Here is a 510,286-nt window from a genome sequence, read left to right as displayed (position 1 = left end):
GTATTGGAGTTTCAGCTTTAGCATCAGTCCTTCCAATGAACACCCATGACTGATCTCCTTTAGAATGGACTGGGTGAATCTTCTTGCAGTCCAAGGGACTCTCAAGAGTCTTCTCCAACACCACAGTTCGAAAGCATCAATTCTTCGGCGCTCAGCTTTCTTCACAGTCCAACTCTCACATCCGTATATGACCACTGGAAAAACCATAGCCTTGACCTGACAGACCTTTGTTGGCAAAGTAATGTCTCTACTTTTTAATATGCTATCTAGATTGGTCATAACTTTCCTTCCAAGGAGTAAGTGTCTTTTAATTTCATGGCTGCAGTCACCATCTTCAGTGATTTTGGAGCCCAGAAAAATAAAGTCTGATACTGTTTCCCCATCTATTTCCCATGAAGTGATGGGACCAGATGCCATGATCTTGCTTTTCTGAATGTTGAGCTTTAAACCAACTTTCTCACTCTCCTCTTTCACTTTCATCAAGAGGCTTTTGAGTTCCTCTTCACTTTCTGCCATAAGGGTGGTGTCATCTGCATATCTGAGGTTATTCATATTTCTCCCGGCAATCTTGATTCCAGCTTGTTCTTCTTCCAACCCTGCGTTTCTCATGATACACTCTGCATATAAGTTAAATAAGCAGAGTAACAACATACAGCCTTGAGGTACTCCTTTTCCTGTCTGGAACCAGTCTGTTGTTCCATGTCAGGTTCTAACTATTGCTTCCTGACCTGCATACAGGTTTCTCAAGAGGCAGGTCAGGTGGTCTGGTATTCCCATCTGTTTCAGAATTTTCCACAGTTTATTGTGATCCACACAGTCAAAGGCTTTGGCATAGCCAATAAAGCAGAAATAGATGTTTTTCTGGAACTCTCTTGCTTTTTCAATGATCCAACAGATGTTGGCAATTTGATCTCTGGTTCCTCTGCCTTTTCTAATACCAGCTTGAACATCTGGAAGTTCATGGTTTACGTATTGCTGAAGCCTACCTTGGAGAATTTTGAGCATTATTTACTAGCATGTGAGATGAGTGCAACTGTGTGGTAGTTTGAGCATTCTTTGGCACTGTCTTTCTTTGGGATTGGAATGAAAACTGCCCTTTTCCAGTCCTGTGGCCACTGCTGAGTTTTCCAAATTTGCTGGCATATTGAGTGCAGCACTTTCACGGCATCATCTTTCAGGATTTGAAATAGCTCAACTGGAATTCCATCACCTCCACTAGCTTGTTCATAGTGATGCTTTCTAAGGCCCACTTGACTTCACATTCCAGGATGTCTGGCTCTAGGTGAGTGATCACACCATCGTGATTATCTGGGTCATGAAGATCTTTTTTGTACACTTCTTCTGTGTATTCTTGCTACCTCTTCTGAATATCTTCTGCTTCTGTTAGGTCCATACCATTTCTGTCCTTTATCAAGCCCATCTTTGCATGAAATATTCCCTTGGTATCTCTAATTTTCTTGAAGAGATCTCTAGTCTTTCCCATTATGTTGTTTTCCTCTATTTCTTTGCACTGATCGCTGAGGAAGGCTTTCTTTGGAACTCTGCATTCAGATGCTTGTATCTTTCCTTTTCTCCTTTGCTTTTTGCTTCTCTTCTTTTCACAGCTATTTGTAAGGCCTCCCCAGACAGCCATTTTGCTTTTTTGCATTTCTTTTCCATGGGGATGGTCTTGATCCCTGTCTCCTATACAATGTCACAAACCTCCATCCATAGTTCATCAGGCACTCTGTCTATCAGATCTAGTCCCTAAAAAATATTTCTCACTTCCACTGTATAATCATAAGGGGTTTGATTTAGGTCATATCTGAATGGTCTAGTGGTTTTCCCTACTTTCTTCAATTTAAGTCTGAATTTGGCAATAAGGAGTTCATGATCTGAACCACAGTCAGCTCCTAATCTTGTTTTTGCTGACTGTATAGAGCTTCTCCATCTTTGGCTGCAAAGAATATATCAATCTGATTTTGGTGTTGACCATCTGGTGATGTCCATGTATAGAGTTTTCTCTTGTGTTATTGGAAGAGAGTGTTTGCTATGACCAGTGCATTTTCTTGGCAAAACTCTATTAGCCTTTGCCCTGCTTCATTCTGTATTCCTAGGCCAAATTTGCCTGTTACTCCAGATGTTTCTTGACTTCCTCCTTTAGCATTCCAATCCCCTATAATGAAAAGGACATCTTTTTTGGGTGTTAGTTCTAAAAGGTCTTGTAGGTCTTCACAGAACCATTCAGCTTCTTCAGCATTACTGGTTGGGGCATAGACTTGGATTAGTGTGATATTGAATGGTTTGCCTTGGAAACGAACAGAGATCATTCTGTCGTTTTTGAGATTGCATCCAAGTACTGCATTTTGGACTCTTTTGTTGACCTTATGGCTACTCCCTTTCTTTTAAGGGATTCCTGCCCATAGTAGTAGATATAATGGTTCTCTGAGTTAAATTCACCCATTCCAGTCCATTTTAGTTTGCTGATTCCTAGAATGTTGACATTCACTCTTGCCATCTCCTGTTTGACCACTTTCAATTTGCCTTGATTCATGGACCTAACATTCCAGGTTCCTATGCAATATTGCTCTTTACAGCATCGGACCTTGCTTCTATCACCAGTCACATCCACAACTGCGTGCTGTTTTTGCTTTGGCTCCATCCCTTCATTCTTTCTGGAGTTAACAGTAGGTATTACAATGTTTCTACCAAGTGTGCTGTCATTCTAGTCAGAATCACATAACTCACAAAGTCAGCAGGGTGTTCTCCAAAGGAAAAACTAAGTTCTGACAGGAAAGAAAAATGAACCTGGATACTGGGGAGCAATAAATGCCCATTACAAGAATTAGGAATAAAGGATAAAGCCCAAGAAAGTGCATTCCTAAGTGCACAAATGCCAAGAAAAATAGATCTTTATTCCTGAAGGGAATTAACCTTTCTGTGACTACATTTGTCTTAGAAAATCACATTAGCATCTAGCTATCATCTGCTTAATTTTCTGCTTCTCTGACATCTCTTATTCTTTCTTTGTGAATCATTACTTGCTTATTAATTTTCCCATTCTAATTGTTTTGATTCTTCATATTAGTTTTATATTTATTAAATGCTTAAAATAAATATTCATTTATTTGAAAGGGAGTTAGTTATGTTTGGAACAGTATCTTTTCCAAAATTTTGTGATTATTTCTCTTTGGCAGTTGTGGAACATTTTCTTTCTTGCTCCCAAGGAAAAAAGTTATCACATTAAAGAGAATAAGAAGAATAAACTCTTTTAAAGTTACACTAGGAAGATGAAAAAATGTGCAACTGTTCAAAAAAAAGTTTAAGACTCTACTGAAAAGAATCTCTGTAGATTGCAGTAGATTTAAACTTACAATCAAATGTGTGAGCAGAAATTATTGTTGTTGCTGACAAGTGTAATCATAATAATCATAACTAATAATATTTATTGAGTGTTTGCAACTTGCCCCTGCCTGTGTTAACTGTTCCTATTCAAAATTCTGTTTAATCCTCACATTTTATACACATTTATATATACATGTACATATATGTTATATTTACCTTGATTTAGGTATATTATGAAGTTTAAGTATATTATGGAACACAGAGAAAAATAAAATTAAGTTGATGAGATCAAGATAAACTACATACTACCTAAGAGATAGGTAAAAATTTTATTTTTGTTTTATGCATGAAGGAGCTGAGGATCCTTGCAGTTAGATAACTTGTGGCAGAATATATGTAATTCCTAGGAAATTTTTCTATAAAAATTAATTATATCAGTAGGGTAAATTTATATTGTATAAAAATTTATTACATTTTGAAATTATTATTATAATAATGTACTAATTAACTACCACTCATATTAATTTTCACAATTTCAGGTGTATGTTATGTTTTTGCTAACATTTACTTGCTATCAAACTGAAAACTTGTAAGTGTTCAGTAATAATTCTGCTAGATTCCGATTTTTCTTCTAAAACAAAAGTGGAAGCTAATAAGAAATAGCCAGATTAAAAGTCAAGGATAATTATGTTCACATTAATGAATGAAAACGCTGTAATTTTCTTTTCGTGTCATGGGACATGTTGAACTCCTTAAAACTCATTCAGTGAAGCAGAATTTTATGCCCACTTTCATGTGACTGTGGCTCATAAAATAGAAGCAGCCTGGTCTTTAAAGGGCAGATGATCTTGAACAAATCTTATATGGTATTAGCAAAAGGAGCATGTACAGAACACTGAGCAAAATGTATTTTTAAAAAATTAATGGAACACAACATGTATTTTTTCTGCCTTAATAAGAGTAGTAATTTATAGTATAAATACATTAAACTGAAATATAGACTGCCAAAATAATTACCTGATAAACACTGATAAAAAAACAACCCATTTCTCTGTCAGCAGAGGTAGAAAATTATGACATATCCTTTGGCTCATTAGAAGCTCTGTTTAGCTGAAAAATATTTGCTGGAGGTTGTAAATAAATATTGTTTAATATTTCCAAACAGATACACCCTAATATCGGCACTTTAGATAATCATAAGTAGTCTTTTAAGAGATGAAAAGTAATGAAAGGAAATGGGGTTGAGACAACTGATTTTCCACATTTGATCTGTTACATATTAAATGTGTGACTGTGCAGAAGTCACTTAACCTCTTGGAGCCTCTATTTTTATATTGAAAAATTGCAGTAATGAAGGACATAATCATATGTTATGCTTAGATTTACACAATTGAAACACTGGTTTCTGAGTAAGCTAAATTAATAGTAGTGATCATTCATCCATCTATGTAAACTTTCATCCTTTAACATAAATATGTATGCATAATTGTCAGATAGAGGGCAACTTCTTTCAGATATAGCTGTTGACCAACTCACAGTCTTTTGACATTTGACAGATCACCAGAGAGATTAAGAAATTACAGACGGAAATTCTTCTCCTTATTCCCACTGTGAGTTGCAGTCAGCAACCACAGAAGAAACTTTGTCCCTATTTGGCAAGTTACTGTGCCATTAATAGTATGACTTTTACAGTCTTGATTATGTAAACTTGTATGACCACCTACTGGATCTGCTACTTTAAAAGGAGTATTTCACTTTATTGAATAGAAATCTAAGTGGGAGAACAGAGGAGTATACATCGCGGTGATGACAGTTGAGATGGAGAGAATTAGTTAGTTGGAGATATGTTTTAGAGATAGAATCTATACAATTCACCAAAGGATTAGATAATTTCTGATTCGAATGAGTGGCTTGTGATACCATCTCCCGAAATGGAGAAAAGAGTGTTGGGTTGGAGAAGGTAGAAGGTAAAAGAAAAGTTTGGATTATGTTAAATTTTGAATTGTCTATATGATATGAAATAGTTTGAAGCTGAGAAGATAGGCAAGGGCTGCATATGTGACATGAGGAACTCTCTCTATACAGATGGTTTATCAAGCCAGGAGAGTGGATGAGATCACCTTAGAAGAAAGTTTAGAGAGAGGACAGAGAAAAGGGAGGAAAGATAAAGGGAAGGAGAAGAGGAAAGGAACAGAAACTGGCTGTGAATAGAATGTGGTGCTCTTTACATCAGGTGAGAATCCTTATTCATATTATCCAGTTTTTTGATCATTCAGAACCCAGAAATAAGTATATGAACTAATTATAATATCAATTTCAACTCTGTCCTTCAACATAAGTAAGTAAGTGTTAGTTGCTCAGTCGTGCCCGACTCTTTGCAACCCCATGGACTGCAGCCCACCAGGCTCCTCTGTCCATGAGATTTTCCAGGCAAGGATACTGGAGTGGGTTGCCATTTCCTTCTCCAAGGGATCTTCCCAACCCAGGGATTGAACCCGGGTCTCCTGCGCTGCAGGCAGATTCTTTATCGACTGAGCTACAAGGGAACATTATAACAATTGGATGATTCATTAATGGAAAAGATTTAAATGCATGTTTTATATACATATGGTGTTACATGTATAAGAGTAGTTTCAAAGTATTTTGATATGTGTATTAAAGGGGGTGACAGAGGATGAGTTGGTTGGATGGCATCACCAACTCAATGAGCATCAGTTTGAGCAAACTCCAGGAGACAGCGAAGGACAGGAAGCCTGGTGTGCTCCTGTCCATGGGGTCACAGAGTCAAAAGTGACTGAGCAACTGAACGACAGCAAAAGTCACTTGTCAGGAGTGTGAAGTCATTGGTCTTCAATGTTTCATACCTTATAGCTCTCTTGAGGTTTAGATTAATTTCATTTTTATATGCCATTTCAGTTCACATTTTTTCTGCAATTCATCTAATCAAGCTGGTTTCCATAAATTAAAAAAACTAAGTTGAAAAATACAAAACCACAAAGTAAGTTTAAAATCCAACTAAGTGAACTAAGATTGAAAATATTATTATCTTTGGCAAACATTTCAGTGACTTTATATATCAAAAGAAAGAGTGTACTCTGAGTCCTTGCTGTTATAGGAAGGGATCTAGCTTCTCACATAAAAGCCTTTGAAAGAAGAAATAGAAAGTATGATAATCTAAATTTGGCTACCATATAACGATCTGGCCTTTTTCCATAAACTTGATCCTTAGAACTGGGAAGTCATTAGGATTCTATAAATTATCTTCAATAATTATCCCTCTCTTCTCCCTCTTGAAAGTAAAAGTTAAAGTCATTTAGTCATGTCAGACTCTTTGCAACCCCATGGACTATACAGTCCATGGATTCTCCAGGCCAGAATACTTGAGTGGATAGCCTTTCCCATCTCCAGGGGATTTTCCAAACCCAGGGATTGAACCCAGGTCTCCCATATTGCAGGTGGATTCTTTACCAGCTGAGCCACAAGGGAAGCCCAAGAATACTGGAGTGGGTAGCCTATCCCTTCTCTAGTGGATCTTCCTGACCCAGGAATTGAACTGGGGTCTCCTGCATTGCAGGCAGATTCTTTACCAACTGAGCTATCAGGGAAGCCCAAGATGGAAAGGGGCAGTTTGTCTTATTTTTTTAAAGGTCCATCTAGTCAAAGCTATGGTTTTTCCAGTAGTCATGTATGGATGTGAGAGTTGGACTATAAAGAAAGCTGAGTGCCAAAGAATTGATGCTGTTGAACTGTGGTGTTAGAGAAGACTTTTGAGAGTTCCTTGGACTGCAAGGAGATACCAGTCCATCCTAAAGGAAATCAGTCCTGAATATTCATTGGAAGGACTGATGCTGAAGCTGAAACTCCAATACTTTGGCCCCCTGATGCGAAGAATGGACTCATTGGAAAAGACCCTGATGCCAGGAAAGATTGAAGGTGGGATGAGAAGGGGACAGAGAATGAGATGGTTGGATGACATCACTGACTCAGTGGACATAAGTTTGAGTAAGCTCCAGGAGTTGGTGATAGACAGGGAAGCCTGGCGTGCTGCAGTCCACGGGGTCACAAAGAGTCGGACGTGACTGAGTGACTGAACTGAACTGAACTGAGTCACTCGGTCATGCCTGACTCTGTGACCTCATGGACTGTAGCACACTAGGTTCCTCCCTCTATGGATTTCCCAGGCAAGAATACTAGAGTGGTTTGCCATTCCCTTCTCCAGGGGATCTTCCCCACCCAGGAATCAAACCCAAGTCTCCTGAATTTTAGGCAGATTCTTTACCAGCTGAGCCACCAGGGAAGCCTCTTAGCCAACAGAAACTAAACCCTTTAAAAGTCTTCTTCCCATATATCTTTTGTACCTGGTTGGTCCTCCTCACCTGCATTAGACCTTTCCCAGTTCAGACAGCTTCACATCATTTCACTGGAATGAACTGTCTTCTTACTTCAGCACTGGTCTGGTCCTGATCCCTTCAATTCATTCTTCCCTCAGCTGCCGAGACTTTTCTACCAGTTGTCCCACTTCCACTGCTACCCTAGTCCAAGCTACCTTTATATCATGCATTTGTTACTGGCACAACATCCTCCTAATGAGTTTCCCTTTTCAATTTCTGCGTAAGATTGATCATACCCCATGCTTAAAACCCTGCAGTGGCATCTTATTTCAATTATTATAAAATCTACACTCCTTGCCAAGGCTTTTATGATCTGGCCTCTACCTCTACCTTTAAACTCATCATCTTATGATTCAAAACCATAACCACATGGCTTTTTTTTCTAAGCTATAAACTGCCAATTCCTTGCCACCACAGAGTGTTTGCTTTATACCCTCTTCACATAGTCTTTCAAATGGCTCCTTTTCATCAACCAGGTCTCAATTCAAATGACTTTCTTAAGAGGACTTCACTGAATACCCTAATTTTCTCCCCTTTGAGTTCTCCATCTTAAGAGTTTATGCTCACTTCTTGATAGATTTTGGCTAACTCCTGACCTTGTTTTGGATAAATTGTGAGTTCTGGAGTTAGTCTACCAGGTTGTGAATAGTGGCTTTTTGCTACCTACTAGCTTCCATCTGGGCAAGTTATTTAACCTGCACTTATTTTTCTGTAAAATGGAATAATCATATTTTATAAGGTTGATGCAAAAGTTCAATGACTTAAACTTTAAATTCATAGAACTGTACCAGGCTAGTCATTGTTTTCTGTTGTAGATACAGTAGGATTGATATTAAAATATGTCTCTTGAAGTACAAGTCTACTTCTTGAAGTACAAGTCTATTTCTACTTCTTAATTTGTCTACTTCTATAACTTCAAATCTAGAACACAGTCTGGTATTCAATAGATCCTCAAAAAAAAAAAAAAAAAAAAGCATGATTTATTGTTACCTGACTAGTGACCTGGCAAAAGACAGCTCTGATTAAAGATTTTCAAAATCCAAATATTTTTAAACAGTGTGGAGAAATTTACTTTACTATCTGCCATTAGTTTCATGCTAAAGCTGAAACTCCAGTACTTTGGCCACTTCATGCGAAGAGTTGACTCATTGGAAAAGACTCTGATGCTGGGAGGGATTGGGGGCAGGAGAAGGGGACGACAGAGGATGAGATGGCTGGATGGCATCACTGACTCGATGAATGTGAGTCTGAGTGAACTCCGGGAGTTGGTGATGGACAGGGAGGCCTGGCGTGCTGCAATTCATGCGGCCGCAAAGAGTTGGACATGAGTGAGTGACTGATCTGATCTGATCTGATCTGCCATTGACTCTAGCAGAAATTTCCAAAGTGCAATGTAACCTTGAACAGCAGATTTCAGTTACTGAGAGCTAGATACTTGAGAAATCTCAAGTACTATAAAGGAGAATCAGTAAGAAGCAGATCACAGGGGAACTTGACCTCCAGCCTTGATGCTGATATTAGTGATGAAACCACCAGATCCAGATAGAAATTGCCTCCTTGAAGTAATCCTTGAATGTAAAGGGAACCAACTCAGGCAGTTTCCTGGAAGAAATGGATCTGGTGGTAAATTATTTGGCCCCAATTCCAACAAGTTATAGAGGGTAAGTTTCTACACAGCACCATATAATTCTTGGAACATCATCTGGGTGTCCTACAATTCAACTCAATTCTTAAGAATCCTAATAGACTATTGGCTTCCTTCTCTCCTCCCATCAGATACCAGTATCAAGTCCAGGTTGTTACCTGTACTTCTGACCTATAAATTGGTACTTCTGACCTATAAATTGGCAGTTCCCAGGATTGCCTCCTTCAGTTCAGTTCAGTTCAGTCGCTCAGTCGTGTCCAACTCTTTGCGACCCCATGAATTGCAGCATGCCAGGCTTCCCTGTCCATCATCAACTCCTGGAGTTCACTCAGACTCACGTCCATCAAGTTGGTGATGCCATCCAGCCATCTCATCCTCTGTCGTCCCCCTCTCCTCCTGCCCCCAATCTCTCCCAGCATCAGAGTCTTCCAATGAGTCAACTCTTCGCATGAGGTGGTCAAAGTAGTGGAGTTTCAGCTTCAGCATCAGTCCTTCCAATGAACACCCAGGACTGATCTCCTTTAGAATCGGTTTATTTGCTAGAGAGGTTCGCAGAGAAACAATATACTTACTGGATCACTGGTTTATTATAGAAGGATATAACTCAGAAAGAGCCAGATGGAAGAAATGCATAGGGCAAGAGAGTGGGAAAGGGAGAGAAGCTTCCCTGCCCTGTCTATGAGGGTGCCATTCTCCCAGCACATCCACCTTCTGGGTTTGCCAATCCAGAAGCTCTCCAAACCCTATCCTTTTGAGGCTTTATAAAGGTTTCAGTAATCAGCATAATTGGTTGTCATTGACCTGCTGCTGCTGCTGCTAAGTCGCTTCAGTTGTGTCCGACTCTGTGCGACCCCACAGACGGCAGCCCACCAGGTTCCTCTGTCCCTGGAATTCTCCAGGCAAGAATACGGGAGTGGGTTGCCACTGCCTTCTCCTGTCATTGACCACAGGCAATTAATTCAACATCCCAGCCCTCTTCCCTCCTCAGAGATTGAGAATGGGGTTGAATGTTCCAACCCTCTATTCACGTTATTGGCTCCATTGTCAACCAGCCCCCATCATTAGATGAAGTCCCCAAATCACCTGATTAACATACCAAGAGACACCTTTGTCACTCTCAACACTTAGGAAATTCCAAGGGTTTTAGGAGCCATGAGTCAGGAACCATGGACAAAGACCAAATATAATGGGAAACATGTTTTGGTCAACTAAACTACCAGATATATATTTTCCTTATAAAACACAATATCATAGATGTCTTTCAGTGATCAAGATTGGCTTAGAAATGGGGCAGAATATGCCCTATGAATGAGGAGTGCTCTAGATCATATTAGTATATCCATCTTGGGCTGTGATGGAGAAGTAAGAAGCAGGGTAAAAATCAGACATAGACCATGGGGAGTCTTTCTCAGTGTTGTTGGTTGAATGGTTCAGTGTTGGTTAAATTGAATGGTTCAGATTTGGATAAAATTGATCACACATTTTCAGATTTTTGCTAAGATTGTTATGTTAAGTTCATGTACCATATGTTGATTTTTACCACTTTATTAGAAAATCTTGTGAAGGCTGAATATATTCTTCTAGGCTAAGAAGCAGAGGAAGTGTTAGGCCTCTTTATTGTTAGCCTCAAATAAATGATTTTAAATTAGAGTTCAATGGTACATTAGTCACACAAGGAAGCTGAATCTACCATTTACTTTATCAAATTGTCTCTACACCATTCACTGTGTTTGTACACTGTAACAAGTGTTATAAAATACTGTGTTTGGCTTTTGGCAGGTTTTTTTTTTTTTTTTTGGCTGTAGCATCTGTTCAGAGTGTCAGAGTACAAATTTAGAAGCTTATATATAGACTCAGCAGGTCATCTTTTCATGAGCTGATTTGTTAAAAATTTCTCAAGTAAAGCTACTATTTGTTGGAGGATCTTTCAACATAAAATAATATAAAGGTATGTGTCTGATCCTTCTAAAGAATTTGGCACTTAAACAAAATACAAATCTAGGTTATATGAGGACTGCAAAACCAATAATCATATTAACATAAAGCTTTGCATGTTCTGAAAACATAGTGTGCTTTCAGTAAAATTATTGCCTATGCTTTATAATAACATATTTTCATTGACTGAAAAAGTTATGCTCTTAAATTCTAAATTTTTTAAATTGCAAGTTATTAAAAGATTTTACACTCTCCTAGTCCTGATTTTAGTTTACATAATTTATAGCTACTTTTATACATATTACTAATGAAAAATCTTGATTTATTATATCAAATGTATGAGTCTAATTTTAGAGTAGCTTTTTGCATTTTTACTGAGCTGAAAAGTGATATATTTGACAATTGTTACTTGAATATTTCTGATTAATGAGGCCCTTAGAGCTCAAGCTGTTTATGCAATTTCATTTGAAATGTATTATAAGTAGTATACCATAGATTATTATACGAACTACTCCTAGTGATTTTCAAATTCTTCTTTTGAAATAGAAAGCTTTTCAAAGGAAAATAAGGGTTAAAATGTTGAGTTGAAAAGATTTTTTACTCCATTTCTCTAATTTTCATCCAAAGAGACACTATTACCCACTTTGCTATTACTTTCTTCCCCAACTTTTTCTCCTGTCGAGTCTTTGTTTTTCCCTCTGGTATTCTAGCCCTTAGGTCTCAATCAAGACTATATGCACTGCTCTTCATTCCCAGTAGTGAGTAGAAACTATGCAGAGAGTGTATGGAAACAGGCTCTTTTCCTATAGCCAAATCAAGCCTTTCTTCCTCTGACTCAGCAGAAGCCCTGGTGCAGCAGACAGGGCAAGAGAAAAGGAAAATGTTCCAAACATCATTTAAGAATTAGAAAGTAGAACTGGAAGATTAGTTTTGAGGGTTTTATCTTTGTTTTGGGGAGTAGAGAGGCTATTAGCACAATTTAAAGCTCTATGAATAAATCAAGCTTATATATTATTATCAGCCATTTACTTCCTGGCTTTGCAAAGAGTACAGATAGATGATGCACATACACACACACACACACACACACACACACACACACACACACACACACATGCTATTCAGTTCAGTTCAGTTCAGTTGCTCAGTTGTGTCTGACTCTTTGCGACCCCATGAATCACAGCACGCCAGGCCTCCCTGTCTATTAGCAACTCCGGGAGTTCACTCAGACTCACGTCCATCGAGTCAGCAATTCCATCCAGCCATCTCATCCTCTGTTGTCCCCTTCTCCTCTTGCCCCCAGTCCCTCCCAGCATCAGAGTCATTTCCAATGAGTCAACTCTTTGCATGAGGTGGCCAAAGTATTAGAGTTTCAGCTTCAGCATCAGCCCTTCCAATGAACACCCAGGACTGATCTCCTTTAGGATGGACTGGTTGGATGTCCTTGCAGTCCAAGGGACTCTCAAGAGTCTTCTCCAACACCACAGTTCAAAAGCATCAATTCTTTGGTGCTCAGCTTTCTTCACAGTCCAACTCTCAGTGCAAAAGTAATTGCAGTTTTGCACTGTTGAACTTTGCTGTTTGATATTGGAATACATTCTTAAGTGTGATTATGTTATACATTACTTTAACGTGCATTTATTGCTTTATGTTTTTTTGCTAATGACATTACTTTCTGTGTATTTTATATATATACAAATTGGGCTACAAAGTTTTGCCTCATCCTTTATATTCACTTGATCTCTTGCCAACCGACTACCACTTCTTCAAGTATTTCAGCAACTTTGCATGGAAAACTGGACAAGGAAATGGCAACCCACTCCAGTATTCTTGCCTGGAGAATCCCAGGGACAGAGGAGCCTGGTGGGCCGACGTCTATGGGGTTGCACAGAGTCGGACATGACTGAAGAGGCTTAACAGCAGCAGAAGCAGCGTGGAAAATACTTCCACAACTAACAAGGGGCAGAAAATGCTTTCCAAGAGTTCATTGAAACCAGAAGCTACAAGAATAAACCAACTTATTTCTTGTTGGCAAAAATGTGTTGATTATAATGGTTCCTATTTTAATTAATAAAGATATGTTTGAGCCTAGTTATAATGATTTCAAATTCAAAGTCTGAAATTGCAATTACATTTCTCCCAACCTGAAGTGAAGTATAAGTAGCTCAGTTGTGTCGCACTCTGCTACCCCATGGATAGTCCATGGAATTCTCTAGGCCAGAATACTGGAGTGGATAGCCATTCCCTTCTCCAGGGGATCTTCCCAACCAGGGATTGAACTGAGGTCTCCCACATTGCAGGCAAATTCTTGACCAGCTTAGCCACCAGGGAAGCCCTTGCCCCAACCTAAGTATGTATAATGTGTGTATATATATATATATGTATGTGTATATATCTATGTGTATATATACATATATACACACACACATATATATATGATACATATTTTCTTGTGCTCAAAAATCACTGCAGATAGTGACTGCTGCCATGAAATTAAAAGGTGCTTGCTACTTAGAAAGAAAGTTATGACAAGCCTAGACAGCATATGAAAAAGCAGAGACATTACTTTGCCGATAAAGGTCTGTATAGTCAAAGCTATGGCTTTTCCCATAGTCATGTATGGATGTGAGAGTTGGACTATAAAGAAGGCTGAGTGCCCAAGAACTGATGCCTGTTGGAGGAGACTCTTGAGAGTCCCTTGGACTGCAAGAGAATCAAACCAGTCAATCCTAAAGTAAATCAGTCCTGAATATTCATTGAAAGAGCTGATGCTGAAGCTCCAATACTCTGGCCACCTGATGTGAAGAGCCTATTCATTAGAAAAGACCCTAATTCTGGGAAATATTGAAGGCAGGAGAAGGAGATGACAGAGTACAATATAGTTTGATGGCATCACCAACTCAGTGGACATGAGTTTGAGCAAGCTCTGGGAGATGATGAAGGACAGGGAGGCCTGGAGTGCTGCAGTCCATTAGGTCACAAAGAGTCGGACATGGCTGAGGGACTGAAAAACAACAAATATATATATGTGTGTATATATATATATATATATATATGGATATGTATGTGTATAGCTATCTATATATGTGTTTTTAAAGTGAGGAAATAACATTATTTAAGGGAAAATCTTCAAGATATATACCAACTTTTAAACTTTTTCTCTTAAACTGCTGAGAACAAGGTATTAGGTGAAGATTTTTTTTTTTTTTCAGATAATTAAAATCAATTTTGGAGAAGGAAATGGCAACCCTCTCCAGTACTCTTGCCTGCAGAATCCCATGGACAGAGATGACTGGTGGGCTATGGTCCATAGGTTCACAAAGAGTCAAAAACAACTGAAGTGACTTTGCACACACACAGGCAAAGTCAATTTAGTTACAGTCCTGCTTAGTGAAAACTTCAGAAAAGTTAATTGAAGGTATATAGGTTTTGTAAATGGCTTTCTAACATACATTTCCATACCCTTCCCCCATTCAGAGAATATCTTGTTTTCTAATAGGAATCCAGCCATAATCATATTGTCTATTAATCCTGTAAATACCTCAAAAGAAATTTTATTGATTCCTAATCTCCATTTTTCACTCATATTTTTCAGGATGTCAAACTTGGGACAATTTGACTCTGACTTTTACCAATCTAATTACACCATTGATAATCAGGAGCAGACTTGTAATGATTCTAATGCCTGTGGAAATCTTTATGGATCTAGAAAGTAAGTACTTGACATGGAGAAAATATGTTCTCATTTTTAAAAGTCATAATATTTTGACATGGGGTTTCAGGTAGGGTGGTTTCCTTGGGGGAAGATAAACCTCTCCCCATTATTTCTCAGTAAAATGTCCAAGAAGAAATGTCAGGAAAGGGCAGGGAAATGCATTCAGTTCTCCATGAATGCCTTTATTGCTGCAGGCCCATTTATAGGTGAAGGGCTTGTCTCCTCTTTTCAAAATATCACTTAACAGGGAGTGTGAATACAGGCCCTGGGCAAACAAAACATTTTCTTTTTACCTGATATTTTCCAGGACACCCTTCAAGAAACAGCTTTTATTCAATTTAATAAATATTTATTTAGTGCCTGCTTGTGTGTCAGGAATTAAGGAAGGTGCTACAAACCCAAAGATAAAGAAAAAATCCATAATCTTTTCCCTCACAATATTTAAAAATTTATGTTGAAGGGTACGATTAAATATGCTATTATAATGCAATGTGGCAATTCCTAAATGAAATCTAGATATACATAATTCAGGATGTGTTAGCTATTTAAGTTGATAGTTCAATGTGAGTTGAAAATTAAAGATGATTAAGAATTTAGTATTTATCCTTTACTAATGCCCCAAATAGGGCAGGTAGGATTAGAAGAATTTGGTTTAAGTTCTGTCTCTAGCATTCATTTTTTGTTGCATTAAGAAAGACAACTTCCCTGACTGTCTTAAACTGAGAAATAAGGATATTAATAATGAGTTAATAATAAGTTAATTCTCTACCTCATGAGAATTATCTGAAAAGCAATTTTGATAATGTGTAGGAAAGTGTTGCTGCTAAGTCGCTTCAGTCGTGTCCGACTCTGTGCGACCCCATAGACGGCAGCCCACCAGGCTCCCCCATCCCTGGGATTCTCCAGGCAAGAACACTGGAGTGGGTTGCCATTTCCTTCTCCAATGCATGAAAGTGAAAAGTGGAAGTGAAGTCGCTCAGTCATGCTCGAGTCTTAGTGACCGCATGCACTGGAAAGTGTATGTGAAGGTAAAACCATTATAGAAATGTTATTTTTTCATATAACTATAGTTTGTAGAGGCAATGGACACTTTGTTGCCAAGTCACTTAGACATTGTATTTGGTTATACAGTTGCTCCTTTAAATATTCTTCTTTAAATAAACTTCTAACCCAGAGTTATATGGGTCTAGATTAGTGAAAGGTAAGAAGGAATACAGAGAAATTAGAGAACTTTTCCAAGGTCATATAGCCAGTAAAAAATGAGGTTAGCCTACTAGCCCTAGGGTACAGGATTAGACCCAGAACTAAGGTAGTCATATAATTTATTGTAAAATCAAGACATTTTGAGAGTAAAATCTGTGTTATTGGTAACAATGTTGATACAATAAGAATAAACTGGATCATCTTAGGAAAACTGGGATGTGTGTTTCTTATGCCATTCCAACAAGTTTAGGGCAAAAAACTTAATAGCAAACATTTCAAATGTATTAATTCTTGAAGTGTATTTTTCACACAGAGATAAGTACCTTGAAAACTTAAGAATAAAGAGAAAAAATAAAACAATAAATATAACTGGCAGTGGTGACTCTTCTGTTCCAACTACACCCTGGACAATCTTGACATTGTTTTCATGGGCTGATGACTCCTACAGACACAGGCAGATACGTGCTGTTTTCACAAGCTGTGTCCTAAGGGCTGATGCTGAACCGCTGCTGTAAAGCGATAGGGAAAACCATTGGTCCATAAGGTTTTTTTAAAATGGTTATTAAAGTTAAATATTTGGAATTTTAACTCTTTTATGCCCCTAGTCTGTGTTGTCTAGCGTTAGTCAAGCTGCCATAAGAATTTCTTAGAATGAAAAAAATCCATATATCTATCTATGAAAGTGAAAGTGTTAGTCGCTCTGTCACGTCCCACTCTTTGCGACCCTATGGATGTTAGCCCGCCAGGCTCCTCTGTCCATGGGATTTTTCAGGCAAGAATACTGGAGTGGGTTGCCATGCCCTCCTCCAGGGGATCTTCCTGACCTAGGGATCAAACCCAGGTCTCCTGCATTGAGGCAGATCCTTTACAGTTCGAGCCATCATATCTGAATATTACCAGGCAAATTAAATATATTTAAAATATTTATAAGAAAAATAAGGGAGAAGGAATAGGCTGTCTAGAATTGGCTCATTGCAGAATTCAACAACAGGAAAAGAACTTTATTTCTTTTATGATTTACAATTTGCAGTCAGGAAAAAACAGAAAAGTATGTGATGGCATGGGAAGTAGTTTGAGCATGAAGGTATTACAAGAGGGTAGCTCAAAATATATAATCCACACGAGAGCTATCTAACAGAATTTTTCAGCTCTGTGCTCCTGTTTTATTGAAAGAATCCAGTCACCTGCTGTTTCTTTTCTCTTGTCTCCAGATGGAATAAGCACCTGGGTAGGGTCTGCAATCTACGTTTTCAGACTAAACAAAGCTAAAATGTCTGATAAAATAGAGACAAAGCTCTCTCCTTAACCAGGGACTCAAACTAGAGCCTTCTCTTCTACTCTACCCCACCCTGTTTTTTTTTTTTTTCCATTTGATTGCCCATATCAACAGAAGTTGAGGTAACAAGAAGATGAAAATTAATATAACCAAGTGAGGACAAGTTATGATTACATTATCAAGTTGATGTCTGCTTATGCTTATGCCTACTTATGCTTTAAATGCTTAGCCTACTTCAGTTGCTTAGCATTTAAATCCAAGTTCTGATTTGAATTGTGGCAACCCTAAATTCCAACCCATGCTTCAAGTCTCAGGAATTAGAAAAGGGTGTATTAACTGTGGTACTTTTATGAGGTACATAAAACATGGAGTCAGGCCAGTGACTTACTGGTTTGCATCAAATGACTTGATATTTGATCTTTTATTCATACAGTGAATAGTTCAATTAAAATATATCCCAAATCAGAACAAGATGCTGACCATACTGGCTAAAGACATAGGAATCCAGTAGCAGGTTATAATCAATATGTCTATTTTTCTCATTCTGCCCCCTGCCCCATCCTCTCCTCCCCAGTATGAAATCACATCCAAAAAACAACTTATTCTGCTCAATAAATGGCATTGTGATCTGAAGCTGGTTGAATGTGTTTATTATGAATAAATATATTTGAATAAAGTTTTCTTAGTTTAATGTGGAGGTTTCTCATTAAAGAGCTTAACTGTCCAGTCATTCAGATAGGCATTATTTTCAATGCTTGTAGCCAATTATCTAGGCTGTATTTTCTCACTGTAGTTTTCCAGTTTTTGAAATGAGAAATATCTTCCAATTATTTAGAGTAATAAACTGTGGTTTCTGCAGAAAGGTGACACCTGGAAAACTCCCTTTAAAAGTTTCAGGAGGCCTTCAGCAAATACATACTGAATCAGCTTTTCTGAATCCCTAGAGATCTCTGTCAATGCCACATAGCTATGTGTACCTGCTGACTGAGCCAGGATCTGGGCATGTTAAACAAGCCAAACCCCCTGGCTACCATATCCTAAAACACACTGCCATCAAACTCACCCTGTATAATCAAGGATACTTAGAATGTCTGTTTACTGGCTTACCTGGAGACTTATATAGATAAAATGGGACACTGGGAGTCAGTGCACCACCCCCATTCCCCTGGGATCAGACTGACAAAGAAAAGTAGCATCAATCGACCATCATGATAGAAGTCCATATAGTTTTGGACTTCCATCTAACAAAATATGTAGCTAGTGATCATCTGATGGGACACAGAAGCCTGACTGCAAGAAACATAATTCTGCAACCACAGAAATTATAATTGAGTCACCTAACAGTGATCTTCTATCTTCCATGTTTACACTGGGAGGTGAATGTTAAGTCCTATTGCTACAGAAACAGGTAAAAACATTTTCCCCATGGAGGCCATGCCATATCTCAACACAATATCATCTAAGTAAAGACAAGTCTCTTCAGGCTGGTTGGAATTGTATAACCCCAGCTATAGGTGGTGAAAAGGGGAATACTGAAGAATTCGTGAGTACTCAGAGAGTTTGTATATGGACCAGGTATGGCCATTGCTTCATGGGTTGTGGATAGAAATCCTGGCATGTGTATAGTGGAGATTTCTCCTGGTAGGAAAACACAGGTTGGGTGGTATATTGTGAAAGTCAGTGTGGGTGTTCCAGGGGAACTGAAGTGGGAAAAAGCTAGAGATGATCAGCACAGAAGGAATACAAGCTCTTGGACTCTGATTAATGTTGTTTTCTATGAGGAAGTGGCAGACTGGAAAACAACTACTTAAAAATATAGAAGATGCTGTTCCAGGGAGTGAGGGAGGTGTCTAGAATGCTTCAGAGTCAGTCTCAGGAAGAGGACATACGAACACTTAGCTAATGTTTATTGATTGCTTCTTATGTGCCCAGCACTAATCTAAGTGCTTTGTTTATTTCAGATAATTTAATTCATAATAACCTTATTAGTTTGGAGAAGGAAATGGCAACCTACTCCAGTGCTCTTGCCTGGAGAATCCCAAGGACAGGGGATCCTGGTGGGCTGCCGTCTATGGGGTCACAAAGAGTCGGACACGACTGAAGCGACTTAGCAGCAGCAGCAGCAGCAACCTTATTAGTTCTATTATTGTCCTCATGTTACAGATGAATAAACAGAGGCATAGGAAGTGAAACTGTTTGCCTAAGAGTATAAAATTGGGATTTGAATGCAGACATTTGGACTCTAGAAGTCCTGTTTGCTAACCACTCTACTTGGTTCAGAGTACATCCCACTATGGGAATATCATTCAGATCAGATCAGATCAGATCAGATCAGTCGCTCAGTCGTGTCCGACTCTTTGCGACCCCATGAATCACAGGACGCCAGGCCTCCCTGTCCATCACCAACTCCCGGAGTTCACCCAGACTCACGTCCATTGTGTCAGTGATGCCATCCAGCCATCTCATCCTCTGTCGTCCCCTTCTCCTCTTGCCCCCCAATCCTTCCCAGCATCAGAGTCTTTTCCAATGAGTCAACTCTTCGCATGAGGTGGCCAAAGTACTGGAGTTTCAGCTTTAGCATCATTCCTTCCAAAGAAATCCTAGGGCTGATCTCCTTCAGAATGGACTGGTTGGATCGATCTCCTTGCAGTCCAAGGGATTCTCAAGAGTCTTCTCCAACACCACAGTTCAAAAACATCAATTCTTCAGCACTCAGCTTTCTTCACAGTCCAACTCTCACATCCATACATGACCACAGGAAAAACCATAGCCTTGACTAGACAGACCTTTGTTGGCAAAGTAATGTCTCTGCTTTTGAATATGCTATCTAAGTAGGTCATAACTTTCCTTCCAAGGAGTAAGCATCTTTTAATTTCATGGCTGCAGTCACCATCTGCAGTGATTTTGGAGCCTGTTTCCACTGTTTCCCCATCTATTTCCCATGAAGTGATGGGACCAGATGCCATGATCTTCATTTTCTGAATGTTGAGCTTTAAGCCAACTTTTTCACTCTCCACTTTCACTTTCATCAAGAGGCTTTTGAGTGCCTCTTCACTATCTGCCAGAAGGGTGGTGTCATCTGCATATCTGAGGTTATTGATATTTCTCCTGGCAATCTTGATTCCAGCTTGTGTTTCTTCCAGTCCAGTGTTTCTCATGATGTACTCTGCATATAAGTTAAATAAACAAGGTGACAATATATAGCCTTGACATACTCCTTTTCCTATTTGGAACCAGTCTGTTGTTCCATGTCCAGTTCTAACTGTTGCTTCCTGACCTGCATACAAATTTCTCAAGAGACAGATCAGGTGGTCTGGTATTCCTATCTTTCAGAATTTTCCACAGTTTATTGTGATCCACACAGTCAAAGCCTTTGGCATAGTCAATAAGGCAGAAATAGATGTTTTTCTGGAACTCTCTTGCTTTTTCCATTATCCAGCAGATGTTGGCAATTTGATCTCTGGTTCCTCTGCCTTTTCTAAAACCAGCTTGAACATCAGGAAGTTCACAGTTCACATATTGCTGAAAGCCTGGCTTGGAAAATTTTGAGCATTATTTTGCTAGCGTGTGAGATGAATATCATTACAGGCAGAAATATAATACATAGAGTCAGAAAGTAAAAGAAGGGAAATGTGATCAAAATTTTGCCAGTTGTTCTAAGGGAACTTTTTGCAGTCACTTCACAGTTGTTCGAAATGATTTTTAGAAGAGATGCCTGCTAACAAAGCTAATGTTTAAATCCCACTTGCCAGAGTCCAGTGTTTATTTTGGTCTAATTCAGTAATTTGGAATAATGTGTTGGGTTTTAAATCATTAAAATTTTAGTATTTACCTTCCCAAAGGGCTAACTAAGATGCTCTGTAATCAAGGACCATTCTTTATGTTTCTTTCCTTTCCTTTAGTTAAAAACAGTTTGAAATGACCAGATAACATTGTAGACTAGCCCCCATATCTTCCTCCCATTCTCTAACTTTAAGAATTTATTTACTAAGATTGTTTTTCTCGCATAAATGGTAAAAATTTTTTTAAAAAAGCACAATCAAGTAAATGTTGAAACATTATGTCTTGACAAAACTAAATCACATATTTCAAAAGAGGAACAGTGAAGCCAGCTATGAAAGACTTTTAGTCAGGGACTCAAAGATAATTTGATTGGAAATAACTGTCTGGGAAGGGCCAGAGCTTTTCTATGTCTGGGGGTCTATTTCTGTTTTGTAAATAAGTTCATTTGTTAGATTCCACATATAAGCAATATTATGTGATATTTGTCTTTGTCTGGTTTGCTTCACTTAGTATGACTGTGATTTTTTAATTGCTCTTTGCCCAGATTTATAGGGAATGTCCTATTTGGTGATATCCCTGAAAATCAGTGGAAAAGCAGCATCATGTAGGGAGAAGGGCACTGCTCGGACAGACAGCTTCAGTTCACTGTCCAGCACTTGAATGTTATTGTGTGTTGCCAGACAAGTCATTCAGTCTCCATGAATCTGTATTTCTTTTTCTGTAAGATGAGATTAAAACTACAGTTTTTACTTTGCAGAGTATTAATTAGGTGAGAAAATGTGAAGTGTCCAACACATTGCAAATAATCAGTGCATGTTAGTCAGTATGGATTGTTTTTCTAGAGAGTTTTCTCACAACTAGTTACTTTTCATTTTTTGGTTTGTTTGTTTAGGTTAAACTTCAAGCAAGTTAATTTTTTCATGGACGAATAGTCATAAAAACCAGGAGAAATTATAAAAGGAAAATTATAGTTTCCTTCCCCGCTTTATCATGATATCCCTTTCTTAGATGTATCAGTATCAATATTTTCCTTTTTCTAGACAACAAGCCAGTGAACAGCCTCAGCCTGCCTTTGTCCCAGCAGAGATGCTCGCATCATCAGGTTACTCAGGACAGTTTTTTCAGCCAGCATCCAACCAGGATTATTATTCACCATCTTCTTACATTGACAGCTTTGAAGAAGAGCCTCCTTTACTAGAAGATAAGTTAAGGAAGTGCTATTAATGTGTGTACAGCTTGAATAGTAATAGCAATCATCAGCACTTAATGCATACTATCAGCATGCTGCATATAGCGTTTTATATGATTGTTCCACATATAAACGAGAGTCTGCCAGACAGATACATTTAAACCAATGGGAGTTCGTCTCCTGTTTGTGTGGGGAAAATCTGAAGTAGATAGGTGCTAACACTATGTTGGTCTTGCAGTTTTTAAATGTTTCTTCACTGTTTCTTACATGTGGACTCCCTGGCCATCTCTAGACAACAGTGAGCATCTTCAGGCAAAGTAATTATATCAAAGTAACCACTCTTCCCACCTAGTTAATGAAGCTACTTTATAGCAGCATGTTTTACTATTTTCTGCTATGCTTGCCTGGGGGCAACAGGGGTAGTTTCTCAATATACTTTTTTTTGTTATCATGGAGAAGCGAGTTTTTTTTTTGTTTTTTCCTCCTTCCTGGCTCATGTGAGCCCCCTCATCTCATCTAGGTATGACTAAGTAAGGAGGAATATGACTCCAGTAAGTAGCACTGCTGGTGGCAAGGAAACCTGGGGACCCTTGCAGATGGACGTTTCCTCCAAAGATTTCAGGGATCTCCCATCCATTGGTTCTTTTTTTTTTATTTAAAAAATTTTTGAGATTCAGCCAATTTATGTCTGCTACTTTTGTTCCTATGGCATGTCAACATGATGCTGCTGCTGCTACTGCTGCTAAGTCACTTCAGTCGTGTCCAACTCTGTGCGACCCCATAGACAGCAGCCCACTAGGCTCCTCTGTCCCTGGGATTCTCCAGGCAAGAATACTGGAGTGGGTTGCCATTTCCTTCTCCACAGTATGATGCTACAAAACTAAAATTCAAGGAGGTTTTAAATTTGGGAGCCAAGGAGAAATATTCACAGGCTAACTGCTCTCTTTTCTATGTTGTCCAATGAAAACAGATAGGTTAACGTTCCCAGTATTTTACATTAAAAGATCATTGTTTGGACACAGCCAGCTACCTGATATTAAAACATTCTTCTCTGTTTGCCTTCAAAATTAAGAAGAGGATAAAGATGTAAACTATTCAGAAAAGTACGGATAGAATTATATAATCAATTTGTTGGAACTTCAGAGGCCAGTTAAATTTTTGCATCTTTTATGCTTAACCATGCATTCTAAGTTGCCTCTACCTCTGATACCTAACCCCTGAAAGTTATAAGCTATTTTCATTAGGCATTTGCCATGACCCTGCCAACATCTCTACTTAAAAAATAAAAAAACTTATCAATTGTCTAATTATAAAAGTAATCTATATTCAAAAATAGAAATTTGGAAAATATAGAAACATATGAATAAAAATATAAAGTCCCTGAAAATTTTGTTTCTGAGACATGACTATCATTAATGATTTGATAATATTTATTCCAGCCTTTATTCTATTTTCTATGAATATATATATATATACATACACACTTAAAAATGAAATACTGCCTCTCTTTGAATATATATATTTGTAAATACTTAAAAATTGGATCATACTATGGATATGAAGTTTTGGGTTTTTTTAAAGTTACCTTATATCATAAGCATTTTTATTTTTGCATTCTTTAAAGTCATTAAATATTGTTTGAAAACATGATCTATTATATACAAGTGTATGCATGGTCAGTCACTAAGTCATGTCCAACTCATTGTGACCCCATAGACTATAGCCTGCCACACTCCTATGTCCATGGGATTATCCAGGCAAGAATAGTAGAATGGGTTGTCATTTCCTTCTCCAGGGGATCTTCCTGACTGAGGAATCAAACCCATATCTCCTGCACTGGCAGGCAGATTCCTTACCACTGAGCCACCTGGGAAGCCCATTATATACAAATATCATAATTTAAATCTAGCTCAGCAGTAAAAATATCCATCTGCAATGCAGGAGACATAGGTACGATCTGCACTGGCAGGCAGATTCCTTACCACTGAGCCACCTGGGAAGCCCATTATATACAAATATCATAATTTAAATCTAGCTCAGCAGTAAAAAAATCCATCTGCAATGCAGGAGACATAGGTACGATCCCTGAGTCAGGAAGATTCCCTGGAGAAGGAAATGGTAGCCTGCTCCAGTTTTCTTGCCTGGAAAATCCCATGGACAGAGGAGACTAGTCTGTGGGGTCGCAAGAGTTGTACACAGTTTAGTGACTAAACCACCACCATAATTTAAATCTTAAACGTTATTCCTTTATAATAGATAATGCTTTGGTGAACATCACATTAGATAACTTTGACCTGTACAGAATCTGTCCTCAGGATCGATCTATAACGTTGGGATTGCTGGTTAAAGGCATTTACACTGTCAGACTCATCTGGAAAAATGATGAGCCAATATACCTACACAGTAGACTAGTAAATGTCTTTGTTAATTTGATAGGCAAAAAAGGCAAAAAAATAATACTTTTTATTTCTTGGTTACTAGAGAAGTTAGACTTTATTTTCATGTTGTTGACTTTTACGTCTTTCTGCTTTTAAAATCTTAAGACTTTTCCTTTCTTTTTTATTTCTAGACATATTAAATAGTAAAGATATTTATTATTGTCTGGAATATATATTTCATGCTTTTTTCATAGATTGTGTTTGCCATCTAATTTATTTATGGGATATTAGAGCATATAGACATTTTAATATTTATGTTTTCAACCCCACAATATTTTTCTTGATAACTTTTTTCCAATTGTTCTTTGTTTAGACTATATTTCTCCAGCTCTAACTAAAGCCAGAAAGATATATCCTCTTATAGATTCTCAAATTTTTAAATTATCTTTTTGTTCTGGACTTAAATTTTTGATTCATTCAAAATTGTTTTAAGTTAGTATGTGAAGTAGAATTTAACTTTTTTATGGTTAATCAATTTTTCTTATAATATTTATTGAATATAATATTTTCTACTTGTCTCAAATACTTCCATTCTGATATTCTAAACTATAACATATTCTTCTGTGATGTCTTCTCAAATTTCAAATAGGAAATATATTAGATTTTCCCTCCTCCTTTTTCCAGCTCAGAGAAATTCCTATAATTTTTTTCTCTTTGTGATTATACTTACCAAATATATATATTAGAAATAACAGTACCTAATATAATTTTGCATTTTGAGTCTATGAAATTTCTGGACTCTGATCCAATATGCTCTTCAGCCATGGTGACTTTGTGAAGCCTCAAGCCTTATCTGTCTAAAAGGTATAAAAAGACCATATGCAGGATTTCTAGTATAAGATGATAAATGACATTTGCTAGTTTTTATTGAGTGTACACCAAAACAACCTATAAAATTATTAAGCTATAATAATTACCCCTTGCACAAAAACATGCTATTTGAAAATATGTTTGTTTATTCCTCAGTTTGCTCGCTAAAAAGCTCGCTTTCGCTTGGTTTTCTGTAAGAATGATAACTTGTGCTATGTGATAATGTGCAATCAATGTGTTAACAAATGCATCTTGATAAATAATAGTCAATTCAAATCTGTCAGACTAAAAAAATTACTGTGACATTTGGTATTTTTATTTGTAGCATAGCCTGATGTTCATATTTGAAAGGCCAATGCCATAATTTGCATAGAAAACAAAGGTATTAATTCATTTTTACAGCATATATATTGTATACTTTACTACCACTAGATGACAGCAAAACAATAAATTCTGCATTCAAATTTCATAACAGTTTCATCTTTTTTATCTTGTAAAATAAGGTGTTATATTAGAGTATTACAATTGATAAATACATATAGTCTCATTTGCATACCATGTAATAAATTTTAAAACAAAATATTATGGAAATGTATTTTGGTTAAAAATACATAAGATATTTTTTCTTATGAAAAAATTTATTAGATCTTATGTTCATTTACTGTTTCATGACTCAATGTTGAAACATGCAAAAGTTAATTATGCCATTAAATAAGTGCCTGAAATCAGTAACAATGTCTTGTAAAACATTTTCATCTGGGTTTCTTCAAGCATAATAATTACACTTTTTGAGGAAAAAGTTATTTTGAATTAAAAGTCACTTTATTGTAGTAAAAACTGAAAGCACATTGTTAATGTAAATGTCTAAATTGAAAATAAAATTTGAAAACAACATAAGTCTCAGGTGACATCAACTTCAACTTAAGCATTTATCAATTTTTTAAATCTGCTATTTTAAATATCACATTAGACAGCCTAAGCTATTTTAAATTGATGAACTGCTCATATTTTCCAAAGTATATGTTCACTAAGAAATATACAAATACACTGTAAAAGTAAAAAGGAAAGTTGAACTGTAAAATTGTTTGCTCACTATTAAATTAATTCAAATTAAATTCGTATTCTTTCTTTTCAAGTTTGGGTGGCTAGCAGTTGTCACCCTGGATGTGGAAAGAGTGAAAGATACACCTTCTATCCTAATTCAGGCCATGTCTGGCTGATATTCTGAAATTGACTAGGTCCCTATTGGAGCAAGACCCCTCTATGTCATGGCAATCATTGAAATTTCATCTGATACCCTGTGTGTAGAATGTTAGCTCTGCAAGGTGTTTAGGTGGTACATGCCACTATAGAAGAAACTGAACTATACCCTCTCTTTGACCAAAGAGGGTTACTAAATCCTGTGAAGGGAAGTTAAGTGCCAGGTACCAATGATTTGGGAATACAATCCTTCACATGGGAGAACTGAACACACTTAAAAAAAATACAAACATTATAAGATTAGATGCACATTGACTCAATCAAAGCTATGGTTAAAAGGGTGGGTTCTTTTTCTGCTTTTCTAACCTTTTTCCGATCTCTTCCTACTTCCCCTACCCCATGGCAACCACTTTTCTACTCTGACTCTGTAAGTTTGACTTAAAAAAAAATTTTTTTTAGACTCCACATTCAAGTGATACCATGCAGTATTTGGCTTTTTATTTCTGGCTTATTTCACTTAGAAAAATGCCCCCAGGGTCCATTCATGTTGTCACAAATAATAGAATTTCTTTATTTTTATGACTGAACAGTATTCCTGTGTGTGTGTGTGCACACACATGTGCACGCTTGGTTGCTCAGTTGTGTCCAACCTTTTGTGACCCAATGGACTGTAGCCCACCAGGAAGCTCTGTCCATAGGGATTCTCCAGGCAGGAATACTGGAGTGGGTTGCCATCACCTCCTCCAGGGGATCTTCCCAACCCAGGGATTGAACCCAAGTCTTACACATTGAAAGTAGATTATCATCTGAGACACCAGAGAAGCCCATGAATACTGGAGTGGGTAGCCTATCTCTTCTCCAGGGGATCTTCCCAACCCAGGAATTGAACTGGGGTCTCCTGCATTGCAGGCAGATTCTTTAACAGCTGAGCTACCAGGGAAGCCCTCCATGGTGTGTGTGTGTGTATATATATATATATATATATATATATATATATACACCATAACTTTTAAATCTATTCATCCATCAATGAACACTTAGGTGGTTTTGACTGTTGTACCCAATGCTGCTATCTTCCCAGGTGGCACTAATAGTAAATAACCCATCCTTGTCTGAAGAATCTCATGGACAGAGGAGCCTGGCAGGCTATGGTACATAGGGTCATAAAGAGTTGGATACGAGTGAAGTGACTTGGCATGGACATACACAGTGCTGCTATCAAAGTGGAGGTGCAGGTATCTCTCTGATATCCTGGTTTTGTTTCCTTCATATATATTCCCAGCAATGACATAGCTGGATCATATGGTAGTTCTATTTTTTTATAATATTTGAGGAACCCCCACAGCGCTTTCCATAGTGGCTATACCAATTAACAGTCCCACCAACAGTATTGACGGGTTGCCTTTTCTCCATATCCTCACCAATACTTACTTCTTTTTGATGTTAGCCATTCTAACAGGTGTTAAATGATTTTGTGATTTTGATTTGCTTTTTCTTGATGATTAATGGTGCTAAGCACATTTTCATGTACCTCTTGGCCATTTGGATGTCTTCTTTGGAAAAATGTCTATTCAATTCCTCTATCTATCCTTTAAATTGAACTGTTATCTATTAATTTATTTGAAAAGTATGAGTTCTTGTGTCAGATTCTCCAGCGCTGGAACCTAAATTTTCTATTACTGGCTTTGTGACTTTGGAAAACTTACCTCATCTCCCCAAACTTCAACCATCTAACACACAAAGTAGAAATAAACTAACAGTGCTTGCCTCCATGCGTGTCAGAAAGACCAACACATGTAAATCTTCCAGGGCTTACAGCAAAATTCAGTAAAAACATTCAGCTAAAAGATTTCCACTCTTTCCAACTGAAACGTATGTACTTTATAGTAGTTTAGCTTCAGTTTTTCCTAACCCCCACCTCAGTCTTATTCAAATTTAAGATGATAGCAGGAGGGAAATCAGCTTAATTACTGGTTCCTAACTAGTGAAATTACATTCTTCTTCCTTATAAATGTTTTTTTTTTTTTTTTCTACATCTTAAAGTTTATCGGAGTGGTAAGAAAAGTAACTGATGTAATCCTGGAATTTATTTCTTTATTCACTGTATGTCAAGTGTCTGGGTGTTTTTCTTTTCTTTTTAATGAAAAATATATAAGAGGAACAGAATCTAGCAGAGGAGTATGTAATATGTAATGTGGCAGTCACAATTCTTTGAAAAATAAGGCACTGGAAAAAAATTACAAACGTATAAATGAGTTTAGACTCACAGACACGGCCTCAGTGATTTTGGTTATTTTATTTTACCATCACTACTCAAAAAAGAGAAAGGTTAATTGTCTCAAGAATTCAGTCTCTGAATACACACTCAACAACACAGAGCTTTGGCCTGATTGAAATATGTGTGCACCCATGATTGCTGTTACTTGCTGAAAGAACCTTTTCTCTTCCGTGGAGTTTTACATAGTTAGCATAGCATAGCTCATTAGGAGGAGCGGAAGTAAAGTACCAGACCCTGGCTAAGTGTCTTCAGATTAAATAACACTGCTAATTGAAAATTAGATGTCCTTTTCATCATACGGGACTAGAATGCAAAAGTAGGAAGTCAAGAGATACCTGGAGTAACAAGCAAATTTGGCCTTGGAGTAAAAAATGAAGCAGGGCAAAGGCTAACAGAGTTTGCCCCGAGAACACACTGGCCATAGCAAATACCTTCTTCCAACAACACAAAAGACGGCTCTACACGTGGACATCACCAGATAGTCAATACCGAGATCAGATTGACTATATACTATGCAGCCGAAGATGGAGAAGCTCTATACAGTCAGCAAAAACAAGACCAGGAGCTGACTGTGGCTCAGATCATGAATTCCTTATTGCCAAATTCAGATGTAAATTGAAGAAAGTAGGGAAAACCACTAGACCATTCAGGTGACCTAAATCAAATCCCTTATGATTATACAGTGGAAGTGACAAATATTTTCAAGGGATTAGATCTGATAGATAAAGCACCTGAAGAGCTATGGATGGAGGAGGCAGTGATCAAAACCATCCCCAAGAAGAAAAATGCAAAAAGGTAAAATGGTTGTCTGAGGAGACCTTACAGTTAGCTGAGAAAAGAGAAGCAAAAGGCAAAGGAGAAAAGGAAAGATATATCCATATGAATGCAGAGTTCCAAAGAATAGCAAGAAGAGATAAGAAAGCCTTCTCAGTGATCAATGCAAAGAAATAGAGGAAAATAATACAATGGGAAAAACTAGAGACTCTTGAAGAAAATTAGACATACCAAGGGAACATTTCATGCAAAGGTGGGCACAATAAAGGACAGAAACAGTATGGACCTAAGAGAAGCAGAAGATATTAAAAAGAGGTGCAAGAATACACAGAAGAACTATGCAAAAAAGATGTTAAAGACCCAGATAACCACAATGGTGTGATCACTCACCTAGAGCCAGACATCCTGGAATGTGAAGTTAAGTGGGCCTTAGAAAGCATCACTACGAACAAAGCTAGTGGGACTGATGGAATTCCAGTTGAGCTGCTACAAATCCTAAAAGATGATGCTTTGAAAGTGCTGCACTCAATATGCCAGCAAATTTGGAGAACTCAGCAGTGGCCACAGGACTGGAAAAGGTCAGTTTTCATTCCAATCCCAAAGAAGGGCTATGCCAAAGAATGTTCATACTACCATACAATTGCACTCATCTCACACTCTAGCAAAGAAATGCTCAAAATTCTCCAACCCAGGCTTCAACAGTACATAGGCCGAGAACTTCCAGATGTTCAAGCTGGATTTAGAAAAGGCAAAGGAACCAGAGATCAAATTTCCAATACCCAGTGGATCATGGAAATAGCAAGAGAATTTTGGAAAAATATCTACTTTTGCTTCATTGACTATGCTAAAGCCTTTGACTGTGGGAAATCCAGCAAACTGTGGAAATTTCTTCAAGAGATGGGAGTACCAGGCTACCTGACCTGCTTCTTGAGAAATCTGCATGCAGGTCAAGAAGCAACAGTTTGAACCAGACATAGAAAAATGGACTGGAGTATACCTCATGGCTGTATATTGTCACCCTGCTTATTTAACTTAATGCAGAGTACATCATGCTAAATGCTTGACTGAGTGAAGCACAAGCTGGAATCAAGATTGCCAGAAGAAATAACAATAACCTCAGATATGCAGATGACACCACCCTTAGGGCAGAAAGCAAAGAGGATCTAAAGAGCCTCTTGATATAAGTAAAGGAGGAGAGTGAAAAAGCTGGCTTAAAACTCAACATTCAATAAACAAAGATTATGGCAATCACTTCATGGAAAATAGATGGGGAAACAATGGAAACACTGACAGACTATTTTCTTCTGCTCCAAAATCACTGCAGATGGTGACTGCAGCCATGAAATTAAAAGACTCTTGCTCCTTGGAAAAAAAGCTATGATCAACGTAGATAACATATTAAAAAGCAGAGATATTACTATGCTGACAAAGATCCATCTAGTCAAAGTATGGTTTTTCCAAAAGTCATATGTGGATGTGAGAGTTGGACTATAAAGTATGCTAAGCACTCAAGAGTTGATAATTTTGAATTGTGGTGTTGAAGAAGACTCTTGAGAGTCCCTTGGACTGCAAGGAGATCCAATCAGTCCATCCTAAAGGAAATCAGTCCTGAATATTCATTGGAAAGACTGATGCTGAAGCTCCAATACTTTGGCCACCTGATACGAAGAACTGACTCATTTGAAAAGTCCCTGATGCCGGGAATGATTGAGGGTGGGAAGAGAAGGGGATGATAGAAGATGAGATGGTTGGATGGCATCACAGAGTCGATGGACATAAGTTTGAGCAAGCTCTGGAAGTTGGTGTTGGACAGGGAAGCCTGGCATGCTGTAGTACATGGGTCGCAAATAGTTGGACACTACTGAGCAACTGAACTGAACTGATTTGAAAATGATGCATGTTTCATAGAACAAGTTTCAAAAGTGTTAGCAGTTGAAAACGCAGGAAAAAGAAATAACTAAATGTGCAATAGGATGGGACTTTTGGTTTGTTGCTGCTGCTGCTAAGTCACTTTAGTCGTGTCCGACTCTGTGCGATCCCAGAGACGGCAGCCCACCAGGCTCCACCCGTCCCTGGGATTCTGCAGGCAAGAACACTGGAGTGGGTTGTTAGCTACCATTATATTTTATACCTTTACTGAAAATGTCCATTTCTTTCTTCACTTTTGGCTAGATTTTAACCATATATTTGCTGCAGAGCAGGAATTTTTTCCTTGACTATATCTCTAAAATATATCCTCTAGGACACTGTGTGGGAATATACATTCTTTTTGTTTAAGGTTGCTCTGTATCATACGTATTACATAGAACTTTAGACTATGATGGTATAACAAACAGATTAAAGTGCTTTGTAAATTAATAAGTTAACTTTAATTAAAGAATATTACTCATGCTTATTTTCTATATTTATGTTATGTCTTTTTCTTTTTTTTTTTTTTGCAGAACTTGGAATTAATTTTGATCACATATGGCAAAAAACCTTGACAGTGTTAAACCCAATGAAGCCAGCAGATGGCAGCATTATGAATGAAACAGATCTCACTGGGCCCATCCTGTTCTGCATGGCTCTAGGAGCCACCCTACTTTTGGTAATGAACAGCAGCCAGTTCTAGATTTTTTTTCTTTTTAAATTGAGGTAACGTTGGTTTACACCATAATCTGAGTTTCATGTTTACAATATCATATTTCTACTTCTGTATACATGACAGCCAAGTATCAGATTTTAACGTATGCCCTTCCAAATGTCATTTTTTGAAGTTGTCTTTGTAAACACAGAAAGTAGTATATCACTTTATAAACTGAAACTTGTTTAATTCATGACTACATTTTTTTTAGTAAGAGAGACATATCTACTTGAACCATAATGGCAAAAAGAAACTGTCATCACTTCTTATGACAAATTTTAAAAAATGTAAATTTAAATAGAATTTTGAAAATCAAATCACCAAGTCAGATTTTCAACAAAGCAGGAAATCATATAAATGATTTTCTTATTGTTAAGCCTTTTTCTGTTGTTTAAAAAAGACTATCAATCTGAAAAAGTTGAAGGAACATGTGAAATTTGAAAATAATAGGGCCAAAATTTTATTTCTTGCTTTCTGTGTGATTTCTGTTGTAACATTAAACAAACATCCCCTATTTACTCAATATTTTCTTTTCTGGGTTGTGTCTCCAGACTATTGCAGATATCCTGTGAGGTCTGAGATGAGTCTCCTTGTTCCTGGTTAGGCTACTATGAATAAACAGACTTGCAATGATAAGCAGTGATTTGTTTTTTCGACCTGTATATTTCCCCTGTCATTTTAGTTTTCTGTTTTTTATGAAGACATTTACCCCCCTGACGTCACCAGTTGTCTTGTGTTGGGTCTCTTTCATTCTTTAAATTTGGGAGCAATGATATTCAGTTCAGTTCAGTTCAGTCGCTCAGTCGTGTCCGACTCTTTGCGACCCCATGAATCGCAGCAAGCCAGGCCTCCCTGTCCATCACCAACTCCCAGAGTTCACCCAGACTCACGTCCATCGAGTCAGTGATACCATCCAGCCATCTCATCCTCTGTCGTCCCCTTCTCCTCCTGCCCACAATCCCTCCCAGCATCAGGGTCTTTTCCAATGAGTCAATTCTTCGCATGAGGTGGCCAACATACTGGAGTTTCAGCTTTAGCATCATTCCTTCCAAAGAAATCCCAGGGCTGATCTCCTTCAGAATGGACTGGTTGGATCTCCTTGCAGTCCAGGGGACTCTCAAGAGTCTTCTCCAACACCACAGTTCAAAAGCATCAATTCTTCAGCACTCAGCTTTCTTCACAGTCCACTCTCACATCCATACATGACCACTGGAAAAACCATAGCCTTGACTAGATGGACCTTGTTGGCAAAGTAATGTCTCTGCTTTTTAATATGCTATCTAGGTTGGTCATAACTTTCCTTCCAAGGAGTGAGCGTCTTTTAATTTCATGGCTGCAGTCACCATCTGCAGTGATTTTGGAGCCCAAAAAAATAGTCTGACATTGTTTCCACTGTTTCCCCATCTATTTGTCATGAAGTGATGGAACCAGATGCCATGATCTTAGTTTTCTGAATATTGAGCTTTAAGCCAACTTTTCACTCTCCTCTTTCACTTTCATCAAGAGACTTTTTAGTTCCTCTTCACTTTCTGCCATAAGGGTGGTGTCATCTGCATATCTGAGGTTATTGTTATTTCTCCCGGCAATCTTGATTGCAGCATGTTCTTCTTCCAGCCCAGCGTTTCTCATGATGTACTCTGCATATAAGTTATATAAGCAGGGTGACAATATACAGCCTTGACGAACTCCTTTTCCTATTTGGAACCAGTCTGTTGTTCCATGTCCAGTTCTAACTGATGCTTCCTGACCTGCATATTGGTTTCTCAAGAGGCAGGTCAGGTGGTCTGGTATTCCCATCTCTTTCAGAATATTCCACAGTGTATTGTGATCCACGTAGTCAAAGGCTTTGGCATAGTCAATAAAGCAGAAATAGATGTTTTTCTGGAACTCTCTTGTTTTTCATACATCCAGTGGATGTTGGCAATTTGATCTCTGGTTCCTCTGCCTTTTCTAAAACCAGCTTGAACATCTGGAAGTTCACGGTTCACGTATTGCTGAAGCCTAGCTTGGAGAATTTTGAGCATTACTTTACTAGCGTGTGAGATGAGTGCAATTGTGTGGTAGTTTGAGCATTCTTTGGCATTGCCTTTCTTTGGGATTGGAATGAAAACTGACCTTTTCCAGTCCTGTGGCCACTGCTGAATTTGCCAAATTTGATGGCGTATTGAGTGCAGCACTTTCACGGCATCATCTTTTAGGATTTGAAATAGCTCAACTGGAATTCCATCACCTCCACAAGCTTTGTTCGTAGTAATGCTTTCTAAGGCCCCCTTGATTTCACATTCCAGGATGTCTGGCTCTAGGTGAGTGATCACACCATCGTGATTATCTTGGTTGTGAAGATCTTTTTGTATAGTTCTTCTGTGTATTCTTGCCACCTTTTCCTAATATCTTCTGCTTCTGTTAGATCCATACCATTTCTCTCCTTTCTCAAGCTCACCTTTGCATGAAATGTTCCCTTGGTATCTCTAATTTTCTTGAAGAGATCTCTAGTCTTTTCCATTCTGTTGTTTTCCTCTATTTCTTTGCATTGATCACTGCGGAAGGCTTTCTTATCTCTTCTTGCTATTCTTTGGAACTCTGCATTCAGATGCTTCTATCTTTCCTTTCCTCCTTTGCTTTTTGCTTCTCTTCTTTTCACAGCTATTTGTAAGGCCTCCTCAGACAGCCATTTTGCTTTTTTGCATTTCTTTTCCATGGGGCATTAGGAGTCACCAAAAAAGAATATTTTTCCTCCTAAGTTTAGAAGATATTCTATTTCATACTTTAGAAAAATGTTTTCTCCCCCTCAAAAAAGGAGAGAAAAATAAGAAATAGGAAAGGCTTATGGTTTTACATTAAGGAGGTAATGACAGCACATTAAAAGCAGAGGATGAAAAAGATGGTCAAGCCAGTCTGACAAGTACAGTTTCATTAAGGCACAAAATGGTAAACTTGGCAAGAGAGATGATACAGAAAATTTAAGATGCTAGGAAAAGTCCTTAAATTAATTATTCAGTTCACTTCTGTTTCTTACAGCTATCCACTCCCCTAATGCAGCTATACTTCTCAAAAGTAGCTATGAAATGTATTTGCAACTAAATTAATTTTCACTTTGCATTACTAAGTACATAACACTAATCAAAATTCTGATAGAAATCTAGTTTGTGCATTGTAACTTGGTCGACAAGTACGTCATGTTTATCCAATACAATAGTATTTAGTTATGGCATCTTATTTCTTCCTTTGAACTACAGCAAATGCAAATACTCTGCAAGTATAACACTATATCAACTAGAGTTTTAATTCAGTTTCAAACATTCCTTCTGCCTTTGCCACAGTAATTTGATAATATTAGATTAAGTTAGATTAATATTAGATTAAGTTGCAAGTAAGACCATGTCAATTAATCAAATAGTCAGAAACAATTAATTTAACATATTAACTCTTGTTTCTTTTTCAGGTAATTTGTAATATAACAGCTGTTTGTTTTTTCGTAGAAAATATTACTATTACCATCTCCTAAAGGAAAAAATTAATCCCATTAAGATCTTTTTTGGGTACATTATGTTAGTTGGAATTATTTAAATAGCCTCAATTTTAAGTGTAAAACAATACAAACAAAGAACTCAACTGAGAGTGAAAAATTTGGATCTGCCCCTAACTTTGCCTCCAGATAAGATCCTGAACCTTTTATTTCTTATTTCTAGGCCTCCATTTTTTTTCACTTTGAAGACAAAAAAAAAAAAAGGCTTATACAAGTGATTCTTAAGGTTCATTTCAAATCTGAAATTTTAGGAAATGTGTAAAAATTCATATTTTCTCAAAGATTTTAAGTAGCTATTCTCACTTCAACTTTACTATCACATGCAGTTACTCCGGAATTGATTCTGATACTTTTAGAACAATAAGGACTGAAAAACTCAGCTGGATATTAATAAAGCCATATTTTAACTCAGAGTCCATTTGAGGCTTTAACCCTGTCCTGGATATCTGAAATTAAAATGTAAAAGATGATTTTATGAGCTGGTAGTGCACTATAATAAAGAAAGCAAGACTCAATCCAGAAACAATATTCAAATCTGCTCATTATCTCCAGAGGTGTAATATTCATAGTCACATACTCATCATTTTTATGATTTATGTTGATACAAAGCACAATATCTTTTAGGGGACTTTCTTCATGTTGCAGGAAGCAAACCAGAAAGAACAGCTTCAAACACTCAACACAGATTTAATTTTACTTATTTTTCCTCTTAAAATTATTTTCAGCCCCCAAACCATAAACACAAATGTTTTAAAACTATGGCTCCATTTAATTTTTCTAGTAGAGCTGTAAGTGTGATCTGGAAAAGGGATATGCATGGCCAATATAAAAGCATAATCAAGAATAAGAAGTATTTCAAATAAGATGTAGTAATGGTACAAGGATGATCTCAAACATTTGAAATGTAAAAAGAAATTGAACATTTATTTTCCAGTTCAATTACAAGCCCTTATTAGAATGTGAAACAAATTAAAAAATGAGAAAGGCCCCTGCCAAATGGAATTAAGCCTCACACTGGATAATCTAACAAGAGAAAGAGATAAAGAGAGAAGTCAGTAACTGATATGAAAAAGGACAATTTTACTACCAAATTAATTTAATCCACCCTCTGTTTACCCCATTCACAAAACTGGTTAGAGTCATGGGCCAGCTACGTGTCCTTTGAGTGTAGGGAAGTTGTGTGTCACCATTACAACTATTTGTACCTCTGAATTATGCCATCCAATTAAATGTCAAGTAAAATGTCTCTCTAATACATGAAAGTTATTTGAAATTGTCACGATTTTCCAAGTGGAACAAACTCATCCAATAGTGCAGTTCATAACTGATGTGCTTCTTTTAGCATACCCATTAGCATTATCAGCATTACTTCACAAAATAGCCAGAAGGACTTATTATGGCTAATGCAGGAGAGAATTCTGCAGCATAGCTCAGGGACATTTTGTGAAAGAACTTAGTAGTGATCAACTTCCCTAACTGCAGAGGAAGAAAAATTCAAAATAGCTTGACAGTTTTGAACAATAAAATGGTCATGATATTCTCCGTTAATTGACTACAAAATAAATATCTCTTTATTCTGTAAGATATAAGGACTTCATGAATAACAGCTATGGAAAAGAAAAAATGACAGCGAAAAAGCTCTCTCTCTGTGAATCAGTTTTGTTGGTTTTGTATAATTTCCATGAAAATCAGAGTCAGCCTCTTCAATCTTTATCTAGAATTTCTAACCAGCTTAATGTATATATAAAAATGACATGCATTTTTTACTGGAGATTTGGCATCCTCGGATAGCAAACATTAAAATATCTTCTGTTGAATCAACAATAGTTTGTGACTTTCCCTGGATGAGTTTAATGGAGCTGCTTCAGCAACAAGTCTCCAGTATTGTGCGGGTGATGGCTATCTGATGAATCCTCAGATCAGCAGTCTATCCTGAATACTTTAGTCTGACTTCCTTTAACAATACCTTTATGATTCACTATTGCTTGCTTTATGTAAATCAGTTTTTCATAAAGTCTGTTTAGTTAAGCTGGTAGTAGGCATTATGAAAACAGGATTCTCCAGTCACATAAGTTTGGGATATGCTAGTTTGCATGTGTGTGCATTCTCAGTTGTGTCCACCTCTTTGGGACGCCACGGGCTGTAGCAGCCAGGCTTCTCTGTCCATGGGATTTTTCCCAGCAAGAATACTGGAGTGGGTTGCCATTTCCTCTTTCAGGGAATCTCTGACCCAGAGATCGAACTCATGTGTCCTACATCTCCTGTGTTGGAAGATGGATTTGTGGCTCGTCTGATAAAGAATCCGCCTACAATGCAGGAGACCTGGGTTCTATTCTTGGGTTGGGAAGATCCCCTGGAGAAAGGAATGGCTACCCACTCCAGTATTCTGGCCTGGAGAATTCCATGGACAGTATATCCATGGGGTCACAAAAAGTCAGAGACGACTGAACGACTTTCACTTTCATTTTCTTTGCTACTGCGCCACCTGGGTCCCCTTGTTCTGTCACTTATTGGAGCTTCTGCAGGTATTAAGGGCCTAAATTGTAGAGCCAGACTGCCTGGGTTCAAGCTAAGCCTCAGTGCTTAGCATTATTTTACTTTAGGCAAGTCCCATAATCTCTCTGCACCTCAGTTTCTTCCTGTGTATAATGGGTACAACAATGATACCTACTCATTATATAGTGTGGATTAAATAAATTAATTTATGTAGAATCTCTAGAACAGGACCTAAGATAGTAAATGCAACAGATGTTTGATAATATTACTATTATGTCTTATAAATCTCCAAGACTAAATCGGAATTTTTTATTCATTTATTCATTCATTTAATTGTGCAACAAATAAGGAAAGAAAATATATCCTCACCTATGCCTAGTACCCCAACAGGCAATCTATAATAAAAATATCAGTCTGGGGATATAAGCATGCTTGTGCCATCCCATGTATAGAGGGGATTTTTTTCATGACCTGAATCTATATTACAATCAGTTTTTCTTTAGAGCTCCCAATCTCCTGATGCTTATACTCCAAAGACATGAATAACATTGAGCTGAATGATTCGAAAGTATTCTCTGCTTTGTTGACAATCTGGTTTCTTCTTGATGTTCATTGTGTATCCAAACTGTTTTCTTCCCATTGTTTCAGGCAGGAAAAGTCCAATTTGGTTATGTGTATGGCATGAGTGCCATTGGCTGCCTAGGTATTCATGCCTTACTGAACTTGATGAGCTCTTCAGGAGTGTCCTATGGCTGCGTGGCGAGTGTGCTGGGATACTGCCTGCTCCCCATGGTCATCCTCTCCAGCTGCGCCATCTTCTTCTCACTGCAGTAAGTGTCTGAGTTAGTAATTGACCCCACATGTACAAACATCGCTGAAGCTTGCCGCATCAGTGCAACAGTTAACCTCTTTCTGATCATTTTAGTAGGAAGATTGGGGAAACTGGCTATTAAAAGCTACATACAGTTTCAGGAAAGTAGGTCGGTTTTGGCTCAGGTGCTATTCCTATTTCAATGATTTAAAAAATAAATTAAACCAAGTTATCTTTAAAATTGGTACTTCGTTCGTGGTCACATTCTTCAATATGAACTATTGCCATGGGTAATATAACCAACTACAGAAAATTCACTTGTTTGAATTAGGAAGAGTAAGTGCCTGGTGAATCCTGACAAATTGCTTCAGCTCCCAGGCACTCTGCCTTCTAGGAGGGAAGCAACTGTTCTTTCTCAGCTGGGCTCCTTGTAGTGCAGAACTCCCAGGAACCCTGGTGAGAATATTGATGCTAGAAAACTTCATAGCATATACACTCAATCAATATTTTTTTTCTTTTTTACTTCCTGGGCAGTTAGTATTTGTAATTCAAAAATATACATAAGGATTCAGTGAATACACTTCTGTTGGGCACTTTCCTAGGGCAAATACAGAGCACTACCACTTTGGGCTGGGGAGAGCAAGTAATTCCATAGTTCTTTATCACCTCCCAAGCTCCAAACCCAATTAGAAATATATCATTTGCTACCAGTGCTCATTTTTCCATATAGACACAATTCACATTTTTTTCTCGGATGATCCAAGTTTTAGGTTATTAACACTATATTGGATAGGTTATTATACAGACTTTGTCAATGCCAGATAAACATTTTAGAAAGACTAATATTTTTGTTTAGATATAATCTCAAATATTTTCTTCATAACATTATTGAGAAATGCATAGATAGAAGTGCTTTTCTGTTTTAATATGGTTTCATTTTGAAAATAACACTTTAAAAAAAAAATTATTCTAGGATAGTTGACTTACAATGTTGTGTTAGTTTCAGTTGTACAGCAAAGTGAATCTGTTGCACATATATCCACTATTTTTTGCATTCTTTTCCCATATGGGGTAGTACAGGGTATTAGATATATCTCAATAAATATACCTCTAGCTCACATTGTTGGCTTCCCTTCCCAGGGAAGGGGGAAAGATTTCCCTCTACAGAGCAGAGTTCCCTGTGCTGTACAGTAGGTTCTTATTAGTTATCTACTTTACATGTAATAGAGTGTATATGTCATTCACAATCTTCCAATTTATCCCTCCCACTCTTTACCTCCTGGTAACCTTAAGTTTGTTGGAAGTAATGGTCTTCAGAATAACATAGAGCAAACCCTTACTTTACCAGTGAGTACTCAACACTTAAAAAGAGGAATACAATGGCAAATGGAAACCTTGAATGTGTAAGTACAATGTGAAAAGTGAATGAATGTCACTCAATAGTGTCCAACTCTTTGTGATCCCATGGACTGTAGCCTGCCAGGCTCCTCTGTCCATGGAATTCTCCAGACCAGAATACTGGAATGGTTAACCATTCCCTTCTCCAGGGTATCTACCCAACCCAGGGATAGAACCCAGGTCTCCCGCATTGCGGGCAGATTCTTTACTGTCTGAGCCACCAGTGAAGCCCACAATGTGAGTTAGGTGTATATTTCCTGAGTCTTGTCCCTGACTTTTGTATATCATGTTCTTTAACTAGCTCTTCTGTTTACTATGTTGTTTGATATGGATGTTTGACATGTTACTAGAGAGTTCAGTTTTACAATTTCTATTTTGTCAGATGCTTTTGCCAAAGAATACTATAATGATCTGCCATTTAAAATTTTTTATGTTTTAGACATTATTTCTCACAAAGTTGAGCTTTGGGGCATCTTAAATCACTCTGGATTATTAAAAGAACAAAATAAAAACTACAACTCAAATTTTGAGAATCATCAGTAGTCTGATATTTTTCATTAGACTTTCATTCTGAAATGTTAAGGATGATTTAAGAATCCATTAAGTTATATTAATAAGGAACAACTAACTGATCCCTAAAGACCATGAAACTGAGGTTACCTTTTTGGGCGTATCACTATAACATTCAAATGAATCATATATAATCTCACATTTTTCTTCACAAAAAACTGGTAAATTGAATCCTCTAAATTTTATTTCTAATAGCATTAATTAAGCCAACAGACATAATATTTATTAGAGTGCTTTAAAATGTGTTTGGTTTATTTACAATCCTAAGCCACTGCAAACTACACAGTGTACCTTTCCACTTGTTTTGCTTTGGTTCCACTGTTAAGAGTGGGTATTTCTGTCATTGTCACAAATAATAAGCACAATCCTCAATTTCAGATTGAACCAGATCAAGTGAGGCAGTGTAGTTTGATGGCAAACATAACAATATGCTGCTGGGAGTTAGCAGCTCTTGACTTAATGTCCATCTTACTTGCAATTTTTGTCAAGTCACTTCATTCTCCTTTCTTCCTAAAGAACCAATTGCCTCCATAGTTACTTTTTGAAGACATGAATTTGAACAAATCCATTTCAATATTATAAAAATCTACACCCACACCAACCAAAGGGATCTTCAGCAATGAGTTGGGAGGCCACACACATCTGTGCCTTCCTGCTCCATCTGTTCCCTCCCTGAGCTGTGTCAGGCTTTGCTGTCTCAGACAAAAACCCAGGACATGGCCCTGGAGCACTGGGGGGTGGGAACCCCACTGGAATTCAAGTCCAGTCATTTTTATGCTCATACAGTGGGCAAATTTAGGAAGAAAGCAGGGAATAGAAATTTGTAGTTATAAAAGAAGTCTCTAAACATAGTTCATATAAAAGAATTTTAGTAATTGTGATTTTGACTTATGAAAGTGACTGTGCTGCTGCTGCTAAGTCGCTTCAGTCGTGTCCGACTCTGTGCGACCCCATAGACGGCAGCTCATCAGGCTCCGCCGTCCCTGGGATTCTCCAGGCAAGAACACTGGAGTGGGTTGCCCTTTCCTTCTCCAATGCATGAAAGTGAAAAGTGAAAGTGAAGTCGTTCAGTCGTGTCCGACTCTTAGCGACCTCATGGACTGCAGCCTACCAGGCTCCTCCGTCCACGGGATTTTCCAGGCAAGAGTACTGGAGTGGGGTGCCATTGCCTTCTCCGGAAAGTGACTGTAGGTCAATCCTATTTCCAGTAATCTGAGCTTTTACCTACCTATGAAATATTTAGCTTCTAATGGTGAACTTGACTCAAAATTCTAACTGGCCGAGGCCTTTAGTTCCTATTACCCTTCACCCTCATTTTACAAATGGAGGAAATATACCAAGGACATTTTAGAGGCAGCTGTGTGATTCAATAACTTCTTTCTCTCCTGGTATAAGATAACCGTCTCTTTGGTCTCTGCTGTAGGGGCACCTTTGGAACTGTGTCGGCACTGGTCATCATTGGCTGGTGTAGTCTCTCAGCCTCCAAAATCTTCACGTCAGCTTTGGCCATGGAAGGACAGCAACTTCTCATTGCCTATCCTTGCGCCTTACTTTATGGACTCTTTGCCCTCGTAACAGTTTTCTGAAGAATGCTCAAGATGGCATTACAGGATTCTATTTGTTTGCTGTTCAGGTTATCTTGGAAATGGTTTAGCGTTCACATTTGGTCATATGATTTCTGTTTTTATCGCTAAGAGAATAATAAGCAGAGAGACAAAACAGCACTTAAGGATGGGACTCTAATAGGCTGTTTGGTTTGAATGATGATTTGCTTTTTGGTTGGTGCATTAAAACAATTTAAAATACTTTAAGATAAAAGGATATATAGTTGTTGTACTGATGGACTCTATTTTTCTTAATGGATGCATTTCTGAGAAATTGTAAGGAAGTAAAATCATACTTGACTGGGTAGAGGAAATCCACACTGAGCCTTCTGAGAAAACGTCATGACATTTCAAGTTGTGTACAAGTGGTTAAAGTCACACTGTGCAGGACCTTTGGAGAATTGCAGGGGAGGATTATTTACAGTTTTATTCACCTGAGAACTGAATCTCCTATTCCTCTGTTCATTTACTTCCCCAACTGTTGTTTGGTTCCATTTGAACAATGCATTCATTCACCAGTTTGAAGCCCTCATTTCCTTCTTACTTAGTTTAGACACCATGGTTCATTGCTATAATTTCTCCCTTGAACATGTATGTCCTCAGTAAGCTTGCCATTTGCTCCCTGAATAGATGAATGTGAATGGAGGAAATGCTACTTGTTTCTCCTTTATTATAGTACTACATCTTAAACGGCTGCTCTGTACTACCTTTCAAATCCTACTGTATTACCCTACCAAATTCACTTTTTCACTTTCTGAGATAATTGTTTCAAACAATTTCTTCACTAGGGCTTTCCTGGTGCCTCAGTGGTAAAGAATCTGCCTGCAATGCAGGAGATGCAGGTTCGATCCTTGGGTTGGGAAGATCCCCTGGAGAAGCAAGATCCCCTGAAGTAGCAACCCACTTCAATAGTCTTGCTTTGGAAATCCCATGAGAGGAGCCTGTCAGGCTATAGCCCATGGGATTGAAGGAGTCAGACACAACTTAGCGACTAAACAATAACTACAACAATTTTTTCACTACTCAGATCTCTAATACTCTTTTCTGTTAGTTGATGACTTTTCTTATTTTATTGGAAAAAAGAAACATCTAGAAGAAAATTACATCTTCCCATCATAGATCTATCAACCTACATGCATCTTTATAGATATATATATATATATCTATACATTTGTGTGTATACATATGTGTATATTTACATAAGCACAACATTCCCCCTTTAAAAGCCAGAGAACTGGGCCATCATTGGAGAGTGATGTTGAATTAAAGAATTTTTATTTTAAGATGAGAGACATTGAAAGATGGTTTTGTGCTAATACAAATGATAGGTAAAGAGGAAAACATTGATTGTGCAGGTGGAGGGGCTGGGTGTGGAGGGGAAAGGAGACAATGACAAGGGGGAACATGTGATGTGTGAATGTGTGAAAGACCTGTGCATATGGCAGGGCACATACATAATTACCAAACATCTGCTCCTGTGATTGTCCTGTGAATTACCCCTCTCCCCTTTGAAGCTCCAGACCCCTATCCCATTCCTTAGCTCAGGATGGCATATAAGCCTCAGTTGCTCAACTTGCTTTTGAGTCTTGTATCTTTGGGGCTTCTATATGAATGAAATTAAATTTGTTTTCTCCTGTTAATCTATCTTATGTTAACTTAATTATTTGGCCAGCCAAAGAACCTAGAAGAGAAGAAAGAAAAAAATTTTCCTCCTCTACAGTGGGTGTTGATTACTGTAGTAAAGAAGACAAAAATGGCTGCAGCCTGAATAGAAATTGCACTGGGAGTGGGGAAAAAATAGACAATAAAACAGTAAGCAATGAATAAACAAGATAATTACAGAATTACGAGAAGGATACTAAGGAGGAACATGTAGAGGAGAAGGCAGTGCTGTGGTGTTAAACTTCTGTACTTTATAATTAATAAATGAACCTGTTAACGAATTATAGTGTTTCCTTAAGTTCTTGCTTTTTCTACTTGGACTAAATTGGTCTTACTGTTTGTTTAAGGGAGATGAAGCAAAAATGCTGTTTATGATAATAATTTTTCTGTGGTATTATCCTAACAATTTCTTAGAGCTATATTTATATTACAGATTTTAATTTTTACCTTTTAGAAAGTATTTTAATTTTTAAAATATTATAGGTAAAAGTTGCTCTAAATTTAGGATTTAGGTTCACATTGTTTTTCTGTGTATAAAAACAGTTATACCCCAAAAAGTTTTGATTCTTTTACTATGAAAAATGATAACATCTTATAAAAAAACACCATAAACAAAATACTAAATGTTTTGTAACAGCAAGGAATAAGAATAAATTCATTTAATAGTTCCTAACAGCAGAATTTTAAAATACTTAAGAATTAATGTAAAAATAAATATAAATGGTGTCTATGAAAATAATTATAAAATATTAGAGGCACTTTTTAAAAAGATCAGATATGTTGACAGATATCCTATATCCCAGGATAAGAAAATTGGACTATGTAAAATAATGTTCTCCAAATAAATGTATAGGCTTAATATAATTCCAATTAAAAAAAATCAAGGAATATTTTTCTTGGAAACTAGCAATGACTTTAATGTTAATCTGAAAAACAAATGTGTAACTGTGAAAAATTGAAACAATCAAAAAATATGTTACAATAGGCAATAAGTTAAATCAGGTTTTGTTCATCTCGATGGTTGAATGCTAGGCAACTCCATGAAAATATTTTGGAAAATGATACATGAGAAAATGCATGTGCAAAATTTTCATAATTTTGTTATTTACTGAAGACTTACTATGCATTGACCTAGAAGCTTTACATTATTAACTCCCTTAATGCTGACCATAACTCCATGAAGTTTTCTTATCACCTCTGTTTTACAGATGAGGCTACTAGTTACAGATTGGCCAAATAACTTGCCCAAGATTACTCAGTCGATAACCAGGATTTGAATCAGAACTGAATTCCAGTGTCCATAACCACAACTTCACCCTCCTGTTACTGAGCAAAAACTGCTTTGCATTTTCCCATGAGCGTCAATATGTCTACCACTTCTACTCAGATCATCCTTTTCCCTTGACCTTAGCCACTACTAGAAAGAGCCAGAGACCTTACCTGCTGGGGAATAATAATAAAATGATAAGATAGAAGAAGAATCCAGAGTGTCTAACAGGAATAAAGCAACACCTTCATGATTCTTGGGTTCATTTCTGAACTCTAGTTGAAATAAGCTATGCAGAGTCAGACCTAGTTGGCATTTGAATAAAAAAATCTCATGAAGTATAGGGCTTTCCTCTCATTCCAAGTAGGGTTTGCATTATACGGATTTGTATGGATTGGAGATATTTTCCTTTGTTAATAGTGCTGTTTATGGTCAGTAGGATGTGTTACAGAACAAATGATAAAGTGAAAGGCACTTAGGGTACACAACTAGAGATACATCTTTTTGGTTGAATAAGTAAGTCATGTCCAACTCTGTGATCCCAAGGACTGTAGCCCCTCCACGCTCCTCTGTTTATGGAATTCTCCAGGTAAAAATACTGGAGTGGGTTGCCATTCCCTTCTCCAGGGGATCTTCCCCACCCAGAGATCAAACCTGGGTCTCCTACATTGCAGGCAGATTCTTCCCCATCTGAGCTACAGGGCGGAACCCACTTTATTTTGGTGGAATAAGCCCTTAAAAACTTTTTCCCTTTTGCTCAAATGCTTTCAATTTATTTTATCTGAGAATGTAACATTTTCCACTTTTCTGTTTTTACTCTTGAATGAAAGTTACAGGTTATGTGTAAAAGTTAAATGGCACATTTGGAGTCAAGAGATGGCCTTCATTTCTACAGGAATGAATGGGGACATGTGCTGAAAATAAAAGTCCCGAATTACTGAGACTCAAGTGCCCCAGTTCACAGTGGTTTAACTAGGGCAGTGGCCTTTGCAACATTTGATGACAGATGACTTTCTACTTTGCTCTGGTTCCCAGTGAAGAATGTTAAATGTAAAATCACATTGACAATCTCCTGCTCCGCTTTTTCTTAGAGCACCGTAGGTTCTGTTCTATTTTTCAGTGACATAATGAAGGATCTATTTTTTCAAATCAATTTTCACGTATGAGTGTAAGTCTGGGGCAATTTTAAATGAGTGTTCTGGTAAGGAGAACAAGCAATTCTTGGACAATGGCAGGAAGTATAAAAGTTCAACTCTGACACCATATACCCAGTGGCAGCATCAGATGCCACAGGTCTTAGCCTAACCCTTCTCCTACTTCAACCCCAAGCCCGTATTTTTGGGCTGTACTTCTGACCAACTGGCTATGAAGCAGGGGTTCCTCCTCTTAGGGTTAATTTACTAAAGCATTTCACAGAACTCACTTACTAGATTACTGGTTTATTATGAAAGGATATAATATAGGATACAGATAAAAATCCACATGAATGAGATGTGTAGAGCAATGCATGGTGAAGGGAGCCTCCATACTCTCTTAAAGGATGCCACTCTCTCCAAATCTCCATGTGTTTACCAAACCAGAAACTCTCTAAACGCAATCCTTTTGAGTATTTTGCTGTTGTAGTTGTTCAGTCACTCAGTCACGTCTGACTCTTTGCAACCCATGTACTCTGGCCCTCCAGGCTCCTCTGTCCATGAGATTTCCCATTCAAGAATACTAGAATACTAGAGTGGGTTGCCATTTCCTTCTCCAGAAGATCTTCCTGACTCAGGGATTGAACCCACACCTGCATTAGCAGGCAGATTCTTTACCACTGAGTCACTAGGGAAGTCCCATTTAGGGTGTTTATAAAGGCTTTATTTATATGCAAAGAAATAGAGGAAAACAATAGATGGGAAAGACTGGAAATTTTCTTCAAGAAAATTAGAGATACATTTCATGCAAAGATGGGCTCGATAAAGGATAGAAATGGTATGGACCTAACAAAAGATACTAAGAAGAGGTGGCAAGAATATGCAGAAGGACTATACAAAAAAGATCTTCATGACCCAGATAATCACAATGGTATGATCACTAACCTAGAACCAGACATCCTGGAATTCAAACTCAAGTGGGTCTTAGGAAGCATCACTATGAACAAAGCTAGTGGAAGTGGTGGAATTCCAGTTGAGCTACTACAAATCCTAAAAGATGATGCTATGAAAGTGCTGCACTCAATATGCCAGCAATTTTGGAAAACTCAACAGTGGCCAGAGGACCAGAAAAGGTCAATTTTCATTCCAATTCCAAAGAAAGGCAATGCCAAAGAAAGCTCAAACTACCACACAATTGCACTCATCTCACGTGCTAGCAAAGTAATGCTTAAAATTCTCCAAGCCAGGCTTCAACAGTACGTGAATAGAACTTCCAGACATTCAAGCTGAACTTAGAAAAGGCCAAGGAACCAGAGATCAAATTGCCAACATCCGTTGGACCATCAAAAAAGCACAAGATTCCAGAAAACATCTACTTCAGCTTTATTGACTATGCCAAAGTCTTTGACTGTGTGGATCACGACAAACTGTGGAGAATTCTGAAAGAGATGGAAATACCAGACCACCTGACCTGCCTCCTGAGAAATCTGTATGCAGGTCAAGAAGCAACATTTAGAATTGGACACGGAACAACAGACTGGTTCCAAATCGGGAAAGAAGTATGTCAAGGCTGTATATTATCACCCTGCTTATTTAACTTATATGCAGAGTACATCATGAGAAATGCTGGACTGGATGAAGCACAAGCTGAAATCAAGATTTCCGGGAGAAATATCAATAACCTCAGATATACAGACGACACCACTCTTATGGCGGAAAGTGAAGAAGAGTTAAAGAGCCTCTTGATGAAAGTAAAAGAGGAGAGTTAAAAAGTTGGCTTAAAACTCAACATTCAGAAACCTAACATCATGACATCCAGTCCCATCACTTCATGGCAAATAATGGGGAAACAATGGAAACAATGACAGACTTTATTTTGGGGGACTCCAAAGTCACTGCAGATGGTGAATGCAGCCATGCAATTAAAAAACGCTTATTCCTTGGAAGGAAAGTTATGACCAACCTAGACAGCATATTAAAAAGCAGAGACATAACTTTACCAACAAAGGTCCATCTAGTCAAAGCTTTGGTTTTTCTAGTGGTCATGTATGGATGTGAGAGTTGGACCATAAAGAAAGCTGAGCGCCGAAGAATTGATGCTTTTGAACTCTGGTGTTGGAAAAGACTCTTGAGAGTCCCTCAGAGTGCAAGGAGATCCAACCAGTTCCTCCTAAAGGAAATCAGTCCTGAATATTCATTGGAAGGACTGATGCTGAAGCTGAAACTCCAATACTTTGGCCACCTGATGTGAAGAACTGACTCATCTGAAAAAACTCTGATGCTGGGAATGATTGAAGGCAGGAGGAGAAGGGGACAACAGAGGATGAGATGGTTGGATGGCATCAGGGACTCAATGAACATGAGTTTGAGTAAACTCTGGGAGTTGGTGAGGGACAGGGAAGCCAAGTGTGCTGCAGTCCATGGGTCACAAAGAGTCAGACATGACTGAACTGAACTGAACTGAAAGGTTTTATTGCATAGTCATAGTTGATTAAATCATTGGCCATTGTAGATTGATTTAACTTTCAGCCCCTCTCCCCTCCCCAGAAGTGGGAGGGTAGGACTGAAAGCTTCAATTTTCTAATTGTATGGTTGGTTCTCCTGACAACCAGCTTGAGTGAGATCCTAAAGTCACCTCATTAGCAAAGAAAGAGCCACCCTTGCACTTATCATTTCCAAGGTTTTTTTTAAAAAATTATTTTATTGCATACATATATTCCAAAGATATATATATATATATATATATAATTATTATAGATTTTTTAAGTTTAAAAAACCAGCCAAGGTGTGTGTATAGTCAGTCCACTCAAGATGGCTGTTCTCTTGCTCTCTGTACATCTCCTGCTCAACCAATGTCTGTTTCACCTACACCCTACTCAGATGACTGACCTTCCTACATACTGTCCCTCATCCCAGCTAGTGATTGTTCTTAATAAAGGTGATGAGGGGTGTGCCCCTCTGCTAGTTTCTCTGGTAACCAATGAGCTAATTTGATGTCAATTCCCCCTATAACTAGCAATTTTCTCTTCCCCCAGAGCAGACTTGCTGCCATGTCCTGCCTGCCATCACCTTACATTGTGGAGTATCACTCCAGGGCCTTGTTTCAGATGTGTAAGCTCCCCTGATTCAATAAACCATTAATGTCTCTGTTGCTTACTTTGAGCTCTTTCCTCAGTCCTGAAGCTAGGCAGGCACAAGGCTTGTAGGTCTGTGGGGTGCAGCCCATAGAGAATCCATGATTATGGTAACCAAATACATATTTTCAGAAAGGAAATCTTAGATTCTAGTCCTGCCTCCACATATAAACAGCTTGGTGACTTTGAGACCATGATGTACCTTCTGAATCTCATTTTCTTCACAAATGATACAGAGTTTGCAAAGTCCTTCCAAACTTGCTAGGTGCTTTGGGAGTTCACTTTGCTAGAGTCTCAGACAGTAAGGAATCTGTCTGCAATGCAGGAGACTCAGATTCCATCCCTAGGTTGGAAGGATCCCCTGGAGAAGGGGATGGCAACCTACTCCAGTATTCTCACATGGAGAATTCCATGGACAGAGGAGTCTATTGGGCTACAGTCAATGGGGTCACAAAGAGTCAGACACGACTGAGCTACTAACACTTTCATTTTCTATGGGGACGAACTAGGATGCTGCACATAATTTACCTAGAGCAGTGCCTGGAATATAGTAGTTACTCGATAAGTGAATATTTACCCATAGAATCTCTGGGGTAAAATTATAATAAATACTGTTTGATACTCCATATATCTTGAATGAAATTGTAAGTAAAGGATGATGACTTTAATTGGTATACATAAATATAGTGGAAAACATTTTTTTGGCATAGTAGTGCCATTCATGAGAAGACCATGTCAAAGACAGCTAAACATTTTTGTGTTATTAGAAATATTAACACAATTTTATGAACTTGAAAAAGGGTCTTTGCTGAAGATTTATTATTACTATTTGGCTACCGAGCATCTGAACTCCTTGTTATGTTGAGGGTATTCTCCATCTCCCAAAATAGAAAATAAAGTAGATGGTTATATCCTCTCTTTGATTCATGGAAGCTAGTAGCATGTGAACAAAGCCTATTATTTAATAGATCCTCTTGTTTAGTACTTGGAATCCTGATCAAGTGATGCAGGAACAGAGGGGCACTTAGAAGTACTCATGGAAACAGAAGCAGGACATATGTAGCTAGGGTTATAATTGCTAGACTAGACTTTCTTTCTGACAAGACCTGGGCCATGTTCTCTGCCTGGTCTCTTTTGAATTATGTCCTTTTCACAAGCTTGGTCCTCTTGCCCTAAAATTGATTCTATGATCTATCCTAAGCATGCTCAGTTGCTCAGTTGTGTCCAACTCTTTATGACCCTATGGACTGTAGCCCTTCAGGTTCCTTTGTCTATGGGATTCTCCAGGCAAGAATACTGGAGTGGGTTGCCATTTCCTCCTCCAGGGAATCTTCCCAACCCAGGGATTGAATTTGCGTCTCCTAAGGCCCCTACATTGGAGGCCAATTCTTTACTGCTAAGCCACTCACCAGGGTAGCCCTGATCTATCCTCTATCTTTCTTTAAAATCCTACTTTCTTTTTTTCTTCTTTTAAAATTTATTTTGGCTGAGCCAGTTCTTAGTTGTGGCACATGGGATCTTTAAAGTTGCAATATGTGAGATCTAGTTCCCTGATCAAGGATTGGACTTGGGTTCCCTGCATTCAGAACGAAGGAGTCTTAGCCACTGGACCCCCAGGGAAGTGCCCCCATTTCCTTTTATGCTAACCAAAATCATTTTCTGTTGTTTGCAATCAAGAACTCCAAGGAATTAGTTAACTAGTGAATATTTCTTTTCAGTATCACCAAACCTTTGGAATATAAATTTCATTATCATAACATGGAGGGCTCAAATAAATGTACTCTCTGCTTGTTCAAGATGACAACTATACCTAACTGTCACGTGCAGAGCAATTAGCACCTAAACTGTCACTGTGCAGGACACATCATACAAAGTGACACCCAGAAAACGGCACTTGAAACTTACTGTCATCTGAGGAGAGGATTTTGCTGACTAAAGTATAATTCCCAGACTCTAGTATACATTAAGAACATGGGTTTTATCTGTCCCACCACTAAACTTTCTGAGACCATAGTTGATGGTGTAGAATGTGGTACAGAGGGAGGAGCCATGCTAGAATGGCTAAAGGCAGCAAGTGAGAAGGAACACATTAAATGTGGAATGCAGGCAGGGGCAGAAGGAGTGAGAAAATACATCAGCCAAATGTCTTCCCACTGACCCAGTCAAAAGTGCATGCCTCCTCAGCTGCCTTCTGAAAAAGCTGCCGTGAGACCACCACCTGAGTAGGCACTGCAATCTGTCTTGCCTTTTAAAATGTAGTACTAGGGAATTCATCTTTACTTAATAAAAAGTGTGGGCCTTGTAGATAAACAACCATTCTGAACTTCCCTCTGAGGGGTCGTTTATTGACCAGGTAGGGGTGAGAGAAGCCAGAACAAGTACAACAAGCAAGGTTTTTCTTGTGTCAAAAGTGTATTAGAGGAACTTTTATAGAATTCTTTCAAATTCCTCGAATTTTCTCAGAATAGGATTGTTTGAAGGGGCCCTAAAATGGTGTTTAGTGTTTCTGTGTTTATGTTCTTCATTTGCTTACAGTGATTGCTGGAGCAAGCCCAAAAAATATAGAGAATATGCAAGGACATTTTTACTCCTAGCATAATTTTTGTAAACACTGACTACCAAAGCATTTATTTTATATCTTTTTGGACATGACCCTGAGTTTGTGTTTTTTCAAGGAGTCATTGAGCCTAGTTTCAAATTTTATGTGCTTATAACCTGTACCCTACTTATCTGCCCTGAGTAGTAAGTACTATTAAGAAACAATACTTAATTCAAACAATAAATTAGAAGTATAAATAACTTCTCTCTGATGAATGATATGAATTGATAATTGATCTTATTAGATAGACCATTTCCAGAAATATTTCCCAAAAGATAAATTCCCTTCAGAATGAACTCCATTCAATAAACCTTTCCTCCTTTATAAACTTTGATGAAACAGATTCTTTAAGTAGGCATTAGAATTATTTAAATATTATATTTTCATATTATTTAAAAATAATGAGAAAAAGGCTATTTACTAATCTTTGCTCTCATAGTTTAATCTTGAGAAGATGCTTTTTATCTTGAGCAGAATGAGCTAATCCAGAATATTTTTAAGGATATCATCAGCTTCATGGAACTTCAGAACCAGCAGCCATTTAGTTGTGACAGATTCCTCTCCTCCATGAGCCACAGCTCCGAGGCCAGGTAGGGTCAATGGAACATTTTTTAAGACTCTTCCACTTTTGCTTTCTACATTTTTTTTTTCCTTCCATGGGTAGACAGACTCCCTGGTGGCTCAGATGGTAAAGAATCTGCCTACAATACAGGAGACCTGGGTTCAATCCCCAGCTTGGGAAGATCCCCTGGAGGAGAGCATGGCAACCCACTCCAGTATTCTTGTCTGGAGAATCCGCATGGACAGAGGAGTCTGTTGGGCTATAGAACACGGGGTCAAAAAAAGTCAGACACGACTGATCGACTAAGCACAGCACAGTGTGTGTATACAATAGGCATAAAGGAAGTCTCTAAAGAGCTGATATGTGTTGGGTATCTATTATGTTTCATTGTTTTATGTAGACACTCTTATTTTAGTGTCATAAAAAACAATGAGACATTCATTGTTGTTCAGAGATATTATGGTATTGTACAAAATGTAAACTAAGATAATACAATGCCTATTTCATATGCTCCCATAGCATCATGTGTCTACCCCTGTTGTAGGTATTAGAAATGTCTATATATTTGTCTATACCTTCAGTGGAGTTAAGTGTCTTGAGGATACTGATTATATTACTGATACTGAATGTTAGGACTGCCATCACAAAGTACCACAGACTGGGTGTCTTCAACAACAGAAATTTATTTTCTCACAGTTCTGAAGGCTACAAGTCCAAAGTCAAGGTGTCTGTTAGTGTGGGTTCCTCTGAGACCTCTCTTGTTAGATTGTCTGTAGCTTCCTTTTATCTGTGTCCTCGCATGTTCTTTCCTTGGCCTGTGACTTCTATGTCTTAATTTCCTCTTCTTAAAAGAACACCAGTAATATTGGATTAGGCTCGCCTGTAAGTCCTCATTTTACTTTCAGTTCAGTTCAGTTCAGTCCAGTCGCTCAGTCGTGTCCGACTCTTTTCGACCCCATGAATCACAGCACGCCAGGCCTCCCTGTCCATCACCATCTCCCGGAGTTCACTCAAACTCACGTCCATTGAGTCGGTGATGCCATCCTTAATAACTTCTTTAAAGATCCTATCCACAAATACATTCATATTCTGAAGCACTAGGGCTTAGGACTTCAATGTATAAATTGGAAGGGAGTTTTGGAGAGCACAGTTCAGTTCATAGCACTCTCATGTCTAATCATTTTTATGTCCTCACCACAGAGTTAATGTTTGTTTCTATCATATTATCCATCTTTTCAAGTAATTTTCTAACTTCTTCCTCAATTTTCTAAGAATAGCTCTTCTCTATACCTTTATGACACAGCCCCCACCTGCCCACCAACTCTTTGTGTAAATGTGCCTGGAAGTATGGCTGCTGTCAACAGTTCCTTCCCTCTCTGTACCATGTTTATTCCCCTTCTTGAATCTGGGATGCTTATGACTCATCATATACGCCAGTATAACATGGTGTATATGATGTTCCAGTTCTGAGCCCAGCCTTTAGGAGGACTGGCTACTTCTGCTCCCTGGCTCTTGAGGTCTTAAGCCATTGTGTATGAAGTCCAGGCTCCTTTGTTGCAACAAGACAGTCCCTGTAGGAACACTGAGGAGCTAGGAATGTTGGTGAGGAAGACATCTCGAGCAGAGAGCTCCTACCTTGAGAATATATTGATAAGAACTCTAACTAGAAGTACTATCGGTTATAATCACTCTATGCTCCTTTGACTTCAGTGGCCCCATTTATGACCTTCAGGTGCATAGATTGCCATAACCTTAGAGAATTCCTTTGAACTAGCCCAGGGCATAGGGTAGGCATGAGAGCAGTCTTCTCTTTCATCCTTACCCTTACCTAGCTCTGTCCAAAGGGAACTCTAGACCACTGAACTATCTAATAAAATTAATATATTTTTAGGCCAAACTCTTGCACTTTTAACATGAAACCAATTTCACATAATTTGAAATCTATTCACTGGAGCAATCATCCACAGATTGGTTCTCAAATATTCTTAAACCTAAAATGCCTGTTAAGGTACAATTGGTGCTGTCAACATTCCTTACACAATTTTAATGAGAAAAAAAATTAAAAGCACACTTCTTTGGACGGTCAGTCATTAATCACTGCAATGATAGTTGGGAAGTAAATTAACTGATACAATAACCTCTTCCCCTTCAGAAGCTAAGTAATCATAAAGGTACCATGGGAAAATTGGTTACATCCGAACACATTTTTTAAGGAGTGATGATGATTAAAAATGGTAAAAATCAAAGATTTTTTTTTTAAGTTAAAAAAAGAAACATTCTGAAAATCTCAAACTTGGAAGCAATGCTGTAATTCTGATTTTTTCCTTCACTGTTGCTGCCTGTATGCTTCCCAAGCCACAGCTGCACTCTCTTTCCCTCTCCTCTGGGGAGCCCTTTTGGGTCCACTGAGGACTTGGTGTCCTTACTGTGTCCTTTGCATCCTGTAGATAATGTGTCCTGCACTCCATCCTGAGATCTTTGATAATCACAGCAATATTTATTTCTCTCCTATTTCCATCCTGCCACCACAGCCACACTCTGAATGTTGCTGTCTTCTAGAATCCATCTCAAGAAAAAATATTTCATCAGAATTCTCAGTTCCTCAATTCTTTCTTTCTCCCCAACCCATCCCCAGTATTCTTTTACCATTCCCAAGACATTTAATCAATAACAACAACCTCAGATATGCAGATGACAACACCCTTATGGCAGAAAGCAAAGAAGAACTAAGGTGCCTCTGAGGAAAGTGAAAGAGGAGAGTGGGGAAGTTGGCTTAAAGCTCAACATTCAGAAAACTTAAAATCATGGCATCCGGTCCCATCATCTCATGGCAAATAGAAGGGAAAACAATGGAAACAGTGACAGACTTTATTTTTGGGGGCTCCAAAATCACTGCAGATGGTGACTGCAGCCATGAAATCAAAAGACACTTGCTCCTTGGAAGGAAAGTATGACCAACCTAGACAGCATGTTAAAAACAGAGACATTACTTTGCCAACAAAGGTCTGTCTAGTCAAAGCTTTGGTTTTTCCAGTAGTCATGTGTGGATGTGAGAGTAAGACTATAAAGAAAGCCGAGTGCCAAAGGATTGATGTTTTTGAACTGTGGTGTTGGAGAAGGCTCTTGAGAGTCCCTTGGATTGTAAGGAAATCCAACCAGTCAAACCTAAAGGAAATCTGTCCTGAATATTCACTGGAAGGACTGATGCTGAAGCTGAAACTCCAAAACTTTGGCCACCTGATGTGAAGAACTGACTTCTTGGAAAAAACCCTGAGGCTGGGAAAAATCAAAGGCTGGAGGAGAAGGGGACGACAGAGGATGAGATGGTTGGATAGCATCACCGACTCAATGGACATGGGTTTGAGCAAGCTCTGGAAGTTGGTGATGGACAGGGAAGCCTGGTGTGCTGCAGTCCATGGGGTTGCAAAGAGTTGGACATGACTGAGCAATGTTTAACTTTTGTTTCTATCCAGGCCAGATATCATGGAATCTCACTTTCCCAACTCCCTAAGGATTTTGCCTTTCTCCCAACTTGTTTTGCCAAACTGCATATAATCTTACTTTAATACAAACTCCTGGTGACCTAATTTCCTACTTGGTCTAATGGGAATTGCTGGAAAACTGAAGAATCATACAACGATATTGATTATGACTTCAGTTTATAAACTAAAATATCAAATAGGTTCACAAAACAACTCAATTTTTATAAAAGTAAAACATGTTTGTATAGAACTCATGAAAACAAACAAAAAATAACAAAATGTGGGGAGAAAAGACACTGATAATATTGCACAGAAAAATTGTCCAGTTGAAATTGCACACCAAATTGCAAATGACAATTTGGTGCTTTTCCTTCTGATCACATTTCTATATAAATAACAGACAAAATGTACCTCTTAACTTACAGAATGCCCCTTACACTATTATGAAATTAATCTATGCCATGTCTAATTTTTATTGGCTTCATAACAGTTCCCCTTTTAGGCAATTATACCTATTTTAACTTTACGTTAATGCTGGATTTTAGGTTGCTATTGACCAGCAACTCAAACTTTTTTTCCTCTAGAATGCATTTCTAAACTTAGGACCCGGAAGCTAAAGAAAATCAGTTTTGAAGTTCTGCGAGTGCTTTTGAATTGCCTTTGAGAAAATTGAGAAAGAAATCTATTAACAGTGGAAGTTAAGACCAACTACTTGGCACCTTGAATAGCTTATCTAAAGGTAGTACTGATTGCATTAACAAGTCTTTGCAAATATAAGTGGCCAAAACTTTTGTGTGTCTATTTCATATCTTGGATTATTAATAAGATTAAATGTTTCACTTTATAAATTTCTTCACATCTATTATTTTATGAATTTCTTATTCACATTTTATTAATTTATTGCTTTTTTTTTCCCCCTGGCTGTTCATCATGTGGTGATCTTAAGTCTCCTTTCCTGACCAGGTATTGAACTCATGCCTCCTACACTGGAATCAGGGACTCAACCACCAAACCACCAGGGAAGTCCTATATTCACATTTTAAAAGTGGCCACTTGGACTATTCCTGGCCATCTCAGTCTCCCCATTCCTCTTGTACTGTGCTGTGCTTAGTCGCTCAGTTGTGTCTGACTCTTTCCAACCCCATGGACTATAGCCCACCAGGCTCTTCTGTCCACGGGGATTCTTCAGGCAAGAATACTGGAGTGGGTTGCCATGCCATTCCTCTTAGTCACTCTCAATTCTCAGTGTCCTCCAGTGGTCATCCATTCTAATCTTGCTTCCTATACTTTAAAGGATCTATCTGACATCAACTGAGTCTATCTAGCAATAATATTCCTTCATTGAAACATTTTGTATTATGTATTGTGTTTGTTTGTTTGTTGACAATTAAGAATTATTTTTTTTCTTTGTGTGCTATTTTGTATCATGTGGGCTTAAAATGTGAGAATTATATTTACCAAAATTCCAAGTAAGATTCCAATAAGTATTTCAGGCAAGGGGTAGCTGGCCAAAAAGAAGCAGAAACCATTATTCCTCCTTAAGCAGAGGTGGGCAAACAAGGGCTTTGGCAGAAGGCAAATATGAGGTTTTTCACCTTCCTGATTTGATGCTATAGGCAATTGATTAGCATTGACATTTCCCACAATTCCCAAGTAAACTAAACTGTTGAATGCTAATGGCTTCCCTCAGAGGAGTCTAGCTCCATGTCAGAACCCCACCTGACTTTTCAGGCTAGACCACAGGTAACTACAAGGCTTTGCCCTGGGGGCCTCCTAAGAGGAAGCACTCCTTACCAGACTTGGTGCACAGCCAGGGCCTTCAAGCTCTCTGGAGGAAGTAACAGTCCTAGGAGCCAGGCTCCTTTGGTTCAGCCAGGCTCTTCTACCTATGAGATCACCTCATTAGGGGCACTTCCAGCACCTCCTGCTCTTTATTAAAGAGTCTTGCCTAAGACACTTCTCTACTTGACTTTCGAGTCCCTCCTGCCACTTCAGGGCTTCCCAGGTGGCTCTAGTGGTAAAGAACCTACCTGCCAACGTAAGAGACATAAGAGACTGGGGTTCAGTCTCTCCGTTGGGAAGATCCCATGGAGGAGGGCACTGCAGCACACTCCAGTATTCTTGCCTGGAGAACTCTGTGGACAGAGGAGCCTGGTGGGCTACAGTCCACAGGGTCGCAAAGAGTGGAACACGACTGAAGCAACTTAGCAGGCACGCACTGCCAGCTCATGGATACATGAGGAAGGAGGAGACTCCAACATCTCTGATAAGGTTATCTCTGATATGTAGATGAGCCTGGCTGGATCAGAGGAGCCTGGCTCCTAGGACTGTTACTCTTTCCAGAGAGCTTGAAGGCCCTGGCTGTGCACCAAGTCTGGTAAGGTGTACTTCCTCTTAGGAGGCCCACTGGGTAAAGCCTTGTAGTTGCCTGTGGTCTATCTCTGAGAGAGAGTTGCTGGAGTCATCCCTTTGCACGAGTAAATTCTTTATAATGGGGCAGTCTTCTGGCTCTTTGTCTTCTTGGCCAGTCTCATTGCTTTGACTCCCCTGGCTAATTTGTCACAGGATGCTCCCCTAGGTGCACGTGCATTCCTCAGTCAAAACGGATTTCATCGTGGGGGGCCGGAGGGGAGGTTAGCAAGAGTTATGGCCTGGCTTTCCCTGCCTTTTTTACTCTCAAAGACTTGTACATGTGTATCGTCTCCCTTCCCTGGTGACTTAGACGGTAAAGCGTCTGCCTGCAGTGCAGGAGACCCAGGTTCGATCCCTGGGTTGGGAAGATCCCCTGGAGAAGGAAATGGCAACCCACTCCAGTACTCTTGCCTGGAAAATTCCATGGACTGAGGAGCCTGGTAGGCTACAGTCCATGGGGTCACAAAGAGTCGGACATGACTGAGCGACTTCAGTTTCAGTTATCGTCTCCCTTGCCCCGAGGATGGGAAATATATGAACTCTTTACCTCCTAACAGGGTTTAAACCCTGTTTGTTCCTGACATAAAGTACCCAATGTCCAGTTACTCATCCCATTCCTGTTATTGAACAGGAATATATATTGTTCCTTATATGGAAGTGCAGATCTTGAAGTGTAGACCCAAATCTGATCATAAGCATGTAGCCCAGGGCCCATTTGTCCCTTGCCTCAAGAAATGTAAACTTGGGCTTGATAGTGAGCGTCCATTCTGGGACCCATCTTTTTTTCAACCCAGAAAGTGTGAACAGGGGGGCAGTTATAAATATCTAACCTCAAACCCATCTATCTCCTGCCTCATTCAGACTCATTAGTAACCAAATAAATTAAATTCATCAAATTAATACAGCAATACTGTCCTATGTCTACCCCTAAAATTAGCAAAAATACAAATGAATGCTAATAATTGTGAGGGTATAGGGAGGGGGTAGTGTAAATTATTGAAAACTTCTTTAAAAATTAATTTAATACTATGTGTCAAGAGATTTAAAATGCTCATATGTTTTGACCCATTCATTCCACTCTTGTGTATCATAAATTCAGCCAATGTTTAGCATTACCAACCAGGAGATAAAATGGCAACAACTTACATTGCTGTGAAGTGTAACACTTCACATGTTATAAGAGATAACACTTGCTAAACATGAGATAAACATGAGATAACACTTGAAAACTGCCTGTAACACTGCCAGGACATGGAGGAGTTCAGTAAATGTTAGGAATCGTACTCCTTTTGCATCTTGACTTAAAATGTGCGCAGGCAATAAATAAGTGAGTGAGAAAACCACAGTATGTATTGCTTGCCCACTATGTGCCAGACCCTATGCTAACTGCTGAATACATAATTGTGAATATTACAGGATTTTCTCTTACTCCTAGGATACAGTGTAAGAGACTATGATGTAGTCTATACTGTTGCGGGAAGGTTTGTCATTTCCTCCTCCAGTGGACACATTTTGTCAGAACTCTTCACCGTGACCTGTCTGTCTTGGGTGGCCATGCAGGGCATGGCTCATAGCTTCACCGAGCTACACAAACCCCTCGCCACGACAAGACTGTGATCCGTGAAGAGGAGTGATGAAGAGACTCTAAATAAATAAACACTATAAAATCTACATATATATGTTTACATGTGTATATAAACATGTACATTGAAACACACTGAAGTAAATGAACATGTAAGTGTGAGAGAAAAAGAGAAGAGATTAAATTTAGAGAGGCAGGAGCAGGGTAGTACTCTCTGGCTGAGAAAGTTTTAACTGAGGACCTTGTAAGGGACCTTGGGTCCACCTTCCATTCATATATTAAAGCCCTAACCTCTCATGTGGCTGTCTTTTGAGACAGGGTCTTTAAAGAAGTGATTGAAGTTAAACAAGGTCTTAAAGGCAGGGCCCAGAAAGCAAACCTATGGTAACTGATCTCAGACTTCTAGCCTCCAGAACTGTGAGGAGATAAATGTCTGTCATTCAAGCCTCCTGCTGCTGCTGCTGCTGCTGTTGCCGCGTCACTTTCAGTTGTGTCTGACTCTGTGTGACCCTATAGACAGCAGCCCACCAGGCTCCCCCGTCCCTGGGATTTTCCAGGCAAAAATACTGGAGTGGGTTGCCATTTCCTTCTCCAATGCATGAAAGTGAAAAGTAAAAGTGAAGTCGCTCAGTCATGTCTGACTCCCAGCAATCCCATGGACTGCAGCCTACCAGGCTCCTCTGTCCATGGGATTTTCCAGGCAAGAGCACTGGAATGGGGTGCCATTGCCTTCTAGTCTGTGGTATTTGTTACAGCACTCTCTGCAGACTAATACAAACCTGAAGGACAGGAGAAGGTGGCTGTGTGCAGAGTAGGGCATTTCCAGGCAGAGTGAACATTAGACCCTAAGCCCAGGAGTCTGAAAATGATTGAAAAGCGTGGACAACTGAAGGAGGAACATCGTACCTGGGATCCTATGGATCCGTTGTGAATATTTCTGAGATATCTTTGGAAAATGAGGCCAAAGTGACATAACAACTAGTTATGGACATAAAAAATAGAATCATTCTTCAGATGGATTTTGAGTTCCACTTCTAAGGGGTACAATGTGACTGAGATAAGGAGGAAGAGATTACAGTTTTACATTCTGGCAGTGCCCGAGGTACTGATAACCACAGGAAGCTCAACTTTTGCATGTTACAGATGTCAATATTAAAACACAGGAATATGAAGAATATTAACAGAGATTAAACAGACAAATAACGTATCAGCTAACATCAGGCATGTTTAAGAACTTGGAGGTCTCTTATATCCCTTTCAAGTGCTTTAAAGCAATCACATTAAACTAAACCAAATGTCCCACCCCAAACTGATAATTGATTGGGCTATGGCACCAAACATGGATTTCTGAAAAATACTCTCTGTGGTGTCTGAAATCTAAGGAAAGCAGAACCTGCAAGATAAAAGCATTAATAATGTTCTTGTTGAGTGTTCAGTTCAGTTCAGTTGCTCAGTCTTGTCCAACTCTTTGTGACCCCATGGACTACAGCACACCAGGCTTCCCTGTCCATCACCAAGTCCCAGAGTTTACTCAAACTCATGTCCATTGAGTCAGTGATGCCATCCAATCATCTCATCCTCTGTCATACCCTTCTCCTCCCCACTTCAATCTTTCCCAGCATCAGGGTCTTTTCCAAGGAGTCAGTTCTTCGCATCACATGGCCAAAGTATTGGAGCTTCAGCTTCAGCATCAATCCTTCCAATGAATATTCAGGACTGATTTCCTTTAGGATGGACTGGTTGGAGTTGGACTGGTTGGATCCCTTGCAATCCAAGGGACTCGCAAGAGTCTTCTCCAACACCACAGTTCAAAAGCATCAATTCTTCGGGGCTCAGCTTTCTTTATAGTCCAACTCTCACATCCATACATGACCACTGGAAAAACCATAGCTTTGACTATACAGACCTTTGTTGGCAAAGTAATGTCTCTGCTTTTTAATATGCTGTCTAGGTTGGTCATAACTTTTCTTCCAAGGAGCAAGCATCTTCTAATTTCAGGGCTGTAGTCACCATCTGCAGTGATTTTGGAGCCCCCCAAAATAAAGTCTGTCACTGTTTCCTCATCGATTTGCCATGAAGTGATGGGACCAGATGCTATGGTCTTAGTTTTCTGAATGTTGAGTGTATTTGCCTCTATCTTCTCTTAGTAGGATTGACTGAGCACTGTTGGAAGTTCCAGGGTTTGAAGGTCCTGGGTCTGTTGTGTATGTTATTTACTTACATTGTACTATATTCTCCACAAAAAAATTTCCCTTTCATAACTGTAGTAATAACAAAAGTAAGGGTGTATTTATTATTTATGTTATCTCTAACAGATGGCTAGATATATTATAAAACATATTTTATCTATGACATAGGTACTTTTAGTACCAACAGATGAAGAAAGTAAGGAAATATGTGGGTAAGTTTCAAAGGTTATCCAGCTAAGGGAAGAAGGAGTTGAACATGAACTGTTCTTATACTAAAGGAATGATTTCAATGAGCCCAGACTGCCTATACATAGAAAAACACTAAATTCTTTAACTTGAGATATCAGGTTTCCGTTAATTAACAATAATCTCTTGATGTTCAGACTTCCTGCCCTTTGTTGTAAAACTTCTATATACCCTGGCTTCTCCCCTCTCTGCCTCAGAGTAGTTCTCTCAGAATCGTTTGAGATGCTGTCTCCGGGGCTTGAAGTCCTAAAAATTCCCACTAAATAAAACATAACTCTCAACTTTTAGACTGTGAATATTTTTTCAAGTCGACACCATGCTATCCTAAGCCATCTTCCCTTCTCTGAAACAATCATTTCCTAAGCTTCCCTGCCATATAAACAATATTCTCTGACTTTTGCAATATACAGATAGCTTCTGACTACCACACTCTGTCTAGGTGTTTCTCTTTCATGCAGAACGTCTACCTATATTCCTGAGCTTGCAAACAATGTTGATGGAACCTTCTGAAGCCAAAATGAGAGCTGAAGTGTCTGCATCGATTAGCATGCCTTTTAGAGAGTGCATTTCCTGTGTTCTGATGACCTTGTTGGCAAGGTACCTCTGCCTTTGAATTATGAATAGTACTTATACACGAAACTGCTTCTTTCATTTTTGAGCTGCATTTCAGTAGGGCTACTATAAATGTAGGATTAGGCTTGGTTATGTGTGGTGTTTCATCGAGAAGGATACAGAGTGACATCTCCCCAGAGTTTGCAGTGCCTATGATCCAATGTGGTGCCTATGTTCCTCTGCCAAAGGATTCTTATAATCTTCTCCAGACTGTTGATACCAAGTGTGCTGGTAAGAAGTATGCTTTCAATTCTTTCTGTATTAATTAAAGTTTTAGTTCTAGATGAAGCAGATATGGTAGTGAGGCCTAATCTCAACATATATTTGGACCTTATACCCACAAACATTAGAACAGTTTGTTTCTGTTCAGTGCTTTAAGACAGTATTCTATCTGTGCTAAGATGGACTGTCAGACTCCTGGTATACAAATTTTAGGAAAGAGATCAACTGATATTAAACTCTTCAACATGCTCCCAAAATATTATTTTAAACCCAGATTCCAGAGTGGAGAGAATATTTGGTCTGATGTTGTTCTAGCTTTATTTTTATGAAATTTTATTCTCTTTGCTATAAGGTTGTGCTTATGTGAATTAATAGTAGAATTGAGCAAATCATGTTCATTTTCAGAAAAAGATAATCTGGATCAATCTTACCTTATAAATCTCATCAGTAAATCTCAGCAACCAAGTAATTTTAATGCAGCTAAAACTACACTAAGCATTTAATTTAGAATACTTGGGAAACACACTTTATAAACTTCCTTAAAAAGGAGCATTCATTAGTCAGTAGATGCTGATCTGCTTTTGTGTGGGGAGAGGGTCTCAGCTTCATTTTTGTCAGATGAACACGTCCTTCAAATAAACACTTTCAAGGGCCTTCTAATTTAATTTATGGTATTAGTTCAATTGTCTAGGATACCAAGTAAAAAAGTCTGTGAATCTATCTATCATCTATCTATAGATCTATCATTTATCTATTAATATCTGCCATCTTGGTGTACTAGTTTCACACTTTTACCAGGTGATATGCTGAAGAATTGACTGAAGTCACTGAAGGATTATAAAGCATCATGATGTGAAAGCTACACAATGTGATATGAATGACCAATGGTAATCTGTACATATAAAACATAAATGTATATTAAGTATATGTGTATATATATTAAACTTATTCAAGAATATTTGTGTACCCTGGACATTTTCTGGAACATTATTTATCAAATAGCATGCCACTGATGTAATAGAAAGAACCAAGTTGCTTTTAATTATGCTTCCCAGGTGTCTCTGCAGTAAAGAATCTGCCTGCCAATGAAGGAGATGCAAATTCAATCCCTTAGTCAGGAAGATTCCCTGGAGGAGGAAATGGCAACCCACTCCAGTATTCTTGCGTGAAAAATGCCATGGACAGTGGAGCCTGGTGGGCTACAGTCCATAGTGTCACAAAGAGTCAGATACTACTGAAGCCACTGAGCATGCACTTTTAATTACGTCATTAAAAACATGTTTTTAAAATGAGAGTATTGATTTGAAATAATGGTAGTTTTAGTTAAGAGAAAAGCTGGTTACACAAATCTCATATCTCAATTTTAGAATTTGTGTGTTTCTAATTCTATTGAAAATAGGACCAGAGAGAATATGGAGAGATCACAATAAATTCAGGCACACAGCCTGTCAACTATGCAGTACTATGTATGTGGCTTCCCTGGTGGCTCAGATGGTGAAGAGTCTGCCTGAAATGCGGGAGTTCCAGGTTTGACCCCTGGGTTGGGAAGATCCCCTGGAGAAGGAAATGGCAATCCACTCCAGTATTCTTGCCTATAAAATCCCATGGATGCAGTAGCCTGGCAGGCTACAGTCCATGGGGTCACAAAGAGTCAGACAGAACTGAGCAACTTCAGTGACTATGTAATGTACTGGTGGCTTAAAAGTAAAAAGACATTGCTCCTCCCTGTAAAAGGCTTACAATCTATGTAATGGATTCTTGCCTATAAATATAAAATGTAATCATTTAGCTGGTCATATATCATGACCTTGCCACTGCCTATTACTAGGGAAAAATGAGGGACACTCCTCTGACTTTCAAGAACAAATGTGTATTAGTTTATTCACTGAGATTGATTCATTTGATAGAATTCTTATGATCTTTCAGTTAAAGGAAACAGAGACTCACTCAAATTGACTTAATAATGAGGGATTTATGATAAGGAAACATTTAGGGCAATTAGAGAGACAGAGATGGAATAGGGTTCCAAGAATGGAAACCATAGCACAGCTGAACATTATACAAATGGAACTTGATCCAAGGAAGCACTAATCATTTCAGCAGCAGAAGTTCATGAATTGTCAGTAGCTTGATATCAGTGCTGTGTTCTTTGTATTGACTTGTTTAGTCTTTCCGCTACTCTACCTTCTAACTTTGCTCCTCAAAACTTCAGCTTGCTTTATGATCCTTTATGCCTGCAAACCTAAATACTTCTTAGCCCTATCTAATCCTCCTGGCTTCTTCTTATTTTTCTTAACATGCTTATTGTTTTAATTGATTTTTGAATATTTGAATGTATCATAGTTAACTGTGACTTTTATTTTTAAATAGTTTTAATAATTTTTTTTTTTGACCAGTGTTTCTTACATACTTTAACTTTAAATTTTTATTTGTCAGATCTATCTATCTTTTCTCCCTAGATTTCACTTTTGCTAATGGATCACTTCAAGAAAATTAGAGATACCAAGGGAACATTTCATGCAAAGATGGGTACAGTAAAGGACAGAAATGGTATGGACCTAACAGAAGCAGAAGATATTAAGAAGGGGTGGCAAGAATACACAGAAGAACCATGCAAAAAGATCTTCACTATCCAGATAACTGTGATGGGTGTGATCACTCACCTAGAGCCAGACATCCTGGAATGCAAACTCAAGTGGGCCTTGGGAAGCATCACTACAAACAAAGCTAGTGGAAGTGATAGAATTCCAGTTGAGCTATTTCAAATCCTGAAAGATGATGCTGTGAAAGTGCTGCACTCAATATGCCAGCAGATCTGGAAAACTCAGCTGTGGCCACAGGACTGGAAAAGGTCAGTTTTCATTCCAGTCCCAAAGAAAGGCAATGCAAAGAATATTCAAACTACCACACAACTGCATTCATCTCACACGCTAACAGAGTAATGCTCAAAATTCTCCAAGCCAGGCTTCAACAGAACCTGAACCATGAACTTCCAGATGTTCAAGCTGGATTTAGAAAAGGTAGAGGAACCAGAGATCAAATTGCCAACATCCGTTGGACCATCGAAAAAGCACAAGAGTTCCAGAAAAACACCTACTTCAGCTTTATTGACTATGCCAAAGCCTTTGACTATGTGGATCACAGCAAACTGTGGAAAATTCTGAAAGAGATGGGAATACCAAACCACCTGACCTGCCTCCTGAGAAATCTGTATGTAGGTAAAGAAGCAACAGTTAGAACTGGACATGGAACAACAGACTAGTTCCAAATCAGGAAAAGAGTATGTCAAGGCTGTATCAAGGCTATATTGTACCCTACTTATTTAATTTATATGCAGATTACATCATGAGAAATGCTGGAATCAAGATTGCCGGGAGAAATATCAATAACCTCAGATATGCAGATGACACCACCCTTAGAGCAGAAACCGAAGAGGAACTAAAGATTCTCTTGATGAAAATGTAAGAGGAGAATTAAAAAGCTGGCTTAAAACTCAACATTCAGAAAACTAAGATCATGGCATCTGGTCCCATCACTTCATGGCAAATCAATGGGGAAACAGTGGAAACAGTGGCAGACTATTTTTTTGGGCTTCAAAACCACTGCATATGGTGACTGCAGCCATGAAATTAACACACTTGCTCCTTGGAAAAAAGTTATGACCAACCTGCTGCTAAGTCACTTCAGTCGTGTCTGACTCTGTATGACCCCATAGACAGCAGCCCATCAGGCTTCCCCGTTCCTGGGATTCTCCAGGTAAGAACACTGGAGTGGGTTGCCATTTCCTTCTCCAATGCATGAAAGTGAAAAGTGAAAGTGAAGTCGCTCAGTTGCATCTGATTCTTAGCGACCCCATGGACTACAGCCTACCAGGCTCCTCCGTCCATGGGATTTCCAGGCAGGAATACTGGAGTGGGGCGCCACTGCCTCTCCGATGACCAACCTAGACAGCATATTAAAAAGCAGAGACATTACTTTGCCAACAAAGGTCCATCTAGTCAAAGCTGTGGTTTTTCCAGTAGTCATGTATGGATGTGAGAGTTGGACTATAAGGAAAGCTGAGCGCCAAAGAATTGATGCTTTTGAACTGTGGTGTTGGAGAAGACTCTTGAGAGTCCCTTAGACTCCAAGGAGATCCAACTAGTCCATCCTAAAGGAAATTGGTCCTGAATATTGATTGGAAGGACAGATGTTGAAGCTGAAACTCCAATCCTTTGGCCACCTGATATGAAGAACTGACTCATTGGAAAAGACCCTGGTGCTGGGAAACATTGAAGGCAGGGAGGAGAAGGGGACAACAGAGGATGAGATTGTTGGATGGCATCACCAACTTGATGGACATGAGTTTGAGTAGGCTCCAGGAGTTGGTGATGAACAGGGAAGCCTGGCGTACTGCGATCCATAGGGTCACAAAGAGTCGGACATGACTGACGATGGAACAGACCTGAACAGCCTCTGCAAGTTCTCCTCCTCTCTAGCATTGTGAAATAGTTTCTCATCATCACTGGTGTTTTTTTTTATTTTTGTTTTTTAATTTTAGTCTAAAGACTGCAGAAACACGGGTTTCCATACTTAGAATCTTGATGCCTTAGACTTATTTTAGTTTTTTTTTTTTTTTTTTCAGATTGAGGCCCAAATAATCTATATTTTTTAAAATAAAGAAAAAAGAGTTGATCTTTTTGCATATTACAATTTGACATCGTTGATATATTTTTCTAGTACTTAAGACCAGAAATTACTTTTACATAATTACTATCTGAATAAGTCCTATAAAACAGAAGTATCTGGAAAAGTCCTGTAAATCAGAAATATGTAGAATAAATGTAAACATTATCTTCTATTAATGATTAGTTCTTTGCAGATAAAGAATATTATTGGTGTTTGTTTGTCTTCCCTGATGGCTCAGTGGCAAACAATTTGCCTGCAACGCAGGAGACTCAGGAGATACGAATTCACTCCATGGGTCGAGAAAACCCTTTGGAGAAGAAAATGGCAACCCACTTCAGTATACTTGCCTGGAGAATTCTGTGGACAGAGGAGTCTGGCAGGCTACAGTCCATGGGGTCACAAAGAATCTGATACAACTGAACTAATGAACACGTTTGCTTTGAGTTATTCAGAATATGTTTCTACCACTGTGAAATTTTGATTGTCTTCCAAATTGGGACTGCATGACTTTTTAGACCAAGAATTAATTTTCAAAGTTATGTAATAATTTCTTATTTTAATAGAGAAATCTAACAAAACATTGAAATATGAGTTCTTCTGTACAATTCAGAATTCCCCTAGCAATAATATAGATAATGCATCATCATAGTATGTTCAAAAGCTAGTTTGGATATTTACATACACTTATATAAACATTCCCCCTTAACTTATATAAACTTTTTAATGCTGGTTACTTTATACTATTTACAAATTCCAAAAGAAATATTACAAATTATTCATTATAACATGAGCTTAACATAGTAGAAAGCTATTCATATTTTATTTTCTGTCATGCCAAGAAAGAGTATAAACTGTTATAGAGTATAAATTGCTTTAAAAAATTCTGGTCTTGTGCAGTTTGATCTTGCTGATAAAAATTTCAGAAGACATTGAGTGTTCTCAGAAGTGGCAGTTTTACATCAAGTGCAAAAATACATGTTAATCTTGGATGACAGTTTGTCTTTTATCATGTTTTCCCATGTATCATTAAACTTGATTTTGAGGATGAGCAGAATATCTTACTCAACTGTTTAACCATGGAGGAATTTACAGTTGTTAGATACTGAGCCATGAATTTTTTCTTTAAAGCTGAAGGTAGGCTTTTGTAGAACCCATTTAGTAAATATTAATTTTACTATTTTAATTGGATTTTGTGATATTGATTTTCTGGTGATGTCCGTTGAAATAGTTTCTTCTGAAAACTGATCACCTTGAGCCTAACCTTGGCATGTTAGACTACATGGGTTTTTTAGTCCATGGACTTTCTGACTATTCACCAAGACTATGGAGTTTATACAAAAGAAAATCCACAACTAACTGTTCTACACCAAATATTTATCTACTTACAAGTCTAGTTGTGTGATCTAGGTTTTATTTTTCAGACTTTTCTGTATCCGTACTTGTTCCCTACACAGTCATTTCATCCAGCCTCAGAACTTTATTCAGCTTCATGCCAATGACTCCCAAATTTTCCAGGCAATTAAGGACTGAGTAATCAATGCTATATCCCCCTAGATAGAGTGAAGGATGCCACTGAGAATACTCTCTGGGAGTACTGCTGAAGAGGCAGAAGCTTTCCATGGGAATTTCTAAATGAAAAGTAAATGTAAAGCTTCTAGGGTTCTTTTGCCATCTTGTAGGAAGAAGTGACTGAGAATGAAATCAACACAGGAAAAAATCATCGCTAAGAGGTAGCTAAAGATGAATTTTTGATTAATTCCTATGAGCACAGAAGCCCAAGCAGCTTACTCCTGGCCTTTTCAGCAACTTTTTTATTTGTACAAGTTAAAATTTACCTTTATTTGTTTAAGCCATTTTTAATTGGATCTCAATTCTCTGCAAATAAATCAATGACACAGAAAATACTTAAACTCTAATATCAAATGGTAAAAACCCACATACTTTTTAATTCTAAATATTACTTCAGATAGTAAAAGAAGGAAATGGCAACCCACTGCAGTATTCTTGACTGGGAAATCCCATGAACAGAGGAGCCTGGTGAGCTACAGTCCATGGAGTCACAAGAGTCGGACAGGACTTAGTGACTAAACCAACAACCAACCAAAGCATATGCGAAGAAAAACTTGAAGGTATCATTCTGTATTATACCTGTATCGAGATAGAATTATGCATGTTTTTATTTAGTGACTTCATTCACATGTCTTACCTCTTGTCCTAGTCCTGGAGCCCTTTCTACAATAAGGGTCTATTATTTTATAGTTGGAAAGGTTTTAAATCAAATTTTATAAAATCCAGCTTTTCCATTATTACCATTATTTCCCCAATACTATTTCTGAAAAATGTTCTCTGTGATTGAATAGAGTTTCACTTGCAAATTCAATCCAGCAGATTTAGTTTTATTGGATGCAGGCTTTTGAATTCATTTTAAGAGAAGAACAAATACCTGGCTAAGAACTTCGTAAAGATTTTTATTTCCTATTTTAATCATTTTTTTTAAAACATGTAATTCTCACCTCTAAAATTTAAAATTTTTTCTTTCTTGGGTTGCCTATAGGTTATCTTTCTACTGCTTGTTTTGAGATGTTTTAGTGCACATACTTTTCTATTTCTCTTGGCCTTTTAGAAGTGACATGAATGTACTTTTTAAAAACTGTTGCTTAAAGTGCATGGAAAGCAGTATCTTGTGAGTATCCACATGAATAGTTGTGATGAAAGTAGATAGTAACTGTTACTTTAAGTACTGCTACTACTACTGTCTCTGTTTAAAAAAAGAAAGATTTTTAAGGCTTTTTGTTTTGAAAAGTTTGCAGAAGACCCAACCATGATGTGAGCTGACTTTTGTTTTAGCTAATTTCTGAAATTTGTCCCAACTTATCATATTAAAATATAATCCAATATTGAATAAATTTTATATCTAAATAGAGACTTACGATTCATTGTAAATAAGTTTTATACACTATGTAAGTACTGGAAATAGCAATATGTAAGTAGCTAATACATAAATGTACTTGGAAAAATGCCATGTAACAATAGAATTTTTCTTCTCTCTAATTCTGGGAGAAGAGTTTTATTTAGCTTAGAAGTTATTTTCTTCTCTCAGATATCAAAGTGGCCTTCAGAAGTACAAAGAGAAACTGTCTCTGGGAATTTTTAGGCAGCTGCTTAAAAATATTTGCAGAAATGGAATTAGAAAAGAACAACATTTATGGAAAATTTGCCAACATACAAATGTATTAGGATTATAGGACTATAGTTGAGAAAGTTACTACATTAAAATCAGCTTGGATCAGTTAGAGAAGAGACAGAATTCTCTGAGATTTGTATAGAAGTTCTTATTTAAAAAGGAAATAATTAGCCTGACATGAACCAATTTGGGAACAGAACAAGGTTAGTGGGTGGTTTTAAAAAAAAGAAGGTAAAAATAGCAGAAGCAGATCTGGGTCAGATCTGGGACAGAGAGATTTCCTTGAGGACACTTACTAAGAGTTTTAGTGTCTTAGAGTGGAGGGTTGATCATGCATATAAGAATTGGACACTAGTCTTAACTGCTTTTAAATGATTTGCTGGTATTGTTTGGGCTTCCCTTGTGGCTCAGATGGTAAAGAAACTGCCTGTAATGCAGGAGACCCAGGTTTGATCCCTGGGTCAGGGAAGATCCCCTAGAGAAGGGAATGGCAACTGACTCCAGTATTCTTGCCTGGAGAATTCCATGGACAGAGGAGCATGTTTTAAGACTACAGAGTTCATTCCATGACATTTATTCAGTTCTTCCCAACTTTTTCTTTTTGGCCAAATTAAGATAGCTTCAGAGATTCTTAAGCTGAATAGGAAGAAATTAAATTCCATTTAGTTTAGTAGAACAAATATTTCTTGAAGGTTTAGTAAAGGTCAGGTATACGACTCCATGAGAAAGATGAACAAGACACTGCTTCACACCTGGAGGCACCCAGGCAGCGTAATGCAGTTCACTAAGTAGCATAAAAATGTCAATAATATAATGGTACTTTATCTAGCTTTATCTACTTTATTCAGCTCAGTACTGAAGGGACCAAGGGCTGGGGTACATGTGAGATTTGCTCAGGGGAATGAGTGTATTCTGCAAATGAGACAAGTAGACATGATTGGGACTGGAGCAGGGTGAAGGGTGGAGGAATATTCTGTAAACAGAGAATGGGATTAATGAAGACATGGCAAGATTGTGTGGCTGTCAATGAATAGGCCAGATAAACAGCATGGTTTCTGTGACTGTTACTTAACTTTTAAAGATGAGGAGTAGTTATTTATCTTGACTCAACTCCCTAATGATTGCTAATATAAGAAGTTTACTTTTTTAAAGCATGATATTTCTTATCCATTAGAAGCATGGATTCAGTGTAATACTAATGGTTTGTACAACTCGGTCAGATAATCACTTGAAGTTTGAGATTCCAGTTTAATGAGTTTTTCTTATTTTCATAAAGCGTGTGACATTGTTATTTTGTAGTTTTGTACTTCTTTTTAGAAGGTTTTCTTTCTCTAGCCTAGTCCACTTTAATGTCTAGAGATCTTTGTCAATCAAAGTATATATGTTATGTATTATTGCTTCTTTTCTTTTTTTAAAAGTAAAGTTGTTGGTTTAGGCTTTTGAAATAGACACATTTGTAAAATAAATATACTATAAGCTTAAAAAAGAAGCCAACTGCTTAATAATTATGTGTTTATCTCAATATAATTATGTGCCTTCAAAACTGCATAAATATCATATAATGATATCACATAATATATTTGCAACAGCAAGTTGAACTAATTCTTTCCAATAGACAGAGAGGAAAAAGTAGAAATTTGAATCAAGTTCTATAACTGGGGTATTTTTGTAATGTTAGTGAGCCACAGATAATATTGCATACTTCTGAGTTTGCCCAAAGCAACAAATCTCCCAGTCCCAATTTTTTTGCTGGACTGCTTTTTTTCTCCTTTCCTTTGCTCTCTTTTTGTAGCCAAAACACAGAGGATAGAATCTTAGCTGTTTTAGAATTTCACAGCTTTCTGTGGATTTCTGTACAGATAAAATAATTTTCCCTGAGTATCACTGTGAAAGAAGTAATCCTCTAGCATACTTGAAAATTAAAATCTAACAGAATTTTGGCTACTGCTCTTATTTCCAATCGTTTTTAAGGCCCCAAGTTCTATTTCTTGAAGTACTGTAATTTAATTATTTTATCTTTAGTATAAAGATCGCCTTTGATTAGCACTGGTCCATGATTCTTGCAATTCTTTGGAAGGATATTAAGCTTAAATACAAATACATAAATAAAAATTTTGGTAGTATATTGTCATTGGGACTTTCTTCAGTGATGATTTATGCAAATAATATTTCCATAGAAAAGTGCCTGGATCTATTTCTTCTCTTTGTTCTTCCTATCTGCAAGTATCAGACAAAAATTAGTTCATATATTTTTATAGTTTCCCATCTATGGTTAGATTTGCTCTAAGCCACTTAATGTAACTCCATTATTTCATTTATCTTTGCAGCTATAGCCAAAAGCTCTGAGTGTTTATTTCCTTACTTTAAATGGATTGGGAGGTTTTTAGTGACAGTAAGGTTAGCTTTATTGACTATATTGTCTAAATTATGATAATTCTTTCATCGCCTCTTCTGTGGACTTGTCATGGTTGTGCACAAAGGGAGAAAGTAATTGTATTTATTTCAGAAAGAATGACTGTTTTGAATATTTTAGTACAACAGTGTTCCTTCCGAGTTTTACACAGTTACTTTCCTTTTCTAGAATTATTTAACTTTGTGTTTTGCAAAAAACTAAAGACCCTGACACATAATTTTTTAACCAGAGTATTCCAACTAAGTCACTCAGCTTGTACTACATATTTTTTTTCTGTTCTTTGAGATAAAATTCAGACTAGAACTTGAGGAAAAGGACAGTTTTATGCTGCTAGAGTCTGGAGATTATTTCTGATAGCAACTTTTTAATGGTCTTTATTTTAAAATAAAAGGAGCTGAAAGAAGTTTTGATCTATGAGTTTAAAGAGAAGAGATCAGAGGCAAAGGATCAGGGAGGAAAAATGAGAAATGGGAACCGTGTGAGAGGATGCCAGATTGGGAGACTGACGTAGTTCATGAGTCAGAACAAGGATCGTGGTCCTGGAGTCATGAGTCATGGTCATAAAAATGCTGGAGCCTGTAATGTCAGGAAGAACTGATGAAGGACAGTGTTTTTCTGTAAGTTGCTTCAGTCAAATACCCAGAAACGGTATTGCCCAGAGAGCCACTTCTAGCACAAAGGTTTGGAGCAAGCTGCCTGGACAGACTGTTGATCATGGTTTTTTTTTTGGTTTTCTTGCAGTATTATTGACATAGAGCACTATTATAAGTTTGAGGCTTCCCAGGTGGCTCTAGTGGTAAAGAACTTGCCTGCCCATGCAGGCAGAAGACAGAAGAAACTGGGTTTGATCCCTGCATCAGGGAGATTCCCCGGGGGGACGGCATGGCAACCCACTCTAGTATCTTGCCTGGAGAATTCCATGGACAGAGGAGTCTGGTGGGCTATAGTCCACAGGGTCGCAAAGAGACAGACATGAGTGAAGCAATTTAGCACACACACACACACTGTATAAGTTTAAATTAAGCACTATATTGACATAGGACACTGGATTATGTTCAGTGTAATCTGACTTATGTATATCATGAAATGATTACCACAGTAAGTTAGTTAGCGTCCATCATCTCAGGTACAAAAGGGAAAAAAAAGAAAAAAAAATTTTTCCTCATGATAAAACTGTTTGGATTTATTATCAATAACTTTCATATATATTATACTGAAGTGTTCATTATAGTTATCATGTTGTACATTTCATCCCCACTACTTATTTATCTTATAATTGGTGACCACAAATACCTCTTTTTCTATAAGTTTCTCTTGTTTTAATTTTTAGAGTCCATGATTCCACATATAAGTGAGATCATACAGTATTTGTCTTTCTCTCTGAGTTATTTCACTTAGCATAATGCCCTCAAGGTTTATCCATGATTGCCACAAATGGCAAGATTTCCTTGTTTTTATGGCTTTGTAATATTCATGAAAGTGAAAGTCCCCCAGTCGTGTTCAACTCTGTGATCCCGTAGCCTTTCCCTTCTCCAGGGGATCTTCCCATCCCAGGGATCAAACCCAGGTCTCCCACATTTCAGGTAGATAATATTCATACATATTTCTATTTTTTGAGGAATATTGATTATATTATTGAAGAATCTTGTCCTGGCTAGGTCTTAGTACCTCATCCAATTTTCTTCAATCATTGCATAAATAACATTAGTATCCTATTCTTGGGCTTCCCTGGTGGCTCAGATGGTAAAGAATCTGCCTGCAATGCAAGAGACCTGGGTCAATCCCTAGGTTGGGAAGATCCCCTAGAGAAGGGAATGGTAACCCACTCCAATATTCTTGCCTGGAGAATTCCATGGACTGAGGAGCCTGGCAGGCTACAGTCCATGGGGTGGCAAAGAGCTGGACACGACTGAGCAACTTTCACTTCACTTCATCCGGTTCTTAACTTCTCTAAAACTGAACTTTTGGATCTCTCCTCTGCACATCTCAGGCATTTTAAATGTCTGTTTTATTCATCACTGTATCCTCACTGTCAGGCTTAAGGCATTGATCAGAGCATATGTTTAATAAATATTTATTGAATGAACGGATGAATGAGGGCCCCTTTGACTGGTAGGAGAAGGCAGAAAAATCTTATGTATAAGTTGAGACATAGAAAACATTAGAAATTTCCAAATTGTCTGTGGAGGTGAAGGGTCATCCCGTTTATAATGTGGGTACTTCTTTGTCCCAACACACATACACGTCACATCCTATCAGATCCCTTTCTTCTCAGTACAGATTAGCACAGTGTCCTTCTGCATCTTCACATCTGAACCTTTCTAGAATTACCTTAGAACCTGTATTCCTCTTTACTACTGTCTCTTTAACTAAATCTTGTAAAATATTATTACAGAAAATCCTATAAACTAACTTATACTAATGTAAAATAAGTTTACTGTGCTGTTTTGTCCAGGTATTAGAGGAATCAAGTTCTAATCAAAAAGGGCTGAATTTCATCAGATTAATTTGAGGGCTCTAAGAAAAATACTTGAGCAAAAAGTATACTCCAGAGTCCTTAGAAGATACTAATTTTATTTACAAAAGCATGGAATATTTTCCAGTTATCTATTCCTGATTAAAAACTCATCCCAAAACATAATGCCTTAAAATGTTATCTGTCACTGTTCTGTTGTTGTTCTGCCTTGTGGGGCAGTTCTAACTTAGGATCTCTGACAGCTAAGACTGGAGTCATTAAAGGCTTGAGTAAGCTAGAGATATTCCAAATGGCTCATTCAAAGTTGGCAGGTGTTGTCTGTCAACTGGAAGCTCAAAACCTGAACTCCTACACATGGACTCCTCTGGTAGTTTGGCCTTCTCACAGCATGATAGCTGAGTTCCAAGAAGGAAAGTACCAAGAATGAGCATTCCAAGGTGCAGGAAGAAACTTAACCTGAATATCACTCCCACAGAATTTTATTAGTCAGACAACAGGATCTGGCCTGATTCAAGAAGGGAATTCGATTCAACTATTTGATGAAGGTGTGACATGCAAATATGAGGAGGAACAGAACTGATATTGGCAGTATTCAGAGACAACCTACAGGGGCCACCAAGTGTGAATAATAACTGAATTTCCTACCAATTCATTGTTGGCAGTTAATATCACTGAGGTTTGGCAGTGGTTAGAATTACTACCTTTTTGCTGATAAACAAAATTTTTAAAAATTCAAAGGTGCCATTTATTTATTAATTTATCATGGCTCAAGCAGTAAAGAATTCACCTGTAGTGCAGGAGACACGGGTTCAATCCCTGGGTCAGGAAGATCCCCTGGAGAAGGAAATGGCAACCCTCTCCAGTATTCTTGCCTGGAGAACCCCATGGACAGAGGAGTCTGGTGGGCCACAGTCCACAGGGATATGACTGAGCACTCATGCACATATATCCTTTTAACAAGTATTATAGACATAAAATGATAGAATACAGCCTCTAGAAGTTTATAATGCAGGAAAAACAAGAATAAAAAGCCAAATCCCATCACTCAAAAATATTCTCTTGTATCATTTGGTGAATATTTTTCTAGAACTCTCTTTTTCTTATTGTATGTATATATATGTTCACCTTATTTATCTATACATTTATATAATTTCACATCAGTATGCTTAAATAAGGGCTTCCCAGATGGTGCTAGTGGTAAAGAACACACCTCCCAATGCAGGAGACATAAGAGACACAGTTGATCCTTGGTTCGGGAAGATTCCCTGGAAGAGGGCATGGCAACCCACTCCAGTATTCTTGCCTGGAGAATCCCACAGACAGAGGAGCCTGCTGGGCTACAGTCCAAAGGGTCATAAAGGGTAGGACACGACTGAAGCAATTTAGCATGTGTGTACGGCTGCATACTTAAATAAACATCCTATTTTATAACCTTTTTTTTAAAAAGGAAATCATGTATTATGAAGCATATTTCCATGACATTGGACCTATAGAAATGTTACACAATGACTTTTCTTTGAGCCTCTGGGGGTTCTATGGTCAAGTTGCACTTGCAGAAGAAAAATAAATGCAATTAATTTGTTTTCATACATCTTATAAATTTGAACTCTAAGATGGATAATAATTTTCATAGTAACCTTAGTATGTTCTTAATAAAGTTTAATGTTCTCAAGCTTTGTGCATAGCCCTAAGGACCATTGTCTCAGCTTACGTTAAATTAAGAGAGTGTAATTCCTAGAGAAATTATTTTCATCATGCTGCTGCTGAGTTTATGTCACTTCAGTCATGTCCGACTCTGTGCAACCCCATAGACGGCAGCCCACCAGGCTCCTCCGTCCACAGGACTTCTCTAGGCAAGAATACTGGAGTGGGTTGCCATTTCCTTCTTCTATTTTCATCATATTTACACATTAATGTTTACACTTATTAAGTTTGCAGGCTTCATTGGTTTCTGTTGTATTATAACAGATCAATAGATCAAAAGTGGTTAAACAAGTGTTGAAAATAACCACAAAGCTACAATTGAAAATAATGAAATAATTTTAAGTCCAGTAACCAAAAATATTATTGTTTTAAAATTTGTTCAATCTCTTTTTAGTCAGAGAATATACTTAAGCAAGAGAGTGTGAAACTCAAAGAAATTGTTCAGAGGGAACAGTGTAAGAAATTGAGATTTTGAAGATGTTTGGTTTCTGGTTATACAAAGGTCTTCTAAAGTAAAGAGAAAGGTCACTGTATCTGAGCAGAATCGTTGAAAATGGTGCCAGAAATTTGGATTGAAGAGGAATATTCTCAATCAGGAGTTAAAATTTAATTTTTGAGTAATTCCTTCAGAACAATGTTAAATGTTAAATAATACTAATGATAAAAGAAAGGACTATTTTAATCTTAAAATATTACCTTAAACAGACCTTGCTGCTGCTGCTAAGTTGCTTCAGTCGTGTCCCACTCTGTGCAACCCCATAGACAGCAGCCCATGAGGCTCCCGTCCTGGGATTCTCCAGGCAAGAACACTGGAGTGGGTTGCCATTTCCTTCTCCAATGCATGAAAGTGAAAAGTGAAAGTGACGTCGTTCAGTTGTGTCCGACTCTTAGTGCCCCCATGGACTGTAGCCTACCAGGCTCTGTCCATGGGATTTTCTAGGCAAGAGTACTGGAGTGGGTTTCCATTGCCTTCTCCAGATTCTCCTTGGTTTGGTATAAAAATAGATATATTTCTACCACAAGACCACGAACACTCCCTGTAAGAAGTAACCTGTCTTTTCACTTCCAGTGACATGGTTCCTGAAAAACAATAGAGAGGAGAAGTTTCATTAGTGGGTAAATGATAATATTCTGAGGTCTAACTTATAGTGGATGAAAAACTGTGCCCTTTGGAATTTATACTTTGAGGAGGACATAAGACATAAAGCATGTTTGCTAAGTGATTAATTTTCTTCTTACATGTAGTATCAGCCGTCAAGTCATAAACAGCACACATTTATACCAACTCTCTGGAACTCTCCTTATAAAAGATACTCACAGAAGTTACTATTACATGAAAATAAGAATGTAGACTTTCAGTAAAGTTTGCTATGAGCACATCTTTAGTAAAACTTTACAATTCTTAAATAGGAAGAAACTTTGGCCTCTGAGATGGTGAGATGCTCTTTTCAGGAGTTGTAACATCAGGATCTGTAAATCAGTCTATTTTTATCTATAGCATAAACTTTTCTTCGAACATTGTTTAAAATAATTGATATATATCACCATCATTGTAATATTTACTGACCATGCACTAGAATCTGTTAAAATTCTATATGCTGAGCATATTAAAGACAGAAAACACTAAATATTAACCGCTATTCCCCTTTCCTTGGAATCTTACCAAGACCTTGGGAAAAGTCTTAATCTGTCTTTAGCAATATACCTGTGCTGTAGCTAAAACCTCCTTAAATCACTTGTCTATGAGGTAGAAACAATAAGTTAGATTCTCCTCGGCAATCAACAATGAAACTTTTGAACTGGATGAAAATATATTGTTCAGTAACTATTCTGGACATGAAAACTAGTAAAATCTTTCTCACACAGCTCTTCTGAGGTAGAGGCAGGACTGACATGTCAGTTAAGAATGCTTTCTTCTGCTTGGCATAGGAACCGGGAGATATAGTGACTAATAAAAAAGTTTATTCTTCACACACAAAGAGCATCCTGGAGGTGGGAAGTTTGTCTTTGGCAAGTGTCTTCACGATCCTGTTACAGTCCTGGATCATTTTATCTTCCTGGTGGTTTGCCCACCTTAGTGGAAGGATAGTTTTCTTCATGTTGTCATCTGATCATAAAATGGCTGATTTCCATTTGCTTTGCAAGCAAAAAGAAAAAGGAAGGAAACAGGAAGGGATGGTACTTATATCAGAAAGACATCTTACCTAGAAAGACTCAACTTCTATCTTTTGGCCAGAATCACGTAGCTTGAACCCTTCTTAGCTATAAAGAATTCTAAGGGTTGAATGCTTTCAACTGGACACATTGCCATTATGACGAAAAATGCAGGGATTTTCAGGAAGAAAGAGAAAGGGATGTTTGGTACTCATTAGCAGTTTTCCACTGGAATCTTTCTTCTCATACAGGAGATATCATTGCCTAACCTTATCCTCTGGATCAAGGAAAAAGCAAGAGAGTTCCAGAAAAACATCTATTTCTGCTTTATTGACTATGCCAAAGCCTTTGACTGTGTGGATCACAATAAACTGCAAAATTCTAAAAGAGATGGGAATACCAGACCACCTGATCCGCCTCTTGAGAAATTTGTATGCAGGTCAGGAAGCAACAGTTAGAACTGGACATGGAACAACAGACTGGTTCCAAATAGGAAAAGGAGTACGTCAAGGCTGTATATTGTCACCCTGTTTATTTAACTTATATGCAGAGTCCATCATGAGAAACGCTGGACTGGAAGAAACACAAGCTGGAATCAAGATTGCTGGGAGAATTATCAATAACCTCAGATATGCAGATAACACCACCCTTATGGCAGAAAGTGAAGAGGAACTCAAAAGCCTGTTGATGAAGGTGAAAGTGGAGAGTGTAAAAGTTGGCTTAAAGCTCAACATTCAGGAAACAAAGATCATGGCATCCGGTCCCATCACTTCATGGGAAATAGATGGGGAAACAGTGGAAACAGTGTCAGACTTTATTTTTCTGGGCTCCAAAATCACTGCAGATGGTGACTGCAGCCATGAAATTAAAAGATGCTTACTCCTCAGAAGGAAAGTTATGACCAACCTAGATAGCATATTCAAAAGCAGAGACATTACTTTGCCAACAAAGGTCGGTCTAGTCAAGGCTATGGTTTTTCCTGTGGTCATGTATGGGTGTGAGAGTTGGACTGTGAAGAAGGCTGAGTGCCGAAGAATTGATGCTTTTGAACTGTGGTGTTGGAAAAGACTCTTGAGAGTCCCTTGGACTGCAAGGAGATCCAACCAGTCCACTCTCAAGGACATCAGCCCTGGGATTTCTTTGGAAGGAATGATGCTAAAGCTGAAACTCCAGTACTTTGGCCACCTCATGCGAAGAGTTGACTCATTGGAAAAGACTCTGATGCTGGGAGGGATTGGGGGCAAGAGGAGAAGGAGACGACAGAGGATGAGATGGCTGGATGGCATCACTGACTCGATGGACATGAGTCTGAGTGAACTCCGGGAGTTGGTGATGGACAGGGAGGCCTGGCGTGCTGCGATTCATGGGGTCGAAAAGAGTCAGACACGACTGAGCGACTGATCTGATCTGATCTGATCTGAACCTTAGGTTAGTGTTTCTATCCATGCCCTGAGAGTTACAGATGGGCAAAGCTGTTGTGAGCTCACAGAGTGGCTGAGAATTTGGAAATGGTGCTAAGGAAACGTAGCCCTGGGTTGCAGCACATACCTTGGTGATTTACATTTCAGCCTCCATTTACCCGTGTTGTCAAGACAGCTGTGTTCAGTGAACAACCTGCACAGCTGTACAAAGGGACACTAGGGACAAGACAGAGCTAAAGTGGGAGGGGATCAGTGACCCATCTTGGCTCCTTTGACAGAGATGTATTTTCAGTCGCTCAGTCATGTCCAACTCTTCGCGACCCCATGGACTGTAGCCCACCAGGCTCCTCTGTCCATGGAATTTTCTAGGCAAGAATACTGGAGAGGCTTGCCATTTTCTACTCCAGGGGATCTTCCCAACCCAGGAATCGAACCCACGTCTCTCGCGTCTCCTGCGTTGGCAAACATATTCTTTACCACTGTGCCACTGGGAAGCTCAAATTATATCTGCTCTACTCATCTTTCTTTTGGAAGCAAAGGGAACCATGCCCAACAATTACTATGTGTTTGCAGAAACTGTGAAGCAGATGTATGAAATATTTTGCGGTCTTAATGAAATTTTCCTGGTGGCTTTTATTTTTTTTATTTTTTTAATTCTTCCAATTTTATTTTATTTTTAAACTTTACATAATTGTATTAGTTTTGCCAAATCCTGGTGGCTTTTAAACTTTTGATAGCTGATGACAAAAAGTGATGGAAATTCTAATTCCTGGGAATATTGAAGCAAAATCTCCAGTCTTCACAAATTTGTAGGTGAAGAGGTTATTAAACACATAAGAAGAGTTATAATAATTATTATAGAAGCCCATGGAAAGTATATCTTCAGGAAATAATATTCTCTTGTGCAACTAGAAGGATGAAGCCAACACTGCTGAAAGGGAGAATACTGAGGCTATTATCATCCATCCTTCACTGTACTTTTGCTGGATTTAAGATCCTTTTTCCTCTCAGTGTAGAATAATTCAAAAATCCCTAATGGAAGCACACTGATATCTCGCAGCTGTCACTGTATTTACTCCATCTCTCCTGCTTCATGATAAAGACACTGTTGCCATCATTCTGAATGTGATGGTGTTTGCAGAACATAAGATATGATCCTTCTTTAAATAGAATGCTTGCCAATCATCCTTAACTGTTTTCTCTTAAGGTACTTTGTCTTTTAGGCAGGGTTATCAAGAGAAGGCTCAGCTCTTTGTTTGAAGTTGTCAGATCTTATATTACCTATTATTCCTTGTTCTGTCCTCAATCCAGTTCTGGATATTTTACCTTCTATTTTTAAAAAAGTTTAATTTATTTTGTGTAAAGAAATAGTCTTCTAGCTGCATTCTTTAGGTAAATAACCTATTAAAACATCAGAATAGAGAGTTTAAGAAATTACCTGGCTCAGCTCTTATCACACTTCTGTCATTTGCCAAACAATTGAAATCTGAAAGACATTTTCCTAACCTTTTTTGCTATCATTTTGTGTTAATTATCCCTGTGTACAAAATTTTTCATATGTCCATTCACTCATTCATTCATTATTAATTTCTAGTTTTCTTAATTGTGTTGTATGTAAGCACACAGAAATAACTGGTTTTTCAGCAACCCTACTTTATGGACGGAGAAGGCGATGGCACCCCACTCCAGTATTCTTGCCTGGCAAATCCCATGGATGGAGGAGCCTGGTAGGCTGCAGTCCATGGGGTCGCTAGGAGTCGAACACGACTGAAGCAACTTAGCAGCAGCAGCAGCAGCAGCAATTTTATGGGACTTATGCATGCTTTCTTTATGGTCTAATATGAAATTGCTCTTTTATGAATGTTTCTTATGCACATGTGATGAAGATATAGTCTTTATTATTGGAATGTAAATTTCAATATATAATCATAAAATCTACTGTATTGAATATGTTATTATCTTTCATTATTTTGTGCTCACTTCATCTGCCTTAACTGAATGTAGTGTGTAAATTCTCTTGGTGTAAGTTTTTCTCTTACTGTCTCCTTGAATCTTACTGCCAGATATATTTAATTCCCATTTTTTTATTCATTTTAGTAGCTTTGTATAATAAATACTACTTGCATCTCTGTATTTCTAGGAGTGGTGTGGTGGTTTGGGATGTTTATATGATTATAGTTCAAGGATTTCATGTCAGAGTAAATGATTGCAGTCTCTTTAGTGATGACATTTCCTTTTGTTTGGTCAATGAGGAGAGGGTCGTTTACCTTGAAATTTATTTTTTACTTCTGTTTTGAGGGATTGTAAAATTTCTTCTCTTCTTTTACCCTTTAGCACACAAAAGGGTCTCTCCCTTCCCTTGATTTCCCAGAAGTATTATCTTCAGAGACAGCCTCCTCTGTGTGCCTTTGTTTATTTATTTATAATTTTTATTGGAGTATATTTGTTTTACAATGTTGTACAAGTTTCAGGTGTACTGCAAAGTGAATCAGTTATACATACAGATATCCACTCTTTTTTTAGATTCTTTTCCTATATAAGTTATTACAGAGTACTGAGTAGAGTTCACTGCACTATGGAGTAGGTTCTTATTAGTTATCTATTTTATATAATGTGTGTCAGTCCCAATCTTCCAGTTTATCCCTCCCCTCTTATGGTAACCATAGGTTTGTTTTTTATATCTGTAATTCTATTTCTGTTTTGTAAGTTAGGTCCTTTGTACTTTTTTTTTTTAAGATTCCACATATAAGCAGTATTATATGATATTTGTGTCTGTCTGACTTCACTCAGGATGACAATCTCTAGGTTCATCCATGTTGCTATAAATGGTATTATTGTTTCATCCTTTTAATGGCCGAGTGATATTCCACTGTATACGTGTACCATATCTCCATTATCCACTCCTCTGTCAGTGACATTTAGGTTGTTTCCATGCCCTGGCTACTGTAAATAGTGCTGGAGTGAACACTGGGGTGCATGTATCTTTTCAAATTATGATTTTCTCTGGATATATGCCCAGGAATGGGATTGCTGGAACATATGGTAGCTCCAAAATCACTGCAGATGGTGACTGCAGCCATGAAATTAAAAGACACTTACTCCTTGGAAGGAAAGCTATGACCAACCTAGATAGCATATTCAAAAGCAGAGACATTACTTTGCCAACAAAGGGCCGTCTATTCAAGGCTATGATTTTTCCAGTGGTCATGTATGGATGTGAGAGTTGGACTGTGAAGAAAGCTGAGTGCTGAAGAATTGATGCTTTTGAACTGTGGTGTTAGAGAAGACTCTTGAGAGTCCCTTGGACTGCAATGAGATCCAACCAGTCCATCCTAAAGGAGATCAGTCCTGGGTGTTCTTTGGAAGGACTGATACTAAAGCTGAAACCAGTACTCTGGCCACCTCATGGGAAGAGTTGACTCATTGGAAAAGACTCTGATGCTGGGAGGGATTGGGGGCAAGAGGAGAAGGGGACGACAGAGGATGAGATGGCTAGATGACATCACTGACTCGATGGGCATGAGTTTGGGTGAACTCTGGGAGTTGGTGATGGACAGGGAGGCCTGGTGTGCTGTGATTCATGGGGTCGCAAAGAGTCAGACACGACTGAGCGATTGAACTGAACTGATGGTAGCTTTATTTTTAGTTTTTTAATGAACATCCATACTGTTCTCCATAGTGGCTTACCAGTTTACAGTCCCACCAGCAGTGTAGGAGGGTTCCCTTTTCTCCATACCCTTTCCAGCATTTATTATTTATAGATTTTTTGATGATGGCCATTCTGACCAATTTGAAGTGATACCTTGGTGAAGATTTGATTTGCATTTTCTCTAATAACTAGTGATGTTGAGCATCTTTTCATGTGCTTTTTAGCCCTCTGTATGTCTTCTTTGGTGAAATGTCTATTTAGATCTTCACCCTATTTTTTAATTGTGTTTTTTGTTTTGTTGATATTGAGTGGCATGAGCTGTTTGTATATTTTGGAAATTAATCCTTTGTCAATTGCTTTACTTGCAAATGTATTCTCCCATTCTAAGGGTTGCCGTTTTGTTTTGTTTATGGTTTCCTTTACTTAAAAGCAAAAGCTTTTAAGTTTAATTAGATTCCATTTGTTTATTTTTGCTTTTATTCTCATTACTGTAGGCAGTGGATCGAAAAAGATCTTCCTGCAATTTTTGTCAAAAAATGCTTTGCCTATGTTTTTCTCTAAGAGTTTTATAGTAGTCAGCCTCACACGTAGGTCTTTAATCCATTTTGAGTTTATTTTTGTGTGTGCTTTTAACTCTCCTTTCTGGAGTCAGTGTTCTCATCAGAACTCTTTATCAGTAGTTCTGCATGTAAGGAAGACTTTCTCTTTCTGGGAGATTTTATCTCAGTTTTTCTGGACTTCTATACCTTTCTGTAAAGATTTGCATCAAGGGCTTGATAAATAGATATGTTGGGAATTGGTATTTATTTTATTCAACTTACTCAATTTTGAGTTTGTTATATGGAAAAGGACTTCCCAGGTGGCACTAATGGTCAAGAACCCACCTCCCGATGCAGGAGACATAAGAGACATGGGTACTATCCCTGGGTTAGGAAGATCCCCTGGAGGAGGGCATGGCAACCCACTCCAGTGTTCTTGCCTGGAGAGTTTCATGGACAGAGAAGTCCGGCAGGCTACAGTCGATAGGGTCTCACTGAGTCGAACATGACTGATGTGACAGCATGCATGCACTCATATAGAAAGAAAGGGAGTTTGTGTGGGTTATCTGTATAGTTTTGGAGGATGGCTAGAGACATTTGCATTCAGACAGTTGTGAATCTTCCTGGAAGTCCTCTATTATCCCTGTCCTACAGGTGAGGCAACTAAGACTTGGTGAGCTCAGATGATTACCACAACCCACTTTAAAGGTCACGTGTAAACCACTATCCATACTGCTTCTGAAATTGCAAATGTAGTTTAATTTGCAGTGCATCCAACCCGTACATGTCATTCACAGAAATTACTTCAAGAAGCAAAACTGACATGGTAGCAGAATAGCAGATCAAAGTGGTCAAGCTACTTAGGAAACAACTTTAAAATGAGACAGCCCTAAGCCTTAAAGGAGAATAAGTGAGTAAGGTCAGAATCGACAGTGAAACTGTGAAAACAGACAATGTGAAATGGACCAAAGTATACAATGAGGGAAACCCAACTTCAGGAACAATAAAGAAGTAGAAAAGCTGGTGGGTTTAAGAATGTGTCTTTTGTTTTCAGGAGGAGAAATCAGCATAAGCATTAGTTTAAGTTCAGGATAAATACAATTAGGAAAATAAAGTACTTTCTTGAAAGCTTTAAAGGCAAATAAAATTAATGTGATGTAACCCATATTTTGAATAATCCTTACCACTATTCTCCTTTAAAAATTAATATTTGCTATTTGTTTGAGTACATGTGCTCTTAATCTAAAGATGGTAAGATGTATTTTCAAAGAGTGCTCGTGCTCAGTTGCTCAGTCATGTCCGACTCTTTTGCGACCCTATGGACTGTAGCCCGCCAGGCTCCTCTGCCCATAGTATTTTCCAGGCACAAATACTGGAGTGGGTTGCCATTTCCTCCTCCAGGGAATCTTCCCAACCCAAGGATCGAACCCACGTTTCCTGTATCTCCTGCATTGTCAGGCAGATTCTTTACCACTGAGCCATCTGGAGTCACTTTCGAATATGGAAAGTGAGGGACAGAAAAATGAAGCTGTATAGAACACAGATAATTATCACTTGAAGGCTCAAAAGAAAGTGGATCTGTGAACATGCAGAAAGATAAATGCCTTTGGAAGAACTAAATATTAATGATACATTGTGTTTCTATGCTTCATATTGATTCTGAGAAATAGCAGGTCCAATTTGTAGATTCAGGAGACACTTAGTTTTTTTTTTTTGACAGCTCAACAGAATGACTGTATTTACTTCTACAAACTTACAAAGCTGTAGAAGCCTAAGCCAAGAGTTCTGTAAACGCCGTACAGTACCACTCCTATCCATGAGGTAAGCCGTCTCCCCAGAGTGCCATCACCTGCACAACACCCCAGCACTCTTTTATTATTAAGGCAGTTTGGTTCTAGACACCTTGATGCTTTTATTGGTGACTTTCTAGCCCATGGCTTCTTAGCCCCAAGCAATTGACCATTTCTACCCTGCCTTGCTCTATGAGTTTCTGCAACTTTTTCTACAAAGGTAATGCCTCCCTCTCAGGGTCAACCAGCCCTGAAACATTCCAGGGAGAGGTGTAGCCAAATACACCAGTGTGGCTGTATAACAACAGCCACTGGAGGGTCTTGGTATTGGGGGCCCACTGCCATCCTCACCCCCAGCAGCTATCAAATACTCTGTCCCAATGAAATGAAGCAAGAGGCCGGGCAAGTTCCCAAGTCAGGACCACACCTCAATCCTCACTACCCTACCCCTGTCCACTTCCATTCAGCTCCATCTAGTTCTAGGTAAGGCAAAAAAAAAAAAAAAAAAAAGGAACCACTGAAAAATTTCACAGAAGCCTGGTACAGCAAGAGATGCAATCTAGTAGGGGTCACGGGAGATTATGCCTGTCCTTGGTATGTTCAAACTGGGGGCTGACTGTAAAGCCCAATCTTGAGTATCCACTGTGGTCAGAGGAATCTGGATGCAACAGAATGGCTCTCACTAGGGTGGAGGGAGGCCCTCTGCAATGGCAAGATTATCTCCTTAGGTTGGGGTGGGAGGGGTAGCTGGGGAGCTTCCACAGGTCCCTCCTCCTCATCCTGTCAGCCTATGTCAGGGCCCACACAGCTGTGCAGTATACATCTCACCATTGCTGCTTCTCAAGTGTAAAATGTTAAACAAATGAGGGAATTCCCTGGTAGTCCAGTGGTTAGGATTCTGAACTTCCACTTCAGGGGCCTGAGTTCCACCCCTCCGTGGTTGGGGCACTGCTGCTGCTGCTGCTGCTGCTAAGTCGCTTCAGTCATGTCTGACTCTGTGCGACCCCATAGATGGCAGCTCACCAGGCTCCCCCGTCCCTGGGATTCTCCAGGCAAGAACACTGGAGTGGGTTGCCATTTCCTTCTCCAAGGAGACACTTAATATGAAATAAGTGAGAGCTCAGAAAGTTTCTCAAGAAATCTTGTTCTTCTCAAAACCACATCTGCCTAATGCCATCTTCGTGTGTTTCTGGCAAGTAGGTCTAAGATTTTGCTGTTAGGATTATTGTTTGTTACTTTCATATTCTTCTTGGGAGAAATGTGAACTGGTGGAGTAGGCAAACGGCCAGGATTCTACGAGTTTTCTGCTGTCTTGTGTTTGAGTGCTTTATTTTGTGTTAAAAATGTTTCTATTGTGCATATTTCTAAAATCAATGAATGCCTCATTCATAATGAAGAGCGATTGCATTTCTTGGTGGGTAACTCTAGTTCAAGAGAACATCAGGAGCATTTAATGTTATATTTTTACTCCAAGGAGGGCCCCAGATTTTACTGAGAGATATACAGAAAATGTATTGAAATTTAGGGACAACATTTCCTTGCCATTTATGGTAAGATAAGCTGTTACAGCATATGGTCATCTGCTTCATTTGATATTGTTTACTGCTCTCTCTATCTTGAAATTCTCCTTACTTTCATATTCTGACCAGTTTTCTCTCTCCTTTCCCCCCTCCGGGATAAAATGGTGAATTTATTTTTATTTTATATTTTATACTGTGTTTTGATAAAATACACTTAATGTATTGTAGCTGTCTTAACCATTTTAAGTGTATGCACAGTTCAGTGGTACTACTGCTGCTGATGCTGCTAAGTCGCGTCAGTCGTGTCCGACTCTGTGCGACCCCATGGACTGCAGCCTACCAGGCTTCTCCGTCCATGAGATTCTCCAGGCAAGAACACTGGAGTGGGTTGCCATTGCCTTCTCCAATGCATGAAAGTGGAAAGTGAAAATTAAGTCGCTCCCATGGATGGAGGAGCCTGGTAGGCTGCAGTCCATGGGGGTCGCTAAGAGTCGGACACAACTATGGCAAGTTCTTCTGTAAACACACCCGGAAGTGGACTTGCTAAATCATGTTGTAATTTCACTTTTAAGATTTTGAAGAACTGCCATATTGTTTTCCATGTGACTATACCGCTTTCCTTTCCCACCAACAGACTGTAAGCATTCTAATTTCTCCACATCCTCAACAAAACTTGCTATTTTCTATTTTTTGATAGTAGCCAACCTAATGTGTGTGAAATGGTGTCTCCTTGTGTTTTTATTTGCATTACCCTAATGATTAGTGATACTGAGCAACTTTTTATGTGCTCTTTAGCCATTCATGTACCTTGGAGAAATGTTTATTCATGTCCCTTGCCCATTTTTGAGTTGAGTTGTTTGTTGTTGAGTTTTATGAATTCGCTATATATTCTGGATATTCCTTTTTTTTTTCTTTTATGAACATTTCTTTCTACCTCCATTCTTTAAATGAGTATTTCTCTAAGTGTGGTCTGCAAACCATGTAATCAGAATCACTTGGGATATGTGTTTGGGCTACATCATCCCTGAATCTACCACTCAAACTTTTGAATCAGTCACTAAACTAGGGACCCCGGATGATGCATTTTAACAAACCATCTGAGTAGAACTTCACAAATATTAATATTTGAGAACATTTCCTTACATGTCAGCTCTTTCTAGGGTTTATTTTCCAGTTCACTGTTCTCAATCTCATGGTTTAAGCACCACTTACTGATATGCTGACAACTTTCAAAGATATTATTTTCAGTCTTAATCCTTTATTTCCATATAACCAATAGACCCAGACACCTCAAAGCCAACACATGTGAAAGTGAACTTATGTTTCCCCATAAACCTGCTCCTTCATCTATAGTCTCCACTGGTAGCACCATCATCTATCATCTAGTCACTGAAGTTGAAAACTTGAAAAGTAGAAAATTGGAAACCATCTTTATTTTCTCTTCTTCTTTCTTCCCTTCTCCAACCAATCAACCAATGCATTCAGCAGATTTTACCTTCAAATATTTCTCAAACTTTTTCCTGCCTATCTGACACAAATGTCATTGATGCAAGTAAGCTGTTCAGCAAGTCTCATCCGCTCTTCTTTTTAAGCCATCTCCCTTACGAACTTCAGTTTGGCTTATCTAAATGCAACATGTATCAATTCTCAATAGGAAACAATGGGCACTTTCAAAATAAAATTACTTCAAGAAAACTTTATTCATCAAGGGACGATGTCCATAGGTTTGGGTGTAGGACAACAACAACAGATGGTGTTAATAGTCTGGCCAAACTGTTACCACTTCTACATCTCATGGGATGCAGTGAAGGAGTCACTACTAGAACACAGAAAAATGAAGTGAGTAGAGCTGGCTGATTTGAAAGAAAGCAGAGGTCTTTGTTTAATCAAGGGACATCCCAGACCAAAGTTTGTTCAGATCATACCAGATAATACTGTGTCCTCATTCCCCCCTTCCCTCTAATCTTTGACTGGGGACTCTGTTGGCCAAACCCAACTAGAAATCATAGGGTATGAGGACCCTTCAATGTAATCTGTATCAGTTAGTTTCCAGGGAAGAGCACAGAACTGAGACAGGTGGGAGGGCAGTGGAAGAATCCAGCACATCGATCTTACTATGTAGCTCCATTGCTTATAAACATTCAGACTCCATCTCCTTTGAGCCAAATTTCTGTTCTTGAAAATGAAACACGAAATACCTTTATTGCACATTGCCTTCTTGTATGGCAGTCTATGCCTTGTTTATCATGTTAGACATGCAAACTGCTTATGGTTCCATAGTGAAGTCGCTTAGTCGTGTCTGACTGTTTGCAATCCTACGGACTGTAGCTTACCAGGCTCCTCTGTCCATGGGATTTTCCAGGCAATAGTATTGGAGTGGATTGCCATTTCCATAAACTCGTAGTATTATTCACCTCCACGTTTTTGCTGGGGCTCTTCCTAAGTGTTCTGTTCCTCTTTCCAACTTCTCCCAAAACATAGTTCAATTACACCCTTGATTAACATCCCTCTTCTTTTTTTTTTTTTTTTCTTCTTTTAACAAACATCCTGACTTGGCTATTTACTGGTTCTCTGGACTGTCTGAATCTCTCTATCATTGCTCTTACTTCATTGTTTCACTATTATCTGTTTATGTTTGACTCCCCAAACAAACTCTGAATTCCTGGGGTAAAGAAACAACATTTTATGTATGTTTATAGTCCCAGGGCTAAGCCCAGGGCCTATTTGTTGAAAGAAAAAAAAAATTAGTAATTTCTCCCTGTCTCTTCTCTCTTGCTATGCATGTGCTAACAGTCAAAGGAATCACTTTCATATTTCGAACAAATGGTGTGCATCTAAGTACCTCGTCAAGGCTGTATATTGTCACCCTGCTTATTTAACTTCTATGCAGAGTACATCAAGAGAAACGCTGGACTGGAAGAAACACAAGCTGGAATCAAGATTGCCAGGAGAAATATCAATAACCTCAGATATGCAGATGACACCACCTTTATGGCAGAAAGTGAAGAGGAACTAAAAAGCCTCTTCATGAAAGTGAAAGTGGAGAGTGAAAAAGTTGGCTTAAAACTCAACAGTCAGAAAACGAAGATCATGGCATCCGGTCCCATCACTTCATGGGAAATAGATGGGGAAACAGTGAAAACAGTGTCAGACTTTATTTTTCTGGGCTCCAAAATCACTACAGATGGTGATTGCAGCCATGAAATTAAAAGACGGTTACTCCTTGGAAGGAAAGTTATGACCAACCTAGATAGCATATTCAAAAGCAGAGACATTACTTTGCCAACAAAGGTCCGTCTAGTCAAGAGTATGGTTTTTCCTGTGGTCATGTATGGATGTGACAGTTGGACTGTGAAGAAGGCTGAGTGCTGAAGAATTGATGCTTTTGAACTGTGGTGTTGGAAAAGACTCTTGAGAGTCCCTTAGACTGCAAGGATATCCAACCAGTCCATTCTGAAGGACATCAGCCCTGGGATTTCTTTGGAAGGAATGATGCTAAAGCTGAAACTCCAGTACTTTGGCCACCTCATGCAAAGAGTTGACTCATTGGAAAAGACTCTGATGCTGGGAGGGATTGGGGGCAAGAGGAGAAGGGGACGACAGAGGATGAGATGGCTGGATGGCATCACTGACTCGATGGACGTGAATCTGAGTGAACTCCGGGAGTTGGTGATGGACAGGGAGGCCTGGCGTGCTGTGATTCATGGGGTCGCAAAGAGTCAGACACGACTGAGTGACTGATGTGATCTGATCTGAAGTACCTCTCAATGGGGCTTCAGCTAGCATTAATATTAAAATGGTAAGTAATGGTTAATTTTGTTTCCCCTGTAATGGAAATTGATGGAAGGAAGGTTCACTGTGGATAATTAGATTGATTTTAGTTTTTACTATTTTAATATCCAGACAGTTCTTTAAAGTGATTGCTGTAATTACAGAAAGACAAACTGATACAGAAAGACAAACTGATACAGAAAGCTATTCCTTATTTTTCTCTATCCAATCCAGCCTCACTGTGCTGCTTAAAAGACTATGCTAATTATTCTCTTCTTCAGTCTCTGCATACTTCCTTAAAAGAGTTGTATTTTCACTTTATATTAACATCTTATCAGTGTAGATTGAAACATGGAAAACTGAGGCCATAATAAGCGTATACAGAATCCATCAATGTATAAAGTCATTTTCTTTTAACATCATACAGTATATACCTTGACTGTGATATGACATATCAGGAAATGTAGGGCAAACTTCTAGCCTGTATTCCCAAAAGTTACGATAAGTTACCTCTGTAAAAAGTAGGTTGTTATTAGAAGGAAGACAGCTTTTCATAAATCCTGCTTTTTGCTAGGGAGAATTTTTTCCTAAGCAGGCTCTCATTCCTCCTGATTGCCTTCCTTCCTTCTAAACTCTCTGCCCCTGGGGAGCAGGTGTTGTGCCAATTGTTTTTTAGTTGCGGTTAATTCGAAGCATATAACTGTACATGTCTCAGAACGGTTTCAGAATATAGGGAGATATTTGTCAGCCATTTGTGATGCTTAGCATGGGGGGAGCTGTAATGTTTTCAGTCAGATAAAGTGCCAAGGAAATAAATGCTGGCATCAACACCACAACCAATTATTTTTTATGATGACAGTGTTCTAGGTGCTATTTAAAATTTTTAGTTTGAAACAGAAGACACTTATTCACCTTTTTCCTTTGCTGTAATGCAAAGCAATAAAAATATGGTTTATGAAGGAACCCATCTCTCATTTATATTAGGCAACAAAGCAAATAGGAGAAGAAAAACAGGAAGTTCACTTAGAAAATAATAAAATTACTTCTGAGAATAGAAATGAGAATAAGAAATCACAGTGTCAGGCATTGTGATATCCTTGAAGATAGAATTTGTATTCTTCGTTGTTCCTGGCACAATGCTTTGCATATTGTTAATGCTTAGTAAATTTGTGTTGAATTGAACTTAATTAATTCAAAGTATGTATTTCTGTAGTTCAAAAATTATTCATGAGAAAGTCTCAGGAAGGAACATATTGATTTAAGTATCACAGTGTACATTGATATATATGTAAATATATTTCCAAAATCATATGATACCTCATTAAAGCTAATTATTCTTGGGTTTTCATGAATCAAAAAGGAAAAGAAAATTACCATGTTTGCCACACCAAAACCACACATTTTATTGTTCATCAAAGGTTTAGTAGTTTGATTCACCAGTGGAAGAGACTGGATGCAGTGCACTGCCTTTTTCTTTGCTCATATCTTATATAACTTTGTTCACATAGTTTTGTCATAATTAGGGGATAAAACATGTAAGGCAAAATTTAGAAATAACATTAGCTTTTGAGAAGGCAAAGTATGATTGTTAGGAGATGGGGTTTAAGATATCCAAGAAATAACTCTCTTAACCTCTTAAGTTCTAAATCAAATGAGAATTAGATTAAAAATTATGGGAGATAGACATTGGAGGTAAAATCATGTAGTTAGTTTCTACCATGACTCTGCCACTTACTAGCTATGTGATCTGGGGACAAGTTATTTCACCTCTTCTGCCTTAATTTTCTTATCTGAATATGGGCATCATAACACCATCTCTTGGAGAAGGCAATGGCACCCCACTCCAGTACTCTTGCCTGGAAAATCCCATGGACGGAGGAGCCTGGTAGGCTGCAGACCATGGGGTCGAAAAGAGTCGGACACGACTGAGCGACTTCACTTTCACTTTTCCCTTTCCTGCATTGGAGAAGGAAATGGCAACCCACTGCAGTGATCTTGCCTGGAGAATCCCAGGGAAGGGGGAGCCTGGTGGGCTGTGGTCTATGGGGTCACACAGAGTCGGACACGACTGAAGCGACTTAGCAGCAGCAACACCATCTCTATTAAGATTTTATAAAGATTGAATGAGATCATGTATATAAAGTTCTTTGTGTGCACCATGACAAACAAGTACTCAATAATTGTAGCTATTGTTATTAATAAATGATGGAGAATTAACTTCTAAAAGAGCAAAAATTTAAATGGATTATTGAAAAAATTCCAATAACAAAAAGTGAAAATATAACCTAGGTTGAAAGTTGACATTTTGACATTTCTAAAGAGCTTGAACAGTAAAAATGGACTTCCCTGGAAGTGCAGTGGCTAAGACTCAATGTTCCCAAGCAAGGGGCCCGGGTTCAATCCCTGGTCAGGGAATTAGATACCACATGCTGCAACTAAAAGTTTGCAGGCAGCAATTAAAATCCCCACATTTCACAAAGTAGATCGAAGATCCTGTGTGCCCGCAAAAGACTTGCTGCAGCCAAATAAATAAATATATTTTTAAGCAGACTATGTTGCAAAAGAGAACATCTGCTCTTTTCAGGTAGGTGAACAAGTGAGGAAGAGTAAAGGGATGGGAAGCTAGGCATCCATCTCTTGATTCATGGGAATCAATTCACCTTTTAGGGAATTTACTCCTCCTTCCTGGAAGACAAATAAGTGAGGACACAGAGAAAATTCAGTAAGTTATGCTCATGGAGTTCCCTCTATGTAGAAGAAAGTATTGGAAATAGGAATTTAAGTCTCCACTCTTCAACAATTAGAACCATCACATTTTATTGTTATTATTTGATGAGTTTCCTATTAGAATATAAGTTTTGTTAAGGGAAGACGTGAGTTTGATTGGTTGACTATCATAAACACCAAGTACAGTGAATGACATGTAAGGTGCTCAGTTGATCTCAAGGAATGACTGAATGACTAAATAAATCCATTCACTTGGCTGTTATAACTCTGCTGTGTATTGTATACACGAGGCTGTTCCAAACCACATCATTAAAAATTTCAATAATATTATTTTATTATTTTGCTTCCATTTGTGCAAGAAACTATTGTAAACATTTTACATGTATTAACTCACTCAGATGGTACAACAATCTTAGATGTAAGTATTATCATGATCGCCATTTTTCAGATGTGTAACTTAAGTTAAAAAGCAGTTACTTTTCCAAGGTCACATGCTAGTAATTACAGAACTAATTATTCTAATCCAAATGAAATGAAATCGCTCAGTCGTGTCCAACTCTTTGCAACTGCATGATCTGAAGCATGCCAGGCTCCCCTTTTCATGTAATTCTGCAGGCAAGAATACTGGAGTGGGTTGCCATGCCCTTCTCCAGGGGATCTTCCTGACCCAGGCATTGAATGTGAGTCTCCTGCATTGCAGGCAGATTCTTCACCATCCAAACCAGGAGGGAAGCCCTTTTGAGTCAGTGTTCACCACAAACCTGGTTACAGTTTGATTTACTTATCTTATAGAGAAAGAATGAGTGGGTCATAGGACAGGCTATCTATTCACTTTGTTTTGTTTGGTTTTGGTTCTTTAGTATTTTTAAAATTTTTACTAACAATGTGTTAGTTTTGAGTATATAACAAAGTGATTCAGGTATACATATAAATGTATCTATTCTTTTTTCAACTCTTTTCCCATTTAGGTTATTACAGAATATTAAGCAGAGTTCCCCATGCTATCTGGTATATCCTTGTTGGTTATCTACTTGTTTTTAATAATAAATGAACATACTAATATCACTCTGCAGAGGACTTCCTTGGAGGAAATATGTCCCCAAGACTCAATAACCTTTTTTATGATTTGTTAAGACCAAATTTCTGGGCCAGTTAAATAAGAAATTTATTGTGTCTATTTTACCAGTTGAGGCTAATCAGGTAAAAACTGGCTGATTTTCTCTGATGACATAGCTATTTCTTTCTAAGTCCTTGCTGCTGCTACTGCTGCTAAGTCACTTCAGTTGTGTCTGACTCTGTGCGACCCCATAGACGGCAACCCACCAGGCTCCCCCGTCCCTGGGATTCTCCAGGCAAGAACACTGGAGTGGGTTGCCATTTCCTTCTCCAATGCAAGTCCTTAGGAAACATCAAATTCACTAAATATTTTAACTTATATGTCTATATAATCCTTTCCTCTGTACTAGATTGCTACATTTGTTATAAGCAGGGACAGGATTTCTTTCATTTATCTCTGTATCATCAGTCCCTTATGTTTAACTCAGGACAGATAAGTTGATAAACTTCTGTTTGAGTATATTAGGCATCCATATTCACTACTCTGAAATGAGTGTTTGGAGTCTTCAGAGTTGGAACAGAGTTTATTTGGGGGAAAATAAAATTTTGGTTTGACAGGATATATATATGTGTTGTGGTCCTTTAATGGACCCGAACCTGGTGGTCCGGAGTTGATGATAAGAAAGTGAAAGAGAAAGAGAGAGAGAGAGAGAGAAAGAAAGAAAGACACGGGGACCTAAGCTCTGATGGAGCAAGGATATTTTATTAGAAGAAATGCAGGGTTATATATCTTTAGTAAGATGATTACTCAGCTATTAAACAGGATGAAATTTTCTCAATAGTCACAATATGGATAGTCTAATACATACAAGGTTGCTGACGCTGAAAAGAGTCACTGAAGGGAGTCACTGAAAGGAATCCAAGCAGATACCTTTCTCACGATCTCAGTCCTGAGAACTGCATGCAGCTCTACTCATTCCCAAAATAGGAACTGATAAGGAATAGAATCCTTGAGAAATGGCACACAAAGGAAGAAAAATGTAGCATATTGGATTCCTTAAAGTTAAACGTCCCCTGACATATATGTACCTTTGACTCCTTAATCTAATAAATGGATCAATTACTACATACATAATTTAAAAGATATTTGATCTGACAGTTCATTAATCAAATAACTGATTTAAGCATTTGTATGTGCTGAGAGTTTGCTGTAGAAGGACTGAGAATGTTTGTAGTTTGGATATATAAGTGGAGAAAAATAACTTATAGTTCATAGCCACGGGCTAAGAGTTGCGAAAGGCCATAAATGCAGTGTGATTATTTGGTTAAAATATGTGACAAAAGTTCTCCAGAAGGAGTTAAACTTTAGTTGTCTCTTAAAGAATTCATGGACTTGGGTAGGTTAAAGGGTTCCAAGATGGTTAGAAAACATGAAGAAGAGCGAAAAAGCAGGAATGAGGGTGGTGCACATGGAAGGCTTATTTCAAAATAAAGGGTCATGTACATAGACAAATCTTGCCAATTGCACTCACAGCTTATGATATTTATTATCATTATTATCATATCCATTTACATGATTTCCTTCTATTCACACCATCTGGAGGGAAAATACCCTTTGACTTATTATTTTTATACTATTTAGTAATACAAAGCATTCTATGAACTGAAGTTACACTTTTTTGGACATATGGGTAGAAATTGTAGCATAAATAGAACATATAAGGATACAGAAGGCAGTTCTAGGTATGAATTTTCACCTGGATGCTTACTATATAACCTTGGCTAAGCTAAGTAACCCCTTTGAGCTTCAGCTTCCTCATCTTTTAAATAAGGAAAAATTATGATAGCTATGCCTAGAGTCTTGAACTCTGGGAGTTGGTGATGGACAGGGAGGCCTGGCGTGCTGCAGTTCATGGGGTCGCAAAGAGTCGGACACGGCTGAGCAACTGAACTGAACTGATGCCTAGAGTTATAAGGATTAAATGAAATAAAGGTTATTGAAAGTCTACTTTTCACTGGCTGTCACATAATTGCTACTTGATGACTAGTGGTTACTATTTACAATTCTATTATTTAATAAATAGTAGCACTTTGCATTCTGCTGTTTGGCATGTAAACTAGAGACAGGAGTGATAATTCACACTGCTTAACCTCTCTCCCTGGTTGTTTGTTATTCTTTTTCCCATTCTTGGGCTATTGAAGATGTTTGGTCTTTCTTCAAGTGAACCAAAGGTACTTTTTCCAATTCAAAAATATGAAATCAGGTAAACATTAATCTATCATGAGTTACTCAAACTTTCTTTCTTTCAACTTTTAAGCCATAAGAAAACAATAACAGCAGTAATTAACAAACATTATTTGGAATCATAAATCATACAACATTCCATCCTATGTGGCAAGAAATTAGGGAAAAATAAGTTATTCTAAGAGATCTGGATTTCAGTGTTGCTACTTACTGCTCTTGAACTTTGGGGGAAGGATTTTCTAAATTTAAAAATAATAAGAATATCAAAGATTAAAAAAGGTTCTTGGGTGTTTCAATAAATCAGAATCAAGATGTTTAATAGCATTTATTATACCATATTTTAAAACAAGAATATCACAGTAATAAATAGTGCACACAAAATACAACATATATCCAAATAGGCAGATTAACTTGCTTTCCATTTTAAAACATTGGTGGAGTTGTCTCACAATTAAAAGATATCATTTTAGGTTACCATTATCTTTGCAAGGCCCCAAAAGGACCACCTGTGGTAAGAATCAACTTTAATCCTTTAGCTCTTTGCTGGCTTATTAACAGGGTATTAATAAAAGATCTAAGCTCAATATGTAACGTATTTTTCTGTAATAATTTTAAAATGAGTGAAAAAGGGAATGTACTTCCTGTGTATATATAGTTATGAACTGACTTGTGTGTAAAGTACACACATTGAAGTCCTAAGCATCAGTGTGACCGCATTTGGAAACAGGGTCATTAAGGAGGTGATTCAAGTTCAATGAGATCATAAAAGTGGAGCCTTATCTGACAGGACTGGCGCACTTATAGGAAGAGGAAGAGACACCAGAGACCCCCTCTCTGTGTGTCCCTCTCTACGTACACCCAAAGGAAAGGCCTTGTGGACACAGTGAGCAAAAGAGGCCTCACCAGAAACCAAAGCTGGTGGCGCCTAGATCTTGACTATTGGCTTCCACCTATGAGAAGATAAATCTCTGTTGTTTAAGCCACCCGTTCTCTGGTATTTTTTATGGCAGCTTGAGCAGACTACACACACACACACACACACACACACATGCGTGCAACTGTATGTGTCTCAGTATAATTTAGTAGTTATATATAATGAACATAAAATTCTGTTTTTGTAATACCTACTCTGTGTATTCTAAAATAATGAACACTTTTTTAATCCCACAATGTCTAAATATCTCTATCCTGCAAAAAGTTAAAATTTTATGTTTTAAAAATATGAAAAGTATTCTTTTCTGGAGGAGAGTATACAGAATTTGATAATGCCACAGGGGTTAATGTGCTTTATGAGTCATTCATGGAATTATTTCATTACAATTGTGACTCCACCTAATAATGAATTAGATGACTATTAGCATAATTGCCATATAGCACAATGCTATGTTGCCATTAAATTTTGTCTAGAGCCAAAAAACATAGTGGCTGTCTTCCTAATGGCACATGATAATAATTATAATAACTTCAATTTGACACAACATTATCTTTTCACAAATTCTTGCACAGCATGTATATTATCTTCTTTACTGGAGCTTAGGTAATAAATCCAATGCATTACAAGGACCAATTTGCTTTCAAGAGTTTTATCTTTGTCTTTTTGAAGGTAAATAGACTGGCAGCCTTCCTAGTAATGTCCAAAAGACAAATGTCAACCATTCTAAGTAGATTTTCTTCATGTTTCTCCAGTATGTGCTTTGTCTGAATATAAATAAGATTACTTCTCTTTTAAAGAACAGCATTGTATCAGTGATTGATATTGGGCACAAATTTAGATAATAAAATATTAATTTTCCTTTAGCTTTAGAATTATACCATAAGCATAACCAGATCCCCAATTAGACTTGCACACTTAAATCTTCTGTTTCCAACCCCAAAGCCCTCTGAGGTGGCCTCATTTCTAAATAGTCTAGGAGCCATGGGGTTGGGGAATTCTGTAATAAGAGATCCACAGACATGTCCTTTGTTTGTTCTTCATTCTGTTTCTTTGGGTTTCACTTTCAATGTTTTAAGTACCTCTGGCTCCTTCATGCACTTATGTCAAAACACTGAAAGAACATTTAAATTCCCAAATGGAAATTCACATTATTTCAGGTATTTCTAGGGCATAAAATGAAAGCATTATAGCACTGCAAAAATTCTGCCTACCTCTCAGAACGTCAGTGATTTGTGGTACTTCTTTAAGGGCAGCTCAATAGCATGTCAGGAGCTGAAAATGAAGGCGTACCTGTTGTCCTTTAGCTAACCTCATGTCAGCTCTGAGGATTTCTCTAATAGTTCTCTTCTCCATTCAGGTTCAGCTCCTGTCTTCTCTTCAGAACCTGACAGCTGATTTCTTGCACCTATAAAAGAACATCTAGGCACATGTATCAAGGAGAAGAGCTATTAAAAGGCCATTCTATAGGAACACGGCGTTAGGCAGTGGTTGAAAATTTGGTTTAAATTTGTTTCCAGAGAAAAGAGATGCATAAAATATTATTGCATAGGTTCAAAATAGCAAAAGAAGATTTTTATAAAAAGACAACAGCCAGTTCTTAAACATTGGTCCTCTGGGGCTGTTTACAGAGAACCTCTTGAAATTTTAGGTCCCAAAGATGAGGGTGAAAGATTTGGCTTGACTTCCCCTCTCTTTCACACATAGCCCAAATTCAGCCTGACCTTTTCAAAATCTGCCCTTTGCATCTGTTCCCACCACCAAGAGGGTGGACATGGATCTTGCTTATGTGGTTCCATTTTCAGCTTTCTAACAATAGTGAAAGCACTATTGTTATCTTATATTTCACAGATAATGTGAAATATAAGATGCTATGCATAGACCAGCCCAAAAGAAAGCAAGTTAAAAAAAGAGGTGAAAGAAAGTGTAGAGTCTATAACAATATGTCAACCCTCCAACCCATTCTCTCCAATGAGCAAGAAAAAGAACAATTTTTCAATAACTATGCTTTAGGATAGAGATTGAAAACACTTTTCTCTGTAAAGCACCAGAGAGTAAAATCTTGGGATTTATAAACCCTATGTTTTCTATCACAACTACTGAACTCTACCACTGTTTTGCCAAAGCTGTCATCAATAATAGATAAATGAGCATGACTATGTTCCAAAAAAAAAAAACATTTATGGACACTGAAATTTGAATTTCATGCCATATACATAGGCAAATAATATTAATCTTCTTTTAACTTTATTCAAGCATTAAAAAGTATTAAATTTTTTGCTCACAGGCTATACAAAAATAAGTAGCTTTTGTCCAAGAACACAGAGTGCTGACCCTTCTTAATTGGCACATTCAATGTAGAGGTAGAATGGCTTCTGCTCATCTACCTCTCTTGGATATGAAGGTCTTGGTAAATGGGTAATGCTTTTAGCTAAATAAAGGCATGCCTTGCTTTTGTGTGAGCAGAGAAGGAGGTATTAGTGGTCCCTTAGATGCCAGCATGTGGAGGTCTCTACTTGCTAATCCCATCATTGTTGAACTTGTTAACCTGCACTGCATCATTGTTGAAACTAGAAAAGTCATGCTCTCTGAAAAGACGGGATAAAAAAAGGTACCATCTCTGGACAAGTAAAACAGAAAAAGAAGACTTCTCTAGACTAATAAAAATAGAAAAGGACTTTGGGTAGATTCACTGAACCTTCCTCCTGGGTGCCCTTTATGTGTGGATGACAATGTATGACAAGCAAAGAAAAGACAAAATCTTAGCTCTTTTTTGCTGTGTTCCACCATACTCAGGGGCCCCCCACCAATGCTCATACAAACTGACTCTATTATGTCAAAGCGATTTGTTCAATTTCTTTAGAGAAGAATGTAATTTTATTGCTTGGGGTGAAAGCACCCGCTTGCCAAGTTTTGGGGACTTTGGGATAGAAGAGAGGGGTGGAGACAGTCTACTGTTGCAAAAAGACTTTCAAATAAAGTGTGCTTCTAATAAACTACAACTCACTCCAAGCCTGTATTGAAACTGGAACATCTGAAATTTTCCATGGAAGACAGACTATCTTCCCTGGTGGAAGGTAGTATTCCTTGCATTACCCTCTCAAGCTTTATGAGTATCAGTCAGTGGTAGCTGTGTTCCACCTGCTTTTCTGTTTAGATCTCTTATTGATTGGCAGCTTCCCTCATTTCTATCTTCATTATGTGCAAGAAGAAAATATTTTTTCCTTTCTTTTCATTTTAGAGAGAAAGACAGGAGAAGATAAATCCACAGGTTGAGTTTGTCGTCTTAAAAAGTGAAATGAAATTTTTAAAAAAGTTGTTGAATTGATTACAATGGAGGTAGGATTGAACCACTTTGAGTATTATTGCTAAGTGGATCTAGATCTTCTCTATCTTTCTGGTTAGATTTCTGTCAAGGAGTCAGGGTGTGCTCTCTACCATGTGTTAGCTATAAGGGATTGAACTTTGTTCAAATAATTTACAACTATTATCTTACTTAAAATTCCCAAGTGAAATAGGTAATATCGATAGTTTTCCTCATTCATAGATGAGAAAATTAAATTTTGTTAAGAGATATTGACAAGTTTAAATAAGATTCTCATGGTCATTGTACCATGTTATCAATAGCTTACCCTTATACCACATGATGGGCTTCCCAGGTGGCACTAGTAGTAAAGAACCCACCTGCCAATGCAAGAGATATGAGATGCAGCTTCTATCCCTGGGCCGGTAAGATCCCCTTGAGGAGGGCATGGCAACCCACTCCAGTATTCTTGCCTGGAGAATCCCGTGGACAGAGGAGCCTGGTGGGCTACAGTTCATAGGGTCCCAAAGAGTCAGACATGACTGAAGTGACTTAGCACGAATGCACATACTATTTGATGAGGTTATCTCATTGCTTTGTTATGAGTATCAAATAGGAAATAAGTGGTACTCAATAAATAATTGTTAGCTTTTTCTTGGTCTAACCTTAAGCCTAAAAGATATGAAAATTTGTAGTCAACTTTAGCTCTTCTTCACTCTTACCTCTTTCATCTTCTTCCCCTCTTTTTTACTCTCAAGGACAGCTTTGACAATTGGCTCTGGCTTTCCATTCTCAACAAAGAAAAAAATTAACAAAGAAGAGATACTGTGCAGTTCAAATCTTTGTTGAGAGCAATGTAAAAGAAAGTTTAATAAACAGCAATAATACTAAACTCTCAAAAACTAAATATGACCAGAGGGAACATTAATGCTGATTAATGGAATTTTTAGAATGCCTAATTTTTACATAAAGATCAAAGTAGTTTTGCTTATTCAGCAAAATTCATCTAAATTCTTCCCTTAATTAGTGGGGTTCCTTAAAACCAAAAAGAACAAATGGTAATTAAATGCTAATCTTGCACAGTAAAAATGACTTGAAATTACATGCAAATTGGAAAACATAATCAGTAAAATATTTTCTATGTGAAATTCCTGGTGCCTTTGTTTGAGTTTATTTTATGTTGTATTTAGGAAGTATAGTCAGGACTCTGGGCAGATAGCAGCCTGTCATTTCAGGGAGTTGGAGTTCACTGCTGTCAAGGCAATAGTAGCTTGGCTGATAAAAACCTGAATTGTACCTGTATGAAAAGAAAATAGATATAAGGATGTTTAGGTGTAGAATTAATAATTTTTGCTGGTCAAATGAACAAAGTCTTCTCTTTGGTAGGTTTTTGTAGATGGACTAAGTCTCAAAATTTTTTTAAAAAAGATTAGTAGTATGAGAGGGACTTGAGCCTAGTAAAAGTGACACAAATTTTGAATTTAAAAATCTTCACATGAGATCTCTGCAAAGTCCATGTTGATATAGCTGATTTTAGAATTTGTATAACTTTTCCAGAAAAGTCCTCATTCAGCCAAAAACACTGTCTATTGCTATCCATTTCCTGCTTTTCTCTGAGGTGAGGAAGTACCAGGTACTGTCTTTTGAGCTTATAATTGAGTGTCAGTTATTCTCCATTTATTAGTCCTTCCAGGTCAGCAACTGATACTTCTCATCCTGCTCTGGGTGGCACGAGTCTGACTGCTGTGGACTGTATCACATAAACTCTCTCACTCTCTGTTCAACCAGTGGAGATCCTAGCAGGAGACTGGTGGATGGGAGATAATGAGGTCACAGTATGTATTTTCCCAACCATTCCTTGGGCCGTGGCTTGGCAGTGTCTGTGTTCTACCCAGAGATATAGTTCCTACCAGACCCTCTCCCACCATTACAGCTCTTGTCAGTCTCGGTGACAGCAACATCACTTTGCTCCTTCCGATTAGAGATGGCAATGTGAAAGGGTGTTAGTTGCTCAGTCGTGTCCGACTCTTTGTGACCCCATGGACTGTAGTTTGCCAGGATCCTCTGTCCATGGAATTCTCCAGGCAAGAATACTGGAGTGGGTTGCCATGCTCTCCTTCAGTGGATTTTCCTGACCCAAGGATCCAAGTCAAGTCTCCTGTATTGCAGGCAGATATTTACAGTCTGAGCCACTAGGGAAGACCTAGAGATGGCAAAGGCTTCTGGCTATCGGAGTTCCTCAGGCTTCTCCTTCTCTTGCTGGTGCCTTTAACCCTCCCCACAATTTTGTAAATAATTCGTTCATTAAGTTGTCACAGTTATCACTTTTATGTGTCTTGTAAGGATCCTGACAATAAAATGATTCATATTCTTGTAGCATTATTGTTTTCCTTGAGGTAAAAATAAAGGGAATAGGTTCTGCTTTTTATTTTTTAATTCATTGTTATTATTACTTTTTTGGCAGAGACATTTATTTCCTTCTCTACAAATATCTCTCTTCCTTTCTCTCCTTCCTCCAGTGAGGGCATCTAGACGAAGTATAGTCATTTTATGCTCTGGCAGTCCTTTCTATATACTCTATGCTGGCATTTTAGCTTCCTTTTATAAGTAATCATTTATATGCCTTCCTCTTCTCCTTAAAACTTTCTCTGCCTTATTTATCATTGTATTCTCATACATGGATGGTTAGGAAAACTAGTACTCAATAAATGCTTAGTAAATGAGGAATTTAGGTGCTGAAGAAGACTCTTGAGACACGCCTGGGCAACTTGCTCAAGGAAATCAAATCAATCAATCCTAAAGGAAATCAACCCTGAATATTCATTGGAAAGACTGATGCGGAAGCTGAAGCTCCAGTACTTGCTCACCTAATGCGAAGAGATGACTCATTGGAAAAGTCCCTGATGCTGAGAAAAGAAGTCCCTGATGCTTTTCTTCCTGCCCTGAATTGAGGGAAAGAAGAAAAGGGATTGACAAGAGGATGAGATGGTTGGATGGCATCACTAACTCAATGTACCTGAGTTTGAGCAAACTCTGGGAGATAGTGAAGGACAGGGAAGCCTGGTGTGCTGCAGTCCACGGGCTCACAAAGAGTTGGACACAACTTAGTGACTGAACAACAACAACCTAGAAATGAGTTGCCCAAAAGATAAGTGTGCGGCTCTAATGGTGTTCTAGAATAGTTGGATTATAGATGTTATGAATGTGGTCTCTTCAGCTAGACTGTCTAGTTTGGATCCAGTCTCTGTCACCACTAAGTGATCTTGAAAGTGCTTAACCTCTCAGTGCCACAGTAATAGTAACATTGTTTATTTAATAAAGGTGTTGTGAGTTAAAATGAGTTAAAATATGCGATGTGCTTAGGACTGTGTCTGTCACATAATAAGTCTATGTAAATATTTTGGACTATATTTGCTATTTTCATGGATCTACTATCATATGTGCCAGTGGCAAGAGAGTTAAAAGATGAATTTATGGTAAGCAAAAGGATATTTCAGAACTAATTTGCATGCTAGATAAATAGATACATTATCAGACTTAGTACCTCCATTAAGAGTTTTTAAAACACATAAAATTAGTAATGTGGAACTGTTTTTCAAAAACTTAACCTATTGTTAGGCTCTAAGAATCCGGGAGAAGACCTCATCTTTTGCCTAGGCAGTGATCATAAGCCACAGGCAAGTCTTTTAAAATGACTTTTATTGGCATTCAGTCTCAGGTAGCAATGTGTTATATTTATTAGTGGAATTTTTACATGATAGTATTATTTCTTTTCTCAGAGAATTTGGGAACCATCGCACTTTGGTTTCCTAACTGCAAATGATATTTATTAATTTTCTAGGGACTTTTGAAGGATTAAAATAATAATATGGACAAGGCTAAAGCCTTTAAATTATAATTGTATTATTCTGCCCACCATTTCTGTCATGTGGTTAGAAGCAAAAGTTCTGAAGTCAGACTTTTGGAGTTTAAATCTGCTTCATCTACTAGCTATATCACCTTGGGCCAATTATGTAAATTCTCTGAGTTTTAATTCCTTTAAGTGTAAAATGGGAATCATAATGGTATCTACTTCACAGGGTTATTATGGAGATTAAGTGAGGTAATCATGCGAAGCTCTTAGGAAAGGGCCTGGCACAAATTAAATGCTCAAATTGTTAACTATTATTTTTCTTTTAAAAAATATTCTGACATACTTTCACATCAATTGTTCATTTGAAACAGTAAAATAAATTTAGTCATTTTGTTTTTGTCATTAAGCATAGTATTTTTTTCTTTTGGAAAAGAATAGAGAGAGATACTCATCTTCCCTTTCAGAGTGACTGTAAATGTGATTTTGATCAATCTCATAGATCAAAATTTTCTCTAACAGTAACTGAAGTAGTTATTTTAACTCTAACCACTAAGATTACAAAAAGATTAATAGCAAAGAAATTCATTCTCTCAAGGAAATGCTCCATGTTTAGTATGTGATGGCAAAGAAATTTCCATTTTTATTTTTAGTTAACTTACTATATAAATAACATTTTGTACATCTATCTATCTACGTGTGTGTGTGTGTATGTGTGTGTGTGTGTATAGCCTAGCCAGGAGTATTTAAGGTAATGCTATGAATCTAGTTTTTCCATTTTCATTTAATTATTTCTACATTGCCTTCCAATCTACCATGCAAACTTTTTTAAAGCTTTTATTTTATACTGGAGTAGCTGATTAACAATGTTGTGATAGTTTCAGGCGCATGGCAAAGCAACTCAGCCATGTATGTTCACGCATCCATTCTCCTACAAACTCCCCTTCCATCCAGGCTGCCACATAACATTGAGCAGAGTTGCCTGTGCTACACAGCAGGACCTTGTTAGTTATCCATTTCAAATATAGCAGAGTGCCGAGGTCCAGCCCCGGCTGATCCAGGGTATTTGAAGCGGGGACGGCGTCGGCGAGGATCAGGATACAATAGCTTCAGTTAGATATTAATTAGAGATGTAAAGAGTAATAGAATGAGGATAGCTCAGTAGGAAAATTCAGTGGAGAAAAGAGGCTGAGTAGCTTGGTTTACGCGGGAAACCAATAAAACTTCAAGACGAGAAGCTTGTACCACTTACGTAGGCCACAGGTGTCCTTCCGTTTTCCTGAAGGAGAGGAGACACTGAGGCCTCCCTGGTCAGATCTTAGAAGCCCAGGCATAATTAGTAAGCATGGCGGGCTCCGCACTCCAGATGGAGACTCAGCCAGAGTTTGAGAGAGAGAGAGAGAGACATGGGGAGACCAGTCTTTCGAGGAACTGATCCCAATTCTTTATTTTCCATGGTCTACTTTTATACACTGAGATGTTATGCAAAAGTCACGCGGGGTCAGCAGTCCTGACTTTTATCAAAGTCAGGTGCTTCATACAAATGTATACAGAGGTCTTAGGGGTGTTACATCATCTTCTGGCCAGGGGGCCTGCTGACAATTTATGACCCTCTCCTTGTGACAGCGGTCAGTCAACCAGGACACTTATTTCTCCAAGGGGTGATTATTCTTAAAACAGACGCCACCCAAATAAAGTTACATTCCTATAGGGTGAGGGTGTAGTGGGTTTTAGTTAAGGAAAGAATTTACTTAGCCTAAGGTCTAACGTGATTTATATCAAAGGTTAATACTTACTTCTTCTATATATTCATTACTGTGTGTAAGGGCAGGGGATGTGGAGACTTAGCAACAAACATTAGCTCAACAAATGAAAAACCCTTCACCAATACAATTTCTAATCAGCCCACTATACCTATACTAATGGTTTTCTAACTTTCTAACAGGAACCTGTTTTTGGAAAGTTTAAAGCATCTCGTGCCTCTCACGGTTGGGAGGCTGTGAGCAATCACATGTGGCCAGACAAGCCTGTCAGGCAGGCTAGAGAACCTTCAGAGGAGTTTGTAGGTTAAAACACTCTTGTCATGCCCAGGAGTTTTTATTAACTGGAGCTCTAAGTTAACTCCTTCTCTGAAAGAGGTGGTGGGGGACAGCCCCCCGTAAAGTCAGAGGTGTAGGTGAGAGCACAAAGTAGTAAAGTAGGCAGGCTCTGGTTATGGGGGTAGATGCTCGAGGATTTCCAGGGGACTCCTGAGGCTCGATCCCGCCTTTGCATATGTCAAGCCTCCTTCCTCATGACCTTTGCCACGGGCGGAGTGCCTCACGCTGGCCCCCAACAGCAGAGTGTACCCATGGATCTCAAACTCCCTAAACTATCCATTCCCCGACCCACTGCCCCCGTCCTTCTCCCCTGGTAACCATAACTTTGTTCTCCAAGTCTGTGAGTCTGTTTCTGTTTTATAAATAAGCTCATTTGTATCATTTCTTTTAGATTCTGCACATAAGGGATTTCATATGATAGTTCTCTTTCTCTGTCTGACTTACTTCACTCAGTATGACAGTCTAGGTCCATCCATGTTGCTGCAAGGGGCATTATTTCATTCTTTTTAATGTACCATGCTAACTTTTAGACCTTGTATTAGAGTCATTTTCTGATGTTGATGATAGAGCTGATAGACTGATTGTATATAGTTCTTCATCTAAGGCTGTTCAAATTTTAATCTAAACTAGAATTTCACCAGTTGGACTTATGGTGCTGTTGTGGCTCTGTTGTTTATAATCATTACTATGTAAAACCCTGCACATACTAGCATGGTGCCCTTAGGCAAGTGCCTCTCCATATCCTACCTCCAAAATGAGGGTAATTAGTGTACTTAACTTGTAAGGGCTGAAAAAATAATATTTGTAAAATATTTAGAACATGACTGCACACAGTAAGCATTATAATAATATTTGTAAAATAAATCCAAGATAAATAAGATACAGTATAGACCATAAAACAGTTGTTGGTAGGGAAATGAAGTGAATTTTCCAATTTGGGGGCTGACTTTTAGGTTCAAAAGAACCTAAAGTTTGTAAGGTACCAGCTGATTGATGGTGCATATGAGTGATCTTATACCATATTTATAGGAAAGTGAATTCTGAGCAACTGGTATAGACCAAGGAAGCATTTAAGAAGTAAAGTACCTAAAGACAGTGGTCTTATGTGCTCTCAGGGCTAAAAAGTCAATACACTGTCTGGGATTATAAAAAAAAATAAATAAATAAAAGAAAGAAAAACAAAGAAAAAAACCTGGGAAGTTGTTCTGGAAATGCAGTCTGAAGATATGATGTTGGTATCAGTTATAAACCTGATCCTTGGCAACTTATTTAACTTCATGGAGGCTTGATTGCTTCATTTGCAAAATATTTGCTTTTTCGCACATATTTATAAGACTGTTGTAAAGATTACAAGAGTGTCAGTGTTCATGTGCTGTGATTTCTGTAAAATAAACTAACATACCTTTAGTATTCTTATTTTTAATAAAGCCCTGATGTTACATAACCGTGATGCTTCATTTCCTCTAACTTCACATTTTACGGAAAATTAAATCAACTAAGAAAAGGTACTGAAGATTCGCTATGAGTGAGGAGAAGGAAAGAGCCTTCCTCCTTCTATTATCCCCATTACTCATCTCTGAAAATAGAAAAATTTTAATTCAAATCTGTAAATTTAGTTCAAGGAGATTAAAATATAAGGGAAAATTTAAAAAATATTTCCAAGCTTTTGATCTGACATATAGCTATAGTAATGTCATGATAAATTTATTCAAAATTCTAAAAATTAAAAACATTTCTACTCTGTGTTATTGCTTAGGTGATTGAAGCCTATAGTTTGCTCAGCATGAATTGAGTATTTCTTTTTATATACTACCCTAAAAGCAATCTTTTAATATTTCATCAGTTATTTTTAAAAGTTTAGATTTGAAAAAAGAAATTCTACTTCCTCCTTCAGTTTTGTAAATTTTAACCAATTTCTGTTGTTATTAAAGTAGACACCTGATGTGAAGAACAGATCCATTGGGAAAGACCCTGATGCTGGGAAAGGTTAAAGGCAAAATGAGGAGAGGTTGACAGAGGATGAAATGGTTAGATTGCATCACTGACTCAATGGACATGAATTTGAGCAAGCTCTGGGAGATGATAGTGAAGGACAGGAGAGCTTAGCATGCTGCAGTGCATGGGGTCACAAAAAGTTGGACACAACTCAGTGACTGAAGAACAAAAAGCAGAAAAATTTTTGGAATTTGATGAAGGGAAAGATGACTGCATGTTAAATTTTAAAGAGGAAAGATAAGACATGGCCTGTCAAAGAGCAGGAGGAAACATTCCATTTTTACAGAGCAATCCCTGTAAAATATTCTACCCTCTTAGAAGATAATACTTAATGAGTATTACAGGGTCAGGTACTATTCCAATAGTTCAAATATTTAATTCATTGAGTCCTCCTAAGAGTCCGTGAGGTAGTCTGTTATTATACCCATTGCATACATGATGAATCCAAGGAAGTCTGTGCTCATTGACTTACCCAGGATCACACTGCTGGTTAACTATGTAAGTGGCAATATGGAAAGTACAAATTCAAAGTGTTGTAAAATATGACATCAGTTTAAGATGGAAATTCTTTTCAGTTATACTGCAACTTTAAACATGTATATAAAGAGGGACTTCCCTGACATTCTAGTGGTTAAGACACTGCATTTCCACTGCAGGGGGCACATACAAATGTGGGATGGTTGATACTCAGAACCAGAACAACTGATGTGCATAGTAAACCATGCACAGTGGGAAAGTAGACTTTCCCCAGTCAAGAACTCACCCTTAATTTTTCCAACTCCTGATTTCCTATCTTTGGTAGATTGCCATGGCAATGAAAAATGGGACACAGGTAGGGAAAATATTTAACTGTCAGGACTTAGGTAATTTTTTGTGGAGGTTTCTTTCATTGATTGGGGTTTACAGAAGATCATCCATTTGCATTAGATTGGAATATTCATGGAGGCAGTCACTATGTGTGTTTTTTCCACCTCTGATTCTGGCACTTAGAACAGGATCCAGAACAAATGCTCAAGAAAAATATGCTGAATAGCCTAGAAACAATAATATTAATACAATCTTCTCAGATTAAAGAAATCAAAGCATCTGTGTCTACTCCAATTACTTTTTACTTCTCTACAATGCCAAGACTAGAGTAGGGTGTGCAAGAGCAAGACCTGCAAAGCACAGCAGTGGTGACAGGTGTCCATTACAGAACTGTGATGGAACTATAAGTTCCATGAGGGTACAAAGCAACTGTATTTTATTTCTTCCTACATTCTCAGGGCTCAGCACATGTACAACAGACATATAATAGACACAACAGAAATGAAAGAGAAACTTTTAAGATATGAGATGACATCCTGTGGTTCTGAAGGGAATCTGAGGGAGTTGTTCCTTACTACTTGGTATCAGAAGAAAATAGTGGGATTCAGATATCAGATCAGATCAGATCAGTCACTCAGTCATGTCCGACTCTTTGCGACCCCATGAATCACAGCACGCCAGGCCTCCCTGTCCATCACCAAGTCCCGGAGTTCACTCAGACTCATGTCCGTCGAGTCAGTGATGCCATCCAGCCATCTCATCCTTTGTCGTTCCCTTCTCCTCTTGCCCCCAATCCCTCCCAGCATCAGAGTCTTTTCCAATGAGTCAACTCTTCCCATGAGGTGGCCAAAGTACTGGAGTTTCAGCTTTAGCATCATTCCTTCCAAAGAAATCCCAGGGCTGATCTCCTTTAGAATGGACTGGTTGGATCTCCTTGCAGTCCAAGGGACTCTCAAGAGTCTTCTCCAACACCACAGTTCAAAAGCATCAATTCTTCAGCACTCAGCCTTCTTCACAGTCCAACTCTCACACCCATACATGACCACAGGAAAAACCATAGCCTTGACTAGACGGACCTTTGTTGGCAAAATAATGTCTCTGCTTTTGAATATGCTATCTAGGTTGGTCATAACTTTCCTTCCAAGGAGTAAGCGTCTTTTAATTTCATGGCTGCAGTCACCATCTGCAGTGATTTGGAAGCCCAGAAAAATTATATAGAACTAGTAAATCCAAATACAGTTGTGCTATAAAAGGGGAAAGGAATCTATGTATGTGTCTATCTATCATCTCTGTCCTACACAACACTTGTTCCTATTTAATTCCATTCAATGTGCTCTTCTTTATCTTATCCATTCTTGGACAATATCAAATTGGAATCCTGCCCTTTAAGGTACTGGTTATTCTCCATATTGACTGAAACAGCAACCTTGAATAAGCCATTTAAAAGCTTTGATGCCTATGTAGGTCACTCATGTTTTCTTCAGTAGAATGGCATGTGCTTAGTCACTCAGTCATGTCCGACTCTTTGTGACTCCATGGACTGTGGCCTGCAGGCTCCTCTGTCCATGGGGATTCTCCAGGCAAGAATACTGGAGTGGGTTGCCTTGCCCTCCTCCAGGGGATCTTCCTGACCCAGGGATCAAACCCAGGTCTCCCGCTTTGCAGGTGGATTCTTTACTGTCTGAGTCACCAGGGAAGGCCAAGAATACTGGAGTGGGTGGCCTATCCCTTTTTCAAGGGATCTTCTGGAACCAGGAATCCAACCAGGGTCTCCTGTATTGCAGGAGGATTCTTTGCCAGCTAAGCTACCAGGGAAGCCCAGAATGGCATGTGTATTAATATTTGAAATGCTCTAGCTGGTGTTTGGTCTGGCTAAGAAGCCAAGATGACATTGACAGTTGATTACATTTCAACAACAATCACAGTGGAAAGGAAAAAACGAGAATGTAAACAACCTAGTAGTAGAATCTCAGCAGAGAAAAGAGCACGTCAAAAGTTGCTCTAAATTATAAAGGAGAATTGTATGTGGTGGGAAAAACAGGGAAGGCTTCCCCATCTCTATCACCATTCATTCATTCAATGAATACTTGAATGCCTATTATGTGCCAGACACTTCTCGAGGGGATTTTTTACATCAGTAAACAAATGATTTCTGCTTTCATTTTCCCTCTTTGTATTCTTTCAAGAATAGGGGCAGGTAGAAGTTAAGACAGAAAATGAACACTAGACATGAAAAATAAATAACTTATACAGTACATTACAGAGAGACAGACTTTGAGTAAAGAATAAAAGGAGGTCAGGGTTAGAGAGTTTAAAGGATGATAAAGGAACAGACTGCTAATTACAGTTTCAAATAGGTGAGACTTGATCAAAGTGAAGGAGCTGAGGAAATTAGCCATACAGATGTCTGTGGAAAGGCCTTCTAGGCTGAAACAATAGCTGAAATAAAATTCCAAGGCTGGAATGACCCTGGAGTGTTTATGTGCCCTTGTGTGGCTTGAACAGAAAGAAGAGGTGAAGAGGAAGTTAGAGAGAAAACCGGAAACCAGGTTACATGCAGGCTTCTAGACTGTGGCTTTTACATTGAGTAAAAGGCGACAACAGTAAGGGTTGTAGCAGAGGAGTGAGCTGATTTTGGCTTTTGGAAATTTACTCTGACTGCTGTGTTAAGTACAGTCTTTGTGGCAGGTGGGGCAAATATAAAAGCAGAGGCACCTTTTAGAAAACTTTTGAAATAATTCATGAGAGAGATGATGGTTGTGACCCTGAGACTGGCAACAGAGGTGGTAAAAAATGGCCATATTCTAGATATATTTTAAAGATAGATAAAACAGGATTTGCAAACAGATTGGATGGAGGATATAAAAGAAGTCAAGGATGCAACCAAGGTTGTTAGTCTGAACATTTGAAAGGATGGAGCTTTCATTAACCAAGATGAAAAATTCTTCAGATAGAGGAGAACTGAATCACTGTTACTACCTACCTAGTCTGTATATCTCTAATTCCTAGGCTGTATATCTCTAGTTACCTCCTTTTCTTTTTTTTTTTTTTTGTAATTTTACTGAATTACAAACCTGACCGCATCTTTAGCTAGTTAAAATATTACTTTGCATCACTATTTTAAGACAAAGTCCAAACTCCTTAACTTGATCTCTTTCAGCTTTTATTTCTTTTTTCCCTATTTTTTTCTCCTCTGGTCCCTACTCCCACCACCACACAGGCTATTATAAAGAAATACATTCTTTCCACCTCCAAAACAGCAGCTTCCATGTTCCATTCATTCTTCAGGTGTCACCTTAGGTATTACTCCTTCAGGGAAATTATTATTGTGGAAAACTACAATACCTGTATATGAATGTTTTGCCATTATTAAATCAATTTCCATTATATCATAATTGCTTGCTTAATTTTATTAATCATTCAATATAAGCTTCAGTTGAGTTTAGTTCAGTAGCTCAGTCGTGTCTGACTCTTTGCAACCCCATGAACTGCAGCATGCTAGGCCTCCCTGTCCGTCACCAACTCCCGGAGTTCACCCAAACTCATGTACATCGAGTTGGTGATGCCATCCAGCCATCTCATCCTCTGTCGTCCCCTTCTCCTCCTGCCCCCAATCCCTCACAGCATCAGAGTCTTTTCCAATGAGTCAACTCTTCGCATGAGGTGGCCAAAGTACTGGAGTTTCAGCTTCAGCATCATTCCTCCCAAAGAAATCCCAGGGCTGATCTCCTTCAGAATGGACTGGTTGGATCTCCTTGCAGTCCAAGGGACTCTCAAGAGTCTTCTCCAACACCACAGTTCAAAAGCATCAATTCTTCAGCACTCAGCCTTCTTCACAGTCCAACTCTCACATCCATACATGACTACTGGAAAAACCATAGCCTTGACTAGAGGGATCTTTCTTGGCAAAGTAATGTCTCTGCATTTGAATATGCTATCTAGGTTGGTCATACTTTCCTTCCAAGGAGTAAGCATCTTTTAATTTCATGGCTGCAATCACCGTCAGCAGTGATTTTGGAGCCCCCCAAAATAAAGTCTGCCACTGTTTCCACTGTTTCCCCATCTATTTCCCATGAAGTGATGGGACCAGATGCCATGATCTTAGTTTTTGAATGTTGAGCTTTAAGCCAATTTTTTCACTCTCCTCTTTCACTTTCATCAAGAGGCTTTTTAGTTCCTCTGCACTTTCTGCCATAAGGATGGTGTCATCTGCATATCTGAGGTTATTGATATTTCTCCTGGCAATCTTGATTCCAGCTTGTGCTTCTTCCAGCCCTGCGTTTCTCATAATGTACTCTGCATAGAAGTTAAATAAGCAGGGTGACAATATACAGCCTTGACATACTCCTTTTCCTATTTGGAACCAGTCTGTTGTTCCATGTCCAGTTCTAACTGTTGCTTCTTCAGGAGGATGCAAATGCGACTTTTCACTGTTAAATTTAGCTATTGCCAATGTAACAAAGCTCTCAAAACATGGAATCTTAACAAGACACTGATCACTTAAATTGTTCACAAATCTGCAATATAGGCAGTCTTGGTGGGGAAAGTTTGTTACTATTTCATGTGCTGTCAGCTGGGATGGCTTGATTCAAGTTAGAGTCAAGAATCCACTTTAAGATGACTCATGAATGTTTCAGGCAAGTTGGTACTGGATGTTCATCTCTCTCCACTTGGGTCTCTTTAGGTTATTGATTCCAAGAGCAAACTGCCCAAAAGTTTCAGGCAGAAACTGTACTACCTTTCATAACCTGACCTCAGAAGTTAAATATATAGCTTCACTTTCACCATAGTATATGCTTGCCCAGATCCAAAGAAGGAAACATAGATGCCCAACTCTTTATGGGAAGAGTGGCAATGTCACATTTAAGAAGAGTATGTGAAATGGGAGCTATTACTGCAGCCATTTTTTAAAATGTACGATCTAATCTGCTAGCCTCACTGTTGTGTCTTTGCAACGCAGCAAATCATCTGGCATATATCAGAGGCTCAGTAAATATCTTCGGAATAATTAAAATGTCTTTCTTAATAGTTTCCTTTTCCAGCCACTATAGGAAACTTCCCTTTTTTATGGATGCTAAGTTTTGTTTATTGTATTTTGGCTTTGTTTTACTTATGAGGAACGTTCTATGCATAGGGAGTAAGGTCCACATAACTAATTCTGTGCTTTTCACCTGGATAGAATCTGTATTTCTTCCGCTGGAGCCATTTAATCTGTAAAATGCTTACAAGGACAAGAGTTTCTAGTATTTCTTACTTCTCATTAAGATATTACCACATTTCTTTGGAAACTGTTGCATAGAACAGAAACCATTATTGTGCTAAGCTGTATAATTTTATGGAAACCAATTGAGTAGTTTTTTGCACTTGGCTTTCCTATAAAACTTTGGACTAGACATTAATGTTTAGCTATTACAGTAGCAAAACTAATACACATATTGATTTGTAAAGTGCCTTTCTTCTGCAAAGCCTAAAGTTTTACTTAAGTATTTTTGTGTTTTTAAAGTAATAAATTAAGTGACTTTGGCATTCTTGGAATTGTAGTTATTATAATTAAACAAAAATTATATTACCAAGCTCTCCAGAAAATATTGTTTCAAGTTTTTGATCATTTTTTCTCTTTGACTACATCTATCACATACATACGTAGATTCTCAATATACCATAACAGGATGAAAATCCAATACTTCCATTTCCTAAAGACCTGGAATGTTGGCAGTGACATTTACTGAATGCAGTGGAACTTTATACTGTGAAATTCATAAGCACTCAAACCTCTGAGTCTCAGAGAGTTTGTAACTTGCTCAATGTTTATCTGACACTACAGTGTGTTTTTTCTGCTATAAAGAATTTATTTTTTCTCCTAACCATAAGTCCTTAACAGTTCTATTCATAATTGCTTATTTTGACAAAGGGATTGGTCATATGAAACATGTTTTCCTGATACCATCTGACTTAAGATAGAAGACTTCAATATTTGCCAGGAAGATTTTTTCCAGTTTTCCTAAACAAAGATAATCCTTTCCTTATCAATATTCTCATAATGTCCTTGGGCCTATATTTACCATAATATTTTCACTTCATGTAACAAATATTTTTAAAAATCTATATTCCAAATCAAGCAAAGAACTCAATAAAGGAATCTGGATCCTCTTCATAGTCCTTTCCGTAACACTTGGCAGAAAGCCGGGTGTATTGGCTTTATTCCTTTAAGACCCATTCTATTCCCACTATTTCTTTATATCTGTTCCCACTATCTTTGATGAAGATCACTCTGTCTCTCTTCTAGCTGCTTTTTAGAGACTCATTAGATTATAAAATGGTCTTTTATGGCAGACAAACAAAACTCATGTGACTTTAAATCCTAACATATAGAAACACTACTTTCACATAAGTGCCCAGTAAGTGCATTGAATAAATGCTTTTCCAAGTTTAAAAAAGCTCTCATAGCAGTCATTTTGAGAATTAAAAAAAAAACAGCTTTAAAAAACTGAAAATGCAAAGTGAAAATAATTTACAGTTACCTTCACATTGAGAAAGTACTTGTGAGATGATTACTATTTGCCACTCTGTCTCAGAGGGAGAGGTTGGCACCAAATCTCTGTTATGAAAAAGCCACTCATTTTTACTGCTTCTTCCCAAACTCACTGTGATACTGACACACAGGCCCATTATTTCTAGAGCAAATATGAGCAACCATCTCTGGCAAGACCAAAACACTGCTTGCAAAATAAGCCGACATGGCAGAATTAGGTAGTTGTAACAATGCTAAAAGATGCTGTATGGTTTTGCTCTTGGGCAAAGTGTCCCAAAGCACTTATGGTTTTCTTAAGACCAATGCTGATTTGCTCAGATCAGTCGAGGCTAAGATGGGTGGACCAAAGAAGCCAAGCTGGCCTTCTACACTGGAAGCACCAAGCCCCATCATGGAGAAACTCTGGGGAGACAAGAGGGACACAAAGAATGCTGAAGAGAGAAAACAGACTGTAAGTCAGGAGACATTCTAGTTATCACTGCTTTGACTGTCAGAAGAGGTCAGATTTCTACTAAACTCTTCTCAGAAGGCTCTGCCTGCAGACAATATTTTATAGTTTATCCAGTCCCAGGCTCTAACCTAGTATGAGTTCATGCCTTTGTCTGCCATCTTTCTCCTTCTTGGACACTCTCATCTAGCCTCGCTGGCCTCCTTTTGTTTCTTGGACAAGCCAAACTTGTTCGTGCCTCAGAAGCTTTGAACTGGCCCTGCTGCTCTCTCTTTCTTAAGGACTCAGCTCAAATATGACCAGAGAGGTCTACTTTGACTCCTGATTTCAATGACTTTCTATGCCTTCTCACTCTCATCCTCCTCACTATTTTTCTTTAATTTTCTCTATACAGTTCAGTATATATTCATATGCACATACTTATTTATATTCTATCTCTCCCCACAAGGAGTTCCACAAGAGCAGACTTTTATTTCATTGAATGCTACAATCCCAGCCCATGAAACAGTGGTTGATACAGAGTAGGTAGCCATTACTTGTTGTATGGATAAATTTTAAATGTGTTACCTCACTGTGTAACACTTTTCACTTTGTTTTTCCAGACTTCCACTGAAGTCTGCTACCTGCTTTAAGTACACGTATGTGTGTTTTGGAGGACAAATCAAGGAAAAGAGGTGATTTTCTCTTATAGACTGGCACAGAGCAGAGCGAATAAGTAGCTGCAAGGGGAAGAGACATGAACAGGTTCAAGATTTCCATCGATATTGAATTTTTAGCTAGAGATGACTATAAATATGTAAGCATCTCACCAAACTCATAGAAATCTTTGAAAGGCTAGGATACAGGATAAGGAATTCAATTTCATTTTATTTAAACTCTAAAAGGTAAGGTGACCTCAACTGGCATCTACATCATAATTAATGATGCCGACTGCTCCATGTGTTTTGCGGTTTGGATGGGAATGGGTGCAGGGTCTGGGGAAGAGGGATTCAGCTAGTGAACAGGAAGGCCTGCTACCATCTGTTCTGTTTCTTCATTGCTGGGCTTGTATAGTGGTTTCTTTTATTCTACTTAAAGTATCAAATATCAAAGATGACTGTCTGCTAATTTCAGTAATGCAGTACTCCTTCTTAAACGACATTAGTCATTCTTATGAAAAAAATGTTTATTCTGCTTCTCCAGCTATAATGTGACCTTCTTACAGATGCAAAGGACTGAGCCCTGCTAGTGACACACGAGTATTTTCCCTTGATTTGCTGACACATGTAATATCCTGGATCTATGCTTTTCAGGGATGAAATCTTTTAACCAAATAACTCCAGAAGAGAAGTTAAGCTTTTACCCCAAAAGTTTTCTGGTGATCATTTGCAAGCAATCAATACTTTGTCATCTGAGGTGTTATGAAACCTAACTGTTTGGGCTTCATGGGTTTCTCTCTGCAAGAAGAAATTATTTTTACAGTTTTTTCTAAGCTAATGTTTTCTAGTCTCTTCAATATTTTGCACATTAATGAAAATAAGATCCCCAAATGATGACTAAGATGAGATATCAAATCTTATATTTCTCTCTAGATCTCCATCAAACCTTCAAGGTCTTTAGTCTCAGTATTCAAAAAACTGTGATAAACAATTTAAAATAGATAAATTAAACATCTTACAAATCCAGGGAGTTATTCTAAGTGGTTGGAACTTTAATAATAAGTGGTAAAAAGTGGGAAATTGAGCCATCGCAGGAAATAGCACCTATGAAAAAGAGAAGGAGTACAGGGCTATAAATCTACTGACATATTCATAAGAAAGTTTACTGTAAGCCTTTACTCAATAGTTCTCTGAAAAAAAAAAAAAAAAAGTTCTCTGAGCATAAACACAAGACAGCGGGCCTGTAAGACCTGGGAATCTCCACATTCACCAAAGCAAAAGTGAGTCAAATCTCCTCCACTTGATATTAAATCACCATCAATCAACCAGCTGAAGCTCAAATCAGAGATGTCCATGGAACACTTTTTTCAGTTTAGAATTAAAAATCTGCTAAAGCAAGTGTTTTTTTTTTCCTGCTTCCATGGAACCATAATTCTATTTAGAGGTAAGCACTTCGTGTATTTTTTAGAGCTGATCTGTAAGTTTAACACTTAGAGGTAAGCTGGAAATGGAATACTCTCACTGGCCATTTTCATGACTAAGTTAACTAGTGTAATCTTTAAAAAAAGAACTCAGAGTCAGTTCACTTGCATACTCTTCCTGTGGCAAACATGATATCTTGATTCCCCCTCAAGCTTCTGGCAAACACCTTGACAAGTTACAGATTGGTGCTTTCTTTCTCTAAGCAGAGGTGAAGGTTGATCACATCTTCATCAGAAACAGCATGTCTGTGTGGATTGGAAAAGCTGACCCTGACAGGGTCACCAGTCAGGGATGGTGAGAAGCCATGAGGACTCCTACATTATGAGGTATCAGAGCATCAGGGTCAGAAAAATTTGAGCAGAGATCAGGATTTCCTTTATGTCCCTCTGACCCTAGATGTAATGAAGTCAGTCAGCAATGACCAGTCCAGTTGCTCACACTTCTTTCTCACCTTCTCTACCTTTCTCTTTACCTCGTCCCCACACCCCAATCTGGAATCTTTAATGCTGTAAGTGCAGGCTCAGTCAAGTCCGACTCTTTGCAACCCCATGGACTGTAATCTTCCAAACTTCTCCGTTAGTGGAATTTTCCAGGCAAGAACAGTGGATAGGATTGCGATTTCCAACTCCAGGGGATGTACCAGACCCAGGGATCCAACCAGCATCTCCTGAGTCTCCTGCATTGGCAGGTGGAATCTTTTACCGCTGAGCCACCAAGGAGGTCCAGTTCAGTTCAGTTCAGTCACTCAGTCGTGTCCGACTCTTTGCGACCCCATGAACTGCAGCACTCCAGGCCTCCCTGTCCATCACCAACTTCCTGAGTTCACTCAAACCCCCAGTGTTTGAGTGAGTTTGAGTTTGAGTTGGTGATGCCATCAAGCCATCTCATCCTCTGTCGTCCCCTTCTCTTCCTGCCCTCAATCCCTCCCAGCATCAGAGTCTTTTCCAATGAGTCAACTCTTCCCATGAGGTGGCCAAAGTACTGGAGTTTCAGCTTTAGCATCATTCCTTCCAAAGAAATCCCAGGACTGATCTCCTTTAGAATGGACTGGTTGGATCTCCTTGCAGTCCAAGGGACTCTCAAGAGTCTTCTCCAACACCACAGTTCAAAAGCATCAATTCTTTGGCGCTCAGCCTTCTTCACAGTCCAACTCTCACATCCATACATGACCACAGGAAAAACCATAGCCTTGACTAGACAGACCTTTGTTGGCAAAGTAATGTCTCTGCTTTTGAATATGCTATCTAGGTTGGTCATAACTTTCCTTCCAAGGAGTAAGCATCTTTCAATTTCATGGCTGCAGTCACCATCTTCAGTGATTTTGGAGCCCAGAAAAATAAAGTCTGACACTGTTTCCACTGTTTCCCCATCTATTTCCCATGAAGTGATGGGACCGGATGCCATGATCGTCGTTTTCTGAATGTTGAGCTTTAAGCCAACTTTTTCACTCTCCTCTTTCACTTTCATCAAGAGACTTTTGAGTTCCTCTTCACTTTCTGCCATTAGGGTGGTGTCATCTGCATATCTGAGGTTATTGATATTTCTCCCAGCAATCTTGATTCAAGCTTGTGTTTCTTCCAGTCCAGCGTTTCTCATGATGGACTCTGCATATAAGTTAAATAAGCAGGGTGACAATATACAACCTTGAAGTACTCCTTTTCCTATTTGGAACCAGTCTGTTGTTCCATGTCCAGTTCTAACTGTTGCTTCCTGACCCGCATACAAATTTCTCAAGAGGCAGATCAGGTGGTCTGGTATTCCCATTTCTTTCAAAATTTTCCACAGATTATTGTAATCCACACAGTCAAAGGCTTTGGCATAGTCAATAAAGCAGAAATAGATGTTTTTCTGGAACTCTCTTGCTTTTTCCATGATCCAGCAGATATTGGCAATTTGATCTCTGGTTCCTCTGCCTTTTCTAAAACCAGCTTGAACATCAGGAAGTTCATGGTTCACATATTGCTGAAGCTTGGCTTGGAGAATTTTGAGCATTACTTTACTAGCATGTGAGATGAGTGCAATTGTGTGATAGTTTGAGCATTCTTTGGCATTGCCTTTCTTTGGGATTGGAATGAAAACTGACCTTTTCCAGTCCTGTGGCCACTGCTGAGTTTTCCAAATTTGCTGGCATATTGAGTGTAGCATTTTTACAGCATCATCTTTCAGGATTTGGAATAGCTCAACTGGAATTCCATCACCTTCACTAGCTTTGTTCGTAGTGACGCTTTCTAAGGCCCACTTGACTTCACATTCCAGGATGTCTGGCTCTAGGTCAGTGATCACACCATCATGATTATCTGGGTTGTGAAGATCTTTTTTTGTACAGTTCTTCTGTGTATTCTTGCCATCTCTTCTTAATATCTTCTGCTTCTGTTAGGTCCATACCATTTCTGTCCTTTATCGGGCCCATCTTTGCATGAAATGTTCCTTTGGTATCTCTGATTTTCTTGAAGAGATCTCTAGTCTTTCCCATTCTGTTGTTTTCCTCTATTTCTTTGCATTGATCACTGAAGAAGGCTTTCTTATCTCTTCTTGCTATTCTTTGGAACTCTGCATTCAGATGTTTATATCTTTCCTTTTCTCCTTTGCTTTTCGCTTCTCTTCTTTTCACAGTTATTTGTAAGGCCTTCCCAGACAGCCATTTTGCTTTTTTGCATTTCTTTTCCATGGGGATTGTCTTGATCCCTGTCTTCTGTACAATGTCACGAACCTCATTCCATAGTTCATCAGGCACTCTGTCTATCAGATCTAGGCCCTTAAATCTATTTCTCACTTCCACTGTATAATCATAAGGGATTTGATTTAGGTCATACTGGAATGGTCTAGTGGTTTTCCCTACTTTCTTCAATTTAAGTCTGAATTAAGTACTGAATCTGAATCTGCATTTTTAAGATATCCAGGTGATTCATAAGAACATTTAATTTGAGAAACAGACATAAAATTGACTTTTGAATAAACTGAATGGAGGTTTTTGGCTGGCTTGAGAAAGGCTGTTTCAGTGTAGTGGGGTAGAAACCAGATGGGAATGGGCTGAATACTGGCAAGGATTAAGGAATGAACACAGCATGTAGATACCTCATTATGGACGTCTTATTTGGAAAGAGATGAGAACAGAAGATAGAGGCAGCAGCTGAAAGAGAAAACAGGGTCAAAAGAGAAGTTGCTTAAGATGAAGAATTTGTGTTTTTGTACATAAAGGTTACACCTAGATGAGAAAGAGAGTGATGATGAGAACATAGAGAGATGATCTAAGAATAAGGTCCTCAACAATGCAGGACAAAGCAGAAAGGCAGCATGGCAAATTAATCTGTGATGGGAGAAGTGACACTTCTTGTACTGGAGCAAATGGGAGAGTGGAAAGAATGTGTGCCCTGTGAATTTATTGATGGGAATATGAGCAGCTTCTGGCACACTAATTGTCTTCTGTCAATGAAGCATAAGGCATGAACATCAGCTGCAAACAAGGGTAGTAGGGATTTAAAAAGTGAGAAGATAATGAACTAATCTCTGTAGAAGTACAAGCTGGAAGAGAAAACAATAGTTGGATTACTGGTAGTGGTAAGCAGACAGTGATCAGTACCTATTTAATATATACCTATTTAATATATAGTCTGCCCCATCACATGATTTTTTTTCCCCAAGATGTGCTCACTTTATGGGCACAGTGTAGAGAAAGCAGATGGTTAGGTTCATGCAATGTTGGGGTTAATAATCAAAAATCATCCTTTAGCACTGCAATTTGTCTAAATCCAGTTCTTGGCAACTGTTTCGGTCTACAGAAGTTAGAGATTAGATGCAGATATTTAACATCAAATTATAATAACTTGGTGCTGATTATTCACTTTCAGTGTGCTCAGTTTTGCATACATTTTCCGAGAACTTCATAGCAATGCTATGGCTTAGCTACTATCAGCCCCACTTTACTGCTGCAACTGAATATAAAGAAGATTAAGTAAACCTTAAATAAATTATAATGCCAAGAGTCAAACTGAGATCTATTTAACTCCCACCACCAGTCATGTCATAATAATGAAAGGAATTTTTTTAAAGGGAAAAATAAGAAGATTGGGATTTTTATGTGTCTTTTTGTTTTTTCTTTATTTTTTTTAATTCAAAGCAAAAAAATAAAACATTGGTTTTCATTGGAGGATCTTTCACCCCTCAGTGGTGTTATGAAATTGAATGAAATGTGACATGTGCTCTCTCTTTTCAGCTGAATACAAGCAGCAGATACATATGTAGTCTTGAAGATCTGGCCTCTCACATTTCCTTGCCACCATGTGAGAAGTTTGAGAGGAAGATCAGCTAAGCACCATGTAGGGACAAAGATGTGGATAGTCCTTACAAGTTTTTGAGAAGTCTACAAAGGATTTATCTTGACTTGATACTTCCTTCCTTGCAAAATATGAAGGATACGACATTTATTTTGACTGATATAAATTGCAGAAAATGTTAAACAATAAGATTCCAAAATGAGTATCAGATGAAGAAATCAGATAACAAACTCAAATGCCTACAGAAGCCTGGAACAAAACATAAAGGAGTAAGGAGTGTCAGTTAGAAGATAGAGAAGGAAAATGGGGGGCTTGGTATAAACTGAGAGTCACTTATTGGTTTAATCCAACTGATGGCACACAGGAATTCCAGTTCAGTGTTGCAAAATCCTCCTGTGATCCAATAGAAAACAGTCTAAAATTCTGTGAAATAAACATCTTAAAACATTTATTGGCAAAACCAAACATATAAGCCAGCATGGAACTAAAAGATAAACTGAGATATGTTAAATTTTTTTAGTTCATTTTAGCAAAGATCAATTCAAATTGGGTACCACCAAACCCAAGTGGTCAGGAGTGCTCTTTCAACAGGAGGCAGGGGAAAAACTTGCACAGAGAAAGTAGAGAAGCAGAGGTAGGAAATTATTCAGTTGGCTATTGCTTATTGCCTGTGTTGTTGTTCAGTCGCTAAGTCATGTCTGACTCTTTGCAATCCCAGGAAGTACTCCAGGCTTCCCTGTCCATCACAATCTCCTGGAGTTTGCTCAGACTCATGTCTACTGAGTTGGTGATGCTATCTAACCATTTCATCCTCTGTTACCCCCTTCTCCTCCTGCCTTCAATCTTTCCCAGCATCAGGGTCTTTACCAATGAATCAGCTCTTTGCTTCAGTTGACCAAAGTATTGGATCTCTGGCTTCAGCATCAGTCCTTCCAATAAATATTCAGGGTTGGTTTCCTCTAGGATTGACTGGTTTGCTCTCCTTGGTGTCCAAGAGACTCTCAAGAGTCTTCTCTAGCACCATCAATTCTTCAGCACTCAGTCTTCTTTATGGTCCAGCTCTCACTGGACCTTAGTATTTTGATTTTTCTAACACTGAGGCATTTGCAGGCTTAGATTTTGGTTAACTTATGTAGCCTGCCAGGGCATGAGTCACTTCAGTCTCATGGCCTGCTTATTTAATTAAGTTACCAATGTCTAAGTCCATGAGTCTCCAGTTTGCCACTTCTGTAGAGGTACTTTTAAATCTGTCAGAGATCACAGATTGCCAAATGCCAACTTTAATCACCAATCTTAGGAAGCCAGTTTCAGTTCAGTAACTCAGTCCTGTCTGACTCTTTGCGACCCCATGCTCTGCAGCACACCAGGCTTCCCTGTCCATGACCAACTCCTGGAGCTTGCTCAAACTCATGTCCATTGAGTTGGTGATGCCATCCAACCATCTCATTCTCTGTTGTCCCCTTCTCCTCCTGCCTTCAATCTTTCCCAGCATCAGGGTCTTTTCCAATGAGTCAGTTCTTCCCATAAGGTGGCCAAAGTATTGGGGTTTCAGCTTCAACATCAGTCCTTCCAATGAATATTCAGGACTGATTTCCTTTAGAGTTGACTGGTTTGATCTCCTTGCAGTCCAAGAGTCTCCAAAGACTCTCAAGAGTCTTCTCCAACACCACAGTTCAAAAGCATCAATTCTTTGGTGCTCAGCTTTCTTTATAGTCCAACTCTCACATCCATACATGACTACTGGAAAAATCATAGCTTTGACTAGATGGACCTTTGTTGGCAAAGTAATGTCTCTGCTTTTTAATATGCTTTCTAGGTTGGTCATAGCTTTTCTTCCATGGAGCAAGCATCTTTTAATTTCATGGCTGTCACCATCTGCAGTGATTTTGGAGCCCAAGAAAATAAAATCTGTCACTGTTTCCATTGTTTCCCCATCTATTTTCCATGAAATGATGGGACTGGATGCCATGATCTTTGTTTTTTGAAGCCAGGAAGCCAGATACCCCTTTAAAATCTCTTGTAAATGGCTCATATGAGAAATATGATCTACTAGATATAGTTAGACATCTTTTAATTTGTTCTGTAATTTAGAGAAGTTACCCAAGAGAAAGAACTATCTTCAAACCTGAAGCAAGGGAAAGAGAGAAAATTAATCTTTTCTTGTACAAATCATGAGTGTCTTTTTAATGAGTGAGTTACCCGCACATAGGAAAAAAATAGCTTCATTATGAAAAAAATACGGAATATCTTTATTCAGCAGTGGTTCTCATTTATGAACCAAAGAATTCACAAACTTAATCAATTTATCATAATGAACTTCCCAGAGGTAGTCAACAAGAACATTATAAGCACAGCAGGTAAGTTTTCCAACAATAATGATATTATGCTTCTTTCTGTACAAAGCATGATTTTAGTAGCTTTGTATTTCAATTAAACCTATAAATACACAAAAGTCACAGTGGCAAAAATCACAGCCCATTACCTAAGACCTACATGTGAGATGGTCTCATTTCATCTCAGGAGCACTGAAAATGTGAATAAGATTCTAAGCTAAGTGAATTTCTTGCTGCTGCTAAGTCGCTTCAGTCGTGTCCGACTCTGTGCGACCCCAGAGACAGCAGCCCACCAGGCTCCCCCGTCCCTGGGATTCTCCAGGCAAGAACACTGGAGTGGGTTGCCATTTCCTTCTCCATGCGTGAAAGTGAAAAGTGAAAGTGAAGTCGCTCAGTCGTGTCTGACTCTTCGAGACCCCATGGACTGCAGCCTAAGCTCCTCCCTCCATGGGAGTTTCCGGGCAAGAGTACTGGAGTGGGTTGCCATTGCCTTTTATGTCTCTTACTTTTGTGACTCCACATTTGTTATTGGATTTCTTTCCTTTTAACTTGGCCCAAAATGCCTGTCAAAGTTCTGTCTACCAAGTCCAGTCTCAAAACAGCTTCCTCCTCATTGATCTGGTGAATGAAGGTCCTAGCTATGTATGTATCCGTTGCAAATTCAGGTAGTAGGTGAATTCAGGTAAGGAACATGGATTGTAAATATTCTTTTTGGTAGATTGGAAGAGCCTCATGAAAGAGAGAAACTGACCAACACATTTGTTGTAGACTAACCAACAGAGCTAAGACTTACAAGCAATTTGGAACAATGACAGTCCTTTAATCTCTCATGTTGTATCCTTGACAGTGGCAGGGCATCAGAGATTAGAAACTCAAAGTATTAATGGCAAGGGGAAGTGGGCAGAGTCAGTACAGAAGTGTGTACAGCTTTGAGACTATCAACTGTGTCTTGACTAGTCCCATCTGGAAATCAAAGCCAAATTCTTGAAAGCGGGGGATGGGGGGTGGGGGGAGTACAATAAACAAAAATGAGGAATTAGGTGGAAGAGCTTTTGCTGATCTGATATTAGAGCTACATTCTAAGGAAGAGAATGTGATTTTATGAGAGTCATATTGTCAATTGACATGAGTTTGACCAAGCTCCGGGAGATGGTGAAGGACAAGGGAAGCCTGGCATGCTGCAGTCCATGTGGTTACAAAGAGTCAGACATGACTGAGCACCTGAACAACAACAGGTGTTCTTAAAACAAATTTATTTCTGTGAATATAATCTTTTAATAGCTGCCCTTATTATTTACTTTGGTTAAATGTGTAGTTAACCAGGAATTCTGGTGAACTAATTTCCAGAAACTAACTATGTTAGTATACATGCCCAATGGACTTGGCAGATGTAGTTATCCACAGAATGACTGGTCTCCCTCCTTCATGCCTGCCCTTTAGATTCTATTTTCCATACAGCAGCTTTCATATTCTTTGACAATGTACATCTGATCTTGTTACTGCTCTTCTTGGATCTCCCCAAGGGCATTCCTTTACACATAGAATAAATTCTGAAATCCAGACTTTGACTTCCAAGACTCTATGTGATCTGGCCTCGAAATTCCCTTCTTCAGCCTTTCTCCTCCTATTCTGCTTTTTTCCTATGCTCCAATCACCTGGCTTTCCTTAATGTTCTATGAACGTGCTGCACATACACCTTCTTCAGGACTTCTGTAATTACTGTTCAATCCGCAGGGGATACTTTTGCCTCTGACAGCCATAGGGCTTGTTGAAATACTTCCTGCAGGTTTCTTCCTAACCAACAGCACACCCTACCTGAACTAGTGTACCACCATTCATTTTATCCTTGCCCTACCCCTACGTTATTTCACTTCATTGCACTCACTGCTATCAGTAACCACATTAAATATTAATTTTCTTATTTGATTACCTTCTGTCTTGTCCACTGGGAATGACAGAACCTCTGTTTGTTTTTATTCATTGCTGTACCTCTTGCATCTCAAACATTGCCTGCTCCCATAATATGTTAGGAACTCAGTTAAAATCTGTAGTAAATAAATTGTGAACAGGCTAATCTTTTAATTAAAGTAGCTACATATGACTAGTGGCTACCAAATTATACAGTGCTTTATTAGATTGTCTGCCTACTTGTCATGTTTTTTATTATCTGTTGTCCCATTATACAGGAATATAAGAGCCCTGAATACAAAGACTTTTGTCTATTTCTTCAGTAACATATACCCAAGTACCTAGGACAGTATCTAGCACATAGAAGGTGCTCTGTGAATATTTGGAAAGTGATTAAATGAATGTTTAATTTCTGTCTCATGTAAAATTAACATTTTGGCTTTCCTGGATTTAAATTTGAAGAGAGGGAATTAAACTTGACTCTTTTGAAAATCTTTTCTGCACTTAAGATGATATGATTCTATCTCCTCTGAAATGACAATTTTAGCAATAGCAATATTTTATCAGCTGTTTTGGCCTTAGATGAATGAAACATATAGCAGATGTCCAGATAATTGAAGTCCCCAAACACTAATAACCTCTGCTCCAGTTTTGCCCTCTATATTAAGTAACAAACATACCCTGTCTGCCTAGACAGTCCTGAGAGTGTTACCATGGTATTATGTCTCTTACCTTTCATTCTCATCTACTTGCTCTCAACCTCTCCTTACCTTCACCCTCACAAATTTTATAGAAATATCTCCTTGACACATAGTTTTATCTCCCACTGTGCTTTGTTGTCTTCTTTTTTTTTTTTTTTCAGGCTGCATTGTGTGGGATGCAGGATCTTAGGTTCCTGACCAGGGATCAAACCTGAGCCCCCTGCATTGGGAGCGCCGAGTCTTAACTACTGGACAACCAGGGAACTCCACGCACTTCTTTTAAATAGGACTATCTTTCTGTTTCCCTGGCATCTATTTCATGCATCTCAACACCAGGACTTGGTGATTTTTGTGGGGCCAAAACTACTTATTTTTATTAAAATTCATTATAAATGAAGACATCTGAACCTCTATATTTCCCTCTTTCCTGTGTTCTTTCAAGGATTTTTAGTCACTTTTTCCCCTGTATTCACATCTAGTTTTCATTACAGATGGTTTTTGCTTGCTTGTTTGTAAGTTTATTTGGAACTTTTCCTCCCTCTTCTCTGTTTGTTTCGAGTTAAACTGGACCAAATTATGATGTCCTAAGTGAAAATGTTACATTCAGTTTTCATGATATCATCACTGACCTAATTTTCTTATATCAATCAAGAAAGACACAGAAACTAAATACTGTCCTTTAACAAGTCTTTCTTAATTTTACATTCATACCTTCTGCCAGATTTGCTTCCAAACTTACAGCATTCAATTAAGAAGAGAAAAAACTTTCTTAGTTTTTCCCATGAAGGCTTCAACATCAGTAGAGATATAGTTCATGTTTATTTTGCCCGAGTGAGGAGCCGAGTGAGGTCAGGAGATCTGAGTTTTGGTAGTCCTTTCCATATGTCTCTGGTCACACTCAGCATCTTTTGCTGGAGGACCCATGTCCTCCTCTCAGGATTATTAAAGGAAGATTCATTATAGTTGATTGTGTGTATGAATCTTTTTTACTGTTACTTTAGATGTGGATTCAGAAGGATTGTGTTTATACTATCTAAGACTAGGTTATAACTTATATTTAGCTAAAATGGTCCTGAATGCATTTTCTTCCTTTTCTCTTTTTATCACTTTGTTCTACTTTCAACCTCTTGATTCCAACTTTAATTCCTTCACCACCTTAAGTTTCTTTGACTTTCTGGCTTCCTCATCAGATCTCCTTTCTGTCTAGGACCTTTTCTATTGCTTCTAGAAAGGCAGAGCCTATATAAGAATTCTTCCATCATTTACAGTTTTTATAATTCAGACATCAACTTATATCAGTAACAAACAGAACTAGTGACTTCTTTAAGCAAGAATTCAAACACATTACTCTCAGGAGGGTCACACATGAAACTTTGGCATCTTAGTTTGAACTATAGTTTTTTTCTAACATTTCTACGAAATTCCACTGCAAATGCTTACTTTCTGTCACACTTTTGCTTCTGTGGTTCTGGGGTAAACCCAACCTGGAGGTCTTCTTTGTCAATGTCCACAATCCCTCCATAAACCACATTGTTAGATCTGTGGCTCCCAAACTTGAGGGTCCATCAGAATCACCTAGAGGGTTTGTTAAGACAGAGTTTCTAAATCAGTAGGTACAGGTTGAGAATTTACATTTCTATAAAGGTCCTTGGTGATATTATGTTATTGGGCAAAGACTTCACTTAAAGATTCACAGAATTACTGAATCTGGGGTTTAGTAGCATGGAGAAGGCAATGGCACCCTACTCCAGTACTCTTGCCTGGCAAATCCCATGGACCGAGGAGCCTGGTAGGCTGCAGTCCATGGGGTCGCTAAGAGTCAGACACGACTGAGTGACTTCACTTTGACTTTTCACTTTCATGCATTGGAGAAGGAAATGGCAACCCACTCCAGTGTTCTTGCCTGGAGAATCCCATGGACAGACGAGCCTGGTGGGCTGCCGTCTATGGGGTCGCACAGAGTCGGACACGACTGAAGTGACTTAGCAGCAGCACAGCAGGGTTTAGTAGCATACCAGGCAATCAATGGTGCTGACTGTATTACAAAGTGCAGGAAAATCAGCAGCACTTCTTCCTGACTGCTGGCTGACTCAGTGGATGTTCTGCTGCCCCAGAAGCCGGTTTTCCAGATTTCTTTGAACACTAGAGGTAGTTTCTCCTTCTTCCTACAATCTGATACATTTCGTAGGTCATTATAAAATTTTCTTCCTTAGCTCAGGTACTGATTTTTCTTCAAGGAGTATAGAATAGGTTAGTAATCCTATTGGGGAACATTCTCAGTCCTCTCAGCTCCTTCGTGTACTTGGAGACCTCCTCCCAACAACCGCCCCCTCCCCACTGCCCAATCTTAGTTAACTTTGTTTACAGCTAGGAGTCAGCTTTGTTCTCTGCAGCAAACATAAAAGCACACTCACAAGCTGACCTCTTACATTCATTTCAAAATATCCTACTCACTTTTCTCCAGACTCCAGTATTAACTACTGACAGCTTAACGTATAAGTATGTATTTGGTGACATCAGCTATGTACTAATGCTGGCAAAACTCAAGCAGTTTGTGTGTAATATGCATTCTAGATAACTACACAGAGAATTCCATCATGGGCTTGACAACTGAGAAGCCCCCAGGATGATAAGACTAAGACATGGCTAGCAGTCCACCTGAGAGCTCCCTCCAGAAACTAGCACCCCGAGAATGGAAGAATATTCTATTCAGAGATCAAGATAAGCCTTAAAAACTTGAAAAACAATTTGCAAGTCTTTTAAACAGCTGCATCAACTTACACAGTGGAAGTAGTAAATCCATATTTTCATAATTCTGTTTATTTTTACTTTGAATAAAATGAATGCAGTTTTTAAAAATTGGTGAATCAGCCATAATTAGTAAAAGGGCTACAGTCATCTATTTTGCTTTTACTGCCCTTTTCCATTAGAATAATAGTGAAAGTTGGTAACAATCCTTGAGCCTTTACTATTAGCAAAGAGTTTTGCTAAGCAATTTGTGCATTTTACTGTACAATTCTTACAAAAAAATCTCACAAGATAGATCCTATTCATGTTTTGCAGGTGAAAATTTTGAGACTTAAATTAAGTAACTTGTCCAAGTTCTCAAGTTATTCAGTTCAGTTCAGTTCAGTCACCATGTCTCACTCTTTGTGACTCCATACGTAGCAGCACACCAGGCTTCCCTGTCCATCACCAACTCCTGGAGCTTGCTCAGACTTATGTCCATCGAGTCGGTGATGCCATCCAACCATCTCATTCTCTGTTGTCCCCTTCTTCTCCTGCCTTCAATCTTTCCCCGCATCAGGGTCTTTTTCAGTGAAAGACCTTAGCATCAGGTGGCCAAAGTATTGGAGCTTCAGTTTCAGCATACATTCTTCAAATGAATATTCAGGACTGATTTCCTTTAGGATTGACTTGTTGGATCTCCTTGCTGTCCAAAGGACTCTCAAGAGTCTTCAACATCACCGTTCAAAAGCATCAATTCTTTGGCGCTCAGCTTTCTTTATGGTCCAACTCTCACATCCATACATACTACTGGAAAAGCCATAGTTTTGACTAGATGGACCTTTGTCGGACCTTTGTCTCAAGCTATTAAACAGCAGCAAAATAGGGATTTGTACCGAGTCACACTCGCAACTCCAACCTTTAATCATTTTTTCTGCGAGTATCACTGCAGTGTCCCTGATCACTCCATCAATTTCTGGCTCGACTTCTAGCCTCTCCTAGCATTTTCACATGGCAAGAATCAACATATTTGGAGCAGTCCTGAGTCCTCCCTGTAGGAGAAGTTGTGGTAGGAACCACACAATCAACATTGGTTCTTAAACTTTTGGTTGTTGGTAGTGGTTGTGTTATTCTGGGATTTGGGGGCGGGATCTCATAATTGGATACACTTGTGAAAAAAATCACTCTACTTTGAATAGCATACTACAGGGTTCATTAATGCATGGAGTCCTTCCTACTATGGATCCTTCACCAGGAAAACTACAGGATAACAACATCTGTTATTGAGTCTCTGAACTAACATCATGCCCTACTACAGAGAACTCTAGTTCAAATAATTCCAGAAATATAGTCTATATATGAAATTTAGTAAGTAAATTTAATGGCTAAACTCAATTTCGGTGCCTGTCAATTTCCTTATCTGAAAAATATTCATACTTTTTAAGATTGTTATGAGGGTTGCATGAGAATATGAATGTATTATTGCTTAGAATAGTGTCTGATGCTTAATAGGCACTTCATAAATTCTACCCATTACTAACATTATTCCTTATTCTTCTTTTCCTTATTATTCCTTCATTACTTCTCTGAGGAAGTTCCCTTGAAGGGTACCACCTTTGTGATCATACTTTTATTTAGAGTCTTTTGGAAATATTTCTTTTACTAACATATTGGTATTATTTTGAGGGAGGAGGTATTTGAACATTAATCACCACTATAAAGCAGGAAGGGTTATTTAACCATAGGATATGGCCTCAACTGGAAAGGTGCCAAGTCTAAACATAAATGCAGAAATATGAAAAGTAAAAAATTAAGGATGATGTGACAAAATGTTGTACAACTGAAGGAAAGGTTGTACAAACTTGATTTCTTTTTTTTTTAACACCAAATTTCTTCATCTTTATTTATTTATTTTTTAATTTTATTTTATTTTTAAACTTTACAATATTGTATTAGTTTTGCCAAATATCGAAATGAATCCGCCACAGGTATACCCGCGTTCCCCATCCTGAACCCTCCTCCCTCCTCCCTCCCCTACCCTCCCTCTTGGTCGTCCCAGTGCACCAGCCCCAAGCATCCAGTACCGTGCATCGAACCTGGACTGGTGACTCGTTTCATACATGATATTATACATGTTTCAATGCTATTCTCCCAAATCTCCCCACCCTCTCCCTCTCCCACAGAGTCCATAAGACTGATCTACACATTGGTGTCTCTAAAACTTGATTTCTATAATTTTTAAAATTTGCCTCATTTTCTCAGATATTTGTTAGATAAAATCCAGACCCAATATTGTTACATAAAGTACATTTCTATTAAAGAAAATCTTGAAAGTTTAGTGATAATATGAAAACTTCTTTCCATGCAGAGAAGGAAAGTGTTAGACAAGCAAAGAAGAAGTGATACAAATTCAAATTCAATTTATGCACTTAAAAACCATGGCTTGTGTCTGTTTGTTTACTCTGATGTACTGATACTGCACACAGAAACCAACATGTAGAACCCTTTAGAATTTTATCATCTATTAAATAGTAACTACTGAACATACACTTAACATGTATTATGATGCTTCTATGTCAAGGAATATTGAATGTGTTTCATAAAGTTAGTAAGACTAAAGAAGGTAAGGCATGAAGAGAATAACATTCTATGGAGTTCTTTGTCCCTAAGGACTTCTCTGCAGTCTAGGGATCCCGGATTGTTGTATTGGGAGTACTCTGATCCACAATGAATAGATGCTGAGCAGTTAAGATGTTGGATCAAATTATGTTTAAAAATTCACTTTGTTTTCCGAGGTCATTTTTTTAAAAAAAAGACAGCCATGAACAACATACCTCAGTGACAATGAAACTTTTGGATATAATGTGCTAAAATACTAGGGAATGACACAGATCAGATCAGATCAATCACTCAGTTGTGTCCGACTCTTTGTGACCTCATGAATCGCAGCACGCCAGGCCTCCCTGTCCATCACCAACTCCCGGAGTTCACTCAGACTCACGTCCATCGAATCAGTGATGCCATCCAGCCATCTCATCCTCTGCGTCCCCTTCTCCTCTTGCCCCCAATCCCTCACAGCATCAGAGTCTTTTCCAATGAGTCAACTCTTCGCATGAGATGGCCAAAATACTGGAGTTTCAGCTTTAGCATCATTCCTTCCAAAGAAATCCCAGGGCTGATCTTTAGAATGGACTGGTTGGATCTCCTTGCAGTCCAAGGGACTCTCAAGAGTCTTCTCCAACACCACAGTTCAAAAGCATCAATTCTTCAGCACTCAACCTTCTTCACAGTCCAATTCTCACATCCATACATGACCACAGGAAAAACCATAGCCTTGACTAGATGAACCTTTGTTGGCAAAGTAATGTCTCTGCTTTTGAATATGCTATCTAGGTTGGTCATAACTTTCTTTCCAAGGAGTAAGCGCCTTCTAATTTCATGGCTGAGTCACCATCTGTAGTGATTTTGGAGCCCCAAAAAATACAGTCTGACACTGTTTCCACTGTTTCCCCATCTATTTCCCATGAAGTGATGGGACCAGATGCCATGATCTTCATTTTCTGAATGTTGAGCTTTAAGCCAACTTTTTCACTCTCCACTTTCACCTTCATCAACAGGCTTTTTAGTTCCTCTTCACTATCTGACAGAAGGGTGGTGTCATCTGCATATCTGAGGTTATTGATATTTCTCCCAGCAATCTTGATTCCAGCTTGTGTTTCTTCCAGTCCAGCGTTTCTCATGATGTACTCTGCATATAAGTTAAATAAACAGGGTGACAATATACAGCCTTGACGTACTCCTTTTCCTATTTGGAACCAGTCTGTTGTTCTATGTCCAGTTCTAACTGTTGCTTCCTGACCCGCATACAAATTTCTCAAGAGGCAGATCAGGTGGTCTGGTATTCCCATCTCTTTCAGAATTTTCCACAGTTTATTGTAATCCACACAGTCAAAGGCTTTGGCATAGTCAATAAAGCAGAAATAGATGTTTTTCTGGAACTCTCTTGCTTTTTCCATGATCCAGCAGATGTTGGCAATTTGATCTCTGGTTCCTCTGCCTTTCCTAAAACCAGCTTGAACATCTGGAAGTTCATGGTTCACATATTGCTGAAGCCTGGCTTGGAGAATTTTGAGCATTACTTTACTAGCGTGTGAGATGAGTGCAATTGTGAGGTAGTTTGAGCATTCTTTGGCATCGCCTTTCTTTGGGATTGGAATGAAAACTGACCTTTTCCAGTCTTGTGGCCACTGCTGAGTTTTCCAAATTTGCTGGCATATTGAGTGCAGCACTTTCACAGCATCATCTTTCAGGATTTGAAATAGCTCAACTGGAATTCCATCACCTCCACTAGCTTTGTTCATAGTGATGCTTTCTAAGGCCCACTTGACTTCACATTCCAGGATGTCTGGCTCTAGGTCAGTGAACACACCATCGTGATTATGTGGGTCGTGAAGATCTTTTTTGTACAGTTCTTCTGTGTATTCTTGCCATCTATTCTTAATATCTTCTGCTTCTGTTAGGTCCATACCATTTCTGTCCTTTATCGAGCCCATCTTTGCATGAAATGTTCCCTTGGTATCTCTGATTTTCTTGAAGAGATCCCTAGTCTTTCCCATTCTGTTGTTTTCCTCTATTTCTTTGCATTGATCGCTGAAGAAGGCTTTCTTATCTCTTCTTGCTATTCTTTGGAACTCTGCATTCAGATGTTTATATCTTTCCTTTTCTCCTTTGCTTTTTGCTTCTCTTCCTTTCACAGCTATTTGTAAGGCCTCCCCAGACAGCCATTTTGCTTTTTTGCATTTCTTTTCTATGGGGATTGTCTTGTTCCCTGTCTCCTGTACAACATCACGAATCTCATTCCATAGTTCATCAGGCACTCTATCTATCAGATCTATGCCCTTAAATCTATTTCTCACTTCCACTGTATAATCATAAGGGATTTGATTTAGGTCATACTGGAATGGTCTAGTGGTTTTCCCTACTTTCTTCAATTTAAGTCTGAATTTGGCAATAAGGAGTCCGTGGTCTGAGCCACAGTCAGCTCCTGGTCTTGTTTTTGCTGACTGTACAGAGCTTTTCATCTTTGGCTGCAGAGAATATAATCAATCTGATTTCGGTGTTGACCATCTGGTGATGTCCATGTGTAGAGTCTTCTCTTGCGTTGTTGGAAGAGGGTGTTTGTTATGACCAGTGCATTTTCTTGGCAAAACTCTATTAGTCTTTGCCCTGCTTCATTCCGTATTCCAAGGCCAAATTTGCCTGTTACTCCAGGTATTTCTTGACTTCCTACTTTTGCATTCCAATCCCCTATAATGAAAAGGACATTTTTTGGGGGTGTTAGTTCTAAAAGGTCTTGTAGGTATTCATAGAACCGTTCAACTTCAGTTCTTCAGCATTACTGGTTGGGGCATAGACTTGGATTACTGTGATATTGAATGGTTTGCCTTGGAAACGAACAGAGATCATTCTGTTGTTTTTGAGATTGCATCCAAGTACTGCATTTTGGACTCTTTTGTTGACCATGATGGCTACTCCATTTCTTCTGAGGGATTCCTGCCCGCAGTAGTAGATATAATAGTCATCTGAGTTAAATTCACCCATTCCAGTCCATTTCAGTTCATTGATTCCTAGAATGTCGACATTCACTCTTGCCATCTCTTGTTTGACCACTTCCAATTTGCCTGATTCATGGACCTGACAGAATGTGGTCCACTGGAGAAGGGAATGGCAAACCACTTCAGTATTCTTGCCTTGAGAACCCCATGAACAGTATGAAAAGGCAAAATGATAGGATACTGAAAGAGAAACTCCCCAGGTCAGTAGGTGCCCAATATGCTACTGGAGATCAGTGGAGAAATAACTCCAGAAAGAATGAAGGGATGGAGCCAAAGCAAAAAGAATACCCAACTGTGGATGTGACTGGTGATAGAAGCAAGGTCCAATGCTGTAAAGAGCAGTATTGCATAGGAACCTGGAACGTCAGGTCCATGAATCAAGGCAAATTGGAAGTGGTCAAACAAGAGATGGCAAGAGTGAATGACACAGATACTTTATATGTAAATGCTTTTAACCCCCTTGACCATTGAAAAACTTAGCTATTATAGTCAAATTTCTAGATTTTGTTTTCATATACTGTTTGTTTTCATATACTTTCATATAAAGTTGCTGATCTTTTGCTGTTTATTTAGTGAAGGACATGGTAGGGATAGTAATACAGAAAAGCTGTACTTCACATTTCTTTCTGTCTGGGTTATCTCAAAGTTTAGATTTAAGTCTGAATATAGAGAAGTTTGGAAACTATGTTAAGAATCAAAGGCAGGTTCAGTTTGGACATTTATAGATTTTAAGACTCTATAAAATACTCCTGATTACTTCTGCTATATGTGATTCAGATAATTTCACTTTTTTTCTCTTTTTAAGTTAAACTCACATTGAGGGTGGGCTCGTTCATTTATGACTTTTGAAAAGTTGTCTAGGTGCTTTTATAATTAGACTGTTTCAGGTAGCAGGAAATTTTTGCTTTGCCATCCCACTCAACAGCTGTGTTCCCAGCTGGGTTTGTTTGTTATAAATGAAAATGGCTCTTTAAATCTACATTCCCTGCATGACCAAGCTTGGCATCGAATGCAGCCTCTGGATGATGCCAAAGATAAGCACCAAAGGGTGTCAGATTGAAACTCTGGATCATAGTGTGTTAAACAGCATTATCAGCCACAGTTGTATATTTCTATTAAAGCCAGGTGATGTGACCCAATGGATCTTTGAAAAATGAATTGCTTCCCGTCTTTGAATGTTTTTGTAATGTGATTGAGATGAATCCCCATGATATGTCTATGGAGCACACTGAAATATGCAAAAATAGAGGTCATGGTAAAATGGAACACCTGTGGACCTAAATGATGCTATTACTTTGCTTTAGGCTTACAGAGGAAATGAATGGGCTTATGAATGAACTGAATAATTTCTTCAAATAGTGCCCATCAAACATCCCAGAATGGAACAATGTATTCCTAATTCTTGCTTTTAGAGTTCTTTTGCCTCACAATTCACCACTCTTGCCTTCCTTATTGAAATCAAAGGTATGCACAGACTTTCCACTGGACAAGTCCCTGAAGAGTCTATACCAATTTAATGAAAATCTACAAAATTATATCAGTACAAAAAGGCTAAAAAGAGGTAAATTTTCTTTGCTTTTTCTAAGCAGCGTTGTCAGTTAATATCTTTGAGAGAGTATTGGGAGAATGAAACTACAAAAATCTATAGAAATAGAAACATAAACTTTAACTTCCCTAATAATGCTTTAAATTATTATCTTGTATTATTTTCAAAAGCTACATCTGTGAATATCATGAATATTGAATGTGTTTTGTAAAGTTTATAAGATTAAAGAAGGTAATGTATAAGAATATCAATTTCAGTTCAGTTCATTTCAGTTGCTCAACTGTGTCCAACTCTTTGAGAGCCCATGAACCGCAGCATGCCAGGCCTCCCTGTCCATCACCAACTGCCGGAGTCTACCCAAACCCATGTCCATTGAGTCGGTGATGTCATCCAATCATCTCATCCTCTGTCGTCCCCTTCTCCTCCTGCCCTCAATTTTTCCCAGCATCAGGGTCTTTTCAAATGAGTCAGCTCTTCGCATGAGGTGGCCAAAAGATTGGAGTTTCAGCTTCAACATCAGTCCTTCCAATGAACACCCAGGACTGATCTTCTTTAGGATGGACTGGTTGGATCTCCTTGCAGTCCAAGGGACTCCCAAGAGTCTTCTCCAACACCACAGTTCAAAAGCATCAATTCTTTGGCACTCAGCTTTCTTTATAGTCCAACTCTCACATCCATACATGACTATTGGAAAAACCATAGCCTTGTCTAGACGGACCTTTGTTGACAAAGTAATGTCTCTTGCTTTGTAATATGCTGTCTAGGTTGGTCATAACTTTCCTTCCAAAATATCAATTTACATACAATCAATAGTGGCTTCTTCCTACTTCTTTGGAGAAGATTATTAACTTAGGATACATGGACCTCTCAGATCAGATCAGATTAGTCGCTCAGTCGTGTCTGACTCTTTGCGACCCCATGAATCGCAGCACGCCAGGCCCCACTGTCCATCACCAACTCCCGGAGTTCACTCAGACTCACGTCCATTGAGTCAGTGAAGCCATCTCATCCTCTGTCGTCCGCTTCTCCTCCTGCCCCCAAACCCTCCCAGCATCAGAGTCTTTTCCAATGAGTCAACTCTTCACATGAGGTGACCAAAGTACTGGAGTTTCAGCTTTAGCATCATTCCTTCCAAGGAAATCCCAGGGCTGATCTCCTTCAGAATAGACTGGTTGGATCTCCTTGCAGTCCAAGGGAGTCTCAAGAGTCTTCTCCAACACTACATCCTTAAACACATTAACATTATAAAAATGCATATGTGTATTTTTAAAATGTGAGTATGTATTGTGAACTTTTCTGGGGAGAAAGTCCTTTAGTTTATTATTATTATTATTATTATTTAAGCAATCCAGAAATGATTAAGAAATATCCTTACTTATTTTTTTCTATCTCATTTTGGTAGCATTTGAAATTGAATGAACTATGTTCAACATGAAAAGTTTGTCATTTCACCTCTACCTGGCAGTCTATAATCAAAATGCACCACACACACACACACAACACTTCTCACATTCATTTGCTCTCTTTTTGGTTTCATCGATTTTCTTCATTCATTATTCTGTTTGCACTATCTGGTGAAATTTTGAGTGTTGCATACATCTAGTTGAAATAAAGTGAGAGATACTTCATATCCTTTCAGTGAATTAAGTGGCCACTGCTCTTGAGCGGGAATTCTTGGCTTAATAATTAATAATGTAGTTTTTTCATTTTTAAATTTTTGTTGTCACAGACATTGTACAGATGGATGATAAAGATTGGAAATATATCATTAGGATTTCCAGCCAAAGCTAGTGTTTATTCAAAATAGAAACTATTTAAAATGTATCAAAAGAGATGAAATTTCAGGTCATGTGATTATGTTTCTATGCATTTATCTTTCAGTGTTGAGATCAGATCCTTAGAGACATGAGCTCATTTTTTCACTGGCTTAAGCTAGGCAAATAAAATTAGTACTTACAGTTCAACTTTCTTTCCATTTACAGTAATTGAAATTCTAGCACAAGGCCCCATTTAAAATATAGCATCTGAATACTTTAGTTAAGATCCCTAGAATGACACTATTGATTTATAATACTTCACCAAAGTGATTTTTTTATTAGAATATAACACCCTTTATATCTGTCACTATAATTGGTTCTGCTCATACACAGGAAATTAGAGGAAAAAGTAAATTATTCAGTCAAATCACTTTCCTCCAACATTTCGAGAAGTGTTAGTAAGTAAATTCCACTTATGTTAAAGTTAATTCTTGTTGCCTTAGTGTTCCTTGCATTAGTAATGCATATTTTGGATCATTTGTCATGTGCCAAGTAAACACTTACATGCAGTCAGTTTCTCATTTATTTTTCATCATGTATCCAGAAGGTTGGAGCTGCAGTTATTTTTTATTTCACAGGTGAGGAAACTGACACTTGCCCAAGACTACACAGACGATGAGTAGTTAGGGCTGACCGATGGTATCAGACTGTTAGACACTGACTACAGCATTATACAGTCGATCTTCAATATTCCTGCACTTTATGTTCTTGAATTTACCTACTTGTTAAAATTTAGTTCTAATTCCCCAATCAATACTTGCTGCACTTTTGTGGTCATTTGCAGACCTGATCAGAGTAGCCAAAAATTTGAGCAACTTAATGTGTACTTGCTCAGCTGAAGTACAACACTTGGTCATTTTGTTTGAGTTTTCATATTGTAAGTGAATGTTCTTCTTAAGGTCTATTCAGAGCGACTTTGTTTTTGCATTTTTGTAATTTTTGTTGGTGATTTCTCTGTTTGAAATGCTCTCGAGCAGAGTGGATGAAGTACTGTCTTGTATTCCAAAAAGCAAGAAGGTGGTCATAAGCATTATGGAGAAAATATGTGTTTTAGATAAGTATGGTTTAGGCATGGGGTTCAGTGCTGTTGTCTCTGAATTCAATATCAATGAATGAACAATATGTATGAAATAAAATATCTTTAAACAGAGCATACATAAAACATGATTAAGTTTCGATCAGTTGACAAAACCTAACCTTATATTTCATTTAGGAATAATGGTTCAGCATTAGTTAATTTACTGTTCACGACAACTGTATAAAGCAAAACTATCATAACTAGTGAGAGTCAACTGTAATGCCCTTCAACAATAATTATTCTTTATTAAAGACTTAGTAGTTTACACCTATTTGGCTTCATTCCTCCTCAAGTCAAGCTACAGATGAGGCACTGAATTATGGCTGTCACACTGCCGCCGGCTGATTGTGTGATACCTGAATTAGGCTGTCCACAGAGCTGGCTCTCCTTACTACTGTGGCACAAAGATTGATCATTAATCCCCTTTGCTACAACTGCCAAATAAGGGTACTAATCTGTATATCTTAATTCATTTATAGAAGTTCTATGCAGTACGTGATTCTATAAAATAACCCAACCCCACCAGAATCAAATAGTAAGACTGAAATAATAGCTCTTCAGTGATGCTGGAGTTGCCCTGTGGATTTTCAGAATATGTGGCTATTTTTGTGCAATGATTTTGGAATGATTTAAAAGTTCCTTTGCCCTCCTCATTGCTTTCATTCCATAATCATCTTTTTTATTTTGAAATTCCATGATATGAAATTCATTGCATGGGGTAAGAACCTTTCTTTTTCTTTTCTAATACAAACCACCAGGCTAATGAAATACTAGGTGGTTTAGATGGTAACACTTCTATTCTGGGGAAATACAAGTTCAGGCAGCATAGAACACTTTAGGGCCAAGCTGTGCTGGGTGCTACAGAGCAAAAGCAGTTGCCCTCTGAAGGTCCCTGGGACTGAAATGCAGTAGAAGGGGCGAGAAGTGGAAGAGCTAGTGGAAGGTCTAAAGTTCTGTTGTCTCTAAGACCTTCCTCTACCTTGGGTTGACTCTGATTAATTGGAATATTAATGCTTCCATCCTGCTATCCCTTGTATAATCACCCAAAATAGCTCCTATCCTGTGTTTCTTAAGTTATGATGCTTGACCTGTCTGCATCTGAAGTACCTGAGATATGAAGAGTGCATACCTGTGAGCCCACACATACAGAATTATCATCCTGTTGATGAGCCCTGTACCCTAAGGTGATAAATTTGTAGGGGAGCAGGGCACAGAGTAGCATAGTGAGAAAAAGTTGTATAGTGACAAAAACCAGTAAACTGAAAGATGGAATGCTGAACTGAATCCAATACTCATCACTTATTAGCTGTAAAACCTGGGGCAAGCCACTTGATTCCACTCTGAGCCTCAGCTGCTCTGTATCCAAAATTGAAGGTGGTAGTGAAAGCAATACCAATGGCGCTCTTGAGGTTTAAATAAAATAAGGCATATAAAATGCTTTGTAAGAGCAAGATTCTTAATTAATAAAATAAAGTGATAATAATCCTTTATAAGATGGTAAAGTGATAAATGAACTAAAACTTTTAATATAAATTAGAGAGAATTTATATTCAAAGTTTTCATTACACAGGGGGAAACACAGCACAGTGTGGAATACATGTTGAAGACTCTCACTGCCCTCAAGTATTTTTCTCTCTCACCAGCTACAGATACTAAAATCTACAAATCTGTAAAATACTAAAATCATATCATTATAGAGAATTTTTGTGCCAACCTCCTTTAGAATGCAAATACTACTTGGGAGGGAGAATGCTTTGTATCTAAATTATTATTAAGATTTTATATCTAGAGATGCCAGAGTCAAGAAAGAGTACCTTAATGGGTAAAGGGGGCCTTCAAGGTGACACACTAAAAGACAAATTTTGCCTACTTCAAACTTAGTCTCTTTGCTAATTCAGGGATCAGAAAATGACCAGCCAATCAGTATACACATACACACACACACACACACCCTCCCTGTGGTGGAAGCTGGAAAGAGGTAATTAGTGAAGCATTAGAGAAAATGGACAAATCAACTCTGTAATTAAGCCACAGCAAGGGAGGAAAAGAAAGTACTACAGCCTATACCAAGCTATGCAAAACTCCTTTGTATAATTTTGGATTTCATGATATAGGATATGATAAGGATAAAATCACAGAGAAGCAAAGCTATATTGTTCATACGCAACTTCTCTTTGCCAACTGTATTAACCATGACTACCTGTGGTGAGAATATGCCTTTAAAACACTCAGCATTTGTTTCAGTTCCTTTCTCTCCTGTGCTTGCAATGTCCGTACCTACAGTCATCTCTTGTCACCTGTGACAGCACTTCTCCTGTCAGTATAGCTCATGACTATCCTGCTAACCTTGGAGCAGCAAATGGTAACACACTCCAGTATTCTTACCTGGAAAACCCCATGGACAGAGGAGCCTGGCAGGCTACATACAGCCTATGGGGTTGCAAAATGTCAGACACAATTGAGCAAGCAGGCATCTTGCTTACCCACTGCCTTTCAGAGAGGTGTTCATCAATTCTATCAGAGAAGCAACAGTTCTCCACCTTCACACTGTTAAAACAAGTTGTCCTTGCCTGTAGAAAAGCACGTATCAAATTGCATTACATTATATTTTCCTCATACATCTTCTCTATCTCTATATTGTCTGCAAAATCTTCTCCTCAGTTGTACATTCCCAGAATTTAACAGAAAATTAGCATAGGACAGGTTTTCAAAATAGGATTGCTGAAGGAATTAAGATTATAATGAGAACAATTTTTAGTGTCTCAGTTTCTTTTTAACTACTAACTTTTCATATTCACATGTCACCAGACTTATTTTTCTTTCCAGCTTATCTACAATGTATACCTTTTATTATATATGCTAGTTATTCTACTTTTCATTCTAGGTTATTGACAGCAGCATACTTTTTTTTCCTCCCTTTGAAGAATGCTCTAATTCTGGCTAGATATTTTTCACATCCTCCATTACTGAGCTTACATTCCTTTATTCAATGTCAATAACTTCTAATTTAATTTGTTTTGTAGAAACTCTATTAGCGATTTCTTTTAGGCTACTCTATTTATCACTTTTTTTCTGAATCTTGAATCCTCTAATACAATTATTTTCTAGAATATCAAATAAATCTTCCTTTTGTCAAAAATTCTTAGTTGCATGAACAAATTCCATTTTATCCTCACCTATCATTGGGTTCATCATGACAGAATGATATTTTATATTTTTCAAAAATGACAAGGTGGTATAAGAAATAGACTTCTGACATTTTGAAAATTTAACAAATAAAATCTCATTATAGAAAATTAGCAGAAAATGAATGTTTCCCAGTTCTGAAGAAATTTTTTGTAAAGTTAATTATCTCCAGTAACTCAGTTTAGTGGTGCCATTGATGTTTGTAATATGGTGTCATGTTGAATACTGCTTAATTGAGAGAACTTCCCCTGAGCAAGGGGATAGAGTTTCATTCTAAAATCATTATTTTTTAGAATCAGTTTTTTCCCCCATTTTATCTTCATATAACTTCCATTTACCCTAGGAAAAGCCATATCCCCTCTTCTTATATAAAATCTTTAAAGTGATACTTCTCCAGATTCAAAGCCAAAGATTAATAGATACTAGAATCCTTGTTTGTTTTTATTTTTTGTCATTTTTGTTTCAAATGTACTATCATAGAAGGATGTTTGTCTTAGCATTGATTTCAGGAGAAATCTCAATTAGATTGTCCATGCATATACAAGATAGAAGGTGTCTTCTGAACATCTGCTCTTCCCTTTGTATTCTGAGATATTCAAAGAGAATAGGAGGGTGGAGAGGTTCTCCATGGAGGACAGGCTTGGAGCAAAATGCTGGGGCACAATCTGGCATCATTCCTGCCATGACCAACAGACCGTATGAAGGCTGCTCATCAATGAAAGTCCTCTCATTCCCAACAGGAAGGACAGGTAGACATTTTTAACACTCCTATGTTTAACACTCACAATTTTAACACTCACACATTTAAAGGCTTTAGGTCTGAATCTTAGGTCAGCAGTTTCTAATAACAATAAAAATTAGAGTAGTTATTCTACTAAAATCTGTCTGAAATTGCTCAGGGGCATTAACCACTTTTACGTAGGGAATTTGGACAATGATGTGCACAGACATTGGTGCTCTTGACTAAGGCATTGATTAACTCAAGACATTTTTTTTGGAAGGAGGTGGATTATAAATGAATTAATCAGATCAGATCAGATCAGTCGCTCAGTCGTGTCCGACTCTTTGTGACCCCATGAATCGCAGCACGCCAGGCCTCCCTGTCCATCACCAACTCCTGGAGTTCACTCAGACTCACGTCCATCGAGTCAGTGATGCCATCCAGCCATCTCATCCTCTGCGTCCCCTTCTCTTCCTGCCCCCAATCCCTCCCAGCATCAGAGTCTTTTCCAATGAGTCAACTCTTCGCATGAGGTGGCCAAAGTACTGGAGTTTCAGCTTTAGCATCATTCCTTCCAAAGAAATCCCAGGGCTGATAAACAACAACAAAAAAGGCAGCCAAAAAAGGCATTCTTTGAGCCTAGGAATGGACATCAGTGGTATTAGCATTTGAGTCAAGTTTGACTCAAGTATCTTCAGCACGTATTTATGATTAAGTTGCTGTTCATGCCATTAGTTGCTGTAGGAGACATCATCACAGCTAGTCAGGGCTGTAGGAGAAGAAAATGGTAACACTCAGAAACTGTTAAGGAGGATTAATCCATAGGGTTCACTTATAAGTCTACTATCCTTCTTCTATTTCTCTACCCCAGGGACCCACCTAAACGTGGTAAGCATTTCAGAAAGACTCAGGAGTTTCTAACGGAGAAGGCAATGGCAACCCACTCCAGTACTCTTGCCTGGAGAATCCCAGGGATGGGGGAGCCTGGTGGGCTGCTGTCTATGGAGTTGCACAGAGTCGGACATAATTAAAGTGACATAGCAGCAGCAGCAGGAGTTTCTAAAGGGTAGGTGGTATGTAGACATCACACAAATACAAATTATTTTAATTTATTGTGGTCAAATACATCTAAGACAACAATCACTATAAATAACATTTTGTATGTTCACAATGTTATGCAGCTATTACCACTAATTTCAGAACATTTTCATCACCTCAAAAGGAGCCTCTTTCCTTTAGTTACTTTTCATCCCTTTCTCCTCCTAGATTGTGGCAATCACTAATCTCTTCTCTCTCCCTATGGAGTTGCCTATTCTTGATATTTCATATAATGGAAGCATATGTGGTCTCTTGTGACTGGTGTCTTTCACTTAGCATAATGCTTCAAGGTTCACCCATATCGTAGCATGTAGCAGTACTTCATTTCTTTGTGAGGGAAAATAATTCTATTGTGTAGACATATTCAATTTTGTTTATCCATTCATCAGTTGACAAATATTGGAGTTGTTTCCACATTTTAGCTATTGTGAATAGTGCTATTATGAATATTCTTATATACAGTTTTGCTTGAACACTTGTTTTCAGTTCTACCCAGGAGTGGAATTACTGGGTTATACGGTAATTATATGTTTAACTTATTGAGGAATCACCAAACCATTTTCTGTGCATGAATTTATATTTCTGAAAGCAACATACAAATATTTCAATTTAATTTGTGATTAAGCAAAAGGAAAATAGCTGCGGTGTGAAAGATATTTAAGAGTGATTCAAGAATATTGTGAACCACTAAATGCTAATAATTTGAAATCTTAAGTTAATAGATATTTTTGACAATGTCATACTTCAGAATTGACACTGAAATAGAAAATTTGTATAAATTAGTAACTACAGTAAATCCTTGCCCCTAAAATGATGGTTTTATAGGTGATTTCTACCACACTTCCAAGGAATATATGTCTATTTTACACAATTTATTTCTTATAGCAGAAAAGAAATTTGCAACTCGTAATTTGATGTGAGTGTAACTTTGGTATTTGTGTCAGTCAGAGTCCCAGCAAGAAACACATTTATACTGGGGAATAGAAGAGATTTTAATGAAGATGCTTTTTATAATGGCTTGGACTGTCTTTAGGAAAACCAAGAGAGAATAGTTTTGCAGTCAGACTTATAAAAGAGGCCAATATCATTCTTTGACCGAAAGGGGTAATTTGAGAGAGTTATTTACAAAATCCAGAGTGGAACTGGGACTTTTGGTAGAAGGATGCATCAGACTTCAATCTAATAGAAAGGAATTGAGGGGTCAATACCCAGACTTTATTCATATCCCTGCCCTTGCATCTCCTGCCAGAAGAATGGCATGGGCAGCGATACTAGAAGCCAGAGGGCAAAGGAGCCCATTGATGGAAATGGCTCAGTCATGTTCCAATGTACAGAGCAGGGAGAAAAACAGAGAATAAGCTCAGAAGGACAAATGAAAAAATACCTAGCAGAATATCAAAACTAGATGAAGAAACTATGAGAAAATGACTGTATAAGTCAATTTCTTTTTGAGGCATAAATTAAAATTTTCTAAATATTAATTAGCCAACAAAATAAGCAACACATTTTAAAAAGCACACCATGAATCAAAGAGAATTTATCTCAGGAATGCAAGGACAGTCAATATCAGAACATGTAAAAACATAATTTATCATGCTAATGGATGCAGGGGAAACATGATCATTTTCAAAATACACAGGAAAAACTTTTGATAATGTTCAAAATTCACTTGAGCTTTTTTTAAGGTTATTTAAAAAATAGGAATAAAAGGAAATTTCCTTATTCTGATAAAGTCTATCTTTTTTATCCTCTCCTGATACCCATCCCCAATTGCAATATAAAGCAAAACAAGCAGATTAACAAACACAAATCAATACTAAATGATATATTTAATGAAGAAATTTCAGAAGCTTCCTTGTGATATTAGGAATGAGGCAAAGCTCTCATATACTACTATTTAATATAGTACTGGAAGTTCTGTTTGATTAAATACAAAGAAAACAAAACATGTTTGTGAATAAAAAGGAAGAAAAATATTCAGTATTTATAATTAATTGATCATTTACAAAGAAAACCTCCTATAATTAGCAGACAAACTATTAAACCTATTAAGATAGCAAGATCAATATGCAAAAATCAATGGCATTTCTTTACCACAGCAATAAACATTTAGAAATTAAATAGAAAATAGGATACTATTTACAATCACAATAAACACTACAAAGCTTTTAGAAATTAAGCAGTCTTGTTTCCTTTTGCTTCCCACATCTAGTTCACTATTGTCTGAAATATTTCAAAGTCTGTCCACTTCTCTTCACCTCTATACTATCACTTATGTTGAAGCAGCCATTGTGTCTACATTTCTGTTCAATGAAGTCACCAGAGACAAAATTAAGAGCTGACAGACTGGGAGAAAACACTTGCAACATTAAAAGGAATCAACTTTTAATTTTAGAATTGTTTAGTTGCTAAGTCCTGTCTGACTCTTTGCGACCATATGGACTGTAGCTGGCTGGGCTCCTCTGTCCCTGGTATTTCCCAGGCAAGAATACTGGAGTGGGTAGCAATTTCTTTCTTCAGAGGATCTTCCAGATCCAGGGATAGAACCCAGATCTCCTGCATTGCAGGCAGGAGTCTGAGCCACCAGGGAAGCCCAATTTCTAATGCTTGATTATCTTTTAAAATATAATTTGGCATTATTTATAGTATCCTTATCTGTCAAGAAGAGCTGAAAACAATTTTTGTAGACACTGCTGAAATTTGAACTTGTGCTCACTTTTCATTTCCCTTCTGTGTGAAACTTGTCAGATTTAAAATTTTTCTTGGATTCAAAGGGCTTCCCTGGTGGCTCAGAAGGTAAAGCATCTGCCTGCAATGCAGGAGACCCGGGTTTGATTCCTGGGTTGGGAAGATCCCCTGGAGAAGGAAATGGCAACCCACTCTGGTACTCTCACCTGGAAAATCCCATGCATGGAGAAGCCTGGTAGGCTACAGTCCATGGAGTCACAAAGAGTCAGACACAACTGAGTGACTTCACTTTCACTTTAGATTCAAAGTTACTGTTTAATTTACCAATACCATGCAGCTTCTTTTTTATATGCAGAAGCTTACAGTACTGAAGAGTTCTCCTTGAATGTGCTGGCCTTCCTATGCTATTGCTACCATGAGATAAAGTTAAGTAATAAACAAAAATGATCCTTCAACATTTATTTTTATTCTATAACATGTAAATTTCTTCTAGTATAAAGTCTGAATTTTATTCAAACACAAAAATATACTTCTTAATCCAGTTTATTATTTACTAAACATTTTCAGGTAATAATATATCCTGAAGATACATCCATGGTTGTATATAGAGATATTCTTCTTTCCTCTGTACGATCACATTGTAATTAATTATGTGAATGTACTATTATTTATTCAACCAGTCCTCAAACAATGGACATCTAGAAGGTAAAAGTGGTCAGTATAGCTTTTCTAACTTCCGGGCATTAGAGCTCCTCTTCACTGTCCTTGTGAATTGTTCAAACATAAGGCCTACAGATATTCTAGTTTGTGGCCCTTCCTAACTCTCCGGACCTTCCTTTTTCATGTGTATCAATTGTCCTTGTTTTGCTAATTTTGGAATCTATTCCAAGTGAGTTCTCCATTCATCTTGAAGGGAGCCCACCCTAGTACACTAGCCTGCTCTAGTTCCTCTAAACCTCACTGCAGGCCCCTTGCATTCATCTGAAACTTGGAGAGTGAGGGAAAACTGTCTAGTTTCAGTTGTCCTCCTGAGGCCTGCTGCTCTTTGCAGAGAGCATGGCTGGAATTCAGGGCTTTTCCTATTCTTACACTGGTGAGTTGCCCATTACTGCCCTCTGTGACAAATGGTGATACTACATACATTATACAGCTGTAGAGTTTGTCACCAGATTTATCAAAAAAAGTTGTCAGGTTTAGCCAATAAATTCAGAACACCAAGTTAAATCTGAATTTTAGATTAGCAATGTATAATTTTCAGTATGGGTTTCCCTGGTGGCTCAGCAGCAAAGAATCTGCCTGCAATGCAGGAGACCCAAGTTTGATCTTGGGTCGGGAATATCCCCTGGAGAAGAGCATGGCAACCCACTCTAGTACTCTTGCCTAGAGAATCCCACAGACAGAGGAGCCCGGAAGGCTGCAGTCCATAGGGTTGAACAGAGTTGGACACAACTGAAGCGACTAAGCAGCAGCAGCAGTAGTTTTTAGTATAATTATGTTCCATGTAATATTTGGGACATGCTTGTACTAAAAAGTTATTCAATTTTAACTGTGTTACAGTTTATCTGGCAACCTAGCTGAGGTTTTGTTTTTTATTCCTGTGGATAGATTCAGAAAAGTAATGTCACCATAATAGTCATCAACACAGAATTCCTTTTTTTTTTTTTTCTTTTTGGCCACATCTTCTAGTTAGTAAATGATCCCTTTTGCTTATTCACTTTTCATTTATTTGAATGAATATATTATTAGTACATTGTGCAATAATATCAGGTGTGTTTTCCAGGGATATTTGTACCTAAAGAGATGTTTGTGGCCCCCAAAATTCATATGCTGAGATCCTAATCCCCAATGTGATGATATTAGGAGGTGGGGCCTTTAAGAAGTGAAGAAGGCAATGGCACCCCACTCCAGTACTCTTGCCTGGAAAATCTCATGGACAGAGGAGCCTCTATCGCTGCAGTCCATGGGGTTGCGAAGAGTCGGACACGACTGAGCGACTTCACTTTCACTTTTCACTTTTATGCACTGGAGAAGGAAATGGCAACCCACTCCAGTGTTCTTGCCTGGAGAATCCCAGGGATGGCAGAGCCTGGTGGGCTGCCGTCTCTGGGGTCACACAGAGTCGGACGCGACTGAAGCAACTTAGCAGCAGCAGCCTTTAAGAAGAGATTAAATCATGGATTGGAGTCCTTATGCATGGGATTAGTGCTCTTTATAAGAGACCCCAGAGAGCTCTATTGCCTCTTCTACCACAGAGGACACTGAGAGAAGATGTCTTTGAACCAAGAAGTGGGTTCTCACTAGACACAGAACCCACCAGCACCTCAATCTTAGATTTCCCAGCTTTCAGAACTGCAAGAAATGAAAGTTGTTTAAGCCACCAACAACTTCTGATTGTGGTTTTCTGCTATAACAGCCCAAATTGACTAAAACAAGATGCATTAGTTAAAAATCCAGCTCTGCTTCATATATGTGTGGTCAGGGTATTGATTTGGTTGGTGGTAAGGTCTTTTTGATAGGTCACTAATTTACAGTAAAATGCAGTTTATTTTGAAGTAATATTTCCAATTCAATACATCATGTAATATTTTAAAGGAAGAATCACTTATGGCCTTGAAAGGAGAGGAGATATTAAGATAACATTTAAAAAATGAAAAAACAAAACTGTCTTAGTAGGAAAGAACAAGAGTCCCAGCTATATCAGGAGCACTAATTATCTGTTCATAAATGTTACCAGGGCAAGGGACCAAAAAGAAGAGGACACAGCATTTTCAGCTCAGAAGAAGAGAAAGGGATTAAGAGTTTTAACTAAACAGTCAGCAGATGTGTCTGTCAACAGTTAAAATGGGAAAGGGCTTTTAAAGGTCACAAAAAAGTCTTGGGATGTCAACTGATAAACACACACATTTGTGAGCATGCTGCAAGAGGTGAAATGTGGCTTCTCCAGAGTGCTAATTTTCTAGGCACAAAGTGCTAATAACCAGATTAAATTGAAAGAAAGTGAAGTAGCTCAGTCATGTCCAACTTTTTGGGACCCATGGACTGTAGCCCACCAGGCTCCTCAATCCGTGGGATTTTCCAGGCAAGAGTACTGGAGTGGGTTACCATTTCCTTCTCCAGGGGATCTTCCCGACCTAGGGATCGAAGCCCCGTCTCCCAGATCGTTGCAATGCGGGAGACTGCCGGAGTCCAACTCCAGCAACCAGGGATTCAACCTGAAGAGATGGACGGTGTCGGCAAATGAGACAGCCTCTCAGTTTTCTATGGACTGCCTGTTTATTCCAAGTTTAAGATTCTCTTTTATACTTTTGCAAAAACATTAGGCCAGAGGTTTGACATTTTCAGTTCCCCCTCTCTCAGATTTATTATCTCCATAAATCATTGTTGCTCTTCAAACAGAGTTCCTGCTTCAGTGATTCTCTCAGAATCAGCCTTATCATCTATTATCTACCTCTTCTAATGTGTCCCATAGTTAACTTGTGATTACATTGTAACTCATGCTACATTCCTCAGTTTACTACTTATCTTCCTAAATCCTGTTTGCCCCTAACATCCCAAGCTCACTATCTCTTAAAAAGGCTTCTAGCTACAGTGTCTCTAAAAATTCCTAACTTCTATAAGCTATAGTAAAATATGCTAACTTTACAACATTCCTTAAATCTTTAACTTCTAACTATTTTAATTATTTCTAAGCCCTAAATTCAGTAAACTCCTTTGCCAAAAACATTCTCCTCACAAATAGGGTTCAGGTATCAATCCCTCCCATGACCTCAAGCTATGGCCTATGTGCTCATCCTGCAACACTCTTTTGTAAAAGTCCTTGAACAAATGTCAATGATCAACTTTATGAATTATTTTCTGAGCACAACTGCAGAAGGCTTTGTGCCTTCTCATGCTCCTCCTAAGAACAATAAGCACCTTAATATTCCTTTTCAGTCAACTCGGCCGAGGAGAGGAAAAGACAAGTCAGAATTACAAGGCCTAACTCCTTCATCCTGGGTCCGTGCCTGTGGAATGAGGAGAGGGGGCTGGCCTAACGTGGCTCCCGACAGGAGACCCTAGTTTGATCCCTGGGTCAGGAAGATTCCCTGGAGAAGGAACTAGCAAACCACTCTAGTACTCTTGCCTGGAAAATCCCACGGATCAAGGAGCCTGGTAGGCTACAGTCCATGGTGTATATCCAGATGATCCCCCCCACCGACCCCCAAATGAAAATTACCTCCCATATTTAGGTAGGAAGAGTGCTGCGTTCTAGAGCACTTCAGTACATCAGAACTGTCTATCTCATAGCTAGTCAATACAAACAAGAGATAAGATTACAGACAAAAGGTTCGAAAATCAGCAAACAACAGAACCTATACAGAGCCAGCTGCACATGAAATGGTGTCTGTAATGGAAGGGAACTCAGTACAGAAGCATGATTCTAAGGTTTTGGAATGGAGAAAACAAGGGAACTATATGAGATCGATAATACTGTACAATTTACTGCAGAACGAATGAACTCAAAATCCTCAAGGCACACTTGGACTAACTACCACCCCACAATGTGCCCTACCACTGCAGGAGGTCATGCAACACAGGAGAAAGGAAGGAGTCCAAGAAGGAGTGGGAAAGCGCTTGCAGACTGACTTTGACCTTTACAGTTCAGCATTTCAATAGCCACCATTAGAACTGTTAACATCCTCTTTTTAATGTTTATACATAAACAAAAGAAGCCATACTTAACATATACTTAACAGTGTAAGCCAACATATACTATAGTGTTTTTTCCCTTGTTGCTTAAATATAAGTTTTAAAGTGTTAGACTGCAACTAGAATAGAGAATTTTGAAAAATAATAATTTCTCTAATAGTTAACAGTGCTTCCTACTAGTTTTGATGGTAACTTGGGTAGACTCTAGATATTTTTAAGGCTTTGGCAGACTTCTTGAAATATTTTCAGTTGAAGATAAATCAAACATCCCTTTCAGGAAGAGGAGGGTTTGCACACAAAAAGTAATATTTTGGAATTCTCTAGTCTCACCCTTACTGCTCTGATTGTCAAAGATACTGTTGAAAGGGAAGGGACATTAAATGCTTTGCAAAAATCAGGGACACTGCAAGTAGAAATCTGAATTATAAGGGACAAGAGGTAGATCATTAACCATCTACAGTGTCACTTTATGACCAAGTTGAAAATCAATCTAAAAGTAATCAAAATACACCAGAGGAGTGACTACCTCCATAAGGAATAACAACTGAGATTTCAAATGGGAAGGTAAGGAGATTATTTGTTGATACTGCCTTTGCTTTTGTACTTAAAACAATATATGTTAAACATAGGCTTTATGTGATAGCTAATGAATACATTTGTAACAATAGGTTAAAAATATTAGAACACGCTGATAGCCATGCCCACAAAGAATATAATACTTTTGTTAGATTTGGCTGCATTAGCTCTATGTGGCTCTAAGGCACTTGAAATAAAGCTAGTTCAAATGCGATCTGCTGTGAATATAAAATACACACAAGATTTCAAAGACTTAATATGGGAAAGACATGAAATAAATCAATAATATCTTATGCTGATTATGTGATAATATTTTATATAAACTGAGCTAAATAAAATACACCATTAAAATTAATTTCACCTGTGTTTAGTATAGAATTTAGCCCTACTTAAAAAAAGCCTGGTCTTTGTAATTAACTCCTGGGAAGGTAATTTTTAAGCTCTTGGAATGTTCTATTGATAAGGGTGTCCATTTACCTAGAAGTCTTGGGCACCAGCAGACCGTGTAACAGTGTGATTTATGAGGGCTTTGAGTCAAATGGCATCAGCTCAAACTTGAGAAGGTCTGGATATTGAGGTCAACCACATTGGCAGTCAGTTATGTATGTGATGGAGCTCCAATAAAAACTCTGAACACCATGATTAAGGAAAGTGTCCCTGGTTGGCAATACTCCATGCATCTTACCCACAATGATGCTGGGAAAGTTGGCACTGTCCATGACTCTCCTGGAAGAATATAACCAGGAACTCCATGGGTGGAACCTTCCCAGACTCTGCTCTTGTAGCTCTTCCCATGGCTGCTTTTTAACTCTCACCCTTCCCCTGTAATAAACTGTAATCAAGAGTATAAAGGCTTTCAGTGAGCGCCCTGAACCCTTCTAGCAAATTACTTATACTGAGTGGTCCCATAGACCCTGAAGATGCAACCGGTAACAAAGGTGAGGGGGTCTTGAAGACCTGCCTTGTAGTTGGTGTTGGAAATGAGGATGGACTTCTGGACTGCTCCTGAACTTTGTACCTTGTATTGCTTTGTTTTGTTTAATGTGGCTTCTAGAACTTTTAAAAGTATACCTGTGTCTCATTTATGGCTTGCACTGTTTTTCTTTTGCACAGGGCTGGGATAAAATTGGTGTCTAGCAGGAAAGGCAGAATAAGAGCATGATATCAGTTCAGTTCAGCTGCTCAGTTGTGTCTGACTCTTTGCGACCCCATGGACTGCAGCATGCCGAGATTCCCTGTTCATCACCAACTCTCAGAGATTACTCAAACTCATGTCCATCGAGTCAGTGATGCCATCCAGCCAGCTCATCCTCTGTTGTCCCCTTCTCCTCCCCGCTTCAATCTTTCCCAGCATCAGGGTCTTTTCAAATGAGTCAGTTCTTCATATCAGATGGCCAAAGTATTGGAGTTTCATCTTCAGCATCAGTCCTTCCAATAAACATTCAGGACTGATCTCCTTGGTGACTGACTGGTTGGATCTCCTTGCAGTCCAAGGGACTCTCAAGAATCTTCTCCAAAACCACAGTGCAAAAGCATCAATTCTTCAGTGCTCAGCTTTTTTTATAGTCCAACTCTCACATCCATACATGACTACTGGAAAAACCATAGCTTTGACTAGATGGATCTTTGTTTGCACAGTAATATCTCTGCTTTTTAATATGCTGTCTAGGTTGGTCATCACTTTTCTTCCGAGGAGCAACAGCACGAGATATCACAGCTCAATGTAGGGAACAATTGTTTAAATGGCAGTTAGTTATTCAAGTATACGCATTTGTTTGAATTCTAATCTTGTGGGTGGCAATAGTGTTGGTAGATGTTATGAGTTTGTTCCATGAAATGTTCAAAAGGAAACTTCAATGAGTTGCAAGGAAAGTAGTGAAAAAGGTTGCTCTAACTTTATATGAATCATTCTCTCTGTTTATAAACAAAATACCCAATTAAACAAATAAGCATGGCAACTTTTCAAATGAGCCAGAAATTAGTATAAGGAAGTAATCATTGTCTTCACTCTGCAGCTAAACTGTCCAATTATCAAACTTATGTCTACCATTTGTCAGCTGTGTGAAAGTAGGTAAGTTACCTAATCTTCCTGTGCCTCAGTTTAATTCTAAGTAATGGTGGGGTGATTGCTGTGAGGATTAAATGGCTTAATATAAAACAGGGCTTACAACATTGTTGGCACAGAGTATGCAGGAATGAGTGTTGACAGGCATTGTTAACTGTTGGGTTTATGTTAGGTTTATGAAGACTAGTATGCATGGTGTCACAGTCTACCTGATCACCACTTCTCTTCTTTAACTCATGCCTTATATCCAGTGAATCTTTAAAGACTGTTGATTTGTTGATTAAGGTCTTCCAAATCTATCGCCTCTACTCAAGTCTCTCTGCACAGAACCAGTTCATGTCTTTCTCTTTGCTTGGCTGGATTATTTCAAATTTCTGAGATGGTCTTGAAGAGTCCTCCTGTTTCTTCTCATCTTCTTTGTACCAGTAGGATGATTATATAGCTCTTTTCTGTAAAATACTCATATATCCCCATAATTTGCACAATAAATACAATACTATTGAATTTGGCATTCTAGCCTATCTTTGGCCCCATCATTTCCATTCACTTCTTTGTAATTCTATAGGTTTACTCAAATTCTAAAAACACCAAGTATTTATTTTCTTAATAATCCCTCAGCGGGGAATATGATTTTTGCCTCACATCTTCCATTTGTCTTCCACGTTGTCCTTCCCTGCCATAGAAATCTGACCAGAGTTCTCTTTTTTTGGGTTGTTGTCCCCTTAGCATTTGGTTTACACTGCTGTTCTAGTTCTTTCACATTGGATTATTTGTTTTCTCTGGATAGCTCCCTTTTGTCTCTCCAGGTCTACTTTTCATCCTTTTATAGCCTAGAACATTGATCCATGTGGAATAAACAATGGGTTCCCTTGCTTTCTTCCTTTGGTTGGGTTTAACCAAGTGATTATCACTGGCAATAAACAAATAAATAAACCTGAAATAATAAAAAAGAATAAGATTGTAGTATTTGTTTTTCCTGTGCTTCCTTCCTGCTGAGTTGCTCTGGGGTCACACCTCTCTGCCAAAGGTAACAGCCCCTGTCAAAGAGCCCTCTCCACATAGCTGTCTCTGAGGTTCCAGTAACTGCTCCCTCTCCTTGCCTCTCAGATTAGATGCTGCAGTGACCTTCTGCTCTTAATGGTCCAAGTGCTTCTTTTGTTTCACTGAACCAACTCCTATAAGCTACATAACAGGAGAGTGTACCATCAGTTTCCCGCTTAGATCCCATGTGACACAAATGCTGACGATGCTCTTTGAGAAAGGAGATTAAATAAGACAAATTCTAGGTTGGAAGGATTAAATAGGAAATAATTCAGATTATAAATGATTAATTTTATTTTTTTCCTTTACCAATAAAACTATTTACATTTTATTCTCACTCATTTTCTTTTGTCTAAGGCATTTAAGGCATATTTGATATGTTACCATATTAATTTATGAGACTAATAACTTAAGATTAACCAAGATTTATGAGGCATAGGAACAGAGTATTAGCTTGAGACAGGATACAGAACCTATATAAAAGATGTGAGATGGGAAGCAAAAACCAGCATTTTAGTTTAAGGGGATCAAGATCTATATTAAGATAGGACTTTAAGTACCAATGTAATAAAAATGACAAACTAGCTTAAAAATAGTTAGAGCCAGAGGACAGACTCAAGAAGAATGCTGACCAAACCAGAGATTATATATGGTTTTCAAGGAGATCTGGGTGCTTGTCACACAGAAGGCATTGCATAAATATTGAAAGAATTGGAAATAAAATAATAAAGGAATACCAGAAAAGGAAGCATTTACTGCTCTTCTATTTAGGATCTTTATCCAGCTGTCAGATTTTAATATATGCCATTTAAGGTACAGGAAGGGACAAACCCACATTTATTGATTGTTTAGTGTATCCTAGGCACATTTAATCCTTAATAAAATTCAAAAAGCAAATATTAAGCTTTCTATTTTTATATGGTGATATTGAGGCTCCAAAAGTAGTAGTCCAAAGTGAACAATTTGGAAGCTAAACTGATCTTCTCAAATGCCATGCAAATCTTAGGTTGGTGGCAAGTCCATGACTAATAAAGAAATCTTTTTATTCTTATCCCCAGATTAGTATACATTTCCAGACATGATTGATTTCATAAAGGTTGGAAATGGAATGAAATAAGAGAAATGGCCACATGATATCCTATTATTTTCCTCTTGAATGCTGGTTCTTTTATGGGCCAAAGGGCAACATAAGACATTTCACTTGAACTTTAATCTAGAAATCTCAACAAACTCTAGTTTATTTGATTCTAAACCTGTTGGGGGGCTTCCCACGTGGTACTAGTGGTAAGAACCTACCTGCCAGTAGAGGAGACATAAGAGCTGCAGGTTTGATCCCTGGGTTGGGAAGATACCCTGGAGCAGGACATGGGAATCCACTCCAGTATTCTTGCCTCAAGAATCCCCATGGACAGAGGAGCCTGGTGGGCAGTCCACAGGGTCGCAGAGAGTTGGCCACGACTGAAGCGACTTAGTGGTACAGTACAGTCAACCTGCTGGGAGGCTGGTTGTACTATTTCTTGGATTCTTTGGGTGATATTATTCCTTTTCTTCACAATCTGTTCCAGGAAGACAAATTCTGCCTCTTTGCCTAGGCTAAACCCTTCATCACTTCTGTTCTCATCTTTGTTTAGGTTCTATTCCAGCAGCCTCTCTTTAGCATTCTCACTTTCCCCCTAAAGCTGCTTCTTCCAGCCAAGAACTATTCTTTCCCTTGTCTTGAAAGGGCTTCATTTTAATCCTGATAATATAATCTCAATCATTCTCATCATAATCAAACTTTGTGGATGATTTCTGCCTATAGTTTTTTTCTGGACCTATTTTCTATCCTTTACTAACCAGTTTTACTCTCACATTAAAGTAACACAAATCTGGATTCACATCCAGATCCAAACTCTAATAGTTATTAGCTGTGTGCTCTTTGGTGACCAATTTACTGTGCATGAATCTGTATTTCCTATTTTGAAAAACAGAAATAATATTGCCAACATCCCATATAGATTATCTTTACTAAGTTACACATTAATGTTTGATCTTTAGCTTTTAGTGAATACAAGTAAATTTGCTACTAACCTTAATCTGCTATTCCATTTGTTATCAGGTGTGCCATTTGTGATATTGACCATTATATACTCAAGCTGCCTAATAAACAGAACTGTTTAACAAATCAATATGCTTTCTCAAAGTTTTTTTTTTTCTTGTTGATAAATTCAGTCACAAAACTGATCACTTTTGCTTCCTCTAGTAAGCTGGTATTCCATATGAGTAAAATTTGTGTCAACTTTACTAACCCAGGGCTCTATGAAATATGTAATTAATTCCTAATTTTCTTATTGATGTCAATATTGTATGCTATATTTTCTCTACCTTGACTTTTTCCATTTACATTTTTATATAAGTCATCTTTTGGAATAAGACAGGATGAAGACTTACAGATGAAAAATTAAATAGGTAGATGAGTAGATAGGTAGATTAGTGAGACAAGTATCGTTACTAACTAGTCCAGTTTTGCTCATACTATCATTTAGATTTTGAAATACTATTCTGTCATCCAAGCCTATGAACATTATGTCTAACCAATAGAATCTATCTAGTCTACCCTCTACCTACTCCTTTTAAACTTTTCTAACCTGTGGATCTGGTCATGTATGGATGTGAGAGTTGGACTGTGAAGAAAGCTGAGCGCCAAAGAATTGATGCTTTTGAACTGTGGTGTTGGAGAAGACTCTTGAGAATCCCTTGGACTGCAAGGAGATCCAACAAGTCCATTCTGAAGGAGATCAGCCCTGGGATTTCTTTGGAAGGAATGATGCTAAAGCTGAAACTCCAGTTCTTTGGCCACCTCATGTGAAGAGTTGACTCATTGGAAAAGACTCTGATGCTGGGAGGGATTCGGGGGAGGAGGTGAAGGGGATGACAAAGGATGAGATGGCTGGATGGCATCACTGACTTGATGGATGTGAGTCTGAGTGATCTCCGGGAGTTGGTGATGGACAGGGAGGCCTGGTGTGCTGCGATGCATGGGGTCGCAAAGAGTCGGACATGACTGAGCGACTGAACTGAACTGAACTGAACCTGTGGACCAGAAGTATTCTTTCCTGACTCGCATATCACTTTGTGTGTTATGTTGTAACATTTACCTTAGTCCTCCCTGTGATTCAATCTCTGGTTACTCTGAGGCTTTTCTAATTCTCCTGTCCCTGTTGTAAGATTTTAGTGACAGGGTAGATGTTTTTGTCATTTCTATAACCCACAGTGCACTTAGCAGAACATGGAATTGATATTCAACAAACACTCATTGAATTTTATTAAATTTAATTTGACAGGAACTTAGCTTTTAAAGCTACCTCAAAATTTATTCAAACTATGTGTATAACCTAAACACAAATACCATTTTGGGGGATACTTATACCAAAAAATAATGGTTTCCTTTTATTAATTTCCCCAAGATTGGGCAGAAAAATTTAAAGTTCTAGTTTCATAGATGGCCATTTGACAAGACATATTATACTTACCATCTTCCTAATCTTTGAATAAATAAATAACATGATTTGTACAGAGTAAAATGAGAGTAACATGGGTTACAGTGAGAAAAATGAGCATAGTGAGTATCTCCAGACAAAGAGCCAGTACTTTTGTAGGAAGAAGAGTAACTTTGGAACACAGAGATTGAAATTTATACAGTAGAGCTGTATCCATAAATAATGATCAGAACAGAGAAAACTGTTGAAAAACTGGGTAACAAGTACAGTTTTCAAGTGTGCACAGAAGTATTTGTGTTTACTAGGTCAGCATCTAAAAGATGAAAAGAGATGATTCACTGAGGGAGAATGAAGACTTGCAGATGTTGTAAAGGATGTTAAAAGAAAGGAGAGGGGGTTCTTGATTAACTATAGGAAAGGTAAATTGGCTGAAGCAATTTATTAGAGCAGAATAAATGATCAAAATGAAAATAACTGAGATTCTTATTAAAGGTGAAGGAAACACCTTGCTGTGCTTTCATGTTTCTAAATATTGGCTTCAGATTTCAGACAACCACACTATTGAGTTGGCTGTTTGGGCATGTGTATGCCTCTTTGTGCTTGGGGCTCCCCATACATCACAACTAGGCATGCAAAGTCTGCAAAATGCGTGCTACAGTGGAAAGCCAGGTCTCCATTTATGGAGCTCAGAGGAGCCTCGTGGGCTACAGTCCAAAGGGTCACAAAGAGTCGGACACACTGAAGCCACTTAGCACACATGCCCTCTATATAAATATCATAAAGGGTAGAATGATACTTGATTTTTAGAGCTTGTGGTAGATTTTAGAGAAATAGCCGTGATATGTTTGGTCACACGTGCTCTTCCAGAATGTTTCCATGCTCTTTCAAGCAGTAGAGTCCATATTTTCTCCCATTAAAATTGGGAGGGCTTTTGTTACTGCCTTGTTTAATAAACTATGATAGCAGTGATACTTTGTGATTCCTTATGTTAGGTTATAAAACACGATACAGCTTCTACTTGGTGCCCTCTTCTGGGGTTGTGCAACTTTGGAGCCCTGTGGCACCATGATGGAAAGACTACTTGCACCGACTACATAGAAAGAGAAAGAAAGAGAGACAGAGAGAGAGAGAGCAGAAAGCCCCAACTATCCAGCCCTCAGAAGGCTGAGCCTTCAGAGCGCACGGTGATTCTAGTCCCAGTCTGACTACAACCTGTAGAGGTATGAGCAAGAACCACCCAGCTGAGCCCAGAATGATCAAGTGATTATTGTTTATGCTACTAAGTTTTGGGGTGGTTTGTTGTGCAACAGTAGATAATTAGAAAAGAATTTCCCCAAATATATGAGGATGTGTATGTCTAACCATCTAGAAAGTGAACAGGAAAGCTACGTGCACTGGGTCACTTTGTAAATCTGTGTCATTGGTAGGACTGGGATTCAAATTTAGTTTCCAGTTTTGTTCAAACCTCTGGTCCACTTCAGTTATGAAAGATGGGAAACACAATACATCCTAACATTCACTGGCAAGAAAAGTTATAATACATAATGTCCTTTGAAGCTATATTTTTAAGAAGCTGTCTACTGAATAACATAGTGTACTATAATGGGTGTTCATTAGCTCAATTTATACCTTATATCAGAATGCTCTCCAAGATTGAAGCATTGTGCTTTAAATGTATTTTTGAAGTCTGATTTGACTGATGTTCTTTTTAAAGTGATGTCTGGAGGTATACAAATATCAATAGTTTCCTGTTTAACAGTACAGAGAAAAATTAAACAGCACCACAAATGCCTGTAAGTAGTCTCACTGCTAATTAGTCATGCTGAAGATAAACAACCCACCCATCACCATTACAGCTTCTTTTAAGTGTATGCAGAACACTGAATTGGAAATAAAACAACTGGAGAATAGTCCATTTGCAAAGAATTTGTTATCTAGGTAGATATACTAAATAGACACATATGAAGGGTAATTCAGAACACATTCAAGCCAAATATAAACAAAATGTCTTTCAGGCAAGCTACATTTAAGCGCTGGGGGAACCAAAAGTAAAGTGGTAGACAGAACTTTTTCCTGAAAAATTATAAAGATTTAGTATATTAAATATGCATATTTAAAATTCAAGTTACAAATTAAGCATTTCTAAACATTTAAGCATTTAGTGATATGGTGCTAGATTCGCTGTCCTTATTCCTGAAAACTATTAAGTTTGACCATACTAAATTGCCAATTTTTGACCATTTTTACAAAATTGGGTATTTCATGTGGTTCAGCTTCATCTATCAATTTGGTGAAGAGTCTGTCCCAGACTCAGACACTTAACCCCTACCAAGGACTTTAGTCATTTGACACATCTTCAGTCATCCTTTTAAAAAATACCAATGAGAAGGGAAACAATTTTCTAGAAAATAGATACTATATTGTGTTAGATCAAATTATTAGCATTCTCATCCATACACTACATTTACAATTTTTAATAGTAGATTACCTGAGGGCATTATTTTAAAATTTTAATTGCTTCTTTTTAGATTTAAGACAATTATCATGCATTTTACTATCTGAGAACCTTAGATTGAAGGATTACGTTCACAAATCCAACTCAGGCTGTGTCCCCACTGGGGACCAGCATCACAGGAGATGTAAGGAACTGACAGGAGCACTATTTCGGTTCCATACCCTTTGAGGAGCATCAAGTACCTTACAGTCATTAGCTAAATAATCCTATTAGCAAACCTAAGAGGTAGGACAAAAACTTTAATACTGAATTCAAATGACTGAATTCCTGCTATGATTAATTTTTTAATAATGGTGTCAAACTCATCAGTTAATAGCCAGTCATTGGTTAAAAAAATAATTTAAAAACAGTTTGTAATTTGGGGGCAATTCTAAAGGAAAATCTGACATTAGAAATTAACATTACTGTGTCATATGTTTTGGAATTTGCTTCTTATCAGTGAAACTTTTAAAATTTCAGCACAGAATTGATAAAATTTATATTGTGCATATAATATACACAGGCAAAACCATTTTTAGGCTCCTGGTTTATGTTATCTGAAGAGGCTTAGATTCCATTCTGGATCAGAATATTATGCCCACTGCCTAGCTGAAAATTTTTATCCAGAATGTCTTAATGCTTTCCTCCCCAAGCTTTGAGAGGTTAAGCAGTGTTTCAAGGAGGCAGCCAGTTGCACAAGATGAAATACAAGGATATCTGTTGCTAAATTACCTCCAACACATACATTCCCACATACATACCATATATTAAATTACATGTGTGCATATTATCTCAATTACTTCAGTTGTGTCTGATTTTTTATGACTCCATGAACTGTAGCCTGCCAGGCTCTGCTGTCCATGTGATTCTCCAGGTAAGAATACTGGAACGGGTTGCCATGCCCTCCGCCAGGGGATCTTCCTGACCAGGGACTGAACCCACATCTCCTGTGTCTCCTGCATTGCAGGCAGATTCTTTACCACTGAGCCCCTGGCGAAGCCCATAAAATTTCATAGCTATATCCAAAAACAGGACCTTTACATGATACAAGGTAATATGAAAATGGCTTACACAAATTTTATTCATAAATATTGAGTACTTTTTATTTTCCAGGCATTAAGTGCTTAGATATATTGAATCATAATCTATATATTCCATTACTTTGAGTATTAATAAGTAGAATTTTATCAACTCTAGCCTTGAATAATGCTTCTATAATTTATAATATAGACCAAGAATTCATATGACATTATAGTAAGATATCTAAATTGCTAGAAAACGCTATACAACAAATGCATCAAACACTGATACTGTGAGTTTCCTAAATACTTCATGTGCAACGTTTTTCATTCACAGCATTATTAAATTCTTAAAACTGATAGGTGAGATTTGCGGGTTACCTAGTTTCTATACTCTGCTTTCCAACTTTCTCCAGATTCTACAGCAATTGTTGAATCTGAAAATGGTCCTTCCCATCTTGTACTATCTGTTCTTTGACCCTGTTATGGCAGCAAACCTTTTACTTCTTATCTTCCAGGAGGCCATATGTTTTTGGGTTGGTCTGCTTTTCACAAGAACAATATGTACAGCAAAACTTGCCCATGATGGCTGTGAAAGGGAAACAAACATTCTTCCACTGATACAGTCTACATTATTTTCTTTCTTCTTTTTAGAGCTTTTCTTCCTTTTTGGCTAGAGAGATGCTTCATGGCTATACGTGTGAAACACATGCCATATTTTGAAGACCTAGGATGGAAAAATATAAATTATGTCATTAATAAATTCATATACTGACTACATACATAAATGATAATATTTCAGATACACTGCGCTATATAAATGATATTATTAAAAGAATTTCACCTATTTCACTTTTTACTTTTTTAAAGTGGTTACTGGAACACTTTAAGATATTTTTAAAGGACACCACTGCTCAAAAAATTGCAAAGCTCTTGGTACAGGAAATAATTTCAGGCTTTTTGCTTAGAATTGTAAATACTGGGGATATTCACTATGGAGGGGCTGCATGTTACCTTAGCGGTGAGACAAATGGAAGAAAGGTAGATAGAGCGACTATAATCAATTATCTACACTGGAATTTCAGATTTTTCTAGTTAGGGTGTGGCTCTGCTGTCAGCCTTCAAAACAACAGTGTGAAACAGACCAGGTAAATACAGTGAACTCCATCAAAACCTTTTACTTCTTATCTTGAACGGCCACATTATGGGATGCATGATCTCAGTGAAGTCTCTGGTCTTTATTATTTCCACTATATCCACGAAGAAACTAAGGTTTATAGTAGTTAAGTCAATTGCTCAAATCACAAAGCCAGAAAGAGACAAAGGTAGATTTTTAAGCCAGTTCTGCCTGACTTTAAATCTCACCGTTACCTTGTGTCTTCTTCCTCCCCTATCTAAGAGGATACAGTTCCTGCCTTTAGTAACTCTCACCCTGGTGAAGAAATATTTGTTATTTTTAAATTAACAATTATTTATTACAACCTGGACTCCCATTTTCTTTCTGGTTAGTCTGCTGTACTTTTAGAGACAGAGTTTTGACTGTATTGCTTAAAACTTTCTGGAAAGTGAAGGGATATAGGGTAATCTGTAGACTGAGAACTTTGATGTCTTGTCTTTGCACAACAATAGAAGATTTTAAGGACCCATCCTTGTGAGACATCCTCGAATGTGAAGTCAAATGGGCCTTAGGAAGTATCACTATGAACAAAGCTACTGGAGGTGATGGAATTCCATTTGAGCTATTTAAAATCCTGAAAGATGATGCTGTGAAAGTGCTGCACTCAATATGTCAGCAAATTTGGAAAATTCAGCAGTGGCCACGGGACTGGAAAAGGTCAGTGTTCATTCCAATCCCAAAGAAAGCCAATGCCAAAGAATGCTCAAACTACCGCACAATTCCACTCATCTCACACGCTAGTAAATTAACGCTCAAAATTTTCCAAGCCAGGCTCCAGCAATATGTGAACTATGAACTTCCTGATGTTCAAGCTGGTTTTAGAAAAGACAGAGGAACCAGAGATCAAATTGCCAACATCTGTTGGATCATCGAAAAAGCAAGAGAGTTCCAGAAAAACATCTATTTCTGCTTTATTGACTATTACAAAGCCTTTGACTGTGTGGATTACAATAAACTGTGGAAAATTCTGAAAGAGATGGGAATACCAGACCACCTGATCTGCCTCTTGAGAAACCTGTATGCAGGTCAGGAAGCAACAGTTAGAGCTGGACATGGAACAACAGACTGGTTCCAAGTAGGAAAAGGAGTATGTCAAGGCTGTATATTGTCACACTGCTTATTTAACTTATATGCAGAGTACATCATGAGAAACCCTGGGCTGGATGAAGCACAAGCTGGAATCAAGACTGCCGGGAGAAATATCAGTAACCTCAGATATGCAGATGACACCACCCTTATGGCAGAAAGTGAAGAGGAACTAAAGAGCCTCTTGATGAAAGTGAAAGTGGAGAGTGAAAAAGTTGGCTTAAAGCTCAACATTCAGAAAATGAAGATCATGGCATCTGGTCCCATCACTGCATGGGAAATAGATGGGGGAAACAGTGGAAACAGTGTCAGACTTTATTTTTTTGGGGCTCCAGAATCACTGCAGATGGTGATTGCAGCCATGAAATTAAAAGACGCTTACTCCTTGGAAGGAAAGTTATGACCAATCTAGATAGCATACTAAAAAGCAAAGACATTACTTTGTCAACAAAGGTCCGTCTAGTTAAGGCTATGGTTTTACCAGTAGTCATGTATGGATATGAGAGTTGGACTATAAAGAAAGTTGAGCACCAAAGAATTGATGTTTTTGAACTGTGTTGTTGAAGAAGACTCTTGAGAGTCCCTTGGACTGCAAGGAGATCCAACCAGTCCATTCTAAAGGAAATCAGTCTGGACTATTCACTGGAAGGCCTGATGTTGAAGCTGAAACTCCAATCCTTTGGCCTCCTGATATGAAGAGCTGACTCATTTGAAAAGACCCTGATGTTGGGAAAGACTGAAGGCAGGAGGAGAAGGGGACAACAGAGGATGAGATGGTTGGATGGCATCACTGACTAAATGGACATGAGTTTGGGTAAATTCTGGGAGCTGGTGATGGACTGGGAGGCCTGGTGTGCTGCGGTTCATGGGATCACAAAGAGTTGAACAGGACTGAGCAACTGAACTGAACTGAACTGAACTGAATCCTTGTGATTAAGTTGATCTAGGGAACATTAATGGTGTCTGTGGCTTAGAACAAGACAGTTCTAATTATAGTCTTTGATGTTTTCTCAGTTCATCAAAATAACTGCTCCAATAGTGCTTGTCTCTTTCTTGCTTTCTCTTCGTCCTTAAGATCTGATTTTATTTCAATCAGATTCTGTTCTCACTTTTCCTGATTTTAATTGTGAAGGAATTAGTCTTATTTATCTCTGCAGTCTCATTGCTTAGCCCAGTGTCTAGCACTCAGTTGATGCTTTGTCATCCATTTGTGATATGAACACACTTCTAGGCAGTTAGCATTCAACAGAGATTGACTGTCTTCTAAGGGCTAGGCATGATGTTGGGGACAGGTAGTGCATACGGTCGTATGCCAAACTTTTGATCTGATGGGAAACAAGGACACATCAGTGTGATAAAAAAAAAAACAAAAACAAACAAACCTGTCCTTGTGTAAGCATAGGAACACCTGTGTGGGAACACCTGGTTTGTTTTAAGTCTGGAAGACTTCCAGAGGAAGCACTTTTTAAGGTAAAACCTCAGGGAAGCAATAAACAGGGAGAAAAGATTAGGGAACTCATGGAAAAGGAAAGGCATTTCTAGCCAAAAGAACCACTGGTAAAGACATTCCGGACCTGAGATTTGTAAAATTTGGAGTTTGGCTCCAGAGTTTAGTTGGGGGAGGGGTGAGATTAAGAGGAGTGTGGGGATGGAAGGGGTTAAGGAAAAATGTTCAATCATGGTTGAAAGATTTCAAAAAAGTAATACATCATATGATGCAATTCACTAAGAATGTCTAAGAAATATTCATTTAGAGTACACATTTTAGGCTATCTCATCTTATAAACATACTTTATGCAATTAAAAAGATTAAAATGGATTACAGCCTGATAATACTGGAGACCTCATATACACATATGCATATGTATTATACATCCACTCCATTACATTTCTATGGTCTATGACATACTTATCATTAGGGACACTTACCTCATGATAAATGAGCTTCATTAGTAGTGGTTTGAGACTTTATTATTCTTTCATCTATAAATATTATAAAGCTTCTATTATTTCCCAAGAATGATTATTTTAAATTTTCCCGTGTTTTCTGATGTTAGCTTTTAAGTGAAGAAGGCCAAAATCAATTATTCTTCTTAATTTGACTGGTTTATAAATTTAGGGGAGGCTTGGATAAGAGGATTGCATGAAGATGGACAATTTACACTCAATTTTAAGTCTTAGACCTTCCGCAAATACACTGTGTTCTTTCATTGGTTCATTCTCAGTCTCAGGTAATCTAACTTCAAAACTGATATAACATTTTCTGGGGATGTGGCTTATAGGCATCAATGAATTAAATATAGTTTTTAATACTTTAAATAATGATTTATTACTTCTTAAAAATTAAAGTTTATTGTTTGCGTGTGTGTTAAATTCAAAGAGAAGGAATCCTAAGTAGGCATATGGAATTTTTAAGACATGAAAATCTGTACATTATTTTGTTAATGGATAAAGTTCCTCTATAATACTATAATTTGTGACACAATCTACTTGTGCCACTGTATACTTTTTCTCCTTTGAACTTTATATAAATTAATGATTTTCTATGTTTCCGAACACAAAAGGATGTCCCAGGAGGAACAGGCAGAAGTGAGGTTCATTTGCATCTCTATCCTCACTCTTTATCACAAATAACGCTGATCTTAAAAGACTGTACCTGTGTTGTGTACAAATGGAAATTAAAGTGAGCTTAAATTCTTACAATTTTCATTTGTGACCTGACTCTTGGGGTTATATAACTAATAAAATGTAAACCATTTCTCTTGCCCTATGGAGCTGAAAGGGAAAAGGAGAGATTAATCAAAGCACAGATCAAGATAGGAAACTAGGAACAAACAGACCAAGTTTCCTCCCTGGCTCCGTCCATTCCTTCAAAAACATTTATTAAGCATCTACTATGAATTAAACACTGACGAAATGAAAGGAGAGAACCGTCGCGTTACCACAATCTGTGATTAGTTTTGTGAACTGAAATCAGATTTCAGTCTTAAAAATTCTTCAACTGCACACGATGCGTGCACTTAAATATGCAATCATGACATCGGAATGTAATAGAGGTTCGTGCATTTCGCCTTTCACTTCAAAAAACCATGCTAAAACCACTACAAGAGATTCAACCCCCTCCCTCGCTCCCAGTCTTTTGACAATCAAAACCCTCCTGCCAACACTTGTCGTAATTTCAGATAAGGAGCATAGCTTTTTTTTTTTTTTTTTAATAATCCAAACCCCTACCCCACTTCCCACCTTAATGCCAGCATTAAAAAAAAACAGTTTTACTGGGCGAACAAGGGCAAGGGAGGAAGAGAAGGACGGACGACGGAAAAAGGGAATGAAATGAATGAAGGAGAGAATGAAGGAGAGAAAGCTGGCCTTTCCCCGTTCGTTATCGTTTCCCTGCCCGCTTCTCCTCGTCTCCCCACTCGCTGCCAAGTAGCATCACCTCCAGGCTCTGCCCTCGGCTCCGCCCCCTAGAGTCAGAGCCCTGCAGCCAGAGGCTGGCACCTATCTCTTTAAATGACAGCTGTGGCTCGGGTCCCAGTCCTGGGCTTGACGTCAGTTTCGCTTCCCGGGCTGTGAGGGGTAGTTAGCGCCACCGTCCGCGCTCCGGGCTCGCGGCGCGCTCGCAAGCTGCTAGGGCGGCGAGTTTTCTTCGCTCCGGCCCCTCCTCCCGCCCTCCCCGCGGAGAGCCGAGCGGCAGCCTAAGAGAGCCTCTCGCAAGTCTCTCTCACACTTCCCCGCCTTCGCCCCAAAGGAGCAGCCGCTCCTCCTGGCGCCTCTGCCGCCGCCGCGGCGCCCGCAGAGCTCCTCTCCCGCGCACCGCTCCCCGATGGAGCCCGGGCGCCGCGGCCGCCGCCGCCCCGAGCCCTGAACCGGGCCGCCCCGGCCGGAGGAACGTGCCGCCCGGCCCGAGGGCGCATCAGGCGCACACCACCCGGGGCGCAGGGCACGGGTTTCGGGAAGGAGAAAGTGCTGCTCTCCAGGGTCACTTGGCCGGCGGAGGGGGGACCATGGCTTTGAAGGACACGGGCAGCGGCGGCGGCACCATCCTGCCCATTAGCGAGATGGTCTCCTCGTCCAGCTCCCCCGGCGCTTCGTCAGCCGCTACCCCGGGGCCCTGCGTGCCCTCGCCCTTCCCCGAGGTGGTGGAGCTGAACGTAGGGGGCCAGGTCTATGTGACCAAGCACTCGACGCTGCTCAGCGTCCCGGATAGCACTCTGGCCAGTATGTTCTCGCCTTCCAGCCCCCGGGGCGGCGCCCGACGCCGGGGCGAGCTGCCCAGAGACAGCCGGGCGCGCTTCTTCATCGACCGGGACGGCTTCCTTTTCAGGTACGTGCTGGATTATTTGCGGGACAAGCAGCTCGCGCTGCCGGAGCACTTCCCCGAGAAGGAGCGGCTCCTACGGGAGGCCGAGTACTTCCAGCTCACCGACCTGGTCAAGCTGCTGTCGCCCAAGGTCACCAAGCAGAACTCGCTCAACGACGAGGGCTGCCAGAGCGATCTGGAGGACAACGTCTCGCAGGGCAGCAGCGACGCGCTGTTGCTGCGCGGGGCGGCGGCCGCCGCACCCTCGGGCCCTGGAGCGCACAGCAGCGGCAGCGCGCAGGACAAGCGCTCGGGCTTCCTCACACTCGGCTACCGCGGTTCCTACACCACGGTGCGAGACAACCAGGCGGACGCCAAGTTCCGGCGCGTGGCGCGCATCATGGTGTGCGGACGCATCGCGCTGGCCAAGGAGGTGTTCGGTGACACGCTCAACGAGAGCCGTGACCCTGACCGGCCGCCTGAGAAGTACACGTCCCGCTTCTACCTCAAGTTCACCTACTTGGAGCAGGCGTTCGATCGCCTATCCGAGGCCGGCTTCCACATGGTGGCGTGTAACTCCTCGGGCACCGCCGCCTTCGTCAACCAGTACCGCGACGACAAGATCTGGAGCAGCTATACCGAGTACATCTTCTTCCGTAAGTTTCCGCGTTTCCCAGTTCTTCCGGCCCCCTAGCCGACCCCCGCGGCTTCCGGCGGCTCCCGTGTCCTTGCGCGCCCCCAGCCCAACGTGGCCGATGGGTCTTTGGTTTTGCGTCTATGTCCCTTTCGGCGCCTCTCTTCAACAGCTTCGGAGCACGCAGTGCCCAAGCAGTCCTCTTCCTTAACTTTATTGATCTTGCCCTCCTGCCCTGCCCAGCTCTTGGAGGCGCTGGGTGTCCTTCTATTACCCAGGGTTGGGAAGAGACTCGAGCGCAAGGCTGAGCGCTTAAGTCCTCCCGTTTCTCTGCCTCCGCTGTACTCCTGGGGGTCAATTTATGTGGGTCCCGGTGGTGTCCCTCAAGAGGGAGGGTTGGCATCAAGGTATCGCCGCGTCCCGATGGCCTCCTGGTGGTAAGGTTCCGCGCAGGAGCGTCCCATTATGGGTGATTTCTGTAGTGGGCAACAAGAAAAGTGGCGATTAAGTCTGCAAAGCGCCTCAAAAGTCCGGGGAAAAGAGGTTTCCATTGACCCAAATAAATCTCACATTTCCCCAGCGCCAGTAGTCTTCTGTAATTGTTATGTGTTTTGGACGGAGTGGGGTGGAGGGAACGGACTTTGGTTGTCTGAGTGCTGCTGTCAGGGTTGGAGATTAGGAAGGGACATGGTGTGTATGCGTGCACGTGTGTGTGTGTGTGTGTGTGTGTGTGTGTGTGCGCGCGCGCGCGCGCGCACGTGGTTGTATTTCCTTTCTGGGCACCTGCAGTGCGAATGAGGGATTGAATTCACTTTCCCAGGGGGAATAAATGCAGAGATTTTTCTAAACTTAGTGAACAAGAGAAGATTTGGAAAGCATCTGGCATGATGCTTTTTGTAGTGCACTTGGCGTGGCGAGGGCGATCTGTGGATGAAGTTCAAGAACTCCACCAAGTATCACTGGGGCTTGGGGGATGGGGAGCCCGGGCGGAGACAATTTTCAGTGACGTGTATAAGGTGAGGATGGCCACAACCCGAGAGCTGTTTGGACAAATGAAAAGCCACTTGCCATGGCAGCGGGGGCATCGTTTGGGAAACCCTTTTTTTTTTTTTTCTTTGTCAAAATACAAGAAGACTGAAAACTTTCCTGTAGTGTTAGGGAGAGTAGCACTGATAGCCAACGATGGAAATAAGCCCAGCGTTCACTGTATTTATTTATTTGAGTCACTCACTGTTTGGGATTCAGGCAATTTTTGCACTTTGTTTTGACTGGGAAAGTGGAAAGGACCTTTCCTTTCAACTCTATTGGAAGTTGCTCATTGTTTGTATATTCTAGTAACCTTGGAGTTAAGGGTGACAAAATCCCCACACTAAGATTTTTTTTTTAAATAGTTTTGATTTTCCTAAGAAAACCATCTCAACAGAAAAGCAAAGAAAGTGTCCATTGAAGTGCTAGATAAAAAGCTAATTGTCTTAGAGAAAGATAAATATTATATCACTTATATGTGGAATTTTAATACAAATAAGACTGTATACAAAACAGAAACAGACTCTCCAACGTATAAAAAAATAATTACGGTTACCAAAGGGGGGAGGGGAGGAGGCATAAAATTGGAGTCATGGGATTAGCAAACTACTCTGCATTCAATAGATAAGCAACAAGGATTTACTCTATAGCACAGGCAACTGTATTCCATATCTCATAATAACCAAAATGGTAAATAATTTGAGAAAATTTTATATATATAAGTGAATCACTTTGCTCTATACCTGAAATTAACACACTATTGTAAATCAATTACATTTCAATAAAAATCTAATTGTCTTTATTATATGAAAGTATTATTTGTCACACAATAAAAGGATCTGTAGTCAGAAAAGCCACTCAAAGGAAGGGGCCTTTATTGACACTTAACATCTAAGCATTTATGGCATTTCAATAAGGGTTTATTTCCAGGCACTTCAGAAGATGAGAGGAAATAACTTCTGACTTTTTTTTAGTGACTTTTAGTTAGAGAAGATATAAGCATAAGTGCTCTGAAGTTAAGGGTCTTGCATTTCAGAATCTTTCATAGTTTTGGTCTTTTTCCCCTAGAAACTTGGGGACTTGAAAAATGTCCATTACTTTGATTATGAAGAAGTAATACAGGTTCTCTTTAAATTATGAAAAAATGCTCATGAGATAGTACATTGAAATTGGAAACTCAGCCAATTTAATTCAAAAGATGATTTGAGAGATTGTTTGGAATTTAGGATATTTCAGTTCTGGAGCTAGAAGTGAAACAAAATATTTATATTATGAATAACTACTTGCAGAGTAATCATGTAACAAATGAGTTCTGAGATTCATTCATAAAAGTCTCAGAAATCTAAGGAAGCAACTTATAGCATTTTCCATTGATTATCCTTTTGGGGAAAATACATAATTCCAGATTAAATATGCCTCTTTTGAAGCAGTATTCCTGTAGACCAACCGAATATAGTTGCCATTTTTTTATTTGTGATATAAAATTTATCTCAAACTCTGTTATACACACATTTATTTTATGCATTGTATAGCTTGAAGCACATTTCACAAATTATATTGGAAGGGATTCCATTTAATACTGGTTAACGAAAATGCACTGTATTTCCATCATATTTAGTATAAGTAATAATGTTACATATACCCTGGTGGCTCAGCTGGTAAAGAATCCTCCTGCAATGAAGGAGACCTGGGTTTGATCCCTAGGTTGGGAAGATTCCCTGGAGGAGGGCATGGCAACCCACTCCAGTATTCTTGCCTGGAGAATCCCCATAGACAGAGGAGCCTGGAGGGCTACAGTCCATGGGGTTGTAAAGAGTCGGACATGACTAAGTGACTAAGCACACACATATACAGAGTGTAGTTATCTTGTTTAGTGGCCTCTATTTTTAAAAGTCAGTGTTATTCATAAAAACGACAGCATTGGATGAACTTCTTTGACCACTGTTTTAGAGGCAGACAGGGTCTTATTATCTTTTATTTCCCCTTTGATATAATTCTTTCAAAAATATTTATTTAATGTATAACACATATCAATCAATTTAACAGCTTTTAAAATTCAAGCTACATGTAAATTTAGGAGTTTGAAACTGCTCTGAAAATTATAGAATTGCAGTTTATACACTTGAATATCAATTTCAACTCTTCACTACCTTTTCCCACCCCACTTTTCCCCTTAGTTTCTGTAGAGATGGAAGGAGAGTGACAAATGTTTCAGTAATCCCAAATGCTGCTATTTGCCAAATGTGTAATCCTGACTAAATTATTTCAGTTTTCTCACCTATTTAAATGAGATTATTATAGTATGAATTTTATAGGATTTGAGAATTAATGTGTAATGCTTGACCTATACTAAGAGCTTTAAAAAGTTAGGTGTTACAATTATAGTGAAGACTTTTTCTTGTCAGTATTAAATTTAAAATTTGTTTTTTGGTAAGTGTGCTGTGCTGTGCTGTACTATGCTAAATTGCTTCAATTGTCTCCAACTCTATGCAACTCTATGGACTGTAGCCCACCAGCTTTCTCTGTCTGTGGGATTCTCCAGGCAGGAATACTGGAGTGGATTGCCATGCCCGCCTTCAGGGGATCTTCCTGACCCAGGGATTGAACTAGGGTCTCCTGCATTGCAGGCAGATTCTTTACCGTCTGAGCCACCAGAAGTATAGCTGATTTAATTATAAAGTTAATTACAAAATTGCTTTGCAATTAAGTGATAGCATAATACACTTTCAGAAGTTTGAAACTACCAACTTAATAACCAGATTCTTTCCTGGAACTTGGATTTTTCAGGGCAAGTTCAAATCACCCAGATTTGCCAATCATACTCCAGTTAGTTCTTTTGGATCAACTCCAACAGAACCCTTTTCTGATTCAGGGCCAAGAAATGTTTTAATACTCTCCATTAGGAGTTGAAACTTTGGCAATATTTTCTGACAGAAACTGAGCTAGATTCATATCTCCTTAAGTGCTTGTATCCAAGTCATTAGTTTCTAATGCTCAAGGTTATATACAGGTTATTAAAGATTTAATACCAGCTTAATTTGGCTACATGGACACTTATATCTATTATCAGTCGTAACTCATTATTTTATCAAGACTTTTAGACTCTGCAACATATACAGTACTATGAAATTTTGTATTATTCTTCTAATACTGAAGATGGATTGTCTTTTCTTAAAGGAAAACAGTGATTTATTGTACTTTCTGTTTTTTTTTTTTTTTTTTTCTGTTGTTGTTTTGGAGGGGATGTCTGTTAAGTGTAATTAGGGCTGTTTTTAGCAATATTTGGAATAGAAAAAAGATATTTCATGTTAGCATTGTAGTCATGCGTGTGTGCTAAGTAACCTCAATCGTGTCCAACTCTTTATGACCCCATGGACCATAACCCGCCAGGCTTCTCTGCTGGTAGGATTCTCCAGGCAAGAATACTGGAGTGAGTAGACATACCCTCCTCCAGGGGATCTTTCTGACCCAAGGATCAAATCCATGTCTCCTACATCTTCTGCATTGGCAGGTGAGATCTTTACCATTAGCGTCACCTGGGAAGCTTGTTACATTACATAGACAATAGGTAATTTGCTTAGAATGTGATATGTAGACTACCCACAATTAGAATGAATGTTAATGTATCCTTTGTTTCTCATAATCAGTGTGTTTACAAGAAGGTAGTATTGATTCATTGCTCTTCTCTTATAATATTTGTGTTTTGCATTCTTTGTTGGTTGATTGATATGTGGTATAAAAGTATACATTTCTCTAGGTTCAATTGATATTCCTTAAATTTGGGATTTCCTTTTTTTTTTTTAATTGTTGTGATGTGTAAGAGTGCTAGATCTCAGATCCAGTGCTATTTCTTATCTGGGCTGTGGATTCTATTGTCTTTAATGAATTTTTATATCCAGTCTTTTAAATCTATTCTGATTTATTTCACTGTGTTGGGTTGAAGAAAGCTAGGTTGAGTTGAAAATATTCAAATAGCTATTTAGTCCTATGTTAGCAGACCTGTTGCATTAAAAGCTTTCTAAGAAACATCTTTAAAAACCACTCTATTTAGATGCATATCCTTAAAATTGTACATTATTTTTTTGTCTAAAAATGCATCTACTTTTATCACCAAACACTGTTTTATGAAAAAATAACTTTATTCCTCTTATTTTTTTAAGTTGGTTCTTTTTTTTCTGGAGACTTAACTAGTATTTTTATAATTTCATGAGAAAGTTTCTTCTGAAACCACACGGCTGAATGACTTTGGAATCAATGGGGAACAGATAACTTTGTAAAATACCAAGATTCTTATTTCATGCAGATAATTGGAATAATGAGACTGAAAATGATAGAAAACCTTGGGTACAAAACTTTTGGTGATCATGTGATGGCATTGGCTACTGTTTAAGAGAATTAAACTTTTATATTTGGCATAATACTATCTGTAACCTTGATCTCTTGAAATAGTGTTATGGTTTAGCTTAACACTAGTGGTGTTTGGCTTTAATGTGTGGGTCAGTCTTTAAGCACATAATGAAGCAAAAAGAATGGCCCTATAAGCCTTATTTGGCAGTTCTTTCTCGTTTGTAACTTAGAGTGCTGGAACTCAAGATATGGATATATGTGTGTGTGAGAGAGTGGACACATGCCTTATTTAAAAAGAAAAAAATATCTTTGGAAAAAAGAAATAATATGTATGAAGTTAGCACCAATTATTACCTATTCTTGCTATAAGTTATTGGGTCAATTAGTCTAAAATATAAAAGTGATTGTCAATTTGTTGTTCAAAGGAAACTTTTTTGATAACGAAAGTAATACGTGAAGTTTTAGGAATTTTGTAAAAGAAAAGTAAAATTAAAAATATCACCAGTAATTTCTAATACAATGACTTCTTTCCTTCTAGCCTCTGTTCTAAATTATGAAGATGACAGACATATTGTTGAAAGTTATGATGATACTGTATAGATGATTTATGTGCCATCTTTGCTTTGTTTTGTTTTATACATTTAATGCAGTTATACATTTAGTGCCATTTCCTATAAGACATTGAAGTTTTTAGAGTTGGACACAACTGAAGTGACTGAGCACAGCACAGCTGGATAAAAGTATAATACATGTCCTCTGCCACAGATAGTATTATAAATAAATACTGCTATTGAACATTTTCCCTATAAGCTTAAAAAAGAGTTGATTTTTTTCAAAGTATAGTATGTGTAATAAAAAGAACATTTACTATGTACCTAGTTTTATGATAAATGTTTGTAGGCATTACTTTGTTTACTTTTTTTTAAAATATTCCTTTAGCTTGGCATTAGTTTCCTAATACTTCAGTTAGGAAACCATGATTTAAAGAGGTTAAATAAAATCTTTAGGTCATGAAACTGGTATAGGACTGAGCTGGAATTTGAATAGTTATGTCTTATTGCAAAGCCCTTTCTCTTAAGTATTTAAAAGTAATACCTGTTTTATGCAATAAATTTGGCAAATATATTTCAATGTCTAGTGAGTATTTAAAACATAGCTCTGTAAGCAAAAATGAGTAGAGTGAGCTGTATATGAATGAAGCTAGTATTTCTTAATTTATGTTAATTTTTTTAAGAATGTGGAAAATTCAATTGACCCTTAAGCAAACTGAGTTTGAACTGTGAGGGTCCATCTATAAGCAGATTTTTTTTTTCAAATGATACATATTGCGATTGTTTGAATCCAAGGATGCAGAACCTCCAATTTGAAAGGTTGTTGTTGAATCACACGAATACACCGGGATTCTTGGCCCCCGGAGGAGAAGAATTCAATCCGGGGCCAGAGACGAGGCTTGATTGCTCAGAGCTTTTGTGTAATAAAGTTTTATTAAAGTATAAAGGAGATAGAGAAAGCTTCTGACATAGGCATCAGAAGGGGGCAGAAAGAGTACCGGCTTGCTAGTGTTAACAATGAGGTTATATAATCCCAAGAATGTCTGGAGGTTGTAAAGACCTCATCAGACCTACTCCCATAATTTACATTTTAAGATAACACTGTCCTCAGGCAAGATACATCCTTGTAAAGACCAGGTCTACTCCCATAATTAACATTTTAAGATAACAGAAGGTTGAATCCAAAGACTGTCCTTAGGCAGGATACATTATTGTTATATAATCCTAAGGAATGTGGAGAAAGAAAAAAGTTTGTCCTTTCTTCCTCCTTGAGCATTCCAGACCCATCTCTCCTTGGGGACCCCTAGACTCCCTATCAACCTGCCTAGGAAATAACTCTCTCAAATTCAAGGACCAACTATAAAGTTGTAAGCAGATTTTCCACTGAGCAGAACTTGGTAGCCCCTATCTTGCATTGAAGAGCCAACTGTATATGTTTTATGTCTTTACCTGATGAAAAGGTTAACTTTTAGTGATTAAGGCTACCACATTCATGGATAATTTTTAAATTAAATAAAATAAACCATATGACTCAAGTTACCACTCTTTTGGGGGAACAAATAATATCTATCAGTTTGCTAGACTGACAGATTTAAACAGTGTTAAGGTAATCTTCTACAGAAAATTCATTTTACCTTATAAAATAGAATATGCTTTATACGTTCTTCAGTTCACTTCAGTTCAGTTCAGTCACTCAGTCATGTCTGACTCTTTGCGACCCCATGAATTGCAGCATGCCAGGCCTCCCTGTCCATCACCAACTCCCGGAGTTCACCCAAACTCTTGTCCATTGAGTTGGTGATGCCATCCAGCCTCTCATCCTCTGTCATCTGCTTCTCCTCCTGTCCCCAATCCCTCCCAGTATCAGAGTCTTTTCCAATGAGTCGACTCTTCGTATGCGGTGGCCAAAGTATTGGAGTTTCAGCTTCAACATCAATCCTTCCAATGAACACCCAGGACTGATCTCCTTTATAATGGACTGGTTGGATCTCCTTGCAGTCCAAGGGACTCTCAAGAGTCTTCTCCAACACCACAATTCAAAGGCATTAATTCTTCGCTGCTAGCTTTCTTCTCAGTCCAACTTTCACATCCATACATGACCACTGGAAAAACCATAGCCTTGGCTAGACTATGTGTTCTTAGAAAGTAACAGAGTGAAGAGGGCATTTTAGTTGAAATCACTTTTGTTAATTACTTGTAATTTATTGGTCCTAAGTATTGATTATTGCCTTTGAATTCTATACTTGCTATAATTATGTTCAAAAAAATATCAAATACCTGATGGGTATTGAGATTAGTGGCTTCTGGTGTTTTTGAATCTTAAAGTATTCTAGAAGTATATCTATAAATTTGAAGTAATTGGAAAGTAGTGTTTTAGGTAACCCTTCAACCTGTGTTTTGTTACAGTTATAATTTTTAAAACCTCTTTTAAATTAACTTCAGAGTATCGTCAGCATTTAACAGCTATAATCCTGCAGGTGAAGCTGGTGGCTTCTCTAATGGAGATCATTCTTTTAGTAGTAGGAGACTATACCAATGGAGATTTTGCAAGGACTTACTTAAAGATGAGAATAACTTTATTCACAGGATTTCAAAATTTCTCCCATAGGTAAGTTAAATGATAAGTTCTGAGGGTGATGGTGAACCTCTAGCTGCTGACTTGAATCTAGGTGCTCTGTGCCTACTGTCTGCATGCTTCTCATCATTCATTTCTGCAAGGGAGCATGTCATAAAACCTAATTATCCTGTGAGGTTAGTTGTATTTTGGACTTTCTTTTTTTTTGTTAGATATTTTAAAATTTTATTTTATTTTTAATTGGAGGATAATTATGCCACAATATTGTGATGGTTTCTACCATACTTCAACGTGAATTGGCCATAGGTGTACATATATTCCCTCCTTCTTAAACCTCCCTCCCAGCTCCATCCCTATGCCACCCCTCTAGCTTGTCACAGAGCACCAGCTTTGGGTTGCCTGGGTCATACAGTAAATTCCCACTGGCTATCTACTTTACATATGGTAATATATATGCTACTCTCTCAGATCATCCCACTTTCAAAAGAGAAAGTATATGAAATATTTTATACTGGATTTATACTGTTTAAAAATTTATTTTTTGGCTCATGAGTTTTTTAGTGTACCCCTGGTATCATGATCATGTTTTACTGAGTGACCTCTTGCTATAATCCTCCTGCATTTAGCCTACACGTTTGTTTCTTCCTAGTACACTCAGTGTATTTCCTATAACTTGTCACTTTTTTTCTTTCTTATTATGTCCTACTTTTCCTAGCTTTGTTGAGATATAATTGACATATAACATTTTGTAAGTTTACAATGTATTGATATACTTGTATATTGCAATTTGATTACCACTGTAGTGTTATCCTCAAATATGCAGATGACACCACCCTTATGGCAGAAAGTGAAGAACTAAAGAGCCTCTTGATGAAAGTGAAAGAGGAGAGTGAAAAAGTTGGCTTTATTAACATTCAGAAAACTAAGATCATGGCATCCAGTCCTATCACTTCATGGGAAGTAGATGGGGAAACAGTGGAAACAGCAAGAGACTTTATTTTTGGGGGCTACAAAATCACTGCAGATGGTGAGTGCAGCCATGAAATTAAAAGACGCTTATTCCTTGGAAGGAAATTATGACCAACCTAGACAGCATATTCAAAAGCAGAGACATTACTTTGCCAACAAAGGTCCGTCTAGTTAAGGCTATGGTTTTTCCAGTAGTCATGTACACATGTGAGAGTTGGACAATAAAGAAAGCTGAGCGCCAAAGAATTGATGCTTTTGAACTGTGGTTTTGGAGAAGACTCTTGAGAGTCCCTTGGACTGCAAGGAGATCCAACCAGTCCATCCTAAAGGAGATCAGTCCTGGGTGTTCACTGGAAGGACTGATGCTGAAGCTGAAACTCCAATACTTTGGCCACCTGATGTGAAGAGTTGACTCTTTTGAGAAGACCCTGATGCTGGGAAAGATTGAAGGCAGGAGGAGAAGGGGACAACAGAGGATGAGATGGTTTGATGGCATCACCAACTCAATGGACATGAGTTTGGGTAAACTCCAGGAGCTGGTGATGGACAGGAAGGCCTGGCCTACTGAGGTCTAGGGGGTCGCAAAGAGTTGGACACGACTGAGTGACTGAACTGAACTGAACTGTAGTGTTAGCTAACACTTTCATGTCCTCACATATTACTATTTCTTTTTATGTGGCAAGAACACGTAAGATCTACTCTCTTAGCAACTTTTCAAGTATATAGTACAGTACTTTTATCTATAATCCCAATGCTATGGGTTATATTCCCAGAACTGATTCAACTGGCAACTGGATGTTTGGTCCCTTTAACTAACATCTCCTTATTTCCTCCACCCCCTCATTCTTCTGGTAACAACCATTCTACTCTGTTCCTATGGGTGTGGCTTTTTTAGATTCCACAAATAAATGATTTAATACTGTATTTTTCTTTCTATATCTGACCTTTCTTTAACCTAGCCTAGCATAATGCCTCAAGTTCCATCCATCTTGTAAATGGCAGGTTTTCCTTCTTAATTATGGATGAATAATAGTCCATTGTTTTATACACCACATCTTCTTTAGTCATTCATTCGCTGACAAACACTTAGGTTGTTTCCATATTTGGCTATTGTGTATAATGCTGCAATAAATATGGGAGCACAGATGTCTTTTAGACATCTCCTTTGGAAACAGATCCAGAAGTAGGATTGCTGGATCATAGGATTACCTCTTATCATGTTGACTTTCCACACTGGCCTACTTTTTCCATGAGAATTTGCACCAAGTCTCACTTTTGTCTTATCAACCCTCAGTGCAGTGGCTAGTACCATATTGGGAACTCAGTAAATATTTATTTTTTTGAATGGAAATGCAAGTTAACAAATAAACCAATGATGCTGGAAATTCTATCAAGGTAGTTATTTTGTTGAGCAATTATGAGGCTCCAGCTTGAAACAAGGGATGAAAATGTGAATGTCAGAAACTTTGCATTTAAAGTTATCATAGTAAGCTTTATGTAGTAGTGAATTATGTTGTAGAGGGTTATTTGGTGTGTTAGTAAGAGGCAGAGTAATGACATTAGAAGCTGTCGTATGGGCACCTATAAAGAATGAGAGTAGGTGAAATGTTAACTAAAACTTGGGACTGATTAAGATAATATTGTAAATGAAGTTGTTAGAACTGTAAACATATACACAGAGATGCACACATGGAGACACACACATTGATTGGTTGATTGATTGATATTTAAATGATTGGTAGGATAGAAGGTATAAGGGATCAAAAATTAGCTGACTTATTTTTTTATGTATGAAAGATATTAGGCAAATGCTCTGAGTTGCAGCCTACCTGCAACCACATTGTTGAATACTTGCTTTTCAAAACATGTTAGAATGTGGAGTGACTGCTACCTCCAGACACGGTCAGGCCCTATTGTGGTGTAACATAAGCTCAGGAAGTGTCTGGCAATGTTAGTAGGCATTTGCAAATGTGAGGATCTAGTGAACTTCATTTTGTTATCACTACTCTAGTTTTTAAAAGATATCTTGAAATACATTGAAGAGGTATTACAGTTTCATGATTGATATATCAGTATCAATTTTACTTATTAACCGTGGGTCAAAGTTGTTAATAAAAGCAAGTCAACTTCACTGGCAATAATAGCGCATAGCTTCATTCACCAGTTAAACTTATTTTAATGCTTGTTCGGCAGTTGGAATGTAAACTTGGACTACAATTTCTACCATGTTGTACCTACTAGATCATATTTACATGAGGGAAAATGAGTTAAATACAACAAAAGAATAAAAAATACATATAGTATTGATTTCAGGTCACCAAAATAGTGAGTGATTTCACCATTCAGTTGTGCTAGTTTCATTTCTTGCACCCGTTATAATAACAAAACCCTTGAGCATAGATGGAATCCACAGTATATGCTATTTCCTTTCATCTTGTATAGACATGTCTAATTTCTGATACAAGGAGACTAGGGAGAGGAATACCGTGTTTAGAAAGAGACAATACTAGAATCTCTTGGTCCCCGCTCCCCAAAAGCCAAAAGCTTGAACTCTCGGAATGATTTTCTACTTTTTAGTCACATTCCTTGAAAAATTTGGCTCTAGTTTTCGGAGCTTGGAAAATAATCTCCCTTCTGCAGGGAAAGTGAGAGAAAACAGTATTACTCATCTTACAGGTTTATAATGAGCATTAAATGTAGTAATCCATATAAACCACTTAAAAGACTATCAGGTAAAATTAAATGCTCAATATATGCTAGTTAGTGACACTTATTAAGATCCTCAAAATATCTATTTAATTCCATTTCTCTACATTGTCAATTCATAATACCAAATTTCTTTTTATTTCTTTAAGGAAATGGATAGCAGTGCCTGTTCAGAATTGCTCTGGAAAGGTCCTATTATCATTCAGTTCAGTTCAGTTCAGTTGCTCAGTCGACTCTTTGTGACCCCATGGACCACAGCACGCCAGGCCTCCCTGTCCATCACCAACTCCCAGAGTCCACCCAAACCCATGTCCATCAAGTCAATGATGCCATCCAACCATCTCATCCTCTGTCATTCCCTTCTCCTCCTGCCCTCAATCTTTCCCAGCATCATTAGTGACATTAAAAAAAGATATTGACATCCTAAGTAGGAATTTTTTTGCCTTTTCATACTGTTCACAGGGGAGAAATATCAACAACCTCAGATATGCAGATGATACCACTCTAATGGCAGAAAGTGAAGAGGAACTAAAGATGAGGGTGAAACTTGAGGAACTTGATGAAGGTGAAAGAGGAGACTAAAAAACCTGGCTTAAAAGTCAACATTCAAAAATTAAGATCATCGCATCTGGTTCCATGACTTCATGACAAATAGGTGGGGAAAAAGTGGAAACAGTGGCAGATTTTATTTTCTTGGGCTCCAAAGTCACTGTGAATGGTAACTGCAGCCACGAAATTAAAAGACGCTTGCTTCTTGGAAGAAAATCTCTGAAAAACTTAGACAGCATGTTAAATAGCAGAGACATCACTTTGCCAACAAATGTCCATATGGTCAAAGCTATGTTTTTTCCAGTAGTCATGTATGAATATGAGACTTGGACCATAATGAAGGCTGAGCATCAATTGACGAATTGATGCTTTCAAACTGTGGTGCTGGAGAAGACTCTTGAGAGTCTCTTGGAAACAAGGAGTCAAACCAGTCAATCCTAAAGGAAATCAACCCTGAATATTCATTGGAAGGACTGATGCTGAAGCTGAATCTCCAATACTTTGGCCACCTGATGTGAAGAGCTGACTCATTGGAAGAGACCCTGGTGCAGGGAAAGATTGAGGGCAGGAGGAGCAGGCGGCAACAGAGGATGAGATGGTTGGATGACATCACCGATTCTATGGATATGAACTTGGGCAAACTCTGGGGGATAGTGAAGGACAGGGAAGCCTGGCTTGCCTTAGTTCATGAGGCTGCAAAGAGACACAATACAGTGACTGAACAATGAACAAAGTAGAAAATTAATTGTAGCAGATTATTAAAATAAGTTTATTCTAATTTGTTATTCAGGTTTTAGGGGAAAAATGCATTCTTTCTGGTCTAGTGCTGGTCACCAGTCTGTTTTGCCACAAATAATAGAAATATTGGTATTCAGTGGTTATTGTCTCAAACTATGGTATTTATTGGGGCAGAGCACCTCTAAACCACATTCTGTACTTATATTTCTGATAAAGCCTTTGGCTTTGATTTTCAGCAGTTTTATGCAAGAGAACAAATTATCACAGGCCCAAGGAGCTCAAACATTGCTTAGAGTTTGTGTATTGGACCAGAGGATTTCAGATTAGATTTTGGATTCATATACTTATTTCCACAATTTTTAGAAAACTGTGTTCATCTTCACCTCAATCAGCTCCTATTGAAACTACTCTACACATTTTGAATATAAGTGTTTTTGTTACTAAAGAGTCCAGCTATTTGAAGAAAGCATAGCAATGTAAGGGAGATGCTGGCAGCCATTCAGAGATAATTCTCCAATATTTTGGCCTCTTTTGGTTGGTAAAGGCTGCATCTCTTTGCAGGTGGAGGGTAAGGATTCATTCATAGAATTCTAAAGTGACTTCCAGTTTTGATGGGAAAGTTGCTACAGTGGCAATTTTATAGTGAATTGTGGGAAGAAACGGTGATTATGGTGATTTTACGTTATTGGTGACATTGTATAGGAGACAGGGATCAAGACCATCCCCATGGAAAAGAAATGCAAAAAAGCAAAATGGCTGTCTGGGGAGGCCTTACAAATAGCTGTGAAAAGAAGAGAAGCGAAAAGCAAAGGAGGAAAGGAAAGATATAAACATCTGAATGCAGAGTTCCAAAGAATAGCAAGAAGAGATAAGAAAGCCTTCTTCAGCAATCAATGCAAAGAAACAGAGGAAAACAACAGAATGGGAAAGACTAAAGATCTGTTCAAGAAAATCAGAGATACCAAAGGAACATATCATGCAAAGATGGGCTCGATAAAGGACAGAAATGGTATGGACCTAACAGAAGCAGAAGATATTAAGAAGAGATGGCAAGAATACACAGAAGAACTGTACAAAAAAGGTCTTCACGACCCAGATAATCACAATGGTGTGATCACTGACCTAGAGCCAGACATCCTGGAATGTGAAGTCAAGTGGGCCTTAGAAAGCATCACTACGAACAAAGCTAGTGGAGGTTTGTTCTACTGGAGGAATTCCAGTTGAGCTATTCCAAATCCTGAAAGATGATGCTGTGAAAGTGCTGCACTCAATATGCCAGCAAATTTGGGAAACTCAGCAGTGGCCACAGGACTAGAAAAGGTCAGTGTTCATTCCAATCCTAAAGAAAGGCAATGCCAAAGAATGCTCAAACTACCGCACAATTGCACTCATCTCACACGCTAGTAAAGTAATGCTCAAAATTCTCCAAGCCAGGCTCCAGCAATATGGGAACCATGAACTTCCTGATGTTCAAGCTGGTTTTAGGAAAGGCAGAGGAACCAGAGATCAAATTGCCAACAGCTGCTGGATCATGGAAAAAGCAAGAGAGTTCCAGAAAAGCGTCTATTTCTGCTTTATCGACTATGCCAAAGCCTTTGACTGTGTGGATCACAATAAACTGTGGAAAATTCTGAAAGAGATGGGAATACCAGACCATCTGATCTGCCTCTTGAGAAATTTGTATGCAGGTCAGGAAGCAACAGTTAGAACTGGACATGGAATGACAGACTGGTTCCAAATAGGAAAAGGAGTTCATCAAGGCTGTATATTGTCACCCTGTTTATTTAACTTCTCTGCAGAGTACATCATGAGAAACCCCTGACTGGAAGAAAGACAAGCTGGAATCAAGATTGCCGGGAGAAATATCAATAACCTCAGATATGCAGATGACACCACCCTTATGGCAGAAAGTGAAGAGGAACTCAAAAGCCTCTTGATGAAAGTGAAAGTGGAGAGTGGAAAAAGTTGGCTTAAAGCTCAACATTCAGAAAACGAAGATCATGGCATCCGGTCCCACCACTTCATGGGAAATAGATGGGGAAACAGTGGAAACAGTGTCAGACTTTATTTTTGGGGGGCTCCAAAATCACTACAGATGGTGACTACAGCTATGAAATTAAAAGAGGCTTACTCCTTGGAAGGAAAGTTTTGACCAACCTAGATAGCATATTCAAAAGCAGAGACATTACTTTGCCAACAAAGGTTTGTCTAGTCAAGGCTATGGTTTTTCCTGTGGTCATGTATGGATGTGAGAGTTGGACTGTGAAGAAGGCTGAGCACCGAAGAATTGATGCTTTTGAACTGTGGTGTTGGAGAAGACTCTTGAGAGTCCCTTGGACTGCAAGGAGATCCAACCAGTCTATTCTGAAGGAGATCAGCCCTGGGATTTCTTTGGAAGGAATGATGCTAAAGCTGAAACTCCAGTCCTTTGGCCACCTCATGTGAAGAGTTGACTCATTGGAAAAGACTCTGATGCTGTGAGGGATTGGGGGCAGGAGGAGAAGGGGACAACAGAGGATGAGATGGCTGGATGGCATCACTGACTCAATGGACGTGAGTCTGAGTGAACTCCGGGAGTTGTTGATGGACAGGGAGGCCTGGCGTGCTGCGATTCATGGGGTCGCAAAGAGTTGGACACGACTGAGCGACTGATCTGATCTGATCTGATATGGTGATCTTTTGGGTGAATCCCTTTAATGTTGATCTGGACTTAGAATGAAAAACAAAGAGTTGGGAATAGGTGTCTCTGGGCTATTGTCTTAATCTTCCTTGATATGGAGATTTGTTTTATTTTGGGCTAACTCTGCTGTACTTCATTATGTAGAAAATGGTAGAAATTGATATTTTTTTCATATTACCTCCATGGAATTTCATCAATAATATGTTCCAAGTAATTTGTGCTTAATAAAAATAGGCTCTTTGTTCTAATTTTATTGTGTGGGATTGTCATTTCTTAAAGAGAATATGTTGAGTATACCGATGTTAACAAAACATTTATTGAGGGGGAAACCTTTTCATGCACTGTATTTTTTTAACGATTTCTAAAGAAACATTCAGAAATACAAAGAATACCAAACTAAGAGAAATCTAGTTTAATTTTATTAATGATCCATTTGTCTTATTTATTCTATATTTATTCATGCATTTATAGTCAGTATTATATACAGAGGAATCTGTTAGATACTGAAGATGTGTTAGGAAGCAATGGTGAACACATTTCCTGATTTTCATAATCAGGGCAATGACATACATATGTGCAGGTTGCACACTGCTTACCTCCAGTGCTGCTGCTTTGTCACTTCAGTCGTGTCCAACTCTGTGGACTGTAGCCTGCCAGGCTCCTCTGTCCATGGAATTCTCCAGGTGGGAATACTCGAGTGGGTTGCCATGCCCTCCTCCAGAGGATCTTCCCCACCCAGGCATCGAACCTTGGTCTCCTGCATTGCAGGCAGATTGTTTACCATTGAGCCACCAGGGAAGCCTATCTGCTTAACTCTAGACTGTACTTAGTAGGTCTAAGTGTATAACAATACAGTGGATTGTGTATTGTACACGAGCAATACACACTTGTGGGCCTTTGAGTGATGATCCTACTCATGGCCAAAGACCAATTATGTCTCTAATACTTCTGACCACAAGAATATAGACCCATCTGTGTGTGTGTGTGTGTGTGTGTGTGTGTGTGTGTGTGTACTCACATGAACCTGCATAGAGATATGATCAGTATGACTCCGTGAACCATTGCTGTCAATTAAAAACATTTGCCCTCTAACCTACGATTGAGTAATGACCAGTATGTTTTTGAAAAATGTGGCACTAGTATTAATTTGACCTTTGGTTGAAATTGCCTATTTAGAAATAAACTCAGTATTGCAAATGATAATCTTTCTGGTTTCTACATTATACATCACTCCTTTTTTGAGAAATTTTACTTCTTGAAGAAATGCAAAGTCTATTTAGGAGTCCAGATTTTGCCATACTACTTATAGATGTCTGTTGTATGTGAAGAAATCCTAAAGTCAAATTAAAATGAAGATTTTTTCTGGTTACCTTTGACAGATAATCTGTAATTAAGATTAAATTTGAAATGAAAATGGTTATTAGATATTCCTTTTCATTTCAGTTAAGCAGACATGTGATGGACTGATTTAGCATGTTTCACAGACAGTGGTAAAAAGCTATATACTGGGTTGGCCAAAAATTCGTTCAGATTTTTCCATGGGATTTTATGGAAGAACTCAAATGAACTTTTTGGTCAATTCAATATTTGCTTTGTAGCAAGAAATATGGAACTTGTTAACAATTGCTAATATTAATGGGAAATGGAAACATGAGTAAATATGCTAGGAAGTCCCACATTGAAATTTCTGTAGCTTTGAATAATCATTTACATTTCTTCTGCTGGCCTGATGTGTTTCTAAGGCATGCAAGAACCATTAAAATATTCCAGTTTTTACTTTCTATGTTAGCATGTTTGGATAGTAAACTTATTTATTTCAAGCTGTCTTGTTTTATGGTTGACACTATCAAACTATATTTATCATTATTATAACTTGGTACTTGGCACTCATACTGTGAAGCTTGGTAATAGTGAGTATTTGGTTACCTCACAGTTTTAGTGCAAACACCAGACTCTAGAGACTAATGGCTATAATGTTTGTTAAACTGTATTTTATGGACTGAAATTGTGGCCCCCCGGATACCCCCCCGGCCCCCGCCAAAGATATATTGATTCCTTAACCATCAGCACTTCAGAATGTGACCTTATATAGAAACAAGGTCTTTATGAAGGTAATCAGTTTAGAATGAGGTCATTAGAGTGGGCCTAATCCAAAAGACTCTGATGCTGGGAAAGATTGAGGGCAGGAAGAGAAGGGGATGACAGAGGATGAGATGGTTGGATGGCATCACCGACTCAATGGACATGGGTTTGGGTGAACTCTGGGAGTTGGTGATGGACAGGGAGGCCTGGCATGCTGCAGTTCATGGGGTCGCAAAGAGTTGGACACGACTGAGCGACTGAACTGAACTGAATCCAATATGACTGGTGTCCTTATGAAAAGGAGAAATTTTGGACATAGAGATATAAGTGTCCATGCACACAGAGAGAATACCTCATGAGTGTAAAGGTAGAGATCACACTGATGTATCTACAAGAAAAGGGATGCTAAGATTGTCAATAAACCAGCAGAAGTGGGGAGAGAAGCACAGCGGATTCTTGCTCATATCTCTCAGGGAGAGCCAAACCTTCCAATACGTTGACCTCGGACATCTAGCTGTGAGAGCTATGAGATAATACATTTTTGTTGTTTAAGTCACCCAGTTTCTGGTATTTTGTTACGGCAGCTCTAGCAAAGTACCAAAGTAATTTTAAACTCTTTATCTTGTAAAACATCTGGGAAAAGTTTGAAAGGCAATGGTAAATTCCCTGTATTTTTCAGAGATCTTAGTTGTAGACAGCACACTCCATTCTAGATAATTTATACCGGAAAATGTATTAAGTATAATATCAATAGCGCATAGATTGCTTGGGATGACTAAGCTTCCAGGAATTCCCAACCACACCACCGAATAGGGCTGCTAAGGTGTTTCTGCTTTGCAATGACATGGGAATTCAGAATTTGGCAACTGCCACGTAGTTGCAGCATCCAGCCACACAATCTGCCATGTGCTGTGCTTAGTCACTCAGTTATGTCTGACTCTTTGCGACCCCATGGACTGTAGCCCACCAGGCTCCTTGGTCCATGGGGATTCTGCAGGCAAGGCTGTTGGAGTGGGTTGCCATGCCCTCCTCCAGGGGATCTTCCCAACCCAGGGATGGAACCTCGGTCTCCCATACTGCCAGCAGATTCTTTACCATCAGAGCCACCAGGGATGCACAGCAAAGTAAGATTATCAGGAAATTTCCTGTCTCCCCTTATACTTCAGTGGACAAGTGTCTGGTTGTGCAAACTGAATCACATATGGAGCTCTGGCTATAAGAGAGTCTAGGAAATGTAGCTTTAAAAACAGATACATAATAAATCTTTATGGTACATTATCAACACTGGTCTGTTTTAAGCTTAATTATTTATTTATTTTTTACAGTGATTTTTAGCAGAGTGTAGTTGCTTTACAATGTTGTGTTAGTTTCTGCTGTACAACAAACTGAATCAGTTATGTGTGTGAAAGTTTCTCAGTCGTGTCCGACTCTTTGAAATGCTATGGACTGTAGCTTGCCAGGCTCCTCTGTCCATGGAATTCTTCAGGCAAGATTACTGGAATGGGTTGCCATACCCTCCTACAGGGGATCTTCCCAACCCAGGGATCAAACCTATGTCTCCTGTGTTTCCTGCATTCCAGTAGATTCCAATCTACCTGCATTCCAGGTAGATTCTTTACTGCTGCACCACCTGTTAAAATAATAAAAAAGAAGGGATATATGTATATGTAAATGGATTCCTGGTGGCTCAGCTGGTAAAGAATCCACCTGCAATGTGGGAGACCTGGGTTTGATCCCTGGGTTGGGAAGATTTCCCTGGAGAAGAGAACTGAATACTCTTCAGTATTCAGTTCTCTTCTCCAGGGAACTGAATACTGCTACCCACTTCAGTATTCTTGCCTGGAGAATCCCAGGGACAGAAGAGCCTGGCAAGCTATAGTCCATTGAGTCACAAACAGTTGGACACAACTGAAGTGACTGAGCACACACAGCACATGAAATTTGAACCTTTCAGTTTTTTACAATTCATCCTCATAACAACCATTCTGATGAATTTATTTTCATTTCTTTCTTTTTTTTTCGGCCATGCCACTCGGCTTGTAGGATCTTAGTCACCCAACCAGGAATCAAACCCACGGCCTCAGCAGTGAAAGCATGCAGTCCTAACCACTTGACTGCCAAATGATACTTCATTTTTGTTTTAAATGTCATTGCTCTAATTACTGATGTTGGAAATGCAATTATTAGCTCTTCAGTCATTGTAGATTAGAAGTACATTGAAAAGACCCTGAGTGAGCTGGTCAAGAGGATCCATTTCAGTCTATCTCTTTGGCCACCTTCTTTCTCTATTAAAATTCCAGCCATGGCAACAGCATGATCAACACATGTTCCTCCTTAACATGATGAAATTGCCTTTCATGCAAGTGAATATTTTCCCAACCTTTCTCCCTAAAGGGCGACCCAAACTCTCATCAGCCGTGCCTCCATCTTTGGGTTATGTACAGTACATTGTATGAGGTCCGAATGTGATTTCCTTGTGGAATGGTCACCTATAAGTTAATATATTAATGTATGTTATTTGTCCTCAGTGCATTCAATAAACAATCTCAAATAGGAGTAGGATGACTTCAGTGAAAGTTTTTGCTCTAAAAATGGGAGAATAGGAGACACAGCACACAGCAGAGAGCAGAGACTCCCTTTACTAGCAACAGAATAAATTCCTTGTTAAACCCAGCTGGCAGCACCTGGTTCTGCTGTTGAGTGACATTCCCTTCCTCACCTGCTGTCCTTTATGGTTCCTTCCTTTACCTTCTGGGGATTCTTCCCTTTTAGTTGTGCTCTGTGGCCAACTGAGGCAGATGTTGGCACTGCATCCTCTTTGTAGCTGCTGAGATTTTACAGCTCATTTTCTGGCTCTGGATTCGGGGGCTTGCGGGTTGCTTTAGGGTTAAATAGCCCAGGCTATTGCTGGCCAGTCTTGCAGTTTCTTGGGCAAAAGATTGCTTCAAAATTGAACTGCAGTTTTGGTCAGGTTCATGAGTGAATTAAGAGCAACAGAAATCTTGTGCCATATCATTTTTAGGCCTGAAGACTAATTTTTGACCTGTGCGAATCACTCACTTCCCCCTCTCTTAAATTGATGGTCTAGCGAATGGTGCCAGCTTTGTCAGCAGGGCAGTCACCCTTATATGAAAGAGTAGTACTCCTGCTAAGGTCTATCTAGTCAAGGTATGGTTTTTCCAGTAGTCATGTATGGATGTGAAAGTTGGACTATAAAGAAAGCTGTGCGCCAAAGAATTGATGCTTTTGAACTGTGGTGTTGGAGAAGACTCTTGAGAGAATTGATGCTTTTGAACTGTGGTGTTGGAGAAGACTCTTGAGAGAATTGATGCTTTTGAACTGTGGTGTTGGAGAAGACTCCTTGGACTGCAAGGAGATCCAACCAGTCCATCCTAAAGGAGATCAGTTCTGGGTGTTCCTTGGAAGGACTGATTTTGAAGCTGAAACTCCAATACTTTGGCCACCTAATGAGAAGAGCTGACTCATTGGAAAAGACCCTGATGCTGGGAAAGATTGAGGGCAGGAGGAGAGGGGGATGACAGAGGATGAGATGGTTGGATGGCATGGGTTTGAGTGGACTCCGGGAGTTGGTGATGGACAGGGAGGCCTGGCATGCTGCGGTTCATGGGGCCGCAAAGAATTGAACACGACTGAGCGACTGAACTGAACTGAACTATTACAGCAAGAACCACATTCTTTATTCTAAATCATACTCATCAGCTCCCTAAAAACAAATGCACTCATTAATTTGAGGTGAAAGGGATCTATTAAGGATATACATATCTCATAGAAACATAGGAAGGGTGGAAGAAATAAATCTCAGGAAGGAAGACTTTAAATCACTCTGGAGAACTGGCCACCTATGTGGCTGCTGCCTTTGCCACAATCAGGGAACTGAGAGTAAGAATCTGCCTGCATAGCTGCAGACAACTTCCCCTGCAAAACGGTGATGCCCTGCTCCCTGCCTCCTCTGCATTCTGAATGAAAGTCTATAGGAGGACGACTGATTCAGGCAACAGGGATTAGATCTGGAATCCCATCCGAGTGAAATCAGGAAATTCCATGGTTTTCATCTATCTAGCCTTTTCCTGCTAGTGTACAGCAGATCCATCCATATTTTGTACAACCTGTGCCTCACCTAACTTTAAGAAGCACATATGAAAGACAATACTTTTTCTCTTTGTCAAAATGCCTGCAAATATATACATGTTCATCTTATCTCTGCAAAGACATCATTGCATAACTCCCCTTATGGGAGTTCTTTTATATACTAAGTATGTATGATAGAAATGAGACTAGTAATCATAAGTTATCAATGAGGAACAGGTATAGGAATATTGGATAATAAAAAAAATACACAAGGAAAAGATATATGTGTGTGTGTGTGTGTGTGTGTACATACATATAGTGTATATGTGTATATATGTGCATATGTGTATATATATATATAGTAGAAGTATGTAGTTTCAAAATATGCATGTTAGAGTCTAGGATAAATGAAAATATGCTAAATTTTTAGACATCTACCATTTAGTAATGTTGACATGTGTATGGATTCTGGCAAAGATTAGAGAAAATCAGAGGATCTTGGCTGACCTTTTGCTTCTGTCACTTGTTAGTTATTGATTGCATAAAAATCACTTAAATACTTTGAGATTATTTTCCCATCTCTCATTGAAGAATGGTTTGAGCATAGATGAGATGATACATATCAAGTGTTTTTAGCACCTCAGTTAAATTACCCTATATAAACTGAGCCAGTAGTAACAACATATAGATTGCTTTGAGGTAAACTATGAGAAAGAAGCTGGTAAAGGCACTCTGTCATTTTCTACATCAGGTACAATGCAAGCTGAGGGTTCTACCCTAGCTACTTGCCAGATGAATAACTTTTGCCTGGCGTCGGAATGTAAATTTAAGTCACTGAAGTGCAAGATCTAGGGCGGATGTAAACAAAGTTCTAGCAACAGTAATGCCTGTACAATGTAATAGATAATCTTTCAAAAGCCCATGAGTGATGGGAATTACTAGGTAACTTTAAATTGCCAGAGAAATTAACTGTTAAACCTGATGCAGATTTTTTTTGGCCCATCAAGTTAAGGGGATAATTTCACATTAAATCTATTTTCCTTTCCTTATGAAATGAAGCCTCACACTGTTTGACACTGTTGTTAAGAGTAGTATATAGTAGTTTGGTTTCTTAAATGAAATTAAAACTGGTGATTTCTTTAGTTAGAGAGGGTGATTTTTTAAATTAGACTTATTTTCCACACTTTACTTAGTGAAGTCTCACACTGTGTGTGGCACCAAATTATCACTTAGCAAATGTTTGTTGATATAGTTAGGGAAGCTGTGTAATGGGTGAGTTATTGTTTTAGTCGCTCAGTTGCATCTGACTCTGCGAACCCATGGACTGTGTAGCCCATTAGGCCGCTCTGTCCATGGGATTTTCCAGGCAAGAGTACTGAAGTGGGTTGGGTGAGTAGACACATACTAAAACTGGTCTTAAGGAGGAGGGCTCTGGAGTAAACTAGAGCTGCGTTCATATTCTAACTCTTTTCATTAATGACTGTGTGACTCTGGGTAAGTCTTTTTTGTATCCAAACCATGGTTTCCTCTTTTGTAAATTGTTAGAATAATAGTACATATTTCAGAGGGTGCTTTGGGAATTAAATTGTGTGATGCAAATAAAACACGTGGCATAGCATCTTATTTGAAGTCAAGGTTATTGGTTATTTAAAGTGTACTGTATTGCTTATTATTTATAAAGAACAGTGACAATACAGAGGGAGTGGCTATTACCTGAACTCAGTGGGGGGCAGGGGGTTGGTTCAGGAAAGGCATTTGAGAAAAGATAGCATTGAAAAGTATTTGCTGAACAGTGTGCATCCATGTGAGAGCTTGGGGGCTTTGTTAGGTAGGCATGAAGTATTAGAGAATAGGTTTATCTGGCTGGATATCAAGAAACATATTGGAAAAATTTGGAAATCTATGCAGTGGAAGGATGTTGCTGTACATTTTATGTTAGCCAAAGGATATTAAACCAGTAAAGGACATGGCTAAATATGCATTTTCAAGAAGCAGCTACGGCAGCAGAGTGAGACATAGAATCGGGGAAATTGAAGTTACTTGGTTAGTTAGTGGTTATGGTTAAGGTTCAGGCTAGAGGTAAACTGATGTGCTCCAGTACAGTTGGGGAGTAAAAGATGCATTCTATTGTATGGAGGTAGCATAGTCAATTGAACTTTGGGCTAAAGCAAAGAGCTAAAGCATCTGGCAGTTTCCCAATGATTCATTTATCCCCTTTACCAGGAGGATGCCTTGGGAGAAAGAAAAGAAGGCAGATGACTTGGTTTGACCTCCTTGTCAACTGGCTCTCGAAGTAAATACATGAGTGATCTTTCTAGAAAGAAAAGATATCTAGTAAATGCCTTTACCAAATGACCCTAAGAATGACTTACAGTGAATAAGTACAAAGTCTATATAGGGCATGGATCCCTGGAGAATACCAAATGGGCTATTCATTTTTCTGAGTATATAAAATATGGAAGATTTATATGTCCTTGTTTGTGGGGAACCCCATAAAACTTCCCTTAAATTCCTCATTGATCATTCTGGGCCTGAGAGTGACTGTTCTGTGTGGGAAGGAAGGAATGAAGGAGTCATTTAGGATGTCCCAGACCACTCTTGGTTTCTTCTCTGCCTCTCTGGTTCTTTAAATTGTTAGTAAAATTTAATACTCTGATCTGTTTTATGGGCATCCACTGTGATCATTTGATTGTGTGTCTTTGTTCAAATGTTTTGACCTGTTGGATGTAGGGAAGAGGGACAAAGACATGTAGGGAATGACTCCAGTTGGTGATGGCCATGACTGAGATAGCGCATACTGGAGGAGTGAGGCCCATCCTGAAGAAGAAGATGATCAGACCAGCTTTAGACCTGTTACATTTAAGGTATCTGTAATTTGCAAGTGGGAGTATCTCAGAAAGCAGGTACTAGAGATTAGATAAATGATCAGTTAATTTGGAGAGGAAGAGAACTGTGCTGAGGCTGTTGAAGGAGTAGGTTGATAAAGAGGGGCCTGTGAACAACATTGTGAAAGGCCAGGGGAACAGTGGAAGTTTCAAGAGAGAGAGGTGGTCGTGGAGTCTGTGGGAAAAACAAGTTTTAAGCACAAAAAAATTGAGTTAAAAATTTTTTTTGTTTATTTTATGGTCACACTGGGTCTTCATTGCTGTGCATGGGCTTTCTCTAGTTGTGGGGAGTGTTGTCTACTCTTTGTTGTGGTGCACGGGGCTTCTCACTGCCGTGGCTTCTCTTGTTGCAGAACACTTATCCTAGGGTGTATGGCCTTCAGTAAGAGTGCTGTGTGGGCTCAGTAGTTGTGCTCATGGGCTTAGTTGCTCCATGACATGTGGAATCTTCCCTGACCAGGGATCGAACTCACGTGCCCTGCATTGGCGGGCAGATTCTTATTTGCTGTATCACTAGGGAATGAGTTTTTAAACAGAACGGTATAAATGCTTCAGAGGGTTGACCATTTATTAAGACTGAAAACATCAATTAGATTTACCGAATTAGGAGCTCATTAGTGATTTTAAAGATAATTAAAGAAAATTATAAATCACAGTGGTAGCAAATTGCATGTTGGGGATGGGCTCTGATGTGCATGCAGAAGTAGAAAGGGTAGATAATGGGATTCATCCAGGCTTGTGGATTCTTAGTGTGGGTGCTCTGAAGAACAGAGCAGAGCTAGTGAACGATGCTGATAAATGAGTAGTTGATGCAACTAGTTGCTTCCTTCAGGATGCATAAAGAAATCAGTAAAGCTGTGATAATCTCAGGAACTTGTAATGCACCTGGGATGTTGCTTAAACTAGAGTATTTGTTTCCTACTGAGTTAGAATCTCTGGGGAGTGGTGCCTGAGAATATTCCTACCAGATTCATGTTTAAGAACTTTCCTAACTATAAAAATGTGGGTACTGAGAAAAATGATGGTCTTGCTAAAATAATAAATTAAAAAATAGGACATAGATCTGTGTCATAGAATGCTGATAATTATATTAAAAAAAGATACAAGTCAGTGTTAAGGCATTTAAAAGCCTAGAAGGAAATGCCCTTAGTTATTACTAGGTTGTAGGATTTTTAAATAACTTTTAATTTTGTAAACTATTTACTTTCAGCTTATATTTTTATAATTTAAAATAAATTGAAGTTATTAAAATTGGTAGCTAATAAATATTTCTAAGTACTAGATTATAGATACAGATATGATACTGTCTTAAAATGTTTTTAATAAAGATAGAAGGAAGAAGGAACATTAAAAGCATTTTATATCTGAATAAGGGAAATAGAGGGATAGATAGCTGAGAGGAACATGGAGTAAAAGCAGAACTTTGTGTATGAAAAACAAATTCCATGTAAGACATGATTTTGCTGAGAGTGGCTCACCCTCTAACATGTAAAGGCCATAAATGTTCAGACTCTCAGGTTTTAATCTACCCATTGTTTTAATCAAGACCTAAACTGTTCAGTTCAGTTCAGTCGCTCAGTTGTGTCCAACTCTTTGTGACCCCACAGACTGCAGCATGCCAGGCTCACCTGTCCTTCACTATCTCTCAGAGCTTGCTCAAACTCGTGTCCATTGAGTCAGTGATACCATCGAACCATCCCACCCTCTGTTGCCCCCTTCTCCTCCTGAATCAGAACAGTGATGTAGAAGGAACATCACCCTGAAAGAAGCCTGAGGTCATGAATCCAGCTGAGTTTGGAAAATCTCGAAGGTGATATGAGAGAAATTGCTGAAATCTGCCATAGGTTCCTAGTCACCTGGGTGTATATCTGTCAAAGGGTATTCTGAAAAATATTGAGTATTGAAGGGCAGAATATTCCCTGGGAGACTTAAACTAAGGATTTTTTTTTGTTGTATTAGACTTTTGACAAAGCTGGTAGTGTACAGTGTATTGTCAGAGCCAAGTGACTGTGTCAAATTCATAAATGTTTATTGAGTAATTTTTATAAGCTAGACTCTCTAATGGAGAAGGTAATGGCAATCCATTCCGGTATTCTTGCCTGGAGAATTTCATGGACAGAGGAGTAACAGTCCATGAGATCGCAAAGAGTCAGACATGACTGAGCTACTAATACAAGACTCTCTAAAGAAGGATATCAAAATGGATATATCATATATATCATCCTTAACCTCAGGAAGTGGATAATAATAGGTGGTAGTTTTATACAAGACCAATTAGATCTTTATCCTGAAGAAAATGGCAAATATTAAAGGTATGGTAGCAAAAGAATTGGAGAAGGCAATGGCACCCCATTCCAGTACTCTTGCCTGGAGAATCCCAGGGACAGGGCAGCCTAGCAGGCTGCGGCCGTCTATGGGGTCGCACAGAGTTGGACACGACTGAAGCGACTTAGCAGCAGTAGCAAAAGAATGCATGAAGGGAGTAAATTACAGCAAAAAGGGCCTTTGGGCGGCAATTTCGAGAGTCCGGGCATGACATGGGTTGAGCTTGAACTGAGCTGATGGTAATGAAATGGAAAAGAGGGGGTGGATATGGAAAACATTGTTCAGAAATCTTTTCTAGGGCTGTGGATTGAGTCCAAGGTAGGTAGGTAGGTAGAATCAAAGGTGGCTTTAATGCTTCCATGTTTGGTACCTAGAAGAACTCACAGGAATATGGAGGCCTAGAGGAAGGACTGATTTAGGGGCAAGAGGAAAGTAATGAGTCTAGTTTAGTTTAATCAAGTTGGTCATTATAGTCATAATAGTATCTGTAAGAGTTTGAACTTAATCATATTGAATTTTAATATACCCTTTCATTTGGTTAATATTTATTTTGGTATTTGCACTATTTACAATTGAATAGGCCTATACTTTTTTTGCATAATCTTTAATTTTGTAATAAAGATTACATTAGCTGCATAACATGGACACCTTTCTCTCTACTTTTTCTTAAAAGGTAAGAATTATCTGTTCCTTGATAATTTGGTGAAGTGCACCTAAGAATCAGCAAGACCAGGGGATTTTTTTTCAGAGGAGGAGACTTTGCTTTTTAAATTTATTTAATATGAATCAATCTATTGGAAGTTTTTTGTTTCCTTTTATACTAATTTTACATTTTGTATTTTCCCAGAAATAAACATTTTATTTAGGTTTGCAGATTTAGTATCATATGGGTGCTCAGAATATTCTTTTACCACTTTAATATCTTTTTGTGTTTATACTTATTCCTTCCTCACTTATGTTTTTTATTTATATCTTCTTTCTCTCCCTCTCTCACCCCTCCTCTCTCCCAGAACTAATTGCCAGAGTCTGTTTATCTATTAATCTCCTAAAAGCTTTTACTTTTTTATTTTTCCTCATTTTTTTGGTGGATTTTTTTCCTCCATGTCTTGATTTTTGTTAGTATCTTTATTATTGTCTTCCTCCTTCATTCTCTAGGTTTGCTATGCTGTTCTTTTTCCCACTTTCCAAGTTAAAAGATTGGGTGTCATTTTTTTCCCAACGCTTTTTGTTTGTTGATGAATGTACTTAAAATAACTTTCCCTTTACAAGTGTCATATTAGTGTTGATATGCCTCATTCAGTTTATATTATTTCATTTCTCCTTTCTGTTTTAGTATATGTTATCAAGTAGTATTTTACTTGGTACTTGACATATATTTTCAGTTCCTCTTTTTTATTGGTTGCTTATATTGCTTTGGGTCAGATAACTTTGATATAGATATATTTTTACCCTGTCTGGCAAATAGTGTGCGAGAGGCAGTGGTTCTTTTAAAACAATATTTAGAAGAGGAAAGAGTGGGGTCCTTCCTAAAATTATCCTCTGACTCTGTGCTTAGCTACATGGTGTTATAATCGCACAGTAGTTTTCTCAGTGTTTTTATGTTGGTTCCTCAGGTCTGTGGTTCCTTCTGTGTTTTGTCCTAAAAGGATGCATTTTTGGGGAAAGAAACAGCAACCTGTGCTAGGCTGCCGTCTTTTCAGGAACCAGGAGAAGATAGTCATATTTTCTATTCATTGACAGTTTCAGCATTCAGTGACTATGATTTGTTGTTGTTGTTCAGTCGCTCAGTTGTGTCCAACTCTTTGCAAACCCCATGGACTGCAACATGCCAGGCTTCCCTTTCCATCACCATCTCCCAGGGCTTGCTGTCCATTGAGTCGGTGATGCCATCTAATCATCTCGTCCTCTGTTGTCCCCTTCTCCTCCTACCTTCAATGTTTCCCAGCATCAGGTTCTTTTCCAATGAGTTGGCTGTTCGCATCAGGTGGCCAAAGTATTGGAGCTTCAGCTTCAGCATTAGTCCTTCCAATGAATATTCAGGGTTGATTTCCTTTTGCATTGACTGGATTGATCTCCTTGCTGTCCAAGGGACTCTCAAGAGTCTTCTCCAACACCACAGTTTGAAAGCATCAATTCTTTGGGGCTTGGCTTTCTTTATGGACCAATTATCGCATTCATACATGACCACTGGAAAAACCATAGCCTTGACTAGAAAGATCTTTGTTGGCAAAGTAATGTCTCTGCTTTTTAATATGCTGTCTAGGTTGGTCGTAGCTTTTCTTCCAGGGAGAAAGCATCTTTTAATTTCATGGCTGCAGTCACCATCTGCAGTGATTTTGGAGCTCAGTAAAAGAAAGTGTCACTGTTTCCATTGTTTCCCCGTCTATTTGCCATGAGATGCCATGATCTTTGTTTTTTGAATGCTCGGTTTTAAGCCAGCTTTTTCACTCTGATCTTTCACCTTCATCAAACAGCTCTTTAGTTCTTCTTCACTTTCTGCCATAGGGTGGTGTCATCTGCATAGATGAGGTTATTGATATTTCTCCTGGCAATCTTGATTCCAGCTTGTGTTTCATCCAGCCTGGCATTTCATATGTACTCTGCATAAAAGTTCAATAAGCAATGCTTATAAATTATTTAACTATTGATTAAGCAATGATAATGTCCAGAATAGTTCTAGGTGCTGAGGATTAAATGGTGAAAATCCATGCTAAACCTCTTAGTGTGTTTTACTTTCCTTTCACTGATAAAACCTTTTCATTTCCAAGCCAAAATGAAATATCACTGTATATTTATGAATGCAAAACTAAGGGTTGGCCAGACCTAATGTAAACATGAATATGTGATTGTCACCATCCAGAGGAGCAGAAGATTGGCTGGGTGCAGTATTTGCTCCATTTCCTTTTGTTCTTTCAGAGGCAGATAGACCCAAACTAGTAAATCACCTTTAATTGTGGAACTACTCTATAATAAATAGGATTTTTTATTCTATTTTAAACACTTCTTAAAAATTGGAATGTTTAGGCTATTGGGTGTATTCATTTCTAGAGCTGCCATAACAGAGTACCACAGATTGGGTGGCTTAAAAAACAGAAATTTATTTTCATTTCTGGAGATGAGAAGTCTGAGATCAAGGTATTGGCTGGGATCATTGAGATCACTGATTTCTTCCAAGGCTTTTCTCCTTGGCTTTAGATGGCTGTCTTCTGTTTATCCATATGGTCTTCCCTCTAGTATGTCTGCATCCTAATCCCCTCTTCTAATAAGGACACTGGTCATATCAGATTAGGGGCCACCCTATTTATTTATTCAACTTTATCTCTTTAAAAACCTTATATCTCCAATATAGTCACATTGTAAGGTATTAGGAGTTAGGATTTTGTCATATGAATTTTGGAGAGATACAATTCAGTCTATAACAATGGACTAAAAAGAGAGTAACAATGAAATGTTTCTTAATATTATTATAACAGATGTTATGGTAGATGCTCTCTATGATTAAATTAGCAAAAGTAGATATCATTTCCATAGCTTAATTTGGGGGGTGACTTTTTGGAGTATTTTAAATAATATGACTATGTGTTTAGTTAGCTTTTCAAGGCTAAAGTTAGAAGCAATTACTAAATTTATTTTTGGTGGACAAACCTGAATTATAGAGGAACAGCCTCACACAATTATATCAAAAATTGTTTTCAATTGACATTTCCCAAACAGTGTTTAAGATGTCTTTTACTTTTTGTAAAAAGTATTATTCTGCTCCAGATTTCTCATTCTTTTATACTAACTTTTGCTTGTAAGTAGAGGCAAAATATATTGACATGAAAGGGAGAATAGCTATATATGTGTGTAGGTGGGAGTCTATCTAATTATGTAGAAAAGCAGAGTCATATAGTGGAAAGAACCCTGAGAATGATGGGCTGGGAGTGGGGACATTTAGGTAAGACTCTAATAGCTGCTACTACCTGTTGAGACAAATATAGGTAAGTAGTTAGGCTGGTGAATGACCAGGGTACGTGTTGGGGAAGATGGTGGGGAACCCAGAAGAGTCTCTTTAAGGCCATAGGTATGTCTTTAGAAAAGATTGGCTAGCCCATATTGTTTAATACTATTTATCTGGCTATGAAGGGAAGACAGTGGTTATTGTGTAAAATCAAACTGGAACCCATTTGGCTGGTTCAAAAATGGATTGTGATAGAGAAAACCTATAGAAACTGTCTACTTAGTGCTACTTTTTTGGATATAGTTCAGTATGACATTATGATATCACTTATATATTGTTTTAACCATCAGCATCAGAAATCGTGCAAGCTCTCTCTGAGTGAATTTTACTATTAAGTCAAGTCACAATGATTATTCAGAAGTCTCACTAATACGTATGGAAGAAATTAAAACTTTCTTTAGGGTAAAAACTTAAGAATGTATAGAAGGTGTATGGATATGCTGATTACAGGATTCTTTATGTTGTAAGCAGCTCACCTGTTCATATCTAGTGGGATTAAAAGGCTTATAATTTCTCCATTATTGTTGATTTATATAAATAATAACTCATGGTACATTTATTACTTACTTGTTTTCCCTGCTAACTTTCTACCCTCCATTTGTCTAAAGAATTCTTGCTTTTGCCTTTAAAGGGAGATGAAGTTCATCGTCTCTTGTGGATCATTCTCAAGAACCTTTTCCAGCTTAAATTAACAGAGGAATTGGGTCACTTTTTATTGAGCAGACAGACTGTAGACGTTCTCTGGAATCACAGCTGTGTCAATTAATGAACTGCAGAGAAGCTCTTGTTTCACTGATGTCTTGACAATTCACAAAATAATTAACAGAATAGCTGTTTTACTAATGGAATATTCTGTGTCCAGAGTGTTGAAATTACTTATTTCAAAAATTGCTGAAGAGTGGAAAGACATGTACCCTGCACTGTGTAATGGTAGTCACTGAAGAAACAGTGTAAGTGTGCCAGCTTTACTAATTCAGGTTAGGGTTTTGCAACTTCAGTACTTTTGACATTTGGGTCCAATAATTCTTGTGTAGGCTGTTTAGTAGTGTTGCCTGTCTCTATCTAATAGATGTTACCAGCATACCCTATTGTTCCACTCTCCCAGTTGTGACTGTTAAAAATGTCCTCAGATACTGCCAAATGTCCTTGGGGGCAAACTGCTCTAATTGAGAACCACTGACTTAGATCAGTGTTAAAATTTACCCTGGAAACTGAAGCAGGCAAATTTCTGGTTGGTGAAATAGTGAGTAGTGGAAGGGTCGGTCTCTTTCCTGGTCAGAAACACCACCACCAGCACCAACATCACTATGCCTTTGGGCTCAAGTAATAGACTTTATTTTTTTGGGCTCCAAAATCACTGCAGATGGTGACTGCAGCCATGAAAATAAAAGACGCTTACTCCTTGGAAGGAAAGTTATGACCAACCTAGATAGCATATTCAGAAGCAGAGACATTACTTTGTCAACAAAGGTCCGTCTAGTCAAGGCTATGGTTTTTCCAGATGACAGAGGATGAGATGGCTGGGTGGCATCACTGACTCGACAGACTTGAGTTTGAGTGAACTCTGGGAGTCAGTGATGGACAGGGAGGCCTGGCATGCTGCAATTCATGGGCTTGCAAAGAGTCAGACACGCCTGAGTGACTGAACTGAACTGAACTGAATAGAAAGGAATATTTGCTGGATATAAACCAAGTACCAGGGACCATGTACTTGGTTTATAAACTCCACTTGGTTTATAAAGGCTCTTTACGGAGAAGGCAATGGCACCCCACTCCAGTACTCTTGCCTGGAAAATCCCATGGATGGAGGAGCCTGGTGGGCTGCAGTCCATGGGGTTGCTAAGAGTCGGACACGAGTGAGCAACTTCACTTTCACTTTTCACTTTGATGCACTGGAGAAGGAAATGGCAGCCCATTCCAGTGTTCTTGCCTGGAGAATCCCAGGGACGGAGGAGCCTGGTGGGCTGCCGTCTATGGGGTTGCACAGAGTTGGACACGACTGAAGCAACTTAGCAGCAGCAGCAGCAGCAGCAGGCTTTTTATGTTATTTCATTTAATCCTCCTCATAGCCTTGTGAAGAGAATGTTGTTGTTTTCATTTTAATCCCCTGCAAATTGAGGCTCAGCATGATTTAGCCTCCTACCCAGGGACAAACACCTGATAGGTGATACAGTTAGGATGAATCCTAGCCAGATCCAACTCCAAATAAAATTTAGGAGGGAGCTCCTTTAAACAATATCTATTCTCCAAAGTATTTGAATACAGGTTCTTGGTTATGAGGTTGGTCCTGTCTCTTCACCTCCTTCCTACATATCCAGATTGAAAATCACACTGATTAATACATCTCAAAGGTGCTCCCTCTAACAATTGATAATGGAGAAAAGAATCTTGTATTACAAGCACATTAAATCCTAAAATATAAGACCTTCTTTCCAATAACAAAGTTTGATAGATTTAAATTTAATATTTTTTTTATTGTTTTCTTGGAGAGAGGAGTTTGACCAGCAACCAAATGGCTAATAAGTAGACAGAAAAACCAAGGAGGGGTAAAATTCTAAGTTAAAGATGTGAATGCCAAGTTTGAGGTTTTTATTTTATCACTAAGGAACACAGTGTATTGCATTAGGCATAGACATTTAGAAAGATATTGCTAAGTAACAAAAATAAGAATGAATGGCACATATTTTAGGAACAGTTAATTAATGCCCATGCTCAGATTATGTAATTGCTGTTAAGCACAGAATAATTTATATAAAGAAAAAAAGAGGATCCATAGTTAAAATTGGAAACCATAAACATTATTATGAATAAGTCTTTGTAACTTTTTTCCATATTATAAGAATTCTGGGCTTTCTCCCAATAGTAGCTACATCAAATATTGAAACATCTGAAACAGATGTTGCATGTTTTTTCCCCATAATTTCCTAGGATTTTATCTATTCCAAATGCTAGGTAGGGATAAGGGAGTCATATGACATCTCTATCATGAATATGTTGTGATTAAACTTTTGTGAATCTCCTTGGAGAGGTGCTCTCCAAAGTCTTATCTTGAGAAATTTGTTCTGTTCTTTGGAAGGCAATATATATTATGTGTTATACTTAGGAAATACTATAAAACCACAAGATATGAAAAAACACTTGCTTTCAGGAAAATTCACTTATGTTTTATCCGTAGTCTGAGTTAACAAAACAATAAAATGAAACAAACAAAAAAAGAAACCAATTTTAAAAACACCTTCAGGAAGCAATTCTCTAAGTTCTTTGCCTTTCTCTTGGAAATTCACTGCCTATCATTTTCCCCCCACCTTCTCCTAAAAAACAGCTTCTATTTGTCTCTGATTCATCCTAGGGACTGAAGACCATTAACCCTGCTCTATTTTAAACTATTTTAACTTACAATTCCTTTATAGCCTTCATTTTCTCACTTTTAATTAGTGCCCTAAGGGCTTCCGTCATAGCTCAGTTGGTAAAGAATCTGCCTGTAATGCAGGAGACCATGGTTCAATTCCTGGGTCAGGAAGATCCACTGGAGAAAGGATAGGCTACCCACTCCAGTATTCTTGGGCTTCCCTTGTGGCTCAGCTGATAAAGAATCCGCCTGCAATGCAGGAGACCTGGGTTTGATCCCTGGGTTGGGAAGATCCCCTGGAGAAGGGAAAGGCTACCCACTCCAGTATTCTGGCCCGGAGAATTCCAGGGACTATACAGTTCATGGGGTCGCAAAGAATCGGACACAACTGAGCAACTTTCACTTCACTTCAAAGTGAAAGTGAAAGCATTAGTTGCTCAGTCATGTCCAACTCTTTGTGACCCCACAGACTGTAGCCCACCAGGCACCTCTGTCCATGGAATTCTCCATGGACAAGGACACTGGAGTATCCAAGCAAGGATACTGGAGTGACTAGCCATTTCCTTCTCCAGGGCATCTTCCTGACCCAGGGATCGAATCTGGGTCTCCTGCATTGCAGGCAAACTCTTTACCATCTGAGCCACCAATTATAATTCCTTTAGAGCCTTCATTTTCTGACTTCTTTTAATTAGTTTCCCGACAGTTTTATCATTTTTCCTTACAGTTTTAAAATATTATCTGAATTGTTAGTTTTATGTCATGAGAGAGACTTTCTCAGGATTTTCCTGATATTTTCTCTGAACACCTGGGAGAGAAGCCTGGGAAGAGGATGTGAATGCTCTGTATTTGTGGCTCCCAGGGACTTTACTTTCTTGCCAAGGCACACTCAGTCTCAAGCAATAGACCACACATCCAGCCCAGGAGAAACAAACCATAGCCCTGGTGATATTTTTTTTTTTTTTGGAAATAAGCATCCCTGTGATTGGGACACCTTCATGCTCATTCATTTACCAATTAGCTATGTCTGTTTTTAACATAGCTGAGAAGTTGTGACCCAGTTTTGTGATTTCCAGAGCTGAAAATATTTGCTATCTGGCCCCGTGAAGAAAGTTTGCCAACCTTGATCTCTTCTTATCAGTGTCCAGTTATACCTCAGTCAATTAAATTGCTGCTTATCTCTCGTCTTTTCTTGCAAGCACCTGACTCTCCTCATATTTTGACCCCCTTGGTTGCCCTGTGACCTTAGCAATTCAGTTAAGTTCAAGTTGTCAACTTGCTTATATATTGAATCCTAATGCCCAATGTGATGATATTGGGAGGTGGGGCACTTGGGAGGTGATAAGGTCATGAAGGTGGAGTTCTTATGAATTAGATTATTGTTCTTATAAAAGAGACCTCAGGGGGCTTCAGCACCCCCTCTAGCATGCGAGAACACAGTGATATCTATGAAGCAGAAGCAGATCTTTATCAGACACTGAATCTGTCAGCACCTTAATCTTGGACTTCGCAGCCTCCAGACCTGCATGAAATAAATTTCTGTTGGTTACAAGCTACCCAGGCTATGGTATTCCATTGGTGGTGATGATTTAGTTGCTAAGTTGTGTCCAACTCTTGGTGATTCATGGACTATAGCCCACCAGGCTCCTCTATCCATGGGATTTTCCAGGCAAGAATATGGAGTGGATTGCTGTTTCCTTCTCCAGGAAATCTTCCCAACCCAGAAATTGAACCACATCTCCTGCATTGCAGGCAGATTCTTTGCCAACATTATTGCAGCCCAACTGAACTAAGACATCCATCAGTCAGTTCAGTCGCTTAGTCATGTCCAACTCTTTGCGGCCCCATGGACTGCAGCACGCCAGGTTTCCCTGACTATCACCAACTCCTGGAGCTTACTGAAACTGAGTAAGTGTTGGTGATCAGTGGTGATCAATGGTGATGCCATCCAACCATCTCATTCTCCGTCGTCCCCTTCTTCTCCTGCCTTCAATCTTTCTCAGCATCAAGGTCTTTTCCAAGGAGTCAGTTCTTTGCATCAGGTGGCCAAAGTATTGGAGTTCCAGCTTGAACATCAGTCCTTCTAATGAATATTCAGGACTGATCTCCTTTAGGATGGACTGGTTGGATCTTCTTGCTGTTCAAGGGACTCTCAAGATTCTTCTCCAACACCACAGTTCAAAAACATCAATTCTTTGGCAGTCAGCTTTCTTTATAGTCCAACTCTCACATCCATACATGACTACTGGAAAAATCATAGCCTTGACTAGATGGACCTTTGTTGGCAAAGTAATGTCTCTGCTTTTTAATATGCTGTCTAGCTTGGTCATAGCTTTTCTTCCAAGGAACTCTTTTAATTTTGTGGTTTCAGTCACCATCTGCAGTGATTTTGGAGCCCCCCAAAATAAAGTCACTGTTTCTATTGTTTCCCCATCTATTTGCCATGAAGTGATAGGACCAGATGCCATGATCATAGTATCATCTTTTAGTTAACACTGGGGGGTGAGAGTTTTTTAATTCCCTAATCTTCAAGTGATGCCTGAAACTCACCATTCTTCCTCCCTTCCCTTTTTCCCCCACTTACAATTTATCTACTAAAAAACCTGGGTAATTTGGTAGATTTTCCCACAGTCTATCATTTTTGTGTAGCTTTAAATGATCTGGTGCCTTGCCTTCTGATATTTCCTGGTTTGGTGCCCAAACTGTCTTTTCTGAGTTTTCTCATTTTATCCCTGCTCTTGTCTCTCTTCTGCTGTATTGTGATGCCATTCCCCGTAGTTTCTCCTCGGTTTGTAGTCCTGTTCAAGAAGGCAGCTTGATTGTTTAGAAGTCATATGCACTAAGCTATTCCAGCTCCTTTCTCCCTCACCATGGGACACTATTGGAGTGGGGAAGCCCCCTTCCTTCAGTTGCAGGTCTTAAAACATGCCAGTAGCACTTTTAGGTGACTACCTGGTGGTTACTTTGGGGTTGTTTTGTTCTCACGTCTTCAGTGGCTCTGTTGATTCTCTCTGTTTCCTTTCACAAAATGATGATACCAAAAAGGTCTTGTGGCTGTTAGTGGTTTGAAACTATCCACTTATATTCTGAGGCTTTGCAGAGCATCTTGTCACCTATCTTTGTTAAATGTTGTCCAAGGTTCTTAGATTTGCAATGTAATGACTTTCTATGTTTTTATATGGATATTCAGAAGATGCAAAATTATGTTTCCACAGCTGCCATCATTTCCCCAGAATTCCTAATTCATTTTTTTTGATTAGTTAAGTTTATTTGAATGTAGTATGTTAGAATATTTGAGAATAATGTTAATAAAATAATTTGAGTTTTTATTAAACACAGCCACATTTGGGTATATGCAAGGTGGTTGTCAGGTGAACAAACTGGTAAAGTGTGCATTTAAAAATTATAGTAATAATTACTCTCTTTTGATCATTTTCTGTGTGCATTGTCTTACTTAACCTTAGGTGATACATAGTATTTGCTTTTTACCATTTTACAGATGAGGAAACTGAGCTTGAAGAGGTTAAGTATGACTGGCACAAGGTAACACATCTGTAATTGGGGAACTGTAATTCTAACAAAGGCCTGTCTGAGCCCACAGACTGTGCCTTGACCGCAGTAATGCACTTGCAGTTGTTGAGCAATGTCTGTTTTATTCTTTCCTCTTCTCTCCATTTCCTGACCCACTGCCTTAATCTTCTCTAAAAGCTTCTAAAAATAATCCCCTGATCCTCAACCAGCTTCCTTCTTGCCTGCTGACATCAGTCTGATGCTTTGCTTAACCGTAAGAATCCAAAACAAATAATGTTGAACCATTTATTATAAGTTCTAATTGGTCAGAAAGATATATGAATGGATAATGTTACAGTTCATATTTTATTGCCACTAAAATTTCAACTATTCCACCATTGGTTCTTCTTATTTTTTGCTCTGTTTCCAATGACTGCCTATTACAGATCTGTGTACTAGCCACATCAATCTGTTCACTCTCTGTAGTGCTACCAATTAGTTTCACCCTTGTGCTTGCTCACACTGCTGCCATCTCTTCATGAATGTCCTCTGTCCATTGCCTTCCTTTACAGGCAGATGCTTTAGTGGCCTGCTCTATGAAGCTTTCTGCAGTTTCTACCAATATGAGGGCAGAATTTATAATGGTTCCTTAATGGTCTTCATAGGCTTCCCTGGTGGCTCAGTGATAAAGAATCTGTCTGCCAAGTAGGAAACATGGGTTTGACCCCTGATTCGGGAAGATCCCCTGGAGAAGAAAATGGCAACCCACTCCAGTATTCTTGCCTGGGAAATCCCATGGATAGTGGAGCCTGGCGGGCTACAGTCCATTCAGTCAGAAAAGAGTTCAACATGACTTAATGACTAAACAATAGCAATGGTCCTCACACAGTCATTGGGAAGGATCTTTATCATACCATTGATTCATCAGAGTGTGTTTAGGTGAGCTATAGTGAACCTGTCTGATCTCCCAGATTCTGAGTTTACTGAGGGAGAGGAGCATACTTTATCCATCTTTGTAACCCTAGGGCCTCTACAGCGCCTGGAACATGGTAATTACTTAAATCAGTTTTGTTAGATGAGCACAATTAGTACCTGTGAGATTATATAGCTAGTTATAATAGATTCTTGGTTAGAAATCAAATGCTTAACAATTGCATACTTACCTTGCCTTGCTATTATTACTTATCTAATAGCATATTCAAAACTATACTTATGGCTAGACAGGCAAACAGCAGTTGTTTGCCTATATTTGCCACAAAATTAAAATTTTTTTCTTGCTTGGCAGCTCTCTGAGAATTATCTTAGTGTAAATAGTATTTCTTCATCTAGCTCATCATGCCCAGAAAATTAAATATTTTTAATTAACATTTATAATCAGCTTTTCCTATTCTTGGGTCTAGTGGTTTATATTCATTTAAACAAATTGAATTCAAATATAAATTAAACACTGCCTTTATAAAGCCAAATTCAGATTGATTTTCTTTTTTCAACCACACATGCTTTATCAACTTACATTTCCATTATTCATTTATTCATTCACTAATTTAATAAATCACAGATATAGTTAAAGCTAATACTTGTCATCTCTAGATAGGTCTCGCATTTGCCCAAGTCAGAGATAATAGACTTTTCTGGAAAACACTCTGCTTTGATTTTTTAAATTACAATGAAATAGAAATTTCAGGATATCAGGAGACACAGACTAGACAAAATGGTTTTACTGTTCATTTATTTTCTGTTCAAATTCAATCTTAAACAATATTCAGAAGTTAACTACTTCTGGTCTCTGCCTAAAGGTGAGATTGTTCAGCTATTTCAGTGGGTCTAGGCTTCAAGTTATCCTTATTCTCTTAAATAACTTGCAAAGGGGCGATTTCTGGCTCCTTCTTAGGTGAACAGATATGGATCTTTGGATAACATTCAAGCATAATTTTTTATCAATACTTCAGTTGTGATGCTTCTGAGAAAATTTATCTCTATTTTTCTATTTTAAAACAGAAATATGAAGCCAAAAAATTTCTAGGAAACTAGAGGATATTTGGTGTTCTCCTTCCTTATTGCAATGTGCAGACTCTAGTTTTGGGTAATGGCACACAGACCTAGGCAGCTTGTTTAGGACAGTAGGTACAATATACACAGTCTACCGGGCTCCCTAGGTGGCTCTAGTGGTAAAGAACCCACCTGCCAATGCAGGAGATGAAAGAGACACGGGTTTAATTCCCTGCATCGGGAAGATCCACTGGAAGCGGGCATGGCAACCCAATCCAATATTCTTGCCTGGAGAATCCTATGGTCAGAGGAGCCTGGAGGGCTATGTTCCGTAGGGTCACAAAGAGTTGGACATGACTAAAGCAACTTAGCATACACTCTAACATTCTACTAATGCCTCCAGCTTCCCACAGGAAGAAAAACTTGTTTCCAGTGGGCATTGTTGGTGTGTTTTATAGGCTTCATGGGGGAGATTTTTCTCAAGGATCTACTATAAATGGGAATACAAACCCAAATCATCCCTCATTCTTTACCCCAGGTAGGATATAATCTAACCAGGAAAACATTTTCTCAACGATTATAAAACAGTGTGGCAAGTTCTTTCAAGGAAGTACTTTGCTAGAATAGATAGTATTATCTTAAATGATACTATAAGCTATAACACTAATAAGACATATTATCTTAAGATAATTTTCAAGACTAAAGTTTCACTGAAGAAGACTTGAAATAAAGTGCTATCCTAGAGTAATAATTTATGAGCTATAATTTGCTCATACTTTTTAATAAGCTTTGTTTTCTAATTTCTGTGAGAAATATAAATTAGATTTTGATAATATGATAGGAAAATCAGTAGAGATATCATTCGAGAATTTAAAAAATTAGCTCTTGGGGGCACTTTGTGGTGGGAGTAAAAAGCCATAAATAGCCCCCTATAGCATAGTTATATTATAGTGATTACATTTTAGAGCTTGGGACTTTGCCGTCAGACACAAAGGGATTCAACTTCTGACTCCTTATTGTGTGACCTTGGACAAGTTGCTCAGCTGATCTAAGTATCATTTTTTCACTGTGCGTTGACTCAGATACTGTTTTGAGGATTAAAAGAGATTACGACTTTAACAGTTCATGGTATAGTGCCTGGTACATAGTAAGCTCTCAAAATATGTTTGCAACAATATTTATAGTTATTGCGATAGTTCCCCTGAGTTCTTTAAATATTTATTTACCTATATAATTATTAAATATAGAATCTTTAAATATTTCAAATAATTTAGAGTATATTTAAGTAAGTGTCAAGGTTAAAAAGTGAGATGAAGGTGTTACAAAGGAGTCATGGCAGGGCTACCTGCCGTCGGTGGCCATCAATCTAATCCTCAGCCATTGGGGTGGGAGGAGGCAGACAGTTTGTCAAGAGGCATCTTTCTAAGTGGACTCAAAAGGATAGGGAGACACCTTCTGCTTTTGGCTCATTTATAGTGGAGAGAATGCCATTTTTATATTACAGTTTATTATTCTGAGCACTTTCTTTTTATTTTATATCCTAGATGACAGTTTGGTCACTAAAAGTTTTCTTGGGAAGCAGTGAAGTAGATCAAAGGGAATTATAATGTTTTATGAAATTTTTTATTCAAGTTGCTTAAAACCTTGTTAAAGTCTGGCTGAAAAGAGTGTACCTTTCCGATAACTAGTGCATTTCAGAGTCTTTTTCCTTTGGTCATGCTGAACAAAAAATTCTTTCTGCTGTTTTGTTCTTCCTCAGTGTTTTTTCTGCACTCTATGAAGACCATCATATTAGTTACCTATTGCTGCTTTGTCACATTACCACAAACTTAGTGGCTTAAAACAACTTGTGTTTTACAATTCTGGCAGTCAGAAGTCTGAAATGGGTCTCATTGGGCTAAAGTTCAGATATCAGCAGGGCTGTGTTTCTTCAGGAGACTCTCTCTAGTGGACAATCTGTTTGCTTGCTTCTTCCAGCTTCTAGAATCCTGTGTTGACTGTTTCTTGGACTCTTCCATCTTGCCAAGTAAGGTGACAAACTCATAGGTTCTGAGGATTAGGGGCTGCACATTTTACAGAAGGCATTATTCTAACCCCAGCCACTACCCTAGATAGTCTTTCTGTGGATATGTTACCCCTGTTGATTACATAATGACATTTTTGACGTTTAACAGTGCTGCAATTAGATTTCCAGGCTGCTCTTTAAGCACTGATTTAGGAGAAATCTGGTCCTTCAGGCACTTTCTAGAATAGCTCATGGTATTCTTTATGTGTTAAATTTACTAGTTCAACTTTTCAGACTAAAACTATATTGAAGACAAGTACTTCTTTTAATTGAGGCTTCCCTGGTTGCTCAGTCCATGGGGTCACTAAGAGTCTGACTAAAACAACTTCTTTTAATTACCAAGAAGTCATAAAGATGTGGGTCATATATTTATAAATTTGTTTGTAGGGGTGAGTATTATTTTCCCTAAAGTTTATCTTTTAAAGTTGCAAGTTTCATCCCTCCTAAAACTAAAAAAGGAGCTACCATATCATCCAGCAGTTCCACTGCTGAGTATATATCCGGAAAAAAACCCCATTAATTCAAAAATATGCAAGCACCAGGTGTTCATAGCAGCACTATTTATAATATCCAAGATACAGAAGCAACCCAAACATCCATCAACAGATGAATAGATAATGAAGAAGTATGTATATACATATATATATAATATATAATGTATCGCTATATATTATATATATATGTATATGTATACACACAATGGAGTATTACTCAGCTATAAAAAAGAATGAATTTCTGCTATTTGCAGTAATGTGGATGGACCTTGAGAATATTATGCTTAGTGAAATAAATCATACAGAGAAAGACAAATACTGTATGATATCACTTACATGTGGAATCTAGAAAATAAAACAAATTAATGTATATAGCAAAACAGAAACAAACTGACAGATACAAAAAAAACAAATTAGTGGTTACACTGAGGAGGAGGAAGAGGGTAGGGGCAATATAGGGGTATGGGATTAAGAGGTACAAACAACTATGTATAAAATAGGTAAGCAACAAGGATATATTTTATAGCACAGGATCTACCCATTAATAACTTTTAATTGTATGTATATGATCTGTAAAAATACTGAATTGCTATGCTGTATACCTGAAATTAATGTAATGTTGTAAATCAAGTATACTTCAATAAAGAGAAATAAAGTTACAAGTTTCATTTACCAGGGAAATTTATTGCCATGAAATTGTCCATTTTCTAAGCATGTTAATTCAGATAAGTATTAATGTATCACAATGGGAGTTTGTTAATTTTAGCAATTACTTTAATCTGACTCTTAAATGTGCTCATGCTTTTCATTGTCAGTTTAGGTAGATTATACAATAAATTTTCCATTTTGAGGGCCTTCTATATATTGATGTTATAGGTCTGCAATGACTTGATGAGATGCTGCTGTTATAAGATGGTGCTGTTATCATAAGATTTACTGTACTAAATAGAAAAACATAAGGACAGAATAAGCATCTTTTATCTAGGAGTGACTTTGAGATGGAATACAGGCAATGTTTTATTGCATTGTCTATTCATTATAGGTTCAAAACTAATGAATAAATTGCAGTAGCAGGACACATGATCATGACAGGGTGAACATAACTGAAAAAATGGACTTAGAAGAAAGAAGGATATATATATATATATTTTTTTTTTGCTTTGGACAAGTCCTGTAAATAAATAAAAATTACCCACATGAATTCTCAGGCAGATAACTTTATATCATATTAGATAATTTAGCTAATTGACAATATAGCTAGAAAAATGATAGCATTAATTTTAAATTGATCAAATTTTGTTGGAGAGAATTTACTAGTATAAAGTAGCTAATGTAATCATATGTCTTCATTGTTTCCTATATATTAATACTACGTTTCCCACCTAATCATCATGATAATCTTGTAAGATGAGAGCTGGAAACCCTGCTTTCCACTTAAGAAATTGAATTTTAGACAAATGTTCAATTACTTACTTTATTTTTTTTAAAAATATTATTGAAAAGTAGATCTCAGTTAACCACATGAATATCTACTCTCAATCAAGCCTCTTACTAAATTATTTACTCTCTCTAGTTATTACACTGTTCTTTACTCTGAGTATCCTAGGTTTTATCCCATGGTCAAGGTATCAATATTTTGGGTGGCTTAACAAAACAGAAACTCTTAACAATTCTGGAGAAGTTAAAAATCAAAGAAGCTGCAGGGCCATGATCCACTGAGTAGAATCATTCCTTGCCTGTTTGTCGTACCTGCTGGTGACTGTTGGTCTTTAGCACTGCTTGGTCTGCAGCTGCAGCCTCTGTCATCACATGGCATTTCCCTGGTGTGTCAGTGTTTTCACGTGGCATTCTCCTTCCTGTGTCTCTCCTTCTCTTCTAAAGACACCAGTCAAATCAGAATAAGGGCCTACCCTGCTCCAGGGTGACCTCATCTCAACTAATTACATGGGTTACAACTATTTTTGAATAAGGTAATGTTCTGATGGCCTGGGGGTTAGAATCACAACATGCCTTCTTTGGAGGACACAACTCAACCCATAACACCATGTGTTTGGAACTGTACTATACTGTATTTGGAAAAATAGAATTATTTTCATAATTTGTTGTTTCTGACATTATGTTCACAGCTTTGTATCAAAGGACTAATGATTGTATGAAAACAGGTATTGTACTTTTTAAGGAAATGTTTCTCCAAGTTTGTTCCAAGAAAAACTAGTTTTTAAAGATGCTCTAAGAAAAATGGAGTGCATGATCAAATAATGGTGGGATATATGGAATGGTAATCTACATTTTATGCACCCTCCTTGGAGACCTAGTGCCCCTTAAGATAGTAAATTCATTAAAAATTCCCTCGTGAAATCTGTTGAACTTAACCTTAAGTTCTCTAAACATGTTCAATGTTGGAAACTCTTAATTATTTTAACACATTACTTTGCACAACTGTCTTGGAAAATGACGAATTAGGAAATCACAAACTGTATACTCTTGCCCCTTTTCACTAGGGACATGGAGACATCAGTTTATGTTTGTACGCTTCAGTTTTCTCAACTGTAAAATGAGAAGAATAATTTCAGCTATAGCATAAAGACTATGAAATAAGATAAAACAAGCAAAGAGCATGACCCAGTATTGGACCATAAAAAGTATTCTGTATGTGCTTATCATTATTGTGATTCAGTCCAATTCAGTTCAGTTCAGTCGCTCAGTCGTGTCCGACTCTGCAACCCCATGAATCGCAGCATGCCAGGCCTCCCTGTCCACCACAAACTCCTGGAGTTCACTGAGACTCAAGTCCATCGAGTCAGTGATGCCATCCAGCCATCTCATCCTCTGTCGTCCCCTTCTCCTCCTGCCCCCAATCCCTCCCAGCATCAGGGTCTTTTCCAGTAAATCAACTCTTTGCATGAGGTGGCCAAAGTACTGGAGTTTCAGCTTTAGCATCATTCCTTCCAAAGAAATCCTTTAGAATGGACTGGCTGGATCTCCTTGCAGTCCAAGGGACGCTCAAGAGTCTTCTCCAACACCACAGTTCAAAAGCATCAATTCTTTGGTGCTCAGCCTTCTTCACAGTCCAACTCTCACATCCATCATACATGACCACAGGAAAAACTTTAGTCTTACATTTAATATTTGTCACTGGGTATTAATCCAGAGTGATGTTGAGATCTATCAATCAAGAGGGTCATACTTATTAACTTGAACAAAATTTATATATAATTTAGAGAATAAAGAGATCATATGTTTTATTCTTGGAGCATTTAAGTATTTTAGCTTTTTTAGCACTATCTCAAGATAAAAGATTATATTAGAATCTGTGTAAATATGTATGTAAGGGAGGAAATTATGCAGTATATTTTAGGAAGAGTTTTTCAGAGGATAAGTAAAATTAAGAAGGTTCTTCATTACTAGTCATTTTATTGTACTGTTATGCTAATAGTAAAGAACCCCCTGACAGTGCAGGAGACATAAGAGACTTTGGTTGACCCATGGGTTGGGAAGATCTCTTGGAGGAGGAAATGGCAACCCACTCCAGTAATCTTGCCTGGAGAATCCCATGGACAGAGGAGCCTGGAAGGCTACAGTTCAGGGGGTTGCACATTGTCCGACGCAACTGAAGTGACTTAGCGCACACACATGTTAATAAATTAAGTGAAGCTCCTGGAGCAATTGAAATATGACTGAGAAAACTTGAAATAAGGGCCCTGGAATGCTGTGCTTTGGATTCTTGTGTGTTTTCTCCTTTTCTCCTTTATGTCAAGTATTTAGTTGTCAGTTTCTTATTTCTGTTTCCTAGGTGTTCTATTCTACTACTCTTCCAACACTTGCTGTTTTAAAATACACTATAAACTAGAAAACTGATAATGAGAATCATTCAGTTCTTTCCAAAATAATAAAGATGGCTGAAAGCCTTTTTTTTCCCTATAAATTTTTGATTATATTTTTCTAGATGTTTGACATTGTTGGTAAAATGTTACTGTATTATGTCCCTTAAAATGATTATTTTTGTGTATGCTGAAGAAGCATCCAGCTACTACTTCACTGTTTTTTTCTCAATTTCTGAATGCCCCTCTGGCCCCATCAGTTCCTTATAATCTCTCCAAGTGAGTGCCAACCTGGCTACCTCCATGCCTCTTACGGCTAGACCACTTGAGTCAGCAGCTTGTCTTCCTGCTCATTAGAGGATGTGGACTGTTCTGCCAGCACATCTTTGTACTAAATGACAGTTCTGTCTTGGAAGAGCTGCAGACTGTGCTTGGGGTCTCTCTGGATATATAAAAATATCAGTCTCTTCTTTGTCAGTCATTTTACTCAGAAGGCTCATAATGCTAAAATGATGATTAGAAATCTTCCAATTAACTTTCTGAATTCAAAAGTCTTCACACTCATTCCTTCACTGTTAAATATATTAAATTTTGTCTGGCTCTTTGTGGATATGTAATTTGAGGTCATTATTATTTTTTTTTGTTGATGAATAATTCTGGTTAAATGCAGGAGATAGAGCAGATATATATTACCAAAGAGCTCATAGAGCAAGCTTGTACAACAGTAATAAAAGTTTGCTATGGAGATTTCTTTTTTGTTGGATAAATATTCAAGGACCATTTAGTGAGTCAAGATCATAATTTTAACAATGCTTTATTATTAAACTTGAAATATGGATTAGTGTTTTATAGTCTGCCAAGTAAAATCACTTGTCCTTACTAGTAATTTACGTGCACTTTTTCTTGTAATCTTTCATTGGTCATATGAGTTTGGCTTTATTATCCCCTGTATTGCATATAATGAAGTCAGAATTCAAGGACTTAACTTATTCACAGTGGATAGATCATGGGGCTGAGAAATAATCTCAAAGTTCCCTGAAACCTCAGAGCACATTTACCACACTATTATTCTGCTTCCAATGACACGAGGGTAAATAAAAAATCAAAGAGGTGAGACCAGATTAACTCTTGAAGTGTGAGAATCTGGTAGGCGGTGAGAAAGTCGGTAACAGCCTAGAAAACCAAAATTGTTTCAGTAGGTGGTAAATAATTATTGGAGAATTTGATCCAGGGAGAGGGAATGTCAAAGTGAAAATAGTGAATTAAAAAAATTAATGTGATAATATCAGGGTAACTAGAAAGAGGTAGTGTTTGAGCATTAAAATGACTTAGGAGCTTACTGTAGTAATTGAGATGAAAATGATGAGAACCTTGACTAAGTCAGTAAAAGAGCAGATTTTGAAAGGCAGTATCTTTAGGACTGACTTAGGGATAAAAGAGATGAATGATAGAATGAAGATGCTGAAATTTGTGTTTTAAATTATTGAAAGAAATTTTATAATATTGATTGACATAAAGAAACAATGTAAAGCAGTATATTTTAGATGAAGAAAATACATTTAGAGATTTGTGGGGTGATGAGTGGATAATACAATGGATATATCTAGTGGTCTATTAGACAGATGGAACTGAACTCAAGTGTTGGCTGAGGATTAAGAAGATAAATTCGATTGTTATCAATATACATTTAACATCCAAGATTTGTGTTCTCATATTTATTTAGTTGTTACACTTAATTCAAACATTTAAATACCCAATTAGTGCTCTTAAAATTAACCTGAGAACAGAAACATTTGTAAATACAATATGTAAATTTGAGGATAAAAATAATGTGACAAGAAGCACAGATGGGATGTACTTGAATCACTTGAATTATTTTCATAAATTTTATTTCAGCTTTTTTTTGGGTCATATCTGTCATGTTCATAGATATTTATTCTCCTTAATTCTTTTCTTGGATTTGATAGATCATGCTTGAGTTAATAAAGAGAAGAGTAATATCTTTCAATGCATAAACTTATGCTTTGAAATTAACTGTCCAGACTATATTTCACTCTTGAAAGATATCCATTATATCCTCTGCATGCTCTGCTGATTACCAAAGATTTGTCCATTTTCTATCTTAACCTCAGAACTCATACCTACTGTATTTTTACCTCTTCATACTTGGATATTATCCTAGTATGGGGAGAAGCTATCCAGAATATAATGAAGAAAGCAGATGTCTCAATCTGGAAGAGACATATTACATTTTTCTGTTGACTATAGCTTTACAAAGAAATGCAAAATGTAAACTGATCTCAAAGAAAGCAGTGCTGCCAAAATATCATGCCAAACTTCTAGCAGAGCTTCCCATTTTTTCTATTCTTGTTAAGTTCCCTTCAACCAAAACTTGTTAGAATGGCTCAGTATATAAAGACATACTTTGGAATGAGAAAAACTGTACTATTAGCCTTTATTTGGAGGATACAGGGCAAGCTCTTCAGAATACTCATAGCTAGAGAGATGATTGATTAGTTGATCCAAATAACATTGACCACCAATAAGAAAGAATCACCATTAAGAACCACCATTTCTGATTTTTATTTTGGGTTAAGATAAAAATGGATATATAATACCTTTGGTGTATGGGGCTATTTGAGTAGAGTTCCAGAGGAGAACAATGAAGAAAATTAGAAGAATGACACTATGAAAATGCCGTGTTCTATTTTTCTTGATTTTAAAGGCCTAACTCCTCAGATCTTTAACCTTGAATGTGCTGTACTTAGTCGCTCAGATATGTCTGACTCTTTGCGACCCTGTGGACTGTAGCCTGCCAGGCTCCTCTGTCCATGGGGATTCTCCAGGCAAGAATCCTGGAGTGGGTTGCCATGCCCTCCTCCAGGGGATCTTCCCAGCCCAGGGGTCGAACCCAGGTCTCCTCTCCCACCTTGCAGGCAGATTCTTTTGCATTTTTTTTTTTTTTAGTTTAAGACCACAGCCAAAATCCGATGGATCATCAAAAAAGCAAGAGAGTTCAAGAAAAAACATCTATTTCTGCTTTATTGACTATTACAAAGCCTTTGACTCTGCGGATCACAATAAACTGTGGAAAATTCTGAAAGAGATGGGAATACCAGACCACCTGACTGACCTGCCTCTTGAGAAATCTGTATGCAGGTCAGGAAGCAACAGTTAGAACTGGACATGGAACAACAGACTGGTTCCAAATAGGAAAAGGAGTACTTCAAGGCTGTATATTGTTACCCTACTTATTTAACTTATATGCAGAGTACATCATGAGAAATGCTGGGCTGGAAGAAGCACAAGCTGGAATCAAGACTGCCGGGAGAAATATCAATAACCTCAGATATGCAGATGACACCACCCTTATGCCAGAAAGTGAAGAAGAACTAAAGAGCCTCTTGACAAAAGTGAAAGAGGAGAGTGAAAAAGTTGGCTTAAAGCTCAATGTTCAGAAAACGAAGATCATGGCATCCGGTCCTATCACTTCATGGCAAATAGATGGGGAAACAGTGGAAACAGTGAGAGACTATTTTTGGGGGCTCCAAAATCACTTCAGATGGTGATTGCAGCCATGAAATTAAAAGATGCTTACTCCTTGGAAGGAAAGTTATGACCAACCTAGCCAGCGTATTCAAAAGCAGAGACATTATTTTGCCAACAAAGGTCCGTCTAGTCAAGGCTATGGTTTTTCCAGTGGTCATGTATGGATGTGAGAGTTGGACTATAAAGAAAGCTGAGCACTGAAGAATTGATGCTTTTGAGCTGTGGTGTTGAAGAAGACTCTTGAGAGTCCCTTGGAGTGCAAGGAGATCCAACCAGTCCATCCTAAAGGAGATCAGTCTTGGGTGTTCATTGGAAGGACTGATGTTGAATCTGAAACTCCAATCCTTTGTCCACATGATGCGAAGAACTGACCCATTGGAAAAGACCCTGATGCTGGGAAAGATGAGGGCAGGAGAAGATGAGGATGACAGAGGATGAGATGGTTGGATGGCATCACTGACTCAATGGACATGGGTTTGGGTGGACTCCAGGAGTTGGTGATGGACAAGGAGGCCTGGCGTGCTGTGGTTTATGGGGTCGCAAAGAGTCGAACATGACTGAACGACTGAACTGAACTGAACTGTGATTGTTTTAAATCCTTAAAAAAAATTTTTTTTGCTATTGCTTTGATTGAAACAAAAGCTGTTATATCTGGTTATTAATATTAGATGGTATAAGGTAAAAACCCATACCTAAGTCAAGAAGCTCATGAAATTTATTTTGAAAAATAAAATTGCAGCTTTCTACATTGAACTATATTTTCTTTAGGCTTTTCAAAGCAGTCTTGTCTTAAGCAACTCAAAATATTTTACTTCAAACCGTGCCTTGTGAAGGTGAACTGTGATTATTATTAAACAAGAGAGGCATTTAGCACCTGAAATCTGACCTAAATTCTTCTCAACATTTTGAGTGTTTAAAGTGAGATCATTTGACAAGCTTCATTACTTTTATGTGACTTCAAACATGAAATTAAACATAAAATGCTAGACTCTTGAATTTGTTATGAGATTTCTTGAAATGTAAAATATGAGGATTTTATAAATCAGCTTTCCTGTTTTTCTCTGTCCTTATTCTCCTGCTGTCTGTTAAACAGGCCAGCTCTTGAGGTCATTCATCTTATTCCTCTTGTGGACTCTTATCTCCTTAGACCTAAGGCAAAACTTAGGGCCTACTCAAGGGCATGCTGATGATCCAGGAGAAAGTCTACACAGGTTTACACAGTTTAGTATCCTATTAAGAATGATATATAGACTATAATATAAATGTAAAATGTCAGGCTTATTTATCCTTTTGGCAGGGTCATATTCACGTAGACATTGATGTCACTAGGCAATGTTTTCTTCACTGGTATTTAAAACTTTTTCTACTTACAGTCTTTATATAGAGAGGTGGGGAATAAGACATGAAATACAGTAAGAACACAACAAGGAATTGAATGTCTGGATTTTAAGGACAGTTGAATATTAGGAAAAACTTTATGGCCTTCTATGAAAAAATTTCAATATATGACATTTCAGCAATGACTTTCTTTGCAAAATGCATATATATAGAATTGTAATGGAAGCTGCTTGTTTTTCAATGTCAATGAAATTATTTCCTTTTTTGAGATTAATTAATTGAATCCGTAAAGACTGGAAGTGGATCTTGGTTTTGTAAGGACCAAATCCAGTGCAATATAGGGGGCAAACAGCTCTCTTGAAGAAATAAAAAATAAATTATGAATAAAAAGTTTGGTACAAAAATGAATAATTTTCCACATGAGAAAATAAATGGCAACAAATTGCATATTTAAAAAGACCTCAAATGCTAGAAACATCTCAAAATCCATGGAAACAGTATACTTAAAAATTAGTTGCCTACAAAAGTTACTTTTTCCATGACATTTTATGGTTGCATACTCTTAGTGTCTATAATAGGCTGAATTGTGTCGCCCCAAAATTCCTATGTTGAGACTCTCACCCCTGGTAGTTCAAAATAAAGATGGGCCTTTAAGTTAAAACTAGGCCTTTAGTGTGGGCCCTAATCCAATCTGACTGGTGTCCATTAAGAAGAGGGGATTAGGACACACAAAGAGACATCAAGGATGTAGGCTCACAGAGGAAAGATCATCTGAAGACTTGGTGATAAGACTGACATATGCTAGTCAGGGAGAGAGGCCTAAGGTGAAACCAAACCTGCCAACACCTTGGCTTTGGACATCTAGCCTTCAGAACTGTGAGAAAATAAATTTCTGTTGGTAAAGTACTGAGTCTCTGGTATTTTATGATGGCAGCCCTATCAAACTAATAGTGTGCTTCTATCTTCTACCTATTGAAATTGTTTTATAATATGTTCTACAGAAAAAAGCTTTTCCTCTTGTAGGACTGATTTAAATATATATATTTTAAATTATTGAAATGCATGAACCATGTGACTTTACATATAGATGTACTCACATTATGATTAGTAAACAGAGTACTTTTTTTATTAATCTTCTTGGCCAAGCCACCTGCCATGTGGGATCTTAGTTCCCCAACAAGGATCGAACCTGTGCCCCCTGCATTGGCAGTGCAGTCTTAACCACTGGACTGCCAGGGAAGTCTCATAGAGTAATTCTGATAAATTCTATTTTGCTCAACTGGCGTGCTGCGATTCATGGGGTCTCAAAGAGTCGGACACGACTGAGCGAATGAACTGAACTGAACTGTAGCCCTCCCAAAATATGCCTTCATGCTTAGATATGCTTCATTGTAGAGTATCTTGACAAAATTGACAAAAGATATCTTCAGTTTTAACCATGTGTTGATAAATTTACCATTTTCATTTTTACATTAAAATGTTTGATAAATGAAAGTATTTCCCACAGATTTGCTTCTGGCTCTGTTCATTGCCAATCTTGTTTCTCGAAGGAGAAACACTGACAACTTCACTGACCACGTACTTTCAGTAATGGCTGCCAAAGGACACCATATCATGATAAAGTCTTAAGCCTATGCCTTTGTGTTTCAAAGTTAAGTAAGTTGTGCAGGGTTCTTGGAAGCCATTTTTACACTAGCATGGGTAATATAATGGAAACTGCTTACAATCATTTCAGTGTATCAGACAGCTTGCTTTCTTAATTCAGCTTCCCCTTAGCCAGATTTCTGAAGTGCTCACAAACACTTCAGTATGACAGAAGTCAACACGAGAAAAGACAGCAGTTAGAATCAATTGTGGTTAATATATCTTTTGAAAATTTTATGAAAATCTAAGTGTGAATCCATGGCTAGGGTTCCTCCTAGGACTTTGGACGGAGCCTTAAGCTTTATTAGCATCTGGGTAAGTTGGCTTCTGGAGAAGGAAATGGCAACCCACTCCAGTATTCTTGCCTCGAGAATCCCATGGACAGAGGAGCCTGGTGGCTACAGTCCATGGGGTCACAAAGAATCAGACACGACTAAGTGACTGAGAAGCAGCAAGTCACTGCTTTTGGCTTCTGGGACTCAAGAGTTTTGCTTAAATTCACATAGTGCTTAATGGTGACACTATGGCAGGTTTCTTCATGTTGTTTTCTTTCTCTTTTCTGAAGCATAGGTTTATGCATTTTTATTCTTTTTAATATATATAAATGTCATATGACAATTTCAATTAAACAGTAATTAAATACTGATATTCTGTTAAGGATTTGAATGCCAAGAGGTAGTAGAGTCTTGGAATATTTACATTAGTAGATGATTGTTTATATTAATTACTCTGTTGAGCTAAGATCTCAGCAAATCTTAAGGTTAAAAGAGAAAATAAATATTTGAGCTTGACAGGCTTAAATTCAAAGATACTAAAATGAAAAATCAAATAGCAGCATGAGTTAAAAGTGTAACTCCTTGAATTATCCTTTATTTTGTTGTTACTCTCCAGTTAAATCTTTTTTTTTTTTTCCATATTTAAATGCCAGGTGTACTTTTCCTTTGTGAATTCAAGTTTTGACTTACAAAATAGAATTTAATTCTAAAATTTAGGGTTTTTTAAAACAATTTGAGAGTCTGAAATAAGTAAGGGAATCTGTTGCATTACCTTATGATTTAGCATATATTTCAGTTTGTGGAAATTCATGGTCCTTTGTATAAAATTATTTTGAGAGAGCTATGCTGCTTTTGGCAGTGTGAAAAACAGATTCATTTATTCAGTACCATAATAATGTTGCAGTTTCTTGAGGGAGCAGTGTAGGCATTTTGAGGCTTGGGGAGAATATTAAGGAAATGGGAATAAAAGGAGATGCTTAAATAGAGTAGCAATTGCTGCCATTGGTTAAGATTTAGTATGTACTGTCTTGTGTTAAACATTTTACTTGTATTAAGTCATTTCCTCCTTAAAATAACTGCAACATAATCAGTATTTTCTTCTCATTTGATGAGGAGACTGACGGTCAGAGAGGTAAAGTAACTTGTATAAACGTGGCTTACACCCGCAGGTTTCTTTCTTGAAAGTTTCTGTCTTGAAAGCCAGTACTACCTCTTTCTTTGGCAGTGAGTCAGTGACAGCTCTAGGATGCGCACCAGAGAAACGCACTTAAAAATGCAAGGATGAAAACTTCAGTCACTCCAGAGAGTTCTAAAGGATTCATGCTTCTGATATGATGATTAGAGGAAAAGTACTGGAAGTGTGAATTGTAAAGTCTTGTTTAAAAGCACTCAGTGTGCAACGTTTATTTATCATACCAAACTGAATCTTAAAAAACTCATGATCAAAACACAATCATGAAATTTATTCACTTGAACTGAAATAGGATAGCCATATAGTGAATTCCCATGAGACTGATTTGGCTTTTAGAATTGAAGGTGCTAGAAAAGAACTGCCTTTTTCTTTCTTGTATTTTGAATTATAGTTGATGTACAATGTTATTTTAGTTTCAGGTGTACAGCATACTGATTCAGTATTTTTATAGGTTATACTCCATTTAATGTTATTACAAAACAATGGGTATAATTCCCTGTGCTGTACAATATATACTTGTTTCTTATCTATTTTATATGTGGGAGTTTCTATCTCCTGATCCCCTACCCTTGTATCCACTAATTTGTTTGCCATCCACTAGTTTGTTTTCTTTATCTGTGAGTCTGTTTCTATTTTGCTATGTACATTTATTTGTTTTGTTTTTCAGATTGTATATAAGTGATATCATACAGTATTTCCATTCTCTGACTTATTTCACTAAACATAGTATTTTCAGGATCCATTCACATTGTTACAAATGGCAGAATTACATTCTTTTTTAATATTCCATTAGCCATATAGAATGTTTTTAAATCCATTTGTCTGATGGGTTCCTTCTGTATGTAAATAGTGCTGCTGTGAATTTTGGGGTGCATGTATCTTTTAGAATTAGTATTTTTGTTCTTTCTGTAAGTATACCCAGCAGTAGAATTTCTGGGTCATATGCTAGTTCTATTTTTAATTTTTAAAGGACCCTCCATAGTGTTTTCTGTAGTGACTGCCCTAATTTACAATCCTATCAACAGGGTATTAGGGTTCCCTTTTCTGCATATCCTCACCAATGTTTGTTATTTGTGGACTTTTTGATGATAACCATTTTAACAAGTGTGAGATGATATCTCATTGTGATACTGATTTGTCTTTCTCTAATAATTACCAATGTTGAGTATCTCTTCATGTGCCTATTAGCCATCTGCATGTCTTCTTTGGAAAAATGTCTGTTCAAGGCCCTGTCCAATTTTTAATCAGTTTATTTGTTTTTTTAAATGTTGAGTTGTATGAGCTGTTTATAAAGTTTAGATATTAAATGTATTTGCAAATATTTCTCCCATTCCATAGGTTGTCCTTTCATTTTTGATGGTTTCCTTTGCTGTGTAAAAGCTTTTAAGGGCAAAGGCTTTTAATTAGGTCCCATTTATTTATCTTTGCTTTTATTTCTTTTGTCCTAGGAGACAGAGCCAAAAATATTTCTATGATTTATATCAAAGAATATTCTGCCTCTTTTCTCATCTAGAAGTTGTATGGTTTTAGGTCTTACTTTAGATCTTTAACAATTTTGAGTTTATTTTTGTACCTGATGTGAAGGAAATGTTCTAATCCCATTCTTTAACATGTAGTTGTCCAGTTTTCTCAGCACCACTTATTAAAGATTGTCTTTCCTCCATTGTATATTCTTGTCTCCTTTGTCATAGATTAACTGACCATAAGTACATGGGTTTGTTTCTGTGCTCTCTATTTTATTCCCTTCACCTATGTGTATCATTTTGTGCCAGTACTATTCTGTTTTATTACCATAGCTTTGTAGTATAGTCTACAGTCAGGCAATATGATACCCACGACTGAGTGACTTCACTTTCACTTTTCACTTTCATGCACTGGAGAAGGAAATGGCAACCCACTCCAGTGTTCTTGCCTGGAGAATCCCAGGGACGGGGGAGCCTGGTGGGCTGCCGTCTATGGGGTCGCACAGAGTCCGACGCGACTGAAGCGACTTAGCAGTAGCAGCAGTAGCAGCAAGTTTGTTTTTCCTTAAGATTGTTTTAGCAATTTGGATGTTTTTAATGATTTCATATACATTTTAGGATTATTCTTGTTCTGTGAAAAATATTGGATAGTATGAACATTTTAACAGTCTTAATTACTCCAATCCAAGAACATGGGACATCTTTCCATTTCTTTTTATCATCTTCAATTTTATAGTTTTCAGAGACTAGGTCTTTCACTCCTTGTTTAAGTTTATTCCTAAGTATTTTTTAATACGATTTTAAACAGGATTGTTTTGGAGAAGGCAATGGCACCCCACTCCAGTACTCTTGCCTGGAAAATCCCATGGATGGAGGAGCCTGGTAGGCTGCAGTCCATGGGGTCGCTACGAGTCGGACACGACTGAGCGACTTCACTTTCACTTTTCACTTTCATGCATTGGAGAAGGAAATGGCAACCCACTCCAGTATTCTTGCCTGGAGAATCCCAGGGACAGAGGAGCCTAGTGGGCTGCCGTCTACGGGGTTGCACAGAGTTGGACACGACTGAAGCGACTTAGCAGCAGCAGCAGCAGCAAACAGGATTGTTTTGCTTTCATTTTCTTTTATTTCACTATTAGTCTACAGAAATGCTGGGGATTTCTATATGTTAATACTGTATCCTGCCACCATGTTGAAATTGTTTAACAGTTCTTGGTCTGCTGTTCATTCCTTCTGGTGTGCTTTCTGTGTCTGTTATTGAATCATTTCTGATTGGGTCTTTTTCATATATTCCCTTGTTAAAATTCTCACTCACTGTGTTCATCTATTCTTTTCTCTGATTCAATTGGCATTCTTATTCACTAATGTTTTTAATTATTTTTCTGATAAATTATTTATTTCTATTTCATTATTTTTGGGGGGTTTTCCTTGCACTTTCATTTGAGGCTTTTTCAAGTTCTTCCGCCTTCTCATTTTAGTTAACTTTCTTTGTCTTTATGAATTTAGGTGAAATGGTTACCTACTACAGTCTTGAAGGGGTATCCTTATGTGTGAGTATCCATATATGGAACATGTGTGCTCATAGCTTTTGATTGGAGAGCCAGATTTGATGTGGATGCAAGTCACTTCTCTCCTTATGGTGTGCTAGCAGTTATTACTTTGGTAGAAGGCAGGGCTGAAAATGGAGGGGCTAGAGTTGGAGACAGGTTGGAGGCAGGGCTTCCCCTCTGCTCATGGGGTGTCACTGTTCCGGGTGTGGGGTCAGATACTAAATTGCTGGGGCAGAGAAAGTGAGGGTTGGGTCTGAGCTGGTTCTGTTCCCTTTAAGTGCTAGTGACCCTAGCCCCAGAGGGGAGCATCGCTGAAGCAAGAAGGGTACATGTAGGCTAAAAGGGCTGCTTTTTGATGTCTGTTTTTTTCTCTTCTCTCCTGTCTGAGCTTAGTAACAGTATTCTAGAGAAGGTGGGAAGTAGGGGACAGAAATATCATGATTCTGACTTGACATCACTATCTCGTTGAAGCAGTGGAAAAGTAGATGAAATTTTATGTTTCAGATGCTCAACATTTGCTATGGAGTAGGGAATACAGGCCATTATTTTAGTATTTGAAGGAATTTTACAGAGACTTATTTTCAGAAACTAAACATGACCAAGGAATTTGAGCCTGTTTGCTTTTTGTAATAAAATAATACAGGTTTACTTGAACAGAGAAGGCAATTGAAATGTCAGGTATGCAGTTAAAAAATGTACTGTGAGCATTAAAATTGGCATTAATAAATTAGTCTGTATTGTGAGATCTGTTTTATCACAGAAAAAATGCTAAATTAAAGAATGATAGTGGGAAATTCAAAGTAGTTTCAGAGGCCACCTGAAAATGTGATGAGTTGGCTCATCTAAAAATAATATAATTACTTTCAATGCCATCTAGAGTAGATGGTCAGTAACAAATTTATTTCCATTTCAGTTGGAGGGAGATACTTCTACTTATATTTGGACTTTTTTCTTCTGTTGTGTGATTAATGCTATCCAACTTTAATGAGACCCTTGCTGTGACTTGATTGCCTTTTTTCCCCATCTTTTGTTATATAACAGAATATGTTACTTTTTCCTCAAGTCCTCAAGCCATACACTCACTGTTACTTTATTAGACACCCTTTATCCTGCTGGAGGATCATCATTTGTGGATTACACTAGCTTTTTCTAATCCAATAAGAATAGCCATTGGTCTCTTCTTTCCTTCTCCCTGGTGTATCAGATGGTAAAGCATCTGCCTGCAATGTGGGAGACCTGGGTTCGTTCCCTGGGTTGGGAAGATTCCCCTGGAGAAGGATATGGCAACCCACTGCATTACCCTTGCCTGGAAAATCCCATGGACGGAGGAGCCTGGTAGGCTGCAGTCCATGGGGTCGAAAAGAGTTGGATGCGACTGAGTGACTTCACTTTCCTTTCCTTGACCCTTTGCCCAGATTAACTCTCTCATCTCTGATTCAGATCCTACCCCCTTCTGCCTACTCTATGATCTTGCTCATATCCTCAGTCTTTCCGTGTTTCATTGGCTCTTTCACCTCTACTAGTATTGAAACTATTAATAAAATCTCCACATTCCAACAAATTTTCCATGTAGGGGTCTGTCTTCACTGACATTTCTCTTTTACCCTTCACTTGCAAAATTCAGTTGTCTGAATTCCCTTACTAATCATTTGTTATTTTTCACTCCCCCACAGTCTGACTTCTGACTTTTTAGTATTTTATTGAAGCTGTTCTCATCTAATGGACAAATAGAATAACCTCCATGTTGTACCTGTACTGTTTGGCAGAACTCTCTTGGCTCCTGTGACAAAGTCCTATCTTGGTTATCTTCATTGTACCCAAACTTGCTGGTTCTTTTTCTTTCTCCAGTGTGCCAAATGTATGAAGTCATTCTTGAAGGTTTTATTATCAAATATCTTCTCTCATTTGTTTGTTGATTTAAAATTAAATCTAATCTCCCAACCATAGACCCCAGGAATCTGCCTGTTCTGGTCCTGGTTTCCTTTCTGGCCTCAAATAATATTGCTCTTATTCCAGTGACTCTGGCCTTCTTTGATTCCAGGAACCACACATACTCCTTCCTCAACGTGTGTCTAGTAAATGCTATACCTTGCTCATCACATGCTTGGCTCTTTTTCCATGTGTAATTTTAAATGACTACCTTGTACAGAATAGGTCTTCTTTCTTGCTGCCCAGTGAAATCAGCTGTAAAATAAGTTTGTACTTGATGTCCTCTAGAGGTTGTTCTGGATCTTTAATTCTGTGATACACATAAATGATCTAAGATGATAGAGTTGAAAGACTGCTATGATGGCCATCAAGCAAAATATCTTCAAATATTCCCTTCATCAGCTTTGTGTCCTCAAGAGCTAGAAAATAGTCAATGCACAGTGGATGCTTGATGAATGAATCAGTTATCATTGTGTGACCTAGAATAAGTCACCTCTCTTTGTACTTCATCTTTTATGTTTGTACTTCGGGATTGCGTTTATTTCTGGTGAGAAGTGACATAGAGAATCTTGTCCTTTCAGCACTGAAAGTAGCAAGTGTTAAAGAGGACACATTAACTCCAATGACTGGGCACCGTTTTTTGTACGTCTGATTTAAGGGACTGTAATAGTTGATTTTTTAAACTTACTTCCAACGAATATCTTTTAGACAATAAGTAAAACAGGTAAAAGACTTTGACCTCTAAAGGCATAGAAACTATATATATTCTAGCTTTTTACCTGACATATATTATTTTAAAGATTTTCTTATGACTGTCTTGTAAAATGAAATAAAATACATTTCCAAATTTTATTGTTTGACCACAAAAATAAATATTTCAATTTTCTATCAATGATATTCCTATAGGAACAGGCTGTAAAATGAATCCTTCATAATAAAAAAAAATACACCTAAGCAAAAGAAAATTTAGTTTCTTGTTTTAAATATAGTTTTAACTATAATTCATTATGCTACAACTGATTTGTAATCACAAATAAATTAATCCTATGTGTTCAGTTCAGTCGCTCAGTTGTGATCGACTCTTTGTGACCCCATGAATCGCAGCACGCCAGGCCTGCCTGTCCCTCACCAACTCCCGGAGTTCACCCAAACCCACATCCATCGAGTCGGTGATGCCATCCAGCCATCTCATCCTCTGTCGTCCCCTTCTCCTCCAACCCCAATTCCTCCCAGCATCAGAGTCTTTTCCAGTGAGTCAACTCTTCGCATCAGGTGGCCAAAGTACTGGAGTTTCCATTTTAGCATCATTTCTTCCAAAGAACATCCAGGGCTGATTTCCTTTAGGACGGACTGGTTGGATCTCCTTGCAGTCCAAGGGACTCTCAAGAGTCTTCTCCAACACCACAGTTCAAAAGCATCAATTCTTGGGCACTCAGCTTTCTTCATAGTCCAACTCTCACATCCATACATGACCACTGGAAAAACCATAGCCTTGACTAGATGGACCTTTGTTGGCAAAGTAATGTCTCTGTTTTTGAATATGCTGTCTAGGTTGGTCATAACTTTCCTTCCAAGGAGTAAGCGTCTTTTAATTTCGTGGCTGCAGTCAGCATCTGCAGTGATTTTGAAGCCAAAAAAATGAAGTCTGCCACTGTTTCCACTGTTCCCCCATCTATTTCCCATGAAGTGATGGGACTGGATGCCATGATCTTCGTTTTCTGAATGTTGAGCTTTAAGCCAACTTGTTCACTCTCCTCTTTCACTTTCATCAAGAGGTTTTTTAGTTCCTGTGTGTTAGATACCATAATTTCAAAGAATTATGCTAGAAACAACAGTCCAAAATTCTTATAGTGTTTTCTCACATAGTAAAAATATTTACCAGTGTGTTTTTAGTTTTACCACATTATCAACAATACATCCTAAATGACTTCTAAAGAATGATTTCATTATTTTTCAGAAAAAGACATAAGCTCATTATTTAAAGATAGATAAGCAATAAAGAAACATTCAAGAATAATAATAGAAAAGTTATGCAAATGTAACCTCCCAGAAAATATATTACCAATATTATGCAGATGAAATTCTGGTCATCTCTTTATCTAAGAATTGAATGAACATACTTCTATTTACCAACTAATTGTTATATTCTGTGTATATATATTATGCTTAATTATATATGTGTGAGTGAGTGTATGCACTACACACACAAACACACACTTTATGTGTACATATATATCAATGTGAATAAATATATGTATATATATTAAATGTATATATAAATATCAGAGAAATGTGCTTAGACTTGCTACTTATGGTGAAGACATTCATAAGTTAATAAAAATGGTTTCACTAACTGGCATGTGATCTATGAAAGGGACTATTGATTCTTAATATTTTTGTGATCCTCATTTTTATGTAAACTGATTGATTTAGATGTGTTATACTGTATCTTATTTCCAATTGATACCGGTTCACAATCTGGCTAACAGACCCTGAAAACTATGGCTTGAACAAATGAAACGGTTATTTTTTATTCATGTGAAAGGATCTAGATGGAAGCAGTATAGGAATGTAACGAAAGCCCTATTGTGTCCCTGTAATTCAGACCCCTCCAAGCTTTCTCAAACTCTCTTCTTAGGATATGTTACTTCTTAAGTTAGCTAGAATTCAGCCACCAGATTTGCATTTCAGTCTGTAAGTAAAAAGAGGACAAAGGGTAAAATGGGCTACATCAGCTGAATTGGTTCCTTTCTTTTCTTTTTAAAATTTTTATTGGAGTATCCCAGGTGATGCAGTGGTAAAGAATCTGCTTGTCAATGCAGGAGACACAGGAGACAAGGGTTCTTTCCTTGGGCTGGGAAGATCTCTTAGAGGAGGAAATGGCAAACCACTCCAGTATTCTTGTCCGTAAAATTCCATGGACAGAGGAGCCTGGTGGGCTACAGTCAAAGGAGTCGCAAAGAGTTGGACATGACTGAGCAACTGAGCACACAGGCACATAGGTGGTTTACAGTGTTGTGTTAGTCTCAGATATACAACAAAGTGAATCAGTTGTACATATATATATATCCACTCTTTTTGGATTCTTGTCCTGTACAGGCCATTACAGAGTATTGAGTAGAGTTCTCTGTGTTATATGTATGTGCATGCTAAGCAGCTTCTGTTGTCTCTGACTCTTTGCAACCCTAAGGGCTGTAGCCCACCAGTCTCATCTGTCCATGGGGATTCTCCAGGCAATACTGGAGAGGCTTGCCATGCCCTCCTCCAGGGGATCTTCCTGACCCAAGGATCAAATCCAGATCTCTTTTGTCTCCTGCATTGGCAGGTGGGTGGGTTCTTTACCACTAGAGCCACCTGGGAAACTCCTGTGTTGACAGTAGATCCTTATTGCTGCTGCTGCTGCTAAGTCACTTTAGTTGTGTCTGACTCTGTGCGACCCCATAGATGGCAGCCCACCAGGCTCCACTATCCCTGGAATTCTCCAAGCAAGAATACTGGAGTGGGTTGCCATTTCCTTCTCCAATGCATGAAAGTGAAAGTGAAGTCGCTCAGTCGTGTCCGATTAGTGACCCCATGGACTGCAGCCTACCAGGCCCCTCCATCCATGGGATTTTCCAGGCAAGAGTACTGGAGTGGGGTGCCATTGCCTTCTCTGAGATCCTCACTAGTTATCTCTTTTATATAATAGTATGTCAATCCCTGTCTTCCAATTTATTCCTCTCCTCCTTACCCTCTGGCTCAGCGGTAAAGAATCTGTCTGCTGTACAGGAGACACAGGAGATGTGGGTTTGATCCTTGGGTCAGGAAGATCCCCTGGAGGAGGAAACGGCAACCCATTCCAGTATTCTTGCCTGAAAAAATCCCATGGACAGAGGAGCCTGGTGGGCTGCAGTCCAAAGGGTTGCAAAGAGTTTGACATGACTGGTGACTGAGCGGGCATGTAGTTCTTGAGGCAAACACTGTAGTTGGAAGACTCAATGCCCCTCTCCCTCTGCCTACTCTTCTTCCTGTCTTTTCTATAGAGTCTGGAATGTGGAGCACTCTCAATCCCCATATTTATTGCTGGTAGAGTTGGAAAGCTTGCACATTTCTTTCTAGTTACTAGATGTTGGAGGACCTCTGCTAGGAATGTGCCCAAGAAAGTTTTGTTTTCTCATTACAAAAGGGAAAACCAGAAGACATTACTCCTTTCTCCTCATTCTTGCTGTAAGCATAGCTCTGATGACTGAAAGCTGTGCAGCCATCTTGAGAACATTAAGGACTATGAAAGAGGGAAAAGTCTAGGTAACCACACAGTTGAGTCCTAACATGGCTGAGTCATTGAATCAAGGCCTGTGTTGGAATCTAAATACCTTGTTAATATGAGAAAATGTTTGTCACTGCAAGATTTTCCACTATTTTCAGGTAAACACTTAATTGCTGCAAGTATCTATTCCTTCACTGACTCCAATTAAGGTTTTTTTGTTTTTGAGACTTTGGCTTAGTTTGGAGTTGTAATCAAAAGCTCCTAGAGGGAATGCTTCATCTGTCTATACCATGCATGCAACACATAAAAGTGTGTACTCTAAGTTATCTGATTGAACTCCGGGTGATTTTACATTGCCAGAGAGAGTTGAGTTTGAAACCAGGATTTAATCTTGAGGATTTAAATTTAAAATAGGAATAATAATGACTACATTATGTGTTTTTGTGACATTAAAACCATAATATGGGAATGCATAATGCACAAATATTGGCTTTCTCTTGGAGTACTTAAAAAAAGACAAGATTTATCTTTTCCTTTCTGAGTTTACATTTTCTTTGGGACACATTATGATTTTTACATTGGGATTACAGAATTTGAAAGCTCAAAGAAGATGAGTATTCAAATTCTACTTCTATGAATTGGAAGTTTGGTCTCATTATGTGATCTTCCTGACCCTCTGTTTCTTTGCCTGCATTGAAGAGCATAGTAACACATATCTTCAACTGAGACAATGCCTGTGAAAATTCTTAGTCCTTGCCATGCTATTGGACAATCAGTAGATGCTATTTTTTCTTCTGATTAATTTGCTTTTTCTACTTGTAATTATATTTTAGAGTGAATGCTCCATATTTTGAAATAAATATTAATTTTGATACTTTTTAATGACAAGAGGAAGTAAAGTAGTGACAATAAACTAAACATACTCAATGGTCAGGAAATGTATTCTCTTGAACTCTAAATTCTCATTGACCACACCCATGTTACATTGATTATCAAATTCAAAATAAGTGGAGAACTATAAATATAATTAACACTGGCATACTAAATACCACTTACTTTTATATTAATAATTCATAAGACACTTTAATATTCTGCCAGTTACCATCCAGACACTCCATTGTTCATACATAGTACTTTTCTAAGAATGTTTATTTGAATTTTGTCACTGAATTTTTTTTGAGGGGGGGCACCATGTGGCAAGTGGGATCTTATTTCCCAGACCAGGGATTGAATTGTGCCCCCTGAAGTGGAAGCATGGGAACTTAACACCTGGACCACCAGGGAAATCCCATATGACTGATTTTTAAATTGGCCTTTTATACATTTATTTTTTCAGAGTGACCATCAGTAGCTTCTCTGTTTTAAAAAGAGAGTATATTTACTAAAATATTGGAATATTAATTTCCTAAATTTTGTTTAATTACATACTTTTAGCCCACTGGTATGTGAATAACTTGTGATTTTAGAATTTTTTGACACTAATTTATAAGGAATATGTTATTTGCAAGACCAAATCTGTATTCTTCTTTGAACTTTCTTTATAACTTTAGGAAAATAGTACAACCTTTATTTTCGTCCCTACCTTACCTCCTTTTCTAAAACCTGATCCTCCTTTTGACAAACCAGCAAAGCTATAGTTTGCTATTATATGCTCCTAAAAATACCATTCTCATTAAAGGTCACAGAACTGTGCTCACTACAATCAATGCTTAAATATGGAAGGAGTACAACTTTGTATTGTCACAATATTGCATCTTTCCCACATTGTGTGACATAAATATTTCCAGCAGGAATTGAAATTCAGTGTTAGCACTTTTCCCAACTATGACTTAGCAGTGATCAGTATTCTTGCTTTGTAGGCTGGGAGGAAAAGTGCTTCTTTGTCCTTATCTGTTCTGACAATTTGATATATTTAGGTTTATCTCATGAATATCATTTGGTGATATTTTTGGTGTTTAGTAAAAATAGATGTTTTTCAGCTGTATGGAGCTATAATTTATAATAAACTTTATATTGCAGTGTTCAAAGAAGAAATTATGATGAATTGAGACCATTCTCTGCCTGAAAGCCAAATCTCACCATTTTATACTTTTCCTCATTTAGCCCAGAGAGGAAGTTGTATTTACCATTTGGGATTATCTCACCTGACTATTCTTAGCACCAGAAGTTTCTCATCAGCAGCTTGATGAAAAGTATTTAGTAAGCATCTTTTTTTTTTTTTTTTTAATGTTACTTTGTATGAGTGAATCAGCCTCTAACCTTTGGATAATAAATGAATACTGGCAGGGAAAATCAAGGTGGATTGGAGCAATTCAGAGTCCTTTCCAAGTACACCCAAAATATTTAACTAAGATTTGACCTGACTCGGCTCAACTTGTGATTTTTTTTTTAGAATTCAAAAGATATGGTCAATAAATATCTTATATATATATGTAAAATAAGGCAATATATATATGTATATATATAAAGCCTTATTTTGCAGAAGAATGTACATCAGTGTAGAAGGCTTCTGTAATACTGCTGCAATAGAATAGGGCCACACCATATACCCACTCAGAGGAGGAACTCTCCTCTGTAAACCTTAATGTCCTTTCTCAGCACCAACTTCAAATAAAGAAGAGGCTTATTTTAGTTTTAGGGACAGTATAAACCTATAGGTCTGATTCTGTGATTATTGGAATGAGTACTAGTCTAAATAGTAAGATCTATGTGTGTTGAAGAAAGGCAATTAGGGTTGCTTGACCAAAAGCTTGTTCTCAGACTGTCTGCCAAAGTTTCTGAGGTTTTCATAGTTGGCAAGACTCTGTAAGAGTCTTCATTTCAGCTTGTACTGAGATTTGGCATAGGCCTTGAAATTCAGTCTACACCTGCTGCCTGGCTTTAGCATCAGGCTCAGGAAGATTTATTTGCTGAATGCCACCACTGTGTTATTTTTGGCAACCTTGAACTTGTGTGGAATCATGTGGACTGCTGTCATGATGGTACATTGAATCAGTTTAACAGTAATACAAACTATGCCATTTGTTTTGATTCTGAAGATCTGAACATATGTTTATTGTTTTTAAGTTTTTAATTGTAGTAAAATACACATAACATAAAATTCACTGCCTTAACCATTAAATGTACAATTTAATAATGTTAGGTGCACTTGCATTGATGTACAAGTGTCTTAGTCAATTTGCGCTGCTATAACAAAGTATGGTAGGCTGAGTGGCCTACGATATAAACAGAAATATACAGAAATATAAATGGAATAAACAAATTTATTTCTCACAGTTCTGGTGCCTGGGAGGTGCAAGATCAAGCCACAGACAGATTGAAAGTCTGGTGAGAACCTACTTCCTGGTTCAGACTGTGTGTGTGTGAGCCCTGTCCTCGCATGGTGAAAGGAACAAGATTGCCCTTTTGGTCCTCTTTTTTTTTTTTTTTTTCTTTTGGTCCTCTTTTAGAAGTGCACAAGTTCTTTCATGAGGGCTCCCCTGATCAAGTTAAGGATTTTGAAACGGGGTGGCTATCCCGGATTGTCCGAGTGGGCCCAGTGTAATCACAAAGGTCCTTAAAAGAGGCAAGAGCTGCCTCTCTGAGAGCTTCTAGAATGAAGCCCTGCTGACACCTTGATTTTAGCCCACTGGGAGTAAGTTTGAACTTCTGACCTCTAGAATCATTAAGATAATAGATTTGTATTGTTTTAAGCCACCAAGTTTGCGGTGATTCACAGCTGGAGTAAATGTGTGTTTACCGTAGCTAAATCCAACCCCAGAATATTTATGTGAATTTCTTTGTGATTGCTTTATTAGTTAAAAATATCATTACATTGTTCTTTGCAGTCACTAATAGTTAATTTAAAATAATGTTTAATCAAGGCTATATGAACATTATTATCCTAATATCTTGTTCATTGATTAATATGCACACACATGCTGTGTATGTGGGTTCTTGTTACATATATATTTATAAAGAAGGACATTTGATTATAATTGTTACATGCATGTGGTCTGTAGTAGGAAACCTCTGACATCATCAGCATTGCCGTTGTATAAATACCTTTCCTTGAGTTAGGCCTGGACTTAGTGACTCTCTTCTGATGAACAGAGTACAGCAAAAGTGATGGGGTATTACTTCTTTTGGATTAGGTTATAAAAGGGCAGTGACTTTCATTTTGGGTGTTCGCTCTTGGGGTTTCACTCATTTTCTCAGAGAGAAGCCAGTTGCTATGATATGAGTTGCCCTATAGAGAGACTGACGTGGCAAGGGACTGATGGAAACCTATAGCTACTGATAAATTGAGGTTATTGGCCCAACAGACATCAAGAAGCCTGCCATGTGAGATAATAAATGTTTGCTGTTTAAAGTCACTGTGTTGTAGGATAATTTTTATACAGCAATGATAATGGGTGTCCTTCCATGACCTGGGACTTCTCATACTGTAATATAACTCAGATGTGAATTACAGACTGTTACCATGTATATTTCATTGTATATTTTTAATTGCAAGGAGAAATAGATATGACCAGGTCTGTTTGTCAGTTATTGCTCTTGAGCAGTAGTATATACTTTATTTAACTAATATTATCATTTCTTAATAATATGGAAGGCTCAGTTCACAAAGAGAATCCCATCTTACAATAGTTGGCTTTCCACAGAGTTGATCTCTATTACAAATCATTTCACAGACTAGGGAGGAAATTAGGAAATGCAGCTAACTTGCTTATATATGTCAAATAGAATTATGAGGAGTTCTCTGGGAAGGTAGAGTAAAAAGTGATTTAGTTTTTGTGATATGAGGCTCAAGAAAAGTTTTACAGGAGAAAAGGAGAAGGGAGAAAGAAGACATAACATAGTATGGGCAAGGCTATGGATTCCTTGCTATCCCATGGCAAGTCCACAATGCTTCCACTATGGCCATGCTACTTCCTTCCATGTCACCATATTACCTGGAGGAAAATGAGGTGAGGACATAAAAAGTAAGGCCCTGTATGACCTTTCTCTTTCCTTCCTTTTACAGTAAGACTGCCATTAGACTTGACCAAGAACAGTTCTTGTCAGCACTGTGTATGCTGGACCCCTTCTGGTCTTTCCCCAAACATTTTCATGCCATAACACATGTTGTCTATGGGACCAAGGATTGGAGCCCGCTCTGAAGTTGGGCCTCTTCATTTTAGACTGTGAGTGAGGTACTCAGGACCCCATAATTTCCCTTGAAAAAGACCTTGAGCCTTCTTCCAGGGTATCTTCTGGCTTCCTACATATGTCTGCCCTTCCAGTTTTTCTGATGTGCTTCCCTGTTGGCGTGATGGATGATCAACTGTTTCCAGTGAGCATGGATCGAATTTGATGATGCATAAATTTGTCCATTCATGTGTGTGAGAATACTCTCACACTAAGGGAAGGGACTAGGGGTGGGGAGAGAGGTGAGATTGGTTAGAGTGTGGCAGCTGTCTCTCTGCATACTACCATGCTCTTGTGAGAAACCTCAAGAAATAAAAAAAAACTCTGAAAAATACTGTTGGTAGCTTGATAGGGACTGCATTGAATCTCTAGATTGCTTTGGGTAATATACTCATTTTCACTATATTGATTCTTCCAATCCATGAATATGGTATATTCACAGAACTTGAACAAATAATTACACAGTTTGTATGGAAATGCAAAAAACCTCGAATAGCCAAAGCAATCTTGAGTAAGAAGAATGGAACTGGAGGAATCAACCTGCCTGACTTCAGACTATGCTACAAAGCTACCGTCATCAAGACAGTATGGTACTGGCACAAAGATAAAAATATAGATCAATGGAACAAAATTGAAAGCCCAGAGATAAATCCATGCAACTATGGACACCTTATCTTTGACAAAGGTGGCAAAAATATACAATGGAGAAAAGACAAGCTCTTTAACAAGTGGTGCTGGGAAAACTGGTCAACCACTTGTAAAAGACTGAAACTAGAATACTTTCTAGCACCATACACAACAATAAACTCAAAATGAATTAAAGATCTAAACATAAGACCAGAAACTATAAAACTACTAGAAGAAAACATAGGCAGAACACCCTTTGACATAAATCACAGCAGGATCCTCTATGGCCCACCTCGTACAGTAATGGAAATAAAAACAAAAATAAACAAATGGAACCTAATTAAACTTAAAAGCTTTTGCACAATGAAGGAAACTATAAGCAGGGTGCAAAGACAGCCTTCAGAATGGGAGAAAATAATAGCAAGTGAAACAACTGACAAAGAATTAATCTCAAAAATATACAAGCAGCTCATACAGCTCAATACCAGAAAACTAAATGACCCAGTCAAAAAATGGGCCAAAGAACTAAACAGACACTTCGCCAAAGAAGACATACAGATGGCTAACCATCATATGAAGAGATGCTCAACATCACTCATTATCAGAGAAATGCAGATCAAACCCACAATGAGATATAATCTCATGCTGGTCAGAATGGCTACTATCAAAAAGTCTACAAACAATAGATGCTTGAGAAGATGTGAGGGAAAGGGAACCCTCTTACACTGTTGGTGGGAATGCAAACTAGTATAGCCACTATGGAGAACAGCGTGAATATTCCTTAAAAAACTGGAAATAGAACTGCCATACGACCCAGCAATCCCACTTCTGGGCATACACATGAGGAAACCAGAATTGAAAGAGACACGTGTACCCCAATGTTTATCACAGCACTGTTTACAATAGCCAGGACATGGAAGCAACCTAGATGCCCATCAGCAGACAAATGGATAAGAAAGCTGTGGTACATATAGACAATGGAATATTACTCAGCTATTAAAAATAATGGTTTTGAGTCAGTTCTAATGAGGTGGATGAAACTGGAGCCTGTTATACAGAGTGAAGTAAGTCAGAAAGAAAAACACTAATACGGTGTATCAATGCATAATATGGAATTTAGAAAGATGGTAATGATGACCCTATATATGAGATGGTAAAAGAGACACAGATATGAAGAACAGAGTTTTGGACTCTGTGGGAGAAGGCGAGGGTGGGATGATTTGAGAGAATAGCATTGAAACATGTATATTACCATATGTGAAATAGATGACCAGTCCAAGTTTGATGCATGAAACAGGGCACTCAAAGCCAGTGCACTGGGACAACCCAGAGGGATGGGATGGGGAGGGAGGTGGGAGGTGGGTTCAGGAGGATGGGGGACACATGTACACCCATGGCTGATTCATGTGAATGTATGGCAAAAACCACCACAATATTGTAAACTAATTAGACTCAAATTAAATTAAAAAAAATACAAAAACTCTAAAATTCCATTCTGACCTTCATGTTGCTAAGATTTTCTATTTGTAAATGTAGGAGGCTAGAGCATATTTTATTTGTGCATGCATGCTCAGTCATGTCTGACTCTTGGCAAACATATGGACTTTAGCCCACCAGGCTCCTCTGTCCATGGTATTCTCCTGGCAAGAATACTGGAATGCCATTTCCTCTTCCAGGGGATCTTCCTAACCCAGGGATCTAACTGGTGTCTCCAGTTGGATTGCATTGCAGGTGGATTCTTTTACCACTGAGCTACCTGGGAAGCCCATAGGGTCATTTGTTGTTGTTATTTAGTAGCTAAGTTTTATCTGACTCTTTTGTGACTCTGTGAACTGTAACCCACTAGACTCCTCTGTCAGTGGGATTTTCCAGGCAAGAATACTGGAGTGGGTTGCCATTTCCTTCTCCAGGGGATCTTCCTGACCCGGAGATCAAACCTGCATATCCTGCATTGTCAGGCAGATTCTTTTCCACTGAGCTACCTGGGAAGCCTGCATTTTATATAGGAGTAGGTTATCCTGATTTGTACGTTTTAAGTATTTAGGCATATGATATGCAGGCTTCATTTATATTTATACTGTGGGTCTTGCAAGTCTTAGTGTCACGTCTTTTCTCCAAGATTATTTATCCATGTTTCTCTCTCATTCCATGTGCTGCAGACATATCTAGTCCATGACAGATTTCTCAGCTTTCTGTTGCTATTTGATGCTTTTGCATTTATTACATCCTCTGCCAGGAATGCTCTTTTCTGCTTTTTCATCTAAGAGCCTGACACACATTCCTGAAGACCCAGAATGAAAGTTATTTCCAGCCTCCCTTGACCACAGTTAACCATTTACTGATTTGTGCTCCCTTTGTTCCTTTTAGTCTTTCTTATTTTTTTAATTAATTTATTTTAATTGGCGGCTAAGTACTTTACAATATTGTAGTGGTTTTTGCCATATATTGACATGAATCAGCCAAGGGTGTACATGTGTTTCCCATCCTAAAGCCCCCTCCCACCTCCCTCCCCATCCCATCCTTCAGGGTCATCCCAGTATACCAGCGCTGAACACTCTGTCTCATGCATTGAACCTGGGCTGGTGATCTATTTCACATTGCTATTCTCTCAAATCATCCCACCCTCACTCCCACAGAGTCCAAAAGTCTGTTCTTTACATCTGTATCTCTTTTGCTGTCTCGCATATAGGGTCATTGTTACCATCTTTCTAAATTCCATATATATGCATTAATATACTGTATTGGTGTTTATGGCTCACATCCTTGACTTTGAATGTGAGCTTCTCAGTGGAAACAGCTACATTTTATTCACATCTGTATTCCCATTGCCTTGCTCATAGCCATTATTAGCAAGGGAAAACATATTTTGTGTTTCTAACATATATTGTGGGATGAGATTAAAATTGCTTAATTTTCTTTCTCATAGTGGTCCTAGATGATAGAAACTGTTAACATTAAATGCATTCATAATTATGCTGAAAAGTCAGCATTATAAATGAAGCCACATCAGTCCAAAGTGCATGCTTTTCTAGTGAAACTAGGTTGAGAGCATGACTGTGTCTTGAGGCTCAAGAGGGGCTGGGGGTCCTATTACTTTCTCTTTAATCTTTGCCTTGAGATTTTTTGTAGGGAGAGCCTCTAATTACATTTACCATCTCGCCATATGGGACGTTGGACATCCTCATGTACCCATGGTAGATGAGCTAGAGAATGCTATGGGATATGAGAAGAGAGCTTCAGTCTTACCTCAGGAGTGAAAGCATTGCTCCTGTTTCTACAGCCTCTGCTGCTGCTGCTAAGTCATGTCAGTCGTGTCTGACTCTCGTGCGACCCCATAGACGGCAGCGCACCAGGCTCCTCCGTCCCTGGGATTCTCCAGGCAAGAACACTGGAGTGGGTTGCCATTTCCTTCTCCAGTGCATGAAAGTGAAAAGTGAAAGTGAAGTCGCTCAGTTGTGTCCAACTCTTTGCGACCCCATGGACTGTAGCATACCAGGCACCTCTGTCCATGGGATATTCCAGGCAAGAGTACTAGAGTGGGTTGCCATTGCCTTCTCCCTACAGCTTCTAGGTCTGCTAAAATACAGGCAAAAATTCTTTTTATACTCCTCTTCAGTGTACTCCTGTGTACTCCTCTTCATTGATTGTTCTTTCTTCTCCAGGAGCACCTTTGTATACTTTTTTGCATTAGTCTATACTTTGAATTTAGGCCTCCCCATCAGTTTATAGTAAAAACCTATCTGATCATCTAGAAAATTATAGATAATCTTGGCTAGCACATATTGAGCATTTTATACTTGAAATACTGATTTCAAGGATTGCTCCAGTTCTTCTGAGTAGACTGTAATCTTTACTTACCTTTCTTTATAGTTGTCTATTTTGTGTTATTTCTAAAGAATGTTACTTAAGGAGAAATAAACTTATCTTTAGCTAAGCCTTACCTTTCAGTCCAGCAAATGAGGTGTGTGGAATTGCATAGGTTCTAAGCCAAGGACTTTATAATATCTTAGAGTATTGATTGGATGTCTGAAATGTGAGTGAGAGAGGAAGAAAGAATAAAAAAGAAGTGAAGGAGCTTCAGTCTGGGAAATAAGGAAGGAAAATAGGTAAAACAGTGGAAAGAATGGGATGGGAGCAAAAAATTCTGATCTGTGATTTTCTTCCATTCCTTTAGTCAACACAACACAACTTATATTAAAGTTTGGGGCCAGGAATGATGTTAGTCTTGGGCAAACACTGTTAAAATATCTAAACTTGTATAATACTTACCATAAGTCAAGTCCCAGAATAAATGCATTAAAATATTAAATCACTTTATCTTCATTACAACACAATGGAATAAATACTGTTATGGTTTCCATTTTACAAATGAGGAAGCCAGGGAATAAACAGGTTAAGTTGTTGTTGTTCAGTTGGTCAGTTGTGTCTGACTCTTTGCAACCCAATGGACTGCAGCACACCAGGCTTTCCTGTCCTGCACCATCTCCTGGAGCTTGCTCAAACTCATGTCCATTGAGTCAGTGATGCCATCCAATCATCTCATTCTCTGTCGTCCCCTTCTCCTCTTGCCTTCAATTTTTTCCAGCATAATGGTCTTTTCCAATGAGTCAGCTCTTCGCATCAGGTGGCCAAAATATTGGAGCTTCAGCATCAGTCCTTCCAATGAATAGGCAGGACTGATTTCCTTTAGGATTGACTGGTTTGATCTCCTGGCAGTCCCCACACCACAGTTCAAAAGCATCAATTTCTTTGGCACTCAGCCTTCTTTATGGTCCAACTCTCACATCCATACATGACTACTGGAAAGACCATAATTTTGAGTTTGTTGGCTAAGTAACATCTCTGCTTTTTAATACGCTGTCTAGGTTTTCTTCCAAGGAGAAAACTAGAATAAAATCTAACTTTTCTTCCAAGGAGCAAGCATCTTTTAATTTCATGGCTGCAGTCACTATCTGCAGTGATTTTGGAGCCATACCATCTGAAACCACTGAGTGGCAGAGCTGGGGTTTGACCGGTCCCAGGTAGCCCTGCTCTGGAGCCCTTTCTCTTAACTGTAACCTTATACTTAGCCTTCTTGAGGGTCTATAGTCCATGAGCACTGGAAGTGTAGTGAAGAACAAGGACAACTAATAGATATGGTTTAAGATGAGGAGCATGGGAAGATAAGGAAGCCAACAGGGAAGATTTCTCTCCCAGGTTCCAGAGTTAGCAAAGGATTCCAGAGAAAGTGAGGTTTATATCTTGCTAATAGTAGAGATCAGCCACATGAGGGGAGGAAGAAGCAAGGCTTAAGGATGGGTGGGCTCTATTAGTAATGGCAAAGATTTTGCATTTATTTTATATAAAATATTAGCATTTGCAATAGATGCATCATTCTATATTATTGAATAGAGAAGTGTCCCTCCATATTTATGAGCCCCTGAAACCTATCATATGGATGGACTTCCAAAACCATTTATAAGGCTGGGATTTCAATTATAGTTGGGCTGTAATGAAAGATAATGTGGAGCTGTTTCTCTGCACTAAGCATGCACCTTATAATAGTGTATCAGGTTTTTAAAATGATTGAAGCAATGTCTCTGAAATGTGGCCTGATTTTGAGAAGCATGATACAAATTTGTGCCTGGGAAGTCATCTTATTATTGATTTTTAAGACCTTTCCTTTATGACACAGTGAAGGATGTTTGTTAATCAGAAACTTACTGGATTTGGAAGCAGGTTTGTGAGTAAAGTGATTGAAGGAAAAAATGCCCCAGGCTTCTTTCCATAGAAATGTGTAATCATTCAAAATATATTCTCTTTTTATTGTTCCTGAATGCTTTACCTCCATTCCCTTCCTTTCAGAGTCCACCTGTGTGTGTATCATCTTATCCATAAAGCTGCGTTCATCCCTCCTGGCCTAATTGATACTATGACCTTCCTCCACGCTTGTGCTCACACTCTCATTGTAGCTTTAGTACCACTGATGCATCTGTGTCATGTACTTATAGTCTTAGTACCTCTGTTTGTCTTTTTCTGGACTGTGAAACCCTTGGGAGCAGGGACTTTAGTACATTATTCTAATGGACTGCTTGACATACTGTGCTTATTAAAACTCACGTAACACCACTAAAATATTATCAAGTGGGGAATCATGCTATTTCAATAGGAAAAGAAAATGCATGGCTCTGTAGATTACAAAAATTGTCACCAATGTTCACCAATTGTTCCCTTTTTTATAAACCATTTAACAGTCAGGATTGACCTCAAATAGAGGTTCAGCAGAATATAAGCACCACAAAAGTTATCTGGAGCATAATTTCAAGAGAATCAGGCAGGAAGACAAAGTTAAAACAAAATTTTAATACTGGCCAGGACATTAAAAGAAAGAAAGCAGTTTGATGTTACCAAATTTACAGTGAAGATACTAAGATACAACAGGATTACTCACAGTAATACTACTGAGGGAGAACCACTTTAACAATATGGAATTTGTATTCAATCTTGTTTATATATGTATGTTTCAGAATTAGGGTCACAGAATATATTGGTTTGTACTCTGCTTTCTTCATATATTTTTTGGGAACAATCCCCAGTGCTCTTAATATCCTTTGAAAAATATATGTTTATGACTGCCTGTGTCCCTTTTATTTATCAGTGCATTCATTCATTATCACCCATTGAACATTTTTGTGTGCCAAGCATTAAAAGGCAAGAGATAAAGTTCCTGTTCTCATGTAACTTATCTCAAAGATGTAGTTTGTGTGGCCACTACTGTTGGTTGGTAACTCAGCTTACATTTCCATCTCTTTCTACTTCTAGGAATTGAGGCTGGAAAAGAAATACTAGTCTTTAGCACTTGATTTCTAGCTGCTGCTACTGCTAAGTCACTTTAGTTGTGTCCGACTCTGCGACCCAATAGACGGCAGCCCACCAGGCTCCCCTGTCCCTGGGATTCTCCAGGCAAGAGCACTGGAGTGGGTTGCCATTTCCTTCTCCAATGCATGAAAGTGAAAAGTGAAAGTGAAGTCGCTCAGTCGTGCCCAACTCTTAGCGACCTCATGGACTGCAGCCTACCAGGCTCCTCCGTCCATGGGATTTTCCAGGCAAGAGTACTGGAGTGGGTTGCCATTGCCTTGATTTCTAGCGAGGGTCGGCAATATAACCTATTTAAGGCCTATAGGATTTCAGTAGAAGTTTCTTTCTGGATTTCTGGGAAGGTTTAGCTAAAAAGGACTGATATGTTGAAATTTTTTACCATTATCCCCTTCTTTCTACCTTGAAAGAGGTCTGAGCTCAGTCTGCCATCTTTTAAGTATGAGAATGAGATGTTCTAAGGATGTTAGATCAGAAATATAGAAAAATCCTGGTGGTGTTGTTGAGTACCTAAAGCATTATGAGCCACTGCTTCCAAGTAGACTAATTACTTGAGGAAAATTAACTCATATTATCAAGTCTGAATTAGTCAGATTTCCTGTGATTTGCAGCTACATAATTGCAGATGTTACTTTTATTGAGCCAGCCTCCTATTTTGGTATCTTTAGGTTGTTTCACTCATTTTCTAGTTTTCAAGTAATGCTATAATAAATAATAGGATATGCAAGATGTTGAGTCCATTTCTAATTATTCTGATAAGGTTAATTCTAGAGGTATAGTTTCTAAGTATAATGGTATGACTTTGTATACATTTTGACCATGTTTACATCTTGAAGGTCTGAAATATTCTATAATCTCAAATACATGATAACATCCAATTAAAATGGCTGGTACTTCTTAACTGTACATTTCAACTCACTTTTTTTAATGATAGTAAAGTCACTTCATGGGAAATAGATGGGGAAACAGTGGGAACAGTATCAGATTTTATTTTTTTGGGCTTCAAAATCACTGCAGATGGTGATTGCAGCCATGAAATTAAAAGACGCTTACTCCTTAGAAGAAAAGTTATGACCAACCTAGATAGCATATTAAAAAGCAGAGACATTACTTTGCCGACAAAGGTCCATCTAGTCAAGGCTATGGTTTTTCCAGTGGTCATATATGGATGTGAGAGTTGGACTGTGAAGAAAGCTGAGCACCGAAGACTTGATGCTTTTTAACTGTGGTGTTGGTTGAGAAGACTCTTGAGAGTCCCTTGGACTGCAGGGAGATCCAACCAGTCCATTCTGAAAGAGATCAGTCCTGGGTGTTCTTTGGAAGGAGTGATGCTAAAGCTGAAACTCCAGTACTTTGGCTACCTGATGCGAAGAGTTGACTCATTGGAAAAGACTCTGATGCTGGGAAGGATTGGGGGCAGGAGGAGAAGAGGACAACAGAGGATGAGATGGCTGGGTGGCATCACTGACTCGATGGATATGAGTTTGGGTGAACAGGGAGGCCTGGCGTGCTGCAATTCATGGGGTCGCAAAGAGTTGGACACAACTGAGTGACTGAACTGAACCGAACTGAAAGGTAGATTTGAGTTCAGAAAATAGTGCTAACTGCTATCTATGAGAAAGGACGAATAAGAGAGAAAGAGTCGAACCCAATGTTTATTTCTAAGATGCAGAAACAGAACTGCAGTGTTTGGAGATACTTGTTCTCATCTAACTTGTATTTTCTTCATTATTCTGAAATAGCTGACTAATTTTTAATCCAGAAAGTGAGTTGACAATTTGTGTAAATTCCAGGGAAATTTCAGTCTGTAGATATGATATTATTTATTAAAACAAACAAACAAGTAGACAAAAAAAACAGATACTCAGGAAATAAGTGCCCATAAAAGCAACTGTGCTTATCTATTGTCATCTTGCTCCTTTTATTTAAAAAAGTGATTATCTACTCAGTTCAGCAAAACTCAAAAAGCTTCACATGTTGAATGCTGTGCAATTTGCAAACTCCTTCATATTGAATGTATAAACCCTGCCAGTGGGTTGGTAAGGTTATCTACTCTTAAACATTATGTTATCTTGTTTTGAACCATGAACATCTATTGAACTAATCATTATGCTCTGTTCCCCTACATAGAAGGCAAAAAAACTTTCCTTCGGGAATCATTTTCTGGAACGCTAAACTGGACCTAATTAGAAGTACAGGTAACACTAAAGGAGCTTAAATAATCTCCAATCAATTACAGAAGACTGTGCTAAGGGAATACTTCTCCTTCCTCAATGCATTGCTAAGTCCTTTAATGCCCGTAAATGCTCCAATTTCCCCCTCTTAACCCTAAAGGAAATTTTCATGTTATATCTTTCTTGCACTGGTGTACATTCAGCTACTACTTGAGTAGTATCCCTGGTGTAGAAAACCTGGATGACCAGCTTGCATGTAACTGCAAAAAAAGGACAGAAGGAGCCGAGCAGAGGCTATGCTGGTGACTCACTAAAGTCCAGTCATGTGTAAAATCAACTTAGAAACAGCCCAGCCCAGATACTGAATTGTGCCAGGAGGTAAGATTTCTAGAAAGTGTGTTTTCTCAATGATTATGAAACTTTAATGTTTTCTCCAAATATCATCATTTGCTCTCCATAGTTAACTACGACTCTGGATTTATGTTGCTTTCTGAAAATACTGTGAGGTAAAGATGCATCTAACCAGGTTTACTGTTTGTTATCTCTGAGTTTACCTCTTTACTTTTTAGTTTACATAACAGCTTTTCCCCTAAAAAAACCTGTTCCCGTTCTGGGTGCCAAAATCCATATTTATCTTTCTGCTGCTAATTCTAGCAGTCAAGGGATCTAAAGCCTAGCTTGTTCTATCCATATTTATAGGATTTTTTCATACACTGAAGGTGGTGCTTCACTTAATCTCACAAAAAAATAATTTTATGATTGAACATTCTGCTCTTAGTGTAGTGTCACTGAATTTCAGTAGTCATTGGCTGAATTCCAGATTAAGGCTCATGCAGAATCTGATTTGCTTTTAAGAAAGATACAAACCACAAAACACTGATAAACTGTTCAAGAAACTCTAGATGATGTCTGTGAAATCCTGGTTTTATCTTTAATCTCAAAGTTTGGACATGACTGCCCATATCAGAGGATTTCTGCTCAAGGCCATCTTGATAAAACAGCTGAAAGATTTTTTGAAGAAAAAAAAATTTTTTTCCTACTTTGTCAGTTTATTTTTCCCCCTTGGGTATCTATACATAATTTAAGATAGCAACCTATGGTGTTAGCTTTAAGGAGTATGAAATCTTAAATATCTTTAGATGGTTTCTGTTGTGCCATTTCCTGTATTTTATGCATCAAATAGCTGGAAAGGAGTTTGAAAGATAACCTGCCTTAGATCATCAAACTTATAGCCAGTAAAAAAGAGACACCACCATTATTTTATTTTCCTGTAGCCATGTCAGAGATTTTCAGTAATGCCGATTTAGTTAGTTGAATAGATTGTGGCATTATTTCTAATTTCAAATATGCTGAGCCCCTTTCTCCTTTGCATAAAAAGTTAAATATTGAGAGAAAATATGTTTTACTCTCATTTTACTGGTATTTAAAACATTTCTTAATTTTCTTCTTCTTAATATTCTAAAAATATGACTTTATAAGTTTAGTGATAGTCTGTTCATATGATTTTTGTTGTAAACTTAATGTACAGTGTAAACATTGCAGCCTAATATGCTAAACTGGATCCTGTAAGGGGGATGAACCTCTAAGAATTCTGTTAGCTTTGATAGTGATTGATTGATTAACTTATCTATTCAGTGAATGATTTATTGAGTTCCTTCTAGGTATCAAGCTGTGTGCTGGAAATGCAATGGTAAACAAAAATAGACATGTTCCCTGTACTTCTTAGAGCATGCTGTGAAGTAGGGGAGAGAGGCATTAATCTGATTTATCATACATTGTGGCCATGGTAAGAACAATAGAAGTAACAATGTTATGTGACAGCCTAATGGAAGATTTCACCTAGTCAGGAGGTCAAGGAGGACTTTGGTAAGAACCGTGCTTGAACTGACATGTGGAGGAGAAGCAAGAGTTAAGTAGAGGAAGAGGACAGGGAAGGGAGCCCAGCTAGTCTGAGGGGCTGAAGGAAGAGAGGCATGACTGGAGTGTAGAATAGAATGTAGCCTATTTTAGAGGTGGAGCAGGTAGGGAAAAGCCATCAGGTAGTGTCCTAAAGTGTTTTATCTTTATCTTAAGAGCCATGGGAATTCATTAAAGAATTTTTAAGTTGGTGATTCAGAGAGCAGGATAGAACACATTATAATGACATGATAAAAATCCCTTATGTAAGAGGAACACTCAGGCTGTAAGGGTGGAAAGAAGTAAGAGGGTGAGAGGTATATACCCACCACCTGGTTAGGGTTTCTAGGACTTTCAGTTCAGTTCAGTTCAGCTAAATTGTTCAGTCATGTCCTACTCTTTGTGACCCCATGGACTGCAGCCCACCAGGCTTCCCTGTGCATCACCAACTCCCAGAGCCTACTCAGACTCATGTCCAACATGTCGGTGATGCCATCCAACCATAACATCCTCTGTTGTCTCCTTTTCCTTGTCTTCAATCTTTCCTGGCATCAGGGTCTTTTCCCATGAGTCGGTTCTTCACATCAGGTGGCCAAAGTAATGGAGTTTCAGCTTCAGCATCAGTCAGTTCAGTTCAGTTCAGTCACTCAGTCGTGTCCGATTCTTTGCGACCCCATGAATTGCAGCACGCCAGGGCTCCCTGTCCATCACCAACTCCCGGAGTTCACTCAAACTCACGTCCATTGAGTTGGTGATGCCATCCAGCCATCTCATCCTCTGTCGTCCCGTTCTCCTCCTGCCCCCAATCCCTCCCAGCATCAGTCTTTTCCAATGAGTCAACTCTTCGCATGAAGTGGCCAAATTACTGGAATTTCAGCTTTAGCATCACTCCTTCCAGAGAACACCCAGGACTGATCTCCTTTAGAATGGACTGATTGGATATCCTTGCAGACTCTCTCAAGAGTCTTGCCCAACACCACAGTTCAAAAGCATCAATTCTTCAGTGCTCAGCTTTCTTTATAGTCCAACTCTCAAATCCATACATGACTACTGGTAAAACCATAGTTTTGACGAGATGGATTGTTTTTGGTAAAGTAATGTCTCTTCTTTTTAATACGTTGTCTAGGTTGGTCATAACTTTTCTTCCAAGGAGCAAGTGTCTTTTATTATCTTGACTGCAGTCACCATCTGCAATTACTTTGGAGCCCCCAAAAATTCTCTCACAGTTTCCCTTGTTTTCCCATTTATTTACCATAAAGTGATGGGACCATATGCCATGATCTTAGTTTTCTGAATGTTGAGTTTTAAGCAAAGTTTTTCACTCTCCTCTTTCACTTTCATCAACAGGCTCTTTAGTTCTTCTTTGCTTTCTGCCATAAGGTTGGTGACATCTGCATATCTGAGGTTATTGATATTTCTCCTGTCAATCTTGATTCCAGCTTGTGCCTCACCCAGCCTGGCATTTCACATGATGTACTCTGCATATAAGTTGAATAAGCAGGGTGACAAGATACAGTCTTGACATATTCCTTTTCCTATTTGGAACCATTCTGTGTTCCATGTCCAGTTCTAACTGTTGCTTCTTGACCTGCATACAGATTTCTCAGGAGGCAGGTCAGGTGGTCTGGTATTCTCTTCTCTTTCAGAATTTTCCACAGTTTGTTGTGATCCACACAGTCAAAGGCTTTGGTGTAGTCAATAAAGCAATAGTAGATGTTTTTCTGGAACTCTCTTGCTTTTTCGATGACCCAGCAGATGTTGGCAATTTGATCGCTGGTTCCTCTGCCTTTTCTAAATCCAGCTTGAACATCTGGAAGTTCATGGTTCATGTATTGTTGAAGAAGCCTGGCTTAGAGAATTTTGAGCATTACTTTTCTAGCGTGTGAGATGAGTGGAATTGTGTGGTAGTTTGAAGATTCTTTGGCATTGCCTTTCTTTGGGATTGGAATGAAAACTGACATTTTCCGTTCCTGGGGCCACTGCTAAGTTCTCCAAATTTGCTGGCATATTGAGTGCGGCCCTTTTACAGCATCATCTTTTAGGATTTGGAATAGCTCAACTGGAATTCCATCACTTCCACTAGCTTTGTTTGTATTGATCCTTCGTAAGGCCCAATACGAATTGAGTTCATATTCCATGTCTGGCTCTAGGTGAGTGATCACACCATCATGGTTATCTGGACTTTACAGACGATAAAAGGGAAGTTAGAGGAAGACTTGGTTACTTATTCTGGGTTCCAGAATCATGAGTGTAATTCCAAATCCTGTTACAATAACTTATAGATACAATGTTTGTTATTATGATAACTATTAGTGAGGTTGGCTACTCCATATGGCCAAGTCTCCTCTCAGAGAAGTATTCCTAAATAAGCTCTCTGATTTTGTTTTTGTTGTTTGCATGCTTGCCTGCTTGTTTTGATTATTTTTTCCTAGATCTACTATATTCTTAAGAAGTTGAGATGTAAAAAATAAAAGCAAAGATTCCTTCTGAGCCCTCCCTCTTTGCACACACATCCACACATACACAAAGTGAAACACAAATAATATATGCAGACTATAATTTCATATAAATTGTGTTAGAAGTATAATTTTACAAACTGCTTTTCAAACTCAATTTTTAAGCAAGATATTTCCTTGTCAATGAGACATACAGCAGCTCCACTTTGATAATTGCATGGTAATCTATTGCAGGGAGTGACCAGAATTTATTTAATAAATTTCCCTCTATTATGATTTCCCTTTAAGTGCTACCTGCAATTTTTCCTATTATATGAGAGAATAAATATTTGGAAATAAATGTTTTTCATATTTAATTACTTTAGAATAAATTTCTAGATGATATTACTGGATCAATTGGTATAAACATTTAAAATTTCAATATATTTATTAATTCTCTACACTCCTAAAAGCTTGAGACAATTTAATCTTTATCAGTTTTGGAGATGACATCATTTGACCATGTTTTTGTCAAGTTTTCCCCAAAGTTGTTTTCTAAAAATCATAGTTTTGTGTTTTACTTTTAGGTTTGTGATCCATTTTAATCAGATTTTTGGGAAAGGTATAAGGGCTAGATATATATTCACTATTTTTTTTTTTTTTTGGTGAATATCCAGTTGTTCAAGAACCCCAATTTTTTTTTTTTTTTTGGTCCATGCTTGGAACCCTGAAACATCCCTGTGTTATTGATACTAAGACATAAATGTGGCTAAAGATTTAAATGTAGATCTGAATATTTTGCTACTTCTGAATAGTCTACTTGAAAGCCATTAAAGTAATTTCTATTTATTCTGACTCTAATTTAAGATGAATTCCATGGCAGAAACACTTCCATAATGTCCAATTGTAATATAACTGGTATGTTGTTTAATAACACACGAAGTACTGTTCAGAAGCTAGTGTAAAACTATAGGTGTTGCCTAGAAGAGGCAAAATTATGTTTTCTAGCATCTCTCCTCTCTGCCCTGGTCCTTATTACAGCTTTTCATTTTACTTAAGTCTGTGATCTTTGAATTTGTTGGCTTGTAGTGAACTTCATTCACTGAAGCCAGAGGCAGAGTTTTCAGTTAGATGCCCTAGCTGCTGATCCATACTCCTGGAGACTAACTCTAGTCTCAGTATTAAAATGTACAGAAATACATCAAAGACACCTTTTTCCCCAACATCCCCCTTTAACCTAAGAATAAATAGCGTGGAAGCATTTCTCTTAGTTCCTAAGCTTTGATATGACTTACAATGGGATAAAAAGACGTCAAAGTTTCAATTCCTTTTAATGTTTCTCTTCTAATAGTTCTATGATTTGATACCATGGTGACAGGCATCAAGGAAATACTTAGAATTAATGATGCTTTTAGTTGATTTCAAAAAGAAATGTATTTTTAATTCCTCTAGCTTCTTGGTTAAGTTACCATCTTGCATACAAGCTCGTTTCTGGCATAAATGAATTGAAAATATCGATTTCAAGAATTATTTTAATCCATACAACACCATGCTTATTTTTGTCTAATTTTACCAGGTTATTTTAACGCAAATTATAGGAACAGAGAAGTAAGGCAGATGGCTTAAGTATTATATCTTATAACATTTTTGATATTTAGAGAATTATGTTTGGAATTGGTGAGCTATTTCTTAGTATTTAAATATGTGTTGTTTCTTAATTTTAGGGGGTCGGTCTTAACTGGGTTAAAATTTCAAATAATGTTTTTAAAAATTCACCTTTAGTATAGAAATTGTCACTTGAAGTTATTGTGATATTCTTTTATAATTCAATTAAGAAGCTGTGTGGATTCTTTGCAGTATTGTTTGAAATATTTCTTTTCCATTATTTTCCTACAATTACTGCAGGTTTATATTTCGTCTCATCTGGACCATTTTTATAACAACTTCATGGTGTATCTGACTTCAGTCTTTTCCTTCACTATTTTGCCACCTATTATACATATTATTTGATTGTCGAAAACACTACATTGCTCATATTATTGTAGTCACTTCTGCATTGTCATGTAGAAAAGAATATGGATTATGGAATAAAGACCACTTTCTATTCTTCAGTTTTGGACACACTCATTAATCTAAGTTTCAGTGTCCTTAACTGTAAAATGGGGCTTTATCAACAAGCTCATAAAAGTTGACATTATGATTAAATGAAACTAATGTTTGTTTTATTAACACTTCTCAAATGTCTGATGAATAAAGTCCAAACTTCTTAACTTGGCATACAAAATCAATCGAAGTTTGAGCTCTAACAACCTCTCAACATATTAAATCATCCACATGTGGTCAACATTTTAGCCAAAGTCCATTCAGAAATCCCCTCTTCATCCTCGGCTTCTCTCTTCCTGTACCTGCATCTCTATGTTTCTGTTACCTGAACTTTCTTCCCTCTGTCATCACATATTGAAATGCTACCAGTTCATTAATGTAAGCTGATACGGCATCTTCAAATTCCTGATCAAATGTAGCCAGCCTAAAAAATGACCTTTTTCTTCCTGTTATTTGTAGGGTCCTTAGTTTTGCTTTCTTATGACACCTAACATGTACTGCTCTGAATAGTAGTTACCTGTGTAAAGGTCTTTTCTAAGAGACCATAAGATACTCAGTAGCAAAGCCGTGTTATAGTCATGCAAGTTCATACACTTAGAACTGCATCAAATACAAAGTTTTCAATAACCATTTGGTGAATTAAGGTATCATTTATCTAATATTCATAATTATATTATTTTAGGATTATCTCTTATAGGGATATTTTTTACTCATTAAACCATTAAAAAATGCACAGGATCTGGGATAATTGTGTTTTTCCTGTATTGGCTCAGGAGAATTCTTAGATGATTTCAGCAATGCAGTGTGCATATCACTTTGAGTACATTATGACTATTGTATTATTTTTAAAAAAAGCTCATGTTAGCTATAACAGCAGAAATGTCCTGTCATGTATCAACCTTTGACAAATCTATTCCCATTATGGAAAGAACAAAGGCATTTTTAGTTGATACTTTGTATTTTTAGAATATCTAGTTTATTTCTGACCCCAAACCATCAGAATACATAAGATTCTGTTGTATTACTAGTGTCCTGTTGTTCAGGCAAGCATGTTTAAAAATGCCCCAGATAATCACATAATATCTCATTATACACCATAAGACCAAAAAAGGCTTCTTACACTGTCTAATACATTTTTCATTGTTTCAGGCAAGTTTTACCTAAAGCATTTCTGGCAGGAAGACAACTCTTCTAGTGTTAATTATCCCAAGGGAATATGATTTCATAGCCTCCCTTATAGAATAAGGATCTTAGCAAATGAATGTGGTAAATGAACCTTAGAGCTATTGCAGTGACAGATGAATTATGTCAGTAAAAAACTTGGAATGAGTAGAAACAAGGAAGAAAAATCTCACCTTATGTGAGATCAGATAAGCATAAGGCATCTACAAAGGCTTTTAATGATGTCTCTTAGGAAAATTCTGCTTTGTTATAGAGAGTGACAAGATGATAATGGACTTTGATGGAAGGGGAGAGGGAATGAAAAGAGCCTTTGAGAAAACTGAAGAAGAAATATTGGAAATTAAATGAAAAAAAAAAAAAAAAACACATGGAAAGAGATGTATTTTGTGTGCATGCTCAGTTGTGTCTGACTCTTTGCAACCCCATGGCCTGTAGCCTGCCGGACTCCTCTGTCCGTGGAATTCTTCAGGCAAGAGTACTGGAGTAGAGGAGTATATAAACCAAATACAGATTTTATTGCTTCTTAGAGAATTTGGAAGGATGTGTATGAAGCAATCTGGATAATCTACTTTTCCATTATATTTATGATATATATGTTCCAAACATTTCTATGAATAAAATATTTTATTAAATTATAAATAAGACATATTTAGGTATTGGATTGCTAAGGGTAAATAGTTTTGTTCCTGTATATGCACTCTCAATGTAATAATTAACTGTGCTTTTAATCCTGCTGGAGTAATACATTATTGGTTATTTTTTTAAATGCCATATGTACATCTATTCATTATGCAACACAAAGTTAGAATAAAAATGTATGATTTTGTTAAATTGTCCTGTCTCAAAAATATTTTGGGGAGAACAGCATGCAAATTTTTAGTAATAAATTTCTTCTCTATTATTGTTCTGGTCTTATCTGATCTCAGACTTGAATTTATTCAGAATGGTCTTTATTGCTAGAAATTTTGTTTAAAACTAGAGAAAAGATAAATATTCTACATGAGTTTAAACTTTTAATTAAGCCTCAAAGCACAAGAGCCAAATAACAGTTAAATAACTAAAGAAGCCATGATATTTGCATAAAATGAGTTAAATGTGTTGAGGGTTTTGAATATTATTTTACCTCAGTGTATCAGAAAATACATAAGAAACAGGTCCACTAGTATTTCCTACATATTTTGTTTCCTTCTCAGTCTCTGAGGTGTATTAACTGCCCAGTCTGCAGATAATTGATTACTTGGATGATCAATAAATTTTGTAAATGATATATTTAATATTTTAATTAATTTTATTCCTATTACAGAATTTATCTTGCCCTTAATTTCAAAAAAAAATCAATAGAGTAAGAAAATAATATAATTTGATATGTTAGGGAAAGCCATTTTTAGGAGAAGGAACAATGTATTAAAATCATGCTAAATACATGAATCCAAGCAGGAAATAAAACAAAATTCCCAGTGCTCTTTTATTAATATATGTGTGGCCTTTTGCTTTTTAAAAATTGCCATTTGGAGAGTAACCTTTGTTTTTATTTGAATTTTTATTGCCATGACATATATTCTGAAAAATCTTTAAAGCAAAATTATGCACTATATTTCTATTGCAGAAATATAAACATTTCTGTTAATTTCTGTGCAACCACACGCAGGACAGGAAATAGATCTTTGCCTTCCTGATCACCATCTGTGCCTTAGCCTCCTAAGTTAATTTTTATGCTGACCATACTAATTTAATGTCATTAATTTTCTTGCTTTACTTTATAGTTTTAACTCTTAGGTACGCATCCCTAACCATGTTAACGTCACCATTTGTTAAAGAAATGGAATCATGTACTGTGTGTCCTTTCATGCCTAGCTTCTTTCTCCCAGCGTGATATCTGTGACATGTAGGCACGAATCACGTGTTGTGTGTAGCTGTACTTTGTGTGATATCTGTGACATGTAGGCACATAGCCGTGTTGTGTGTAGCTGTACTTTGTTCGTTTTTACTGCTGTGCGGTCTGTGTGTGTGTGGTGGTTTTTCACTTTTAAAATCCATTCTCTCTTCACATGCATTTGAATTGATTCTTGTTTTTTCTTCATGTCTCTTGGGTAATATTTAAGTGAGGCTGCTAACAACATGTATCTTTAGCTCTAGTATTGCTGGGTATTGCTGAATTGTTTCTCATGTGATATAACTGTGCACTCCCATTTTATATTTCCCCATTACTTCACATCCTTACCAACTTTGGTATATGTCAGGTTTTAAAACTCTAGTTACTCTGATGGATGTGTTTACAGTTTCATCAATAAGTCGTGTCCGACTCTTTTGTGACCCCGTAGACTGTAGCCTAGCAGGCTGCTCTGTTCATGAAATTTCACAGGCAGGAATATTGGAGTGGGTTGCCATTTCCTTCTCCAGGGGATCTTCCCATGCTAGGGATTGAACCTGCATCTCTGCACTGCAGGTGGATTCTTTACCACTGAGCCACTGGAAAGCCCAGTAGTCCCACTGTAGTTGTTGTTTACTTGCTAAGTCATGTCTGACTCTTTGTGACCACATGGATTATAGCACGCCAGTCTCCTCTGTCCTCTACTATTTCATGGAGTTTCCTCAGATTCATGTCCATGGAGTCAATGATGCTATCTAACCATTTTATCCTCTGCTGCCCCTTTCTCCTTTTGCCTTCTATCTTTCCCAGGATCAGGGTCTTTTCCAGTGAGTCAGCTCTTGGCAGCAGGTGGCCAAAGTATTGGAGCTTCAGCTTCAGTATCAGTCCTTCCAATGAATATTCAGGGTTGATTTCCTTTAGGATTGACTGGTTGATCTTTTAGTCCACCGGACTCTCAAGAGTCCTCCAGCACCACAATTCAGAAACATCACTTCTTCAATACTCATTCTTCTTTATGGTCCAACTCTCACATCCAGGCATGACTACTGGTAAAACCATAGCTTTGACTATGCAGACCTTTATCAGCAAAGCGATGTCTCTGCTTTTTAATATGCTGTATAGGTTAGTCATAGCTTTCTTTTACCAAGAAGCAAGTCTCGCAATGTCTCTGCTTTTTAATATGCTGTATAGGTTAGTCATAGCTTTCTTTTACCAAGAAGCAAGTCTCTTTTAATTTCATGACTTCAGTCTCCATCCTCAGTGATTTTGGAGCCCAAGAAAACAGGATATTTTTAATTTTCATAGCTAACTGATTAGGTTGGGTTCCATTTGGGCACTTACGAAGTTTTGTTCAAATCTCTTGCCATATTTTTCTATGATATTATCTTTTTTTCTCTTCTCTATGGATTTGTGTGATTCACACACACACACACACACACACCCCATACACACTGTATTAAAAAAAAAAAAAACAACTATGTTTCTATTTTTATTATAAATATCTTCTCCCAGTATATAATTTACCTTTTTATTTTCTTAATGATGGAAACAAAAATAATCAATTTTTATGTAGTCCAGTTAGTCAGTCTTTTTCTCTGTTGTTTTGTTTTTAAGTGTTTTGTTTAAGAAATCTTTCACTTCCATATACAAAGACACTTCCCTGTGTCAGTCCTGGGTGTTCATTGGAAGGACTGATGCTGAAGCTGAAACTCCAGTCCTTTGGCCACCTCATGCAAAGAGTTGACTCACTGGAAAAGACTCTGATGCTGGGAGGGATTGGAGGCAGGAGGAGAAGGGGATGACAGAGGATGAGATGGCTGGATGGCATCACCAACTTGATGGACATGAGTCTGAGTGAACTCCGGGAGTTGTTGATGGACAGGGAGGCCTGGCGTGCTGCGAATCATGGGGTCGCAAAGAGTCGGACACGACTGAGCGACTGAACTGAACTGAACTGATGTGGATATTAAACTGTCTTACAATCATTTGTTGAAAAAGACTGTCCTTTCCCCACTGTATAAAGTAATAACTTTGTTAAAAATCAATTGTCCATATATGCATACAAGTGGTAATGAGCTCTCCATTTCATTCCATTTGTTCGCTTGTCTGTCCTTGTACCAGTACAACATTATTTTAATAATTGTGTTTTTAAAATAGCTCCCTATATCCCACTGAGCAAGTCTTTTTGCCTTGTTCTTCCTCAGTAGTGTCTTGGCTATTCTTGGCTCTTTGCATTTCCACATTTAGTAGCAAGTTGGTTAAAACGTACATACATACACATATCGTACAGGTTGTGATCTTTATTTGGATTTCATTCAGTCCTTAGAGAAAGTTGGGGAGGATTAACACCTTAAATTTTTGAGACTTCAAATCTGCAAACATGATATATCTCTCAAGTTTTTAAGGTCTTTTTTTACTTTCTCTCAATAAAATGTATTTTTCTGTGAGAGATCATCTTGTCTTTTATGTGATTTAATTCTAGTGTTTGATTGGTTTTCCCACTGTTGTGAATAGCATGTTTTTCAAACTACTATGTATCTAGCACCATTGTAAAACTAGGTCTCTGGCATATGTATAAATCTTCCTAAAATTATTTTATATCAAGGTTAGTAATTCACTGTGTATCTCAATTCAGTACTATAACTTTGTCATTGGCCTCTGATAATCTGTGGATGTTGGCTGCCAGCAACAGAAACTGATTTTGGCTAATTTATGGAAAGGAGAACATAAAAGAGAATAGAGGTGAAAGAAGAGATTTATGGGTTCCTGGGGATCTGTTTTGAAAACAAGTGGCAATCAAGGCAACCCCAAAGTTCTATGAGCATGAACATGAAGTCTGAAAGCATGCTTCCTCTGTGGCAATTTTTCTGTACCTGTTCTTACTTTTTCTGGCATCTTTCCCTTAAGTGTAATACTCAGAGCAGAGAGCATTTAATTCAATAAACTTAGATCACTGCCTTACTCTCCCCATGTAGAGAGATGGAAAATTTGGTCTTTGGGGGTTTTTTTTAGGAGAGATTGGTTCCTGAAAATTATCTTTGAACCAATGCTATGCCCAATGGGAAAAAGGGAGTAGAGTATAATCTCTCAAAGAAAAAAGTGCTTTTAGGAGAGGTTATGAATGCTAGAGAGAAAAGCCAGCAAATAAAGGCATTCTCCTTAGAGGAAGATCATATAAAACAGTCTGGTGCCTATCAAGCAGTTCTTTGTAAAGTTTTATAGCAAATGCTTTGCTAACTATGGATTTATACTAATAGGATATCTGGAGCCACCGTATTCTCTCTCTCTCTCTCTCTCTCTCTCTCTATATATATATATATATGGGCTTCTCTGGTGGCTCAGATGGTAAGGAATCCACCTGCAATGAAGGAGCCCCAGGTTCAGTTCCTGGGTGGGGAAGATCCCCTGGAGAAGGAAATGGCAACCACTCCAGTGTTCTTGCCTGGAAAATCCCATGAACAGAGGAGCCTGATGGGCTACAGTCCATGGTGTCACAAAGAGTCAGACACGATTTAACTAAACCAATATATCCCAATGTGTGTGTGCACTATATATATATATGTGTGTGTGTATGTCTTACATATATGTGTGTGTTCCACTGTTATCCTTTATTGATTTTAATCTATCAAAGCATTATAATTTGTTTAAAATAAATTTACAGAGACAGAAGATTAGAAAATTAGGAAGTCAAGTATTGGTATAACTATTTTTAGTATTTTTCCATAGAAATTTGTATTATTATGTGAATGAAGAGAAATCTACCCTATAACTTGATTTTTCCAGAAGTTAAAATAAGATGCATAATATTGGGTTTTTTTTTGGCAGAGAACTGAAGTTCAGTTAGGGTTGATGTTTAACCTTTTTCCATTCACAGAGAGGCGTCCAACTTCAACCAAGTATGTTATTCACAAAATGAGTCACTTCCTATGCAGGTGTTTCCAGATGTGTTAGGCTCCTGGGGATTAATTAGGTGTAGAGTACTATTTATGTAAATGTAGGACTAAATGTTATAATGCCTTGTTAGTCTGTTGTACCTCAAAGAGACTTCAGAGATATTTTTATTCAAACTAAAGAGGGAACTTAGCCTATATGTCTCTGGAATTTAATTGTCCATTGGAAAGGATCCTGGGATGAAGTCTTTCTCCTGTATCAATTCTTTAAGAATCCATGACTCGTATTCTTCTCTACTTTTTTCTAAATGTTATTTTTATTCTAAAAATAATACTTTTTTTTTAAAATCATGTAGGTAGTAGAGAATTATATGAAATAAAAAACGAAAGCTTTAGAAGTTTTTATACCGCTAAAGTCATTCTTGCTGTGTGCTATTTGCTCACATCTGACTTAGTTTAGCCTCTGGAGCAAGACAATGTGTGTCTGTCTACTCTTCACCAGACAACGCTGCAGGTGCCTGAACACAGTGAGTTAACTTGACCCCATTAAGTGGTGTTTTTTTTTTTTTTTTCCCTCTCTTTCTTATAGTACCATATATTTTCAGTTGTTAAATGTTTTAGGTATGTTAGGGAAATTAAATGGAGATAGTCTTGTTCAAGCTTCAGAGACAAGAAAGCAGATCAGGGCTCTGACCTTGTTTCTGACACGCCTGGATACTGCCCTGACTACCTGCCTGCTCCAGAGTGTACCTATTGTTACCAGTAAGCCAGGGGCAATATGGATAAAATAGGGGGTGGATCTTGAAAGGGTTGAGCCCTTAGAGGGGGTCTGGCCAATGAATCAACTGACAACATTCTGAATTATGTTTCAGCTATTACTGAAGTTTTACATAAAACCTCAATACAAATGCCTGTCAGAAGACTATACACAAATGGCATTTTTTGTTTTGAGAATAGCGATTTGATAGAAAGAAACATCACTTTGTCATTAAAATGTTCACACGCTGGTAAAGTAATGTTCAAAATTCTCCAAGCCAGGCTTCAGCAATACGTGAACCGTGAACTTCCAGATGTTCAGGGTGGTTTTAGAAAAGGCAGAGGAACCAGAGACCAAATTGCCAACATCCGCTAGATCATGGAAAAAGCAAGAGAGTTCCAGAAAAACATCTATTTGTGCTTTATTGACTATGCCAAAGCCTTTGACTGTGTGGATCACAATAAACTGTGGAAAATTCTGAAAGAGATGGGAATACCAGACCACTTGACCTGCCTCTTGAGAAATTTGTGTGCAAGTCAGGAGAAGGCAATGGCATCCCACTCCAGTACTCTTGCCTGGAAAATCCCATGGAGAGGAGCCTGGTAGGCTGCAGTCCATGGGGTCGCTAGGAGTCGGACACAACTGAGCGACTTCACTTTCACTTTTCACGCATTGGAGAAGGAAATGGCAACCCTCTCCAGTGTTCTTGCCTGGAGAGTCCCAGGGACAGGGGAGCCTGGTGGGCTGCCGTCTCTGGGGTCGCACAGAGTCGGACATGATGGAAGCAACTTAGCAGCAGGAAGCAACAGTTAGAACTGGACATGGTTCCAACAACAGACTGGTTCCAAATAGGAAAAGGAGTACTTCAAGGCTGTATATTGTCACCCTGATTATTCAACTTATATGCAGAGTACATCATGAGAACGCTGGGCTGGAAGAAGCACAAGCTGGAATCAAGATTGCTGGGAGAAATATCAATAACCTCAGATATGCAGATGACACCACTCTTATGGCAGAAAGTGAAGAGGAACTAAAAAGCCTCTTGATGAAGGTGAAAGAGGAGAGTGAAAAAGTTGGCTTAAAACTCAGCATTCAAAAAATGAAAATCATGGCATCCTGTCCCACCACTTCATGGGAAATAGATGGGGAAACAGTGGGAACAGTGCAGACTTTATTTTTTGGGGCTCCAAAATCACTGCAGATGGTGACTGTAGCCATGAAATTAAAAGACGCTTACTCCTTGGAAGGAAAGTTATGACCAACTTAGATAGCATATTGAAAAGCAGAGACATTACTTTGCCAATAAAGGTCCATCTAGTCAAGGCTATGGTTTTTCCAGTGGTCATGTATGGATGTGAGAGTTGGACTGTGAAGAAAGCTGAGCGCCAAAGAATTGATGTTTTTGAACTGTGGTGTTGGAGAAGACTCTTGAGAGTCCGTTGGACTGCAAGGAGATCCAACCAGTCCATTCTGAAGGAGATCAGCCCTGGGATTTCTTTGGAAGGAATAATGCTAAAGCTGAAACTCCAGTACTTTGGCCACCTCATGCAAAGAGTTGACTCATTGGAAAAGACTCTGATGCTGGGAGGGATTGGTGGCGGGAGGAGAAGGGGACGACAGAGGATGAGATGGCTGGATGACATCACCGACTCAATGGACGTGAGTTTGAGTGAACTCCGGGAGTTGGTGATGGACAGGGAGGCCTGGCGTGCTACGATTCATGGGGTCGCAAAGAGTCGGACACGACTGAGTGACTGAACTGAACTGAATGGAATATTTAATATTCCATTATTGAATATTAAATATCATTTAATAATGGAATATTATTTAGTATTCTAAATAATAATCATAACCTTCCTTTGGATAAAATAAGTCAAAGAAACATTAATTTGTAAAATCACTGCATTGAAAGATTTTTGAAGTGCCCATATCAGTGCATGCATCCTCTTATTAATGAATAAAAGTATAATTTCAGTGTCACATACGTGTACTCTAATTCCCATCCAAAGAGTTAATAATAAATATTATCACCTTATCTAAGAAAGAGGTTCTTATTGAGAAGATGTAATATAATTCTATTATGGAGTAACGGAATGGAGAAAAAAATCAACTTAAGCCCATAGTTGTATCATTGAGATATATTTAGTAATATTTTCCTCCTAACTTGTATAATTTAAAAGAAGATGATCATAATATATAATTACTCAACCATGTTTTTTAAAATAGTAATATGTAATTTTATTTTTCTATTTTTTTAAAAAAGCTATTTCATAGCTTAGGTGTTCTAAAAATTAGTTTATCCTTGCCCCTTTTAATAAGTATATATGTTTAAAATTTATTTACAAAAAATCATGTTGTAAAAACTTCTTTGAAAAATGTATTTGAATATTTCTGTAACAGAACCCTTACCTGGAATTATTGGGTTCAGAGTATGTGCTTTCAGTTTTTGACATAAAATGTCAAATTATTCTCTGATAACCTTATGATTTCCAGTCACATCAAGCATGTTGTTTTGGAGCACTAACGTCACATTCTCTCCAATACTGAATAACAATCACAGTGTTTTTTGGGCAAACTGATATTCAAAAGTGACATCTCATTTTAATTTCCATTTTTTATGGAGATTGTGATTTGGGACATTTAGTGCCTTTTCCTGGGAATATTCTCTCTTTTTATTCAAAGAATGAATGAATTTAATTTTTACTGGAGTATAGTTGATTCACAATGTTGTGTTAATTTCAGATGTACAGCAAAGTGATCCAGTTATATGTATACATATATCCACTCTTTTTAAGATTCTTTTCTATATAGGTCATTACAGAATATTGAATAGAGTTCTCTGTGCTATACAATAGGTTTGTTAGTTAGCTATTCTGTGCCATAAAATATGTGTATATTGCCATTCCAAGTTTCTCAGTTTATCCCTCTCTCCCTTCCCTCCTGGTAACCATGTTTGTTTTCTACATCTATGACTCCATTTTTGTTTTGTAAATAAGTTCATTTGTATAATTTTTCTAGATTTCACATGTAAGTGGCATCATACGATATTTGTCTTTCTCTGTCTGACTGACTTGACTCAGCCTGACAATCTCAGGGTTCATCCATGTTGCTGCATATGTCATTATTTTATTCTTTTTTATGGCTGAGTAATATTCCATTAAAATTTAAATATAGTTGATGTACAATATTATGTTAGTTTCTGGTGTACTACATAGTGATTGGACATTTACATACATTATGAAGTAATTACCACAAGTCTAATAACCATCTATCCCTATACAAAGTTAGGATAAACTTTAATCAGACTCAGCAAGAAAAAGAAAAGATTCAAATTAACAAAATCAGAAATGAAAGAAAAGAAATTACAACCCATACCACAGAAATACAAAAAATGGTAAGAGAGATTAATATTAGCAATTATTTGCCAATAAAAATGGATGACCTAGAATCAAGGGATAAATTCCTAGAAGCATAAGCAATCTCACAACACTGAATCAGGAAGAAATAGAAAATATGACCAGAACAATTACTATTAAAGAAATTGAATCAGTAATTAAAAAACAAAAACAAATAAAAAGTCCAGGACCAGATGGCTTTATAGATGAATTCTACCAAACATTTAATATAGAGTTAATGTCTATATTTCTCAAAACTATTTTGAAGAAATGAACAGGAAAGGATGCCTCTCAAGTGATTCTATGAGAGCATCATGCCCTTGATACCAAAACCAGAAAAAAACAAAATTATAGGCCCATATCACTCTTAGAACCACTTTTGCTTTGTCCAGAGTTTGGATGGTTGTCTTCACTTTCACTTGTCTAAGGTGCTGTTTGCTTTCTTCAGTGGCCCATTGGTTGTTCAATAGCATATTGTTTAGCCTCCACATTTGGGAGTTTTGCAGTTTTTTTCCTTCTTTTCCTTTGCAGTTATTTCTAGTTATTTACCATTATGAAAAGATATTTGATATTATTTCAGTCTTTTAAAATTTATTGAATCTTTTTTTGTGGTCAAGCATGTGATCTATCCTAGAGAATGTTCCATATTCATTTGAAAAGTGTTTTCTGTTGCTTTTACTGGAATATGCTATAAATGTCTATTAAGTTCATCTGGTTATAACGTCGTTTAAGGCCTATCATGCCTTATTGATTTTCTCTTTGGTTGATTTGTCCAAAGATGTAACTGGGTGTTAAAGTCCGGTAATGTTATTGCTTTATGGTCATTTCTCCCATTATATTGTAAAGATTTGCTTTATTTATTTAAATGCTCCCATGTTGGGTACATATACATTGACAATTGCTATATCTTCTTGTTTGAAAAACCTTTCTATCATTATATAATGTCTGTCTCTTGTAAAATTTTCCATTTTAAAATCAATTTTGTCTGACATAAGTATCGCTACTTTACGTTTATTTTTTGTTTCCATTCCATGGAATATCTTTCTTCATCACTCATCATTTTTCAGTCTGTGTGTATCTCTATATCTGAAATGTGTCTCTTATAGGCAATATATATATGGATTTTGTTTTTTACCTATTTAGCTACTCTGGTCTTTTAATTGCAGAATTTAGTCCAATTATGTTTAAAGTAGTTACTGACAATCATTTGCTTATGCCATTTTATTGTTTTCTGATTGTTCTGCAGTTCATTTTTGTTCCTTTCACTTTTGCTTGAGATTTGATTACCATCTTTAGCATTGTGTGATTAAGTTAATCTGCTAATTTCAAATGCATTCTTATAATGCTACATTTTTATTCCTCATCCCTATGTTTAATGTTTTTTGAAATTATATTTACATGTTTTTGTTTTGTGTATTCCTTAACTATTTATCGTACATAGAGATGATTTTACTACTTTTGTCTTTTAACCTCTCTACTAGCTTTATAACTGACTGATCTACTACTTCTACTGTATGTTTGCCTTTACAGGTGAAATTTTCCCTTTCATAGTTTTTATATTTCTAGTTATGCCCTTTTTCTTTTCTGCTTAAAGAAATCCTTTTAGCATTTCTCATAATATCATTTCAGTAATGCTGAACTCTGATCATTTTTCTTTTTTTCTCTATAAAACTCTTTATCTCTTTTTTAAGTCTGAATAATGTCCTTGCCAGGTAGGGTAATTCCTATTTGTAGGTTTTCTTTCTCTAGAGAATATAGCAAATGTCTCCCTTCTGGCTTGCAATGTTTCCCTAAAACGTTAGCTGATTTTCCTATGTCAGTTTTCTTTTATGCAACTAGTTGTTTTTCTCTTGCTGCCTTTGTGATACATCCTTTGTCTTTAACTTCTTTCATTTTAATTATAGTGAAATTATAATTAATTTCTTGGTGTGGACCTCTTTGGGTTGTAATGTCTCTATTTTTTAACATACTGTAGCTTTTCATCCAAGGAGCAAGCATCTTTTAATTTCATGCCTGAAGTCACCATCTCCAGTGATTTTGGAGCCCCCAAAAATCAAGTCTCTCACTGTTTCCATTGTTTCCCCATCTATTTGCCATGAAGTGATGGGACTGGATGCCATGAAGTGATGGGACTGGATGCTTAGTTTTCTGAATGTTGAGTTTTAAGCCAACTTTTTCACTCTCCTCTTTCACTCTCATCAACAGGCTCTTTAGTTCTTCACTTTCTGCCATAAGGGTGGTGTCATCTGCATATCTAAGGTTATTGACATTTCTCCCAGCAATCTTGATTCCAGCTTGTGCTTCATCCAGCCTGGCATTTCACATGATGTACTCTGCATATAAGTTAAAAAAAAACAGACAATATACAGCCTTGACATACTCCTTTCCCAATTTGGAACCAGTCTGTTGTGCTCTGTCCGGTTCTAACTGTTGCTTCTTGACGTGCATACAGATTTCTCAGGAGGCAGGTCAGGTGGTCTGGTATTTCCATCTCTTGAAAAATTTTCCACAGTTTTTTGTGATCCAAACAGTCAAAGGCTTTGTCAGAATGAAGCAGAAATAGATGTTTTTCTGGTACTCTCTTGCTTTTTCTATGATCCAACGGATGTTGGCAATTTGATCTCTGGTTCCTATGCCTTTTCTAAATCCAGCTTGAACATCTGAAAGTTCACGGTTCACGTACTGTTGAAGCCTGGCTTGGAGAATTTTAAGGGTTACTTTGCTAGCATATGCTGCCGCTGCTCCTAAGTTGCTTCAGTTGTGTCCGACTCTGTGCGACCCCATAGATGGCAGCCCACAAGGCTCTGACGTCCCTGGGATTCTCCAGGTAAGAGGACTGGAGTGGGTTGCCATTTCCTTCTCCAATGCATGAAAGTGAAAAGTGAAAGTGAAGTCACTCAGTTGTGTCCGACTCTTTGTGACCCCATGGACTGCAGCCTACCAGGCTCCTCCATCCATGGGATTTTCCAGGCAAGAGTACTGGAGTGGGTTGCCATTGCCTTCTCCAGCTAGCATATGAGAGGAGTGCAATTGTGCAGTAGTTTGAACACTCTTTGGCGTTGGCTTTCTTTGGGATTGGAATGAAAACTGACCTTTTCCAGTCCTGTGGCCACTGCTGAGCTTTCCAAATTTGTAGGCATATTGAGTGCAGCACTTTAAAAGCATCATCTTTTGGTATTTGAAATAGTTCAACTGGAATTCTATCACCTCAACTAGCTTTGTCTGTAGTGATGCTTCCTAAGGCCCACTTGACTTTGCATTCCAGGATGTCTGGCTCTAGTTATGTGGTTACACCTTCTTGGTTATCTGGGTCATTAAGATCTTTTCTGTATAGTCCTTCTGTGCATTGTTGCCACCTGTTCTTAATACCTTTTGCTTCTGTTAGGTCCATGCCATTTCTGTCCTTTATTGTGCTCATCTTTGCGTGAGATGTTCCCTTAGTAGCCCTGATTTTCTTGAAGAGGTCTCTAGCCTTTCCCATTGTATTGTTTTCCTCTATTTCTTTGCATCGATCACTGAGGAAGGCTTTCTTATCTCTCCTTGCTCTTCTTTGGAACTCTGGATTCAAATGGGTATATCTTTCCTTTTCTCCTTCGCCTTTCGCTTCTCTTCCTTTCTCAGCTTTTTGTAAGGCCTCCTCAGACAACCATTTTGCCCTTTTGCATTTCTTTTTCTTGGGGATGGTATTGATCACTGCCTCCTGTACAATGTCAGGAACCTCCGTCCATAGTTGTTTAGGCACTCCTTCTATCAGATCTAATCCCTTGAATCTATTTCTCACTTACACTGCATAATCGTAAAGGGTTCAATTTGGGTCATACCTGAATGGTCTAGTGTTTTTTTTTTCAACTTTCTTCAATTTAATTCTAAATTTGGCAGTAAGGAGTTCATGATCTGAGCCACAGTCAGCTCCTGGTCTTATTTTTGCTGACCCTTTAGAGCTTCTCCATCTTCAGCTACAAAGAATGTAATCAAGATTTCAAGATTGACTATCTGGTGATGTCCATGTGTAGAGTCTTCTCTTGTGTTGTTGGAAGAGTGTGTTTGATATGACTAGTGTGTTCGCTTGGGAAAACTCTATTAGCCTTTGCCCTGCTTCATTTTGTACTCCAAGGCCAATTTGCCTGTTCCTCCAGGTATCTCTTGACTTCCTATTTTGCATTCAAGTCCCCTATGATGAAAAGGATATCTTTTGGGGTGTTAGTTCTAGAAGGTCTTATAGGTCTTCATAGAACCATTCAACTTTAGTGAATGGGGCATTCGTGGTGGGGGCATAGATTTAGCCTTTAACTTTGTGGAGATATTTTTTATAGAATTTTTTTTTTTCTATTTTTAATCTTTCATATATTATAGCTCATGGTTTTCAGTCATGTTTATGCCAGGCTTTTCTGCCATAATGTGATTATAAAGCATCATTCACTATTTCTCTTAATGATAATGTTTCTTTTTTAAAATGCTAAAATAGAAAAAAGTACAGCATAATAGTTCCTAATATATATTATTTGGTGCTTGCTGTGGTGAGCAGTTTTCTAAGATTTTCACATTTCTAATTTATTTAATCTTCAAAGGTATCTTATAAAATAGGTTTTCCTTACTTGGTAGATAAAGTCACTGAAGCACAGAAAGTTTTAGAAACCTATCAGAGGTCACTCAGCAGGTAGGTGGTGAGATAGGAATTAACCCTCTACAGTCTGCCTCTTGAACTTGTTCAGTAAACTATAACTAGTTATTCACAAATACCAATAGGTTTACTTAAGAGTGATATTTTAATATTTGTTTATTCTAGTACTGCATTGCAGTCTGTAGGAAATAAGGTAGAAATTTGCTTCTTCCTTTAATATGAATTGTAGGATGAAGTAAGTTTTATCTTAACTTGAGAAAGCAAAAGGAAACAAACCACTCACGGTATCAAGCAAGTAGAAAACAAATTGTATACCTCAGAAATTAGAAGCTCTTGGTGATGAAATTCACAGGTTCTAAAGCTGGAAGATTTTGGTTTTGAAAGTCCTCCTTACCTTTCTCTGAAACATCAAAAATATGTGGAATCAAATGGTTCAGTTCAGTTCAGTTCAGTTGCTCAGTCGTGTCCAACTCTTTGCGACCCCATGAATTGCAGCACACCAGGCCTCCCTGTCCATCACCAACTTCTGGAGTTCACCCAAACTCATGTCCGTTGAGTAGGTGATGCCATCCAGCCATCTCATCCTCTGTCATCCCCTTCTCCTCCTGCCACCAATCCCTCCCAGCATCAGGGTCTTTTCCAATGAGTCAACTCTTTGCATCAGGTGGCCAAAGTATTGGAGTTTCAGCTTTAGCATCAGTCCTTCCAAAGAACTCCCAGGGCCGATATCCTTCAGAATGGACTGGTTGGATCTCCTTGCAGTCCAAGGGACTCTCAAGAGTCTTCTCCAACACCACGGTTCAAAAGCATCAATTCTTCGGCTCTCAGCTTTCTTTACAGTCCAACTTTCACGTCCATACATGACCACTGGAAAAACCATAGCCTTGACTAGACGGACCTTTGTTGGCAAAGTAATGTCTCTGCTTTTCAATATGCTATCTAGGTTGGTCATAACTTTCCTTCTAAGGAGTAAGCGTCTTTTAATTTCATGGCTGCAGTCACCATCTGCAGTGATTTTGGAGCCCCCCAAAATAAAGTCTGACACTGTTTCTAATGTTTCCCCATCTGTTTCCCATGAAGTGATGGGACCAGGTGCCATGATCTTAGTTTTCTGAATGTTGAGTAGTTTTGGACAAACAGAGGTCGCTCTGTTTCTGATAGAAAAGCAAAACAGCAAAAACTTCATCTCAAAAAAGAAAAAGACAGTGATTAAATCTAATACACCATAGAGATCATCTGAAACAATCACTTTATTTTAGCAAGGAAGAAAAAGAGATTCATAGGGGAAAGTGATGTGAAAATGTAATTTGGTAGTGGTTCTGGGACCAGAACTCAGATTGCTAGCTTCTAAATCAGCATACTTCCCACTGCCTCCAGTTACTCTGCTGTATATCTATTATATTATAATGGCCTTGAAAAAATAAGTTTTAAACTGCTCATTAAGTAGTGCCCTACCTTGATATTTTAAGCAACATGTTTATGCTCACATTAGGTTACAAGAAGTGTATACCTTCAAGAGAGGGGGAAGAAAATCAGCTCTGACCTTGTGAAGTCCTTCCTCTATGGCTTTGATAGACATTTCCAACTAAGCTTCATCTTCTATATTTAGATACTTTAATAGCATTCAAGGTTACCATAAGAAAATATTTCTAGCAGTAATCTTTTTACCTCATTTTATTTTACTATACTACAAAATAGAAACAAATAGGTGAAATCTAGATTATTTAATTTAAGGATATTTATATATTTAGAGAATATTTTAATTAGTCCTTAACTTTCATATTTCCTTTTATTTTGATGGTAGCAGAGGATTGCATTTTTTTCAAGCAGAAAGTAAATGTATCAAATAAAATAAAATAGCTACTTAAAAGTATACGACTTCCCTGGTGGCTCAGTGGTAAAGAACCCACCTGCCAATGCAGGAGACAAGAGTTTGATCCCTGGGTCAGGAAGACTCCTGCAGAAGGAAATGGCAACCCACTCCTGTATTCTTGCTTGGGAAATCCCATGGACAGAGGAGCTTGGCAGGCTACAGTCCACTGGGTCACAAAAGTGTTGGACGTGACTTAGCTACTAAACAGCAACAACTTGAAAGTATATACAGAAGTTGATTTTTTTTCTCTTACAGTTTTAGGTAATTTTATAGTGATGGCCATTATATGTAGTGGTCCCACTTGTATCCTCTAAATGATGCACATAGTTGGATGCTTTCTTTGAGCAGAACTTCTCATAGACTCCTACTTGATATTCCTTGTTTCTTTTTGCTGGGGACTTAACTTTAGGAGACAGTACTGCCATTAAATAGTGATGTTAAAAGTCCCCTTCCTCTGAGGTGTTCTTATAATATACTTTAGCTATTTGTTTTTATGTGCTGAAAGCCAGTGTAGTTATTTTATGGAATTATCTGTGCCTTGAATTTTCTTGAATCAAGAAAAGAAGAATACTTCATGGCTTAGAGTTACTCAACGTGGAAACAACATATCATTGTTCATAGTGAGGAAGAAGACACAAGGAGCAACCTGTCCAGCAATAAAGCAAATGTCTTTATCGATCTCACTTAAGTACTGAAGGCATGACCTTATAACTGCATAGTTTAGTAATCAATATTTTTGATGACTTCATTATTAAAGAAAGAATAAGTGGTATTTTGGTATTCCCTGTTTTGCAGAACAGAGGAAACCATGTATATTTCAAGAATTTTCTCAACAATAATTAATAACAATATATAAATTTTACATAAAGGGTAAGCTTTATGTGGAAACAGAATTTCCATCATAACTAGCAGTTATTAAATTCTTCTCAATTGACTCAATTTTCATAAACTTTTACACTCTCGTTTTTCATTTTAATAAAAGAATTATGCAAACAAATTGTCCAGGCAGCTAAAAATTATTATTTACTGCCTATTTCCTTGTGTTGTTTTTCATTTTTCCAAAATCATACCAACTTTGAGAAGAGAATCACATTTTATGACTTTTATTTTTCACTCATTTCTTTTCCAGAGGAGTCACAAATACTGAACTTTGCCTAAACTATTCAGAGTCTTTGCAAAGCCACTGCCCCTCATGGGGCTTATAATACAGCAGTAGGGATGTGCTCAGGAGAAGGCACTGGCGACCCACTCCAGTACTCTTGCCTGGAATATCCCATGGATGGAGGAGCCTGGTGGGCTGCAGTCCATGCGGTCGCTAAGAGTCAGACACAACTGAGCGACTTCACTTTCACTTTTCACTTTCGTGCATTGGAGAAGGAAATGGCAACCCACTCCAGTGTTCTTGCCTGGAGAATCCCAGGGACGGGGGAGCCTGGTGGGCTGCCATCTATGGGGTTGCACAGAGTCGGACACAACTGAAGCAACTTAGCAGTAGCAGTAGCAGCAGCAGCAGGGATGTGCTCAGTAAAACAACACAACACAGTTTTTATAAGTAGTATAGCTTGAAAGCAAATTAATTTACATGAACACTTAGAAAAGTAAGTGGCGCATTCTAAAGGCTCAATTAGTTGATAAAATAAGAGTGTATTATAATGTTTCAGAAAAAGGAGGTTATGTCTGTCTTTAGTCTCAATGAAAAATATAGTATCTCAGATAGATGTTAAAGATGTACTTTTGACAGGCAGAGAAGGCAACGCTCTGGGACAGACAGTTGTTTCAGATGGAAAGAGCAGTGGCTCACAGATGGGACTGTGTTCTTATTTAGAGAATAGTCATCCTGTTACACAGGTATGGAAAATAAGCATGAAGGAATAGGATCAAACTGCTGTAACTAGAAACATTATGGTTAGGTCAGAGAGTGGGAGGGCAGCTGGACCAATCTGAGAATTCTTTTACTTAATTTATAAATTACAAAAAAGCATTCATTAAGCTTGAAAGCTGATATGATTAAATTCTATCTTAGAGAATTAGTAAATTTACTTTTTTTTAAAGAGGTTGGAGGAAAAGAGACCTGTTGTATGTTATTGGGAAAAAAAAAACACTATCGAATAAAGTAAGTTAGTGATACTAAGAATGGTAAAGGAGGAGTCATGGATGGATGTTAGAAAATTATTTTTTTCTAATGTTGGTTGCAGAGTGACCAGTAACAATGCTTAGAATAACCCAAAGCAAGATTTCCCACCTTGGCACCGTAACTGGGGCTAGAGTACTTGTGTGACAATACAAGTAGACAATAGAACACTGAATAAAATAAATTGAATAAATGTTTTTGAACATTGAGGATTGGGAACTGCGGGACTATGGTCACAGAGAGAAGAGAAAAATAATGAGATCCTTATGATCAGTTTGGCTTTTTCCCTGAAAACATATTCCTAACCATGGTACAAGGTGGATGAGCCCAGGCAGAGTTCAGAGGGTCTCTCTGAGCTGAACTGAGAGAATTAGAGTTTGTGCAGGCCCAGATTGCTAGAGTTTACAAAGCAGGAGGGAGTTAAGGAGAAAAGAGCTCCCAGACTCTGAATGGTTGTATCACTGAGTCTGTTGGTGAATCCCACCCAGCCAGGTATAGAAGGAGATTCCATGCAGCTGATTAGGGAATGTATTCAGAAAACTAAGATCATGGCATCTGGTCCCATTACTTCATGGGAAATAGATGGGGAAACAGTGGAAACAGTGGCAGACTTTATTTTCGGGGGCTCCAAAATCACTGCAGATAGTGATTGCAGCCATGAAATTAAAAGACGCTTACTCCTTGGAAGGAAAATTATGACCAACCTAGATAGCATATTGAAAAGCAGAGACATTACTTTGCCAACGAAGGTCCGTCTAGTCAAGGCTATGGTTTTTCCAGTGGTCATGTATGGATGTGAGAGTTGGACTGTGAAGAAAGCTGAGTGCCAAAGAATTGATGCTTTTGAACTGTGGTGTTGGAGAAGACTCTTGAGAGTCCCTTGGACTGCAAGGAGATCCAACCAGTCCATTCTGAAGGATATCGGCCCTGGGAGTTCTTTGGAAGGACTGATGCTAAAGCTGAAACTCCAGTACTTTGGCCACCTCATGCGAAGAGTTGACTCATTGGAAAAGACCCTGATGCTGGGAGGGATTGGTGGCAGGAGGAGAAGGGGATGACAGAGGATGAGATGGCTGGATGGCATCACCAACTCGGTGGGCGTGAGTTTGAGTGAACTCTGGGAATTGGTGATGGACAGGGAGGCCTGGCGTGATGCAAAATTCATGGGGTTGCAAAGAGTCGGACACAACTGAGCAACTGAACTGAACTGAGGGAGCTATAAGATGATCAATATTCAGAGATCACACAGGGCTAGGGGATGTTTTAATTCCAACAGGCCTGAGTAAGTACTGTTTGAACCCCTGGGATATAACTGAGAGACTGCATAATGGTCACCCCTTAGAAATAGATGTCAATTTAGCTTAGAATAAAGGCTATACAAGCCCTCCCTACAAAAAAATATTAACCCCCACACAAAACCTACAAGTCTAAAAAGGATCATGCTGGTCTGCACATAACTGCTTGTCAGAAGAAAAGTCTAATACTTCTTTGAAAAAGTCAGCAGAATTCAGTACTCAATAACATAACATTCAAAATGTCTAAAAACCAAAACCAAAACAAATATGAGATATGCAAAGACCAACCAGTGTGACCCCTAATCTCTTTAGGAAAAAATATGATAATAGAAAGGAATATAGAAATTACAGAGATGATGAAAATAGCAGAAAGCAGTTTAAATCATTTGCTGTAAACATGCTGAGGATTTAAAGACAACCATGAACAGAATAATATTAGAAATAGAAGACATGAAAGAGAATTAAAGGGAACTGACAACTGAAATATAAAATATTTAAGATGAAAATTTAATAGATTAGATTAATAGTTACTAATCTGATGCTTTTCTAATCTTTTTATTACTGAATTTCTTCTCCTTGTCAATCAAGGGAGCTATGCCTTTTCTAACCATCATCATATATGTCACCCAGTTAACCACAGGTCAACATTTCAGTGCTTTAAAGGGAATGCAGAAAATGAACAGTTCATTGATAAATGTGTGAGATGTCGGTGTAAGCTGAAAAAAAAATGTTCAGTAGGCTAACAAGGTTCAGTTTTTGGAAGCTGGCTTCATCTTAATGGACCCTGGCCTATATCCAGGGTGGTATTCCAAGATATGTGAGGAATTAGGATTCATGGAATTAAAGAAGAATGTTTATATTCCTGGTAATGACCAGGCAAAAAGTTTTTCAGATCCATAGGTGCATTTTCTTCCTTAAAGTACATAAACTATTCTGTTTTTTCTTCTATTTAGACTATGCCTGTATAGACAAAGATGAACGGACATTTAACGGAGCTTGACTTTGCCTGAATAAATTGAAACTAAAGAACAATTGAATATTCAGTTCAGAGAGCTATCACTAATGCCAGCCTTTGTTCTCAGCAGTTTTCTAGGTAAAGAGATAATATAAAGTTATGGAAAGGTCACATTCAGTGATCTTATGATTCCTTTGCCCTATTATAGCATATTGATACTTTATATTAATGATATTTCCTGGCCATGGCATTCTTAAAGTAATAAAACTTCATTTTTTATACTACTCTATCTGAAAGAAATATGTGAGCCTCCAATGCAAGAAATTAAAGAAAAAATGCAGGTGAGATGGGAGGGAATATGAGCCTGAAATACTTGAAGCCTGGGACTCAGTGTCTCACTCACTTCAGAAGATTCCACAGAGATCCAGGGTTCTTGCTGAGACCCCCAGACCCTCTCCAAACTTTGTGGTTCAGAATCACACAATTTGAAAATCAATCACAAAGATAATTTTGCAGCAATCTACATTATTTTTTCTGAGGAACTATAACCAAAATAATACAGAAATCTAAGTTAGTTTCAATATTAAACTTGGGCACTTTTAATGTAAAACATCCTTTTCTTTAATAACTAAAAGTCAAACTAATTTCAGTCCTGTGGTGAAAATATCAGATCACCTAACCCCATAATGTTGTTCTCAGGCCATCCATCATGCAGTTTCCCACAAATTTGACTGTTTTGTTTTTTAGTCTAAATTATGGAGCTACATCTGCCTGGAGTGATCATAAGGTTTGGACTATAAGACTTCAGACAATAGGTAGAATTTTAATAGCTGAGAAGGTATTGGGAAAATGGTATGCTGCAAAGAAAAAGTTTAAGGCATAGGCAAGAAAGCATGAGACATATTAAAGGCATGGTAAATGATCTGATTGGATACTCACAATACAATTGGATACAGAGGAGAAATAAACAGCAAAAGGGAATTAAAATGTGTTGTTTTTTATGCCCTTAAGATTATCTCAATAAATTTTCAAAATTCACCCCACATATTCTTATTTTACTAGTGAGAAAATTAAAGGGAAAAGAAGTCATATATCTACTGAGTGGTGAATATAGCTCTGACATGTCTTTTCTACTGGATATCACTGTCTCTTAGTAAGTCCATAAAGAATCATTGGGCCCAGGTATTGGTTGGCCTTTGATACAGAGTTAAATACCTTCAACTTTATTTATTTGAATAATAAATATATAAAAATTATAGCAAATAATATTCAAGTCTTTTTGAATAGACATTGTTACAGTCAGACTTGTGCTTTGGAAAATTAATCTGGTGGCTGAGTTTAGAACTGATTGGGATGTAGAAAGAAATAATATTAGAACGTACCAGGCCCAAGTAAAATGTAGTCATGTAAGCAGAGTTATTAAGAGTATGGCAGCCATAGAGGTATGCTGCTTGGCTCTCCTTTTCAGAAAAAAACCCTCCTGGTCAGCTGCTGCAAGTTGTACAGTTAGTGGACAGATTCCTTCTGTTTAGTGCTTTCAGGATTCACATTGGTTTTGGACCAAGGTCATGCTTTTTCCTGGGCAGCTATCTACCATTGATGACTGAGCATGTCGGGGGCCCTAGAGCCGGGTTACCTCTGCCCAATGTGGGTCACCTGTAATGAAAAGTCCTTGTTCCAGAGCTCCCTACTCGGTTATCCAAGACTTTGTTAGATCTTTACTGTGGTTTGAGGCTCTCTGCCAATCCTTTTCCTCTTTTCCCCCCACATCCTTGTCTTAAACATTTTTCAGATCTGTATCACAGTCTGAAGGCCTTCCCTACCCAATCTTTCCTTTTCCCCTTCTTTATAATTCACAGATGTTATCCCCAACAAATCTCATGTGCTCCTAACTCTGTCTCAGAAGCAGAGATAATTAAAGTGTGGAAATCAAAAGGTGAGATATCATCTTAGAGCCCTTTGCTGGATGATGATGGTAATGATGAGGATAAGACTGATTTTTGCATCACTTAAGTTTTTCTAGAGTCTCAGCCAGAAATAGTTATAAGTGTGCAGTTTCTAGAGCTGACAGGGTATCCAAAGAGGTGGCATCTAAGACAGAAAAAGTTAGAAAAAAAAGTGTCAAGGGTAGTAAGAGGAGAATTGTGCCAAGAGAGAGAAGCAAGTTTTAGTTAGGAGGAGGGAATCAATACCCTAAAAACTGCCAAGCTGTCAAAGGAGGGTCAACACAGCAAAAAGATCGTGTTGCCTGTTTTTTTGTTTCTGAAATGTGACTCTGATCTTTAGTATGAGTGTGTAAGTGTGTGTGTGTGCGTGCATGTGCTAGTCACTTTAGTTGTGTCTGATCCTTTGCAACCCCGTGGACTGTAGACTGTCAGGCTCCTCTATCCATGGGATTCTCCAGGAAAGAATACTGGAGTGCGTTGCCATTTCCTTCACCTCAATATGAGCTTAAATGGCTGTAAACAACAAGGACCAAGAGGGTTCACTAACCTTGAACTTGGGTCTAGAACTGAACCCCAAAGAAAGACCACTTCTCCATGAAGCAATAAGTATATAAATATTTTTGATAAGGAATTGGTATAAGAATAATAATCACTTCTTATTAAGGCACACAGATGTTTACTCTTAGAATGAATACTGTTGATCACAAGAGTAGAAACTTTGAAGATATACATTCACACGTTTTATCTGCATTTGTCTTTGTGCTTCTGGCTAGTTTGCATTCATTTTCCACCCTGAGTGAAGCAAATGGAACTAAACATAATGCCTCCTTATTTTCTAGATTGTGTCTTTCAGATCAATGTTATACATGTCTGTGTTATGGCAGTTATGTAAAACTGTGTTAAGAAAGGGGAAGTAGAAAAATAGGACTTTGAGTAATGGCTTTACTTGTCTAATATTTAGCCCGATTAACTGTGTCATTTTCTTTAGTGATTTTCACTAAAGCTGACCTATAGTCTTTACTATGCAAAGTCGTGTGCTTTTTCATGTAATACAGTCATTTTAATTAAGGTCTTAACTCTGTCCTTCTATGTTATCTGAAGCTAGACATATTCATTAGGAAGGAATGGTGTCTTTCCAAGTAAAATTGGGCTATAATTTCTGTACCTGCTGTGTGTATTTAGAGAACAGTTCTCCAACTGTGACATTAATATTACATTATTTATCTTGAAAGAAACTTGCCGACTTATCTTAAGTGAAAGGCCAAGAGTATGCCCTACAGGGATAATAATGGAATTTTTTTTTTTTTGCATAAAAGTATTGATCTAATTATTTCTTACTGGCACCAGAAGAAATACATGACTGCCTGCATTATCGTTAGCATCATTCTAGCCTACTCATATAATATTATTATATTTAAACTAATTTTAAAATCATATAGCTAAAGAGTTTTATATAAAGTTCTTTTATTGATCATGAATGTCAGAGTGTTGATAATGCTGATGTATTTTTTGTCTAATATAATTTTCTCATTAATTCCACTAAGGACATATGCCAAAATTGGAACATAAAATACCTTACTTATTAATCATTGACTAAGGCTTTTAATGCTAACTAAGCATGTTTAATTAACTAAGCAAATTTAGGGCTTCCCTGGTAGTTCAGACAGTAAAGAATCTGTCTGCAATGCAGGAGACCTGGAATTGATCTCAGGGTGGGAAGATCCCCTGAAGAAGGAAATGGCAACTCACTCCAATATTCTTGTGTGGAAAATTCCATGAACAGAGGAGCCTGGTGGGCTACAGTCCATGGGGTTGCAAAAGAGTCAGACATGACTTAGCAACTAAGTAACAACAACTGGTTGGCATGATATTCACTTTAATAAGGGCTGCAATTATATTTTTATTTACAGCATCAGAGCAGCAACCTCTACTTGGACAGACATCCCCATTCAGGACATTGCTGTATGTGATGCTGTGGGCTACAGTATCATGAGATAATGTGTTCTGGAGGATCTAAAGCAGAAGAACCCTAGAGAGCCATTTGGTACAGTGCTTTCATTTCCACATTTCCTGCTGAGCTCGTGAGAGATTTAGTCCAGGTCTTAATAATCTTCTTCTTTCCCTTCAGATATGTTCTTCGCTTTGCATATTTATGGGCTTATAAAGCCAAAGTTAAAATCCCAATCAGTTAAGTTCAGTTCAGCTGCTGAGTTTTGTCCAACTCTTTGCGACTCCGTGGACTGCATCATGTCAGGCTTCCCTGTCCATCACCAACTCCTGGAGCTTGCTCAAACTCATGTCAATCAAGTTGGTGATGCCATCCACCCGTCTCATCCTCTGTTGTCCCCTTCTCCTCCTCCCTTCAATCTTTCCCAGCATCAGGGACTTTTCTGATGAGTTAGTTCTTTGCATCAGGTGGCCAAAAGTACTGGAGCTTCAGCTTCAGCATCAGTCCTTCCAAAGAAAATTCAGGACTTATTTCCTTTAGGCCCGACTGGTTAGATCTCCTTGAAGTCCAAGGGATTCTCAAGAGTCTCCAACACCACAGTTCAAAAGCATCAATTGTTCGGTGCTCATATTACGTTATGGTCCAACTCACATCCATAAATGACTACTGGAAAAACCATAGCTTTGACTAGATTGACCTTTGTTGGCAAAGTAATGTCTCTGCTTTTTAATATACTTTCTAGTTTGGTCATAGCTTTTCTTCCAAGGAGCAAGTGTCTTTTAATTTCATGGCTGCACTCACCATCTGCAGTGATTTTGGAGCCCAAGAAAATAAAGTCTTTCACTGTTTCCGTTGTTTCCCCATCTATTTGCCATGAAGTGAAGGGACTGGATGCCATGATCTTCCTTTTTTTAAATGTTGAGTTTTAAGCCAGCTTTTTCACTCTCCACTTTCACTTTCATCAGGAGACTCTTTAGTTCCTCTTTGCTTTCTGCCATAAGGGTGGTGTCATCTGCATATCTAAGGTTATAGATATTTCTCCCAGCAATCTTGATTCCAGCTGTGCTTGATCCAGCCTGGCAGTTTGCATTATGTACTCTGCATATAAGCTAAGTAAAATCCCAATACCTCCTACTAAACATGAAGAGATCTATTTCTTTTAAAAAAAGATTGTATATTTTGTTAGAAAGGGCACAAGCTCAACGAGAGTCCCAGTTTATGATGACTTGGAGAACTAAAGAGGGCCACCCAGCATGACAGGTTTCTCTTTTTGCCACTGCTACACAGTCATTTGATGCTGAAGCTGGAGCTCCAATACTTTGACCTCCTGATGTGAAAAGCCGACTTGTTAGAAAAGGCCCTGATGCTGGAAAAGATTGAAGGCAGGAGAAGGGGATGACAGAAGATGAGATGGTTGGATTATATCACTGACTGAATGGATATGCACTTGAGCAAGCTCCAGAAGACGGTGAAGGACAGGGAAGCCTGGCATGCTGCAGTCCATGAGATCACAAAGAGCTGGACATGACTGAGTGACTGAATAACAATCCAGTTTCTTTCATGCAACCAAGAGGTGAGGTGACATTTGAATATATTCATTTTTGGTTTGACATATTTTCATTCTTTCTCTGGAGCTTGAGATCTGTCACTGAAAATGACCTCTGATCACCTATTAATTAGTTCAATCACGTGATATAGTCACTTTGGCTGATTAACAAGCCACCAGAGGGAAACTGATGCAATCAGTTAGTGGCTGCACCTAAGATGTAGAGGAAGTCCGTGACTGGTTGATTTTGTCACTTTTGTTAGCACCATAAGGAAGTTTAGCGTTGGAATTTAAAATATGGCAGAAAGTGAAGAAGAACTAAAGAGCCTCTTGATGAAAGTGAAAGAGGAGAGTGAAAAAGCTGGCTTAAAGCTCAACATTCAGAAAACTAAGATCTTGGTATCCGGTCCCATCACTTCATGGCAAATAGACAGGGAAACAGTGGCTGACTTTATTTTTCTGGACTCCAAAATCACTGCAGATGGTGATTGCAGCCATGAAATTAAAAGATGCTTACTCCTTGGAAGGAAAGTTATGACCAACCTAGATAGCATATTCAAAAGCAGAGACATTACTTTGCCAACAAAGGTCCATCTAGTCAAGGCTATGGTTTTTCCAGTAGTCTTGTATGGATGTGAGAGTTGGACTATAAAGAAAGCTGAGCGCCGAAGAATTGATGCTTTTGAACTGTGGTGTTGGAGAAGACTCTTGAGAGTCCCTTGGACTGCAAGGAGATCCAGCCAGTCCATCCTAAAGGAGATCAGTCCTGGGTGTTCATTGGAAGGACTGAGGTTGAAGCTGAAACTCCAATACTTTGGCCACTTGATGTGAAGAGCTGACTCATTTGAAAAGACCCTGATGCTGGGAAAAATTGAGGGCAGGAGGAGAAGGGGATGACAGAGGATGAGATGGTTGGATGGCATCACCGACTCAATGGACATGGGATTGGGTGGACTCCAGGAGTTGGTGATAGACAGGGAGGCCTGGTGTGTTGTCGTTCATGGGGTCATAAAGAATTGGACACGACTGAGCGACTGAACTGAACTGAACTGAACAGAATATATTGGATGTAGGGAAGTAAAATCAGTCAATTCTGATAGTTTGCTATGACATCTCCCTAGTAATTATCTTTGAAATCAGGACCAGAGTCTCTGGTTACAGATGTCAACTAAGACCCTGGACTGAATGATCCTGCAATCGTAAAGTCATTTTGGCAAAACCAAGCCTTTAAGGTATATAAATGTGTATATAATCATTTGAAAGAGAGCTTGCAAATGTCTGCTGAATTCTCAAGTGGAGTCCTATAGAGATCTGGGTCTGCTCAGCTATTCAAATGCAGATCTATCTAATGTTCATACCTTTCCTTTAATATGATAGCAAATTGTTAATATTAAAGCATAGCCATGTAGTCTATGAACTCAGTTCCAATAGTAGGATATAAGCCCCTCAAATTATTCTTTTATTTTCTTCATTGTCTTTCCCTTGGCTCCAGAATTTAGTCTTTTGAACACATTTTTTGAAACCTCACTCATGATACACAATTGCTAAAAGTTCTATTTTGTTTTTTATCTAGGTAACATATAGATCAATTTTAATTTTAGTAACACAGTGTGTCTTCTCCCCAGTGTTCTGGTTTGTGGAGAATCTTGTACTTGAGAATACAGTTTTGTCCAGTTGAATTGACAAGAAAGAAAGGAACAAACAAACAAAAAACAAACCAAAGAAGCCAAAAAATACTAAAAGCTTCTGACCAGAGGAGAGTATGCTTATGTTTGAGACATAATAAAAGGGTGAAGACTTGATCAGTATATACACTAAATATATAAAATTTTCTATTCCTCATAGTAAATTGAGCTGATCCTGATCATATTCTGTCTCTTCAGAACTTAATTTAAGGTTTTATGAACACTGTATGATAAATTGTGTGTATGTGCTCAGTCGTGTCTGACTCCTTGAGACTGCGTGGACTATGACCCGCCAGGTTGCTCTATCTATGGAATTTTCCTGGAAAGAATACTGGAGTGGGTTGCCATGTCTTCCTCCACAGGAACCTTCCCTACTCAGAGATTGGACCTGAGTCTCCTGCCTTGGCAGGCAAATTCTTTACCGCTGAGCCATGTGGGAAGCTTATATAGTAAATTAGGGCTATATAAATTGTCACTTAGATAGCTAGGACCAATGGCGTATTTTTGTTTAAGCTATCCATCCTGGTTGAATATACCTATTACTTAATTGTTAGTTCTCCTGTTCACTTTGTATGGGCTTCCCTGGTGGCTCACTTTGTATAAGTCTAACCAAAGAGTACTTTTGAAACTAATTCCTTAGGGCATTTTATTCTAATCTGCCAAGAACCTGTTTGAGAACATTTCTAATTTTCTTTAGTATGTTTGAATCTACCTGATATTCATTTTCTTTTGTATTTATTATTCATGAAAATTGTTATACTAAAAGTACAATTTTGAATGTTAAAAATAGTTTCTATGATAAAATTAAAAATTTAAAAATTAAAGGTTAACTTATTGTTCCTAGTACTTAATAAGATATTCTCAAACTTAAGTATTGGTTTACTGGAAATGAACAAAACATGTAGAAATATCGAATAAAGAAAGTAGTAACTGTCTAAACCATCCAGACCTGAGAAACATGCCAAAGTAGTTCAGTTACAGTGTGTCCTAAAAGGTTTAAGAGAGGCAGTGAAGTGTTTTCTTGGGACTCAACAAAAGAACACAGAAACAAGAACAGAATAATGTGAACCAAAGTAAGGCTTACGAACAGTGAGGAGGGTAGGGGACGGGCACACATTCCATTACTTTCTTCCTTGTTGCCCAGAGAAGCCTGTGTTGGTAGTAGAAAGGGAAGGTTAATAGCATTGTTTCTCAAACTAACCTATAGAGCACCATTGTTTCACATATTTAGAGGAATTCCTTAGTATTAAAATACTGTGTTTTTAATTCAATGATAACCTTTGGAAAATTACTGTAAGAAGATTCTGTCAATGCTTGGCCTTTGTGTTAGAATGACTGATTCTATGTCTGTATTTGCATTGTTTTTTAGGTCTGTGTTATCCACGTGCTTTAATTTTGTAGCCAGTAGCAGAGGAGAGAGGGTGTACTTAAGGTGTAAAGGATGCATGTCTAACTGATAAATAAACCCTAGTAGTGTCATGTGATTCTGTGTAATTGGAAAGTTGATAGTTGTTTGAATAGAGAAAAATAGAACTAGTTAGTAATCCGCACGTAGATATATTGAAATCAAAATATGCCCCCCCCTTAATGTGGTGGCCGGTTTTATTTTCAGATGAGTAAACTGATTTAGTTCAGCATAACCACAGTATCTTTGGTTTATGTTAATACTACTATTAACATATTTTATCATGTAAACTATATTTGTGTTTTGTGTGTTTTGTATGTTTTATAGTTGATAAAGACCTGAAAGTTCAGTAGGTCTATATTACTTATTATAGATTTAAAATTTTATTTTATTTAGATAATATTCACATACAGTAAACTAGAACTTATTTTATGTACAATTCAGTGAGTTGTGACAAATATATACATGTGCATAAAATACAACCCTATTAAAATACGGAAGTATCACACCAGGAAATACCATCCTGCCTTTCCTGTCAATTCTGAGACCATCACTCCTCCACGGCAAGCACCCTTCAGACTTTTATCATCATAGATTAGTTTGGGCTGTTTTTGAGCTTCTTATGATGGGATTATATAGCCTGTGCCCTTGTGTCATCATCTCTTTTGCTCAGCTTATTTGTCCATGTTGTTGCATTATCAGTTCAGTTCTTTTATTTTTACTTAAAAAATAATTTTTGTTTTATAGCAAAATTGAGGGAAAGGAATAGAGATTTCTCATATAACCCTTGTCCCTACATATGCACAACCTTCTCCATTATCAACATTTCCCACTAGAGTGATATATTTGTTACAATTAATGAACCTACATTAACACATCATTATTAGCCCATGGTCTAAGTTATTGTTCAGTCTTGGTTTTGTAAGTTTTATGGGTTTGGACACACGTACAATGGCATGTATCCATCATTAGGTTATTTTCACTGCTCTGAAAATCCTCTGTGCTCTGCAATCACCTCTCCCCTCATCCTCCAACTCTTGGAAACCACTGATCTTTTTACTGTCTTTAGAGTTCTGCCTTTTTCAGAATGTTACTTGGAATCATACGATATGAAGTCTTCTCAAACTGGCTTCTTTCACTTAGTGGTACATATTTAAATTTACTCCATGTCTTTTCATGACTTGATAACTCACTTTTTCTTAGCACTGAGTAATATTCCATTATCTGGATGTACTACAGTTTACTTATTTATTCATCTACTGAGGAACATCTTGGTTGTTTACAAGTTTTGGAAGTTATAATAAAGTTGTGGTAAACATCTGTGTGTTTTGTGTGGACATGAGTTTTCAACTTCTAATGGTAAACATCAGAGAGTGATTGCTGGGTCATAACGTAGGAAAGTATGTTTAGTTTTGTAAGAAATTGATAATCTGTCTTCCAAAGTGTTCTCCCCACTGTCAATAGGTGAGATTTCCTATTGCTCCCCATCCTCACCAGCCTTTGGTGTTGTCACATGTTCTGGATATTGGCCATTCTAATAAGTGTGTCCCATTACTGTTTTAATTTGCATTTCCATGGTAACATATGAAGTGGAACATCTTTTCATATGCTTATTTGCCATCAGTGTGTCTTCTTTGGTGAGTTATCTGTTAAAGTCTTTGGACTGTTTCTAATTAGGTTTTTTGTTTTTTTTATTGTTAAAGTTTGAATAGTATCTTTGTTTTGGATAACAGCTCTATATCTGATATGTCTTTTGCAAATATTTTCTCCCAGTCTGTGGCTTGTGTTCTCATTTTTTGGCATTGTCTTTTGCAGACTAGAAGTTTTAAATTTCAATGAAGTTTAGCTTATTAGTTATATCTTTCATGTATCATGCCTTTGGTCTTGTATCTAAAAAGTTATCATCAGAAAGATGGTCAACATTTGGACAAATGCAGAAGTAGTAACCAAGTTCTTTCAGGTTTTCTCCTATAGGCCTTATATTTAGGCCTGCAATCCACTTTGAGTTAACTTTTATGATAGAGGTAAAGTATGTGTCAGAATTCATTTTTTGTCTGGATGTTCATTTGTTCTAGCATCATTTGTTGAAAAGACTGTCTTTACTTCATTGTATTGCCTTTGCTCTTTTGTCAGAGATTTGTATATATTTATGTGGGCTTTCTTGGAGAAAGAAATGGCAACCCACTCCAGTGTTCTTGCCTGGAGAATCTCATGGATGGAGAAGCCTGGTAGGCTGCAGTCCATGGGGTCACACAGAGTCGGACACGACTGAAGTGACTTAGCAGCAGCAGCAGCATGTGGGCTTTCTATTCTGTTTTGTTCATCTATTTGTCTATTCTGTTGCCAGTACCTCACTGTCTTGATTATTGTAGCTTTGTAGAAATCTTAAAGTTGTGTAGTTTCAATCTTCCAATATTTTCTTCTCTTTCAATAATTTATTGGCTATTCTGTGTCTTTTTGCCTCTTCCTATATGCTGAGAAGGCAATGGCACCCCACTCTAGTACTCTTGCCTGGAAAATCCCATGGATGGAGGAGCCTGGTAGGCTGCAGTCCATGGGGTCGCTGAGAGTCGGACATGACTGAGCAACTTCACTTTCACTTTTCACTTTCCTGCATTGGAGAAGGAAATGGCAACCCACTCCAGTGTTCTTGCCTGGAGAATCCCAGGGCCGGGGGAGCCTGGTGGGCTGCCAGATGTCTGTGGGGTCGCACAGAATCGGACATGACTGAAGTGACTTAGCGGCAGCAGCAGCAGCATATACTGTAGAATCATTGTTCTACAGAACAGCTTTCTAGAGTTCAGTTCCTTTTATTGCTGAATAGTATTCCATTTTTAGATATGCCAGAGTTTGTTTACCCATTGATCTTTATGTGGGCATTTAGAATGCCTCCAACTTTTGTTTGTTATGAATAAAATTCCCAGCATTCTTGTATATTTCTTTATTCAGGCATGTTTTCTTTCTCTTTTGAAAACCTAGGTGTAGAATTATTGTATCAAATGATGTGTTAATTTCATAAGAACATGCTAAACCATTGCTGAAAGTGACTGTACCATTTTCAGTTTCATCAACAATCCAGAGTTCCAGTTTCTTGATGTCCTTTCCAAGTTTTGTCACTCTCAGTCTTTAAATTTAGCTAATTTAGTGAGTTTGTGGGGTATTTGTGGTTTATTTTTTATTTATCTGATGACCAATGAACTTGAATGCCTTTATGTGCTTATTGAACATCTGTGTGTTTTATTTTTGAAATGTCTTTTCATGTAGTTTTTCCATTGGGTTTTGTCTTTAATTATTTGAACAATGCTTTTATATTTTGTACAACTATTTCATTGGGCAGTTATGAAACAATTATTGGATATTTAATTTCCAAATACCTGGCAATGAGATCATTGATATATTTGATGATCTCATTGAGATCATTGAGATATATTTGTTAGTGTTCTTTAATATTATGATCAGAGAACATAGTTTATATGATTCAGATTCTTTCAAAGTACTGGTCTATCTTGGAATATGTTCCTTCTCAATATTTTGGTGTAATGTTTTAAATTTGTCAGTTATTCTAAGTTGGTTGATAGTGTTGTTAAAATCTTATATATTCCTGTGGATTTTTTGTCTCATTGTTTTATGAATTACTGAAAGAGGAGGTTTAAATCCTTCAACAATAATTATGTAACTATTTCTCACTTTAGTTGTGTCATTTTGTTTTATGTATTTTGAAGCTCAATTATTAGGTCCATATGTATTTGGAATTATGATAAATGGTTGATCCTTTTTTCATTTGAATTATATCTGTTCATTTTTATAGTACTCCTTACCTGGAGATTACTTTTTCTAAAAAACCACTACAGTTTTCTAAGGATTATTGTTATGAAGTTGTATCTTTATTGTTATGAAGTTGTATCTTTTGTTATCTATCTACTTTAAGTCATCTAAGTGTTTATATTTAATATGTGAAAAAGATTGCACATACTTAATTCTTGTTTTTATAATTGTAATTTAGAATTGTTCATTTTTAATAAAAATATTAGTAAGTTTATGATTAATGTAGTGATAGATATAGTTATTTGTAAGCCTGTTTTGCTGTTTTGTCCTTATATTTGTGTCTTTTGATTTTTATTTTTTCATCTTTTTATTTTCTGTCTCCTGAGTAGTTTTCAATATTCCATTATATCTACTCTAGTAACTTTTTATATATTTTAAATTTATATGATAAAATTTACTCTTTTTGGTTTACAGTTATGTAGGTTTTAAAAATGAATGAAATTATGTCTGTCACCATAATCAATATATAGAACATATATAGCACAGAATCTTAACTCTCTTTATAGACAGCCTTTCTTCTCACATCCATCCCCAGATAAGCACAGATCTGTTCTCCATCCCTGTAGTTTGTATTTTTCATAATATGATACAAATACAAATATATAATATATAACCTTTTGAGTCTGATTCTTTCAATTTGAAAAATGCATCTAGGAGTCATATTATTGTATATATTGATAGATCATTCTTTTTTATTGGTACTATATGAATATATATGGTACCAGGGTTTTAGCCATTTTTTGGGTAAAATATAGTAGGGCGATTAACAGTTTTTGGAGATTATGATTAAGCAGACTGTTGATATTCCCATACATATTTCTGTGTTAATATAAATTTTCACTTCTCTTCAATAAAGAACTGTGCAATATTCACAGTACCTATGAGAGTGAGTGACAGATTTCTTGCTCTCAAGAATTATTTTTATAAGAAGTTGCAGAATATTTATTTTTAATTCAACTTCTTACTATTTTATTCATATTTATAAATGTCAATGTTCGAAGTGTTTTATATTTTATTTATTTAAAAATTCATATGCTGTTATGTTCTGCAAACTTTAGAGGGTATTAACTATTCTATTAAGGTTTTGATTCTGGGTCTTTGAGAACTCCAGTAAAATATTTGGACCACAGAGCCTCCAAAACATGCAGATGACACAAAGGCAAATTTGCTGACTATATTAACAGGTAATATATAACATTATTATAGTATTAAAACCACAAGATTTATTTCCAGAGATTAGGGTTTGAGTTTCATCTCTACATTTTACTAGATGAGTGAATCTAGGGAATTTATTGTATCTCACTAAGCCTCAGTTTGTTTATTTGTAAGATATGGATAAAAACCAAATCTACCATAAGGTCTTCCAGAAGGTTAAGTAAGCCAATACTAGTCACACATTTTGGGTAACACTTGGCGTTCTATATATGTTAGTTATTATTAGTATTAGTAGTAATTATACTTTTTAGATAATATTATTTGATGATATTTACTAAATGATTAACATAAGTGCTTTACAATCAGTTAGTGCTTTGAAGTATTTGATAGAACTTGAGAATTTTATCATTGTCCTATGTTCTCTCAAATGAGTTTTAACATTTTCTCTAAGTGTGCAATTTTATATTAGTTTTCTGTTGTTGCCATAACAAATTAACACAAAGTTAGCAGCTTAGGCAACATAAATGTATTATAATTCCATAGATCAGAAGCTCAGTAAGGGTTTCATGGAGCTAAAATCAAGGTGTTGGCAGGCCAGCAGTCCTTTCTGATGGCTCTAAAGGAGAATCTATTTCCCCGCTCATTTGAGTTTTTTGCAGAGTTAAGTTTCTTATGGTTGTAGAACAAAGGACCTCATTTTCTTGCTGGCTGTACACAGAGGTCATTTCTAGTTTCTAGAGGCCACTGGCATTCCTTGGCTTGTAGCCCCATTTTCTCCTTGTTTAATGCCTGCAACAAGGGCTTCCCTCATAGCTAAGTCAGTAAAGAATCTGCCTGCAGTGCAGGAGACCCGGGTTCAACCCCTGGGTTGGGAAGATCCCCAGGAGAAGGAAATGGCAGCCTACTCCAGTATCCTTGCCTGGAAAATCCCATGGACAGAGGAGCCTGGTGGGCTGCAGTCCATGAGGTCGCAAAGAGTCAGGCAAGACTGAGCGACTGACACTTCACTTCAAGGCTTGCAGCAGTGGACTGAGTCCTCATATTACATCTCTGACCCACTCTTCTACTGTCTTGAATTTGATTAGATTGGGCTCACCCAATAATCCAGATAAGCCAGTGTCATCTCCACAACTCTAGGCCCTTAAATTTATATCAGCAAAGTCTTTTGTTCTCATTGAAGATAACATAACCACAGGATCTGAGGATTAGGTAGGTCTAGGCTTTTTTTAAAAAATCTTTTGCAGGAAGAGAGGTATTATTTTGGCCTACAACAAGTTCTAAAAACCTTAGGAAATCACTGTTAGTTCAGGACTCACATGTAAGATACGGCACGTCAAAGATGACAGACTTTGCTTTCCAATATCCATTTCCACTGAAAGTACTAATTGATGCCGTATGTCCTATTAGAGGAACTAATAGTTTTCTGATCTTTGTTGTATCAAAGGTTGGCTGAGCCACTGCCACTGTGTAGTAAGAAATGGGGAAGAAAAAAGAACAGATATGGGATTGAACTAACAAGATAAAAAGGAACAAATATATGTAAAGAACGCAAAAGCATTTGGTTTGTGTGTGTGTGTGTGTGTGTGATCTTGGCAGAATGAAGCAGGGCAAAGGCTAATAGAGTTTTGCCAAGAGAACACACTGGTCATAACAAACACCCTCTTCCAACAACACAAGAGAAGATTCTACACATGGACATCAACAAATAGTCAATATTGAAATCAGATTGATTATATTTTTTGCAGCCAAAAATGGAGAAGCTCTATACAGTCAGCAAAAACAAGACCAGGAGTAGACTGTGGCTCAGATCATGAACTCCTTATTGCCAAATTCAGACTTAAATTGAAGAAAGTAGGGAAAACCACTAGACCATTCAGGTATGACCTACATCAAATCCCTTACGATTATACAGTGGAAATGAGAAATAGATTTAAAGGACTGGATCTGACAGACAGAGTGCCTGATGAACTGTGGATGGAGTTTCGTGACATTGTACAGGAGACAGGGATAAAGACCATCCTCAAGAAAAAGAAATGCAAAAAAGCAAAATTGCTGTCTGAGGCGACCTTACAAATAGCAGTGAATAGAAGAGAAGCAAAAAGCAAAGGAGAAAAGGAAAGATATACCCAGTTGAATGCAGAGTTGCAGAGAATAGCAAGGAGAGATAAGAAAGCCTTCCTCAGTGATCAATGCAAAGAAATAGAGCAAAGCAATAGAATGGGAAAGACTAGCGATCTCTTCAAGAAAATTAGAGATACCAAGGGAACATTTCATGCAATGATGGGCTCAATAAAACAGAAATGGTATGGACCTAACAGAAGCAGAAGATATTAGGAAGAGGTGGCAAGAATACACAGAAGAACTGTACAAAAAAGATCTTCACGACCCATATAATCACGATGATGGGATCACTGACCTAGAGCCAGACATCTGGAATGTGAAGTCAAGTGGGCTTTAGAAAGCATTACTACCAACAAAGCTAGTGGAGGTGATGGAATTCCAATTCAGCTATTTCGATCCTGAGAGATCATGCTGTGAAAGTGCTGCACTCAAAATGCCAGCAAGTTTGGAAAACTCAGCAGTGGCCACAGGACTGGAAAAGGTCAGTTTTCATTCCAATCCCAAAGAAAGGCAATGCCAAAGAATGTTCAAACTACCACACAGTTCCACTCATCTCACATGCTAGTAAAGTAATGCTCAAAATTCTCCAAGCCAGGCTTCAACAGAACGTGAACCGTGAATTTCCAGATGTTCAAGCTGGTTTTAGAAAAGGCAGAGGAAGCAGAGATCAAATTACCAACATCCCCTGGATCATCGAAAAGGCAAGAGTTCCAGAAAAACATCTACTTCTCCTTTATTGATTATGCTAAAGACTTGACTGTGTGGATCACAATAAGTTGTGGAAAATTCTGAAAGAGATGGGAATACCAGACCACCTGACCTGCCTCTTGAGAAATCTATATGCAGGTCAGTATCAACAGTTAGAACTGGACATGGAAGAACAGACTGGTTCCAAATAGGAAAAGGAGTACGTCAAGGCTGTATATTGTTACCTTGCTTATTTAACTTCTATGCAGAGTACATCATGAGAAACGCTGGGTGGAAGGAAGCACAAGCCGGAATCAAGATTGCCGGGAGAAATATCAATAACTCAGATATGCAGATGATACCACCCTTATGGCAGAAAGTGAAGAAGAACTAAAGAGCCCCTTGATGAAAGTGAAAGAGGAGAGTGAAAAAGTTGGCTTAAAACTCAACATTCAGAAAACTAAGATCATGGCATCTAGTCCCATCACTTCATGACAAATAGATGGGGAAACAGTGGCCAATTTTATTTTTTTGGGCTCCAAAATCACTGCATATGGTGACTACAGCCATGAAATTAAAAGACGCTTACTCCTTGGAAGGAAAGTTATGACCAACCTGCTGCTAAATTGCGTCAGTTGTGTCTAACCCTGGTGGGCTAAACGGTAGCCCACCAGGCTCCGCTGTCCCTGGGATTCTTCAGGCAAGAACACTGGCGTGGCTTGCCATTTCCTTCTCCAGTGCATGAAAGTGAAAAGTGAAAGTGAAGACGCTCAGTCGTGCGTGACTCTTAGCGACCCCGTGGACTGCAGCCTACCAGGCTCCTCCGTCCATGGGATTTTCCAGGCAAAAGTACTGGACTGGGGTGCCATTGCCTTTTCCTTGACCAACCTAGACAGCATATTAAAAAGCAGAGACATTACTTTGTCCACAAAGGTCTGTATAGTTAAGTCTATGGTTTTTCCAGTAGTCATGTATGGATGTGAGAGTTGGAATATAAAGAAAGCTCAGCACCAAAGAATTGATGGTTTTAAACTGTGGTGTTGGAGAAGACTCTTGAGAGTCCCTTGGACTGCAAGGAGATCCAGCCATTCTATCCTAAAGGAAATCAGTCCTGGGTGTTCATTGGAAGGACTGATGTTGAAGCTGAAACACCAATACTTTGGCCACTTGATGCAAAGAGCTGACTCATTTGAAAAGACCCTGATGCTGGGAAAGATTGAGGACAGAAGGAGAAGGGGATGATAGAGTATGACACGGTTGGATGGCATCACTGACTAAATGGACATGAATTTGAGTAAAGACTGAGAGTAGGTAATGGACAGGGAGGCCTGGGTTGCTGCAGTCCATGTGGTCTCAAAGAGTTGGAATATGACTGAGCAACTGAACTGAACTGAATCTTTCTTTCTCTTTCTATAGACGTAGATAAAATGATACACACACACACAGACACACACACACACATACACACACACACACACTTTGAGTTAATCCTGTTTTCACATTGACTTCCCTTGTGGTTTAGCTGGTAAAGAATCTGCCTGCAATGTGGGAAACCTAGGTTTGATCCTGGGTTGGGAAGATCCCCTGGAGAAAGAAAAGGCTGCCCACTCCACTATTCTGGCCTGGAGAATTCCATGGACTGCATAGTCCGTGGGGTGGCAGAGTCGGACAGGACCGTGCGACTTTGACTTTAATTTTCACATTCACTGAAATACTGGTACTTTAAAAACAGGTTTTTCTCTTGCTCTTAATTTGTTTGGGTATTTTGTTAGGGGTCCTAAGCACTCTGGAAGAATCAATAACACAACCATTTAAAATTCCTTTTACAATTTGACTGATCCTGGGCTTCCTTGGTGGCTCAGCTGGTAAAGAATCCGCTTGCAATGCGGGAGATCTAGATTCAATCCCTGGGTTGGGAAAATCCCCTGGAGAAGGGAAAGGCTACCCACTCCAGTATTCTGGCCTGGAGAATTCCATGGACTGTATAGTCCATGGCGTTGCAAACAGTTGGGCATGACTGAGTGACTTTCATTCACTTTACTTCCACTATACACCCAAAACAAATTTCCAAATTCTTGCTGTGTGTAGTGTGTTTCTTCTTTCCTCAAGAAATAAAGTATGAATTGTAATAAAAATACTTTGAATTTTAAAAAAAGCTTTTGAAAATTTAAAGCAGACTGTATTACAAGTATTAATTACCTTTCTATCTGTAAATTTCTGCAGTATCTTTGGTCTCAGTCCCATTAGGTAATAAATTGGGTAGGTAATATCTTCATTTTGGATATAAAGTCAGTGAGGCCTAGGTGCTGCCCAGCATTAAACTATAGATTCAGGATTTAAACCTGTTTGTTTCCTTGCCTCTAAAATGCAGTGGTACTGGAAAATAGGAAGAAATCTCATTTTTTTCCTGCTTTAAATTTTGAATGTACCTCTCTATTCAAAACAGGCCTCACTTGTCTATCTACTTTGTTTTATTGTGAGTATATATAAGGTCTTATGAAGAGAAATTTTCCTAAGTAAAATTTATTTGCTTCACCATCTTCTCTTCTTTCCTTTCTCTAAATAGTTCAATTCAAAATATATACTTTTGAAAAATTCCTCTGATTAACTCTATCATAGTTAAATTAATTTGTAATTGTAATTTGCTTTACATTTTAACTTATTATAAGATCGAACATTTTAGAGATGTTTATTAATTATTTTTTCTTTTATGACAAGAAGGTTCAGATTCTTACCTGAATTAATTCATTTTTTTACATACATAATTAAATATTTCTGCTTTTGTTATTTTAATTTTATTAAATGGGTTTTCGTTTATCACTTCTTCAATCCTGTTTAAAAATAAAAGACTTCTCTCATTCAGGGATTTATTATGTACCATTTTTATTTTATTCTAAGTTTCTTTTGCTATCAGAGCCGACCTATAATTTTATTCATTTTTAAAATAAGTCCTCATCAATTATTTTTATATCTCCTAATTAAGATATGTAGTTTTCTCCAAGTAGATATCACACATTCAATGCTTGGAATATCTTAATTTTATGATATTATGACTTTTTATATTTTCTGTTACTGCTATAACAAAGTTTGCACTTTTATCTTCTCAGCCACTTGAATGTTTTTTATCTCTAATCTTTCAGTTAATATTTTGTAACAGTCATGCTTTCTCTTATAATTGTAGTTTTTCTGTATGTTTCATGTTCTGTTGTTTTATACACCAGAAATAACAACAATTTGGGGGTCTTTCTTTTGGATGGGTGCCCTCAATGACTCACCATAAATCAAAATAAATAAATGCTAACTATGTGAGTATGACCTGATTCTTGACTGTAAGGAAGTGTTCTTTATGAAACTTACCTTATAAATTTTCAACTCTATGAAGATGATCCTTTTCCTAGCTAGTTTTATTGATAATATGTTATTTTAGAGTCTAATATTAAGCTATTTCATACTTATGAGGTGAATCTTTGTTGGTATTTTTGACTTACGGTTTTAATATTCAGTTCAATTTGGTTTGCTAATATTTTATTCAAAATTTTAAAATTTTATTTTGTAATTCTTCAATAATTTCTTCTGTTGTGGTCAGAGGTCCTTGGAAGTTATAGTCTTCTCGTTGACTTAGGATCATTATCATCTTTTCTATTCTCTAAAAGACTAGCATTTTTCTTGCATCTATATTGCACCATAACAAGTATTATCTAGTCTGGAAACCATAAGAAATTCACTAATAAAACTGTCATTCCTGCAGAAGATTCTTTCATCTCTTTAAAATGTCTTCTGTGACTAATGGTCTTTTCAGGGTTTTCAAATTTTTCTTTGCTTATTTGTTCTTGTTAAGTATTTCACTTAAAAATAATTTTCCATTTCATTGAGATAATCGACTTTGTTAACACAGACTGGTACATAGTATCATATTTCCCAAATCTTTTTATATGTGTTATATGTACATTTTTTTATTCCTAACTTTATAAAAATGTTAGATAGATAATTAAAAAATGTTTGCCAGAATAATTATTGTATTTAATTGTCTATTTGAATACTTCTATTGTTATCTAAAAATTTTTTCCTGGTATTATCCCTTGTCTGATGAAAAGTCTTTAAACAATTTTCATATAGGTTATTCTCATTTTGGATGTATTCTAGGTAATCTGTGGTTGTATGTTTGGATTTCACTTTGATTATAAAACAATTGAGCCAAGTACTTTAAAATTTCCGATGTGTATTTATTTATTTAATATCTTCAGTTTCAAATATTTATGGTTATCACTTTAATGTTTTATTCCTTTGTGATCAGAATATGTACATTAGAGTGTATCTTGGATTTTTTTATTCTTATGTTTATAGAGTTTCTCATATTATTACCTATACCCCTCAAACCTCTGTTTTAAAAGGTTGTGTATTATTGCATTCATATGGTTTTTTGAAATTTTTTCCATAAATTTACAATTCAAATCCTATGAAGCTTTTATTAACGTAGTTAATGCCTTGGTAAATTTACTCTTGCAGCTAAATCTGCATGCCTATCTCTGTTTATTTTCTTAATGTAAACTTCCAGAACTAATAATCCTGGATAAAATTGGCATTAACATTTAATTTAAAAAAAAGAAAAAAGACTGATGAGGTTTTTGCCCGAAATATTTAATTTATTAAATATTTAAATTTATTAAATATTAAATAAATAAGTCTTTAATTTATTCCTATATACTGTTGTAGTTAAAAATGTATGTACTTGGAATTTTTTGAAGCTTTCTTGGTGGCTTAATGCAACAGATGTATGCTATATAGTGAAGAGAATTTTTCTTTTTTTTCTTTGCTGTATTCCAGTTACTGGAGGAATGCCTGGCATGTAGTAGACACCTAATGTATTCAGTGACTTTTAAAAAATGTTCAGTGGCTTATTGGAATAAAAAGTATTAATGTAATATCTCTCTGTAGACTGCTAAGTTCAATATACTATAGCTATTAACTCAACTTTATTAATTCTATCCTTCAAATTCTGTCCTAATTTCTGCATTTTCAATTGACAGTAAAATTGGAAATGCTATCCAGAGTTACATTCTGTTCAGTTTTTCTCATACTTCTGATATTCTTTGCTCCGTATATTTTGATGATACCTCTTTTAGTGTGTTAAGGGTTATGAATATTTTATTTTCTATGCATATTAATTTTTAAATATATAAAGTGATTGAACTTTGTAAAAAATTTATCTGGCAACTAATAATACAGCCACTACTCCTTTTTACATTTGGATTTGCCTTGTGTTTTTGCCTTTGTCCATGTTTACATCATCAATCTCATCCACCTTCATACACCACATCTCTAACTCAGCTGCTGTATTATCTTCACTTTCTCATCTCTTACATATTATCAGATGAAGTGATCATTTCATAAATGTGTGGAGAAATGGATGAGTGATGGCGTCAGCTTTGAGTAATCACCAGGACCTTCCTTGAAGGACTGTCTGTCAGTTATGTATTGTCCTTAGGTATTCATTGAAGACTTGACTTTAGTTATACCCAGCTTGTGCTCAGTTCTGCCCTTGACAGTTGCACTACTGCTGTGCATCCCTTGAAGGATGTGGTAAAGCACAGTATTTAAGAAGTATTGAGTTATGTCTTTAAGACAGTAGCATATGTTTTTATCTAGAATATCTCCAACAAAAGGCTTCCTAATTTACTGGTGACTTAAGCATCTAATGCTTTCTATACAGCCTGCTGTTCGGTATAATTAATATTCATGATAGGACTCACATCTTTCCTGGTCTTTATGTTAGATTTCCTATCCTTATCTTCAGTTGTCAATGAAAAGATACAGTGTTTTTTACAAGGTCTAATAAAGTACCTGTGTATTCTATGATGTACTCATTCCATTGTCTCCATATGGATAAAATGAAAAGGCTTCAGTGCATTCAGCTCATTATTTGGGCCATTAAACAGCAACAACAACAACAGCAAAAGAATGGCATTGTTCTCCATTCATGTGTGCAAATAGTTGAGAATATGGTAGGCATATTAAAATGACTTAGCCATTACATTTGGTCTCAGTGTTTGTCTGTCAAGTGGCTCTCAACTAGGGATTGTTTTTCTCCCCAGGAGATACTTGACAACATCTGAAGACATTTTAAAAGTTTAGGTTATAGCAATGGGGGTAGTTTAAAAACTGTATTGAGGGTAAAGGCCAGGGTGCTGCTAAACATCTTATAGTTCACAGGACAGCAAAAAATTATCCAATCCCAGATGTTAGTAGTGCCAAGGAAGAGAATCCCTGGTCTCTCATATAAAGCCAAAGGCATTTTTGAAAGAGTAAAATGAGTATGGAACATGTGTGTAGTGTGGTGTGATAAAAATATAATCATTCATAATGGAATTATTAAGATGAATTTGTCTTTTCCAAACTACTGAAAAAATTTTAAAGAGAAAGATGAATACAGTGAGAAGGAACCTACTCCTCTTTTATTTATACTTGTCTTGCCTATTTCATAAGTGGAAAAGCAAGTGAGAGACTGGGAAACTGGAAGTGCTTTGTAAGAAGTAAAATAGTACATAAATGTAGGATAGAATTGCAGATAAAGACCATTTATTAAGCACTTAGGCTCTGTCGTACCATTGAGAATAACATTTGAATAATATTCCATTCTCCTCTGTGTTGAAGGACTGAAATTCATAAACTTGTGATGAATAACTTTTAGAAGTGGAGACACTTGATTTGAAACAACATTTAAGGTATTTGTGTAATAGCGGTGTGTGACAAGTAAGGCTGTAGGTGCTGGACCGTGTTTCTCTCATCTTCTTTCCAACAGAGCAAATCCACTGTCATCTGTTAGAAACGTATTGAAATTCTGTGTAGAATGTGCTTAAAAAAGAGGATTTGACTGTCAAGGAGACCAGTTGGAAAAAAACATTTGTTGATCTAGTCCAAGTTCTTCTATGAAAATTAAGAATATTGAAATTTAGAAGATGTGACTTACTCAAGATTGTGTAGCTATAAAATAATTGAATGGTGACTTAAATTTAGGTCTTCTGACTCATTCAAGTGTTTTTTTTTTTTTTTAGCATATTGCATTAATCTTTATGTCTCTTAAAGCGTGATGATCTGAGAGAAATTTGGTCTGTGTTTTACTTGAGGGTTCATTAGTTTCTGTGGAGTAACTGTATGGAAACTTATTTGTGGCTTTTTTCCCTGTAAATTGCTATCTCCAAATTAACAAGAAAGATGAACAATAAAATTTTCTACTCAAAAATGGCAATGGCAGATTAATTTATATTCATATGGTGTCACATTTATTATATCAAGAACAACATGATTAGCCCATCATTAAGACTCTGAGATCTGTTTTCTCTCATTGAATCCAAATCATTTTCTCAGTGCTTTATAATAGAATAGAGAATATTATATTGAGTGTATTTGTCTTTCTAAAAGAAGATAATTGTAAAATACTACGGTTGTTAATGTGTATAGGAGCTGATTGTATTCCTATTATCATTGAATTAAAATATCCCCAACTAAGGGAGTGTCTGTATGTTATTAATACTCTGGTTCTTTGTTTTTCTTGACATCATGAAAGGATGTAAAATTAAGAACATGTATTTAATTTGTTCAGTTCAGTTTAGTTCAGTCGCTCAGTCGTGTCCAACTCTTTGTGACCCCATGAATTGCAGCACGCCAGGCCTCCCTGTCCATCACCCAGAGTTCACCCAAACTCATATCCATCGAGTCAGTGATGCCACCCAGCCATCTCATCCTCTGTCGTGCCCTTCTCCTCCTGCCCCCAATCCTTCCCAGCATCAGAGTCTTTTCCAATGAGTCAACTCTTCGCATCAGGTGGCCAAAATACTGGAGTTTCAGCTTTAGCATCATTCCTTCCAAAGAACATCCAGGACTGATCTCCTTTAGAATGGACTGTAGTGATGTACTAATAGTAAAATTTAATAGTACAAATTAATGTATTAATGTATTAAGAGTTCTTACCATTAGAGCCATTCTTTCCATCAAAAATCTATTGCCAAACTGAGAAGAAGCAGATAACTCCAGAAATGTAATTTTTTTCATGGACATTCTTTAGAAGTCATGTAAAACTACCATGTCTTCTCAATTTGTAATGAATGTGGGATTATAGAACAGTTTCTCCATTGATGAAAAATGTTTAACATGGATGATCCACAAAAAGTCTTCCTGTCTTACCATGACATCTGTGATACTTTAATGACAGGAGATGAGGATGGTGTTGGAGGGTCAGTGTCACAATATCGTCTCTGCTCTAGGGGAGAAAGCCCTCCCTTCTCTTGCTCAAACAGGAAAGTAATTGAAACTCTGAATCAGCACCACTAACACATTGTCTTTGTCACCGTCATCATCACAACATGAAACTGAGTGCCTGCGTTCACTGTGTACCAGTGCCCTGCGTATATTACCTTATTTAACTTTCACATATCTGGTGTGAATCTCTGGTGGCCATTTCTTCATACCTGCTATATAGACAGATTCACTGAGGCTCACAGTAGTTAGGTAATTTAGCTCAAGTGTACACTTCTAGTAACTGTCAGACTGTGATTTGTACCCAGGTCACTCTGATTTTCAATTCTAATTTTTTTTCTAAAACTGAATCCCACAATTAACTGAAAGCTACTACAAAGATGGGCTTCAGTCCCTGCAAAATAGATAATGTTCTGATATTGATATAGATAATGATATTGATAACATCCATGAATAACAAACACTTATGGAAACTAGAGTAAGAAGTTCAGAGACAATAAAATTTCAAGAAATTCAAAAGGTAAGAAGATACACTGATGTATTTGAGAAAGGCAGAACTAAATAAAACATAGGAATGAACTAGTAACAGTATTATACAAAAGTAAAGACAGCACTGACCTGAGGTTTCAAGCAAATAGTTGAGTGGGCATAATTTTTATAAGTGAAATATGTTCCTGAGGTTTGACCCACATTTGTAAATCTTGCAGGAAGTTGTGACAGTGTATCACTGATGGCTGAAAGACCAACCAAAAGATTCACTCAACTGCTGTGATTCTGGCATGTCTGTGTCTATGTCTGTTAATTGCTCAGTCCTGTCCAACTCTTTGTGACCCTGTGGACTGTAGCCTGCCAGGCTCCTCTTTCCATGGAATTCACCAGGCAAGAATACTAGAGTGGGTTGCCATTCCCTTCTCCAGGGGATCTTCCTGAACCTGGAGTTGAAGCTGGGTCTTCTACATTATAGGTGGATTCTTTACTGTTTGAGCCACCAGGGAATCCTGGCATAGCTAATCTGAAGTGTGAGGCTTTTAGTTACACTGAAAAGTACAATAGAAAAAGCTGGCAGGCTCATGTGCATTTTTTTCCTGAATTATTGGGGCTTTTCTATATAGGACATAAAGTATCTGCAGTAGCCAGATTGTGAGGTATTGAGCCATGAGATGTCATAGTATATTTCTCATGGTATTGCTGGGAAATGCCAGTAGATGGAAGCTGCCATGGTCTTAAATGAAAAATTGAAGTTATATTCACTCTAGTCTCCTCTATACTAAAATCTATGAGGTCAAATTTAGAATGGACATTTAAATTTTATGTGGTAAAGCTAATTCCAAGATATTTAGAAAGTTATTTATTTGGATTACTAAGAATGATTTCCAAATTTAGTGCATGCTGCTCCATGAATGTTTCCCTATATGACCTGTACAAAACACATTATTGGATTTAATTACATTTTAAAATCTACCTTCCTCTTTTGCTAGCTATCACTCTCCATCTGTATTGGCACTGTAACACTGAAGAACAAAAACTAATAATTTTAGGCCTTTGTATCTTAAGAAAATTATGTATTAGACTATTATTAATATTGGCTTCCCTGGTAACTCAGCTGGTAAAGAATCTGCCTGCAGTGCGGGAAACCCCGCTTTGATTTCTGGGTTGGGGAGATCCGCTGGAGAAGGGATAAGCTACTCACTCCAGTATTCTTGGACTTATCTGGTGGCTCAGCTGGTGCAGAATCTGCCTGCAAGGCGAGAGACCTGGGTTTGATCCCTGGGTTGGGGAGATCCCGTGGAGAAGGGAAAGGCTACCCACTCCAGTATTCTGGCCTGGAGAATTCCATGGACTGTATAGTCCATGGATTCTCTAAGAGTCGGACACGACTGAGTGACTTTCACTTTCATTATTAATATTATGCTTAGAACAGGTGCTTTATAATTCAACTCACTTTTTTCTTGTTTCTTTATTGAAATATTGTTGACTTTTATTGACTGAATATATTAGTTTCAGGTGTGCTACATAATGATTTGACATATATAAGGGAATGATCACCATGATGTCTAGTAACCATCTTTCCCATACAAAGTTGTTACAATATTATTAACCATATTTCCAATGCTATATATGACATTCTGTGGTTTGCCTACTATATTGCTGGAGGGTTGACCTCTTAATCCTTTTCAGCTATTTTGCCTCATCTCACCCCATCCCTTCTGGCAAAAACTTATTTCTCTGTATCTCTGAGACTCTTGCCATTTTACTTTCTTTTGTTTTTTAGATTTCACATATAAATGAGATCATGCAGTACTTGTCTTTCTCTGTCTGATCTGTTTCACTTAGCATAATACCCTCTAGATTCAATCATGTTGTCCTAAAGGACAAAATCTCATTATTTTTATGGCTGAGTAATATTTCATCATGCAAATATACTGCATCTTCTTTAACCATTCACCTATGTTGGACATGTAAGTTGCTTCCATGTCTGGCTGTTGTAAATAATGCTGCAGTGAACATTGGAGTGCATGTATCTTTTGAATTAGTGTTAGTGTATTCTTTGAGTAAATATTGCTTTTGTTTTTCATTCAAATAAGTATGCATTGGTCGTCTATAATCTAGTACAAAAGTTTGTGCTGGAACTCTTGTTTTTTTCTTTTTTCCTTTTTATTGGAGGATAATTACTTTATAACATTGTGTTGGCCTCTGCCACCTGTGGCTGATTCGTGTTGAGGTGCTTGTTTTTAATCTAATTGTAAAGAAAAAGCTCAAGGTTAATTGTATCTCTGTTTGGAATGAAGAACATGAGAATAATGGCTGTGTTACATCTCTGTTGAACTTTACAATTTACTAGCTGCTTTCACAAACTGTTAAATTTCATTATTTCAACACTTTTCAAAGTTTAATGTGTACAGAAATTACTTAGGGATTTTGTTAAAATGTCAGTTCTGTTTCAGCAAGTCTGAGCTTGAGTTTCTAGATTTCTTAAAACGTCCTTGGTGATACCAGTGTTGTGGTTCACTTCCAGTAGTGAGGCAGTTTTACCATATTTTCCTTCTTTGCTGGTGAGGTAATTGAGGCTGGACAGTTGAATGAATGACTCACAGTTACACGATGGTTTGGTCAAGCCAAGAGTAGTTGATGAGAAACTTGATTCAGACCAGTACCGGTTCCACCTCACATAATGACACTGAAATCATTTTTTACAGAAAGACCCTCTAAAAAAGAAATAGGAGAGAATGTAATACAAACTTATTAAGAAACATGTAAAATGGGAGAGCTTTTTCTCGAAGTCTTCAGGATACTGTCTACAAAACTTCATTGTTGTCAAAAATGCAATTAATTTGTGAATGATCATTTTTGATAGCTGCTGCTGCTAAGTCACTTCAGTCGTGTCCGACTCTGTGCGACCCCATAGACGGCAGCCCACCAGGCTCCCCCGTCCCTGGGATTCTCCAAGGCAAGAACGCTGCAGTGGGTTGCCATTTCCTTCTCCAATGCATGAAAGTGAAAAGTGAAAGGGAAGTCGCCCAGTCGTGTCCGACTCTTCACAACCCCGTGGACTGCAGCCTACCAGGCTCCTCTGTCCACGGGATTTTCCAGGCAAGAGTACTGGAGTGGGGTGCCATTGCCTTCTCCGTTTGATAGCTACACATTTTAAATAAAACATTTTAGAAGAAAAATAGTGAAATTGTTTTCTGTCTTAAAAACAGAAATAGAGAATTTATCCTTAAAACTATTGAAACCCATTAATTAGTGTAAGACCTTACAGGAATATTTACTTCTCTGATATAATGTTCCAAAGGAAACATTCTGGTTCTTATGGTACCTACCCTGTAACCAACATTTAGCAAGATCTTAAAAGAGATATTTTAGTGTCAGTACGCAGATGGAAAAACAAAAGCCCTGGGATGATAAGTGACTTGCACAGTATATCAAATAAGTGACTACAGAATGGGAACCAAAACACAGCTCTCTTTTTCTCTACATTCTTCTCCTTAGCTGCCAGGGAATGATGGGCAAACTCAGTTTCTACTGACAGTCAATAATGAAGTAAATCTCAGAGCTCTCTGAAGATTAATGGATTTCCCAAAGTAACTTGTGGGTAGTTAAGATTCGACCCAATAAAAGCTGGAACCATTTCCCGTGGTGGAATCATTTCCCGTAGTTGTTGAAGCTTTAAAACAACTCTCTGGATGGCACTGATTATTTAGCAGCTTGATTCTCATGGTCTTTGCTAGCATAAAATAGTTAATTTTCTTGCATTCCTAATGGAAAGTCATCTAAAATTATTTTTATTGAGTACTTACTATGCACAATAATATCTGTATATTGTATGGATGCCTTCCATGTGAAAATTGCCATAAGCTAAGAGAAAATACAGGCAGGAGAGCCAAATCGTTGGGTTTGCCAGAATGTATATTAACAAACTGGTTATGCAATTCTCAGATCTCCCTCTAATTCAAATATATTTGTTGGAGTCAGAATAAGACATTTAGTAGGTGTTACGAAAAATCCTTTAGAGAGGTCAATTGCAATAATTATTTTTATGTTAATCTTTTATCAGTTGTGGTGTGCCTTATAAAACCAATAAATCTAATTATTAAGTATTTGAGAATGAAGCTAATACATAGGACAGTTAAATATTAGTAAAAATATTCAATTATTACTTGATTACAGGTAGTGGCCTTGGGCTTCCCAGGTGGCACAGTGATAAAGAACCCGCCTGCCAATGCAGGAGACACAGGAGACCTGTATTCAATCCCTGGGTTGGGAAGATCCCCAGAAGGTAGCAACCCATTCCAGTATGCTTGCCTGGAAAATTCCATGGACTGAGGAGCCTGATGGACTATAGTCCAGAGAGTTAGACATAACTAAGCGACTGAACAGAGGGACAGTGGCATTACTTTATTTTCCTATGAGAAAGTATCTCGGAAAGAGTGTATAAATTCCCAATGTGCTTTCTAAATCAATATTTTAAAACTTAAAGTTATAAACTTTGGGGATTATAAATTGTTTTGAATAGTGTCTGAGGCAAAGCAAGTGTCCAGGAAATGACTTTTGCTGCTACTGCTAAGTCGCTTCAGTCGTGTCCGACTCTGTGCAACCCCATAGATGGCAGCCCACCAGGCTCCGCCATCCCTGGGATTCTCCAGGCAAGAACACTGGAGTGGGTTGCCATTTCCTTCTCCAGTGCATCAAAGTGAAAAGTGAAAGTGAAGTCGCTCAGTCGTGTCTGACTTTCACGGCCCCATGGACTGCAGCCTACCAGGCTCCTCCGTCTATGGGAGTTTCCAGGCAAGCATACTGGAATGGGTTGCTACCGTCCATGGGAGTTTCCAGGCAAGAGTACTGGAGTGGGGTGCCATTGCCCTACTGTTTGTATTGATGAACTAAACCTCCACAGTGTCTATATGAGTTAGGACCTACTTTATTTACTGCCCCTAACCCTGTCCTTATTCAACACATGAGGCTATCAGGGCATAGATACGCTGAGTAACTTGCCCAAGATACCACAGCTAAAGAGCTAGAAAGTGGTGAAACTGGTGTGAGAGTGCAGAAAGTTTATCTCCAGAAACTGTATTTTCTTTATTTTTCTTAAACAGTTATTTATTTGGCTGCGTTGGGTCTTAGTTGGGGCACATGGGATCTTTGTTGAGTCATGCGAGATCTTTCTGGTGTGCAGACTCTCTAATTGTGGCTTGTGGACTCAGTAGTTGTGGCTTCGGGCTTAACTGTGTTGTGGCATGGGGGATCTTAGTTCCCCAACCAGGGATTGAACCAGTATCCCTTGTGTTGCAAGGAGGAGGATTCTTAATCACTGGACCACTAAGGAAGTCCCTGTATTTTCTTAATTGCTATCTTCTTCAAGCATTTAAATAAAATAATGATAATTATAATTATTAATGTCAATAATAACAAACTTTATCTCAGACTTTTGTGTTCTTTCTGAGCCTTGATTATTTCACTATATCCTCAGGGTTTGCTCTCAGCTCCAGTATTTATAAAATCTCTTGCAACCAGAAATACTGTGGAGAACATTATGCAAACATTCTTTATCAACCTCGTGTATTAGTTAGAACATACTTTATTTGCCACAACAAGTAAAGCAGAGACCTATCATTATAAGAAAATAGACATGGTGAGGTTGAAGTTAATGTGCTTAATACTTTACTTAGAAAAAATACTGGTTCTGCAACTAGTATATATGAAACCCTGACATCAAAACCAGACTGTTTTGAATTATTTTCTGATGAATTACCCAAACTGTTAGAAGTAAATCACAGCAAGAACTGTGCTTGTGATTTCACTTCATATGAAGTTTGAACTTCTTGCTATAAAAATAAGAAAGTCTTTTGACCCATGACTTTTTATGCTTCACTTGGTTGAACTGCATTTTTATTTTCTCACAAATTAAAAACCATATCTTTCAGCAAAGAGCCCATTAAAGGAACAAATCTTCCTTGAAAATGTTCTGAAACAGGCTTCATTTTCATCCTTGTGTAATTTTATTTCCAAACTGAGAGCCAACTGGAGCATGTCAGAAACAGCTGATGAGTAGATGAAGTAATGACTTCTTACATAACAAGATTAGTTTTCTCATTTGGAAGAATAAAGGGATGAAGAATGTGAGGTGGTTAATTTCACTGTCAGACTACTGTTACTCATGCATGGGAATCTTTCTGGAAAACAGCTTGCTTTCAAATGTTCAGATATTAGACAGACAGGAGTATCAGCCTTGGCCACCCATAGTAAATAACAAATTCAGAGAAAGCTAACTAGACAAACAAATAGGGCTTAAAGCCGAGGAGGAAAGATACAACCTGTTTATACAAAAAATCCTAAGCTAAAATGTGAAAAATAAAATGGTGTTTAAGTTTTAAATTGTTGAGACAAATACAGTGAAGATTGAAGAAAATTATCTTGGTAATTCAGGTCCCAAACCCTGTAAGTAAATAAAATATATGGGAATAGACCTATGTTTTTTATATACTGAGGGATTTAAGTAGTCACTTTCACCAAATCAAATTGCTTTAATCCTAATTCTGAACCCATGGAGGTTAAAGGCAAATGGCACAAAGTAGAATCCTGTTTTTTATTTTTTTTAGAAAAAAAGTAATCCATGAGGTGTAAACAGCTGCCAGAACACACACACAGACACACAGACACACACACACACACACACACACACACACACACACACACACACACACACAATCATGTTTAATCCTAGTGTGACTGGTGCTATACTGTTATTCCTGAAAGTAAAAATGACCCAAAATATGAAGTGTTAAGGTTAAAATATACAAAAGGCTCATCATGCATAGATGTCCAATGTACTTAAAGAATGGAACAAACAAAGCCCAGAACGGTACAAAGTTGTGAATGGAACAGTAGCAGGATAATGCTTTTCAAAATAAATGTTTTAGACCACAACTCCTGTCTGGCCATTAGTACAATGTTCACATATTTGTTTTTCCTTTATATCCAGAGAGTCCATTTTGAGAAGTTATGCATTGGCTCTAGAGTTATCCTACCTCACCACTCTCTGAAGCAGATGCTAGGATTATCTTGTGTATCTGTACATGTTTCTTCCTGCCCTGTTCTGGATGTGCCTTATAGCACTAGGGTGACTGTATACCCCATGAATTAAGGTGTTGAGGGTACATCTCCTTCTGTAGGGCTGTTTATAAATATTTCCTAAGCATGGGGAGAGACTAAGATTTATGCCAGCTGCTAACATTTGCAGGTGCAGAGAAGAATTATATGTATGAATATTTAAAGTTGTGTATCTAATTAGCAAATTATTAAATAAGACAGAGTTTACCTTCATACTTTGACTAATATATTTTCACAAAAACCTAGAATGGAAGATTTAAATTTATAATTATTAAATGGCTAAGAATTCTATTCTAGAAGATGGCAGTACTAGGAAAGCTTGCCTTCAACCTCATCCTCTCATTAGTTTTTGAACTGTTCTCTTCACCTTGGATTCCTCCTGTCTTTTCAGGAATCTTACATACACACATGTGAGGCATCTCAGCTTATCTGTCCAAACTATCTGCTACCCTCCAAAGAGGTAATTGTGGCTAGTTATCTGCATTGGCTATATAAAACAGACAATTGTATTTATAGTTCTTTTTTCCAGAATTTTAGAAATTTAGAGGTGAGCAACACTTAGAAATTCTGCCTTAACCAAGATTGTTCCTTTCACCTTTCCTTTCACTTTTCCTCATACCTCTGTAATCTGATTTTTAAAACAACCCTGTGTGATAGCTTGGCAGATATATCATTTCTCTGGATGGAGAAATGAGTTCAGGGATGTCATGTGAGTTGCCTAAAATCACAGGTAGCACTGTAAAGCCAGCCTCAAATTGGACCATTTTGATTCCAAATCCTTACACTTAAAAAGAGAATAAATTAGTAAAGTGTTGGCTTATGTTAAGGAACCAAACATTCAGAAATCTTAGCAATTCTTAGATTTAGAAAATAATACATTTACTAATGTCTCCAAGGGGAAGCCAATATCAGTATTGGACATTAGAAGAAAAATCTTTATTCCTATTGCACACTACATATTGACTATTATATGTACCCTTTGTCAGTATTTCCTGACTATACTAATGTCCCAGGAACACTTGGAAAAAATGGGAATGAAATTGTTTTCTGAGTGTTCAACTGTGAAGTCAACACGTAACACATCAGATCAGAGATATGCAAAGTTGTCTTAAAGAGAAATATCAGCTTCTTGAATTACAAGATTAAATTTAATTTAACATAGTAAAATATAAAGAGTATCCCTCAATAAAGGATTTAGTCAGAAAAGGAAGTATAGAAAAGACAGGGTCCTGTAATTGAGTTCACTGTGTCAGTTCAAATATGGTCTAGAGAAAAAGATGCCTTTTTCAACAAACTGAATATTCATATATCACTGGACAAGTCATCCCAAAGTGAAGATGTATACATTAAGCTGTCTTATTCTGCCATTACATTGTTAGTTCATTCATCTATCTCTCTTCATTTTAACTCAGTGCTCTCTAGGCCTTCTCTGATAAAGATTTTGTTTCCCATGTAGGACAGTCTATTGACGATCATGCCTGCTGGGGTGATATAAACAATGTGATGATGATTTTTTGCAGTTGTTATATATCAATCAAGAGACATTCTAGTGTGTATAAAGCTTAATTCTCTGCCCAGACTTTTTACTAACAGAACCACTGATACTTTTTATGATATTCCCAACAAGTAAAAAACACGTTTTACAATCTCTGATGCAGAATGCTAAACTAAGTCTGGGAAAACAAAAAAATCCAAGGATTTTAGGATAATGGTAATGTGGAGTTGTCACACCTTTCCTGAGCTGTTACTTATCTCTGAGCACTTTGTTATATAAGAACATAAAGTAAAACAACTATATCCTTTGGATAGGACACTGTGGGGTCTGTGTTGCCTGAACTCAAATACAAACCTGAGTGACACAGTAAATCTTAAGTGAACCTTTGGGAGATTGTTCTTATAAAGTTGAGGATGGTAGATTAAATCAGCAAAAGATAATCAAGTGCATACTGTGTATAAGGTTCATGGTGCATATTTTTACATAAAACAGCCTTGATGCTGATTGAATTGCTCATACAGTAAAAATGGAGGTTAAAAAGAAAACAGAGAAAGTTAGAATAAAAGCTACAAGTAAAACAGGTATTATGATAAATATTTTGAAGGAAATGTACTGAATGATAAGCAAAACAGGTTGGCAAGTATTCACCCAAGGTGACTGATGAAAGCTGCTGTGAGCAAATGACACTTTTGGAACAAAAATGGAACGAAAGGAGCCTTAACACCACAAGGAACAGTTTCTAGGGATGAGGAACAGAATGTGCAAATCCAGCTGGGAATGCCATTTTCTGAAGCCCCTGGTTCTACTGTCGTTTTTCTCTTGTCACTCTGAACTTGTTGTCCTTTTGTGTGCGTTCTTAAGATGTCTTAAAATACACTAGCAAAGCAGAAGTGTCTATGGACTTTTCTAAGAATCAGGAATAAACCATGGACTTTATTTCATTTTCCTGTCTTCCGTTTTCCAGTCACCATTGCGCAGGGATTGATTATAGATTGGGTGAGCTTGTCTGCATTTTCTTGCACACAACTGCTGCTTGACTGTTGGGCCTCCCAGTCTTTCAGTTTCAAACCTTTCCTGAAATGAATTCTAGCAGAGTCCTCTGAGACTGTAATTATACTTCCAAAATAAAAATGCTTTATTGGGAGAAGTCTATTTTTCACTGATTCTCCCTACACCAGCAAAATGTATAAAGCTTTATTTCACAATATTTATGGGGAAAAGGTACCTGTGACTAGGCATTAGCTATATATCTGAATCATAACCTGTATTCTTAGGGCAATATAATAAATTAGGGCAGTACCAGAATCTAGAGTGAGATTTTTATTGAAGAAAACTTTGAAATATCCTTTTCTAAGTGCCCTTAGAAAAACCTTGTTGCAAGTAAAAATCCCCCCAAATTTGGAGTGCCCAAACTTTCCCACAAAGGGACCATTTTCTTTATAGGAAATCATGTATGAAATGATGGACAGAAAGTATAGGAGTAGATAAGAGTAACTTGCTGTGGGATTTGATGCTTCATAGGAAAGGACATAGGACTGTCATTCTCTTGCTGGTGCCCTTCTCATTGGAAATATCATTGAGATACAGGAAAAGCATGAAGAATATAGGACTGATTTTATGAACACCAAATTTTAGATTTATCACCTTTTGGTATTTTGTGTAACCCTGTGCAAGTTACTGTTCTTATGTGTGTTTTTGTGTGATTTTCTTATCTCTGAAAGGAATTACATAATAATTATTCACTTTGAAGTAAGAATTTAATTAGAAATTTATTTCCATATCTATAAGAGGGTCATGGCATAGGAATGCATTTCTTTACTATTTTAAATTAAAAAAAGATTCTGTAGTCATAGCATCTTTTCCTGCAACTCTCTCATTCTGTTTATACACTATTTTGAATTTTTTTTACTTTCTTTTTTTTTTCTTTTTATTATTATTATTTTTTACCTTATAATATTGTATTGGTTTTGCCATACATCAACATGCATCTGCCACGGGTGTACACATGTTCCCCATCCTGAACCCCCCTCCCACCTCCTTCCCCATACCATCCCTCTGGGTCATCCCAGTGCGCCAGCCCCAGGCTTCCTGTATCCTGCATTGAACCTGGACTGGTGATTCGTTTCTTATATGATATTATACATGTTTTAATGCCATTCTCCCAAATCATCCCCCCCCCCCCCACAGAATCCAAAAGACTGTTCTATACATCTGTGACTCTTTTGCTGTCTCGCATACAGGGTTGTCGTTATCATCTTTCTAAATTCCATATATATGTGTTAGTATACTGTACTGGTGTTTTTCTTTCTGGCTTACTTCACTCTGTATTTTGAATTTTTAACCACAAAAGTACATAGTCCCTAAATTCTCTTTTTTTCCCTATCTGTCATCTCCTAGTTTTACTTCCTTCTTACTCATCTTAAGCATTATAGTCAAATTTCAGATAGTCTTTACCAAATCTTCCAGTTCCTTACTGGGTAAAACCTTAACTCTAGATAAACCTAGCTGCACCCTTATTTAGATTGCTGAAAACTATTATAGAAAATTACAAACTGAAGCTTGTGTTACTATAGAAGAATGATACCCACCCTCAGTTGGATCCTTGATACTTCCTCTGTACTTCAGTGTTATCCAAATTCTCTCTCTTCCATTATCTATGGCAACTATTCCAACCCTCTCTAAATTTCCTAGGCTAGCTAACACATAGGATATATTCTTAGCTGGTATTTCACATAGAAAATAAAAGTGAATAGGAAAAAAACCTTTGTGATTTTACTGCTGTCTATTTCTAGTCTATATCCACACCTGTCCTTCCCTCCTCTCTGTCGGTCATCTTATCTAAAGTGAGTTCTTCCACCTCTACCCAGGATTCTACTCTTTTCTGCCTACTCAACAACACATTTCATAAATTATACCCTCTCTTTTCCTTTCTTTCTTCCAATAAAATGTTTCTATCTAAAAGTTTCTTTCACTGTATTTTAAGTGTGATATAGTAACTTCTATCTTAAAAAAGAAATGTGGCAACAATAAACAAGCAATCAGTTTAGTCACTCAGTTGTGTCCAAATCTTTGCAGCCCTATTGACTGCAGCACACCAGGCTTCCCTGTCCATCACCATCTCCCAGAGCTTACTCAAACTCATGTCCATCGTGTCAGTGATGCCGTCCAACCATCTCATCTTCTGTCGTCCCCTTCTCTGCCCGTCTTCAATCTTTCCTAGCATCAGGGTCTTTTCCAATGAGTCAGTTCTTTGCATCAGGTGGCCAAAGTGTCGGAGCTTCAGCTTCAGTCCTTCCAATGAACACCTAGAACTGATCTCCTTTAGGATGGACTGGTTGGATCTCCTTTCAGTCCAAGGGACTCTCAAATGTCTTCTCCAACACCACAGTTCAAAAGCATCAATTCTTCAGCGCTCAGCTTTCTTTATAGTCCAACTCTCACATCCATACATGACTACCGGAAAAACCATAGCTTTGACTAGACGAACCTTTGTTGGTAAAGTAATGTCTCTGTTTTTCAATATGCTATCTACGTTGGTCATAACTTTCCTTCCAAGGAGTAAGTATCTTTTAATTTCATAGCTGCAGTCACCATCTGCAGTGATTTTGGACCCCCAAAATGAAGTCTCTCACTGTTTCCACTGTTTCCCCATCTATCTGCCATGAAGTGATGGGACCAGATGCCATGATCTTAGTTTTCTGAATGTTGAGTTTTAAGCCAACTTTTTCACTCTCCTCTTTCACTTTCATCACTTCAAAAGGCTCTGTAGTTCTTCTTTGCTTTCTGCTATAAGGGTGGTGTCATCTGTGTATCTGAGGTTATTGTTATTTCTCCCAGCAATCTTGATTCCAGCTTGTGCTTCACCCAGCCTCGCATTTTGCATGATGTACTCTGCATATAAGTTAAATAAGCAGGGTGACAATGTATAGCCTTGACGTACTCCTTTCCCTATTTGGAACCAGTCTGTTGTTTCATGTCTAGTTCTAACTATTGCTTCTTGACCTGCCCACAGATTTCTAAATCCATAATCTAGTCATACTTTCCTTTTCTCACACACTGACCTATATCTCTCCTCTCTTTCATGATCGAACACCAGGAAGTTGTATATATGCACTGTATTTTTTTTCTTCAAATCTCAATCATTCCCCAAGCTACTGCTCTCTGCTCTCTCCCCCTACTATTCTACTTAACCTACTATATCCAAGGTAACCAATGATATCCTTGTTTCTCTATCTAGGGTCACTTTTCCACCCATATCTCATTTTAATTCTCAGCAGTATTTAGCAATATTGATTATTACTTCTTGTAAAACTTTTTTTCTCTTGGAGTTTCATATAGCAGATGACAGCTTGAGCACAAGAATCTAGCTCATTTACTTTAAAAGTTTTTATAGGTCATTCAGAAATTTCATGGAAACAGAAGAGAAATACAATTATAATGATAACGAATAAGAAATAATTTGATTCAACAATGAATCAGAAATCCCATAAGCTTGGGATATAGAACGCATATAGCATAAGATTAATGTAGAATATCCTATAGATAACAGGAATAAGCAAGGACTTCCCTTCCCAAGTCCAGAGATGCTCCAGGTTGAGAGTTAACAAATTCAAAGACAGCTGGGAACAAACCAGGTAATTTATTAAGTAAACACCTTTAGAATACCTGATACGCCTGCCTTTCTTTCCTCTTCCTATTGTAAATTAAGTATCTAATGATTAGTGTTTTTAGCATAAAGATAAGTACTGAAATTTCTTTCTTAAACACAGAAAATGATCTACCTGAACACAGCTACTAGTGAGCACTGAGGATGAAAAAGAAGTATCACTGGCTTAAGGATACCCTAGATGAGGAGTTGACAAACTTTTGCCAAGCAAAAATCTTCATAGGGAACATTTTAGGCTTTTCAGACCATATAATCTGATGAACCTACTCAATTCTCTTGTAGCATGAAAGCAACCATGCTGCTGCTGCTGCTGCTTAGTCGCTTCAGTCGTGTCCGACTCTGTGCAACCCCTTAGATGGCAGCCCACCAGGCTCCCCCGTCCCGGGGATTCTCCAGTCAAGAACACTGGAGTGGGTTGCCATTTCCTTCTCCAATGTGTGAAAGTGAAAAGTGAAAGTGAAGTCGCTCAGTCGTGTCCGACTCTTAGTGACCCCATGGACTGCAGCCTACCAGGCTCCTCCGTCCATGGGATTTTCCAGGCAAAAGTACTGGAGTGGGGTGCCATTGCCTTCTCCCAACCTCTGCTCTAGACTCACACACACACACACACACACACACACACACACAAAATGAGAGAAATGAAAAGAAATGTACTTTGATTCAGTAGTAAAAGGATTGTCTCCACTGCCAAACTGCTTACTCCTTCTTCTGGTAATGTAGATGTCTGACTTCCTTTTTCTTATCTGTGAAGCCTATAGGAATATTACCTGTTGACATGCATAGTTATTTATATTAACAATTGCAGTTGATCTTCCAGTAGAAGAGACCTATCACCTGGAAGAAGCATATACAATTGATGAGAAAACAAATTTTATCCATAAACACTTAGTATTTCACTTATATTTATAATGAACGTGTGACTTCTGGAAAAAATCAACATCACCAAAGTGAAGAAAAAAACCCCAAGATAAACCAAAAGAAAAATCAGTCTGAGGATTAGAGATAATTCAGAGAATGAAGGAAAACTTAAAAATAAATTTAGCTGTCTTTATTAAGATTTAGGTGTAAATTAAACTATTGGAATGATTACTCATAAATTTAAAAAATGAGTATGGAAATGAAAATGACAAAGTATGAGTGGTAAAAACAGGCAGAGTTAAGGGGTGTTGATGGAAGAATTTATCTTAAAAAACAGCAACAAATCATCTGGGAAAAAAAATCAAGAAATCTGACAGAACTAAGACAAAAAAGAAACAGATGAAGATTAGGAGGAAAATTAAAGAAAAGTAAATGAGAAAAGCCCAGCGCATGTCCAAATGAGTTTTAGAGGGAGAATAGAAAGACACTGACAGCTGATGTTTTGAATACATTGGTAAAAACTGGTTTTTCATTGCTGACCAAGATGAAAAGAACCAAAAGAATAAAATTTTAGAATATCAAGGTTAAAGAGAAAAATCCTAGAAATCATCCAGAAAGAAATGAGACAAAGCAAAATTATGCTAATATATGTTGATTTCAAAGAATTGGCACTCATAGAGACATCAGACTTCTTATCAGCAACATCAGACCCTGGAACAATAGTTTCCTAAGTCTGAGAGAAAATGTTTTGAACCTAGATATCTGGATATACTGTCAATCAAATGCGGAGTTAAAATACACACTTTTGCAGGAATAGAATGACTGAGAAATTTTAGTGTACATATTTATTTTATGAAAAAAAGTCACTTGAGCAAGTATTCCAGGAAATAAAAAGAAAAACCTCCCCTAAAAATGGGAGGAGGAAGGGCACTGTGGACTACAAAAATATTATAAGAAAGTTGGAAAAGGAACTGGAAACAAGAGTTTAAATAATGTACTCTTAAGTTTCTATGAGTTCAGTACGCTTTTTGATTCTATAGTACATAATGTTTACATAATTGCACATTAAATTCTGTACAATGGTTAAACAATTTTAGTACCAAGCTATAGAAATAAAGAAAATTACTTTAGAATTTATATTTACAGAAGAGAATGCAAAATTTTGATCCTAAAATAATTTATGCCAAAATCTTTGAGAAATGGAAGAAAGATGGCCAGAAGCTAAGTAGCTAGTTTTCTCTCTTTTTGATTGGAGGGTAAATAAATAATATTAAAAGTGATAAACAACTCAAGAGAAGTAGATTACAATCTCTTACATAAGTGAATGAAAAATAAAAACCCTAGAAAAAATTAAAATTATTAAGTAACAAAGATTTGGATGTAGAGAGCAAGAGAAATGAGATGCTGCATAAATTTCCTATTTTTCATCTTTTACAGGTATAATAGAAATAAAAAGTTGGTGAATTATATAGCAGATTTTTAAGTGTAATACTTAGAAACAATCTTCAGATATCTGAAAGTAATAACAGGGGTTGGTTCCAGTTGAGGGTGGAGATTTTAAATTTTAAATTTTATTTTTTATTATTTTTATATTGTCCTTGAATTATTCCTAGAATAAGAATTTAAATATAAAATTTAAATGATTTACTCATGGTATATTCATACAATAGAATATGATGTCATTCAGATAGTAAAATATATCCAGAGTCAAATAAATGAAACAAGTTGTAGAATATAGAATATGATCCCTCTGTATAAATATGGGTATAAATGTTATGTATTTATATGGACATGGAACAACAGACTGGTTCCAAATAAGAAACGGAGTACATCAAGGCTGTATACTGTCATCCTGCTTATTTAACTTAGATGCAGAGTACATCGTGAGAAACGCTGGACTGGAAGAAGCACAAGCTGGAATCAAGATTGCTGGGAGAAATATCAATAACCTCAGATATGCAGATGACACCACCCTTATGGCAGAAAGTGAAGAGGAACTAAAGAGCCTCTTGATGAAAGTGAAAGAGGAGAGTGAAGAGGTTGGCTTACAGCTCAACATTCAGAAAACTAAGATCATGGCATCTGGTCCCATCATTTCATGGGAAATAGATGGGGAAACAGTGAAAACAGTGTCAGACTTTATTTTTGGGGGCTCCAAAATCACTGCAGATGGTGACTGCAGCCATGAAATTAAAAGATGCTTACTCCTTGGAAGGAAAGTTATGACCAACCTAGATAGCATATTCAAAAGCAGAGACATTACTTTGCCAACAAAGATCCGTCTAGTCAAGCCTGTGGTTTTTCCAGTGGTCATGTATGGATGTGAAAGTTGGACTGGGAAGAAAGCTGAGCGTCAAAGAATTGATGCTTTTGAACTGTGGTGTTGGAGAAGACTCTTGAGAGTCCCTTGGACTGCAAGGTGATCCAACCAGTCCATTCTGAAGGAGATCAGCCCTGGGATTTCTTTGAAAGGAATGATGCTAAAGCTGAAACTCCAGTACTTTGACCACCTCATGCCAAGAGTTGACTCATTGGAAAAGACTCTGATGCTGGGAATGATTGAAGGTGGTAGGAGAAGGGGACGACAGAGGATGAGATGGCTGGATGGCATCACCGACTCGATGGACATGAGTTTGAGTGAACTCCGGGAGTTGGTGATGGACAGGGAGTCCTGGCGTGCTGTGATTCATGGGGTCTCAAAGAATCGGACACGACTGAGCGACTGAACTGAACTGAACTGAACTGAGACAGTGTCTGGTCATACACACCAAAGTGTTACCAATGACTTCTGAGAATTGAGATTGCATTGGTGAAGAAAACAGAGTTCATTTCTTACTTAGTGCACAGTTCACTGCTTGGGTCGATTATAAGGAACTGTAACTTACATAATTAAAAAAATTGAATCTATTATTTGACTTTCATGACACTATTTTTTCCTTTTTCTTACTACTTTTCTGTTGACATATGTCAGCTATGTTCTTTATTTACTTGGGTTCCAAAATCACTACAAATGGTGATTGCAGCCATGAAATTAAAAGATGCTTGCTCCCTGGAAGAAAAGCTATGACCAACCTAGACAGCATATTAAAAAGTAGATACATCACTTTACCAACAAAGGTCCGTCTAGTCAAAGCTGTGGTTTTTCCGGTAGTCATGTATGGATGTGAGAATTGGACCGTAAAGAAGGCTGAGCACTGAAGAATTGATGATTTTGAACTGTGATGTTGGAGAAGACTCTTGAGAGTTCCTTGGACTACAAGGAGATCAAATAGTCAATCCTGGGGGAAATCAGTCCTGAATATTCATTGGAAGGACTAATGCTGGAGCTAAAGCTCCAATACATTGGCCACCTGATGCAAAGAGCCAACTCATTATAAAAGACCCTGATGCTGGGAAAAATTGAAGGCACTGGAAGAAGGGGATGACAGAGGATAAGCTGATTGGATGGCATCACCAACTCAACGGACATTAGTTTGGCCAAGCTCTGGGATATGGTGAAGGACAGGGAAGCCTGGCATGCTGCAATCTATGGGGTTGCAAAGAGTCAGACATGACTGAGCGACTGAACAGCAACAACAACAGCAACAACAGCTATATTCTGATGGTTACAAATCTAAATTACATATCTCCTGGGACTTCAGCCTAATATATATCAACTCCTACCAGCTGCATGAACTTGTATGTCTCACATCACCTCAGACCCTCATTTCCAAAACAGAATGCATAATTTCTTTGTGTTTTGTCTCACCAAACTACAGAAACCTGTAGTGTCTAGTTTGTCTTTCTTTATGATTGAAGAAAGGTGCGCAAACTAGACTTTGGGATAATATCATTAATTCTTCATCATCTCCAACTAGTCACTGGATTCTATCCATTTAATGTTCTGGTCTCTCTTGAACTTATAAAAGTTTCTTTCTTCTAAAACCTAGTTTAATTTAGGTCAAAATGCTTACCATATTTTACGTGACTATTCGTATCTCACTATTGGTTTATTTTTTCAGCCCTCTCTCTTCTGACTCCTTCCTTGCTCAGTTGGTTTCATGAAGGAGGATCTACCTTCACTTACCTAATTTTGGCAAGTTTCCTTGCAGGTTTTTGCAGATGTTGTTTCTGTATTTGAATTTTCTTTCCTCACATCTCTACTAGGCTAAAATTTAATATACTTTTCAGGTCAGAAATTAGGTATCTGTTCCAAAGGACCCTATGCCTATTCCAGTCTCTTTGCCTCAGATATTTATCTGTATCTCCTAGTATGATATCATCGTATCTTCATTACCTAAACTAGTACCTTGTAAACTATAGACAACAATAATTTTGTACTATATGTGTTAATCAATGGTATACATCATTCTTGTAGACAGAATCTGAATTATAGATAAACCAAATAAATGACAAGCCAACTCACTGTTAATTAATGGGAAGGTGAAAATTTCCACTGAGGAGTTGATTCTGAGCCAGAAAATACTGTTTCTTCAAATTAAATGAAGTACCAAATTAGAGACCAATTTCAGTTAAGATTATAGGTATCCTCCCAAGGGCACTTGACTGACCTGCTTCAGGACCTCTATAGCAGAGCGGCCACTGGACCACGTGGCCATCATATTGACTACAACCTCCTGTAGCACTCTAGCTATATCTCTGTCTATTGGTATATTCATTTAAATACTTTTTAGCTAACATGCACCAGTTGGTGCTTACCTCACATTTGAAGCCACTGATGCACAGAGATTTAGGAAGCACAAACTAAGAAAATGTTCCCTTTCTCTGACTGGAACTCATGGGCAGATGGCGGATACATATAAGTTTCTAGTTTTCTTGGAATTCTGCAGAAAATATTACTTGGGCCGGGCACAGCTGGCTATATCACAGGACTGTGTTACAAGAAAGTGACCCACCATTTCTGATGCTGTCATTCTATGTGAGATGGGTCTGACTGTGACCTCAGAATTGGGAGAAAACAGTCTGAGTTTGGATATACAGTTTGAAGTAGATTATCAACTAGTAATGGTGTGTTAGAATGCCAGCTGCCTGCCAAATGGAGCCTTTGGGTAAAATGAAGATTCTGCACAGCATCCCTTGTTGGGAGACAAGAAAAGCCCTAGTCCCAGCTGGCTCATTACCAGGCAATTTTAGGACAGTATCTGGACCATACATTGAACAAACCTGTTTGTCTTCCTACAAACATTGTTGCATATATAGAATACCAACAACAAACAAAAGAATCAAATAACCAGTTCTACTGTGCATGTGTATAAAAACACATGTTTATGTATAAAGATAGTTGTGAAGGAATGCTTAGCAAACTTCAGTCTTAAAGGCGGCAGAACAGAGGATATAAAAATGCTTTCTTAATACAACTATGCAAATACTAAACTTTCTAGGTATGTCCAAATGCATTTAGGAGTTAGGAGTTAGTTAGTTATGTATTCATATATAGTTGTGGTTCTCTATTGCTATTTTTTTTTAAGATTTCATACCTTAGTTAATTTTCATTTTCTATTACATTAAAAAATAAGTAAACCATTGAAAGGAGAAAAATATATTACTGATATTAATCATATGTATTTAATTGAAGAAAATAGGGAAAACCACTATACCATCCAGGTATGACCTAAATCAAATCCCTTATGGATGATGCAGTAGAAGTGACAAAAAGATTCAAGGGATTAGATCTGATAGAGTGCGTGAAGAACTATGGATGGAGGTTCATGACACTGTACAGGAGGCAGTGATCAAGGCCATCTGCAAGAAAAAGAAATGCAAAAAGGCAAAATGATTGTCTGATGAGGACTTACAAATAGCTGAGAAAAGAAGAGAAGCTAAAGGTAAAGGAGAAAAGGAAAGATATACCCATCTGAATGCAGAGTTCCAGAGAATAACAAGGAGGCATAAGAAAGCCTTCCTCAGTGATCAATGCAAAGAAATAGAGGAAAACAACAGAATGGGAAAGACTAGAAATCTCTTCAAGGAAATTAGAGACACCAAGGGAACATTTCATGCAAAGATGAGCTCGATAAAGGACAGAAATGGTATGGACCTAACAGAAGCAGAAGATATTAAGAAGAGATGGCAAGAATACACAGAAGAACTGTACAAAAAAAGATCTTCACGACCCAGATAATCATGATGGTGTGATCACTGACCTAGAACCAGACATCCTGGAATGTGAAGTCAAGTGGACCTTAGAAAGCATCACTATAAACAAAGCTAGTGGAGGTGATGGAATTCCAGTTGAGCTATTCCAAATCCTGAAAGATGGTGCTGTGAAAGTGCTGCACTCAGTTCAGTTTAGTCACCCAGTGCTGTCTGACTCTTTGTGACACCATGGACTGCATGCTAAGCCTTCCTGTCCATCACCAACTACCGGAGTTTAATTCATGTCCATTGAATCGGTGATATCATCGAACCATCTCATCCTATGTTGTCCCCTTCTCTACCTGCCTGCAATCTTTCCCAGCATCAGGGTCTTTTCAAATGAGTCATTTCTTCTCATCAGGTGACCAAAGAACTGGAGTTTCAGCTTCAGCATCAGTCCTTCCAGTGAATATTCAGGACTTATTTCTTTTAGGATGGACTGGTTGGATCTCCTTGCTGTCCAAGGGACGCTCAAGAGTCTTCTCCAACACCACAGTTCAAAAGCATCAATACTTCTGCGCTCAGATTTTTTTATAGGCCAACTCTCACTTCCATACATGACTACTGGAAAAACCTTGGGTTTGACTAGATAGACCTTAGTTGGCAAAGTAATTACTCTGCTTTTGAATATGCCATCTAGGTTGGCCATAACTTTTCTTCCAAGGAGCAGGTGTCTTTTAATTTCATGTCTGCAGTCACCATCTGTAGTGGTTTTGGAGCCCCCCAAAATAAAGGCTGACACTGTTCACTGTTTCCCCATCTATTTGCCATGAAGTGATGAGACCAGATAACATGATCCTAGTTTTCTTAATGTTGAGTATTTAACCCAACTTTTTCACTCTCCTCTTTCACTTTCATCAAAAGGCTCTTTAGTTCTTCTTCGCTTTCTGCCATAAGCATGGTGTGCTCAACATATCTGAAGTTATTGATATTTCTCCTGGCAATCATGATTCCAGGTTGTGCTTCAACCAGCCTGACATTTTGCATGATGTACTGTGTGTATAAATTAAGTAAGCAGGGTGACAAGATACAGCTTTGATGTACTCCTTTCCCAATTTGGAACCAGTCTGTTGTTCCATGTCCAGTTCTAACTGTTGCTTCTTGACCTGTACACAGATTTTTCAGGAGACAGGTCAGGTGGTCTGGTATTCCCATCTCTTTCAGAATTTTCCACAGTTTGTTGTGATCAACACAGTCAAAGGCTTTGGCATAGTCAATAAAGCAGAAGTAGATGTTTTTCTGAAACTCTCTTGCTTTCTTGATGATCCATCGGATGTTGCCAATTTGATCTCTGGTTCCTCTGCCTTTTCTAAACCAGCTTGAGCATCTGGAAGTTCACGGTTCATGTACTGTGAACCCTGGCTTGGAGAATTTTGATCATTACTTTACTAGCATGTGAGATGAGTGGAATTGTATGTAATTTGAGCATTCTTTGGCATCACCTTTCTTTGGGATTAGAATGAAAACTGATCTTTTCCAGACCTGTGGCCACTGTTGCATTTTCTAAACTTGCTGGCATATTGAGTGCAGCACTTTCACAGCATCATGTTTTAGAATTTGAAATAACTCAAATGGAATTCCATCACCTCCACCTGCTTTGTTCATAGTGATGCTTCCTAAGGCCCACTTGACTTCTCATTCCAGGATGTCTGGCTCTAGGTCAGTGATCCCACAATTGTGGTTATCTGGGTCATGAAGGTCTTTTTTGTATAGTTCTTCTGTATATTCTTGCCACCTCTTCTTAATATCTCCTGCTTCTGTTAGGTCTATACCATTTCTGTCCTCTATTGTTCCCATCTTTGCATGAAATGTTCCCTTGGTATCTCTAATTTTCTTGAAGATATCTCTAGTCTTTCCCATTCTATTGTTTTCCTTTCTTTCTTTGCATTGATCAGTGAGGAAGGCTTTCTTATCTCTCCTTGCTATTCTCTGGAACTCTGGATTCAAATGGGTATATCTTTCCTTTTCTCCTTTGCCTTTTGCTTCTCTTTTCATAACTATTTGTAAGGCCTTATCAGACAACCATTTTACCTTTTTGCATTTCCTTGATCTTTATCAAGTTCTTATGGCACTCTATCAGATCTAATCCCCTGAATCTTTTTGTCACTTCTACTGTATAATCATAAGGGATTTGATTTGGGTCATACCTGAATGGTCTAGTGGTTTTCCCTACTTTCTTCAATTTAATTCTGAATTTGGCAATAAGCAGTTCATGATCTGAGCCACAGTCAGCTCCTTGTCTTGTTTTTGCTGACTTTATATTGCTTCTCCACCTTTGGCTGCAAAGAATATAATCAACCTACTCTTGGTATTGACCATCCGGTGATGTCTATGGGTAGTGTTTTCTCTTATGTTGTTGGAAGAGGTTGTTTGCTATGACCAGTTATTCTCTTGGCAAAACTCTGTTTGCCTTTGCCCTGATTCATTCTGTACTCCAAGGCCAAGTTCCCTGTTACTCCAAGGATTTCTTGACTTCCTACTTTTGCACTCAATAACAAAAAAAAAAGTGAAGAACAACTAAAGATCCTCTTGATGAAAGTGAAAGAGGAGAGTGCAAAAGGTGGTATAAAACTCAACATTCAGAAAACTAAGATCATGGTATCCAGTCCCATCGCATCATGACAAATAGATGGGGAAACAACGGAAACAGTGAGAAATTTCATTTTTTTGGTCTCCAAAATGACTGCAAATGTTGACCTCAGCCATGAAATTAAAAGATGTTTACTCCTTGGAAGAAAAGCTACGACCAACCTAGACATCATATTAAAAAGCATAGACATTACTTTGCCAACAAAGGTCCATCTAGTCAAAGCTATGATTTTTCCAGTAGTCATGTATGAATGTGAGAGTTGGACTATAAAGAAAGCTGAGAGCTGACAAATTGATGCTTTTGAACTGTGGTGTTGGAGAAGACTTGTGATTCTCTTGGACAGCAAGGAGATGCAACCAGTCTATCCTAAAAGAAATCAGTCCCGAATATTCATTGGAAGGACTCATGCTGAAGCTGAAACTTCAATACTTTGGCCACCTAATGCAAAGAACTGACTCCTTGGAAAAGACCCTGATACTGGGACAGATTGAAGGCGGGCAGAGAAAGGGATAACAGAGAATGAAATGGTTGGATGGCATCACTGACGTGATGAATATGAGTTTGACTAGGCTCCAGGAATTGGTGATGGACAGGGAAGCCTGACGTGCTGCAGTCCATGGGGTCGCAAAGAGTTGGACATGACTGAGCGACTGAACTAAATTGAGAAAGATTTAATAGCTGGGTATTGATCAATACCTGGGTATTGATATCCAGTGATTCATGTCCTGACTTGAATGGCCTTTCTATTTTCAAATGCAATGAGAAAGTCTAGTCAGTTCAGTTTAGTAGTCCAATCAAATGAGTTATCCCCATTTGTTGAGCACCTAAGTATGTTTTAAGAAACAAAGATATGTAAAATACTGCCTCTACTCTTAAAACATTCCCAAGGAGCAAAGCATGCCATTTCAAAATTCTTTAGAGAACATTTTCCAAAATTTAATTGCATGAAAATCTGAAAGTATACCTCTCCTCACAGTCACATTTTATCTAACTTAAAAAAATGACAAATCAAGACACCTGAAATTCAAGAGAAATTGGTTTTGGAACTGACAGGGAAAGGTGGTAAGAGAATATTTATGACCCTTGATTCCTGATAGGTATCTACAAAAAAAAAAAAAGGAGTGGGCACTCTGATTATGAGTAAAGGTTTCCTTCAATTTCTACACTTAGATCAGCCTAGTTAAGTATCCTCTGGGATGATGACATGAGATACATAACAACAGTGAGGAAAACAGGAAGAATGAAAATAGAGCATTCAACTTTTAAAATTCAAGTTAAGGGTTTAAGAGATGCAAATAAATTATTTTTGGCCTTTTGTTTTATAGATCCTGAATTATTTCATAGTATAATATAAAGCACACTTGGTTTTTATCCCCTCCTTCTGGATTTGCTTGGCAATGCCATGTTTTCTTGAATGTTAAATACTGTGTGTTTTTGCAAGGCCAGCATTTTAATGACAGGCTTTCCATCTGACTGGCAAAGGGTTTGGTGTTACTAGTGTCCCTTGAAATGAACATACTGTTTTTTCTGTTGGTGACTCTTGAATTTAAAAATCTAATTTCCTTAAAATAAAGCTAAAATAGATAGGTTTTTGCTATATGTAAATATGTTTTGAAATAAAATGAGCAATTCTCATTTTTATTCTACTGATTTGTTGTAATGTATAAATAGGGAGTGGAGAAGGCAATGGCAACCCACTCCAGTCCTCTTGCCTGGAAGATCCCATGGGCGGAGGAGCCTGGTAGGCTGCAGTCCATGAGGTCGGGAAGAGTCGAACATGACTGAGCAACTTCCCTTTCCCTTTTCACTTTCATGCATTGGAGAAGGCCATGGCAACCCACTCCAGTGTTCTTGCCTGGAGAATCCCAGGGACAGGGGAGCCTGATGGGCTGCCGTCTATGGGGTCGCACAGAGTCGGACATGACTGAAGCGACTTAGCAGCGGCAGCAGCGGCATAAATAGGGAGATTATCTACCTTTGTGGTGAAAGATGCTCCTCCGATTAACATGGAAAATGATTTGTAGTCTGTGGGTAACACTGTACAACAGGAAAGTAATGGAGAGAGAGCTTATTGTAGGCATTGTCTTTATTGTCATTTAAGCTCTGAGTATAAAATACTTTTGAAAATTTTGGAGGTGGAAAACAATGGAGAAAGGATATTACAGCTAAGGACTATTCATATCTGTGATATAGAAGATTTGTTGGAACATTATTTATGGAAGAATTTGAGAGCCTTACTGGATCTTAGAAAATTATTTACCTTAAGAGTAATTGCCAAGCCTGAAGCTGAGACATATATGAAAATAATACACAAGAGAGAGGAATCGGGAATGTAGAAGCGTGTGAAAGATGAGTATAGAATAGGCCTGTTTTGGAAAACTGATGATGTGATCTATACTTAACATTTTATTCAGTGGGGAGGAAATGGGTTTCTCAGAGCTAATCTTTTCTACTGAATCCAAGAAATAGTTGGCTTATATATAGTTAGATACACAGGCACATGCAAGCAAAAATAAAAGCAAATTCTTTGCAACATCGAGACACATAAAATCAAACAATTTTCAGAAATTAAAATAAGATTTATAAATGTGTTAATCACATTTGCAGTTTTTCTGCACACTGGCAGTGTCTTATTATGTTGGGTTCGCCATGAATCTGATCATTGTTCCTTATAGTAAGGGCCTCAACCTGCAGTGACTTGAAGCAGGATTTTGTTTTCTGGTGAGATTGAGGTTGGGCCACAGTGGTAAGAGTTCTAGCCACTAAACCAGTGGCCAGTGACAAGGCCCTGGCCCTTTGACTTTGCAAAAATGAATTCCCATAAAGACAGAAAACAATGAAACAAGTGAAGTGTTTATTAGGAGGAAAAAGTACATGTGGATAGACACATGGACAGACTCAGAGAAGAGTCTTACCCCATGGTAATTGAAATCACTTAAATGGGGCATCCCTTCCAGATTTTCTGTGGCCAGTCATCTTGCTTTGTCAGGTTCAGAGTCCATTTCTTGGTATATCTCAGGGTCCTCCTGCGTGCACATATATCTTAGCCAAAATGCATTCCAGCGAAGAGGCTTATGAGTAGGTTGACATCACTCCTTCTTTGACCTCCAAGGAGCCTCTCTGCACATGTACGTATAGTTGGGAATGTTTCTTTGACCTCTGGAAGAACCACATGGTCTCTGTCTTTTATCTGGGCAGGGCTCAGCTCTTCCTTCTCTTCATTTTGGAATAACTTTACACAGGGCCCCAATCCAGCTGTTCAGGCTGGGATCTGTCTATGTCCTGCCTCAGTGCAAGTAATGTAATATTAGTAACTAAAAAATTTTAGAGTTTAAATTTTTATGGTCACATAGAAATCTTGTGTAGTGAAATAGTTTATTTCTTTTCCCTGAAAGTGACTAACCAGCATTACAATGGTTTAGACTATATCAGGAGATACTAGACCTTAGCTTTATAAATATGTGTTAAAAATTTGTATTTTTATTCTCATTTTTAATATTTTTAACATATCCCATAAAACACTCTGGTGCCTTTTTACTGTAACACTAAAAATTGCTCAATTCAACAACACTTCATTACACTTAGTATTTCCTGGTCTAGAAATTATGTGCTAAGACTGTTTCTATATGCAAAGCCAGGTTATTCACAAAATCTTCATTATGCAAATAACAATTATACTATCAATTAATTTATTTATTTCATTGGGTTTCATGTAATAGAATTTCAAAGTTATCTCTAAAATGTCAAGTGTTTATAAGGGATACATATAAACAAAGAAGATTGTATTTCTCCTCAGTTAGATCTAATTTAGTAATACTAGGTCCCATGCTTTTAAAGAATATGCAATCTTTTTTTTTCTTTTTTTCTTTTTGAAGGATCTGTCTAAGGACTTGTTAATAGAAGTCTCAAAATGATATAAATCTTATGATCTGATTGCTTACAATGATTCAATACTCTGTTAAACAACTGTTCTTCATATTACTACTATTTTAATAGATGCAACTATTGGATAGCTATATTTTTAAAGTCCAAGGTTGAGAATTGGAAAAGGAGATTATGGGAATAGTCTTGTGAAGTGAATTATCTAACTTTATGAAAGTCCATTAAAATTACCTCCATTTTATCTCAGCTAAACAATTCTGATAGTATGACTTGCTAAATATTTAATGAGTAAGATAATTAAATATAGCTGAAAGACTTTACTGGGTTTCCAGAATATTGTCAATGCTCAGAATAATACAATTTATAAGATATGTATTTTTCTGAGAGAATTTGAATTATGTGAAATAATGCCCTTAGATTATTGTAACTGATATAGTTTTGAAATTAAAATTACTTTAGGAATTCAAACATTTTATAAATTTAAAATTCTTTAGTTTTGTTTGACAAAGTTGAGTCAAGGTAATGTATGTTGCTGCTAAGTCACTTCAGTCATGTCTGACTCTGTGCGACCCCATAGATGGCAGCCCACCAGGCTCCCCTGTCCCCGGGATTCTCCAGGCAAGAGTACTGGAGTGGGTTACCATATTTATCTGGTATTTGATTAAAATCATTATTCCATAGTTATGTTCTTTAGATATTCAATATAGAGTATATTAATTATTGCCGCTCCTGCTCAGACTAGGATTAACATGATATTTTAAATATTTCAACATTTATCTCTTCATGTTTTATTTAAAGAAATGTTTAGTGTTGCTGTAGTTCAATTGCTAAGTTGTGTCTGACTCTTTGCGACCTCATTGACTGTAGCACACCAGGCTTACCTGTCCTTCACCATCTCCCAGAGTTTGCTCAAACTTATGTCCATTGAGTCGGTGATGCTATCTAACCATCTCATCCTCTGCTGCCCTCTTCTTTTGCCTTCAATCTTTCCCAGCATCAGATTCTTTTCTAATAAGTCAGCTCTTTGTATCAAATGGCAAAGTATTATAGCTCCAGATTCAACATCAGGCCTTCCAATGAATATTCTGGGTTGATTTCCTTTAGGATTGACTGGTTTGGTCTCCTTGCAGTTCAGGGGACTCTCAAGAGTCTTCTCCAGTACCACAATTCAAATGCATCAACTTTTCAGCACTCAGCCTTCTTTATGGTCCAACTCTCACATCAGTTCATGACTACTGGAAAAACCATAGCTTTGACTATATGGAACTTTGTTAGCAAAGTGATGTATTTGCTTTATAATATGCTGTCTAGGTTTGTCATAGCTTTCTTTCCAAGTAGAACTTCCCTGATAGCTCATTGGTAAAGAATCTGCCTGCAACACAGAAGACCCCGGTTTAATTCCTGGGTTAGGAAGATCCACTGGAGAAGGGTTAGTCTACCCACTCCAGTATTCTTGGGCCTTCCTTGTGGCTCAGCTGGTAAAGAATCTGCCTACCATGCGGGAGACCTGGTTTTGATCTCTTGGTTGGGAAGATCCCCTGGAGAAGGGAAAGATGACCCACTTCCAGTATTCTGGCCTGGAGAATTCCGTGGTCTGTATAGTCCCTTTGGGTCACAAAGAGTTGGACATGACTGAGTGATTTTCACTTTCTTTCCAAGTAGCAGACATTTTTTTAATTTCATGGTTGCAGTCACTGTCTGCAGCGATTTTGGAGCACAGGAAAATAAAATCTTCACTGCTCCCATTTTTTCCATATTTTATTTAAAGAAACTTTTAGTGTTATAGTGAATGTTATTTGATAGTCTGCATTTTCGTTATTGACTAGTAAATTATTTGACTATTTTTTAATTTAACTTTATTTTTTATTGAAGTATAGTCCATTTACAATGTTGTGTCAATCTTTGTGGTATGGCAAAGTGACTCCCTTATCTACATATAGATAGTTCTTAATTTTCTTTTCCATTATTATTTGTCGCATGATATTGAATATGGTTCCCTGTGCTATACAGCAGGACTTTGCTGTTTATCCATCCTATATACAATAATTGCATCTGCTAATCCCATACGTCCAGTCGTTCCCTCCTCTACTTCCCTTCCCCTTGGCAGCCACAGGTCTGTTCTCTGTGTCTGGGAGTCTGTCTGTTTTGTAGATAGATTCACTTGTGCCATATTTTAACTTCCACGTAGAAATGATACCCTACAGCATTTGTCCTTCTCTTTCTGACTTGTTTCACTTAGTGTGATAACCTCTAGTTACATCCATGTTGCTGCAAATGACATTTCATTCTTTTTTTATGGCTAAGAGGTTATTTTTAAATTGCAATCTCTTTTTGATTATTTTTATTTTTAACTTTGTAAGGAAGAGGCCATAAACATATAAGATATATACATAAAAGTACACATTTTTATTCTCCTTTTAATGTTTATCCCTGTAAACATTACCTTTTCAAAATATGCACTTATAATTTCAAAAGAAAATACATACAGAATGAAATATTATAATATCAAATCCTATAGATATTGAACAAGAATTGATAAAATTCAATATTGTTCTTCCACACTCCTTCCCTGTTTATATATTACTTTTTCTTCTAGATTATGATTAGTATATTCAATACAATCTATTAACCTGAAAAATGAGCTTTATATAATCTTCTTAACAAACTGTCTAAATATGGAACCCAACAGGTTCTACTTTGTTTTACAGAAAAAAAAGAGGGTTTTTTGTAACTTAATGTCTACTCTGGGCATCAATTTGGAGCTAACTGGCACTTGTTGATTGCTTAATTGATTAAATGATTGACTAATATCAGTTTGAAAACTTTCTTGCCATATCCAAATAGGAGACATCATATATATTTAATTTTTTTTATATTAACTTGTGTAATGTTTTGTTTAACTTATAAATGTAGGTCATTGAATTATATGTAAGGGAGCATCTGCATATCTTGGGAAATTTTATATCTACATATAATAGCAATTAAATAAAGTGAACAATAGACAGGGATTTATTTCAGTATATGGAAATAAGCAATAGTGACTGTAACAGCTGGCTATTTTAATATTTTATATTTTAATATTTAATATTTTAAGTTGCTTAAGGAAGTGATATTAACCTCTTTCTAATTAATAAATCTGTCTTTTGTCTAGATCTCTTTAAACTATTATACACTAAACCTCTACACTATTTTACTATTATGATTTTTGACCATAGATTTTTATTTAGATACATAGATATATGAGTGATAAGCCTGTGCATTGTGAAAAATTTAGATACACTCTGAGGCCTATTTCATAGTAATTTCTACTTTGTTCATAATGTAAGTTGATATAATGAAAAGCATAGGTGATATGTAACTTAAATCTAAATTTCTCTTGAGGGTAAAAATTTAATTATACGATTAATTGGAAAATAAATGGCAATGTGTTATACCCAATGGCCTATAGCTTTTTTATAAATTGTGTTTATAATCTGATATCATGATGATGGTATATTGAACTTCACTATGTCTTATTTGACAAAACACTGCAAACATATGCATCTAGTATTGCACTATTTTCTAAATATGATATTCCTCTTGAAAATAATGATGCATAAACAAGTATAGGATGACTTCACAGTGTAAGGGTGGGCATTTCCCATAGTAGATCAGCTTTAGACAACAGAGATAGATGAGCTGGCTTAATTCTCATTCTTAAGTTTGATTATTTCTGGGTATGATATGCAAAAAAGGTATGTGATCATCATTACTAGAATGTGAGCATGGGCGTGGGAAGACTTCTTTAGTTTCTTTTAATCTGATCTGCATTTAGACAAACAGCCTTTCTACAACAAACCTTCACCGGATTGTGGCAAAATTCTTTAGGGATAAGGACCTTTCCCATTAGCTCTGATTGGAACTCAATAAAAATATCCTTTCTTATATTAAGAAAGGATATTTTGTCCCTTTTAAATTTTAATTACTGTTCTTGTTTTTTGCTGCTTTGGTTAAATAATTCATCATGTATTTGAAGACAGCTGTCAAGTTCCTCTCTTCACTTGAAATGTGCTTGGTGTCTTTAACCATTGTTTATATCTTTTAGTTTTTCAGACTGCATGGCCATTTTGGTGCTTGCCTTCTACTGAAAATAATCTGATTTGTTGATTAGAGACTTATCTTTTCCTTTTCTTTCTCTTTCTCCTTTTTTATGATCTGTGACAGAGAGTGCCAGTTGCCTATTAAAATTCATTTTTCTTCTTTACTAACAGAAAGCCAGTTTTATTTATGACAAATTCAATAAAAATTCACATTTCCTAGCTCCCCAAGATGGCTATTCACTTATTTTCTGGTAAATCATGTTTAAGTAGAAAATGTTAGATTTATTCTCCCTGAAAATACCTTTACAGGGGGAGGGATTGACTCACATTGATAGACCTTTTCCTTTTGTCCTTCTTTCTGACTGTAATTCAGTAAAAAAGAGATGTTTTATCTTTTCTAACTATATTAAATTCTAAACTTTTATTACTCTAGCTATCAACTTAGTGGAGGGAAGCAAAATTATGAGTTTAATCTAGGGTCATTTGGTATAAGATAACAAAAAACAGTGTTACTTTTAAACGTAGTTCATTATTTTCTCAAAATGAGTAGATTTTATGTGATGCTTCTTTTTTGTATAATTTTATTTATTTATTTATTTTTGACTGTTCTGGGTCTTCATTGCTGTGCAGGCTTTTCTCTGGTTGTGGAGGATGGAGGCTACTCTCTGGTTGCGGGGCACGGGTTTCGCTGGTGACTTCTGGGGTTGCTGAGCATGGGCTCTAGGGCAAGCGGGCTTCAGTAGTTGCGGCTTCAGAGCTCTAGAGCACAGGCTCAATACAGCACCGTCGCAGTGCACAGGCCTAGTAGCCCCACGGCATGTGGGATCTTCCTGGATCAGCGATCAAACCCACGTCTTCTGCACTGGCAAGCAGATTCTACCACTGAGACACCAGGGAAGCCTTATCTCAGCAGGAGACTACAAACATACAGAAGAGTAGAGACTAGAAATTCTTGCAAATGTGAGAGTCATTGTTAACCGTATTTGATTTTATTAACTATCATTAACCATTGTGTGTGTGATAAGTCACTTGAGTCATGTCCGACTCTTTGCGACCCTATGAACCATAGACCACCAGGCTCTTCTGTCCATGGGATTCTCCATGCAAGAAATACTGGAGTGGATTGCCATGCTCTCCTTCAGGGGATCTTCAGTCTCAAGGATTGAACCCTTTTCTCTGGTATCTCCTACACTGGCAGATGGGTTCTTTACCACTAGCGCCACGTGGGAAGCCCTATTATTAAGAATTGATGCTTTTGAACTGTGGTGTTGGAGAAGACTCTTGAGAGTCCCTTGGACTGCAAGGAGATACAACCAGCCCATGTTAAAGGAGACCAGTCCTGTGTGTTCATTAGACTGATGCTGAGGCTGAAACTCCAATACTTTGGCCACCTCATGCGAAGAGTTGACTCATTGGAAAAGACCCTGATGCTGGGAGAAGATCCCTCCTCCTGATGGTGGCAGGAGGAGAAGGGGACGACAGAGGATGAGATGACTGGATGGCATCACCGACTCGATGCACATCAGTTTGGGTGAACTCTGGGAGTTGGTGATGGACAGGGAGGCCTGGCATGCTGCGATTCATGGGGTCACAAAGAGTCGGATACGACTGAACTGAACTGAACTGAATCATTTTAAAGAGGAAGCAGAATAAAGAGAAGTCACTTTATGAGTTTGGGTCTACCTAATCCCCAACACATGGATTTTTCTGTCCTTCCAGACAAATCTCTTCTTCATCAAGGCTGATTTCACTTGGTTCTTGAAATCATTAAATTTGTTATCACTTCTTGTTACCTTAAGACCAAGCTGGGAATGAGTGATGTCATTGCAACAGAGGAGTTTTTTGAGGCAAATGATGCTTCAAGTGGTAGAAAGACTGGGGGAGATATTGTTAAAATGCAGGCCTTCCACTCCTCATTATAAACTGTGACTGTTGTCTTTATCAACATGCTTTTTACTTAATCAACATGCTTTTTATTTAATCAACAAGTGTTAATTGGACACATTCCATGTATCAAACATTTCAATCTTTGACACCTAGAATTATTCGTTTTTTGTTTGTTTTATACTTTTCATGCTTAGTGAAAACAGATAGGGAAAAATGGATTCTTGTGGAACTAGGAATATAGATGATCACTTGTGATATTTATAGATAGAATCACAATTCAGGTGTCTGAAGTTCAGTAATAGCATTGAAGGCTGGACTTCTGACCTACCATATAGCTCAGTGTTACGTGACATCTTATCAGTGTGACTTCATACATGCTATATTACTGACTTGTAGCCTGAATTTTATTTATTTTGCAGTTAAGATTTTGAAGCACCATACTCTTTCTGCTGACAATTTGGGCCTAGTAGTCATTGTTAATTTCACTAGCATGGAATTAGTTTGAACTGAACATTTAAAAAGTACACCATGAAAGTATTTAATTCATTTTCCAGTTATCAAGTATGATAGTATTTTCCCTTGTTGCCATCGGATTGCAAAGATGATTATTCTTTTCTGCAATCTTTTAGTAGACTGTTTCAAATACGTTTTCATTTAAAAAGAGATGGTAATACACAGTAATTTCCTCATAAAATATGTGAATATAATCTTTTTTTCTGATAGTATGATTGGAATTAGATCCATTTTGGAAGGTGCTTTACATTTATTATTATCTTATATTACTAGCAATAAAAGTCATGATTAGGAAACTGAAACAGAAACTATGTCTCTAATAAATATCCGACCTTTGGAGTACTATAATCCTTTCTAATTTATGCATAAATGGGAAGACTGATTATAATGCAAGACAGTATTACTCTGAACCTCTATAGGTCATTGTAGAAAACTCTAAATTCCTTTTACATATTAAAAATAGATGAGTCAGTTTTTTTTTTTAATACCCACTACATTTTTGTGCAAGAAGAAAGGTGAACACACTCCAGTTTGCTGTCTAACTTTAAACTTTAGAGGAAATATCACATCCATTGGCTTCCCTGGTGACTCAAATGGTGAGGAATCCACCTGCAATGTGGGAGACCTGGGTTAAATGCCTGACTTGGGAAGATCCCCTGGAGGAGGGCATGGCAACCCAATCCAGTATTCTTGCCTGGAGAATCCCCATGAACAGAGGAGCCTGGCAGGCTCCCTGGGGTCGCAAAGAGTTGGACACGACTGAGTGACTAAGCACACGTCACATTCATTATGTGAGAATGTTGCTACACGGAAGACTAGGTGGGCAGCAAAACATGGTGACATGCCTAGTTTTTAAAGAGACATAAGAAAATATTTCTCTTAGAAAATGACACAGTGAGAACTCTTGCAGACATCTCTTCCAGTGTTAGGTAAGAATGCTTATCTTTAAGTCATGCAGTTATTAGCCATTTGATATCCTTTCATACTTTTCTGGCTTTCATAAATTCACACAACCACATGTTCATTCACATCTGTAATGGGGAAAATGACACCTAATTAAGAAATGTTAAAGTAAGTTTTAGTGATCTTTATATTTTTAACCTCATTGCATGGCAGTTTTCAAAGAGGCTTAGAATAATAAGTAAATTAGTTAGATTTTATTGCCATGCAAAATTTTGAATTAATTTTTTTGCAATTATATATGTTTTACCATGTTTTCACCTTTATACCACATCCATTTACATGAGATAAATGACTTTTTAAAAAGGTCCATTCACTTTTTACTTTATTTGCTGTCATTTTATAAATATTTATTTCATGTCTAACTACTGTATTGTACTTTTCTGGATCTAGAAATTTTACCTGTCTTTAAGAAGGTAGCCTTTGGTCACTTGGATACAGACCCAGTGGATATGAACTCCAAACTGATAACCATTCTAAATACTTTATAGAGTTTAGTCAGCTGAAGGAGTTTGTTTCACATTGGGGCTGTCAGAATGAATGTCAAGAAGCAAGTTCTAAGGAAATTCTCCAGGAAGCTATTTTCTATTGTTTCTGTGGGAGTGTCAGCTCTTTCCCTGAAGAGATTTTAATATATATTTATACATTATTGATGCTGAAACAAAACATAAATGTAGGCACAGTCCATGGTGATGGTGATGCTCTTCACCCTAATTTATTTTAGTTAATTTCATTTTATAAAAAAAATAAAGGAGAGGGAAAGTCATCAGAGAAGGAGTTCTATGAAAAGAAGTTAGAGACTTTGCCATTTCCCTTGCAGGGATCCTGATTCATTCTGGGTGACATATATAACTGAACATATCATCTTCTAATTGCAAAACAGAAGAAGCCCTGACAGACCATCTGTGGGAAACAAAGGGATCTTCCGCCTCAGTGGATACGGAAGGACTACTATAAGTCTCCATCTGAGCACAGAGAATGAGAAATGTTGGACCTGGCATCCTTTTATTTTTCCTGCCACATCTCCATGTATATTTCTTTCTTGTAAACATATCATCTTATGTGTATTTTCCAGTATAACTTTCATTCCATACATGTCTTCTTGACACTGATATACTCAGTACTCTTTGTGACAGGAAAGAGATAACTTAAGCTAGTTCTTAACTGCAACTGGTTCAGTCTTATGGTATGCTCATATATGGATACACCAGTTACATTATAAAGGGATGAGGGATACTGAAACTTCCAGAGGTAAAAAGTTCCTTGAAAAGTCGTAGATATTTCCTATGAAATTACTCAGATATGTTAAGATATTGCACAAGAGCTGTGTTCCAAGGAAGTCTCAGATGCATCATGTAGAATTGGACTTTTCTTATGTTTGTATGTATATGATAAATATATTCCCTTGGACTGTGAAGAGTCTAACATATTCTTCTTAGGATCTGGAAAACTTTGTTTAAGAAAAGCAGGTATAGTGTTCTATTTATTTAAAGCTGCTGTAAACACTTGTATGCAGGTTTTTGTGTGCACATAAATTTTCAATCTTTTCCTGTAATGTGCATCTAGGTATTTTAAAAATGCATTCATAATGCCTATTTGTATTTGCTGATGCCTCAGCAAGTAAAGGATCTGCCTGCCATACAGGAGACACAGGAGACTCTGGTTTGATCCCTGGGTTGGGAATATCCTCTGAGGGAGGAAAATGGCAACCCACTCCAATATTCTTGCCTGATGAATCCCACGGACAATGGAGCCTGGCAAGCTAAGAGTTGGACATGACTGGACAACGACTGGACAACCACTCACGCCATTTAAATAGCATTCCTTGTTCTGCTGCAAAATTGCTTTTAATAACAAACATGATCGGATAAGAACTGGAAATACTTAAATCAAGGAAAATAATTATTGATGGAAGGCAATTAAAGGGGGAATAGGTAGAGTAGTTTTAATTATCTAGGAACTTAAAATTTTATTTTGTTGATTTATTTTGATTGGAAAATAATTACTTTACAATATTGTGATGGTTTTTGCCATATATCAGTATAGATCAGCCACAGTATACATGTGTCCTCCCGTCCTGAACCCCCCTCTCACACCCCCAACCCTGTCTCTCTAGGTTGTCCCAGAGCACCAGCTTCTGGGTTCCCTGCTTCATGCATCAAACTTGGACTTATAATTTTAAATTTGTCTACCAAATGACCAGGCTAAGTAATTTACAAAAGGAAAGACTATTGAATTAATATCTAATGAACCACTACTATTAATGTGTATCAAAATAAAGGGATATAAGAAAAGGTAATACTTAGGAAAACAAAGAATGTGAATATATTCAGTTACATATAAAAATATACACTTACCTACACATTTAACATGTAAATTTTTTTCTTTGCTTTCCCTCCCTTTCCCAGAAGCTGTCGGTTAATTAAGGATGACATCAAAGGACCTGAAAGGAGGGCTTTCCTGGATCTTACATTTAAAATCTATTGAGCCCGTGGCCAAATCTAAGATGCCTAGCATCTTAGGTCTAGAAGGACCCATTGGAGGACATCTGTATCACCATCTAGCTTATCTGTCTCTGATAGCCTTTTCTCTCCCCTTGTCCTAGAACACTTTGTCTTACCATTTCCTGTAGTTCAGTGGTGTATTCACTGAGTTCTCCTTGGTCTTAAGATTCAATAGACATGCCTCCAAATTTTACTATAGAAAAGTGGGACCTTAAACATGAAGGGTGATACTTTCTCCTTTTTCTTTTAACAAGTCAGCTCTATTTTTGTCTGTTCTGTATATTGGACTCTGTGTGAGATTTACTTAGAAAAACAGGTTCAACTAAAACTTGTTAGGAAGATTCGTGCAAACATTGATATAAAGGATATTGTGCAGAATCAGCATTTTTCGATTCTACTGATGATGGTATTTGGTGAGAACCCAAGTGCAACCTTAGGGGATAAGTTGTCAAGAAGATTAGGTTCCATTGGAGAATGTTTTTTTCAGTATTCATAAATATGTGGTCTATTTCACAGTGAACCAATCCTATTATAAATCAAAAGCAGATAATCTTACCAGTTGCTATGGTGCTACAGGGTGATAAGCAAATGAATTTGAACTGGATGACATGAGAAAAGAGTACACTTTTCAAAGAAAATTTTTCTCTCATTGCAATCAGAAAATCTGGTTTTGATTTATAAAAGCTTTAGTCAGAATGTTTTCCTATATTGTGATCTTGAGAGCACTTTGATGGCTCCTAGGTAGCAGTGGGCAAATGAAACTCATAAAATCTACTAAGTGTAGATTGACTTTCATTTTTTCCTACATTACCACAGAACTCCAGGGATCCAAATATACTAAGAGGAGGGATGTCCAGGAAATCGTAAGGTAGTTGTTCATTTTTCCTTCTGTATAGTTATATGGAACTTACATGTGTCAAATCATTTCTGTGATTTAGATCCACAATAACATGGTATCACTTACATCTTACTTTTTTGAATGTTAATTTCACCAATCCCTTGCCAACCATAAGCATTAACTTTGGTAAGTTTTTAGGTAAAAATGCATAGGGTTGCATTAATTTAAATTTTAGTTATTAGTCATGTTAAAATTTTACATTGATGATTAAGTTAATAAAAGTATGTGTTCATAAAGATTGTTAAACAAATGAATAAACAGGCTTACTTAATTTTTAATGCAGTAAGTTTTAGAAAAACGTTTCAGATAAGGAATTCTCCTTTGTGGTTGGCTTTCCATAGGCTGTTTGAAAAAATTTGATTCTCTATCCTTCAGAATGCTGGAAGAATTTTCAAGTAGCTATGCTCCAGTATTTTCAACAGTTTGCTTAATTTTTGGCTAGTGTTAAAAAGGTTATTTTTTGCTTTATCTTGAGTCATCAAACAATTGATTAAAATATTATCAATAGACCTACCATATCAAATTCCTAGAGGGGGAAAAAAATCAAAGCCTGAAAATCTCGCTCATTAAGCAATAAATATCATTTGAGTTTCCCTGACATTTTCTTATAGAAATTAGATTTCTTTATGTCCTCGATGTGCTGCTTCTAGCAATTACACTTTCATGGTTTCCTTGCTTCAGTCTATAGTGACTAATGCTTGTTTGCCACATCAAATGTAAATCAGGATGCAGAACTGAGTTCAGAATCTTGGTACAACTTAAAGTTAATTTTCTCCAGGAAGTATGGGGGATAAATTAATCTGGTTTCAAATTTGGGCAAGCTGAACATTTCTTTTGGAAATAATTTGAGGTCAGTAATTTGGGAGATTATATTTGATAACTCTTACTGAATAGGAAAAGGTCATCGATGAAGAAGAAAAAACCTTTTAAAATGGTTTTAAAAAGAAAGTTATAGTATATAGAAAAAGAATCAAATTAGAAAAACGAGTGATGTTGATATTCATAATAATCCTGTGCTCAGGTAAAGTTTCCATGTGTTTAGATTCTGGTTATTTTTTTTTTCACTAGCTGAAATTTATTTATATTTTCTTTGCAGTGTTTTGTCAGCATTTCTTAATGATCTACAATGATTATCTACAATTGCTTAAAAATTAGAAATTTGTTTTCAAGGAGGCTTAAAAATGATTTTAACCAAAAGAGTTGCATAATACTTATTTCCCATAGTTTCTATGTAAACCCAAAGCTGAAATCAGTTGAAGTGCTTTAGAATTAAAATTTATAATTAAAAAATTATTTGTGAATAACTGGTATTTCTGAGATAAAATTTAATGCTGTAGTAATCTATGTATCCAATCTATGTAATGATTAGGAAAATGTAGACCCTTCTACGCTGAACTATTAATTAAGACTAAATCCTATTTCTTCAATTTTTTTCCCCCAACTTACCTACATCTGATAATGGATCACTAAAAAATATATATACATTACTATTCATTCTCATATATTCTAACTACCACTCATATATAACATTCTTTCTCCCTCCAGGAGCAGAGTTATCTTTCTTAAAACATAGATCGAGTCATGCCACTTTCCTACTTAAACTACTCCAATAGTTCCCTAACATAGTAGCATAAATTCTAAGCTTCTTAAATTTCCCTAAGTAGCTCTACAGGAATCTACCTCTGGTCTTTCTCTCTGATTTCCCATCCCCTCTTTCCTTTATCCACATGTCCAGCCGCATTGGACTTTTTAACTGTTGGGAGACCATTACATTATTATAAGTGAGAAACAAGGATGGTAGTATTGGAGATGTTGAGAAGTAGTCAACTATGAATGCATTTTGAAGGTAACCCCAAGAGCAATTCCTGACGAGTATGTTATGAAAGAAAGATGATTCAAGTGTGACTCCAAGGTTTTGGGCCTAACCAACTGAAAGGATAGAGTTGCCATCAATTAAAATGGGACAGACTAAGCTTTGGGGTGTATTTGGAAGAAAAAATTAGGAATTCAGTTTTGAAGGTGTTGAATTTGAGATGCCTGAGAATTGAATATATGAACCGTGAGTTAAGAGGAGAGGTCTGTGCTAAATTAAAATTCTTTGAATTATTGGAATGTACTTGGTAGTTAAAATTATGAGACTTCTTATGTATACAAAGGGACGGAGTGTAGACAAAAATGAGAAGGGGGTGAAAACTGAACTAGCGAGCCCTAGACTATTAATAGGGCTTCCCAGGGGGTGCTGGTGGTATAGAACACACCCGCCAGTGCAGGAGACATAAGAGATGCAGATTCAATCCCTGGGTCAGGAAGATCCCCAGGAGAAGGACATGGCAACCTACCCCAGTATCCTTGGCTGGAGAAACCCTTGGACAGAGGAGCTTAGAAGGCTATAATCCAAAGGCTTGCAAAGAGTCAGACACGATTGAAGTGACTAAGCACAATTGCACTCATCTCACACGCTAGTAAAGTAATGCTCAAAATTCTCCAAGCCAGGCTTCAGAAATACGTGAACTGTGAACTTCCAGATGTTCAAGCTGGTTTTAGAAAAGGCAGAGGAACCAGAGATGAAATTGCCAACATCCACTGGATCATGGAAAAAGCAAGAGAGTTCCAGAAAACATCTATTTCTGCTTTATTGACTATGCCAAAGCCTTTGACTATGTGGATCACAATAAAGTGTGGAAAATTCTGAAACAGATGGGAATACCAGACCACCTGACCTGCCTCTTGAGAAACCTGTATGCAGGTCAGGAAGCAAGAGTTAGAACTGGACATGGAACAACAGACTGGTTCCAAATAGGAAAAGAAGTACGTCAAGGCTGTATATTGTCACCCTGCTTATTTAACTTCTATGCAGCGTACATCATGAGAAATGCTGGACTGGAGGAAGCACAAGCTGGAATCAAGATTGCCAGGAGAAATATCAATAACCTCAGATATGCAGATGACACCACCCTTATGGCAGAAAGTGAAGAGGAACTAAAAAGCCTCTTGATGAAAGTGAAAGAGGAGAATGAAAAAGTTGGCTTAAAGCTCAACATTCAGAAAACAAAGATCATGGCATCCGGTCCCATCACTTCATGGGAAATAGATGGGAAAACAGTGGAAACAGTGTCGCACTTTTTTGGGGGTGCTCCAAAATCACTGCATATGGTGATTGCAGCCATGAAATTAAAAGATGCTTACTCCTTGGAAGGAAAGTTATGACCCAGCTAGATAGCATATTCAAAAGCAGAGACATTACTTTGCCAACAAAGGTCCGTCTAGTCAAGGCTGTGGTTTTTCCAGTGGTCATGTATGGATGTACGAGTTGGACTGTGAAGAAAGCTGAGCACCGAAGAATTGATGCTTTTGAACTGTGGTGTTGGAGAAGACTCTTGAGAGTCCCTTGGAGTGCAAGGAGATCCAACCAGTCCATCCTAAAGGAGATCAGTCCTGGGTGTTCATTGGAAGGACTGATGCTGAACCTGAAACTCCAGTACTTTGGCCACCTCATGTGGAGTTGACTCATTGGAAAAGACCCTGATGCTGGGAGGGATTGGGGCAGGAGGAAAAGGGGACGACAGAGGATGAGATGGCTGGATGGCAATACCAACTTGATGCACATGAGTTTGAGTGAACTCCGGGAGTTGGTGATGGACAGGGAGGCCTGGCGTGCTGCTATTCATGGGGTCTCAAAGAGTCGGACATGACTGAGCGACTGAACTGAATGGAACTGAACTGAGATAGAGAGAGTAGTTACTCCTCTCTACAATAAAGATTTTGAAATTGATTTGTCTCTTGATATACACCTGAAGTTTAGTTTAGTTAGAAATATATTTTACTTTTTCCTTGGTTTCCATAGATTTTTTTTTGTTTGTGCAGTTGTTTTAAAGAAAAAGAATCATTATGAACCAGTTACATTTCTTAGGTTCTCTGTGAATTGGGTATTCATGTAGTTAAAAATATAAAATCCTATACTTTAGTATGCTGTGATAAAATGATATTCACCTCATTTAAGATATGTGGCTTGTTCATTCTTTTAGTTGAATCTATCATGACTGACTTTCAGGTTTGTTAAAAAAAAAAAAACAACTGAAGGCATTATGATGAATCTGATATTGAAATGTTTTTGTACTTTTTACATGCCTGAGAAGCAGAGATATAACTCATACATCTTTTTGATTTGTGTGATATCCAGTGTGACTCTAATTTTTGACTGTATTGAAGAGAAAAGAACATAAAGGTAAAAGGCAGTTTTTTTCTTATAAAGAAATCATATACATATTTTGACTGCCAGGTTAAAAAAGAGGCAAATCTGTTTTATTTTCTTGACATTTCCTTATAATTATCTTCACTTACATAGTCAGCTGGAAAGCTGAAAGAACTATCATTTGTTTTTGGGTTTTTTTTTGATAAAACATGACTCAAAATCGCTACAGTTCTAAAGCATATCATAGCTTCTGTTTCATTCATGATGCCTTCAATATTTGATATTTTATTGTACTTTGATTCTTTAAATATTGTTAACTCTTTTTTAGTTGTAAGAACATATCAGTCCTGAGCTGTTGACAGTTTCTTAACAATCCAAATGAGTTTATATTTGTTACCCGAAATGCAGGAGAACAGTCCCAAATATACTTTATATTTGTTATAGGAGTAGATAGTTTACTGGATACATGAGGACTTCTAAAAATGAAGCTATGGTATGACAAGACATAGATGGTTAAGAAAGCCAGATTTTCTTTGTTACCTTGGAATCACTTCTCATTCATTTAAGATGTTTATTAGTGTAATATTCATCCTCAGGGCCACTTTATTTTAGGCCATCTTTTTGGGGATGGGTATTTCAAATGAGCCAGCCCAGCCTTTCATTATGCCGATAGGGAATGCAGTCCCCAGAAGCTAATGATGTCTGTTTCTAACCCATTTATAGTAAAGGATTACTACCGTTATTGATAGTGTTTAATACCAATGCTGTGCTATTAAAATTGTCCAGTCTTGGTGCAAGGTTCTTTATAGCTGCTCTCAATCTTTTTTCTGCTGGTACATCTGGAAGACTAATTTCTACTAGGATTCCAGGCGAATTAAATGATAGTGGAAAAGCATTTTCCATCATTACTGTTGGAGCAGGAACAGTAAATCACCACAGGTACAAATTGAGAACTCTGTCTTAATATCATTGGACTGAAGAAGGCACGTAGAAAATCCTTATCAGTCAAAGCCCAGGATTTAATGAGTGTATACATCAGTTTCTTCAGAGTAGTGCCCAGGAGAAGTTGCTGAAAGCAGGCATCTCTGCAACTTGAATCATTTATAGTTTAATATAAAGAAGGAAGAGAGCAGGAGACATATTCCTCCTAAATCTAAGTAGGAAAATGTATGTGTGCATGCTCAGTGTCTCAGTCATGTCATACTCTTTGTGACCCCATGGACTGTAGCCCACCAGGCTTCTCTGTCCATGGAATTTTCCAGGCAAGAATACTGGAATGGCTTGCCATTTCCTCCTCTGGGGGATCTTCCCAACCCAGGAATGCACCTGCATCTTCTGCATTACCACTGAGCCACCTGGGAAGCCCATGGGAAAATGTATACACTTTATGAAACAAACTATTGAGATGCATTCTATAGAAAGATCAGCCCATAACTTTAATTCTGTTCCAATTAATAAATCTTCAGCAACCAGGAATGGAAAAGCAATGACTAAATCTTCAGCAACCAAGAATGCGAATGTGACTGGCATTGTTTAATTTTGTTGCAGATACCTTGGAGATCAGATTGTCTGTCTGGAAATGAACCACAATGTATCAATAAAGAAAATGTTGGGGAAACTGAGCAGAAGGTTTTGGTAGCCAGTGGAGTCTGTCCTCTGCATAGCTGAGGAATAATGGAGACAGAGTGGTCAACTCTATGAGTCATGGTTGAGTGGTCAGAAAAGATGAGAACAGAGATGAGGCCTTGGATTGACTCTCAAACAGGTCACCGTTACTCTGATCATTTCTGATTTTAGACCCTCTTCATTTCAACCTGAATACTATTGATCAGTGTGGGTGTTATAGGTTTTCCAATTCCAACAGAGTTTTAAAGTACATTTGGATGACTTCCCAGGATGAGGCCAGAGAGCCAATGACTATTGACTGTTTCTTCTACAGTTTCTAGACTGTTTCCTCATCACCTCTATAAATATGCTGCTCCCTTCATTTTTCACCATTGCCCTTACAATCCATATGAAAGTAATTACTATTCTACCCTATCAATAGTCTGACGTTTTAATAAGTATTTCTCTTCTATTAAAAGCACATATGCCTATCTTTTTTATTCCCTACAATATGAATGAAAAGGAAGTGGGACTAGTAAAGCAACAATAGGAGAAAGGAAGAAATCTTGACATTTACTGGGGACATATTGAGGGAAGAATAGAGAATAAATTACAGAATATAGGGTTGGTTACAGGATATGACGTCATTTATGAATGATTCAGTATTGGTTTAGTTGCTGTTCCGTTGCTTAGTTGTGTCCGACTCTGCAACCCCACTGACTGCAACACATCAGGCTTCCTTGTCCTTCACCATCTCCTAGAGATTGCTCAAAGTCATTCCATCAAGTCGGTGATGCTGTCCAATCATCTCATCCTCTGCATCCCCTTCTCCTTCTGCCTTCAATCTTTCCCAGCATCAGGGTTTTTTCTTACAAGTAGGCTCTTTGTGTCAGGTGGCCAATCTTTTGGAGCTTCAGCTTCATCATAAGTCCTTCCAATGAATATTCAGGGTTGAGTACCTTTAGAATTGACTGGTTTAGCAATTATGTAGAACCTAGTCAAACAAAAGATGTTTTCAGGGAGGAGTATTTTGTATGGAAATTGTTGAGAATTACCCTTGCATGATAGTAATAATAATAATAATAAAAGACTTTAAGTTTTATTGTTGTTTTCAATTTGTCTGCAATGCACCTACCTTATTATCTACATGGGGACAGATAGCTCTCACTGTGTCCCACTTTGTAGGCTGTGTTCTGGGGCCATAGGAGTTGCCACAGTAATATACTTACTGGCTCGCATGGAAGAAGAAACCATATTTAAAGCAAGTTCAACTGCATTTTAATTCAGACCTTTAAGAAATGTTTCCTTAAGTGATACCAGTTGGTTAATTAATAGTTGTGAAGAGTTGCTTTGCTTTTCTGTTGGGGGCTATATGTGATAGCATTACTCTTATCCTCTGTCACCACCACCCCCTCCCACACACACACACCCACCATGCACACTGCCATACCTTTTCCTGGAGCACCCTTCCTCAGTCTGGCATTCAGACTGCCTGAGTGCAGCTCTTTACATGGGCATAAAGAGTGCAGTGTTTGCTACCATTTAAAACCAGCTTGTTCCACTATGATCACAAGAAATAAAATGCAAGTAAAGGGCATTAGAAAGAGGCTTTTATATTTGAAGATCACACTTTGTATTTTAGTAGGTTCTTGGCTCAGGTTAAACTGGAGTTCAACTTCTAGTTTATACATGTAAATCTAAGTTTGTGTCCTCATTTGTTAAGTTTATGGATGACTGAAGTCTCCACCTCCTAAAACTGTAGAAATTCCCAAATACTCTTGATCTTTTCTGCTCTCATGCTTTTATGCTTGATTGTGGGTACTTTAGACCATGTCTTTTTATTCTCACATTGGATAAGAAAGAAGAAAGAAAGAGAAGAGAAGGAAAGGGGAAGGATAGACAGAGACAAGAGAGAGGAGGTAAAACTGCTCATGGAGATAATTTACCTGATAGACACCCCTTACCACTTGTAATGTTAAGAACACATCTTTTATATTCCTGTTGTCCCTAGTTCCTACACGTGGAGATAGAGATTACGTAGTCTTACATCTTCCTTGTGTCCCTGTCTCATTCCAGTGTTGATTTTTTTAGGATATTTCCCCATCATTTCATACACTTTAATTAAGGAGTAACATTAAGTCTTTATCCTGTCCCACACATAGAAGTTTTATTTTTTGAACATGACCTTTCAGTATTAACTTTTATTCCAAGCTATCATCAAGACATTTCTTTTAGTAAATGACTTCACCTCCTAAAAGCCATTCTGAGTAAAAAAAAAAAAAAAAAAAACTTACAACTTAATGTATGTGTAGAACCTTAATCAGGACAAATGAAAAAGAAACATTAATAGACTGCAGTGTACCATATTCCAATCTCTAAATTGATTAAGCTCCATTCCAAAAACAGTAAATATTTTTGCTTTATAGCAATATAGCAAGTATAGCAAGCCTGGTCAATGTCATTCTGATTTGAGACTGTTAGAAAGTAATAAAATTTCTTAGGAATAAACTTTCCAGTCCAGACTTTAAACTCTTATCATGAATGAATAAGCATTTTTCAACCAAATTTTTGGCATGGGCTAAGGAATTATATAAATATTAATATAATTAAGTTCAGATACTCAGAGACAATCCAGTTTGATAGTGTAATATAGCAGAAGACAAGCTCATAAGAGCCAAGATGTGATCTCAGTATAATCTTACGATTAGCATTTTATCTAACATGGAGCTTCACAATTTATTGGTTTAGAAAAAATCTGGAAGCCTTTAGATAGTGATTATGGATAATAAAAGATAAACATATTATACTAATTTGAATAACTCTGGGGGGAAAAAAAGAATGAGCTGTTTCTTAAAAAAGCACCTGATTCAATCAAAAGAATGACATTAGACTGTTAGACTTTCCTGAGGCTACAGGCTTCCCAGATGGCTCAGTGGTCAAGAACCCACCTGCCAATGCAGGAGACACAGGAGACGTGGGTTCAGTCCCTGGGTGGGGAAGATCCTCTGGAGGAAGAAATGGCAACCCACTCCACTATTCTTGCCTGGAAAATTCCATGGACAGACAAGCCTGGTGGGCTACAGTCCAGGGGGTCACAAAGAGTTGGACATGACTGAGCGTGCATGCACTAGGAGGCTAGAAGATGAAGTCTCCTTATGAAGAGGAAAAGTTAAAATTTTACATAACCTCCTGCTCATTCTGCCTCTGTAACTCAGCTTGCTCCTTGCAGTCTGTCATGTAGGTCACATACTCTTGGAAAGTGGGGACTTAACAATACTAGAAACTGGAGCTTATCTCTCTCACCCTTGTTCTGCTCTTTGCAGTTGCCCAGCCCCGGAAAACCTGCTTAATCTGCCTGTCTTTGTAAAGGTCAGGCATCCCCCTCCCTATCTTGACTGCTGTTTCTGCGTGCACAAAGCCTCTTAGTTTAAACCAGCCTGTTAGCAGCTAGCGTTGCCCACTATAGTAGGTCTATAAAAACTCTGTAACCCCTCTGTTCGGGGCTCAGAGCTTGGAGTGTTAAGTCCTCTGGGCAGGCGGGTGCAATAAACTTGAGTTCTCCAATTCTCCAAGTGTGGTTTCTGAGTGTGGTGCTTGGTTTCTTGATTACTGGCTTCTGCAACACTTTAATTACTCCAAGGAGGGATGCATGCATTTGAAATTACTTATTAAGCCTGTATGTGCTGTGCTGTGCTTAGTCACTCAGTCATGTCTAACTCTTTGTGACCCCATGGAGTGGGGATCTTCCCAACCCAGGGATTGAACCCACGTCTCCCGCATTGCAGGTGGATTCTTTACCATTTGAACCACCAGAGAAGCCCAAGAATACTGGAGTGGGTAGCCTAACCCTTCTCCAGGGGATCTTCTTGACCCAGGGTCTTCTATATTGCAAGCAGATTCTTTAACAGCTTAGCTGCCAGGGAACCCATTAAGCCTCTAAAGCTAGTACTATAAAATCTCTGTTACTGTCTCAATATTTGGGGCACTTGTTAAATTTTATTAAAGCCTTCTCTGGAGTTAAACATAAGGATTACAGGGAGTTTTAACACTGGGAGCTAGATCAGGTAGAGTTTTATAATCTTTTTCAGTTTAAAGAGTAAGCTGAATAAGACTTTTTCTCTTGTTGCCTATTTACATGATTTCAAACAACAGAAAGACTTTCACAAAGAAACAAAGTTTTTAGCTGGCAACAAACTATATTTTTCTCCTCAGACTTTAATATGGTTTTTAATAAACATAACACTGAGGATCCAAATTAACATCTGTTCATTGTAACAAGATAATTATGAAATATGTTATCATAATAGCATTTTTGAATATTATTGATCATGTTTATTATTTTACAAACATGAATTATTTGACATAACTGCTAATATTGGGTTCATCCTGTCATGCTTATGTTTTGCTTTTAGCACTGTTATTTCCTAAAATACATATTTCTCAAGAGAATTTTTCAGTCAGTGGAAAAAATTAAGAAATGATCATGTGTGAACTATCCTGGCATTTCAGTTTAAAAGATTTTTTTTTTTGAGTTCAGGACAGTTTTGACTCTTTTTCCTTAAAATCTTCATCTTTATCCCACATGGTTCAGTGGCTAAACTGAGAGGCCCATTTTCAACCTTTTATGAGATTTCTAATTCATATTCCAAACCTCTGCACTCTTTCAATCATGAAAAATTCATTGAAGTTTTACAATGCTAACATTGAAAATGTCTTAGTTGTTTTCTCATAGAAAATATTTATGTAGCAGTCTGTTAATATACATATGACAAATATATACACATGCTTTTTTTTCTATAAATTGCTACTATAAGAGTAAGTTTTTAAATTCAAATGGATGGCTAGCACCCTTTCAACATACTTATTTTTTACCTGTATAATGGCATAGTGGGGAAAATATGAATTATATATGCCATATGGAAGGAATGTCACCTTCTGAATATTTATGAGTATTTGATGTTTTAAAAATTGGGAAGTATTTCTTTTTAGGACAGAAGCCATTGAAGAAATGAACTGTCATATAACATTCAGAATTCTTTAGGCAGATTTGTGTTTTGTCTATTATGCTTCCATTTCCCAATTTTGTTGTTAGCTTTCTAACTCTTCAAGTAAAATAAGAGATTTGTGGTTCTTCATATATGCTGTGACTCATAAATGAAGAGGGATAATCTTCTCTATAAGAACAATTTACTCTCCCATTTCAGAAATATCAACAGCTCTGGCCCTACTAAATAATTACAGTGAGTAAAGGAATTTGAGTTTTTATATTTGAAGAATTTTTGATTTTCTGTCTTGGTGGTACTGCAGGAAAAACTAGATTTTCATAGTTCCAGTAACCTGTGCCTAGTTGAGAGCAGAGACCATGCTTGTCTCACTCACCATTTCATCCCCTGTGCTTGATGCATGCTTGACATGAAAATGGATCTGTTGAATTAAAATATGAATTAAAATACATAATGGTGTGTAACCTGTGTTACCATGAATGCAATTTATATGCACACACTCCACATATGTATGTGAGCTTATGATAACACAAATTCTTCAAGAATTTGTAAAGTATTAATTTCATATACTAATTATCTAAAACATTATCCTATATAGAGTATCATTTTTTAAAGAATGAAGGTAGATGGGAATACTCTTTATTCTACACATATTTTAAGAATCTGATGATTCAAGCTTCCTCAAGTTCATAAAGAGCTTCATTTTGAATTGTCACTGTGCATTACTTTAGACAGGAATATGGGATGGGAAAATTTATGCTGATCCTATAATATATTCTAGAAGGAGCTATAATTTCTTTTTAGTTTGACTTATTTGTTCATTTGTGTTTCTGGAAAACTTTGTGGGAAATAATGTTCTTGTTACTTTTTGTAAGGTTTCTTTTGAAGCTTATGGAGAGTCACTCTCTGTGTATATTTATTATATTCAACTGTATTATCCTTCCAATATTTGATAGATATTTACAAAAAGCATCAATTACTTATGGCTCAGCCTAACATATGTCCATGTGGTAATACAATGGGTGTTTATCAGTGGACAGTCAGTGTGTGTCTTTTTACTGCATACTGACAACAACCCCCATGAAGTATAGCTAATTATATTACCTTTATTTGATAGAGGAATTAACATACTCAGTGAACTGTGGCATTGGGAGTTGAACATTAGAAGTTGTAATCTGAACATGTACACTCAAATATTATTTTGTTCTATCTCCCACAACAAAACTATTATTCACAAATTAATTATCTGATATACTCAGTATATTCCTTTCATGATTGATTACTATTCATTAAGTTGAATATTCTTTCTAGAGGATTAGAATTCTATGTAAATATTGATTGAGGGTGAAATCCAAATGAAGGGCTTTGAAGTGCCTTTACTTCTTCTGACAAGCAATAATGGTTATAATAAATTAAAATTTTAATCAATAGTATGTGTATATACTTGTATAACTTGCTGTTATTCTTTATGGATTTTAACCTCAATTTAGCTCCAAAGTTTGTGCCTACAGACTTTATAATTATAAGTCTACAGACTTTATAATTTAATATAGGTACTGTGATGAGGCTTGACAAACACCCTAATATGAAGTAAATAAGAAAATTTGACACTGACTTTTGGAAGTCCTAATAATTGGTTAAGATTTTATATTGGTTAAATAATAAAGGGACCAAATACTGAAGGTTGGTCACATCCAGGGAATTGAAGCTTTGAGTAAGCTTCAATTCTGAACTTAAACAGTAAAAAGGAGTTGCTCCTCTTCATTATTTTCTAATAAAAATAATAATAATAATAATATTTATTTAGTGCTTAAAATGTTCTAGATACTTTTTCAGTCGTTTAGTCTCCATGATAACCCTTTGAGATAGAAACTGGTATTATCCCAGTTTTGTTTCTTAGGGGTTTATATTTTTTATTTTTAAATTGACAACATAGCCAATTTACTGTATTGTGTTAATTTCAGGTTTGTACAGCACAGTGATTTATTTATATATATATATTTTCCAGATTATTTTCCCTTATAAATTGTTAGAAAATATTGAGTATGATTCCCTGTGCTGTACAGTAGGTCCTTGTGGGTTTTCTCTTTTATATAGTGGTGTGAATATATTAAACCCATCCATATAAGCTATTTGCAACAATTAGTTTGTTTTCTGTGTCTGTGGATCTAGTTCTGTTTGGTAAATAAATTCATTTTTTTTTTCAGATTCCACATATAAGGAATATCATATGATATTTGTCTTTCTGTCTGGTTTACCTCATTTAGAGTATGATAATCTCTAGGCCGATTCATGTTGCAGCAAATAGCATAATTTCCTTCTTTTATGCCCAGGTATAGGATTGCAGGATCATATGGTAACTCTATTTTTAGTGTTTAAAAGAAACTCTATACTATTCTCCATACAGGCTATACCAGTTTCCATTCCCACCAACAGTGTAGGAGGGTTCCGTGTTCTCCACACTCTCTCCAGAATTCATTATTTGTTGACATTTTAATGATGACGTTCTGACTGGAGTGAGGTGATACTTCATTGTAGTTTTGATTTGATATTATCCCAGTATTATAGATGAGAAAATATAGGCAAAAGCAGGTAAGTGACTGCTCTGAATTGTTGTTTTGGGGGCACAGTCAGTTGTGGCAATTACTTGGAAACAGTGGGAGAGATTGGAGACTGTTTCTTGAAAGAAAAAAAAATTGTCAATTGATATCACGCTATCAGAGACACAGGGAGCTTTCCCCAGAATGGCGTCAGTTTCTACTAAGGAAATGAGTGAGACTGCATTTGGATATTGTAAGCAAGTGTGCTGATGGATAGATGATTTTACTTCCTGTCTTGGTAGCAGATTCAATTTCCTATGACATTTGAAGGCCATTGATCAGGGATGCGTTTTAAGGCATTGGTAATCTTAATGTCTGTGTGTATTAGTCTCTCAGTTGTATCTGACTCATGTTGACCCCACTGACTGTAGCCCACCACGCTCCTCTGTCCATGGAATTCTCCAGGCAAGAATACTGGAGTGAATTGCCATTTCCATCTCCAGGGGATCTTCCTGACCCGGGGATTGAACCCCAGTCTCCTGCATTGCAGGCAGATTCTTTACCATCAGAGCTGTCAGGGAAGCCCAGTAGTCTTAATAGCACTTTTCAATATTTGTAAGCCATTTGCCCCAAACTGAGCATTGCCTTTCTTTCTCATCCCTTTCCTTTTTCTTTCCTTCTAGTTTTACTACTCTTTTCTTTCTAATATCAGAGTAAAATAAAATAATAAATTGTATATTAATCCATCTGTAGTCAGTAAGGATTGTTTGTTATTGCTTATTTGTTAAGCTGTGTCCAACTGTTTTGTGTCCCCATGGACTGTAACGCACCAGGCTCCTCTGTCCATGGAATTCTCCAGGCAAGAATACTGGAGTGGGTTGCCATTTCCTTCTCCAGGGGACTTCACAACCCACGTCTCCTGCGTTGGCAGGTCGAGTCTTTACTACTGAGCCACTAGGGAAGCAGACAGTAAGGATACGCAGTGTGTATACCTGGGCTTAAAGGCTTGGAGCTATATCAAACAAGAAGTAGCCAAGTTTAGGGTCCAAAACATCAGTGCATTCACACAGAGGCAACTCCATTGATATTAATTTGAGGCCATGACAACACTGGCATTCCGTTATTCTCTTTGAAAGAATCTAGATATGCAAACATGATTCATGAATCTATATTCTTTGAAAAATAAAACAACTTCAACTTCTCATCTACTTAGATTTTCAATGTATAAGTTCATGTTTGATATAGGGAAAGAAGCAGATTTTCATGTTACTTGTTATGCCTAAAATGTGACAAAATAAAGATTATCAAAATATGGGCCTAAAGAAAAAGTACCAGGCTCTTTCTATTGCTGCAGTGGCAGAAGAAAGAGAATGTCAGGGTAAAATTTAGAATTGTTATGGACAGAGTGAAAACAATTATACAAAATCTCCTATAGCTAGCAGCCTTTTACCCAAAACCGATCTTTTGTTATGGTAATTGAATGAATTTCATTTTAACAGCTATTCTACTTTGCTCAAGTTTTCATACAAACTAAGCTATAAGGAAGTCTTGCTTTGAAGTTTGAAAGACACCCTAGAGAATATTGAATATTAATTTTTGAACAAGCTGTTACACTTTAAATTGAGAAGAAAGTACCAGACCATGTTTCATCATTCTACTTGTGTACATCCCTTATCTCACTTTCTTAAAATGTTTTAAAAACCCAAGAGGGGAAAGTGTAATGATTATAGAAATCATTTTCTTGTAGAGCTTTATCAGTTGTTTTTATCACTGTAAGACATTGACAAAAATGGTGATTCAAATAAAATTTAATGCACACTTCCTAGACGTTTTCTCATTAAAAGCAAAATAAAATCACTCCGTAACATTAATGTAAAGAATGAATACCTTTTTTACCCTAAGGCACAAGTGACTTGGGCCTCCCTGGTAGCTCAGCTGGTAAAGAATCCACCTGCAATGCAGGAGACCCCAGTTTGATTCCTGGGTTGGGATGAGCCCTTGGAGAAGGGATAAGCTGAAAGAAAGTGAAGTCGCTCAGTCGTGTCCGACTCTTAGAGACCCCATGGACTGTAGCCTACCAGGCTCCTCTGTCTATGGGATTTTCCAGGCAACAGTACTGGAGCGGATTGCCATTTCCTTCTCCAGGAGATCTTCCCGACACAGGGATCGAACCCAGGTCTCCCGAATTGTAGACAGACGCTCCCTTGTGGCTCAGACAGTAAAGAATCTGCCTGCAATGCAGGAGACTTGGGTTCGATCCCTGGGTTGGGAAATTCCCCTGGAGGAAGGCATAGAAACCCACTCCAATATTCTTGCCTGGAGAATCGCCATGGACAGAAGAACCTGGAGGGCTACAGTCCATGGAGTAGCAAAGAGTCGGACACAACCGAGCGACTAAGCGCAGCACACAAGTGACTTACTGTAAGATACATTTGCCCTTACGTAAGCAATGTCTTTATATAATAAATGTGAATTCTATCTCTTATAGGTTTTTCAGAGATACTATTCTTGCAGTTATTCCCTCTCTCTTCTTTATCATCAGTTATCCCTTCTCTTCTCTTCTAAATTGTTGATAGATGATTGAATAGATAGATATTTTGATCTTATGGTGGTGGTGGTGGTTTAGTCGCTGTCATGTCTGACTCTTGCAACCCTGTGAAATGTAGTCTGTCAGGCTTCTCTCTCCATGGGATTTCTCAGGGTAAAATACTGGAGTGGGCTACCATTTCGTTCTCTAGGGGATCTTCCTGACCCAGGGATTGAACCTGGGTCTCCTGCATCACTGGTGGTCTCCTGCATTGCAGGCAGATTCCTTACTGACTGAGCCACCAGAGAAGTCCTTATCATATATCCCTCTTGGAAGCAATGCTCCATTTGTTCTACTTAAGAGAAAATCTTTGAAATCTGTACTTCCTTGTCTTCCATTCTTTCTTCTTCCACATCACTGCACTAAAAGTCTCGTCAAGAACTTGTCAAAGTCAAACCCAGTGGACGCTTGTGCATGACTTATTCTTTCAGAAGCATTTGAAAGAGCTGTTCACTTTTGTTTTTTCTTTAAGTACTCTCTCCCCTTGGTTTCTAGGACACTGTACTCTCTCAGCCTTTCTATCTCAATATAAGCCAGTCTCTGTTACTGGCTTGTGGTCCAATGTCAAGATTTTTTCAGGTGCTTTTGGGCTCTAGGATTCAGTTCTGAGACCTCTTCTCTTCTCTATTTATACAAGTTTCTTTGGGGATCTCATCCATTCTCTTGTTTGTGTTTTTTTTTTTTTAATTTTATTTATTTATTTTAATTAGAGGCTAATTACTTTATAATATTGTATTGGTTTAACATCTGTACTTTCAGATGACTTAATTTTGATTTAGAGAACCAAATTTGCTACTGAAATCTAGACTTATATGTTCAGCTTTCTGGCATTTTTCTGGATATCTCATAGACATTTCAAATTTAACATCTGATGTTTCTTTTCAAACCTCCTTCTTCTCCAGTATTCCCGGATTCCATGAAGACCACCATTAGTTCACCAATTACTCAGGTCACAAATCCTGGCACCTTCCTAGAGTCCTCTAGCTTCTTTCTCTTCTATCTCCTGTATAAACCAGTAGAAATTCTACTAGTTGTACCTTCAAATGGGAACCCAAATCTTACCACTTCTAATCCTCAGCACCAAGAACCTGGTCTAAACGTGTTAACTCTTTCATGGTTTAATTCAATAAAGTCTAATTGGTCTCTCTGCTTCCAGTCTTACTTCACTGAAGTCTATTCATCACAATGCAACAAAAGTAATCCTTTGTAAGACAAAATACATATCAAGTTACTCACCTTTTCTTGACCTTCTAAGTCCTTGGCCTGTATGTCATGTCCTGTGATTTCCAGCCTCTTCTCAGTAGCTCTCAAACTCATTTCCCTCACTCTTCTCCTTACTCATTTAGCTCCTGCTACACTGGTCTTTCTGTTCTTTGAAAATTCTAAACATGATGACAGGAACCCCAAGACTTTTTGCTCTTAGCACCTCAAAGGGCATTCCCTGGCCACCCTATCTTGAGCATCACCTTTCCTCACTCTTTCCCCTTAACTTGCTTTATTTTTTTGCAAGTGATTGTGAATCCCTGACATTATGGTTTTTATAACTTCGTTTAGGATTTTGTTGTTGTCAGTCTTCGTGCTTGGAAGGTGAGTTGCATGAAGGTAAACACGTTTTCTGTTTTGCTCAAACCTGAACCTCTAGTGCCTCGAACATAATAGGTGCTCAGATCACATGTGCTGAGTAAATTATTGTTATCACTTGCATGTTACCCCTGCTCTCCAATCTCAACATATTTTCTAATTTTATTCTACTTACTTTTCTACTAATTTCAATTGTTTAATAATTGTTTTTACATTTTAATGTAAAATACTTACTTTTCACTTGACGGTATCTCCATTTTTATGCAACCAGGTTAGCTTTTTCAGATTTTCAGACACTAGTAATGCATTCTGTTTCTTTTTGGGCTGACTTCCTAACAACTGAATAACTTGTGGAAAGCTGAAGTATATATAGAAATTGAATCTTCCTGTCAAATTTATGCCTAAGATACGGTATTGAGCCTTCCTGTCAAATTTATACCTAAAATATGGAATTGAGCATATGATCAAATGTTAAAAATATTCGATTTACAACATTTGGGATAAATATTTAAGAACTTTAGGTGGGGTAGGGAGGTGAGAGAAATCGTGAAAAAATATACCTCAAAGAACAGACATAAGGAACAATTTGCCTTTAGATTTTTTTGCTCCTATTAAAATATTCTAGCATTAATGCCTTCAAACATTTCACAAAAGTGGTGATAAAATTCAGGCAGCTCCTATGGGGGTGGGGAGGGGAAACATGTTTAGAGAGAGAGGTGGATATAGAAGTATGTTCAGTTTTTTTTCTTTACTCTGAACTTGTTTTAGAAAGAACTATTTGACCAAACAATTATAAGAAACAGGGAGAGGTTACCAAGAAAAATACATTTCCATCTCAAGAGGTTTTGGGGAATAAAGTAGACTGTTACTTTTCGGGATGGGTTAGGTGCTTGAATGTAGGAGGATGAATTAAATAAATCTTAACAATTACTTCCTGCTCTATTGAATCTTTGTTTCTATAATGATATGGCCTTTTCTACTTGAAAAGGAACTAGAAGCTTTGTTTGGCAGATTCAAAATGTTAGTGTGACATGACTTTTTAAATTTTAATTTATTTTTAATTGAGGTATAATTGACATACAGTATTATATTAGTTTCAGGTGTTCAACATAATGATATTTATATACAGTGTGACATGTTTACACTTCATTCATAATAGGGACCTGCTGATGATATTTGAGAGATACATAATTTCGAGGTGCAGAAAAGAAACATGTAATTACCATCTCTCTACTCAAGCTGCTACATATAGAAATCATGTACTACTACTCTGCAAACAAAAACAGAACAAATAATACTAAATCAAATACTGTCCTTTTAAAATGTTATTTACCTTTATTTTTGGCTGTGCTGGGTCTTCACTTCTGCAGGGTTACTGTCTAGTTGCAATGCACGAGCCTTCTCATTGTGGTGGCTTCTCTTGTGGAGCACAGACTCTAGGGTATGGGCTTCAGGAGTTGGAGCACACAGGCTCAGTAGTCGCAATTCCTGGGCTCTAGAGCACAGGCTCAGTTGCTGTGGCACACAGGCTTAGTTGCTTTGCAGCATGTGGGATCTTCCTGGATCAGGGACTGAACCTGTGTCTGCTGCATTGGCAAGCGGATTCTCTACCACTGAGCCAACAGGAAAGCCCCCATTACTATTCTTTTTAAAAAACAAACACCAAAGTTCCTGGAGGCACTATTCTAAATACAGTACAGAGTCTTTAGCTAAAAACTTAAGTGCTATTGGTATTTGGGAGTTTTGAAAAGGCTGCTTTATCTTCCCCCAGAAGTTTTCTAACTCAGTTTATTAATTATGGAAACCACATATTTAGAAATATTAGAAATATATTGGCTCCAAATGGTACAAAAATAGTTAATGTTTGTGAGTGCTATGTGTCAGGTATCTCACACCAGTTTTCCATTGCAGGTATCATTATTTTTACCATGTTACATGTGAGGAAACTGAGATACCAGGAGGTTAAGAACTTTTCCAAGATCACACAGCTTGTAAGTTGTTGTATCCAAGTACTGTAGCTAGAGAGCCACACTTTAGAACACTTGACTCATACGTTAATTATCAAAGACCATCCTCATAATCATTTTAGGTTTAAGGCAGTGGAGCCAGTATGAAAATTGAGTGAGGTATTATCCAGGGAAATGTTTTAAATATCCTCTTTGAGTTTTTAGGAAAGGGGTCTTATTCAGGTTACTTGAAGTTTAGAATATTTTGCCGTAAAGGCATATGTGACATTAAGGGAGTGAAATTAGCTTAGTTTGCAAATATATGGCTTAACCACACAACCAAAAATTATGGACACTCACAAATACTCCAGTTGGGCTTTGGAAAGACGAAACACAGTTCAGTTTTGGATTTTACCTCTTCTCTACCAATATTCATAAATTTATGAATCTCTTCCCTAGGACTTTTATTGAGATATAATTTACATATCATAAAATACACCCATTTAAGGAATACAGTTTTATATATTTGTAAGTATATGGAAAGAACTAACCAACCATCAGCATAATCTATGTTTAGAATATTTTTATCACTCCTGAAATAACCCCTATACCTATTAGTACTCACTTCTTACCCTCCTCTCTCTCAGCACTGCTTAACTACTAGTGTATTTTATATCTCTATAGATTTGCCTATTCTGGACATTTCATATCAGTGCATTTATACAATAGATGGTCTTTTATGAAGGTTCTTCTGCTTAGCATAATGTTTTCAAGTTCTATCCATGTTGTAGCATGTATCAGTACTTCATTGCTTTTTATAGCAGAGTAACATTTCAGTGTATAAATATACAGATTTTGTTTAAACATTGATTTTATGGACACTTAGCCTGTTTACACTCGGCAACATAGTAATGCTGCTGTGAACATGTATGTACATGTTTTTGGTGAACGTGTTTTCATCTCACTTGCATATATACCTGGGAATGGAATTGTGGATCATATGGTAAATCTGTGTTTAGCAATTTAGTAAACACCAAGCTGTTTTTCAAAGTGATCAGGAATGAATTCTCACTAGGGATGAACGACTGTCCCACTTCTTGTGCAACCTTGTTAACACATATTATAGTCTGACTTTTGACTAAAGCTATCTTAGTGGATGTGAAGTGGTATTTCATTGTCATTTTAATTTGCATTTTACATTTCCTTGATGGCTTACTGGTAAAGAATCCACCTGCCAATGCAGGAGATGTGGATTTGACTCCTGGGTTAGGAAGATCCCCTGGAAAAGAAAATGGCAACCCACTCCAGTATTCTTGCCTGGAGGATCCCTTGGACAGAGGAGCCTGGTGGGCTACAGTACTTGGGGTTGCAAAACAGTTAAACAATAATGACTAATGATGTTGAGCATCTTTCCCATGTGCCAATTGATCATTTGTTTTGCAGAAATGTCTATTCAGATCCTTCACTCATTTTTAATTGGGTTACTTGCCTTTTTACTATATAAATCATTATATATTGGATACAAGTGCATTTCAGACACAAGATTTGCAAATATTTGTTTCCCATTCTGCAAGTGTGCTCTCTTCCAATGTGACAGCATGTCCTTCTTTTTCATCTACTGCTCTAAGTGCCCCCTCCTAAGACTCTCCTCCTTGTATCTGTTGATTTCTGCTTACTCCAGATTAATAACCTTTTTTTTGTTGTTGTTCATGTCCCTCTGCCTCAGAGTCACTGCTTGCTTGTCTTTTTCTACATGTTCTCAATTTCTAATTTTAGTTTCTTGATCTCAAATTTACAAATCCCTTGAGAGAGTTTCTAAGATTTGCTGTCTCTGATCTAGGGGCCCCTTTCTGGTTCAGTCCCCTGTCACTGAGGTGGTTTGTTGGCTTATGTGGATGAACTGGCCTAGCACGGTTCCTTGAACAAAAGCTGGGTTGGTTGGTTTTCTTGAGGAAAGGTCGTGTGCCATGTAGACTCCTAATGCTTCACTGAATGCACTTCAGTTATGAATGATAGAGGCAGAATGCTGGACATCACTACTTTATTTCATCATGTAGACAAAGAATTAACAAAAGTTTATGTATTGTCTACTTCTAGTTTCAGAACTCAAACTGAGAAATTTATGTCAAACTAAATTACATAAGGTAGTGGTCTTTGCTTGATTCTGTTATGTTTTATTAATAATTCAAGGCTTGTTTGCATTAATATTTAGCATGTAGTGTTGTTGTTATTCAGTCACCCAGTCCGACTCTTCATGAACCCATGGACTACAGCATGCCAGGCTTCCCTGTCCCTCACGATCTCCTGGAGTTTACCCAAGTTCATGTCCATTGCATCATTGATGCCATCCAACCATCTCATCCTCTGTTGCCCTCTACTCCTTCTGCCTTCAATCTTTCCTAGCATCATGGTCTTTTCCAATGAGTCGGCTCTTCGCATCAGGTGGCCAACGTATTGAAGCTTCAGCATCAGTCCTTCCAACTTGCTTTAATATAGATGATATATACTGTGATACAGATGATGTACAATGATAATATGTCTATAAGTAAGCAGATTTCATACATATATACGCATATGAAATATATTTATATACAACTACATATATATATGAATTTAGTAAATCTTCATTGTTTTAAGTTCCAATTCAAATCTTTTTATATCGACTAGTCCAGATATTCCCTTAAACTTAAAACCTTTAAATGAATCAAAAAGATATCATAGCATTGATATATTTGTATCCATGAATCATAAATTACCTTTCTTCTAAGAATTCGATTTACTTGAGGGCAAAGATTTTTAACTCATTTTTGTTAGTAAGTTAACCTCCTTCACCTTCTTAAAACAGCACTTTGTATCCAATAGGCAACTCAAAGTTTATTACATTTAACTAAAAGAAGTAGTGAACTACAAGGAATTAGGAAGGCACAATTTAGGAAAGTGTCTTTCTTCCTATTGAAGGTGAGTTTACCCATGGCTATCAATAGCCTTTCTAGATACTTGGATCTTTAAAAACTGGGTATTCAGGTCAACGGATCAAAACCTTTATACCTTGACAGTGGAATCCTTTTTTTTAGGTAAAGATAAAGAGGAAAAGTATAGGCCTTGTCCAGTACGACTGTCTTTTAAAACCTGGATTATGGTCGCGTTGCATCCTCATCTTCTACTCTCTAAGCACATAGCTACTGGTACTGATGACGTCAGTGTGCCTAGTAAGGAGAAGTAGTACAAAAGGGTTTAGGGAATTGAAGACATCTAACTAGAAGTGGCCAAAGTATCAGCGACTGAACTGAACTAGAAGTGGCTGTGGCTAAAAGTGTGGCCTATATTAATATTGTAGTCTCAGTAGGGACATTGGAACAAATAATTAGAAAGGAAAATATTGCCATTGTGTCAGCATTGGGAAAGTATTTTTCCTCTGTGTATTTCAATTAACTATTCAATTAAATATGCATGACCTTGTGACAGTGCTCTAGGGACAGTCCCAGCCTCAGGCTAGGCCTCCAGGCCTTGAGAGAATGTTTCAATGTTTAAATAAGACCTCAAAAAGACCTTTGTTAATATTTTTGATGTATTTATCCAAAGTAACTTTTTAAATCATTTAAATTTTCTAAAATCTTTTAAAATTTCCATAAGTTTTAATCTTCCTTATTATTGATCAAAAGAAATTTCTGGGTCACATTTTAAATTTACATTTTAACTTTTTATTAGCATTAATATATGCTAAAGTTAATGTAGAAAAAGTGATGATTTTCACAAACTGCATAGCCATCACCCAGACTAAGTAAGAAACATTAACACACCCAAACACACCTCTTCGGATCCCACAGAGACTCTGCTGCCTCCAAGCATAGTAGCCACTATCTACATTTCTATTAATTTTTAAATTGGATGTAAATTGGATGCATTTACTTTTATGTATTGAGCCTCTTTATCAATATTGTTTGTGACATTTTCCATATTATGTCATGTATTTATAAGTGGTTTATTCTCATCACTACATAGTATCCTACTGTGTGAATATATTAGAAATAGTACAAAGATGATGAAGAATAAAAACTGCTTACCATGCCTGTTAAGATGGTGTTTTATTTTTGTGTCTGGGCTGTAGGACATATATATACTCAATGGACACAAGTTTGAACAAACTCCAAGACATAGTGAAGGGCAGGGAAGCCTGTCATGCTGCAGTCCATGGGGTCGCCAAGAGTAAGATACCACTTTGCAACTGAACAGCAATATATATATGCAATCACTGCACTTACAGAGGTTTTAAGTTTCATCTGCTCAACAGGAAAATTATTTCTGGTATGGTGAAACCTCTAGGACACTGGCAAAAATAAGTACAAAATTGCTTAGGAGGGACTCCTCCCCCAATTATAAAAATATTCCTACGTAGACATAATAAGCACACATAAATATCAGCTCAAAATAGTTTTGTCTATAACCATGACAGAGTAAATGGGACCAGATTTCCGCTCCCACCATAGCAACTACAAAACTAGACAAGATAATTTAACAAAACTGGCTCCAGACATTGGACGACAGGCAGGGAGGGTGAGACTCTCGAGATAGAAGTATGTGAAGTTAACTTCATATTTACTCAGGATCTCTGTATGGGAGTACTTTCTTTACCACAATGAAGAGAAGAAGCACACAAGTTGAGAGGTAACTTGTGGAGCTGAGAAGTGATAGGCCAGAATTTAGGGCTGCTAAATTGTTTGAAAATTTCAGAAGCAGATTGGAGAAGAGAAGCTTTGTCTTGGGAGGAATTGCTCTGTGATAACATAGAGGGGTGGGATGGGATTGGAGGTGGAAGGAGGTTCAAGAGAGAGGAGACATACATAAACCTATGACTGATTCATGTTGATACGTGGCAGAAACCAATAGAATACTGTAATGCAATCATCCTCCAATTAAAAATACATAAATGTCTTAGGAAAAAAAAGGCATCTGTGTTGGTGTTCACCACGGACCCTGGGCCTCAGGCTGGGCTGTGCAGCTGCTGGGTAAGTCTCTATTATATCTAGCAGGGACTAGATGCTACAGTCTGGGACTGGATGCAGGCATCAGAGCTCAAACATAACAAGGAGTCATTGGCATCTTGATTCTAAGACCATGTTTTCCTATTAGGACCAATGAGGCAATAAACCAAGGGTATATCTAGGCAGTTCATAAAAAAAGAAGTCTGAGTAGTAATAAATATATAATATGATCAGCAATTTTACTTGCTAGTTTTATGGGTAAATAACATAGATTTTGGAATCAAATTACCTGAGTTCAAATTCTGATTTTATCACTGAGTAGCATGGCACAGTGGTAAAGAATCCACCTGCCAGTGCAGGAAATGCAAGAAATGCAGATTTGATTGGGAAGATCCTTTGGAGTAGGAAATGACAACCCTCTCCAGTATTCTTGCCTGGAAAATTGCATGGGCAGAGGAACCTGGAGGGCTACGGTTCACGGGGTCCCAAAGAGTCGGCCACGACTGAGCACAAGCACAATGAGCCAAGTTACTGGGAAAGTGACTTTATGCGTCTGAGCCTCTGTTGCTTCAGTTCTGTAATGGAAATGAAAGTAATGCTGGCTCATATGATTATGTTAGGACACTTTAAACATTTAGTTTAGCCTAAGCATGAGCATTTCATAAGTCTAAGCAATTTCTATTAAAGAGAATTTTTTTAACACTCATCAAATAGGCAAAAATTATTACATCAGACAAGAACCTGTGTGACAAGATATAGGGAAACAGAAGCTATTTCTGGTGAAAGCATAACGTCTGATTTGAAAAGCAGTTTTTGAAGATATGCATATTCTTAGTACTCCTCATTTCCACTTCAAAGAGTCTAAGAAAAACTCCACACTGTTTCCTAGAGTTTATAAAAAAAGTAAACTCTCAACCAGTGGAGAATGATGAATAATCTGTAAACACACCAAAATATTATAGAGCAATGAAAATGAACTAACTCAAATCTACCTAGTTAAATTTCAAAAGAAAATTCTTAGTAAAAAAAAAAAAAAAACTGACCACAAAGGATTATGTGCATAAATGATACCATTTGTATAACTTAAGAAAATAGGTTAGTTTACATCATTTTTCTGTAATATTCATTGAGAGAAAAAGAAGGTAGAAGAAAGGGAATAGGAAGAGGAGGGGAAAGGAGAATTTGGAAAGACAGAATAAGACAAATTATTAATATTTTTGTCATTTCTGTGCAGTTTTTACTGGTACTTTGTATTTGGGTATAGATCAGAGAGTTGGCAAAACTGTAACCTATGGATCAAATCCTGCCTATCTCCTGTTGATGTAAATATAATTTTATTGGAATACAACTGTGCTTGTTTGTTGATATGTCAACTATGGCTGCTTTTGCATTTTATTCATTGTGACAGAGATTGTATAGTCTACAAATCCAAAAATATTTCTCATAAGACCCTTTACAGAAAAAAACCCTGACACTTGGTGTAGAGCACAATTTGTAGTTTTCTCATATAAAGTATTTTATACTTTAAAAAATATGCATTAGAATAATAGTGACTTGTAAAGGGAATTGATTTTTCAAGTGGTTTTATGCAAAGTCTTTTTGCATGTGGCTTGTTAACTTTTAATCATTTTCAAAAGTGAAAGTCAAAAAAGCCCAAGTTTAGTCATAAGAAAAATATCTTTAACCTATATTCTTTGTTCATAAGAATCAAGGAGGATACAGGCTTTTTGCATTATAATTCATGTCTCAAGTTAAATGTAATGAAAGTCCTACTTTTTTCACTGAAGCTCTTAGTCCTCAGAATTGTCAAATCTCCTTCACCTAGTCTTCCTGTCCTTCTGCAGCCCAGTATTTGGGAGGCAGAAAAGCATTTCAACATTAGATAATATTCATTTAGCTGAGACCTGAATGTTAACTGAAGAGACCCTAAGTGTAATGGCCCCAAACACAATAGAATTGTTTGTTTGTTTACAAAACTTCTGGGGCAGGTGCTCTAGGAACTTGAAGAGACTTCACAAGGACCTAGTTTCTCAGGGACCCAGGCTGATGGCAGCTTGGTTATCATCTATACATGGACTTAAGGCCCTTTTGTGTCATTATCACAAAGTGTATTGAAGGGCATTCTTTGAAGTTCTGGAAAACAGGGCTAGATTAAGGCATGGATTAAATCTGGTCCCATTTCACTGGAAATAATTTGATCATATGGCAACATCTGACTTCAAGTCCATTCTAGAATTGTGTTCTGCTGGGAATACATATGCACAGCTATTAAAGAGAAAGGTAACACACCAGAGATGAAGAGAAGACATTACGTGGGCAAGAAAGTATAGTGTGTTAAAAGACTAGAAAGAAGAAAGTAGTAAGCCAGTAGGTATTTCTTTATCTTAAGGTGGGTGGGAGAAGTGGATAATATTATACAAGGTGGACAGTGTAAGGTGGAGAGTAGTAATATGGGTGGAGCATAGGAGGAATGACCTAGATAAATAATCAAATTCTCTATCATGGGGGTTGCTAGAAAAACATAAGATGCCTGGTTCAAATTGAATCTCATACAAGTAATGACTGAAGGTATGTCCTATGCAATAATTTAATTTGATAAATCCAGTAATATTACATATCATGAAATTCCTTCATGCCATGCTAAAAAGGCTACATTCATTCTGATGAGTAATACTTAGTCTTTAAAGGTTTTGAGTAGAGAATATTAAAGTTATGGTCATTTGAACATTAATTAAAGAAAAACTAACAGCATAAAGAAATATAGATTTGAAGAGGATAACTCCAGAGGCAGGGTGAAAAAACAGTAAAAGAACTATTGTATCTCTTCAAGATCCTGATTTCAAATCTTTTGGATATAGGGGATTGTCAGATCATAATAGTTCTATTTTTAGTTTTTTGAGGAACCCGTAGATGGCGCTAGTGGTAAAGAATCTGCCTGCCAATGCAGGAGACTCAAAGAAACAGGTTCAATCCATGTTTGGGGAAGATCCCTTGGAGGAAGAAATGGCAACCCACTCCAGTATCCTTGCTTGAAAACTTCCATTGACAGAGGCCCCTGGTGGGCTGCAGTCCATGGGGTCACAGAGTCAGACACAACTGAGCACACACACACGCGCGCACACACACATGCGCATACACACTCACACACGCGCATACACACACATACACATCCATTGCAGTTTTACTCACAATCGCCAATATATGGAAACAACCTGAATGTCCACTGATGGGTGAATGATAAAGAAAATGTGGTATATACATATAGTAGAATAGTATTCTATCTTATAAAATAAATACATTCTGTAGTATGTGACAAGATAGGCGAACCTGGAGGACAGTGTGGTATGTGAAGAAAGCCAGGCACACAAATGTGTGAGTCCAATTACACAAGATATCTCTTTAACAAGTGGTGCTGGGAAAACTGGTCAACCACTTGTAAAAGAATGAAACTAGAACACTTTCTAACACCATACACAAAAATAAGCTCAAAATGGATTAAAGATCTAAACGTAAGACCAGAAACTATAAAACTCCTAGAGGAAATCATAGGCAAACCACTCTCCAACATAAATCACAGCAGGATCCTCTATGACCCACCTCCCAGAATATTAGAAATAAAAGCAAAAATAAACAAATGGGACCCAATCAAAATTAAATGCTTCTGCACAACAAAGGAAACTATAAGCAAGGTGAAAAGACAGCCTTCAGAATGGAAGAAAATAATAGCAAATGAAGCAACTGACAAACAACTAATCTCAAAAATATGCAAGCAACTCCTGCAGCTCAATTCCAGAAAAGTGAACGACCCAATCAAAAAATGGGCCAAAGAACTAAATAGACATTTCTCCAAAGAAGACATACAGATGGCTAACAAACACATGAAACGATGCTCAACATCACTCATTATCAGAGAAATGCAAATCAAAACCACAATGAGGTACCATTTCACGTCAGTCAGAATGGCTGCGATCCAAAAGTCTACAAGCAATAAATGCTGGAGAGGGTGTGGAGAAAAGGGAACCCTCTTACACTGTTGGTGGGAATGCAAACTAGTACAGCCACTATGGCGAACAGTGTGGAGATTCCTCAAAAAACTGGAAATAGAACTGCCATACGACCCAGCAGTCCCACTGCTGGGCATACACACCGAGGAAACCAGAATTGAAAGAGACACGTGTACCCCAATGTTCATCGCAGCACTGTTTATAATAGCCAGGACATGGAAGCAACCTAGATGTCCATCAGCAGACAAATAGATAAAAAAGCTGTGGTACATACACACAATGGAATATTAATTTGCTATTAAAAAGAATGCATTTGAGTCAGTTCTAATGAGGTGGATGAAACTGGAGCCTGTTATACAGAGTGAAGTAAGCCAGAAAGAAAAACACCAATACAGTATACTAACGCATATATATGGAATTTAGAAAGATGGTAACAATAACCCTGTATGCAAGACAGCAAAAGAGACACAGATATAAAGAATAGACTGTTAGACTCTGTGGGAGAAGGCAAGGGTGGGATGATTTGGGAGAATAGCATTGAAACATGTATATTATCATATGTGGAACGAATCGCCAGTCCAGGTTCAATGAGTGAGACAGGGTTCTCAGGTCTGGTGCACTGGGATGACCCAGAGGGATGGGATGGGGAGGGAGGTGGGAGGGGGGTTCAGGATGGGGAACACCTGTACACCCGTGGCAGAGTCATGTCAATGCATGGCAAAACCAATACAGTATTGTAAGTAATTAGCCTCCAATTAAAATAAATAAATTTATATTAAAAAATAAATAAAATAGTCAAACTCATAGAAACAGAGGGTAAAGTGATGGTTGCCTGGTGTTGGAGGCAGGGTGCAATGGGGAGTTGTTGTTGAACTGATACAGAGCTTTGGTTATGCAAGATAAGTAATTTCCAGAGATTTTCTGTACAACATTATGCATGTAGTTACCAATATTCTACTGCACACTGAAAATTTCCTTAGGAGGATAGTTCTCTTATTAAGTGTTCTTACCACAATAAAGTAAAATGGAAAAAAAAAAAATTGTAATGGCACAGTAAAGAGATTTTAGGGAACTAAAAGAGAATAGTAGTGACTAAAACATTATTGATAGTAAAGAGGAAAATAGGAAATAATTCGAAGTTTTAACTAATAGGAATGAATGATTAGTTGGATGATGGGAGCATGGATCACTAAAAATGTATCTAAGATGATTTTTCCCCATTTATAACCATTGATACCATAAACAGACAGAAAGAATAAAAATCATAGGGCATTTTTTTTTGATTTAAGGATATCAGAGCAAGAAGATGTAGCTATGATCACAGTGGAATAGTTTTCCTAAACAGGGGCAGTAGATGGCAAGGAGGTCAAATATCTGCTCTAAGACACAGGAATATGTGATAAGGGCTATGAAATTGCCACTGGATGTGGCAACTGTCTTTGTAGTTGATTTCAGCAAGGGTATTTACAGGGGATGGTATGGGTTGAACATGGGAGGATGGCATAAGATAGATGACTTAGAGTGATTGAGATGTGAGGAATTAAGTTTGGAAGATGGAAAGGCTCTTTAAAGAAGATAAAATGGGGAGTCTGAGAAACAGGAAAAGGTTAGAAAGTGGACCTAAACCAAAGGGGAGATTTTGATTTTCTAATAAGAGAAACTTAAGGCTGCTTCTTTTGAAAGAAGGATGTTTGTAGATTAAAGATCTGAGGGAAATTAGGTATGATTAATAGAGCATCTTCCTTGAAGAAATGGAAAACAATGGGTTAAAAATTATAGGTGGGTTGACTCACTTGAAGCAAAGCTTCCCTGGTGGCACAGACTGTAAAGAATCTGCCTGCAATGCAGGAGACCCAGGTTCAGTTCCTGGGCTGGGAAGATTCCCTGGGAAAGGAATGGCAACCCAGTCCAGTATTCTTGCCTGGAAAATCTCATGATAAAAGGAGCCTGGCAGGCTACACAGTCCATAGCATCACAAGAGTTGGACACGACTTAGTGACTACATACTGAAAGATGAGGGAAAATTAGGGTAAAAACTAGATGAGTATGTTGGAGACTTGTGGTTCATACTCAATGATTTCAAATTCTATTTTAAGTAGAGACACAGTCATTTGCCAGAAATGAAAGTCTTTGAAGTTGTCTTATTTGGGGATCGTTATAAAGGTTTGGATTGATTTCTGTGTAGTTTGGACTAGCGGAATGATAGGATGGATTAGAAGGGTTTCCCATGTGACAGAAATCAGTACATTGTCTAAATGTGTTTATATATTGGAATCTGTTATAACTCCTAGTCATCAACTTTGGGAAATAATCATATTTGTCTAGCTAGTACTGGCCCCAGCCAGAAAATATGGTATTTGCTCATTCTAGTGTTTACTGTCTTCTCATTATTAAAAAAAATTATGAAAAACTAAAATATTAGAAGATATATAAGAGGTACTGGGAGGTTTATACATGCCGTATATCATTTTCTGAATTCTTAAATTATTTCAAGCATTTTCTGATCTATCTGAAGGCAATTAAGTTTTAGAAAACTAATTCCAGAATGTTTCATAAGTCAGCTGATTTCTTTGCAATCAGTCTTCTACTTGATTTATTGCTTGATAAGAAAAAAATACTAATTAAATTGACTTTAGTGCTGGCATATGGTTATTGGAATATTGACATTTTAACACCAATTAGAGTATATTCTTAATCTCATTTTCCTGATAGTCTACATCACTTTATTGAATTTTGAGAATATTCTTATCTATTTTTCTACTGCTATCTTAAAAATAGTTTTTTATTCTTCTTTTTTATTTTTTTTCTTTCTTCTTTCTTTCTAAGAAAATTAAAGAAAAAATTAACATACCTGCTATTAAAGCCATAAGACATACAAAACCTACATGAACGTTAACCCAGACCCTAGGTATTTTGTTAACTAAGTGTAAAAATTTGTTATTTTTTTCAGTTGTATTATTTTTTTTATTGTTGTCGTTCAGTTGCTAAGTTGTGCCCAACTCTTTGTTACCCAATGAACTCGGCACACCAGGCTTCCCTGTCCTTCACTATCTCCCAGAGTTTGCTCAAACTCACGTCCATGAGTCAATGGTGTCACACAACCATTTTATCCTCTGTTGCCCCCTTTTCCTCCTGCCCTCAATCTTTCCCAGTACCAGGACTTTTTCCAATGAGTCGACTCTTCTTCACACCAGGTGGCCAAAGTATTTGGAGCTTCAGCTTCAGTATTATTTTCTGAGGTTTCCAAACATGAACAGATACATAGATTTTGATAGTTGGCTGCCGATTTTAGCTTCTTTTGAGTATTATTTTGAGTATGATATATCCTATATTTTCAGTCTTAGTACAGCGATACTAATGTCTTTATATATTATAAAACATTCTGAGGGCTATTAGACTTATTTCCAGTCTCTCTATTCCCTTGCCTTCCCCAGAAAACCAGCTGGCACTGATATTCCCTATTCTTATTATCCTCCTTTTTTGACATGTCTTGTAGAATTTTGATATCATAAATTCAAAAGTTTTCAGTCTTTTATTTTTGCTGCTTTATGAAATTGCTAGAGGTAAGAGGGACAGGTTGGGAATGTTTATTTTATTGTAAGAAAAAGTGCATGCTAAAAAAGAATTTTCTATAATCGAATGTCAGAATCACAAGAAAAGAGGATGAAAAATCAGTCTCTTTATAAATCTTTGTGTTTGAATATGGAAAGGAAGCCTAAGGAAAATGAGCGAAGTTTAGTATGGAGAACAGAAGTGTTGATAATAGAATGTGGTCATTTTGCCTAAATTAATGTCTCCTGGTAATAGGGTTGTCAGATTTAACAAATGAAAATACAGTTATGTGCTCAATCATAATCCCACTCATTGCACACCTATGGACTGTAGCCCACCAGGCTCCTCTGTCCATGGGATTTTTCAGGCAAGAATACTGGAGTGGGTTGCCATTTCCTCCTTCAGGGGATCTTTCCAACTCAGGGATCGAGCCCATGTCTCCTGAACTGGAGACATGCAGTAACGAATCTGCCTGCAATGTGGGAGACCCAGGTTCAATCCCTAGGTTGGGAAAATCCCCTGGAGAAGGGAATGGCAACCCACTCCAGTATTCTTGCCTAGAGAATTCCATGGACAGAGGAGCCTGTTGAGCTACACTCTACTCCATGGAATCACAAAGAGTTGGACATAACTTAGGGACTAAACAGCAATAACCTGGGAAGCCCTTATATTCAATTAAGTCCATATAATCCATAATTAAGTGCATCAGTTAAGTCCATATAATCTTTCTCTCTCTAAAACAGCTCTTATTTCACTTATCTTATGGTCAGGTAACTTTGGAGAAGATATTAAATGTCTCTGCATTTCAGGTATCCTCATATGAATAAAGTGGCGGGGGGGTGGGGGCGCGCTGAATTGAACCTATCACATAATGTTGACATGAGAACCTAAATTTTATTTAAAACAGTATCTTTCACATAGTAAGCCTTGTGTTGTTGTATTAAATGCAGGTTTTGCTTTACAAGGACATAAGCCTGTACTCTCCATTCTTCACACACTGAGTAGTTAGTGGCTTGGAGATTGGCAGCTAAAGTGAGCCTGAAAGGCAGCATGAGATTCAGTCAAAGCACCTAATACAGAGAATAACAGTGAGATCTCCTTGGGTGGATCATAAAAGCTGAACCCAGGGCAGCTTTCAGTAGAGGCATAAAGAACAGGCAGGTATCCTGTACTCTTCTCTTCTGTATAACTCAGAAACAGTGTTCATAACCAGGTTACTTTGTGTGGGCTGGACTCTCTAGGCTTATACATTCAGAGGTTTAATAACATTTCACAAGAGATCTGGTTAATTTACCTGCCATTCAAGGCATATGTTACTTGGTGGCTATGACCTGTAATTCGGAGAAGGCAATGGCATCTCACTCCAGTACTCTTGCCTGGAAAATCCCATGGACAGAGGAGCCTGGTGGGCAGCAGTCCATGGGGTCGCTACGAGCGACTTCCCTTTCACTTTTCACTTTCATGCATTGGAGAAGGAAATGGCAACCCACTCCAGTGTTCTTGCCTGGAGAATCCCAGGGACGGGGGAGCCTGGTGGGCTTCCGTCTATGGGGTCGCACAGAGTCAGACACAACTGAAGCAACTTAGCAGCAGCAGTATGACCTGTAATTCCTGTCTACTTTACTGAACTGAGAATTCAAAATGATGCAAGGTATTTATTTGCTTTTATATATGTGGTGTTTTTTAAACAAAAAAAGATTACATAAATAATATTTACTTTGTATCCTGCACATTGTAAATAATGTAGACTCCTTAAGTATATCTTGAATTAGTTTTGGAACCAGACCACCTGGCTCCAAAATCTGACTCTATCTCAGCTGTTTCACCTTTGGAAATTACTTAATTGTTTGATGCAACAGTTTCATTTTGTGAAATGGGGATAATCATAGAGATTTTGAAGAGAACAAAGTGAGTGTGTGTATATAAATTATGCATACATATATTCATATTTATAAATAAAGATTTAATTCTTTCAAAATTATGATATAAATTCACAAAATAAATCTGTGTTTTAGTCAGCTATAACTCTACGTATTTTTGACCTTTTGTGAGGTGCACCAATGTTATAAACATGAATAGTTTTCATTTTCCTGGATAAAAAGAGAAAATGCATGCAAATCTCATCACCAGTACTTGGCACTTCCTCTAGCAGAAAATAGCTGTGATATATAGATTTGGAATTGGCAAAATGAGAATAGGGCAACATTGAGCTTTAAAATCAAGAAGGGCAAGAGTTGGGTTGATAGAAATTACAGAAAAATGAGATGTAGGTTTTGGTCTTAAGAGAGATTGTGATGCTTAAGATCATGGAGAAAGGAGTAAAGGATGAAGACCTTGCTGCATGTTTTCCTCTGAATACCTCTGACAAGTGAATTGTATAAAATAATAGAAATTCCTGTTTATTTCAGCACAGTCGCACAATAGCCTCAGGGGCCTTGTAGACACTGCTGCTGCTGCTGCTGCTGCTAAGTCGCTTCAGTTGTGTCCGTATATTGTTTTGACCATGCCCAGCTGGTCTTTAGAATTGTAATAATGTCAGTCTTAGACATGTTTTAAAAGCTGCTGTAGGAGATGTGTCTCACTCAGGGCTCCTAGAGATACTGGATCCTTGTCACAGTTGAAAAAACAACAAAATCATTCATGAACACAAACTAGAATAAAATCCTGTGGCTGATAATAATTCTGATTCATGGGTGGGGTTAAAGACACACATTAAAGATATGCCGGGAGCAATACAAGACGGTGATGAAAGTGTGGGGCGAGCTGCACAGCCCGCTGCTGGCAATCATCAGCTCTCAAATCTCTCTTTGATCTCTCCAATGTAAGGGAGTAGGAAAAGGAGTTCCAGCATCTAGAGAATAAAATTAACGTGAACGGCGAAGACCTTGGGTCTCTTAAGATCAAATCATGCAAAACTCACTTGATTGCTATTTTCGTAGAAGGGACACCATTTGTGGCTGCCGAGAAGGCAATAGTCATACCTCAATTTCAGTAAATCATCTGTTAGTGCCTCAGGCAGTTTTACAAATTGATTTAAATGGGCTTGAAAGTGAACCCGCTTCACACAGCCGAGACTGGTAGTGGGGTCAGGATAAAAGGCACTTTGGGAAGTCCCAATGGTTTGTGCTGGAGTTAGTATTTGGTTGCATCTCCAGTTTCTTTATTAGTAAATCTACCTGGGGAGGTAATTGGCATGAAATGGAGAAGAGTGAAGTACCCTCAAGACTGAGAGAAAGCAGGTAACAAGGTTAGAGGCCAAATTACCTTAGAAAATTTGGAGGCCCAGACTGAGAGATGAAAAGGTGAAAAGAAAGTGTTTGTCACTCAGTCGTGTCCGACTCTTTGTGACACCATGGATTGTAACCCACCAGGCTCCTCTGTTCATGGAATTCCCCCATGCAAGAATACTGGAATGGGTAACCATTCTCTCCTCCAGGGAATCTGCTCGACCCAGGGACTGAACCTGGGTTTTTCCTCGTTGCAGGCAGATTCTTTACTGTCTGAGAGGTGAAAGTACAAGCCAATCAAAAGAGAATACACACCCTATTGTGGCAGAAGAAAATGCTGAGTATAAGTGAACCCAAAGGCAGTAGAGATAAGCAGTGAATTAGTAAAAATGATAAATGTTTTTCAATTAAATTTCAGTTGGCAAAGTTATATTCTCATTGACTAAATATCCCCAAAGTATTAAATGAACAGTGTTTTTTCTCACCCCAGAGGCTGCAGACACATGTGAAGAGAGCAATGAACTGCTGCCACCCACACCGTCCGATATAAGGAAGCTGTAGCTCAGACAGTGAATTCTTACATAGCGTCAGTCCTGTGGGTGATTGTGGTGGCACTGTTCTTCGCACTTTCCATATGCAGCCTTGTTTCATCTGCATGATAACACTGTACGAAATATGCTAGTATTGCTTTCACATGACTGAGGAAATGGGCACAGAGATAAAGTAACAGCCATGAAATGAGGAAGCTGGAATTTGAGCCCAGACTTCTGGCTTTAGATGCTGTGTTCTGTGTTTTGTTTTGTTTTTTTCATATTTATTGCTGTTCACATAAGTTGAATCAGCTTAACATATTGCTGAGAATATAGTAGCTGTTCAATAAAGACATGTTAGCTGAAAGATTGAGTACCAAGGGACTGCTCCAGAAAGTGGCATATAAGTAGCCTGAGACTTTAAAATTCCAACCATATTTTAAAATGTTCAATTTATTTAAATTAAAAAAAAAAAAACAAAACAGTTTACCTGTTTCTTGCACCCTCAGTCCCCTACGTCTGGCAACTACCAATCTGTTGGTACCAATGTGTATCTATGAGCCTTCTTTTCTTGGTGTGGGGGGTGTTGTTTGCTCCTTTGTTTTTTTGCTTTTATAATCCACATGTAAGAGAGATTATATGCCTCTATCTTTCTCTGTCTGACTTATTTCACTAAAGCATAATGCCCTCAACTCCATCCATGTTGTTGCAAATGACAAGATTTGATTCTTTTTGATAATCGATCAATATTCCATTGTTGCTATTGTTCAGTCACTAAGGCTTGTCCAACTCTTTGCAACCCAGTGAACTGCAGCATGCCAGGCTTCTCTGTCCTCCACTATCTTCCAGAGTTTGCTCAAACTCATGTCCATTGAGTCGATGATGCCATCCAACCATTTCATCCTCTGTGTCCCCCTTCTCCTCTTGCTTCAATCTTTCCCAGCATCAGGGTCTTTTCCAGTGAATGGTCTCTTCACATTAGGTGGCCAAAGTATTGGAGCTTCAGCTTCAGCCGTCAGTCCTTCCAATGAATATTCAGGGTTGATTTCCTTTAGGATGGACTGGTTTGATCTCCTTGGTGTCCAAGGGACTCTCAAGAATCTTCTCCAGCACCACAATTGGAAAATAAATATATATTTATATACCATGTCCTCTTTATCTGTTTATCCATTGATGGACACTTAGATTATTTCACTCTCTTGGTTACTGTAAATAATACTGCAATGAACGTGGGTGTGCACATATTTTTTTCCAGTTAGTGTTTTTATTTTCTTTGGATAAACACCCAGAATTAGAATTGCTGGATCATATGGTAGTTCTGTTTTTAATTTTTTTCAGGAAACTTTCGTGTTTTCTAGTAGTGGCTGCAATACTTTACATTCCTACCACCAGTACACAAAGGTCTCCTTTTCTTCACATCCTCACCAACACTTTTTATTGTCATCTTTTAGATAATCACCCTTCTAACATATGTGAGATAATATCTCTTTGTAGTTTTGATTTTTATTTCCCTAATGATTAATGATACAGAGAATCTTTCATGTCCCTATTGGCCATCTCTATGTATTCTTTAGAAAATTGTCTATTCAGATCTTCTGCCCATCTTTTATGAGATTGTTTGCTTTTTTGCTATTGAGTTGTAAGAGTTCTTTGTGTATTTTGAATACTGTGTGCTCAGTCACTCTTGTGCAACCCTATGAAGTGTAACCCACCAGGCTCCTCTGTCCATGGGATTTTCCAGGCAAGAATACTGGAGTGGGTTGCCATTTCCTTCTCCAGCCCCTTATCAGATACACAGTTTGCAAATGATTTCTCCCATTTTATAGGCTGCTTTTCATTTTGTTGACGGTTTCCTTTGCTCTGCAGAAGCTTTTTACTTTGATGTAGTCCCGTTTCTTTGTTTTTGTATCTGTTGCTTTGCTTTTGGTGTCAGATTAAAAGATCAATGCCAAGACTGGTATGAAGTAGTTATTGCCTATGAATCCTGAGGCTTTGTTCTTAATCCTAATACTTCTAGGCTTTGGACAAATATGATGTAGCTTCAGAGTCTGTAACAACATCAAAATCCTCTCTGAAATTTCCCAGTATAGGGATTGCCTATGATTATCTTTTATTTGAATTGTAGTTTAGATTTTACCAAGAGATGAGACCACATTATCTTGTGTAATCCTCCGCTGGTAAAGACAGAACAGGCACTATTTTCCTCAGTCACAGAGATGTTCAGGTTATTTAAATTTACTCCTGCACATGACTCGCAATTTGCGGAACGATCTAGAACCCAAGGCTCTGATTTTTTTTTTTTCCTCCAAAGTGATCTGCTTCTCCTACTCTGCTTCCTATCATATGATTTTCTTTCTTTTTTTTTTTTTTGATTTTCTTTTATAAATCAAAGATAACATAAGACCTCAATGTGCAATATTTATTTGGGGACCAGTTTATAACTTTAGAAAATTCAATAGAATGCTTAGACAGTTAAGATAATACATAATAGTGCTACCAGTTATATGAATTATATAAAATTTTGAAATGGTATAACTGTGTGAATAATAAAGAAGTAACTTCACTATATCACAAGAGAGATTATTTATTAAAAACTTTGTGCCACTAAGATGAAATGAACATTTTTGAGAAACAAAAAACGAACTACTAAAATCTAATGTAGAAGTCAATTTATTTTTTAGTATGGAATGCTTTCTTCAAATACACCAGGGTCTTGTATCTTAAGACCCATAAAATCTATTTAATTGAGTGTTTCTGCATATTTACACATGATATAATGACACATGGGTAACTTTATTTTTTGTTAATTTGCATTTATTCATTAATTCAACACATAGTTATTGACTCTGCTACACTCTACTTTAAATGATAGGTTAACAAGATTATGCACGGTTTCTACCTTCATGAAGCTATAGCCTGGACTGCAATAGTTCATTAGTCAAATAATCTCATCAGAAAATAAAACATTACAACAAGGGATAAGTCAAGAGAGAGTGACAGAGAGTAGCTGAAATTATGAGAGCATATAGCAGTATCAGTAACCTAAGCTGAAGAATCAAGGAGGTTTCCCAAAGAAGAGAAGCTTAAAGCTGACATAAGAATCGTGAATAACAGGTAACTTGGATAGGGAGCAGAAAACATTCCAAGTAGAGCTAACAGCATCCACAAGATTCTGTGGCAGAAGGGAGATTGTTGGGTTTGAGGAGGAGAGAACATAGTGTGGCACAAGATGAATCATGAGTGGGACAAGAGGCCAGAACTCTGATCCTGTCAGATTTTAGACTTCATCCAGAGAGCAATGGAAGGTATTGGAGGGTTTCTGTGTTTTGTTTTGTTTTGTTTTTTAGTGTTTTGAGTGGCAAAGGCAGATCTGAATGTTACATACACGCCTCCAAAAATGGCGTGGACCTCAGCTGTTTCATTGGTGTCTGCATAATCTCTCAGCAGTGTTTCTCCCCTCCAACACCTGAGATTTATTTATTGAGTCATCTCATTCCTGTGATGTGCATATTCAAGCCATGTAGGCAGATTAAAGGTCTTACAAAATGTGCATATGCTTAGGGTTAAATAGAAAATTAGGAATGGGAGATTTCATGTATTCTTCAAGACAGTAGCTGCTGGACTTCTTTACAGGGTGGACTAATGAATACCATTCCATTCTTTTCCTCCTAAATTGCAAACCAGTTGAAGCCATATGTGAGTCAGATGGAGATCAAAAAGCTGGCCCTACTATTGGTAAATCTCAATTGGAGAATACAACTTGCATCCATATCACAACCAGTCTTCCCCACAGTGCTCCATGAATTTATTTTACTCACTCATAACTATAGACCATTCCATCCTACTAAATCCACTCCAGCCTTCCCAACAGCAAACCTGTAGTGTCAGATTCTGTTCTGATAAACTCACCCTACAGAGGAACAGGAACTCTTGTGTATCTTGCATAGGAAAATGGAAAGAAAGTAAAAGGGGAGGAGGAACGGAGAATGTAGAATCACTCATCTGTCAGATATCACTCTTCCCTCCCAAACGAGGAGCAAGAAGATGTGAAGAAAAAGGCATAAAGGATTCCTCCTGCATTGTTCTTCTCTTAGGAGTGTAGTAGACATTCCTTCCCTATTATAGAAGTGTGTTAAGTTGCTTCATTCGTGTCTGACTTTGTGACCCAATGGACTGTAACCTGCCAGGCTCATCTGCCCATGGGATTCTCCAAGCAAGAATAATGGAGTGGGTTGCCATGCACTTCTCCAGAGGATCTTCCTGACCCAGGGATTCAACCTGAGTGTCTTATTATGTCACCTGCATTGGCAGCCAGGTCTTTACCACAAGTGCCACCTGGCAAGAGATGGTAAATATATGTCCACATTCCTCCATAGCTATTTTTTTTTTCTTTCATTACTACTTTTTTCTATTAATTCTTCTATTTTTTTTACATAGATATTTAGCTGTATTTTTATTTTTATTTATTTTTTTCTTCACTATCTTCCAAAGGATCTGGCCATTTCTACTCATTTTCCATGTAGATGTAAATATGTATCAATGTGTACATTTCAGGCAAATTTATACACAGTATTCCAGGTGGTAAAGAATGATTGCTTTTTTCTTTTTGTTCATATAGCTTCAAAATCACGTATTTACATGTGTAAGAATTAAATACAACCAACTCACAATGATTAAAACTCTACAAGGGATAGGGAGAAATAAACATTCTCCCTATGGAAAAAGTTCCATTCTTCCCAAATGGAACTCATTTTAAAGTAACACACTTGGTTTCAAAATGAATACATCTTTCTCTTCTCCATTACTCTTTGAGCGAGTGCTGCAAGCACTGTCCACTGGGTAGCCAGAAACCATGGGACCTACCTGGATTCCAGTGTGCCTCACCCTTCAGACTCCAGGAAGCTGACCCTTCTGTACTGCATCAGTCATGCTCACTTGCTGTCTGACTTCAGATAGAGGTCCAGGCAGTGGGAGGCACTGCAGGATGTGAGGAGCAGAGGAGAGTAATGAGGTCAGGGGTTGAGTCCCTGGGCTCCCTCTTTCATGGTTATAGGTGGCAATAGCTGAGTTCCTGGCTCCCTGGGCCAGAGCTGCTATTAGGCAGCTGCTGCTGCTGCGTTGCTTCAGTCATGTCCAACTCTATGCAACCCCATAGACGGCAGCCCACCGGACTCCCCCGTCCCTGGGATTCTCCAGGCAAGAACACTGGAGTGGGTTGCCATTTCCTTCTCCAATGCATGAAAGTGAAAATGAAAGTGAAGTTGCTCAGTCATGTCCGACTCTTAGCGACCCCATGGACTGCAGCCCATCAGGCTCCTCCGTCCATGGGATTTTCCAGGCAAGAGTACTGGAGTGGGGTGGTTAGGCAGTTCTCAGCTAAAATGTAGACAGTCTTTCCAGATTGTGGTAGCCTCTGGCCCTTCAGTTCTAGAGATACAGTAAGGATTCCCTCGGTTTGCCAGTCCTGTGGTGCTTTAGTGTCTCTTATTGAATTCCCCTCATCTCCATTCACCCTTTGTCCTTCCTTAACTTCTACTCTGACAACATCCTTCTATGGAAGGAGTTCTATTTCCTTCCATGACCTTGATTGTTACAGGAAGTTATGGTCATAAAGGTGATGAATTCTGTTTAAAATCAAAGCCCAGAATATTTATGGCATTATGGTATGTTTGGGGGAGAACTAATGAGTCAGAATCTCTGGATAAACATAGAAGGTGCCACATAGTTGAGAGATAGGTGATATTATTTCTCTATTGAATTGTAGACTACTTAAAATAACATAATCGTAACTAAAATACTAAAAATAAAACAATTTCACTGGTATAAAGTAGAATGAAAATCACTCTGTTGTGTCCAACTCTTTATGATACCATGGACTGTAGCCTGCCAGGCTCCTCTGTCCATGGAATTCTCTAGGCAAGAATACTGGAGTGGGTTGCCATTCCCTTCTTCAGGGGATCTTCCAGATCCAAGGATTGAACCCGAGTCTCCTGCACTGCAGGCAGATTTGTAACTGTCTGAGCCACCTTGTTAGACCAAAAGCTATTTGCTTCCTTCACCACTTAGCGACTGGATTTCACCCAAGCTATCCTCAATTTATCCTCATTTCAATGACATCCAAAAAAAGACTCATGACAAGTAAGAATTTAAGTCTCAGTTTTGCCTCTTACTTGCTGGGTGACTTTGGAATTGCCATTTAACTCATCCAGGTGCCAGGTTTCTCATTACAAAAGGTTTCAAGAGTTCAATGAGATGTTGTGTACAGAAAATGTATCACACTGTCTGACAAGTTTTAAGTGCTCAATCATTTTTATGTTATTTTTACTAATGTATTATTATCATCATTATCATTATCGCTGCTCAACAGCAGCCCATATTGATTCATGCTTTGATTTAATGATTTTATGATCTTGATTTGTTATTGGAGTTGGACAGAAAGCACATTTTCACCTTCTGCCTAACAATGCTTCATATATTCTGTTAATTCTTTACACTATTGCTGAGGGCTAAGTTCATCTGCCAATTCTGTTATTAAAGAAAACATCAATTAGAACTGAGCCTGAGCCTGCCTGTTCTAGAATATTGCTTTTTAAATTTTTCCATGTAGGAGAGTGATAATTTCTATAATGAAGTCTTTACTTTTGTTTGGTTCACTTAGCAGTGTAAAGGCCCTCAGGGCACACATTGTATCTGCAATATTCCCTGCTATTTCTCAGCATGTAGTGATCTCTTATGTGTTCATGGACTAAAAGCAGGTGAGGCAAGTGGTCAAGAGGAGTGGCTTTCTGTGCTGCTTTCTCCCTATGAGGGTCAAAGCAGAGACAAGCAAAGCCTGGTCACACTCTACTGACCGCCCTTGACCAAAGCTGGCCTCCTCTCTGCTAACTTTCCCCATCCAGTTGACTTTATGAATAATACTAGAGAAAAAAAAATAGCCACAACTTTCCTCCACTCATCCTAAAAAGACTTGTCTTCACTCCTTTCGTTTGATACCAATCTACCAAAGGACACCGACTGAGATCATCCTTGTCATCTTCAGAACTCTACAGAGTTTAGCCTTTGCTACTTCATCAAATGGGGCCATCTTTGCCTGCAGGGTTTTCTATCACTCTCTAGAGTACATCAGAGCCTCCTGTTTTCTCCTGCCATGCCACCTCCTATGTACTCATGCCCAAGCACTAATCACACTTGATTTGAACTATCTTCCATATATTTAATGAGCTCCTGAATAATAGAAACCATGTCTGTTGTAGATCATAGACACCACTGTCGTATCTCAACTGCCCAGATCACTTTCCTAATCTATAAAATTCAGATGTTGATAAGAGTAAATCTCCCATGGGTTGTTCTGAGGATTAAATAGTAATTACACATGAGAGGCTTAAAACAGTGCCTGACACATGGTAAGTATGCATAAGTGTTCAATTTATTATTAAATTATTCAATCTTATAATGTTGATAGTATTTTAAGCCTCAATTTATAGAAGACAAAATCAAGGCATGGAGAGGTTAAGCAATTTCCCAAAGGTTATGAAGCTAGTGGGAAATAATGTATAAATGAATGGGAATATCTGAAACCATCATATTTACAAACTATTTTTTATTGGAATGTTCTACACTGTGTTTGTGTCAATAATACACAATTTTTAAAGGAAACCCTGTCTACAGGTAATAAATGCTGGAGAGGATGTGGAGAAAAGGGAACCCTCTTACACTGTTGGTGGGAATGCAAACTAGTACAGCCACTATGGAGAACAGTGTGGAGATTCCTTAAAAAACTGGAAATAGAACTGCCTTATGACCCAGCAATCCCACTGCTGGGCATACACACTGAGGAAACCAGAAGGGAAAGAGACATGTGTACCCCAATGTTCATCGCAGCACTGTTTATAATAACCAGGACATGGAAGCAACCTAGATGTCCATCAGCAGACGAATGGATAAGAAAGCTATAGTACATATACACAATGGAGTATTACTCAGCCATTAAAAAGAATACATTTGAATCAGTTCTAATGAGGTGGATGAAACTGGAACCTATTATACAGAGTGAAGTAAGCCAGAAAGAAAAACACCAATACAGTATACTAACGCATATATATGGAATTTAGAAAGATGGTAACGATAACCTTGTATACGAGACAGCAAAAGAGACACTGATGTGTAGAACAGTCTTTTGGACTCTGTGGGAGAAGGAGAGGGTGAGATGATTTGGGAGAATGGCATTGAAATATGTATAATATCATATATGAAACGAGTCGCCAGTCCAGGTTCGATGCACGATACTGGATGCTTGGGGCTGGTGCACTGGGATGACCCAGAGGGATGGTATGGGGAGGGAGGAGGGAGGAGGGTTCAGGATGGGGAACACGTGTATGCCTGTGGCAGATTCATTTCAATATATGGCAGAACTAATACAATATTGTAAAGTTTAAAAATAAAATAAAATTAAAAAAAATAGGAAACCCTGATGTTTAGAGAAAACATTTGAAATTCTTAAGGACTACATAAAGTATACGTTGCTTTTTTCTAGAGAATAGACTTCTTGTGGTAAATTGTATCCTTAATCTAAACGTTGACAACCTTTGAAAGTCCCTTGAGATACAGAATCTGTGTACAAAAATAGAATAAGAGTAAAACAACATAAGCCTCCTGACAGTTGCATATAACAGCAACCTGGTTCCTATTCTTCAGTTCATTGTATCTAAACCTGGGGCAAGTGTATTTTTTATCCATTAAAGCAAGTTTAATCGTAATGAAATCCGGGATTGACAGATTCAAATGCTGTACAGATTGCTGAAGTGGTGAACAAACCCGGTGAAACTGCAGTGCCACACAGCACTGAGATGAATTAGGAAGCTCCTTGAAAAAGAGCAAATTACTTTTGTGACTATTTGATTTACAGAAATAGAGACACTCTGTATTGAAATGAAAGATTAAAATGGTAAAAGAATTGATCTTTAATAAAATTTTAGAGGCTTTGAAAGATACTGAAAAGGCAGAATGTATTCAAGCAGGCCAAAGAACTCATAATATAAAGAACCCAGATCAGAATAGTGTAAAGATAACAACTTAAATGAATGGTAAGGAAAACACACATTTCTTTTTTTACTTTCCGTTTAGAAAGAATTACATAAGGTAAGTACCTAAATTAACTTGCTTCTAAAAAACAAGAAAACAAAATTAAGAACCAAAACAAATAAAACAATAACTAAGCTCGTGTCTTTTATATATTTTATTTAAGTTTTGGATCAATTGAAGAGTGTACTGTTAGTATAAAATGTCAACTAGTAATATGAGATTCATAATAAAAATAGAGTTCCCTCCAGGGAGGAGGGGGAATGATTTGGGAGAATGGCAATGAAACATGTATAGTATCATATAAGAAACGATTCGCCAGTCCAGGTTCGATGCAGGATACAGGAAGCTTGGGGCTGGTGCACTGGGATGACCCAGAGGGATGGTATGGGGAGGGAGGTGGGAGGGGGGTTCAGTTTGGGGAACACGTGTATACCCGTGGCGGATGCATGTTGATGTATGGCAAAACCAATACAATATTGTAAAGTAATTAGCCTCTAATTAAAATAAATAAATTTAATTAAAAAAAATAGAGTTCCCTGTGCCTTCCTCCACTGTGATCCTACGGACTCTAGCCCACCACGCTCCTCTGTCCATGGCATTTCATGGGCAGGAATACTGGATGGGTTGCCATTTCCTACTCCAGGGAATCTTCCCAACCCAGGGATCAAACCCAGATATCCTGCATTGGCAGGCGGGATCGTTAGTGCTGAGCCACCAGAGAAACCCCGTTAGGCCCTCAGAGGCAACCATTTTCTATTTATTTCCTTGTTAGTTTCATCATTTAACTCCATGAAAAGTGAAAGTGAATTCCAGTCCATGGAATTCTTGTTTCTAGATAAACATATAATACTACTTTATTTAAATATCAAATTAAATTTAATAGGTATAAATAATAATGTTATATCCCAAGTTAGAAGTGAAGCATTCCAACCACAGTTGAACTACCCTTCCCCAAAGGAAACCACTATCCTGAATTTGTCGTTTATTATTTTTATTAAGCTAAGGAGATCCAACCAGTCCATTCTGAAGGAGATCAGCCCTGGGATTTCTTTGGAAGGAATGATGCTAAAGCTGAAACTCCAGTACTTTGGCCACCTCATGCGAAGAGTTGACTCATTGGAAAAGACTCTGATGCTGGGAGGGGTTGGGGGCAGGAGGAGAAGGGGACGACAGAGGATGAGATGGCTGGATGGCATCACTGACTCGATGGATGTGAGTCTCAGTGAACTCCGGGAGTTGGTAATGGACAGGGAGGCCTGGCGTGCTGCGATTCATGAGGTTGCAAAGAGTCGGACATGACTGAGCGACTGATCTGATCTGATCTGATCATTGTAATAGCTCCATCTATTTATTTTGTCATGTTTTAGACAGTAAAGTTCATAGAAAGAAAGGCGTTTCTTCTGCTATAGAAGGATAAATATTGTTGATTTCTTTTTTTTTTTTTTTTGTAAATTGAGTGGCATGTTATGGCCCTTTTCGTTCTCTAGCTATGCAGCTACCTTGAAAACCTGAGATTCCTCATGACTTTTATAGTCAGATCAGTCAGTCAGGCACCCTGCTGGGCAGGCTGGGTCTATAGTGGAACCAGCAACATGGTGAAAAGTGTGGGGCAGAAAAGTGGGTTTGAGTCTCTACTCCACCACTAAATTTTTTGACAGTTTTGGCCCTGCGAAAAACAAAGACAAGATCTTGAGAAATCAGTCATCAAGAAAGCTAGGAAGGAATGTTTAAGTAATATGAAAGAGCCTTTTAGTCTAGAAGTTGTTTCTGAAAGTGCTGTTTCTAAATCATTTAACACTTAAGTGATCACTTAAGACTCACCTGAGTGTTGTTTGTTTTTTTTTAAATAGGTGTCACTAGAGAGCTACTGAATCAGGATTACTAGGGTTGTAGCCTATAAATTTGCATTTTTATCTAGCACACCTTCTCCTCAGATATTTCTGGTAGAAATAAAAGCCTGAAAGGTAGTTAGAATACAATGCTATCCAATATTGAGCTATTTATTCATTATGCACACACCCAAAGATACTGAAGAGGTTTCCATCTTGGACCTTGGCTTTCAGAGCAGCCACTCTAATTTCATTTCTGGAGTTAGTGGCTAGAATCAACATGGTAACAACATGTTATTCCATCAACAGACAGAGAGAAACAGAGAATCAGAGAAAGAGAAGAGGAAGGAAAAGAAGAGACTGGTTCATTCCAAGAAAAAAATGTTAATAAAAAATTAAAATTAAAAATATATGTAGTTAATTTTAGTATACCTTTTTCATGTATTAAGAACATTAAAATAATTTTACCAGTGGAGTACAAAACTGAATTTTTTACTCCTCCTAACATAATACGGAGAAGGAAATGGCAACCCACTCCAGTACTCTTGCCTGGAAAATCCCATAGACAGAGGAGCCTGATGGGCTGCAGTCCCTGGGGTGGCTAAGAGTTGGGCATGACTGAGCAACTTCACTTTCATGCACTGGAGAAGGAAATGGCAACCCACTCCAGTATTCTTGCCTGGAGAATCCCAGGGGTGGGGGAGCCTGGTGGGCTGCCATTTATGGGGTCACACAGAGTCGGACACGACTGAAGCGACTTATCAGCGGCAGCGGCAGCAGCAACATAATACTGAAAATATTTAAACTACATACTTATAGATAACATTCCATTTTGGTCAAATATAGCTTTGTCTTCACTGTTTGAGAAAATAAGATAAAGGCTGTGATATATACAGTATCTCAAATAAATAAAATAAAAACCAAAATTTAAGCCTCAACCAAGTCAGTACTGGTAAATGTCATAGGTAATTTTATACAAATTTTATTACAGATAAATCCCTTCCTGGAGTTGAATGCTTTGCATCAACATTTCCAGGCTTATGGTACTTGCTAATTATAGTGTTCTGAATTGATTTTCCATAAATATCCACTTAATATGTTATAACATTGATTGAAGCAATTATAGAAAGACTTGAAAATCAGAGATAGGGCTGGTGCAGGGGAAACAGGGTAAGATATATGATCTTTTCCTAGCCTATGTATGATAAAAGTCACATGGCAGCTGGAGGATAACTGGAGTTAGTGAATACTGACCAGCTCTTGGCACAGGTGTTTGGAATCCAAAATAATCACCTAAATGTGCATATCTGAGTTTGTCATTACCACTGAGCATCTCTGCTGCCCAGTGGAGGAACACTAAACAAACACAGAGAATTTATGACCAAATTTATAAATTTGCAAGCAAAATCAATTTTTTCAGGTGTTTGCATGGAACCACCTAGCGCAGATGGCTAGATTGGGCTTGGAAACCACACTCTTTTTTGTCCATTATGCTTGAGAATCTGAATATTCCCTATTGGTAGGTGTTGATAATGGTATGTACTAATAAGATCTGTAGATCCTGAAGACTAGCTTTGAATATTAAGAGACTTTAATGGCAAAGTTAAAGTGAAAGTGCCTCAGGAATTCCTCCATGAGAAAGAATACCATTAATAAGCAGCATACTGATCCCAAATTTTGGGGTCTCTGCTGTGAGAGTCCCGAGACATCCTATATTTTTCTGTAGATTTGTGCCAGACACTGGGTCTCTTCACTTCACTAAAGAACTTCTTTTAGAAATACTTCAGGAGAAGTTAATTTGTAACCTCTAGTTAAATTCCTTGTAAACAATGCTTCTTAGAACACACTTTGTGATCCAGATGATGTGAGATGGTGAAATCAGTCCTAAGCAGTACCATTCACTTGGTAATAACTATATGATGTATAATCAAACCAGTCAATCCTAAAGGAAATCAATCCTGAATATTCATTGAAAGGATTGATGCTGAAGCTGAAGCTCAAGCTCCAGTACTTGGGCCACCTGATGCAAAAAGCCAACTCATTAGAAAATACCCTGATGCTGGGAAAGATTGAGGGCAGGACGAGAAGGGGATGACAGAGGATGAGATGGTTGGATGGCATCACAGACTCCATGGACATGAGTTTGAGCAAGCTCCAGGAGATGGTGAAGGACAGGGAAGCCTGGTATGCTGCATGCAGTCCATGGGGTTGCAAAGAGTCAGACATGACTGAGCAACTAAACAACATGTTAATTATATTCATTTCACCATAATTATTTCCTCAAATATTTTAATGTTGTATTTGTGTTATATCATTTGCTTTAAATTGATAAGTTGAATTTTATTTGAATAACATACAGTTTCCCTAACTATATAGATTAGTCTTTGTAGGCAGAAAAAAAAAATGGCCTTAACCACTTTTTAATCAACTAAAATAAATAAAATATACATTGCATATCTTTAATGATAATGATAATAACAGCAAATCTGCATCTGCATGCATGTTGTGTCCAACTCTTTGCAACCCTATGAACTGTAGCCAACCAGGTTCCTCTGTTCATGGGATTTTCCAGACTAGAATACTGTTGTGGGTCACCATTTCCTCCTCCAAGGAATATGCCTGAAAGAGGGATTGAACTTGCATCTCCTGTGTCTCCTGCTTTGCAGGCAGATTCTTACTGCTGAGCCATCCAAATGTTAATATTTTACCATGTGCTGATGTGGCTCTAAATATTTTATGTACTATTCATTCAATCACAGTAACAATCCAATGCCTTAGGTATAGCTATTACCTTCATTTTACACATGTGAAAATTAATAACAGAGGTTATTCAACTTGCCCTAAGTAGGAGCTGTGAAATGGCAAGGCTGGGTTTTAAACCCATTAAGTTTGGTTTCAGAATCTATGTATTTAAATTTAAAAATGTGATGATTTATTTGACTAACTCACCAGTTGTTTATTGAGGCTCTATGATATATGAGTCACTGTGGCTATGCACAGAGGGATTAAAGCCACAATAGAATGAGACAAGTACACTGCCCTATAGCTTACATTTTAAGGAGAGATGTAGACAATTAATATGCTAAACTAGATTAAGATGTGGGAATACTGGACAGTGGTCATGCTTTTGATTAGCCAGGGAAGTGGAAGAGAGAGAAAAAGCCAGACTTTCTAAGAGGAGAAAAAGTTGTTGTCTCCCAGTTCTGGAGATGAGATGTCCAAAACCAATAGGCCAACAGGGCCATGCTCCCTCTGAAAACCAAGAGGAATAACCCTTCCCACCGCCTTCCAGATTCTGCTATCCCAGCTGTTATTCGGCTAATGACACCATAGCCACAGTCTCTGATCCGTTTTCTCTTCCTTCTCCCTGTGCCTCTTCAAATCATCTTTCATCTGGGCGAGTCTATGTCTGTGTTTGAATTTTTCATTTTTTTTGATAATGACACCAGTCTTACTGGAATAGAACCTATTACAATGACATCATTTTAATTTGATTAGCTCTGTCAAGACCTCTTTCCAAATAAGATCACATTCTGAAGTACTGGGGGTTAGGACATCAACATCTCTTTTCTTGTTGGCTGGAAAGGAGGAGCACAGTGCAACCCATAGCAGTTTCTAGAATTGAATAGCCAGCCACATTCTAAGTATTTCACGTATTTGTAGCAACAGTTATCTGTGAATCTCCTTGTCACATCAGGGGTGCTGTCTCTCAGGAAACATTCACTGAGTCTATTTCCTCTTGCAGCATTCAAATATCAGTCTTGGCATTACAAAAGTTTCCCTTGGTAGGGAAAATTTTGAATGCCTTGTGCATAAAAATTATTTCCTGAACAACAAGTTCAAGATGAAATTCAACACAAGAATGTTTCACTCATTCATTCACTTTGTATTCTTTGGATATGAAGAATATTGTCAGGAAAGTAAGGTCATTAGGGATAGTGTTAAAAAAGTTAAAAGATAAATCAAGTGAAAGTTAATATATAAGTAGACATATAATAAATACTTGATAGACCGACCATGTTGGAACCTAATAATAGATAAAAATGAAGTGCTACAAAGTTGAATCGGGAGAATTTTTCTGACTAGGAAGATAGTATGGAGATGTGCAATGAAAGATAGTTCTACAGACAGTGCTAATTGTCTATCAAAGATTCATACTCCCCGCTGATCACACCAACTTATTGCTGAGGAATAGATGCTTGACGAGGGACCACACTTCTCAAACTCCCTTGAAATTATGTGGGACCGTATGACCAGTTCTCATCAGTGAAATGTAGGCAGAAGCAACGTGTGTGACATCTTTGGGATTAAGAAGAGATATCCTTTCTCTACTATCTTTTCTCTGCCTGCTGGCTGGACACTGAGGCCAAAGCTGATCTTGAAGGATTTGTGTTAAAGACAGCCATCATGAGTGACTTTGTAGAGTGGACTACACACTCACCACACATCATGGGTGTGTCTCTGCATGCTAAGTCATTTCATTCATGTCCGACTCTGTGTGACCCTGTGGACTGTAGCCCGCCAGGCTCCTCTGTCCATGGGGATTCTCCAGGCAAGAACACTGGAGTGGGTTGCCATGCCCTCCTCCAGGGGATCTTTCTGACCCAGGGATTGAACCTGTGTCTCTTACGTTTCCTGCATAGGCAGATGGGTTCCTTACCAGTAGCACCGCCTGGGAAGCCCTCACCACGCTTCACCTCACACTAATGACTGAGAACACAAGCATTGAACTAGTATGTTGGTAAAACTTTATTTGTGTGTATTAAGTCAGGAATTTAAGAGTTTGTCTGTTTTAGATGCTAACATTATCCTCACAAATGGATAGCACTGAACCTGTAAAGAGGATGGTAGAAAGGGGTTTTTCAGGAGGAGGAGAAATCACAGAAATAGGAAGAAGCCCAATTTGACTGAAACATCTCTACTGGGGTGTAATTGGAGATAAGCCTAAAAATTAGCTCTTGAATATAATAGAAGCTTTTGAATGTCAGAATGGGTGTTCATATTTAATTCATAAGCAGTAGAGAGCTGTTGAAGGATTATGAGCAGGTTATAATGTATTCAAAGGCATTTTTAGAATGTTTTTTAATATTTATTTAAGTATACCATGTCTCTTTGAAGAAAGGATTATAACAACTTTTGAGATATTAATAGTGATGTAAAAGAGGCGTTGGATTGAAGGAAAGAGTAAATAAGGAGCTCACATAAAAGTCACTTTGGTCTAAATGTTCTACAGATGTTTGTAAGGGTCAGATAATATTTCAGGTTTAGCAGGCCACAACTGCTTGACTCTGCCTTTATAATATGAAAGCAGTCATAGATTATACTTAAATGAATAGGCATGGCTATGTTCCAATGAAACTTTATTTACAAAAACAGTTGAACAGCCTGTGGGATTTAGTTTGCCCACCCCTGGTCCAGATGCAAAGTAACAAGATTTCAACTATGAGACCAGTGGAAAGGTGGAAGGACAAAGGAGGAAAGGAATGTGACACATAGACATCAATCAAACAGAACATGCAGAGATAGTGTGTTACTTTCCATATTGACTGTAAAATCGGTGTCCTTTCTCTGCTATAGTAGTAGACTAGGAGCTCCATGAAAGAAAGGCTAAATTGTATTCATCTTTATATTGAGAGCATGTTAAGTGCTTAGTGAAATATATAAGTAATAGGAGAATATTTTAAATCGTTGAATATGAAGAATAAGAAAGAATTAACAAAGTCCCAAAGTGTTATAGAGTGTCTGTCAAGCTTGAGTTAATGGAAAATAGTCATGCCATTATTAGAAATATTCTTGACTTTGAACAAATTATTTTACTCTTCCACATCTGGATGCCCCACAGCACCTCAAAATTAGCAGGTACGAAATGCCATATTTGATTTCCTTTCTTCCTGCACTTCAAAATCTAATCTTCCAGTATTTTCCATCTTCATCAGTGATGTTGCCATTTACCTAGTCACTAAAAACAGAAGCCCTATAAGCCATTCTGGTTCTCTTTCTTAAGAGTAATAATCTGGGGGGGAAATCTTATGTTTTCAGACACTTTTGTGGATCTTACTCTTGAACTGAATTTTTAAAAAACTCTTCCTCTCCATTATCATTTCTCAAATGGTTACCACAAAATATCCCTGCTCCCGTACTGATATCCGCCTTGAATTCTCGGAGCTTCTCTTGTGGCTCAGCTGGTAAAGAGTCCACCTCCAATGTGGGAGACCTGGGTTCGATCCCTGGGTTGGCAAGATCCCCTGGAGAAGGGAAAGGTCTACCCATTCCAGTATTCTGACCTGGAGAATTCCATGTCGTCACAAAGAAAAATATTAAGTAAAATACTTTGTAAATGAAATTATTAAGTGGAAAATCATTTAGATAAGAAATACATAAGACAGAAATCATGAGAGAGGTATACAGATGTCACAATCTGTGCAGGTGGTATACAAAACCATGTCATTGGGGTCTCAAAGAGTTGGGCAGAACTGAGCGACTTTCACTTGCACTTTTCTGGTTAAAACTGTTCAATGATTTCCCATGAAATTTGGAGTAAATCCATACTCCACATCATGATCTACAAGGACACTTAAAATTAGTCTCTTCTGTACATCTCCAATCTATGGTCATGGCCAGTCTCTATCTTATCCAGTATCACCCAGTCATTGTTACTGTCATCTCATAAAAATTCTGAAACTTTTTTTTTTAAAGTTTCCAAGTATTTTTGCTTTCCCTTCCTTCTGTCTGGTTCTTTCCCCTTCTCTTTGTATATTAGGCAAGTATGGTGACTTTATGCTAGATGCGCTCACCTAGAATTCCTTTTAGTGTGTAGTTCTGGGTTAGCCTTGAACACAAGATATATTTTGCATGAGATTTGAAAAGTGGAAGTGAAGCAGCAGTCACATTGTTAAACTCTCTGAATGATAATGCAGAGCACCAGGAACTTCAGCATCTCAGTGTTATGATGGCTTACATTTTGGGATGTGGCAGCTTCCTGAGCCATAGCTCCTTCAGATCTTTGATCAAATCTCCAACTTTAGCTTCTCTGGGATGGAGGCATATGTGTGTAACTGTGGAGAAGGGGCTAGCTATTCTGCAGGCCACCCATCAGATCAAGGTTAGAGTTGTTGAAAGACAGTTTCAGTAGTCAGTCCTTGTGATTTCCAGTTTTTTCCCCTGCAGGTTTCAGTTTGCCCTTGCTCTCTTTCACCTTCAGCTTTCCATTTCTTCATGATTTCTGGTCTTCATGATTCCTTAGCAACATCAGGCTCAACTCTGCAGAGGCAGTAGCCTGCCTGGGCTTTCCCATTGGCTCCCCTGACTTTCTCATCAGCTGCCCCCCTCACATGAGGACTAACCCCTACAATAAATTCCTTATTCTGTACTCTCATAGCAATTCTACTAATCTGAGTGAATCTTAACTTCAATTTTAGCAAAAATATAAAACCTTAATGAGGTTTTAAGGAGATTTCTCCTGAAGCTTCATCTTAAATAGATCCTCTATTATGTTTAAGAGGAACTTAAATAGCTTATCTATTATATTTATTTTTCTACTAGTATCTACTGACATCATCCATTCAGTTCAGTCACTCAGTCGTGTCCCATTCTTTGTGACCCCCTGGACTGTAGCACTCCAGGTTTCCCTGTCCATCACCAACTCCCAGAGTTTACTCAAACCCATGTCCATCTCATTCTCTGTCGTCCCCTTCTCCTCCTGCCTTCAGTCTATCCCAGCATCAGGGTCTTTTCTAGTGAATCAGTTCTTTGCATCAGGAGGCCAAAGTATTGGAGTTTCAGCTTCAGCATCAGTCCTTCCAATGAATATTCAGAACTGATTAATATCAGAACTGTAGTTGTTTATTTTATTGTTGACTATCTCTTTGACCCACTAGAAGTCAAACTCTATGAGGGCAGTAATTTGTTTGTCTTGTTGAACAATGTATCTTCAGGATGTATCACATTGGCTGGTATACTGAGAAAATATTTGTTGAATTAATGTGACATCTTTTGAGTATAGGGGTAATGGTGAGAAGTTAAATAAGGATCTGAGTTATTGACAAAAAATGTTTGCAAAAACATTGTGATTCAGTGAAGATATAAATAAAAATGGTTGCCAAGGATCAGTGAAAATCCTGCTAAGGGCAGATAGCATATCTATCTATGCATCTATGTATCTATTGATCTATTTATTCATCATGTACCTACTTAAGGAGAAGGCAATGGCAACCCACTCCAGTACTCTTGCCTGGAAAATCCCATGGATGGAGGAGGCTGGTAGGCTGTAGTCCATGGGGTCGCTAAGTCGGACAGGACTGAGCGACTTCACTTTCACTTTTCACTTTCATGCATTGGAGGAGGAAATGGCAACCCACTCCAGTGTTCTTGCCTGGTGAATCCCAGGGACGGCGGAGCCTGGTGGGAGGCCGTCTATGGGGTCGCACAGAGTCGGACATGACTGAAGCAACTTAGCAGCAGCAGCAGCAGCAGCAACCTACTTATGCATCTATAACTTTCATTTGTAATAATGAAAAACTATATCATTAATAGTCATTTGAATTTTTAAGAAATTAGCTAATACAGTTTAGGAACTCAAATCGTGGTCTTCATTCCATCAGATATATTTTACTTTTGGCAGTAAAGATGAGCAGATTGTAACCCCTTTCTGCAGTTTTCACTTGACTTGAGGTAAGTGAGTAGAATGACAGCTGCATCACAGGGTGGTGTTAAATGTCTGCCGGGCTAATCACATGCTTGTGACCAACCTGGGAAGGAGAGAGGATGGGTATTAATTCCGATTCAGATTCATTTACAGCCTGTCACTTCTGCTTTGGTCAAAATCACGATATTAAGCACAAAGTCAGATACTCTGGACTTGACAGTGAGGCTTCTTTTTTTCTGAAATAAAGGAAAACCTCTCACGAAAGCATTTCTCTTTTCCTGCTATGGTGAAAATGGCAGTAACCTCTACTGGAGCACTCGAGGCTGGTAGTCCACCATTTGTTAGGTGCCTCGCTCTGTGTGATGCCCTATGTGTCTTTAGGAATTCTGAGACTGTTGAATAAATCAGTTCGGGCCTTTCCTGGGAAAGCAGCATGTCCTGGGAGCTAATAGGGCTGGAAATAGAGTGTGATCTGCCTACCTGAACGTGCTTGTCTAGAGCTTGTCCTGCTGCATCACTTGTTACAAAGGTTTGCCTCCACTGTCCCTCTTCTCAGATTTAGAAAGAAAGGAATTCTAGATAATGTGACTTAATCAAGATTTCTCAACCTACCAGTTCTAGAGATACCCTGAGGCTGAGGGAGAGTACCTGAGAAGGGACGAGCTTGGTGGAGGACTTTCCTCCCTGTGATGGGGCAAACTTGGTCCACCAGTATGTTGACATTCTAATCCTCAGTACCTCAGAATGGATGACCTTATTTGGAAGAGAGTTGTTGCAGATGTAATTAGTTAAGATGAAGTCATACTGAAGTGGCTGCTGCTGCTGCCAAGTCACTTCAGTTGCGTCCGACTCTGTGCGACCCCATAGACGGCGGCCCACCAGGCTACCCCGTCCCTGGGATTCTCCAGGCAAGAACACTGGAGTGGGTTGCCATTTCCTTCTCCAATGCATGAAAGTGAAAAGTGAAAGTGAAGTCGCTCAGTCCTGTCCGACTCTTCTCGACCCCATGGTCTGCAGCCTACCAGGCTCCTCTGTCCATGGGATTTTCCAGGCAAGAGTATTGGAGTGGGGTGCCATTGCCTTCTCCAATACTGAAGTGGAGTGGACCCTTAATTCAGTGTGACCAGTGTCCTTATAAGAAGACCACCATATGAAGAGAGACACAAGAAAAATGCCATGTGACAATGAAGGCGGAGATTGGAATGAACCAGCTGCAAGCCAAGACTACTGGCAAACAACCAGAAGTTAGGAAGATTTCACAGGCTTCAGAGGGAGCATCGGCCTGCCAACATGTTTTCAAAGTTTCAGCGTCCAGAATTGTGAGACAATGTATTTCTGTTGTTTTAAGCTCTTGATTTGTTGTACTTTGCTGGAGCAGCCTTGGGAAACTAGTGCACTCTCAAAGTCTGGAATCAGACCCCACTGGAGAAGGTGAAGTTGCAGCCATGGGATGGAGAAGTTGCCTAGGAAGCAACCCTCTCTGGCACAGGTGAATAGAAGCTGGTTGGGGAGCATATAGATGAAATTGGAACACTGACCTGGACATGAGTCCCAACTCAGACATTATTCGTGTTAAGAGAGCAATAGCAGTGTCATCATTAGACCGTGCCAGGTCTATGACATCCCCAAGGGACTGTCCCTCTGTCATAAGGCTAACTAAGGCAGAGCACCACAGCGAAACACAGCACAGTGGAACAAGTTGTTGTTCAGTTACTCAGTCATGTCCGACTCTTTGTGACCCCAGGTACACCTGGCTTCCCTGTCCACCATCTCCTGGAGCTTGCTCAAACTCATGTTCATTAAGTCAGTGATGCCATCCAACCATCTCATCCTCTGTCACCCCCTTCTCCTCCTGCCTTCAATCTTTTCCAGCATCAGGGTCTTTTCTAATGAGTTGGCTCTTCGCATCAGGTGGCCAGAGTATTGGAGCTTCCTCTTTAGCATCAGTCCTTCCAATGAATATTCAGGAGCCACCTCCTTTCTCCTGCAGTGTTCTGCCACTGCCCTCTGCTGGCAGTGCTTATCATAGTCACTGTAAGGGAGAAATGCTTGAAATGCTTAAGGAGCCCATTCCACTTAAACAGAGAAGGTACTGAAGCATTTGGAGCTGTGAGACAGTAAACTGATAACTGCATTACAGAGTTCTTTTGGTGTATTGGGAGCATTCCAAGGACAATCATGGATTTCCTGCCGATGATACTTACCCAGTTATACCCTTCTGTGTGCTCAGTCGCTCAGTCGTGTCTGACTGTTTGAGACCTCATGGACTGTAGCCCAGCAGTCTCCTCTGCCCATGGGATTTCCCAGTTAAAAATACTGGAGTGGGTTGCCATTTCCTCCTCCAGGAGATCTTCCCAACCCAGGAATTGAACCTGCAGTTCCTGCATTGGCAGGCGGATTCTTTACCACTCAGCAGCCTGGGAAACCCATTTGTATCCTTCTAAGTCAAGCATTAAGCAGTGATAATTATATATACATTGCTAGCCCTGGTGGCTCCAATGGTAAAGAATCCACCTGCAATGCTGGAGACCTGGGTTAAATCCCTGGGTTGGGAAGATCCCCTGAAGGAGTGCATGGCAACCCACTCCAGAATTCTTGCCTCGAGAATTCCCATGAACAGAGAAGCCTTGTGGGCTATAGTCCATGGGGTCTCGGAGAGTTGGACATGACTGAACAGCTAAGCATGGCACAACACAGCTCATACCAAGATGATGGATCTATCTGTTTATTCAAGTATGTTGTGTGTGGTGGGAGGTGGAGGGGTTGTACAGCTGGATATTGATCCTTAGGTCTAAAATTCATTACATGTCTCCCAAAATACAGCAAATTGGAAGCCAGGAACCTCATGATAACCCATGGCTCAAATAGTACCATGATCAAAAGAAAACAAATCCTTCAATCTAAAAGTAATTCCCAAACACTGTGGAGGGAGATACAGAATTCATCTTAAATTTTATTTCTTCATTTTCCTAACATACAGAAGTGACTCCTATACCCCAAATACTCCCCAAATTTTTCATCTTTGACTCCAGCTCCAAGTAACTGTGATTCTTCTCCGCTGACAGCATATATCTATTCAGTATAAAAGTGAAAAGTGAAAGTGAAAGTTGCTCAGTTGTGTCTGACTCTTTGTGATCCCATGTGAGTTCTCCAGGCGAGAATACTGGAGTGGGTAGCCTTTCCCTTCTCCAGGGGATCTTCCCAATCCAGGGATTGAACCCAGCTGTCTTGAATTGCAGATGGATTCTTTACCAGCTGAGCCAACCAGGGAAGCCTGAGAAGCTCCAAAGAGCTTAGTGTTACAAGGTATAACCCTTTGTGGAGGCAAGATAAACCGAGGAGTCAAAAGAAAACTTCTTAGTGGATAACAGGAGCAGAGTGTCTACAGCTACAAATTGTATCTTTATTAAAGAAATATGATGGGGCCAGTGAATTATGCTTTGGGCAGGAACAGGGGTAGAATGTGATGTTCCTTCCACCACACCCTTCCCCTAGACAAACCTTGGTGGACTCGTCAAAGATACTTCTTACGTGTGTTTTCATCAGTGTCTATTTTATTGCTACTATATCCTAGACAGCTTGGACAACATTAGGTGTGTGTTTCTCAGAACTAGTTGCTCTGTTATAGAAAAAACAAGTGAATCTTTCACCATCACTCTGATTAGCTGCAGCCTATCTAGGAATACCTCCATATCCCTGTCTCCAAAATCAAACAAAATTATTCCTTTTTTCAATAGGTTCCTACATGGTAGTCCACTCTTTTACATGCCACCACTTTGGGATTAATCTGTATAAGGGAAGGGACCTATCTCCCCTTTAAGTTTCTTTTAACTTGTGCCTTACCATCTCTGCCATTACTTCATAAAGTAATGATGTTCTCTAGCTTTTGTCATGGTTACTACTGACTGGATTATGAGAGCATGCAATCTCTTAACACCAGTTTCCCTAAGAAGGTAAATCATTTAGACTCATCACTATACCTCATTCTCTACCAGCACCTCAAATGTGAGCATTCCTCTAATTAGTGCAGTGCTAGGTATAGGCTCCATTATGTTTACCAGGCTTCACTGAGTGCCCAATCTCACAAGAAAACCCACTGTACAGCTTGAAGATTGAGGTAACAGAGAAGTGGCATTTTATTTCTGGCTTTCTGCATTCTTTGAAACTGCTACAATAGACATATTATAAGCTATTTAGAATTTATCTTCTAGTTTAGATGAACACTGGATATAATTCTTAACTCATCTTCAATCCAAAAGTAAGGCTGTAGGCCCAGCATCAAAAAATGAGCAGTAAAGTCAATGGAGTAATTCATGGTTATGTTTTGTGCATCAGATGTGCTGCCTTAATCCATGTATGTAATCCATATATGCATCTTCCTTCAGTGTGAATGTGGAAACCAGGTCTTACAGTTTTTGTACCTCTCATATCACTTTATAGTGGTTAATTTTGGCTACTAAGCATTCCAGTAGTAGTGTTCATTCTCTGTTGGCTCAGATGGTAAAGAATCCCCCGGCGATACAGGAAACCACCTGCAATGCAGGAGATCCAGAGTCAATCCTTGGGTTGCAAAGATCCCCTGGAGAATGGAATGGCTACCCACTCCAGTATTCTTGTCTGGAGAATTTCATGACAGAGGAGCCTGGTGGGCTACAGTTCTGCTGCTGCTGCTACTGCTAAGTCGCTTCAGTCGTGTCCGACTCTGTGCGACCCCATAGACGGCCTCCCACCAGGCTCTGCCGTCCCTGGGATTCTCCAGGCAAGAACACTGGAGTGGGTTGTCATTTCCTTCTCCAATGCGTGAAAGTAAAAAGTGAAAGTGAAGTTGCTCAGTCGTGTCCGACTCTTAGCGACCCCACGGACTGCAGCCTACCAGGCTTCTCCATCCATGGGATTTTCCAGGCAAGAGTAATGGAGTGGGGTGCCATTGCCTTCTCCGGGGCTACAGTTCATGGGGTCACAAAAAGTCAGATAAAACTAAAAGCAACTAACACTACTACTACAGAAAATAAAGGACTTAACATTTTTTTACTCATAAATTATACATTGTTGTACTCTGGATATTATAGATAATTTGCCTTTGGTAAAATGTTTAAATTATGGGTCTCCTAAGTGGTGCTAGTGGTAAAGAACCTGTCTGCCAATACAGGAGACATAAGAGACATAGATTTGATACTTGTGTGGGGAAGATCCCCTGGAGGAGGCCTGCAACCCACTCCAGTATTCTTGCTTGGAGAATTCCAGGGACAGAGGAGCCTGGTGGGCCACAGTCCATAGGGTCACACAGAGTCAGACACAACTGAGCGACTCAGTAGGCACACAACTCTTCTCACAGATATAGGTCACTCTTTGGAACAATGATTATAAATTTTACTTATATACGGATATAGTAACCAAAAATTGCCTCTAATAGTGACTTCTCTGACAAATATTTAATACTACAGTGTTCTGTTTCTATGGCTTCCATAACCACAGCTGGGTGACTTAAAATAACAGAAGTGTATTCTTTCACAGGTCTGGACTCTGGAAGTATGAATCAAGAAGCCATGCTCCCTCTGAGACTCTGGGTAGAATGATCGCTTGACTCTTCCTAGCTTCTGGTGGTGGCTTTTAATCTTTGGTGTTCCTTGACTTGTAGCTGTTATATCTCCAGTCTCTGCCTCCATCTGCTTGTATCATTCTTCTCCCTGTGCCTTGGTGTCCAAATTTCACTCACAAGGACACTGGCCATTGGATTAAGACTCATCCTAATCTAATATGACCACATCTTAACTTGATTACATTGGCAAAGACCCTATTTCCAAATAAGGTCACAGTCAAGGTACAGGATATCAGGACTTGAACATATCCTCCTGGGTACATAAAACAACCCACATCATAAAGCAAGCAAAAATCAATTTTTGTTAGCTGGTTCTTTGTTTCATGTTGTCATTTCTCTTTGCTTAAAATTATTTAACTTGCAACATTTAATAATTTTGTTTGTATACATTACTAACATTATGGATTGAACATAAAATCAGAAATACAATTGAAATTCACTATGTTGTTATTCATCAGGGAAATTTTAAAACTTGGTTTCTTTATAATACTTTTTATAGTGGCTGAAAAGAATTTGTGGTGGGCTTATGGAAGGGTGATGGAGGATGAGTCAAGAAAATATGGGTCCTTGTCCTTCAATAGAAAACGTTGAACTACAGTCCTGTGAATAGAAGAGTATGAAATTGCTTTTCTAGGTATGATAGCTGAAGGTGAATGTTGTTGGATTTGTGATCTCCGAAGAAGAAAATTTAGATTTGGGACCAGGGACCAGACTTGACCACTCAAGAGCTTTTGTGTAGCAGAGTTTTATTAATGTGAAAAAATGACAGAGAAAGCTTCTGATATAGACATCAGAAGGGGGACAGAGAATGCCCCCATCGCTAGTCTTATCAAAGGAGCTATAACTTTTTAAATTGATTATTATAATAAATCAAAAGAATGTCTCAAGGTTGTAAAGATCTTACTAGACCCACTCCCACAATTTACATTTTAAGATGACAGGATCAAAACTAACAATAGAAAGATCTTATCAGACCCACTCCCATAATACTCATTTTAAGATAACAGGATTAATCAGAAGGTTTTCAAGAAGGAGAAACTATCCTCAAGCAGGATACATTGTTGTTACATAATCCTTAGTGCAGAGTTTAAGCTGAGGTTTTTTTTTTTTTTTGTATAATCATCAGTTCCTGGTTTAAAGAAAAAAAACTTTTATGTGACTAAGACTAAGGAATGTAAAAAAAAAAAAAAAAAATTGTTCTTTCCTCCTCCTTGAGCATTCCAGACCCCTTTCTCCTCCTCAACCCCAGACTTCTTATCAACCTGCCTAGAATTGACTCAGGTACACTTGAGGAAAATACAATTCTAATATTGTGAAATTCAGTGACAGTGGGGCTCTGGTTTTATGAAACAGAAAAGAATTTTATAATCATTATTTAGCTTAGAATCTCTCTTTATGTTGTGTATTTCTCAATCTTGTTTCATGAAACTGCACTGACCCAGGAAAAATGGAAGATGGACTTGAGGAACAAACTAAGAAGACCCTTGACTTAGTAACAGTTACTAGTTACAGACACTGTGCTATTCCATATTTCTTACCTTTTGAAACTAGCTTGCATGTCTCTTACACACTCTGTGTCAATGCTAATGTTTCATTGTTGCTTCAAGTCTTCCTCTTTTAACCAGTGAAATTTCCCTGCAGACCAATTAACAATCCTTATGCTCTACCAGTGCATCCCACCCTTAATTTTGAGTCACATCATAATCCCTGTGGCCTGTTGCTCCAAGAGATTGCTTCATTTTAATCCAGATGTCGTAGAGATCCTTGGGGAAATGATGCTTTGGGTGATTAGACCTGATATTTATGAATTAAAAAGGCACTTTACTAAGAAGAATAAGAAAACTAAGTCGTGAAATTGCAAGGCATATACACTGATAATCTTTATAACATAATGAATTCTCTATTTTGCTAGAAACTCTAGTTTAGAAGAACCATTCATAAAAAATTTAATAGCAGAGTTAGTTCTCAAAAATACTAATTTCCTGCTCTTGCATTTTCTTTCATTCAGAGTCTCACTGTATAAAAATTGAATGTGCCTTTTGGCTATAGTGAATGTTGGCAGTTGCCTGTTTCTGCACTTTTCTGTATTATAAGCCTTTGAGTTTTTTTTGTTTTTGTTTTTGTTTTTTAAGCTGCTAATAACACATGACACTGCACAGGGGACCTATTTCTCATTTTATAGGCTAAGAAAGGCATATCAGTTTGGGCAGACACCCTGATCTTTTCACAGGGTTCTTTCCTTTCAAGAGAACTAGACAGATTAATATTGGCCCACTAAGCTCCAAAATTATGGCAGAGTGAAGAGGAACTAAAAAGCATCTTGATGAAAGTGAAAGAGGAGGGTGAAAAGTTGGCTTAAAGCTCAACATTCAGAAAACTAAGATCATGGCATCTGGTCCCATCACTTCATGGCAGATAGATGGGAAAACAGTGGAAACAGTGAGAGACTTCATTTTGGGGGCTCCAAAATCACTGCAGATGGTGACTGCAGCTATGAAATTAAAAGATACTTACTCCTTGGAAGGAAAGTTATGACCAACCTAGATAGCATATTCAAAAGCAGAGACATTACTTTGCCAACAAAGGTCCATGTAGTCAAGGCTATGGTTTTTCCTGTGGTCATGTATGGATGTGAGAGTTGGACTGTGAAGAAAGCTGAGCTTGAAGAATTGATGCTTTCAAACTGTGGTGTTGGAGAAGACTCCTGAGAGTCCCTTGGACTGCAAGGAGATCCAACCAGTTCATCCTAAAGGACATCAGTCCTGGGTGTTCATTGGAAGGACTGATGCTAAAGCTGAAACTCCAATCCTTTGGCCACCTGATGCAAAGAGCTAACTCATTGGAAAAGACTCTGATGTTGGGAGGGATTGGGGGCAGGAGGAGAAGGGAACGACAGAGGATGAGATGGCTGGATGGCATCACTGACTCGATGGACATGAGTTTGGGTAAACTCTGGAAGACGGTGATGGACAGGGAGGCCTGGCATGCTGTGATTCATGGGGTCGCAAAGAGTTGGACATGACTGAGTGACTGAAATGAACTGAACTGAACTGAACTGAATCTCCAAAAACCCCTTTTGTATTATATAACTCTGGTTTCATTAAATCTGTGTGTAAGGTCAAAGAAGCATTACAAATTGAGAACGTTCAGTTAAAAACAGAAGTCAATATTGGCCAACAGATAGCATATAACTAAAGAGAGGTTAGAGTTCAAATATTCTAGTTTGTTGCTTTTTTTTTCTTTTTTCAAGAAGATGGCTGATTAACCTAGGCTTAAGGTTTAAAGTATTTAATTTCATAGTAATTTTTCATATCTACTAAAAGAATCAGTTCAGTCGCTCAGTCGTGTCCGACTCTTTGCCACCCCATGAACCACAGCACGCCAGGCCTCCCTGTCCATCATCAACTCCAGGAGTCCACCCAAATCCATGTCCATTTAATTGGTGATGCCATCCAACCACTTCATCCTCTGTCATCCCCTTCTCCTCCTGCCCTCAATCTTTCCCAGCATCAGGGTCTTTTCCAATGAGTCAGCTCTTCGCATCAGGTGGCCAAAAGATTGGAGTTTCAGTTTTAGCATCAGTCCTTCCAAAGAACACCCAGGACTGATCTCCTTTTGAATGGACTGGTTGGATCTCCTTGCAGTCCAAGGGACTCTCAGGAGTCTTCTCCAACACCACAGTTCAAAAGCATCAATTCTTCAAGCTCAGCTTTCTTCACAGTCCAACTCTCACATCCATACATGACTACTGGAAAAACCTGGCAAAGTAATGTCTCTGCTTTTGAATATGCTGTCTAGGTTTGTCAAAAATTTCCTTCCAAGGAATAAGCATCTTTTAATTTCATGGCCAAAATCACCATCTGCAGTGATTTTGGAGCCCAGAAAAATAAAGTCTGACACTGTTTCCGCTGTGTCCCAATCTATCTGCCATGAAGTAATGGGACTAGATGCCATAACCTTAGTTTTCTGAATGTTGAGCTTTAAGCCAACTTTTCACTCTCCTCTTTCACTTTCATCAAGAGGCTCTTTAGTTCTTCTTCACCTTCTGCCATAAGGGTGGTGTCATCTGCATATCTAAGGTTACTGATACTTCTCCCGGCAATCTTGATTCCAGCTTGTGCTTCTTCCAGCCGAACGTTTCTCATGATGTACTCTGCATAGACGTTATATAAGCAGGGTGACAATATACGGCCTTGATGTACTCCTTTTCCTATTTCGAACCAGTCTGTTGTTCCATGTCCGGTTCTAACTGTTGCTTCCTGACCTGCATACAGTTTATAAATCCCAAATTAATTATAGAAAAATACAAAATCAGATTAAAATTTTGACTTTATAAATTTTATTCTGGTATAATTTTATAAGTATAATATATAATATAATAACTATAATTTTAAACAAATTTTCAGTCACTAAAAAAGGATTATAGATGCAAAGGAAAAATGAGCACAAAATAAGCAATAATATATTAGAAAGCCAATAAATATATAAAATGAGCGTAATATTGTTTTCCTTATTATAATATTATTTTAAAGATATGTTAAGGAGAAAGCTAGTGAAAGGGGAAATCTGGTCAAATACAATATTTTTTACACACATTAAGCAAAGCCATCATAAATGCACCTTCACCACTAGCTGACTGGTGAGCTGTGTCTCTGCTACAGTCCCAACTTTCTGCTTGCCTACTCCTGCTGTTATTCCATTGATGGTGACACTGACTCTCTGCCCACCTCCAGAGAGCCTCCTTCCCTACTTCTCTCTCTTAATTTGAGATGGAAACTCTCCTAGAGGCAGAACTACCTAATGTCTGGTTGCAGATCCCAGGGTCCAAGCACATCTTCAAAGAGGAAGAGTGGTCCCCTCCCTTTCTGTCTTCCTATCAGAGATGGGTTGTGCCCAATATCCATGTACCTACAAAAAATTTTATTTTGTCCCCTAATTGACTATATCCCCTCCTTTCAGCATCCATTTCTCAGATTTAATTGAAACTCTGTGGTGCTTTTTGAGTAAAAAATTATTCCTTATGTTATTATCAACACAAATGATAGGTAGATACTCTTTAAGAAAAATAATAATAATGAAATAACAGTAAAAGAAGCACTTGTTTTTAGAGCAAACTCATTTAAAATTTCCAAATCATTTATCCTGCATATATGTCTTCATGTGATAAGACTTTTTTCTTGATTATTTTATTAAAACGTTTTCCATATCACCTTCTTGGTTTCAAAACGAAATTATTATGAGTAATAAAGGGTAAATATCGATATAAGGGGCTTCTCAGGTGGCACTAGTGGTAAAGAACCCATCTGCCAATGCAGGAGACTTAAGAGACTTGGGTACAATCCTTGGGTTGGGAAGATCCCCTGGAGGAGGGCAAGGCAACCCACTCCAGTATTCTTGCCTAGAGAATGCCATAGGCCTGGTAGACTACAGTCCATGGGGTCACAAAGAGTCGGACATTGAAGTGACTTAGCAGTTGCAGCAGCATGAATATATAAGATAAAGAAAAATGCTTCAGCAGTTTTTTCATTGTCACAAGTACACCAGAGAGTTAGAGAACTGGAACGACTCGTTCCGTGCCGGAGTCCAGCTCCAGCAGCCAGGGAATCAGCCTGAAGGGATGGGTGGTGTTGGCAAGAAATGATGTAGCCTCTCAGTTTTCTTGGACTGCATATTTATTTCAAGCTTAAGATTCTCTTTTATACCTTTACAAAAGCATTAGGTCAGAGGTTTGACATTTTTAGTTCCCCCTGACCCAAATTTGTTGTCTCCATAAGTCATTGTTGCCCCTCAAAAGGAGTTCCTGCCTCAGCGATTCTCTTATCTACTTCTTCTCATGTGTCCTTGTGAATACACTGTAACTCATGCTAATGTCTGGGCTGCATACCACATTCCTCAGTTTATTTCTTATCTTTCTAAATCCCGTTTGCCCCTAGTATCCTAAGCTAACTATTCCTTAAAAATGGCTTCTAGCTATTAATATCTCTAAAGTTCCTAATTTCTATAAGCTATTGTAAAATATGCTAACATTATAACATTCTTTAAATCTTTAACTCCTGACTTTTTAATTATTCCTAAGCCCTAAATTCAGCAAACTCCTTTGCCATAAACATTTCTCTCAAAAATAGGTCTCAGATAACAATCCTTCCCATGGCCTCAAGCTGCAGCCTACATGCTCACCCCATAACATTCTTTGTAAAGATCCTTGAACAAATGTCAATGGTTACTTTATAAATTGTTTTCTGGGCACAACTGCAGAAGGCTCTGTGGTTTCTCATGCTTCTCTCAAGAACAATAAGCACCTTAATATTCTTTTCAGTCAACTCAGCCAAGGAGAGGAAAAAACAAGTCAGAATTACAACGCCTAATTCCTTCATCCCAGGTCCGTCCCTGCGGGACAAAGAGAGGGAGTTGGGGCTGTGCCTCCATTTTGTCAGTAATGCCTAACGCAGCTCCCGACAGTTACGGTGGTCATCTGACTTCCTAAAACTTTTTATTTTCCATTATGAATTATTACAGGATATTAAATATAGTTTCCTGTGATATACAGGGCCTTCTCTGGTAGCTCAGTTGGTAAAAAAAAAATCTGCCTGCAATCCAGGAAACCCTGGTTTGATTCCTGGGTCGGAAAGATCCGCTGGAGAATGGATAGGCTACGCACTCCAGTATTCTTGGGCTTCCCCTATGGCTTAGCTGGTAAGAATCTGACTGTAATTCGGAAGACATGGGTTCGATCCCTGGGTTGGGAAGATGCCCTGGAGAAGGGAAAGGCCACTCAGTCTGGTGTTTTGGCTTGGAGAATTCAAGTATTCAACTATACAGTCCATGGGTTTGCAAAGAGTCAGACACGACTGTGCTGTTCAGGGATAAAGGACCTTGTTGTTTATCCATCCTATATATAATAGTTGGCATCTGTTAATCCCAGACTTTCAATCCAACCCTCTGCCACCTCTCCTTTTGGCAACCACAAATCTGTTCTCAATGTGAGTCTGTTTCCTTTTGGTAGATAAGTTCGCATCATATTTAGAATCCACAAATGAGTGAAATTATATGGTATTTACCTTTCTCTTCCTGGGTACTTTGCTTAGTATGGCACTTTGCTGGTGGCTCAGATGGTAAAGAATCTGCCTGGAATTCAGGAAACCCAGGTTTGGTCACTGGGTTGCAAAGATCCTCTGAAGAATGGAATGGCCACCCACTCCAGTATTCTTGCCTGGGAAATCCCACGGACAGAGGAGCCTGGCAGGCTACAGTCCATGGGGCTGCAGAGAATCAGACACACTGAGTGACTAACACTAACAACGTGCTTATTATGATAATGTCTAGGTCCATTCATGTTGTTGCAAATGGCACTATTTCATTCTTTTTATGGCTCAGTAATATTCTATTGTTAATATGTACCACATCTTCTCTATCCATTCATCTGTAGATGGACAGTTAACTTTTTTCCCTGTTTGGCTATTCACTATTGTGAATAGTGCTGCAATGAACATTGGAGTGCTGCATCTTTTTGAATTAGAATTTTGTTTGGATATTTGCCCAGGAGTGGGATTGCTGGGTCATATGGTAGCTTTATTTTTAGCTTTTTAAAGGAACCTGCATATGGTTCTCCATAGTACTACACCAATTTACATTTCTACCAGCTGTATAGGAGGGTTTAAAACTCCTTTTTAAAAAATTGTGGTGTGAACAGATAACATAAGATCTACCCTGTTACAAATATTTAAGTGTACAGTATAGAAGGTTTACAGTGTGCACAGCAGATCTCCAGAACTTAGTCATCTTATGTAACTGAAACTTTATACCCATTGAAAAGCAACTCCCCATTCCCCAAACTCTTAAAGGGTTCAGAGTCACTGAAGAATGAAAACATAAGAAACATAAAATGCTTTAACATTTTGTAGAAGGAGGAGATCAGTTTTATGGAAAGAGTTGTGAAGAAAAGATAAGCAATAACTGCTATCTGATTGGGGCTTCCCAGGTGACATAGTGGTAAAGAATCCACCTGCCGTGGATCAGAAAGCTCCTTTGGAGGAGGCCATGGCAATCCACTCCAATATTCTTGCCTGGAGAATCCCACGGACAGAGGAGCCTGGCAGTCTATGGTCCATAGGGTCACAAAGAGTCAGACACGACTGAAGTGACTTATCATGCATGCACGCTATCTGATTGGGGCTTCCCAGGTAATGTGGTGGTAAAGAATCTGCCTACCAGTGCAGGAGATGCAGTAGACATGGGTTCGATCCCTGGATCAGGAAGATTTCCTGGAGGAGGAAATGGCAACCCACTACAGTATACTAGCTTGGTTGCCTAGAGAATCCCATGGACAGAGGAGGCTAGTGGGCTGTAGTCCATAAGATCACAAAGAGCTGGACACAACTGAGCAACTGAGCACACATGCAGTAATGATTTTTACAATACTGACACAATGCTGAGAAAAAAATATATGCTGGGCACTCCAGTAGATCTCAAACTGAGCTCAGAGAGGTTAATATGCCTTCTGTACTTTCTGTTTTTACCGTTTTTTGTTTTTTTGAATTACACAGTTCCTTCCACTGTAGAACTCACTGGTGCTTTCAACACTTGGAGTTATTTATTTAGCTAGAATTGCATAACTTCCTTTGGTTTCTGTACTGTAAGTCATCTTCTATCACCATCCAACCTTGCATTTTCACTGCCAGGTCTGTCCAGGCTCTTTAATGTGCCTCTGTTCATACATTTATTTTTTGCTTTTCATACGTAATCATATGTTTTCATTTTATATAATGTGAAAGGAGAAAGGGCAACCTTTTTCCTAAAGTTTATTAAGTAAAATGTTACTAGCTTGAAGAGTAAACTCAAAAAAGATGAGAATCTTATTTGAACTTATGTTCCCTAGTGAGTATCTTGAGTTTGCACAGGAATTCTGAATCTCATATTCTTTTATTAAGTTCTTTGGCCCATCACATCTCTTTTCTCTGTTCCTCATTGCAATAGAAGCAAGCCATTTTAAAGCAAGCCCTGCTGTGTATGCATAATAAAAACCCTTTAGAAAAATCCCATTTTAACAGATCATTAAATATTATTGCTTGTGAGGGGCTAAAAATCCAAGATTCCAGAACAAACACATTTTTATTCTTTTGTTTTAATTTTTCTATTAAGATACTTAAACAGAACACACATATAACAAACCCCCAAAGAAATATATGTTTGAAATATAACAAACCCCCAAAGAAAATCCACATATAAGGAAACTGAATACCTCTTAATAAACAGACAAACACAAACAAACAAAATCCTCCCCATATTGCCTAGAGATTTAAACTGTGGATTAGAGACAGACTGTCAACTGATTTGAAATTCCCATCTTGACATCAGTTATCACGTAAAAGCTGACAAATGCTATAGAAATAAACATATCCTCCCAAGGTTTATTTTTAACTCCCAATATAATGATGTAGGTTTTGATTTCTTCAGTAGTTGCAGTATTTATAAACAAGAGAGGTTTCAGTTGAGTTTTATGAGGATAAATGAGTAAAAGAGCAGGACAGTGTATCAGTCAGGGCTGAGTAACACAAGGCTGCAATAATGGCAGACCAATTATTCCAGTCCTAGACAAGGTCTTTTTCTTTTTGAATGAAAATTTGCATACGTTGTACTTTTAGAGCATCCCAAATTTCTCATCTCAGGTTATTTTTCAGTTTTTGATATGCTTTGTAATTCTATCTTGTGGCCTGATATGATGACCTTATTTAGGGACTGCATTATTTTATGAAAACATAAGAGGTGGAGGTACAGATAAGAGGTGGAGGTACAGATTCAAAGGCTACCCATTAAGACACACTCTGGTGATGGAGCAGGGCTCGGAAGTTCCCCATGGCTCTGCTCCCAGGTAATTACTTCCCCTGCTAGCTGGTGCCAGGAAACACGGCAGATATGCGAGATGACACTGACTGGTATTGACTCAGTAATGCTGTGGTAAAAATAATTAGCAATAGTGACTTTAGTTAAATACTGGGTGCAATCACTGTATTACAATTATGGCAGTGATTAGAAACTGTTTTTCACAAAGAAAATAAGTGAATGGTACAGGGGTAATTGCTGGGGTAATTGAGAAATGTTCTTGCTAAGAAAGCTTAGTGGAACCTCTTCTTAAAGGCTGTGTTCACCTTTTATACTCAAAAGAGTAAAACTCTGTAATGGACATAGGATTTCTCAGCCTGCCGTCATTTCCTGGGGCTTCTCCAATATGGTTTCTTGAATTCCACCTGAATGTCCAATGTCACCAACTAGGTCAAGTGCGATCATCTCAGACTGATCTTTATACCTCTGATTCTCATCCCTGCTTACTCTGTCTGTGTTTATACTGCTAGCAACTCAGCAGCAAGCCTCTCCCCATCCGTGGAGCACCTAATAAAACTCCTCAGGCAAAGCAGTTTCATCCTTCAGCATTATCCTAAGCTTCCTGTAGAGAACAGTGGTTTTTGTGTTTCTGCTACAAAGGAGTTTTTAATATATTATGTTCAATGCTGATGTAGCAGTTGACAGAGGTGCCATGTGCTGGCAGGCTTTTACTCTCTCCACAGAATTAAGGGAACGCATGTTTGTTTAAAAACATTAACTTTAGTGGTTGACACACACATTTAGTGAGAAAACAATTTTGTATTCCAGGAATGTAGAACAGAGGAGAAGGATGTGTAAGGAGTTTTTAATTATTAATAGGAGACAGAAGAGAAGGTGGGTTACCATTTAAAATAGGGAATAGTCAGACTCAGACTCACTGAGAAGTATGATATTGATCAAATACAGGAAAGAGATTGTGTAACATGATATACTCTTCATATCATACTTTACCATTTGCATTGCACTTAAAGATCTAATCAGTTATTTAGTTTCTTCCTTTTTAGGACTAGATCTTAAACTTATTTTATTTTAAAACATATATGTGTATATATATATTCATATTTTCTATTTTAGTAAGTCAAAATTAATAATTTATATATATTAGAATATTAATTTTAAATTTATTGATATAAATTTACTAATAGTATAATCACTTTACAGTCTCTCTAATTCTCTTTTTAATTATTCTCACTTTCTCAGAATTAAAGAGAATTCTGTTTTGTCTTTATTAGATATACCACAAAATTGTTTTTTAACAGCCATCTTTTCATTTTATTTGCTAAAGATTTTTTTTTCCTTCTTTTTACTGTCTTTCATATTAAGCTCCTATTCCTCTTGAGTAATTTTGCTATATTTCAGTACCCTGAGTTGAATGCTCAATTCATTTATTTTTATTCTTTCTAGTTCTGTACTAAATGTATTTTAGGATACATTATTTATTATTCTGAGTATCACTGTGTAAACTCTACAGATTTTTGATATGTAGTGACCTCACTATTCTACATTTTAAAATAAAGTCTTTTATTGATGTAACATGTACAGCCCAGGGCTAACTGAAAAGATTGTTTCCTGTTCAAAAAGCAGAAAGAGCGAGCCACTGAAATTCTAAAATATAAAGCTTTTTCCTTTTTTCTGTAGTCGCTCTCACAACTCATTCTTTTTTATTTGCTATTAAATAGTGTTCTAAGTAAAGAAATGTTAAGTTTTAAATTACTAGCATGAATTTTACTGTTTATATACTGAATGTCAGTTTTAAATGCAAATATTAAAGCATTAAACTGATAAACAGAATCACCAAGATTACACGACTGGTTTTTGTTGCCAGTGCGTGTGTATGCATACCTTTCTTACTAGAAAAGGCAAAAAGTATTGCACAAAACTAACAAAGCTCGTATTCCACTTCTTTATGTGTACACATTCTGCCAACACACTATCTTTGCCTTCAGTTCAGTTCAGTTCAGTTGCTCAGTCGTGTCCGACTAATAACTGAAGAACTGAAAGAAAAAAGAGTTATGGATTTCCCTATCTTTCCCTTTCTGTGCTATCATTTTTAGTATAATGATGAGTAAGAAAGGATAGGATAGGATTCCTTGGTCAAAAATTGAATTATAAAACAATATTTTGTTATTGATAAAGTAATTAAAGGATAGAGCAATTTGAACACATAATAGTGAAGATTTTGATTATGAAGGTTTTTTTCTAATTATATGTATGATTTTCTATTGTAAACAAAAATGGTAGAAATTGATAAAATAAAACCAATAACCATTCTCATTAATACTAATATTATCCATTCTGATCTGCTCTTTGATCCCCAAATCAGAATCACCTTAGTGTTCTGTGACTTTTGTCCTTTGCAGTATTGCTTGCAAAGTATTTCACCATTTATTAAAGGCAAATGGAGTGACCAGCCATTCAAGCAAAACAGTGTAAGTCTTTAATCATTGATTAAACATTTTTTTGTGCTTCACACACACACACCCCCAAAATGCTTATATACAGTGACAGTTGTGTTAAAATCAATTATAATGTAAGCCATAATTCCTAATTAGTGGTTTTTATACATAGTTCTTATTATTGAGTAATTGTAGCTCTGGTTTACTTCCTTGTTACGGAAATTTTTGCCCTAAAAGGAATGAATAGAGTTGAATTTTCTATTCCAGTTGTATGTGGTTTGTTTAAATACGTTTTATGAATCGAACAAAGAATGACCATCCTAGATCACTTTCACTGAACTACATAAAGTCAAAGCAGACTATTCATTTCTGTGAATCCTGTGTTCTCAGCACTTCATGAAGAGCTATTCAATATGCATCATACTGGGAACATACTCTTTTACTAATGCTGCCTATATTTAAATAGTGCTATCTTTAAGCTTTTACTGAATAACCATTAATATATCTTGTAATTAAACACGGTTTTCCTAATGTATTCCCAGTGCAAATTCTTACTTTACATAACCATTTTGATTGATCTACATAGAAGGTGTTACCAGTACATCTTTTTATCTTGTAATAGTTTCATTAGCAATACCTCACAATCTTTTAATCTGTAAAGCTTTAAAGTCAGAAAGGAAGATTGATGTTACTGCTGCTATTGAAAGATTAGATTTAGACTAAAGTGCAGTATGAAGTGCACTTGAAAAGTTTTATGCCATGAAAAGTTCAAGGCATCTCAACTCTGACAGAATCTACTCATTATTTAATTAGGCTCCGAAAGCTCTTAACAGACATTTCTGACCTTATGGTAGAATCTTTCCGATCAAGAGGCACATCATTGAGAAATGTTCAGTCTTAAAGGTGCCTTTGGAGAAGGCAATGGCAACCCACTCCAGTACTCTTGCCTGGAAAACCCCATGGATGGAGGAGCCTGCATCTACTGCAGGTAGGCTGCAGTCCATGGGGTCGCTAAGAGTTGGACACGACTGAGCGACTTCACTTTCACTTTTCACTTTCACGCATTGGAGAAGGAAATGGCAACCCACTCCAGTGTTCTCGCCTAGAGAATCCCAGGGACAGGGAAGCCTGGTGGGCTGCCGTCTCTGGGGTCGCACAGAGTCGGACACGACTGAGATGACTTAGCAGCAGCAGCAGCAAAGGTGCCTTATTATACAAATCTAATTCTGATATTTTGGACTGTATTATAGTACTTGGCAAGTCATGATTCCTGAGATAATTCCCTCATCCTCTCTTTTTCTTCTCGGCTGTAATTCTACATCCTCATCAATTTTCTAATTATTTTCACACTGTAAATTTTAAAGTGGAATTCATATTTAAATAAATAATTTTTCTTTAAACTGTTTTTGTTTTCTTGATCTGTGCCTATCCAGTTAATATAAAAGAACCTTTTTATAGGTCTAAATTTACAATAATGTGTGCTTCAGAAGATATTGCAACATAAACATTTGTTCTGAAATGGAAAAATCTTAGATTTGATAAAGATTACCTGGTTAAATGGCTTCTCAGGTGGTGCTAGTGGTAAAGAACCTGCCTGCCAGTTTGGGAGACATAAGAGACATGGGTTCAACCCCTGGGCTGGGAAGATCCCCTGGATGAGAGCATGGCAATCCACTTCAGTATTCTTGACTGGAGAATCCCATGGACAGAGGAGCCTGGCAGGCTACAGTCCGTAGGGTTGCACAGAGTTGGACATGACTGAAGGGACTTAACATACACATACACACTGATTGTGTATGTATATATTTCTGCATAACTCATTCTAAATTTCCCCAGCTTTTCAGATCAGCAGCTTAAAATATTTAAGTTTGTGCATTAGGCATCAAGAGTTCTGCAATGACGAATACAATCAAATGTCACTCAGCTTGCTTCAAGAGCAAAGATTTAAGTTATACTTCAAGCTTATTTGAATCTAATAAAATATCTAAACTTGACTTTATAAAAAGTCCTTTATATAAAAAGGACTTTTCTGGTGATATTATATTTTATTCTGTCTAAAATACTTGCCTAACAGGTGGAATTGAACAGAAGGATCATTGAGTCAGACAGGGCCAACATTGATAGGGCTTCCTTTCAACTCTCATTTTCTTCTATTCTGGTTGGGGATGAACACTCAGCCATCTGCAGTCACATCCAAAAGCTTTTTGCCAAGTATGTAAAGGTCTTCTCTCTCTTTTTTCTTTCATCAAGAGTTTAAAGTATTCCAAGGATTTCTTGTTATTGAACTACCCAAGTAACTTGCCTTCTAACCTTCATCTTTGCCTTAGATTATGGGATGGAGTTGGTAAGGTACTGTGGTTATCCCAGTCTGGGTTATAAATCTACTCCTTGGACTTGGAGACCATTACATATATAGGGGCCATAAATTTATTTTCAGACACACATACACACTCAACCAATAAAGAATTTACTCCAAATACATAAGTATGATACAAAAGAGAAATTAATCCTTCTTTGCAGAGGTAAAGAACTGAAGCAAAAATATATACAGTATTGAGGATTAATAATAATTATCTCTAATCTGGCTTGAATAGAAGGTGGGAGTAATAGAAAATGAGTTTTGGAGTTGAAACTGGGACCATGTCATAGGATGTCCTGTTTATGTGGCTAAGAGATTTGAATTTGTTTCTGAAAGCCATTTTCAGAGAAGAGGTACTATAAAAAGAGCTGTGTTTTGGTGATATGCAGCTGGGTTCTCAGTGTGGATAGCAGGTGGTAGATACTAGAAATGAAAAAATCTTGAATGTCTTTTCAGTAGATTCAGTAAGAGGTTAAAAGGTCATTGCAATAGATTAAGGAGGATCATAACAGTGATGGTCAAGACTAAAACAAAGGAAATGATTGAGATGCTATCAAAGTACACTCAGTAAGATTAGGTAGCTGTTCATAGAAGGAAGGAATCAATAGAGCAGTAGGGATAGCAATAATGAAGATGATGCTAAGACTTCAAATCTGTGTGATTCACAAGATTGCAGTTCTTATACAAAAAAAGGCAAATAGAAACATCAGGGGAAGAACTGGTTTAAAGGGGAAATAATAGTGAGGTCATTTGTCATTTGGGGGCGTATGGTATTTGAAGTTTAGGAGATGTCCAGAGAGCAGTTAAATCTAGTGCTAAAACTTTAAGGAATGGTCATGAGCTAGAGATGTGTATGGAATCACTTATAGATAAGAGTTTGTGATTAAAAATATCATTTATATATATATATATGATGTATGTGTGTATAGTTGGAGGGGTGGATGTGTGTGTGTGAGCATGTATGTTTAGAAATAGAAGAGTTTATTGTGGGAACAGATACGTTGTTAGAGGACTATAAACCTCATTATTCAAATAATGGTTGATTTATATAACTGGGCAAAACTTAGACTCAACATGATAACTATTTTCCCAAATCTTAAGGGCTAAGAGTTGGAAAAGAAATATGATGACAGTTTGGCAGAGATTGCATTTTAGTAAAGAAACTAAGATCCTATAATTCAGATCCAGTATCATCAAGTTATTAAGATAATACCATGCTCACTTCTATAAATGCCATAACTCAACATTGACAAGGGCCAGACATTAGACTAAATAGACTTGTATTAGTTTCCAGTGGCTGTTGTGACAAATTCCCAAAATTTTGGTGGCTTAAAACAACATAAATTTTATTCTCTCATAGTTCCAGAAGCCTGAAATCCAAAATCATTTCAGCAGGCTGAAATCAAGGTGATAGCCATGCTAAACTGCCTCCACAGGTTCAAGAGGAAAATCTGATGCTTGCTTCTTCCAGCTCCAGGTGGTCGCCAGCATTCCTTAATTTGTAGCCACCTCCCTCCAATCTCTGACTCAGTGATCACCTTTCCTCCTCTTCCTGTGTGTGTATCACATCTCCCTCTATGTCCCTCTTGCAAGGATTCCTGTGATTGATTTAGATCCCATCCAAATAATCCAGAACAACTGCTAACACTTTGTCATATGAAGTGACATTTAGTTTCCAGGAATTAGGACCTGGGGCCACGTTTCAGCCAACTGTAAGACTTTCTTATACATATCTTTCCCTAAAGCAATTCTAGGAGGGACGTACCATATTTTTAATCCTTCTTGAGCAGAATAGGAAAATGAATCTCAAAGACACATTTTGGCACATAGCTAGTAGTTATCAGAACTTTACTTCAAGCACAGTTTTGCTACTTAAAGGCTGAGCAATTTTTCATTGTCACACAACATGAAGTTAAGCCCTGCTGTGAGCATTTATGTTTCCCTTTTCCATTCACTGTTGGGATTCTGCACTGCTTCCATAACAGGTACACTTTCACACATCTCAAAGGGAAAAGAGGAGGCACGCACATCAAATAGTATGGCAGCTATAAGAAGTGGCATCTCGCTGGACATTGTTGGAAGTACTTGAAACCATTTATTGGTAGGCAGGCACTCAGATTCTGAAGAGATGTAACAAACAAAAATCCCCTTAAATATGACTTCCTGCCTACAATCACTGCTGCTCCTGGAGCCCAAGAGTATTAGCCTGGTTTTTATTTTGCTCCCTCACACACTCTGCTTCCCCTGTTGTCGTTGAGTTTTTGCTTTTAGTATCTTACATCAGGCAAGGATAATTTACAGCCAGCATGGTCTTTTGTTCATTTCAGTTTGTTACACAGCATACCGTAAGTGCATCCCAACCTACATTTTCGGAGTGCCTTTTTTTCCTCCCACAGCCATCAGATGTGTTATGAATACAACCTCTCAATCCTGTGAAGGTGGTATGACCCACAGTTTACAGATGTAGAACAGCATGAGTAGGCTTGTGTCCACAAATTTTTAAACCTGATAAATTATCCCTCTTATATAGTATGTGCCTGTGAAAAAGGAGGTAATGAGAAGGTGGCTACCTCAGCATGTACAGAAAAAAGTCAGACATTCATTAATAAGGTGTGGTAGATTCGGATGTGGTAGGAGCCTAAGAATGAACAACTCTTAATTTCAGGATCCAGAAGGAGCCTGAGAATCTGCCTGCATTGCAGGAAACCCGGGTTTGATCCTTGGGTCGGGAAGATCCCCTGCAGAAGGGAATGGCTACCCACTGCAGTGTTCTTGCCTGGAGAATCCCATGGACAGAGGAACCTCGTGGGCCACAGTCACAAAGAGTTAGACACAACTGAGCAACTAACACAAACACTAGATTCAAAAGCCAGTTTTAACAGTAGAATTAACAAAACCTGGAAAATAATTGGAACTGATGAAGCCATCGAGTAGCCAAAGATTACTTGGATATCATCTACAGAAATAACTAACAGAAAGAAACAGATTTATAGAAATGGAGGAAGGTGACAAGATTACTTTTGAAACCTCCTCCAATATAAGTCTCACTACATGTGTATTTTCTCTTATTTTTCCCTAGTACTACATTACTTTTGCTTATTCAGTCTATTAGTATCTTTGATTCAGTGATGAATCAGCCTCCTGAATGGAGCGATACAAGGAAACTTAAGACATAGTCTCTGCCCTCATGGAAATAACAGTTGACCCTTGAACAATATAGGTTTGAACTGTGCAGGTCCACTTAAATGCAAAATTTTTATCAATGGTAAATACTGCTCCTACTGCTGTTTAGTCTCTTAGTCATGTTCAACTCTTTGCGATCCCATGTACTGTAGCCCACAGGCTCCTTTGTCTATGAGATTTCCCAGGCAAGAATACTGGGGTGGGTTTCCATTTCCTTCTCCAGGAGATCTCCCCAACCCAGGGGTCTAACCCATGTCTCCTGCTTGGCAGGCAGATTCTTTACCACTGAGCCACCTGGGGAGCCCATAATGAATACTACCACTACTACTCTGTGGTCATTTAAGTGAATATTTAGTAACATAAAGGGCTTCCCTGGTGGCTCAGACAGAAAAGAATCTGCCTGCACTGTGGGAGACCTGGGTTCCATTCCTGAGTTGGGGAGATCCCCTGGAGGAGGGCATGGCAACCCACTCCAGTATTCTTGCCTGGAGAATCCCCATGGACAGAGGAGCCTGGTGGGCTACAGTCCATGGGGTCACAAAGAGTCGGACACGACTGAGACTAAGCACAAGCACACATAGTAACATAAAATGTAGTGAATGCTAACTACCAAACAAATGACTTAGTCAGTAGTAGTTACTATAGAAATTCAGAAAAATGAATATAATTTTCTTTTTATTATTTTGGTTAAACAATTACTCTGAACAAGACTTCACAACAGTCTAGAAAGGCACAGTTTGTGCCTTCAAGGCATTTGCAGTTTAAGCACTGGAAGACAGAGTATAGATTAAAAAGTATAGTAAAAAGTTAACAAGTACAAGGATTATCACAAGATTGGGTTAGTGGTCAATCATGTCAGTATGAAAAAAAGAATCCACAGTATATTTCTGTTTTCAATTACCCTTCTTTATGTTTCTCTTTTATTCACTTTCCTTCATAGAAGTGATCAAGTAATGATAGAAGAGATCATTAAAACATAAGAAATGTTTAAATTATTTTCATATAAAATTAGTTTTTATTCATTCAAATAGCCTTTTACAGCTGCATTACTGTTCTTGTCACACTAAGCCTGAATGACTGAATGACTAGGAACTCGTGTGTGTGTGTGTGTGTGTGTGTGTCCTCTTGAAACTAACACTGTGGTGCCTGGTACATAATAGGTGCTCAACAAATGTTTATCAAATTGAAATGAAAATTTTTTCCCCTTTGGACTCAACTGCTTAATACTTTGAGGCCTGTGGTGCTAATATTTAAGATGGATTGGTTCATTCTGTTCAAGTACCACATAACCATTCACACACCATTGAGTTTAGTACTATTAAAAGGTAATTTCCTTTCTGGGAATTATGCCTGTTGCAGACACATTTTACATATTCAGATTTTTTTATCATCAGTCGGCAGGTAAAGAGATTAAAATAAAAGATTTTTTTCCAGTGCGCAGTTTTCCACATAGACTTCCTTTTGAAATTCCTGTGTATTCTGAAAAAAAATATGGAAGTCCTATTGAATGCGCCTACAGCCAGCACTATTAGTCATGTACCTTTGTAAAAGATGAAAATATTAATGTTTATTTCTGTACAACTCTATTCACCCAAATAACTTAGAAAAGCTACTATTTCTTCCTTTTTATATCAATGTAATAAAAGCCAATGGAATTAATTGAAAATACCATTTTGTCCAATTTTACAAGTTTTCGCCCACTATTCAGTGTATTTTATTTTGTTTAATGTAATGTTTTTACTATTGTAATTCATACATTTTAATAACTCAAAGAGAGCTTTTGTGTTTTATTTTCTCAAATAAGTTCCTTTTTGGACAAAACAATTTAATACTTAATAGTCTCTCAAATTTATTATAGAGAACTTTACAGCAAAATTGCTCCAACATCTGTTATCTCCTTTCTTATTATAACCATATGACTAGGAATTACTGTTCTTATTTCATTTTTAATAGATAAAAAACTAGGCTTAAAGAAATGTGACTTGCCTGTAATTCATATGTTCAGAGTTACTACCTGTGAAGCTAAAATTAGAATGGAATTATTTAGATTCCTCAATCAGTACTCTCAGTATTCAGATAAGCAAATATGCCATACTGTAGCCAAATAACAATGAATATTTATTCTGTATATTAATAATAAACATTGCAAACATTTACACATGCCAGGCACATCCTAAGTACTCTATGTGTGCTAGCTCATTTAATCCTTGCTGCAACTCGATGCAGTTTAAACAGGAGCAGAGCCCAAAGAAAGTAAATAACCTGGCCAAGAAAACACACCTAGTTAGGTTCTTGAACTAGAACGTGAGCCCAGCCAGTCTGCACTATGTTGGCTTAAGTGTCACTCTTATTGCCAGCATTTCAGTGATAAGAATAGATTTAATGAAACAAATGTAAGTTGATATCTTCTAGAACTACACTTCCTATCAATGAATTTAGAGAAAATTACCCTAGAATCCTGTAATTCTGTGAAGTATTTAAATAGAAGTTGAATTTGTTTCCCCATTCTAAAAGGTAATTTCTATTAAGGGTAACTCTTTAATGTTTTATATTTAATATTCAGTAGAGTTTTACTGGACTTCCCTGGTGGCTCAGACAGTAAGAGCATCTGGCTACAATGCGGGAGACCCAGGTTCAATCCCTGGGTCAGGAAGATCCCCCTGGAGAAGGAAATGACAATCCACTCCAGTACTCTTGCCTGGAAAATCCCATGGACAGAGCAGCCTGGTGGGCTATAGTCCATGGGGTCGCAGAGAGTCAGACATGACTGAGCAACTTCACTTTTCAGAGTTTTACTACATGGAAAAAGTTCTTACTATTCATGATATAAATTAGAATCACAGAACTTTATCACATAAATAATTCTGCTGCTGCTGCTGCTGCTGCTGCTGCTGCTAAGTCGCTTCAGTTGTGTCCAACTCTGTGCGACCCCATAGATGGCAGCCCACCAGGCTCCGCCATCCCTGGGATTCTCCAGGCAAGAACACTGGAGTGGGTTGCCATTTCCTTCTCCAATGCATGAAGGTGAAAAGTGAAAGTGAAGTCGCTCAGTCGTGTCCAACTCTTAGTGACTCCGTGGACTGCAACCTACCAGGCTCCTTCATCCATGGGATTTTCCAGACAAGAGTAATGGAGTGGGGTGCCATTGCCTTCTCCGATAAATGAATCTAGAGGCTAAAAAATATTAGATGATATGAACAGCACAAAGTACTTGCCTAGAGAGGCTGAGACTAGCTTAGCCTCAGATCTTCCACCACATTGAAGAAAGGTGTGAATCTAATAAAGGAGTATAATGTGTATTGTGTGTGTGTGTGTGTCTTCACTGCTTTTTAAAAATTAATTGTGGAGTGGCATGAACTAGGTAGCTGGCTTGTACATCTCTTAGGTAGAGCTCAACTCGCCTTGAAAGACAGTCAACTCCTGGATGAAAATCCTACTGTATTTAATGACAAATAGCCAAATGAAAAGTGGAAGATTTACTTTTCCAAATACTTTCTGAAAAGCTTCTAACTGCACATATATATTGGACTTCTAAATAGCTAATTTCTTTTTAAAGTTAATCTTATTGTTCACTGATTTGTTGCCTATTCTAATAATTAAGTGAAGGAAGAAAGTCCAGCTGATAAAGTCACCAAATCACATTTAATTTTCTTTTTTTATCCTTCTTTTCTTATACTAAGTCTGATTGGTGCTGTAATTCAGAGTGCAGAATGTTTTTAAGAAGATCACAGGTATATATTTGATTCTTTTATTAGCAGAAGAGACACAGAGAAGTTTCTGACAATCATGCTATTCCTGTATATGCAGGATTTATTAAATTATTATTCATGTGCTTATTAAGGCATTTCAAGTGGCTTTGGATCATTGAATGGAATGATGTAAAGTTTTAAATTATCCCTGGAAGCATACAATTAGCAGGCATTCACAGAAAACTAAGCAACTAGAATAAATCATTATTCCCTTTTAATTCACTTATTTTTATTAAATCTCATGTCATAAAAATGCAAAAATCATCTTGTTATTATATCTTAGTCTCAATTTAAATCAACTAAGTTATCAGTAATGATTTAAAGTGTGTTTAATTAAATAGAAATTATATAATATGTTATGCATCATCAAAAATTCTAACATAAATCAAAAGGAGACTATTATCCTTAATGATTTATGCAAAGAACTATGATAGCATTCTATACATTCGAAGGTGTGTTCTTCAAAAAATTAAAAACAGAGCTACCATATGATGCAGCAATTTCACTCCTAGATATTTATCCCCCCAAAATGAAAATACTAATTATAAAAAGATAAATGCACCCCTATATTCATTGAATCATTATTTGCAAGAGCCAGGATATAGAAGGAACCTAAGTGCCAATCAGTAGACAAACGGCTAAAGAAGATTTGGTGTGTATGGTTTATCTATCTATATACATATACAAATACATAGATGTATATAGATAGGTATACACACATAATGGATTATTACTAAGCAATAAAAATAATAAAATTGTGCCATTTGTGATAATATGGATGGACATAGAGAATAAATAGGGCAAAGGCTAATAGGTTCTGCCAAGAGAACGCACTGGTCATAGCAAACACCCTCTTCCAACAACACAAGAGAAGACTCTACACATGAATATCACCAGATGGTCGACACCGAAATCAGACTGATGATATTCTTTGCAGCCAAAGATGGAGAAGCTCTATACAATCAACAAAAACAAGACCGAGAGCTGACTGTGGCTCGGATCATGAACTCCTTATTGCCAAATTCAGACTGACACGGAAGAAAGTGGGGAAAACTACTAGACCATTCAGGTATGACCTAAATCAAGTCCCTTATGACTATACAGTGGAAGTGAGAAATAGATTTGAGGAGCTAGATCTGATAGAGTGCTTGATGAACTATGGATGGAGGTTCGTGAAGCTGTACAAGAGACAGAAATCAAGACCATCCCCAAGAAAAAGAAATGCATAAAAGCAAAATGGCTGTCTGAGGAGGCCTTACAAATAGCTGTGAAAAGAAGAGGAGCAAAAAGCAAAGGAGAAAAAGAAAGATATACCCATTTGAATGCAGAGTTCCAAAGAATAGCAAGGAGAGATAAGAAAGCCTTCCTCAGCGATCATGCAAAGAAATAGAGGAAAACAACAGAATGGGAAAGACTAGAGATCTCTTCAAGAAAATCAGAGATACCAAGGGAACATTTCATGCAAAGATGGGCTCGATAAAGGACAGAAATGGTATGGACCTAACAGAAGCAGAAGATAGTAAGAAGAGGTGGCAAGAATACACAGAAGAACTGTACAAAAAAGATCTTCATGACCAAGATAATCACGATGGTGTGATCACTCACTTAGAGCCAGACATCCTGGAATGTGAAGTCAAGTGGGCCTTAGGAAGCATCACTATGAACAAAGCTAGTGGAGGTGATGGAATTCCAGTTGAGCTAGTTCAAATCCTGAAAGATAATGCTGTGAAAGTGCTGCACTCAAAATGCCAGCAAATTTGGAAAACTCAGCAGTGGCCACAGGACTGGAAAAGATCAGTTTTCATTACAGTCCCAAAGAAAGGCCATGCCAAAGAATGCTCAACTACTGCACAATTTAACTCATCTCACACGCTAGCAAGGTAATGCTTAAAATTCTCCAAGCCAGGCTTCAGCAATACGTGAACCATGAACTTCCAGATGTTCAAGCTGGTTTTAGAAAAGGCAGAGGAATCAGAGATCAAATTTCCAACATCTGCTGGATCATCGAAAAAGCAAGGAATGCCAGAAAAATATCTATTTCTGATTTACTGACTATGCCAAAGCCTTTGACTGTGTGGATCACAATATACTGTGGAAAATTCTGAAAGAGATACCAGACCACCTGACCTGCCTCTTGAGAAACCTGTATGCAGGTCAGGAAGCAACAGTTAGAACTGGACATGGAACAATAGACTGGTTCCAAATAGGAAAAAGAGTGTGTCAAGGCTGTATATTGTCACCCTGCTTATTTAACTTCTATGCAGAGTACATCATGAGAAATGCTGGACTGGAGGAAGCACAAGCTGGAATCAAGATTGCCGGGAGAAATATCAATAACCTCAGATATGCAGATGATACCACCCTTATGGTAGAAAGTGAAGAAGAACTAAAAAGCCTCTTGATGAAAGTGAAAGAGGAGAGTGAAAAAGTTGGCTTAAAGCTCAACATTCATAAAACTAAGATCATGGCATCTGGTCCCATCACTTCATGGCAAATAGATGGGGAAACAGTGGAAACAGTGGCTGACTTTATTTTTCTGGGCTCTAAAATCACTGCAGATGGCGATTGCAGCCATGAAATTAAAAGACGCTTACTCCTTGGAAGGAAAGTTATGACCAACCTAGACAGCATATTCAAAAGCAGAGACATTACTTTGCCAACAAAGGTCCGTCTAGTCAAGGCTATGGTTTTTCCAGTGGTCGTGTATGGGTATGAGAGTTGGACTATAAAGAAAGCTGAGCGCAGAAAAATTGATGCTTTTGAACTGTGGTGTTGGAGAAGACTCTTGAGAGTCCCTTGGACTGCAAGGAGATCCAACCAGTCCAAAGGAGATCAGTCCTTGGTATTCATTGGAAGGACTGCTGTTGAAGCTGAAACTCCAATCCTTTGGTGACCTGATGGGAAGAGCTGATTCATTTGAAAAGACCCTGATGCTAGCAAAGACTGAGGGTAGGAGAAAGGGACGACAGAGGATGAGATGGTTGGATGGCATCACTGACTCAATGGACATGGGTTTGGGTGGACTCCAGGAATTGGTGATGGACAGGGAGGCCTGACATGCAGCAGTTCATGGGGTTGCAAAGAGTAGGACATGACTGAGCGACTAAACTGAACTGAGCGGGTGTTATGCTAACAGAAATAAATCAGAGAAGTACAAATAGTGTATGATTTAATTTACATTTGGAATATTAAAAAAAAATGAATGAACAACAAAACAGAAACATAGTCATAGATAAGGTGAACAAATCGGTGTTTTCCAGGAGGCAGAGATGGGGAAAGGAAAGATATAGATGAGGAGATTAAGAGGTGCAAATTCCCAGTTGCAAAATATATGTCAAAGGTATGAAATGTACAGTGTGGGGAATATAGTCAATAGTTCTATAATATCTTTATATGGTGACACATGATATATAGACTTCCTGTGATGACCATTTTGAAATATATAGGAATATTGAATCACTATGTTGTGTAACAGGAACTAACATAGTGCTTAGATCAGTTACACTTCAAAAACAAACTAAAAAGTGTGGACAAAAGAAAGTTATGCATTTTCTGTTAAGTGAACATCTGAACCTAATTTGTCTCTTGATTAGGAGTCTACCTTGCCAAAGTAGCTTAAGAATTAGGAGGGATGAGAAATAAAATGTATATTTATTAATTCTTGTTAATATCTATACCTATTCTAAGTTCTTTTTTTGAGAAAAAGGTGCTTTCGAGACCAAAGAAAATTCAGATTTCCTCCTCCATTTTTTTTTCTTGGAGTTCAAAGTCTACAGTGGGAGATATTCTAAAATGCCTCATGCATTTTAAACACTTAATGTTATGGAATACCATAACATAGCCTGTGGGCTTCACTGGAGCACCCACTGTGTGCCTCCTCTAGGCCCCCGCCTGGCACGTCGTGGTGCTCAGTAAAATTCTGTTGCCTAAAGTGATCAATGCCTTCTTCAAAGAAGTCTTCCTTGAGCTTCCATCTTACACTACAGACAAGAGTAATCCATTTCCAGCATACATATATTGCATTCTGCTGTGCTGTGGAGACTGCATTTGTGTGTGTGTATTTTGGGGAGTATTTTTCCATGGATAATTATTAATACCCGAACAATAACTGTATATAATTTATTTAGTTAACACATGGACTTCATATGGCATCACTGATTCAATGGACATGAACCTGGGCAAACTCTGAGAGATGGTGAGGGACAGGGAGGCCTGGAGTGCTGCAGACCATACGGTCGCAAAGAGTTGGACACGACTTGGTGTCTGAACAAATGGACTTCATGTACATCTGTGTTCTTCCTGGCCTATCTCATTGAGCATTGTTCCCCAGTGAATCAAAACAGAACGAACCATTTGCTTTAATGGTATGTGGTATCTCTGTACTGTCTTCCTCTTGGATGTTACTACTTTTCTGCCTAGATATCTCTATTTAATGCTCTATCCCCTGCCTATTAACAGGAAATGATTTCTCATTACTCATTAATTCTTAAACATAAATTGGCTTTCCCAGCTACTTGCAGTTTAATCCTTTAGTCATCATTGGGAATGAAAATCTTAGATTCCTCTGTAGAGATTTCTGGTTAAAATAACACACAAGTTTGGTAAACAAGTAAAAACCATTTGTTTATAGTCTACATTTTACTAGGCTAGTGGGCATTATGCTAGCTTGGCATTACATTCCGCCATTAAGGTAATTAGATAAACAGATGCTGTACTTCCTTTACCACTCTGACTGCCATTTAAATACATACATACAAACCATTCATTCAGCAAACAAAATCTCCAGAGATGGACCTGTACATTTGTACATTAAAAAAATTACAATGATGTACTCTCATTGTTGAGAATTACTGTACTAGACCTTTTTGTATGGTGCATATATGTGGGTGTGTGTGGGGGGTGTGTATGTGTGTGTTTGTTACTCAGTCATGTCCGACTCTTTGCAACCCCATGGACTGTAACCTGCCAGGCTCTTGTGTCCATTGAATTCTCCCGGCAAGGATATTGGAGTGGGTTGCCATTCCTTTTTCTGGGGAATCATCCCGATCCAGGGATCAAACCCAAGTGTCTTGTCTTTAGGCGGATTCTTTACCACTGAGCCACCAGGGCAGCCTTCCAAAAGGTTCTAAAGTTTTTTAAAATCTTTACTCCCTTTCAACTAAATGTCTAGCATCATTGGGTTTTCTTCTAACTTTAAATAGGGAAATTGGTGATAGCTGGTGGGCTGCAGTCTATGGGGTTGCACAGAGTTGGACATGACTGAAGTGACTTAGCAGCAGCAGCAGCAGTACATAGTGGGTGCTCTTATGAAAAGTATTTTTATTGTTTGTTTCCTCACCCTTCTAAGTAATATAGACTATTCATATTGGTTATTAATTCATATATATTAGACTGAAGAAACCCTCAGAATCTTAACTGCATGTTGAAATCACCTGAATCTATTAAATGACCCAATGATCAGGTAGCATCGAGCAGGATATCTGGGGTTAAGATCAAGGCATCAATAATCCATGCTTTCCAGGTAATTCCATATGTGGCTAAGGTTGAAACCTTATGAATCTGACCAGTTATTCTCAACTCTGGCTTCACAGTAGAATCCCCTATGCAATTGTTTAAAATGCCTTTCATTTCAATTATGGTTCAGATAACTTGTGCATAAATGTTGAATACAAGAGAAAAACATTTGAGTAACTTATATTTCTGAATAATTGGGCTCCAGTTAAATCAAGGTTTTATTATAGTTCTGGGTATGTGGTGATGTTCAATAAATGTTAGATGGAGATCCTAATCCCACAGCAGAGTCAAGGAGAATAAAACATGCTCCCTCTTGGAAATAAACTGTTTGTATATTTGAAATAATTATCTTGGCAAACTATCATTTTCTGAAAGTTGTCCTCCTAGGTAATTTACCTCAAATGGTAAGCCTTGTACTTTAAGAGAATACTATATTTCAACTATATTTTTCAGCATAATATTAGGTACCTATATATCTTATAGTACTTTCACGATTCTCTCCAAGAAAGTAGACAGGAAACAAGATTAAGAGATGAAGGATAAGATTTAAACCAGTTTCCCTCTTGGAAGCATAAATGATGCTATTGCACTTCTGGGCCTGGAGAATACTGTTACTTTGTAAAATAGAGCCATGGTACTTTCTGCGTTATGATGGCGAATTATTTATATACGCAAAGGACAACTAATGCCATTAGCTAAAACAGAAATGAACTAACTATTCAATAAAACAGTTATGGGACTAACAAAATATTTATATGTGATATCTTTTTCAGATTGCAGGAACCAGTAACTAAAAATAACAAAATCTTTTTTTTTTAGCATGAAGTTATAGATGATCTGTTATGGGATAAATGCTCATCAAGCAAACCCCTCAAATTTAATTGTTATCAATAATTAATCAGCACATTGCATGCTTCAGTGTGCATTAACTACACCAGGTGTTGGATTTAATTCCTCAAATATAAATTAGGGTAGCAGACCACATTTTTCTTAAATGTTTGTGGTTGAAAATAAAATATATATAAAGCTTATTTAATTTGACCTTCCCACTTCTTACTCAGTTTTTCTACTTCTTTTCTCCTTTTTAGGACCACCTCAGAAAATAGTGTCACCTAAACAAGAACACGAAGATAGGAAACATGACAAAGTCACGGATAAAGGAAGTGAGAGTGGGACTTCCTGTAATGAGCTCTCCACTTCCAGTTGCGACAGCCACTCAGAGGCGAGCACTCCCCAGGACAACCCACCCAGTGCCCAGCAGGTGACAGCTCACCAACCTAACACTTTAACTTTGGATCGTCCTTCCAAAAAAGCACCTGTGCAATGGATGCCCCCACCAGACAAACGTAGAAACAGTGAACTCTTTCAGACGCTCATCAGCAAGTCCCGGGAAACCAATCTTTCCAAAAAGAAAGTCTGTGAGAAGCTAAGTGTGGAAGAAGAAATGAAAAAGTGTATTCAGGATTTTAAAAAAATCCACATTCCAGATTATTTTCCAGAGCGCAAACGCCAGTGGCAATCTGAACTGTTACAGAAGTATGGGTTATAGTAACGATCACATTCCTGCAGTATTCAATGACCTTCAGTGTTTACCGGTGTCACCACCTGACTGTACTAACAATGGTCAGTGTGATTCTTGCTGCTCTTCCTTTTCGTGAACAGTGGATGTGGGACAGTATTTTCTTTCATTCTTTCTGTTGTTGTTGTTTTTAGAAATATTAAAAAAAAAAAAAACTAATAAATATTGAGTCAAATGGTGTTCCTGATTCAAAAAATTTTGCAAGAATGAAAGTAAAATGTGCATGATCAAGAAGCTTAAAATCTTGATTTTTGAACTGTGGTCAACTGGCTATGTTTGTCATTTTGTAACTCACCAAAAACAAATCATCATATCACTCCAAATAAAGTGACAATATGGATGAAGCAACATCAAGTAAAATGTTAGATGATAGTTTTGGGACCCAAATCCAAAACTATTTAAATGTTAACGCAATAAAACAAGTATTACTTTTGCATGAGCACAATATTACAAATAAATCACAAGACATAGGAAGATCTGTTTGTTGCTTGGAAAGAAATAATTATGAAAAAATAGCAAAAAAAATATGGTTCAGACAAAGCCTATAAATGTAAGCTAAGAGATTGAATTTTATTTGTTCTGGATCTGTGATTTTTTTGTGTATGTGTATGGTGTTCTGTATGTTAAGATGGTGTAAATATGCCTTATGATCTTGTGTTATGGCACTGACATTCATCTATTAATGCTAGTTATGATTATTTCTGTGAAATGAGTCCTTATATCAGGCTGTCAAAATTGGCATAATGATGCTCTGAAAGATCTTACTCTCATGTTAATCACAATAATTGAGGGAAATGGTGAAGAGCTTTATGTATTTATTAAAAAGGAAATATATATTAGAATTTCTTGATGTCTATTGACTCTTCTTTTAAAATATTCAGTTGTTACATTGTCTTCAGTTTTTCCTTTAAAATTCCAAACTGGAGAGTGATATGTTCAAACTTAATGTTGACAAGTTAGAAACTTATAATTCAAAATGGAGGTAGAGTCAAATTCAGATAGCTTTGGTATTGATTAATAAACCCTTAGCCTGCAAGAGAAAAAGATTTCATCTGAGGATGCACTAAAATTTGATTTTAGCTGACAACTGGATTGAAAGTCTTCCTAAATACAATTGGGAAGTTGCTGCTTGCAAATTATGGGACAGAAATGTCAACAGGAAGCTAAAAGTTCAGCCTGAATGACAAGAGCTTGCTTCCTGATTGCATATTTGAAAATAATCTTTCTTATCATAAGCCACACAATTTTTACCTCATCATGTCCACAGAAAAAAAATATATAATATCCCAAAATTTTGCTAAAGAATAGGCACCAGGAGGACAAAAATATCTCTAATCATCAGAGCTCAATCTCCTCTGTGGTTAGTTGAAATAAAAGTTGAACAGCACTTGTAGTACCATTTCTTCCAGGGTAATATTGGAAGATAAGCATTATTAGCTCAAAATTTTAAATTGATGTTCATTTTTGGATGTAGTTTTAGAGTTCTCACTCCTCTATTATGTAAAATACCATCTACAGTGGAGTATTAAAGAAAACCCAAATGTATGATTTGCCTTGAATAACCTATCAGGTTTTAGTGAAAGAGCTACTCTTAAATTCTGTGTTGCATTTTGGGAAGGTTGGCAGGCCCACCCACTAAGTTGGCTAAGTGTAGCTGCAACACACTGGTTAAATGGACAGAGCTTGTGATTAGGTTGCTACTGTTCCCATCTCTACCCATCTCTACCACTACCACTAATGTGACCTTAGGGATAACAGGGATATTAATAACATGATAGAGAAGGTTTAAATGAGGTAATTGAAGTTAAGCATCACTACCACTCCTAGAGATGGAGGGGAAAAACAGGTAGTGGGCTTACCAGAATTTTTGGAACCAGTACTGTCAGATGGAAAATTTAAAATAGGAATAAGCTGTTCAATAAGAACTATAGTCTCTAAGGAGTCATGGTCACTTTCAAAGATGCCTCCCAAAGCAAAGACAAAGGGGATAGGTTATCCTAGCTTCTCACATTTCAATTCCCACCAACACTTTCCATTTTCCCACCATGAGTAGAAGCAGTTGGTAAATGAGCTTTGGAAATGCAATTCAGTAGAGGTGATCCCACTGTGATAGAAAGCCCAGCACTGAAGGGCAGGGAGTAGATCTGAAGAATACCTCCCACCCTCCTCTATTATTTCCAACACAAAATTTCAAATAGAACTGCAGGGGTAAGAATCTGGTATATGAGAACTATTTCAGATCTTCATATCTCTACCACAAGAGAAGTGATTCCCATAAGATTGCCTACCCTTAAAGTCCTTCTTAGAAAATTAGAACCTATTTCTTCTATAGTCTATTGAGCACTTACCATACACCAAGCATTTGGCTCAAAGGTTAACAACATACTCAAGAAATACAAATTACTAGCCATTGCCCTTGGGAAGAAGCTTATGGTCTGATTCTCCCATACTATTATGCTTTCACCAGAGACTAGTTCCTGTCTTGTCCCAGAGACTAGTTCCTGTCTTGTCCCAATTGGGGCTACAAGAGGATCAAGGGAGGAAGCTAGAATGAGAACTCTTCTTTGAAAAAAAGGAGACTCCAAAATTTAAAGATGGCTTAGACTAAAACTGCCATATAAAACTTTACCAAAATATCAGTAGATAAAATCTAGAAGGTTGCCAAAAATCAGAAAAGCTGGAAGCAGGCATTGAATTTAAATATTTTAGGGAATAAATGCATTTTGATGCTCATATGATGAACCTTTGATGCTCAAATGGTATCAAAAAATACTGTTTGATATACAGGATTTGCTTAACTTGTGACCTGATGTTTCATTATTAAAATAAATGGGAAACATGTTGAGTATTAACTGAGATGAGAGAAGAAAATAAAAGTGAAATTGTGAGATTTTCAATTTTGAGTTGATACATTTGCCCTATTTTTTCCACTCAGTATACCCAAAAGCCATAGACATTATATGTGAACACTCTTAAGAGACTCTGAAAGGCTAATAAAAAAAGGAAAGCTGACTAGAGGTGTTAGGACCCAAAGAACAACATGTTGTTGGAGATTCTTGGGTTTTCTTTTTGCCTATTTATAGCTGAAGAAGCTGGTAACACAGAAAAACTAACAGGTGTAGAAAAAACAAGCATCAACAAAACCCTGCTTTCTCTAACCAAAAGGCCAGAGAAGGTGCAGCCTAGCAGTTAGATAATAACTGCTGTGCTGTGTTAGGTTGGTGAACACAATTTTATTGCATAATCATTTTAAGCCTTGGCTTATAGCAAAATTGAGAGGAAGGTACTGAACTTTCCCATGTATTCCTTATCCTCCAATATGAATAGCTTCCTCCAATATCAACATCCCCCACCAGAGTGGTGCATTGTTATAATTGATGAACATACATTGATGCATCATTGTCACCCAAAGTCCATAGTTTACATTATTGTTCACTCTTGATATTTACATTCTGTGAGCTCAGATAAATGCATAATGACACACATCCATCATTACAGTACCATAGAGAGTATTTTCTCTTCACTCTAATCCTTCATGCTCTGCTTATTCATTTTTCACCCCTCACTCAACCACTGGAAACTGCTGTTCTTTGTGCATGTGCATGGTGTTATCTTTTTCAGAAGATTATATAGTTGGAATCACGCTATACATAGTCTTCCCAGATTGGCTTCTTTTACTTCAGTTCAGTTCAGTCGCTCAGTCGTGTCCGACTCTTTGCGACCCCATGAATCGCAGCACGCCAGGCCTCCCTGTCCATCACCAACTCCTGGAGTACACCCAAACCCATGTCCATTGAGTCAGTGATGCCATCCAGCCATCTCATCCTCTGTTGTCCCCTTCTCCTGCCCCTAATCCCTCCCAGCATCAGAGTCTTTTCCAATGAGTCAACTCTTCACATGAGGTGGCCAAAGTACTGGAGTTTCAGCTTTCACATCATTCCTTCCAAAGAAATCCCAGGGCTGATCTCCTTCAGAATGGACGGGTTGGATCTCCTTGCAGTCCAAGGGACTCTCAAGAGTCTTCTCCAACACCACAGTTCAAAAGCATCAATTCTTTGGCACTCAGCCTTCTTCACAGTCCAACTTTCACATCCGTACATGACTACTGGAAAAACCATAGCCTTGACTAGATGGACCTTTGTTGGCAAAGTAATGTCTCTGTTTTTGAATACGCTATCCAGGTTGGTCATAACTTTATATGGTCAGATTCATTTTTTGCATGTGGACATCTAGTTGTTTTAGGAGCATTTGCTCCATTGTGTTGCCTTTTCTTCTTTGTCAGAGATCAGTTGACTATTTTTATATGGGTCTGTTTAGGGGAATCTATATTTTATTTAATTGATATTTTGCTTTTTTTTTTTTTTTTTACGAAGATCACATTTTTTTAATTACTGTAGCCTCTGTGCTAAATCTTGAAGATGGACAGCATCAGTCCTCTAACATTGTTATTCTCTGTTAGTATTGTATTGGCTATTTTGAGCCTTTTTCCTCTTCCTATAAATTTTATAACCAGTTTGTTTATATCTGCAAAAATGCTTACTGAGATTTTTATTGAAATTGCATTGATTCTATAGATCAAGTTGAGAACTGACATCTTGAGAATATTGAGTCTTACTATTGATGGACATGGAATATATCTCCATTTATTTTGTTAGTAGATTCAATTCATCAGAGTTTTGTAGTTTTCTTTATACAGAGCTTGTATATATTTGTTAGGTTTATACCTAAGCATTTCATTTTAGGGAGTACTAATGTTAATGATAGTGTGTTTTTAATTTCAAATTCCACTGTTCGTTGATGATATAATACAACCCCCTATTTTTGAAAAATAAAGTCTAAAAACTTTAGTATCACATTACAGGTCCTCAATAAAGTGGCTCCATATCAATTTACCTTTGTCTGGCAAAAGACCACTTCCAAAGCTTAGTGGCTTAAAAACAGCAACAGTTTATCAGCTTATGATTCCAAGAATTGCCAATTTGGACTGAAATCAGCTGGGCTGTTCTCCCACTGATCTCACCTGGGCTTATTCACCTAGACAATTGACTGATAATTAGTCAGGAATCAAATAATCTGTAATAGTGTCATTCCATATTTGGCAATGACAGGTTTCATCACGTTGTCTTAGTCTTCTAACTCTCCTCTCCAGGAATCTAGCTCAAATTTGTTCACTTGGTGGTTCTAAAAATGTCAGACAAGAGGTTGCAGGGATCTGGAGCCCTGGCTCCAAACTCATACAACATCACTTACCCTGCCTTCTTTTGGTCAAAGCAAGTTATTTTGAATGCAAGCGATATGGAAATATACTCCTCTTGGGAGTATATACCTCTTCATGGAAGAAACAAGGAATCTGTGATCATTTGTAATCTACTATAGAAGCAATCCATCTTTTTCAGATTCACAACTAGAAGCAAACTGCACACCATTTACTAGTTATTTAAAAGTAAAAGACTTTAAATAAATCTTTTACTTTACATAATAAAAATATTTAAATATTTTATTAAAATTTAATTAGAATAAGTCTTTTAAATGAAATAAGTTAAGAGGCTCTATCTGCACCCTGAAATCACCTTCCCCCACAAAATACACAAAAACTTTTTCATTCACATTTGAAATCTTTCCCATACTGCATATTTCAATTTAAATAGCACCTACTCTCCGAAGCTTTTTTTAATCCCTCAATAGAGAATTACTAATCATTCTATTCTCAGAAATATCAAATGACTTTAAAAACATTTTGTCTTGCTCTACATGTTGTGTTTTATGGTATATAAGAGTAATGATAGACATTTGTGTTTTCCATTGATTTGAAGGATTTTTTTTTTAAACATAGGTTAAGATCTTATTTCTTTCTATGAGGAGAAACAATAACTAGACAACTTCTGGCACACAGTAGGTATGAATAATTTTGGCAAAAGAGTAAACATTCTTTTTAATGTAATAATCTCCTAAACAATCTTTGATAGATACTCTCCCTGCCTAATTAGGCTTGCTAAAAGCACCTTTACGTTTTCAGGCCAAATCCACTCATTAGTCCTACATTACTGATCCCTCATGAGAGATTAGTCAAAGATTAATTTAAAAATATTTCATCAGTTCAGTTCAGTTGTTCATTTGTGTCCAACTCTCCGTGACCCCATGAACCACAACACGGTAGGCCTCCCTGTCCATCACCAACTCCCGGAGTCTACCCAAACCCATGTCCATTGAGTCGGTGATGCCATCCAACCATCTCGCCCTGTGTCATCCCCATCTCTTCTTGTCCTCAATCTTTCCCAGCATCAGGATCTTTTCAAATGAGTCAGCTCTTCACATGAGGTGGCCAAAGTACTGGAGTTTCAGCTTTAGCATCAGTCCTTCCAATGAACACAAGGACTGATCTCCTTTAGGATGGACTGGTTGGATCTCCTTGCAGTCCAAGGGACTCTCAAGAGTCTTCTCCAACACCAGAATTCAAAAGCATCGATTCTTTGGCACTCAGCTTTCTTTATAGTCCAACTCGCACATCCATACATGACCACTAGAAAAACCATAAGCCTTAACTAGACGGACCTTTGTTGGCAAAGTAATGTCTCTGCTTTTGAATATGCTGTCTAGGTTGGTCATAACTTTCCTTCCAAGGAGTAAGCATCTTTTAATTTCATGGCTGCAGTCACCATCTGCAGTGATTTTGGAGCCAAAAAAATAAAGTCTGACACTGTTTCCAGTGTTTCCCAATCTATTCACCATGAAGTCATGGGACCAGATGCCATGATCTTCGTTTTCTGAATGTTGAGCTTTAAGCCAACTTTTTCACTCTCCTCTTTCACTTTCATCAAGAGGCTCTTTAATTCCTCTTCACTTTCTGCCGCCATAAGGGCGGTGTCATCTGCATATCTGAGGTTACTGATATTTCTCCCGGCAATCTTGATTCCAGCTTGTGCTTCTTCCAGCCCAGCATTTCTCATGATGTACTCTGCATAGAAGTTAAAAGCAGGGTGACAATATACAGACTTGATGTACTCCTTTTCCTATTTGGAACCAGTCTGTTGTTCCATGTCCAGTTCTAACTGTTGCTTCCTGACCTGCATACAGGTTTCTCAAGAGGCAGGTCAGGTGGTCTGGTATTCCCATCTCTTTACAATTTGATAAGTATGTATTAAGCATCTCCAGCTAGAAATCCACTCACCATTGGTTGGCATAAAGTAAACATAACCTGTGACCTTGTATGTTAATGATTTTAGTATAGGTTAGTTAAGCAAGCATTACCAGAAATAGTTATGTTCAATGAGAAAAGATGCAATTTCGAAGATATGCTTATAAACCTTTAAAAATAAATCAACTTTTTTTCTCCTTTTCTATTTTATAGTCCGCAAAGCATTCGCTTTGAAGTGTAACATACAGAGGCTAAAAGAATCACACAACTATAGGATTGAAAGTATCTTGTAAGTCATGTAAAATTCCTATATAAATGAATTCAAAGTAACTGACGCCTACTTCAAGGGTGTCTACTATGGGCAAAGCATTTTATCAAATATATTAAAGATACAGCAATGAGTAAGAAATAATAATAATGGATTTAATTTCAAACTTATCATAGAAGAGACAGTTTTATGGCAGAAATGGAATTTTAACTGGGACTTGCAAGGGAATTTGGATTTGTATATATGAGAATGTTGAACAGAGGACTCTATAAGGAATGAGCAAAGTTTACATTTAAATATGTAAGCACACTGTAGTAGATGAATAGTAGCATTGACGTATATACACTATCATGTGTAAATTCCTAGCTGTTGTATCCAACTCATTGGAAAAGACTCTGGTGCTGGGAAAAATTGAGGGCAGGAGAAGAGGGCGACAGAGCATGAGATGATTGGATAACATCACTGACCCAATGGACATGAGTTTGAGCAAACTCCAGGGGATGGTAAAAGACAGGGAAGCCTGGCGTGCTGCAGTCCTTGGGATTACAAGGAGGCAAACATGACCTAGCCAACTGAACAGCAACAACAACAATGTGTAAAATAGATAGCTAGTGGGAAGCTGCTATATAACACAGAGAGGACAGGTCGGCACTCTGGACGACCTAGAGGGGTGGGATATGGGGTAGGGTGGGAGGGAGGCTCAAGAGGGAAGGGACATATGTATAATATCAGTTCAGTTCAGTCGCTCAGTCGTGTCCGACTATTTGCGATCTCATGAATCGCAGCATGCCAGGCCTCCCTGTCCATCACCAACTCCCGGAGTTCACCCAGACACGTCCATCGAGTCAGTGATGCCATCCAGCCATCTCATCCTCTGCTATCCCCTTCTCCTCCTGCCCCCAATCCGTCCCAGCATCAGAGTCTTTTCCAATGAGTCAACTCTTCGCATGAGGTAGCCAAAGTACTGGAGTTTCAGCTTTAGCATCATTCCTTCCAAAGAAATCCCAGGGCTGATCTCTTTCAGAATGGACTGGTTGGATCTCCTTGCAGTCCAAGGGACTCTCAGGCGTCTTCTCCAACACCACAGTTTAAAAGCATCAATTCTTCAACGTTCAGCCTTCTTCACAGTCCAACTCTCACATCCATACATGACCACTGGAAAAACCAGAGCCTTGACTAGAAGAACTTTTGTTGGCAAAGTAATATCTCTGCTTTTGAATATGCTATCTAGGTTGGTCATAACTTTCCTTCCAAGGAGTAAGCGTCTTTTAATTTCATGGCTGCATTCACCATCTGTAGTGATTTTGGAGCCCAGAAAAATAAAGTCTGACACTGTTTCCACTGTTTCCCCATCTATTTCCCATGAAGTGATGTGACCGGATGCCATAATCTTCGTTTCTGAATGTTGAGCTTTAAGCCAACTTTTTCACTCTCCACTTTCACTTTCATCAAGAGGCTTTTTAGTTCCTCTTCACTTTCTGCCGTAAGGGTGGTGTCATCTGCATATCTGAGGTTATTGATATTTCTCCCGGCAATCTTGATTCCAGCTTGTATTTTCATAGTCACGTTTGGCAGAAACCAATACAATGTTGTAAAACAATTATCCTCCAGTTTAAAAGGAGTGAAAGTGTTAGTCAATCAGTCATGTCTGACTCTTTATGACCCCATGGACTATATAGCCTGCCAGACTCCTCTGTCCACAGAATTCTCCAGGCAAGATATTGGAGTGGGTAGCCATTGCCTTCTCCAGGGATCTCCCCAACCCAGGGATCAAACCTGGGTCTCCTGCATTGCTGGCAGATGCTTTACCATCTGAGCCACCAGGGAAGCCCAATTTTAAAAATGGTATTAGAAAAAAATATTATTGTATGTACCTCTGAATGTAATTTTAAAATGAATATATCATTCTTATGTTGAAGAATATATTAATGAAGAATATTTTAATAGTAACCTTCATGCATGCATGCTCAGTCACTTCAGTTGTGTTCAACTCTTTGTGACCCTATGAGCTGTAGCCTGCCAGGCCCCTCTGCCCATAGGATTATCCAGGGAAGAATACTGGAGCAGTTTGCCATGCCCTCCTCCAGGGGATCTTCCCAACCCAGGGATCGAATCCACTTCTCCTGAGTCTCCTACATTGCAGGCAGATTCTTACCCACTAAACCACCTGGGAAGCCCTTCTAGATTATATTCTCATGAATAAATTCTTCCTAGATCCACCCAGTCTCTTTTTACCTTGGTCCACTAAGGTATAGGGAAATTATGTTTTCTCTAAAATGCTGCTAAGAGACCAAATGGGAACTGATTAGTTAAAACTCATGAAAAGAAACGAATGAGAACTTAGACCAATAAAATATTTTTTATCTGGGAGGAGTATTTTAATACTAATGCTGTTTAGAATTGCAGTTGCATGGTAATAATAAAAAGTAGATTAATTTATAGTCATTTTATTGGCATTTAAAAATTATCTACTTTTATTGCCTACACCTGGGGCAAATTGCTCCCATCACCTTTATTTTATATTCATTGCAGTTCAATGTAGAAGACAGACTAGAAATTATGGTATAGTTTAACATGCACTGCGCTAAGGGTATAAAGAAGGACTATCTCTACTGCAACTACAGGTTCACACTTTCATCATTTTCCACTTCAGCTACAGGAATAAGGACTTCACTGGTCTGCCTTCAATCCTTTCCCTGTCAGCCCGTCCTTCATACTGTTAGAAAGGTGATCTTACTACAACACAAATTTTTCATATTCTGTTGCTTAAGTCTGTTCATCTCACTGTCAAGAAAAAAATTGCGTGATTAATAAAGTCCATTTTCTGAATCTTCTCCAGTTTAATCTTTTCCAACAGGTATAATGCACACACACACAGATCCTACTTTTCCATCTATTTATAATTCTGTCCCAAGAAGAATTTGCAGCTTCTTTCTTTGTGCTCATCATTGTAATATTTATTTAAGTCAGGGACAAAATTTGCTGATATGTGTTAATGTTCCTTCCTCTACTTCTTCCAAACTAAAGATGAAGTTTTGCCAGCTCAGTCCTCACCTGTTTGGTGATATAAAATAAAAAGAAGTTGAGAATATAAGAAACACAGTGCACAATCCATTCTGTGGAGGTCTGCCATGCAGATGAGAGGCCTTGCCCCAAGGTTACAGATGCAGAGCCCAGAGCTAAGTTCACCTCTGAAGCTGACTGAGCCCCTGTGTAACCATTGCCCAAAGCCTCCCTGATCATCACCAGCAACGTTTCCAAATTAGGGGTCCACCCCAGTAGTCACCCTGTTAGTGTTGGTCAACTCTTTGTGACCCTATGAATTGTAGCCCACCAGGGTCCTCAGTCCATGGAATTCTCCAGGCAAGAATAATGGAGTAGGTAGCCATTCCTTTCTCCAAAGAATCTTCCCAACCCAGGGATCAAACCCATGTCTCCTGCATTGGAAATGAATTTCTCACTGTTTGAGCCACCAGGCAAGCTTTATATTCACCCTATAGTACTCTAACCAATCACATAAAGCCACCCTTCCAGCAGGATTTTTTTTTTTTGTCTTGAGGCTATAAAAATTTTCTACTAAACCACAAAAAGCATTGACTCTCCCTAACCTGTCAGGAGGTGCCCACATTATCTCTGCTCTTCATTCTTAATAAACTCATTCCTTCCTCCTACTCTGTGTCTGGAAATTTTTTTCCAACCCATGCTCTGACTGCCACAAACACATTTCTACCACATTTTCCTTTTTCCTCTTAGCTTTGTTTTCATGGCAGAATAAGTAATAAAAGATAAAATGCTACCATTTTTCAAATCTTAATGGATCTAAACAATAGTCATCCATGACTACTTAAATTATTCATGAAAGGATAACGGGCAAATCAGGCTAATAATATATGATCCCACTGTCAAATCATAACATCATGCTGAGGCACCACAGCACCATCTATGATGAGTTCTTATGAAAACCATTAGAACTGAATCTGACAGGTCTCTAGATCTAACTGCCAGTTTTCTGGGAAAATGGGGGATAAAGAAACCTTTTAATAAAATATGGTATGTATATACAATGGAATATTACTCATAAGAAAGAAGGAAATAAGACCAATTGCAGCAACATGGATGGACATAGAGATTATCATACAAGTGAAATAGGTCAGACAAAGAAAGAAAAATACTATATGATATCACTCATATATGGAATATGTTTTTAAAAATGATACAAATAAACTTATTTACAAAACAGAAACAGATATTGAAAACAAACTTATTGTAACCAAAGGGAAAATATGGGGTGAGTGGGATAAATCAGGAGCTTGAGATTAACATGAAAAAAGTGAAAGTTTAGTCACTCAGTCGATTCTGACTCTTTGAGACCCCATGAACAGTAGCCTCCCAGGTTCCTCTGTCCTTGGGATTTCCCAGCCAAGGATACTGGAGTGGGTTGCCATTCTCTTCTCCAGGGGCTCTTCCTGACCTGGGGGTTGAATCAGGGTCTCCCGCATTGGAGGCAGTTTCTTTACCATTTAAGCCACCAGATTATCTATGTTATATATATATATAAATATATATATATATATATTTATAGGATACATAACCAACGAAGACCTGTTGCACAGCACAGAGAACTCTACTCAGTATTTTGTGATAATCTAGATGAGAAAAGAATCTGAAAGAGAATGAATATATGTATATGTATAACTGAATCACTTTGCTGTACACTTGATACTAACATGGACTGTGGCTTACCAGGCTTCTCCATCCATGGAATTTTCTAGGCAGTAGTACTGGAGTGGGCTGCCATTTCCTTCTCCAATGATACTAACACAACACTGTAAATCAACTGTAACCTAATCAAATTAAAAAAAAAAAAAAAACAGACAATAGCTTTCAGCACTCTGAAGCTAGAGAATCCTAGTCATGGAAAGGATGTTGGATCTTACTGTTTTCTCAACCCTTCCACCCTCCCCCAAAGGCCCTCAATAAGATGGTTTGTTGTTGTTCAGTCACTATGTAGTATCTGACTCTGTGACCCCAGTGGACTGCACGTGCCAGGCTCCTCTGTACTCCTCTATCTCCCAGAGTTTGCTCAAATTCATGTATTGAGTTGGTCATGCTATCTAACCATCTCATCTTCTGCTGCCCATGGCTTGACCACCCCCCAAAAAAAGATAATAAAATTATGTAGTTAGTAATTTTTAAAACAATGGAGATTTTACAATACAAATTATTTGATTTTCAATAACAAAATGGCAAGGGAAACAAAGATGAAGAGTGAAGAAACTGCAATCAAAAGATACAACATATATGTCTATGTAGGGATATTATTTTTATACTGACTGCAGTCAAACCAACTGTAGAAATCATCATCATCATAATCATCATAATCATCATCAAAGAGCTTTAAGAGAGATGTTTAGTGATAAGAAATTATCATAATTTGTAACAGTGATACTGTGGCTATGTTGAAAATAGTCTTCACATCTTTTAGAGATGCTCTCTGAACTATTAAAGGATAAAACAATAAGAAGCCCAAGTTTACCTTTAAAATAACACATCATGAAGGAGCTGTGTGTTGCACTAGATGAAGCAAACTTGGATATGCTGATAATTGTTGAAGCAAATGACAGAACTCATGGCCTCTCTTCAATTTTGTGTAAGATTTAAAATAAAACAATATTTTAAAAAATATTAATACATTTTGAGAAGTGGGAGAATGTTGACTCAGTGAATAACAGGAGGTGTGGCAAAGCTGAAAGCACTTCTGAGGTTAGTGAACAAGAATTTTTAGTGACATCATTTTATCCCATTGTGTAACTGTGAAACAGTATTTGACTTCTAGGGTGGGAGGTTAGGGTTGAAGTACAGAGAATTTTTGTATAAAAATAATTATCTATGTGTTTTTCTAATCCATTAGAACTTTTGATGAAATACAGATAAGCAAGGGAGATTAAAGTATTGGTGAGGATGTTAAAAGATGGAACTTACAAACTCAACTGGATTTAAAAAAATCAAGAATAAAAAATAAAGCAATAGATTGGGGAGTGCATAACTGAGTGGTCTCTAGTCTAGAAATCTCATTAATCAAAGCCTGATCTCAGAAAAAGTGGTTGTATATGCAATGTGGAGGGAATAGATAGTGTGGCCATAGAAAGCTATTCTTTTGATTTTAATAATTTAGGTTTTAAAGAGAATCCAGAAGGGCCAAAAATCATTTGAATCTACTTATTCCAACTTTCTTGACTAAGGATTTGACTTCCATAGTGCAGACCTTACTTCATGAGTGATTAATCACTCCCTCAGTGATATCTCATGCAAATAACCCATGTTATTGTTGTTCAGTCACTAAGTCATGTCTGACTCTTTGTGACCCAATGAACTGCAACACACTAGTTCATCTTGTCCTTCACTATCTCCTAAAATTTGCTCAAACTCAGGTCCTTTGAGTTGATAATGCCATCCAACCATCTCATCCTCTGTCATCACCCCGTTCTCCTCCTGCCCTCAATCTTTCCCAGCATCAGGGTCTTTTCCTGTGAGTTGGCTCTTCATATCAGGTGGCCAAAGTATTGGGGCTCCAGCATCAGTCCTTCCAATGAGTGTTCATGACTGATTTCCTTTAGGATTGACTAGTTTAATCTCCTTGCTGTTCAAGGGACTCTCAAGAGTCTTCTCCAGCACCACAATCAAAAGCATGGTACCTGACTAGATTACTCTTCATAAAACACTGCTTTCATAATTCTACTCCTTCACTCAAAACGTCCAGTCTCTTTCCCCAGATCATTTCCGAAAGACTTAAGTCTGTCATTCCCAGCTCTCTCTTAACTGGCCATTCTTTGTTCATTTCACCTTCCCAAACACTAACTCCCATCAGCCTCAGTTTCCATCAGACATATTGTCTTCCTGTTTTTTCTTTTCCGTTCTCTTTATTCCTCAAACTTGAAATTCTCTTTTTCCCTAAGGCTTTTCGTACCAAGTTAATCATCCCATCAAAGTCCAGATAATATATCATAGCAAATATTGTGTGTGTGTGTGTGTGCTCAGTCACTCAGTCATGTCCAGCTCTTTGTGACTCCATGGACTGTAGCCTGCCAGGCTCCTTCATCCATGGAATTTTCCAGCAAGATTACTGGAGCAGGTTGCCATTTACTACTCCAGGAGACCTTCCCAACCCAGCAATAGCAAAATGTTGTAAAAGTGTTGAAAAGTCCACTGCATAGTAGCCATCTATAACATAGTGATCATAATCGTGCCTACTTTAAGGATTGTAGTCAGGACTTGATGTAAAGCATTTTAAACAATGTTTGCATTGCTCAAAAACTTTTAAAACTGTTTATAAAAAAGACCTTCTTGCCATGATGTATTCCTTCATTTGAATTCCTTTAGTAGAGATTTATAATTGTTATACTTCAAAATATTTCCACATACGGCCTTAAGTTCATTCTGTAATTACATGAAAGAAGATTTATAATCTCTACTAGTCTTGTATTCACTACATTTAGGCTGTATTTTGCTCGGAAGCCCCTGTTTTGCACCATTAGCTACTTAATAAATGCTTATGGTTAAGTGAATATCAAATATCTAAGTTAAATAAAATAAGTGAATAAGTATACTAACAAACAGGGGAATGAATGAAAGAGATTAAACAAAGAAGCATGGATTTGTAAAGTGAAACCTCAGGAGAAATGAATGCTCTCAAATTCCCAGACTGTTCTACAGGATGCTAATTTTTCACTCAGGCTTCAACCTTAAGACTCCTGAGTTATGCCCCACCATTAATTATTTATCACCTTTCTGATTCAGAAAACCAAAGCATATCTATTTTTCATCAATATACATCATTATAGCAGCTTCTTGTTTGTTACCAAAGTTAGTTTATTCTACAAACTTTTGAGGAGATATGCTATTTTACAGAGATTTCAATCAACTATACTTCTATTAAAATATCTATTCAGAAAACTAAAAAATATATAGTTAAACTTCATAGATCTCATCTATAAACAGGAAAATTTTTAAACTCAGACATCAATCAGTGTTGATATTTTAGGAACTTATCATGTAAATATTTGCCCTAATTATCTAAGACTCAAATCCATCATATTAATGTGGTAAAACTGAATTATCTGAATGCAAATATACTTTGAGATCCTGCTAAGGAATATTTGGGAAGGGGGGTTTGCTATTGTTCCAAAGGCAATATTTTCCCCTAAACTTTTATTTAATATTGTAATATCTGATTATTTTGAATGTGTACAAATATTGACATCAAAGTGAAATTTTTCTCTCTTTTCTTTAGTGAATGAGTTATCAGTTTTTAAATTGAGATATAATTCAATACCATAAAATTTATCCTTTTACAGTATACATTTCAGTAATCATAAATATATTCACAAAGTGACAGAGCCCTCATTATTATCTAATTCAAGAACACTTTTCTCATCCCATAAAGAGAGTCCATACCCATCAGTAATCATTTCCTAGTGCCCTTCCCCCCTCCTCGCCCTGCCAGCCACATGGCTAAGCTACTTTTTACTAATCTACTTTTAGTTTCCATGGATTTGTCCATTCTAGACATTTCACGTGTATGGAATCATATAATGTGTTGCTTTTTATATGGAGATCTTTTCATTTATCATAGGTTTTCATTTATCATTCATTTTTATTTTCAAAGTTTATGGATATTGCATCAGAAACAGTATTTCATTTTTCTTTTCAAGGCTGAATATGAACATAGAATATTTGTTTACCCATTCATCAGTTAATGATCATTGGGTTGTTTTTAATCTTTGGTTCTTATCAATAATGCTGCTATGAATATTTGCATACCAGTTTTTGAGTAAATATATATTTTCAGTTCTCTTGGGTATATATTAAGGGATAGAATTACTGGATCATATGATAACTCTATGTTTAACTTTTCAAGGAGCTCCCCAACTCTCACTCAAAATGGTTACACCAGTCTACATTCCTACTAGCAGTCTACGAAGGCTCTCATCTCCACATTCTTGACAACGCTTGTTATTATCTGTGTTTTTAATACACAGCCATCATACTAGCCATCCTAGTAGCTATAAAGTGGTATTTTATTGTGGCTGCACTTATCATTTCCCTAATAACTAATGATGTTGAATACCTTTTTATTTTGAGCTTGTTGGACATTTGTGTATCTTCTTTAGGGAAAATACTCAAGTTCTTATTTTTAAATTGGATTATTTGTCTTTTTATTGTTAGCTTGTAAGTTTTTAAATTATGTTCTGGATACTAAATCCTTATCAGACAAAGGACTTGTAAGTCCCCCAATGTTTGTACCAATATGTCTCCTAGTCATCGTTAAGGGACTTTTGTGCATGTTAGGGCATGTCTTCAACACAGAGACATTCTTACTCCATTTTGGCCTTCATTTTCTGCCTTCACCGGGCCTGAAAGTCAGCCAGTAGTGAGAGATTAAGACAGTCTTAGGTCTCTCTTAAGCATGTATGCAGCCCTGTACATGCCATTTCTAGGATTTCACACAATACTACCCATGCATGTGACCTTATAGTTCCCCAGAAAAACATTGGTGCTTTCAAAGTCTCCTATGGGCATCTCATTCTCCAGCTTTTCCTTTTGTTTTGATCAGTTTGTCATTTGCCCCAACTCATTGCTTCAGGTAGCCGTGATGATAAATAATGGCCACTTATATTTTCAACAACACCCTCAGGAGAAGACTGTTCACCTTGTGAGAGGTCTGAACCAGGTCAAATAAAATAAGTCCTGCCAGTGGGATTTTCCAGGAAACCAAGGGAATTGCATTTTGGAGGCAATCCAGCCCCATTTCATTCCCTCTAGAGGATTCTAGGTTGCTACTTTTATTATGGGCTGTTGGTTCTCAAGGCTATCACAGAACTAGTAGAGAGGGACCTGGTACCAATGAAATTTGAAATGCTATAAACCTCACTATTTTAAAAAATGAGATTTCATAAAATATTGAATAAAGACTACACAAATTGTTGCAAGTGTCTGACTCTTTGTGACCCTTTGGACTGTAGGCCACCAGGCTCCTCTGTCTGTGGGATTTTTAAGGCGAGAATACTGGAGTGGGTTGCTATTTCCCTCCTTCAGGGGATCTTCCCAACCCAGGGATCAAACCCACTTGTCCTGTGTCTCCTGCATTATAGGAGGATTCTTGAATCACTGAGCCAGCCAGGAAGCCCTAGTCTCCAAATTTTAGAAAAGCTGACCCTTGATCACTGTTGCCAATCTCATTGCTTTTATGGAGGAGGAGAACTTTTGGAGGTTTGTTAATGCATTCCTGCCCTATAAGTGTTTTGAAATTAAATATAATTATAATGTCTGTCTTCTTCTGGGAAAATTTTTTCACAAATAGGAAAGCAAACATTTTCTTTGCATAGAAAATCTGTGCTCATCCAATGGTATTACAGGGTCAAGTCATTCCCTTCATTCTTTTCTCAGAAGCCTCAGTTCAAATTCAACATAATTCAGCTTCTATGGGACAGAGACCACAGGAATAATCGTTTTCCTCTTTATTCTTGCTTCTTGATTTTATCACTCTGAGATTTTATTATAATTGCATGATGAATTATGCACCATGCAAACTAAGACTGTGTGGTGCAATAGCATAAATCAAAGAAGATGTGATATGTTAAAAGTTGGATTTCTCATAGCAAAAAATCCCAGCAGCCCTGATATAATGATAATAAAAACACGGACTGTTGTATCTAGATTTTCTTACCCGGACAATAAATGATTCACTTTATTTCAGTTGTTCAGTTGTGTCCAACTCTTTGTGACCCCATGGACTGCAGCATGCCAGGCCTCCCTGACCATCATCAAATCCCAGAGCTTGCTCAAGCTCATGTCCATTGAGTCGGTGATGCCATCCAACCATCTCATCCTCTGTCATCCCCTTCTCCTCCTGCCTTCAATCTTTCCCAGTACCAGGGACTTTATTGATGAGTTAGTTCTTTGCATCAGGTGGCCAAAAGTACTGGAGCTTCAGCTTCAGCATTAGTCCTTCCAGTGAATATTCAGGACTGATTTCCTTTAGGATTGACTGATTGGATCTCCTTGCAGTCCAAGGGACTCTCAAGAGTCTTCTCCAACACCACAGTTCAAAAGCATCAATTCTTCGGTGCTCAGCTTTGTTTATAATCCAACTCTCACAGCCATACACAACTGGAAAAACCATAGCCTTCACTAGATGGACCTTTGTTGGCAAAGTAATGCCTCTGCTTTTTAAATATTTTTATTAAATTTTAATTAATATTTAATTAATATTTTAGATTTCCTTTCCTGGACAATAAATGATAGCTATCTACAAAAAATCAATTTTTAATAACTACCTCTATTGTTCTGGAGTTCTATGCATTCTAAACAGCATAATAATTACTTCCCTCCATACCTAGAAATCATGTACCTGCTGATAGAGGCTGAGCCAGAAGCTGCAACACTTAGTAATATCCAATCACTTCAAAAGAGCACATGTCTTTGTTCTGATTAGATCTGTTGTAGTAAAAACTTTGCTGTTTAGAATAGTCACCTTTCTCAAAATACTTGTCAGTGGAGGAAGTATATAGCTTGGAAAGTTCTATTAAAGGAACAAAACCACCAACTGTGCCAGTGGAGATGCAGGTTCAAAGCATTGGTTTATGGATGAAGACCTAATTCCTTTTGAATAGGGAGTGTATGCCTGTGTGTGGGTTGGCTCGTAAAAAGATAGTATAATGTCATTTTAGAAACTTTAAAAAAATTTAAAAATAGTCCTTTTCAATTTGAAGCCCAGAGTATTTCTGATATCACAGTAATAAACTCTCAATCCAATTAACTCATTAGCATATTTGATAGGCTGCTTTCTCACAACCCCCTCATTACTTGAACAACCTTGGGCTTTTTTTCCATTTGAAATGAAAAGAGTACAAACGTAGGGATAAAGCAGTCATTTCATAATCACATAGAACTACTCATAAGCAGTGTTAGCAATATTTCAGCATAAAATTTTGAATCTACCCATACACAAAGCACACTAGTTAAATCAATCCCATGTCAAACTAGAATTTCCCTAATTGTAAATAAATTGTCACTGAAAATGCCGTTTCTTGCCACCTGGAGACACCTTGCTTTTAACAATTATCCTGCAGTTTTATATAAAGAATATTTATTATCTCAAGGAAATATGTAGGTCATTATTTCTAGAGTTGAAAAGAACAAAATATTGCTAAACCTTTAAAGCCCTAAATGTTTAACTGAAAAACCTTAAGCCTTTTTCTTTTCTTCCTAGATTCTTCCATTTGATAGTGAAAATCACCTGCAGATGGACAGTAGACAAAATTTACCTTCAAATTAGGGTGAAATTTCCATTTCACTTGTGATCTTGTCAGTGTTTAAATACTGAAACAGATGCATTTATAACACAGTTAGGAACATCGTTGAAAGTTTGATTCCAAACAATCAAAGTTTCCTATAATGTTAGAGTGTGCTTTTTCATCATATCCATTACTGTCTTTGTCCTCTATTTGCAAAATGTCATATCTTGTATGTTAAAATGTCATTCCATTAACCTCTATTAATGTAAAAATACCCCATAAGTTGACTTGCTGAATTGGTTTTTGAAGTTCTAGGGCTTTTTTAATAGTGTACTTTTTTTTAAAAAAAGCTAGATAGTAGATAGAAACCTAGCTAGAGAAACATTATTTTTTTTTTACTCAAATTTATACCCATTATTTTATTTCTATATCCATCCATCCATTCATTCATATATTGTTGGTTTTTAAAATTTTTTCCAAATTTTTTTATTTGACAACCAAATGAAACATTGATGCCACAGTGACAAGTAACCAAAACATGGTAGACTCACACAGTTTTTTTTTAAATCAATAAAAAATTCTGAATATAAAGAAAGCTAATAAAATAGAAACACAGATGTCCTAGGAACACATGTGGATCTCCAGTGATCTGAGAGTAAAAGGGAGGTCTACCAGAAGACATTTGGCCTACGTTTAAAGAATTAGTTGGAATTTTCTAGACAGGAATGGAAGGGAATGACACAGTAGTTTTGCAGCAGAAATAGTATTTTCAAATTCAAGAGAGAGCCTTAGAAGAATAAGAAGAAAAATGCAGAAAGCAGAATGTAGAGAGATGAAGCTGCAGAAGTCAGCAGATACCTGAGCCTTTTAAGCCACATAAAACACTAGATTTTTCCTAGGGACAATGGAAAGCCAATGAAAGTTTGGAAACTTAAGGGTTCATGAACAAAATGCTTTTAGACTTTCACTGTGGTTGCAGAAGAAGGAAAGTAGGAGTTTATGTATGACCAGTTGGAATTGTACTGCAATAACACAGGGCAGAGATTATCTATTTAATCCCCTTCATGAATCACAGCCTTATTATGCAAAAGGTCTTGCATAACTCATTGAACTATGAGCTATGCCATGTAGGGCCTCCCAAGATGGACACACAGTGGAGAGTTCTCACAAAATGTGGTCCACTGGAGGAGGGAATGGCAAACCATTCCTATATTCTTGCCTCGAGAGCCCCATGAACAGTATGAAAGAGCAAACATATATAACACCAGAAAATGAGCCCCCAAGGTCAGAAGACGTCATGTCATGTCCCCCTGGACTGTAGCCCACCAGACTCCTCTGTCCATGGAATTCTCCAGGCAAGATTACTCAAGTGGGTTGCTGCTTCCTCCTCCAGGGGATCTTCCTGATCCAGGGATCAAACCCAGGTCTCCAGCATTGCAAACAAATTCTTTACCATCTGAGCCACCAGGGAAGGACAGAGGGCAATTACTAATATCTCAGGAAAGAATGAAGCGGCTGGGCCAAAGCAGAAATGATACTCAGTTGTGGATGTGTCTGCTGGTGAAAGTGAAGCCTGATGCTGTAAAGAACAATATTGCATAGGAACCTGGAATGTTAGGCCCGTGAATCAAGGTAAATTGGATCTGGCCAAGCAGGAGATGGCAAGATTGAACATCAACATCTTAGAATCAGTGAACTAAAATGGACAGGAATGAGTGAATCTAATTCAGATAACTATTATATCTATTACTGTGGGAAAAAAATCCCTTAGAACAAATGGAGTAGCCCTCGTAGTCAACAAAAGAGTCTGAAATGCAGTACTTGGATGCAATCTCGAAAACGACAGAATGATCTTGGTTTGCTTCCAAAGCAAACCATTCTATATGACAGTAATCTAAATGTATACCCCAACTACTGATGCCAGAGAAGCTGAAGTTGATGGGTACTCTGATGACCTACAGACCTTCTAGCATTAACACCAAGAAAAGATGTCCTTTTCATCATAGGGGCCTGGAATGCATAAGTAGGAAGTCAAGAGATACCCGAATAACAGACAAATTTGGCCTTGGTGTACAGAACGAAGCAAAGCAAAGGTTAACAGAGCTTTGTCAAGAAAACACATTGGTCTTAGCACACAAGAGGTGAATGTACACATGGTTGTCACCAGATGGTCAATACTGAAATCAGATTAATCATCTATTTAAACAGAGTGCTAAATACTGGATATGGATAGAAGTGAAGTAGTGGAAAGACCCAGGGTTGTAAAGAATATATTCTTTTCTTAGAACATCTCAGCACATCTGATACAAGTGTGTCTAGTGGGCTTCATCCTTTCAGAAAGCTTTTATATCTATGAGAACAAATTTCAATGATAATTAAAACTTCAAGTAAAATAGCGGCAGATGCAAATGAAATTCCACTGCAGTTATTCACTACCAACTGGCAAGTCACTAAACTATTTGGAATTAACTCTTCCTTAGCTACACAGTGGAAGCCCACAATATCTAGATAATACATATACAAAGTACTCATAAACTACAGATAGAAATACTGCTATTAGTAACATAATTTAAAGTAGGTTAGAAGCAATACTTATGCACCTGGAGCAAAATAGGTGTATAGAGATGGGGAATAAACTATTCTTAAAGAGACACTTGGAAAGGAAAAATTTAATACTCAATTACACATTCTAAGTCACAGTCTGTTGGCTGTTTCATCTATTTGTCACATCAAACATCTGCAGGAATCCCATTAGCCTGAATAAAACAGCTTAGAGGATAGCTTTGCAACTATAATGCCAATAGCTTTTTTTTTTTTTTTTTTTTACTGCATTTAATGTGAACATTACAACATTTCCTTCCCTTCCTGTGAAGACTACCAGAAAGCTGACCCAACACTGTCCAGCTGCTCCATCTATAACACATATGTCATTTATATCATGTATCTCCAGGGCCTTAGAAAGGCACATTCAGTGCTTCAAGTGTTCCTAGTTAGTAAGCATACTTTATATTTTTGTTTACTGGCAATGCTCATATATCTTTGATAATGGTAAAAAATAATTACCTCTAAATTAAATGACTGTATAATTTCCTGGCATGAATCCATGTTGTCTGAGTTCCCAGTTAGGAAATAAACTAAATAATTATGGATTGGCTTTCAATATTCTCATTTAAATTGCTCTTTGCTGGAAGAGTAATTCTAAATGGCTACATACAAATACCTTCTGATTATTTGAGATGAGACCATTGAAGTGTTTTTCTGGATTTATGTAAATTAAATCTATCCATTGGATAGATTTCAAACATAAGCAGTATCAGATATGTGATGCCAGGTTATGCATAAAAGCTACTTTTTATTTTATTGCCAAAATCTTTATATCTTTCTTGATGGAGCCTTAGGCATTCGCTTCAGCCAGCAATTTTTTAAGTCACAGGCTAAAGGCAGATATGCCTCTGATCCTTAAAATGTATCAGTTAATGTCACTGGAGGTAGTAGGAAAGGAGTTTTTCCATGTGCTCACTTTTCCTCCCTGCTTGAGTTTGCTACATTATTCATCATCACCTTTAGTCCATCTGGCAATACTTCTCTCTTTATTCCTAGCTTTGCATCCATGATAGCCTTGCTAAGCCTGATTATGTTTGACAAATATTCTCTAAAAACAACTGCTGAAATCTATTTGGTAGACTCTTACTTCCTTGTCTCTAGACACCCTGATTAAATCTACTCTCTTATTTATTTTGATTTGTTGTTATTCAGTTGCTAAGTCATGTCTGATTCTTTGCACCCCATGGACTGTAGCAAGCCTGGCTCCTTTGTCCTCTATCTCCCGGAGTTTGCTCAAATTCATGTCCCTTGAGTCAGTAATGCTGTATAACCACCTGATCCTCTGCCGCCCCTTTCTCCTCTTGCCTTCAATCTTTCCCAGCATTAAGGTCTTTTCCAATGAGTCAGCTGTTCACATAATGTGGCAAAGAATTTTCCACAGTTTATTGTGATCCACACAGTCAAAGGCTTTGGCATAGTGAATAAAGCAGAAATAGATGTTTTTCTGGAACTCTCTTGCTTTTTCAATGATCCAACGGATGTTGGCAATTTGATCCTTTTCTAAATCCAGCTTGAACATCTGGAAGTTCAACAAGAAGACACTGAGTAATGCTGTGAGCAGGATCTTCCTATAGCTTGCAACTTCCATTTTTTTTTTTTTTTTAGCAGTTTAATGGATAGCTCTCCACATCAGTAAGTAAAGAACTTACTGTTCTGAATGTGTCATATTCATAATTTTTGTTTAAGGTGGGTTATTGGTAAATATCAAACCTACCTCCAGATTTATCATTACAAAAAATACTAATATGAATATCCTTGTGTGTATATAACAATATTCTTAAATTTTACTTCTTGGAAGAGTTTCTTAGATGTGAGATTTCTGATCACTGAATTAGATGCATTAGACATTTGTCTAAATGCATTAGACATTTTACTTTATCTTGCTAAATTAATTTTAATGAGGTTATACTTGTTGCCTAATTATATATTTTCTCTAGTGATTATCAACATGTGATATTGCTAGTACTTAAAAATTATTTTTAATATGACAGTACATATAGTCCATAGCCTTTTAATTTGCATGTCCATTACTATGTTAATTACATTTTGTCTTTTACATAGTGGCTCAGCGCATATTTTGATTTCCCCACTCTGTTTTTCCTCAGGCCAATATTAGTATTCTATCTCAACTGGTTTTTCTTAAATGTTTTGCAGTGTCTTTATGAACTCTTGCCTGATATTTAAATGAAAAAAAAAATGAAGTTACATAATTAACCAGTGACATTATAATTTCATTTTGTCCATCTTATCTTTAAAGAGATAGTGGGGTGGGAGAGGTGCTTAATTTATATTTTTCTATGAAATTAGAGATTTGTTTACCTGACCAACTTAGAAATCATTTTGAAGTATCATTTTTTTCTACTCCAACTATTCTGCCTAATTTGTCAGGATAGTGAAGGACAGGGAACTCTGACGTGCTGCAGTCTATGGGGTGGCAAAGAGTCAGACATGACTTCATGAGTGAATAACAGCAGTAGAAAAATAGTTGATAAAGTATAATTTCCAAGATTGTAAAATTTGCACGTTTAAGACACACTTATACATTATATTTATAATGTGCATATTCACATGACCCAAGTTTTAAAAGATTTTATGTTCTTCTTTTCAGTTGTCTTGCATTTTTTAAATTTTATTTATTTATTTATCTGGTAATATAAACATCCACTGTTGTTTTAAAGCATTACATGTTTTAGACAGTAATTTTACTTTATCTGCAGTATTTACACAAAAACACATTATATGCAGACGATCACATTATAGATCACTAATACTCTCCATTTAATTTTATTTTAATCTGTGTTTTCTATGCTTTGCATCTCAGAGTCAATAACTCTTTTCTCCCACATTACATGCCCTGTCAACTTTTGTGTGTCTGAGTAATTTTAAACAAAACCCTATTTATCATTGCATGCTTGATTTCATTTACTCTTGTTGACACTAAGATTATTTGTCTTTTATTTTGTACGTATAAAATAAAAAACTCCTTTGAACACTGCCTATTATAACACAGTATTTTACCTCTATTATCTTATATTATTTAAAAATTGTCTAACAAAAAGAATGCGGGGATGATAACAAAGCATTGTCATGAGCCCTCAGTAGTTGGAAGAGATGCTGGTACTGATGCTGGATACAGGCATAAACACCTGGCTGTATCAATGCAATTTGAAAATTACAGTCATGGTTAATGTGTGAAAAATCCATTCAAACAATGAGTGGTTTTATAAATACACTGTTAAATCATCTCCTTAGCAACATGTTTTCTCTTGTTTCTATGTTCTCTCTTTTGGATCATTTACACATACTAAGCTACAAAAAAAAAAATTTATCAAGGCAAGTTAAATGATCATTTTCATCTAAAATGCTTATACATGAGTAATTAACACCTGAAATTACATTTAGATAATAGGGAAAAGTGGAAAAAAATACTTCTGGTGAGATCTCTTATACTTACGATCTTTCTGGAAAATCAGGATTGTGTAACAAAACATCAAGATATTTCTAAATGCTTCTGTCCAGCACATGTGAATTTAAGAAGACAGCAGCAGGTAACTAATTCATCTTTGAGAAGAAAATCTTCAATGACCTAGAGCAAAAAACATTCAGTTACTTCTACCTACCCTTTCTCTTACTTAGATCTTTCTGTTTCAAACTAGTCTCACTTTGCTTTTCTTAAAGGAATTTTATCTTCCATGAAAATATGCTAAATATTTATCTTTATATCTCATATGAGGTAGAAATAAGAAGTCATTCTTTAGTCAAATAAAATTTTAATTTTGTTCCATTAGAAATTTTTATAGTTTCTATCTTACATTCTTGAAATTTCTGATATTTATTGAATTAATTGTTAATATAATTTTGTATGCCATTTAAATGACCTGTTTGGATATTTCAGGGGATGCTTTAGTTTCTTTGATTTTCTGTCTTGTCTTTAAGAAAGTTGAAAATTCTTCCATTTTAATAATTGTTAACATTGCCCTTGTACCCAGTGGTGGAATGTTAACAGGAGAGAACTGTATAATTCAAAGCTACATTATGGTAGAACATGTGATCAAAGTAAATTGTAATAATTAATTGATTTGCAAACATTGATTTAGTATATACTTTCTCTTTACCACACAAACCAGTTCTCTTGGTCTCCTCTTTCTCCACGCACCTCTTAATTGACAGATATATTTGAGTTTCCTCGATACCCCAGTTCTATCCCTCCACACATGATCTTGCCCTTATACTTCCAAGGCTTGTTCTGTCATCTGGTCAGTGCCATGGCTTCCTTTCCTCAGTAAACCTTTCAGCCTCTTCAGTGAACCAGTAGGAAACACAAGTCCTCTGAGAAGACTAACATGCTGTTCAGAGAGATGCAGGAAACATAGGCTTAGCCTTCCTCTGATTCCATTATTTTGACCCCATCTGGTCCTACTGGCCACAATCTATTTAGCAGTAATGTTCAGTACCTATGCATATTCATAAGAAGAGGGTTTATTCCCCTAATTCAGAAGTTTCTAGATATAGATATCTCAGTCTTAGCAAGGGATTTAATTCTTCATTACTCCATAGACACCGATTTCTCTTCCTTCCCCTTTCTCTCTGTCTTCTTCTTTCACTCCATTGTTTTATAAAACTGGCTTTCTTGTTTTGCAAGAAACTGGTACCTGAGTTGTAAGCAACTCTCTTGTGTTTTTATTTTCTTATTACATGGTTCATGGAGCAGAAAAAAGAAAAGTCTGAAAATAAAAGAATTTTAGAAGGTCCTGTCCTAAGGTGAAATTTAATTCAATTTATTGAATTGATATTCAGTTTAATTATTTGAACACCAGTTATAAAATGAAGCCTAGAAAAAATATTTCTGGTAAATTCATCTTTTGCTTTGACTGATGGTGGTGGTGGGGGCAGGGAGATCCCTTGCTAAGGTACTCACAGTTTATTCTCCACTCATGATATGTTGAACATTACACAGACTTTACTAATTATGTTATCACTGCCTATTAGAATTCTATGTTCCTAGGCAATGAATTGTAAAAGCTGGTAAAAAAAAAAAAATTATTTAAATGCGGAGAGAGAAAGGACAATAATATAGCATTATAGTGAGGCTAGAACAAAGAAAATCAAGGTATCATTTTACATTGTAGGATGATAGTCACAAAGTCAGAAACAGAAGAGTGAGGGTGAAATCAGGAAAACATAGAAAGCTCTAGAAAAAAAATAAATTGCTGAGAAAAGACAATACAACAGAGGAAATGCAAAAGGAAAAAAGAAAATAATGTTAAGGCAAAAGAGAAAAGTTTAAGAAGGAGAATGAGAAGAGTCAAAAAAAAAAAGAGAAAAGAACAAAAAGTGGAACAAAAGTAGAGAGGAAAAATAAGAAGGAGAAAAGAAGGAAAGAACAGATGAAATACTGAATGTATCAGATCAAATGTGCTTTAACTGGATACAAATGGAAAGAATGATATAATATCCAATCTTTTTTATTTTATATAAAGAGAATTATACTGGAAAGATCCAGTATAAGTTCATTTGTGTCATATTTAGAATCCACAAATGGGTGATATTATATGGTATTTATCTTTCTCTTTCTGAGTTACTTTGCTTAGTGTATGGGGTTTCCCTGGCAGGTCAGATGGTAAAGAGTCTGTGTGCAATGCAGGAGACCTGGGTTTGATCCCTGGGTTGAGAAGATCCCCTGGAGAAGGAAATGGCAACCCACTCCAGTAGTCACGTCTGGAAAATCCCACGGACAGAGGAGCCTAGCAGGCTACAGTCCATGGGTCGAAGAGTTGAACATGACTGAGCAATTAACACTTCCACACTTCATAGTGTGTATGTATATAGTATATATATGTGCATGTATATGAATTCAGGGATGCTTCCTCTGGTAATTTTCAGTTATATTTTTGTAAATGACAAAGTGATTACATAATTGGAGCTTTCTCAAGGAGTTAGCACAGAAGAAGGTAGACATTCATTTCAATTCCACAATTTGAGGTTTTGAAAAGAGAGACCTGCCTGATTTTAAACAATTAAATGATTAATTAAGTTTTCCTAGCAGAGTGAAACCTCTGCTATTAAAATTAAAATTTGTTTTATCAGGGAATATCTGTCTGTAACCTCTATAATATTAATAGTCAAATGAAAAAAGATTCATGAAAGAACATAGCCCACAGTAGAAATAGAAACCATTTCAGTAGAGGCTGAGATCTAGACCTTAAATTATTTCACAAATACAGTATAAGACATCTTCATAATTACTGAAACAAAGGAAGTTTCAAATAGCCAGAGAAAGTGTTGTAGAGGTTTTATGATTAGTTAAAAGATGCATTTAAGGGTTTTTCTGTTGTTATGTAATTAACACTTGCTAATGACTTAGGATCACTGTGATTAATGGGCCATTCTCTCTGCAAATTTGTTTTCTGTGCTAGAAGAAGAAATACTAAGCCTCACTGTTGCAAAAAAAATAATTAAGGTGAAAACAATGACTATACAAAGAATAAAAGCAAAATCTGTCAAAATACCTCTAGAGCAAGTCCAGAAGGAGACCAGCTCTCTTTCTGGATGTTGCCTCTGACAAGAAACAAGGGAGAAAAGCTTTGCTGACACTCACCGGAGATTTTAATTTATTTCAACAGAAGCACTTCCAAGATCACTGATTTGTAAAATGTGCCAATAGCTGAGCCCTCAGGACCACTTCCAAAGAACAACGTATCATTTTCCTCTTTGCCAAATCTGTTTATTTATTATTGAATTTGCACAATGTGCTCATCCCCCTGGCCTCAGAACAGGCTTTTTTTTTTGAAAGCCATTAAAAAGAATCCCAGCTATTCTGTCTTAGCACTGGAAATTGTAAGGAAAACACATACAGATACAAACACAAATACTTTATTCTCCAGGAAAAAAGTACTTGTAAAACCAGATGACCCTCTTGGTGCTGATGCAGGAGGTGTTGCCTGTGGAATGGCTTTGTGCCTGACTTCAGAACTGGGGAACAAGGAATGTAAATTTGAATTCTGCCTCTCAGACACCTGGGTCCTCTATAAGTGATGGAGTGTGGGTTGACATGAGATAAGGTGACAGCTCAAATCCTGTTCCTCTGCTTGCCACAAGAACCAGCTGCCACAGGCACCACGGAGCTGCCTGTTCCCACTGGGCTGCAATGAATGGCTTCTGGGCAGGAGGAAGAGCCATGAAAACAGACACATAGTTTCTGCTTTCCTCTTCTATCTTAGTCCCTCAGATATTTGCAGGGAGTGAGTTCATGCCTGTTGGTTCAACACAGCTCACTCACTTCACTGAGCTCAAGCTAACTTTGCTAAGACAGGGGAGCCTGGTGGGCTGCCGTCTGTGGGGTCACACAGAGTCGGACACGACTGAAGTGACTTAGCAGTAGCAGTAGCAGTAAATGTATCACTGGTTCAGCAGACTTCTAAAATCTTACCAGTAAAAAGGAAATGAATAATAGAAGGCAAATTATTGGTTTGGTAATTCATATTACTCTTTTATGAACACTTGAAAAATGAGATGCTCTCAGGCCAAGGAGAGCAGCTCATAAATGCAGCTGCTTTGCTTGCCTACTAGCTAGCTGTCTCCTTGGGGGGACTCTTGATAACTGACCTAAACCCTAGATCAAAGAGAGTCGGGAAGAAGCGAAGGGAGAGAATCTGTAAGTTTAAGCCTGTGGCACCAGTTCTGAAATTGAGCCACAGAGGCAACACACCAAGGCCTTGTATCATAAATTAGATTGTATCCACACCACCCACCAATTCATATGTTGAAGTCCTGGTGTTTCAGAATGTAACTGATATGGTCTTTGAAGATGAAATTAAGTTAAAATGATGTCATTAGGGTTTGGGTGGTACAGATGGTAGTGGATGAAAAATTACTAATAAGAAACATTAAGGAAAAAGTATGGATTCTAGCTAACATGACTGAGTAGAATTCTTGCTGAAGGCAAGCAAGGATGATTAGACACTGCCTGGGGGAAATGATCAGTTCAGTTCAGTTGCTCAGTCGTGTGCGACTCTTTGTGATCCCATGGACTGCAGCATGCCAGGCCTCCCTGTCCATCACCAACTCCAGGAGCTTACTCAAACTCATGTCCACTGAGTCGGTGATGCTATCCAACCATCTCATCCTCTGTCGTCCCCTTCTCCTCCCACCTTCAATCTTTCCCAGCATCAGGGTCTTTTCAAATGAGTCAGCTCTTCACATCAGGTGGCCAAAGTATTGGAGTTTCAACTTAAACGTCAGTCCTTCCAATGAACATTCAAGACTGATTTCCTTTAGGATGGACTGGTTGGATCTCCCTGCAGTCCAAGGCACTCTCAAGAGTCTTCTCCAACACCACAGTTCAAAAGCATCACTTCTTCCATGCTCAGCTTTCTTTATAGTCCAACTCTCATGTCCATACATGACTACTGGACAAACCATAGCCTTGGCTAGAAAGATCTTTGTTGGCAAAGTAATGTCTCTGCTTTTTAATATGCTGTCTAGGTTGGTCATAACTTTTCTTCCAAGGAGTAAGCGTCTTTTTATTTCATGGCTGCAGTCACCATTTGCAGTGATTTTGGAGCCCCCCAAAATAGAGTCTGCCACTATTTCCACTGTTTCTCCTTTCCAGATGATAGAGGATGAGAAACTCCATCAGATATCCAGGGTGATGGGCTGTCAAGGTTGGGGGATTCTAGCTAAACTGACTTGGGAGGATGCAGGATTTTCACTAAAATTGGGTAATTTAGGGACAAACAGCATTGGACCTTGCTTCCGTCTCCAGTCACATCCAAAACTGGGTGTTGTTTTTGCTTTGGCTCCATCTCTTCATTCTTTCTGAAGTTATTTCTCCACTGATCTCCAGTAGTGTATTGGGCACTGACCGACCTGGGGAGTTTATCTTTCAGTGTCCTATCTTTTTGCTTTTTCATGCTGTTCATGGGGTTCTTAAGGCAAGAATACTGAAGTGGTTTGCCATTCCCTTCTCCATTGGACCACATTTTGTCAGAACTCTCCACCATGACCTGTTCATCTTGGGTGGCCCTACACAGCATGGCTCATAGTTTCATTGAGTTAGAGAAGGCTGTGGTCCATGTGATTAGTCTGATGGAGAAGGATAGAGGCTTATGGAAGCTTCCTGATGGGAGAGACTGAGGGGGATACTGGGTCTTGTTCTGATGGGTGGGGCCATGCTCAGTAAATCTTTAATCCAATTTTCTGTTGATGGGTGGAGCTGTGTTCCTTCCCTGCCATTTACCTGGGGCCAGACTATGGTGGAGGTAATGAAGATAATGGTGACCTCCCTCAAAAGATCCCATGCATGTACTGCTACCATCAGTGCCCCCAGACCTGCAGCAGGCCACCACCGACCCACACCTCCACCGGAGACTCCCAGACACCCACAGGCAAGTTCGGGACAGTCTCCTGTGTGGTCACTGTTCTTTTCTCCTTTGGTCCTGGTATACAAGGTTCTGTTGTGCCTTCTAAGAGTCTATTTCCCAGTCCTGTGTAAGTTCTGGCAGATCTACAGTGTGGTTAATGGGGACCTCCTCCAAAAGGGCTTATGTCATACCCAAGTGTGCTGCACCCAGAGCCCCTGTCCCTGCGGCAGACCACTGCTGACCCGTACCTCCACAGATGTTCAAACACAGTTCTGTCTCAGTCTCTGTGGGGTCCCTGGGTCCTGGTGTGTGCAAGGTTGGCTTGAGCCCTCTGAGTGTCTCTGGTGGGAATGGGGTTTGATTCTAAATGTGAATTTGCCCCTCCTACCATCTTGCTGGGGCTTCTCCTTTGCCCTTGGATGTGCGGTATCTACACATGTCTGGTCCAGCGAAGCATAGCTGCAGCTCCTGACCTTGGACGTGGGGTATGTCCTCTCTGCCACTTGCCTCTCCAGTGCCATGAAGCCACCGTCCACCGCTCTAGTGCCGCACAGAACAATTGCACTCATCACACACGCTAGTAAAGTTATGCTCAAAATTCTCCAAGCCAGGCTGCAACAATACATGAACCATGAATTTCCAGATATTCAAGCTGGATTTAGAAAAGGCAGAGGAACCAGAGATCAGATTGCCAACATCCACTGGATCATCGAAGAAGCAAGAGAGTTCCAGAAAAACATCTACTTCAGCTTTATTGACTATGCCAAAGCCTTTGACTGTGTGAATCACAATAAACTGGAAAATTTTGAAAGAGATGGGAATACCAAACCACCTGACCTGCCTCCTGAGAAATCTGTATGCAGATCAGAAATCAACAGTTAGAACTGGACATGGAACAACAGACTGGTTCCAAATAGGAAAAGAAGTACATCAAGGCTGTATATTGTCACCCTGCTTGTTTAACTTATGTGCAGGGTACATCATGAGAAACGCTGGACTGGATGAAGCACAAGCTGGAATTAAGATTGCTGGGAGAAATATCAATAACCTCACATATGCAGATGACACCACCCTTATGGCAGAAAGTGAAGAAGAACTAAAGAGCCTATTGATGAAAGTGAAAGAGGAGAGTGAAAAAGTTGGCTTAAAGCTCAACATTTGTAAAACTAAGATCATAGCATCTGGTCCCATTACTTCATGGCAAATAGATGGGGAAACGGTGACAGACTTTATTTATTTATTTTTTTTGGCTCCAAAATCATTGTAGATGGTGACTTCAGCCATGAAATTGAAGGACGCTTACTCCTTAGAAGAAAAGCTATGGCCAACCTAGACAGCATATTAAAAAGCAGAGACATTACTTTGCCAACAAAGATCTTTCTAGTCAAGGCTACGATTTTTCCAGTAGTCATGTATGGATGTGAGAGTTGGACTATAAAGAAAGCTGAGCATTGAAGAATTGATGTTTTTGAACTGTGGTGTTGGAGAAAACTCTTGAGAGTCCCTTGGACTGCAAGGAGATTCAACCAGTCTTTCCTAAAGGAAATCAGTCCTGAGTATTCATTGGCAGGACTGATGCTGAAGCTGAAACTCGAATACTTTGGCCACCTGATTCGGAGACCTGACTCATTTGAAAAGATCCTGATGCTGGGAAAGATTGAGAGCAGACGGAGAAGGGGATGACAGAGGATGAGATGGTTGGATGGCATCATTGACTCAAAGGGCATGAGTTTGAGTATACTCCAGGAGTTGGTGATGGACAGGCAGGCCTGGCGTGCTGTAGTCCACGGGGTCTCAAAGAGTCAGACAGTTGAGCGACTGAAATAACTGAACTGGGGGTCAAACATGGAACCCCAATGAAGAGCATCTTTGGAAAGCCCTAATCTAGTGTGACTGTTGTCCTTACGGGAAGAGGAGATGAGCACACAGATAGTGACAGATGGAAGACCATGTGAGGATTCAGTGGGAGTCCTGACCATCTCCAATCCAAGAGAGATATTCCAGAAGATACCGAATCTGCCGTCATCTTGATCTTGGATTTCCAGTCTCCCAAACTGTGGGAAAAATTATTTTTGTTGTTTAAGCCACCCAGTTGTTGGTAGTCTGCTATGGAAGCCCTAACAAACTTGCACACCTTGTAATGCCTAACTCCATGTGGAACTACTATCCGAAGTTCTTGTTTAATATCTTTCTTAGAAGTGTTAACCAGACACTGTGCTTAACAGACAGTCAGTTCTTTCACCATCAGTATACATTTTCATTCATTGAAACTGTGGGTGGGGAAATATCTGTAAAAGGGCTACATGTGCCACAGTGTGAATAAGAAAAATCAACATGGCAGCAACACAACACTTTGATTTGGGGATCCAGAAACGGGTTAATTTAGGGTTTAGATATGACTCGAAATTTTGCTGTCTCTGGTTTGTGTGTGTAAATGGAGAAAAGTGGGTGAAGTTTATACAATGCCAAAGGGAGAAAGGATAAATTGGAAAAAGGAAAATAGAAGATAAACAAGTGGGAAACCATACATTGTTTGCAACCAGTTCAGAATGAATTCGCCCTTCCTGACAATTACATTCTATTCCAAAGACCAGTGAGATTAGCTTAAGGTTATGAAGGTCAGTGTCCTTTTTTTTCCGTTTGTTTGGTTACTTGGCTGTTACTTTACTATTACTTGGCTCCTCCAGGGCACTGATTCACTTACCTAATATTTATCTCAGGTAAAGCTTTTTTTTTCTCTCTTCAATATACGCCCGTTAGTGGTTTTGGGGGACTCTCAGTTCTAAAACTAGTGGGAGTGACTCATGGTGTGAATCACGAAAGAAAAGGAAGGAAAAAATAGTTGTGAGCACTTCCTCCTGCCCCCTCCTTTATTCTGCAGCTCCATAAACTCTGGGTTTAAGGATTCACCTGGGATTATCTAGCATAGTATTTACTCTATGACCTTTGTTCAGCCAAAAGTTTAACATGCATTTAAAAAATTTAATCCCTAACTTAGATGTATAAATAGACAGGTTTGGAATTCAGACACACCTAGGCTCCAAACTAGGTCTGGCTTCTTTATAGCTGTGTGATCTTTGAGCACATGATGGAAGCTTTCTTGGTCTTAGTTCTCATCTGTAGACACAGTTTATGGTATTTCTCTGCAGGTTATGAGATGATTTACAGAAAATGCTTAGAACAGTCTTTGCCCATCATAAGATGGGCAAAACTCCAAAGATATTCATTGTGATGATGAATATGACAAAGATAATAAGAATGTATTAGTTAGCTAGCACCCACTTTATAGGTACAAATACTAAAGCTAAAAGTGACATAATTTGTCCGAGGTCACACAACAGGTAAGTTCCATTAGTGTAAATTTGACTGAAGTCTGCAAGGTTCACTACTTTGTTACATCGCCTTTTACCTAATGGTTATTAGACCTCCAACGTATAGTAGTGATGATGCTAGCTCTGAAATTACAAAAGAAATAGTGATGTGAACCTCAAAACTAAAGGAATTTATATTTTCGACTTCATCCCCTTAAATACTTTGGCCTTTGAAATTGAGATGTACGTTAATTACACTTTCTTTCTTGTTGTAGATGGGCACAATCATTTTAAAGAAAGCTATGCAATCATAGTTTTATTTTACATTATTTATTTATTTGTGTTTTCATGAGGGGGTATGCCCTAAGGTATCGTGTGAATTGATTCTAGACAAAGCACTTTAATAATACTGGATCTCCTTTTAAGCTTTTAGTGTTCCCTAGCTTTACTCCTTTTGTTTTTCACAGTATGGCTTATTTCCTTGATATCGTCAAGGATGCATTTGGTGGTATGAATCAATAGTATGCACAATTATTATATACTCTACTTAGGAAAAGCAGACAGCTATCTGAAGACAATGAGCGAAAAACAAAACAAACACACAAAACCAGAAAAAGCTTTTTGATTATTAAATATTAAAAACATAAAAATCCTAGCAATATTGTAACAAATTAATTAAAGGAAGGCCACTGAGACTTAAAATTGCAAGCCTGCCACTAACTCACCCCAAGAGAAATTGCAGTGGCCCTGACACACTGAACAATGAAACATAATGCAACTGCTTCCCTCTCAAGGCACACTCAGTTAAAAGAAGCTCTGAACCGAAGTTATACAAGTAGATGTTTTACTGCTTTACTTTTTCCTTCTTTAACAAAGAATAGAAAACAGTGTAACTTTATACTGAATTGTATTACTTTTATTTGCTGATATGGAAGAAGAATTATTTCAGTGGAATAATATATCTGGTGACAATTTGATATTACAGGATAAGAGCCTTTGTTTAGAAGCAAATTTGGGACCACATACAAAATTGTAAACTCAGGACTAAATAGATTTTTTTAAAGATCATTTAACAAATGTAAGAATAGCTGTGTTTTTTTTCTTTTAATTGTCTGAAAGATATAGGGGAAAATGGGGGAAATATTTGGTCTAGATAATCTAGACATTTTGTGTTTCTTTGAGGACTACTCTATCATTATCTTTCTCATTTAAAGAAATACAATGTGATGAAAGTGACATTTTAAATGAAAATATTCTTGCAAAGGATCGTGTTAAAATTTATTTGAAGAACAAGGCCAAGGGAAATTCAAATACTTTATTACTAATAATAATTAACCTGCAAACCTCTACCATAGATTGTGTTTTACCAGTATACCAAGAGCCAGTAAGAGCGAACCACTGGGCTACAAGAAGTACTTATGCATATGAATATAAAACCCCTGGCTGCTCTGTGTAGGCCCCAGTGTAGGGGTGATCATTACTCCCAAAGATACACAAGGGAGGGTTTATTGAATAACATTTTCTTTCAGTCTCAAAGAAGGAAAAACTTCATACCAAGTAGACTAGGTGGAATGGGATATCAAAAGGCCTTCCCAGGAAAATAAGCAAAGATGTTGAGAGACATAAAGTAGCATGATACACTTGAGAATCTCCAACTAGTTTAGAGTCTTCTATAATCCTTCAGGTTTGTGTAGGAAAGAACTGTGAAAGATTAAAATTGAGCTGGATCATTATCGTTGAGAAATGATTTTTCATAGGTCTCCTGTGTTCTGTATATCTTGCAGACAAAATCATTAACATATTTTGTTACAAGCTATTTTTTCAAGGATGTTATTGAATAGACTTAGAGCAGAGATAAGGTTTTGTTAGTGCCCAGTATGTGCATGCATGTTTGCTAAGTCACTTCAGTCGTGCCCAACTCTTTGTGATCCTATGGATTGTAGTCTGCCAGGTTTCTCTGTCCATGGGATTCTCCAGGCAAGAATACTGGAGTGGGGTGTCATGCCCACCTCCAGGGGATCTTCCAGATCCAGGGATCTAACCCATGTCTCTTTCGTCTTGTGCATTGGCAGGTGGGTTCTTTACCACCAGCACCATCTGGGAAGTGCCCAGTATAATAAAACTAATATCTTTCTACAGGCAAAGGTTTAGCAGTTTTGCTTGTAGCCCCTGATAAGAGATTGGATTTCTCTAGTCTTGGAGTTCCTCAGTTGTTATACAAACATGCTGCATGTACAACAACCACTTGGACCCACCTCAGTATTGGTTCCATGGGACCCAGGAAGCAATGGGTACCATGATGCACTTGAGGCTGATACTACTTACTGTATACATCACAAGTAATAAAAGGTATTGTGTCTGACTGAATATGCAGGTCAGGAAGCAAGAGTTAGAACTGGACATGGAACAACAGACTGGTTCCAAATAGGAAAAGGAGTACATCAAGACTGTATATTGTCACCCTGCTTATTTAACTTATATGCAGAGTACATCATGAGAAACGCTGGGCTGGAAGAAGCACAAGCTGGAATCAAGATTGCAGGGAGAAATATCAATAACCTCAGATATGCAGATGACACCATCCTTATGGCAGAAAGTGAAGAGGAACTAAAAAACCTCTTGATGAAAGTGAAAGAGGAGAGTGAAAAAGTTGGCTTAAAGCTCAACATTCAGAAAACGAAGATCATGGATCTTGTCCCATCACTTCATGGGAAATAGATGGGGAAACAGTGGAAACAGTGTCAGACTTTATTTTGGGGGGCTCCAAAATCACTGCAGATGGTGACTGCAGCCATGAAATTAAAAGACGCTTACTCCTTGGAAGGAAAGTTATGACCAACGTAGATAGCATATTGAAAAACAGAGACATTACTTTGCCAACAAAGTTTCATCTTGTCAAGGCTATGGTTTTTCCTGTAGTCATGTATGGATGTGAGAGTTGGACTGTGAAGAAAGCTGAGCACCAAAGAATTGATGCTTTTGAAGTGTGATGTTGGAGAAGACTCTTGAGAGTCCCTTGGACTGCAAGGAGATCCAACCAGTCCATTCTGAAGGAGATCAGCTCTGGGATTTCTTTGGAAGGAATGATGCTAAAGCTGAAACTCCAGTACTTTGGCCACCTCATGGGAAGAGTTGACTTATTGGAAAAGACTCTGATGCTGGGAGGGATTCGGGTCAGGAGGAGAAGGGATGACAGAGGATGAGATGGCTGGATGGCATCACCGACTCGATGGATGTGAGTTTGAGCGAAGTCTGGGAGATGGTGATGGACAGGGAGGCCTGGCATGCTGTGATTCATGGGGTCGCAAAGAGTCGGACACGACTGAGCGACTGAACTGAACTGAACTGAAGTTTCATGTCTTCAGAAAAAGTAAAAGTTAAGTTGCTCAGTTGTGTCTGACTCTTTGCAACCCCATGGACTGTAGCCTACCATGCTCCTCTGTCCATGGGATTTTCCAGGCAAGAGTACTTGAGTAGGTTATCATTTCCTTTTCCAGAGGATCTTCCTGACCCAGGGCCCAAACCTGGGTCTCCTGCATTGTAGGCAGACACTTTATGTCTGAGCCACCAGGGAAGTCCATGTCTTCAGCCATGTTCCATTAAACTCTGGTAAATCAACTTGTTAGCTTGTAAATAGGGTAAAATTTCAGACTTTTCACAGTTCTTAACAATCATATGACCTTGAATTGATTCCTCTGTTCAATACATATTTTTAAATGACCCTTACGGTTCCATTTGTGTTCTAGGTTGTTGCTTTTTTTTTTTTTTTAATGGAAAAAAGCGAAAAATATTCCACTTTCATGTATCTTACACTCTAGTGGCATTAGATGGGGCAAGGTCAGAAAGGATACCTCAACAAGTAAGATATATGATATGTTAACATAGTTATTATTGCTTTGAAGAAAGAGCAGTAGATAGAGAGTTTCATGGTCATGGTTGAGGGATAGTAGCTGCAATTTGAAGTTGTAGCCTTAGCAAAGACATCACTGAGAAGGTGATGTTTGAATAAAGATCTTGAAAAGTCAAGGAAAACTCTAGAAGGCCATTTGATAGTTTCTTAGAAAACTAAACACACTCTTACCATACAATCTAGAAATCATACTCCTCATGATATATAAAATTGAGTTGAGAACTTATGTCTCTACAAAAGCCTGCAAGCAACTGTTTACTGCAGTTTTATTAATAATTCCCAAATTTTGTAAGCAACAAAGATGTCTCTCAAGAAGCAAAGGAATTGCCTGTGATATGTGCATGCAACTGAAGATTATTGATAAAAGGATATGAGCTATTAAGCCATCAAAAGACACAAAGGAATCTTAAGTGCATATTGGTATGTGAAAGAAGTTAACATGCAAAATATACATACATATTCATGATTCCAAGTGTATGACATCTGGAAAAGATAAAATCATGGAAACAGTAAAAAGTCGTGGAGACAGTAAAAAGATAAGTGGTTTCCAAGAGTTCAGGGAGACGGAGGAATGGATATGTGGAGTATGGGAGATATTTAGGGCAGTGACACTATTCTGTAGGATACTCTAATGGCAGATTCATGTCATTGTACATTTTTCAAAACACATAGAATCAATAATACAAAGAACAAACCCTAATGTAAACATGTCAAGTGTGGATTTTTGTTAATAATGGCTTTAATCAATATTATTCATCAATGTATGGCAAGTGTACCACATTAATGCAAAATGCTAATAATAGGGGAATCTGGGTGGGTAAGGTAGGTTTGAAGAGGTATATGAGAACTCTATGTACATTCCACTCCATTTTTATGTAAACCTCAACCAGCCCATTCTGAAGGAGATCAGCCCTGGGATTTCCTTGGAAGGAATGATGCTGAAGCTGAAACTCCAGTACTTTGGCCACCTCATGCAAAGAGTTGACTCATTGGAAAAGACTCTGATGTTGGGAGGGATTGGGGGCAGGAGGAGAAGGGGATGGCAGAGGATGAGATAGCTGGATGGCATCACTGACTTGATGGACGTGAGTCTGAGTGAACTCCGGGAGTTGGTGATGGACAGGCAGGCCTGGCATGCTGCGATTCATGGGGTAGAAAAGAGTTGGACACAACTGAGCGACTGAACTGAACTGAACTGAACTGAAAACTGCTTTAAAAATGTGCTGTGCTTAGTTTCTCAGTGGTGTCCAACTCTTTGTGATCCCATGGACTGTAGCCTGCCAGACTCCTCTGTCCATGAGGTTCTTCAGGCAAGAATACTGGAGTGGATTGCCATGCCCTCTCCAAGGAGTCTTCCTGACCCAGGGCTCAAACCCATGTCTCCTGCCCTGCAGGTGGATTTTTACTGAATGAGTCACCAGGGATAATGTCTATTAAAATTATTTTAAGTTATGGAAAAAGCCATTTGGACAGACAGGACAAGAGAGTTCTAGTCAAAGGGAAAAGTAAATGCAAAGACCCTGAAGCAGGAACGTGCCAACATGTTAAGAAAGAGTAAGGAGGCCAATGTGACTACAGCAAAGTTGACAGTAAAAGACTGGTAGCAAATGAGGTTGGAGCAGTAATGGCATCACTTATGTAGGTGGGATGAAGACATAGGCTTTTCTCGATAAGATAGGGAGCCACTAAATGTTAAAGCAGAAGACTAAAATAAACTTGGCAAATTTTAAATGGATCAGGTTGGATTCAGTGCTGAATATACTGTTCAAGGACAAGGGTAGAAGCAAGTAAGCTAGTTACAAGTCTGTTGTTGAAATAGTCCTGGAGAAAAATGGAGGCTATTTGAACATTTATACTGGTATATTTGAAAGGATAGAGTGAAGCTGTATCAAGATTGGGAAACTATGAGGACAGTTCAGTGGATGGTAAGAGAAAGAATTCTCTTTTGATTGTGATTAATTTGAGACACTTAATAGACATGACAACGAAGATACTGAGTAGGCACTTGTATGTCCAATTCTAGGTAAAATTATGGGAAGAAATGCAAATTTGAAAGTTATCTAGTGTAGCCAGTATTTAAAGTTCTGAGTCTGAAGGAGTTGGATAGGAAAGAGACTTAAGCACTAAATAGGGCATATCAACATTTAGGGGTTAGCTAGAAGAGGAAAAAAAAAAAAGCAGAAAAAGGTATTCAGAGGGAGTTAATGAGACAGGAGAAAAATCAGAAGTGCTCTGGAAATTAAATAAATAAATAATTCCCAAAAGGATGAATGAATATTTATGTGAAAAGCTGCCTATGGGTCAAGGAGAGAATGGGGTGTTTGTTATTGGTTTTAGTTACATGAAAGCCATAAGTGACCTTGAATATAGATAGTTTTACAGTTACGTTGGGAAGAAATCCTGATTGTATTGAGTTCAAGAAAGAATAAGCCTTAAAACAAATAAGGGTGTTGTGAATACACAACATTTCAAAAGAGTTCTGTTATAAGGTAAAAATGATATAGTAGCTGTAGAGTGATGTGAAGTTTAGAAAGGTTTTTTTTTTTAATTTATTTATTTTAACTGGAGGCTAATTACTTAGAAAGGTTTTTATTTTTTAGCTTGAAGATGAAAAAAATGACTAAAATGATATCATTGAATAGGTTCAGATTTATTAGTACACTAGTGGAAGAGTTGGTCTTTGCTATGATCAGTTATCAGTAGTAACAGGAAGGAATACAGAATATAAAGTGATGGATGCAGCAATATTATAATAGAAATTTATGAAATTTATCTTCTGATTGTTCTTATTTTTCAGTGAAACAGGAAGCAAAGTCATTAAGGATAAAGTAGAAGTACTTGGAAGTTTGAAGAGCAGGAAGAAAATATGAAAATGCTTATTTAGGAGAGTGGGAACATGAGTGAGTAAAAATAGAATAATGCAGGCGAGCACTAAGGATCTACGTTAAATCTGTGGTCATAAGAACAATGAGACCAGTCATCATGGATGAATACTTTCTTCAACAACATTCAACTGCTTAGGTAAAGAAATAAGAGAGCCCAAAGAATTAGATTTAATGTGTGTGTGTGTGTGTGTGTGTGTGTGTATGTGTCCGCGCACACACTTAGTTGCTCAGTCATGTCTGACTCTTTGTGACTGCATGGACTGTAGCCCTCCAGGCCCCTCTGTCCATGGGTATACTCCAGGCAAGAAATATGGAGTGGATTGCCATGACCTCCTCCAAGGGAACTTCCCAACCCAGGGATTGAACCCAAGTCTCCTGCATTGCAGGAGGATTCTTCACTGCCTGAGCCACCAGGGAAGAACAAGAATACTGGAGTGAGTAGCCTATCCCTTCTCCAGGGGAACTTGCTGACCCAGGACTTGAACTGGAATCTTCTGCATTGAAGGCAGATTCTTTACCAGCTGAGCCACCCGGGAAGCCAGATTAAAGTAGAGTTGGAATTTATTTCAGATAACTTGGAGAAATGAGAAATACAAATACTGTGTGGATTTGCTTTTTGGCAATGGACCATGTATTAAACAGTAAACCAAAAATTGGGCATATCAGTGATGAAGGACAGAGAAAAGTGGTATAGCCAATTAATTTTAGATTTTGGTGAAGTTAGAATATTTTTGGAGTTGATATATTAGAAAACACTGGAAATAAAAAAGTGATAATCTGAAGTGGAATACTGTAAATTGAGATTTTTAGAAGACTTTTTGTTTTTGATAGTGACAAAGTCTAAGATAAGTCACATGGCATGTGGCTCAGATGAGATGGAGGGTAGGTCATAGAAGAGGTCAAGGAACTGATGGGGGTTATTTGGTCTGACATGTAAAGAGCTTAGAAGTTCACTCCTTTCTCACAACCAGTAAAAAGCTGAACAAACTGAAAACTAACAACTCTTCTTTAATGTCTCTGTGAATTGAAGTCACAGAGCAAAACGCTGCCCTCAAAACTGGAGAGATAGATGGGAAAACATGGAGAATTACAACTTAACAGACCAGAGATCCATTAACAGAAGTCTCCATAGGATCCAGTTTGGGGGTAGGAAAATCTGAACTGTAATTGAATAGCTTGAAACTCAATATGGATAAATCTAGGAGATAAAAAACTCCAAAGGGGCCCAGTCTTAGGGTAGTGTGATCACACTTTTGTTTGTTTCAGCTCCAGGAGATTTACCAGGTTCTCAGTGAAGATTAGAGAAAAATCCTCTCATACTTCTGGCAAAGGAAGAAGAAAAGTGTCCAGAGGATTCTGTTTTTCGGTAGGCCTTTCTTCAAGAGAAACTATTTTACCAGAGCTTAACCTAATGAAGTTTTATCAGCCACTTCTAGCCATTTTATCCCACCTAAGCAGGAATGGGAATCTGAGAAGCACTTGTGAACTTCACAATCCATATGCACAGCTTCACTGAAAGACTGAGACTTCATCGTAGGAGTCTAGGATGCCTCCTATACTCCAACACTTTGCCACAACACTGCTAAAAGCCTATTTATCACAGTTTCTTCTACCCAGTGAATCATGTATGTTTATTTAACTTATATGCAGAGTACATCATGTGAAATGTCAGGCTGGATGAAGCACAAGCTGGAATCAAGAGTGCCAGGAGAAATATTAATGACCTCAAATGTGCAGATTATACCACCCTTATGGCAGAAAACGAAGAAGAACTGAAGAACCTCTTGATGAAGGTGAAAAAGAAGAGTGAAAAGCTGGTTTAAAAGTCAACATTTGAAACCTAAGATCATGGTATCCGGTCCTATCACTTCATGGCAAATAGATGGGGAAACAATAGTCTGCAAGGAGATTAAACCAGTAAATCCTGAAGGAAATCAACCCTGAATATTCATTGGAAAGACTGATGCTAAAGCTCGAATACTTTGACCACATTATGCAAAGAACTGACACACTGGAAAAGACCTTTTACTGGGAAAGATTGAGGGCAGGAGAAGAGGGAGACACAGGATGAGATAGTTGGATGGCATCATTGACTCACTGGACATGAATCTGAGCAAACTCCAGGAGAGAGTGAAGACAGGGAAGTCTGGTGTGCTTCAGTCCATGCGTTGAAAAGAGCTGGACGCAACTGAGCAACTGAACAACAACGACTAACAACCAAACATTCCAAAGCAAACCTTTTCAAGGACATTTAAGAGGACAGATTTCAAGAACATGTGTACCTTGCTGTTTCTTTTTGTCTGAAACTCTTTTAGCATTCATTCAGAAAGAAATGAATAGAAATCTATTGACTTGGATGAAGACAGTAATAAGATAAACCTTGTAGAAATAGAAAAGCATTAAGTCAGTGAATTTAGGGGAGCATGCACAGGTTATGAAATCTCACGTTATGAAATCTCAAGGGAGGACATGAGGAAGAAGACCACAGAATGTTTACATTTTGGTGGTAAGAGAGTGAGATGCACCGAGAATTAAGTGATGAATTGAGCAAATAAAAAAGCAGATCTGACTGAGCCCAAACTGAGGTTAAGAATGCTGTGCTAAGTTGCTTCAGTCATGTCTGCCTCGTCGCGACCCCATGGACTGTACCCTGCCAGGCTCCTCTGTCCCTGGATTCTCCAGGCAAGAATACTGGCGTGGGTTGCTGTGCCCTCCTCCAGGGGATCTTCCTGACCCAAGGATTGAATCCTCATCTCTTACATCTCCTGCATTAGCATGTGGTTCTTTACCACTAGTGCCACCTGGGAAACCCATAGGTAAGAATACCATGGTGAAAAGAAAAATATATATACAGATATAAATATAACAGAAAACAGGAAAATCTGCTTTTTTTTTTTTTTTTTTAGTGAATAAGATCATTTGGGGATGGTCTTGACCTGGATCATTGAAATTGTATGAAACTTCTTGACATATGCAGACCTATTGAACTGCTTACTGGATTGACAACCACTATAATAAATAAATGAATGTCTTAAGGATCCATGTTGTGATATCTAATTTGCTCCATATTGTTAGAGAATGACAGGAAAAACCTAAAGGATACAGTGTGGGTGAGTTAAATGTTTAAATGCAATTACCTTTGGAGAAGGTGAGAAATTAAATTCATAATCAGATATAAATTACTAATATCAGAATTTTCCTTGAAACATATTTTAATAATGAAAGTGAGAACTGACCAAGATGGGGGAAAAAAATAGATAAAAGAAACAATGGGATTTAGAATTTACTACTCACCTATGTAATATTCTTAACTCTTGCTTATGAAAGAAACCTTAAATTATTAATAAAACTTTGTTAATCCTGTCTCAGATTTGCTTATGATGTAAAATGTCTTAATAGTAGTAGCAAAAATGATAGAAAATTCTTGTGAGGGATTTCTCTTTTTAATTATATGTAGAATCAAAGTTTTTAAATCAAAACAGACATTTAATAATATTTTATTAAAACACTTAATACATTTGAAACACACAAAAAAGATTTTTTAATCTAAGTCTTGGTTAGTCATATATTATGTAATATACATTATGTATTTCATGCATATTTCATATTTACAGGAAAAGATTTTCCACAAGGGTAGGGTATTTTCTGTGAGAAGTCAGGCAATAGTCATTTTTTGTCTTTCAAAATTGTCTTATTCTTGGAACTGTTGTAAATCTTAAATTGAAAAAAAATGCTAACGAGTCAGTTCTTTTTTACATGTGTAATCAGCAGTCACTTCCAGCTAATGACTAAAGTAAATGTTAGGGCCACAGATGAGCCATACCGTGAAGGAGTGTTTGACATAAAATTTTAAAGAAAATTTTCACTTTTGTGTCCTTTAAATTAAAAAACAAAACAAAACAAACAAAAAAAAACCCTTTAAATATATTCCTTGTTTTCCATCATTTCTCAAAAATTTTAAGAATAGTTTTGCAAGCCCACCCATGAGTATTCAAGGGATATGTTGAAGAGTTGAGTTTTAAACTCTCCTATGGGGATTTGAGCCTAGATACTTAAAAATTATTTCAAATGTCTGAGTACTCTTGCTGTAATTTTTCTTATTGAGGTTTAATTTCTTTGTAATGATGTTTGCTTTGGCACTTTCCATTTTAAAATCAATCTCCTTGGTTAAGAATTCCAAGGTTGGATGGCCCTGCCTGTTTTGTATTAATAGTACAATACTTGACTCATTTAGATACCCTCTTGCTTTATTTTACTATCTTATTTTTTTAAAAATACATCTTGAGGTTTTTTTTTTTTTTTAATTATTATTTCAAAATTGTAGATAGTGAAAAATATTAGTGACCATTTAAGGCTCTATTAATCACTGGCACATTGTTGTTTTATATCTTGTGAAAAGTGAAAGTGTTAATCACTCAGTCGTGTCCAACTTTTTGTGATCCCATGGACTATGTAGCCCACCAAGCTCCTCCATCTCCAGGCAAGAATAAAGAGGGGGTAGCCATTCCCTTCTCCAGGGGATCTTCCTGACACAGGGATCGAACCTGGGTCTCCCACATTGCAGGCAGATTCTTTACTGTCTGGGCTACCAGGGATCTTAGATGTTATTATGATATTATCCTTTAAATGCTCAGTTTTAGCTATATAATAATTTCTTCATTCATATGTTTTCTATAAACTATGCTCTTCAGAAAAGCTGGCTAAACAGCCACATTTATCTGCCGGCCAACTCCCTTTTTATGCTTCATTTGAATCAGTTAGGTCGCTGCTCAGTGGTGTCTGACTGTTTGCAACCCCATGGACTGCAGCATGCCAGGCGTCCCTGTCCACCACCATTAGCATTTGTTTAATCAGATGTTTTAAATGTCCTCTATCCCTTTTTAGAATTCTTGTTTATGATATTGATCAAGACAGGCCTTAATATTCCCCTCAGCTTGAGTAAACTGTAGGCACATTTTTTCCTTAGTAGGCTTCTGACCTCCTTCTCCCAGAGCATTTGCTTTAGAACACTTGTAATTGTAAATTTTCTTCACCTTTTTGAGATGTAAATCTTATAAAAAGCTTTTGCCAGGTTATAGCCCAAGAGTGTCTTTCTCAAGGGCAAGAAAATAATCTCTTCAAAATGTAATCATCAAAGATTTTACACACTCATTTTTCCAGGTTTTTGTGGGAAAATAGGAGACTAATTTAAGCAGGGGTGGGGGTGTCTTCCCAGGCGGTGCTAGTGGTAAAGAAACTGCCTGCCAATGCAGGAGCCGCCAGATCCCAGGGTCAGGAAGATCCCCTGGAGGAGGGCATGGCAACTTACTCCAATATTCTTGCATGAACAATCCATGGGCAGAGGCACCTGGTCAGCTACAGTCCATGGAGTCTCAAAGATTCGGACACAACTGAAGTAACATCAATTTAAGGGGGAGTCTTACTCTAAGTTGTAAAATTACCTCCAGTCTGTTACTTTTCCTTTGAGTAGCAGCACTTAAACACAATCTGCTATAGCTCCCACCCCAGCTGTTCAAACCCCATACTCCTTTGTATCAGAAGAGTTCATGAATTCTGGTCACTCTTCCCTAAGGCAATCTTTGTTGTTCAGTGGCTAAGTCATGTCCTGTTCTTTGCCACCCTATGGACTGCAGCATTCCAGGCTTCTCTGTTCTCCACTATCTCCCAGAATTTGCTCAAACTCACGTCCACTGAGTCGGTGATACCATCCAACCATCTCATCCTTTGTCATCCCCTTCTCCTCTTTATTGAATAAAAATCTTCCTTCCTTGTTTATCTTTATCCAGTGCAATTTTGCCTTGAAAGTATCTTACTGATTTTTTAAAAGTCAGTAACTTGTCTTTTTAAATTATTAAACGGATGGGATAAATCTCTGAGTATTCTCTGAGTACTTTGTTTTCTCATCATGATGTTTTTTTTTTTTTTTTTTTCATGATTTATCCCCCTATCTTTTTCCTTTCCTTCCTTTTATCTTTCCTTCCTTTCTTTGTCTCTCCTTCCTGTGGCCAAAAGATATTTAGTCCTATACTATTCTTTGTCCAAAATTGTGCTATTAAAGCAATAATGAGCTAGGTGTAAAGTTCTTGCCTTCTATTGTTGCAGGAAGGCAGACCCCTTCCAGGGCCCGAAACTGGGCTCTTGTCTAACACTCGGAAATGAATTGTCCAAGGAGACACATGTGCTGACAAAGCAAGAGATTTTATTGGGAAAGGGCACCCAGGTAGAGGGCAGTAGGGTAAGGGAACCCAGGAGAACTGCTCTGCCGCGTGGCTCGCAGTCTCGGGTTTTATTGTGATGGGATTAGTTTCCCGGTGGTCTTTGGCCAATCACTCTAATTCAGAGTCTTTCCTGGTGGTGCACGTATCGCTCAGCCAAGATGGATGCTAGCGAGAGGGATTCTGGGAAGTGGACGGACACGAGGTGTCTCTTTAGACCTTTCCCGAACTCTTCCTGTTGATGGTGGCTTATAAGTGCCCAACTCCTTATCAGGATCTCCTGTCATAAAACAACTTATGCAAATGGTTACTATGGTGCCTGGCCAGGGTAGGCGGTTTCAATCAGTGTGCTTCCCCTAACACTATGAATCTAGTCATTTGTCTTATCAGTTCATTTTGAATTGAAAGGAACAACTTCTACTTCTCTTTATTAGGAGAAAGGGGGCTTGTCCTGCCTCATCCTCACAATTTGCTATAGGGCTTCTATCTTTCTACCCAGAGGACCCAGTATTAAAGAATTTGCAAAACTTTTTCGAACTCCCCACACTCATTCCTCATGGCCAGAAGAGGATTCTCGCCAGACTGGTGCTAAGGGACACATTAGGGTGAAAAATTGCTTGAAGAAGCAGTGTTGATTTATCTCTTTCCTCTTCTTGTGTTGCATATCTTGCACTTGGAATGTGAAATAGGCTCATCCTTGCATTTCACTGGCTACATATAGGTACAGAATTTGCTTTGCAAACTTAGCCTTCTCGCAGACAGATTCCTCCTAAAACTTTCTCAAGAATCTAGGTTAGGGGCTTTTTTTTTGGAAAGATGGGAAAGGAAAGGTAGAAGCAGTTCCCCTCTAGACTTAAATAATGTTCTAGCAATGTCTAGGCAAACAGTGTCTCATATTTTAAGGTAACAAAGCTTACTTTATTCTTTAATAAATATTGATCATTTTGTGCTATTCCTTAAATTAGCTAAATATTATAGAGGAGAAGGCATAAATACATGAAGTTTCTGAAATTTGAAACAAATCCTTCCATTTTTTGTGAAATAAAACTATTTTCAATTCATGAAGTTAGAAGATAAACCATCTTTGGTAGAATTATTAATATTATTCTAGATCCAGATTATTTCATACCTGCTGCTGCTAAGTCACTTCTCCCCCGTCCCTGGGATTCTCCAGGCAAGAACACTGGAGTGGGTTGCCATTTCCTTCTCCAATGCATGAAAGTGAAAAGTGAAAGTGAAGTCGCTCAGTCGTGTCCGACCCTCAGCGACCCCATGGACTGCAGCCTACCAGGTTCCTCCGTCCATAGGATTTTCCAGGCAAGAGTACTGGAGTGGGGTGCCATTGCCTTCTCCGATTTCATACCTAGAGTTGGATATATCTTGATATGTGTGTTACTTTTACTCACTGTATGAGTGTTAAATATACTTCATTCCAAGTCCAGATCTTAGAATTTAAATATTTTATCATTATGATCCCTCCAAACAAGAGGAAAATAAAAGACAAGAAAGAAATAATAAAAAAGTGCAAATTATCTCCGCTATTTTCTTAGATATGTTGCTTCAAACTTCTATAATAATATGGTATCTGTTTCTCTCCTATTTTCCCCTTCCTGCTTCTACCCTTAGGTTTCTGAATTTCTTAGCATAAAAGAGACTTTAGTGAAAATTAGCACTGTTTAGATGTACGTCTAAAGTTAAGTTCAACCCAGAGTAGCACAGATTCTGTCTGAAGTGTGAAGTCTTCTTGCATTAGACAAATTTTACATTACTATTGTTATGCTATTGATTTTTTAAAATTTATTTTTTAACTAGATGAAAATTGCTTTCCAATGTTGTGTTGGTTTCTGCCATACAACAATGCAAATCAGCCATATTTAAACATATATCCCTTTCCTGTTGAGCCTCTCTCCCATCCCCCATCCCACTCCTCTAGGTATTTGTAGAGAAGAGATGCAGACGTATTCTATTAATTTACATCCTACTTTTTCTCAAATTTGACAGTGAATTCACTTTACTAAATTGACAAATTTCCTCTTGTCTTCAATTTCCCAAAAGATACAGCTGTGGGAGGAAAGAGAAGAGGAAAGACGAACAGCACAATTATATTTATATTATCCATTCAGTATATCCTCTCTGCTTAAATAGATCTTGCTTTCCTGGTGGGTGTTTGCATTAGTTCATAAAGTTCAGCCTCCTGGGGCTGGCATTAATGACTCTCTCATAAGCTCTATTTTCCTAAGGCAAAGGACAGAGGACTTCAATGAGACATTAGCATCTGAATAGGTCAGGAGTCTTGATATTTAGTGTGCCAAGGATTTGTCATATTGATTAATTATAAATCAAAAGTGGCTGAACTGTTATCAGCACTTGCAGTTTACATATAATCCAAAGTTTCCTTTCTTTAATTAAACAAAATAGCTACCATATGTGCTATTCAAGAAGTAAAGGTTTATTTACATATCTTTATATAATAGGCTTAAAAGATAGGCATAAAAGACAGGCATAAGATGTAAGAGGTATAAATATATCTATATATCTTTATATAAGAACATGATGAAGAACTTATAACTTTGCTCTGTAGAGGTCAAATCCATGATTTTACAGAGTGGTTGCCACTATATCACCTCCTTTTTCCTGCCATATATTTATGCCAAAAAACTGTTGCCCCTGAATCTTTGCCTTATCATTCTGTCTATATGCTTTTTACCAGCCTATCTGCTCCTCTCTCTAGCTGTCACAATTCAAGGTGATTGTCATTTGGAGTCCCTAGGTACTGACTTGAGACATGTAAGAAATAGCAAGAAGAGAGATTCATTTCTCTCTTGGTATCACTATTTTATTGTCATCACTCTTGATGGCTGTGATGGCTGTTCTTTGTCATATTGTGTGGCATATGGAATCTGCAATGAGGAAATATAAATAAGAAGCATGAATGACCTCATTTGCAAAAGAAGCAGAAATAAATTAAGCACAGGCTAAATGATATATCTCCACTGCATTTAATTACTGTAAATATTCATTGAAAACTTACTCCATGAGAGATACTCTAATATATACAACTTAGGGAAAACTTGGTACCTGTGCATTAGGTAATATGTGAAAATAAAGAGAATGTATTTAAGATTCTTCCCTCTTCCTTGTATAACTTTGGTCATTATGCTTACCTCTAGGAGTCTCTGTCTCAAATCTATGGGATGAAAGTGTTGACACTTGGCCTGCCTACCCCAGAGGATAGTTGGGAGATTCAAACAAAAATGATGCAAATAAGAATGTCAGTAGACACTGTGGTCCTTAATTGAGGGCAAGGTTGCTTCACAATGTTAGTGCAATTGAAGAAACTATACACTGGAATGCTAATTTAAGGAAGTCAGCTTAGTGTGATGGTTAGGACCACATTTTAAGTTTGAATCTTGGGTTTGCCATGTGCCCTCTGTGGAAACTTGAACAATTAGTTTAGGTATCTCTGCTTCCTCATTTGTAAAATGGAAATGGAATTATATCAGGTTTACATTTCTATTCTGGGATGTGTATCAGTTACCCTTGACTATAAAACAAATGTCTCCCCAAACTTGGTGGCCAAAATTAGCTGGTAATTTTCCTGCTGTTCTTGCTTGGGTCGCTCATGCAGCTGTAGTCATCTGGTGGTTTCTCTGGGGATATTTAATCTAAGGGGGCTTGCCGGGGGCTCAGTGGTAAGGAATCCACCTGCCATTTCAGGAGATGCAGGAGACGCAGGTTTGATAACCCGACTGGGAAGATTCCCTGGAGGAGGAAATGGCAGCTCCCTCCAGTATTCTTGACTGGGAAATCCCATGAACAGAGGAGCCTGGAGGGCTTTTCAGTCCAAGGAGTGTCAAAGAGTCAGACATAACTGAGCATGCACACAAGCAAATTTGATCTAAGAAGTTTCTTCATTATTTAGTAGATGGTACTAGTCATTGGCTGGCTTGTCTGTCCATTGCATCACTTATCCTTGAAAAGACTAATGTTCCCTTATGTGGCAATCTCAGGGAAGCAAGAAAACCAAAGCAAAACTGTAAGACTTGTTCCAGTATGCACTCTCAACACACAAAATATCGCTTCTGATGCATTCTATGGTCAAAACAAATCACAAGGGCAACAGAGATTTGAGGAGATGGAGCAATACACTTGGGAAGTATGGCAAAGTCACACTGCAAACAGGTGTGCAAACACAGATGGGAGGAATCACGGCTACATTTTGCAATCACCCACAAGGATTAGATGAGATAATATTTGCAAAGTGCTTAAAGCAGAGGTTGGAACATGGTTAGCACTATATAAATGTTTGTTGAATAAATTATTAATATATTTTTTGGAGAATAAACAGCATTTACACTTTTATATGAAATAAGGTTCTATCAAAATGTCACATGTGTGCTGACACAAGGACTTTAAAAGATGAGATAGGAAACATTTCTATTTTTGTTAACAGAACTTAACAGAGAAAATGGCATTTAAGAGTGGCCTTGGAGGAAAGGTAAAAATTAAATTGGCAACCGGGTTATTTGCAGAATCCTCCCTCTTCTGAGCTAGAATCTCAGTTATTTAACTATCTTTAGCAATATGCCCACGTAATTCTTCCTCTAAAGGTAAAATAGCAGGTTTAAGAGGAGAAGCAATCATGCAAGTTAATAAGGTTGCTTTGACTGAGAAATTTTAGATGTCCCTCCTAGCCCTTTTCTAATGCAGAATAAATTGCTCCAATTCCCTTGGGCTGTTTTTTCATTTGACTCATTTTTTTTCTCTTCCTACTTTAGCAGGTGAGAAAAAAAATAACTAATATGTATTTAACATGTGCCAGATACTGTTCCAAGTAGGCTACATCTATTCATTAATATTCAAACCTATGAGTTCAGCACTTAACCATAGATGAGCAAATTGAAGCACAGAGAACTTGACTCAAATCACACATTTAATAAGTGTCAGTAATATGACTCAACCATAGATAATCTGACCTCAGTGCCCTTGGCTTTAATGCTATACTGCACTGTCTCTCTGCTTGCAACCAGCTCCTTCATGATGTAATAGATTTTAAGGCCGAATGTTTTCTGTTTATACTTTTTTTTTTTTTTTTAAATAAAATGAAATTCTTAACACACAAATCTGAAAATGTTTAAGAATTCTATACCAGGAAATCATGGAATATGGAACCACAGAGTAGTATAGCTTGAAGAGATCATGATATTCATCATCTAATTTGGTTACCCTTTTTTGTAGCTAAGGATGTGAGTAATATTTTATTTATGATGTACTGTGAACTATAGATACTGGCTAAATGCCAAAAAATTTTCCTCTCTTTGCATATTTAACCATGTGAACTTAGAATCAAGGCATCTGGAGAGTAGAAGGGGTTTAATGTTTGCATTTTGTTCACTTTCTATAGACCAGTTAATTCACTTCAAATTCTAATGCCTTGCTTGAAGTTCAGTTTCTATTTTTTTATTTTTTCAAAAAATAATGAAATTCATCTATAATTTGCATACTACTGAAAAACATAAATAAAATCCATGAAAGTACAAGAAAGCAAAAATTACATTAAAAATAAGATTTCACATAATCCCACTGTGTAGAGCTAATAGCTGCTAACACATTGGTCTATTTTTTCATGTCTTCCATCTGAAATTTCTTTTAACAAAATAACATTCAAATTAAGATCCCAATTTTCTATTTAACCCTTGCTAATGTTTTCTGAAATCATTAAATATTTTGAAGACAAAATCTGTAATAGCTACATAATATTTCACTTTACAGATATAACATCATCATGCACTGTCTTCATTTAATGACTCAGCTTGCCATATATTTTCCATGATCCCAAATTGGGTGTGATACCTTTTTTCCCTCTACAACTTAAAGCCAGTGCAGATGTCACAATCTCTAATAAATCTCAAGTTTTGAGCCTGCTCAGGACATCTTGATTAAGCTTTCAGAAATCAGAAAAGGAAAGATGATAAAGCTGGAAATATACATGAAACATGCAAAAGGTGGTATTTTGTATTTCAGCCTGGAGGTGAAATAACCTTCTTAAGATGTAAATATTTTGTCAAAATAAGGTGTTATTTTCTGTATACTAATCACAATTTTCTTATTTTTTCCTTTCTTTTGTCAATGCTGTTTGGAAATTTTAGCATTTAGGTGTTGTACTGTCACATAAATTGCTGCTGCTGCTGCTGCTGCTGCTGCTAAGTCGCTTCAGTCGTGTCCAACTCTGTGCGACTCCATAGACGGTAGCCTACCAGGCTCCCTCGTCCCTGGGATTCTCCAGGCAAGAACACTGGAGTGGGTTGCCATTTCCTTCTCCAATGCATGAAAGTGAAAAGTGAAACTGAAGTCTCTCAGGCATGTCCGACCCTTAGCGACCCCATGGACTGCAGCCTACCAGGCTCCTCCGTCCATGGGAGTATTGAGTGTCATTTATAAATTAGCTTTCTCCAAATGCCCATTTATAAACTGCCTCCTATTTACTATTTTTCAGAACATCATGCAGTGTTGATATCTGAATTCCTCCACCCAGAATGATTAGAAACACATCATGTTGTGTTATTTGATGGTTCTAGTTCAGGGACCATTTTTAGCTATCAGAAGTGACCTTTAGGTCCTTTCCAAGTAGCCCCTTCTATACTCCCTTTTACAACCTGGCAGCTTACGTTTTCAAGGTCAGCCAGGAGAGCACATAAGTCTCCTACTGAAGTGCTTACCTTCAAAGCTCAAGAGAATCTCTTTTTGATTAACTCAAAGTCAATTGATTAGACCCCTTAACTACATCTAAAGAGTCCCTCCAGTTTTTCCATGTGAATTAAGATATCCTATCATACTCATCTAGTCCATCCACACTCAAGGGGAAGGGATCATACAAGGGCAAGAGTCAGTGGGATCCATCCTAGAATTTTAACAACATCTTTCTCAACCCTTTCCTATTTCTCTAGTCTCACTCATTTTTGACCTTGGCTAAATATCAGATATAAGTCTAATTCATAGTTGTTGTTCACATTGTTTAATGGCATATGGGAAAAACATACACACGCAGTTCTGAGTAATCCCTAGGTTTAAATCTTGCTTTCATCATTTGGCTACAAGGGTAAGATATTTAACCTCTCTTAGCCTCATATTTTCATGAGGTCACAAAGAGTCGGACACGACTGAGTGACTGAACTAAACTGAACTGAGCCTCATATTTCGGAGAAGGCACTGGCGACCCACTCCAGTACTCTTGCCTGGAAAATCCCATAGATGGAGGAGCCTGGTAGGCTTCAGTTTATGGGGTTGCTAAGAGTCAGACATGACTGAACGACTTCACTTTCGCTTTTCACTTTCATGCATTGGAGAAGAAAATGGTAACTCGCTCCAGTGCTCTTGCCTGGAGAATCCCAGGGACGGGGGAGCCTGGTGGGCTGCCGTCTATGGGGTCGCACAGTCGGACATAACTGATGTGACTTAGCAGCAGCAGCAGCTGCAGCCTCATATTTCTCCTTTAAAAATGGAGAAATAACATATATACTGTTCATGTACTGTTGGGAGGAACATAAGGTACCAAATGTATATTATATAATATATAGATAGATAGATTTCCCAGGTGGCTCAGTGGTAAAGAATCTGCCTGCAATGCAGAAGCCAGAGGAGACGTGGGTTCAATCTCTGGGTCAGGAAGATCCCCTGGAGAAGGCCATGGCAACCTATTCCAGTATTCTTGCCTGGGGAATTCCATGAACAAAGGAGCCTGGTGGGTGACAGTCCATGGGGTTGCAAAGACTGACAGCACACATGCATGCATATATGTATATATATATTTATATGTATATATGTATATATATATATATATATACATATATATACACGGCATCTATTATATATCAAAACTCCAGGAATTATAGCTATTTTTAGCAGTGATATTATTGTTATGTTTTTACTTTGTCATGTATTAATACATTACTTATTACTCTGTGATAGGAGTCTTACCTTTTAACATAAATCTTAGAAGACAAGGACTGGGTATCTCTTAAGTTTGTACTGCTTATGTATAATTTTGACTATGAGAATTGATACTTTAACTTCAACTTAAAATATTAACAAACTAAATCAGTGGTTCTCAACCTATTTTATTTCTGAAATCACATAACTGATGACATTCACAAATGAGGTTTATTTCCCTGGATGTACCTAGGATTATTAAAAATTCTAAGTATATAGTACCTGTAGCTTCAAAACTTTCTTTCCTATTCTGAATTTGCATTACAAAAAGCAAATGCATGCATATGATATTATGGTAGGGCTACCTAAAATCCATGATAATTAATGTACAAAATAGTAAAATAATAAAATACTAGTGACATTTCCCATAAGTGATCTGGAGACATTCTTGCTGTGGAGGTCTGTTGAGCTAAAAGATCAGTTTTGGTGAACAAAATATTTTAATTTGTGATCTTTTGTTTCAGATTAATGAGGAGGTGTTTTATTTATATTTTAGAGCTAAAAGCTACCCAAAGGCTAAATGCCCCAGCAGGAAAGAATAGTTAGTAAATTCATTCATTATCTGTTTACATTTTAATAATGAGTAAGGCTCTCTGCTTTTATCACAATTATGGGTTAAGAGAGGATTGTTCATTTAGGCTGAGTTTGGCTTCCTACTGTGAAATGCAAGATTTGTGAAATTTCAAGTTTCCTGTATTATTAAACCAATGAGCCAGTGAGAGTCTATTCCCTAAACAATTAGCTTTCTTAAATGAAGTATAGAAAGAAAGTCAATCTGTGAATTCATTACTTGTTCTTTCTGGGTGCAGACATTAGCTGGCATTAAGGCTCTTTGAGTTGTGACATATGAGGTGTGATTCAAAAGGAAGAGACTGATTGCTATTAGTCACCCAGGAAATCAATCACAGCCCTTTATAGAGACATCCTCATGTTCATTCCTCTTTATGGGGAGACACATTTTACCTTGAAAGTAGACAATTGTGGACTTGGTGGATTTTTCCCCCCTACCATTCTTGACAATTTATACTTTCCATTTGGAGTTCTCAATTGTCAATATCTTTTATTAACCATCATTTGAGATATTTTACAGGAATATCCAGATGCCTAACAACTGAAAACCAGCAGTCTCTCAAACAGTGTGATTCAATTTCAGTGACTGTAAATCAGAACCTACAGCTACAATCACAGTTTATTCTATTGTTTGCTTCAGGTGTTACAGCTAGCAGACTCCCTTTCCAATTACATTTATGGCCTCAGCCAGACAAGTTAACTTCAGTAAAGAGAATGGAATATCTTTACTAATTTAAAATTAATTAGACAATGATAGCTAAAAATTTTTATAAGATGTTCATCCAATATAGTACTGACAACTGCTGCACAGAACACAGGATTTGGAGTTCTTAAGTGAAAATGCTGTACCTGTCACTTCTTAGAGCTTGACTTTTAAATCATTAAGCATCTTTGAGCCTTATCCCATATAATTGAAACAGAAATCCCATCTAAACATTAATGTTATAAGATAAACGAAAGAATTTGCCAAAGTTTCTGGCACATGGGAACACATAAGGGAAAAGTGGTGAAGTTAAGTACATAGACTCTGTAATCAGATGACTCACATCAAAACCCATCTCTACCAATTACTAGGGATATGATCTTGGTCACAAAGCTTTGCTTTTGTTCCCTAGTTTCCTATCTATAAAATGGGAACAATAATAATAATTACCCTATAGTCAGGACCAATTCAGTTAATATATGGAAACTGTCAGGAAGCATTTAACAGGAGGCTTCCTGTGTGCTGTTTTGGATCTGTCAGGAATTCTCTGTTCCTTATTAATTCGTGAATATTCAGGAATTAAATGGAGAGGCAAGCCTCTCCCAGGGGGCTGAGGAATCCAGGCATTTCTTTTGTTAGTTTTTCTACACGGTGATAAGTACCCTCTTCCTTTTTATGAACCCTATAGTAAAAGTGATTATTTACAACTCTTTCTCTCTCTCTCTTTAATATGGATCGCCTATGTTTTGTAAGTTTGGAATTTTAATCTTTATCTTTGCTTAGAATAACTACAGTATATATGCACACATCACGTTGATTAAAACACCTCTGCTCCATCAGAGCTTTGGTCCCCGTGTCTTTCTTTCTCTTTCTTTCTCTCTCTCTCTCAGGCTATTTCTTTGGAGCGCAGAGGCTCTCTGAGTTCACTTTCCTACCCGGGCTTCTAAGACCCTCTCGAGAAGGCGCTCTGCACCTTCATCCCGTGGAGAGGGCCCTTGAGGCCTCCGTGAACAGAGCAAGCCCTGTGTCAGGGATTTTATTCACTTTCTGCGTAAACCAAGGAATATCAGCCTCTTTCTCTTTTCTTTACTTTTTTATCAGTCAACTCCAGGCCACCAGGTTCTGGTCCATTAAAGGACCTCAACAGAAACCACTTAATGTCTGGAACATTGTAATAGCCACATAAGTATTTACTATTAATAGTATTAATGTTGTCTTTTTTCTCATCATCACATATCAAATTTGTGCATACCAAACATGCACATTAGTTTTTATTTTTATTTACTGTGATATCTCATAAGGCCTGATTCTTCTCAACCAGTTAAGCACCATCTGAGAAACTAATTCAAAGTAAACAATAAATATCTTCACATCATTTAGAATTGTCTATTCTCTTTTATTCTTCATTTCAGTTCAGTTCAGTTCAGTTCATTTCAGTCGCTCAGTCGTGTCTGACTCTTTGCGACCCCATGAATCGCAGCACGCCAGGCCTCCCTGTCCATCACCAACTCCCAGAGTTCATTCAGGCTCACGTCCATTGAGTCAGTGATGCCATCCAGCCACCTCCTCCTCTGTCATCCCCTTCTCCTCTTGTCCCCAATGCCTCCCAGCATCAGAGTCTTTTCCAATGAGTCAACTCTTCACATGAGGTGGCCAAAGTACTGGAGTTTCAGCTTTAGCATCATTCCTTCCAAAGGAGTCCCAGGGCTGATCTCCTTCAGAATGGACTGGTTGGATCTCCTTGCAGTCCAAGGGACTCTCAAGAGTCTTCTCCAACACCACACTTCAAAAGCATCAGTTCTTCAGCGCTCAGCCTTCTTCACAGTCCAACTCTCACATCCATACATGACCACTGGAAAAACCATAGCCTTGACTAGATGGACCTTTGTTAGCAAAGTAATGTCTCTGCTTTTCAATATGCTATCTAGGTTGGTCATAACTTTCCTTCCAAGGAGTAAGCGTCTTTTAATTTCATGGCTGCAATCACTGTCTGCAGTGATTTTGGAGCCCCCCAAAATAAAGTCTGACACTGTTTCCACTGTTTCCCCATCTATTTCCCATGAAGTGCTCCCAAATATTCTTTTTGAAACAAACTCCAAATCAAATGAGAAAGCATTTGGGAAACTTCTATTGTACATACTTGCAAGCATTTACGTGTACTTATGCATGCTTGTGTTGAAAGCTTAAGAGATATTCAGTTCAGTTCAGTTCAGTTGCTCAGTTGTGTCTGACTCTTTGCAACCCCATGGATTGCAGCACTCCAGTCTTCTTTGTCCATCACCAACTCCCAGAGCTTGCTCAAACTCATGTCCATCAAGTCGGTGATGCCATCCGACCATCTCACCCTTCTCCTCCTGCCTTCAATTTTTCCCAGCATCAGGGTCTTTTCCAATGAGTCAGTTATTACGTTGTTCAATTATCTCTTTACATTGTAATCCTTCAATTCCAGAAAGTAGGCAGTATTTTTTCCTAGGATACAGGACACAGAAACAAAACAAAACAATGGTTCAAAGAGTTTAAGAACTTTCTTAAAGTCACATAGCAGGATGGGAATTTGAAGCCATTTATGCTGCTAGAATTGTAAACAAATCCTATAGTTATTATGCACCAGAAGGGTTTTTTTTTTTTTTTTTTTTGCATAACTAGAGCCATTTGTGACTGCTAAATACCCAGGCTTCACTGGACAGTGTTCACACTGTACCTATTATTAATTGTTTCTATATTCATCCTGCTCTTGGTCAGTGGACAATTCTGCTAAACTACTTTGGAATGCCTAGTGTTGATCCCTGAGAGGGTTTTTCATTAACTTCTAAAAGGAGATTTCTGTAAGTTCTAAGATTTGGAGGGGATCAGTCATTCCTATCAAATTTTTCGAGAGTCATAATGAAGAATCCCTAAAATTCTGTACCTGAATTCTCTCAACTCATGGCCAGAAGACTTAGAGAAATGTTAGAAGCAAGAGGGTGTGGCAAATTAGCTCCAGGATCATTCACCATGAACCTGACATTTGAAACCTGTCACAACCTGAATTCTACCCTGATTCCCCAGCAGCCAGGCTTAGAAATGCTTATAATTTATCTGTAGTGTAGTTGTTAAATTTCCAGATAAGCCCACTGAACCAAGTGTTGGCAAACACAGAATATTTAAAACTCCTATTTTCTCATCTTGAATTTTTATAAAAATTAATCATTTGAACTAAAGTCATTTCCAAGTTATACACTGTAGCTGTGATTTAAGGATTCTAAACAACACAATCCCCAACGATAATCTATTTTCTGCATGCACCAGGTTGAAGTCTCCTAAGTGGCCTTTTAAAAAAAATCAGTTGATAAATACCACAGCAGGTTTTTTTGTGGGTATGAATGCTTTCAGGCATTTATTCAGTCTTCAGTGGTCTGTGAAAATCAAAAAGTCTAAGGCCCAAGAGATGAATAATCAAGACAACATTTTAATTCAGCATTCTTGAAGCTAATTTATTTTACAAAATAGCAAGGGTGAGAGCTTAAATACAATAAGGTACAACTTGGATGGCTCTAATTTTCAATGCATAAAAATCAGTTTTATCATTCTAGGTCTAAGGTCTGGATCTAAGTCACAAGTTAGACCTCTTTTGGAGATTTATGCAAAAAAATTTTGTTTTAATAGTATTCTACTCAGTGGATCAGAGTAGCAATGGATATGAAAAATTTCCCAGGACCTGAATGGTGAGTGAATGTCCAAATATAATTCATTTGGTTATTAATCCTCTGTTTCATGTTTTTCTCCTTACCTTCCAACCAGCAGAAACTCATTCCCAGTATCTGTCATTAAATTAAGAGTCAGTTAAATTTCAGATTCATGATATTGAATATGAATTTGTGGTTGTTATAGGCTGAATTGTATTCCCCACTCCCCAAACTGCCCAAATTTGTATGTTGATATTCTAATTTCCAGTAACTCAGAATGTGACAATATTTGAGATAGGATCTTAACAGAGATTATTAAGTTAAAACAAGGTAAGTAGTATGGATCCTAATCTAAAATGATTATTATAATATGAGGATGTTTGGATATAGACAGCAATCTCACTCTTGGGCTTATATCCAGAGAAAAATTCAGATTGAAAGGATATGGACCCCCCAGTATTCATTGCAGCACTGTTTACAATAGCCAATACATGGAAGCAACCTAAATGTCCATTGAGAGAGGAATGGATAAAGAAGATACAGTACATGTATACAATGGAACACTACTCAGCCATAAAAAGAATGAAATAATGCCATATGCAGCATCATAGATGGACCTGGCAATTAAGTGAAGCAAATCAGGCAAAGTCAGACAGAGAAAGACAAATATATTACAATGTTTGTGTGTGATAGATATCATATTATGTGGGGCATATTGCTTATGTGTGGAATCTAAAAAAAATGTTGCAAATGAACTTATTTACAATTCTGAATGTCTTTTGAAGACTCAACATTGTTTTATGTGAGAGAAGTCAAGAATGATTCATGTTTTTGATGTAAGAAAATGAAATGAAGAAGTTGTTATTACTAAGAATGAGCAACATTGGGGATAGAGAAGACTCAGGAAGAAATTCAAAAGTTCAGTTTTGATGAGTCTGATATAAATAAATATAAATATAAATATAATACAAGTAAATATAAACATGAGCCTGAAGTTTAAACAAGAGAATTCAAGTGGAACTGGTAGTGGAAAAAACAAACAGACAAACCCCACCTGCAGATGCCACAGATGTAAGAGATGCTGGGTCAATCCCTGGGCCGGGAAGATCCCCTGAAAGAGAGCATCACAACCTACCCCAGTATTCTTGCCTGGAGAATCCCATGGACAGAGGAGCCTCGTGGGCTAAAGTCCATAGGGTTACAGACAGTTGGACATGGCTGAAGTGACTTAGCATGCACGCATGCAGCATACATACAGTATTTAAGGTCTTGAAACTGATAATTTACCTAGAAAGTCCATGAAGTTAGAAAAGAGAGGGATTCCAAGGATAGGTTCTGGGACACAAGAATTTTTTAAGTCAAACTGAAGAGTTGAAATAAGCAAAGGAGACTGAGGAGAAATGGAGAGTGAGCTAAAGGGGAAAACCAGATGCCAGGAACTAGGCTGCACCTGGTAGTGAGCAGAATGTCACTACAGCCCATCAATAATAATTATAATAAAAGAATTACATCATCTATCTGCAAGATTATCATATTTTAAGTGATTCTCCTGATTTGAGGAACTGTGTCTCATTCTTATCATATTTGTAAAGAAAATAATTCTATTGGGGAAATAACTATTGTAGTGAATATATCAAATCCTTTTTAAGAAGTTAAAGACAACAGGCTTTCAGATTGTTGGCGATCTTGGGGGTGTATTTTATTTTCTTTAGTTTAAATTTTTTTTTGATTTAATTGATTCTCCTGATGTGAGGAACTGTGTCTCATTCTTATCATATTTGTAAAGAATATAATTCTATTGGGGAAATAACTATTGTAGTGAATATATCAAATCCTTTTTAAGAAGTTAAAGACAATAGTCTTTCAGATTGTTGCAGATCTTGGGGGTGTATTTTATTTTCTTTAGTTTAAATTTTTTTTTAGTTGGAAGGTAATTGCTTTACAGTATTGTGTTAGGCTGCAGATTTTCTTCATTATTCATTTTAGTGATTAATTAGAAATTGTATCAAATTAATACATATGGGAAAAAAGCACTGTTAAATTTATTTTTCAACTGATAGGTAGTTGTGTCTATATAAACAAATAAAATTTTTTACAGGTATGAAAAGGAGGGAGACAGATCCAGCCAGTAATCAGTTCCCTAAGTGTTCTCCACTGTCCTATTATACAGAGTGAAGTAAGCCAGAAGGAAAAACATCAATACAGTATACTAACACATATATATGGAATTTAGAAAGATGGTAACATTAACCCGGTGTACGAGACAGCAAAAGAGACACTGATGTATAGAACAGTCTTATGGACTCTGTGGGAGAGGGAGAGGGTGGGAAGAATTGGGAGAATGACATTGAAACATGTAAAATATGTAAGAAACGAGTTGCCAGTCCAGGTTCGATGCACGATACTGGATGCTTGGGGCTAGTGCACTGGGATGCCAGAGGGATGGTATGGGGAGGGAGGAGGGAGGAGGGTTCAGGATGGGGAACACATGTATATCTGTGGCGGATTCATTTTGATATTTGGCAAAACTAATACAATTATGTAAAGTTTAAAAATAAAATAAAATTAAAAGTAAAAAAAAAAAGAAAAAATTTTTACAGGTAGATTCTGAACTATGTATTCTTTTTAAAAAATTAATTTTACTGAAGTGTTTGATTTATAAAGTTGTATTGATTTCTACTATACAGCAAAGTGATTCAGTTATACATACTATACATTTTCATTATGTTTTTTCATAGAATACTGAATGTAGCTCCCTATGCTATACACTAGAGCCTTATTATTTATCCATCTTATGCATAATGTTTGCATCTGTTAACCTCAAACTCCCAGTCCATCCCCCATCTATGCCCCGCTCCTTGGCAACCACAAGTGTTTCTGTTTCATAGATGAGTTTATTTGTGTCATATTTTAGATCCCACATATAAGTGATATTACATATTTGTTTTTCTCTTTGTGACTTTCTTTATTCAGTGTGATTATGATACTAGGTGAACTATGTATTCTTGTCTCACATCAGTTATTCATCTGACTCTGATGTGGGTAACTAACTGGCAGCCTTATTCTCTTTCCGTTCCACTGGTAAGTTTCTCCTGAATTTCCTTCTCTCTGTCATCCTTATCTTCTCTCAGGTCCTCTTTGGCTGTATGTTGTCCTATGCTTGATTCAGTTCTGGTCTTTACACTTTATCCCTGGGCTGTTCTCCAGGACTGGCTCGGCTGCAACTGGAGTGATATCACAAAAGTAGCAGGCAAAAAGAATAGGACAGCAAATCCAAAACATAACTAAGACTTACATTTTAAAATCTTAAAATTAATTAGGAAATTCATAGAGTTGTAATCAATAGTCACTTAATTTTCTCTACAATAAATTATTTGGTAATGTAATCAAGATAGACACAACTACCTCAGGTGATTGAGAACCTACTTTTCTTAAGTTACTAAATAGATTGCAATAAAAATAGAAAATAGAATTCATATGCACTGTTAGTGACATTATTATGCATTTCAGTGGAGTTTCTGTAGTTTACAGTGACATTAACATAAGTGCATTGATTTTATGGAGGAAAAACAGCCTAATTAAGTATAATACTTAATTTTTATTTGGATAATTTAGGGGAGTAATTAATCCATGTTAAAAAAGGAAATCTCAAAAGAAAAAAAATCAATTTTATTGTCTCTAAATTATTTGGAAAATCACACTTCTTGTGTTCCTTTTTAAACTATTAATAGTATCCTTGCTTTTTTGCAACAAGCACTTACGTTTCTTCAGAATTTTCCTCAAAAATTAGCTCAATCACTTCACATTCATTACATGAACCGAGCTAGTAGACACCTTGTTTCCCTAACTCCCTTCTGGTCAGCATAGCCTTCTACTCCTATAGCCAAGAACGAGAATCAGCATTCTTGCTGTCTCTCAAATTATGTCATAATCTGTCCTTCATCAATGAAGGATGGAAATAAAGTTAACTTACTCTCTTCTCAAAATTGTCACTTCTTCAGCCTCCTGATCTTATTCCCCTCTATTTTAGCTGCCCAGTTCTTAGATCAGTTGTTTTTACACTTGAATATATACATATACACACAATCTAAGTGTGCAACCATAGGCCAGTGTACACTAGTGTTTATAATGCCTTATATGCATTTTATTGAGCTTAGCTCTGCCTTTATCTCATACTTTCACCCTCCCTCATACTGTTCTAACTATGTTAGCCTCTCTGCTTTTTTGTAAACTTGCTGAGCATGTTCCCACCCTTGTATTTTGCTCTAAATTATTCTACATTCTGGAATGCTCTTCCTTATGTCCATAAGTTTCAGTCTCCTTCCTCACTATTCCTTTAATAAGTGTAGCACGTCCCTTCCACCATCCTTGAACACTTACGGTTTGGGTTATTTCCTGTCTTATTCCGCCAACTACTGCAATTAATATTCTTGTATCCATATCTTTTTAAACTTAAAATTGTATCCTCTAACAATAAAACAGATCAAAAAGTACATATAATTTGTTTCAATGTATATTATAATGCTGCTGCTGCTAAGTCACTTCAATCGTGTCCGACTCTATGTGACCCCATAGACGGCAGCCCACCAGGCTCCCCCGTCCCTGGGATTCTCCAGGCAAGAACACTGGAGTGGGTTGCCATTTCCTTCTCCAATGCATGAAAGTGAAAAGTGAAAGTGAAGTCGCTCAGTCATGTCCGACCCTCAGCGACCTCATGGACTGCAGCCTACCAGGCTCCTCCGTCCATGGGATTTTCCAGGCAGGAGTACTGGAGTGGGGTGCCATTGCCTTCTCTGGTATATTATAATGATCCCTTCCAAAAAGTTTATGTTAATTTATGCTTCTACTTATTTCATGGTTGTTTAGTACATCTTCAGTGGCAATTTGATTTTCATCCTGCTTCCAGCAAAGAGTGTTAAATATATTATTTACTGCTTTGGAAATTTTTGTTACTGCTGAGTTTGCAGGATCAGGAGAGGGTAGTACAGAGTGGTAGAAAGAGAGCAAAAGCTTTAGAGTCAAGCATAACTGGCCTTGAATTCTAGTTCTGTAACTTGCTAGATTTGTGCCCATGGAGCAAATCTCTCAAATTTCTTGAATCATTATGTGTTCTGTAAAATGAAGAAATTAAAACTTTACTTCCATACCAAAGGTATTTCAAGGCTTACAGAAATATTTTGAACATTGCAGGTAGAGAGTGCATGGAAAAATCAATAAATGGTAGGTAGGTATTATCTCTCTGTGTTTCCCTATTTTCCAATAAAAATGATGATGCTTACCAATTGAACTAAAAGTGACTCTGTTCTGGATGCATGCATCCAAGAGTCGTGGCCCACTCTTGCGGGACCTTTAGAACCGTGGCCCTCTAGGCTCCTTTGTCCATGGGATTTTTCAGGCAAGGATACTGGAATGGGTTGTCACTTTTCTCCTCCAGGATCAAACATGCAATTCCTGCATCTTCTGCATTGCAGGTGGATTCTTTACCAGCTGAGCCATCAGGGAAGCTCATTGGTCTGGAATATCATTAGTTAGTTATACTCTTATCAGTCACTTCCACCTCATTACCACCCACCCCCCGCCTTTTTTTTTTTTTTTTTTAAGCAAACTGCAGATTTGTTCTTGGGAAATTCACACCCCTTGGGGTATTTCCTTTTTTCTGTGTGGCAGTCATATAATATGGGTGGGTGCTAACCCCACCTTTGGCTCCATAGATGCCCACTCATTGATGTGGGAAAATCAACATAATCACAGTACCTGTTGGCACAGTCATGAGTTGAAGAGTGAACAACAACCTAAGGCTAAATCAATGACCATGTATATTTACTCTGGTCACAGTTACTGGCTCATGTTGGTCTAATCAAACTGAAATTCAGAATTTTTATTTGATGGTTGTAGAAAGCTACATTCTTGCCACATTATTATAAATGAGAAAATCTGTAGCTGTAATCTGTTATACCTGTCAGAAAATCTTTTGCAATTAATGAAGCAAATCTCAAGAAGAATCCAACATGAAATAAATTAGTAAGCTAGGAGAATTGCTGAAAAACTGACTACTCTTCTTGTTAAAATAATAATAATAATTTTAAAAAATGAATTTTCTCTTAGCTCTTTACAGCTCTTTGCATCTTCCCTCAGCTGTCACTTATTCCCCACTTCATATCTCCCACCAAACTTCACTGGAATAAGTGTTATCTTCTATTTAGTTCAATACAATTTCCTTGGAAACTCAACGGCTTGTTCTTTTTCACAATAAAGCAGTCTTTTCCCTTCAGTTCCTTTGCCTGGTCAAGGTAATGCTATGACGGCACCTTTGCTGATCCATTGGAAGAAAGTCAGAGGAAGCTGACTATTTGTGGAACCGGTTTGGAATTTCAGAGCACAGCATAAATGACTGGGAAGGTCATTTACGAAGTTAACCTTATAACCTCTGTGATAAGAATACAAATGGCTAAAATGTATTGATTCTTTTAATATGCTCCTGTGTTCAGTATTCAAATGGCTCCATTTCAAATGCTTTCTGAGTTAGCTATTATTATTATCTCCAATTCACATTTGGAAGAGCTGAGATTTTTGAAAATCCAAATAACTTGCCTAAGGTCACATAGTTAGTGATAAGAAATAAAGATGGCATCATAGAAATAAGTGATTTAGGTTTAATAAAAGCTCTCACTTGCTTTTGGAATAGTAATAAACCCTAGCTTTTTCATGACTTCTGAAATTCAAATAATTCAGGTGAAACCTCTTTCCATTTATAATGAGAATAGCAACCAAGGGTAATACACACACACACACACACACACACACACATATATATATATATATATTTCTGTCTTCAATTTTCTCTTAGATTCAAGAGATAGGCCATGCCTTTGAAACTGATGCTACACAATCTACACAGGATTTAATAGAAAATATCTTTAAAAAATAGACTTTTCCATTCTCAGAGTTAAAATGAACTTCAGAAAACTGACCTCAGAAAACTGTTAAGGGAGGTGAAGAAGACATTTAGCAGTTATAGACTCATGGAATTATGTTTCTACATTGTCTTCCTGAGGACTATCATTTTACAGAACTTTCCTATCTATGTGGCTCTTTCTTTTATTGGCTAAATAATGTGAAGGCAGGACCACACCTCATTCAGACTTATATTCCAGCACCATGCAAGTTGCTAAGCCTAAATGTCTCTGTTTTTTTAACAGAGATCTCATCTCATTAAAGTTTTAAATTAAGCCTGTAAAATAGATGGAGGGAGGTTTTTGTTGTTTGTTTTTAAAAACTTTTTACAAATAAGCACACTAAATTTCCAAATTCACCCAGCAAATCATTGAGAGAACCTAGGTTTGGGGGCCATATATTGACATTTTAGCATTAGAAATCTTTTTACCTATACCGAACTGCCACAAAATGTAGGCAGATTAGAAGACCCCGGTGGCTCAGAGGATAAAGCGTCTGCCTGCAATGCAGGAGACCTGGGTTTGATCGCTGGGTCAGGAAGATACCCTGGAGAAGGAAATGACAACCCACTCCAGTACTCTTGCCTGGAAAATCCCACGGACAGAGGAGCCTGGTAGACTACAGTCCATGGGATCACAAAGAGTCGGACACGACTGAGCGACTTTACTTTCACTTATTTTCACTTTTCATAATTAAATATGGATGCAGAATAGATATCTTCAAGTCAAATAAAGATGATACTTGCTTTATGAATATTGAGGAGTTCACGCCTCAATTCCCCTATCCGGTTTTGTTATGGTGTGGTTTATTCTACTAACATTACCATTCATTCAGTAAATAAAGATTTTAAATCATTTCGTTTTGCAATAACTATTCTGTCATTGATATAAAAAAAAGTCAAGCTTTATTTCCTAATTGGGAATAATCATAATCAAACTAACATCTATTTCCTAAATGCAATAGGGCCCTTATAGTAGATTTTTCCTCTGGAGAAGGGTTTGTTGGTTTTCCAGGCTATAAAATAGTGAGCAAAACTTGTTAAAAAAAAAAAACCAAACAACCCACTGTTGCTTGAATGGTTTTATTCTCTTTGGAGACTTTTGAAGAAGAAATGGAATGAAGGAATTATCTATTGAATTGGATTTTTTGAGTGTAAATAAGGGAAGGCACTCAAAATCCTTTAATGTGTCATCTTTGGGAATAGACTGCTGGAAGTAATTCTATCAACAATTATTATTTTTTATGTTTACTAGTTTTTGGTGCTTCTTCCTGGAAAGTTTTAGATTGTGAATGTACAAAGGTCTATCACATAGATTTCCATACTGAAAACATTTATAAACTTGTTGGAAACTCTTTTCTTCCCTCTCATTTCCTAGTGTGTAATGGGGAAATTATTTATTTCTGAATAGAATAGTCTCAAAGTTCAATAAAATATTCTTATTGAGCATCTAGAATATGAACAATAGAATATAATTGCAAACAAAACTTAAAGCATCTCAGCATTCCTGAAACTTACATTCTTTTAATAAGTGAAAATGACTTGCCTAAAAAATATGGGAATAATGACCAGAAATACAAATATACCAAACAGGTGACTAAAAAGTGATTAATTTCTTTTCAGAAAACAAACATTAATGAAACATGAGGCTCGAAATCAAATGAATCAAATATATTTTGGTTTTTTCCTTTCCACCATATTATACATTATCTCTTCCAGGCAGGTTGACCAGCCTTTGCATGGTGATCATTTGCATAATTGCTTCTCCATTTTCCTTTTTTCTCTAGCAAATGGATTTAGAATTGTCCTATTATTTCAGTCATTGGTCTGTTAGAAATGTCTCTCTAATTTAGAAAATATAGAATTGTTTAAACATTATAATATTTTGGTTTATACAAGCTTTGTGAACACAGATTTCTGGAATCTATATTGGACTGACAACTGGTTTAGAAAAATACACAACAACAACAATAATAAACAAAGAAAGAAGAAGAACAACAACAAATCACTCAGATTCTTCAAATACTTGATATTTGTTCCTTTAAGCTACCCCATGGCAACCCACTCCAGTGTTCTTGCCTGGAGAATCCCAGGGACGGGGAAGCTTGGTGGGCTGCCATCTCTGGGGTCACACAGAGTTGGACACGACTGAAGCAACTTAGCAGCAGCAGCAAGCTACCCCAGGATTCTAATATATATGTACCACCAAAAAGTGGAGGCTGGACCTTGATAGCTTTTCCAGTGAATATTCGAATGACTTAAATTATTTCTGTTATTGTTTTTTGCAAAAGAATTCACCCTTGTTTGTGTAATAAGTTTTCCTTTAGCATTTGAAACTGGACTAAATATAAATGTTACATTCATTTATAAAGTTCAGTATCTTCCTGTAGCAAAAAATTATGAGATGTTTTATTAGAAAAAAGTATAGATTTCTTGGAACTCTGATATCTCCCTTTTGCTAGGACTTATTAAAAAACAATTTAAAACTTGAACTAGAAATTAAACTACTTTAGTGAGCCATCTGGGATGAAATGCATAAATAATTTCAGAGGAAAAATAGTGGAACTTTTTTTTTAGGTACATAGTAACCTATGCATACCGAGGTTTGCCAGACAAGAGTCTAATGATCTTTATCCAGATATTTCTTTTTTCCCTATAAATGCTAATAATAGTTTTTCTAATTATCAATTCTTGTCAATTTTGTAATTCTTTTCCACGAGTGTCTCAGCTAAAGGATAAATATTCTTTCAATGAATGGTCTCAGGACAACTTAATACTCACACACAAAGAATTAAAATTGAATCCCTATCTCACACCATACACAAAATTAACTCAAATTTGTTCATAAACAGAAATGTGAAAGGGAAAACTGTGAAACTCTCAGAAGAAAAGGAGGCATAAATCAGTGTGACCTTAGTTCAGGCAAAGATTTGTTAGACATGTCATCAAAAGTATGAGTTACCAAAATAAAACCAGATAAATTGGATTTATGCAAAATTAAATTCTTTGTGCTTCAAAGGACAGGGTATCATTAAGAGAGAAAAACCCACAAAATGGGAGGAAATGTTTTAAAAACATATATGTCTTAAAGAAATTGTGTCTGAAACACAGAAAGAATTCATACAACTCAACGAGAAAAAGACAAATAACCCTATTTGAAAATGGGCAAGGGATCTGAACAGACAAATTATAAATGCAAAAAAGTTGCTCAAAATAATCATCAGAGAAATAAAAATCAAAACCATTCATTTCATACTCACCAGGATGATTATAATTAAATAATAAAAAGATATACAATAAATGTATTTGTGAGGATGTGGATAAATTGGATGCTCATATGTCTCTGGTAGGAATGTAAAATTGAACAGCTATTTAAGAAAAAAGTTTGGCAATTCCTAAAAAAGTTATAATAGAGATATCATATAGCCCTGTTATTCTACTCTTTGATATATATATGTCCAAGAGAATTAAAAAGTTATTTCCACACAAAATCTTGTGTACAAATATCCATATCAATACTATTCATAATAGCCCAAAAGTGGAGACATCCAAATATCCATCAAACAAAAAGTGTGTAAACAGAATGTGGTATGCCTTATAATGGGAATTTTCTCACAACAGAAATAAAGTATTAGCATATGCTAGAACATGAATGCACCTTGACAACATTACACTAAGTGAAAGAAACCAGTCAGAAAAGACCACAATGGTATGATTCCATTTATATGAAATTTCCAGAATGGGAAAATCTATAGAGACATAAAGTACATTATTGCCCAGAACTAAAAAAGCCTCTTGATGAAAGTGAAAGTGGAGAGTGAAAAAGTTGGCTTAAAGCTCAACATTCAGAAAACGAAGATCATGGCATCTGGTCCCATCACTTCATGGGAAATAGATGGGGAAACAGTGGAAACAGTGTCAGACTTTATTTTTGGGGGCTCCAAAATCACTGCAGATGGTGATTGCAGCTGTGAAATTAAGAGACACTTACTCCTTGGAAGAAAAATTATGACCAACCTAGATAGCATATTGAAAAGCAGAGACATACTTTGCCAACAAAGGTCCGTGTAACCAAGGCTATGGTTTTTCCAGTGGTCATGTATGGATGTGAGAGTTGGACTGTGAAGAAAGCTGAGCACCAAAGAATTGATGCTTTTGAACTGTGGTGTTGGAGAAGACTCTTGAGAGTCCCTTGGACTGCAAGGAGATCCAACCAGTCCATTCTGAAGGAGATCAGCCCTGGGATTTCTTTGGAGGGAATGATGCTGAAGCTGAAACTCCAGTACTTTGGCCACCTCATGCGAAGAGTTGACTCATTGGAAAAGACTCTGATGCTGGGAGGGATTGGGGGCAGGAGGAGAAGGGGACGACAGAGAATGAGATGGCTGGATGGCATCACTGACTCGATGGACGTGAGTCCAAGTGAACTCCGGTAGTTGGTGATGGACAGAGAGGCCTGGTGTGCTGCGATTCATGGGGTCGCAAGGAGTCGGACATGACTGAGTTACTGAACTGAACTGAACTGAAGCCTAGGTATGTGAGGATAAGAAGGAAACTGTTGCTAATGGCTACAAAGTTTCTTTTGGGGAAAAACATGAAAATGTTATAAAAATACATAGTGGTGAGGTTTGCATAACTTCATGAATATGCTAAAACCCCCTAAATTGTGCCCTTGTAGGGGTAAATTTTATGGTATATGATTTATATTTCAATAAAGCAGTCAGAAATGAGAACTATTTGAATTGGCACGTTTGAGGCCATTTACTTTGAAGAAAGGTTGTAAAAAAGTCAAATTGTGATTATAAATCTACAACATTTTGTAAACAAGTAATGAGAAAAATCTTTTTTTCATAATTAAAAACTCATAGCTTAATTTATCTCTTGCTAATTATTATTCATGAAATTCTTTTACTCATCTCTCTGAAACCTGGACAGCTAATTAGAAACTATGCTTTGAGCTTCATTTCAGTAAGATTTCCTTACTGAAGAGAGTTATTTTTTAAGTAGAGAAAAAGCATTCTTTTTTCCCCATTGGAGTCTTTTTTTCCTAGGATATTCCTACTTCACTTCTCAAGTCATGTTCTTTTACCATCTTCAGTTCATATGTATGAGATGTCATATCTTAATGAAAGGAATATCTGTGAAGGCAATTAATATACTCTCTTAGCAGCAGACTCAGATGCACGATCCTAATATGTGTTCTTCAATTCTGACTAGAACATTTCCACTATAGCAAACACCTCTCTAGTCCATGATAAACCTTTTCTAAGAATTTTAATCCCACCCAGGCAGCCATATTTATTTAGTGTCATGGGATAGACACTTGATATAAATTGGGCCAGTTGGGTCACACAGAGAATTCCAGTAAAGTGTATTATGGGATAGTTCATGATTTTGCAAGGTTCTGTGGAGACACACAGTATGGGACCTTAATCTGGGCTGAGGGACTGCATCACCAGTTTCAAAGAACACTGCAGGAAGAGAAAATTGGTAGTGTCTGTTCCAATGTCTTCTTTCCTCCAAATTAGCGGATATTCACAGAATCTCTTCACTCCTTCTGGGAGTTTCTGTGAGTGGTATCTAGAGAGTAATAAGAAGGGAGATGCTCCAGAGCAGGATATTCTACTGCAAGATTGTACAATTTTCTGATGACTTTATCTTGGTCAGCAGGATTCTCTTGTGCACTCTTGAAATCTAGGGAGGCCAGAATGAGAATGAAAGAAGAAAATACATGCAGAGTATTTTCATTCTTGAGATACAAAAAGGTTAAAAAATGTGTTTATTTTGGGTACATGAGAATAAAGCTTTGTCAGAGCAGAGATAAATAGTAATATGATTTACAGTGCCCTGAAGCTAACAAAGATATACAGATTGAGTTTCTAACAAAGGGATAAAAAATTAATTTTTTGTTTTTAAACATATTCTAAACTGGCTTAAGAATGCAAGCATAAATACAATTTTTGGGGAAATCAGCTTTTGAGAATTGGAACATATTTAAAAACTCAAGTCACTCAACGTATCCTGATTCTAGTAATAATGTATGCTTGTTTAATTGCATTCCTGCTTAGGTATTTTAGAAAGTATAATTCTTTGTCAATAGAGAAAAACAAAAATTGCACATCATTAACCTTGTATGCCTATGCTATTTGTACTTAGTGTAAAATAATTGAATCCAAGTCTAGACACTTGGGAACAATTATAGAACAAGCTGTTTATTTTTTCATACCCTCTGATACCTTCTGGGAAAGCCATGACTTCCTATTTTTTAAACAAAACAAAATCTTCCTTAAATTTTTTTGGTCACCTAGTTTCACCTTTTATTTCCCCTTTTCTTTACTATCTCGACCTGTTTACCTCTGTTCATTGGCTGAAACTAGCAAACTTTTGTTTCAGACATAATTAGTTTCTCTGAAGCATTTGATAGAGCTGTTCCTTCACCTGACTTCCCTAACACTGGCCTCTCACAGTTCTCAGTCTTTTTCTTTTCTTTCTTTGTCAATCTTGGCACATTCCATATAATTTCATTTTAATTTAATTCAATCTAATTTATTTTCTGGAGAATGACATTATTATGTGGTTAGCAATGTGCTATGTATTGAAAATATTAAAATTAATAATAGGTCTTTCCCATCAAGAAACTCACTCTATAATTGGAAGGATGATATATCAGTAGGAAGTAGACTATGAGAACACACGAAGGGGATGTTGAAAGTGAAAGTGTTAGTCACGCAGTCATGTCCCACTCTTTGTGATCCCATGGACCATAGCCCACCAGGCTCTTCTCTCCATGGAATTCTCCAGGTAACAGTACTGGAGTGAGTAGCTACTCCCTTCTCCATGGGATCTTCCCGACCCAGGGATTGAACCCAGGTCTCCCACATTGCAAGTGGATTCTTTACCATCTGAGCCACTAGGGAAGCCCCATGAGAGGGATGCTCTATCACTATTCATGGAGTCAGGAAAGATGTTTCAGGGCAGATGGCATATGATCTGAGTTCTTAAGGACAAATAAAATTTAACAATAAGTGACAAATCTGTTCACCGTTAATCTATACTTTTTCCTTCCATGGCCAAGTAGTTGTATCCAGTACATGACTGCCTGGTCAAGGACTATACACTTCAGCCCTTCTGAGAGAGAAATGTCATCATGTGAGTAAGCTTTGGTTAAAGGAGAATGAGCAGAAGTCAGGCATGCTACTTCCAGAGATGGCCCATGAAACTGGAGGTACACTCTTCCACAACTTTCTGTTTCTCATGGACTTGAACAGTGATGATTACAGAAACCTTGGAAGCTATGTGTCAATGGCAGAGCCACCATCAGCTTAGGACTTGGAATTGTTCATTGTTGTTCAGTTGCTAAGCTGAGTCTCACTCTTTGCAAATAACTGCAGAAAAGAGCTCCATCCATCCCTTCATCTTCCTGTACTGAAACTCCTATCCTGGATTACTGCATGAAAAAGAAACATTTTTATTGTGTTTGGGTCACTACATCATCTTTTAAAATCTCTTTGCTTTAGTAGCTTAGAGTGTTCAGACTATATTCATGCTGTAGGACTAAAAAGAACATTGCTGTCTGAGAGGGTAGTTCATTGTCACTGGAGCAGAGAATATGAAGGAAAATATGTCAGGATAATAGCTTGTACTCAGTTTCACAATCACATATTATGGACAAAGAGTAATTGGTCCAAACCCATGATTTTTCCATCAATAAAAACTTTGTAGGCCCTTGATCTATTTGGTGTGTCAGTAGCTATACTCAAAATTCTTTACCAGACATAACCCTCTGTCTGCCTTATTTCTTTGCTAACTGATCCATATTTTGCCTCCTACAACACATTTTAATGGGTATTTATCTTCAAATCATCTGAAATGAGAGATTTATATGATATGATACTGTTATGTGTCAATGTACCCAATTGTTCAATCAAATATTAATCTAGATGTTGCTGTGAAGAAATTATGCAGATGTGATTCACGCGGATAGTAAGTTTCCTTTAAGTAAATGAATCTAGATAATCTGGGTGGGTCTGATCAGAAGGAATTATTCTTAGCTGATCTTTGCTGTAGAGCTAATATCCTGTAAGTGACTTGATGGCTCTAAACTTTTTATTTTTATCTTTTCCATTTTCTTTCTTATTGCTTGTGGTATACACTGCTTAGGTTATGTATTACTGCATGACAAAACACCAAAGCATAATGCCTTAAGACAATGATTTTATTTTGCTTAGCATCCTATGGGTCAGTAATTTCTGAAGGACTGAGCTGGTGATTCTGTCTCCTATACACATAATGTCAGCAGAGGTATCTAGAGCCAGGAACTCTGCTTTCCAGGTAGTTTCTTTACTTACATAACTGATACATTGGTGCCCCATCCTCTCCTTGCCTCCCACATGGCATCTGATCCTCCAGTCTCCTTAAGTGATGGCTTGGTGATCCCAGGGCAATTGCCCTTTTCATAGTTGTTACTAGCAGACAGAGAAAGCTGACAAGTCATGTGAAACCTGAGCCAGAAAATGGCACCGAGTCGTTCTGCCTTATTTGTTGGTTAAAACACTATCAAGACCCATCTAGATTCAAGAGTTAGGAGAAACTGTCTCCACATCTTTATGGAAAGTGGCAAAGTCACACTGCTGGAGAGCGTGTGAGATGGGAGATATTGATGGTGACATGTTTGAAAAATGCAATCTTTCACATCTGCTTTTCCACACTTACAAGTTCTCAGATTTTTGGACTTTATTTTCTTTCATTTCTATGTTTAAAATAACTCCCTCATAATATGCTATGGTGGTGTGTGTACTTAGCTGTGTCCAACTCTTTGTGACCCAGAGATCCACCAAGCTCCCCTGTCCATGGAATTTTCCAGGCAAGAATACTGGAGTGGGTTGTCATTTCCTACTCCAGGGTATCTTCCCAACCTAGGGATTGAACCCATTTCTCCTGTATCTTCTGCATTAGTAGGGGAGTTCTCTACCACAGAGCCACCTGAGAAGCCCATAACATGTTACATAGAGTTATAAAAATCAATTCAGATTAGTCACAAATGGCTTTCCCATTTCTTTTCATGAGCCACTGGTTCTGAGTTAGCATTTGTAAGTCAGGAAGAAAGGGCTTCCCAGGTGGCACAGAGTTAAAGAATCTGCCTGCCAATACAGGAGACACAGGAGAGACCTGTCCCATCCCTCAGTCAGGAAGATTTACCCTGAAGAAGGAAATAGCAACCCACTCAAGTATTTTGGGCTTTCCTGGTAGCTCAGCTGGTAAAGAATCCGACTGCAATGCAGGAGACCCCAGTTTGATTCCTGGG

General features: G+C 37.8%; 2 protein-coding genes and 1 long non-coding RNA gene across 3 annotated transcripts; 2 read left to right on the top strand and 1 right to left on the bottom strand.

Annotated features, from left to right (window-relative positions):
• The first annotated feature begins 11,210 nt into the window (after nt 1-11,210).
• Nucleotides 11,211-43,850, top strand: YIPF7 (Yip1 domain family member 7). The gene is made up of 6 exons (XM_027544399.1): nt 11,211-11,308; nt 14,891-15,007; nt 22,313-22,473; nt 32,403-32,548; nt 39,255-39,436; nt 42,809-43,850. The coding sequence occupies exons 2-6, from the start codon at nt 14,892-14,894 to the stop codon at nt 42,969-42,971; spliced, it is 768 nt and encodes a 255-aa protein (XP_027400200.1). The 5' UTR covers nt 11,211-11,308; nt 14,891; the 3' UTR covers nt 42,972-43,850.
• Nucleotides 43,851-167,193: 123,343 nt separating this feature from the next.
• Nucleotides 167,194-173,776, bottom strand: LOC113894248. The gene is made up of 2 exons (XR_003511524.1): nt 173,636-173,776; nt 167,194-167,276 (listed from the first exon to the last, which is right to left on the bottom strand). It is a non-coding gene; the product is annotated as an uncharacterized LOC113894248 (long non-coding RNA).
• On the top strand, nt 170,365-433,967 carry KCTD8 (potassium channel tetramerization domain containing 8). The gene is made up of 2 exons (XM_027544398.1): nt 170,365-173,771; nt 432,627-433,967. The coding sequence occupies exons 1-2, from the start codon at nt 172,820-172,822 to the stop codon at nt 433,085-433,087; spliced, it is 1,413 nt and encodes a 470-aa protein (XP_027400199.1). The 5' UTR covers nt 170,365-172,819; the 3' UTR covers nt 433,088-433,967.
• The last annotated feature ends 76,319 nt before the right edge of the window (nt 433,968-510,286 follow it).

Source organism: Bos indicus x Bos taurus, chromosome 6, assembly GCF_003369695.1.
Source record: "Bos indicus x Bos taurus breed Angus x Brahman F1 hybrid chromosome 6, Bos_hybrid_MaternalHap_v2.0, whole genome shotgun sequence".
Taxonomy (NCBI): Eukaryota; Metazoa; Chordata; class Mammalia; order Artiodactyla; family Bovidae; genus Bos; species Bos indicus x Bos taurus.
This window is presented reverse-complemented; position numbering and strand designations above follow the sequence as displayed.

Coding starts and splice junctions, on each gene's coding strand:
- YIPF7 (XM_027544399.1), top strand. CDS start 14,892: ATGTCAAACTTGGGACAATTTGACTCTGACTTTTACCAATCTAATTAC. Junction 22,474..32,402: donor AGAGCCTCCTTTACTAGAAG/ATAAGTTAAGGA, acceptor TTTTTTTTGCAG/AACTTGGAATTAATTTTGAT. Junction 39,437..42,808: donor GCCATCTTCTTCTCACTGCA/GTAAGTGTCTGA, acceptor TCTCTGCTGTAG/GGGCACCTTTGGAACTGTGT.
- KCTD8 (XM_027544398.1), top strand. CDS start 172,820: ATGGCTTTGAAGGACACGGGCAGCGGCGGCGGCACCATCCTGCCCATT. Junction 173,772..432,626: donor TACCGAGTACATCTTCTTCC/GTAAGTTTCCGC, acceptor TCTCCTTTTTAG/GACCACCTCAGAAAATAGTG.